This window comes from Phyllobates terribilis, unplaced genomic scaffold, assembly GCF_046119375.1.
Source record: "Phyllobates terribilis strain yellow unplaced genomic scaffold, ASM4611937v1 Scaffold_1__5_contigs__length_1240528914, whole genome shotgun sequence".
In the NCBI taxonomy this organism is placed as follows: Eukaryota; Metazoa; Chordata; class Amphibia; order Anura; family Dendrobatidae; genus Phyllobates; species Phyllobates terribilis.
In genome coordinates this window covers 1,048,508,975-1,048,992,433 of record NW_027362761.1, presented here as the reverse complement: position 1 = coordinate 1,048,992,433, position 483,459 = coordinate 1,048,508,975, and the positions used below count along the sequence as shown (strand labels likewise).

Here is a 483,459-nt window from a genome sequence, read left to right as displayed (position 1 = left end):
CACATCATCCCAAACAAAGCTACTATTAATGATGAGCAGGTCGTTTGGGATTTGAAATCGCTGGCTTTGCTGAATTCTCCCAAAAGAGTTAAATGTTTATTATTATGCTCTGCTCCAGACCCCATAGCATAATACATGTAAGATGTAAAAAACATAAAAAACCTACTACACACCTCGCCACCCTCCGGCCACCCCGCTGCCCTCTGCCAGCTCTCCTCGTTCAGTTTTCTTCTGTCTGCCTTCACATGTTGTATATTCATCCTCATCACTATAGGCCAGGACTTCTGGCACGGTCACTGCATGTTGTAAGGTCACAACTCACAAGGCCTGATCGTGGCTGGAAGTCCTGGCCTATAGAGAAGAGGCTGGAGAGCAAACAGCAAGCAGCAAAGTATTTATTTTACATGTGCTAGCCCTAAGTGGTTCACCAGAATGGTAAGTGGGTACATATTGCAGGGATTCACTCTCACAGGTAGGCATTAGGCATTGTGTGTTCACACAGGCAATACAGTTTTTATCCAAACAGGTAGTTTTATTGCTTTCATAAAACTCCAAAGGATTCAAAACGAAAAACAGCCTATTCTGGGCAAACAAGTTTTCTCAGCAAATAAACAGTTCATTTAGCAGGGCACATACAGTACAGACCAAAAGTTTGGACACACCTTCTCATTTAAAGATTTTTCTGTATTTTAATGACTTTGAAAATTGTACATTCACACTGAAGGCATCAAAACTCTGAATTAACACATGTGGAATTATATACTTAACAAAAAAAGTGTGAAACAACTGAAAATATGTCTTATATTCTAGGTTCTTCAAAGTAGCCACCTTTTGCTTTGATGACTGCTTTGCACACTCTTGGCATTCTCTTGATGAGCTTCAAGAAGTAGTCACCGGAAATGGTTTTCACTTCACAGGTGTGCCCTGTCAGGTTTAATAAGTGGGATTTCTTGCCTTATAAATGGAGTTGGGACCATCAGTTGTGTTGTGCAGAAGTCAGGTGGATACACAGCTGATAGTCCTACTGAATAGACTGTTATCTACTTTTTTCTTGCCATAATACAAATTCTAAGTAAAGAAAAACGAGTGGCCATCATCACTTTAAGAAATGAAGGTCAGTCAGTCCGAAAAATTTGGCAGACTTTGAAAGTGTCCCCAAGGGCAGTTGCAAAAACCATCAAGCGCTACAAAGAAACTGGCTCACATGAGGACCGCCCCAGGAAAGGAAGACCAAGAGTCACCTCTGATTCTGAGGATAAGTTTATCCGAGTCACCAGCCTCAGAAATCGCAGGTTAACAGCAGCTCAGATTAGAGACCAGGTCAATGCCACACAGAGTTCTAGCAGCAGACTCATCTCTTCAACAACTGTTAAGAGGAGACTTTGTGCAGCAGGCCTTCATGGTAAAATAGCTGCTAGGAAACCACTGCTAAGGACAGGCAAACAAGAGACTTGTTTGGGCTAAAGAACACAAGGAATGGACATTAGACCAGTGGAAATCTGCTTTGGTCTGATGAGTCCAAATTTGAGATCTTTGTTTCCAACCACAGTGTCTTTGGGCGAAAAGGTGAACGGATGGACTCTACATGTACAATTTTCATAGTCATGAAAATGCAGAAAAATCTTTAAATGAGAAGGTGTGTCCAAACTTTTGGTCTGTACTGTATTTCTACTAGGTTAGCATATTGTTCCAATACCCAGGGCTTTACTGTATCTCTATTCCACTGAGGTTTTGACTTCTGAATTTCCAGGTTCATCTGCAGTAACAACTGTATATAATTGAGAGTAAGCCTGATGTTGCAAAGCATCAGCAAGAAATATCTTTATCTGAGAGTATTTTAGATTTTTTTCCCTTCTTGGAAAGTGTAATGGGGACCCACTGCATTCCTGTTTAGAACCAAAATCACCATGACACGGTTTTTATGGTGTCTTTATATTTGTGATGCAATGGTCTTGTAAAGGTTTTTACTGAAAACTACCATTAGCCAGTCTTTCTTACTGACAATAAATTATTAAAAAAAAAACATGGTCTTGAGTTTTAATGCATTACCTGTCATTTTAGTCATCAACCACTAGGTGTCAGAACACGACTGCAATACCAGATGGCAAGCCTCCTGTTTATAGTCCACATCATCCCAAACAATATATATATATAGTGAAGGAAATAATTATTTGATCCCTTGCTGTTTTTGTAAGTTTGCCCACTGACCAAGACATGACAGTCTATAATTTTAAGGGTAGGTTAATATTAAAATTGAGAGATAGAATATCCCAAAGAAAGAAAGAAAATCACATTGTATAAATTAGATAAATTTATTTGCATTTTGCAGTGAGAAATAAATATTTGATCGCTCTGGCAAACAACACTTAATATTTGGTGGCAAAACCCTTGTTGGCAAGCACAGCAGTCAGACTGTTTTTGCAGTTGATGATGAGGTTTGCGCACATGTCAAGAGGAATCTTGGTCCACTCCTCTTTGCAGATCATCTCTAAATCATTCAGATTTTGAGGCTGTTGCTTGGCAACTCGGAGCTTCAACTCTCCCCATAAGTTTTCTGTGGGATTAAAGTCTGGAGACTGGCTAGGTCACTCCATGACCTTAATGTGCTTCTTTTTGAGCCACTCCTTTGTTGCCTTGGCTGTATGTTTTGGGTCATTGTCTTGCTGGAAGACCCAGCCACGACCGATTTTTAATGTCCTGCCGGAGGGAAGGAGGTTGTCACTCAGGATTTTATGGTACATGGCTCCATCCATTCTCCCATTGATGCGGTGAAGTAGTCCTGTGACCTTAGCAGAGAAACACCCCCAAAACATAATGTTTCCATCTCCATGCTTGACAGTGGGGACGGTGTTCTTTGGGTCATAGGCAGCATTTTTCTTCCTCCAAACACGGCGAGTTGAGTTAATGCCAAAGAGCTCAATTTTTGTCTTATCTGACCACAGCACCTTCTCCCAATAACTCACAGAATCATCCAGGTGTTCATTGGCAAACTTCAGATGGGCCTGCACATGTGCCTTCTTGAGCAGGGGGACATTGCGGGCACTGCAGGATTTTAAACCTTTAATGCGCAATGTGTTACCAATGGTTTTCTTGGTGACTGTGGTCCCAGCTGCCTTGAGATCATTAACAAGTTCCCCCTGTATAGTTTTAGGCTGATCTCTCACCTTCTTCATGATCATGGATACCCCACGAGCTGAGATTTTGCATGGTGTCCCAGATCGATGTCGATTGACAGTCATTTTGTATTTCTTCCATTTTCTTACTATTGCACCAACAGTTGTCTCCTTCTCACCCAGCGTCTTACTTATGGTTTTGCAGCCCATTCCAGCTTTGTGCAGGTCTATGATCTTGTCCCTGACATCCTTACAAAGCTCTTTGGTCTTGCCCATGTTGTAGAGGTTAGAGTCTGACTGATTAATTGAGCCTGTGGACAGGAGTCTTTTATACAGGTGGCTATGTAAGACAGCTGTCTTTATTGCAGGTAACGAGTTGATTAGCAGTGCCTAACTGGTCTGTAGGAACCAGAACTCATAATGGTTTGTAGGGAATCAAATACTTATTTCTCACTGCAAAATGCAAATAAATGTGTCTAATTTATACAATGTGATTTTCTTGATTTTTTTGGGATATTCTATCTCTTAATGTTAAAATTAACCTACCCTTAAAATTATAGACTGTTCATGTCTTTGTCAGTGGGCAAACTTACAAAAACAGCAAGGGATCAAATAATTATTTCCTTCACTGTATATATGTGTGTATGTGTATATATATATATATAAATATATATATATATATATACTGTGTGTATGTATATACTGTATACTGCTCAGAAAATAAAGGGAAAGCTAAAATACTACATCCTAGATAACATTGAATGAAATACAGGTGGCTTACCCTCCTTGTGGAGTGTATCAATGACTGCCTACTGGACATCTGTCAAGTCAGCAGTCTTCCCTATGATTGTGGAGCCTATTGAAACAGACTCGGGGACCTTTTTAAACGCTTAGGAAGCCTTTGCAGGTTTTTTTTGTAAATTATTCTAATTTTCTGAGATAATGACTTTTGTGTTTTCATTGGCTGTAAGCCATAATCATCAACATTAACAGAAAAACACTTGAAATAGATCACTCTGTTTGTAATGACTATATAATATGAGTTTCACTTTTTGTATTGAAGAACTGAAATAAATTAACTTTTTGATGGTATTCTAATTTTGTGAGAAGCACCTGTATTCCAGTTGAAAATCTGTATTCATTACATAGTGATATGTGTAGAGAACAATTAAACATAAAAATGATCAATGTAAATCAAAATTAATATCCCATGGAGGTCTGGATTTGGAATGATACTCAAAATCAAAGTGGAAAATCAAATTACAGGCTGATCCATCTTCAGTGGAAACGCCTCAAGACAAGAAAATGATGCTCAGTAGAGTGTATGGCCTCCACTTGCCTGTATGACCTCCCTACAATGCCTGGGAATGCTCCTGATGAGGCGGTGGATGTTCTCTTGAGGGATTTCCTCCCAGAACTGTATTAAAGCATCATTCAACTCCTGGACAGTCAGTGGTGCAAAGTGGCGTTGGTGGATGGAACGAGACATGATGTCCCAGATGTTCTCGATTAGATACAGGTCTGGGGAACAGGCAGGTCAGTCCAAAGCATCAATCAATACCTTCATCATACAGTAACTGCTGACACACTTTAGCCACATGAGGCCTAGCATTATTATGCATAAGATGGAACCCAGGGCTCACTGCACCTGCATATGGTCACAATGGGCCTGAGGTACTTAATGGCAGTCAGGGTACCTCAGGCTAGCACATGGAGGACTGTGCGTCCCTCCAAAGAAATGCTTTGCCACACCATTACTGACCCACTGCCAAACCAGCCATGCTGGAGGATGTTCCAGGCAGCAGAACATTCTCCACGGCGTCTTCAAAATCTGTCATGTCTGTCAAATGTGCTCAGTGTGAACCTGCTCTCATTCGTGAAGAGCACAGGGCGCCAGTGTCAAATCTGCCAATCTTGCTGCTGTCTGAAAAATGCCAATCGCCCTGCATGGTGTTGGGCTGTAAGCACAACACCCACTTGTGGACGTGAGGCCCTCATATCACCCTCATGACAGTTTCTGATAGTTTGAGCAACAACCCAGCAGCAGGACCGCTACCTCCGCCTTTGTGCAAGGAGGAGCATTGCCAGAGCCCTGCAAAATGAACTCCAGCAGGCCACAAATGTGCATGTGTCTGCACAAACGGTTAGAAACCGACTCCATGAGGGTGGTATGAGGGCCCGATGTCCACAGATGGGGGTTGTGCTCACAGCCCAACACCGTACAGGACGCTTGGCATTTGCCACAGAACACCAGGATTGGCAAAGTCGCCACTGGCGCCTTGTGCTCTTCACAGATGAAAGCAGGTTCACACTGAGCACATGTGACAGACGTGACAGAGTCTGGAGACACTGTGGAGAGCGATCTGCTGCCTGCAACATCCTTCAGCATGACCGGTTTGGCAGTGGGTCAGTAATGGTGTGGGGTGGCATTTCTTTGGAGGGCCGCACAGCCACCCATGTGCTCGCCAGAGGTAGCCTGACTGCCATTAGGTACCATGATGAGATCCTCAGACCCCTTGTGAGACCATATGCTGGTGTGGTTGGCCCTGGGTTCCTCCTAATGCAGGACAATGCCAGACCTCATGTGGCTGGAGTGTGTCAACAGTTCCTGCAAGATGAAGGCACTGAAGCTATGGACTGGCCCGCCCATTCCCCAGACCTGAATCCGATTGAGCACATCTGGGACATCATGTCTCGCTCCATCCACCAACGTCACGTTGCACCAAAAACTATCCAGGAGTTGGCGGATGCTTTAGTCCAGGTCTAGGAGGAGATCCCAAAGGAGATCATTGGCAACCTCATCAGGAGCATGCCCAGGCGTTGTAGGGAGGTCATACAGGCACGAGGAGGCCACACACAATACTGAGCCTCATTTTGACTTGTTTTAAGGACATTACATCAAAGTTGGATCAGCCTGTAGTGTGTTTTTCCACTTCAATTTTGGGGGTGACTCCAAATCCAGGCCTCCATTGGTTAATGAATTTGATTTCCATTTATGATTTTTGTGTGATTTTGTTGTCAGCACATTCAACTTTGTACAGAACAAAGTATTCAATCAGAATATTTCATTCATTCAGATCTAGGATGTGTTATTTGAGTGTTCCCTTTATTTTTTTGAGCAGTGTATATATATATACATATATATATATATATATATATATATATATATATATACCCTTTTATACTTTTATATATATGTATATTAAACACACTGTACACCATTCTGCATTTCTTCCAGATATACTGTATTACATAATTTGCCATTTTTATTATATTTGCTGTTTCATTACTTTTTATAACATAATACATATCATATAGAGAACTGTTCCATAATGAGAAGCTGATGAGTTTGACTCATTGAACTGGAAACTTCAGGTAAGAAACAAGTCACCACTTATATTTCAGTGTTTTGCACAATATGGAAATCTAGATGTACAGTTATATGAAAAAGTTTGGGCACCCCTATTAATCTTAAGCTTATTGTTTTATAAAAATTGGTGTTTTTGCAACAGCTATTTCAGTTTGATATATGTAATAAATGTTGGACACAGTAATGTTTCTGCCTTGAAATGAGGTTTATTGTACTAACAGAAAATGTGCAATCTGCATTCAAACAAAATTTGACAGGTGCATAAGTATGGGCACCTCACCAGAAAAGTGACATTAATATTTAGTAGATCCTCCTTTTGCAAAAATAACAGCCTCTAGTCGCTTCCAGTAGCTTTTAATGAGTTCCTGGATCCTGGATGAAGGTATTTTTGACCATTCCTCTTTACAAAACAATTCCAGTTCAGTTAAGTTTGATGGTCGCCGAGCATGGACAGCCCTCTTCAAATGATCCCACAGATGTTCAATGATATTCAGGTCTGGGGACTGGGATGGCCATTCCAGAACATTGTAATTGTTCCTCTGCATGAATTCCTGAGTAGATTTGGAGCGGTGTTTTGGATCATTGTCTTGCTGAAAGATCCATCCCCTGCGTAACTTCAACTTTATCACTGATTCTTGAACATTATTGTCAAGAATCTGCTGATACTGAGTGGAATCCATGCGTCCCTCAACTTTAACAAGATTCCCGGTGCCGGCATTGGCCACACAGCCACAAAGCATGATGGAACCTCCACCAAATTTTACTGTGGGTAGCAAGTGTGTTTCTTGGAATGCTGTGTTTTTTTGCCGCCATGCATAACGCCTTTTTGTATCACCAAACAACTCAATCTTGGTTTCATCAGTCCACAGGACCTTCTTCCAAAAAGAAATTGGCTTCTCCAAATGTGCTTTTGCATACCTCAGCCGACTCTGTTTGTGGCGTGCTTGCAGAAACGGCTTCTTTCGCATCACTCTCCCATACAGCTTCTCCTTGTGCAAAGTGCGTTGTATAGTTGACCGATGCACAGTGACACCTTCTGTAGCAAGTTGATGCTGCAGCTCTCTGGAGGTGGTCTGAGGATTGTCCTTGACTGATCTCACTATTCTTCTTCTCTGCCTTTCGGATGTTTTTCTTGGCCTGCCACTTCTGGCCTTAACAAAAACTGTCCCTGTGTTCTTCCATTTCCTTACTATGTTCCTCACAGTGGAAACTGACAGGTTAAATCTCTGAGACAGCTTTTTGTATCCTTCCCCTGAACAACTATGTTGAATAATCTTTGTTTTCAGATCATTTGACAGTTGTTTTGAGGAGCCCATGATGCCACTCTTCAGAGGAGATTCAAACAGGAGAACAACTTGCAAGTGGCCACTTTAAGTAGCTTTTCTCATGATTGCATACACCTGGCTCTGAAGTTCAAAGCTCAATGAGGTTACAAAACCAAAAAAAGTGCTTTAGTAAGTCAGTAAAAAGTAGGTAGGAGTATTTAAAACAAGAAAATGATAAGGGTGCCCATACTTATGCACCTGTCAAATTTTGTTTGAATGCAGATTGCACATTTTCTGTTAGTACAATAAACATCATTTCAAGGCAGAAACATTACTGTGTCTAACAGTTATTACATATATCAAACTGAAATAGCTGTTGCAAAAACACCAATTTTTATAAAACATTAAGCTTAAGATTAATAGGGGTGCCCAAACTTTTTCATATAGCTGTATATAACATGGACTAAATTAACAATCTGGTGTCTGCTACATCTGTGTCTCTCCAGTGCTTTGTCCTAATATAGATTTCACCCTTAGCTATCCATAGAGATCCCTAGCGAGCCTGATATTATGTAAGCATATATTAAAGTCATAAAGAGATGTTCCATTGATAATTTCTATGCAGCTAACATCTCACTTGTCAGGTTCACACACAGCAATAATAATAATAATAATAATAATGTTTATTTTTATAGCGCCAACATATTCCACAGCACTTTACAAATTTTAAGAGGGACTTATACAGACAATACAAAATAAGCATATCTCATATCGAAAGGAGTGAGGGCCCTGCTCGCAAGCTTACAGTCTATGAGGAAATGGGGGAGACACAAAAGGTAGAATGTACATATATTGTATAATGCAGCCTTAATATACTAAATAGGATAAATAATACATGGACTGGTCGCCTGCCAGTATGTGTACAGTCCTGACCGAGGCTATTAAGTACATGGTTGGTATGAACCTGAAATTGAAGAAGATTTTAATATGGGGGAAAACTGGGACGGACAACTGGGATGGACAGGTAGTGTGTGGAGGCGATACGCCAGTCTAAAGAAATGGGGTTTAAGGGTCCGCTTGAAACTGTGGGTATTGGGAATTAATCGAATTGTCCTGGGTAGTGCATTCCAAAGAATTGGCGCAGCACGCGAGAAATCTTGGAGACGGGAGTGGGAAGTTCGGATTATGGAGGATTTTAGTTTTAAGTCACTGGCAGAACGGAGGGCACGTGTAGGGTGGTAGACTGAGACAACGGAGGAGATGTAGGGGGGTACTGAAACATGGAGCGCTTTGTGGGTAAGCGTGATAAGTTTAAATAAAATTCTATATTGGATGGGTAACCAATGCAATGACTGGCACAGGGAAGAGGCATCGGAGTAGCGGTTGGCGAGGAATATGATCCTTGCTGCTGCATTAAGGACAGATTGGAGAGGGGAGAGTTTAGTAAGAGGGAGCCCGATAAGTAGAGAGTTGCAGTAGTCCAGACGGGAATGAATAAGAGCTACGGTAAGAGTTTTTGCCGAGTCAGAGGTGAGAAAAGTCCTGATTCTTGAGATGTTTTTGAGGTGTAGATGACATGAACGAGCGAGTGATTTGATGTGAGAAGTAAAAGAAAGATCTGAGTCAAAAATGACCCCAAGACAGCGGGCTTGTTGCTGGGGAGTAATGGTTGAGCCACAAACGGAAATGGCAATATCGGGCACAGGTAGGTTAGTGGAGGGAGGAAAGACGAGTAGTTCAGTTTTTGACAGATTCAGTTTTAGGCAGAGGGAGGACATAATGTTAGACACAGCAGAAAGACAATCACTGGTCTTTTGTAGTAATGATAATAGTTACAGTTGAAACCAGAAGTATGCATATGCTATATAAAAAGACACACATGCATGTTTTTCTCAATATCGGATATGAAATCTGAATAAACCTTTACCGTTTTAGGTCACTTAGGATTACCATCATTTTTAATATTTGCCAAATGCCAGAATAATGAGAGAGAGAGAATGTTTTAAGGCATTTTTATTACTTACTGCAAAGTCAAAAGTTTGCATATACTAAGATTACTATGCCTTTAAACAATTCTGGACTGCCCATATGATGCTGTCATGTGTTTGGAAGCTTCTGATAGTTTTTTTTTTTGCAACAACTGAGTTAATTAGAGACACACCTGTGGGTGTATTTTAATGCACACCTGAAACACACTGCTTCTTTGTGAAGCATCATGGGAAAGTCTAAAGAAATCAGCCAAGATATCAGGAAGAGAATTGTGGACTTTCACAAGTCTGGCTCATCCTTGGGTACAATTTCAAGATACCTGAAGGTGCCTCGTTCATCTGTACAAACAATTATACGCAAGTACAAAGACTTGTCTTTGCAAGAGCTACATATAAATATATAAATAGTTTGGGGGATGAAATCCTGCTGACAGTTTCATTGCCAAGTTACCATAATGAATATTTAATGCATTTTTGATGCTGCAGTATTTCTGCGCCAATTTCCTAAATTAGGTTACTTGCGGTTTTTAGTTTAGTTTTTGAGTGCATTTATTTTACATGCGTATTTGAAGCTGTGGTTTTTGTCTCCTTTTGTTTTGTCATGTTTTTATTAAAACTACTTTGTTTTGGGTGCTTCCTGTAACTTAGCTTTGATAAAACTTTATTGATAATGTGCTGATTACATGTGTTTTTAGTGCATTTCTGCTACGAAAATGCACTAAAAACACATGCAATTTTTTTTCTCCTTATCTCATTCAAGTCTATGGGGAAAATCAGCAAATAAAATGCATATTTACCACAAGAGAACTTGATATCATTCCGCACTACAGGTCAGTTATACTTTGTTAATAAAAGGCACAGTGGGCAGGAGACTTCTATAAATCCCACTCACTTTGCTGGAACTGTAAGACTGCATTTTTTGAGCAATGAAAATATGCAGCATCAAAAACATTCCAAATGCTCATCTTCAGAGCTTAAGTATTTGACAAAATGTGGCCATATATGTGCCAATTTCATTAAAGTATATTTCTTACTTATCTCTATTGGACCCAATGCCAGACACAGAGCCGGTGGCAGGAAGCAGAGGCTATCTGCTTAAGACGTCAGGTTGCCATAGCAACCTGGCACACCTCTAATGTCATGCCTTCAGGCCATGCGAATCGCCACCTAAGTATGCATGTAGTTGGCATCCATGCCACTACTGTGGACTGCTGCCCTGCACCAACTCTGCATCTGGCCATCTGAAATACCCAGTTCAGCTAAGCCTGTGTACTTTGCTACATCTTCACAAATGGTCATCCTAACATACAAAGCTCTGCTGTGCAGCTGGGATCTGCTACATTGCTACATATGAGTCACCTGACAAACCCAGCACTGCTAGTCACTGGGCTCTGCTACATCAACACAAGTATACTTCCAGACATACCCAACTCTGTCATGCTGCTGAGATTTTCTATATCATTGCTTGTGAAGTCGCTGAAAAGTCCAGTTTTGCAGTGCTGTTGGGCTCTGATATTGAGTCTACCTCTATATCCATCTGTGCTGTGCCACTGGCTCTGCTACACCACTCAACTCTGCTCCATTTTTACCATGAGTCTATTGTATTATGCCATTTTCCCGACTCTGCTTCATCATTCTTTCTTTGCTGATTCTTTAACTTCTACAGCCCTATTCCTTTAGCTGTTATCCAGACTCTACAGTTTTCATTGCTCCAACCGGTTCACCTTGCTGCACCAACCTTATCAGTCCTTGCTGCAATCCATCTGTACAAGGACTTCAGACATCCACCTCACCAGGTGAGACATAACAATATTTAAATGTAAGTATTGTAATTCTGTATACAGCCTCCAGTCCCCTTTTCTAAATACTGCATGCTAATACCTCTTTCTTGCAACATCTGCCATTTACATCTTTTTATATGACCACTTTCATAAATATTATCCAAAATGTACTGCTCTACTCATTCCAAGGCGGGTGTAACACAGCTTGCACCCACCTTTACACTTGAAGCATATGATGGCTCAAGGTGAGACTTAAAACATCTAGGGACCCCTTTGTACACATTCAACAAAATCCTAAGAACAGCAGTTTTACTTTGGGGACAGCCAAATGTCTGGTGGATTTGCAATTCCCCTCTTATTCTAGTGGCTTTGTAAGTCACCTATCGATTGTATGTGTTTTTGTTGCAGAACCCTTTGTGAGGGATTGGCTGTGTGGTAGACGTTGGTTCACACACAAGAATGCAGTTCGTCGGTTCAAACAAATGGGCGGTTTATTAAGTGTCCATAAACCGGTCAGGATAACAAATTAAACTGCCTCCTCCAGGTACAAAAGGTATAGCCAAACAGAAATTTAAAATAACTAGCCCATAAAGTACGGCCACAGCCAATTAAATGTCAGTGCCTTTCTCTGACTTCATTCGGGTCTGAGCAGCACATGCAAGTCCTCCTCACCTTGCAAAACACATAGATAGAGTGAGACAGCACCAGCTGCCTTAAATCTGACCTTTCAAGACTGGACTGGAGGTAAGTGAGCAGCCGATCCACCTGAAAACTAAAATCCTGTAGAGCTAGGAACCACCTAGCTACTGGAGCATTATTTCCCTTCTTCTTTCGCATCCACCCCAGTGGGGCATGGTCCAACACTAACCTGAACCTTCTACCTAACAGGTAATACCTCATAGTATCCAACGCCCACTTGATGGCCAAAAATTCTTTTTCCACTATGGAGTAGTTCTTTTCACACATGGACAGCTTTTGACTGAGGTATATTGCAGGATATTCCTCTCTGTTAATCTCCTGGGACTAAACTGCTCCCAGCCCGACATCTGATGCGTCCGTCTGGACCACAAACTTTTTGGAGAAGTTGGGTGCCACCAAGACTGGCTGTTTACAGAGGGCCAGTTTTAGGTCCTGGAAGGCCGCTTCAGCTTCCGGGGACAACTTAGCCATAACCAACTTTGTCCCTTTCAGAAGATCCATCAGCGGGGCTACTATCAGGGCAAAGTTGGGGACAAATCCTCGATAGTAGCCCACGATGCCTAGAAACGCATTGACCTGCTTCTTCGAGAGGGGCTGTGGCCAGCTCTGGATCGCCTCCACCTTATTTATTTGTGACTTTATTTCACCTCTACCTACCAGGTAGCTCAGATACTTGGCTTCTTCCATCTCCATAGCTCATTTCTTTGGGTTGATGGTAAAGCTCGCCTTCCTTAGGTCGCCAAGTATGGCCTGACCTTTGCCAAGATGACTTCCCCAGTCCTGGCTGAATATGACAATGTAATTTTCGTAGGCCGCTGCATAATTTTGTGGGGTGCTAAGATCCGGTCCATGGCTCTTTGGAAAGTGTCCGGAGCTCCCTGCAACCCAAACGGCATCGTAACATACTTATAACATCCGTCTGTCTTCGAGAAGGCCGTTTTCTCCTTGGCCTCTTTGGACAGGAGAATTTGCCAGTATCCTTTCGTGAGGTCCAGGGTGGTGATGTACTGAGTTGGTTCTAGCCTTTCACTAAGCTCATCTACCCTAGGCATTGGGTAGGTGTCGAACTTAGAGACCTCATTGAATTTCCTGTAGTCAATACAGAACTGCCACTCCTCATCTGGTTTTGGCACCAACATTATGGGACTCGACCAGCCTCTCTTGGATTCTTCAATAATTCCTAGATTCAGCATCTGCTTCACCTCTTTCGAGATCACCTCTCTGCGGGCCTCTGGAATCCGATACGGTTTTAGATTGATGCAAACATGAGGCTCTGTGAGTACCTCATGCTTTATGACCTGAGTGAGTCCTGGCTACTCAGAAAACAGGTTTTTAATCCGCTGCAACAGCTCCCGACATTGCTGTTTATGTGAGCATGACAAGTTGTCTGCCACCTTAACATTTTCCGCGTTGACTTCTGACTTGGCTACCAGACAAGGAGCTTCCACGGGTTCTCTGTCGTGCCACGGCTTAATCAGGTTAACATGGTAAACCTGATAGGGCTTCCTCTTCCTTGGTTGATGGATTTATAGTTGACTTCACCATCTTTCTCTACCACCTCATAGGGACCCTGCCACTTGGCCAGGAACTTGCTCTCCACCGTGGTCACCAGCACAAGTACTCAATCCTCTGGTTGAACTGTCTCATCCTGGCTGACCTATTATACACACTGGACTGTGCCTCCTGTGCCTTGAGGAGTTGCTCCTTCACAATGGGCATCACATTAGCAATCCTCTCTTTCATCTGGGCAAATTGCTCCACCACGCTTCTATAGGGTGTGGCCCAGCTTCCCAGGACTCTTTCTTCACATCTAGGAGTCCTTTAGGGTGTTGGCCATAGAGTAATTCAAATGGTGAAAAGCCTGTGGAAGCTTGAGGAACTTCCCTGATGGAGAATAACAGATAGGGAAGCAAACAGTCCCAGTCTTGGCCATCCTTCTCCACTGCTTTCCTCAACATAGCTTTCAAGGTTTTGTTAAACCTCTCCACCAGTCCATCCATCTGGGGATGGTACACTGAGGTTCTGAATTGTGAAATCTGAAGTGTCTTGCACAATGACCTTCTACATGAAGGGAGTCCCTTGACCTGTCAGTATCTCCTGCGGACGACCGGTTCGAGAGAAGATATGGAGCTGCTCCCGAGAGATACACTTTGCGGAAGAATTTATTAAGGGTACCGCCTCAGGGGTACCGGGTAGCATAATCCAGGACCACCAATATATATTGATGTCCTCTTGCAGACTTCACAAGGAGCCCCACTAAATCCATCGCTATGCGTTCGAAAGTAACCTCGATGATGGGCAACGGTACTAGGGGACTGCAGAAGATTTTTATACCAGGGAGGTTAATTGGCATGTGGGGCAGGGACGACAATAGCTCATTATTTCCCTGTAGCACCCAGGCCAGTAGGATCTCTGGAGGATCCGTTCCTTAGTCTTACACATGTGGTCAAAATTATTGGTACCCCTCATTTAATGAAAGAAAAACCCACAATGGTCACAAAAATAACTTGAATCTGACAAAAGTAATAATAAATTAAAAATCTACGAAAATGAACAAATGAAAGTCAGACATTGCTTTTCAACCCTGCTTCCACAGAATTTAAAAAAAAATTAAACTCATGAAATAGGCCTGGACAGAAATGATGGTACTCTTAACTTAATATTTTGTTGAACAACCTTTTGAGGCAATCACTGCAATCAAACGATTCCTGTAACTGTCAATGAAACTTCTGCACCTCTCGACAGGTATTATGGCCCACTCCTCATGAGCAAACTGCTCCAGTTGTCTCGCGTTTGAAGGTTGCCTTTTCCAGACGGCATGTTTCAGCTCCTTCCAAAGATGCTCAATAAGATTTAGATCAGGACTCATAGAAGGCCACTTCAGAATAGTCCAATGTTTTCCTCTTAGCCATTCTTGGGTGTTTTTAGCTGTGTGTTTTGGGTCGTTATCCTGTTGCAAGACCCACGACCTGTGACTGAGACCAAGCTTTCTGACACTGGGCAGCACATTTCTCTCTAGAATCCCTTGATAGTCTTGATATTTCATTGTACCCTGCACTGATTCAAGACACCCTGTGCCAGATGCAGCAAAGCAGCCCCAGAACATAACAGAGCCTCCTCCATGTTTCTCAGTAGGGACAGTGTTCTTTTCTTGATATGCTTCATTTTTCCATCTGTGAACATAGAGCTAATGTGCCTTGCCAAAAAATGGTGTACTCCTTGGTCGTCTCCCATGAAGTCCACTTAGGATCAAACAACGACGGATGGTGCAATCTGACACTGATGTTCCTTGAGCTTGAAGTTCACCTTTAATCTCTTTAGAAGTTATCCTGGGCTCTTTTGTTACCATTCGTATTATCCGTCTCTTTGATTTGTCATTAATTTTCCTCCTGTGGCCACGTCCAGGGAGGTTGGCTACAGTCCCATGGATCTTAAATTTCTGAATAATATGTGCAACTGTAGTCACAGGAACATAAAACTGCTTGGAGATGGTCTTATAACCTTTACCTTTAACATGCTTGTCTATAATTTTCTTTCTAATCTCCTGAGACAACTCTTTCCTTTGCTTCCTCTTGTCCATGTTGAGTGTGGTACACATCATGTCACCAAACAGCACAGTGAGTATCTGAAGCCCGATATACAGGCCCACTGACTGATTACAAGATTGTAGACACCTGTGATGATAATTAGCGGACCCAACTTGATTAAACATGTCCCTTTTGTCACATTATTTTCATGGGTACCATCATTTCTGTCCAGGCCTATTTCATGAGTTTAATTTTTTTTTAAATTCTGTGGACGCAGGGTTGAAAAGCAATGTTTGACTTTCACTTGTTCATTTTCATAGATTTATAATTTATTATTACTTTTGTCAGATTCAAGTTATTTCTGTGAGCATTGTGGGTTTTTCTTTCATTAACCGAGTGGTACCAACAATTTTGACTACATGTGTATCTGCCCCCAGGTGACCCCCCAACACCTGGGAATGAGCCATGTCTAACATCCTACATCTATAGGGCCCTGGCATCAGTAACTGCTGAATCACATCACCCCTTGGCTTGGTTACTCTATAATGCAAATCCCCATTCACAGCAAAATGAGGGAACCGACTGTCGGCTCCTGGCTCCTGAGGCACCCCATTTACCACTGTCACATTTTTGAACGCCCCTGTTAAGTCCCTGAGTTGGCAAGTTCCAAAGTTTCCCTCGGACACCTGCAGCTCAGGGATGTTGGCCTCAGAGGATGCTACCTCATCCTCATCGCCAATAAGCACACACATGGGAAATTCGTCCGCTATGACCTGCGGCGAGGTTTCTTTACAGTTGATCTGGCTGTCTTCTGAGCAACAAGGGATCCCCGCTTTACCCCACACATCCCAGACCAATGCAAAATCCTGTCAAATTATTATGGGGTGCAACAAGTCCTTGACGACCTCCACTTCCTGAGATGCGGTGCCACAGTCCGTGCTTACATCTACCCGGGCCACAGAATAGTTCTCAGCATCTACATGGATACACTGGACAATTACCACCTTCCCAGGGACCAGCCGATGAGAAAGAGTTGCCCTTATCATTGTCACTAAACTTCATGAGTCCACCAGTCAGTCCAGTCACTGGTACCCCATTTACAGACACTGAGCATGCCTGAGGGTCCTAGCCAGGTTGAGAAACCACGTTGCAGGTGGGGTAGACAAAATAGGAGCAACGCCGGCCTATGCTGCAGTCCATTGGCTCAGAGTTTATAGTTCACTGGGTGGCAATATATAGCCAGGGGCATGACACCTCCAACAGAGAATGGAATAGGTTTACCCGGCTGCGACTCAGATGCCTCCTAGGACTTTGGATGCTCCCCAAGTGTGGATTTAGTCCCCTTCTTTTGGGAGCCATCCTCCCTTTTGCAGACCCCAGAATGGTGACCTTACCCCAGCTTAACCACCCAGGGAACCCTCTGTCGCTCAGTACATCTCTACTAGGCTCACCAGGTCATCTGTATTTTGGGAATCTCACTGGGCAACTCAGGACTGAATCAGCTTGGGCAGTGAGTGGATAAACCGATTCATGGCCACTCTCTCGACTATCTGGGCTCGGGAACAAGTCTCTGGCTGCAGCCACTTCTGTACCAGGTGTAGAAGGTCGAACATTTCTGACCGGGGAGGTTTGTCCCTGTGATAGTCCCAGCGTTCGACCCGTTGTGACCTGACTGCCAGGGTTACGCCCAGCTAAGCCAAGATCTCAGCTTTAGGTTTGTCATACTCTTTGGCGTCTTGCAGGGCCAAATCAAAGTACATCTTCTGTGGCTTCCCGGTCAGATATGGTGCTAGAACCTCTGCCCACTGCTCCGGTGGCAGTCTCTCATGGTTCGCCACCCTCTCAAAACATGGCCAGGAACGCCTCAACGTCATCCCCTGGAGTCATCTTTTGCAACTCCCCTCTCACAGTTTTCTTTACCTTGGTCTTATTGCTTCAGCTTGGAGGTGGTGCGACTTCTCTGACATGGATGGGCTCTATCAGGAGCGTCATCTGATCCTGCTGCTGTTGTTGCTGCTGCCGTATTAGTTGCTGCTGTAACTGGAATTGCTGCATCAACAGTTTATTCATCTCCTGCTGAGATTGCTGTTGTTGTATATGGTGGCAGCTGGTCTGTTATTTTGGAGATGGCAGTGACCGTACTGGGATATAAATCTTATTTTTCGGATTATAAGGAGCACTTTTTCCCCCAAATTTGGGAGGAAAATGAGGGTGCACCTTATAATCCGAATGTAGCTTATAGGGAGGGGTGGCAGCGGTGGAGCAGGGTCACAGGAGGCAGGGTCGCTGCTGCAGGTGGCCGGTGGCGGCAAGAATGGTGTGATGCTGTGGGTCCCAGGCTGGAAGAAGGGGGTGTTCTGACACTGTGAGGTTGCGGGCCCTGGGCTGTCAGAAAATGTCAGTGTTGAGCGGAGTCCCTGCACTTTCCCATTGATTTTCCTGCAGAGGGCATCAGGAGAATGGCCGCCAGAGGCGGAACATACGCCGATTGAGATCTTGGCCTTCGGCGGTCATTTTTCCAATGCCCATCGAAAGCAAATCAATGGGAAAGTGATCTCTCAGCCATTATTCCTGACATAGTCCACTGTTCTCCTTCCTGTAGGGCAGGAAAGGAGTTTCATGATGTGCACCCTTCCTATGGAGTTGACCAGTAATGACTAGTTTCCATAACCTTTTTCAAATCTCTTCAACTCACAGAATGAGTCAGCCTATGAGAACTTTTTGACCCAGTTTGAATGGATTTTAAATGTAGTTTGGAAGTTTTTGTGAGGTTTTTCCAAACTCAATCCCTTTTAGGCTGCAAATGTTTTTCTCCTGCTTGCATTATTGAATGCTGAGCTGGAGAATGAGCTACATGCTATTATTTGATTTCATTAGAGAACCATCTGATTACCCACAAAATAAAAGGAAATCTGCCTTAGTGAATTTAGGGCATGATCTTTCATGTCAGTATATGGCATAAACCTGTTATAGAATGGATGTAGTCCCATCCCTTTGAGGAAGCTAGCATAAAACATGTACTGGGGTCTTGAGGTCTTCATGAATATCAGGTAATGTGATGCACTAGGGCTTCATGCACTTCATAATGGGTGTTTCTGGATGATACACATGACATGAATTTCTCAGGCATATATTAACATGTAATACAAATTGTATTCACTTTTGTGAGATACTGGAAGTTATCAAAAGTTATTTTTTGTAGACTGTCTCATATATAAAAAAATAAAGATTATTATTATTATAATGCGATGTGTCAGTATTAAACAACAGTGACTTTTGAAGAAACATTAACTAACTAGAAACAGAGTTAGGGCTCGTTCGCTCGACCATATTTTCAGACCGAGTGCTGGCAGTGAAAAAACAGAGAGCGCTCAGACCAATATTATTCAATTGGCCAGTGCGGAAGACGGATTTTTTTCACTGATCGAATCTGCATGTGAAAAAAATTGCACAATGCACTAGTTTCTTCCGTACATTGAATGAGACCCATTCAAGTCTATGGGTGCATAAAAAAAATTGAATGCCATACAGAACAACATTATAATTTACGATTTTTACAGATACATTGCAATTCTGTAACATTGGAAACTGTAAATGGTCTTGTAAAGATTAATAACTGCTGCTTTAAAAATAAAACAGCACACAGGTAACAAGTGGGAGAAAAATCGTTTTCTGGATGAAACACTGAATGATTTTTTATTCACTTGCATGAACTTACTTGTCATGAATGTGTTGCATTCTGCTGGGACCTGTGGTACATCTGAAATTAGAAGATAGCGGCGTTTAGCTGAGCACAGGTCCTTTTTAAATCTACATGGCTATTCATGAGTTAACAGGTTTCTTGTGGCATGGAGAGGGTTTAGAATTTTTCATGGTCTGTTGGCTGTGCTCCTTTACTGAAACCATACCCTTCCATTATAAAAACCTATGTCTGCCATGAGAGCAATAGAATCTTCATTCTGTTCCTGGCTTCACTGGAGAAGGTGTCCTGGAGAGTCACTCTAGTCGTCTTGTGATTGATGCATGCGGTTTGTTGTGAATACCTCTACCCTCCCCTTCTGGCATTCTTTCATTTTGCTTTTCTGCCACTTTACTGTGTACCCATTTTCCCTTTGTATTTTATCCTGTGTGTCTGTTTTATTGTGTCTTGGATTCCCCCTGTCTGCCCAGCCGGTATTATCCTTTTACTCCTGCCCCCTTCCTCCCTGGGGGGAGGATGGGAGTTGCGAAGGATTTCGTAGGAGCACAGAGAGGCATGTGACCCAGGCATCTCCACCTTCAGGAGTAAACCAGGGGTTAGGGATAGACTAGGGCCTCCCTAGATTACGAGCCAGTATGCTCCCTTCCTCCCCAACTTTCAAACGGTCACAGTCTGACATTACCCTTACATTGTGAGGGTCACTGCTATATAAGTCAGTAGGAGAATGGGGGCTGTTCAGAGCTGTCTTTTAACTAGTGTATTTTCATAGCTTAAATTATGTGTTTTATGAGAAAACTGAACAGTAGAAGATGTGACGACTCAATCTTGTCACTTTTTTGGGGGTGAATTATTCTTAATTATGCCAGATATATTATTTCTTTCTTCAGTAAGTCAAGAGACATAAGCCATTGTTTCATGTGAGACTGTCCGATGACCATTTTGTATGTTAATTTGTATAATGCCTGCTGATTACGGATTGTATCATCCCCCTACGGTCTACTAATCTGCACAACTCATAGGACAATTATGCAGACTAATTGAACAATTAAACGATGTGGGAACAGCCATGACTACATGCCCCCAATACTGTGGTGCAATGTCCTGAAATGGGAGATGATGTTATAAAAGGGCCCTGCTCCTGTCATCAGTGTGATTCTACAGGATGTCAGCCCAGGGACCATGGTTCTAGCTGTTAAAATACAGATCTGCTCCACTGCTCAAGACTGAGCCCACAAAGTCGTATGGATAACCCAGGCTGGGACAATCAGGTCATCTGGCCACATACAGGTGCTTCTCACAAAATTAGAATATCATCAAAAAGTTAATTTATTTCAGTTCTTCAATACAAAAAGTGAAACTCATATATGACATAGAGTTATTACAAACAGAGTGATCTATTTCAAGTGTTTATTTCTATTGATGTTGATGATTATGGCTTACAGCCAGTGAAAACACAAAGGCTTCCAAAGTGTTTAAAAAGGTCCCTTAGTCTGTTTTAGTAGGCTCCACAATCATGGGGAAGACTGCTGACTTGACAGATGTCCATAAGGCAGTCATTGATACACTCCACAAGGAGGGTAAGCCACAAAAGGTCATTGCTAAAGAAACTGTCTGTTCACAGAGTGCTGTATTCAAGCATATTAATGGAAAGTTGAGTGAAAGTAAAAAGTGTGGTAGAAAAAGGTGCACAAGCAACCGGGATAACCGCAGCCTTGAAAGGATTGTTAACAAAAGGCCATTCAAAAATTTGGGGGAGATTCACAAGGAGTGGACTGCTGCTGGAGTCATTTCTTCAAGCGCCACCACACACAAACGTATCCAGGACATGGGCTACAAGTGTCGCATTCCTTTTGTCAAGCCACTCATGATCAATAGACAACGCCAGAAGCGTCTTACCTGGGCCAAGGAGAAAAAGACTTGGACTGTTGCTCAGTGGTCCAAGGTGTTGTTTTCAGATGAAAGTAAATTTTGCATTTCATTTGGATCAAGGTCCCAGAGTCTGGAAGAAGAGTGGAGAGGCACACAATCCAAGCCACTTGAGGTCTAATGTGAAGTTTCCACAATCAGTGATGATTTGGGGAGCCATGTTATTTGCTGGTGTAAGTCCACTGTGTTTTATCAAGACCAAAGTCAGCGCAGCCATCTACCAGGAAATTTTTGAGCACTTCATGCTTCCCTCTGCCGATAAGCTTTTTGGAGATGGACTTGGCATCTGTCTACACTGCCAAAAGTACCAATACCTGGTTTAAAAACAACAGTATCGCTGTGCTTGTTTGGCCAGCAAACTCGCCTGACCTTAACCCCATAGAGAATCTATGGGGTATTGTCAAGAGGAAGATGAGAGACACTAGACCCAACAATGCAGATGAGCTGAAGGCTGGTGTCAAAGCAACTTGGGCTTCCATAACACTTCAGCAGTGCCACAGGCTGATCGCCTCCATACCACACTGCATTGATGCAGTAATTGATGCAAAAGGAGCCCCGACCAAGTACTGAGTGCATTTACTGAACATACATTTCAGTAGGCCAACGTTTCGGATTTTAAAAACATTTTTCAAGGTGTTGTTATAAAGTATTCTAATTTACTGAGATAATGACTTGCAATTCCATTGGTTATAAGCCATAATCATCAACATTAACAGAAATAAACACTTGAAATAGATCACTCTGTTTGTAATGACTCTATATGATGTATGAGTTTCACTTTTTGTATTAAAGAACTGAAATAAATTAACTTTTTGATGATATTCTAATTTTGTGAAAAGCACCTGTACCTAGCTGTGCTCCTTCAGCTTCCTATGCATGCCACTACCTCCTCTCTGTGGGTGGCCGCCAAAAGTGGGGTGCTGCTGGTTGTGGTAGCTGATGCAGGATGTCCCAAAGTCACGGAGGTTCTAATCCTCTGCGATCCAGCAGAAGGGTGAGACTGTCGTCCTATGTCCTTGCTGTGAATGTAATATATGCTTATAACAGCTGGTGACCCAATAAATTCTTACTGAAGTGTGGTCCCTCACCCTGTGAGTAGTGTTCTGCCCACAGAGAAGAACTACAGTTGTTCAGTGGGATGAGCTCCAGCATGTGCGGTCTTTCTAAAGACAACCGGACCAGTGCATGAGTGCACCCACTGACCCTCATGTCTTCACAATTGGTGGGATACTACTCAGCCCGCCTGATCAGGGGGAGCTGCAGGCCACCAGCTCGGCCTTGGAAAGAGGACTGGAGTGCATATATAGCCACAACAGAAAATGACAACTACAGGAGCTGTACCAGCTTCGACGGATCGAATACCGGGCCACTGACACTCGGTCGGAATTGATCCAGGAATTGGTCCGTTGAGATGCCCAGAACGTCATGGACTCTAGCGAAAATGTGAAGGATGATGAGGTTAAACTGTTTGACAGATCAAGGATCCAGTAGCAGTCTGGAATCAGCAACCCAGTCCCAAGCAGCCCGAATCCAGGAGTTGTTGGTTGCATTGGGGCCCAGAGCCTCAATTGGAAAGAGGGCTTGTGATATAGAATCAGTTTTAGGAGTTTTAGTTCCCTTATCTCCAGCGCTGGTCCCTACCTCCACGATGGTACACCACCAAGGAAATCATCTCTGCTACAGAGACGTGCCAGTATTTAATGAGTCCAACACCGAGGTTGATGAACACTTGTAAAGTTTTGAGACTCTGATGGTGATGCACCAGGTGCCCACAGCTGATTGGGCCAAATACCTGTGGACCAGTTTTGACTGGCTGGGCCCAGGATGTTGTCTGGTCGCTTGGGCCTCCGGACTGCCTGGACTATGTGACTATTAAGGACACCCTGTTGGCTCTTTTTACTATCACCCCTGAGAGATACTGCACCAAGTTTTGGAAATTGTCTCACCAGTGGGCCTCCTTTGTAGAATTTGGTAGTCAACTCCAACAACACTTCAACCGCTAGCTTAATGGTCGGGCTGCCTACTCCCCTGTTGCCCAACACACGAGAGCAAGCAGCCCGATTGGCTGACAAGTTTATAGCCAATCGTCCCCGCTGGAAACCCGATATGCCCACAGATCCCAGGAAACCTTTCAGCCAAGGACTCGGCCACCTACCCCTCGAGCAGGACTATCCTGCTACTCAGCAGAAACCCCATCAGTACAAAAGTTTACAATCAGGGCCCTTGATTTGCCAAGACCCACGGCACTGTTATAAAAATGATCTCCAGGGCCGGGGGCCCCATTCCTGGAGCCTGTCTTCTGGCCCAGCTGGCCAACATCGGCCAAGACGAGACATCAGGGTCTGAGGGACACTACTCCCGGGATACACCAGCAGCGAAGAAGTGATATACCCTGTCCGCACTCTACGGCGGATTGGCCAACCTACACCGGCCAACCTCCATCGCCACATCCAACTGGCCAAGGTCAGTAACATCCAAGTGCAGGAACTTTGGGACACTTGGTCTTCCATCACCATAGTCAAACCAGTTATTTTCCCCCCAGAACACCATATGCTTATAACTGTTGGTGACCCAATAAATTCTTACTGGAGTGTTGTACCCTCACCCTGTGTTGTCTGAGTAATGTTCTGCTAACGGGAAAGAAGTATGAGCGTTCAGTGGGATGAGCCGCGGCCCGTGCGGTCTTTCAAAGGACAGCTGGACCAGCAGTCATGAGCATCCACTGACCCTTGTGTCTAATATCTGTACCTTCTACAGTTTGGTGATACTATAAAATATTAGCAATATTAAGTGAAGCTTCTTCTCCGCACCAATTTGAAAATGTTCATTGGTGAGATAAATAGCAGTTGTCCGGACTGTAGGATATGAGATACCAAGAACAGCTTCAATCATTTTTTAATGATAAAACATCAATGACGGAAAATGTTAAGAATTCTTGTATGAACATTGATCTGATATCAGGAAGGATTTTTTCCCTTTTGGCTGGAGTGGCACACAGAGAGCTATTGCATTTTGTGGTATTTTATCTCCTTTTTTGATAAAAAAAAATGCCTCAGCAAAGATGTTAATTCATAGTCTATAACAGAGTATTAAAATGTCATCATCCAAAATGTGTTTTTAATGTTACAAATTAAAATATGCTGCCAAAAATACTTGTTTAAAAATGTTTTTTTTTTTTTTTTTACAAGAGTTTAAAAAGGACTAAGTGTTTTGGAGGGAGCACCTAAGGGGTTCTTTAAGTCTCTCTTTATATCAATAAGAAAAACTAAGATCCAAGGCTAAGTGCAGATGAGTGTATGTTATCTCATCCAAAAGAATCCGGTCAATTATGCAAATCACACTCTGATCAAACTCTGATCAGAGTGTTATCTGATTCTCTTGGATAAGGAGAAAATGGAGAAAAAAAATTCTCCATCACCTCCATTCTGTCAGTCAGATGTCATCCGAGTGCATTCCAATATTTTCCAGGCACTCATTGATTTACAGGGCTGAGAGCGATTCGAATATTGGATCATACTTAGGCATGCTGCGATTTTTTTCCCTGGACCAGTTATGTCCGAGGAAAAAAACAGACATGTGAATGGCACGATAAAATAACATGGAGACAATTGCTATCCATCAAAAGGAAGCATAGCACTCATCCGATTATGGTCGTCTGCATGAGCCCTAAGATTTACCCATCTCCCTGACACACTGATGTAAAAACGGACACACGGATGACACACTGATGTAAAAACAGACACACGGATGACACACTGATGTAAAAATGGACATTCAGATGACACACTGATGTAAAAACAGACACAAGGATGACATACTGATGTAAAAACAGACACAAGGATGACATACTGATGTAAAAACAGACACAAGGATGACATACTGATGTAAAAACAGACACATGGATGACACACTGATGTAAAAACAGACACAAGGATGACACACTGATGTAAAAACAGACACATGGATGACACACTGATGGTTAAAACAGACACATGGATGACACACTGATGTAAAAACAGACACAAGGATGACACACTGATGTAAAAACAGACACATGGATGACACACTGATGGTTAAAACAGACACAAGGATGACACACTGATGTAAAAACAGACACAAGGATGACACACTGATGTAAAAACAGACTCAAGGATGACATACTGATGTAAAAACAGACACATGGATGACATACTGATGTAAAAACAGACACAAGGATGACATACTGATGTAAAAACAGACACAAGGATGACATACTGATGTAAAAACAGACACATGGATGACACACTGATGGTTAAAACAGACACAAGGATGACATACTGATGTAAAAACAGACACATGGATGACACACTGATGTAAAAACAGACACATGGATGACACACTGATGGTAAAAAAGGACACACGAATGACATACTGATGTAAAAATGGACACATGGATGACACGCTGATGTAAAAACTGACACACTGATGACCCACTGATTATAAAAATGGACACATGAATGACATACTGATGGTAAAAACGGACACACGGATCACACACTGATGTAAAAACAGACACAAGGATGACACGCTGATGGTAAAAACAGACACACGAATGACATACTGATATTAAAACGGACACATGGATGACACGCTGATGTAAAAAGGGACACATGGATGACACGCTGATGTAAAAACAGACACGAGGATGACACACTGATGTAAAAACAGACACGAGGATGACACGCTGATGTAAAAATGGACACACGGATGACACGCTAATGTAAAAACGGACACACGGATGACACGCTAATGTAAAAATGGACACATGGATGACACGCTAATGTAAAAACGGACACATGGATGACACGCTGATGGTAAAAACGGACACACAGATCACACGCTAATGTAAAAACGGACACACGGATGACACGCTGATGCACAAATGGACACATGGATGATATGCAGATGTACAAACGGACACGCAGATGACCCACTGATTATAAAAACGGACACACGGATGACACACTGAAGTAAAAACAGACACATGGATGACACGCTGATGTACAAATGGACACACGGATGAAAAACAATGATGACACCAGTACCGGGTTTTTACAGATGTGTTTTATACGGATGTGTGAATGACGCCTAAGCTGTACTATTTAGCTATGGTGGAGATGCACTGGTAGCATTGGAATAAAAAAAAAGAACATATTTATTTAATAGGTAAAAAAAAGTTTTATTCCTGCAGTTTTCTAATTCTATCACTTATAAATAAATCTTTATTCATTTAATGATTACTTCATTGATTAAGCGCCTTCAAGTAGGGCTTTGCTGTAAATATTGTTTAAAATCCATTGTCTCTGCTTTGCTCAATGTAAAAAGCAGAGTGGATATGTGTATTTTTGGCTGCATACAAGTTTCTTCCAGTAAAGAGGCAGCGTGACATAAGGCAGCACGCAGTTCTCCGCTGCACCACAAGGTGTCGCTCACGCTCCTCCACCATGGCTTGTGATGCGCTGATCTGGCAGAACACTAGATGTCACCTGCAGCTGATTGAGCAGCAGAGAAGGAGAGGCGAGAGGATGCTATAAAAGTATCATCCCTGACACATGCAAACTCTAAACTTGGCAGCCAAGATAAGGATGACTTCTTTACCATCCTGGTGTGAGCACTTTTCCCATAGCCTCTTTACACTGGGCATCATGAGACTGGAGCCATGAGATGAGCTAAAGTCCTCTGAGCAGCAGTCATCAAACTGTCCTGACCCGTTCAACCCAAACCTGAATAAAGGAAGGAAATAAGAGGAAAATGCTATTAAATGTAAGTGCATTGAACGGTTCTTTGCAAATTCCCAAGGAGCTGGTATTGGATCGTCCTCCCTGGGTGGCCACAGCTCTGGCTGCCATACTCATCTTCACCATCGTTATTGATATTTTGGGGAACCTCCTGGTCATCTTATCTGTGTTCAGGAACAGAAAGCTGAGAAATGCAGGTAGGTGCCTGACACCCTCTATGGCAGAAACTTACTGATTCTTCTTTGCACATAGACTTCTATGAAGTAGGTCAGTATCTCACTTTCCCACACTGTCTGCAGAAAAGTTCTTCAATTAATACCTGAAGACAGAATTTAGATAAAAACCTTGCTGTGACCCTTGTCTTCCTTCTGGCTGAGCTGTTCTCTAATTACCCATAGATAACTCTCCAGAGTTCACTGATGGCTTCCTTTTGAGCTTAGATATCCTGCAGGAACTTTCTAATGCTTTGTTATCTCAGCACATGTGTGGATTGTCAATGAAATGAATGAATGCTAAGTAGGCAGCAGCTAAGATGCTCATTCGCCTCTTACACTTTGTAATGGAAAGGTTACTATCCATTAATAAAAGTTTATCAATGAAGGTTAATAACCACAACCTCACTACTGTGTGAGTATGGCAGGCACCAGCACTTCTTTTTTTGTCAAAGGCAATAATGAAGACATAATGAGTGGATGATAGGACTACAGGAAGACATACTAACTCAGAAAGTATATTACATGATTGTGTGTATATATATATATATATATATATATATATATATATATATATATATATATCATATCACACATACAAATTCATAAAGTATATTACATGATTATATATACTTATATATCGGACATACAGATGTATATAAAATGATTGTGTGTATGTGTGTGTATATATATATATATATTTGTATATATATGTGTGCATATATTGGACATACAAACTTAAGTGTATTCTTTTACATGATGGCATGTGATATATAGAAATATATATATATATATATATATATATATTAGACATATGGATGTATATTACATGATTGTGTGTGTGTGTGTGTATATATATATATATTTATCAGTATATATCGGACATACAAGCTCAAAGTATATTTTAGGCTGATTTACATGATTGTGTGTGTATATGTATATATATATTGGACATATGGACACAAAGTATATTTTACACAGTTTTACATATAATCATGCAAAAATAAATAAATATATATATATATATATATATATATATATAGTAATGTTAGAACTGTCTCACTCCGATAATAAAACATTATATAATAAAATCAAACATATAAAGTAAATGAGAGTACATACCCATAATCTGATAATAGTTTGAAATGATCATAGAATTTTTCTAATGTATCCTAAGAAAAGTGTCTTAAAATAAAGTTTCTTAGTAAGGACCATTGCATAACTCTAGATGTGTTGACGGTTTCCTCAGGTCATCAAGAAACCAGATTGCCCAGCCCAGGCATCCTCTGCCCATTGAGAACTGTCTGTGTCTCACATGTACCTTTAGGCATTGAGAACAGGGATTAGTAAACTTAATTATATCATGTAATGATCGTAAAGAGTAAATGTTAAGTGACTGAGTAGTAGACTTTGATCACCAGACAAGATCATCCGATTTACAACTTCTACAGAAATCACCCAACCTGTCCTGAGCTCTGAATAACACCATTAGGTCGGGGTAAATCACTGCACATTGCCATTCAGAAATTTTGGAAAGCTGGGGGACAACCTGTGATCTGTAACTTGGCAATAGATAAGATCTCCATGAACTGTTTGTCCTGATGACATATTGTGATCCAGCTCTTACATATTTTCTGTGCCTCATTATTTATCTGTTAATAGTGCAGAATGACTTGGCAGATGGCATCATTACATTTGGGAGCTCGGAGAATGAGCCTTGGAATCCATAGGAATATGTTGTTTCCACCGATATTGAAGGTTAGAATTCTGCACCATTCAGTATACCAGAACAGAGAAAAGGAGAGGACATTGTCATTTCTCAAAGGCTCCTTGTTGCCATAACTCACATTAGTCTGTCAGCAATAGGTCCATGAAGAGAGCATGCACTTTATTACTGCTGCTTCAGCAAATTCCATTTTCTGCTCTTAAATGTTGTAAACTGCCAGTGCTGAGTATTCTCTGATTATATCAGAGCTTATAGATGGGCGTTTTATGACAGATGGCAAAATGAACGATTCAGATCAAATCAAATGTAAATTTGTGTCTCTCGTATTCAATTTACTACCGGCCAAGTGACAAGTGTGATGCTGCTATTTAGATCACGTAAATCCTTCATAGTTCACAGGGATTTATGCAGTTGAGAACCAAGTCACATACAACCAGCAATCACTGGAGCTTCAGGGGAAATTGATATGTAAAGATCTTAAGTCTTCTTTAATTCCCCCACAAATAGGTTCTGTTCAGGTGTTGAACTACAGGTACCAGCGTACTTTGTTACCTCAAACTGTAGGTTAATAAATATCCAGGACTACTAGCTGTAATACTTCGTCTTCATTAAATAGGGACTTGTATGCATTATATTACCCTATTACTCTATTGTTTCCCACCCTGCTCAGGAGCTGTGGTATGATCAGACCATGTTCCTGTACGGTCAGACACAGCCATTACACAGTACACATCAGGGACACATTTATAAGATTATCTCAGCACAGGAACATTTTATTTAAATACATTCAATTGTGGAAATTATTATTTTTCCAAGATCTATTGATTAAAATTAACTTTCATTCATGGGAAAACCCCTTTAAGTTATTTAAAAGTGCTTTTTAGGGAAGGTCCGCAGTTGCATAGTTGTTCTCCAATGAAAACATTTGGGCTACGAAAGCAAGTTATTGGCGAGTTTCATTTACAATGACTATATAGCATACATTTTTTTCCCTAAATGAATAGTGTATGTAAATATAATAAACTTATTTGTGTATTTTGGTAGAGAAAAATGTCTCTTCCTTCACATTCCCTCTCCGGTCTCCCTGAAGCTGGCTAGTGCACAGTCTGTAACTGCTCAGGATCTCGGCACTCACTGAAAAATCAGGTCAACCAATAAAGCTTAAAAATGGTAGTAGCTTCTCACTGAGGGATTTAATTACACAGAGCAGAGAGACTGCCAAGTAGGAAAGCAGGTAGTCAGTGAGACAGTCTGCACTCACATACACAGGTCTTTTCTGTAGGAGTTACTGTACTAAGATGACATCTGGAATTAGCTCTATTTAGCTTGTATTTTCTACAAGCACTTTCATCAAAGTTTTTATCTTAATATAGTGCAGTCATCATATTATATAGCAATGTGTACTTACAATTGCTCATTTTGCCTTTCTACCCATGCTAATTCTTCTCTTTGCTCTATGTAGAAACAGGAAGTCTCTTTTCCCTGCATGATCTATTCCCCTCTTCAACTTCTGACCCAGGTGTTCTGCTCCTCTCCTCTGCCAGGGACTTTTGCAGTGATGAATCATTCAGGGAAAATTGACCTCTTGTTTCTACATAGAGCTTAGAAGAATTTCGCTAGCCAGTTTTTAATCGTGTGATGTCATAGACCTAATGGAAAAGAGAAGAATTAAATGGGTAGAAAGGTAAAATGAGCAATTGTAAGCACACAGTGCTGTATAATATGATGACTGCAATATATTAAGAGGAGACAAATTGTGATGGGAGGAGTGCTTTTTTAATTATGAATTGAACACCGGAACTTCAGATTTGTCAAAATGCAGTAATAGAAAAAAAGAGGCGGGGGACCTCTAACTTACCAAGGTAATTCATATTTTTACGAATTCAGTCACTGTAGAAAAATGGCTGAAAAAAACTAAATGACTGCTATTAGTGGATGTCACCTTTGGAAATTCAAGACAGAGAAGCTCTAAAATGACAGAATAGAATACTTTATTCAAGAGGACAATTCATGCTACAGTATCTCAGGAAGGAGAAAAAAACGTGATTTATGTGATTAGAGGAAATACAGCAGTGCATGGGGCACATGGGTACATCTTAACTAAACTGTTGAGTTAAGGGGTATTCAGATTTTACAAATATATTGCTAATACTCACCAATCCTGAGACTAAAGAATGATGAATTAAAAAGAATGCTGTGGTTCTTTCACGATTTTCTCAGCACAATGGACCTCGTAGCCAATGGCTGTATAAGGAACTGCAGCACGACGCTATGCACTTGAATGGAGCTGTGCTGCGGATTCATTCACAGCCAGTGGCTGGGCCATCACTTTACAGGGAGAAATAGTGAAAGATTCAATGCTGTTGGTTTGTGAAAGCCCCATTGAATCAAGTTTGTTTCCTGAATTACTATGCAGCCAAGTTTTAAATATTTTCCGTGCACACCTCTGCTAGACTCTTAACCACATAAAACACTAATAGACCCAACGGAGAATGTTATAGTATTTGGTGTATGACAATGTAGCACTCTACCAGGAGTCTACACCTCTTTGGGATACCTCCATATTGTGACATGTATACGCTTCTTTTTCTCACCAGCATTTTATCTATATGTACAGTAGTTTGCCATCATTTCATCACTACTCTAATGAAATCTAATAATCGATATAATGATGTCCTTGTGAGTGCGCTGGACTTGTGCTTTTACATAGTATACATTGAGAGCAATTAGAGCTACAAAGTGAGCAACAGTCCGAGCCTCCAAGACAAGTGATGGATTTCAGACTACTAAAATTATCAGCTGATTAATGAATATAGCTGTGCTAAATTCACGCATCAAGTCAAAAATATGCTGTGGAATCCTCCAGAAAATCTATAAGAAAATTGGTATTAAAATCCAGATTTCATTGATAATTTGATGCAGTAGTTAGTAAAGGATTTCACTTTTTTACACTGCAATGATTTGACTCCATAGAGAAAATCTGTATCATTTCTGTATATTAAATACTGAGGAATTAAAGGATATAAACACCTTTGGGGATTTTTTTTATACTTTAAAGGAGTTACTCATGACTATATTATTTTTTTTACTATGGGCCTAAGAACTAAAGACCAACACACAATAGAATAACTCAATTTGCTGCAATTATATGAAATAGAAGTAATTAAAAATAGTACAAACAAAAATAATGCGTATTTTTTCAGGTGGCTTCAGGATAAGTTGTATTGTGCAATCATATGTGTAATAAGAGTACTTCAGGTCATTGCATAACATGTATTCTACATTTTCTAGCAGTTTTCCTCTTTAAACATTTAATTTCTTGCTATCAGTTTTCCCAAAGTTCAACTGTAGAATGAGTATAACCTGGCTGCCATTATCTCTCACATACACAGCACACAGAGAGAAGAGTAGATCCTCCTCTCCTATCTCTCTGTACCACAGCCCCAGAAGCAGCAATATGGCAGACATTATACAGCAGTATTTAGCTGAGTATCTGTGAATCCAGCTCTGATTTGCGTTATAAGCTACCTAGGAGCAGCAGCTCCATATCTATGTCTCTCTGCCTCTGTCTCACTCTATCACCACCCAGTATGGTAGACATTATAGAGCAGTATTTAGCCGAGTATCTGTGAATCCAGCTCTAATTTACTTGGAACCAAAACAAATAAAGTTCAGCGGAGGAACCTTTATTTTGGCATTTTTCTTAAAATCTTTTTATTCTTCAACAATCCTTAAAAGAACATCATTGCTTTTCAGACCAGGTATGTACATACAGTGGGCACTTTATGGCAGCATAGAGGACACAGCTGTCTAGGAACAGACTACGGTTGAAACGCATAGTCTGTTCCTAGACAGCTGTGTCCTCTATACTGCCATAAAGTGCCCACTGTATGTACATACCTGGTCCGAAAAGGAATGATGTTCTTTTAAGGATTGTTGAAGAATAAAAAGATTTTAAGAAAAATGGCAAAATAAGGGTTCCTCCGCTGAACTTTATTTGTTTTGGTTCCAAGCGATTGCAGGAGGGTGTGCCTCCCTCATTTCCGTGCGGATCCCTGGCAGATGATCGGACCAAGAAGAAACTACGATCTGGGTAAGCTGGCTACTATTAGCTCTAATTTATGTTATAAGCTCCTTAGTAGCATCAGCACCATATCTTTGTCACTCTGTCTCTGTCGCACTCTAGCACCACCCAGTATGGTAGACATTATAGAGCAGTATTTAGCTGAGTGCCTGTGAATACAGATCTGATTTACATTATAAGCTTCCTTGAAGCAGCAGCACCATATCTTTGTCTCGCTGCCTCTGTCTCACTCTAGCACCACCCAGTATAGAAGACATTATACAGCACTATTTAGCCGTGTATCTGTGAATCCAGCTCTAATTTACGTTATAAGCTCCCTAGAAGCAACAGCACCATATCTTTGTCTGTCTGCCTCTGTCTCAGTCTAGCAGCACCTCCCTCTTTCTCCTTTCCCGCCACATAATCTTTATGGGCTGCAGATGTTAATCTGATTAATCTGTGTATCGACTTCTTTATTTGGATTTCATCTTATATCAGAGAGTGTGATCAGTGTATAAACTTGGGGAAGAAAATAAATATATGAAAAGCGTAGAAGGAGGAATTTTTTCCTAAGATATATTACAAATCTTCACTTGTACTATTGGTTTATTTAAAAAATGATTAGGAAATATGAATCTGTAAAAGTGATGCCTCAGGACTAAAGTTTAATTACAAGCTATCTTTCCACAAGAATATGTGCATCCCTACAACTAAATGTCTATGAACATGAACTCAAAGTAGATTCTTTCAGATAATACTTCCTTTAAATCCTTTGAACTCTCATATTTGACATATTCTGTTTCTTCTGTTTGATCTTCCTTCTGTCTGTCTGAATATAATTAAAATCATCATGTGCTTCTTAATCCCTTTTTCCTACACCAAGGTTGTCGTGCGGATTAGGTGACTCCATCATGCGTCATTGCACATTCTCCATGAACTATACACACTGCTCAAAAAAATAAAGAAAACACTTAAACAACAGAATATAACTCCAAGTAAATCAAACTTCTGTGAAATGAAACTGTCCACTTAGGAAGCAACACTGATTAACAATCAATTTCACATGCTGTTGTGCAAATGGAATAGACAATAGATGGAAATTATTGGCAATTATCAAGACACCCTCAATAAAGGAGTGGTTCTGCAGGTGGGGACCACAGACCACATCTCAGTACCAATGCTTTCTGGCTGATGTTTTGGTCACTTTTGAATGTTGGTTGTGCTTTCACACTCGTGGTAGCATGAGACAGGCTCTATAACTCACAGAAGTTGCTCAGGTAGTGCAGCTCATCCAGGATGGCACATCAAGAAGGTCTGTGGCAAGAAGGTTTGCTGTGTCTGTTAGCGTAGTGTCCAGAGGCTGGAGGCGCTACCAGGAGACAGGCCAGTTATGCCTGATATGCCTTATTGTTTAAAAAAGGACGGATGTTATATGCTCTGTATTTATGTGTGTTACACTTATGTTAGATCTGATTCCCTGTCCATAAGTTTCGAATCTATTAATTTGTTAAATATGTACCATGATTGGCTGCTGCATGTTTTTAAGCTTGTACCATGATGCATTCTGTTATCATTGACTAAGGGCGTAAGCCAGAAACGCGTCGAGGTTGCATCTTCCCTATCATGGACCTTTATATATTTTAATATTTTGCACTAATAAAGTGAGAATTAATTTTTATTGGAGACTTTTCCCACTTTTTCTTTATGTATCATAACAAGTTTATTCAAACAACAGCAACCATTTAGGGATTAAGATTAAAGGGAATAAAATGCAGGATGATAAAGGTTCTATAGGAATAGATTGTATTGGTTATCCAATGTAAACTTATAGAACGGAAGGTTTATGGTCACACAAAAGTAACTCCCAACCAGAAAACATCAGCTTGAGCCCATCTGCAATTTCGAAACCATTTTAACAAAATAAATGTCTGTTTGTCTCATATGGAAGACTTCTATTTTTACCTCTTTTGATCACATTTTAGGAAAAAACTATATAAAAAGGAGGTAAAAACAAACTCATCGCTGTTTTGTGATCTACGGGTTCAGTATTATAGAAGTTAAAAACTTTCTTGTTTCTGATGATGAAATACTTTCTCCTGTTTATGGCCAAAAAGGAGACTGTAAATAATAATTACCGTACTTCACTTTTTAGTAATAAAAGAAATGTGTCCAAGATTTGAAATAGCTAAAGATTATAAAGATAAAAATATCGATACGGCAGTCAGAACACATTAATGTATAATGAAAAAAAAGTTCCTGCATCCTCAAGGTCAAATTGGCTGAACTCTCAAATGGCTTAATAATGTAGGTGTATTTTTGGGGGATTAAGCAGGTTGCAGGTACATATACTTATTCAGTATGTATTATCACTTTGTGCCTTGGGTACCACTAAGTAGTAACAAAGTCCTATATAAAATAATTATGCAGGATCTGAACAAAGTAAAAATCATAACACTGAGCAGTGATAGAGATTTCTGCTATCTTGCTCCAGGAATGGCCTTCAGTTCATACAAAGTCTAAGCACTGCATACAACCACCATCCTTCCTATTCATACCACTTGCTCAGTATTACATAAAAGTCTCAACTAATTTTTTTTATGGCTTCAGTCCTGGAATTCCTTGCTTAAGAGCTCTGAGTCATTCTTTATACTCTCACTTGCTAATGTCATCTGAGCCAAGGTCATGCATCCCTGGGTGGAGAATGACATTTGAGTCTACTCACAGACACATCTTAATTTGTAGAATCCACCTGAGCTGTGCCGCTAGGCAGGAATATTTTATGCACCTTCACTTTGACTTTCTTTACGTTTTTCACTTATTTAATTGAAATAAACCTAGAGGATTAACATCCATCCATCTTAGCAGAGCTCTGTGTAAATTTCAAACATCTCCACTACTTGTGCAGTACATTTATTCTGCCGGGATATTGTGGTAGATTCAGTGTGGCACCTGTTGAGTCCTGTATATGTCATCTTCCATATTTATCCAGGTTATTCAAAGAGTGCATAGCAAGCCTATGTTATATCCAGACTGCTCAATTCAAGGAAAAAAAGCACATGAAGATGTGTGAGAAACACTTTTGTTTGTGGTTCAAGATAATAAATTCAAATAATCATTTTAATATAATTATGAACACAATATTAGTCATTATTCATCATTATTTTGTAATATATCCTAAATATTCCTGCTATTCTTAATAATGTTTCTGATGTGTACAATTATTTCCGAACTGACAAAACTACATTAAAATTATTAGCACAATTTTTAAACTATTTTTTAAACTTTCTTCTGGGACTTCTTTGAAATATAATCTATGAAGTCTCCTATACTACCCTACTTACCTATGTGTCCAGGGTATGATAGATTGGGAGAACCTCAGCGATATATATATTTTCCCTGTTCAGAATTTTCATCTTAAAAGCTTTTTGCCAGGATTGGTAGAGTAGGGCAAGGAGGGTTGCATATTGAATAATACCATTTGGAACTGGTCTACAAGATGATGTTGGCCAAACTACCCACTCTCCATGCTACCTCAAGCAGTTAAATAAAGGGGGGAGAATGATGTTATGAGGCACACCCCAGATAGAATAAGAGACCAGGAGAATCGAAGAACAGTTTCAATAGAACTCATGTTTACTTGCAGTGTCCTTCATCTTAATGGTTACATCTTCTGATAAAGCAGAAACACAGCCTGGGGGTCTGGTGAAACCATTTTATACAAACATGATGCGTCGGTACACTACAACGAATGAACACACAAACTCCAAAATTGCTGTAATAATTAATAACGTAAGGTACTTAGTGTTTTTTTGTTCAAATAGTGCAAATGCCATCCAACCACTTCAGGATGTACTTTTTAATTATGTACTTTGGCGTGCTCGGCGTTTCTTTCACTGTCACCGCGCCTGCAAGTGTCACGGCTGTTAGACAGCTGTGACACATGCAGAGATCACCTGTTCGACAGTGAATGAAACGCCGAGCACACCAAAATACTCGGTGAGCACCCGAGCGTGCTCGCCGAAAGAGTTCATGATATATACTCGCTCAACACTAGTAATGACGAATTGATTGGTCAGGGTCTGACTGCTGAGAGCCACATTAATCAAAAGAACAGGGAATTTTTATCCACGATGGGGCAATGTGCATCCCCAAACTTGACTCCATTCATTCTTTATGGCGCTGCTTTAAAAAACAGAGTGCAGTAATCGACAGCCCTCTTGGAAATGAATGGAGTGGTAGTCAAGCATGTGTACTACCACTCCAGTCTAATTGAGATAAAAGCTCCCCATTCTACTGATCTGTACAGGTCCCTGTGATCAGACCCCACTCATCAACAAGTTGTTGCCTTCCTTTAGTAGGTGATAGGTCTAACACTGGAAAAGCCTCTAAAAAGTTACTTAAAGACTCAAAAGTTATATTCTATCCATAGGGATCTCGCAAATAGGTACTTTGTGGCGGGAATTGGCTTCTGCAAAGCCCTGTATTGAATGAAGATGAGACCTCTATTCCATTCTTTATCTACAGGACTGTTGGAGATAGCCAAGTACAGCGCTTGGCTTATACTTTTCCAATCCAAGACAAGTTGTTATAACTTATAAGCATGGCCATAATGCAAATACACAGTATAAAGTTGCCTATGAGTGTGAAAAGAAATCATACAATCTCCCCAAAAATCAGTCCACACTCCCTATGAAGAGCACCATTATTCTTTTTTTTTTTTGGTCTAAACTTCTGTGCTGATTAATGTCATAATCTGTAAAGACGAGCCTTATGATAGTGACTTGATAAGTAATATAATTTTGGCTGTACTCAACCACCACTTGGGAAAGCTAACAGTATATCGATGAATACAGCCAGTGCACTAATTGTATAAATCTGGATGCAATGAGCAGAAGGTTTTATGGGAGGCAGCGAGAGCGGATGAGTGCAGTTTGGTATCACAGCGGTGACTTGCTCTACTCATATTGTAGATATCACATAGATGATGCACATTGACATAAATAAATGTTCATTAACCCTTTTACCCCCCAGGGTGGTTTGTACGTTAATGACCGGGCCAATTTTTACAATTCTGACCACTGTCATTTTATGAGGTAATTACTCTGAAACGCTTCAACGGATCCCACTGATTCTGAGATTGTCTTTTCGTGACATATTGTACTTCATGATAGTGGTAAAATGTCTTCGATATCACTTGCGTTTATTTGTGAAAAAATTGGAAATTTGGCGAAAATTTTAAAAATTTCACAATTTTCAAAATTTTTATTTTTATTCCGTTAAATCAGAGAGATATATTGCACAAAATAGTTAATAAATAACATTTACCACATGTCTAATTTACATCAGCACAATTTTGGAACCAAAAATGTTTTTTATTAGTGCGCTATAAGGGTTAAAAGTTGATCAGTGATTTCTGATTTTTCTAACAAAATTTACAAAAGCATTTTTTTTAGGGACCACATCACATTTGAAGTGACTCTGAGGGGCCTTTATGACAGAAAATACCCAAAAGTGACACCATTCTAAAAACTGCACCCCTCAAGGTGTTCAAAACCACATTCAAGAAGTTTATTAACCCTTCACGTGCTTCACAGGAATTTTTGGAATGGGGAAGAAAAAAATGAACATTTAACTTTTTTCACAAAAATGTTACCTTAGACCCCAATTTTTTTATTTTTGCAGGGGTAACAGGAAAAAATGGATCCCAAATGGCTGTGCATTTTCCCCTGATATGTGGGGAAAAAGCACTGGGCGCACAGCAGGGCTCAGAAGGGAAGGAGCGCCATTTGACTTTTTGAATGTAAAATTTGCTTGAATAATTAGCGGACACCATGTTGGCGTTTGGAGAGCCCATGATGTGTCTAAACAGTGAAAACCCCACACAAGTGACACCATTTTGGAAACTAGACTCCTCAGGGAACTTATCTAGATGTATGGTGAGCACCTTGAACCCCCAGGTGCTTCACAGAAGTTTATAACATGGAGCCGGGAAAATAAAATTTTCACATTTTTCCCACAAAAATGTTTTTCAGCCCAAAGTTTTTCATTTTCATAAGGGTAAGAGGAGAAATTGCACCATGAAATTTGTTGTGCAATCTCTCCTGAGTAAGCCGATACCCCATATGTGGGGGAAAACACTGCTTGGGCGTACGGCAGGGTTCAGAAGGGAAGGAGCGCCATTTGACTTTTTGAATGTAAAATTTGCTTGAATAATTAGCGGATGTGCCCCTGATGTACCTAAACAGTGGAAAACCCTCACAAGTGACACCATTTTGGAAACTAGACCCCTGATGGAACTTATCTAGATGTGTGGTGAGCACCCTTAACCCCCAGGTGCTTCACAGAAAATAAAAAAATCTAACTTTTTTCCCAAATTTTTTAGTTTTACAAGGGTAAGAGGAGAAAATGGAACCTAAAACTGTTGTGCAATTTCTCCTGAGTACGCCAATACCCCATATGTGGGGAAAATACAGTGTTTGGGTGCACGTCAGGGTTCAGAAGGGAAGGAGCACTGTGAGACTTTTTGAACGCAAAATTGGCTGGAATCAAGAGCGGACGCCATGTCGCATTTTTGGGAGCCCCTGATGTGCCAAAATAGTGGAAACCCCCCACAATTGACTCCATTTTGGAAACTAGACCCCTCAAGGATTTTATCAAGGGATATAGTGTACATTTTGAACCCAAAGGTAAGACAGAATTTGATAACATTTGGTCATCATATTGAATAAGTTGTCATTAGTCTCGAGCGCAAGTGCTCACTACTTGAGTTTGCATTGGGTACTCAGGTATGCACCAAGTATTGTGGGTGCTCGATTGACATGCTCCAGTCCCTGCCCCGCATGTTTCACAGTTGTTAGACACCCAAAAAAAAAACATGCGGCGATCGCTCGTGCATGGCGGGCGATCCCAGCAACGTTTTTTTTGGCCACGAAACATATGGGGCAGAGACTCGAGCATGTCACTCGAACACCCACGATACTCAGTTCATACCCGAGCACCCAATGCAAATTCAAGTAGCGAGCACTTGCGCTCAACACTGGTCGCCATATTGTCATCTTTTTTTTTTTCTTTACTTTTGGAAAAATCCCAACCCCAACTCTAATACAACCCCAACCCCATCCCTAGCCCAACCCTAACCCTACCCCAACCCTAACCCTAGCCCAACCCAAACCCTGACCCCTAACCCTAGCCCTAGCCCAACCCTAACCCCAACACTAACCCTAGCACAACCATAACCCTAGAGTTTATTTTTTTACATCGTTCCTCGTGTGGTATAAGTGATTAGATGACTTTATTCTTCGGGTTGGTGCGCCTACAGCAATACCAGATTGATATCGGGTTTTTATGTTTGACAGCTGTCACACACTAAAAGACGCTTTTTTTGCAAAGACTAGATTTTGCATAACCATATTTTGAGAGCTATAATTTGTCCATATTTTGTCCGACAGTCACGTGATGGCTTGTTTTTTGCGGGACAAGTTGACATTTTTATTGGTACCATTTTCGGGCATGTGTCATTTTTTGATCGCTTTCTATTCTGATTTTTGGGAGGCAAAACAAACAAAAACCAACAATTCAGGAATTGTTTTTTGTTTTGTTTTTTTATGCCGTTCCGCGTGTGGTAAAATTGATAATGCAGCGTTATTCTTCGGGTCAGTACATTTACAGCGGTACTGCATTTATATATATATATATATATATATATATATATATATATATATATATATATATTTTTTTTTTATGTTTTGGCGCTTTTACACAATAAAAACGATTTTCCAGAAAAAAAATTTTTTTTGTATCACTTTATTCTGAAAGCTATAACTTTTTTATTTTTCGGATGATGGAGCTGTGTGGCAGCTTGTTTTTTGCGAGACAAGATGATGTTTTCAGTGGTACCATTTTTATTTACATTCGTATTTTTGATTGCGTGTTATTCCATTTTTTGCTTGGCAGTATGATGATAAAGCATTGTTTTTTGCTTGTTTTTTTTTTTTTTTTTTTACTGTGTTCATGAAAGGGGTTAACTAGTGGGACAGTCTTATAGGTCAGGTCGTTCCGGACGTGGCGATACCAAATATGTGTACTTTTATTGGTTTATTTTTTTTTTCATAATAAATATTATGGGTTCAATATATTTTTATTTTTTGGGGATTATTTTTTTCATTTTTTTAAAAATATTTTTACAATTTTATTTTTATTTTTTTCACTTTTCTACTTTTTTTTACTTTTACACTTTGTCCCACTATGGGACTTTCACTTTTTGCAGCCTGATCGGCTGCATGACATAGAGAGCAAAGGGAGATATTACTTTGGTCATGCACTGTGCATGACCAAAGTAACGTCCTGCCTCCTGGTGACCCGGATGTTGTCATGACGACATCGGGTCGTCATGACAACATTCGGAAGCTGCTGCAGACATCGCTGGATGCCGGCAGGAGAGGTGAGTATAACGATCACCTCCCCCCTTGCCACCGCAATGCTGCGATCAAATTCAGAATTTTAGGAGGCATTTGGGACCCTTCTGACCACTTTTGCTAATAAGAGTTTTTTTTAGACTGGTGATAAGTACTTTTTAAAGGTTAACGTTTAGCTATACAGACTATCTTTATTAATTTCTATGATTTTTAATTAGACCCCCCAAAACATCTTATCTTGAGTACCATATGACAGGACTTAAAATGGGAGAACAAGTTACTAACCTACAATGCAAAGTGTCTACTGATAGAAGCAAGTAAGCTTCAGAAACCATCAGAAAAGAAAAGGGGGTAGGCACATCCAAATAAAATCTTCAAGCTTTATTTCATGTCCATCAGATTAAAAACCACACATGGTAGTGATGACAGAAACACAAGACTAGATACAAATCAGCCCAAAGCCATGAACAAGAGACATGACACTATGTTTAAATGTCACTTGGTGCCGTATTTTCCTGATTGTTTAGTTAGTTGTGCATGATCCTAACATATATTTGCATAATCTTACTTTCTCATTGCATTTTCATAACTGTAAATTTGTTACACATGGTCGGTAATGGTTTCTTTTAAAAGTTCATTCTTTCACATTGATGGCTATACTCTATGACTAAGGTGTACGCCAGAAATGCATCAGAGTGTTTTTGCAATTACTACCAGATATGATTTTTAATCTGATGGATATGTAATAAAGCTTGAAGATTTTATTTGGATGTGCCTACCCCTTTTTCTTTTTTGATGTTTACCTGTGGGTCTGCAGTATTGGAATGGCACCCACAGTGATAAAGACAGGTGTTCATTGAATGAGTACTGTGAGACCTCTCAACTTTCTTTATGTTAAACTTCAGAAACCTATTGTATTTGAGCGATTTAAGAATTTATGGAACCTTGGAAATTCAAAGAAATCAGATTTAATGGTTAATCAAATCACTTCATTTGGCAAATATGGTCAATCTAAGCTTAGATAACTGTGAGACATGTCTCTCCTTGGCCAGATGTAGCACTGCATTTTGAAAAACCAATAACATATTCCTGTCCAACCGCTACACCTATGCCTCCACCATGTGCCAGTCACTGCACCGGTTGCCAATCCACTACAGAGTACAATATAAACTTATCTCTTTTACCCACAAAGCTCTCAACAGTTCTGCACTGCCCTACTTCTCCTCCCTTGTCTCAGTCTATCACCCCACCCATGCTCTTCATCCTGCTAATGGCCTATAATCTGAATCTCCCATTCCCATCTCTAAGATTTTTCTTGTTCTGCACCCTGTTCTATGATATGCACTACTCCAGATAATTTGATTAATTCCCAATATCCACAATTTTAAGAGTTTTATAATAGCCTTTCGCCTGGCCTCTGGGGATTAGGGGACCCATGGAAGTTCGGGTTCTTGTACCAGAGTGAACTTTAGTCCAGAACTGTAGCCGAACTTCATCCAGAACCCGAACCCCATTGATAGCAATGAGGGACCGAACTTTTAAAGCTGGAAAAAAAATATCTCTTTCTCTCTCTTCTTCCGGACTTCTCTCGAAACTCCGAACGTTGCAGCAGATGTCCAGGAGAACTCCGTGTTCGGCGTTTAACCCCGGACACTAACTATCCGGTATAAACCCTGTACTTTTAAGTCCGGGTTCGCTCATCTCTACTTACCTCGCTTATCTAACTATTTCCTTTTTGCACTTCCTAAATTTTCCTCATAATCTGTTCCCTTGTATCATCTGTTCACGCACCCTCTATGGACTTAATAGCTCTCTGTACCTGTACTCGGTGACCGGTTTACGCAGCGTTATGTGAATACCCTAGTTGTATTGATGTCTGGACCGTACAATATAAGCACTTTTTACTATTTATCTTTTGTGTCACCCCTATTTCCTCATAGATTGTATGTTTATGAGCAGGACCCTCACTCCTCTTGGTATCTGCTGAATTGTATGTTACTCTCTATTTTCTGGTATTGTCTGTACATGTCTCCTTTGAATTGCAAAGTGCTTCAGAATATGTTGGTTCTCTGGAAATAAAAAAAAATATTATTATTAATAACCAAACATTAACTTAACAAATTTCATCTAAGATTAAATTGTTTCTTTTTATTGTTTTTTTGCCAACAACTTTACAGCACAATGACATATAACATTGCAAAGACTTTCATGCATATAACTAAGTTAAGGCATGAAAGCAATACTAAGGGCACTCCATGGACACATAAACATGTCATTATGGATAAAATCTTTTAAATTACAGCAACAATTATTAGTCCTCTTGGACCATCTATTAGAATGTTTCCTGTCTTCTTTTTATTAAAACGGAATAATTGGCGGTTTTACATATAAAAGGTAGGAGAATGGCTGCACTTTAAAGTGGAAAGAAAGTTAATGTCTGTGAAGATCGAGCTTTCGTCAATAGCGTTTACAACATGTCCTATTTCTTTTCAAAGGGACCACCTGTAGAGGAACGGAGAAAGGACTGTTCCAATTACATTTATCTAGGCACTAACGAGGCGGCCAATTAACACTGTTAATAGCAGCCAAATATTACCACTAGTAGTGACATTACTAAAATCTATCAATCTGGATGTGTCCATATATGTCATTAATTTCAATGGTCTCTATTCCGTTATGACTTGTAAAATTGAAGTAAAGTCACAAAAAAAGTAAAAAAGCCCAACAATGCAGAACTCTAGTGACATACTAACATCTCAATTGTGTGGAGCTTTTATATGTCATTCCAAGAAGTCTATGGGACCCTAATGTATTGCCATATACCTCAAATCATGACCCCCTATATGGCATATTATGTAGAGTATCTTTTCTAAAAGTATGGCTTCTATATGATGCTACCTTTGTAAACCATGGATGGAGACACCTCATAACAACTCAGGATAACATAGAATTTTGCAGGGTCTCCATGTCTATGATCAGGCTGCATGAAGTATACAGTACTAGAAACATATCATGATCCCCAATTCAATCTAAAATCCCTTCATACAACAGCAATATGGAACCTACAGAGTACAAGAAGAAGTAATGGGATCCACTATCCTAAAAATATCAAAAATTAATACACTTTTTATATTTTTTGAGATTGTGAATCCCATTGCATCTTCTTGTACTCTGTAGGTTCCATACATGAAGTATAGTGTTTGGTCACAAATGCGTTGGAGGCTCTGTCACAGATCTCATTTGGTTTGACTACAAGCAGCACTATTCCTCATAGGAAAGCAACATAAACCCCAATGTAACCCAACTGTCCCATTGAGGGTCCATCAAGTGCCAATGGGATCCATGCTATGAGGCATCTGGTTTCAGATATTTCCCAATCCACAATGCAGATGTGAAGGGAGCCTGAACTCTGTATACCCGGGGAATATATATTTCATTCACGGTCTTTGGCAAGCTAGATGGCAATAGCAACCCTTAAAGTTCTATAATCAATTGAATTAAGATGGCTCGGCAGTATATTTCCAAATTATTAGTATTTTTAATTTTATTTTAGAGATAAAATGTTAAAATATGCAATGCCATTATGATACAGGTTTACACTACATGTATGTAACTGCATCATTTGTGTATAGCTTTGTCAGTCCCTGTTCCCATTTTAATATTAGGGCAGTTCATGTGAAAACTGAAGTAATTTGACATTTCCTCTTTCGGAACACAAAATCCAAACCAAATGCTAGAGATTTTATCTTCTCTTTGTAATCCTCGGCCGCAAATTCTTAAGCCCTGTTATTTCCTAAGTCCAAAGTTATTTCCTGCTTTGACATTTCTGCTTTTAAATCCATATAATGATATTTCAATTATTCACTGTTATCATTCTGCTCTGCCCGGCCGCCCAATGTTAAAAGGTTCTGTGTAATACAGACGAATGGATACCTTTGCACATGGTGAAATCAATAGAAAATGTTTTTGGTTTTTACTTTCAATATGATAAATTGTGACTATACTATGTGGTGTGATAATGCGCTTTGATATCTTTTTATATCTAGCCACATACAAGCTGTAACAGCAGAGCTTGTGATGTATATATGTGTTTGTGTGTGTATATATTTATATTTATATATACATATATATATATATATATATATATATATATATATATACTGTACATATATACATACACACAATTGCTTCTCACTAAATTAGAATATCATCAAAAAGTTAATTTATTTCAGTTCTTCAATACAAAAAGTGAAGCTCATATATTATATAGACTCATTACAAACAGAGTGATCTATTTCAAGTGTTTAGTTCTGTTAATGTTGATGATTATGGCTGAAAACACAAAAGTCATTATCTCAGTAAATTAGAATAATTAACAAAAAACACCTGCAAAGGCTTCCGATTAGTGTTGAGCGATACCTTCCGATATCGGGAAATATCGGATCGGATTGGATCGGACCGATACCGAAAAAGTATCGGATATCGCCGATTCCGATACCGGAAACCAATGCAAGTCAATGGGACAGAAATATCGGAATGAAAATAAACCCTTTCTTTCCTTGTAGGTTAATTCTACATGAAGGAAAACAACTAAGAATAATGTAGAATGTATTGGGGGAGGTGGGGGAGACAATAAAGGCATAGAGGTTTAGCCCAATCAAATGGAATAGCAGGAATTAATATTTTTTTTAAGACGTTCTGAGTTACGGAAATATTGACTATGTTAAGTATTTTTATATTTTGTCAGATATTTATGTTTCACTACTTCCATGCTCTTCACCTTCTTTTGTACTTCTCCCACACTTTCTCCTTCATCATCCTCAGCATCTTTTTCATCCTCTTCTTCTTCACCTTCTTCATATTCTTCTTCTTCTTCACCTTCTTCGTATTATTCTTTTTTTTTTACATTCTTCATATTCTACTTCTTCATCTTCTTCATATTCTTCTTCTTCATCATATTCTTATTTGTGACAGGCATTCCTGTAGTTGTTATCTATAAAAGGTTGGACATTACACCTTTCGTTCTGCCCGTCACAAAAGATTTACAACAGGATTTGTCCGCGTTCAGTTTGGCCTGCAGCAGCAGGTCTTTTCCAGGGGCACCACAAGGAGGAACGGACTCACCCCCATACACTGCTTAGTCATCTTCTGCTTATAATTTAGATATTATCTTTTGCTCTGATTTTTAGTCTTATGCTTAATGTTCTTCCGCTTTTTGTTCTGCAGCTTCTTGTATTTCTGCTTCTTGGTTTTCTGTCTCTTGTTCTTCTGTATCTTGGTGCTTGTCTTCTCTTCTTTGTCCTCTTGGTCTTCTTCGGGGTGGTCTTCAGGGTCGTCGTCTTCAGGGGTCCTCATCTTCGGGGTCCTCGTCTTCTTCGGGTTGGTCTTCTGGGTCCTCGTCTTCGGGGTCCTCGTCTTCTTCGGGGTGGTCTTCAGGGTCCTCCTCTTCTTCGGGGTGGTCTTCAGGGTCCTCGTCTTCTTCAGGGTGGTCTTCAGGGTCCTCGTCTTCAGGGTCATTGTCTTCGGGGTCCTCGTCTTCTTAGGGTTGGTCTTCAGGGTCCTCGTCTTCAGGGTCCTCGTCAGGGAGATCCAGAGTGATTACCAAGAACCATTTCAAAAAGCTTGAACTTGGAAATGTAGCAGAAGGTACAAGAAAGCTGAGGAACTACCGAGAACCAGCTGACGGTACTGGAACCCGGATGGGTAGCAGAAGGTACAAGAGCCAATGGAACTGCCGAAGACCAGCTGACGGTACTGGAACTCGGTTACTAAGCAGGAGGCACCTGTGCCATAAAGCACTACCAAGGACCAGCAGACGTTGGTGGAACTTGGATACCGAGAAGGAGGCACCTAATCCAAAGGCACTGCCGAGAACCAGATGACGGTACTGGAACCCGGATGGGTAGCAGAAGGTACCCATGTAAAAAAAAGTTCAAGGCCACGAGCCGGCCGCAGTTACCAAAACCCACAGTCCTACAGGGGGTGCTTGTCCTATTGGCACTATGGAACCAGCCTTCATTGCCTGATCCCGCAGCCCACATAGGAGTCACCTAAACTGCAGACACCATAGAGTCGGCTAACCCGACCGCAACACGACAGGACAACGCATTGGAGGCAAAGTGACGTTGACACTACCCAGAAACAGCTGGCGTGCTGGAACCAGGCTGGGCAGGAGGGAGTACCCGTGCCAAAGACACTGCCGAGAACCAGCTGACGGTACTGGAACCCGGATGGGTAGTAGAAGGTACAAGAGCAAATTGAACTACCGAGGACCAGCTGACGGTACTGGAACCCAGATGGGTAGCAGAAGGTACAAGAGCCAATGGAACTGCCGAAGACCAGCTGACGGTACTGGAACTCGGTTACTAAGCAGGAGGTACCTGTGCCAGAAAGCACTACCAAGAACCAGCAGACGTTGGTGGAACTTGGATACCAAGAAGGAGGCACCTAATCCAAAGGCACTGCCGAGAACCAGCTGACGGTACTGGAACCCGGATGGGTAGTAGAAGGTACAAGAGCAAATGGAACTACCGAGAACCAGCTGGCGGTGCTGGAACCCAGGGTAAATACTAAAAACAGAATGGAGCCAGAGGTGTAATTGGAGCAAGTTTTAAATCAGTAGTACAGTGGATGTGGACAAAGCAGGAGAATTTGCCGGACACACAGCAGGGGAACAGCTGACGTTACTGAACCCCAATAACACTGGAGCAAGCGTTGACTGTGCAGACGGCACTTCTGAGCAGCAACTAGTGGTATTGGAGCCCAGGGTAAATACTAAAAACAGAGGAGCCAGAGGTGTAATTGGAGCAACTCTAAAATCTGTAGTAGTGAGAATGTGGACAGAGCAGGAGAAATTGCCGTCCGCACAGCAGGGGAACAGCTGACGTTACTGAACCCCAATGACACGGCAGCAAGTGTTGACTGTGCAGACGGCACTTCCGAGCGCCAACTGGCGGTGTTGGAGCTCAGGGATAATACTGAAAACAGAGGAGCCAGAGGTGTAATTGGAGCAACTTTAAAATCAGTAGTAGTGAGAATGTGGACAGAGCAGGAGAAATTGCCATCTGCACAGCAGGGGAACAGCTGACGTTACTGAACCCCAATAACACGGCAGCAAGTGTTGACTGTGCAGACGGCACTTCCGAGCACCAACTGGCGGTGTTGGAGCTCAGGGATAATACTGAAAACAGAGGAGCCAGAGGTGTAATTGGAGCAACTTTAAAATCTGTAGTAGTGAGAATGTGGACAGAGCAGGAGAAATTGCCGTCCGCACAGCAGGGGAACAGCTGACGTTGCTGAAACCCAATGACATGGCAGCAAGTGTTGACTGTGCAGACGGCACTTCCGAGCGCCAACTGGCGGTGTTGGAGCTCAGGGATAATACTGAAAACAGAGGAGCCAGAGGTGTAATTGGAGCAACTTTAAAATCTGTAGTAGTGAGAATGTGGACAGAGCAGGAGAAATTGCCGTCCGCACAGCCGGGGAACAGCTGACGTTACTGAACCCCAATGACACGGCAGCAAGTGTTGACTGTGCAGACGGCACTTCCGAGCGCCAACTGGCGGTGTTGGAGCTCAGGGATTACAGTTCAGGTGGTAGAAACATGAACAGAACAGGAGACCTGGATACTTTTGCCAACAATTATTTATTCTGGAAGAGGACTGGCAAATTCATGAGAGATGCAGGCCTTGTTCATTTTGAGAAAAGTAAGCCGGTCAACGTTATCGGAGGATAGTCGCATGCGACGGTCTGTTAGTACACCACCTGCGGCACTAAAGACGCGTTCCGATAATACACTAGCAGCAGGGCAAGCTAGCACCTCCAATGCATACTGACTTAGCTCTGGCCATGTATCTAGCTTACAGACCCAAAACTTGAAGGGAGAAGAGCCGTCTGGGAGTACACTAAGAGGGCAAGACATGTAGTCTGTCACCATCTGACGGAAACGTTGCCTCCTGCTGACTGGAGCCGTCTGTGATGGTGTAGACATTTGTGGCGGCGGGGACACAAAACTTTGCCACATTTCGGCCATACTGGTCTTGCCTTGTGCTGAGGCGCTGCTTCTGCTCCCTCTTTGTGCAGAGCTTCCTCCACTGCCTCGACGCACTGAGCTGCTTTGCAAAGCACTAGCAGCACTGCTCTCGGTTGGAATGGAGAACATGATGGAATGCACCAGTGCGTCTTGGTACTCCCGCATTTTACGCTCCCGATTCAACGGTGTTATGAGGCTTTGTAAGTTGTCCCGGTAGCGAAGATCTAGGAGGGTGGACACCCAATAATCAGCCGTGTTGAGAATGTGGGCGATGCGGCGGTCGTTTCTCAGGCACTGCAGCATGAAATCAACCATGTGCTGCAGACTGCCAACTGGCCAAGAAACGCTGTCCCCTGCTTGAGGCGTGATCTCTGCCTGCTCTGCATCACCCCACACTCGCTATAGATACTGACTACTAGAGCATTGTGTACCTCCCTCCTCTGGACAGATGTCTTCCTCATCCATTGACTCCTCCTCATCCTCCTCACAAAGTGTCCCCTGCCTAGGCCTTTGTGAGGAACCACGTTGCGCAGACTGTAGAGAAGCAGATGGCATTTGTGACTCCTCATCCTCCACCTCTTCCAAAACCTCGTCCCTTAGTGCTTGCAGTGTTTTTTCAAGCAGGCAGATAAGGGGGATAGTCATGCTGACTAGTGCATCATCTGCACTCGCCATCCGCGTGGAATAATCGAAGGCACGCAAAACGTGGCAAATGTCCTTCATAGAGGCCCACTCAGTGGTGGTGAAGTGTGAACGGCGTGCACTGCGACTTCTTTGTGCCTGCTGCAGCTGGTACTCCATTACTGCTGCCTGCTGCTCACACAACCTCTCCAACATATGTAACGTTGAATTCCACCTGGTGGGTAGGTCACATATGATGCGATGTTCCGGAAGACGTAATCGGCGCTGCAGAGCTGCAATGCGTGATCTTGCATTGCTGGAACGCCGCAAGTGAGCGCACTCTATGCGGACCTTGTGAAGCAGTGCATCAAGATCCGGATAGTCCCTCAAAAAACTCTGCACGACCAAGTTGAGCACATGTGCCAGACATGGGATGTGAGTGAGGTTGCCTAGGCCCAGAGCTGCCACCAGATTTCGGCCATTGTCACACACTACCATGCCTGGCTGGAGATTCGCTGGCACAAACCACACGTCGCTCTGCTGCTTGATGGCATTCCAGAGCTCCTGCGTTGTGTGGCTTTGATTCCCCAAAGAAATTAATTTTAATACGGCCTGTTGACGTTTGGCCACGGCTGTGCTCATATTGGTCACCATAACAGGTAACCGTTCACGGGTCGATGTGGAGGTAGACCGTGACGGCTCCTGCAGCGCTGATTCAGAGGAACTGGAGTATGAGGAGGAGTCAATGTGTACAGACTGGATTCCTGCAATCCTTGGAGTTGGCAGAACACGTACAGCGCCACTCTCAAGATCTGTACCCGGCTCCACAACATTTACCCAATGGTCAGTGAGGGAAAGGTATCGTCCCTGTCCATGCTTACTGGTCCACGCATCGGTGGTCAGGTGGACCTTGCTACTGACGGCGTTTTGTAGCGCATGTTTAATTTTTCCCTCCACATGATGTTGCAGGGCAGGGACGGCTTGCCTGCTGAAATAAAATCGGCTGGGCACGTTGTATTGTGGGACTGCCAATGCCATAAAGCTACGGAATGTGTCAGTCTCCACCAGCCTGAATGATAGCATTTCAAGGGCCAGTAGTTTAGCAATGCCAGCATTCAGAGCCTGTGCTCGGGGGTGGTTTGCCGAGTATGGGCGCCTTTACTCCCATGCCTGTGCTAACGATGGCTGTAGACTGGCCTGGGAGTGTGAGGATGACTGGGAAAGTGGTGCTGTGGGTGGAATTACACTGTGTTTCTGTACAACAGTGCCAGAGATTCTTCCATGGCGATCCTGTGAGGAAGCCGAACCAGCTGTGTGTGAGCTGGAGGAAGAGGCTACAACACGAGCTGAAGAGGTGGTAGGTGGCGCTGTAGGTTGGCCTAGATCTTCAGTGTGTTTTTGTAACTCCACCACGTGCTTGGTCCGCACATGTTTCCACATATTTGTGGTATTGAGGTTGCTGACACTTTTCCCTCTTTTCACCTTCTGATTACACAGCTTGCATTTGACAAAGCAAATGTCATCTGCAACTGTGTCAAAAAAGGACCAGGCACTGCAAGTTTTGGGAGCGCCCGCTTTGGATTTTGGAAGAGCCATGCTCCTAATGGGTGCCGAAGTGAAGGCTATAGGCAACCAAGTCTGCCCCCTCCCTCTCCCTCCTTTTTGGGCTGTTCGGGGAATCTCTTCCTCAGAGCTACTCCCACCACCTTCCTGTCCTTCACGCCATGATGGGTCAAGGACCTCATCATCTACACCACCCTCTTCAAACAACTGCTTCTCCTGGGTAGTCTCGACAGCACAGTACGCACCAGAAAGTGGCACCTGAGTCTCATCATCAGATGCGTACTGAGGTGTGCTGCTGACCATAGGCACTGGCCCACCCGCCTCTTCAGATTCAGAGAGACAAAACGGTTGCATACTACCTCTTCTTCAAATTCTCGAATTCTGCTTGGCTGGCCCCCTCTTTCCAAGCCAAGAGATTCAGAGAACAGAAGTAGAGATGGCTCCTGTCCAGGGCTCTCTGACTGCCTGGGCAATTTGGCAGGTGGTGAAGAGACAGATGGGTGCTCTTCAGTGCTCAGGACCTGAGAGGATCTGGAACTAATTGAAGTCGATGCGTTAGCTGCCATCCATCCGACAACAGCTTCAATTTGGTCCTCCCGCAGCAGTGGGGTACGGCTAGCTCCTACAAAGCTGCGCATAAAGGACTGTTCCCTGGTAAAACTGGGGGATCCTGAGTCACTGGTGCCCGCAGCAGGCACAGAATCCCCACGTCCTCTCCCTGCAGGCACAGAATCCTCACGTCCTCTCCCTGCAGAAACTCCACGCCCACGCCCACGCCCACGACCACATGCCTTACTCCCTGCCTTCTTCATCTTGGTAGACTGATAAAGATAGGCAGAAAAGTACTAAGGGCTTAGTGTGCTTATTCCTGAACAGCTGCTAACAGGTATAAGAAACACTAATTTTATAAAGTGTGGACTAGACTTTAATATGAGCTAATGTGGCCTACACAACTGTAAAGTGGAGTGTTTGGTGAACTTTATTTAGGTTTTTTTTGTCACAAAAAGACACTGGATGTGCCTAAAGATGTAATAACGATAGTATTACAAACTTTTTGTAGCTATTACAATGTAGGAAGGTAACCTACAATGCAATAGATGAGGCTGCAAAAAATAGGCTAATACTAATCTGGCTGGGGCTGCAGGGCCCAATGCTGCAGAAAGGCTCCTCTATCTACTCCTATATAGTGTGTTTGGAACCAATTTAGCTGAATACGGATGGAACCACCACACTAATAGGAGAAATCAGGAAAAATTATGAATTGGCAAAAAAGGACAATGTATGAGGCAGTGACACACACTGAGTGCACTACAACCAGATGTGGTTGAAGCACACACTACAGGGTGAGCTGCACTCACACACCAGACCTTGCAGACAGCGGTGAACAGTACAGATGCAGAGCACTGTGCACTAGCGCTGCAAGACCAAAAAAATTTCTCTATCTACTCCTATATAGTGTGTTTGGAACCAATTTAGCCGAATACGGATGGAACCACCACACTAATAGGAGATATCAGGAAAAATTATGAATTGGCAAAAAAGGACAATGTATGAGGCAGTGACACACACTGAGTGCACTACAACCAGACGTGGTTGAAGCACACACTACAGGGTGAGCTGCACTCACACACCAGACCTTGCAGACAGCGGTGAACAGTACAGATGCAGAGCACTGTGCACTAGCGCTGCAAGACCAAAAAAATTTCTCTATCTACTCTTATATAGTGTGTTTGGAACAAATTTAGCTGAATACGGATGGAACCACCACACTAATAGGAGATATCAGGAAAAATTATGAATTGGCAAAAAAGGACAATGTATGAGGCAGTGACACACACTGAGTGCACTATAACCAGACGTGGCTGAAGCACACACTACAGGGTGAGCTGCACTCACACACAGAGACCTTGCAGAAAGCGGTGAACAGCACAGAGAACTGTGCACTAGCACTGCAAGGCACAGCGATTTATAAAGTAGCTTGGGTAAAGCAGAATAGACCAAATAGGTAGCTAAAACTGTCCCTCAGAACAACAGCATCCTATCCCTAACTGAATTCACGGCAGAGTGAGCTCAAAATGGCGGCGGCGGCTTTTATAGTGCATCATGACATCATTTCAGCAGCCAATCACAGCCATGCCATTAGTTAAGATGCCTACATGCCTAACAGGATGTGCCCACACTTCTTAGGATCCTCATTGGCTGAATAAAATGAAAATGGCTCATTGCATTATGGGAACTTCCGATTCCGGTATACGATATTGCAAAAGTATCGGAATTAAGTATCGGAATTCCGATACCGCGAATATCGGCCGATACCCGATATTTCAGTATCGGAATGCCGAACACTACTTCCGATGCATTTAAGAAAGGTCCCTCAGTCTGTTTCAGTAGGCTCCACAATCATGGAGAAGACTGCTGACTTGACAGATGTCCAGAAGGCAGTCATTGACACACAAGGAAGGTAAGCCACAAAAGGTTATTGCTAAAGAAGCTGGCTGTTCACAGAGGGCAGTATCCAAGCATATTAATGGAAAGTTGAGTGGAAGGAAAAAGTGTGGTAGAAAAAGGTGCACAAGCAACTGAGAAAACCGCAGCCTTAAAAGGATTGTTAACAAAAGGCCATTCAAAAATTTGTGGGAGATTCACATGGAGTGGACTGCTGCTGGAGTCTTTGCTTCAAGAGCCACCCACCACACACAGTTGTATCCAGGACATGGGCTACAACTATCGCATTCCTTGTGTCAAGCCACTCATGACTAATAGAAAATGCCAGAAGCGTCTTACCTGGGCCAAGGAGAAAAAGAACTGGACTGTTGCACAATGGTCCAAGGTGTTGTTTTCAGATGAAAGTACATTTTGCATTATATTTAGAAATCAAGTTCCCAGAGTCTGGAGGAAGTGTGGAGAGGCACACAATGCAAGCTGCTTGAGGTCTACTGGGAAGTTTCCACAATCAGTGATGGTTTGGGGAGCCATGTCATCTGCTGGTGTAGGTACACTGTGTTTTATCATGACCAAAGTCAGCGCAGCCATCTACCAGGAAATTTTAGAGCACTTCATGCTTCTCTCTGCCGACAAGCTTTTTGGAGATGGAAATTTCATTCTCCAGCAGGACTTGACAACTGTCCACACTGCCAAAAGTACCAATACCTGGTTTAAAAATAACAGTATCTCTGTGCTTGATTGGCCAGCAAACTCGCCTAGAATCTATGGGGTATTGTCAAGAGGAAGATGAGAGACACCAGACCCAACAATGCAGACGAGCTGAAGGCTGCTATCAAAGCAACCTGGATTTCCATAACAACTCATCAGTGCCACAAGCTGATCGCCTCCATGCCAAGCCGCATTGATGCTGTAATTGATGAAAAAGGAGCCCCAACCAAGTATTGAGTGCATTTACTGAACATACATTTCAGTAGGCCAACATTTTTGATTTTAAAAACATTTTTCAAGCTGTTGTTATAAAGTATTCTAATTTACTGAGATAATGACTTTTGTGTTTTCATTGGCTGTAAGCCATAATCATCAACATTAACAGAAATAAACACTTGAAATAGATCACTCTGTTTGTAATGACTCTATATAATATGAGTTTCACTTTTTGTATTGAAGAACTGAAATAAATTAACTTTTTGATGATATTCTAATTTAGTGAGAAGCACTTGTGTGTGTGTGTATGTGTGTGTGTGTGTGTATGTATATATATATATATATATATATATATATATATATATATATATATATATATATGTATATATATATATATATATGTATATGTGTGAAGATTTACAAGATATTTCTCCATCTATTCCTCCAATGGTGATTATAAGAAAAAACTTTTATTCAAATTCCATTAAAACATTTTCCATAGTCCACACAACAAAACAGTATAGACGCAGAGACCCCTCTGGACTACGCATTTCGACATGTACAGTGCCTTCTTCAAGGTCCAAACCCTGTCTAAATAGAGCTGACAAGGAATATATAAGGCATATAATTGTTTGGAGGAGAGGCTACAGCCAACTGGGTGTGACCCCAATTAGTATGCATGTATCAGCCTTTTCCATACCGAGGAAATCTCAACATTATTACTGCTAGTTACCTTGATGCTTCATATAGACATAGTATACATAGAACATGAATTAAAAAACATAAATTTGTGAATATAAAAAGCAAAAAAAATGGTGATTATAAATTACACAGTGAAAAAGCCAAGTTGAGCAATAGATACAGATCGCAATATATGATATCATATGTGCCATACCTGTACCTATACAAGAAATAACAGGAAATAAACAGAAATAATTCCTGTTAGGGTAAATTAGAATAGGGATAAAATTAAAACTTATAGAAGCATATGTTCTTGTAAATCTTCACATTGGATTGGGTTTGCTCCAACCTCTACTTCGTGCTCATTTGCTCCATCGTGAGGAGTACATCCAGGAGTCCACATATCCACGTATACAGTACAGACCAAAAATTTGGACACACCTTCAGATTTAAAGATTTTTCTGTATTTTCATGACTATGAAAATTGTACATTCACACTGAAGGCATCAAAACTATGAAATAACACATGTGGAATTATATACTTAACAAAAAAGTGTGAAACAACTGAAAATATGTCTTATATTCTAGGTACTTCAAAGTAGCCACCTTTTGCTTTGATGACTGCTTTGCACACTCTTGGTATTCTCTTGATGAGCTTCAAGAGGTAGTCACTGGAAATGGTCTTCCAACAATCTTGAAGGAGTTCCCAGAGATGCTTAGCACTTGTTGGCCCTTTTGCCTTCACGCTGCGGTCCAGCTCACCCCAAACCATCTCGATTGGGTTCTGGTCTGGTGACTGTGGAGGCCATGTCATCTGGCGTAGCACCCCATCACTCTCCTTCTTGGTCAAATAGCCCTTACACAGCCTGGAGGTGTGTTTGGGGTCATTGTCCTGTTGAAAAATAAATGATGGTCCAACTAAACGCAAACCGGATGGAATAGCATGCCGCTGCAAGATGCTGTGGTAGCCATGCTGGTTAAGTATGCCTTCAATTTTGAATAAATCCCCAACAGTGTCACCAGCAAAGCACCCCCATACCATCACACCTCCTCCTCCATGCTTCATGGTGGGAACCAGGCATGCAGAGTCCATCCGTTCACCTTTTCTGCGTCGCACAGAGACACGGTGGTTGGAACCAAAGATCTCAAATTTGGACTCATCAGACCAAAGCACAGATTTCCACTGGTCTAATGTCCATTCCTTGTGTTCTTTAGCCCAAACAAGTCTCTTCTGCTTGTTGCCTGTCCTTAGCAGTGGTTTCCTAGCAGCTATTTTACCATGAAGGCCTGCTGCACAAAGTCTCCTCTTAACAGTTGTTGTAGAGATGTGTCTGCTGCTAGAACTGTGTGTGGCATTGACCTGGTCTCTAATCTGAGCTGCTGTTAACCTGCGATTTCTGAGGCTGGTGACTCGGATAAGCTTATCCTCAGAAACAGAGGTGACTCTTGGTCTTCCTTTCCTGGGGCGGTCCCCATGTGAGCCAGTTTCTTTGTAGCACTTGATGGTTTTTGCAACTGCACTTGGGGACACTTTCAAAGTTTTCCCAATTTTTCGCACTGACTAACCTTCATTTCTTAAAGTAATGATGGCCACTCGTTTTTCTTTACTTAGCTGCTTTTTTCTTGCCACAATACAAATTCTAACAGTCTATTCAGTAGGACTATCAGCTGTGTAACCACCAGACTTCTGCACAACACAACTGATGATCCCAACCCCATTTATAGGGCAAGAAATCCCACTTATTAAACCTGACAGGGCACACCTGTGAAGTGAAAACCATTTCCGGTGACTACTTCTTGAAGTTCTTCAAAAGAATGCCAAGAGTGTGCAAAGCAGTCATCAAAGCAAAAGGTGGCTACTTTGAAGAACCTAGAATATAAGACATATTTTCAGTTGTTTCACACTTTTTTTGTTAACTATGTAATTCTACATGTGTTAATTTATAGTTTTGATGCCTTCAGTGTGAATGTACAATTTTCATAGTCATGAAAATACAGAAAAATCTTTAAATGAGAAGGTGTGTCCAAACTTTTGGTCTCTGCTGTATATATATATATATATATATATATATATATATATATATAAGTTTGGGGTCACCCAGACAATTTTGCGTTTTCCATGAAAACTCATACTTTTATTTATCAAATGAGTTGCAAAATGAATAGAAAATATAGTCCAGACATTGACAAGGTTAGAAATAATGATTTTTATTTGAAAGAATAATTTTTTTCTTCAAACTTTGCTTTCGTCAAAGAATGCTCCCTTTGCAGCAATTACAGCATTGCAGACCTTTGGCATTCTAGCTGTTAATTTGCTGAGGTAATCTTGAGAAATTTCACCCCATGCTTCCTGAAGCCCCTCCCACAAGTTGGATTGGCTTGATGGGCACTTTTTGCGTACCATACGGTCAAGCTGCTCCCACATCAGCTCAATGGATTTGAGATCTGGTGACTGTGCTGGCCACTCCATTACAGATTGAATACCAGCTGCCTGCTTCTTCCCTAAATAGTTTATGCATAATTTGGAGGTGTGCTTTGGGTCATTGTCCTGTTGTAGGATGAAATTGGCTCCAATCAAGCGCTGTCCACAGGGTATAGCAAAATGGAGTAATAGCCTTCCTTATTCAAAATCCCATTTACCTTGTACAAATCTCCCACTTTACCAGCACCAAAGCCACCCTAGACCATCACATTACCTCCACCATGCTTGACAGATGGCGTCAGGCACTCTTCCAGCATCTTTTCAGATGTTCTGCGTCTCACAAATGTTCTTCTGTGTGATCCAAACACCTCAAACTTTGATTCGTCTGTCCATAAAACTTTTTTCCAATCTTCCTCTGTCCAATGTCTGTGTTCTTTTGCCCATATTAATCTTTTCCTTAGGCAGTCTCAGATATGGCTTTTTCTTTGCCACTTTGCCCTGAAGGCCAGCATCCTGGATTCGCCTCTTCACTGTAGACGTTGACACTGGCGTTTTGCGTCTACTATTTAATGAAGCTGCCAGTTGAGGAACTGTGAGGCGTAGATTTCTCAAACTAGAGACTCTAATGTACTTGTCTTGTTGCTCAGTTGTGCAGCGGGGCCTCTCACTTCTCTTTCTACTCTGGTTAGAGCCTGTTTGTGCTCTCCTCTGAAGAGAATAGTACAGTCATGGCCAAAAGTTTTGAGAATGACACCAAAATTATATTTTCACATGATCTGCTGGCCTCTGGTTTTTATTAGTGTTTGTCTGATGTTTATATCACATACAGAAATATAATTGCAATCATATTATGAGTACCAATATTTTATATTGGCAGTTAGAATGAGTTAATGCAGCAAGTCAATATTTGCAGTGTTGCCCCTTCTTCTTCAAGACCTCTGTAATTCTCCCTGGCATGCTCTCAATCAACTTTTGGACCAAATCCTGACTGATAGCAGTCCATTCTTGCATAATCAATGCTTGCATTTTGCCAGAATTTGTTGGTTTTTGTTTGTCCACCCGTCTCTTGATGATTGACCACAAGTTCTCAATGGGATTAAGATCTGGGGAGTTTCCAGGCCATGGACCCAAAATCTCTATGTTTTGTTCCATGAGCCATTTAGTTATCACCTTTGCTTTATAGCAAGGTGCTCCATCATGCTGGAAAAGGCATTGTTGGGCGCCAAACTGCTCTTGGACGGTTGGGAGAAGTTGCTCTTGGAGGACATTCTGGTACCATTCTTTATTCATGGCTGTGTTTTTAGGCAAGATTGTGAGTGAGCCGATTCCCTTGGCTGAGAAGCAACCCCACACATGAATGGTTTCAGGATGCTTTACAGTTGGCATGAGACAAGACTGGTGTTAGCGCTCACCTCTTCTTCTCCGAATAAGCTGTTTTCCAGATGTCCCAAACAATCGAAAAGGGGATTCATCAGAGAAAATGACTTTGCCCCAGTCCTCAGCAGTCCACTCCCTGTACCTTTTGCAGAATATCAGTCGGTCCCTGATGTTTTTTCTGGAGAGAAGTGGCTTCTTTGCTGCCCTCCTTGAAACCAGCCCTTGCTCAAAGAGTCTCCGCCTCACAGTGCGTGCAGAAGCACTCACACCAGTCTACTGCCATTCCTGAGCAAGCTCTGCACTGCTGGTAGTCCGATCCCACAGCTGAGACAGTTTTAAGATACGGTCCTGGTGCTTGCTGGTCTTTCTTGGGCGCCCTGGAGCCTTTTTGAAACAATGGAAGCTCTCTCCTTGAAGTTCTTGATGATGCGATAGATTGTTGACTGAGGTGCAATCTTTGTAGCTGCGATACTCTTCCCTGTTAGGCCATTTTTGTGCAGTGCAATGATGGCTGCACGTGTTTCTTTAGAGATAACCATGGTTAACTGAAGAGAAACAATGATACCAAGAACCAGCCTCCTTTTAAAGTGTCCAATGATGTAATTCTTTCTTAATCATGACTGATTGATCGCCAGCCCTGTCCTCATCAACACCCACACCTGTGTTAATGGATCAATCTCTAAAACGATGTTAGCTGCTCCTTTTAAGGCAGGACTGCAATGATGTTGAAATGTGTTTTGGGGGTTAAAGTTCATTTTCTGGGCAAATATTGACTTTGCAAGTACAGTAATAGCTGTTAAGCTGATCACTCTTTGACATTCAGGAGTATATGCAAATTGCCATTACAAAAAATGAAGCAGTAAACTTTGGAAAAATTACTATTTGTCTCATTCTCAATACTTTTGGCCATGACTGTACACACCGTTGTAGGAAATCTTCAGTTTCTTGGCAATTTCTCACGTGGAATAGCCTTCATTTCTAAGAACAAGAATAGACTGTCGAGTGTCACATGAAAGTTCTCTTTTTCTGGCCATTTTGAGAGTTGCATAGAACAAACAAGTGTAATGCTCCAGATTCTCAACTAGCTCAAAGGAAGGTCAATTTTATAGCTTCTCAAATCAGCCAAACCGTTTTCAGCTGGGCTAACATACTTGTGCAAGGGTTTTCTAGGGTTTTCTAAACATCCATTAGTCTTCTTACACAGTTAGCAAACACAATGAACCATTAAAACACTGGAGTGGTGGTTGTTGGAAATGGGCCTCTATAAACCTATGTAGATATTGCAATAAAAACAAGATGTTTGCAGCTAGAATAGTCATTTACCACATTAACAATGTTTAGAGTGTATTTTTGATTCATTTAATGTTAGCTTCATTGAAAACAAATGTGCTTTTCTTTCAAAAATAATGAAATTTCTAAAAGACCCCAAACTTTTGAACGGTAGTGTATATGTGTATATATCATCATTGTTTTACACGCCCAGAGATCGGAGTTTAAATATTATATCTCCATATAATACGAGCTGCCATTTTCATGATCTCCTAAGGTATCATGCTCTCTGCATACCTCTATACAATGCTGCCTCCAAGTGGGCAGATGGTGAAATGCTCTCGGTAAGGTAATATGGTGGCTCACTGCTGAGCACTGTTCCTTTGCAGATCAGGGTGCGAGGATTGAATATCACCAGGCTATCCTCTGAACCCTGTGTTCTCTACTTAAAAAAAATGTGTCCTCGATTTTTTTTTTTTTCATTTTGAAGCTGGAGGAGGTTGTGCAGGACCTTGGTTTTACTACTCTCTTTCATTTAGAGTCCATGTTGTTGATGCCTTCATATTGGAATTCTGAAATTTACACAAATGTTACTTATAATCATCATAATTATTTGTCCGTAAAACCTTTGTCTGCCCACAATTAAGTAGATCTTTGTTCACACTGGCGTCATGATTTCCGATTTGACAGAAATGTGTTGGACATTACTGTAAATATCCATTACATCTATTCTATTCTTATTGCAAAAAAAAAATTTACTTGTAAAAGTTTGCTAAAAGAAAAAAAAGTAAAACTAAATGGGTACAATGCGGAAATTTCTGGAGAAGACAGCGCTATTTGTAATCTGGGGGAATTCTGTCCTGTTGCTCATTTTCTAAGATAGAAATAATTCATGGTACAACAATCTACTTGTCAGCTGCATCAGATATTATGAAAAAGGATCCTGATTCTCAAAGACACTTTGGGCACTTGTGGGCATATCCTTAAATACCTTATAGAAGATATAATGTACAGTAGTGGTTGGCCATTATTTATCATCAACAAGGTGGTATAGAAACCAAGATCATTTAATTGAAGGGAAAATGTAGACTATAGGTTGGTAAAGTCTATCCGTTTCAGAGGACTATTGTCAAACCTGCGTTGACCCAACAGTTTTGGAGTTAGGTTAACATTGAATTGCATGCATCTAAAAAGACTAAAGATTAAAGTAGGGATCTACATTGGTGCGTGGTGACATACTCCCCACTGTAATTTTAAAATGATACATAAAGTGGAACACCATCAACTGATTAAAAAAATGAAAGGACTTCTCCATTTTATGTTGAAGCCTACTGGATGAGGCTGATAGAGAGGTTTGATCACATGTACAATCATCAGCCAGGTAGAGAACAGGAGAGATGTTATAACATCAGTGCCGGTGCCTGTCCCCTCTGTTCCTGCTTTGATCATTGACTGATGCAGGTTAACGAATCAGTAGCCTTGTTTTGCTCCTGGGACTTATGGCATTGGCCAGTCCAGAAGCTTTATAATTAAATCCTTGGTAGCTTGTGTTTCTTCTTGCTTTCAACCCTGGGTGGGGCTACTCCCTATTTAGACCCCTGAGCTTCAGTTCCCACTGACCATTATATCCTAACTAGCTCTGGTGTTGTGTGCATCAGATCCTGTGTCTTACTGCATATTACTGATTTTATCTTTGGCTTGTTTACAGATGTTTCTCCTGTCTGACCCTTTTTTTTTCCCTAACCATACCTCCTGGTTCTGACCCGGTTACCTTACTATTCTTCTTGCCAGCTTGCCCTACCGAACAGCAGCTGACTGCCTGTCCCCATCCAGGGGGTCCATGTGGAAGTCCAGATCCATTTACAGGACTTAAAAGGTGAAAGCCAGGACAACCCATGAGATCTGTAAAAATGTAGCTACAACCAAGACTGTTCATGGTAGCCATCTTTAGAGATGCCAAGTGACAATGAACAATATGCCGTGACAGCTGTGCAGTCTAAAATGAAGGCTGCACTATGAAGCCCTGGAGGAGAACCTGTAATATCTCTATATTAGTAAGTGTCACAAAATTATGTCCCCAACACATTTATTAAAATAAAGAAAAAGTAGAAAACCCATTTAGGTATGCCAAAATACACTTCCATTGGTTGTTTTATCTCCATTATTTATGGATATTTAAAACTAGTGAGATATCATTTTATGATTTATTTTTTATCTAGAAAACTCATGATGTTCTCAAATTCATTGTGTATGTTCTTCAGATATTACACTCTGCCATCTGATATTTAAACTTCAGCCTCAGGACTGTGCTTGACCCTTTTTACTGTTAGAACCTTGCTGTTAGGTTTTTTTTCCTTTGCTGGTCACATGACCTTGTTGGCCTATTTAGTCCTGCTCCGCCCTTCTGGCTTTGCTGGACTTCATTGTATATCTACTTTCTAGCTAGCCTGTGCTCTGTATCTAACTCTGTTAGTTTGTTTGGTCTACGGACCTCTATGTTCTATCTATTTTGTTTGTTCGTCTGTCTGCTACTATTTCTGTTAGGAGGTGTCCCATATTCCTCCCAGTCCTTAGTACTTGTAGGGATTCCCTCCCCACATCTATAGGTCTTCGTACAGACTAGATTAGGACTTTAGCAGGTCTGATCGCAGGATCAGGTTCCCTGTTACATCGTAGGGATTCAGCTGAGTCTCATAGTAGGGACAGATCTCCTCTCTTTCCTTAGCTTTTGTAGCAGAACATAACATTTACTGGGTTGCTTCAGAGCAGCCATTGACCCTTCCATTTAATAATACTCGACTGTACTAAATCTCACATGTTTCCCTTGTGCTTTTCAGATATGTTTAGTGATGAGCGAGAATGCTCGCTACTGCTCGGTGCTCGCCCGAGCATCTCACTGCACTCTGGTCCCCTCCCTGCATGTTTGGCGCTCTTTAGAGAGCCAATGAACATGCAGGGATTGCCTGCCATGCACTGTAATGCTGTAGCCATGTTGGTAGTGGGCATTACAGTGATTGGCTGGCCGCACAGCGTCATCAGGTCTATATCAGACCAGGCACCACCATGCTCGTCACAGTCACTCCGGATCAGACAGTGTAGGGAGAGCTGCTGCTGTGTCAGGGAGAGATTTGATCGTGTATTAGGTAGTGTAGGGAGAAAAACCATACATTACACATATCCATCTTAACAAACAGTCCTTCTGAGGGCTAATCCATCTGCAGAGATTTCAGGCAGGCAGGGTGTATAGGCAGGCGGTGTATATAGCAGACTGCAGCGCATATAGCACAAGAGGCTCCATTCCAATTCTGCCTTCTGCTGCTGTTAGATATTTCTATACAAAAGCCCAGGTCTCAGGGGCCAGGAATACTTTTCTTTGGATCTTAATCCTCATTATTTGCTTAAAAAGTAATCCAGAGAACACTGTTTTTCTGCGTCATTTGCTAGTTTTGGGAGAGGTGCTGCTGCGTCAGGGACAGATTTGCTTGTGTATTAGGTAGTGTAGGGAGAAACAGTACATTACACATATCCATCTTAACAAACAGTCCTTCTGAGGACTAATCCATCTGCAGAGATATCAGGCAGGCAGGGTGTATAGGCAGGCAGTGTATATAGCAGACTGCAGTGCATATAGCACAAGAGGCTCCATTCCAATTCTGCATTCTGCTGCTGTTAGATATTTCTATACAAAGGCCCAGGTCTCAAGGGCCAGGAATACTTTTCTTTGGATCCTAATCCTCATTATTTGCTTAAAAAGCAATCCAGAGAACACCATTTTTTCTGCGGCATTTGCTTGTTGGCACTGCAGAATATAGCCTGGTCCTTTCCATATTAGAGCGCTAGAAAACCGGCTGTTTAAAACTGTGTTTTCTCCGTCAAAAGGATCACATATACATTGTCATAAAATACTGCCATTTCTGGCCTCCATTAAAAATTTCCTTTAGTGTGTCATTGAAGCAATTCACCACAGTTTGCTGTTCAAACTACTTACCTACAGGCCAGGTATTTAAAACTCTGTTTTCTCTATCACAAGGATTATATATAAGTTCGCTCCAAACTCAGTCATTTGTAGTGAGCGTGGAAGATACTGTCCTCCATTTAAAATGGGCAAGGAACGTGGCAAGGGACAGGGAACTGGATGTGATGGTAATGGTGCATGCGGAGGCCGAGGACAAGGCCATGGGCAAGCCAAAATTGTGCCACAACAAACACCCACATCTTCTCGCCTGACTTTCCTGTCCCAATTTCTAGGGTACCGCAGCACGCCACTATTGAACCCAGAGCAGTGTCAAAAGGTTGTTGGTTGGATAGCGGATAATGCTTCCAGTCATTTAGCCACCACCACCCTGTCTTCCACACGGTCAAGTCTCAGTAGCCGTGAGTCTGGACCGCATATTCCTCAACCTGATCCTCCTTCCTCTCACTATGCCGAGTACCCAGAGACAACTGATCCCACACTTGGACACTCTGAAGAGCTGTTCACTTTTCCATTTATAGATTCGGGCCTCTCACCCGGTCCACTTGAAGCGGGGCAAGAGGAGATTGCGTGCAGCGATGCCAAAATATTTGAGCAGCCACGCTAACACGAAGGCGACGGTTGGAAAATGTCACAAGAGGTGGACGATGATGAGACACAATTGCCAGAAAGTCAGGAGGAGGACCAGGGTGCGGAAGTGGAAGACGAGGTGGTGGATGATATAGTAACTGACCCAACCTGGCAGGAAGACATGCTGAGCGAGGACAGCAGCACACAGGTGGAGGAAGGCAGAGCACCCCAACAGGCAGGAAGAAGCAGTGTGGTGGCTGCAGACAGAAGGCAGGCAACTGTTCCCCGTAACACCAGCATGAAGGAAGTTGCCAGTACAACTGTTAGGTCTTCCCGAGTCTGGTTGTTTTTTAAAGACTCTGCCGATAACCCTCAAAAGGCCATTTGCACCACCTGCCAGGCCAGCATCAGCAGGGGTGGCAAAATGACCAGTCTGACCACCACCAGCATGATCAGGCACATGGCAGCAAAGCACCCGACTTTGTGGGCCGAACCCCAGGTTCCAGGAACAGTGTCTGCGGGTGGCACCATTGCTTCTTCTGCTGTTGTGCATGCAAGCCAATCCCCTGTCCATGGTGCATGCGAAGACGCCTCCTGCTCTGCACCTGTCATTGCACACTCTCAAGTATCAGCATCAGGAAGCACGTCCATGTCCTTGTCCCAGCGCAGCGTTCAGACGTCCATACCCCAGTCCTTGGAACGCAAGCGCAAATATGCAGCCAACGCCCCACAGGCCACACTACTAAATTCTCACATTTCACGACTGCTTGTGCTCGAAATGTTGCCTTTTAGGCACGTGGAGACGGAAACATTCTGCAACCTGATGGCGGCGGCCGTCCCTCGGTACTCGGTCCCCAGCCGTCACTATTTCTCCCACTGTGCCATCCCCGCATTACACAAGCACGTGTCCCAAAACATTAGCCGTGCTCTCAACAATGCAGTTACCAGTAAAGTCCACCTAACCACGAACACGTGGACAAGTGCTTGTGGGCAGGGACGATACATCTCGCTGACGGCACACTGGGTTAACATAGTGGAATCCGGGACCCAGTCGACCTTGGGATGGAACACGTCCTCCCGATGCCAAGGATTGCGGGCCCTAGGTCAATCAGGGTTGCCCCACGGTCTACAGCTCCTGCACCTCCTCCTCCTTAGCCTCCTCCTCCTCTTCAGCCTCCATCTCCGAAATGACCACATCAGTCACAAGCTGAAAGCACTGCAGCACTGCCTCGGCCAAGCGGCAACAGGCTGTGCTGAAGCTAATATGCTTAGGTGAAAAACCGCACAATGCTGAAGAGTTGTGGACAGCTCTGAAAGAGCAGGCAGATCTGTGGCTCACACCGCTGAACCTACAGCCAGGCATGGTCATGTGTGACAATGGCCGGAACCTGATGGCGGCTCTGAGGCGAGGAGAGATCACACACGTACCATGCCTGGCTCATGTGCTTAACCTCGTGGTTCAGCGGTTTCTCCTACCCAGAGCTGCTGGATTTGCTTGTTAAAGTGCGCCCTGTAACGGGGCTGGGTGGTGGAACCTCTGTGCCTTGGAAAAAGGAGGGACCCCGAGGGGCAGGTGTTATACTGGGGACGACCTTGTAATAGAGCAGGTGGCTCCCACGGGTCAGGTAGCTGGGACTGACTGGAGTAGCGGGTGGACACAACAGGTAGGTAGCAGTCTCTGGGTGAGTAGGCGGGTGGTCACGGGAAGTGATGGAAGAGCAGGTAAGAGTCTCTTGGCTGGCAGGCAGGTGGTCACGGCAAGTGACGGCTGAGCGGGTAAGAGTCTCTTGGCTGGCAGGCAGGCGGTCATGGCAAGTGACGGCTGAGCGGGTAAGAGTCTCTTGGCTGTCAGGCAGGCGGTCATGGCAAGTGACGGCTGAGCGGGTAAGAGTCTCTTGGCTGGCAGGCGGTCACGGCAAGTGACGGCTGAGCGGGTAAGAGTCTCTTGGCTTTCAGGCAGGTGGTCACGGCAAGTGACGGCGGAGCCTCCAGGTAGGCTAGCAGGCAGGTAGCAGGTTAGCGCTCCCAGGTGAGCGGGCTAGCAGGTGAGCGCTCCCAGGTGAGCGGGCTAGCAAGTACGGCAGGTAGCAGGCAGGTAACTGGCAGGTGCTTCCTGGTCCGCAGGTGGACTTGCCCATAGACAGACTGGCGGATGCAGGAGACAGACTGTCGGGCTGAAGAGAAGACAAGCAGGCAGACAGGACTGGTAGTCAGGCTGGCAACGGGACCTGAGGGCTGAAGCAGAGGTGAGTATGCTTTGCAACAACTTTGCTCGGGCACCTCCATTTTGGAGGAGGTGCCTTATATATGGGAAGTCCTCTGGCTATTGGCCGGGGACTCCATAGGACGGCGAGCGCGGTCCCTTTAAGAGAGGGAGAGCGCGCGCGCCCTAAGCACAGTGCCCGGGAAGGAGCGCGCGCCGGCAGCAGCGAGGGAAGGAGCGCTGGAGGACGCCGTGCGCTGAGCAGGAAGGTGAGAGGGACGGCGTCTCTGCCTAGCAGGAGGCAGAGACACCGATGCTACACGCCGCCTGTGTGCCCATTTTAGAAAGTCAGCTACAGCTTCCGCCGCCCTTGCAGTGTTTCAGCAGCATTGGCAGCTTCCGGCTCACAGACTGGTGTGTGATGTCCCCAAGCGTTGGAACTCTACACTGCAGATGTTGGGAAGGATTTGTGAGCAGAAGAGGGCAGTTGTTGAGTACCAGCATCAACAAGGCCGTCGGTATTCAGTTCAGACTCCACACATAAGACCTCAGAAGTGGACATGGATGTCAGACATATGTACCATCCTCCAAAACTTTGAGGACTCCACCAAGATGGTGAGTGGCATGATGCCATAATTAGCGTCACCATACTGCTTCTCTGTCTTCTGAAATGCTCTCTGCTCACAATCAAAGAGGATGCATGGCAGGTGGAGCACGATGAGATGGAGCAAGAAACCATACAGGGTGATTACACACAGCCAAGACTCATCTCATCCCAACGTGGATTGGGTGACAGTGAGGAAGAGGAGGAGGAGGAGGAAGGACAGGAGCTAGTTTCAAGCACTATAGACGGTACTACCTGCACAACTGTCATACCGTCTGTTCAGCGTGGATGGCCAGAGGACAGAGAGGAGGAGGAGGAGAGCATGGTCAGTCATCCTCTTGGTGAGGACACGGAAGTCTTGCCTGTTAGTAGTCTGGCACGCATGGCTGAGTTTATGTTACTCTGCCTTTCCCATGACCCTCGCGTTCTCAAAATTTTGGGTGACAGTCATTACTGGTTGGTGACACTTCTAGACCCATGCTACAAGGAGAACTTTATATCTCTTATTCCTGAGGCGGACAGGTCTACAAAAATGGGGCAGTACCAGAAGGTCCTTGTTGCGAAACTATTAAAAAAATTCCCATCTGAAAACGCTGGCGACAGAGGGCACACTTCGTTGGACAACCAAGGAGTACAGGCAAGAGAGACACAACTTCAATCCAGCAGAGGCAGGGGAACACTGTCAAAGTTCTGGGAGAGATTTCTCAGACCCTCCCATCACACAGGCCCTGAGACGTGGGGTACTCTCACAAGGAGTGCAAAGTTTGGGAAGATGCTGAGGGAGTACCTTGCCGACCGTACCAACGCCCTCCGTGATTCCTCTGTGCCTTATAATTATGGGTTATCCAAGCTGGATACGTGGAATGAACTGGCTCGCTATACCTTGGAGGTCCTGGCCTGTCCTGCCGCCAGGGTTTTATCAGAGCGGGTTTTTAGTGCCGCTGGTGGAATTATAACTGATAAGCGCATCCGCCTGTCAACTGAAAATGCTGACAGGCTGACTCTTATAAAAATGAACAAGGGCTGGATTGGGCCAGACTTCTCAACACCACCGAATGATAGCCACGTAACATAAACTAAAATCCAGTGTCTTTTCTTGGGAGGTGTATTCCCATGCACCTTTTCACACCCACACATGGGTATACGCTTCCTGATTTCGTCTATTTGCTCTTGTCCTCCTCCTTCTCCTCATCCTCCATCACCATATCACCAGGGTGACCGTGGTCCGTGATGCAACACCCACATATTTTTTTTAAAGGGTGTTTATGATGCCCGTAAAAAATTTTTTTTATACAGTATGTTCATGTATGCCCCCCAGGGGTAAATGTTTGTCAGCCCATACATTTAGTGCATGGGCATTACAAGTATAGGAGGCCTGCTCCTTTCTAATGGGAACATTTTTTATGAGGCCCTCCTCCACGTCTCTTCCAAGGAGCATTGAAGTGCCTCCAAATTTTTGGAAGCCCTTGCATTCACTGCATAGGCCAACACTATGGGAGACTCTCTCCTTTTTAATGGGAATTTTTCGGTACTGTGGCCCTGCTCTGTGTGTCTTTAAATTCTTAGTGGGGTTTTTCCTAAAATTGGTCAGCCGTTGGACTCACTGCATACCCTATAACTGTATAGCAGACCCTCTCCTTTCTAATGGGAACATGTCGTACCTTGTTACTGTGGCCCTGCTCCATGTGTCTTTAAATTCTGAGTGGGGTTTTTCTTAAAATTGGTCAGCCGCTGGACTCACTGCATACCCTATAACTGTATAGCAGACCCTCTCCTTTCTAATGTGAACATGTCGTACCTTGTTACTGTGGCCCTGCTCTGTGTGTCTTTAAATTCTTAGTGGGGTTTTTCTTAAAATTGGTCAGCCGTTGGACTCACTGCATACCCTATAACTGTATAGCAGACCCTCTCCTTTCTAATGTGAACATGTCGTACCTTGTTACTGTGGCCCTGCTCTGTGTGTCTTTAAATTCTTAGTGGGGTTTTTCTTAAAATTGGTCAGCCGTTGGACTCACTGCATACCCTATAACTGTATAGCAGACCCTCTCCTTTCTAATGGGAGCATGTCGTACCTTGTTACTGTGGCCCTGCTCTGTGTGTCTTTAAATTCTTAGTGATGTTTTTCCTAAAATTAGTCAGCCGTTGGACTCACTGCATACCCTATAACTGTATAGCAGACCCTCTCCTTTCTAATGGGAACTATCGTACCTTGTTACTGTGGCCCTGCTCCGTGTGTCTTTAAATTCTTAGTGGGGTTTTTCTTAAAATTGATCAGCCTTTGGACTCACTGCATACCCTATAACTGTATATCAGACCCTCTCCTTTCTAATGGGAACATGTCGTACCTTGTTACTGTGGCCCTGCTCTGTGTGTCTTTAAATTCTTAGTGATGTTTTTCCTAAAATTGGTCAGCCGTTGGACTCGCCTTCATACCCTATAACTGTATAGCACACCCTCTCCTTTCTAATGGGAACATGTCGTACCTAGTGTTGAGCGAGCGCTAAAATGCTCGGGTGCTCGACCCGAGCAACGAGCCCAATGTTAGTCTATGGGAGACCCGAGCATTTTTGTGGCGCACCCCCGGCAGTCTGTAGAAAGCTTAAAAAGTGCCCAAAACGATAGTGACAGTGCTCAAATGACATGGGGACAGCATGGGGATCGCCCCAGGAAGCATTTCTGACATCCAGGTCACTGCTGTCAACAAAGTGGTCAGAGGTATTAAGCCACTTTTACGGGCTCAAAATAAAACGTTCAAAAACGAGCATCTGCTTTGTTTTCTTGGAATGCAAGCGTAAATGTGCAGCCTGCCACCCACCAACCCCCAGGCTGCAATACCATACTACTAGCTTGCTTGCACTTGAAATGAGGCCTTTTAGGCTCGTGGAGGCAGACGCCGGCCACCATGTCATGGCTGCATCGGCGACCTGGTATCCATACTCAGACCCCAGCCGCCCGGCGGCCGGGTGTACACACTCGGTCCCCAGCTGCCAGGGGGCGGCCGGGTGTCGATACTCGGTCCCCAGCCGCCCCGCGGCCGGGTATCCACACTCGGTCCCCAGCCGCCAGGGGGCGGCCGGATGTCCACACACGGTCCCCAGCCGCCCCGCGGCCGGGTATCCACACACGGTCCCCAGCCGCCTGGGGGCGGCCGGGTGTCCATAAACGGTCACCAGCCGCCCCTATTTGAAGGACAACCTAACCACAAACACGTGGACAAGTGAATGTGGCCAGGTTATGGTCCATCTCACTGATGCCTTCACACTGGGTTAATATTGTGGAAGCCGGGACAAAGTTGGACACTGGGATGCAACAAGTCCTCCAGACATAGAGGATTGTGGGTCCTGGGTCAATCAGGCTTCAACACAAAGTTCAGAAGGTAGACAGCTGCAGTGGTCAGCCTCCTACACAACGAGTAAATTATTCATGATCATGAGACCATCCATTTCCTTAGCTTTCTGTTCCTTGGAATGCAAGCGCATGTATGTAGTAGCGGCTAGGCCTGAGGTGGTCAGAGTTTTGGCGCATATCCTACCTCCTCCGAGGATTGCTGGATGTTTTCCTGCTACTATGCCAGTTCTATGACTCCCGTTAAAACAAAGCTTCAGGTGATGAATGATGAATGAGGTTGTGGCAAAGGAGAGAGAACAGGAGGAACAGGGACCATTCACATCAATATCAGGCCAGTCAACCACACATGTCTTGTAGGATATGTTTCTGTACCAAAAGGAGCGGTTCGGCTACACAGTTATAGGGCATACAGTGAGTGCAATGCCTACCAAAAATTTCGAGGCACTCCAATGCCCCTTGGAAGTGACATGGAGGTCAGAGGGCATTAACTAAACCATTTTTTCCATTTATAGCAACTGGGTCTCCTGTACACTGTTGGCCTAAGCAGTGAATGGAAGGCTTTCCAAAAATTATGAGGAACTGCAATGCCCCTTGAAACAGATGTGGATTGCAGCGTACTAAAAAGCTTCTACTTCTACCCATTATTGGGGAGTGGGTCTCCCTTAGTGTTCGCCTATGCATTGAAAAGCAAAAGCTGACTAAAATTATGAGGAAATGCAATGCCCCTTGTATGAGACGTGGAGGTCACAGTAGCTTAACAAGACGGTTTTAATGCCCCTTGGAAGAGTGGTGGAGGTCACAGTGGAATAAAAAGACAAAATCAATGCCCCTTGGAAGAGTGGTGGAGGTTGCAGTAGCTTAACAAGATGGTTTTAATGCATCTTGGAAGAGTGGTGGAGGTCACAGTGGAAAAAAAGACAATATCAATGCCCCTTTGAAGAGACATGGAGGTTGCAGTAGCTTAACAAGACGGTTTTAATGCCCCTTGGAAGAGTGGTGGAGGTCACAGTGCAATAAAAAGACAATATCAATGCCCCTTGGAAGAGTGGTGGAGGTTGCAGTAGCTTAACAAGACGGTTTTAATGCCCCTTGGAAGAGTGGTGGAGGTCACAGTGGAATAAAAAGACAATATCAATGCCCCTTGGAAGAGACGTGGATGTCACAGTAGCTTAACAAGACGGTTTTAATACCCCTTGGAAGAGTGGTGGAGGTCACAGTGGAATAAAAAGACAATATCAATGCCCCTTGGAAGAGTGGTGGAGGTCGCAGTAGCTTAACAAGACGATTTTAATGCCCTATGCAGTACAGCATATTAAAAACATTATTTCCATTATTGGGGAGTGGGTCTCCCATAGTCTTTACCTATGCCTTCCAAGCAAAAGCTGCCAAAAATTAGGACGGAGGAACTTGCAATGCTGCCAACACGGACCACAGTCACCCTAGTGGTATAGTGGTGTTGGAGGCTGAGGATAAGGAGAAGAGCAGAAAACAGCCGAAATGAGGAAGCGTATACCCATGTGTGGGTGTGAAGTGGTGCATTTGAATACACCTCCCGAAACAACACAGTGGATTTGACTTTATGCTACTCTGCTGTCATTTGGAGGTGATGAGAAGTCTGGCCAAATCCAACCCTTGTTCATTTTGATAAGGGTCAGCTTGTCAGCATTGTCAGTTGACAGGCGAGTGCGCTTATCAGTTATAATTCCCCCACCGGCACTAAAAACACTGCTCCGATAACATGCTAGCGTCAGGGCAGGCCAGGACCTTCAAGGCGTACAGAGCGAGTTCATTCCAAGTGTCCAGCTTGGATACCTAATAATTAAAAGGCACAGAGGAATCACAGAGGACGCTGGTACGGTCGTCAAGGTACTCCCTCACCATCTTTTGAAACTTTCCACTCCTTGTGAGAGTACCCCGCGCCTCAGGGCCGGTAAGCTGGACGGGTCTCAGAAAACTGTCCCAGAACTTTGACAGTGTTCCCCTGCCTCTGCTGGATTGGAGTTGCATCTCTCTCACCTGTACACCTTGGTTGGTCAACGAACTGTGACCTCTGCCGCTAGCGTGTTCAGATGGGAATTTTTTTAACAGTTCTGCAGCCAGGGCCTTCTGGTACTGCCCCATTTTTGTAGACCTCTTCACCTCAGGAATAAGAGAGTGAAAGTTCTCCTTGTAGGGGGGTCTTAAAGTGTCACCCACCAGTAATGACTGTCACCCAACATTTTGACAACGCGAGGGTCATGATTAAGGCAGCGTAACATAAAGTCAGCCATGCGTGCCTGACTGGTAACGGGCAAGACTTCCGTGTCCTCACCAAGATGACGACTGACCCTGCTCTTCTCCTTCTCCTCCTCCCCCTGTCTTCAGGCCACCCATGCTGAACTGACGGTATGACAGTAGTACAGGTACTACCGTCTACAGCGCATGATACCAGCTCCTGTTCTTCCTCCTACTCCTCCTCTTCTCCCTCATTGTCCCCCAATGCATGTTGGGATGAGATGAGGCTGGGCTGTGTGTAATCGCCTGCTACGGCTTCTTGATCCATCTCATCATACTCTGGCTGCAATGCCTCCTCTTTAATTCTCTGCAGAGAGCATTGCAAAAGACAGACAAGTGGGATGCTAACGCTATCGATGGCGTCATCGCCACTCACCATCTTGGTGGACTCCTCAAAGTTTTTCGGATGGTACATATGTCAGACATCCAGGTCCACTCCTGAGGTCTCATGTGTGGAGTCTGACCTGAATATCGACGGCCTTGTTGCAGCTGGTACTCAGCAACTGCTCTCTTCTGCTCACAAATCCTTTGCAACATGTGGAAGGTAGAGTTCCAACGTGTGGGGACATCACACACCAGTCGGTGTGCCGGAAGCTGCAAACGCTGCTGCAACACAGCAAGGGCGGCCGAAGCTGTAGCCGACTTCCGAAAATGAGCTGACATGCGGCATACTTTGACGAGCAGATCTGGCAACTCGGGGTACGATTTAAGAAACCGCTGAACCACGAGGTTAAGCTCATGAGTCAGGCATGGTACGTGTGTGATCTCGCCTCGCCTCAGAGCTGCCACCAGGTTATGGCCATTGTCACACACTACCATGCCTGGATGTAGGTTCAGCGGTCTCAGCCACAGATCTGCCTGCTCTTTCACAGCTGTCCACAACTCACAAGCAGTGTGAGGTTTACCACCTAAGCTTATGAGTTTCAGCACAGCCTGTTGCTGCTTGGCTGAGGCAGTACTGCAGTGCTTCCAGCTTGTGACTGATGTGGTGATATCTGAGATGGAGGCTGAACATGAGGAGGAGGAGGAGGATGATGCACAGGAGCTGTACACTGTGGGGGCAACTCTGACTGACATAGGGCCCGCAATCCTCGGTGTGGGGAGGATGTGTTCCGTCCCAAGGTCCGACTGGGTCCTGGCTTCCCCTATGTTTACCCAGTGTGCCGTCAGGGAGATGTACCATCCCTGGCCATAAGCACTTGTCCATGTGTCCGTTTTCAGGTGGACTCTCCCAGTAACTGCGTTGTTGATGGCACGGCAGATGTCTTGGGACACGTGCTTGTGTAGTGCGGGGATGGTACACCGGGCAAAATAGTGTCGGTGGGGGACCGAGTACCGAGGGACGGCCACCTCCATAAGGTTGCGGAAGGATTCCGTCTCCACCAGCCTAAAAGGCAGCATTTCCAACGCAAGCAGTCGTGAAATGTGCGAATTTAGGACTGTGGCCTGTAGGGCATTGGATGCAAATTTGTGCTTTCGTTCAAAGCTCTGGGATATAGACAATTGAACGCTGCGGTGGGACGTGGACGTGGACGTTGATGCTGTCTCTTGAGAAACTGCCATAACAAGTGAAGACTGAGAGGAGGGGGCATCTTTGCATGCAGTATGGACAGGGGATAGCCTTGCACGCACAACAGGGGGTTCTCTTACATGCACAACAGGGGAAGAAGCAGTGGTGACACCCGCAGACACTGGTCGTGGACCCTGGGGTTCGCCCCACAAAGTCGGGTGCTTTGCTGCCATGTGCCTGATCATGCTGGTGGTGGTCAGGCTGGTAGTTTTGTCACCCCTGCTGATGCTGGCCTGGCAGGTGGTACAAATGGCCTTCTGGGGTTATGAGCAGAGTCTTTAAAAAAATTCCAGACTCTGGAAGACCTACCGGTTTTACTGACAACGTCCCTCGTGTTGGTGTTATGGGGAACGGTTACCCGCCTTCTGTCTGCGGCCACCACACTGCTTCTTCCTGCCTGTTGGGGTACTCTGCCTCCCTCCCCCTGTGTGCTGCTGGCCTCGCTCTGCGTGTCCTCCTGCCTCGTTGGGTCAGTTACTAGATCATCCACCACCTCCTCCTCTTCCACTTCCGCACCATGGTCCTCCTCCTCACTTTGTGGTAATTGTGTCTCGTCATCGTCCACCTCTTGTGACAAATTGCCAGCGTCGCTTTCCTGTGGCCGTGGCTGTTCAAATATTTGGCCATCGCTACATGGGATCTCCTCTTCCACCACTTCAAGCGGAGCAGGTAAGGGGCACAAATATGGAAATGGAACAGTGAACAGCTCTTCAGAGTGTCCAACTGTGGGATCAGTTGCTGTCTGACGACACTCGGCATGGTGGGAGGAAGGAGCATCAGGGTGAGGAGGAGTATGCAGTCGAGACTCATGGCTGCTAACACTTGACCATGTGGAAGACAGACCGGAGGTGGTGGTGCCCAGGTGACTGGAAGTATTATCTGCTATCCAATTAATAACCTGTTCACACTGATCAGTTCGCAATAGTGGTGCTGTTGTGTGCTTCCCTAGTAATTCGGTCAAGAACTAGGAGCGAGAAGATGTGGCTGTTGGTTGTGACACATTTTCACCTTGGCCATGGCCCCATCCTCTGCACGCACCATCACCAGAACGTCCAGTTCCACGTCCCTTGCCACGCGCCTTGCCCATTGTAAAATAGCTTACACTCGCACTATCAATGGCAAAAGGGTAATAAAAAGGAGATTTGAACCGTGGAAAAGGAAAAGCACAGTTCTATTTCTGTGGCCTACACCAGACTCTTTTAAACAGATATATTGGTGTCTGAACAGTCAGCGAGACACTGAAAATGTTTTTTTTTATGCAAAAAACACAAAAAAGTGGATAACACAGAGATTTGAACCGTGGAACTGCAAAACCACAGTTATAATTTCCTGGTGTATACCAGACTTGTTAAAATAGATATATTTGTGTCTGAACAGTCAGCGACACACTCAATTTTTTTTTTTTGGGGGGGGGGGAAATACCAAAAGGTTAATAAGACGGGTATTTGTACAGTCTGACTGAGGAAAAACAAAACAAAAAAGGATTTTTCCTGGCCCCTGAGAACTGGGGCTAAGTCTAGAAATTTGACCAGCAGGAGCACACAGGACTGTAATGCAGTGTTTGTTGGTATAACCACTGCGTCTCCTATACAGCCTGCCTGCCTGCCTGATATCTGGGATGGATATTAGTCCTGAGAAGGACTGTTTGTTTGATTTGGCAGGCTTTAGAGACCCTACACTAACTATTTCACAGTATAAATCTCTCCCTAGCTCTGCAGCACTGATCCTACACTGTCTGATCCGGAGTGACAATGTCCAAGATGGCGACGCCCGGTTTTAAATACTCGAGGTGACGCTGTGCGGCCAGCCAATCACTGTAATGCACACAACCAACATGGCTGCGGCATTACAGTGACTGGCTGGAAATCCCTGCATGTTCATTGGCTCTGTAAAGAGCGCCAAACATGCAGGGCGGAGACCAGAGCTCCCGCCCGAGTAACCCGGAAATGCTCGGTGCTCACCGAACATCCCGAGTAGTGAGATGCTCGGGTGAGTAACGAGCAGTGTCGAGCATGCTCGCTCAACACTAGTCGTACCTTGTTACTGTAGCCCTGCTCCATATGTCTTTAAATTCTTAGTGGTGTTTTTCCTAAAATTGGTCAGCCGTTGGACTCACTGCATACCCTATAACAGTATAGCAGACCCTCTAATTTCTAATGGGAACATGTGGTACCTTGTTACTGTGGCCCTGCTCTATATGTCTTTAAATTCTTAGTGGGGTTTTTACCAAATTTTGGCAGCCCTTGCAGTCACAGCATGGGCATTACCACTATAGGAGACCAGCTCCTTTATAATGGGAACATTTTTTTTACTGAGACCCTCCTCTATGTCTCTTCAAAGGGGCATTGGGTTGCGTCCAAATTCTTGGCAGCCCTTGCAGTCACTGGATATGCAAAAACAGTATAGGAGACCCACTTGTTAATAATGGGAACAACAAAGCATAGCCGGCTGATGGCTCTCTAACAATAGTTAGGGGCGACTTCTGGCGTTTTAAGAATAGTAAGGGCCATCTGATGTCCCTGTAAAAATGGGCTTTATGACTTTCAGAGTCCCTCCATCATAAATAAAAAAGGATGTGTCTGATGATGTGTCACACACCACATTGCCAGAAAAGGTTGTAAAATGTTAAAATGACATTTCCCGGTGAATGCATTTGTCTTAAAAAATAACATAGAAAAAACAAAACAATAGGATCTTTCTTTAGTATAAAAAACAGCGTTACCAATGTAACTTCGATGTAATCACATTGTTCAGCTCATGCACCTCCTCCTCCATCTCCGAAATGACCACATCAGTCACAAGCTGACAGCACTGCAGCACTGCCTTGGCCAAGCGGCAACAGGCTGTGCTGAAGATAACATGCTTAATGCTTAATTGACAAACCGTCCAGCGCTGCAGAGTTGTTGAAAGCTGTAACACAGCAGCCTGATCTGTGGTTTTCACAGCTGAACATACAGCCAGGCATGGTCGTGTGTGACAATGGGTGGAACCTGGTGACGGAGAAATGAAAGCCGGGGTAGATACGGTTTCCCTCTTTGCCAGTCCTTTCACCGAGCTAAAGAATATGGCTGTGGTGAAATACAACTCCCACTGAGAAGCTGTTTCAGATTGAAAAACATTGTGCCCACCAGAGGATTTGATTCTGAGGGCTAACCTTTTTCACCCGCTCAAGAGCCCCAAAGCAGCTGCAAAGTTAGCGCTATCATGAACTCTCCTGAGGTAGAAGCCAAGGCACACCAGAGGATTCTCTGGTGGGACCGTCCAACCCTTTTTTACTGAGGAGGAAACACATGCAAACACGGGGAGAACATACTAAGTCCTTGCAGATGTTGTCCTTGCTGGGATTTGAACCCAGGATCCCAGCGCTGCAAGGCTTCAGTGCTAACAACTGATCTAATGTGCTGCCGTTCACCCTCTAATATCTCTATCTTCAGCTCCTTTGTGAGAAAATGTATTTGGGCAGCCACTCAGTCTACCAAATAAAATTCCCGAGAAGAAAATTGGGGATGGCTTTGCTACTGGTACTGGGGGCTGTGCTAATACCATGGCGTTGTACCATAGTTTGCTGGAAATATTCCAGGCCGGTAGGAGGCAAGCAAATTCCCACAAGAAAGTACCAGCAGTAAAGTTCTGGCCACATTTAAAGTGCAAGCAGCTTTAGAGGACTTCCTGGGAGAAATGACAACCAGGGTAGATACGGTTTCCCTCGATGCCAGTCCCTTCACCGAGCTAAATACAACTCTCAGCAAAAAAAGTTGTGGACTGGCTCCGTACCATCCCTGGCCACACTCACCTGTCCACGTGTTTGTGGTTAGGCGGTCCTTCCCAGTAAGTGAACTGGGAAGGGCACGGGGAATGCTTTGGGACCCGTGCTTGTGGAAGGCGGAGGCGATACCGGGAAATAGTGGCGGATGGGGACCGAGTATGGACACCCGGCCGCCGCTGGCATGAGGTTGTGAAAAGCTTCCGCCTCCACAAGCTTAAAAGGCCATATTTCAAGTGCAAAGAGCTGCCCAGAAATCTGGCAGTTTAGTGTTGCTGCCTGTGGGTGGGTGGGTGGCTGGCTGCATACTTGCACTTGCATTCCAAGTAACAGAAAACTAAGCAGATGGTGGCCTCTATAATCATCATGGCCTCACCTCGGCACTATGAACACTCCTGAAGGAGAAGCCAGGGCCCGCCGGAGGAGTCTCCGGTTCTCTGGTGAGCCCGTCCAACCCTGCCGAAAAGCAGCCCTGGCTAAGAAAAGTGTGGGGGAAGGTTCCCGGACACTCTATGGCTTCTTTTTTAATGTGGTTCAGCCATGATTATGCATGTTATTTCTCAAAACGCATTACAGATGAGGCCATTGTCCAACTCTGTATTCAAGAAATTAAATGCGCAAAGAAAGATGTGTGTGTGTTAAAGCACCACCGACAAGTGCGAGTTGATGTTGGACAGGCTGCCATTGCTTCTGCAACAAGCTCAATTACAGGACTTACTGTGAGAAATGACACACAGGGTATATACGGTTTCCCTCGATGCCAGTCCTTTCACCGAGCTAAATACAACTCTTAGCAAAAAAAGTTGTGGACTGGCTCCATACCGTTCCTGGCCACATTCACCTGTCCATGTGTTTGTGGTTAGGAGGTCCTTCCCAGTAAGTGCACTGGGGAGGGCACGGGTAATGTTGTGGGACCCGTGCTTGTGGAAGGCGGAGGCGATACCAGGAAATATAGTGGCAGCTGGGGACCGAGTATGGACACCCGGCCGCCGCTGGCATGAGGTTGTGAAAAGCTTCTGCCTCCACGAGCCTAAAAGGCCACATTTCAAGTGCAAGCAGCTGTCGAAAATTTGGCAGTATAGTATTGCAGCCTGTGGGTGGGTGGGTGGCTGCCTGCACACTTGCGCTTGCATTCCAAGGAATGGGGTAGGGACAACTGAACGCTGCACTGGCACAAGGACGTGGACGGTGATTGTTGCAAGTCTGCAACGACAGGTGCATGGCGGGAGGCATCTTCGCATACGCCAAGGATCACGATGGGCACACTTTTAAGCAGTGACTTGGGAGTCAGAGATGCTTCCAGAGGTCTTCCCCATGCTGTTCCCATGTCTTTTCAGCACTGTATGCATGTGTCTGATGATGTGTCACACACCACATGGCCAGATAAGGTTGTAAAATGTTAAAATTACATTTCCTGGTGAATGCATTAGTCTTGGTTGAAAGCAATTCAAAAGTGCAAAAACGCATCAAAAACGCTACGTGTGAACAAAGCCAAAGTTGTGGAGGAGTATTTTTGTTTTTGGTTATTTATTTTGCCTTATATACAAGTCATTACCCTGGAAAGGATGTTCCTTAACATATTTCCCAGGAAAATCCATTTTGGTTTCTGTTTTTGTATGTTTTATTGTGAGTCCGTAAAAGTGGTGTAATACTCTGACCACGTTGCTGACAGCAGTGATCTGGGAGTCAGAGATGCCTCCAGGGGTCTTCCCCATGCTGTTCCCATGTCATTTGAGCACTCTTCCCATCGATTTGGGCAATTTTTAGGCCCTCTGCAGACCACCGGGGCGAGCCGCGTGAAAAATGCTCGAGTTTCCCATAGACTTACTTTGGGCTCGTTGCTCGGGTCGAGCACCCGAGTATTCCAATTTGCTCGACCCGAGCAACGAGTACCCAAGCATTTTAGTGCTCGCTCATCACTAGATATATTCATGATTCACATACCTTGACATGCTGCAGTTATACAGTGGTTTTGTACTGTTGAATCACGCTGGTATTAACTGTGTCTCTACATACATGTTCCAATAGGGTCTTAAAGAGGACCTGTCACCAGGTCCAAAGCGATTGGTTTTCGCTCATATTTTATTCTTGCTGCTCCTCTGGGAATTATACTTTTTTAATCTTCTATTTGAGAGATATGGGCCTTTTGATTTAGTGCTGATTTTTGTGGTCTTTACAAGGGGACGTAGCTCAGATGGTGATAATGCGGAGCAACCAAAGGACTCACCCACATAGAATCCTGTGAGACACTCCCCCTTGGTTAAGACCATAAAAGTTAGCACCAGATATAGTTCATATCTCTACAACTGTATGGAGAATAAAAAAAGGAAAACTCATGGGAGCAGTGAGAATAAAATAAGAGCAATAACACTTTTGACCTGATGACAAGAAGGGAGAAGAGGGGGTCGAGTCCATGTGGGTAGAGATAGAGGGGGCAAAAAATAATAATAAAATATTACTGAGGGTCTGCTATAAGCCACCAAATATAACAGAGGAGAATGAGAATCTGCTATTAGGACAAATAGACAAAGTAGCAAAACATAATGAAGTGATTGTAATGGGGGATTTCAACTACCCGGATATTGACTGGGAAACAGAAACCTGTAGATCTCAGAAAGGAAAAAGTTTCTTGACAAATATTAAGGATAATTATCTCTCCCAACTAGTGCAGGAACCAACGAGAGGGAAGGCCGTGTTGGACTTAATATTGACTAATAGGCCTGATAGAATAACTGAGGTACAGATAGGGGGGCACCTAGGTAATAGCGATCATAATATTATCGACTTCAAAATGCCCTTCAGTAGGGTTATCAATAAGGGAACAACAAAAGCATTAAACTTTAGGAGGGCGAAGTTTGATCAGCTGATAGAAAACCTTCAACTTATTGACGGGGACAAAGTTCTTAATCAAAGGAATACGAATAGTAAATGGGAAACCTTCAAAAGAATTCTGAATACTCAGTGCGAGAGATATATACCGTATGGGAATAAAAGGGCCCGAAATAAGAGGAAACCAATATGGTTGAACAAGAACGTAAAAGGGGCGTTAAATAGCAAAAAAGAGGCATTCAAGAGATTAAAACAGGAAAACAGTAAGGAGGCACTAATGTGTTACAAGGAAAAAACAAGAACCTGTAGAAAACAAATAAAAATAGCGAAGGAGGAAACAGAGAAACGTATTGCTAGGGAAAGTAGATCAAATCCCAAACTGTTCTTTACGTATATAAATAGTAAAAGGATTAAATCGGATAATATTGGACCGATAAAAAGTGAGGAAGGCAAAATCATAGAGAAAGATGAGGATAAAGCTAATCTATTAATTCATTTTTTTTCGACAACTTTCACAAAGGAAATAGAACTAACAGGAGAAATGAGAAGTGACAAGCTTAATCCTCCACTAAGTATGACTAATCTAACCCAAGTTGAGGTACAGAAACGCCTCAGTAACATTAAAATAAACAAATCACCAGGACCTGATGGCATACACCCATGGGTACTAAGGGAACTAAGTAATGTGATAGACAGACCGTTATATCTTATATTTAAGGACTCTGTTGAGACTGGGTCTGTACCACTTGATTGGCGACAGGCGAATGTAGTGCCAATATTCTAAAAGGGAGCAAAAAGTGACGCCGGAAACTATCGGCCGGTGAGTCTGACGTCCGTTGTGGGCAAAATTTTTGAAAGCTTCATTAAAGAGGCAATTACGGAGCATCTTGATGCTAATAATCTTTTAATCCCGAACCAACATGGATTCATGAGGAATCGCTCCTGCCAAACAAACCTGATTGACTTCTACGAGGAGGTTAGCTTTCGAGTAGATCAGGGGGAACCAGTGGATGTCGTGTATCTCGACTTCTCAAAAGCGTTCGATAGCGTGCCACATAATAGGTTGGTATACAAAATGAGAATGATGGGGCTGGGGGAAAATGTTTGCAAGTGGGTAGCAAGGCAGAGGGTGGTTATAAATGGAATATACTCAGATTGGGTAAGCGTCACTAATGGGGTACCACAGGGGTCTGTACTAGGCCCAATGTTATTTAATATCTTTATTAACGACATAGTCAACGGGATAAATAGTAAAATATCAATATTTGCAGATGACACAAAGTTATGTAAAACAATTAATACAAAAGAGGACAGTGCAGACCTACAGAGGGATTTGGATAAGCTGGGTAGGTGGAGCATTAAATGGCAAAAGAGGTTTAACGAGGAGAAATGTAAGGTCATACATATGGGAAGGAAAAATGGAAGTCACCAGTACTCACTGAATAGGAAATCACTGGGGAATTCAGAGATGGAGAAGGACTTGGGCATCTTAATTGATAGTAAACTAAATTGGAGTGCCCAAAGTCCGGCCGCGGCTGTAAGGGCAAACAGGGTAATGGGATGTATCAGAAGGGGTATAGCTGCAAAGGATGAGAACATTGTTCTTCCACTGTACAAAGCACTGGTCAGACCACACTTGGAATACTGTGCTCAGTTATGGGCCCCAATATATAGAAAGGATATAAATGAGCTTGAAAAGGTACAAAGGATGGCAACAAAAATAATAAAGGGAATGGAGGGACTACAATACCCAGAGAGGTTGGCAAAACTAGGACTATTCAGCCTGGAAAAGAGAAGGTTGAGGGGGGACATAATAAATGTGTACAAATATGTTAGGGGACAGTATAGAGATCTTGCCCGGGATTTGTTCAAAAGGAGGGATATTACGGTAACAAGAGGGCATTCACTAAGACTGGAAGAGAAAAGGTTTCAGCACCAGCATAGGAAGGGGTTCTTTACGGTAAGAGCAGTGAGAATATGGAATTCACTGAGTGAGGAGACCGTAATGTCGGATTCACTACACCAGTTCAAGCGGGGACTGGATGCATTTCTAGATACCAGGCAGATTTCAGCGTATACTTAAAAATAAAATAAAATAGTAGGTTGATACAGGGATTTATTCTGACTGCTGGTTTCAGAGTCGGGAGGGAATTTTTCCTCAGGTGAAGATTGGCTAAATCATTTGGGGTTTTTGCCCTCCTCTGGATCAACTTTAGCAATTACAGAACTAACAGGTCGAACTTGATGGACGCAAGTCTTTATTCGGCTTTACAAACTATGTTACTATGTTACTATGACATGTCCTCTTTAAATCAGCCATATCCTTTACAATGGGTGCTATGAGAGTTTTTAGTTCAGTAGGGTACAGTGTAGGTTCTGTTTTAATATTCATGAATATCTTAAGAAGTTACATAACAAAGAACTAAATTAATATAATCTAAAATGCATGTAATCCAGCATCCACACAGTTTCAGTGCTGATGATAATCAACAGATTTATGTAATAAACCAACATCATGGCCAATGTTTCTTTCATAAAAATTGCAGTAATATAAATAACACACCAACATAGGTGCATATTATGAGTATAAGGAACCATAGTGGTTCTACACACAATTCTCTCTCTTCCTATCTCTTATGTTACACAGGGGAAATGTGTCCTCTACATGACATCTCAGGAGACTTCTCTGTAAACCCCATAAAATGTATCAGACCAGATTATATGGTGTAAAATTATGTGGCTACTGGGGACACGTTGTGCAGTATACTATATTATATATCTGTAACCCTAACAAGGTTAGCTTTTCTCATCTTGCAATGCCTCAATGATAGACCACAGATATTCTTGATAAATTGGATATACTGATATACGATAAAAATGCTTATCCAGCTTTGATGGTTATGTACACTATGATATTTCGGTAAGAGGTTTAGCTGGCATTTCTTAAGCCACTTATATTCTACAGTAACACAAAAGTTCCTAAAATTCACTGTATCTGCCTCAGTACACATCCGATTGTCGTGGGTTTTGCTAAAATCTGTGATATTTGTCAACACTTATCTAACATACATTGTCAGCATTAGACTCGTTTCATACAGTTGTAATATAGATGGTAAAATGCCTCTAGAGTCCTTATATGAATTTATGATGATCAGTTTTAAATGTGTGCCTACAATGCTTGACCCCTTCCCAACCTTGGATGTACCCAGTACGTTATGCAAGGGAATGACTTCCCGACCTTGGACAAATTGAGTAAATCATGGCGATTTTGTGCGCGCAGCTCTCGCTGTTCGATCGCCACCAAGTGTTCAGCTAACATGATGGCTGACACAGGGCTCTCACTGCCAGGAGTGGTGCCTGCACCGCTTCCGTAAGTTTAACCCCCTATATGCTGCGTTTAATATCGATCAAAGCATTTAGAAGGCAGGGAGAGGGAGGGTACACATGTTTGGTATGGTCTCATCTAGAACGACCCAACCTATAAAACTTTAACACTAGTTAACCCCTTTAGTGATTAGAGATGAGCGGTGTTCGAATCGAACTGTTCGCCAATCTCAAATTCGAGCTGTTTTGGGCGGTGTTCGAGCCGTTCAACGAACCCGAACGATTTGAAAAAAATCCGGCTGTTCGAGGTTATGTTCGATAACTGTTCGTGCACCAAAATCGTAACTGGATTTTTTCACAGTAATGCTGATAATCAATGTTAATACACAGTTTGAGTGTACAGCGGGGCGGGGGGAGGGGCATGGGATGGATCTCTGCAGAAATAATGAAGATCTCCATTTTTTTTTCTCTTTCCCGCATTTGCAGTGGGGAGGTGCAGCCTGTCAGCCTATCAGCCTATCAGCAGCGCACACACAGAGCGAAGTGCTTTTTTTCACACAAGCAAGGGCATGTGTCATTGGCTGTGTATGTCACATGTCCTTGCCCTATAAGACCCAGCCATTTTCCCCGTCTAGGGGACCCTTTTATAGCCAAAATCACGGCCCTGTATCGCAATACGTCACCTAGGCTGAAGATAAATGGAACTGTAGCACCCTGAGGGCTCGGTTGCTACAGACGTATTGCACCTCACCCAGAGGTGTGATATCTCACTCTCAGGTAAGGATGGAGTGTGGATCAGGACCCGACACCTGCATGCATTACACCACATTGCCGTGGGGCAGGGCGACCAATATGCCCCTGAGATGGGCACGACAGTCCCTGTCCCTGGCTGGAGTGGGGGGAGGGAACACTGAGGAAGGGGAACCCTGTAGTGCAGGAGCAGGGAGGAAGCAGTTCCTGGGTGCATTGAGAAGGGAGTATAAAAGGTGGGTACCATCTTAGTTCAGTGCAGAGAAGTCTGAGCAGAAGTGGCAGGGAGCAGGGGCTCTGCATGAGCTCTGCTCCGGAGGCGGGCCTAGTAACAGAGACCCAGGCCTGGAAGAGGGAGAAGGAAGGAAGAGGAGCGGAGAAGGCTCCAGGAACGAGGAACGAAGGGATACCAGGGGTGCGGACGGGCGAGTCGCCACCGCACGCCCGAATCCACCTGCATGGAGGGGTCAGGCCAAAGGGGGAGACCGGTCCCCGAAACTAGTGGAGGCAGGAAACGACCCTCAGCTAGAAACCGGAGGCTGTGACATTTTATGTGGCGCAGCCCCTCGCTACACCCGCTAGGAGGGCAGCACATAGGGTCAGGGAAACTGGCGCCAAGTTTACCAAGAGGAGGCCCGAGGCAGCCGGACAGAAGGGTTGGTAAGAAAGGCCAGACAAAGGACACACAAAGGGGGTCCTGTGAAGCGCTCCAAAGTTATCTGGGAGTTGTCTGAGCCCCTCACCTGGTGAGCACAGTACGACGTGGGCAGCCATTACCTGCAGACGTGGTCTGGATAATAAGAACTGTGAGTAAAGGCCCTGGACTGCATCACTGACTCCGTGTCGTTACTGCTGCTGCCCTGCACCATCACTCCCATCCTCCGCATACACTGCCCTGAGGCTATACTCCTCCCGTGGGGAGTTATGCTACGATCTGCTGCACCCACAACACCAGCCTCAGCGGTCTGCCCTGCAGCGGCGGTTCACTCTGACCGCAATCCACGGGTGGCGTAGTCGGACATTTAAACATCAAAACCACATAAATAGTTCCGCCACTGGTTTGACCACCCTGAGCCACGGAACCGGGTCGCCGCCACGAAGACTACAACCACCAGCATCCACCAAAAAGGGTCCGGCTCCGGGTGTCCCAAGGCCCAGGGGGTGCATCAGAACATTTTCATCACCTTTCACAATCACCAATGGGACAAGGCAGGGATGTCCTCTGTCCCCTCTCTTATACATCCTAGTGACGGAGCACCTGCTCTCATCAATTCGCCATAACCCCAATATTAGGTGGATTGAGGTGGGAGGCACCGAGTACAAGTGCTCTCTATTTGCTGATGATGTCCTAGTATATATCACTCAATCACATATATCCATCCATGCTGTTATGGCTGAAATAGATCACTTTGTTACATGGTCAAATTTTAAAATCAATGCAGCGAAGTCTGAGGCCCTTGATGTCTCCCTCCCCAAATCCATATAGGATTCCATCCAGTCCAACTTTCCCTTTGCCTGGCCCTCACAGGGTATCAAATACTTAGGAATTCCTATTCATAGAGACCTCTCCCATCTATGTTATCTTAATTTTGGGCCCTTTATTGAACAACTCCATACAGACCACGGTTGGCAAGTTAGAACTGTAAGATTCACTACGTGAACCACTGGTGTTTTGTGGAAAAGCACATGTACACTGCGTTCCAAATTATTATGCAAAAAGTGTTTAGGAGTGATAAGGGAAGAATTTGTTTGTTTGTCAGTTAAACTCATTGCTGGTGATGTGTGTCAGGGCTCTTTATATCACTGTAATTAATTGCAGACACCTGTGCTAATTAGTTTGGCAGGTGTGTCCAATGAAAGGCAAGACTACTTAAGAAGGTTGTCTCACATTGTTAAGCAGCCTACATTTTCTGCCAAAATGGGAAAGAAAAAGGATGTGTCGGCTGCTGAGAAGCAACAAATTGTGGAGTGTTTAGGTCAAGGCATGACTACAATCAACATTGTGCGATGATCAGGATGAAGTGTCTTGGCAATCAAGAAGTATGTAGCTGATTCACAGTACACACGTGTGCGTGCTGATAAGGGCAAATTGAGGACTCTTTCCTACAGGCAATTACGTCAGGTTGAAAGAGCAGCGGCAAAAAAGCCTTGTCATAGCAGCAGACAAGTTTTTGAAGCTGCTGGTGCCTCCAACGTCCCCCGAACAACAAGATGCAGGGTCCTTCAGAGGTTTGCAGCTGTGCATATGCCATCCTGTCGACCTCCTCTATCCACTTCACACAAGCAGAAACGGCTCCAGTGGGCCAAACATTACATGAAGACTGATTTCAAAACTGTTTTGTTCACGGATGAGTGCCGTGCAGCGCTCGATGGTCCAGATGGATGGAGTGGAGGATGGCTGGTTGATGGACACCCCACGCAAACACGGCTACAGCGCCAACAAGGAGGAGGTGGAGTAATGTTTTGGGCTGGAATCATGGGGAGAGAGATTGTCGGCCCCTTTAGGATCCCTGAAGACGCTAAAGATGAACTCCATAATGTATGTGGATTTTCTCAAACAGCACTTCCTGCCATGGTTCAAGAAGAAGAACCATGTATTTCACAGCAAGATCATTTTTTTGCATGATAATGCACCATCTCATGCTGCACATAAAACATCTGCATCTCTGGCTGATATGGGCATAAAAGGGGACAAACTTATGGTGTGACCCCCATGCTCCCCTGACCTCTACCCCATTCAGAACCTCTGGAGCATCATCAAAAGGAGTGTCTATGATGGCGGGAGGCAGTTCACATCTAAGCAACAGCTCTGGGAGGGTATTCTGTCCTCATGCAAAACAATTGAAGCAGAAACCATCCAAAACCTGACAAATTCAATGGACGAGAGAGTTCAGAAGCTCCTTTCGAACAAGGGGTCCTATGTGAAAATGTAACATCACCTAGAATAAAGTTTTGAGTTGAAAACTGTTTGATTTCAGTTTCTAATAACCTGCTAATGCTTATAATTTCAAAAATGACCATTTTTTTGGTCTTTATTAAAATGAAAAGGTTGATCGAAAAGTTTGGGGGATCTAAGAGTGTGGCAACCCAGTAGTCATGATTACTTCGAATTCTGACAATATGAGGGTCATATTGCAGGTAGTGCAGCAAGAAGGCACTTATGTGTCTTGCGCATCTCGGAGCCCCAAAATTATTTTCTGGGCTAGATGCAGCTACAAATTATTATTAATTTTAAATCTGGTGGAGCTTAGTATAGATGGGCTAATAGGATCAGTGCTGCACACTGCTACAAAGCCCAAATTATTTTCCAGTCAAGATACAGATAAACATGATTAGTAATTTGAAAGCTTAAAACGGTTGGTAGGGTGATTTTAACCAATCATCAAGCTTTTACTCTCCCCAGGATGACACAGGGGTAGAAAAGTCGTTTCGGATCCATGATTTGTTCATCTTTATGAACGTGAGTCTGTCTACATTATCAGTGGAGAGCCGCGTGCGCTTATCTGTCAGCACACCACCAGCAGCGCTGAACACACGTTCAGACAGAACGCTGGCTGCGGGGCATGACAAGATCTCCAAGGCGTAAGTGGCTAGCTCCGGCCATTTATCCAGATTGGAAGCCCAAAAAGAGCAAGGGTCCAGTGACACAGTCATGGCTTCAATGTTTACTTGGAGATACTCCTGTACCATCGTCTCTAGGCGTTGACTTTGTGTCAGACTTCTTGTCTCCTGTGGCCTTGCAAAGGATGGGTGTTATGCACACGCCCGGGCTAGAGCGGCGTGTGCATGTGATTGGTAGTGATTCCACTGGACCGTGCCGGAGAGTGTATGCCTGGAGGGGCGTGACTAAGTATTCACCCGATCCGACCAGGGTCGCACGACGGCATACGACGCCAGTGCACCAAGGAGGAACCGAGCGGAGGGACCAGGTGCTACTCCAGGACAGACCCCGGACACGGCTGTTGACCCACACAGGGGAATACAGGAACAGGCTGGTAGGCTGGCACACAGACTGGTATGCAGGCAGGCGGGTATGCAGGCAGGGGGGTAAAGGCAAGCACAGCTAGAGTGCAGACGGGGAGGCACTAGCAGGTAGGAACACAGGCGGGATAGAACCCAGTACACACCGGGACTCAGGAACAATACAGGCAGGATAGGGCCCAGTACACACTGGGACACAGGAACAATACAGGCAGGATAGGGCCCAGTACACACTGGGACTCAGGAACAATACAGGCAGGATAGGGTACAGGCAGGGCAGGACAGGACTGCCGGAGCAGCGGGCAGAAGCAGGGCAGGACAGGACTCTGTTCACACGGAACAGACAGGAAGGGAAAGACAGAGCCAGACACCCACAGGGTACTTGCAGTGAAGTAGCGAGTGGACCAAAAACTCACAAACGGGAGTACAGAGACAACAGGCAGGAGATAGGTACGAGTTCAGACTCTGCAGGAAAAGGAAGGGAACGGGCATAGAGGCAAAACAGGTAAAGGGTAGGAGAGAGTTCAGACTGGAACTGAGTGTACGGAGGAGACCGACACTGCAGCGGGATACAGGAGCGGGTCTGGGAATACTGCCCCCAGAGAGGCGGAACGAACAGGCAAGGAGCGTGTTCAGACAGGACAGACAAGATACAGGACTTAGTTCAGACACGGGAACTAATACCGTAAAGCAAGAGACATACAGGACACAGTTCAGACACGGGAGCTGACACCGCAAGGCAGGAAACATACAGGACTTAGTTCAGACACGGGAACTAATACCGTAAAGCAGGAGACATACAGGACACAGTTCAGACACGGGAGCTGACACCGCAAGGCAGGAAACATACAGGACTTAGTTCAGACAGGCCTGGAAACAAGCCTCCAGGAAAGGCGGACAGGGAAACAAAGACGGGACCTGGCACCTTCAGAGTGCAAGCACACACTGAAAGAAACACATATGCTCAGGCAGGGATAGAAGGGAGCTGCTGAGCTATATACCAAGAGACAGACAGCGATAGGCTGAGGACGCACAAGGGGTGTGACCCACAGCAGGTACAAAAGGCAGGAAGTGATCGGGCGCCGCCCTTAAGCAGCAGAAACAGACACAGACACAAACAAGACAGCATGGAGGGAAGCCAGAGAGACATTCTGGACAGGAGATCAAGTGCGCGCTCCTGCACAGTGGGAGATGGACCACTATGCAAGGACGCCGCCAGGTATGTTACAGTACCTCCCCCCTTACGCCCCCTCTTCTTCAGGCCTGCCAGAATCTTCCGCAGGGAATTCGAGGACCAGTCGTTCACTGGGTTGGAGGGGGACAGAGACTTGAGGGTAATCTCTGCTTCGAGGTACATCTTGTCAAGCTCACAGGAAGAAATAGACGGGTTATCAGGTACATAATGAGGAAAAGTCACTGTCTCTTTGTTATCTGGTGGTACCCCGGAGGATTCAGGAAACAACTGGAGGTCCTCCGCCGGGTCAGAAGAGTACTGAGGCTCAGAGAAAACATCTGCTTCAGAGTACACAAGGTCGGACTCACTGGAGGAAGCAGGCGAGGTATCAGGTACAGGAAATAGGAAAGTCTCTGTCCATTCACCACCAGGTGGCACCCCGAAGGGTTCTAAACACAACTGGAGGTCCTCCGCCTGGTCGGAGGGGTGTAGAGACTCGGGAGTAACTTCTGCTTCGGAGAACACTAGGTCGGACTCACTGGAGGAAGCAGGCGAGGTATCAGGTACAGGAAATAGGAAAGTCTCTGTCCATTCACCACCAGGTGGCACCCCGAAGGGTTCTAAACACAACTGGAGGTCCTCCGCCTGGTCGGAGGGGTGTAGAGACTCGGGAGTAACTTCTGCTTCGGAGAACACTAGGTCGGACTCACTGGAGGAAGCAGGCGAGGTATCGGGTACCGAGTATAGGAAAGTCTCTGTCCATTCACCACCAGGTGGCACCCCGAAGGGTTCTAAACACAACTGGAGGTCCTCCGCCTGGTCGGAGGGGTGTAGAGACTCGGGAGTAACTTCTGCTTCGGAGAACACTAGGTCGGACTCACTGGAGGAAGCAGGCGAGGTATCGGGTACCGAGTATAGGAAAGTCTCTGTCCATTCACCACCAGGTGGCACCCCGAAGGGTTCTAAACACAACTGGAGGTCCTCCGCCTGGTCGGAGGGGTGTAGAGACTCGGGAGTAACCTCTGCTTCGGAGTACACCAGGTTGGACTCACTGGACGAAGCGAGCGAGGTATCAGGTACAGAGTATAGGAGAGTCTCTGTCCTTTCGTTACCAGGTAGCACCCCGAAGGGTTCAGGAGGTCTCAGGGAGGACAGACCCAGGCGTGACTGCTTGCCTCTAAGTCTAGCACGTCTGGACTGCCTCTTGAGGTTGGAAGAAGTATTCCGGAAAGCGTAGTCACCCTGTGAGGATTCTGGGTGGGCAGTAGTCTCATTGGGCTGGAGAACTATTACGCTACCCACACACATTACCCATTGGGGCTGCTCCGGGATATTGGGAAGTGAAGCTTCAGCAGGAGCCTCCGGGTTAGGATCATCGAAGACCATTAGAAAGGCCACCAGGAAGGCCATTAGGTCCCGGAGGATCGGATCCTGTGTCTCATATAGGGGGTTGATCCATTCCAAGGCATCCCCCGCCAGGTAAGACATAATAAAGGCCACTTTAGCCCAATCGGAAGGAAAATAAAGAGGGTAGGCCTTAAAGTGTAGCATGCATTGCTCCACAAATGCACGACACTGTCTTGGATCCCCATAGTAACGTGGCGGATCCGCAGGAACGAGAGCTGATAGATCCATCTGGACGGTGCGTAATTCGCCTGGAACTCAGCTAAGGGAAAAAAAATTTATTTATTTATTTTAATGCAAGTCTTCGCTGGAAACTTCTCAGAGAGCGAAGGCCGTGGGGCTCAACGGGAACCATGGCCTGTGCATGCTGTTATGCACACGCCCGGGCTAGAGCGGCGTGTGCATGTGATTGGTAGTGATTCCACTGGACCGTGCCGGAGAGTGTATGCCTGGAGGGGCGTGACTAAGTATTCACCCGATCCGACCAGGGTCGCACGACGGCATACGACGCCAGTGCACCAAGGAGGAACCGAGCGGAGGGACCAGGTGCTACTCCAGGACAGACCCCGGACACGGCTGTTGACCCACACAGGGGAATACAGGAACAGGCTGGTAGGCTGGCACACAGACTGGTATGCAGGCAGGCGGGTATGCAGGCAGGGGGGTAAAGGCAAGCACAGCTAGAGTGCAGACGGGGAGGCACTAGCAGGTAGGAACACAGGCGGGATAGAACCCAGTACACACCGGGACTCAGGAACAATACAGGCAGGATAGGGCCCAGTACACACTGGGACACAGGAACAATACAGGCAGGATAGGGCCCAGTACACACTGGGACTCAGGAACAATACAGGCAGGATAGGGTACAGGCAGGGCAGGACAGGACTGCCGGAGCAGCGGGCAGAAGCAGGGCAGGACAGGACTGCAGGAGCAGCGGGCAGAAGCAGGGCAGGACAGGACTCTGTTCACACGGAACAGACAGGAAGGGAAAGACAGAGCCAGACACCCACAGGGTACTTGCAGTGAAGTAGCGAGTGGACCAAAAACTCACAAACGGGAGTACAGAGACAACAGGCAGGAGATAGGTACGAGTTCAGACTCTGCAGGAAAAGGAAGGGAACGGGCATAGAGGCAAAACAGGTAAAGGGTAGGAGAGAGTTCAGACTGGAACTGAGTGTACGGAGGAGACCGACACTGCAGCGGGATACAGGAGCGGGTCTGGGAATACTGCCCCCAGAGAGGCGGAACGAACAGGCAAGGAGCGTGTTCAGACAGGACAGACAAGATACAGGACTTAGTTCAGACACGGGAACTAATACCGTAAAGCAAGAGACATACAGGACACAGTTCAGACACGGGAGCTGACACCGCAAGGCAGGAAACATACAGGACTTAGTTCAGACACGGGAACTAATACCGTAAAGCAGGAGACATACAGGACACAGTTCAGACACGGGAGCTGACACCGCAAGGCAGGAAACATACAGGACTTAGTTCAGACAGGCCTGGAAACAAGCCTCCAGGAAAGGCGGACAGGGAAACAAAGACGGGACCTGGCACCTTCAGAGTGCAAGCACACACTGAAAGAAACACATATGCTCAGGCAGGGATAGAAGGGAGCTGCTGAGCTATATACCAAGAGACAGACAGCGATAGGCTGAGGACGCACAAGGGGTGTGACCCACAGCAGGTACAAAAGGCAGGAAGTGATCGGGCGCCGCCCTTAAGCAGCAGAAACAGACACAGACACAAACAAGACAGCATGGAGGGAAGCCAGAGAGACATTCTGGACAGGAGATCAAGTGCGCGCTCCTGCACAGTGGGAGATGGACCACTATGCAAGGACGCCGCCAGGTATGTTACAATGGGCTAAAAAAGTGGTGAAATGATTCCGCAAAATTGATGTTACCAGCAGATACTGTGGTTCTGTTACGGTTTGAGTGCTGAACACTTGACGGTCCCACGGTTGGCAAGTTGGAACTGTGAGATTTACGACGTGCACCACTGGTGTTTTGTGGAAAAGCACATGTAAGATTCTGCAACAGTCTCTGCTGATACTCCTGCATGCGTGCATCCCTTTCTATGGCAGGAATAATTTCTGCAAATTTACTTTTGTACCGGGGATCTAACAGTGTGGCAACCCAGTAGTCAGGATTATTTCTAATTCTCACAATTCGAGGGTCATGTTGCAGGTAGTGCAGCAAGAAGGCACTCATGTGTGTTGCGCTTCCAGGAGCACCAAGTCCCTGTTGTGTTGGTGGCGAGGTAACAATCATGCTTCCTTCCTCTGTCCTCTCCCCCCAACCTCGCACAACAGAAATGTGATCAAGGTCTCCCTCATCTGATGAGTCTTCCATCAGTTCGTCCTCCACTTCTTCCTGGGCTCCTGCACCTTCCTCACTAGTTTGGCTGCTACCATGCGCCCTGGTAAAACCATCTCCCCCACCCTCACATGCCTGCCGCCTTGGTGCTGCCGACCGTCTGGACCTTGCAGATGTTAGCCCTTCCGCATACAACTCCTCCTCCTCTACTTCCTCCACCTCCTCTTGTGCCACCACCTGACTCCGAATTCTGTTTAACATGTGCACCAGCATGTAAATCACCGGAATAGTCATGCTGATAATGGCATCGTCAGCACTAAACATCTTCGTCGCCATTTCAAAACTGTGCAGAAGGGTGCATGGGTCCCTGATCTGAGACCACTCCTCCGGCGTGATTTGCCCCACCTCCGGATCTCGTTGGCCCAGGCTATACGTCAGAACGTATTGCACCAGGGCTTGTCGGTGCTGCCACAGTCGCTGCAACATGTGCAGAGTTGAATTCCACCGGGTAGGCACATCGCATTTCAGCCAGTGAAGTGGCAGGCCCAACGACTTCTGTAGAGATGTAAGCACTGGCACAGACCTGCCTGGCAAAAACTGATAGGAACTCATGTAACCTAGTCCTGAAAAGGACTCCAATTACAATTAGTCTTTACTCCCACAACCTATCTATTTAAGAGCACAGATCTCCCTGATAAAAGTCGTAGGAAATGCTGTAACCTAGTCCTTAAAAGGACTGCAATCACAACTATTCCCTACTCCTAAGCTTTCTGTATATTTGTGCGAAAATTGGCTTGAAATTAACAAGGTATAGCGCACACAGCAACAGCGGTGCCGTCTAACACGCAGCTGCAGCAGTGAGAAAATGGTGGCGACGGGGAAAATGGCTTGGTCTTATAGGGCAAGGACATGTGACATACACTGCCAATGACACATGCCCTTGCTTGTGTGAAAAAAAGCACTTCGCTCCGTGTGTGCGCTGCTGATAGGCTGACAGATTGCACCTCCCCACTGCAAATGCGGGAAAGAGAAAAAAAAATGGAGATCTTCATTGTTCCTGCAGAGATCCATCCCCTGCCCCTCCCCCCACCCCGCTGTACACTCAAACTGCGTATTAACATTAATTTTCATCATTACTGAGAAAAAATCCAGTTATGATTTTGGTGCACGAACAGTTATCGAACATAACCTCGAACAGCCGAATTTTTCTCAAATTGTTCGTGTTCGCCGAACGGCTCGAACACCGCCCAAAACAGCTCGAATTTGAGATTGGCGAACAGTTCGAGTAGAACAACGCTCATCTCTACTCTTCAGGTCGCATGGGTGCTAAGCCTTGCATAGCCTGGGCATTTTTTCAGATCGATAAAGATGACCCAACTCGTGTTATCTGTAACATTTGTCAGCAAAAGCTAAGTAGAGGCCAAAAAATACATAGTTTGAGTACTTCATGCATGAACCGGCACATGGACATGAAGCATAAGTTGCAGTGGGAAGCTCAGTGTGCTACAATGCGGCCTAGCCGGCCGGGCCAATCACCGTCTGCCATATCTTGTGCATCCGCGGCCTCTTCATCCTCTGTGACTGGGGGGACAGCAGTCACACCTGTTTTGGGGCACAGACCTGCCACCTCTTTACCCGCAACAGCCAGCGTGATTGGCAGGTCATCATTTTCTTTGGAGGTGGTAACACCAGCTGGTGTTGAGCGCTGTCCGACATCGATAGCACCACCTTTGGATCAAGGCAACCTAACATGTCCGCCTGCATCTTCCTCACAGACCCGCAGTTTGCCGGGGACACCCTTATCAACCCCGTCTAAGCACAATAGCCAGCCCTCGGTCCCTCAGATGTGGACAAGTAAAAGACCATTTCCTCCTAGCCATGAGAAAGCTAAGAGGTTGAATTTCACCATCTGCAAGCTCTTGGCTACAGAAATGCTGCCTTTCCGCCTGGTGGACACAGAGGATTTTCGAGGCCTTATGTCCGTCGCAGTGCCCCAGTACCAGATGCCCAGTCGGCACTACTTCTCAAAGAAAGGTGTGCCTGCGCTCCACCAGCATGTCGCACACAACATCACCGCTTCTTTGAGAAACTCTGTGTGTGACAGGGTGCATTTCACCACAGACACTTGGACGAGTAGGCATGGACAGGGGCGTTACATGTCGCTGACTGGGCACTGGGTAACTATGGTGACAGCAGGACAAGGGGCTGCTGTCCAAGTCTTGCCGTCCCCACGAGTTGTGCGTCAATCCTCTTTATGTCAAAGTTCCTCCACTGCTTCTGCCTCCTCAACCTCCTCTCGGTCTTCCACCTGCACCCAAAGCCTGTCTGGTCATGCCACAAGCTTTCTAACTGCGCAGAAGGGATCCTGCACACCTCCTTACTATGCTGGCAGTAGGGCTCAACGTCATCAGGCGGTTTTTACATTGAAATGTCTGGGAAATGTGAGTCACACAGCTGAGGAGTTGTGGTCAGCTCTGGAGAACCAATTTCATGAATGGTTGTCTCCACTGGACCTGAAACCAGGGAAGGCCGTGTGCGACAATGCTGCAAACCTGGGTGCGGCCCTTCGCCGGGGCAATGTCACACACGTGCCTTGTATGGCTCACGTGTTGAACCTGGTTGTCCAGCAATTTTTAGCCCACTATCCCAGACTAGATGGCCTTCTGCAGAGGGCACGGTCGCTGTGTGCTCACTTCCGCCGTTCGCATCCCGCAGCTCAGCGACTTACATCTCTACAGAAGTCGTTGGGCCTGCCACTTCACCGGCTAAAATGCGATGTGCCTACCCGGTGGAATTCAACTCTGCACATGTTGCAGCGACTGTGGCAGCACCGACAAGCCCTGGTGCAATACGTTCTGACGTATAGCCTGGGCCAACGAGATTCAGAGGTGGGGCAAATCACGCTGGAGGAGTGGTCTCAGATCAGGGACCTATGCACCCTTCTGCACAGTTTTGAAATGGCGACGAAGATGTTTAGTGCTGACGATGCCATTATCAGCATGACTATTCCGGTGATTTACATGCTGGAGCACATGTTAAACAGAATTCGGAGTCAGGTGGTACACAAGAGGAGGTGGAGGAAGTAGAGGAATAGGAGTTGTATGCGGAAGGGCTAACATCTGCAAGGTCCAGACGGTCGGCAGCACCAAGGCGGCAGGCATGTGAGGGTGGGGGAGATAGTTTTACCAGGGCGCATGGTAGCAGCCAAACTAGTGACGAAGGTGCAGGAGCCCAGGAAGAAGTGGAGGACGAACTGATGGAAGACTCATCAGATGAGGGAGACCTTGATCACATTTCTGTTGTGCGAGGTTGGGGGGAGAGGACAGAGGAAGGAAGCATGATTGTTACCTCGCCACCAACACAACAGGGACTTGGTGCTCCTGGATGCGCAACACACATGAGTGCCTTCTTGCTGCACTACCTGCAACATGACCCTCGAATTGTGAGAATTAGAAATAATCCTGACTACTGGGTTGCCACACTGTTAGATCCCCGGTACAAAAGTAAATTTGCAGAAATTATTCCTGCCATAGAAAGGGATGCACGCATGCAGGAGTATCAGCAGAGACTGTTGCAGAATCTTACATGTGCTTTTCCACAAAATACCAGTGGTGCACGTAGTGAATCTCACAGTTCCAACTTGCCAACCGTGGGACCGTCAAGTGTTCAGCACTCAAACCGTAACAGAACCACAGTATCTGCTGGTAACATCAATTTTGCGGAATCATTTCACCACTTTTTTAGCCCATCCTTTGCAAGGCCACAGGAGACAAGAAGTCTGACACATAGTCAACGCCTAGAGACGATGGTACAGGAGTATCTCCAAGTAAACATTGAAGCCACGACTGTGTCACTGGACCCTTGCTCTTTTTGGGCTTCCAATCTGGATAAATGGCCGGAGCTAGCCACTTACGCCTTGGAGATCTTGTCATGCCCCGCAGCCAGCGTTCTGTCTGAACGTGTGTTCAGCGCTGCTGGTGGTGTGCTGACAGATAAGCGCACGCGGCTCTCCACTGATAATGTAGACAGACTCACGTTCATAAAGATGAACAAATCATGGATCCGAAACGACTTTCCTACCCCTGTGTCATCCTGGGGAGAGTAAAAGCTTGATGATTGGTTAAAATCACCCTACCAACCATTTTAAGCTTTCAAATTACTAATCATGTTTATCTGTATCTTGACTGGAAAGTAATTTGGGCTTTGTAGCAGTGTGCAGCACTGATCCTATTAGGCCATCTATACTAAAGCTTCACCAGATTTAAAATTAAAAATAATTTTTAGCTGCATCTAGCCCGGAAAATAATTTTGGGGCTCCGAGATGCGCAAGGCACATAAGTGCCTTCTTGCTGCACTACCTGCAGCATGACCCTCATATTGTCAGAATTCGAAGTAATCATGACTACTGGGTTGCCACACTCTTAGATCCCTCAAACTTTTCGATCAACCTTTTCATTTTAATAAAGACCAAAAAAAATGGTCATTTTTGAAATTATAAGCATTAGCAGGTTGTTAGAAACTGAAATCAAACAGTTTTCAACTCAAAACTTTATTCTAGGTGATGTTACATTTTCACATAGGACCCCTTGTTCGAAAGGAGATTCTGAACTCTCTCGTCCATTGAATTTGTCAGGTTTTGGATGGTTTCTGCTTCAATTGTTTTGCATGAGGACAGAATACCCTCCCAGAGCTGTTGCTTAGATGTGAACTGCCTCCCGCCATCATAGACACTCCTTTTAATGATGCTCCAAAGGTTCTGAATGGGGTAGAGGTCAGGGGAGCATGTGGGTCACACCATAAGTTTGTCCCCTTTTATGCCCATATCAGCCAGAGATGCAGATGTTTTATGTGCAGCATGAGATGGTGCATTATCATGCAGAAAAATGATCTTGCTGTGAAATACACGGTTCTTCTTCTTGAACCATGGCAGGAAGTGCTGTTTGAGAAAATCCACATACATTATGGAGTTCATCTTTAGCGCCTTCAGGGATCCTAAAGGGGCCGACAATCTCTCTCCCCATGATTCCAGCCCAAAACATTACTCCACCTCCTCCTTGTTGGCGCTGTAGCCGTGTTTGCGTGGGGTGTCCATCAACCAGCCATCCTCCACTCCATCCATCTGGACCATCGAGCGCTGCACGGCACTCATCCGTGAACAAAACAGTTTTGAAATCAGTCTTCATGTAATGTTTGGCCCACTGGAGCCGTTTCTGCTTGTGTGAAGTGGATAGAGGAGGTCGACAGGATGGCGCATGCACAGCTGCAAACCTCTGAAGGACCCTGCATCTTGTTGTTCGGGGGACGTTGGAGGCACAAGCAGCTTCAAAAACTTGTCTGCTGCTATGACAAGGCTTTTTTGCCGCTGCTCTTTCAACCTGACGTAATTGCCTGTAGGAAAGAGTCCTCAATTTGCCCTTATCAGCACGCACACGTGTGTACTGTGAATCAGCTACATACTTCTTGATTGCCAAGACACTTCATCCTGATCATCGCACAATGTTGATTGTAGTCATGCCTTGACCTAAACACTCCACAATTTGTTGCTTCTCAGCAGCCGACACATCCTTTTTCTTTCCCATTTTGGCAGAAAATGTAGGCTGCTTAATAATGTGAGAGAGCCTTCTTAAGTAGTCTTGCCTTTCATTGGACACACCTGCCAAACTAATTAGCACAGGTGTCTGCAATTGCTTACAGTGATATAAAGAGCCCTGACACACATCACCATCAATGAGTTTAACTGACAAACAAACAAATTCTTCCCTTATCACTCCTAAACACTTTTTGTATAATAATTTGGAACGCAGTGTACATGTGCTTTTCCACAAAACACCAGTGGTTCACGTAGTGAATCTTACAGTTCTAACTTGCCAACCGTGGTCTGTATGGAGTTGTTCAATAAAGGGCCCAAAATTAAGATAACATAGATGGGAGAGGTCTCTATGAATAGGAATTCCTAAGTATTTGATACCCTGTGAGGGCCAGGCAAAGGGAAAGTTGGACTGGATGGAATCCTATATGGATTTGGGGAGGGAGACATCGAGGGCCTCAGACTTCCCTGCATTGATTTTAAAATTTTACCATGTAACAAAGTGATCTATTTCAGCCATAACAGCATGGATGGATATATGTGATTGAGTGATATATACTAGGACATCATCAGCAAATAGAGAGCACTTGTACTCGGTGCCTCCCACCTCAATCCACCTAATATTGGGGTTATGGCGAATTGATGAGAGCAGGTGCTCCGTCACTAGGATGTATAAGAGAGGGGACAGAGGACATCACTGCCTTGTCCCATTGGTGATTGTGAAAGGTGATGAAAATGTTCTGACGCACCCCCTGGGCCTTGGGACACCCGGAGCCGGACCCTTTTTGGTGGATGCTGGTGGTTGTAGTCTTCGTGGCGGCGACCCAGTTCCGTGGCTCAGGGCGGTCAAACCAGTGGCGGAACTATTTATGTGGTTTTCATGTTTAAATGTCCGACTACGCCACCCGTGGATTGCGGTCAGAGTGAACCGCCGCTACAGGGCAGACCACTGAGGCTGGTGTTGTGGGTGCAGCAGAGCGTAGCATAACTCCCCACGGGAGGAGTATAGCCTCAGGGCAGTGTATGCGGAGGATGGGGGTGATGGTGCAGGGCAGCAGCAGTAACGACACGGAGTCAGTGATGCAGTTCAGGGCCTTTACTCACAGTTCTTATTATCCAGACCACGTCTGCAGGTAACGGCTGCCCACGTCGTACTGTGCTCACCAGGTGAGGGGCTCAGACAACTCCCAGATAACTTTGGAGCACTTCACAGGACCCCCTTTGTGTGTCCTTTGTCTGGCCTTTCTTACCAACACTTCTGTCCGGCTGCCTCGGGCCTCCTCTTGGTAAACTTGGCGCCAGTTTCCCTGACCCTATGTGGTGCCTTCCTAGCGGGTGTAGAGAGGGGCTGCGCCACATAAAATGTCAGAGCCTCCGGTTTCTAGCTGAGGGTCGTTTCCTGCCTCTACTAGTTCGGGGACCGGTCTCCCCCTTTGGCCTGACCCCTCCACGCAGGTGGATTCGGGCGTGCGGTGGCGACTCGCCCGTCCGCACCCCTGGGATCCCTTCATTCCTCGTTCCTGGAGCCTTCTCCGCTCCTCTTCCTTCCTTCTCCCTCTTCCAGGCCTGGGCCTCTGTTACTAGGCCCGCCTCCGGAGCAGAGCTCATGCAGAGCCCCTGCTCCCTGCCACTTCTGCTCAGACTTCTCTGCACTGAACTAAGATGGTGCCCACCTTTTATACTCCCTTCTCAATGCACCCAGGAACTGCTTCCTCCCTGCTCCTGCACTACAGGGTTTCCCTTCCTCAGTGTTCCCTCCCCCCACTCCAGCCAGGGACAGGGACTGTCGTGCCCATCTCAGGGGCATATTGGTCGCCCTGCCCCACGGCAATGTGGTGTAATGCATGCAGGTGTCGGGTCCTGATCCACACTCCATCCTTACCTGAGAGTGAGATATCACACCTCTGGGTGAGGTGCAATACGTCTGTAGCAACCGAGCCCTCAGGGTGCTACAGTTCCATTTATCTTCAGCCTAGGTGACGTATTGCGATACAGGGCCGTGATTTTGGCTATAAAAGGGTCCCCTAGACCCCTACCCCAAGCTTTTTAAGAGAATCATATATGGCGTGCCAGGAGACTCTATGGAATGCTTTCTCAGCATCCAACGAGAGTATCTAATTACAAATTTTTAACTGCATCTAGCCCAGGAAATACTTTGTGCCTAGTAGCAGTGTCTGCTAGTGAGCGGATTATCCCGGCTGTTAAGCAAGCTGCACCACCTGTAGTTTAGACACTTAATTTTTTCAAAGGAAATGCTTCGGGACCATGGGATACTTAGTGAAGAGCATCAGGAGGCACCCCAAGGCATAGGGGCTGGGACTGGCAGTGGGATGCCTTGCGGTGGACAGCCGAGCTCGATCCTTATAAAAGCTTTTTAACTGCAGCAGCTTTAGTGGACGCTACTGGAGCTGGAATTACCGCGGCTGCTGGCATGAGACTTGCCCTCCAATAGATCCTTGTAAATGGATTTAAAGTGTATTCATTCAAATTAGAGAGACAATTTAAATTAAAAAGCTTAGAGCTGCCTCCACCACAGGGGGGCTCGCTCGACCCACCAGCGGACAGGCACCAGTATTGGGAGAGGGGGGCTGGCCGTCAGGGTTCACCGCGGCTCTGGCACAAACCCGGCGACACGGAGGTGGCACGGGCAGGAGCGGACTGGCCGTGTCGGCTTCTCACTTTTTGGATTTTAGAAGGGCATGACATGCCTATATCTGTGTCTCCCCCTCCTTTTACTACTCCACCTCTTTTATTTTCGCATGACTATATGTACTTGTCACTTTTCCATGTGTTAGTTATGTCTTCTGAGCAGTTTGTCAGCTTTTGGACACCTTTGAAGGTGTTTTCTATGTGTTTCTATGTGTTTTTGTTTGCCTGCCATTGGTTTTAACGGTGTTCGAAGGTGTTCGACGAACAGTTCGACGAACAGTTCGGCGAACACACGGGTGTTCGACGAACCGAACCGAACTCGAACACTACGGGGGTGGCTCAACACTACTGAAGAGCCACCACGACTTGTGGTGAGAGGCAGAGTTGTGTTTGAGGATGCAGTTGTTGACGTGCTTCCAGTACTACGTCTCTGTCCAGGAAGGCGCATCCTGACTTCGTCGTCACTAGCATCTTCCTTCACCTCCTCTGCTGACCTCATCTCTTGGCTGACTGTGGGTTGACAGTAAGTGGGATCTCCAACCTCATCATCATCACCCTGTGCGTTATCACACCCGTCGTCCTCAGAGCCAACCTGTTCCTGCCCTGACAAAAAACTAAAGTTGTCGCTCCAATCAGGTATTTGAGTCTCATTATCGTCTTCCTCATTGTCTCCACCAACAGGAGTTACAGTTTGGGAATGAGGGTCTACATTATGGTCATAACCTTCTGCGTCTGGTCCTGGATCCAATTCATAAAGATTCTGGGCATCAGTGCAGATCATTTCCTCGTCTGGATTCACAGAAGCGCTGGAGTCGACCTCTGATTCCCAGGCTATAGTATGAGTAAACAGCTCTGCAGACTGAACCATCTGTTCTACCTCATACTCAGACGGACAGCTGGAGATTTGGGAGCTGTGAGGAAGCAAGTGCGATTGGGGTGACACCTTTGAGGACTGGAGTATTTGTGATGTTGAAGTTGATGTGGAGGAGAGCCCACTTAAAGGAGCACTTGATATCCGTTGAAGCACCTGCTGTTTTTGTGCCTCATCTGGAATTTGTAGCGATTGGCGTGGCCGTAAGAAAGGGATCTTATCACATTGTCCGCTAAAAGAAGTAGACATTTTAGTTTGGCTGGAAGATGGTCTTTCTTCTGCAGATGTTACTGTTGCTTTAACACCTACCCCACGGACACAAACCTTTTTTTCCCCTTCCCAACACGCCTATTCCCCTTTCCACCAGCAGCAGGCCTTTTTCCACTCATTTTGGTGGTTAACTAATTCACAACTCTGGAGTTGTTTGCACAAAAAAACAATGGATGGGAACCGAGCAGAGCTGAGTGGCCAAACTGTGGTATTAGGCCAAAACTATTGGCTGGGTTAGATGCAGAAAAAATTAAATTCAATTTGCAACCTGATGGAGGTCAGTATAGATAGACTAATAGAGAAAGTCCCACACACAGCTAGAAGCCCAAATATTTTTTCAGAGGTAGATGCAGAAAAAAAATATATTCAGTTTGCAACCTGATGGAGGTCAGTATAGATGGACTAATAGAGAAAGTCCCACACACTGCTAGAAGGCCAGATATTTTTTCAGAGGTAGATGCAGAAAAAAATTATATTCAGTTTGCAACCTGATGGAGGTCAGTATAGATGGACTAATAGAAAAAGTCCCACACACAGCTAGAAGCCCAAATATTTTTTCAGAGGTAGATGCAGATAAAAATTATTTTTAATTTGCAACCTGATGGAGGTCAGTATAGATGGACTAATAGAGAAAGTCCCACACACTGCTAGAAGGCCAAATATTTTTTCAGAGGTAGATGCAGAAAAAAATTATATTCAGTTTGCAACCTGATGGAGGTCTGTATAGATGGATTAATAGAACAAGTCCCACACACAGCTAGAAGCCCAATATTTTTTCAGAGGTAGATGCAGAAAAAAAATATATTCAGTTTGCAACCTGATGGAGGTCAGTATAGATGGACTAATAGAGAAAGTCCCACACACTGCTAGAAGGCCAAATATTTTTTCAGAGCTAGATGCAGACAAAAAATTATTTTTAATTTGCAACCTGATGGAGGTCAGTATAGATGGACTAATAGAGAACGTCCCACACACTGCTAGAAGGCCAAATATTTTTTCAGAGCTGGATGCAGATAAAAATTATTTTTAATTTGCAACCTGATGGAGGTCAGTATAGATGGACTAATAGAGAAAGTCCCACACACTGCTAGAAGGCCAAATATTTTTTCAGAGCGAGATGCAGAAAAAAATGATATTCAGTTTGCAACCTGATGGAGGTCAGTATAGATGGACTAATAGAACAAGTCCCACACACAGCTAGAAGCCCAAATATTTTTTCAGAGGTAGATGCAGATAAAAATTAGTTTTAATTTGCAACCTGATGGAGGTCAGTATAGATGGACTAATAGAGAAAGTCCCACACACTTCTAGAAGGCCAAATATTATTTCAGAGCTAGATGCAGACAAAAAATTATTTTCAGTTTGCAACCTGATGGAGGTCAGTATAGATGGACTAATAGAACAAGTCCCACACACAGCTAGAAGCCCAAATAATTTTTCAGAGGTAGATGCAGAAAAAAATTATATTCAGTTTGCAACCTGATGGAGGTCTGTATAGATGGATTAATAGAACAAGTCCCACACACAGCTAGAAGCCCAATATTTTTTCAGAGGTAGATGCAGAAAAAAATATATTCAATTTGCAACCTGATGGAGGTCAGTATAGATGGACTAATAGAGAAAGTCCCACACACTGCTAGAAGGCCAAATATTTTTTCAGAGCTAGATGCAGACAAAAAATTATTTTTAATTTGCAACCTGATGGAGGTCAGTATAGATGGACTAATAGAGAAAGTCCCACACACAGCTAGAAGCCCAAATATTTTTTCAGAGCTAGATGCAGAAAAAATTATATTCAGTTTGCAACCTGATGGAGGTCAGTATAGATGTACTAATAGAACAAGTCCCACACACAGCTAGAAGCCCAAATATTTTTTCAGAGGTAGATGCAGAAAAAAATTATATTCAGTTTGCAACCTGATGGAGGTCTGTATAGATGGATTAATAGAACAAGTCACACACACAGCTAGAAACCCAATATTTTTTCAGAGGTAGATGCAGAAAAAAAATATATTCAGTTTGCAACCTGATGGAGGTCAGTATAGATGGACTAATAGAGAAAGTCCCACACACTGCTAGAAGGCCAAATATTTTTTCAGAGCTAGATGCAGACAAAAAATTATTTTTAATTTGCAACCTGATGGAGGTCAGTATAGATGGACTAATAGAGAAAGTCCCACACACTGCTAGAAGGCCAAATATTTTTTCAGAGCTGGATGCAGATAAAAATTATTTTTAATTTGCAACCTGATGGAGGTCAGTATAGATGGACTAATAGAGAAAGTCCCACACACTGCTAGAAGGCCAAATATTTTTTCAGAGCTAGATGCAGAAAAAAATTATATTCAGTTTGCAACCTGATGGAGGTCAGTATAGATGGACTAATAGAACAAGTCCCACACACAGCTAGAAGCCCAAATATTTTTTCAGAGGTAGATGCAGATAAAAATTATTTTTAATTTGCAACCTGATGGAGGTCAGTATAGATGGACTAATAGAACAAGTCCCACACACAGCTAGAAGCCCAAATATTTTTTCAGAGGTAGATGCAGAAAAAAATTATATTCAGTTTGCAACCTGATGGAGTTCTGTATAGATGGATTAATAGAACAAGTCCCACACACAGCTAGAAGCCCAATATTTTTTCAGAGGTAGATGCAGAAAAAAAAAATATTCAGTTTGCAACCTGATGGAGGTCAGTATAGATGGACTAATAGAGAAAGTCCCACACACTGCTAGAAGGCCAAATATTTTTTCAGAGCTAGATGCAGAAAAAAATTATATTCAGTTTGCAACCTGATGGAGGTCAGTATAGATGGACTAATAGAACAAGTCCCACACACTGCTAGAAGTCCAAATATTTTTTCAGAGCTAGATGCAGGAAAAAATTATATTCAATTTGCAACCTGATGGAGGTCAGTATAGATGGACTAATAGAATGATGCTATGCCCAAAAGATTTTACTTCACTAGGTGCAGTAAAAAAATTGGTATTCTATACACAGGTGGTATATCTTGCAACACAGATAGGCTACTCCACTGACTAACACACTCTGCAATAGGCCAAAAAGGATTAGCTTTGCTAGATTCAGCCAAATGCTGTGAAAAAAAACTTGCACAGCACTGGCACAGACCTGCCTTGCAAAAACTGATAGGAACTGATGTAACCTAGTCCCCACAGTCTGCCTAGGCTAGATGCAGTTAAAAATTCTTATTAGATACACAGGTGGTGTAGCTTGCTTCAGAGCTGGGCTACTACGCTGAGTAGCAGACACTGAAGCTTTGGAGCAGACCTCTGAGTAAACAGCTCTTCAGACTTAACCATCTGTGTTACTCCAAGCCATAGTGAATGTAGTTTCTTACGGTTAAAAGGGGGGGGGGGAGCGACCCAACCCACCTGGAATTGAATATGCCAACGTCACGTAAAACACAGCAAGGGGACTCCAAAAAGAGTCTCCATTTTTTCCAAAAATTGTGGCACAGACAACACTTTAGTGGCATCAATTGCCCCAGAGTTGCTTAAAATGGTTGGTGAGGTGATTTTACCAAATCCTCTAGCTTTTAGTCTCCCCAGGATGACACAGGGGTAGAAAAGTCCTTGCTGATCCATGATTTGTTCATCTTTATGAACGTGAGTCTGTCTACATTCTCAGTGGACAGCCGCGTGCGCGTATCTGTCAGCACACCACCAGCAGCGCTGCACACACGTTCAGAGAGAACGCTGGCTGCAGGGCATGACAAGATCTCCAAGGCGTGAGTGGCGAGCTCTGGACATTTTTCCTGATTAGAAGCCCAAAATGAGCAAGGGTCCAGTGACACAGTCATGGCTTCGATGTTCACTTGGAGATACTCCTGTACCATCCTCTCTAGGCGTTGACTATGTGTCAGACTTCTTGGCTCCTGTGGCCTTGCAAAGGATGGTCTAAAAAAGTGGTGAAACGATTCCACAAAATTGCTGTTACCAGCAGATACTGTGTTACTGTTACGGTTTGAGTGATGAAGACTCGACAGTCCCACGGTTTGCAAGTTAGAACTGTGAGATTCACTACGTGCACCCCTGGTGTTTTGTGGAAAAGCACATGTAAGATTCTGCAACAGCCTCTGCAGATACTCCTGCATGCGTGAATCCCTTTCTATGGCAGGAATTTTTTCGGCAAATTTACTTTTGTACCGGGGATCTAAGAGTGTGGAAACCCAGTAGTCTGGATTACTTCGAATTCTGACAATCCGAGGGTCATGTTGCAGGTAGTGCAGCAAGAAGGCACTCATGTGTCTTGCGCATCCAGGAGGACCAAGTCCTTGTTGTGTTAGTAGCGAGGTAAGAATCATGCTTCCTTCCTCTGCCCTCTCTCCCCAACCTCGCACAACAGAAATGTGATCAAGGTCTCCCTCATCTGATGAGTCTTCCATGCCCATCGCCAGTTCGTCCCCCACTTCTTCCTCAGCTCCTGCGCCTTCCTCAACAGTTTGGCTGCTACCATGCGCCCTGGTTAATCCCTCTCCCCCACCCTCCCATGCCTGCCGCCTTGGTGCTGTCGACCGTCTGGACCTTGGAGATGTTATCCTTTCCGCATACGACTCCTCCTCTACTTTTTCCACCTCCTCTTGTCCAACCACCTGACTCCGAATTCTGTTTAACGTGTGCTCCAGCATGTGAATCACCGGAATAGTCATGCTGATAATGACATCATCAGCACTAAACATCTTCGTCGCCATTTCAAAACTGTGCGGAAGGATGCATAGGTCCCTGATCTGAGACCACTCCTGCAGCGTCATTTGCCCCACCTCTGGATCTCGTTGGCCCAGGCTATACATCAGAACGTATTGCACCAGTTCTTGTCGGTGCTGCCACAGTTGCTGCAACATGTGCAGAATTGAATTCCACCGTGTCGGCACATCGCATTTCAGCCGGTGAAGTGGCAGGCCCAACGACTTCTGTAGAAATGTAAGTCGTTGAGCTGCGGGATGCGAGCGGCGGAAGTGAGCACACAGCGACCGTGCCCTCTGCAGAAAGCCATCTAGTCCAGGATAGTGGGCTAAAACACGTGCGCCATACAAGACACGTGTGTGACATTACCCCGGCGAAGGGCCGCACCCAGGTTTGCAGCATTGTCACACATGGCCTTCCCTGGTTGCAGGTCCAGTGGAGACAACCATTCATGAAACTGGGTCTCCAGAGCTGACCACAACTCCTCAGCTGTGTGACTGACATTTCCCAGACATTTCAAAGTAAACACCGCCTGATGCCGTTGAGCCCTGCTGCCAGCATAGTAAGGAGGTGTGCAGGATTCCTTCTGCGCAGTTAGAAAGCGGGTGGCATTACCAGACTGGCTTTGGGTGCTGTCACACTGTCACAGAATACTGAAGGTAGGGGGCCTAAGCTGACCCTAAGCTGGGGCCCTGACTAATCCCTCAACCTGGAGGTACTGTTAAAGGTACAGAGGTCCAGGCCGCCAGCGTAACCCCTACCTCCTGAGGATCCCTGCACCTCAGTAATCTAGTCCTGAGAAGGACCCCGATCACAACAATTGGGAACCAGAAATAATATGCCCACACACAGTATTTAGACGAACGAGACAGTACAAGGGAAAAACCAAAACCACCTTGCATACAACTTCTACACAACTACAACAGAGGGAACACCAACGGGAAAGGAGATAAATGATAAAGCGAGGAAAGGGAAAAAACACTTCCAAATACACTTATCTCAGCAACTCCAAACACCACGATCCGCTCTGTAAGTCTGAATGAAAAGCTTTCACCGACACCTCCCAAACAGACCTGCAGGAATATGAAGGAGTCTCACTAAAGAAGCATTGATTGCAGCTGGGCGAGGCTGGACCTCAGCTAGCCCAGAGAGAGAGAGAATTAACTCCTTCACTGCCGAAAAAACACAAAGCACCAACAAGTCAGCTGCGAGAAGTCAGGCTGTGTACTCGTGACGATCTTCGTGGCAATACACCCGTGACAGTACCCCCCCTTCTACGAGGGGCCTCCGGACCCTCAGGGCCAGGTTTATTCGGGTGAGTCGTGTGGAAGGCCCGAACTAATCGGTCTGCGTTAATATCCGACGCAGGAACCCACATCCTCTCCTCAGGACCATACCCCTTCCAATGAACCAAGTACTGAAGGGACCGGCGATTAAAGCGTGAATCAATGACCCTCGATACCTGGAACTCCAAGTTACCATTGACAACCACAGGAGGGGGAGGTAAAGGTGACGGTACCACCGGCGCCACATACCTCTTAAGCAATGATCTGTGAAACACGTTGTGAATTTTAAACGTAGGGGGGAGGTCAAGACGGAATGCCACCGGATTAATAACAGAACTGATTCTGTACGGCCCGATGAACCTGGGACCCAGTTTCCAGGAGGGAACCTTAAGTTTAATATTCCTGGTAGACAACCATACCTGATCGTTCACACTTAGGTCCGGACCAGACACTCTCCTCCTATCAGCCATACGTTTGTATCGGTTCCCCATAGTATTCAGATTCTTCAGCACCCCTCTCCATACTGAAGCGAGAGATGAGGAAAATCGTTCCTCCTCCGGAACCCCCGAAGAGCCCCCCCTACTGAAAGTACAAAACTGGGGGTGAAAACCATATGCCCCAAAAAACGGGGACTTACCAGTGGACTCGCTCCGCCTATTATTGAGAGCAAACTCTGCCAGAGGTAGGAAAGAAGCCCAATCCTCCTGGTTCTCTGACACAAAACACCGAAGATATGTCTCCAAGCTCTGGTTCATACGTTCCGTCTGACCATTGGTCTGAGGATGAAAAGCCGACGAAAATGACAAATGCATCCCCCGCCGTGCACAAAACGCCTTCCAGAACTTGGACACAAACTGAGACCCCCGATCAGACACCACCTCGGAGGGTACCCCGTGAAGCCTCACAATCTCCCCAATGAACACCTGCGCAAGAGTTTTAGCATTAGGGAGAGCCGGAAGAGCGATAAAATGTGCCATCTTGCTGAACCTGTCCACTACAACGAGTATGACCGTTTTACCCGAAGACGGAGGGAGGTCCGTAATAAAGTCCATAGACAGATGAGTCCAAGGACGCTCCGGGATCTTCAAAGGTAAAAGGGCCCCAGACGGACGGGTATGTGAGGTCTTAGAGCGCGCACAAACCCCACAGGACGCGACAAAAGTTACCACCTCTTTATGTAAGTTAGGCCACCAAAACCGACGCGAGAGGAGATCCACAGTTGCTTTACTCCCCGGGTGTCCTGCAAAAACTGAGTTATGGTGTGCCTCGATCACCTTTTGTCGCAACTGATCTGGAACGAACAGTCTCCCCGGAGGTCCAACAGGGGCGTCCCCCTGAGCCTCCAATATCTCCTCCTCCAGCTCAGAGCATACTGCTGAAACCACCACCCCCTCCTGAAGAATAGGAATCGGGTCGTCCGTATTCCCGGCCCCAGGGAAACTACGAGATAAGGCATCCGCCTTTACATTTTTAGACCCAGGACGATATGTAACGACGAAATTAAACCTGGTAAAAAACAATGACCACCTAGCTTGTCTGGGATTCAGACGTTTAGCGGACTCCAGATATAGCAGGTTCTTGTGATCGGTGATGACGGTGACCGGATGAACTGCCCCCTCCAAAAAATGGCGCCACTCCTCAAAAGCTAACTTAATGGCCAAGAGTTCCCTATTGCCGACATCGTAATTCCTCTCAGCGGACGACAATTTTTTAGAGAAAAAGGCGCACGGATGCCACTTACCAGGGGACGAACCCTGTGACAATACTGCTCCTACCCCTACCTCGGAAGCGTCTACCTCTACAAAGAATGGCTGAGACGCATCAGGTTGAATGAGTATGGGTGCCGAGGCAAAACATTTTTTCAAGGAGGAGAATGCTTGACAAGCCTTGTCAGACCACCTAGAAAAATCCGTCCCCTTTTTAGTCATGTCTGTGAGAGGCTTAACCATGGACGAGAAATTACGAATGAACTTCCGGTAATAGTTAGCAAACCCCAGGAAACGTTGTAGTGCCTTAAGATTCTCCGGCCGATCCCACTCAAGAACTGCCCGCACTTTCCCAGGGTCCATACGAAAACCGGACGCTGAAACCAGGAAGCCTAAAAACTGGAGTTCCTGTACGGCGAACACACACTTTTCCCACTTGGCATACAGTTTATTATCCCGCAAGATCTGTAACACCTGTCTAACGTGCTCCTGATGAGACACCAGATCCGGCGAGTAAATTAAGATATCATCCAGATATATGACAACAAACTGTCCCACCAGGTGGAGAAAAATATCATTAACAAAGTGTTGAAACACCGCCGGGGCATTAGTCAGACCGAATGGCATGACAAGGTTCTCATAATGCCCCTCCGGAGTGTTAAAAGCCGTCTTCCACTCATCCCCCTCCTTCATCCTAATCAGATTGTACGCCCCCCTGAGATCCAACTTAGAGAACCATTTGGCGCCCACGATCTGATTAAAGAGATCGGGAATAAGTGGGAGCGGATACGGATCTCGGACCGTAATCCGATTAAGTTCACGGAAATCCAGGCAAGGGCGTAGGCCTCCATCTTTCTTCTTAACAAAGAAGAACCCCGCGGCCACCGGTGAAGATGAAGGTCTAATATGCCCCTTAGCCAGACTTTCAGAAATATAATCCTTCATGGCCTGCCTCTCAGGACCAGAAAGGTTATACAACCTAGCTTTAGGTAACTTGGCCTCAGGGAGCAGTTTTACAGAACAGTCATACTCGCGATGAGGAGGTAGTTCCTGACACCCATTCTCCGAGAATACATCCTCAAAGTCCGCCAGAAATGGAGGTAAGACCCAAGGAGTAACCGCACCGATGACCGTGTTCATGCAGTTTTTATTACAGAATTTACTCCATTGGCTTATCTCTCTGGTTTGCCAATTAATAACCGGGTTATGCTTAGCTAACCAAGGAAGGCCCAACACTATAGGAGTGGGAAGACCCTCCAACACGTAGCAAGACAACAGTTCTTTATGTATTGCCCCCACTTGAAGTTTTACGCCATGCACAGCTTGCAAAAAACTTCCCTGACCGAGAGGCCTGGCATCGATCGAGAATATGGGGATGGGTTTAGCCAACTCACTCAATCGCATACCTTGAACCCGGGCAAACCGAGCATCAACCAGATTAGCCCCGGCCCCACTATCCAGAAGAACAGATATCCTCTCAGTTCTCGCACCCACCACCACCTCCGCCGGTACGAGAAACTGAGACGAACCTAGGGACGAAATACCTACTCCCAGATTGCCGTCCACCACACAACCTGGGATCAACAGTTTTTTCGACGACTCTTTACTCTGCAAGGGACGGGATGGACACCCCCCAATAAAATGTCCCTTTTTCCCGCAGAGGAAACACCTTCCTGTCTTATGGCGCTCCACCGGTCCCCTTCCCCGAAATGATGTCCCTCCTAATTGCATAGGCTCCTCCGGACTGACCAGGGGAACCACCATATGAGGGGACCTTGTAGGAGGTGGAGACATTACAGGGGGTAGAGTTATCCCGCACCTCTCCCGAAGCCGTCTGTCAACGCGAATGGCAAGGGCCATAGCGGCTTCCAGTGACGCGGGAGAGTCATACTGTGCCAACACATCCTGTAATTTGTCGGATAAACCATGACAAAACTGGCTCCTAAGAGCCGGGTCATTCCACTGGGTGTCCGTGGCCCACCTACGGAACTCCGAACAGAATTCCTCCGCCGGACGATCTCCCTGCTGAATCCTACGTAACTTAGACTCAGCAAGGGAGATCCGATCTGGGTCATCATATACGAGTCCCAGAGCAGCGAAAAACCTATCCACTGACTGGAGAACCGGGGAGCTTGGGGGAAGAGAGAACGCCCAAGATTGTGGGTCCCCTTGTAGGAGCGAGATGACAATTCCCACCCTTTGTTCTTCGCTGCCCGATAACCGAGGCCGCAGCCGAAAGTACAATTTGCATGCCTCCCGAAAAACAAAAAACTTGTCCCGCCCCCCAGTGAACCTGTCAGGGAGAGCTACTTTAGGTTCTGGTCCGGCTTGCTCCAGAGGATGCAAAACCTTGGACCTAACGTCCGCCAGCCCCATGGACAAACTCTGCAACTGCCGAGCTAGACCGGCTACTGGATCCATGGTAGCTGGAGAAAAACTAAGTTGGTCGGTGAAAATGTCACACTGTCACAGAATACTGAAGGTAGGGGGCCTAAGCTGACCCTAAGCTGGGGCCCTGACTAATCCCTCAACCTGGAGGTACTGTTAAAGGTACAGAGGTCCAGGCCGCCAGCGTAACCCCTACCTCCTGAGGATCCCTGCACCTCAGTAATCTAGTCCTGAGAAGGACCCCGATCACAACAATTGGGAACCAGAAATAATATGCCCACACACAGTATTTAGACGAACGAGACAGTACAAGGGAAAAACCAAAACCACCTTGCATACAACTTCTACACAACTACAACAGAGGGAACACCAACGGGAAAGGAGATAAATGATAAAGCGAGGAAAGGGAAAAAACACTTCCAAATACACTTATCTCAGCAACTCCAAACACCACGATCCGCTCTGTAAGTCTGAATGAAAAGCTTTCACCGACACCTCCCAAACAGACCTGCAGGAATATGAAGGAGTCTCACTAAAGAAGCATTGATTGCAGCTGGGCGAGGCTGGACCTCAGCTAGCCCAGAGAGAGAGAGAATTAACTCCTTCACTGCCGAAAAAACACAAAGCACCAACAAGTCAGCTGCGAGAAGTCAGGCTGTGTACTCGTGACGATCTTCGTGGCAACACACCCGTGACAGGTGCAGGTGGAGGACCGAGAGGCGGTTGAGGAGGCAGAAGCAGTGGAGTAACTTCTGGATAAAGAGGATTGACGCACAACTCGTGGGGACGGCAAGACGTGGATAGCAGCCCCTTGTCCTGCTGTCACCATAGTTACCCAGTGCCCAGTCAGCGACATGTAACGCCCCTGTCCATGCCTACTCGTCCAAGTGTCTGTGGTGAAATGCACCCTGTCACACACAGTTTCTCAAAGAAGTGGTGATGTTGTGTGCGACATGCTGGTGTAGCGCAGGCACACCTTTCTTTGAGAAGTAGTGCTGACTGGGCATCTGGTACTGGGGCACTGCGACAGACATAAGGTCTCGAAAATCCTCTGTGTCCACCAGGCGGAAAGCCAGCATTTCTGTAGCCAACAGCTTTCAGATGGTGAAATTCAACCTCTTAGCTTTGTCATGGCTAGGAGGAAATGGTCTTTTACTTGTCCACATCTGAGGGACCAAGGGCTGGCTGTTGTGCTTAGACGGGGTTGATAAGGGTGTCCCCGGAAAACTGCCGGTCTGTGAGGAAGATGCAGGCGGAAAAGTTAGGTTGCCTTGATCCAAAGGTGGTGCTCTCGATGTCGGAAAGCGCTCAACACCAGCTGGTGTTTCCACTTCCAAATGAAATGATGACCTGCCAATCACACTGGCTGTTGCGGGTAAAGAGGTGGCAGGTCTGCGTCCAAAAACATTTGTGACTGCTGTCCCCCCAGTCACAGAGGATGAAGAGGCCGCGGATGCACAAGATGGGGCAGACGGTGGTTGGCCCGGCCCGCTAGGCCGCATTGTAGCACTGTGAGCTTCCCACTGCAACTTATGCTTCATATCCATGTGACGGTTCATGCATGATGTACTCAAACTATGGATTTTTTGGCCTCTTCTTAGCTTTTGGTGAAAATTATTACAGATAACACGAGGTGGGTCATCCTTATCGATCTGAAAAAATGCCCAGGCTATGCAAGGGTTAGAGCCCATGCGACCTGAAGAGCCACCACGACTTGTGGTCAGAGGCAGAGTTGTGGTTTAGGATGTATTTGTTGGCGTGCTTCCAGTACTCCGTCTCTGTCCAGGAAGGCGCAACCTAACCTCGTCGTCAATAGCATCCTCCTCCACCTCCTCTGCTGACCTCATCGACTGGCTGACTGTGGGTTGACAGTAAGTGGGATCTCCAACTTCGTCATCATCACCCTGTGTGTTCTCACACCCGCCGTCCACAGAGCCAACCTCTTCCTGCCCTCACCGAAAAGTCAAGTTGTCGCTCCAATCAGGTATTTGAGTCTCATCATCGTCTTCATCATTGTCTCCACCAACAGGAGTTACAGTATGGGAACGAGGGTCTTTATTATGCTCAGAACCTTCTTCATCTGGTCCTGGATCCGACTCATAAAGATTCTGGGCATCAGTGCAGATCATTTCCTCGTCTGGATTAACAGAAGCTCTGGAGCAGACCTCCGTTTCCCAGGCTATTGTATGAGTAAACAGCTGTGCAGACTCAACCATCTTTGTTACCCCATACTCAGACAGGCAGCTGGAGACTTGGGAGCTGTGAGGAAGCAAGTGCGATTGGGGTGACACCTCTGAGGACTGGAGTATTTGTGATGTTGAAGTTGAGGTGGAGGAGAGCCCATTTGATGGAGCACTTGATATCCGTTGAAGTACCTGCTGTTTTTGTGTCTCATCTGGAATTTGTAGCGATGGGCGTGTCCGTAAGAAAGGGATCGTATCACATTGTCCACGAAAAGAAGTGGACATCTTAGTTTGGCTGAAAGATGGTCTTTCTTCTGCAGATGTTACTCCCCCCCCACCGTGGGGGGACTCGACCCACCAGCGGACAGGCACCAGTATTGGGAGAGGGGGGCTGGCCGTCAGGGTCCACCGCAGCTCTGGCACAAACCCGGCGACACGGAGGTCGCACACGCAGGAGCGGACTGGCCGTGTCGGCTTCGCACTCCAGCGTAGTCCCTCTGCCCGCTCGCGCCCGTAACCTCAAAGGGATGCGCAAGCGGCTTTTCTTCCCAGGGCTGTTCCCCGCCCAGCAGGAACGTGGGGGAGCTCAGGTCGGACTTCCACTGTACTCCCTTACCTCCCTCGCCCTCTTTCCTTCTTCCATTCTCCATCTAACCCTTCGGCTCTGTGGTGTCCGCTCTCCCTCCCGCTCTCTCCTTCTCACAGGTGGACTACCGCGTGTATTCACACTGTGGCGAATCTTTTGGGCCCAGGCATAAGAAGTTGTCGAGGTAATGGATGATATGTGCCCCCTTAGAAATGTCCATTACAACCCATTCGAGGAAGCAACTAAACGCCTCAAATAGTGAGCAGGATCTGGACCACCCCATGGGCAAACAGCGATCTATATAGTATGCTCCTTCCCAGAAGCAGCCCAATAGGTGGATACTATTCGGAGGCATAGGTAGTAAGTAACCGGAACGCCGCATCAATGTCTGTTTTGGCCATTAGGGTGACCCTTCCCAACTTCTTGATCCGCCTGATTGCCTTGTCAAAGGATGTACAGTATATACTACTGTACTTGGTTCCGCGTCGATGTTTTCATTTACTGACCTGCCCCTTGGATTTGACAAATTGTGGATTAGTCCGAATGTATTGGGTTCCCTTTTTGGCACAACTCACAACGGGGCTACCACTACGTCTTGTAAGGAAACTGTTCTGAATGGAACCGCCATTCTACCTAAAGATATTTCTTTTTTTAATTTTCTTGTCACGACGTCTGGGTGTTGGTAGGCTGATTTTAGATTTTTACTCCAGCCTTTCTTGATTTTAGAAGGGCATGACATGCCTATATCTGTGTCTCCCCCTGCTTTTACTCCTCCACCTCTTTTCTTTTCGCATGACTATATGTACTTGTCACTTTTCCATGTGTTAGTTGTGTCTTCTGAGCAGTTTGTCAGCTTTTGGACACCTTTGAAGGTGTTTTCTATGTGTTTCTATGTGTTTTTGTTTGCCTGCCATTGGTTTTAACGGTGTTCGACGGTGATCGGTGGACATACCGGTGTTCGACGAACCGAACCCGAACACAACGGGGGTGACTCAACACTATTAGTGAGTACTGTAAAATAAATAAAAAACGTGGCAAAAAACTATGTTTTTTATCATATCGCCTGAACAAAAAGTGGAATACAATGTATTAAAAAAAAACAAAAGTAAATACAAATGGTATGGCTGAAAATTTCATCTTATCTTGCAAAAACTAAGCTGTCATACAGCTCAATCTGTGGAAAAATGAAAAAGTTATAGTTCTCAGAGTAAAGCGATCGAAAAAAAGAAAAAATAATTATTTTTCTATAAAATAGTTTTTTTTGTGTAAAAGTGCCAAAACATAAAAAAATTATATAAAGGTAGTACCGATGTAATCGTACTGCCTCGAAGAATAAAGCTGCCTTATCAATTTTACCATACGTGGAACGGCATAAAAAAAAAAAATTCTGAATTGCTGTTTTTTTTTTAATTCTGACTCCCAAAAATTGGAATAGAAAGCGATCAAAAAACACTATGTGCCCAAAAATAGTACCTATAAAAACGTCAACTCATCCCAGAATTAACAAGCCCTCACATGACTCTGTCTGCAGAAATGTGGAAAAATTATAGCTCTCAAAATTTGGCAATGCAGGTTTTTGCAATAAAAATCATTTTTTAGTGTGAGACTGCAGCCAAACCTAAAAAAGATATAAATCTGGTATCACTGTAATCGCACTGACCCGAAGAATAAAGTTGTCTAATCACTTATACCGCACGAGAAACAGCGTAAAAAATAAATAAAACCAATTCTTCACCTGATGTTGATTTTTTCATTCTGCCACCCAAAGATCGCAGTAAGGCTCTGCTCACATTTATCCTGTGCTCAAAAATGAGTGCGTACACCAGGGTTTCCATGAAAATTTCAGAAATACGTGATTCAGACGGAACTGCCCTTGGAAGATGCCCTATAATGAGTCAGATGGAGGCACTGTGGACAATGTCTGGCCTGTGATCCAGCGGTGTCCGTCTTTTTAGGCATGCATAAAAACACGAGCTGCCACAGTTTTGTGCACTTCTGAAAAGGACAGTACTGAACTGAGGCTAGATGGAGTCCACAGTAATTCTGCTGCCTTATTATAATGAATTGAACCCTCAGGGGTTTCATCTGAATCACGTCACTCGGAGATTTAGGTGGAAACCCCAAAGTAAGTGCTCAGTGTAGAGCGCAAGATAATTGTGATCCAAAATGTTATGTAAAAAGTTCCCAACAAAAACTTCAAATCAATCCACAAAAAAAGTCCCACTGAGGTCCGTCAACTGTTAACGGAAATATAGGGACCTTCCATGTTACTGGTAGTACAAAGGCTCTGGAAAAGCGTTATGGTTCCTTGTCCCCTAAAAAAAAGCCAGTGAATTCTTCACTCCAAAATCCAAATTCCCCCCTCCCTTCTGAGCCCCACAGTGTGCCTAAACTACATTTAACATCCACATGTTTGGCATTTTTGTAGCGATGAGAGCCCGCCTATTTTACAGGTGCTTGTCTCCAGAAGCATGAGCTGGGCACTACAATGTACTGGGCTCTGCAATGTACTGGGGACTACAACATACTGGGCAGTGCAATGGCAGTTTGCAATTTTCACTCAGCAACATCCACTGCTGCTTGTTTCTGGAAAACACCCATGGAGTCATAATCGTCACTACACCTGTAGATAAATATTCAAAGGGGTATCATTTCCAAAATGGGGTCACTTGAGGGGGGCTCTGTACATGAAGTCCACAAACTATTCTAGGAAAATCTGCACTCCAGAATGCAAATAGCGCTCTGTCCTTCCCGAGCCTCGCTGTATGGCTAAGCAGTACTGTACAGTCACATATGGGGTATTTCCACGTTTAGCAGAAATTGTAGGACTAATTTAGGTGCCATTTTTCCCATTTCCCCATGGGAAAATGTAAAATCTGGAGCTAACACAAATTTTTGGTGGTAAAAACGTAATTATTTTTCTTCTCGCAATATGTCACGAACTTGTTTATTCCATGCTTAGAAGACTTGGTGCTGTCCTTAAAATTCATGGGGGGCATACAAAATACTAGATGTACTTATTTTTAATGTTAGGTGTGTTCATTTTTGCATTTACTAAATTGAGAAAAATTAAGATTTTTTTAATGAAAGATTTATTATTTACCTCAACGTATTATTATGGGTAAAAAACAATGTTCTATGAAACCCTGGCTTACCAAAATTTTTGGAAACTCATTTACGCTGAACACTGTATATGACTCGCCCCCTGGGCCGCGTGGGGAACCCGGAACCGGGCCTTTTTGTGGGATGCTGGGGGTTGTAGTCTCTGTGGCGGCGACCCGGTCCCGTGGCTCAGGGTGGTCAAACCAGTGGCAGTCTTTATAGGGGTTTTTGTGGTTAATGTCCGACTACGCCACCCGTGGATTGCGGTCAGGGTGTACCGTCGCTGCAAGGCAGTCCGCTGAGGCCAGTGTGGTGTGTGCAGCTAAAGATGGGATAACTCCCCACGGGAAGAGTATGGCCTCAGGGCAGGGAATGTGGATGATGGGAGTGATGGTGCATGGGCATCCCAGCACTATGAAGCACAGAGACGTGGGGTTGCAGTTCAAGTTCTTAACTTACAGTTCTTTATATTCCAAGTCACTCCGCCGACAATGACTGCCCAAGCCGTGCTGCATCCACCAGATGCGGGGCTCGGTCAACCCCCAGGCAGTTCCAGAGTGTGGCACAGGTCTCCTTTCTATTCCTTTCTCTGGTCGTGCCCCACCAGTGACACTACGTCTCTGTTGGTGCCCTGATGAAAGGGTGTGGAACACCCAGAAATGCGTAGGCATTTACCAATAAACAAGGATTTTATTATATGTTCCTGATTTGAGGATTTTTCAGCGGCGCGGACGTATATCTCTACCTACACCGCCTTCGGATTTATTCTGGTCCTGTGGGACACCTATTGGAGATCCGCTGCAGCTGCCTTTTATACGGGATGGTAGTTGTGTCCTCACACAACCGAACCAGTTGAGAACCACCTTTTTACTATTATCCCCTATGCTTACAGGTGTAACCCTATTGGGCTTTGCGCTCTCTCTTTGTAAAAAAAATTATAGAAATAAAAATGCCAAATCGTCCCACAAAAAACAAGCCCTAATATGGCTCATTCGGCAAAAATATAAAAAGTTACAGCTCTCAGAATATGACGATGCAAAATCAAATTCTTTTTTGCAAAATACTGTTTTTAGTATGTAAAAATAGCAAAGCATAAAAAATAGAAATTTAGTATTGCTGTAATTGTACCAACCCAATGGACAAATCGGGATTATTTCTTTTACCGCAGGGTGAATGGCGCAAAAAATAAAAACAATTACTGAATTGCTAGGCTTTGTTCATTCTGTCTGAAAAATCTGAATAAAAAGCGATCAAAAATTACTATGTGCCCCAAAATGGTACCAAAAATATCTGCAACTTGTCCCACAAAAAATAAGCCCTCATACAGCTGTGTTCATAAAAATAAAAAAGGTACAGCTCTCAAAATGTAGCGAAGAAAAAAACTACTTTTTTTAAAAAAAAAGCATTTTAATGTGTGATAGCAGCAAAACCTAAAAAAAAACATATAAATCTGGTAATCATACCGACCCGAAGAATAAATCTGCCTTATCATTAATACCGCATGGCGAATGGTGCACTAAAAATAAGGACTATTCTTGTACTGCTGTCTATTTGTTCATTCTGCCTCCAAAAAAATCGGACTAAGGCTCAGCTCACATTTATCCTGTGCTCTCTGCTAAGCGCTTACGTCAGGGTTTCCGTCTAAATTCCCTAAAACTGCAATTCAGACAAAACTCCAGATGGAGCCACTCACTTATGAGACCGAAAGAGTTACTTTGGACTGGTCTCTGTTCCGACGGCGTCCCATCATTTTAGGCTTTTTTTTTTAGCGCACAGATGTGGGCTACCACAGATCTGTGCACGCCTAAAAAGATGTAGACCACAGGAGCAGACGTCAAAAAGACTCCAAAGTGTCTCCATCTGCCTCATTATGGTGGGTGGTTCCGTCGGGAGTTTCGTCTGAATAGCATTTTTGTGGGATTTACACAGAAACCCCAAGGTAAGTGCTCAGTGTAGAACACAAGAAGGCAATCCAGTCTTATTCTGGAAGCAATCAAAAATGATGTACCCCAATATGTTACCAATAGAACCCCTAATTTATCCCACACAAAACCAACCCCTCTCAGGTCCTTCATCTGTCAATGGAACTATAGGGGGTCCCATGTTACTGGTAGAACAAAGACTCTGGAAAAGCGACGGCTCCCACCCCCTCAAATAAAATCCAGTCAATTCTGTGCTCCCAAATCCAAATGCCTCCCTGCTTCTGAGCTCCACTGTGCCTAAACCATAGTAACCATAGTAAGCGGCTACATGTTTGGCATTATTGAAGCGGGGAGTGCACTTAACAATTTACGGGGTGTGGGTCAACAGGAGAAATGTATGGGACGCTGCAATATACACTTTATGGGAACACAATATATGGGCACTAAACTACCATATTTGCAATTCTCCAGAATAAAGCCTGGCATGGATGTAACATAATGGTCACTGCAGCTGTAGATAGATTCATTGTGTAGTTTCTACAATGGGGTCACTTTGTTTTTGTTTTTTGCTGTTCTGGCACCTTTGCGGCTCCACTAATGTTGCCCACAAGCTATTCTACCAAAATCTATGCTCCAAAAGCAAAATAGTGCTCCTTCCTTCTGAGCCCTGACGTGTGACTTAACAGTAATTTCTGACAACATATGGGGTATCATCGCATTCGGGAGTAATAGAATAACAAATTATGGGGTCCATTTTCTCCTATAATCCATTGTAAAAATTACAAATTTGGGGCTAAACTAAATTTTCGGGAAAAAAATGAAAAATTTCAATATGATGACCTAATGTTATCAAACTCTGTGTAGTACCTGTGGGTTCAAAATGTTCACTTTACCCCTGGATAAAATCCTTGAGAGTTGTAGTTTCCATAATGGGGTAACTTGTCAGGGTTTTCCATTTTTTAGGCACATCAGGGGCTCTCCAAAGCGACATGATGCCCGCAGACTATTCTATCAAAGTCTGCGTTCCAAACGTCACTCCTTTCTTTCCAAGCCTTGCCATGCACCCAAACAATAGTTTTCCCCTATGTATGGGGTATCTTCGTACTCAGGAGCAATTGCACAACAAATTTTGGGGTCCATTTTTTCCTGTTACCCTTGTGAAAATAAAAATATTGGGGCTAAAAATATATTTTTGTGGAAAAAAATTTGATTTTTTATTTTCTCAGCTCTACTTTATAAACTTCTGTGAAGCACCTGGTGGCTCAAGGTGCTCACCACACATATAGATAAGTTCCTTAAGAGGTCTAGTTTCCAAAATGGGGTCACTTGTGGGGGTTTCCACTGTTTAGGCACATTAGGGGCTCTCCAAATGCAACATGGCATCAGCTCTCGATTCCAGACAATTTTGCATTCAAAAAGTCAAACGGTGCCCCTTCCCTTCCGAGCTCTGCCATGCGCCCAAACAGTAGTTTTCCCCACATATGGGGTATCAGCATGCTTAGGATAAATTGCACAAGAAATGTTGTGGTCCATTATCTCTCTTTACCCTTGTGAAAATAAAAAAAAAAAATTGGATCTGAAGTAAACATTTTCTGAAAAAAAAGTTAAACGTTCATTTTTTCCTTCGACGTTGCTTCAGTTCCTGTGAAGAGTTAATAAACTTCTTGAATGTGGTTTTGAGCATCTTGAGGAGTGCAATTTTTGAAATTCTGTCACTTTTGGGTATTTTATGTCATATATACCCCTCAAAGTCACTTCAAATGTGATGAGGTCACTAAAAATAAGGTTTCGTAAATTTTGTTGGAAAAATTAAAAATTGCTAGTCAAATTTTAACCCTTATAACTTCCTAACAAAAAAAGTTTTGTTTCAAAAATTGTCCTGATGTAAAGTAGACATGTGGGAAATGTTATTTATTAACTATTTTGTGTGACATAACTCGGTGATTTAAGGGCATAAGAATTCAAAGTTTTAAAATTGCAAAACTTTAAAAATTTTGGCCAAATTTCCATTTTTTTTCACAAATAAATGCAAGTCATAGTGACATTTTTTTACCACTATCATGAAGTACAATATGTCACACAAAAAAAACAATCTAAGAATCAGTGGGATTCGTTGAAGTGTTCCAGAATAATTACCTCATAAAGTGACACTGGTCAGAATTGTAAAATTTGGCTTGGTCATTAAGGACATAATTAGCTCCGTCACTAAGGGGTTAAGATTGTGGGGTTGCCTCAATGCAACCTTATTGTTTACCCCTGACAAAAGAGGGTCAGAAATGGCCATAGTGGTCAACACAACAACATCCAGATACCAATATGCAAACAAAATACAACCATTCTTTTTCCAGGATAGTGGGCAGAAGAGTATTCTACTTTGGTTCCCCAAATCCACAGCTCCAGCTAGATGTTGATTTAAAGAGTCCCCCCTGCTATGCCAGCTATGTAAATTGATTAAATGCACAAATAATGAGACCTGAGCCTATGGAATAATACCCTCCCTAATCCTTGACCTGTGAATGTGTACTTCAAAGGACAATTGTAACTATTTTTAAGGGACATATGCCTCTGTAGCAGGCAGACTTAACAAGGAGAATCAAAGATGACACACTGTTTAGGAGAGTAGCTTGTAGCATGGCTCGATCCAGAGAGAGACCGATTTGGATTCTACATGATTCTGGCCTAAGGGTATACGGCCCTGACTGGAAAGATACAGATCTGCTCCATTGACCATCAGAGAACCGATGGATACATTTGGGGAGACCAGGTTGGGACGATGAAGTCACCTGGCCCCATGGATATGTTTGGGGATGCCATGTGGGACCTCTGGTTGCCTGGAACCCATGGAGACATTTGGAGAAGCCACATTGGGACCAGCTGGTCATCTGGCGCCATGTAAACTCTCGGAGAAGCCAGGGTGGGACCCTCGGGTCTCCTGGCCTTTTACCTCGATGGACTGTCAGATTCCTAAGCTTTCCACTACCTCCTATCTGTGGGGGCCCGCCAAAAGCGGGGGGCCACTGGTTGAGGTAGCTGGCCCTGGAAGTCCCAAAGTCGCAGTTGTTTTATCTCAGGCGGGCCAGCGGAATTGTGAGACTGTGTAATTTTGTACCATCTTGGGTATTTGCTGGGACTGTTGTGTTAATAGTATGTTTGGTGGTTCAATAAAGTATTGCCAAGCTGTTTTACCATCACCCTGTGTTGTCAGAGTAGTGTTCTGCCCATGGAAGACCCCGTGTCTTCACAGCTTCTTTGCTTCCTTTGTTAGAAATTTAATCACGGAACAAAGCTCTAAATCCCTCATTTTTCTTGTAGAGCCACACTGTACTGCACTTGCCATTCTGTTACTTTCAGTGCTTTCATCAGATTGAACTTCTACTGTGTCTGTTGCATATCCAGACATGTCTGAATATGCACAGAAAAGCTCAGCTCTGTAAGCATATGTGCACATGTTAAGTATTTGGTGCAGAAATTTCTACACCATTTCTGCATCTCTTGGCAGGAAAAACACTGCATAAATAAGCAAGTTTTTGCCTCATTTGTGATACATTTTTTACATGTGTTTTTGGTGCAGATTTTTCCCCACTCATGAGTGAAATCTGCAGCAAAAAATGCTTAAAGAATTGACATGCTGCAGATTAAAATCTGCAAGACAAAAAAAAAATCAACTTCAGGATTCTCATTCACCTTGCTGGCATTGGAAAACCCTTCAGGTTTTGTGACAAATCTGCAAGGTAGGCACAGGTCCTAACACTGATAGAACATGCTAGAGTAGATAACTTATTGAACACCCCTCATACAGTTTATCCAATAATGTTTATTATTCTACCAGTCATGTATATGTGCAGTATATATGTAGATTTAATTGGTTCCAGTGGGCATTTTCGAGTCCTTAGATTCCCTTTAACAAAGGGGTTGTTAAAGGGAATCTGTTACCCCCTGGGGCGTATGTAACCTATTAATATAGGCATAAGGTGATAGAAATGTTAATTTAGTGCTTCCTATATGCCTCATATTAATGATCTTATTGTGTTGAAATCTTATATTATATATTTATGTTAATGATTCTTTCCAGACCACGGGGCTGGAAGGAATCCCTGCCTCCTGTCTTCATTATAATAGTACCCCCCTCCCCTGCATGTCACATTGTCTTGTGAAGTGCAGTTGCAGCGCTGTAATCCCACACCTGCAGATTGAACTCCCTCAATGATCCTTCTATGGGAGAATGTCTCCGTGACTCGCCTGCGCAGAAGATCACAGACTAGTGTATTCCGTGATCTTTCGGGACCAGGAAGGGATAATTAACATACAGATAAAATAAAAAATCTCACAAAACAAGACCATTAATATGAGGCATACAGGTAGGACTAGATTAGCATTTCTATCACCTGTATGCCCATATTAATAGGTTATATACATCCCAGGGGGTGACAGATTCCCTTTAACGTTATTGAATAAAGTAAATCATCATCAGAGTAAAGCATCAATATTGGATCAATGGAAGCCTGACGTAAACAGTGTGCAAAGCCAGAACAACAAATGCCATGCACTTTGTAGTGGTGCAATGTGAACTTTTGGTGACATTTGGCATTTTCATGCCACTTTAGGCATGATCCACAAAAGTGGGTGAAACTTCCCACCAGGGCAGGATAGGGCGGGATTGATCAAAAGTGGCGGCATACATTATGTCAGAAATAGTATTCCACTCCCCCAACTTTAGTAACTATTCTGAAGAAGCATACAGAGGCTCATGTTACCGATCAGATGGACCAAATTCATTAAGTGGCGGGAGCCTCTTATTAAATTTGGCGCCTCTTATTCCTGCATGACCCTTATTAAGACTGGCATATGAAACACCAGTCATAGTGAATCAGTGTCTAAGTCTGTCATCTTTTTAGCCTAAGATTGTAAAATGGAGAGAAATTCAAACACAAAGTACAGTATAAAAAAATCTACATACTCCTGCTAAAATAATTATTTTGTCATGTCAAAAAATCATACCTATGAGAACAATTTTAGAACTATTTTCACCTTTAATGTCCTCAATAATCTGTACAAATCCATTGAAAAACAAACTAAAGTCATTTTGAGGGGAAACATAAAAATAACAAAACCAAGGTAAAATGATTGCGTAGGTGTGAACATGAACACCCTCTTACTCAATCACATTTAAACCCATGTTAAATATTAGTCCATACACAGCTGCCATGATTTAAAGTGATTCTGATTAACGCCATATAAAATGTAACTATTCTTGTAGAAGTTTCCTGAAATTTTCTTAGTTGCATTTTACAGCAAAAGACATGGACATTAACAGCTTAAAATGCAGCAAAGGGATCTCATTGTTGAAAGTTATCAGAATTTTTCCAAGGCATTAGATATACCATGGAACACTATGAAGACGGTCATCAAGAAGTGACTTCAATTAGGAACAACAATTACATTACCTAGAGCTTAGCATCCCTCAAAAATTGAAGTCAATTTTGCAAGAAAGTCTCTTACTGAGAACTGGAAGAGCCAGAAAACAGTTTGGATGATTTCTTCTTTAAAAGCAGAGAATGAAGTTTATTCAGAGATACGCGGCAGAACAGTTCAGAAAGCAGGCAGGGAAATTACACTGGCACGTGCAGGTGACCAGATTCAGCGACACAGCATTGGGATATCTGGCGATGGTCTGGCCAAGTGGTGGACTGGTGATGGTGTGGCCTGCCCGCAGACTGGCGATAGAATGGCCTTGAACAACAGTATCAGGGACTTTTTATGGATGATTTAGACAAAAGGAAACTGCGGAAAAGGGCGTATACATGATAACCTCATACTGCAGATGACAACATGCATTTTAGAATAAAGAAGATGATGACACAATATAACAACATTAATGAACATTTCTCCAACTACATTAAAAACCCATAAAACTTCATGTTCTTCTTAGATAATATTGTTAATCACATCACTGCTTTTAGCCAACTCATACACTGACATCTCCTGATTCTGGTTTCTATCTCAGTTCAATATATACACTACCCACTGCCATATAATACCACTTATTAACTATCACAGTGTCCTTCAGCTGTTCTAATTAATATCCTTGGACTCCATCCATACTTACTAATGACCTGAGTGCCATTTTATACCTCTATTCTAGGGAGAGCTTCAGCTCTTTTAGCAAAGTTAGTTGATTGTCCAAGATGGCTGCTAGATCCAACATGGCTGTTCAGAATATTATGACTTATCATTCTCTTACAAATTTTACCTTAAGGCTTCTGCTAAAAAGATGAAGATGAGGAGGAATGACAACAGACCTAAGCATACCTTCAAATCAACAAAATAATGGCTTCATCAGAACAAGATCAAAGTTTTGGAATGGACCAGCCAGAACCCAGACTTGAATCCAATTGAAAATCTGTGGTTTGACCTGAAGAGGACACAGGATATGCACTCGCAATCTGACAGATTACTACTACTGAAAGGAAGTGTGCACAAATATTGCCAATCCTAGATGAACCATGCTGATAGACCGCTACCAAAAAAGACTGAATGTTGATATGAATTCAAAGGGTACTTCACCAAAGTATTAGTTTAAGGGTGTACATATTTATGTAACCATGGTATTTTAGTTCATTATTTTTTTCTTTCCACCGAAAAAGCTTTTAAGGGAAATTGTCACCCCGGCCCAGACTGACACTGGCTCTACATTGGGGCTCAGTTGGCAGTCAGTGCCGGGGGCGGTTACAGCCACCACTCTGTATTCTCACAGCGATGACTGAACCAGCACAGCCCCCATGACTGAAACCGAATGTTAGCAGGGAGAGTAAAGTTAATTTTCTCCCCGCTGCATTCGGCTGAATGCAGGCACTGGGCAGCATGATAACGCTATTAACCTGCAGATTAACTGCATATCTGCAGGTTAATAGTGTTATTTCTGGTGACAGTTTCCCTTTAGTTTGTTTTTCAATTGAATTGAAAAGATTATTGGTAGCATTAAATATGGAAAAAGTTCTGAAATTTTTCTACTTGGTAAGATTTTTTTTTTACATAAAAATAAAAATGTAACATTTTATTTTACATATTTTTTTTTACTAAAACCTGGCATTTTAACAGGGGCATGAAAACTTTTTTATATCCTTTGTATCTGACAATGTGACAGTTTTTATGCCACAAATAAGTTGGTTTCAATTAAAACCAAAAATAACTTCAAATGAAAATTTAATGTAGCATCCCTCAAAATGATCAAAGTTCTTTATTAAAGAGCTACCATTTTTTTTCCTTACATTTTTTTAAATAAATCAATATTACGTGTGCAAATAAGAAACTGCATAATATAGTTTATCTTATAAATTTGCTTGTTTCTCCACCTGGACAGATTTATTACTTTCAAAATTCTTAATTCTTGGATAAAATCTCTCTTCAGTGAAAACAGATTTTCCCATTGCTGAGATAGGAGATGACAATTTGTGCTAATAAAATTCTAGGGAGAACTGTGACTGTCGTTTAATAAGTTCTTGCAACAAAATGTCTGTCCGCCTCCAGCCCTCCCCTCTCCTTTTCCTCTCCTCTCCATAGAATTTTAAAAGCACCTACTGTCATATATCTGTAATTGGAATATCAGTCTTCACTGAATAAAAAAATGTATCATGATGGTTACAAGTTAAACCCCTTCCCGACATTCGCCGTTCATGTATTGTGCAAGTTGGGAATGGGTGTATGGAACAGACTCAGAGGCTGGGTCCACCCTATCGCTGGTAAATAAATGCTGTGACAGCTAAGATCCATCTCTAACAGCCACGGGCGAAGCGGAGCTCTACCCCATGGCTGTTAAACTATTAAGTGCCGCTGTCAATATCTGACAGTGACATTTACTGCAACATGATAGCGGGGTGATGATGGGTTGCTATGGCAGTCTGCTGAAGACCCCTATGTCTGCTATCACAGTGCTCCTTTCAAACCCAGCCTGTACCTGGCTTCAAATGACACCATGATTTTTACTATGTACAGCAATATTGAATTATTGCTGTATATAGTATAACCAATTTTATAAATACAATAAACAGAAAAATCAATATTTACAAAACTATGAATACGAAAAAAAAGGAAAAAAAAAAAGGAAAAAAAGCACAAAAATTCAAATCACCCACCTTTTTCAGTATTGAAAAATAAAGTTCTTTCTTTAAGTCCCAAAAGTTTGATCTATCAAAATGTAAACTTTGTTAACCAGATTGGTAAGCATTTCAAACAGGAAAAAAATGTAAATGACAAAATTTCTGTTTTTTTTTTTCACTACACTATAATGCTGCAAAAAAACTAAATGAACAGCAATCAAAATGTATGTATTCCAAAATAGTATCAATAAAATCTGCTGGTTTCAGAAAAGAACAAGCTCTGACACAGCTTTATTGAACAAAAAATGTAAATGTTATGGGTCTCGGAGAACAGCGACACAAGCATTTTTTTTATATAAATTCACAATTTTTTTCACTACTAAAAATTTTTTAAAAAATGGACACGTTTGGTTACTCCATAATCATACTGACCTGAAGAAATCATGTTTTCAGATTATCTTTATGATACAGTGAACACTGCAAATACAACCTCCCCCTCCTAAAAAGAAGGCAGAATTGCATTTCTTTTCACAATATCAGCACAATTCAAATGTTTTGTTCCTGTTTTGCAGTACATTATACTGTATGCTAAGGCTATGTGCCCACGATGCAGAAATGCTCCGGATTTTTTTCTGAGCGTCTCTGCATCTCCCCTGGCAGAAAAAATGCATGCGGATTTTACATGTGGATTGTACATGCATTTTTCCTGCCAGGGACAAGCGGAAGTGAAGCGTTCTTCACATGCATTTTCGCATGTGGGTTCTCAAGCACTTTCCAAGCGATTTTAGCATCACTTGGAAAGTGCTTGACAACTAGGTCACACTATATAAATCCATGCAACCGGCATAGATTTTATATAGTATGACCATAAAAGAATGGTAAAAAATAAATATTATACTTACCTTCTGATGGCCCCCGGTGTCCTTATCCGATCCGTCCGGTGTCCCCGGTGTCTCGCGGTGGTCTAAAAGGACCTTCCATGACGGGTCACGCGACCGCCGACGTCAGCGGTCACGTGACCCGTCACATGACTAAATAATGTCATGGCAGGTCCTTTTAGACCATCGCGAGCTGCCGGGAAGCCAGGACGGATCGCTATGCAGATCGGGGGCCATCAGAAGGTAAGTATAATGTATATTTTGTATTTTATTCTTTTTTTTTACAGGTACTATGGTAGCCGGGTCTGGAGGAGAGTCTCCTCTTCTCCAAACCCGGGTACCATCCGCACATTGAACCGCATGATATCCGCATGTGCAGATGTAGTGATGCGGATATTAGGCGATTCAATGCAAGTCAATGGCGGCAAAAACACAGCGATTCCGCAAAATAATTGGTAGCGCTTCAGATTTTTCCGCAATGATAATCCGCAGTGGAAATTTCCGCAGCATGTGCGGATTATCATTGGGGAACATGGCAGACCTTCTACCAAGCGTCTTTTAAGCATTTCTGCAGCGGAATTGCTGCTGCGGAAACGCTTAAAAAATGCATAGTGGGCACACAGCCTAATGGCTATAATTTAAAATTACAACACATCCACCAACAAAACAATCCCTCATATGTGGATGAAAATAAAAAAGTAAAATTGGCTGCAGCAGAAAGTAATTAAAGAGGGCAAAAGTGGTTGTTTTTTTCTGTTATTTTATTCTTGAAGCTCCCTTGCAAACTATGTTTTTTAAAAAATACACCATTATAGCTCCAGAGATTTAATTTAGTGCTTACTTTTTATGGTCTTGTTAAATTAGCTCGATCTACTACACAAAGGGTCAGATTGTGTTCAGCAGGTATAGCTGGGAAGCAGACAACACACTTAGGTGTCATGTTAATAATATGGCTCAGAGGGAAGTCCCTGGGTCAGTGTTTATCTATACCAAGAGCTTCGAACTGTTCAAAAGTTTGGCAATTTTACATGTAATATTGAATTCCAGTAAATAAACAAGAATCATTGTTTCTCAAAAGGTCAAAAAGTCAAGGTCTCTTGGACGACTGCCAACACGTCTGCCAGCACGTCTCTACATCTGCAGTGTGTATCTAAGCAAGACATTTTTATCAAGCTTTACAGATTAGCAGATTAATATAATAACTCTAACATTTTCCCTCTTTTACTTGTATTATTGGCTTGTATCTATATTAACCCTATTCCAAGCTATTGGATGGGGTTGATTAACCTACCCTTACTTCACATAGAGAGATCCCTTCCATTCTTTCTACTAATCTAGTTCTTAAATGGGTTGTCCACTGGGTGGGGGGGTCATAGCAGATAGGCACTTTTGCCTGTCAGCCGAAAGTGCTGACAGGCTCACTCTGATAACAATGAACAAAACCTGGATTAGACTCGACTTTTCCACACCACCACATGACAGCAGCACATAAAGTGTTTTTAATGTTCAATATTGAATGCGGCCTGCCAGTTGTTGCCTTATAGAGTCTATGGATGACCCTACTTATATTTTTTTCCTGACTTTGCACTTTGAAGTACCACAACTACACTTTCTTAATTTTTTAGGAGGCACTCCAGTTAGTGCCGTCAAGGGTGTATGGATGACCCTGCTTGTAACTATTGGCAGGATTTGCACTTGGTGCATAGCCTTTATGAGTCTGGGAGTACCACTACATTACAATTTGAATAGAATGTGTATGAGGCCCTCCTTTATGTCTAACACAGGGTGTATCTGAGTCTCTCTGAGTCTCTAATTTTTGGTACTTCTCGCTTCCTATATAACTTACACTAAAATTTCAAATTTCTTAATAAAAAAATTAATTTTGGTTTGCTTAAATTAATATTTTTTTAAATCCTTTTTAAACTTTTCCTGATATACAAGTCATTACAGGAAAATGTTTCCTAAAATTTTTTTTTCCTGCAAACTCCAACTTCTCATTTATTTTCAATGTTTTATTGTCTGTACTTAAAGTGAAGTAAAAGTGTAACGCCATTGTTTTCAGCAGAGATACTTGCAGGGGTCTTCCCCATGCTGTTCTCCTTCCATTCAGCACTTTTCCCATCCATTTCAACATTTTCACTGCCCCCCAGACCTCCTTGTAGGGTGTGCCGGAAAAATGCTTGGATTTCCCATTGACTTCCATTATACTTGTTACTCAAAACGAGCATTCGAGCATTAGAAATTGCTTGGTTTGATAAAGAACATCCGAGCATTTTAGTGCTCGCTCATCTTTGCTTATCACGTAGTTTTGTTCTGAAGTTACAGGACTAATATCCAGTCAAAATTCTTAGTGAAGGGGTGGTGGTGGGTGCTTTGGTTATCGATGTCAGACAGTGCCTTAAGGAAGCTGTGGCTGGTGCACTGTAAGGCTTGCCTCCCGGTAAGTTTTTTGCGCCTTCTTCGCTTTGCACTGATCTTCTTAACAAAGTACATAACTCTGTGTTGGCTGGACATCATGGTTCCTCTGGCACCTGGAGAGCCATATTCAGGTCCTTTTGGTGGCAGAGTGCTCGAAAAGATATGGATGAGTATGCCCATAAGTGCATGTTTTGTGCTAGGTCTAAAACCTCTCACCAGGCCTCGACAGGATTTCTTTTGCCTAACGAGATCTTGTGTCAACCTTGGACCTACTTGTCTATGGATTTTGTCTTGCATTTACCTAATTCCGGTGGTAATAATGCAGTGTGGGTGGTGGTTTATTTTAGCAAGATGGTTCACTTGGTCCATCTACCAAAAAGTTTTAGCTTCATTGTTTATCTCTCACGTCTTTAAGAAACATAGTGTTCCTAAAAACATTATTTCCAATAAGGGATTCAATTTGTGGCTATTTGATAGTGTAGCTTTTGCTCCAGGTTAGGAAAATGAGCCAGGAATTGTAACAATATGTAACATGTTTTGTCTCATCTAATCAAGAGGACTGGGTAGATTTTCTTCCTCTGGCTTAGTTCGCACTCAATAACTGCACCTCTACCTTTTCCGGTACCACACCTTTTTTTTGTTTTGGGGGTTTTCATCTGGTTTTTGGAGATTTTTATAGTCTGCAGTCTCCGGTCCCAGAGGAGGAAAGATATTATTCTCATTTAATTAAGGTCTGGAGAGAAGGTAAAAGAGGTCAATAAGTTGCAATTGGACCAAAAGAACTACCAACCGCAGACGTAGGGGGGCTCCTTTCCTTACGGTAGGAGAGGGTTATCATCTAAATATCTCCATCTTAATATTCCATCTAAAAAATTTGCTCCTAAATTTGTTGGATCGTATAAGATAATCAAGATCATTAATCCGGTGATGGTTAAACTCCAACTTCCAGTTGTATGGAGGATTAATAATTAATTCCATGTCTCTCTTCTTAAAATGTTTGAAGGGATGCTGGGTCCTCATGACAGTTTTGAGGTAGACTTGGAGTATGACAAGGAGTATGAGGTGGAACGAGTCTTGAAATCCAAAGTTGTCAGAGGGCGACTGCAATTTCTCATTATGTGGAAGGGTTTCAGTCCAGAGGATAACTGTTGGATGGATACTAAAGATCTACATGCCTATCACCTAGTGAGGGAGCTCTATCTGCAGCGTTAGCAGTTGGGGAGCTCGGTGGCTCCAATGGCCCCTCGTTGAAGGGGGGTACTGTCATGAATTTGGATTCGAACCCTTGATCTCGTGTTTGAACCACGGTCAATTACATGTTTTGTTTGGGTGTTTTATTTCAGTGATCTTTGTTTTGGTTGGTTTTGGGTAACAGGTGTTTTTCATTTACTCATTTTTGTCTGTCCTACCACCTTTTGGGTGCAGCTTTATATATCTTCCCCTGCTTGTGTTTCCTGCTGGTGGTAGTCTTTTTTGGATTCATTAACTCGGGTGTAGTTTATGTTGGTATCCGTGGTTTTGTGTGTGATTCCTTTATTTCTTAGGGAATTGCTACTCTAGCGATTTCTAGGAGCTGCTAAGGACATTCAGTATAAGCTGCTGTCAAGTGGGTTTAGGTGTTTCTTAAAGGAATATAAGCTAACGGTAAACAGTCATCCCATGACTTTCCAGTTTCTTCAATCATTTTTTGCATTTTGAAATTCAGAGTACCATCGAGACTTTCTACCTTCCCATTACTTTTGGAATGATAGGGAATGTGCAGGGTTTGGATAATGCCCAAATCTTACATATTAACTTTAGAACTTCACCAGTTAAAATAGATACCTCTTTCGCATTCTATCGCCTTAGGTACTCAGTATTTGCACACTACAGTACCTCTGCTACTAGCTTTTTGGCTACTGTTTTGGCACATGGTCACTTTTTGGACCAGCCACAAAAAACATCCACACATTCTAGTGCATACTGGTATGTCCCTACTTGAAGCAACTGTATGAAATCTATGTGCAGTCACCGGAATGGGTAGAAAGGGAACATTTCCTGGAGGCATTATGTAGCATCGGTGTCTCTGCCTCCTGCCGGGCAGAGATGCCGTTCCCCTCACCGCCACGGTGCAGGTCTCGTGTCTTCCAGCTCCCCTGCTGCTGTGGCGGTCACCGCGCGCAGATTTCCGGCACTGTGCTTAGGGCACGCTCTCCCTCCCTCTTAAAGGGGCCGCGTGCACCGTCCTATAGAGTCCCCGGCCAATGGCCGGAGGACTTCCCCTACATAAGGCTCCTCCTCCAAAATGGAGGTGCCTGTGCAAGGTTGTTGTTCCGTGTGCTAACCACTTGCTCCAGCCCTCAGGTCCCGCTCCCTGTCAGTCCTGCCTACCAGTCTTTCTGTCAGTCCAGCCCGCCAGCCTGTCTAACAGTTCTGTCCTCCAGTCTGTCTACAATTGTGCCCACAAGCCTGCTTACCTTTAGCACCTGTCTGTTACCAGTTGTGCCCGCCAGCCAGCCTACCCAGAGCACCCATCTGGCTATCTGCCGAACCAGCCTGCTTGTCTACCCGGACCACCCGTCACCCTTCCTGCCGTGCTCATCCGCTGTACCGGTCAGTTCCTGCTATCTGACCCATGGGAGTCACCTGCTCTCACACAAGGTCGGTCCCAGAGTGGCACCTGGTCCACCTGCCCAGTCCCTCCCTGGTTCACGGAGTCTACTAAGCTGCCGTGTGACCTTCAGGCCGAGTAGGCACTTAGTCACGCCCCTCTGGTCCCTCCTTGCACCGAAGCACAGAGGTTCCACCACCCGGACCCATAATAGTTTGCACAGGCCATGGAACCCGGTGGCTCCCAGGCTCCTTCGCTCTCTGACCTGTACCAGGAGGTCTCACGTCAAAGATCCCAACAGGAGAGGATCCTGTCCTATCAGCAGACTGTCAACTCCCGCCTGGACACGCTGTCCACCCTGTCTGTGTCCGTCTCTAGCTGAGCGGCACCCACTCCCGTGACACCTCAACCTACTGGCGCTATGGCACCCAGCTCTGGACCCTGGCTCTCTACGCCTCCACGTTTTGGTGGTGACCCCGTCTTATGTTGGGGCTTCTTTAATCAGTGCACGCTGCACTTTGAACTCCTGGCACATCAGTTCCCCTCCGACCGGGCCAAGGTGGCGTTCATCATGTCTCACCTCACCAGGGAGGCATTGGCATGGCTAAACCCTCTGTGGGAAAGAGGGGATCCCCTGGTGTCCAATCTTCTGGCTTTCCTCGTTGCCTTTCGGAATGTCTTCTATGAGCCCGGACGAAAATCTTCTACTGCCTCCTCACTTCTCCATCTCTGTCAAGGGAGTCTCTCTGTGGGTCAGTATGCCATAAGTTTCCGAACCCTCGCATCTGAGCCTGCCTGGAACAACGTGGCTCTGGTGTCCACCTTCTGGGAGGGTCTTTCTGGACGGATCAAGGACGAGCTAGCCGGTCGTGACATCCCTTCCACCCTGGACAACCTGGTGTCATTAGCCACCCGAATTGACATCCGTTTTCTGGAACATGCTAAGGAGACTACCCGGGAGAGAAGATTTCCGTGTCTCGCTCCTGTATTCCAAAAGCCAGCCTCGCAAGCAGCAATTCCCCGGGCATGTTCGCCTGAGCCCATGCAAATCGACCAAACCAAGATGGTGAAGTCTCGCCAGGAGACATGCCGAGCCGAGGGGAGTTGCTTCTACTGTGGCAGTAAAGAGCATCTGATCCGTTCCTGCCAGGAAACTCAAGTGTCTAGGACTGCTCGGAGAGGTTATCCTAGGCAAGAGTAAATCCTCTCCGTCCTTGACTCTGTCTGTTTCTATTTCCAGTGGTGAGACCCGCTTCTTCGAGATTATCCATCTGGATTCCAGAGCCGCTGGGAATCTCATTCAACAGGCTGTTGTGGAGTGGTATCAGATTCCTACTGTACATCTGGCTGAACCATTGGCGGTTGCCTCCGTGGATGGGAGGCTTCTTCCGGAGACCATCTCGCTCGTCACAGAGCCTGTAACTCTTCAGGTGGGAATGCTGCACTCGGAGAAGATCTCCTTTCATGTGCTGTCCGGTCTCTCTCACCCCCTCTTGCTTGGTCTACCCTGGTTACAAAGACATGAGCCTGTCCTGAATTGGAGATCTGGTGAAGTGCTCCGTTGGGGTCAGGAATGCCATGAGTCCTGTCTGGTTCCGGTTCGTCCAGCTCGATCCCCGCCTACTGCAACTAATCTACCTGGTCTGCCGGCACCCTACTGGTTGTATGCGGACGTATTCGACCAAAAGGAAGCAGAGACACTACCACCTCATAGGCTGTATGATTGCCCCATCGACCTGGTACCGGGTGCTTCTCCTCCCCGCGGGCGTATCTACCCCTTGTCACTGGCTGAGACCCGGGCCATGTCTGAGTACATAGAGGAGAATCTTGCTTCTCGTCAAGAAGAAAGACGGCTCTCTACGTCCCTGTATCGATTACAGGGGTCTTAACCAGATTACCATAAAAAATAAGTACCCCCTGCCTCTCATCTTGGAGCTGTTCGACTGCCTTAGAGGCGCGAAGAGCTTCACCAAGCTCGATCTTCGTGGGGCGTACAATTTGCTCCGGATCCGCCAGGGAGACGAGTGGAAGACGGCATTCAACACCCGGGACGGTCACTACGAATACCGCGTAATGCCCTTTGGTCTCTGTAATGCTCCAGCCGTCTTCCAGGAGCTGGTTAACAACATCTTCCGTGATCTCCTGTATTCTTGCGTGGTGGTGTACCTGGACCATATCTTGGTCTTCTCTCTGGATCTGCCCTTTCACCGGAGGGATGTTTGTCAGGTTCTGCTAAGGCTCCGACAGAATCGCCTATACGCTAAATATGAGAAATGCCTCTTTGAGCAGACCTCTCTACCGTTCCTGGGCTATATTATCTCCGAGACTGGTTTGCGGATGGATCCTGAGAAGGTCTCTGCCGTCTCAAAGTGGCCCCGACCCGAAGGGTTGAAGGCGATTCAGCGATACCTGGGCTTCGCAAATTATTACCGCCTCTTCATCCCTCACTTCTCCTCCTGGACTGCTCCCTTCTCCGCGCTCACCCATAAAGGAGAAAATCCCAGGGTATGGACTTCCGAAGTGGAAGAGGCCTTCGTCTCCCTAAAGCAGGCCTTCTCCTCCCCTCCTGTGCTACACCGTCTAGATTACAACAAGCAGTTCTTCCTGGAGGTTGATGCATCCTCCTCCGGAGCCGGAGCGGTGCTCACCCAGAAATCCTCGTCCAGGAGAATGGTAACCTGCGGCTTCTTCTCCAAGCTCTTCTCCTCGTCCAAGCGCAACTACTCCATAGGAGATCGTGAGCTGCTGGCCATCAAATTAGCGCTGGAGGAGTGGCGCTACTTGCTGGAGGGGGCTCTGCACCCGGTGGTCATCTACACTGACCACAAAAACCTCACTTCTTTGCAGAACGCCCAAAGATTAAATCCGCGTCAGGCCAGGTGGTCTCTATTCTTTGCTCTAGTCTTCTTCACTCTGCATTACCGCCCAGCGGACAAGAACATTAAAGCTGACGCTCTATCCTGCTCATTCCTGTCTTCTGACCTATAGGAGGAATCATAGAATCATAGAATCATAGAATGGTAGAGTTGGAAGGGACCTCCTGGGTCATCTGGTCCAACCCCCTGCTCAAAGCAGGATTCACTAGATCATCTCAGACAGATGTCTGTCCAGCCTCTGTTTGAAGACGTCCATTGAAGGGGAACTCACCACCTCTCGTGGCAGCCTGTTCCACTCATTAATCACCCTAACTGTCAAAAAGTTTTTTCTAATATCTAATCTGTGTCTCCTCCCATTTAGTTTCATCCCATTGCTTCTAGTCTTTCCCTGTGAAAATGAGAATAAAGATGATCCTTCTACAATGTGACAGCCCTTGACATATTTGTAGACAGCTATTAAGTCTCCTCTCAGTCTTCTTTTTTGCAAGCTAAACATTCCCAAATACTGCAACCGTTCCTCATAGGACATGGTTTGCAGACCAGTCACCATTCTGGTTGCTCTTCTCTGAACTTGCTCCAGTTTGTCTATGTCTTTTTTAAAATGTGGTGCCCAAAACTGTACACAGTATTCCAGATGAGGTCTGACCAAAGAGGAGTAAAGACCGATAATGACTTCACGTGATCTAGACTGTATGCTTCTGTTAATACATCCCAGAATTGTATTTGCCTTTTTTGCTGCTGCATCACACTGTTGACTCATGTTCAGTCTATGATCTATTAATATACCTAAGTCTTTTTCACATGTACTGTTGCTTAGCTCTATTCCTCCCATTCTGTATATGCTTTTTTCATTTTTATTGCCCAGATGTAGTACTTTGCATTTTTCCCTGTTAAAAACCATTCTGTTGGTTGCTGCCCACTGCTCCAGTTTATTTAGGTCTTTTTGAATCCTCTCTCTCTCTTCTCTAGTATTAGCTATCCCTCCTAGCTTTGTGTCATCAGCAAATTTAATCAGTTTACCCTCAATTCCTTCATCTAAACAATTGATAAAGATGTTGAACAATACAGGTCCCAGGACGGAGCCCTGTGGTACCCCACTTGAGACATTCATCCAGCTGGATGTGAAGCCATTTACAACCACCCTTTGAGTCCGATCACTAAGCCAGTTATGAATCCACCTAACTGTTGCCTGGTCCATTGCATACTTGGTCATTTTTTAAATAAGGATGGTGTGAGATACTTTGTCAAATGCTTTGCTGAAGTCAAGATATACTATATCTACAGCATTTCCCTGATCCACCCAGTCAGTGATTCTGTCATAGAAGGAAATTAAGTTAGTCTGACATGACTTGTTAGTTACAAACCCATGCTGACTCTGGTTAATCACTTCATTCTTATCCATGTACTTACATACATGTTGTTTAATAATGTGTTCAAAGATCTTTCTTGGTATAGAAGTCAGACTCACCGGCCTATAGTTCCCTGGGTCCACCTTCTTCCCCTTTTTGAAGATAGGAACAACATTTGCTCTTCTCCAGTCTTCTGGGACTTCTCCTGTTCTCCAAGAATTTTCAAAGATTATGGAGAGTGGTTCTAAAATTTCTTCTACGATCTCCTTCAGTACTCTGGGGTGTAATTCATCTGGACCTGGAGACTTGAACTCATTTATGTTAGCTAAATATTCCCTCACAATCTTTCTGTTTACCGATAACTTGGATTCCTCTATTCCTTTAAAAGGACAGTGAAGATCAGTTGATGTTACATTTTCTTTCTGAGAGAAAACAGATGCAAAATAGGAATTAAAAAGTTCGGCCTTCTCAACATCCTCTCTTACCATTTCTCCATTTTCATCCTGTAAAAATCCTATAGCATCTTTGACTTTTCTTTTACTTTTGACATACCCCAAAAATCCTTTTTTATTGCTTTTGACATCTCTTGCAAGCCTTAATTCATTGTCAGCTTTAGCTAACCTGATACGTGCCCTGCAGGATCTGCAGACTGCATTATAATCTTCTTTAGATATGCCTCCCTCTTTCCATTTAATAAACATTTCTTTCTTTCTTTTTAGCATGTGTTTAAGTTCTGTGTTCATCCATCCTGATTTCCTTAAATGCTTCCCATTCTTCCTACTTTTCGGGATTGTTAACGATTGTGCTTTGAGAATCTCATTTTTAAAAATTTCCCATCCTTCCTGGACATTTTTGTCCAGGAAGGACAAATATCATTGACCCCTCCAAAGTAATGACTGTGGCTCCGTTTGATCGGTCTCATCTTCCACCCAGTAAGACCTTTGTAGCGGTTCCTGATTGTAAGAAGGTTCTACTCTGGGGCCATTCATCCAAACTAGCCGGTCATGCTTGCCAGAGGAAGACCTTTCTGCTCATCGTCTGACATTACTGGTTGCCTTCCCTGCGCAAGGATGTTGCAGCTTGTTCCTCCTGTCCCTGTAACAAGGTTCCCAGGCACCTTCCATCCGGCCGTCTCCTTCCTCTCCCTGTGCCTTCCGCTCCATGGCAACACATTGCAATGGACTTCATTTCGGATCTCCCTGTTTCTGCCGGTTGTACTGTCATTTGGGTGGTCGCTGACCGCTTTTCTAAAATGGCCCACTTCATCCCTCTGCCTGGTCTTCCATCTGCATCCATGCTGGCTAAGGACTTCATCCATCACATCTTTCGTCTTCACGGCCTACCCCTCTACATTGTGTCTGATCGCGAGGTTCAGTTCACTTTGCGCTTCTGGAGAGCTACGTGTAAGCTGCTGGATGTCTCCTTGGATTTCTACTCTGCTTATTATCCTCAATCCAATGGTCAAGTGGAACGTATCAACCAGGTCCTTACCAGCTTTCTTCGGCACTTTGTCAACGATCACCATAATGATTGGGTTGAGCTCCTGCCCTGGGCTGAGTTCTCCTATAAAAACCATGAGAGCGAGTCTTCTTCTAAATCCCCATTCTTTGTAGTCTCCGGTCAACACCCCCGGATTCCGTTTCCCGTCTCCTTTTCAGTGGACAATCCTGCCGCGGAGTCTCTGGTCAGTGAATTTTCGGCTATTTGGGAAGACACTAGATCTGCGCTTCTTTAGTCCTCCGAGCGGATGAAGAAGCATGCTGATAAGAGACGTCTGGATCCACCTCAATTCCATCCGGGAGACAAGGTCTGACTTTCCTCCAAATATGTTCGTCTCAAGATACCTTCCTATAAGTTGAGTCCGCGGTTCATCGGTCCATTCGAGGTTCTGAACCAAATCAATCCCGTGGCTTACAAGCTGAAACTCCCGGCCACCTTACAGATTCCCAACTCCTTTCATGTATCCCTCCTCAAACCTGTTGTACTTAATTCCTTCTCTGACGATCCAGGTACCGCTCCAGCTCCAGTCTCTGCTGAGGACATCTTTGAGGTAGAAAACATTTTGGCCACCAAGAGGGTAAGAGGAAAGACTTTGTTTCTTGTGGATTGGAAGGGGTTTGGCTCTGGGGAGAGGTCTTGGGAACCCAGGAAGAACATTCATGCCCCTCATCTTCTTAAAAAATTTCTTGCAGGCCTAAAGAAGAGGGGGCGTAAAGGGGGGGTAATGTAGCATCGGTGTCTCTGCCTCCTGCCGGGCAGAGATGCCGTTCCCCTCACCACCGCTGTCCAGGTCCGGCATCTTCCCGCCCTTTAGCTGCTGTCGCACGCACCGCGCACAGCTTTCTGTGCACTGTGCTCAGGGCGCGTGCGCTCCCTCCCTCTTAAAGGGGCCGCGTGTGCTGTCCTATAGAGCCCCCGGCCAATGGCCTGAGGACTTCCCCTACATAAGGCACCTCCTCCAAAATGGAGGTGCCTGTGCAAAGTTGTTGTTCCGTGTGCTAAACACTTGCTCCAGCCCTCAGGTCCCGCTGCCTGTCAGTCCTGCCTACCAGTCTGTCTGTCAGTCCAGCCCGCCAGTCTGTCTAACAGTTCTGTCCTCCAGTCTGTCTACAATTGTGCCCACCAGCCTGCTTACCTGGAGCACCTGTCTGTTACCTGTTGTGCCCGTCAGCCAGCCTACCTGGAGCACCTGCCTGTAACCTGCCGTGCCCATCAGCCTGCCTACCTGGAGCACTCACCTGTTACCTGTCATGCCCACCAGCCTGCCTACCTGTAGCACCTGCCTGTTACCTGTCGTGCCCGCCAGCCAGCCTACCTGGAGCACCCATCTGGCTATCTGCTGAACCAGCCTGCTTGTCTACCCGGACCACCCGTCAGCCTTCCTTCCGTGCTCATCCACTGTACCGGTCAGTTCCTGCTATCTGACCCATGGGAGTCACCTGCTCTCACACAAGGTCTGTCCCAGAGTGGCACCTGGTCCTCCTGCCCGGTCCCTCCCTGGTTCACGGAGTCGAACATGCCGCCGTGTGACATTGGTCAGGCCGCGTAGGCACTTAGACACGCCCCTCTGGTCCCTCCTTGCACCGAAGCACAGAGGTTCCACCACCCGGACCCGTAACACATTATCTGATTGTGCTTAGATATGTATGGCACAGACTGTTCAGGCTGCCACGAAAGAGGTCGCTGCCTGATAAAATCCTGGTATTATCCAGTATCTATCAACTGACATTACTATTGATTCCTTTTAACACTGAGCTGAATCATGAATCCAGTGGGTTATCCTAGGAAAGACAGTACCTCACATCCTTTTTTCACACACCATCCACTTACACTATCACCTATTTTCCTAAACCCCATCTCACTCCCTGGTGACTTGCTGCTTTTTTGGTATCTTGAGGTCCAGTGGCTCACTAGATTTAGTGATACATAGAACTACCACAGAGAGTTGCCTTTGGCCAGCCACCTTGGCTGCTTTGCCTCCCTTTGGCTTTCTTAGTTTACTCCTTAATGTAGACATGCAGCTTGATACTACCTACCTGCTTGGGAAGATTTGGGGCTTTGCAAAGAGCTTTATGGGTTCACCTGCTGCTCCGCAAAATCTCTGCTCTTCCATATAGGACAACAGTCATGTGTCACTCCAAAGTCATATCTGCAATCTGTATATATGTTGGCTGTTTGCCACTCTGCCATTGTGCACTGTACACTGTGAGTGCTTTAGGTTCTGCTTCCTGCATCAATTCCTCAACCCTAGTGGTCACACCATATCCGGTATGTGGATTATTCTCACTATAATATCTGGACCTTTCAATGAACAATTTTAAGTCATAATTCAAAATGTGGGTATCCACTACGAGTTACTTCAGTTTTCAAGCAGTCGTGGTAGTAATCCAGATGATCAAAAGGAAAAATAATTGTGTTTTATGGGTGCTTCCCAACATTCATAGTCCAGTTCTCCATACTCTACATTAGCTCTATCCACCCTTGCTCTTTCTGCAGCATCCTCATATGTAAGTTCTTGTTTCTGTTCCTTTAATTATCACTCATCTATCACCTCTTCTGGACCCCATGGTAACAATGTATCTGGTTCAAGTACCATGCATTTTTCTTTATATTGCATATCATTTCAAAGATTTTATGCATTCTCTATTCTCTGAAGTCTGGCTAGATGGGGATCCCGGATGTTTTCAGTAGGTATGACCAAAGAGCACACAGACAACACAATTAGTGTCAGATCAGTATGGCTCTGAGGGAAGTCCCAGAGTCAGCATTATTTATATCAAACAGTTCAAATTGTTCATACTTTGGGTATGTTTACAAAGTGATGCACATACAAAAGTAAATTCTAGTAAATAATAAGAATCATTGTTTTTCTGAAGATAAAAATGGCATGGTCTGACAACACATCTGCCAGCATGTCTGCACATCTGCGGTATGTATCTATGCAAGACATATTTTATTGAGTGACTCTAGCAGTCTTTACCAAAGGGGTCTTTACCAAAGGGGCATTACTCACAGAATTCTCTGGAGGTATATCTTTAGACTTATTTGCATTATTTATCTCTCTGCTATTATTAGGCCTCTCTGCATCAATTATCAAGATTTAATTTATGGTGTACAGTGGGTACGGAAAGTATTCAGACCCCTTTACATTTTTCACTCTTTGTTTCATTGCAGCCATTTGGTAAATTCTAAAAAGTTCATTTTTTTCTCATTAAAGTATACTCTGCACCCCATGTTGACTGAAAAAAAACAAAAATGTAGAAATTTTTGCAAATTTATTAAAAAAGAAAAACAAATATCACATGGTCATAAGTATTCAGACCCTTTGCTCAGTATTGAGTAGAAACACCATTTTGAGCTAGTACAGCCATGAGTCTTCTTGGGAATGATGCAACAAGTTTTTCACACCTGGATTTGGGGATCCTCTGCCATTCTTCCTTGCAGATCCTCTCCAGTTCCGTCAGGTTGGATGGTGAACACTGGTGGACCGCTATTTTCAGGTCTCTCCAGAGATGCTCAATTTGGTTTTGGGCACGGCTCTGGCTGGGCCAGTCAAGAATGGTCACAGAGTTGTTCTGAAGCCACTCCTTTGTTATTTTAGCTGTGTGCTTAGGGTCATTGTCTTGTTGAAAGGTGAACCTTCGTCCAAGTCTGAGGTCCAGAGCACTCTAAGAGGTTTTCATCCAGAATATCTCTGTACTTGGCCGCATTCATGTTTCCTTCAATTGCAACCAGTCGTCCTGTCCCTGCAGTTTAAAAACACCCCCCATAGCATGATGGCAGCATGATGACCACCATGTTTGACTGTTGGGATTGTATTGGGCAGGTGATGAGCAGTGCCTGGTTTTCTCCACACATACTACTTAGCATTATCACCAAAAAGTTCTATCTTCGCCTCATCAGACCAGAGCATCTTATTTCTCATAGTCTGGGAGTCCCTCATGTGTTTTTGAGCAAACTCTATGCAGGCTTTCATATATCTTGCGCTGAGTAGAGGCTTCCGTCGGGCCACTCTGCCATAAAGGCCCAACTGGTGGAGGGCTGCAGTGATAGTTGACTTTGTGGAACTTTCTCCCATCTCCCTACTGCATCTCTGGAGCTCAGCCACAGTGATCTTGGGGTTCTTCTTTACCTCTCTCACCAAGACTCTTCTCCCACAATTGCTCAGTTTGGTTGGGCGGCCAGGTCTAGGAAGACTTCTGGTGGTCCAAAACTTCTTACATTCAAGGATTATGGAGGCCACTGTGCTCTTAGGAATCTTGAGTAATGCAGAAATTCTTTTGTAACTTTGGCCAGATCTGTGCCTTGCCACAATTCTGTCTGAGCTCCTTGAGCAGTTCCTTTGAGCTCATGATTTTCATTTGGTCTGACATGCGCTGTGAGGTCTTATATAGACAGGTGTGTGCATTTCCAAATCAAGTCCTATCAGTTTAGTTAAACACAGCTGGACTCCAATGAAGAAGTAGAACCATCTCAAGGAGGATCACAAGGAAATGGAAAGCATGTGACTTAAATATGAATGTCTGAGCAAAAGGTCTGAATACTTATGACCATGTGATATTTCAGTTTTTCTTTTTTAATAAATTTGCAAAAATGTCTACATTTCTGTTTTTTTTCCAGTCAAGATGGAGTGCAGAGTGTACTTTAATGAGAAAAAAATGAACTTTTTAGAATTTACCAAATGGCTGCAATGAAACAAAGAGTGAAAAATTTAAAGAGGTCTGAATACTTTCCGTACCCACTGTATATTCATTTACTCTACTGTTAACCCTTGTAAAGCCTGAACCAATGTTTCTTCCTTTGCAAGATTTAATTCATGGCATATCCACATATTAAAGGGGTTGAAAACTACTTTATAAGTCGCTTTCATGTGAATTAATTGCCATGGATAAGTTATTTTGTAAATACCTTAGTTTCCCAAATCTTTCTGCAGCCTGAGCTGCTCTCACATGATTTCTGATTCTCCCTGAGTTTCTGGCACAGGAATCTGACATTACATCACAATCATGTGACTTTCTTCCTGGGTGGGTGAGTGGGTGATGCTCTGTTCAGCAAAACTCATTGCACATGGTGCTGGAGACATAGCTCTCTCAGCTCTCATCAGAGCTTTATTCCCTCTATTACATACATGCATTCATGCATTTCTCTCTCGCCATCCATTCATCTATCCATCCATCCTATTTCAAGAACATGATTAGTCAGTGAAGATGAGCAGGCAAATGTAGTCAGAAGGTAGCAGACGATTCTGAAGAGGAAATTACTGCTGTTAAACCAGAGTTGGTTCCAGAGCTCAGGAAGTGAATTAGAAAAACATAAATCATAAAATTTGGCAAAAAGTTATAAGGTGCTCTTTAGGGGTATTATCCTTATGAATTTATGGCAAAAAAGTTACAGAGTTAGGGTATTCGAAAAAATATTTAATTTACCTTGCTATTAACCCTTGTAAAGCCTGAACCATCACTTCTCCCTTTGCAAAATGTAATTTATGGTATATATGCATTTTCTTGTGTCTGTTTCCTAATGCTATATTGTCATATAATTCACCTCAAGTTTTATGGTAAAAGTTGACAAGCAAGTTTGTTTATATATGGAGTTAATTGCCTCATCCAGTCTTAATTCAGTTGATTAATTTTTTTAACAAGTTAAATTAGACCTAGATCTAAGCACAAACTTCATTATAAATTTAGACTTAGACAAGAAGTAGGCACCCATGCAGAATTTGTCTAAGTGCCTTATTTGTCAAAGTTCACAGCAGTGAAACATTGCAGTTAGACAGGGTAAGATATGCAAGGTACTCAAAATAACTTGTTTCTAGTTCATGCTTGGTGCAAGATGCTCTAGTTGCTGTTTTCATTCAAATCTACTGCCCTTTCATATATTTTGTGCACTCTATCCATATCAGACCTTCTCTCCTCCCTTTTCCCTTATACATCTCACATACTCTTTTCATATTCTTAAAACACGCACATTCATACTCTTTCACCATAAAATGCATGAAACGCTCTCACAAATCACTTAATCTTCTGTTCACTCTCTATTCTCTTTCTCCTAGTTACAGGCGATAATTCCCTTAACCTGGGGCCCTCCTTGTCCTAGTAAAAATAACTCATGCTCTAATGCACAGAGAATCCCTTTTAGTCTCCTTTACATTCAGTGCATGCCTTCCCCTGTCTCCTTTAATTGTGTCTTTTGGAACTCCCAGTTAGTGTGTAACAAACTCTCATATATTCACAACTTCTTCATTTCAAATTCCCCTAACCTTCTGACAATCATTGAAAGCTGGATGCAGCAGTCAGATATTGCATCTGCTGCAGCTCTCTCATATGATGACCTAGCAGTTTCTCATACCCTTAAACCTGAGAACAGACAAAGAGCATTGCGTCTTTCATCAAAATGCGCTTTTCAGTTAATCTCTTCAGTACCCTTAGTTATGTTCCCCTCTTTTCAGACTTTTCCATCAGTTTTCCTTACAAGTAGTGATAAGGTACTACCCTGTGGACCAATCCCCAAATTTCCTGGATCGTTTTGTAACCTAGCTTCCGAAATTTCTATCCTATGACATTACCACTCTCATCATGGGGAACTTAAACATCCTCATTGAAAATCCACTCATCTTCTGTCTCTAACATCATCTCTAGGCCTGAAATATCGGGTATCGACCGATATTCGCGGTATCGGAGTTCCGATACTGAGTTCCGATACTTTTAGAATATCGAATACCGTAATCGGAAGTTCCCATAATGCCTGCGCTCTGCAGTGTCTCTGAAGGATGACAAGCTGGATGGCAGTGCTCAGCTTACTGTACTTGTCATTTAGTGTTAAAGGATTTATAAAAAAAAATAATAGTGTTTTCATGCACCGTCTCTTTAAAAACGCCGGCCGGCAATTCAGCAGCGGCATACACCGATACCCGACAATTTAGAACAGAAAGAATAGAGCAGGCAGGCAGCTCAGCGCTTCAGCAGGAGAATTCTCCCACGCTGGGATGGCATTGAGATGACAGGCTGGATGGCAGCTGAGTGCGCTGCCATCCAGCATGCCATCCTTCATAGACACTGCAGAGCGCATGCATGCATAAGGTGAGCTGAGTTCATTGGACATGAGCTCACCTCATGCACGTCACTGACAGCGTGGGAAAATTCTCCTGCGCTCAGCGCTTCAGCAGGAGAATTCGCTCACGCTCACTGCAAGCGCAGGAGAATTTTCCCACGCTGTCAGTGACGTGCATGAGGTGAGCCGAGTTCATTGGACATGACCGCGGCTCATCTTTATGCCGTCACAGCGAGACACTGAGGAGCGCAAGCATGCCTGCGCTTCTCAGTGTCTGCGGCATGGCAAGCTGGATGGCAGCTTTCGGCTGCGATCCAGCCTGTCATGTGAATGTAGCAGAGCTGGAGCCGTCGTGGGAACCATGGAAAGGTAAGGATAATGTTGCTTTATTATTTTACTTTTATTGCAGAAGACATTGGTTTCAGCTGGAATGGGCGTGATGGTAAGTATGGTTTAATTTAGAACAATAAAGAATTGTGTGTTTATTTCAATTAAAGGACTTTATTCTGGGTGTTTTTTTTTTTTAACTTTGACTATGGGGTTATTAATGGGGGTGTCTTATAGACGCCTCTCTATTACTAACCCCTCTTTATGTCAGCTGGCATTATAAGCTGACATCAACCCCAGCCCTATTACCCCACTGCCACCGCTACAGGGTAGTGGGAAGAGCGAGGCTAAGTGCCAGAATTGGCGCATCCTATGGATGCGCCATTTCTGGGGTGGCTGATGGCTGGTGTTTCTAGCCTGGAAGGGGGCCAATATTCATGGCACCCTTCCTGGGCTATTAATGTCAGCCCCCAGCTGTCTGCCTAGCCTTTGCTAGCTATTAAAATAGGGGGGACCCCACGTCATTTTTTTCGGGGTCCCCCCATTTTAATAGTTAGTAAAGGCTAGGTATTCAGCTGGGGGCTGATATTAGTAGCCTGGGAAGCTCAGTGGGTATTACCCCCTTCCCAGGCTTCAAACATCTGCCCCAGCTGTACTTCTTATATATGTGACTGACATGTTTCTATCTATCTAATCTATGTGTGATGCTCTATTCTTTCTGTTCTAAATTGTCGGGTACCGATGTATGCCGCTGATGAATTGCCGGCTTTTTTAAAGAGACGGGTGCATGAAAATCGGAGGGCACTAGTGTGTTCCAAGTGCCCTGCTATGTTTTTCATGCACCCGCCTATATACCCTGCCTGTCTGTCTGCCTATATATTCTGCCTGCCTGACGTTTAATTGAGCACTGTTCCCATTGATTTGGGCAATTTTTGACCTTCTGCAGACCGCCGGGGGGAGCCGCCCGAAAAATGCTCGAGCTTCCCATAGACTTATATTGAGCTCGTTGCTCGGGTCGAGCACCCAAGTATTCCAATGGCTCGACCCGAGCTTCGAGCACCCGAGCATTTTAGTGCTCGCTCATCACTAGTCATAATCACTTTGTTAACATGGAATAACTCAAAATCTAGAAATATAATTCTATCTTTGGCGATATGTGCAGTAAAGGATAATCCCCATTTATTGTTATTCAATGATTTGACAAACAAAGATGCTTATGAAACACTGCCATGCCAAAGAATAAAGAGATTGTTAATATAACGACGATAATATTTGATCTGTTTGCTGTGTCAGATGTGATGGGGGATAAAGACTCAAATCGCCCCATGAATAGGTTTGCAAAACTTGGGGCAACCCGAATCCCCATGCTATGCCATGCTGCTGTAAGTACAATTTGTCTTGAAATAAAAACAAGTTGTCTTTTAATATGAATTCTAATCCATTTACGAGAAAAAGTTTCTGTTCAGACCTAATATTGGGATTTATGGACAAGTAATGATCTATAGCTTGAAGACCCAATTTATGGTCTATATTTGAATAAAGTGCTGTTACATCTAATGTCAAAAACTAAAAATCATCCTCCCATATGATTTCCCTAGTTTCTTCAATTAACTGATTAGAATCTCTAAAGTAGGAGGGTAGTTGGATTACAAAATCGTGTAAGAAAAGATCAATACTATGCGATTATGAACTAGTTAGAGAACCAATCCCTGATATGATAGGGTGTCCTGGGGGATTTTCCTGATGTTTGTGGACTTTGGGGAGATGATAAAATATAGCCCTATTTAGGGGAGGAATTGGTAAAGAATCGCATTTTGGTTTTATTTAAAAAAAAATTTTTAAACGCATTATTAATGAGTTTCTGGTAATTAAGCTCATACTGCACAGATGGATCATTGGTAATCTCCATATAATATATTTTTATCTGACAAGATATTATAAGTTTCTTTTATGTAGTCTAAATTGTTTTGTATAACCACCCCTCCCCCTTTATCTGCCTGTCTAATTACAATTAAATAATGCGTTCTCAGGGATTCAAGAGTTTTCTTTGCATTGGCAGTTATGTTGTTTGTGCCAGATTGTTTTGATTTAATGGTCCAAAATTCCTGTGGAATACACATACCTTGGTAGATGATAATTGTAAGCATCAGGATTAGTGATGAGCGAACGTGCTTGGATTAGGGGTTACCCCAGCACGCTCACATGCTAACCGAGTATCTATGGCGTGCTCGAAAAATAGGTTCAAGTTGCCGAAGCTGCATGTCTCATGGCTGTTCGACAGCCACAACACATGCATGGATTGCCTGTTTGTTTGTCAATCCATGCATGTGTTGCGGCTGTCGAACAGCTTCGAGACATGCAGTTGCAGCAACTCAAACCTGTTTTTCGAGCACGCCAAAGATACTTGGTTAGCACCCAAGAATGGTTGGTTAACCCCTTATCCGAGCTTGCTTGCTCATCACTAATCAGGATTTGAAACCTGTCTCCAACTTTTATCCCATACATCATAGAGGTCACCATCTTGATACTTTTTTCTCTTTAGTGGTGGAGGAATCATCTACTGAACTGCTGTGGAGAAAATCTTTGACATCCAAAGACTTTATACATTGTAAGTTTATGCTCAAAACATATAACTCTGCCTTTCACCTTTCCAAACAAGCCTACTTCATCACCACACTATTGTTAGAACGTGTTCACACACAGGTAATGGTTGAAGGAAAGGACGTACAAAGAGAGACGCCAGATCTACACCCAACTGGTCCCTGCTCAGACTAGGAAAGCTTTGCTAATTGAGAAGCTGGAACTCCTAACATCATCTACATAGAAGTATAGCCAGCAAAGAAAGTCAGTGAGAGGTGATTATATAAAGCCCTTCCCAAAATGTGATAGGACAAAACCAAAAAAGAAAATGGAAAACACCAGAAGTGAAGGAAACCAAGAAAAGAAATGCAAGGGCAAAAGAACCATCAGCATTTGGACAGTGTTGAATCGGGCTGTGGCTGAACAGAGATGGAAACAGAACATAGAGAAAAAAGTCACCAGATTGAGTCCCAAAACTGAACCATGATAATTATCCAACAATCCAAAACAAGTCTTTGACGCTTTTACCTCCCTCCTTAGTTCTAAAATGCAGGTCCCAACAACCTCGGTGCTGCCAATCTGACCAATTATTTAAAAGAAAATATTGACAAAATCTAACAGAAAATTCTCTCCTAATCCCCTAATATCATGGATCCTCTTTCCTCCCTCACTTCACCAAGTTCACTTTCCATCTTTGAATCGGTCACAGAAGAAGTTACCAGGCTCCTCTCTTCTTGCCCAACCACCTGCACACCTGCAGTGTCCCTATTCTCTCACACCACCTCCAATTTCTGTTCCCTACTGTCACTACCCACCTATCTAAAATATTTTACCTTGCTCTATTATCTGGCACCTTTCTCTCCACCTTTAATCATTCAGTCATAACCCCATCACTAAAAATTCATCTTTAGTTACCATTGCTTTGGTAACTACATATCTATCTCTTAACTTCATCTATAAACTCTTGGAAAGCTTTTTTTCACTCTCATCTAATCTTCTATTCTCCAGATAACATTCTTCTTGACCCTTTACAATCTGGTTTCTGCTCTACACTCTATAGAAACTTCCCTTACTAAAGTATCTAATGATATACTAACAGTGATATCTAATCACCACTTCTCCCTGCTGACTCTCCCTGATCTTTATGCAGCTTTTTACACTGTGAATACTGCTCTCTCTTGGTTCTCCTTCTACCTTTCTAACTGCTTCTTCAGTGTATCTTTTGCTGGCTCTTGTTCCCCTCCTCTTCCCTTTACTGTTGAGGTTCTTCAGTTCAGTCCTGGCTCCAGGGGCGTACATAGAAGTCATGGGGCCCCATAGCAGAAGCTCTAATTGGCCCCCCCACCTATAAAAAATAAATATTTGTCTGTGTCACAGAAGAGCAGCTCTCATAACTTTCCAGCCTTTACATAGTAATTTACCTCCTTCTGAAGTCGTAAATTCCTCCTTCATTGCCCCCATAAAGTATGATGCCAACAAAAGTGCCCCCCAAACAGTATGATACCCCTATGGTGCATTCCTCCACATTAGCCTCCACATGCACAGTATAATGACCCTATTGTACCCCACATCAACTCCCACGGCAAAGTATGGTGACCCTAACACAGTATAATCCCCCAACTGTGAACCCCACAGAGCCCTCCATACACTCTCATGGCCCCCACACAGCCCTCCAAACAGTATAATGACCCCACACTAACCTTCACACTGTATAATTGCTTTCATACAGTATAATGGCCCCCCCAAATAGCCCTCAAAATATTATAATGGCCCCACATAGCCTTCCATATAGTATAATGCGCCCCCATAATCCTCCATATAGTATAATGCTCCCCCCATAAACCTCCATATAGTATAATGCGCCCCCCATAATCCTCCATATAGTATAATGAACTTCCCATGGTCCTCCATAGAATATAATGCACTCCCCATAGTCCTCCATACAGTATATTACACACCCCATAGGGTAAAATGCAGCCCCCATATAGTATAATGCACGCCACAGTCCTGCAGTATTATGGGCACCACGTACTCACTGATTTTAAAATACCGTATATTTTAAATAAGCCGACCCGAATATAAGCCGAGGCCCCTAATTTTACCACATAAAAATGGGAAAACCTATTGACTTGAGTATAAGCCTAGGGTGGGAAATGCAGCAGCTACTGGTAAATTTCCCCATCCTCGTATGTGTGGCCCCCCTCAATCCCACAATCCCTGGTATGTGTGGCCCCCACAATCCCTGGTATGTGTAGCCTCCTCAATCCCCCAATCCCTGGTATGTGTGGCCCCCTCAATCTCACAATCCCTGGCATGTGTGGCCCCCTCAATCCCACAATCCCTGGCATGTTAGCCTTTACATAGTAATTTACCTCCTTCTGAAGTCGTAAATTCCTCCTTCATTGCCCCCATAAAGTATGATGCCAACAAAAGTGCCCCCCAAACAGTATGATACCCCTATGGTGCATTCCTCCACATTAGCCTCCACATGCACAGTATAATGACCCTATTGTACCCCACATCAACTCCCACGGCAAAGTATGGTGACCCTAACACAGTATAATCCCCCAACTGTGAACCCCACAGAGCCCTCCATACACTCTCATGGCCCCCACACAGCCCTCCAAACAGTATAATGACCCCACACTAACCTTCACACTGTATAATTGCTTTCATACAGTATAATGGCCCCCCCAAATAGCCCTCAAAATATTATAATGGCCCCACATAGCCTTCCATATAGTATAATGCGCCCCCATAATCCTCCATATAGTATAATGTTCCCCCCATAAACCTCCATATAGTATAATGCGCCCCCCATAATCCTCCATATAGTATAATGAACTTCCCATGGTCCTCCATAGAATATAATGCACTCCCCATAGTCCTCCATACAGTATATTACACACCCCATAGGGTAAAATGCAGCCCCCATATAGTATAATGCACGCCACAGTCCTGCAGTATTATGGGCACCACGTACTCACTGATTTTAAAATACCGTATATTTTAAATAAGCCGACCCGAATATAAGCCGAGGCCCCTAATTTTACCACATAAAAATGGGAAAACCTATTGACTTGAGCATAAGCCTAGGGTGGGAAATGCAGCAGCTACTGGTAAATTTCCCCATCCTCGTATGTGTGGCCCCCCTCAATCCCACAATCCCTGGTATGTGTGGCCCCCACAATCCCTGGTATGTGTAGCCTCCTCAATCCCCCAATCCCTGGTATGTGTGGCCCCCTCAATCTCACAATCCCTGGCATGTGTGGCCCCCTCAATCCCACAATCCCTGGCATGTGTGGCCCCCTCAATCCCACAATCCCTGGTATGTGTGACCCCCTCAATCCCACAATCCCTGGCATGTGTGGCCCCTTCAATCCCACAATCCCTTGCATGTGTGGCCCCCTCAATCCCACAATCCCTGGCATGTGTGGCCCCCTCAATCCCACAATCCCTGATATGTGTAGCCTCCTCAATCCCCCAATCCTGGTATGTGTGGCCTCCTCAATCCCCCAATCCTGGTATGTGTGGCCTCCTCAATCCCCCAATCCTGGTAAGTGTGGCCTCCTCAATCCCCCAATCCTGGTAAGTGTGGCCTCCTCAATCCCCCATTCCTGGTATGTGTGGCCTCCTCAATCCCCCATTCCTGGTATGTGTGGCCTCCTCAATCCTCCATTCCTGGTATGTGTGGCCTCCTCAATCACCCATTCCTGGTATGTGTGGCCTCCTCAATCCCCCATTCCTGGTATGTGTGGCCTCCTCAATCCCCCATTCCTGGTATGTGTGGCCTCCTCAATCCCCCATTCCTGGTATGTGTGGCCTCCTCAATCACCCATTCCTGGTATGTGTGGCCTCCTCAATCCCCCAATCCTGGCATGTGTGGCCTCCTCAATCCCCCAATCCTGGCATGTGTGGCTTCCTCAATCCAAGTATCCTGGTATGTGTGGCTTCCTCATCCCCCAATCACTGCACTCAAAACAATAAACACTAATACTCACCTTCCTTCCTCACCTCTGCTCCAGCGCTGCGTCCTGTCTGCAGCAGCTCATGTCTGCATCTGAGCTGCGCTCGCTCTCAGAAGCCGAGGTGAGCTGCTGCCGGCACATTCACTCCTCTCGCGTGAATATGCATTCTCTTTAGCGGCGGCCACTGACAGCAGGAGCCAGGGCTCAGCGCTCCTCTGTCCCTGCTACTAAAGAGAATGAATATTCCGTCTTCTCCACGCCCATGGGAGTGGAGAAGAGGGAATATTCATGTTCCTTTAGCAGCGGGCACACGTGATAGCTGCAGCAGCGGCTACAGTGTGTGCTCCACTCCTCCACTGCCGCAACCTCCTACTCACCTATCCTCCTCGTTCCCACGCTGCTTGGGACCCTCACGGGCCCCCTCCTGCCATGGGCCCCATAGCAGTGGCGTGGTCTGCCGCCATTGGCGGTACGCCACTGCCTGGCTCCCTTTCTCTTTTCTCTATACACCATTCCTTTTGGATAAAACATCAGCAGATTTGGCTTTTGGTACAATCTTTATGCTGATGATGCCTAATTTTACACATCTTCTACCTGACATTACACCCGCATTACTGCAAAATCAGTAATTTTCTCTCCACTGTCTCTAACATCATGTCCTCCATGTATCTAAAACTGTATCTTTCCAAAACTGAACTTCTTGTGTTTCCTTCGTCCTACCTAAACCTTAAATTGCAATTTCTGTGGCTTGCTTCAGTGCTGCGGAATATGTCAGCGCTATAGAAGTAAAACTATTGTTTTCCTGTGAGCAACGACCACTTGGGGATTTAAAAAAAAAAATACTCAGGGGACAATTGAGGGACCATTTTTCATCTGGTGAAAGATCCTCTTTAAGCCGGAAAGTAAAGATGAATCCATATTTTGCATGCTCCAGTTAACACACGATCTGACATATTGACCTTTTATTTTCTGTACTTATTTAATAATTCTCATATTTTAGCAAAATAATGAATGGTTTATTTAAATGATATCTTTATGGCCCCATGAATGAATTTCTTAATTTTATAATGAACTGAGTAGTAAGTTAATTTGTATAGGACATTTAAAATTTAAAGCTGAAAGGGATTTTTATTGCTGTCCCGGAAAGCAGTTCCTTCATTGAAATGCTTGAATGGATAAATCACTTCCTCTTCCGAGGAACAGCTTATTTTAGCATTTCAATACTAAGTGGCAGCTGGATTTTGGAAACCATGTGATTGTATGATAGAATAGATGCCAGAATTTCTATTTCCATTGTATCTGGACCACATAATACAGTATTTCCATACTCGCAGGTATTGAAACAAAAAATATAAGAATGTCTACAACTTCTGTGAACTGCTTTGAAATGTATTATTATTATTATTATTAGATCTACTATATTTGCTATGCAGAAGACAAAACTGAATATGTGAAGTTTTTTGTGGGTGGAATATTACAAAATTAGTCCTCTGTAATACATTCATAAGATAACTGAACATGATGGATATGTGTTAACCCAGCACATACAGTTCTGCTCAAAAGTTTACATACCCCGGCAGAATTTTTCCTTTCTTGGCCTTGTTTCAGAGAATATGAATGATAACAAAAAAACTTTTTCTCCACTCATGGTTACTGGTTGGGTGAAGTCATTTATTGTCAAACTACTGTTTTTTCTCTTTTTAAATCTTAATGACAACCAAAAACATCCAAATGACCCTGATCAAAAGTTCACATACCCTGGTGATTGTGGCCTGTTAACATGCACAGAATTTGACACAAATGGGTTTGAATGGCTACCAAAGGTAACATCCTCACCTGTGACCTGTTGTAATCAGTGTGTGTACATCAAAGCTGAGTGAGTTTCTGGGATCCAGACAGACTCTTGCATCTTTCATCCAGCCACTGATGTTTCTGAATTGTGAGTCATAGGGAAAGCAAAAGAATTGTCAACGGATCTACGGGAAAAGGTATTTGAACTGCCAAGGTATGTAAACTTTTGAGCACAACTGTATATGTAATACAACATTGATGTTAGCTACATGCCAGATGGGGTCTCATAACTGATAGCATGTTAAATATATAGAAAACCTAACACAAATGATTTTTCCTGCTTGCAAAAAAAATCAGATTTATTACCAGAACTGGCATCGAGGATAAGGAACAGATAACGTCCAACGTTTCGATGTGCATGAGGTCTTTATCAAGGACATCTGTCAGAGTGTTGACCGGGTATGCACAGGTTGATGGCAGCAGTATGTTGCCCAGTGTGACACTATATTAAGTCCTACACAGTGAGCCTATAGATGCATTGCACAGGACTAATCCATGGACTATATATGCGAGATGGTTTCAACTTCACTCATATAAGGAAGTATATAGGCAGTATAAGAAAATGATTTGTTTTTCTATTTTCTAAGCACATACATTAAAACAATCAAAATAGGAAAACCCTTTAATGTTTTTTTCTGGTTTTATCTAAATTCTATGTTCTACAACTACTTTTTTACAGTATAAAGTTTGTGCTCTCTCTCTTTACTATTTTCAAGATTTTAATTTACTGTCAATAAATGAGAACGCTCCTTTTTCAACAGAAGTGGATAAAATTGTGTCCAAGCAATGCTCTGTGAGCCAGACACTTCAGTAACAGCTGCAGAAATCTTTCCTATATATTGCTACAATATTTGCTAAATATGTCACACATATATATGTGTATGTGTGTGTGTTTAATTATTATTTTTCATTTTATTTTAAGTTTCGCCTGGTTATAGTTCTTCGTTAGCCATGTTAGTTATGGCAATCTGGAGCTTTCTGAATGGTGAAACCTTGACAAAGCATAGTTGCTGTACTTGAAATGTGAGAATGATGAAACATACAAATCCACTTACTTTAAATGCCAAATGAATCATTCTCATGTATTACTGTAGCTTATTATGTACTTGTTATTCACTTGCCGCTAGTTATATTTATTAGAAGTGATTGTTAATCTTTGGCCCATGTATTTTATCAAGAGAAAAATAAGCAATATATTTTTTCGTATCTCATATACTTACATCGCGTCTTCTCCTGTCTTATATCTATCATGTAGGAATAAATCAACAGTTTGATTCCATAAAGACAAGCTGAAGTTTTAGTAGAAATGGCATTAAATTGCTAAGTAATAAAGTATGAATGAAGGCATCTTTTCACTACAATAATGGAATTATGAGGAGTAGCGTGGTGTTGTTTCACAGATTGGACAATCTTGTCCTTATTTAACCCTTTAAAGATGGGGCGATATTTCGTTTTTGTGCTTTCATTTTTTCCTCCTTATTCCAAGAGCTATAACTATAACTTTATTTTTTTCTGTTGATATAGCCATGTCAGGGCTTTTTTTTAAGGAACGAGTTATACTTTTGAATGGTACCATCCATTTTATCATGTGATGTACTGGAAAGCAGGAAAAAAAAGTGCAATTCCTAAATTGTGTTTTTTATTTATTAATAGTTTTCATTTTACGGTAGAATGACCTGGCAATATGATTCTCCAAGTCAGTATAATTACTCAGATACCAAACGTGTATAGTTTTTGTTTTACTTAAGTGATGAAAAAACATATTAGAAATTTGTAAAACAAAAAAAATTCTTGTGACGCCGTTTTCCAAGAGCCCTGACATCTTCAATTTTCAGGATATGGAGCTGTGTGAGGAGTTTTTTTTTTGCACACAGAGTCAATATTTTTATCTTATTGCTATTTTTTTGGTTAGATATAATGTTTTGATCAAACCTTATTAAAAATTTTTGTGTTGTCTCAGCGCGACCGAAAAAATATAGTTTTGGCCTTTTGATTTCCATTACACTGTACAGGGTGGGCCATTTATATGGATACACCTAAATAAAATGGGAATGTTTGGTGATATCAACTTCCTGTTTGTGGCACATTAGTATATGGGAGGGGGAAAACTTTTCCAGATGAGTGGTGACCACGGCAGCCATTTTGAAGTTGGCCATTTTGGATCCAACTTTATTTTTTTCAATAGGAAGAGGGTCATGTGACACATCAAACTTATTGAGAATTTCATAAGAAAAACAATGGTGTGCGTTGTTTTAACGTAACTTTATTCTTTCATGAGTTATTTACAAGTTTCTCTTTGTTTACAGCCATTGACATGTCACAGAGGTTAATAATAATAATAATAATAGTTTTTATTTTTATAGCGCCAACATATTCCGCAGCACTTTACAAATTTTAGGGGGGACATATACAGACAATACAGAATAAGCATATCTCATATCGAAAGGAGTGAGGGCCCTGCTTGCGAGCTTACAGTCTATGAGGAAGTGGGGGAGACACAAAAGGTAAAAAGTACATATATTGTATAATGCAGCCTTGATATACTGAATAGGATAAATAATAATACATGGACTGGTCGTCAGCCAGTATGTGTGCAGTCCTGACAGAGGCTATTATGTGCATGGTTGGTATGAACCCGAAGTTGAATTAGATTTTAATATGGGGGAAAACTGGGATGGACAGAGTGTGTTTAGGTGATACGCCAGTCTAAAGAAATGTTTTTTTAGGGTTCGCTTGAAACTGTGGGTATTGGGAATTAATCGAACTGTCCTGGGTAGTGCATTCCAAAGAATTGACGCAGCACGCGAGAAATCTTGGAGACGGGAGTGGGAAGTTCGGATTATGGAGGATTTTAGTTTTAAGTCATTTGCAGAATGGAGGGCACGTGTAGGGTGGTAGACTAAGACAAGGGAGGAGATGTAGGGGGGTACTGAAGCATGGAGTGCTTTGTGGGTAAGCGTTATAAGTTTAAGTTGAATTCTATATTGGATGGGTAACCAATGCAATGACTGGCACAGTGAAGAGGCATCGGAGTAGCGGTTGGCGAGGAATATGATCCTGGCTGCTGCGTTCAGGACGGATTGGAGAGGGGAGAGTTTATTAAGAGGGAGACCGATTAGTAAAGCATTGCAATAGTCAAGACGAGAATGAATAAGAGCTACAGTAAGAGTTTTTGCTGAGTCAAAGGTGAGAAAAGTCCTGATTCTTGAGATGTTTTTGAGGTGTAAATGACATGAACGAGCGAGTGATTTGATGTGAGGAGTGAAAGAAAGATCTGAATCAAAAATGACCCCAAGACAGCGGGCTTGTTGCTGGGGAGTAATGGTTGAGCCACAAACGGAAATGGCAATATTGGGCACAGGTAGGTTAGTGGAGGGAGGAAAGACGAGTAGTTCAGTTTTTGACAGATTCAGTTTAAGGCAGAGGGAGGACATGATGTTAGACACAGCAGAAAGACAATCACTGGTCTTTTGTAGTAATGCAGGGGTGATGTCCGGAGCAGAGGTGTATAATTGGGTGTCATCAGCATAGAGATGGTACTGAAAACCGAATCTACTGATTGTTTGTCCAATAGGAGCGGTGTATAAGGAGAAAAGAAGGGGGCCTAGGACTGATCCTTGAGGAACCCCGACAGTAAGAGGAAGTAGGGAGGAGGAGGAGCCAGCAAAAGACACAGAGAAGGAGCGGTCAGAGAGATAAGAGGAGAACCAGGAGAGAACAGTGTCCTTGAGGCCAATAGTGCGAAGCATAGTGAGGAGGAGCTGGTGATCCACAGTGTCGAATGCTGCAGAGAGATCCAGGAGAATCAGCAGGGAGTAGTGACCATTAGATTTAGCTTTTAGTAAATCATTAGAGACTTTAGTGAGGGCAGTTTCAGTAGAATGTAAAGAGCGGAAACCAGATTGTAAAGGGTCAAGAAGAGAATTGTCTGAGAGATAGCGGATTAGACGGGAACGGACCAGGCGTTCCAGGAGTTTAGAGATAAAGGGAAGATTGGAAACAGGTCTGTAGTTGGCCATGCAGTTCTGGTCGAGGGATGGTTTTTTAAGTAATGGTTGTATGCTGGCGTGTTTAAAAGAAGAGGGAAAGATACCAGATGAGAGGGAAAGGTTGAAAATTTTAGTTAGGTGAGTGGTGACAGCTGGAGCAAGGGACTGAAGGAGATGTGAGGGAATAGGGTCACTGGTGCAGGTGGTAGGGCGAGAAGATGCAAGGAGCCTGATCACTTCATCTTCCGTGACTGGTTCGAAGTCAGAAAATGAGCAAGATACAATGTGGCGGGGGACAGCATGCATAACATTTGGGGATTGGGAGAACATTTCCTGTTGGATATGGTCAATTTTTTCTTTGAAATAATTGGCCAGATCGTCAGCGCTGAGGTCGGTGGTCGGGGCCTGTGTTGTTTGATTGAGGAGAGAATGAAACGTGTCAAAGAGTCATTTAGGATTATTGGAAAGTGAGATTATGAGGTTGTTAAAGTAGGTTTGTTTGGAGAGGTGAAGGGCAGAGTTATATGTTTTCAGCATAAATTTATAGTGGAGGAAATCTTCGGGCAGATTTGATTTTCTCCACAGCCGTTCAGCGCACCTGGAGTACCTCTGGAGAAGACGTGTTTGAGGCGTGTGCCAGGGTTGTCGCCATCTATGCCGAATTTTTCTTTGTGTAGGAGGTGCGGCTTCATCCAGGGCGCATAGCATTATTTTGTTATAATGCTTCAATGCAGAGTCGGGACATGAGAGGGAGGAGATTGGGGCCAATGATGATTGCAACCTTTTAATAAATTTCTGGGTGTTAACGGCGCGTAAATTTCTATAAGTGTGGACAGTGGGAGTTTCTTGAGTAGAGTCACAGTTCTTGACAGAGAATGAAAGAAGATTATGGTCAGAGAGTGGAAGGGGAGAGTTAGTAAAGTCATGTACTGAGCAAAGCCGGGAGAAGATCAGGTCCAATGTGTTCCCGTCCTCATGTGTAGGAGAATTAGCAAGCTGTGAAAGGCCGAAGGAGGAGGTTAGTGATAAAAGATGCGTGGCAGATGGGGAAAGAGGATCGCCAATTGGGATGTTAAAGTCTCCCATAATTATCGTGGGGATGTCGCAGGATAGAAAATTTGGAAGCCAGGCAGCAAAGTGATCCAGGAATTGACGGGGGGGACCTGGAGGGCGATAGACAACCGCCACTCGCAGGGAGAAGGGCCGGTAGAGTCTGACTGTGTGGGCCTCAAAAGAAGGGAAGATAAGGGAAGGTACAGGGGGGATAACCTGAAAAGTACATTTTGTTGAAAGAAGCAGACCAACATCTCCACCTGATCTGTTGTCAGGTCGCGGAGAGAAATGTAGGCCACCATAGGAGAGAGCTGCAGCGGCGGTGGTGTCCGACTGCTGGATCCAGGTTTCAGTGAGAGCCAGAAGGTTGAAGGAATTAGAGAGGAAAAAGTCATGGATGTAAGAGAGTTTATTACATGCTGAGTGTGCATTCCAAAGGGCACAGTTGAATGAGACAGAAGATATGCAGGGAATATTAATGAGATTAGCAGGGATTCTGAATGTAACAGGGAAAGAGTTAGTGTTATTATTACTGGAGGGTCCTGGGTTGGGAGAAATATCACCTGCGACTAATAGAAGGAAGATACAGAGAGTGAGCAGATGATTGAGTGATTTGTGAGAGCGTTTCCTGCGTTGTATGGTGGGAATGAATGGATCTGCGTGGTATAACATTGTGAAGAGAGCATGACAACTGTACATAGGAGAAGAGAGGAGTGAGGGATTAATATGGATGAAGTGTGCCGCATTTGTGGGAGAACGGTGAATGTGGATGATTGTAGCAACCAGAGTATAAATGGCACAGATACAAATGGTGAATACTGTTTGCCAAAAAGATGACCTGGAAGCAAGTTTGTTTGTTTGTCTTGCATGTCTTACCTGTCTCCTGCCCTGTCCAACTGCCATTTTCTAACTGCCAGGGCACTTTGATAAATTATGGCACTTCGATAAAGTATGCATAAATGCTATATGCATAAATGCCCCCGCATAAATGCTGCCCCTTAACTAAGTCTCAATATATAGGGACGTATCTGCTTAGATCTACACAGATTTAACTCATTAACAATCAATCACTAGCTTAAAAGACAACAGGAGACCATAAAGTGCAGGGAAAAAAAAAAAAAACAGACTAGCAAACTTGGCATGGATCATAAACTCTTAAAGTAAGTGTGATGACCTTTAAGTATCATGGATTAAAAAACGTAGAGGAGTGAAAAATAAATACCAGAGATTGATAGGCTGCAGAGCATTGCATGGAGATACAATTCAGGAGAGGTCACACAAGCAGTGAAAAATATATACCTGTAAGAAGAGAAGAAAGATGAATATTAGCAATGCCATTTTCTAACTGCCAGGGCACTTTGATAAATTATGGCACTTCGATAAAGTATGCATAAATGCTATATGCATAAATGCCCCCGCATGTGAGGAGCTGATAGAAATTGTGTTGATGTCTGGTGAATGCAATACCCAGGTCATTGCAGCAGATTTCAATGCAAGACACCCTGCAAGACCACCCATCTCCCATGCTACAGTTAGCAAACTGCTTGCCAAATTTCGTGAAACAGGTTCAGTGTTGGATTTGCCAAAATGTAGACGCCAGAAAACTGTCACTAAAGAAGAAACATCAGTGGCTGTACTAGCTTCATTCAGCCAGAGCCCACAGCGTAGCACTCGCCGCATGTCACTGGAGAGTGGCATCAGTCTAACATCCCTTCGGCAGATATTAGCTACTCACAAATGGCACCCTTACAAAATCCAGCTGCTGCATTTCAACGAGGATGACCCAGATTGGCGCACTGAATTTGCAGAATGGGCAAAACAAAAATTGGAACAGGACCCTCAGTTTACACAGAACATTATGTTCAATGATGAGGCAAACTTTTTTGTGATTGGTGAAATTAACAAACAAAACAACCGCTATTGGTCTGACACTAATCCACAGTGGACCGATCCCTGCAAGACTGTTGGAATACAAAAATTGATGGTATGGTGTGGTATATGGGGTACAAAGATAGTGGGGCCATTCTTCATCAATGGAAACCTCAATGCCACTGGATATCTGAAATTGCTACATGATGATGTGTTGCCCTCTTTATGCACTGAAGATGGCACGTTCCCTGAGTCTTTCCAACAAGATGGTGCACCACCACATTATGGGTGTCAGGTCCGAGCATTCCTACATGAACAGCTTCCTGGAAAGTGGATTGGTCGTCATGGGCCAGTTGAATGGCCACCAAGGTCTCCCGATCTGACCCCCTTAGACTTTTATCTTTGGGGTCATCTGAAGGCAATTGTCTATGCTGTGAAGATATGAGATGTGCAGCATCTGAAACAATGGATACTGGAAGCCTGTGCTAGCATTTCTTCTGCGGTGTTGCTATCAGTGTGTTAAGAGTGGGAGAAGAAGGTTGCATTGACAATCCAACACAATGGGCAGCACTTTGAACACATTTTATAAGTGGTCATAAACTTGTAAAAAACTCATGAAAGAATAAAGTTAAGTTAAACCAAGCACACCATTGTTTTTCTTATGAAATTCTCAATAAGTTTGATGTGTCACATGACTCTGTTTCCATTGAAAAGAATAAAGTTGGATCCAAAATGGCCAACTTCAAAATGGCCACCATGGTCACCACCCATCTGGAAAAGTTTTCCCCCTCCCATATACTAATGTGCCACAAACAGGAAGTTGATATCACCAAGCATTCCCATTTTATTTAGGTTTCTCCATATAAATGGCCCACCCTGTATTTACCAATTGTATGAATTTATTTTATATTTTGATACAACGGACATTTAATTGTTGTATATTTTGAAGGTACCCTCTATTATATATCTTTTTGTCAATTGTAGGCATTAATTGGACTTACGTGTATTTTTTTTACTTTTTTATTTCTTAATTTTTAATGGGGGAAAAATCTGCTTTACATGCATATTGATGCAATATGTATGGCATAGAAAGTGGACATCACTCATGTACTCAATAACATTTTGGTGTTAAAATGATTTCCATGGCCCAGTTTTATAAAATTCTGTGATGTAGTTTGTGGGTTAACAATGCTCACAACACCCTTATATGAATTCCTTGTGGGATTTAGTTTCCCAAATGGGCAACTTTGAGGGGGCTCTGCAAATGCAACATGGCATTCAAATTTCCACCTAAAAAATTAAACAGTGTTTTTTGTTTTCCAAGCCCTTTTATCTGTCCAAACATTTGATTTTTACGACATTTGGGGTATCGCTGCATTCAGGAAAAATTACATAACAGATTATGGTGTTCATTTTCTCCTATTACACCTAGAAAAATTATAAAGTTTACTAGGAAAACAAATGCAACATGGTGTTCACAATGTATTCCATCCAAATTTCCGCTTTTTCCTTTCCGAGTTTTGCTATTTGCCATAATATTCGCTTTTGACCATATATAAAGAATCCCTGTGTTTTGGAGAAATTTTGTAACAACTTATGTTATCCATTTTCCTGATAGAGCTTGTGAATATTACAGATTGTAGCTAAACAACATTTCTCTGGGGAAAAAAAACAATTTTTCATTTTCACATCCAAATTTTATAAAGCTCTAGAAAGCACCCAGTTAAATTCTTTGAGCTGGCTACATTCCAAAATGGAATCACTTAGGGGAAATGTGTTCTGTTGTTCTCGCACTGCAAGTGTGACATGGAGTCCGCAATATATTTCAGCCAACTTTATGCTCCAAAAATCAAATAGCACTTCTTTTTTTCTTAGCCTTGCCATATGCCCAAACAGTAGCTTTTGACCACATAAAGGATATTACCACATTCAAGAAAAATTGTGTACAAAATTTTCAGGTCCATTTTCTCTTATGGAAAAACACATTTGCGGCTAATGCAATATTTTAGTGGAAAAACTATCATTTTCATTCCACTTTGGCTTAATTCCTGAGTAGCACCTGAAGAGTTAACACATTTCCTGAAAGCAGTATAAAATAATTTGAGGGGTGCAGTTTTTAAAATGGTATCACTTCTGGGTCTTTTGAATAAATAGACCCCTTAAAGTCTCTTCAAACCTGAAGAAGTCTGTAAAAAATAGTATTTGTAGATTTCCTTGAAAAAACTGAAGAATTGCTACAAAATTTTAAAACATCTAACATCCTAACAAATTCAAATGGCATATAAAAAATGATGCTGACATTTAGTAGACATGTGAGGATAGTGTTTCTAAAAAAATTGGTGAGGTGTAACTATCTGGTTTAGGTATATAAGCATTTAGAGTTTGAACATTGCTAATTTTTCATCAAATTTCAGTTATTTTCATAAAAAAGCACAAAACATATGGACCTAAATTTACCGCTAACATAAAGTACAATGTGTTAGGAAAGAGTCTCAGAGTCAACGGGATGTTGAAGCATTCCAGAGTTATTATTGCATAAAGTGACTTGTCAAACTTGAAAAATGGGTCTTGGTCATTTAGGTCTAAACTATTACTATTATTACTGTTACTATTGGATTAGGACATAATGGTGTCAATATGTGCTCATAGTACTTCAGAAATATTGTTTCATAAGTGATTTCAGTACAGCTACAAGTATACCTTGGAAAAATACTCTATTTGGCAGATGTGCTATCTAGCGATTAATTCAAGACAAGATATTCTAACTAGGAAAGGAAATAGATTATTTCAGTTTATCAGTATATAGAAAATGTACTTTAGCTTGTACATCATGCAGAGGTTAGTTAAATAATTAGCAACCCATGATATTAACCAAATGCATTTGAAGATAAGAATAATATGCATTAGATTACTGTGACGTTCTCCAACTTTCAGATTTTGCTGCCTGGGCCTCCTTTTCTTTTCTGATACAGCTTGTAACACATACGACCTTGAAAATGTGTTACAGAATAAAACTATTCTTTTCATTCTCACTTCAACAAATGTTTTATTTCTTTTAAGTATAGCAAAATGAGAACAGTACTATGGAATAAAACACCACTAGCATGTCAAGTGGTTCCTAGCGTTTCTTGAATAGTGTTCCTATAGATGCTCTCATACTTTATTAAATTCACTTTTGCTGTGTGTAGGTGTGAAGGTAAATGGCATAAGAGCAGCACACCCACTTTTGTCACTCTGTCATACTTATGTGCTAATGATTTTCTGTCTCTCTAATTAAAATAGCATTCCTTCTATTTGAAATTATCTTCTTCTGTTATTGCTTTGTAACTAAAATAAAATAATAGCGTCAAATTGTGCTGAGCCAGTGCATACATAACTGAAAGGATCTGCATTCCAAAAAATAGGAGAAACATTTTGAAATCTAATCTTGCTGGTCCCATATTTTTTAAGGGAGTCCTTCATTATGATAGTTGGAGCTACTACTTAGGAGCTGCTCTTGGGTTTGGATGAGTTAACCTACAGTTCTGCTCATTGTTATTGGCACCCCTTCATTTTTTTCATAGACTGTACAATATCTTCAGAAATAAATGGAAATATACCAAAGTTATGTCCTCATGATTTTTTTAATTAGTGGTCCAAAGTAACACAACAATAAAACATTGTTTTTCAACTTTCATGTTGCAATTTCAAAGAAGAAACAGAATAAACAGCATGTGCAGCAATAAAGGCTCCCCTAATTAGCCCCTTTACCCCCGAGGGTGGTTTGAACGTTAATGACCACTCCAATTTTTACAATTCTGACCACTGTCACTTTATGAGGTAATAACTCTGGAATGCTTCAATGGATCACACTGATTCTGAGAGTTTTTTCGTAACATATTGTACTTCAATACTTTCGCAATTTTCAAAATTTTAATTTTCATGCCCTTAAATCCGAGAGATATGTCACACAAAATAGTTAATAAATAACATTTTCCACATGTCTACTTTACATCAGCACAATTTTGGAACCAAATTTTCTTTTTGTTATAAGGGTTAAAAGTTGACCAGCTATTTCTCATTTTTCCAACAAAATTTACAAAACCATTTTATTAGAGACCACATCACATTTGAAGTGACTTTGAGGGGCCTTTATGACAGAAAATGCCCTAAAGTGACAGCATTCTAAAAACTGCACCCCTCAAGGTGCTCAAAACCACATTCAAGAAGTTTATTAACCCTTCAGGTGCTTCACAGGAATTTTTGGAATGTGGAAGAAAAAAATGAACATTTAACTTTTTTTCACAAAAATGTTACTTTAGACCCCAATTTTTGTTTATTTTCGCAAGGGTATCAGGAAAAAATGGATGGCAAAATTTGTTGTGCAATTCCTCCTGAGCATGCCAGTTCTCCATATGTGTGGGAAAACCCCTGTTTGGGTGCACGGCACGGTTCAGAAGGGAAGAAGCGCCATTTGACTTTTTGAATGTAAAATTTGCTTGAAAAATTTCGGACGGCATGTTGCGTTTGGGGAGCCCATGATGTGCCTAAACAGTGGAAACACCCCACAAGTGACACCATTTTGGAAACTAGACCCCTTAGGTAACTTAACTAGATGTGTGGTGAGCACTTTGAACCCCCAGATGCTTCACAGAAGTTTATAACTTTGAGTCGTAAAAATAAAATGTTTACATTTTTCCTTCAAAAATATTTTTCAGCCTCCAATTTTGCATTTTCTTAAGAGTAACAGGAGAAATTGCAGTATGCAACTTGTTGTGCAATTTCTCCTGAGTAAGCCGATAGCCCATATGTGTGGAAATCCACTGTTTTGGCGAACGGCAGGGTTCGGAAGGGAAGGAGCGCCATTTGACTTTTTGAATGTAAAATTAGCTTGAATAATTAACGGACGCCATGTTGCATTTGGGGAGCTCCTGATGTGCCTAAACAGTGGAAACACCCCACAAGTGACACAATTTTGAAAACTAAACCCTTCAAGGATTTTATCAAGAGTTATAGTGAACATTTTGAACCTAGAGGTATGACACAGAATTTGATAACATTAGGTCATTATATTGAATAAGTGGTCATTAGTCTTGAGCGCAAGTGCTCGCTACTTGAGTTTGCATCGGGTACTCGGGTATGCACTATGTATTGCGGCTGCTCAAGTCCCCCATGTTTCACAGTTATTAGACACCCACAAAAAACATGTGGGGATCGCTTGTGCATGACAGGCAATCCCCGCGAGTTTTTTTGCCTGTATAACCGCTGCAAAATATATGGGGCGGAGACTCGAGCATGTCGCTCGAGCACCCGCGATACTCGATGCATACCCAAGCACCCGATTCACAATCAAGTAGCGAGCACTTGCGCTCAACACTAGTTGCCATATCGTCGTCATTTTTTTTACTTTTGAAAAAATCCCAACCCTAGCACAACCCCAACCCTAGCACAACCCCAACCCTAGTCCAGCTCTAACCCTAGTCCAACTCTAACCCTAGCCCTTCCCTAACCCTAGCCCAACCCTAACCCTAGCCCAACCCTAACCCTAGCCCTAGCACAACCCAAACCCCAGCCCAACCCTAACCCCTGCCCAACCCTAACCCTAACCCAATGAGGAAAACCCTAACCCTAGAGTTTATTTTTTCCGCCATTCCTCATGCAGTATAAGTGATTGGACAACTTTATTCTTTGGGTCAGTGCGATTACAGCGATACCAGATTCACATTGTTTTTTTTATGATTGACAGCTGTCACACACTAAAAGATGCTTTTTTTGCAAAGACTAGTTTTTGCATCGCCATATTTTGAGAGCTATAATTTTTCCATTTTTCATCCGACAGTCATGTGATGGCTTGTTTTTTGCAGGACAAGTTGACTTTTTTATTGGTACCATTTTCGGGCACGTGTCATTTTTTGATCGCTCTCTATTCCAATTTTGGGAGGCAGAATAAACAAAAACCAACAATGGAGCTTTTACACAATAAAAACTTTTATAGAAAAAATAATTTTTTGTATTGCTTTATTCTGAGAGGTATAACTTTTTTTATTTTTCTGCTGATGGAACTGTATGGCGGCTTGTTTTTTGCGGGACAAGATGACGTTTTCAGCGGTACCATTTTTATTTGCATTTGTCTTTTTGATCACGTTTTATTGCATTTTTTGTTTGGCGGTGTGATGATAAAGCATGTTTTTTTTTTTTGTACCGTGTTGACTAAAGGGGTTAACTAATGGGACAGTTTTATAGCTCAGGTCGTTCTGGACGCGGCGATACCACATATATGTACTTTTATTGTTTTTTTTTTTAGAATATTTATTTATGGGTACAGTATATTTTTATTTTTTTGGATTATTTTTTTAATTTTTTTTTTTATATTTTTACAATTTTTTAATTTTTTTTTCGCTCTCTGACACTTTTCTTACTTTTACACATTGTCACACTATGGGGCTTTCACTTTTTACCTTCTGATCGCCTGTATAGCATAGGAATGCAGCAGCATCCCTGTGCTATACAGCCTGTCAGTGCTGCAGAGGGAGAAGTTACTTTGATCGTGCACTGCGCATGATCAAAGTAACTTCTTGCTGCCTGGTGACCCGAATGTTGTCATGACGACATCCAGGTCATCATAACAACCACCCGTTTCAAGCATTGCTGGACGCAGGAGAGGGGGTAAATATCGATGCTTACCTCCCCTTGCTCCTGGAATGCTGCGATTGACTTAGATCACAGCATTTCGGGGGTTAATGTGCAGGGAGCGACTACTCCTTTCATATAGTACTGGGTGTCAGCTGTGACAATCAGCTGACAACCATCGGTGATTGCCCCGCACCGCTTGTGTGCGGGCGCGATCCAATTATGCATTAATAGTACGTCCCTGGCCCAATAAGCCCAGGGCACAAGGACGTACTATGACCACATACGTCAGAAAGGGGTTAATACTTGGTTGCACATCCTTTGACATTGCAGAAAAGCCTCCAAACGTTTCCTTTGCAGTTTGTTCAAGCTCTTGAATGTTTGCAGGGTTCTTTTTCTCAATGGCATATTTCAGCTCACCCCAAAGATTTTCAATAGGATTAAGGTCAGGAGTCATTGCTGGTCATTTTAAAACAGTCAATTTTTTTCTTTTTCAACCATTCTTGTGCACTTTTGGATGTGTGCTTTGGGTCATTGTCTTCCTGGAGGACCCATGATCTCCGACTCAAACCAAGTTTTCTTACACTGGGTAGGACATTCCACTCTAAAATCTCTTTATTCCTGTGATACGATCAAGGCCTCCAGTAGCAGATGCAGCAAAGCAATCCCACAGCATTATGGATCCTCCATCATGCTTAACTGTTGGTAAGGTGTTCTTTTCCTTATAAGCTTCATTGCACCGTCTGTAAACAAACTGCTGTTTTGCATGGCCAAAAAGATCTATTTTTGTTTCATTTGTCCGCAGAACATTTTCCTAGAAGGATTGTGGTACTCTTTGGCAAAGATCAGTCATTCCTTTTTATGTCTTTTCTTCAGCAATAGTTTCTTCCTTGACCTTCGCCCACAAAAGCTCTGCTTGGTTTAATGTGCAGCGTATGGTATTTGTTGAAACCATGACCCCAGACTGTACCAGGTTGGCCTTCAGGTCTTTGGATGTTTGACGTGGTGTTTTTTCCACCATTCGCACCAACCTTTGAAGACATCTCTTGTCAATTTTCCTCTTTCCCCCATGTCCAGGGAGGTTCTTGACGGTTCCATGCTTGGCAAACTTCTTCATAACATTGCATACTGTTAAAACTGGGATACCAAGGTCTTTGGAGATTGCCTTATACCCTTTGGAAATCTTGTGTTTGATAATAATAGCAGTTTTGATATCCTCAGACAGCTCCTTTGTCTTCACCATTGTGACAAAGGAACAGGGCCTACTATGTGGCTTTGTAAAACACTGAAGTTATCATTCATTGGCTAATTCATGTCACATGGGCATCGACAATTAATCACAGGTGAATCTCTTTTGTGATTTACCACAGGCGAGTCAAAATGTGTTTCCATACTGTGTTTCCAAAATGTGTTTCCATTAATGTAAAGGGTGCCAATTCCAGTATCACAGCAAGCTTTAGGCTTTTCTATTTTTCCCTCCCATTGTTTTTTGTTTTATCATTTGCTCTTTTGTATTTAACACGAGTGCTCTATACAAAAAAAACTGTTTCACTTGATTCATTTTTTTCAGAAGATATTCCACATTATGTACTTAAACTTCATGGGTACAGTAAGGATGAGCAGGACTGTGTATATAGCTCTGTATACTAAATCAGGGGCGTAGCTATTGGCTATGCGGAAGTTCCTAAAGGACACTCTGCCACATAATCTGACACCAGTATTAAAAATGGCATATGGTAGGTGGGGTCGCTAACAGTTTTTAAATTTGGATCCAGGAGCTTCAAATTAAATCTGTTAATGAAAACTTTCTGTAGAGTTTTTTAAAGTTGAGCTTCAATTGCTGTATCTTTTTTTCTACTGACATTCAGAACTTAATATTTTTAAAACATGCTATTTGGTATTTAAAAAAAGAATCTCAACATTGACTAAACTATGTAAAGTCATTATACATGATCTAGTATGTTCTGATCTTGGGTTGAGCTGCAAGAATCACATGGGAAACAGTTGAGATTAAATACATTGGAGGAAGCAGCTAAGAATCTTAGCTTTAATAATGTGCTTTTAGCCTAAACTATTTATAGGATTTTCAGAAAAAATAACAAGTTATTGTTATGACTGCACAACCACATGCATACGGGTAGCGTACAAACCAGGGAGACAAATACCTGAACCTGACAGATCCCTGTTCAAACTTGTAAAAGCCCTAATCTGACCTTCTGGCCCTGGTCTGTCCCTACCTGACCGCGAAGGTTGGCACCCTAAGATAACACAATGGTGCCCCCACTTGATGGCAGCTCACACTGAATGCTCCTAACAGCTCCTAGTATAGCTATGTCTGTGTATCAACTCACTAGGGAAAATAGGTAATACACTAAAAACTGAAACTGACCCTTCTGGTTCCTTTATAGACTAGATATCCTGACCCTGCAGTCCCTAGTGGTACTTGTGGGTGCAGAGATACACCTAACCACAGACTAAGAGATGGCAACTCTGGCCTAAACTGCCCAAAAGGTCAATGAGTTGTTTCTAGTTCCTCCTAAAGAACCAGAGTGCAGAGAAGAGTGTAAATTTACTACAAGAAGAGAACTGTGCTGAACAAAGGAAAGATCCCAAAGTGAGTAATGTAAATTCTGAATTTAAAAACAAAGAATAAAGCAAGTACTGTTAACAAATATACTGCCTAATTCGTAACAATAAACAAAAGATAGGTGCACAGTATAGCAAAGAAACAGCGAAGCGAAAACCCTTAGCTGGAATTTTAGACTGGCTCCAAACATCAATAGAATGTTATAAAATTCAAATGAATCTATCACCAGCAGGAAATGACAGCAGGGGGACAGAATATAAAGCTGCACCCAAAAGGTGATAGGCACACAAATTAAAACCTCTGTGTTAAGCTAAGCAGACTGCAGCCAGAAAAGCAGAACACAAATACCCAGAGCAAAGGTGTGTCTCCTGTTGCTCAGCGGAAAGAGGAGCAGACCACAGAACACAAACTCAAGGGATCGAATCCAGGAGCATGACAGTTATGCAACATAGTCATGATTTGTCACAGTAATATATTGGGCACATAAACAGACAGTCCAAGTTGACAAAAGGCACAAAAGGCAAGCAGAGGTATGTAGCAAACTCCTGGGCAGAGGGATGTAAGACAGATCCGGCTACAGACTGCACGTGGCAGACTACACATTTCAGGTGATATAATGCTTTACAGCCAATATAGCTACTATTGCATTGATATTTATAGCAGGTATTGATGTTGGCTTTTGGAAGAATGCGGCTACAATATTTATGTAAATGCACATGCACTTTAATATTATTTACCCCTGTAATCAAGGAGTTTGCTATAGTACCAGTGGATTGCATTTGTATGAGGTATGGCCACTAGGCCTCTGTAATGAATATAAATCTCTTTATTCTACATACCAATGCACTTTAGCTGAATTACCTTGATTTAGCCAACTTTGGTTACGTTGGGGAGTCTATTGTGCCATATACTTGGCTTCTGCCTTTTGAAACGTCTATTTTTTTTATATTTAATCATTTAAATAAGTCTAGCTAACTTATTCCTTCAAGTTTCTAAATGATATTAGCTCCAAGGGTGCATCCATTTTTTTGATTCTGTGTGTCTCAGATTGTTATGTTTGCGTTTCCTCAGACAATAGGCATCTGTTTTTAATATAACATTTTTTGTGTGTTTTGCTAAATATGTGATTATGCAATAAAATATATTAACACTTTGCTAGTGTTCACTTTGTCAACTCATTTCTGTTTGTGTTGGGATAATATAAGTGGCAATTCTGATTGATGATTATGATGCAGCTTTCTGAATGATCACTAAATACTCTGTAGACTCAACTCATGAGCATCTGTGTCAGTCCAGAGTGGCTAGCACTAATCCCATCTGTGGAAGCCTTTTTAAGACCCACAAGGATAAAAATGCAGCTCTTTTTCAACTGCTTAGAGACATCATAGAAAATGGCTCAATTTTTTGGCTTGCAGGTAAGAGATTTTACTCTTCTACCAATCTTCTGCCCACAGGTTTAATAAGGTGTAAAAAAACAAACTGTGCTTTACCTATTCTTCCTGGATAAAGCATTATGTCTTTGCCACTGCCCTGCCTCTGCAGTTTGGCTGCAGCTGTGATATCATTTTGAGAGTGCTGCAGCCAATCATTGAACTCAGTGACTTAAGCCATCTGTGTCAGCAGAGCTGCTGAGGTCAGTCATTCCTTGCTATCAATAAAACATCACCTCTGCAGCCATACAACAGAGTTTGGGCAGTGGCAGAGACATATCACTGTATCCAGGGAGGTTAAGTAAAATACTTTTTGTTTTTTATACCTAACTGATTCTCTGGGCAGAACATTGTTGAAAGACTAAAATTCCTTTAAGACTCCCAAAGATCCACAAGATTTCTAGACTCCAATCCTCAAGTAGCCCCAACAGGTCCAATAGAGGGAAAACAATACTCTTACTGATGCAGTGAAATTAATTAAATAAGTTAATTAATCTTGCATAACTCCTGTAAATTTCCAGAAAACTATTAAAGGGAATGTGTCACCAGGATTTTCCCATATAAATTAGAGCCTGCACCTGTAAGCCCTATGTGACAGCATTCTAGAATACTGTCCGTATGTCCCCAATGCGATCTCCATAAAACAAAAAATAGCTTTTATTATACTTAACTCCAGTACGATCCAGTCTCTGCTTTCTTCTTGCTTCGTGTGGATGACCCATTCAAGGTTATCCACACAGTGTCCTCGGCAGCGTGCTCCTGCACAGGCGCACTTCTCTGCCCTGCTGAGGACAGAGCAAAGTACTAAAATGCGCATGTGCCGGGAAAGGCCAAAGAGCACTGGCGCATGCACACTACAATACTTTGCTCTGTCCTCAGCAGAGGAGAGAGAAGTGCGCCTGCACAGGAGCAGATGCCTAAGACATTGTGTGGGTGATGTAGAACGCGTCATCTACACAAAGCAAGAAGAGAGGAGGCACCGGATCAAGACCAGCCCGGCCCATTGGACCAGACCACCCCGTAGGTGAGTATAATAAAAGCTATTTTTTTGTTTTATGGAGAGAGCATTGGGGACATATAGGCAGCATTCTAGAATGTTGTCACAAAGGGCTTACAGGTGCTGGTCCTACTTTATATGGGAAAAACCTGGTGACAGGTTCCCTTCAAGTAAATCTATGAAACATTTTGATGCACATGTACCATAGCAGTTTGATTTTTATGCTAACACTCTGCCCAAATCTTTGTGTTAAACCATTTCCACCAACAAACACACAAACATCAGCAATAGATTAAGTCATATTGAGGAGGTCAGTTAGCTTCAGCGCTGCATCATAGGCTGTCATCTTTCCAACAGGTTTATCAAACTTTAGAGCTTGTAGAGCTTCATTGATGAACTGCAAGTTTCACCATTGTGAAGTGGAAGCCTCCAGATGCATTTTCAGAAGTGATAGATATCACAGGGTCATAAAATGAGACAGACAAGTGCTGAATCCTCTAGTCCTTGTCATGTTTTTGGTGGGGAATAAATAGGGTTCTGGGATCTGTAAATGTATATGTCATGTACTTTAATACAACTGGGGCCACTCATCACCCATGTCACTGCAGGTTACATGGTGATGTCAGTGATGTCACATTTTTTGTAGTGTGCACAATATTCAGTGATGAAAGCTGTGACCTGTTTTCAGCTGCTACAGCTGAATGGAAATAGCTTTCAATTGGCTGATTTAGAATAAACCAAGCTACAGTTAATGTGATGTAAATTATTTATTCACACCAGTTGAAACATCTTAAAAAACTCACACTTTAAAAAAAGCCTGTGAAATTCTAGTTTGGGTAATTGTAAAATGTTAAGTAATTTCCATGTTACAATTTCACATCTTACTAAAGGCGGATGAGCTGCAGGCGCTTATATCGGAGGAGAGGTATGACATCGTAGGTATAACAGAGACTTGGCTAGACGATAGCTACGACTGGGCGGTAAATTTATTAGATTATAGTTTATTTAGAAGGGACCGGAAACAGGGGAAAGGCGGAGGAGTCTGCTTATATGTAAAGTCATGTCTAAAACCCAGACTAAGGGAAGATATAGGAGAGGGAGAAGAGGGGGTCGAGTCCATGTGGGTAGAGATAGAGGGAACTAAAAATAATAATAAAATATTACTGGGGGTCTGCTATAAGCCACCAAATATAACAGAGGAGAATGAGAATCTGCTATTAGGACAAATAGACAAAGTAGCAAAACATAATGAAGTGATTGTAATGGGGGATTTCAACTACCCGGATATTGACTGGGAAACAGAAACCTGTAGATCTCAGAAAGGAAAAAGGTTCTTGACAAATATTAAGGATAATTATCTCTCCCAACTAGTGCAGGAACCAACGAGAGGGAAGGCCGTGTTGGACTTAATATTGACTAATAGGCCTGATAGAATAACTGATGTACAGATAGGGGGGCACCTAGGTAATAGCGACCATATTATTATCGACTTCAAAATGCCCTTCAGTAGGGTTATCAATAAGGGAACAACAAAAACTTTAAACTTTAGGAGGGCGAAGTTTGATCAGCTGAAAGAAAGCCTTCAACTTATTGACTGGGACAAAGTTCTTAATCAAAGGAATACGAATAGTAAATGGGAAACCTTCAAAAGAATTCTGAATACTCAGTGCGAGAGATATATACCGTATGGGAATAAAAGGGCCAGAAATAAGAGGAAACCAATATGGTTTAACAAGAACGTAAAAGGGGCGTTAAATAGCAAAAAAGAGGCATTCAAGAGATTAAAACAGGAAAACAGTAAGGAGGCACTAATGTGTTACAAGGAAAAAACGAGAACCTGTAAAAAACAAATAAAAATAGCGAAGGAGGAAACAGAGAGACGTATTGCTAGGGAAAGTAGATCAAATCCCAAACTGTTCTTTACGTATATAAATAGTAAAAGGATTAAATCGGATAATATTGGACCGATAAAAAGTGAGGAAGGCAAAATCATAGAGAAAGTTGAGGATAAAGCTAATCTATTAAATAATTTTTTTTCGACAACTTTCACAAAGGAAATCGAAATAACAGGAGAAATGAGAAGTGACAAACTTAATCCTCCACTAAGTATGACTAATCTAACCCAAGCTGGGGTATAGAAACGCCTCAGTAACATTAAAATAAACAAATCACCAGGACCTGATGGCATACACCCACGGGTACTAAGGGAACTAAGTAATGTGATAGACAGACCGTTATATCTTATATTTAAGGACTCTGTTGAGACTGGGTCTGTGCCACTTGATTGGCGACAGGCGAATGTAGTGCCAATATTCAAAAAGGGAGCGAAAAGTGACGCCGGAAACTATCGGCCGGTGAGTCTGATGTCCGTTGTGGGCAAAATTTTTGAAAGCTTCATTAAAGAGGCAATTACGGAGCATCTTGATGCTAATAATCTTTTAATCCCGAACCAACATGGATTCATGAGGAATCGCTCCTGCCAAACAAACCTGATTGACTTCTACGAGGAGGTTAGCTCTCGAGTAGATCAGGGGGAACCAGTGGATGTCGTGTATCTCGACTTCTCAAAAGCGTTCAATAGTGTGCCACATAATAGGTTGGTATACAAAATGAGAATGATGGGGCTGGGGGAAAATGTCTGCAAGTGGGTAGCTAACTGGCTAAAGGATAGAAGGCAGAGGGTGGTTATAAATGGAATATACTCAGATTGGGTAAGCGTCACTAGTGGGGTACCACAGGGGTCTGTACTAGGCCCAATGTTATTTAATATCTTTATTAACGACATAGTCAACGGGATAAATAGTAAAATATCAATATTTGCAGATGACACAAAGTTATGTAAAACAATTAATACAAAAGAGGACAGTGCAGACCTACAGAGGGATTTGGATAAGCTGGGTAGGTGGAGCATTAAATGGCAAATGAGGTTTAACGAGGAGAAATGTAAGGTCATACATATGGGAAGGAAAAATGGAAGTCACCAGTACTCACTGAATGGGAAATCATTGGGGAATTCAGAGATGGAGAAGGACTTGGGCATCTTGATTGATAGCAAACTAAATTGGAGTGCCCAAAGTCAGGCCGCTGCTGTAAGGGCAAACAGGGTAATGGGATGTATCAGAAGAGGTATAGCTGCAAAGGATGAGAACATTGTTCTTCCACTGTACAAAGCACTGGTCAGACCACACTTGGAATACTGTGCTCTGTTATGGGCCCCAATATATAGAAAGGATATAAATGAGCTTGAAAAGGTACAAAGGAGGGCAACAAAATTAATAAAGGGAATGGAGGGACTGCAATACCCAGAGAGGTTGGCAAAACTAGGACTATTCAGCCTGGAAAAGAGAAGGTTGAGGGGGGACATAATCAATGTGTACAAATATGTTAGGGGACAGTATAGAGATCTTGCCCGGGATTTGTTCAAAAGGAGGGATATTACGGTAACAAGAGGGCACTCACTAAGACTGGAAGAGAAAAGGTTTCAGCACCAGCATAGGAAGGGGTTCTTTACGGTAAGAGCAGTGAGAATATGGAATTCACTGAGTGAGGAGACGGTAATGTCGGATTCACTACACCAGTTCAAGCGGGGACTGGATGCATTTCTAGATACCAGGCAGATTTCAGCATATACTTAAAAATAAAATAAAATAGTAGGTTGATACAGGGATTTATTCTGACTGCTGGTTTCAGAGTCGGGAGGGAATTTTTCCTCAGGTGAAGATTGGCCAAATCATTTGGGGTTTTTGCCCTCCTCTGGATCAACTTTAGCAATTACAGAACTAACAGGTCGAACTTGATGGACGCAAGTCTTTATTCGGCTTTACAAACTATGTTACTATGTTACTATGTTACTAGAATTAATTATTTTCAAAATGTTATAACTGTGCCGGACATAAGTCTTACACACCTTGCACTTATAAGCAACCACCATTCCTGGATATGCAGTATTATCCAGCAATCTAAAATGCAGCAGTTTTGAATTAATCTATTTTCATAATTATCCATTGTCAGTGGTGTAACTGGAATCTGATTTGCCCCGGTGCAAGATTTAGACCGGGGCCTCCCCATCCTGAAAAAAAAAGCAGTCATCAAAGCAAAAGGTGGCTACTTTGAAGAACCTAGAATATAGGACATATTTTCAGTTGTTTCACACTTTTTTGTTAAGTATATAATTCCACATGTGTTAATTCATAGTTTTGATGCCTTCAGTGTGAATGTACGATTTTCATAGTCAAGAAAATACAGAAAAATCTTTAAATGAGAAGGTTTGTCCAAACGTTTGGTCTGTACTGTATATAATATATATATATACGAGGGATGTTCATTAAAGATTTCCCCTGACCCACTTCCTGTGGACTGAGAGCAAACTTGGCACAGTTATTAGTCCTTCTCTACATAGGTACCACCTAGAGACACACACTTCTCCCATTTCTTTAAGCAACTGTAAATACCTTGCTTGTAGAAGTGGACAGGTTGCTCCAAAAGCCACGTTGTGACTTCGGAAATCAGAGTCTCATCATCTGGAAAATGCTTGACCTTCAAAAATAACTTCCGATGGTGCGAGGTCGGGTGAATAAGGGAGATGCAGTACGATTTCAAAGACACAGGAGCATGCTTCCCTTTGGGCAACATGTGAGTTGTGAACTGGTGCATTGTCTTGCAGAAGGTGGACACCTTTGGTGAGCATGCCACGTCTCTTGGTTTTTATGGCCTCCCGCAATTTCCACAGCAGTGAAGCATAGTATGCCCCAGTGATCATGGTACCCTTTGCTAGGAAATCCATCAATACTACTCCTGCTGGTCCAAAAATACTGTGAGCATGACCTTGCCTGCCGAGGGTTGGGCACGTGCCTTCTTTGGAGGCGGTGAGTCATGATGCATCCATTGCATCGACTGGACTTTAGTCTCAGGATCATAGTGATGGACCCAGTTTTCATCCTGTGTGATCAGTCTGTTGAAAAAGTCCTCCTGGTTTCCATGGCGCATCGTCAATAGAGCCTGAGAGCATTTGACTCGTTCCTGCTTCTGGAAAGGTGTGAGCAGCTGGGGAACCCAGCGAGCGGATACCTTATGCATGTGAAGATGGTCTTGGATGATTTTTTCCACAAACCCTACACTAATCTTAACATTTTGGGCTAGATTGTGAATGGTGGTGAATGGTTACGTGGCGATTTTCCAAAATGGCGACCTCCACTTGCTCCACTTGTAGCCTTTGTCCTATGATAAAGTGAACAGACAGACAGATGAGGGTGGGACATTTTCACCGTGTGCACAATTATTAGGCAATTTGTATTTTTGATTATTAATCTTATTATTGAACAACTACAGTGCTGTCTGTCAATCTAAAAAGTTAATGTCATGTCCCTCGACTTGGGAATCATACAGTATTATATTATAAATGTACTGTTGTTATACTGCTATGCAATTAGGTTTATTATACTGTCTCTCTCCCTGTAATCTAGCTGTGATGTATGTAACCCCTCCCTTCCTCTCCAGTTTGTGCTTGTCAGCCACCATTCAAGGTCATCTCTGTACATCCCTCATTGAGAATTGTTTTTTTACCTACTGCAACAACTACAGCTGATGCAAATATTGCTGGTACTATTGTGCATAATATAAGAATTCAGCCTGAGAATAAACTTCCACCGGAATCTTCATACATGTCTCTGCAGTTGAGTTAATTCTATCTGACAAAGTTCTTGGTGTGAGTACTGGTTCAATACAGACATACATAGAAACGCTGTCTAAAGAACTCCAAACTCACAGCCTAGTTATGAAGTCAGAATGGTTAATAAACCCGAAACCAGAATATTTAAGAAATTGAAAGTGAGGTTTTGTCTTTCTTATGAGAATATCTATGTGCGCAGAATTATTATGCAACTAAATGAAAAATGAAAATTTTCCCATCTCAATTTATTTTCATCTGTTAAAGTGAGAATAACTTTATAACCAAGCAACTAAAAATGTACAAAGATATATTTCCATAAAAATATCAGTGACCAATATAGCTAACCTTCTCTTCAATAACGGTCATAACCCTTCCATTTTTAGAGTCTGTCAGTTTCTTAATATGTTGACAATCAACAATTTTTGGGGAGCATCAACCACAGCCTCCCAGACACTATTCAATGAGGTGTTCTGTTTTCTTTTACAATGAATCTCCCATTTATGAAGGGCGCCCACAATTTCTCCATTGGGTTTAGGTCAGGTGAGGAAGGGGGACACATCAGAAAATTACATTGTTCCAGATTTCCTTGAAAAAATGATGAAGAAAGGTTCTTTATATAAATTGAACATATTTAATTGCAATATCAGACAAAAGAATAACAGGAGATAAGATTATTAAATGAAGAATTGTATTTTTTTAGGCATCATACACGTTGACTGGTGATGATGGCCAACCATTTTTGGGTTCTGTACCACACTCTAGTGCCTGGAAAATAATTTTATAATTGGATCTTATGAAAAATTATGTAATTTATTATTACTGCTGCTGTCCCTGACTGGCTATAGCTGCATATATACATAGCACTCAAAACTCATATATGGGTTTTGAGTACGGGGATCATGTGGCCTTGTCCAGTGTTCACCAATAATACTATTTATTGGACCATTGGACCATTTCTCTGTAATTTGTGATCAGATGGAACATGCCACAATTTTAACTTCTGGAATATGAATCCAGCAGAAAAAACGTTCTATGATGCTATGAAATTGATATTATACAGAAGTACATTAGAATTGCCTATAAATGTCATATTACATTAACAGTGCTCAGCTTCTATGTAGCATAATATGACTGTGTGTATGAGCTCCTAACACCTTGTTTCCTAATTGTTCAGGTGTAAAAAATGCTGCATCTAAACTGGCATTAAATAGCTACTTGATTTATTTGTGGAACCACATGGACTCACCAGAGAGTGTTGCCTGCAGCTACATCTATACCAGCACTTCGTAAGCAAACAAGAAATGCTGATTTCACATTAAAACCAACTGGCCCATTTAGCTTTTCAGTAGTTTATTTTCAGCACAGAACTGTTTATTCTGGGTACATTTTAAATTGCATTACTGATATTTTTATTGAGATTTACTAAAATACTAATTCATAGAAACCAAATATTATATGTACATTACATGTAGAAAAGTTTTGTAATATTTTTTAAATAAACTCATGTCACACAAACACTGTACATTGGACTTACAAATTCTAAATGCCTACTTTAGTGATCATATTCCTGATCGATATTCAGCTTTAGGTACAATACACAGAAGAACTAATGTGGAAACTTCTTCTCTGTTCTATGATGCATATCACGTGAGAAAAATAATACATTAGGTATTGGAAAAATACAGTGTTAATTTACAGGATTCAATCATTTTGAGGATAAAATATGAAAGACTTCCTTAAAGAAGCCCTCCTAGCAAAATGTTTATCCTCTAAATTTATTGCAGTCATCATATTATATAGCACTTACAATTGCTCATTTTGTCCTACTACCCATTTAGTTCTTCTGTGTTCTATTAGGTCTATGACATAATTTGCTTAAAAACTGACTAGCTGAATCCTTCTAAGATTTATGTAGAAATAGGAGGTCACTTTTGCCTATATAACTCATCAGTCACTGCAAAAGTCAATGGCAGGGGGGAGGGGAAGAGCAGCTGGGTCAGGAGTTAAAGAGGGGAATGATTTTTGCAGGGACAAGATACTTCATGCTTCTACACAAAGCAGAGAAAAGAGAAAAATTTGTTGGGTAGAAGAGCAAAATGAGCAATTGTAACTACATAGTGCTACATAGTATGATGATTGCAATATATTAAGAGGATAAAAACTTTGATGGGAGGAGTGCTTCTTTAATAGATTGGTATTAGTTCAATCCCAGAGAACAGCAGTCTGCCATGTGACTGAACTCTCCTGTGGTATCCCAACATTTTAGCCAGTGTAACTGTAGCAAGAGTTGAAGGTCACTTTAACTGAGCTTTAGTGAGAATTAATTATATAACTTCTTTCAACTGTACTGTCCTTCTAAGACAGAATTATCAGAGGGAGAAAAGCGTGCTTTGAAATAAAATCAGAGTTTAGATAGATTTATGAAAATATGTCTAAAAGGGTTGTCTCATGAAGACAACTCTCGGCCATATGTCTTGTCAGGACATATGGGCATCATAGAAGCTGTGAGGATATCTAAAAAATAAATGTCTAGTGGGGGTCTGAATTTTGAGACACTAAATAATCCCTTAAACACCTTGAACAGAGATTCAAAAGTTACATGAGAATGGAGTGATAGTGTGCATTTGTGACAATCGCACTATTTACTCTGTTAGTCTATCAGACGGATAGTGCACATGTGAGACCACTTCTCTGATAGTGAATGGCGCAGTGGTCTGACATGTGCACTCCTGAAGTTATGCCTGTGTAGCAACTCAATAGGGAAAATAGGTTATTTACTAAAAAACTGCAACTGACCCTTCCGGTTCCTGTGCAGACTAAATATCCTGGCACCACAGTCCCTAGTGGTGTCTGCGGGTGCAGAGATAGCCCTAACCACAGACTAGAAGATGGCAACTTGGACCTAACCTGCCTATATGGAGGGCAGAGCAGAGTGTCAATTCACTACAAGAGGTGAACTTTGCTGAATAAAGGAACGATTTCAGAGTGAGTAAACAGTGAAATGCCAAACAAAGAATAAAGCAAGTACTATTAACAAATACACAGCGTACTTCCTAATGATAAACAGAAGATAGGTGGAAAGTATAGCAAAGAAACAGAAAAGTGAAAATCCCTAGCTGTAATCTCACAGACTGGCTCCAAACATCAGTAGAATGTAAGAACATGTAAATGAATATATCACCAGTAGCAAATGCAGGGGGACAGAATATGAGGCTGCACCCAAAAGGTGATGGACAAATGAAAACACATGTGCTACGCTTAACAGACTGCAGCCAGAATAGCAGAACCCAAACCCCAGAGAAAAGGCGTGCTTTGTGAGGCTCGGCAGAAAGAGAAGCCAACCGACAAAACACAAGATCAAGGGATTGAATCCAGGGACATGGCACATGCTCAGTTTACACAATGGATATGGAGAGACAATTTTTGTGGTTGATTGAATGCCTTGTTGGACCCCACTGATCATACATTTATCCACTTTCTTTGGATAGGTGTGAAATCTTAGATTCATACCCCCTTTTAAATATAGAGTGGGGTTTATACTTTTGTAAGTGTATACTGAAAAGAACTGTTTAAATCTGGGTATTGAATTATAGCTCCATTAAAAAAAGAGTCATTAGAGGAAAGAACACTTGGTTGCTTCTACAATATGTTTGGGGAGGTAGAAAGCCTGTTTCTAGATACTCAATCAGGGTGGCAAGACAGGAAAGTATATTTAGGGTTTAGGTAGGCATCATATAGCATGGAGGCTCAGTAGTGCCAGTAAGAAAATGAATTATCCATTTAAATGGGTTTTGTAATACGACAATAATAATGACCTAGCCTAGGAAAGGTCATCAGTATCAAATTGGTGGAGGGCTGACATCATGGCTAAATGTGAACAATGTGATGAAGTAGAGCACCATTGCTCCATTACACAATTTTTCTGACTCTCAGGCACTGAAGATTCAAATAAATGGAGCTGATCTGCAGTATCCAAGAGGGGCCACTAAACAGTGTGACAACTGTGACTGGTGTTATTCCACTCCTTCAGTTTGTGTAAATCTGGTTATTGCTGCTAGTTGTTGATCGATGTTTGGTGCTGAGTAGTGATGAGCAAGCACTAAAATGCTTGGGTGCGCGTTACTCGAATTGAGCATGTTGGATTGCTCGGGTGCTATATTCGAGTAATGAGTATAATGGAAGTCAAAGGGAAACTTAAGCATTTTTCTGGCAGACCCTACAAGGAGGTCTGGGGGCATTAAAATTGCTGAAATGGATGGAAAAAGTGCTCAAGTGGAATGGAAACAGCATGGGGAAGATAACCTGGACGCATATCTGCCTCCCAGGTCACTGCTAGGAACAATGTTGAAAAATTGTTAGGAAACATTCTTTCCTGTATAATGACTTGTATTTAAGGCAAAATTAAAAAGAGAGAAAAAACTCCTCCTCCACCCTTTAGGCTATATTTTTTCTGCGTTCTCATTGCTTTCAATAGTGAAAAAAACACTGCAAAAATGCTGAAAGAATTGGCATGCTCCTTGTTTCAAAAATGCAGCAGTTTTTCATTTCAGTCAGGAAAACAAAGTAACCATGTGCATGAGAATTCTGAAATTTTTTCCCATTTGTAAAGAGTAGGTCTCCTAGACTAGTGAAGCCTATGCACTTTTCGGAAGACCTTTTCAGGAGGTCAGTAAAATCACTGAACTGGATGGAAAAAGTGCTCAAATGGGATGGGAACAGCATGGGGAAGATGCTTGGACTCATCTCACAACTTGCTGCTGGGAACAATGTTGTCAGAGCATTATGCCACTTTTACGGACTGACAAAAAAAGCATACCAAACCAAAGATAAAATGGATTCTACAGGAAAAATGGTTAGGAAACATTCTTTACAGTATAATGACTTCTATATAAGGCAAAGAAAAAAAGAAAAAAATTCTACCTCCTCCACCCCTTAGGCTATGTTCACAGATAGCGTTTTTGCTGCGTTTTTTCACTTTATCATTGCTTTTAATGGTGAAAAACCATGCAAAAACGTTGAAAGAATTGACATTCTCTTTTTTTCAAAAATGTAGCAGTTTTTCTATTTCAGTAAGGAAAAAAAGAAATAAAGAATCATGTGCATGAGATTTCTGAATTTTTTTTCCCTTTTGTAAGGAGTGGGACTCCTAGACTGGTGAAGCCTATGCATTAAGTGCAAGATCTATCAAAATTGAATGGAGGGTTTGCAATACACTCTGGAATACACATAGAGGATCACCTCAGAGAATTTTTAAACTCATTTGGAAGGAGTGAGACTCCTAGACTGGGAAAGCGTATGCACTATCTGCAAGGGCTTTCAAAAAATAGAAGGAGGTGCTCCAATACACCGTGGAACACATGTACAGTAGGGCCTCAGAAAACATTTACATTTAGAAGGAGTGGGACTTCTGTAGCCAACAACAAGGAGTCCTGGATTCGAGGCCACTACTCAGGGTTCAACTGGCAAAACAAGGATCTTCAGGCATCCGACTCCAATTTTTCTCCAGCTAAGGTGGGCGGCAGTTCCTCCTTTGCCAGCTCAGGGCATCAGGCAGCTCTGAGGCTTCAAATACAGTATTCAGACCCCTTTAAATTTTTCACCTTTGTTTCATTGCAGCCATTTGGTAAATTCTAAAAAGTTCATTTTTTTCTCATTAAAGTACACTCTGCACCCTCTCTTGAATGAAAAATAAACCAGAAATGTAGAATTTTTTGCAAATTTATGAAAAAAGAAAAACTGAAATATCACATGGTCATAAGTATTCAGACCCTTTGCTCAGACACTCATATTTAAGTCACATGCTGTCCATTTCCTTGTGATCCTCCTTGAGATGGTTCTACTCCTTGATTGGAGTCCAGCTGTGTTTAATTAAACTGATAGGACTTGATTTGGAAAGGCACACACCTGTCTATATAAGACCTCACAGCTCACAGTGCATGTCAGACCAAATGAGAATCATGAGCTCAAAGGAACTGCACAAGGAGCTCAGAGACAGAATTGTGGCAAGGCACAGATCTGGCCAAGGTTACAAAAGAATTTCTGCATTACTCAAGGTTCCTAAGAGCACAGTGGCCTCCATAATCCTTAAATGGAAGAAGTTTGGGACCACCAGAAGTCTTCCTAGACCTAGCCATCCAGCCAAACTGAGCAATCGTGGGAGAAGAGCCTTGGTGAGAGAGGTAAAGAAGAACCCCAATATCACTGTGACTGAGCTCCAGAGATGCAGTAGGGAGATGGGAGAAAGTTCCACAAAGTCAACTATCACTGCAGCCCTCCACCAGTCGGGCCTTTATGGCAAGACATATGCAAGACATATGAAAGCCCTCATAGAGTTTTATCAAAAACACATGAAGGACTCCGAGACTATGAGAAATAAGATTCTCTGGTCTGAAGAGATGAAGATAGAACTTTTGGTGATAATTCTAAGCGGTATTTGTGAAGAAAACCAGGCACTGCTCATCTCCTGCCAAATACAATCCCAACAGCGAAACACGGTGGTGGCAGCATCATGCTGTGGGGGTGTTTTTCAGCTGCAGGTACAGGATGACTGGTTGCAATTAAAGGAAACATGAATGTTGCCAAATACAGAGGTATCCTGGATGAAAACGTCTTCCAGAGTGCTGTGGACCTCAGACTTGGCCGAAGGTTCACTTTCCAACAAGACAATGACCCTAAGCACACAGCTAAAATAACAAAGGAGTGGCTTCAGAACAACTCTGTGACCATTCTTGATTGGCCCAGCCAGAGCCCTGACCTAAACCCAGTTGAGCATCTCTGGAGAGACCTGAAAATGGCTGTCCACCAACGTTCACCATCCAACCTGACGGAACTGGGGAGGATCTGGAAGGAAGAATGGCAGAGGATCCTCCAATTCAGGAGTGAAAAACTTGTTGCATCATTCCCAAGAAGACTCATGGCTGTATTAGCTCAAAAGGGTGCTTCTACTCAATACTGAGCAAAGGGTCTAAATACTTATGACTAGTGATGAGCGAGCATGCTCGCTACTGCTTGGTGTTCGCCCGAGCATCTCACTACTCAAGATGCTCGGCGCCCGCTGAGTATTTCCCTGTTGCTCAGGTGGGAACTCGGGTCCCCTTCCTGCATGTTTGGCGCTCTTTAGAGTGCCAATCAACATTCAGGTATTGCCTGCCACTCACTGTAATGCCGTAGCCATGTTGGTTGTGGCATTACAGTGATTGGCTGGCCGCATAGCGTCATCAGGTCTATATCAGACCTGGCGCCGCCATGTTCGTCACAGTCACTTTGGAATTAGACAGTGTAGGGAGAGGTGCTGCTGCATCAGGGAGAGATTTGCTTGTGTATTAGGTAGTGTAGGGAGAAAAAACGTACATTACACATATCCATCTTCACAAACAGTCCTTTTGAGGACTAACTAATCCATCTGCAGAGATATCAGGCAGGCAGTGTATATAGGCAGGCAGGGTATATAGCAGACTGCAGTGCATATAGCACAAGAGGCTCCATTCCAATTCTGCCTTCTGCTGCTGTTAGATATTTCTATACAAAGGCCCAGGTCTCAGGGGCCAGGAATGCTTTTCTTTGGATCTTAATCCCATTATTTGCTTAAAAAGCAATCCAGAGAACACTGTTTTTCTGCGCCATTTGCTTGTTGGCACTACAGAATACAGCCAGGTCCTTTCCATATTACAGCGCTAGAAATCCAGCTATTTAAAACTGTGTTTTCTCCATCAAACGGATCACATATACGTTGTCAGAAAATACTGCCATTTCTGGCCTCCATTAAAAATTTCTTTCAGTGTGTGAGTGAAGCAATTCACACCAGTTTGCTATTAAAACTACTTATTTGCAGCCCAGGTATTTAAAACTCTGTTTTCTCCATCACATGGATCACATATACGTTGTCAGAAAATACTGCCATTTCTGGCCTCCATTAAAAATTTCTTTTAGTGTGTCAGTGAAACAATTCACAGCAGTTTGCTGCTCAAACTACTTACCTAAAGGCCAGGTATTTAAAACTCTGTTTTCTCCATCACACGGATCACATATACGTTGTCAGAAAATACTGCCATTTCTGGCCTCCATTAAAAATTTCTTTTAGTGTGTCAGTTAAGCAATTCACAGAAGTTTGCTGTTCAAACTACTTGCCTACAGGCCAGGTATCTAGAACTCTGTTTTCTCCGTCACACGGATCACATATACGTTGTTAGAAAATACTGCCATTTCTGGCCTCCATTAAAAATTTCCTTTAGTGTGTCAGTGAAGAAATCCACAGCAGTTTGCTGTTCAAACTACTTACCTACTGGCCTGGTATTTAAAACTCTGTTTTTTCTGTCACGGTCTACAGTTTCTGCACCTCATCCTCCTCAGCCTCCTCTTCCTCTTCAGCCTCCTTCTCTGAAATGACCACATCAGCACTGCCTCGGCCAAGCGGCAACAGGCTGTGCTGAAGCTAATATGCTTAGGTGACAAACCTCACAATGCTGAAGAGTTGTGGACAGCTCTGAAAGAGTAAGCAGATCTTAGTGGGGTTTTTCCTAAAATTGGTCAGCCGTTGGACTCACTGCGTACCCTATAACTGTATAGCAGACCAATTTTAGGAAAAACCCCACTAAGAATTTAAAGACACACGGAGCAGGGCCACAGTAACAAGTACGACATGTTCTTATTAGAAAGGAGAGGGTCTGCTATACAGTTATAGGGTATGCAGTGAGTCCAAAGGCTGATCAATTTTAAGAAAAACCCCACTAAGAATTTAAAGACACACGGAGCAGGGCCACAGTAACAAGGTACGACATGTTCCCATTAGAAAGGAGAAGGTCTGCTATACAGTTATAGGGTATGCAGTGAGTCCAAAGGCTGACCACTTTTAAGGAAAACCCCACTAAGAAATTAAAGACACACGGAGCAGGGCCACAGTAACAAGGTACGATAGTTCCCATTAGAAAGGAGTCCAACCGCTGAACAATTTTAGGAGAAGCCCCACTAAGAATTTAAATACACATAGAGCAGGACCACAGTAACGACAAATTCCCATTAGAAAGGAGAGAGTCTCCAATAGTGTTGGCCTATGCAGTGAATGCAAGGGCTGCCAAAAATTTGGAGACACTTCATTGCCCCTTGGAAGAGATGTGGAGGAGGGCCTCATAAAAAAATGTTCCCATTAGAAAGGAGTGGGCCTCCTATACTTCTAATGCTCATGCACTAAATGTATGGGCTGACAAACATTTACCCCTGGGGGTATACATGAACATACTGTATAAAAAATTTTTTTACGGGCATCATAAACACCCTTTAAAAAAATTATGTGGGTGTTGCATCACGGATCACGGTCACCCTGGTGATATGGTGGTGGAGGATGAGGAGATGGAGGAGGACAAGAGCAAATAGCCAAAATCAGTAAGCGTATACCCATGTGTGGGTGTAAAAAGGTGCATGGGAATACACTTCCCAAGAAAAGACACTTGATTTGAGTTTATGTTACGCTGCTATCATTTGGTGGTGTTGAGAAGTCTGGCCCAATCCAACCCTTGTTCATTTTTATAAGAGTCAGCCTGTCAGCATTTTCAGTTGACAGGCGGATGCGCTTATCAGTTATAATTCCACCAGCGACATTAAAAACCCGCTCTGATAAAACGCTGGCGGCAGGGCAGGCCAGAACCTCCAAGGCATATAGAGCCAGTTCATTCCACGTATCCAGCTTGGATGCCCAATAATTATAAGGCACAGAGGAATCACGGAGGATATTGGTACGATCGGCAAGGTACTCCCTCAGCATCATCCAAAACATTGCACTCCTTGTGAGAGTACCCCGCGCCTCAGGGCCTGTGGGAGGGACTGAGAAAACTCTCCCAGAACTTTGACACTGTGGCCCTGCTCTGTGTGTCTTTAAATTCTTAGCGGGGTTTTTCCTAAAATTGGTCAGAATTTGGACTCACTGCATACCCTATAACTGTATAGCAGACTCTCTCCTTTCTTATGGAAATGTGTCGTTACTGTGGCCCTGCTCAATGTATCTTTAAAGTCTTAGTGGAGTTTTTCCTAAAATTGGTCATCCTTTGGAATCACTGCATACCCTATAACTGTATAGCAAACTCTCTCCTTTCTAATGTGAATTTGTCGTTACTGTGGCCCATCTCTATGTGTCTTTAAATTCTTAGTGGGGTTTTTCCTAAAATTGGTCAGCCTTTGGACTCACTGCATACCCTATAACTGTATAGCAGACCCTCTCCTTTCTTATGGGAACATGTTGTACTTGTTACTGTGGCACTGCTCTATGTGTCTTTAAATTCTTAGTGGGGGTTTTCCTAAAATTGATCAGCCGTTGGACTCACTGCATACCCTATAACTGTATAGCAGACTCTCTCCTTTCTAATGGGAATTTGTCATTACTGTGGCCCTGCTCTATGTGTCTTTAAATTCTTAGTGGGGTTTTTCCTAAAATTGGTCAACCTTTGGACTCACTGCATACTTTATAACTGTATAGCAGACTCTCTCCTTTCTTATGGGAATTTGTCGTTACTGTGGCCCTCCTCTATGTGTCTTTAAATTCTTAGTGGGGTTTTTCCTAAAGTTGGTCAGCCTTTGGACTCACTGCATACCCTATAACTGTATAGCAGACTCTCTCCTTTCCAATGGGAATTTATTGTTACTGTGACCCTGCTCTATGTGTCTTTAAATTCTTAGTGGGGTTTTTCCCAAATTTTGGCAGCTCTTGCAGTCACAGCATGGGCATTACCACTATAGGAGACCCGCTCCTTTATAATGTGAACATTTATTTACTGAGACTCTCCTCTATGTCTCTTCAAAGGGGTATTGGGTTGCATCCAAATTTTTGGCAGCCCTTGCAATCACTGGGTATGCAATAACAGTATAGGAGACCCACTTGTTAATAATGGGAACAACAAAGCATAGCCGGCTGATGGCTCTCTAACAATAGCGAGTGCCGACTGCTGACCTTTTAAGAATAGTAAGGGCCGTCTGATGTCCCTATAAAAATAGGCTTTATGACTTTCAGAGTCCCTCCATCATAAATAAAACAGGATGTGTCTGATGATGTGTCACACATTGCCAGATAAGGTGTTAAAATGACATTTCCCGGTGAATGCATTTTTCTAAAAAAATAACGTAAAAAAAACAAAACAATAGGATCTTTCTTTAGTTTAAAAAACAGCGTCACCAATTTAACCTCAATGTAATCACATTGTTCAGTTCCTGCACCTCCTTCTCCATCTCCGAAATGACCACATCAGTCACAAGCTGACAGCATTGTTGCACTGCCTTGGCCAAGCGGCAGCAGGCTGGGCTGAAGATAACATGCTTAATGCTTAATTGACAAATCACCCAGCGCTGCAGAGTTGTTGAAAGCTGTAACACAGCAGCCTGATCTGTGGCTCTCACCGCTGAACATACAGCCAGGCATGGTCGTGTGTGACAATCGGCGGAACCTGGTGACAGAGAAATGACACCCAGAGTAGATACGGTTTTCCTCTATGCCTGTCCTTTCACCGAGCTAAATACAACTCTCATCAAAAAAAGCTGTGAACTAGCTCCGTACCATCCCTGGCCACATTCACCTTTCCACGTGTTTGTAGTTAGGCAGTCCTTCCCAGTAAGTCCACTGGGGAGGGCACGGGTAATGTTGTGGGACCCGTGCTTGTGGAAGTGGAGACGATACTGGGAGAAATAGTCATGGCTGGGGACCGAGTATGGACACTCGGCCGCCACTGGCATGAAGTTGTGAAAAGCTTCCACCTCCACGAGCCTAGAAGGCCATATTTCAAGTGCAAGCAGCTGCCCAGAAATCTGTCAGTTTAGTGTTGGAGCCTGTGGGTGGGTGGGTGGCTGGCTGCATACTTGCGCTTGCATTCCAAGTAGCAGAAAACTAAGCAGATGGTGGCCTCTATCATCATCATTAGAGATGAGCGTTGTTCTACTCGAACTGTTCGCCAATCTCAAATTCGAGCTGTTTTGGGCCTTGTTCGAGCCGTTCGGCGAACACGAACAATTTGAGAAAAATTCGGCTGTTCGAGGTTATGTTCGATAACTGTTCGTGCACCAAAATCATAACTGGATTTTTTCTCAGTAATGATGAAAATTAATGTTAATACGCAGTTTGAGTGTACAGCGGGGTGGGGGGAGGGGCAGGGGATGGATCTCTGCAGGAACAATGAAGATCTCCATTTTTTTTTTCTCTTTCCCGCATTTACAGTGGGGAGGTGCAATCTGTCAGCCTATCAGCAGCGCACACACGGAGCGAAGTGCTTTTTTTCACACAAGCAAGGGCATGTGTCATTGGCAGTGTATGTCACATGTCCTTGCCCTATAAGACCAAGCCATTTTCCCCGTCGCCACCATTTTCTCACTGCTGCAGCTGCGTGTGAGACGGCACCGCTGTTGCTGTGTGCGCTATACCTTGTTAATTTCAAGCCAATTTTCGCACAAATCTACAGATAGCTTGGGAGTAGGGAATAGTTGTGATTGCAGTCCTTTTAAGGACTAGGTTACAGCATTTCCTACAACTTTTATCAGGCAGGTCTGTGCTCTTAAATAGATAGATTGTGGGAGTAAAGACTAATTGTAATTGGAGTCCTTTTCAGGACTAGGTTACATCAGTTCCTATCAGTTTTTGCCAGGCAGGTCTGTGCCAGTGCTGTGCAAGTTTTTTCCACAGCATTTGGCTGAATCTAGCAAAGCTAATCCTTTTTGGCCTATTGCAAAGTGTGTTAGTCAGTGGAGTAGCCTATCTGTGTTGCAAGATATACCACCTGTGTATAGAATACCAATTTTTTTTCTGCACCTAGTGAAGTAAAATCTTTTGGGCATAGCATCATTCTATTAGTCCATCTATACTGACCTCCATCAGGTTGCAAATTGGATATAATTTTTTTCTGCATCTAGCTCTGAAAAAATATTGGGCTTCTAGCTGTGTGTGGGACTTGTTGTATTAGTCCATCTATACTGACCTCCATCAGGTTGCAAACTGCATATATTTTTTTCTTCATCTACCTCTGAAAAAATATTGGGCTTCTAGCTGTGTGTGGGACTTGTTCTATTAATCCATCTATACAGACCTCCATCAGGTTGCAAACTGAATATATTTTTTTCTGCATCTACCTCTGAAAAAATATTGGGCTTCTAGCTGTGTGTGGGACTTGTTGTATTAGTCCATCTATACAGACCTCCATCAGGTTGCAAACTGAATATATTTTTTTCTGCATCTACCTCTGAAAAAATATTGGGCTTCTAGCTGTGTGTGGGACTTGTTGTATTAGTCCATCTATACAGACCTCCATCAGGTTGCAAACTGAATATATTTTTTTCTGCATCTACCTCTGAAAAAATATTGGGCTTCTAGCTGTGTGTGGGACTTGTTGTATTAGTCCATCTATACTGACCTCCATCAGGTTGCAAACTGAATATATTTTTTTCTGCATCTACCTCTGAAAAAATATTGGGCTTCTAGCTGTGTGTGGGACTTGTTCTATTAATCCATCTATACAGACCTCCATCAGGTTGCAAACTGAATATATTTTTTTCTGCATCTACCTCTGAAAAAATATTGGGCTTCTAGCTGTGTGTGGGACTTGTTCTATTAATCCATCTATACAGACCTCCATCAGGTTGCAAACTGAATATATTTTTTTCTGCATCTACCTCTGAAAAAATATTGGGCTTCTAGCTGTGTGTGGGACTTGTTGTATTAGTCCATCTATACTGACCTCCATCAGGTTGCAAACTGAATATATTTTTTTCTGCATCTACCTCTGAAAAAATATTGGGCTTCTAGCTGTGTGTGGGACTTGTTCTATTAATCCATCTATACAGACCTCCATCAGGTTGCAAACTGAATATATTTTTTTCTGCATCTACCTCTGAAAAAATATTGGGCTTCTAGCTGTGTGTGGGACTTGTTGTATTAGTCCATCTATACTGACCTCCATCAGGTTGCAAACTGAATATATTTTTTTCTGCATCTACCTCTGAAAAAATATTGGGCTTCTAGCTGTGTGTGGGACTTGTTCTATTAATCCATCTATACAGACCTCCATCAGGTTGCAAACTGAATATATTTTTTTCTGCATCTAGCTCTGAAAAAATATTTGGCCTTCTAGCAGTGTGTGGGACTTTCTCTATTATTCCATCTATACTGACCTCCATCAGGTTGCAAATTGAATATAATTTTTTTCTGCATCTAACCCAGCCAATAGTTTTGGCCTAATACCACAGTTTGGCCACTCAGCTCTGCTCGGTTCCCATCCATTGTTTTTTTGTGCAAACAACTCCAGAGTTGTTAATTAGTTAACCACCAAAATGAGTGGTAAAAGGCCTGCTGCTGGTGGAAAGGGGAATAGGCGTGTTGGGAAGGGGAAAAAAGGTTGTGTCCGTGGGGTAGGTGTTAAAGCAACAGTAACATCTGCAGAAGAAAGACCATCTTCCAGCCAAACTAAAATGTCTACTTCTTTTAGCGGACAATGTGATAAGATCCCTTTCTTACGGCCACGCCAATCGCTACAAATTCCAGATGAGGCACAAAAACAGCAGGTGCTTCAACGGATATCAAGTGCTCCTTTAAGTGGGCTCTCCTCCACATCAACTTCAACATCACAAATACTCCAGTCCTCAAAGGTGTCACCCCAATCGCACTTGCTTCCTCACAGCTCCCAAATCTCCAGCTGCCCGTCTGAGTATGAGGTAGAACAGATGGTTGAGTCTGCAGAGCTGTTTACTCATACTATAGCCTGGGAATCAGAGGTCGACTCCAGCGCTTCTGTGAATCCAGACGAGGAAATGATCTGCACTGATGCCCAGAATCTTTATGAGTCGGATCCAGGACCGGACGCAGAAGGTTCTGACCATAATGTAGACCCTCATTCCCAAACTGTAACTCCTGTTGGTGGAGACAATGAGGAAGACGATGATAAGACTCAAATACCTGATTGGAGCGACAACTTTAGTTTTTTGTCAGGGCAGGAACAGGTTGGCTCTGAGGACGACGGGTGTGATAACGCACAGGGTGATGATGATGAGGTTGGAGATCCCACTTACTGTCAACCCACAGTCAGCCAAGAGATGAGGTCAGCAGAGGAGGTGGAGGAAGATGCTAGTGACGACTAGTGTTGAGCCACCCCCGTAGTGTTCGAGTTCGGTTCGGTTCGTCGAACACCTTCGAACACCGTTAAAACCAATGGCAGGCAAACAAAAGCACATAGAAACACATAGAACACACCTTCAAAGGTGTCCAAAAGCTGACAAACTGCTCAGAAGACACAACTAACACATGGAAAAGTGACAAGTACATATAGTCATGCGAAAATAAAAGAGGTGGAGGAGTAAAAGGAGGGGGAGACACAGATATAGGCATGTCATGCCCTTCTAAAATCCAAAAAGTGAGAAGCCGACACGGCCAGTCCGCTCCTGCCCGTGCCACCTCCGTGTCGCCGGGTTTGTGCCAGAGCCGCGGTGAACCCTGATGGCCAGCCCCCCTCTCCCAATACTGGTGCCTGTCCGCTGGTGGGTCGAGCGAGCCCCCCTGTGGTGGAGGCAGCTCTAAGCTTTTTAATTTAAATTGTCTCTCTAATTTGAATGAATACACTTTAAATCCATTTACAAGGATCTATTGGAGGGCAAGTCTCATGCCAGCAGCCGCGTAATTCCAGCTCCAGTAGCGTCCACTAAAGCTGCTGCAGTTAAAAAGCTTTTATAAGGATCGAGCTCGGCTGTCCACCGCAAGGCATCCTACTGCCAGTCCCAGCCCCTATGCCTTGGGGTGCCTCCTGATGCTCTTCACTGAGTATCCCATGGTCCCGAAGCATTTCCTTTGAAAAAATTAAGTGTCTAAACTACAGGTGGTGTAGCTTGCTTAACAGCCGGGATAATCCGCTGACTAGCAGACACTGCTACTAGGCACAAAGTATTTCCTGGGCTAGATGCAGTTAAAAATTTGTAATTAGATACTCTCGTTGGATGCTGAGAAAGCATTCCATAGAGTCTCCTGGCACGCCATATATGATTCTCTTAAAAAGCTTGGGGTAGGGGTCTAGGGGACCCTTTTATAGCCAAAATCACGGCACTGTATCGCAATACGTCACCTAGGCTGAAGATAAATGGAACTGTAGCACCCTGAGGGCTCGGTTGCTACAGACGTATTGCACCTCACCCAGAGGTGTGATATCTCACTCTCAGGTAAGGATGGAGTGTGGATCAGGACCCGACACCTGCATGCATTACACCACATTGCCGTGGGGCAGGGCGACCAATATGCCCCTGAGATGGGCACGACAGTCCCTGTCCCTGGCTGGAGTGGGGGGAGGGAACACTGAGGAAGGGGAACCCTGTAGTGCAGGAGCAGGGAGGAAGCAGTTCCTGGGTGCATTGAGAAGGGAGTATAAAAGGTGGGCACCATCTTAGTTCAGTGCAGAGAAGTCTGAGCAGAAGTGGCAGGGAGCAGGGGCTCTGCATGAGCTCTGCTCCGGAGGCGGGCCTAGTAACAGAGGCCCAGGCCTGGAAGAGGGAGAAGGAAGGAAGAGGAGCGGAGAAGGCTCCAGGAACGAGGAATGAAGGGATCCCAGGGGTGCGGACAGGCGAGTCACCACCGCACGCCCGAATCCACCTGCGTGGAGGGGTCAGGCCAAAGGGGGAGACCGGTCCCCGAACTAGTGGAGGCAGGAAACGACCCTCAGCTAGAAACCGGAGGCTCTGACATTTTATGTGGCGCAGCCCCTCGCTACACCCGCTAGGAAGGCACCACATAGGGTCAGGGAAACTGGCGCCAAGTTTACCAAGAGGAGGCCCGAGGCAGCCGGACAGAAGTGTTGGTAAGAAAGGCCAGACAAAGGACACACAAAGGGGGTCCTGTGAAGTGCTCCAAAGTTATCTGGGAGTTGTCTGAGCCCCTCACCTGGTGAGCACAGTACGACGTGGGCAGCCGTTACCTGCAGACATGGTCTGGATAATAAGAACTGTGAGTAAAGGCCCTGGACTGCATCACTGACTCCGTGTCGTTACTGCTGCTGCCCTGCACCATCACCCCCATCCTCCGCATACACTGCCCTGAGGCTATACTCCTCCCGTGGGGAGTTATGCTACGCTCTGCTGCACCCACAACACCAGCCTCAGCGGTCTGCCCTGTAGCGGCGGTTCACTCTGACCGCAATCCACGGGTGGCGTAGTCGGACATTTAAACATCAAAACCACATATATAGTTCCGCCACTGGTTTGACCGCCCTGAGCCACGGAACCGGGTCGCCGCCACGAAGACTACAACCACCAGCATCCACCAAAAAGGGTCCGGCTCCGGGTGTCCCAAGGCCCAGGGGGTGCATCAGAACATTTTCATCACCTTTCACAATCACCAATGGGACAAGGCAGGGATGTCCTCTGTCCCCTCTCTTATACATCCTAGTGACGGAGCACCTGCTCTCATCAATTCGCCATAACCCAAATATTAGGTGGATTGAGGTGGGAGGCACCGAGTACAAGTGCTCTCTATTTGCTGATGATGTCCTAGTATATATCACTCAATCACATATATCCATCCATGCTGTTATGGCTGAAATAGATCACTTTGTTACATGGTAAAATTTTAAAATCAATGCAGCGAAGTCTGAGGCCCTTGATGTCTCCCTCCCCAAATCCATATAGGATTCCATCCAGTCCAACTTTCCCTTTGCCTGGCCCTCACAGGGTATCAAATACTTAGGAATTCCTATTCATAGAGACCTCTCCCATCTATGTTATCTTAATTTTGGGCCCTTTATTGAACAACTCCATACAGACCACGGTTGGCAAGTTAGAACTGTAAGATTCACTACGTGAACCGCTGGTGTTTTGTGGAAAAGCACATGTACACTGCGTTCCAAATTATTATGCAAAAAGTGTTTAGGAGTGATAAGGGAAGAATTTGTTTGTTTGTCAGTTAAACTCATTGATGGTGATGTGTGTCAGGGCTCTTTATATCACTGTAAGCAATTGCAGACACCTGTGCTAATTAGTTTGGCAGGTGTGTCCAATGAAAGGCAAGACTACTTAAGAAGGCTCTCTCACATTATTAAGCAGCCTACATTTTCTGCCAAAATGGGAAAGAAAAAGGATGTGTCGGCTGCTGAGAAGCAACAAATTGTGGAGTGTTTAGGTCAAGGCATGACTACAATCAACATTGTGCGATGATCAGGATGAAGTGTCTTGGCAATCAAGAAGTATGTAGCTGATTCACAGTACACACGTGTGCGTGCTGATAAGGGCAAATTGAGGACTCTTTCCTACAGGCAATTACGTCAGGTTGAAAGAGCAGCGGCAAAAAAGCCTTGTCATAGCAGCAGACAAGTTTTTGAAGCTGCTTGTGCCTCCAACGTCCCCCGAACAACAAGATGCAGGGTCCTTCAGAGGTTTGCAGCTGTGCATACGCCATCCTGTCGACCTCCTCTATCCACTTCACACAAGCAGAAACGGCTCCAGTGGGCCAAACATTACATGAAGACTGATTTCAAAACTGTTTTGTTCACGGATGAGTGCCGTGCAGCGCTCGATGGTCCAGATGGATGGAGTGGAGGATGGCTGGTTGATGGACACCCCACGCAAACACGGCTACAGCGCCAACAAGGAGGAGGTGGAGTAATGTTTTGGGCTGGAATCATGGGGAGAGAGATTGTCGGCCCCTTTAGGATCCCTGAAGGCGCTAAAGATGAACTCCATAATGTATGTGGATTTTCTCAAACAGCACTTCCTGCCATGGTTCAAGAAGAAGAACCGTGTATTTCACAGCAAGATCATTTTTCTGCATGATAATGCACCATCTCATGCTGCACATAAAACATCTGCATCTCTGGCTGATATGGGCATAAAAGGGGACAAACTTATGGTGTGACCCCCATGCTCCCCTGACCTCTACCCCATTCAGAACCTTTGGAGCATCATTAAAAGGAGTGTCTATGATGGCGGGAGGCAGTTCACATCTAAGCAACAGCTCTGGGAGGGTATTCTGTCCTCATGCAAAACAATTGAAGCAGACACCATCCAAAACCTGACAAATTCAATGGACGAGAGAGTTCAGAAGCTCCTTTCGAACAAGGGGTCCTATGTGAAAATGTAACATCACCTAGAATAAAGTTTTGAGTTGAAAACTGTTTGATTTCAGTTTCTAACAACCTGCTAATGCTTATAATTTCAAAAATGACCATTTTTTTGGTCTTTATTAAAATGAAAAGGTTGATCGAAAAGTTTGGGGGATCTAAGAGTGTGGCAACCCAGTAGTCATGATTACTTCGAATTCTGACAATATGAGGGTCATGCTGCATGTAGTGCAGCAAGAAGGCACTTAGGTGCCTTGCGCATCTCGGAGCCCCAAAATTATTTTCCGGGCTAGATGCAGCTAAAAATTATTTTTAATTTTAAATCTGGTGAAGCTTTAGTATAGATGGCCTAATAGGATCAGTGCTGCACACTGCTACAAAGCCCAAATTATTTTCCAGTCAAGATACAGATAAACATGATTAGTAATTTGAAAGCTTAAAACGATTGGTAGGGTGATTTTAACCAATCATCAAGCTTTTACTCTCCCCAGGATGACACAGGGGTAGAAAAGTCGTTTCGGATCCATGGTTTGTTCATCTTTATGAACGTGAGTCTGTCTACATTATCAGTGGAGAGCCGCGTGCGCTTATCTGTCAGCACACCACCAGCAGCGCTGAACACACGTTCAGACAGAACGCTGGCTGCGGGGCATGACAAGATCTCCAAGGCGTAAGTGGCTAGCTCCGGCCATTTATCCAGATTGGAAGCCCAAAAAGAGCAAGGGTCCAGTGACACAGTCGTGGCTTCAATGTTTACTTGGAGATACTCCTGTACCATCGTCTCTAGGCGTTCACTATGTGTCAGACTTCTTGTCTCCTGTGGCCTTGCAAAGGATGGGCTAAAAAAGTGGTGAAATGATTCCGCAAAATTGATGTTACCAGCAGATACTGTGGTTCTGTTACGGTTTGAGTGCTGAACACTTGACGGTCCCACGGTTGGCAAGTTGGAACTGTGAGATTCACTACGTGCACCACTGGTATTTTGTGGAAAAGCACATGTAAGATTCTGCAACAGTCTCTGCTGATACTCCTGCATGCGTGCATCCCTTTCTATGGCAGGAATAATTTCTGCAAATTTACTTTTGTACCGGGGATCTAACAGTGTGACTGTTAGAACCTTGCTGTTAGGTTTTTTTTCCTTTGCTGGTCACATGACCTTGTTGGCCTATTTAATCCTGCTCCGCCCTTCTGGCTTTGCTGGACTTTATTGTATATCTACTTTCTGGCTAGCCTGTGCTCTGTATCTAACTCTGTTAGTTTGCTTGGTCTACGGACCTCTATGTTCTATCTATTTTGTTTGTTCGTCTGTCTGCTACTATTTCTGTTAGGAGGTGTCCCATATTCCTCCCAGTCCTTAGTACCTGTAGGGATTTCCTCCCCACATCTATAGGTCTTCGTACAGACTAGATTAGGACTTTAGCAGGTCTGATCGCAGGATCAGGTTCCCTGTTACATCGTAGGGATTCAGCTGAGTCTTATAGTAGGGACAGATCTCCTCTCTTTCCTTAGCTTTGGTAGCAGAACATAACAGTAAGTCCAGCCTGCAAATTCTCTAAGGAAAGATTTTTTTTTTTTTTTTGTTCCATCATGGTGTCGGTTCAGGATTAAATAGGCCAACAAGGTCATGTGACCAGCAACCAACAAACACCCGAAATTCCATTAATTTTTCCTGTGATTTGGAAAGAGTTTGGACGGATGTGCGTGGTAATCTTCAGGAGGCCAACAGAAAATCTAAAGACTACTTTGATAGGAAACGACAGGAGGTTTTGTTCGCTGTTGGTGACATGGTTTGGTTGTCCTCTAGGAATCTGCGGTTGAGGATTCCTTCTAAGAAATTGGGTCCCAAGTTTGTAGGGCCCTTTAAGGTGCTTCAGGTTGTCAACCAATCTGCTGTTAGGTTGGAGGTTCCTACCTCCTGGAGAATTAATCCGGTCTTTCATGTCTCTCTGTTAAAAAAAGCTGTTGTGTCGGATGGTGACGCCTCTGCCTCTGTTCCTCCGGTGGTGGAGGACGGGGAATATGAAATTTCTCGCATCCTTGACTCTAGACGGTATAGAGGTAGTTTGCAGTATCTTGTGGCCTGGAAAGGTTTCGGACCCGAGGATAACTCTTGGGTGAGGTCAGATGATGTTTCCGCGTCCAGACTTATCAGAGCGTTTCACAGGAGATTTCCTGATAAGCCTGGTCCTAGGGGATCCGGAGGATCCTCTTAGAAGGGGGGGTACTGTTAGAACCTTGCTGTTAGGTTTTTTTTCCTTTGCTGGTCACATGACCTTGTTGGCCTATTTAATCCTGCTCCGCCCTTCTGGCTTTGCTGGACTTTATTGTATATCTACTTTCTGGCTAGCCTGTGCTCTGTATCTAACTCTGTTAGTTTGCTTGGTCTACGGACCTCTATGTTCTATCTATTTTGTTTGTTCGTCTGTCTGCTACTATTTCTGTTAGGAGGTGTCCCATATTCCTCCCAGTCCTTAGTACCTGTAGGGATTTCCTCCCCACATCTATAGGTCTTCGTACAGACTAGATTAGGACTTTAGCAGGTCTGATCGCAGGATCAGGTTCCCTGTTACATCGTAGGGATTCAGCTGAGTCTTATAGTAGGGACAGATCTCCTCTCTTTCCTTAGCTTTGGTAGCAGAACATAACAGTGGCAACCCAGTAGTCAGGATTATTTCTAATTCTCACAATTCGAGGGTCATGTTGCAGGTAGTGCAGCAAGAAGGCACTCATGTGTGTTGCGCATCCAGGAGCACCAAGTCCCTGTTGTGTTGGTGGCGAGGTAACAATCATGCTTCCTTCCTCTGTCCTCTCCCCCCAACCTCGCACAACAGAAATGTGATCAAGGTCTCCCTCATCTGATGAGTCTTCCATCAGTTCGTCCTCCACTTCTTCCTGGGCTCCTGCACCTTCCTCACTAGTTTGGCTGCTACCATGCGCCCTGGTAAAACCATCTCCCCCACCCTCACATGCCTGCCGCCTTGGTGCTGCCGACCGTCTGGACCTTGCAGATGTTAGCCCTTCCGCATACAACTCCTCCTCCTCTACTTCCTCCACCTCCTCTTGTGCCACCATCTGACTCCGAATTCTGTTTAACATGTGCTCCAGCATGTAAATCACCGGAATAGTCATGCTGATAATGGCATCGTCAGTAGAGTTGAGCCACCCCCGTAGTGTTCGGGTTCGGTTCGTCGAACACCGGGATGTTCGAGGAACTGTTCGTCGAACTGTTCGTCGAACACCTTAGAACACCGTCGAACACCGTTAAAACCAATGGCAGGTAAACAAAAACACATAGGAACACATAGAAAACACCTTCAAAGGTGTCCAAAAGCTGACAAACTGCTCAGAAGACGCTTTCTTTAAAAAAGCCGGCCGGCAATTCAGCAGCGGCATACACCGGTACCCGACAATTTAGACATGAAGGAATAGAGCATCACACATAGATTAGATAGATAGAAACATGTCAGTCACATATATATGAAGTACAGTACTTGTCATTTAGTGTAAAGGATTTATTAAAAAATATAATAGTGTTTTCGTGCACCGTCTCTTTAAAAAAGCCGGCCGGCAATTCAGCATCTGTACCCGACAATTTATAACAGACAGAATAGAGCTTCACACATAGATTAGATAGATAGAAACATGTCAGTCACATATATATGAAGTACTGTGACAGTGTTGGTTACTGTACTTGTCATTTAGTGTAAAGGATTTATTAAAAAAAATAATAGTGTTTTCATGCACCGTCTCTTTAAAAAAGCCGGCCGGCAATTCAGCATCTGTACCCGACAATTTATAACAGACAGAATAGAGCTTCACACATAGATTAGATAGATAGAACATGTCTGTCACATATATAATAAGTACAGTGACAGTGTTGGTTACTGTACTTGTCATTTAGTATTAAAATAAAGGATTTATTATTAAAAAAAATTGGCGTGGGGTTCCCCGTTATTTTAGTCTCTAGCGGAGGTTAAGCAGACAGCTGGGGCAGATGTTTGAAGCCTGGGAAGGGGGTAATACCCACGGAGCTTCCCAGGCTACTAATATCAGCCCCCAGCTGAATACCTAGCCTTTACTAGCTATTAAAATGGAGGACCCCCCCAAAAAAAATGACGTGGGGTCCCCCCTAATTTAATAGCTAGCAAAGGCTAGGCAGACAGCTGGGGGCTGATATTAATAGCCCAGGAAGGGAGCCATGAATATTGGCCCCCTCCCAGGCTAGAAACACCAGCCGTCAGCCGCCCCAGAAATGGCGCATCCATAGGATGCGCCAATTCTGGCACTTAGCCTCGCTCTTCCACGCTGCCCTGGTGCGGTAGCAGGGGGTAATAGGGTTGGGGTTGATGTCAGCTTATAATGCCAGCTGACATCAAGCCCAGGTTAGTAATGAAGAGGCGTCTATAAGACACCCCCATTACTAACCCCATAGTCAAAGTTAAAAGAAAACACAAACACCCAGAATAAAGTCCTTTAATTGAAATAAAGACACATTCCTTGATTGTTCTAAATTAAACCATACTTACCGTCACGCCCATTCCAGCTGAAGCCAACGATCTCCTGCAATAAAAGAAAAATAATAAAGCAACCTCATCCTTACCTTTCCATGGTTCCCAGGACAGCTTCAGCTCTGCTACATCGAGATGACAGGCTGGACCGCAGCAGAACGCTGCCATCCAGCCTGTCATCCCGCAGACACTGAGAAGCGCAGGCATGCTTGCACTCCTCAGTGTCTGACTGTGACGGCATCCAGATGAGCCGACAATGAACTCAGCTCACCTCATGCACGTCACTGACAGCGTGGGAAAATTCTCCTGCACTCAGCGCTACAGCGTGAGAATTCTCCCACGCTGTCAGTGACGTGCATGAGGTGAGCTCATTCATGTTCAATGAACTCAGCTGACCTCATGCACGTCACTGACAGCGTGGGAGAATTCTCACGCTGAAGTGCTGAGTGCAGGAGAATTCTCCCACGCTGTCAGTGACGTGCATGAGGTGCGCCGAGTTCATTGGACATGAACTCGTCTCATCTTTATGCCGTCACAGCCAGACACTGCAGAGCGCAAGCATGCCTGCGCTTCTCAGTGTCTGCGGGATGACAGGCTGGATGGCAGCGTTCTGCTGCGGTCCAGCCTGTTATCTCGATGTAGCAGAGCTGAAGCTGTCGTGGGAACCATGGAAAGGTAAGGATGAGGTTGCTTTATTATTTTTCTTTTATTGCAGGAGATCGTTGGCTTCAGCTGGAATGGGCGTGACTGTAAGTATGGTTTAATTTAGAACAATAAAGAATTGTGTCTTTATTTCAATTAAAGGACTTTATTCTGGGTGTTTGTGTTTTCTTTTAACTTTGACTATGGGGTTAGTAATGGGGGTGTCTTATAGACGCCTCTCCATTACTAACCTGGGCTTGATGTCAGCTGGCATTATAAGCTGACATCAACCCCAACCCTATTACCCCCTGCCACCGCACCAGGGCAGCGTGGAAGAGCGAGGCTAAGTGCCAGAATTGGCGCATCCTATGGATGCGCCATTTCTGGGGCGGCTGACGGCTGGTGTTTCTAGCCTGGGAGGGGGCCAATATTCATGGCTCCCTTCCTGGGCTATTAATATCAGCCCCCAGCTGTCTGCCTAGCCTTTGCTAGCTATTAAATTAGGGGGGACCCCACGTCATTTTTTTGGGGGGTCCTCCATTTTAATAGCTAGTAAAGGCTAGGTATTCAGCTGGGGGCTGATATTAGTAGCCTGGGAAGCTCCGTGGGTATTACCCCCTTCCCAGGCTTCAAACATCTGCCCCAGCTGTCTGCTTAACCTCCGCTAGAGACTAAAATTACGGGGAACCCCACGCCAATTTTTTTTAATAATAAATCCTTTATTTTAATACTAAATGACAAGTACAGTAACCAACACTGTCACTGTACTTATTATATATGTGACTGACATGTTTCTATCTATCTAATCTATGTGTGAAGCTCTATTCTGTCTGTTATAAATTGTCGGGTACAGATGCTGAATTGCCGGCCGGCTTTTTTAAAGAGACAGTGCATGAAAACACTATTATTTTTTTTTAATAAATCCTTTGCAGTAAATGACAAGTACAGTAAGCAACACTGTCACAGTACTTCATATATATGTGACTGACATGTTTCTATCTACCTAATCTATGTGTGATTCTCTATTCTTTCTGTTATAAATTGTCGGGTACAGATGCTGAATTGCCGGCCGGCTTTTTTAAAGAGATGGTGCATGAAAACACTATTATTTTTTTTAATAAATCCTTTGCAGTAAATGACAAGTACAGTAAGCAACACTGTCACAGTACTTCATATATATGTGACTGACATGTTTCTATCTATCTAATCTATGTGTGAAGCTCTATTCTGTCTGTTATAAATTGTCGGGTACCGCTGCTGAATTGCCGGCCGGCTTTTTTAAAGAGACTGTGCACGAAAACACTATTATATTTTTTAATAAATCCTTTACACTAAATGACAAGTACAGTAAGCAACACTGTCACTGTACTTCGTATATATGTGGCTGACATGTTTCTATCTATCTAATCTATGTGTGATTCTCTATTCCTTCTATTCTAAATTGTCGGGTACAGATGCTGAATTGCCGGCCGGCTTTTTTAAAGAGACGGTGCATGAAAACACTATTATTTTTTTTGATAAATCCTTTACACTAAATGACAAGTACAGTAAGCAACACTGTCACTGTACTTCTTATATGTGTGACTGACATGTTTCTATCTATATAATCTATGTGTGAAGCTCTATTCTTTCGGTTCTAAATTGTCGGGTACCGGTGTATGCCGCTGCTGAATTGCCGGCTTTTCATGTTTCACTGTGAGCACTGTTCCCATCGATTTGGGCAATCACTGTAATGCCACAACCACCATGGCTGTGGCATTACAGTGAGTGGCAGACAATCCCTGCATGATTGGTGCTCTAAATAGCGCCAGACATGCAGGACACGCTTTTGGTGCACGAACAGTTATCGAACATAACCTTGAACAGCCGAATTTTTTGCAAATCGTTCGGGTTCGTCGAACAACTCGAACACCACCCAAAACAGCTCGAATTTGAGATTGGCGAACAGTTCTAGTCGAACACCGCTCATCTCTAATCGTCAGCACTAAACATCTTCGTCGCCATTTCAAAACTGTGCAGAAGGGTGCATAGGTCCCTGATCTGAGACCACTCCTCCAGCGTGATTTGCCCCACCTCTGAATCTCGTTGGCCCAGGCTATACGTCAGAACGTATTGCACCAGGGCTTGTCGGTGCTGCCACAGTCGCTGCAACATGTGCAGAGTTGAATTCCACCGGGTAGGCACATCGCATTTTGGCCGGTGAAGTGGCAGGCCCAACGACTTCTGTAGAGATGTAAGTCGCTGAGCTGCGGGATGCGAACGGCGGAAGTGAGCACACAGCGACCGTGCCCTCTGCAGAAGGCCATCTAGTCTGGGATAGTGGGCTAAAAATTGCTGGACAACCAGGTTCAACACGTGAGCCATACAAGGCACGTGTGTGACATTGCCCCGGCGAAGGGCCGCAACCAGGTTTGCAGCATTGTCGCACACGGCCTTCCCTGGTTTCAGGTCCAGTGGAGACAACCATTCATGAAATTGGTTCTCCAGAGCTGACCACAACTCCTCAGCTGTGTGACTCACATTTCCCAGACATTTCAATGTAAAAACCGCCTGATGACGTTGAGCCCTACTGCCAGCATAGTGAGGAGGTGTGCAGGATCCCTTCTGCGCAGTTAGAAAGCTTGTGGCATGACCAGACAGGCTTTGGGTGCAGGTGGAAGACCGAGAGGAGGTTGAGGAGGCGGAGCAGTGGAGGAACTTTGACATAAAGAGGATTGACGCACAACTCGTGGGGACGGCAAGACTTGGACAGCAGCCCCTTGTCCTGCTGTCACCATAGTTACCCAGTGCCCAGTCAGCGACATGTAACGCCCCTGTCCATGCCTACTCGTCCAAGTGTCTGTGGTGAAATGCACCCTGTCACACACAGAGTTTCTCAAAGAAGCGGTGATGTTGTGTGCGACATGCTGGTGGAGCGCAGGCACACCTTTCTTTGAGAAGTAGTGCCGACTGGGCATCTGGTACTGGGGCACTGCGACGGACATAAGGTCTCGAAAATCCTCTGTGTCCAGCAGGCGGAAAGGCAGCATTTCTGTAGCCAAGAGCTTGCAGATGGTGAAATTCAACCTCTTAGCTTTCTCATGGCTAGGAGGAAATGGTCTTTTACTTGTCCACATCTGAGGGACCGAGGGCTGGCTATTGTGCTTAGACGGGGTTGATAAGGGTGTCCCCGGCAAACTGCCGGTCTGTGAGGAAGATGCAGGCGGACATGTTAGGTTGCCTTGATCCAAAGGTGGTGCTATCGATGTCGGACAGCGCTCAACACCAGCTGGTGTTACCACCTCCAAAGAAAATGATGACCTGCCAATCACGCTGGCTGTTGCGGGTAAAGAGGTGGCAGGTCTGCGCCCCAAAACAGGTGTGACTGCTGTCCCCCCAGTCACAGAGGATGAAGAGGCCGCGGATGCACAAGATATGGCAGACGGTGGTTGGCCCGGCCGGCTAGGCCGCATTGTAGCACACTGAGCTTCCCACTGCAACTTATGCTTCATGTCCATGTGCCGGTTCATGCATGAAGTACTCAAACTATGTATTTTTTGGCCTCTACTTAGCTTTTGCTGACAAATGTTACAGATAACACGAGTTGGGTCATCTTTATCGATCTGAAAAAATGCCCAGGCTATGCAAGGCTTAGCACCCATGCGACCTGAAGAGCCACCACGACTTGTGGTGAGAGGCAGAGTTGTGTTTGAGGATGCAGTTGTGCTTCCAGTACTACGTCTCTGTCCAGGAAGGCGCAACCTGACCTCGTCGTCACTAGCATCTTCCTCCACCTCCTCTGCTGACCTCATCTCTTGGCTGACTGTGGGTTGACAGTAAGTGGGATCTCCGACCTCATCATCATCACCCTGTGCGTTATCACACCCGTCGTCCTCAGAGCCAACCTGTTCCTGCCCTGACAAAAAACTAAAGTTGTCGCTCCAATCAGGTATTTGAGTCTTATCATCGTCTTCCTCATTGTCTCCACCAACAGGAGTTACAGTTTGGGAATGAGGGTCTACATTATGGTCAGAACCTTCTGCGTCTGGTCCTGGATCCGACTCATAAAGATTCTGGGCATCAGTGCAGATCATTTCCTCGTCTGGATTCACAGAAGCGCTGGAGTCGACCTCTGATTCCCAGGCTATAGTATGAGTAAACAGCTCTGCAGACTCAACCATCTGTTCTACCTCATACTCAGACGGGCAGCTGGAGATTTGGGAGCTGTGAGGAAGCAAGTGCGATTTGGGTGACACCTTTGAGGACTGGAGTATTTGTGATGTTGAAGTTGATGTGGAGGAGAGCCCACTTAAAGGAGCACTTGATATCCGTTGAAGCACCTGCTGTTTTTGTGCCTCATCTGGAATTTGTAGCGATTGGCGTGGCCGTAAGAAAGGGATCTTATCACATTGTCCGCTAAAAGAAGTAGACATTTTAGTTTGGCTGGAAGATGGTCTTTCTTCTGCAGATGTTACTGTTGCTTTAACACCTACCCCACGGACACAACCTTTTTTCCCCTTCCCAACACGCCTATTCCCCTTTCCACCAGCAGCAGGCCTTTTTCCACTCATTTTGGTGGTTAACTAATTCACAACTCTGGAGTTGTTTGCACAAAAAAACAATGGATGGTAACCGAGCAGAGCTGAGTGGCCAAACTGTGGTATTAGGCCAAAACTATTGGCTGGGTTAGATGCAGAAAAAAATTATTTTGAATTTGCAACCTGATGGAGGTCAGTATAGATGGATTAATAGAACAAGACCCACACACAGCTAGAAGCCCAATATTTTTTCAGAGGTAGATGCAGAAAAAAATATATTCAGTTTGCAACCTGATGGAGGTCAGTATAGATGGATTAATAGAACAAGACCCACACACAGCTAGAAGCCCAATATTTTTTCAGAGGTAGATGCAGAAAAAAATATATTCAGTTTGCAACCTGATGGAGGTCAGTATAGATGGACTAATAGAACAAGTCCCACACACTGCTAGAAGCCCAAATATTTTTTCAGAGGTACTGTAGATGCAGATAAAAATTAGTTTTAATTTGCAACCTGATGGAGGTCAGTATAGATGGACTAATAGAGAAAGTCCGACACACTACTAGAAGGCCAAATATTTTTTCAGAGGTAGATGCAGAAAAAAATATATTCAGTTTGCAACCTGATGGAGGTCAGTATAGATGGATTAATAGAACAAGACCCACACACAGCTAGAAGCCCAATATTTTTTCAGAGGTAGATGCAGAAAAAAATATATTCAGTTTGCAACCTGATGGAGGTCAGTATAGATGGACTAATAGAACAAGTCCCACACACTGCTAGAAGCCCAAATATTTTTTCAGAGGTACTGTAGATGCAGATAAAAATTAGTTTTAATTTGCAACCTGATGGAGGTCAGTATAGATGGACTAATAGAGAAAGTCCGACACACTACTAGAAGGCCAAATATTTTTTCAGAGGTAGATGCAGAAAAAAATATATTCAGTTTGCAACCTGATGGAGGTCAGTATAGATGGATTAATAGAACAAGACCCACACACAGCTAGAAGCCCAATATTTTTTCAGAGGTAGATGCAGAAAAAAAAATATTCAGTTTGCAACCTGATGGAGGTCAGTATAGATGGACTAATAGAACAAGTCCCACACACTGCTAGAAGCCCAAATATTTTTTCAGAGGTACTGTAGATGCAGATAAAAATTAGTTTTAATTTGCAACCTGATGGAGGTCAGTATAGATGGACTAATAGAATGATGCTATGCCCAAAAGATTTTACTTCACTAGGTGCAGTAAAAAAATTGGTATTCTATACACAGGTGGTATATCTTGCAACACAGATAGGCTACTCCACTGACTAACACACTCTGCAATAGGCCAAAAAGGATTAGCTTTGCTAGATTCAGCCAAATGCTGTGAAAAAAACTTGCACAGCACTGGCACAGACCTGCCTGGCAAAAACTGATAGGAACTCATGTAACCTAGTCCTGAAAAGGACTGCAATTACAATTAGTCTTTACTCCCACAACCGATCTATTTAAGAGCACAGACCTCCCTGATAAAAGTCGTAGGAAATGCTGTAACCTAGTCCTTAAAAGGACTGCAATCACAACTATTCCCTACTCCCAAGCTATCTGTATATTTGTGCGAAAATTGGCTTGAAATTAACAAGGTATAGCGCACACAGCAACAGCGGTGCCGTCTAACACGCAGCTGCAGCAGTGAGAAAATGGTGGCGACGGGGAAAATGGCTTGGTCTTATAGGGCAAGGACATGTGACATACACTGCCAATGACACATGCCCTTGCTTGTGTGAAAAAAAGCACTTCGCTCCGTGTGTGCGCTGCTGATAGGCTGACAGATTGCACCTCCCCACTGTAAATGCGGGAAAGAGAAAAAAAAAATGGAGATCTTCATTGTTCCTGCAGAGATCCATCCCCTGCCCCTCCCCCCACCCCGCTGTACACTCAAACTGCGTATTAACATTAATTTTCATCATTACTGAGAAAAAATCCAGTTATGATTTTGGTGCACGAACAGTTATCGAACATAACCTCGAACAGCCGAATTTTTCTCAAATTGTTCGTGTTCGCCGAACGGCTCGAACACCGCCCAAAACAGCTCGAATTTGAGATTGGCGAACAGTTAGAGTAGAACAACGCTCATCTCTAGTGACGACGAGGTCAGGTTGCGCCTTCCTGGACAGAGACGTAGTACTGGAAGCACGTCAACAACTGCATCTTCAAACACAACTCTGCCTCTCACCACAAGTCGTGGTGGCTCTCCAGGTCGCATGGGTGCTAAGCCTTGCATAGCCTGGGCATTTTTTCAGATCGATAAAGATGACCCAACTCGTGTTATCTGTAACATTTGTCAGCAAAAGCTAAGTAGAGGCCAAAAAATACATAGTTTGAGTACTTCATGCATGAACCGGCACATGGACATGAAGCATAAGTTGCAGTGGGAAGCTCAGTGTGCTACAATGCGGCCTAGCCGGCCGGGCCAACCACCGTCTGCCATATCTTGTGCATCCCCGGCCTCTTCATCCTCTGTGACTGGGGGGACAGCAGTCACACCTGTTTTGGGGCGCAGACCTGCCACCTCTTTACCCGCAACAGCCAGCGTGATTGGCAGGTCATCATTTTCTTTGGAGGTGGTAACACCAGCTGGTGTTGAGCGCTGTCCGACATCGATAGCACCACCTTTGGATCAAGGCAACCTAACATGTCCGCCTGCATCTTCCTCACAGACCGGCAGTTTGCTGGGGACACCCTTATCAACCCCATCTAAGCACAATAGCCAGCCCTCGGTCCCTCAGATGTGGACAAGTAAAAGACCATTTCCTCCTAGCCATGAGAAAGCTAAGAGGTTGAATTTCACCATCTGCAAGTTCTTGGCTACAGAAATGCTGCCTTTCCGCCTGGTGGACACAGAGGATTTTCGAGACCTTATGTCCGTCGCAGTGCCCCAGTACCAGATGCCCAGTCGGCACTACTTCTCAAAGAAAGGTGTGCCTGCGCTCCACCAGCATGTCGCACACAACATCACCGCTTCTTTGAGAAACTCTGTGTGTGACAGGGTGCATTTCACCACAGACACTTGGATGAGTAGGCATGGACAGGGGCGTTACATGTCGCTGACTGGGCACTGGGTAACTATGGTGACAGCAGGACTAGGGGCTGCTGTCCAAGTCTTGCCGTCCCCACGAGTTGTGCGTCAATCCTCTTTATGTCAAAGTTCCTCCACTGCTTCTGCCTCCTCAACCTCCTCTCTGTCTTCCACCTGCACCCAAAGCCTGTCTGGTCATGCCACAAGCTTTCTAACTGCGCAGAAGGAATCCTGCACACCTCCTTACTATGCTGGCAGTAGGGTTCAACGTCATCAGGCGGTTTTTACATTGAAATGTCTGGGAAATGTGAGTCACACAGCTGAGGAGTTGTGGTCAGCTCTGGAGAACCAATTTCATGAATGGTTGTCTCCACTGGACCTGAAACCAGGGAAGGCCGTGTGCGACAATGCTGCAAACCTGGGTGCGGCCCTTCGCCGGGGCAATGTCACACACGTGCCTTGTATGGCTCACGTGTTGAACCTGGTTGTCCAGCAATTTTTAGCCCACTATCCCAGACTAGATGGCCTTCTGCAGAGGGCACGGTCGCTGTGTGCTCACTTTCGCCATTCGCATCCCGCAGCTCAGCGACTTACATCTCTACAGAAGTCGTTGGGCCTGCCACTTCACCGGCTAAAATGCGATGTGCCTACCCGGTGGAATTCAACTCTGCACATGTTGCAGCGACTGTGGCAGCACCGACAAGCCCTGGTGCAATACGTTCTGACGTATAGCCTGGGCCAACGAGATCCAGAGGTGGGGCAAATCACGCTGGAGGAGTGGAGGAGTGGTCTCAGATCAGGGACCTATGCACCCTTCTGCACAGTTTTGAAATGGCGACGAAGATGTTTAGTGCTGACGATGCCATTATCAGCATGACTATTCCGGTGATTTACATGCTGGAGCACATGTTAAACAGAATTCGGAGTCAGGTGGTGGCACAAGAGGAGGTGGAGGAAGTAGAGGAGGAGGAGTTGTATGCGGAAGGGCTAACATCTGCAAGGTCCAGACGGTCGGCAGCACCAAGGCGACAGGCATGTGAGGGTGGGGGAGATGGTTTTACCAGGGCGCATGGTAGCAGCCAAACTAGTGAGGAAGGTGCAGGAGCCCAGGAAGAAGTGGAGGACGAACTGATGGAAGACTCATCAGATGAGGGAGACCTTGATCACATTTCTGTTGTGCGAGGTTGGGGGGAGAGGACAGAGGAAGGAAGCATGATTGTTACCTCGCCACCAACACAACAGGGACTTGGTGCTCCTGGATGCGCAACACACATGAGTGCCTTCTTGCTGCACTACCTGCAACATGACCCTCGAATTGTGAGAATTAGAAATAATCCTGACTACTGGGTTGCCACACTGTTAGATCCCCGGTACAAAAGTAAATTTGCAGAAATTATTCCTGCCATAGAAAGGGATGCACGCATGCAGGAGTATCAGCAGAGACTGTTGCAGAATCTTACATGTGCTTTTCCACAAAATACCAGTGGTGCACGTAGTGAATCTCACAGTTCCAACTTGCCAACCGTGGGACCGTCAAGTGTTCAGCACTCAAACCGTAACAGAACCACAGTATCTGCTGGTAACATCAATTTTGCGGAATCATTTCACCACTTTTTTAGCCCATCCTTTGCAAGGCCACAGGAGACAAGAAGTCTGACACATAGTCAACGCCTAGAGACGATGGTACAGGAGTATCTCCAAGTAAACATTGAAGCCACGACTGTGTCACTGGACCCTTGCTCTTTTTGGGCTTCCAATCTGGATAAATGGCCGGAGCTAGCCACTTACGCCTTGGAGATCTTGTCATGCCCCGCAGCCAGCGTTCTGTCTGAACGTGTGTTCAGCGCTGCTGGTGATGTGCTGACAGATAAGCGCACGCGGCTCTCCACTGATAATATAGACAGACTCACGTTCATAAAGATGAACAAATCATGGATCCGAAACGACTTTTCTACCCCTGTGTCATCCTGGGGAGAGTAAAAGCTTGATGATTGGTTAAAATCACCCTACCAACCGTTTTAAGCTTTCAAATTACTAATCATGTTTATCTGTATCTTGGCTGGAAAATAATTTGGGCTTTGAAGCAGTGTGCAGCACTGATTCTATTAGGCCATCTATAATAAGCTCCACCAGATTTAAAATTACTAATCATGTTTATCTGTATCTTGACTGGAAAATAATTTGGGCTTTGTAGCAGTGTGCAGCACTGATCCTATTAGGCCATCTATACTAAAGCTTCACCAGATTTAAAATTAATAAATTTTTAGCTGCATCTAGCCCGGAAAATAATTTTGGGCTCCGAGATGCGCAAGACACATAAGTGCCTTCTTGCTGCACTACCTGCAGCATGACCCTCATATTGTCAGAATTCGAAGTAATCATGACTACTGGGTTGCCACACTCTTAGATCCCCCAAACTTTTCGATCAACCTTTTCATTTTAATAAAGACCAAAAAAATGGTCATTTTTGAAATTATAAGCATTAGTAGGTTGTTAGAAACTGAAATCAAACAGTTTTCAACTCAAAACTTTATTCTAGGTGATGTTACATTTTCACATAGGACCCCTTGTTCGAAAGGAGCTTCTGAACTCTCTCGTCCATTGAATTTGTCAGGTTTTGGATGGTTTCTGCTTCAATTGTTTTGCATGAGGACAGAATACCCTCCCAGAGCTGTTGCTTAGATGTGAACTGCCTCCCGCCATCATAGACACTCCTTTTAATGATGCTCCAAAGGTTCTGAATGGGGTAGAGGTCAGGGGAGCATGGGGGTCACACCATAAGTTTGTCCCCTTTTATGCCCATATCAGCCAGAGATGCAGATGTTTTATGTGCAGCACGAGATGGTGCATTATCATGCAGAAAAATGATCTTGCTGTGAAATACACGGTTCTTCTTCTTGAACCATGGCAGGAAGTGCTGTTTGAGAAAATCCACATACATTATGGAGTTCATCTTTAGCGCCTTCAGGGATCCTAAAGGGGCCGACAATCTCTCTCCCCATGATTCCAGCCCAAAACATTACTCCACCTCTTCCTTGTTGGCGCTGTAGCCGTGTTTGCGTGGGGTGTCCATCAACCAGCCATCCTCCACTCCATCCATCTGGACCATCGAGCGCTGCACGGCACTCATCCGTGAACAAAACAGTTTTGAAATCAGTCTTCATGTAATGTTTGGCCCACTGGAGCCGTTTCTGCTTGTGTGAAGTGGATAGAGGAGGTCGACAGGATGGCGTATGCACAGCTGCAAACCTCTGAAGGACCCTGCATCTTGTTGTTCGGGGGACGTTGGAGGCACAAGCAGCTTCAAAAACTTGTCTGCTGCTATGACAAGGCTTTTTTGCCGCTGCTCTTTCAACCTGACGTAATTGCCTGTAGGAAAGAGTCCTCAATTTGCCCTTATCAGCACGCACACGTGTGTACTGTGAATCAGCTACATACTTCTTGATTGCCAAGACACTTCATCCTGATCATCGCACAATGTTGATTGTAGTCATGCCTTGACCTAAACACTCCACAATTTGTTGCTTCTCAGCAGCCGACACATCCTTTTTCTTTCCCATTTTGGCAGAAAATGTAGGCTGCTTAATAATGTGAGACAGCCTTCTTAAGTAGTCTTGCCTTTCATTGGACACACCTGCCAAACTAATTAGCACAGGTGTCTGCAATTGCTTACAGTGATATAAAGAGCCCTGACACACATCACCATCAATGAGTTTAACTGACAAACAAACAAATTCTTCCCTTACCACTCCTAAACACTTTTTGCATAATAATTTGGAACACAGTGTACATGTGCTTTTCCACAAAACACCAGTGGTTCACGTAGTGAATCTTACAGTTCTAACTTGCCAACCGTGGTCTGTATGGAGTTGTTCAATAAAGGGCCCAAAATTAAGATAACATAGATGGGAGAGGTCTATATGAATAGGAATTCCTAAGTATTTGATACCCTGTGAGGGCCAGGCAAAGGGAAAGTTGGACTGGATGGAATCCTATATGGATTTGGGGAGGGAGACATCGAGGGCCTCAGACTTCGCTGCATTGATTTTAAAATTTGACCATGTAACAAAGTGATCTATTTCAGCCATAACAGCATGGATGGATATATGTGATTGAGTGATATATACTAGGACATCATCAGCAAATAGAGAGCACTTGTACTCGGTGCCTCCCACCTCAATCCACCTAATATTGGGGTTATGGCGAATTGATGAGAGCAGGTGCTCCGTCACTAGGATGTATAAGAGAGGGGACAGAGAACATCCCTGCCTTGTCCCATTGGTGATTGTGAAAGGTGATGAAAATGTTCTGACGCGCCCCCTGGGCCTTGGGACACCCGGAGCCGGACCCTTTTTGGTAGATGCTGGTGGTTGTAGTCTCCGTGGCGGCAACCCGGTTCCGTGGCTCAGGGCGGTCAAACCAGTGGCGGAACTATTTATGTGGTTTTGATGTTTAAATGTCCGACTACGCCACCCGTGGATTGCGGTCAGAGTGAACCGCCGCTCCAGGGCAGACCGCTGAGGCTGGTGTTGTGGGTGCAGCAGAGCGTAGCATAACTCCCCACGGGAGGAGTATAGCCTCAGGGCAGTGTATGCGGAGGATGGGGGTGATGGTGCAGGGCAGCAGCAGTAATGACACGGAGTCAGTGATGCAGTCCAGGGCCTTTACTCACAGTTCTTATTATCCAGACCACGTCTGCAGCTAACGGCTGCCCACGTCGTACTGTGCTCACCAGGTGAGGGGCTCAGACAACTCCCAGATAACTTTGGAGTGCTTCACAGGACCCCCTTTGTGTGTCCTTTGTCTGGCCTTTCTTACCAACCCTTCTGTCCGGCTGCCTCGGGCCTCCTCTTGGTAAACTTGGCACCAGTTTCCCTGACCCTATGTGGTGCCTTCCTAGCGGGTGTAGCGAGGGGCTGCGCCACATAAAATGTCACAGCCTCCTGTTTCTAGCTGAGGGTCGTTTCCTGCCTCCACTAGTTTCGGGGACCGGTCTCCCCCTTTGGCCTGACCCCTCCACGCAGGTGGATTCGGGCGTGCGGTGGCGACTCGCCCGTCCGCACCCCTGAGATCCCTTCGTTCCTCGTTCCTGGAGCCTTCTCCGCTCCTCTTCCTTCCTTCTCCCTCTTCCAGGCCTGGGCCTCTGTTACTAGGCCCGCCTCCGGAGCAGAGCTCATGCAGAGCCCCTGCTCCCTGCCACTTCTGCTCAGACTTCTCTGCACTGAACTAAGATGGTGCCCACCTTTTATACTCCCTTCTCAATGCACCCAGGAACTGCTTCCTCCCTGCTCCTGCACTACAGGGTTCCCCTTCCTCAGTGTTCCCTCCCCCCACTCCAGCCAGGGACAGGGACTGTCGTGCCCATCTCAGGGGCATATTGGTCGCCCTGCCCCACGGCAATGTGGTGTAATGCATGCAGGTGTCGGGTCCTGATCCACACTACATCCTTACCTGAGAGTGAGATATCACACCTCTGGGTGAGGTGCAATACCTCTGTAGCAACCGAGCCCTCAGGGTGCTACAGTTCCATTTATCTTCAGCCTAGGTGACGTATTGCGATACAGGGCCGTGATTTTGGCTATAAAAGGGTCCCCTAGACCCCTACCCCAAGCTTTTTAAGAGAATCATATATGGCGTGCCAGGAGAGTCTATGGAATGCTTTCTCAGCATCCAACGAGAGTATCTAATTACAAATTTTTAACTGCAGCTAGCCCAGGAAATACTTTGTGCCTAGTAGCAGGGTCTGCTAGTCAGCGGATTATCCCGGCTGTTAAGCAAGCTACATCACCTGTAGTTTGGACACTTAATTTTTTCAAAGGAAATGCTTCAGGACCACGGGATACTCAGTGAAGAGCATCAGGAGGCACCCCAAGGCATAGGGGCTCGGACTGGCAGTAGGATGCCTTGCGGTGGACAGCCGAGCTCGATCCTTATAAAAGCTTTTTAACTGCAGCAGCTTTAGTGGACGCTACTGGAGCTGGAATTATGCGGCTGCTGGCATGAGACTTGCCCTCCAATAGATCCTTGTAAATGGATTTAAAGTGTATTTATTCAAATTAGAGAGACAATTTAAATTAAAAAGCTTAGAGCTGCCTCCACCACAGGGGGGCTCGCTCGACCCACCAGCGGACCGGCACCAGTATTGGGAGAGGGGGGCTGGCCGTCAGGGTTCACCGCGGCTCTGGCACAAACCCGGCGACACGAAGGTGGCACGGGCAGGAGCGGACTGAACGTGTCGGCTTCTCACTTTTTGGATTTTAGAAGGGCATGACATGCCTATATCTGTGTCTCCCCCTCCTTTTACTCCTCCACCTCTTTTCTTTTCGCATGACTATATGTACTTGTCACTTTTCCATGTGTTAGTTGTGTCTTCTGAGCAGTTTGTCAGCTTTTGGACACCTTTGAAGGTGTTTTCTATGTGTTTCTATGTGTTTTTGTTTGCCTGCCATTGGTTTTAACGGTGTTCGAAGGTGTTCGACGAACAGTTCGACGAACCGAACCAAACTCGAACACTACGGGGGTGGCTCAACACTAATCATCATGGCCTCACCTCGGCACTATGAACTCTCCTGAAGGAGAAGCCAGGGCCCATCGGAGGAGTCTCCGGTTCTCTGGTGGGCCCATCCAACCCTGCCGAGAAGCAGCCCTGGCTAAGAAAAGTGTGGGGGAAGGTTCCCGGACACTCTATGGCTGCTTTTTTAATGTGGATCAGACATGCTTATGCATGTTATTTCTTAAACCGCATTGCAGATCAGGCCTTGTCCAACTCTGTATTCATGAAATTAAATGCGCAAAGAAATATGTTTGTGTATCAAAGCACCACCGACAAGTGCGAGTTGATGTTGGACGGGCAGCCATTGCTTCTTCAAGAAGCTGCATTAGAGGACTTCCTGGGAGAAATGACACCCAGGGTAGATATGGTTTCCCTCTATGCCAGTCCTTTCACCGAGCTAAATACAACTCTAAGCAAAAAAAGCTGTGGACTGGCTCCGTACCGTCCCTGGCCACATTCACCTGTCCACGTGTTTGTGGTTAGGCCGTCCTTCCCAGTAAGTGCACTGGGGAGGGCACGGGTAATGTTGTGAGACCCGTGCTTGTGGAAGGCGGAGACGATACTGGGAGAAATAGTTGCGGCTGGGGACCGAGTATGGACACCCGGCCGCCGCCAGCATGAGATTATGAAAAGCTTCCGCCTTCACGAGCCTAAAATGCCACATTTCAAGTGAAAGCAGCTTTAGAGGACTTTCTGGGAGAAATGACAGCTGGGTAGATATGGTTTCCCAAGTCTGTTCACCAAGCTAAAGAATATGGCTGTGGTGAAATACAACTCAGCAAAAAATGCTGTGGACTTGCTCCGTACCATCCCTGGCCACATTCACCTGTCCACGTGTTTGTGGGTAGGCGGTCCTTCCCAGTAAGTGCACTGGGGAGGGCAGTGGTAATGTTGTGGGACCCGTGCTTGTGGAAGGCGGAGACTAGTGTTGAGCCACCCCCGTAGTGTTCGGGTTCGGTTCGGTTCGTCGAACACCGGGATGTTCGAGGAACTGTTCGTCGAACTGTTCGTCGAACACCTTAGAACACCGTCGAACACCGTTAAAACCAATGGCAGGCAAACAAAAACACATAGAAACACATAGAAAACACCTGCAAAGGTGTCCAAAAGCTGACAAACTGCTCAGAAGACACTCTCTTTAAAAAAGCCGGCCGGCAAATTCAGCAGCGGCATACACCGGTACCCGACAATTTAGACAAGAAGGAATAGAGCATCACACATAGATTAGATAGATAGAAACATGTCAGTCACACATATAAGAAGCACAGTGACAGTGTTGGTTACTGCACTTGTCATTTAGTGTAAAGGATTTATTAAAAAAAATATTAGTGTTTTCATGCACCGTCTCTTTAAAAAAGCCGGCCGGCAATTCAGCATCAGTACCCGACAATTTATAACAGACAGAATAGAGCTTCACACATAGATTAGATAGATAGAAACATGTTAGTCACATATATATGAAGTACAGTGACAGTGTTGCTTACTGTACTTGTCATTTAGTGTAAAGGATTTATTTAAAAAAATAATAGTGTTTTCATGCACTGTCTCTTTAAAAAAGTCGGCCGGCAATTCAGCAGCGGTACCCGACAATTTAGAACAGAAAGATAGAGCATCACACATAGATTAGATAGATAGAAACATGTCAGTCACATATATATGAAGTACAGTGATAGTGTTGGTTACTGTACTTGTCATTTAGTATTAAAATAAAGGATTTATTATTAAAAAAATTGGCGTGGGGTTCCCCTTAATTTTAGGCTCTAGCGGAGGTTAAGCAGACGGCTGGGGCAGATGTTTGAAGCCTGGGAAGGGGGTAATACCCACGGAGCTTCCCAGGCAACTAATATCAGCCCCCAGCTGAATACATAGCCTTTACTAGCTATTAAAATGGGGGACCCCCCCAAAAAAATGACGTGGGGTCCCCCCTAATTTAATAGCTAGCAAAGGCTAGGCAGACAGCTGGGGGCTGATATTAATAGCCCAGGAAGGGAGCCATGAATATTGGCCCCCTCCCAGGCTAGAAACACCAGCCGTCAGCCGCCCCAGAAATGGCGCATTCATAGGATGCGCCAATTCTGGCACTTAGCCTCGCTCTTCCACGCTGCCCTGGTGCGGTGGCAGGGGGTAATAGGGTTGGGGTTGATGTCAGCTTATAATGCCAGCTGACATCAAGCCCAGGTTAGTAATGGAGAGGCGTCTATAAGACACCCCCATTACTAACCCCATAGTCAAAGTTAAAAAAAACACAAACACCCAGAATAAAGTCCTTTAATTGAAATAAAGACACAATCCTTTATTGTTCTAAATTAAACCATACTTACCATCACGCCCATTCCAGCTGAAGCCAACGATCTCCTGCAATAAAAGAAAAATAATAAAGCAACCTCATCCTTACCTTTCCATGGTTCCCACGACAGCTTCAGCTCTGCTACATCGAGATGACAGGCTGGACCGCAGCAGAACGCTGCCATCCAGCCTGTCATCCCGCAGACACTGAGAAGCGCAGGCTTGCTTGCGCTGCTCAGCGTCTCTCTGTGACGACATCCAGATGAGCCGAGTTCATGTCCAATGAACTCGGCTCACCTCATGCACGTCACTGACAGCGTGGTAAAATTCTCACGCTGAAGCGCTGATTGCAGGAGAATTTTCCCACGCTGTCAGTGACGTGCAGGAGGTGAGCTGAGTTCATTGGACATGAGCTCACCTCATGCACATCACTGACAGCGTGGGAGAATTCTCCTGCACTCAGCACTTCAGCGTGAGAATTTTCCCACGCTGTCAGTGACGTGCATGAGGTGAGCCGAGTTCATTGGACATGACCTCGGCTCATCTGGATGCCGTCACAGCGAGACAGTGAGGAGCGCAAGCATGCCTGCGCTTCTCAGTGTCTGCGGGATGACAGACTGGATGGCAGCGTTCTGCTGCGGTCCAGCCAGTCATCTCGATGAAGCAGAGCTGAAGCTGTCGTGGGAACCATGGAAAGGTAAGGATGAGGTTGGTTTACTATTTTTCTTTTATTGCAGGAGATCGTTGGCTTCAGCTGGAATGGGTGTGATGGTAAGTATGGTTTAATTTAGAACAATAAAGAATTGTGTCTTTATTTCAATTAAAGGACTTTATTCTGGGTGTTGTGTTTTTTTTAAATACTTTACTAGAAATTCATGGCGGTCATGTCTAATACTGGCGTGACCCCATGAATTTTGGGCTTGGGGCCAGCTGATAATACCAAGCTGGCCCTAACCCCTTTATTACCCAGTGAGCCACCGCACCAGGGCCCTGGATGAGTTGGGTACAGCGCCAGAAGATGGCGCTTCTATGAACGCGCCATTTTCCGGGGTGGCTGCGGACTGCAATTTGTAGCGGGGGGGGGGGCCCAGAAAGCTTGGGTCTCCCTGCGCTGCAGATTCCAGCCCCCAGCTGCCTAGTTGTACCTAGTTATTTTTCTTTTATTGCAGGAGATCGTTGGCTTCAGCTGGAATGGGCGTGACGGTAAGTATGGTTTAAATTAGAACAATAAAGGATTGTGTCTTTATTTCAATTAAAGGACTTTATTCTGGGTGTTTGTGTTTTTTTTAACTTTGACTATGGGGTTAGTAATGGGGGTGTCTTATAGACGCCTCTCCATTACTAACCTGGGCTTGATGTCAGCTGGCATTATAAGCTGACATCAACCCCAACCCTATTACCCCCTGCCACCGCACCAGGGCAGCGTGGAAGAGCGAGGCTAAGTGCCAGAATTGGCGCATCCTATGGATGCGCCATTTCTGGGGCGGCTGACGGTTGGTGTTTCTAGCCTGGGAGGGGGCCAATATTCATGGCTCCCTTCCTGGGCTATTAATATCAGCCCCCAGCTGTCTGCCTAGCCTTTGCTAGCTATTAAATTAGGGGGGCTATTAAAATGGGGGACCCCCCAAAAAAAATTATGTGGGGTCCCCCCTATTTTAATAGCTAGCAAAGGCTAGGCAGACAGCTGGGGGCTGATATTAATAGCCCAGGAAGGGTGCCATGAATATTGGCCCCCTCCCAGGCTAGAAACATCAGCTGTCAGCCGCCCCAGAAATGGCGCATCCACAGGAAGAGCCAATTCTGGCACTTAGCCTCACTCTTCCCACTGCCCTGTAGCGGTGGCAGTGGGGTAATAGGGCTAGGGTTGATGTCAGCTTATAATGCCAGCTGACATCAAGCCCAGGTTAGTAATGGAGAGGCGTCTATAAGACACCCCCATTACTAACCCCATAGTCAAAGTTAAAAAAAACACAAACACCCAGAATAAAGTCCTTTAATTGAAATGAACACACAATTCTTTAATGTTCTAAATTAAACCATACTTACCATCACGCCCATTCCAGCTGAAGCCAACGATCTCCTGCAATAAAAATAAAATAATAAACCAACCTCATCCTTACCTTTCCATGGTTCCCAGGATGGCTCCAGCTCTGCTACATTCACATGACAGGCTGGATCGCAGCAGAAAGCTGCCATCCAGCTTGCCATGCCGCAGACACTGAGAAGTGCAGGCATGCTTGCGCTCCTCAGTGTCTGGCTGTGACGGCATCCAGATGAGCCGAGTTCATGTCCAATGAACTCAGCTCACCTCATGCACGTCACTGACAGTGTGGGAGAATTCTCCTGCGCATGCGGTGAGCGTGAGAGAATTCTCTCACGCTCACTGCAAGCACAGGAGAATTGGGTATCACCCCCTTCCCAGGCTTCAAACATCTGCCCCAGCCATCTGCTTAACCTCCGCTAGAGACTAAAATTACGGGGAACCCTACGCCAATTTTTTTTTTTAATAAATCCTTTATTTTAACACTAAATGACAAGTACTGTAATCAACACTATCACTGTACTTATTATATATGTGACTGACATGTTTCTATCTATCTAATCTATATGTGATGCTCTATTCTTTCTGTTCTAAATTGTCTGGTACCGGTGTATGCTGCTGATGAATTGGCGGGCGGCTCTTTTAAAGAGACAAAAACACTATTATTTTTTTTAAATAAATCCTTTATTTTAAAACTAAATAACAAGTACAGTAACCAACACTGTCACTGTAGTTATTACATATGTGACTGACATGTTTCTATCTATCTAATCTTTGTGTGATGCTCTATTCTTTCTGTTCTAAATTGTCGGGTACCGATGTATGCCGCTGATGAATTGCCGGATGGCTTTTTTAAAGAGACGGGTGCATGAAAATCGGAGGGCACTAGTGTGTTCCAAGTGCCCTGCTATGTTTTTCATGCACCCTCCTATATACCCTGCCTGCCTGTCTATATATTCTGCCTGCCTGACGTTTAATTGAGCACCGTTCCCATTGATTTGGGCAATTTTTGACCTTCTGCAGACCGCCGGGGGGACCACCAGAAAAATGCTCAAGTTTCCCATAGACTTACATTGGGCTCGTTGCTCTGGTCGAGCACCCTAGTATTCCAATGTGCTCGACCCGAGCTTCGAGCACCGAGCATTTTAGTGCTCGCTCATCACTATCTTCAACCCATCCTGGGGAAAGAACACCACAAGTCCTTTGTTCATTTAGTCACACAAGAGGTGCATTTGGGCCTTTCTACCATTGTATGAATGCATCTTTATTTTTATTTTACACGGCGTTGAGGCAAATCTGAAGCTCACAGGCTGCAGTCACTGCTCCCTCTCTGCTTAAGTTGATTCCATTTTTAGTGCCGCCGGGGGCATAACAACTAATAGGTGCATCCGCTTATCAACTGAAAATGTTAACAGGCTGACTGTTCTAAAAATCAATAAGTCCTGGATTGGCCAAGACTTCTCAACCGCACCGGATGACAGCAGAAGAACATAAAGGCAATTCAAATGTTTTTTTTTTTTAACTGGTGTATTTCCATGCACTCCTTCCCATCCCAAAAAGGGTATTCGGTTCATTATTTTTCTTGTCTTCCTCCTCCTACACCATATTAGCAGGGCTATCATGAAGTCATCGCTCCAAATTTTTTGAGGGCCAACAGGCGGCCCTCACTCATCAATTTTGGAGGGCCATCAGGTGGCCCTCACTCATATATTCTGAAGGGCCACTAGGAGGCTGTCAGTCATACTGTTTGGAGGGCCATCATGCGGCCCTCAGTTATACATTGTGGAGGGCCATCAGGCAGCCTATAGTCATAAATTTTGGAGTGCCATCAGGCGGCCCTCAATCATAATTTTTTTTTCCACAGCGTTGATCCAAATCAGATTCTCGCAGGCCGCAGTAAATGCTCCTTGTTCACAAAGTGAACAAGGCTTGGATTGAACCAGATTTCTCAACCCCAGCGGATAACAGCCGCAGAAAAAGCCAAATCAAATGTTTCTTTTTTTTTTTTTCTCGTGTATTCCCATGCATCCCTTCCCACCCGAAAAAAGGTATACGGTTCATGCTTTTATTATTTTTCTTGTCCTCCTCCTCCTACACGATATCAACAGGGTTATCATTTGGCCTTCGCTCCAAATTTTTTGAGGACCATCAAGTGGCCCTCAGTCATACATTTTGGAGGGCCATCAGGCGGCCCTAACGCTAAATTAATTTTCAGGGCTACTTATTGTATTTTGAAAAATAACACCACACAGTTTGCTGGTGGGAGCACAATAAACACGGTCATCCACAAGACCTAGCTTCCTGTCCCACTTTGCAGGGGGGCTCGGGACAGTGCGAACAGGTGGTCAGTTGGATGGCAGATTATGCTTCCAGTATGTTTCCCAGAACCCACCTGTCTTCCACACGGTCCAGTCTCACTAGCCAAGAGTCTGGACCACATAATCCTCAACCTGATCCTCTTTCTTCCCACCATAGCGAGTCCCAGGAGACAAGAGATTCCACAATGAGGCACTCCGAGGAGTAAGTCCTTATATTTCCATTATTCCTTTCGCCCTGCTCTTTTCAATATGGATATGAGGAGATTGTGTGTAACGATGCCCAAATATTGGAGCAGCCATTGTCAGAAGAAGACATTGATGTTCAATGGAAAATAGTGTCTCAAGCAGTAAATGATGATGAGACACAGTTGCCAACAAGTGAAGTTGTTAAGTCATTAAGTCAGAAGGAGGACCAGAGTGAGGAAGTGGAAGACAAGTTGATGGATGATGAAGTTACTGACCCAATCTGGCAAGGTGCCATGCAGAGAGAGGACAGCAGTGCAGAGGTGGTGAAATCAGCAGCACCGCAACAGGCAGGAAGAGGCAGTGTGGTGGCCAGAGGGAGAAGGTGGATAACTGTTCCCCAGAACACCCACACACGACAAGTTCCCAGGCCAAGGGTTAGGTGTTCCTTTTTTTTCTGGCATATTCCCATGCACCCCTTCCCACTCAAAAAAGGGTAAACAGTTCATGGTTTCTTATTTATCTTGTCCCCCTCCTCCTCTAATCCTAAACTATCCTTCCTGCAGCACCTATCCCTACACTACATGCAGCTAACAGCAGTATTAATAGGGAATAGAATAGCTGTAACCCTGATAAAGGCTGTTGGTTTTAGGTTGCAGCAGCAAGGACTGTAAGGCTATAAACCCTGCCTATGCACATCTAATGCACAACTATTAGTGTTGAGTGAACGTGCTCAGATAACATGCTATCTGAGCTTGCTCAGTCTTATCCGAGTATCTTCAGCGTGCTCGGCTAATATGTTTGCCTCCTTGCAGCTGCATGTTTTCCAGCAGTAGACAGACGCAACACATGCAGGGATTGGCTATCAAACAGACAATACCGCATGTGTTTCATCTGTCTACCGCCGGAAAACATGCAGCTGCAGGGAGGCAAACATATTATCCGAGCATGCTAAAGATACTCGGATAAGACTGAGCAAGCTTGGATAGCACGTTATCTGAGCAAGTTCGCTCAACACTAAGAACAATCCTTTCTCCAGAAGCTATCCCTAGACTAAATAGTGCAAACAGCTGTATTAATAGGGACTAGAATAGAATAGATAAGGCCCTGATAAGGATTTTTTTTTCTTCAGCAACGCCTGGAATGCACTATCCCTTCACTAAATAGTACAGCTCACAGCGGTATTGAACACAATATATGGAACCCTGATAAGGATTTTTTTTCCTCAGCAACGCATGAATGTACTATCCCTTTTCCACTAGCTTTCCCTTCACTAAATAGTACAGCTCACAGTGGTTTTGAATACAACAGATGGAGCCCTGATAAATATTTTTTTTTCTTCAACACCTGTAATGCTCTATCCCTTTTCCACTAGCTTTCCCTTCACTAAATAGTACAGCTCACAGCGGTATCAAATGCAATAGATGGAGCCCTGATAAGAACTGTTGGTTTTAGGTTTCTTCAGCAAGGCCTATTTCCCTTCTGCAGCGACTCTCCCTCTCTATTTCCAGGTACAGACCCAATGAAGTGATGCACCCAGCCAATCCCAGTAATACCAATATCTAACATGGGTGGATTACTGTGATTGGCAGGCAATCCCCACATGTTTAGTGGCTGAAAATCAGCTGCAAACATGTGGAGCGGGGAATCTAGCATTGGTGCCAGAGTACCAGGATACTCGATCAAGTACTGAGCGTCTCGAGCACCAGGATTCTCGATTGAGTACTGAGCATTGCCGAGCACTCTCGCCTATCACTAGTGCTGAGTGATGGTCCGTCACTAATCTGATATTTATGTCCTATCCACAAGATCAGTATTCAGCATGTGTGTAGTGGAAAACCACTATATCAAATAAGTTTCTGGAAATAGAATGGAAGTGGCATCTGATATTTTTATCCTCATACAGACTAAAGAGTGTAATTTTCCCAAGTTTCAAAAAATATCTCTACCTCTTCCTTTTTGAAGATGGGAGCTTCCACGCAGTTCTCTATGGACAGAAAGAAAAGCTGAATAAGAACAGCATGAGATGAGCAGCTAAGGTTTAGAGAGGTTTCTCTGTATTTTATAAAGATGCCTTCACCCTGGGTAGTTTTCAAAAAATATCTTGCAGAACCCCCTTATTTATTTATTAACTTTCTTATAAGTGGCAAAATGTATGAAAAAGTGCATTCTCACATTCTTTAATTAGTTTACCGTTTTCCATAAATGACACAATACACATTTATAAGAGATTGTTATGAAAATTAGTATATCGATTATGGTTGTTTTTTTTTTCCACTGTTCATTAACTTTTTTTATTTTTTCAAAATATTCTTTGCCTTTTTTATTGCTACATCATGATTCTATATGACATTATATTATTGACTATGTACGTAAATTAAAAGTACTATTACTGGAAGTAATGGCAAACTTACTTTTATAAAAAGAAAATAACTATGGTGGGAGCAAGTTAATTGTAGTAAAAAATGCTGTGAGTGCAGACCTCATAGTTATTTAACCAAGTTGGAAGAAAATATCTTGGATTCTTTCCCGTCTTATTACAGATCTTTTGACATCTCCACAATTGACAATGTGAACATATTGCTCCCATGGATATATATTTAAGGACTTCAGCTCCTTAACATTCATCAGTTTCTGCTTTACAGTCATTGGTCAGCTCAGCCCATTATCTTTGCACCATTCAACCTGTCAGATTTCATTAGCTTTCTGGAAAATAAATGCTCCCTCTACAACGCATTGCTTGTTAATTCAGATCTTGCAAATGCTCCATGATTTTCTTAAAAAGACGTTTTAGGAAAAGCTCTTGATTTAAACTTCCTTTGGCACCACTTAGCCGAAGGTTGGAAAAACGTCAAATTTTTACAGCTCTTGGAAGCATTAAAAGATTTTTAGCACAAACTACAGAATATATATATTTGAAACTATCTGGCAGCTTTTGGGGTTTTGAAATAAATAAAAAAAAAAAACGAATAAAATATTAATTCCAGAGTTCAGAAGGTCTCGGCATTGTCCGATTCTGAGAGGAATCCTGCATCTACAAAGACATACTGATAGGGAATTTAGATTGTGAGCCTCAATTGGGACAGTGATGATGATAATGTCTGTAAAGTGCTGTGGAATGCAATGGTGGTAAAGTATATTTTATTAACACAATCCTCAACTTTTCAAGAAGGAGCGAAATAATTCCATTTTTTATTCAAATATCTTAAATTTACGCAGACCTTTGTGTAACCTACTAATTAGGTTTCATAATATTTTTGCTAGAAAGAGATATTACATAAGATCCATATATTTATACTGGTGAAATTAGAGGAAGAAATGTTATTTGGCTCTATAATGGGGTATACACTGAAATAAATCAATATAAATTTTAAAGGGAATCTGTCACTTGAAAAAAATGCTATTAACCTGCACAAATGGGGTAATATGCAGGTTTATAGCATTTTGGCATTTAGACCCCCACTGCCGGGAGGAAATTAATTTTTTTCCTCCCAGCAGCGTTTGGGGTTTAGCCATGGGAGCTGTGCCGGCATGGTTTCAATCATCGCTCTGTGTATAGTGAGTGGCGGCTGTAACCACGCCCTAGCACTGACTGACAGCAGCTCAGCATTAGAATCAACTGTTAGTCAGTGCCGTGAGTGAGGTAACAGCTGCAGCTCTCTAAACACTGAGCAGTGACTGAACCCTCGAAGGCACCACCCCCATGACTGAAACGATATGGCTGCCGGGGGCCATTAAGTTAATTTCCTCCCGGCAACGGAAGTCTAAGTGCCAGCGCCGAGCAGGTTCAGAACTGCAGATTAACCCCATATCTGCAGGTTAATAGAATTTTGTCAGGTGACAGATTCCTTTTAAAGGGAACCTGTCAGGTCCCTCAAGCCTTACAAACTCTACTGACATGTATTACTATTATAGAAAATATCAACTTTTAATGCAAATTACTTTGCATGCAAATTACTTAGTGCGCAAAATCCTTCCTTTCTATGCATGCGCAATGAATCAGGATGTACTTTCCAGTCAAAAGTAATGTCGCACACATGGGTGTAGGTTCCAGCACAGAAGTGAGGACGTGTCCAGTCAGGAGGATATGTCATGATTACAGCATTAATGCCGGACCACTTGGGGTGAAGAGATGCCCACATGGACTAGTCAGGGCTATCTGCATATGCCGAGTACAGGATTAAAACTTACGTTTTGTGATAATACCAACTATTATCTGGGCTATCAGACATTATTGGGATGCAGGAATTACCTTCTAAATGATATTAATGGTCAGTTTGTGGGGCCTGAGGGCCCTAATAGGCTCCATTTAAAGCTTCAATGTTCAAGCTGAAACTTATGAATTGAAACTTTTAAAAAACTGCAAAAATGTAGAAGTAAAGTAAAAATCAATTCTAGCTTGAGGTGTTATATTTAAGATTATGTGACAAATTTATCAAGCATCATTTAATATATTGTGGCACACATAAAGGCAATGCCACCTCAACCAAAACTGACTTTAAAAATTCACTTCTTGATAGATTCCTTTTATAGTGCATAAACTCCTTTCAGTAATGTGAAAAGACTGATTAGCAAGATATATGGGAGCCATAATGGGGACAATATTTATAGTCTATAAAGTAGAAATTAAGAAGTTGGCAAAGAAAAAAAAATTGCTTCAGTTTTGGAAGGAGAAAGGTCTCCTTTAATACAAAAATGTTAAATATAACCATATTATAAGTGGTGAGAGAATAAACTTTTTATTTTATCGGTAGAAGACATACTGGAACAGTACTTTTTTTTTAATGATGCAGATGTATATGGAGAATGTTCCAAGGATGCTGTGCCCACACTGCGTGGCTTTGTCTCTATTGATTATAGCAGCCACTTGCTTCGTTGGCAGTACAGAGATCCCCTACCACCTTTTAAATATCCACTCTGTTTTTATTCATTGCATTTTGTCTTTGGATATTGAGAACACTCAAGCTGATTCTTCCAATAATCTTTTATGTGTGGCTGCTAAAGAAACAGCAAGTTAAAAAGCATTTTTCTTAGTATCATACTGACGTTCAAACATTGTCTTTAGATCTACCCTACAGGAAGAGGAAAGTATCAAAATAGAGCAATGGTGAGGTTTTATGTAACAAAACATTGAATGCGAGTATCATAAACTGTATAATTAATTTAATCCTCAAGCCCGACATACAAAGTATTTCCTATGTCAATCTATTAGTTTTAGCAAAAATGAAAACATCTTATTCACTCATTTAAATTTTTCATGTGGACGTCCCGCTGTTTTGTGATGTTTGCTTCAGAAACTTGTTTGTAAAGCAGAAAAGACATAAAACAAATGAAGCCAACTGATAATACTTGGAGTAAAATTTAATATTTGACTTTTAGTAGTATCATTGTGAGTTCTCCTTGAAGTGTATAAAAGTAAGAAGCATTAAGACATCAAGATAAAAACAAATAGTTGATACTACACAGATTCTTTATCACAATTGCCATTAAAGTCTTACCTAAACGTTCAAAAATGGAAAATTATTCTAGAATGAAATCATTCTTCAATGGTTGAAGAAGTTTTTAATGTGGGCAGTACTGTGCAAAAAGTTTTTGGTAGGTGTCAAGAAAATGCTGCAAAAGAAAAATGCTTTCAAAAATAAGAGCTAAGGTAATAGTTTATTATTAGACTAGCACAATGCAAATTAAATGAGCAAAAGAGAAATCTAAATCAAATTAATTTTTAGTGTGATCTCAGTAACAACAAAACAAACCAAAGAATTAAGCCCTATATGTCGATGTCCGCATTTCAACAGCCATAATTTTTTTATTTTAATAACTGAGGTTTTGTTTTATGTACTTGAAATTATTTTTTGAGGCATTTCAGGATACCTATAAATTATTATGTAACTTACTTTATTTCCACTCAATGAATGTGCAACATAATATTTTAGTATAAATAACTGTTTTGTTGACTTTTTTTGTTAAAAAATAGGTTATATATGTTTATATGTTAAACTTACAATATTTTGGAAAACTCTTGTACACTAATACATGATCTGTGTCACTATTACATGGGCTTTAGGGCAGCACTATGAAGCAGATTAAGTGAACAGAAAGCCCAGGAGTCACTTCTAGGTTCCTAGGTCTGTCTGTGATCCACCACTCTCACATTGTGACTTGATTATAGAGAGAGAGGGGGTTAAATGATTGGGATCAGAGGTTCCTCCAATTCAGAAGATTAGAGCAAGAGGTAAACTCGAGTAACCACTTTGGTCAGTGTCAGTTTCTACCAACAGAGTTTATTCCGAGTTTCATAAGTTTTTCTTAAATGAAAAGAAAGACTGATGGAGGTTTGAAAAAGCTTCTCCTATTAAATAGTCTGTGAAAAATGGACAGCACACGAATGGCATCCAAGTGCTGTATGATTTTTTTTCACGGATCGATAAACTTGCTTTGACGAGTTTGAGTAGACCACTCAGTCCATGGAAGAAAAATCAGACACATGAACTACTTCTTATTCAGCAGTCTCGGTGCCTCCTATGTGATGTATATACAGCAGTCTTGGTGTCTCCTGTGTGATGTATACTGCAGATCTCCCACTGCTTGAGTTCTATAAATGTAACATGAGCAGTGATGAATTTCTCACTATGAGGAGACCTGCAGTATAACATACATCTGTGTTTAGTATAACTTATTGCTGAGAGTTCTTTATAAAACTTATCATTACAAAGAGTCGCCCGCGCGACCAGACCGACGCAAATCTGTAAAAGCAATTACGAGTAGCAACATCATCCATACCACCAAACAACACACATTGCACCAAAGAAAAACAGCTCCCACCATCACATTCGGGGCGAGTTAATTAAATGTTTGACCAAATATAGAAGGATTATTTTCAAATTGATCATTTTGTACGGACCCCGGAGGATGGTATGAATATCGAAATGGCCACCGGCCGAAAAAAGATTCCCCGCCCCTGAATTAGGGGAATAATGTCCACTATACATATACCCATATATATATATATACAAATTTTTACAAAGGTGTGCGGTAATCACCAAGTATAGAAAGGAGTAACAAAAAGAATTTTAAAATGAATATTTTATTTGAGACATATATATGAAAAGATAAAAAAAAAGGAAAGGTACTCCACTTTTCATTGGAGGACTCGCTTTGGCAATTGGCATATCGGTTAGAGAGGAACTTAGTATTCTTTAGCCGTGTCATTTTTTATGTTTAAGGCACGACAGCACTGCTGTTTCCCTCACCTGATATGCTGCTGTCGGTGATTCGCCCCGTTATGTGGAACATATAGGACAACTCTGGGTGCTTCTTTGTTCTTCATTGGACTAATTTAATTAATTTGGAATGTCATGTATTATGTTTACAAAGAGCGCTCCTGAGCAGATATATTTTTTACCATGAAATTTTGATTACGGACACCCTTAGCCCTATTTACATTAATTTTTTCATCTAATATCCTCCCAATCACTAAATAGCTTCTATTGTGTCTTCCTTTGATTGGTACCTTTCCTTTTTATTTATCTTTTTATATATATGTCTCAAATAAAATATTCATTTTAATATTCTTTTTGTTACTCCTTTCTTTACTTGGTGATTACCGCACACCTTGGTAAAAATTTGTATATATAAGTGGTATTGGGAGTACTCTCATTTCTTTATATACTTGGACTATCTATGTGAAATCTGCTATATACCCATATATGTACAGTACAGACCAAAAGTTTGGACACACCTTCTCATTTAAATATTTTTCTGTATTTTCTTGACTATGGAAATTGTACATTCACACTGGAGGCATCAAAACTATGAATTAACACATGTGGAATTATATACTTAAAAAAAAGTGTGAAGCAACTGAAAATATGTCTTATATTCTAGGTTCTTCAAAGTAGCCACCTTTTGCTTTGATGACTGCTTTGCACACTCTTGGCATTCTCTTGATGAGCTTCAAGAGGTAATCACCGGAAATTGTCTTCCAACAATCTTGAAGGAGTTCCCAGAGATGCTTAGCACTTGTTGGCCCTTTTGCCTTCACTCTGCGGTCCAGCTCACCCCAAACCATCTCGCTTGGGTTCAGGTCTGGTGACTGTGGAGGCCAGGTCATCTGGCGTAGCACCCCATCACTCTCTCTCTTGGTCAAATAGCCCTTACACAGCCTGGAGGTGTGTTTGGGGTCATTGTCCTGTTGAAAAATAAATGATGGTCCAACTAAACGCAAACCGGATGGAATAGCATGCTGCTGCAAGATGCTGTGGTAGCCATGCTGGTTCAGTATGCCTTCAATTTTGAAAAAATCCCCAACAGTGTCACCAGCAAAGCACCATCACACCTCCTCCTCCATGCTTCACGGTGGGAACCAGGCATGTAGAGTCCATCCGTTCACCTTTTCTGTGTCGCACAAAGACACGGTGGTTGGAACCAAATATCTCAAATTTGGACTCATCAGACAAAAGCTCAGATTTCCACTGGTCTAATGTCCATTCCTTGTGTTCTTTAGCCCAAACAAGTCTCTTCTGCTTGTTGCCTGTCCTTAGCAGTGGTTTCCTAGCAGCTATTTTACCATGAAGGCCTGCTGCACAAAGTCTCCTCTTAACAGTTGTTGAAGAGATGTGTCTGCTGCTAGAACTCTGTGTGGCATTGAGCTGGTCTCTAATCTGAGCTGCTGTTAACCTGCGATTTCTGAGGCTGGTGACTCGGATAAACTTATCCTCAGAAGCAGAGGTGACTCTTGGTCTTCCTTTCCTGGGGCGGTCCTCATGTGAGCCAGTTTCTTTGCAGCGGTTGATGGTTTTTGCAACTGCACTTGGGGACACTTTCAAAGTTTTCCCAATTTTTCGGACTGACTGACCTTTATTTCTTAAAGTAATGATGGCCACTCGTTTTTCTTTACTTAGCTGCTTTTTTCTTGCCATAATACAAATTCTAACAGTCTATTCAGTAGGACTATCAGCTGTGTATCCACCAGACTTCTGCACAACACAACTGATCGTCCCAACCCCATTTATAAGGCAAGAAATCCTACTTATTAAACCTGACAGGGCACACCTATGAAGTGAAAACCATTTCCGGTGACTACCTATTGAAGCTCATCAAGAGAATGCCGAGAGTGTGCAAAGCAGTCATCAAAGCAAAAGGTGGCTACTTTGAAGAACCTAGAATATAAGACATATTTTCAGTTGTTTCACACTTTTTTGTTAAGTATATAATTCCACATGTGTTAATTCATAGTTTTGATGCCTTCAGTGTGAATGTATAATTTTCATAGTCATGAAAATACCGAAAAATCTTTAAATGAGAAGGTGTGTCCAAACTTTTGGTCTGTACTGTATATAGATATATATATATATATATATATAATATATATATAGACACACACACATCAGTATCTACAGCAAAAAGTAAACTTCTAAAATATAGCATTTTAGACTTGTAAAACATAGCATTTTTATTCCCCTCACCATACTGCCCCCTAAATTTCCCATCTCCATATTGTACTTTTATCCCAGTCTCGCGAGCTGAGGTACCGCTTTAAAAGTAGGGGGTATCCTGATAAGGTTATCGAAACAGCTTACATTCATGCCAGTGGTCAGAATAGACAAAGATTGCTATATCCGATAACTAATGGGGATGATGGTAATGGTCCACCCAGAATTATTGGTACGTTCGACAGCAGGGCAAATGAGGTGTCTATAATTGTCCGTAAATACTGGGGTATCCTTAAGATGGACCCAGATCTCAAGGGGGTTTGTTTCTGACTATCCTAGCATTATCTATAGGAAAGACGATCCATTCGGGACCATTTGGTCCACAGTCTCTATAAACGGCCTATTAAACAGGGGTCCTGGCTTGAACGTAGAACATGCGGTACCTTTAGATGCGGAAAAGCTTTACTAGGAGTATGGGGGGGAAGGCCTTCTTCATGAGGGATTTTGCAAATTGCAAGATGGAAGGAGTAATGTACATGGCAACTTGCCCCTGCCTCAAGAATTACATTGGGAAGACCAAAAGGGAACTGCGGAGAAGAATTGGAGAACATCTTGGGGATGTGCAACACAAGAGGGATACCCCTCTTGCCCGCCACATTAGGGAATATCATTCTGATAACCCGAACGTAGTTTCCTTTTGTCTATTAGAGGTGGTCCGGAAAAATGAGAGGGGGGGGTGATTGGAATAAGCTTTTATTCCAAAAGGAATGTCAGTGGATTTTCAGGTTAAGTACCTTGACTCCGAATGGTCTCAACGAACAGCAAAATTATTGTTGTTTCATCTAATTAATAGGGACCACTATGATTAGCCAGCGTGATTATTTAATAATTTTCTGTAATTATTATATATAAGTTTTTCTTGCATATCATCCTGTCTATCACAAGCATCGATAACACTCAAATGCTCTATGTGCGTCTCCCTCAACACCCCCCCCAACTTTTAATGCATTCTTTACTTATTGAGGTGTTATCTATCTGTATCCTGGACTTCAATATTTATGTATCATATGTTTGATCTATAATTGTAGAGTGTGATCCCTGATATACATTCACACTACTGGCCTTAGTGAGTTGCCCACATTAAGGAACACATATCTTGGTTTTGAGCAGTATGTGCCTCAGACCTCTAGTGGATGAAGGTATGTTAGACATGCGTTGCTGCACAGGGAGGGGACAATCTCTTCTGATGGTATCAATGGAGGTTTTTCCTCCAGATTAAGGAAGGAGGGGTTGATTAATTAAATCAGATGGGGTATATTAAGAGGGCTCGTGGCAGCATAAGATAGACTGCAAACCATCAGCAGGATACCTAATTACATTATCATCCCATTTTTTCTCCTGATGAACCTTGATTTACAGGGGGAAATGCGTAGAGAAATGTGGAACCCCTATACTATACTGCGAAGGCAGTGTCCCTGCATATTAAGATGAGTAATTATTTATGCACTTTAACTCTATATGCACTTTATCTGAAATATCTACAACTGTAGTGGGAGGTATTGCTTCATCTGTGCATACTTCATACTATATGAACCTTTTTTTTTTTTTGTTTGCAAGGGAACCTGCTGTTATATCCCAGCCTGGGGAAGTTATTTATCTATATTTTGGAGTACTACTATCACCTGGTGATTATACTGCTAACTGCAGCTAGTTATTAAGCATATTCACATTAACAAGTGATATGCTGAGATGAATTAGAGGATTCAGGAATCATCTTATGTTGTACTGATGTCACCTCCACCGGGGATCTTTTTTGAATCAAAATAAATTAGTAATATATTCTAGCGGTACTCTTAGTGGCTAATCTTGCTATTATGATCTATGACTGTTATATAAGAATAGGCTTTTGTGAGAGACTCTGAATGGTTAGGTCTCTCTGGACTACATGTCATCTTGTTAGACGTTATAGCCTATAGCTTGATGTCTTTCTATATATCCATCTGAGCTAACAGCATTTGATCATCTTTTCACAAATTTTATGTCTATTTCTATGTTATACAGTATTTGTTTGTGTGCCTTAAGGCAATATTTTAATGATATCTAGTAAAGGTTATTTTTTTATGAGTTTTTTGATGTGAGATATAATTATATACCCATGAGGTTATCCTATTTCTGTAATCTAATCCAGCAAGTGGTACATTGCAAGGCAAGAATGAGCAGTGCGGGTATAGGGTAAGAGGATTGGTGCATCGCTGCATTTCTATTTTCTTCTCATTTGCTTGAATATTTGTCGGCTTTTGCACCACCGGGAAATTCCTATCACAACTGAGCCAACCTGCCAGCCACAATACTCTGGAGACTGGTGCCTATTAACCCCTTATTTCAGAAATAGTTCAGTCTTCATTTCCTCTATAAAGTGCTTACCATTACCCATCATCTCAGCTGAATTCTTGTCACCTCTGTGGTGACAGCAGCACTGTAATGAGATCAGCCATGTGATAACCTCGTCATATCACTGCAGATCGGGGCAGGGAGCTGGCGAGTGCTTAGCTGCCCCTGCTTTGGTGCTCATGTTTTCAAATGTTTTTGTGTCTGAAAGATAAAAATACAATTGAATACAGAAAGAAAGGAACCAGCATATACTGCAATAAATTCTTCCAGAAAAAAATTCTCTAGCGGGCCCCAGACCGTATATTATACAGGCCTGGCTTAATCCAATAAATTATAATGACGTAAAAATTGGGTACTAGCATATTAGGGGGTTCTCAATGTTGAACAGATAATACCACCATGCAATGATTCTAAAAAATATCTGCCATACAATTAAATGGTGAACAGTGAAAGTCTAGTGATGTATGGTTTTGTAGAAATTAATATCCATATGCTGTGTGGTCTAGTAGTGAATAGGACATTAATCCGTTAATGCAAATTATGTATACGTACGTCAGCATGTGGGGCCCATGTGAGGAGAAGGCTTATGAGCTGAGCTTCCTATACAAACTGTACAGTGGGTACGGAAAGTATTCAGACCCCTTTAAATATTTCACTCTTTGTTTCATTGCAGCCATTTGGTAAATTCTAAAAAGTTCATTTTTTTCTCATTAAAGTATACTCTGCACACCATCTTGACTGGAAAAAAAACAGAAATGTAGAAATTTTTGCAAATTGATTAAAAATGAAAAACTGAAATATCACATGGTCATAAGTATTCAGACCCTTTGCTCAGACCCTCATATTTAAGTCACATGCTGTCCATTTCCTTGTGATCCTCATTGAGATGGTTCTACTCCTTCATTGGAGTCCAGCTGTGTTTAATTAAACTGATAGGACTTGATTTGGAAAGGCACACACCTGTCTATATAAGACATCACAGCTCACAGTGCATGTCAGACCAAATGAGAATCATGAGCTCAAAGGAACTGCCCAAGGAGCTCAGAGACAGAATTGTGGCAAGGCACAGATCCGGCTAAGGTTATAAAAGAATTTCTGCATTATTCAAGGTTCCTAAGAGCACAGTGGCCTCCATAATCCTTAAATGGAAGAAGTTTGGGACCACCAGAAGTCTTCCTAGACCTAGCCATCCAGCCAAACTGAGCAATCGTGGAGAAGAGCCTTGGTGAGAGAGGTAAAGAAGAACCCCAAGATCACTGTGGCTGAGCTCCAGAGATGCAGTGGGGAGATGGGAGAAAGTTCCACAAAGTCTATCACTATCACTGCAGCCCTCCACCAGTCGGGCCTTAATGGCAGAGTGGCCCAACGGAAGCCACTCCTCAGTGCAAGACATATGAAAGCCTGCATAGAGTTTGCTCAACAACACATGAAGGACTCCCAGACTATGAGAAATAAGATTCTTTGATCTGATGAGATGAAAATAGAACTTTTTGGTGATAATTCTAAGCAGTATGTGTGAAGAAAACCAGGCACTGCTCATCACCTGCCCAATACTATCCCAACAGTGAAACATGGTGTTGGCAGCATCATGCTATGGGGTTGTTTTTCAGCTGCAGTAACAGGATGACTGGTTGCAATTGAAGGAAACATGAATGCGGGCAAGTACAGAGATATCCTGGATGAAAACCTCTTCCAGAGTGCTCTGGACCTCAGACTTGGCCGAAGGTTCACCTTCCAACAAGACAATGACCCTAAGCACACAGCTAAAATAACAAAGGAGTTGCTTCAGAACAACTCTGTGACCATTCTTGACTGACCCAGCCAGAGCCCTGACCTAAACCCAGTTGAGCATCTCTGGAGAGACCTGAAAATGGCTGTCCACCAACGTTCACTATCCAACCTGACGGAACTGGAGAGGTTCTGCAAGGAAGAATGGCAGAGGATCCCCAAATCCAGGTGTGAAAAACTTATTGCATCATTCCCAAGAAGAGTCATGGCTGTAGTAGCTCAAAAGGGTGCTTTTACTCAATAGTGAGCAAAGGGTCTGAATATTTATGACCATGTGATATTTCAGTTTTTCATTTTTAATCAGTTTGCAAAAATTTCTACATTTCTGTTTTTTTCAGTCAAGATGGGGTGCAGAGTTTACTTTAATGAGAAAAAAAATGATCTTTTTAGAATTTACCAAATGGCTGCAATGAACCAAAGAGTGAAAAATTTAAAGGGGTCTGAATACTTTTCGCACCCACTGTAGATGCCATATACATTACATGTCTAACAGCAGCTGCCTGTGCTTGGCTCTAATCACTGCTGTTGACCATTTAAATGTCGCTGTCAGTCTCTGACCACAGCGTATAAATGGAGCAGTTGTCACTGCTCTATTGCTCTGCCTCCATCAGCACCCCAATGTGTGAAAGGGGCAAATTAAGTCAGCTTCTCTAGTGGTTTACAGAGGGGCTTATCCTTGTTTCTCTGATGATCTATAGTAAGCTTTGCCTGTCCTTTTTCCTCAATGCACTGGATTGCACTTGCATTTTATGTTTGACCTTAGTTACACATTACACTGTGTGCAGAATTATTAGGCAAGTTGTATTTTAGAGGATTATTTTTATTATTGATCAACATCTATGTTCTCAGTCAACCCAAAAGACTCATAAATATCCAAGCTTAATATTTTTGGAAGTTGGAGTGTTTTTTTTTTAGATTTGGCTATCTTAGGAGGATATCTGTTTGTGCAGGTAACTATTACTGTGCCGAATTATTAGGCAACTTAATAAAAACCAAATATAATTCCATCTCACGTGTTTATTTTCACCAGGTAAACCAACATCAGTGCACAAACTTTAGAGATAAACATTTCTGACATGCAAAAACAAAAACCAAAAAATTAGTGATCGATATAGCCACCTTTCTTTATGATAACACTCAACAGCCTTCCATCCATAGATTCTGTCAGTTGCTTGATGTGTTTTCGATCAACATTGTGTATAGCAGACATCACAGCATCCCAGACACTGTTCCGAGAGGTGTACTGTTTTCCCTCCCTGTAGATCTCACATTTTATAATGGACCACAGGTTCTCTATGGGGTTCAGATCAGGTGAACAAGAGGGCCATGTCATTATTTTTTCTTCTTTTAGACCTTCACTGGCCAGCCATGCTGTGGAGTAGTTGGATGCATGTGATGGAGCATTGTCCTGCATGAAAATCATGTTTTTCTTGAACGATACCGACTTCTTCCTGTACCACTGCTTGAAGAAGTTGTCTTCCAGAAACTGGCAGTAGGTCTGGGAGTTGACCTTCACTCCATCCTCAACCCGAAAAGGTTCCACAAGTTCATCTTTGATGATACCAGCCCATACCAGTACCCCACCTCCACCTTGCTGGCGTCTGAGTCGGAGTGGAGCTCTCTGACCTTTACTGATCCAGCCTCTGGCCCATTCATCTGGCCCATCAAGAGTCACTCTCATTTCATCAGTCCATAAAACCTTTGAAAAATCAGTCTTAAGATATTTCTTGGCCCATTATTGACATTTTATCTTATGTTTCTTGTTCAAAGGTGGTCGTTTTTCAGCCTTCCTTACCTTGGCCATGTCCCTGAGTATCGCACACCTTGTGCTTTTTGATACTTCAGTAACGTTGCAGCTCTGAAATATGGCAAAACTGGTGGCGAATGGCATCTTGGCAGCTTCACGCTTGATTTTCCTCAATTCGTGGGCAGTTATTTTACTCTTCTTGCGACCCTGTTGGCTATTTGCCATGAAATGCTTGATTGTTCAGTGATCACGCTTCAAAAGTTTGGAAATTTCAAGACTGCTGCATCCCTCTGCAAGACATCTCACAATTTTGGACTTTTCAGAGCCCGTCAAATCTCTCTTCTAACCCATTTTGGCAAAGGAAAGGAAGTTGCCTAATAATTAAGCACACCTTATATAGGGTGTTGATGTCATTAGTCAACACCCCTCCTCATTACAGAGATGCACATCACCAGATTTACTTAATTGTTAGTTGGATCTCAAGCCTATGCAGCTTGGAGTAGGACAACATGTATAAAGTATCATGTGATCAAAATACTCATTTGCCTAATAATTTGGCACACAGTGTAGTGATCACCCCCATTCCACACTAAGCTGATACTCTTCACTTGCCTACAGCATTATGTCCACTTTATACTGGCATATCAGATTACTTATTTATATATAAATACACTGTATTTATGTTGATATCACTAAATCTTATTTAAAAAAGCACCTTTGCTCAGTGTTGGTTCAAATGAGACATTGCATTGATTCCCTATTTTTGCATACTTATATCATATATTAATTTTCAAATATCCTTTAAAGAACAGTATAGACCGTGAGCCCCAGCGCTTCTCCATTTGTGTGTGTGAAGCCTTCTGGATCATACCTCAGATGACTAAGACATTAAAGCATTTGAAGTGAATTTAGAAATATATCATGCTGTTTCTAAAGTATGTAAAGCTGTCGGTATAGAAAAATACTCAACAAAACTCATCAGTCCTTCTTTAACATGAGAAGTGGTTTTTTTTTTATTTCCCTTCTGGCAATGCACATTAATGTTTTTAATAGGCGTCCCGGCTTTGTTTCTATGATGCAAATAGTGATTCTATGTATGCACAGACAACTGCATACATGTCTGGGACAAAGGGCTGCCAATGTCAGTACTTTCCAAATATAGAGAAAAAAAAAAATATTTTTTCCAGCTCCTGGATATGAATTAAAAATGTTGGTACTTTATTTAGGAAATTTTTAAAATAGTGTAAAAAAAAGCTATCCTGGGAGAAAGAGAAATCGACGCGTTTCGAACTCTATCCAGCATTCTTTGTCACAGGTTGAGTCACTATGGACACTGTCTGGCCTCTGTCCTGGCAGTATTCATCTTTTTCAGACATGCACAAAAATGTGGTTTGCCACTTTTATGTGCATGACTGAAAAAGACAATTATGTTTTTGTGCATGTCTGAAAAAGATGAATCCTGCCAGGATGGAGGCCAGCCATTGTCCAAATCACTCCTTTGACTTCAGTGAAGTAAATGTTTCCTTTGGCGCTGTCAGGGTTCATGTTGGAATATATTTTTTCAGGGATTCTGTACAGAGAGGACTGTATTAATGTAAACGCAGCCTTAGAAAATGTGTTTTAACTTATGAAGAGCTTTCTTTTTAATATCCTGCCTGTTTTGTGCAGAACCAAAAATTATACTTTTTAAATGATGCTTTTTACATCTTCATAGAATAAAATTTAAAGGGAACCAATCATGAGAAAAAAGCAATATTTACATGCAACGCTAGTGCTAAGATCAGTGACTGTTCACTAGCACAGTTCCGCCCAGATGACTGCAATCAAACCTCGGCACACAGAATAAAACTTTATTTTTCCATGAAGCTAAATATCATTTTAGACCTCCACATTTGCTTTGAACAATATTTCCCTTAAGATTAGCACTATTGCTGCAAGTAAATGTTGTATTTTCTCATTACAAGTTCCCTGTTAAAGTCGGAATAATAGATTCGAGAAGGTGCAAAATATCATTTGAAAATATCCGCAACTTTTATATTTTTACAAGATATGCAACATACCATTTAAAAAGTAACATTAAAGCTGTTTTCCCACTTTCAGAAAAATGGACCTCAAATACCTAAAAATAACAAACAAGCAAGTATTCGCCCTCCCAGGTCCAGTGGCAGCTACCCGATGCTGCTGTGGTTTCTGTGTTTTAGATGCAGCAATGATGTCATGTCGACAGTGTGCAGTCAACAGTGTGAGCTCAGTGGCTTGTGTCCACCTCCGCACAGTTGTTGAGCTCAGTTATTGTCTGCAGTGGTGACACGCACTATTTATGTGACATTACTGCTGCATTCAAAACACCAGCACCGTTGGATTGTGGGAAGGGTGAGTACTTGAACTTTTTGTATATTTTATAGAGAGACAACCTAGACAGTAAGATGAATGATCATCTTAGTAATGTATTTTTAACTAAAGTCCGCCAGAGAAGATTTTCTACACAGTATGTAGTTTCTAAGCTGAACTGTCCCCAAACTCTTGTTTACTGCCTAGCTGCTATCTCCTGAGTATTGGGATTCTGCAGTAGAGTGGCTCAGTGGTTAGCACTGCAGCCTTGCATTACTGGGGTCCTGGGTTCAAATCCCACCAAGGACAACATCTGCAAGGAGTTTGCATGTTCTCCCCATGTTTGTGTGGGCATTCTCCGGTTACCTCCCACACTTGGAAAAAAAAAACTTGATAGGGAATCTAGATTGTGATCCCCGATGAGGACAGTGCCCGTAATGTCTGTAAAGTGCTGTGAAATTAATGATGCTATATAAGTGAGTAAAATAATAAAAATAATTCTGCAACCAAAAGAACAAATAAAGAGTGCCTTACTTAGCTCAGGATACTTTTTAGATACTTACTTATATCTCAAAAACTGACATTCTTGACCCATAGACCTAATATAGTGGCTTTAATTGCTGATGTCATGAGTGTCTGAGGAAGGTGATAAAGTTCTCTTTTTTTATACGAGTTGGAAATAAACTTCATGGCTCAGTTGGCAAAATGAATATAGGGCAATGATAATGTGAAGAATTCAACCGTGTTTGTAGAATATCGCAGGTAATGCAACCTGTGAGATGGTTTGGGGCTATATTTCCCACCAGGAAGCTCACCTACTACATTTGGGTTCAGCAAATACACAAGTACTCTATACTGTAAGTCTACTTCTTGAATCACTTTAAAGAGACTGCTAGACACATATTTCAAGATGGCTTTGCTTCAGGTCAAGGAGCTAATGAAAAGTACAGTACCACAACATCTTTTCTAATAAATAGTTCAATATATCTATCTTTCTATGTGTCTATGTACAAAACTGAGGAAAAAGCACCAAAGTACAATATATACACGTGGTCAAAATTGTTGGATAATGAAAGAAAAACCCACAATGGTCACAGAAATAACTTGAATCTGACAAAAGTAATAATAAATTAAAAATCAATGAAAATGAACAAATGAAAGTCAGTCATTGCTTTTCAACCCTGCTTCCTCATGAAATAGGCCTGGGCAGAAATGATGGTACCCCTGATAATAATGTGACAAAAGGGACATGTTAAATCAAGTTGTATCCACTAATTAGCATCACAGATGTCTACAATCTTGTAATCAGTAAGTGGGATACAGATACTCACTGTGCTGTTTGGTGACATGGTATGTACCACACTCAACATGGACCAGATGAAGCAAAGGAAAGAGTTGTCTCAGGAGATTAGAAAGAAAATTATTGACAAGCATGTTAAAGGTAAAGGTTATAAGACCATCTCCAAGCAGCTTGATGTTCCTGTGACTACAGTTGCACATACTATTCAGAAATTTAAGATCCATGGGACTGTAGCCAACCTCCCTGGACGAGGCCATAGGAGGATAATTGATGACAAATCAAAGAGACGGATAAAATGAAATGGTAACAAAAGAGCCCAGGATAACTTCTAAAGAGATTAAAGGTGAACTTCAAGCTCAAGGAACATCAGTGTCAGATCGCACCATCCGTCGTTGTTTGATCCAAAGTGGACTTCATGGGAGACAAACAAGGAGAACACCATTGTTGAAAAAAAATCATAAAAAAGCCAGACTGGAATTTTCCAAACTACATGTTGAGAAGCCACAAAGCTTCTGGGAGAATGTCCTATGGACAGATGAGACAAAAATGGAAGTTTTTGGCAAGGCACATCAGCTCTATGTTCATAGATGGGAAAAGGAAGATATCAAGAAAAGAACACTGTCCCTACTGTGAAACATGGAGGAGGCTCTGTTATATTCTGGGGCTGTTTTGCTGCACCTGGCACAGGGTGTCTTGAATCTGTGCAGGGTACAATGAAATCTCAAGACTATCAAGGGATTCTAGAGAGAAATGTGCTGCCCAGTGTCAGAAAGCTTGGTCTCAGTCGCAGGTCATGGGTCTTGCAACAGGATAATGACCCAAAACACACAGCTAAAAACAGCCAAGACTGGCTAAGAGGAAAGCATTGGACTATGCTGAAGTGGCCTTCTATGAGCCCTGACCTAAATCCTATTGAGCATCTTTAGAAAGAGCTGAAACATGCCATCTGGAAAAGGCAACCTTCAAACGTGAGACAACTGGAGCAAAAATACCTGTCGAGAGGTGCAGAAGTCTCATTTACAGTTACAGGAATCGTTTGATTGCAGTGACTGTCTCAAAAGGTTGTTCAACAAAATATTAAGTTAAGAGTACCATCATTTCTGTCCAAGCCTATTTCATGAGTTTAATTTTTTTTAAATTTCTGTGGAAGCAGGGTTGAAAAGCAATGACTGACTTTCATTTGTTCATTTTCATAGATTTTTAATTTATTATTACTTTTGTCAGATTCAAGTGATTTCTGTGACCATTGTGAGTTTTTCTTTCATTAAACGAGGGGTACCAACAATTTTGACCACATGTGTAGCATTTGGTGCAAACCCAGTAGAAAAACCACAAAATTAAGGCTGCACTCAAAATGCAAACAGTGATTTATTAGCTCATGGGCATATTAACAACTAGAGATGGGAGAATTTATGCAATTGGATTTGAATTCTACGAAAATGTTGCAAAAATCTGTATTATCCTGAATACAGATTACTTGTAATTCGCTTTGCGCAAATTCAGCAAAATAGCAGCCAGCTGACTGCAATTTTGTTAAACCATTTTACAATGGGGTAAAAAAAAACAACCTAGCACACAACGGTCACTTTTCCAGCTGCCCTCCGGTTCTTCAAAGCTCGTATTTCAGCCGTTGAGCACTACCTCTCTGACGTCTTAACTCTTGGGAGCTCCATATCTCCAACGTCTACACTATAGGATAGGACTTCTAAGCGTTGAAGGTCATTGTGTGTCACAAGATTGCGACATACGTTGTAACATCATGGCATGCAGACACTTTTGAGGCAAGGTGGTGACCCGAAGATATTGGAGATACGGTGCACAACGGAGTAAATGGAGTACCGGCAGAGAGCAGTAGGGGTTTGTTAGATTTTCTTCCTCTCTTTTTTTTCTTTTTTTACATCTTTTGTTTATTATGCTCTGGAGCTTATAGGGACCCCAGAGCATAATGAGGAACATTCAATTTGCTGTGAATGAATAGCATTTTACCCGTAAAATCCACATGATTTAGCAAATATGAATCTCATCAGTTCCGCTCATCTCCAGTGACATTTTGGCCCATTGACAATTAAGCATTTGTCAGGCAACAAAATGGTGGATAACAGTAGTTTATATAGGTAAAGCATAATTAGAATAAAGTTAGCATATCAATCAATTAAAAAAAAATTAAAATAGTATAATATAAATATGGTGACATAAATACAATGCATGATAATATACTTATTACTTAATGAGTTAGAAATAATATATACATGTAATACAGCTAGATGTGACCAATAATCATGAAATATAGTTAATCACTGTGTGGGTGTTACAGGTGTAAACTAATAATAATACAGTGGCTCACCAATGAGAGGACCACATAAAATTTTAAGTTATGCCTAGTCCCTCCCTTAGTACCTTTGTGATCATTACCCTGACTTCTTTGGTTTTATATACTAATAAAGTATAAGTAAACAACGTCTTTTTGAGTCATGCGAACCTGATGAGTTTATCAAGAGGACGACTCAACAATTAGTCAAACATAAACTAAATGAACAAAAGAGAACTCTAAATGAAATAAATATTTGCTGTGATCACCCTTTACACCCCTTTTCTTCAAAATAGCATCAATTCTTCTAGATAGGTTTGCAAACAGTTTTTTAACTAACTCGGCAGAGAGGTTATTCCAAACATCTTGGAGAACTAACCACAGATCTTTTGTGGTTCCTGGTTTACACAAATCCTTCTGTCTCTTTATGTAATCCTAAACAGCTTCAATGATGTTGAGATCAAAGCGAAGTAGGGGCCATATCATCACATCATACATTGTTCTTCTTTCATATCACAGGTCATACATAATGGGATGACTGAGCACAGTAACAAGACAAAGATTTTAATGCAGACTGGGGTTTCGAGACATGCTGTTCAAGCTCTTTTGTAAAAGCGCCAAGAAATAGCCTACGTTCAGGATCATAGACAAAGTATTTGGCCAAAGATACTTAGTGCAGCAAATGAAATGGACATCATGCTTGCTATCCTTTGAAGTCAGAAGCTGTCTGACAGTGACACCAGCTCAGATCTGGCAGCTACCAGTGGAGCTCAGCTACGACCATAAACTGTTCAGAGAAGTCTTTGCAGATGTGGTCTTCACCAAAGAATTGTGGCAAAAAAAGCCATACCATATACATGGAAATAAGGCCAAGCAATTCAAACATGTACAAAAACATAGAAGCTGAAGTGCAGAAAAATTGCAACAGGTGCTTTGGACTCATGAGTGAAAATTAGATTTTTTTTTATGTGTATATATATATATATATATATATATATATATAAATATATATATATTGTGTAACAGAAGGCTGGAAGCTCTTAGAGTGGTTTCCAAAAATCCTTTTATCTAGTGATTTCTAGAGATATGCTGAGTTTCACACTTTGACACGAATACTCGCATCCAAACTTATGACCAGTGGTGTTAGGCATCGGTCTGGTGCTGGATTCAAAATGGGTCCAGGACCTTCTGTGGTCTCCAATTTCAGTCCAGCCGGGGCTGATGCTGCTCAGCATCGCCGTCAGCCCCAACGCCTAGCTGGTCCGCGAGCACTGTTTGTCTCCCAGGTAGTGCCTAGCAATGTTAAGCCTGGGTTGCAGAGGGAGACAGGGCTTGTGGAATCTAAGTCCAGGTTTTGCCGTACTGAGCATGTCCGTGACCTGGCGGATCATGATTGGTGGGTTGGCACCCACCTGACCGGGTGACCTGGCACCGCCTGATTGGTCCACGGGTAACGTCACCAATGGCGTGTCGGTGGGCAGGGCTTAGTCTTTAAAAGACTAAATTTCACAACTTCACTTTTTTGCCTATCTAGCTATCTATCGATCAATCGATCTGTTCATCTAAAATCAACTGATTCTACTATAAGTAAACCTGCAGCATGATCCAGGTAATCACAATCTTATTCTAAAAAGTTACATGTCAAAATTCTTTTTTTCAATAGAAACCCCAACAATAAAATATGATTACTTAAGCTTATTTATAACACCTGAATAGATTGAAAAGAAACCACATCCTCATTTACATGAATATCAACTTTACTTTCTTGACCTTTCTTTTTTCCATTTTTTAAAGCAGGAAAGGTGTTTCAAAGTCACAGATCACACAGTATAACACAGTATATCTATCTGTATATAAACATAAAATGCTGCATTTTGTTGTATCATGCACGGATTAAGAAGTGGATAAATTTGGCATTGTCAGCTCTATTTATTTTTCAATATTAAACATGATAGTAGTGGTTGTAGTATTAATAGTAATGTATGACTTTAAAGGGAACCAGTCAGAGTTAATTTGTGGTCCTGTCATGGGCCGCATGTTATAGAGCAGGAGGAGTTGAAATGATTGATATTTATTTTTGGACAAAGATACATTATAACTTTTTGTTCTTGATCTTAATTTCAGGTCATTTTGGGACTTTGGAGACTAGTGGGCATTCTCATTTGATTTACATTGATCACAATGATTGAAGGCCATTTCTTATATGAGTGTAGGTATACAGATAGTCAACAACTGAGTAAGAAGTGAACCACTGGATTCATTAGCTCAAAATCAACAAAGTTGTTTATTAATAAATCACTCAAGTGACATTTGATATTTTTTAAATAAGCGACATACTGATTTGATTTGAAGCTTTGAAATGAACACAGTAAATGTTTCAGAATTCTCGTTGCTCATATTTGTTAATGTGCTTAAGAAATACAAGTGACTTTGTTTTCTTTCTGTATATAATTGATAGGTCCATAATTTTTACATTTTTGGTACATTTATCTGCCCCCTATAAACATACTGGTAAATTCTGATGCCTGTTTTTCTCAGGGAAAATATATATGTGTGTGTATATATATGTATATATATATACAAACACATATATATACAGTGCCTACAAGTAGCATTCAACCCCCTGCAGATTTAGCTGGTTGACACATGCGGAATTAACTTGGCATTGTGACATTTGTACTGTAGATCAGCCTGGAAGTGGGAAATGCACTGCAGCAAATTTTTTTTTTTTTTTTTAAAACGTTAAAAGTTAATTCAGAGTGTCATTTATTATTCAACCCCTCAAACCACAAGAATTCTGTTTGGTCCCCCTAAAGTATTAAGAAGTAGTTCAGGCACCAAGAATAATGAGCTTCTCATGTGTGGATTAAAGATCTCTTTTGCCAGCCTTTTCTGACTATTTAAGACCCTCCCCAAACTTGTGAACAGCACTCAGACATGGTCAACATGGGAAAGACAAAGGAGCATTCCAAGGCCATCAGAGACAAGATCGTGGAGGGTCACAAGGCTGGCAAGGGGTACAAAACCCTTTCCAAGGAGTTGGGCCTACCTGTCTCCACTGTTGGGAGCATCATCCGTAAGTGGAAGGCTTATGGAACTACTGTTAGCCTTCCACGGCCTGGACAGCCTTTGAAAGTGTCCTCCCGTGCCGAGGCCAGGCTTGTCTGAAGAGTCAAGGCTAACCCAAGGACAACAAGGAAGGAGCTCCGGGAAGATCTCATGGCAGTGGGGACATTGGTTTCAGTCAATACCATAAGTAACGTACTCCACCGCAATGGTCTCCGTTCCAGACGAGCCTGTATGGTACCATTACTTTCAAAGCGACATGTCAAGGCTCGTCTACAGTTTGCTCATGATCACTTGGAGGACTCTGAGACAGACTGGTTCAAGGTTCTATGGTCTGATGAGACCAAGATCGAGATCTTTGGTGCCAACCACACACGTGACGTTTGGAGACTGGATGGCACTGCATACGACCCCAAGAATACCATCCCTACAGTCAAGCATGGTGGTGGCAGCATCATGCTGTGGGGCTTTTTCTCAGCCAAGGGGCCTGGCCATCTGGTCCGCTTCCATGGGAAGATGGATAGCACGGCCTACCTGGAGATTTTGGCCAAGAACCTCCGCTCCTCCATCAAGGATCTTAAGATGGGTCGTAATTTCATCTTCCAACAAGACAACGACCCAAAGCACACAGCCAAGAAAACCAAGGCCTGGTTCAAGAGGGAAAAAGTCAAGGTGTTGGAGTGGCCTAGTCAGTCTCCTGACCTTAACCCAATTGAAAACTTGTGGAAGGAGCTCAAGAATAAAGTCCACATGAGACACCCAAAGAACCTAGATAACTTGGAGAAGATCTGCATGGAGGAGTGGGCCAAGATAACTCCACAGACCTGTGCCGGCCTGATCAGGTCTTATAAAAGACGATTATTAGCTGTAATTGCAAACAAGGGTTATTCCACAAAATATTAAACATAGGGGTTGTATAATAATTGACCCACACTTTTATGTTTAAAATTTAATAAAATTCAACTGAGCAACATAACTTTTTGGTTTGTAAGATTTATGCTTCTGTTCATAAAACCTACTCTCATTTGCAGTTTGAAGGCTCTAACTTATTTGCATCTTATCAAACCAGCTAAATCTGCAGGGGGTTGAATACTACTTGTAGGCACTGTATATACATATATATATACAGTGGGGGAAATAAGTATTTGTCCCCTTGCTGTTTTTGTAAGTTTGCCCACTTACAAAGACATGAACAGTCTATAAATTTAAGGGTAGATTAATTTTAACATTGAGAGATAGAATATCCAAAAAAACCCCAAGAAAATCACATTGTATAAATTAGATATTTTTTTTTGCATTTTGCAGTGAGAAATAAGTATTTGATCCCTCTGGCAAACAACACTAAATACTTGGTGGAAAAAGCCTTGTTGGCAAGCACAGCAAGCACAATGCCGAAGAGCTCAATTTTTGTCTCATCTGGCCACAGCACCTTCTCCCAATAACTCACAGAATTATCCAGGTGTTCATTGACAAACTTCAGACGGGCCTGCACTTGTTCCTTCTTGAGCAGGGGGACCTTGCGAGCACTGCAGGATTTTAAACCTTAAGGCTGTGTGCTCACGATGCAGATTTAATGCGTATCCGTGACGGCATTTCCACCGCGGAAACGCATTAAAATCGCTTGTTACGATATCTGTCATGTTTCCCAATGATAATCCGCATGTGGTGTCTCCACTGTACATATAGAGATAACAGTGCCTTTGATCAAGCACAAGGCTGAAAACTGCTGATGTGGGAGATTGTGATTCTACTGTACCTATATCGATGAGGCATTAAAGAAGTACAGAAAATTAAATAAATTCTGTAAAAACCAAATCAAGGCAGCAAACATGATCAGTGATAACACAAATTCTCCATTAAATGTCACTTGCTTAACCCAGCAGGAAGTACGGCGGTGTCTAAAAATCACTAAAGTTGACAAATCCCCAGGCCCAGGTGGGATACACCCGCGAGTACTGCAGGAATTAAGTAAAGTCATAGATAGATCATTATTTTTAATCCTTAAAGATTCCATAATAACAGAGTCTGTACCACAGGACTGGCGTATAGCAAATGTGGTGCCAATATTCAAAAAGGGGACAAAAACCGAACTTGGAAATTATAGGCCAGTAAGCTTAACCTCTACTGTGGGTAAAATTCTAGAGGGTTTCCTAAGAGATGCTATAATAGAGTATCTGAAGAAGAATAACCTCATGACTAGTGTTGAGCCACCCCCGTAGTGTTCGAGTTCGGTTCGGTTCGTCGAACACCCGTGTGTTCGCCGAACTGTTCGTCGAACTGTTCGTCGAACACCTTCGAACACCGTTAAAACCAATGGCAGGCAAACAAAAACACATAGAAACACATAGAAAACACCTTCAAAGGTGTCCAAAAGCTGACAAACTGCTCAGAAGACACAACTAACACATGGAAAAGTGACAAGTACATATAGTCATGCGAAAAGAAAAGAGGTGGAGGAGTAAAAGGAGGGGGAGACACAGATATAGGCATGTCATGCCCTTCTAAAATCCAAAAAGTGAGAAGCCGAGACGGCCAGTCCGCTCCTGCCCGTGCCACCTCCGTGTCGCCGGGTTTGTGCCAGAGCCACGGTGAACCCTGACGGCCAGCCCCCCTCTCCCAATACTGGTGCCTGTCCGCTGGTGGGTCGAGAGAGCCCCCCTGTGGTGGAGGCAGCTCTAAGCTTTTTAATTTAAATTGTCCCTCTAATTTGAATGAATACACTTTAAATCCATTTACAAGGATCTATTGGAGGGCAAGTCTCATGCCAGCAGCCGCGTAATTCCAGCTCCAGTAGCGTCCACTAAAGCTGCTGCAGTTAAAAAGCTTTTATAAGGATCGAGCTCGGCTGTCCACCGCAAGGCATCCTAGTGCCAGTCCCAGCCCCTATGCCTTGGGGTGCCTCCTGATGCTCTTCACTAAGTATCCCGTGGTCCCGAAGCATTTCCTTTGAAAAAATTAAGTGTCCAAACTACAGGTGGTGTAGCTTGCTTAACAGCCGGGATAATCCGCTGACTAGCAGACACTTCTACTAGGCACAAAGTATTTCCTGGGCTAGATGCAGTTAAAAATTTGTAAGTAGATACTCTCGTTGGATGCTGAGAAAGCATTCCATAGAGTCTCCTGGCACGCCATATATGATTCTCTTAAAAAGCTTGGGGTAGGGGTCTAGGGGACCCTTTTATAGCCAAAATCACGGCCCTGTATCACAATACGTCACCTAGGCTGAAGATAAATGGAACTGTAGCACCGAGGGCTCGGTTGCTACAGACGTATTGCACCTCACCCAGAGGTGTGATATCTCACTCTCAGATAAGGATGGAGTGTGGATCAGGACCCGACACCTGCATGCATTACACCACATTGCCGTGGGGCAGGGCGACCAATATGCCCCTGAGATGGGCACGACAGTCCCTGTCCCTGGCTGGAGTGGGGGGAGGGAACACTGAGGAAGGGGAACCCTGCAGTGCAGGAGCAGGGAGGAAGCAGTTCCTGGGTGCATTGAGAAGGGAGTATAAAAGGTGGGCACCATCTTAGTTCAGTGCAGAGAAGTCTGAGCAGAAGTGGCAGGGAGCAGGGGCTCTCCATGAGCTCTGCTCCGGAGGCGGGCCTAGTAACAGAGGCCCAGGCCTGCAAGAGGGAGAAGGAAGGAAGAGGAGCGGAGAAGGCTCCAGGAACGAGGAATGAAGGGATCCCAGGGGTGCGGACGGGCGAGTCGCCACCGCACGCCCGAATCCACCTGCGTGGAGGGGTCAGGCCAAAGGGGGAGACCGGTCCCCGAACTAGTGGAGGCAGGAAACGACCCTCAGCTAGAAACCGGAGGCTCTGACATTTTATGTGGCGCAGCCCCTTGCTCCACCCGCTAGGAAGGCACCACATAAGGTCAGGGAAACTGGCGCCAAGTTTACCAAGAGGAGGCCCGAGGCAGCCGGACAGAAGTGTTGGTAAGAAAGGCCAGACAAAGGACACACAAAGGGGGTCCTGTGAAGCGCTCCAAAGTTATCTGGGAGTTGTCTGAGCCCCTCACCTGGTGAGCACAGTACGACGTGGGCAGCCATTACCTGCAGACGTGGTCTGGATAATAAGAACTGTGAGTAAAGGCCCTGAACTGCATCACTGACTCCGTGTCGTTACTGCTGCTGCCCTGCACCATCACCCCCATCCTCCGCATACACTGCCCTGAGGCTATACTCCTCCCGTTGGGAGTTATGCTACGCTCTGCTGCACCCACAACACCAGCCTTAGCGGTCTGCCCTGTAGCGGCGGTTCACTCTGACCGCAATCCACGGGTGGCGTAGTCGGACATTTAAACATCAAAACCACATAAATAGTTCCGCCACTGGTTTGACCGCCCTGAGCCACGGAACCGGATCGCCGCCACGAAGACTACAACCACCAGCATCCACCAAAAAGGGTCCGGCTCCGGGTGTCCCAAGGCCCAGGGGGTGCGTCAGAACATTTTCATCACCTTTCACAATCACCAATGGGACAAGGCAGGGATGTCCTCTGTCCCCTCTCTTATACATCCTAGTGACGGAGCACCTGCTCTCATCAATTCGCCATAACCCCAATATTAGGTGGATTGAGGTGGGAGGCACCGAGTACAAGTGCTCTCTATTTGCTGATGATGTCCTAGTATATATCACTCAATCACATATATCCATCCCTGCTGTTATGGCTGAAATAGATCACTTTGTTACATGGTAAAATTTTAAAATCAATGCAGCGAAGTCTGAGGCCCTCGATGTCTCCCTCCCTAAATCCATATAGGATTCCATCCAGTCCAACTTTCCCTTTGCCTGGCCCTCACAGGGTATCAAATACTTAGGAATTCCTATTCATAGAGACCTCTCCCATCTATGTTATCTTAATTTTGGGCCCTTTATTGAACAATTCCATACAGACCACGGTTGGCAAGTTGGAACTGTGAGATTCACTACGTGCACCACTGGTATTTTGTGGAAAAGCACATGTAAGATTCTGCAACAGTCTCTGCTGATACTCCTGCATGCGTGCATCCCTTTCTATGGCAGGAATAATTTCTGCAAATTTACTTTTGTACCGGGGATCTAACAGTGTGGCAACCCAGTAGTCAGGATTATTTCTAATTCTCACAATTCGAGGGTCATGTTGCAGGTAGTGCAGCAAGAAGGCACTCATGTGTGTTGCGCATCCAGGAGCACCATGTCCCTGTTGTGTTGGTGGCGAGGTAACAATCATGCTTCCTTCCTCTGTCCTCTCCCCCCAACCTCGCACAACAGAAATGTGATCAAGGTCTCCCTCATCTGATGAGTCTTCCATCAGTTCGTCCTCCACTTCTTCCTGGGCTCCTGCACCTTCCTCACTAGTTTGGCTGCTACCATGCGCCCTGGTAAAATCATCTCCCCCACCCTCACATGCCTGCCGCCCTGGTGCTGCCGACCGTCTGGACCTTGCAGATGTTAGCCCTTCCGCATACAACTCCTCCTCCTCTACTTCCTCCACCTCCTCTTGTGCCACCACCTGACTCCGAATTCTGTTTAACATGTGCTCCAGCATGTAAATCACCGGAATAGTCATGCTGATAATGGCATCGTCAGCACTAAACATCTTCGTCGCCATTTCAAAACTGTGCAGAAGGGTGCATAGGTCCCTGATCTGAGACCACTCCTCCAGCATGATTTGCCCCACCTCTGAATCTCGTTGGCCCAGGCTATACGTCAGAACGTATTGCACCAGGGCTTGTCGGTGCTGCCACAGTCGCTGCAACATGTGCAGAGTTGAATTCCACCGGGTAGGCACATCGCATTTTAGCCGGTGAAGTGGCAGGCCCAACGACTTCTGTAGAGATGTAAGTCGCTGAGCTGCGGGATGCGAACGGCGGAAGTGAGCACACAGCGACCGTGCCCTCTGCAGAAGGCCATCTAGTCTGGGATAGTGGGCTAAAAATTGCTGGACAACCAGGTTCAACACGTGAGCCATACAAGGCACGTGTGTGACATTGCCCCGGCGAAGGGCCGCACCCAGGTTTGCAGCATTGTCGCACACGGCCTTCCCTGGTTTCAGGTCCAGTGGAGACAACCATTCATGAAATTGGTTCTCCAGAGCTGACCACAACTCCTCAGCTGTGTGACTCACATTTCCCAGACATTTCAATGTAAAAACCGCCTGATGACGTTGAGCCCTACTGCCAGCATAGTAAGGAGGTGTGCAGGATCCCTTCTGCGCAGTTAGAAAGCTTGTGGCATGACCAGACAGGCTTTGGGTGCAGGTGGAAGACCGAGAGGAGGTTGAGGAGGCAGAAGCAGTGGAGGAAAAATGACATAAAGAGGATTGACGCACAACTCGTGGGGACGGCAAGACTTGGACAGCAGCCCCTTGTCCTGCTGTCACCATAGTTACCCAGTGCCCAGTCAGCGACATGTAACGCCCCTGTCCATGCCTACTCGTCCAAGTGTCTGTGGTGAAATGCACCCTGTCACACACAGAGTTTCTCAAAGAAGCGGTGATGTTGTGTGCGACATGCTGGTGGAGCGCAGGCACACCTTTCTTTGAGAAGTAGTGCCGACTGGGCATCTGGTACTGGGGCACTGCGACGGACATAAGGTCTCGAAAATCCTCTGTGTCCACCAGGCGGAAAGGCAGCATTTCTGTAGCCAAGAGCTTGCAGATGGTGAAATTCAACCTCTTAGCTTTCTCATGGCTAGGAGGAAATGGTCTTTTACTTGTCCACATCTGAGGGACCGAGGGCTGGCTATTGTGCTTAGACGGGGTTGATAAGGGTGTCCCCGGCAAACTGCCGGTCTGTGAGGAAGATGCAGGCGGACATGTTAGGTTGCCTTGATCCAAAGGTGGTGCTATCGATGTCGGACAGCGCTCAAGACCAGCTGGTGTTACCACCTCCAAAGAAAATGATGACCTGCCAATCACGCTGGCTGTTGCGGGTAAAGAGGTGGCAGGTCTGCGCCCCAAAACAGGTGTGACTGCTGTCCCCCCAGTCACAGAGGATGAAGAGGCCGCGGATGCACAAGATATGGCAGACGGTGGTTGGCCCGGCCGGCTAGACCGCATTGTAGCACACTGAGCTTCCCACTGCAACTTATGCTTCATGTCCATGTGCCGGTTCATGCATGAAGTACTCAAACTATGTATTTTTTGGCCTCTACTTAGCTTTTGCTGACAAATGTTACAGATAACACGAGTTGGGTCATCTTTATCGATCTGAAAAAATGCCCAGGCTATGCAAGGCTTAGCACCCATGCGACCTGAAGAGCCACCACGACTTGTGGTGAGAGGCAGAGTTGTGTTTGAGGATGTAGTTGTTGACGTGCTTCCAGTACTACGTCTCTGTCCAGGAAGGCGCCACCTGACCTCGTCGTCACTAGCATCTTCCTCCACCTCCTCTGCTGACCTCATCTCTTGGCTGACTGTGGGTTGACAGTAAGTGGGATCTCCGACCTCATCATCATCACCCTGTGCGTTATCACACCCGTCGTCCTCAGAGCCAACCTGTTCCTGCCCTGACAAAAAACTAAACTTGTCGCTCCAATCAGGTATTTGAGTCTTATCATCGTCTTCCTCATTGTCTCCACCAACAGGAGTTACAGTTTGGGAATGAGGGTCTACATTATGGTCAGAACCTTCTGCGTCTGGTCCTGGATCCGACTCATAAAGATTCTGGGCATCAGTGCAGATCATTTCCTCGTCTGGATTCACAGAAGCGCTGGAGTCGACCTCTGATTCCCAGGCTATAGTATGAGTAAACAGCTCTGCAGACTCAACCATCTGTTCTACCTCATACTCAGACGGGCAGCTGGAGATTTGGGAGCTGTGAGGAAGCAAGTGCGATTTGGGTGACACCTTTGAGGACTGGAGTATTTGTGATGTTGAAGTTGATGTGGAGGAGAGCCCACTTAAAGGAGCACTTGATATCCGTTGAAGCACCTGCTGTTTTTGTGCCTCATCTGGAATTTGTAGCGATTGGCGTGGCCGTAAGAAAGGGATCTTATCACATTGTCCGCTAAAAGAAGTAGACATTTTAGTTTGGCTGGAAGATGGTCTTTCTTCTGCACCTACCCCACGGACACAACCTTTTTTCCCCTTCCCAACACGCCTATTCCCCTTTCCACCAGCAGCAGGCCTTTTTCCACTTATTTTGGTGGTTAACTAATTCACAACTCTGGAGTTGTTTGCACAAAAAAACAATGGATGGTAACCGAGCAGAGCTGAGTGGCCAAACTGTGGTATTAGGCCAAAACTATTGGCTGGGTTAGATGCAGAAAAAAAATATTTTTAATTTGCAACCTGATGGAGGTCAGTATAGATGGACTAATAGACCAAGTCCCACACACCGCTAGAAGCCCAAATATTTTTTCAGAGCTAGATGCAGAAATTTTTTTTATTCAATTTGCAACCTGATGGAGGTCAGTGTAGATGGACTAATAGACCAAGTCCCACACACTGCTAGAAGCCCAAATATTTTTTCAGAGCTAGATGCAGAAAAAAATTATTTTTAATTTGCAACCTGATGGAGGTCAGTATAGATGGACTAATAGACCAAGTCCCACACACCGCTAGAAGCCCAAATATTTTTTCAGAGCTAGATGCAGAAAATTTTTTTATTCAATTTGCAACCTGATGGAGGTCAGTATAGATGGACTAATAGACCAAGTCCCACACACTGCTAGAAGCCCAAATATTTTTTCAGAGCTAGATGCAGAAAAAAATTATTTTTAATTTGCAACCTGATGGAGGTCAGTATAGATGGACTAATAGACCAAGTCCCACACACCGCTAGAAGCCCAAATATTTTTTCAGAGCTAGATGCAGGAAAAAATTATTTTTAATTTGCAACCTGATGGAGGTCAGTATAGATGGACTAATAGACCAAGTCCCACACACCGCTAGAAGCCCAAATATTTTTTCAGAGCTAGATGCAGAAAAAAATTATATTCAATTTGCAACCTGCTGGAGGTCAGTATAGAAGGACTAATAGAACAAGTCCCACACACTGCTAGAAGCCCAAATATTTTTTCAGAGCTAAATGAAGAAAAAAATTATTTTTAATTTGCAACCTGATGGAGGTCAGTATAGATGGACTAATAGACCAAGTCCCACACACTGCTAGAAGCCCAAATATTTTTTCAGAGCTAGATGCAGAAAAAAATTATTTTTAGTTTGCAACCTGATGGAGGTCAGTATAGATGGACTAATAGACCAAGTCCCACACACTGCTAGAAGCCCAAATATTTTTTCAGAGCTAGATGCAGAAAAAAATTATTTTTAATTTGCAACCTGATGGAGGTCAGTATAGATGGACTAATAGACCAAGTCCCACACACCGCTAGAAGCCCAAATATTTTTTCAGAGCTAGATGCAGAAAAAAATTATATTCAATTTGCAACCTGCTGGACGTCAGTATAGAAGGACTAATAGAACAAGTCCCACACACTGCTAGAAGCCCAAATATTTTTTCAGAGCTAAATGAAGAAAAGAATTATTTTTAATTTGCAACCTGATGGAGGTCAGTATAGATGGACTAATAGACCAAGTCCCACACACTGCTAGAAGCCCAAATATTTTTTCAGAGCTAGATGCAGAAAAAAATTATTTTTAATTTGCAACCTGATGGAGGTCAGTATAGATGGACTAATAGACCAAGTCCCACACACCGCTAGAAGCCCAAATATTTTTTCAGAGCTAGATGCAGAAATTTTTTTTATTCAATTTGCAACCTGATGGAGGTCAGTATAGATGGACTAATAGACCAAGTCCCACACACTGCTAGAAGCCCAAATATTTTTTCAGAGCTAGATGCAGAAAAAAATTATTTTTAATTTGCAACCTGATGGAGGTCAGTATAGATGGACTAATAGACCAAGTCCCACACACCGCTAGAAGCCCAAATATTTTTTCAGAGCTAGATGCAGAAAAAAATTATTTTTAATTTGCAACCTGATGGAGGTCAGTATAGATGGACTAATAGACCAAGTCCCACACACCGCTAGAAGCCCAAATATTTTTTCAGAGCTAGATGCAGAAAAAAATTATATTCAATTTGCAACCTGCTGGAGGTCAGTATAGAAGGACTAATAGAACAAGTCCCACACACTGCTAGAAGCCCAAATATTTTTTCAGAGCTAAATGAAGAAAAAAATTATTTTTAATTTGCAACCTGATGGAGGTCAGTATAGATGGACTAATAGACCAAGTCCCACACACTGCTAGAAGCCCAAATATTTTTTCAGAGCTAGATGCAGAAAAAAATTATTTTTAATTTGCAACCTGATGGAGGTCAGTATAGATGGACTAATAGACCAAGTCCCACACACCGCTAGAAGCCCAAATATTTTTTCAGAGCTAGATGCAGAAAAAAATTATATTCAATTTGCAACCTGCTGGAGGTCAGTATAGAAGGACTAATAGAACAAGTCCCACACACTGCTAGAAGCCCAAATATTTTTTCAGAGCTAAATGAAGAAAAAAATTATTTTTAATTTGCAACCTGATGGAGGTCAGTATAGATGGACTAATAGACCAAGTCCCACACACTGCTAGAAGCCCAAATATTTTTTCAGAGCTAGATGCAGAAAAAAATTATATTCAGTTTGCAACCTGATGGAGGTCAGTATAGATGGACTAATAGAATGATGCTATGCCCAAAAGATTTTACTTCACTAGGTGCAGTAAAAAAATTGGTATTCTATACACAGGTGGTATATCTTGCAACACAGATAGGCTACTCCACTGACTAACACACTCTGCAATAGGCCAAAAAGGATTAGCTTTGCTAGATTCAGCCAAATGCTGTGAAAAAAACTTGCACAGCACTGGCACAGACCTGCCTGGCAAAAACTGATAGGAACTGATGTAACCTAGTCCTGAAAAGGACTCCAATTACAATTAGTCTTTACTCCCACAATCTATCTATTTAAGAGCACAGACCTGCCTGATAAAAGTCGTAGGAAATGCTGTAACCTAGTCCTTAAAAGGACTGCAATCACAACTATTCCCTACTCCCAAGCTATCTGTATATTTGTGCGAAAATTGGCTTGAAATTAACAAGGTATAGCGCACACAGCAACAGCGGTGCCGTCTAACACGCAGCTGCAGCAGTGAGAAAATGGTGGCGACGGGGAAAATGGCTTGGTCTTATAGGGCAAGGACATGTGACATACACTGCCAATCACACATGCCCTTGCTTGTGTGAAAAAAAGCACTTCGCTCCGTGTGTGCGCTGCTGATAGGCTGACAGATTGCACCTCCCCACTGCAAATGCGGGAAAGAGAAAAAAAAATGGAGATCTTCATTGTTCCTGCAGAGATCCATCCCCTGCCCCTCCCCCCGCCCCGCTGTACACTCAAACTGCGTATTAACATTAATTTTCATCATTACTGAGAAAAAATCCAGTTATGATTTTGGTGCACGAACAGTTATCGAACATAACCTCGAACAGCCGAATTTTTCTCAAATTGTTCGTGTTCGCCGACCGGCTCGAACACCGCCCAAAACAGCTCGAATTTGAGATTGGCGAACAGTTCGAGTAGAACAACGCTCATCTCTACTCATGACCCAATATCAACATGGGTTTATGAGGGACCGTTACTGTCAAACTAATCTGATCAGCTTTTATGAGGAGGCAAGTTCCGGACTGGACCAAGGAAATGCAGTGGATGTTGTGTATATGGACTTTTCAAAAGCTTTTGATATGGTTCCACACAAAAGGTTGATACATAAAATGAGAACAATGGGGATAAGGGAAAATATATGTATGTGGGTTAAGAACTGGCTCAGTGATAGCAAACAAAGGGTGGTTATTAATGGAACACACTCAGACTGGGTCTCAGTTAACAGTGGGGTACCACAGGGGTCAGTATTGGGCCCGCTTTTTTTTAACATATTTATTTATGACCTTGTAGGGGGCATACAGAGTAGTATTTCAATATTAGCAGATGACACTAAACTCTGCAGGGTAATCAATACAGAGGAGGACAATTTTATATTATAGGAGGATCTATGTAAACAAGAAGCTTGGGCTGATAAATGGAAAATGAGCTTTAATGGGGATAAATGTAAGGTAATGCACTTGGGCAGAGGAAATAAAATATATAATTATATGCTTAATTGTAAAACACTGGGCAAAACTGTCACTGAAAAATACCTGGGTGTATTGGTGGACAACAAGCTCACGTTTAGTGGCCAGTGTCAGGCGGCTGCTACAAAGGCAAATAAAATAATGGGATGCATTAAAAGAGGCATAGATGCTCATGAGGAGAACATATTTTACCTCTATACAAGTCACTAGTGCGACCACACTTAGAATACTGTGTACAGTTCTGGTCTCCGGTGTATAAGAAAGACATAGCTGAACTAGAGAGGGTGCAGAGAAGAGCGACCAAGGTTATTAGAGGACTGGGGGGTCTGCAATACCAAGACAGGTTATTACACTTGGGGTTATTTAGTTTTGAAAAACGAAAGCTTAGGGGTGATCTTATTACTCTGCACAAATATATGAGGGGACAGTACAAAGACCTTTCTACTGATCTTTTTACTCTGAGGCCTGAGACGGGGACAAGGGGGCATCTTCTACATCTGGAGGAAAGAAGGTTTAATCATAATCACAGACGGAGATTCTTTATTGTAAGAGCAGTGAGACTATGGAACTCTCTGCCGCATGATGTTGTAATGAGTGATTCACTATTAAAATTTAAGAAGGCATGGATGCCTTTCTTGAAAAGTATAATATTACAGGTTATATATACTAGATTCCTTGATAGGTCGTTGATCCAGGGAACTAGTCTGATTGCCGTATGTGGAGTCAGGAAGGATTTTTTTTCCCCTATGTGGAGCTTAGTGTTGCCACATGGGTTTTTTTTTGCATTCCTCTGGATCAACAAGTTAGGCTATGGGTTGAACTAGATGGACTTAGTTTTTAAGACTGAAGGAAGACTATGTTACTATGTTACTATAAGAGCCCTGTCAGGAGCTGAGAGGGAGGTAGAAGGAAGTCAGCAGTTTACTTCTGTACAGAAATCAATGGGTTGAGAGACCTGACTGAGATGTTAGGAGTAAACTCCTCTCCTGGACTGTAACTACAGCAAAAACTTGGCCATTCTTTAGCTGCTTGGAAACAAGCTGTACACTATGTAAGATAAAAGCTGGAGAATGGCAGCATATATAAAAAGCAATTGCTGTGATTTTTATCTTTTTATTATGTGATTTCGATCTCTCCTGGTTTGTGTATACTATTTATATGTACCCTTATATTTTTGTACAATGGAGAAGGTTTGATTTATAACATATATTATAATGCAGAGACCCACAGTCTTATGTCACATGTTGCTATTTTTTAATTGTTTGATGCTGATTGCGACACATAATAAAGTTTTCATATTTGTTTCTGTATTTTTTTTTTTGCTAGATTTGGTTGGAGGGTGCCTTTTGTACACACCATTTTGCTCTAGTTACATAATTAAAGCATTTCAGTCATTTCATACAAAATATGCACAATAATATAGTTTTGCTGTGCTCACCCCCATAACAAGTAAAACATCTTTTGGTACACTTACCAGCCTAATAGGTCCAGTAATTGTCCTTAAGTTTTATGCTCTATTTTCTATTTTCTGTGGTCAAATCCGCATTAACATTCTGCCAGTTCTACGGATGTTCAAACTTTCTTTCCTTCACATCTCAGCATGAAATTTTCCTGCAATTCTCCAGTAGCTTGCCTGCTCATAACTTAGAGGTTTCTATTATGCCGGTATGGACATGATTATTTGACAGAGAGGAGAACAGGAGCAGAGTTAAAGACCAGCCCCCGTTTACTTTAATCTGCCTTGTTTTTCTGGTACTAGAGAAAGATTGTACTTGAGAACAGTGAAAGAAGTGTAAATGAACAATGGGAAAATTGAACATGGTGCCCCACTGCACTATGATCCTCAGCAGCAGGTTAGCTTAAAAAATGAAATAGCTTCTGAAGATTTTTGGTTTTCAATCTGGGGTTTGTTTGTTTTCCAAATGCTTTCTGCAATTCGTCCTGGCATGCTGAATATCAGCTTTTTGGCCAAATCATGACTGATATCTACCCATTCCTGTCCTAATCTGTTCTTAGAGTTTATCACAATTTCTGAGATTTTGTTTGTCCTCCGGCTTTTGAGAAATGACCACAGAGATAGAGATCTGGAAAATTTCCTGTCCATGGACCCAAAATTTTAATGTGCTGAATCATGCTGGAAAAAAGCATTATTCATCACCAAACTTCTCCTGGATCATTAGAAGTTGCTCTTGGAGGATGTTTACTTTCCAATCTTTATCCAGGTCATTAATGTGGCAGGGATAAAATTAACTGGAAATGGGTCTTTTGTGATTAAGTTAATTTTCATGGTAAGGAAAGACATTTTAATTGTTTGCAATTCAACTGATCATTCTTCATAAAAATGTAGAGTAAATGCAAATTTGCACAAAAAAAACTGAAGCAGTAAATTGTATGAAAACCAAAATTTTTGTCAGTCTCAAAACTTTTGGCCACAACTAGGTATCATAGTATATTATAGTCTTAGGACAATGAACCCAGTGATGCCACAGTGGTCTCTTAGTAATTTGCTGTAAATTTCTTATGTTGGGCTGATTACATGGTGTCAACATTGTGTTAATGAATCATATAGCAAAGCAGTGGCAAAATTATATTACTCTCCACTTTACTGCTTTTGTAACAAGTTAATATAATCATTCTAATAAGAATATATTATACTGCTCAATAATTATTCTAGCTACTCACCAGAGCAATTGACTTAGTAATATGGTGTATAAGGGTATTTTCATCCTGGCCATTTTCGCCAAATAAACAGATTACATCATAAATGTCTAATAGATTTGGATCCCACCCATGAGATATTGATATCTCTGAACATCAGGAAAAGAAAGATGGCTGCACATGCAGATTTGCTACTATGGGAATTCTAAAAATTGCCAAACAACCTTCAACCTTCTGTTGTAATTTTAGAACTACCATAGAAGTGTATATGGATAGCACAACACATGTACACTGCCATTTATGCAAGATGAGGCCATTTTCTCCAGATATGGCAGGTTCCAAAGATGGGTCCTGTGAAGAAACTGGAACAGGGAGACCCCGCAGAACCTCTCTGTTGCCGCTACTTGTTATGGCTCCACACCCCACCACCTGCCTGACGTCACACTACGCCAGATGGAGCATGTGATACGGATCTATCCTTTGCACCAACATGATGTTCCGTACCCCCCTCAAGGACACGTAAGGTCAGATTGCTACAGTTCTACACAGTCACCCCCTGTCCACACGGGTACAGAGAGGCACCAGAGAGAGAGCACTGGCCTACTCATTCACTGACATGGCACCACACTCGCTCACACCCCCTGACAGGCTGAGAGGCTCTGTCACTGACTCCAGTGAAGCAGTGCCTTGTTGGCCTGGTAGAGCTGGCACCAGTTTCTATTTGATATAATGGACTTATATCGGGCTAGAAACCAGCCCGGTAGCATATTCGTTGGAGCAAACTACAGACGTAAGGTTCATGTATTGAGATAAAAAAACAGCCCAAGGTTAAATTATATATTTAATTGCCATAAGGACACACTAAACAATATACTATATACATAAGGGTTATACATACACAGTGGTCAGAGTTACAAATACAAAAGTATGATACAACTAGTATAAGCAGAACTTAAGAGTCAATTACCAGTGTAGATGGAAAGGCCTGGCTTGTAGGGGAGGGCTTCCACATGGGAGGCTGTGGGCCCTGGCCTGGTGGATGGACTTTTCCCACACGTCTTGATGTCACGACCTCCCCAGTAAAAAGACAATAGGCTCTAGCTACAGAGACTTTCAAACTCTCTGGGTCACCCCCCCTACTGCCCCCTGGTCAAGCCCAAGTCTCCACCCCTGTTCTTTCCCAGATAAAAGCTTCCAAAACTAAAATGGGCCATATGTCCTTACTGGACGGTCCTAGGGAGCTGGTTCTGGTGTCATCGGACCCAGCCGGGCCCCTGCTATGCGTGGATACCAAACATCAGAGTCCTAGGGGCCCCACCTGCAAGGCTGTGCTTGGTATCTCCCCATCTCGGCACGCTGGACTATGTTTTAAACTAAGGTTACATTCCCCATCCCCTCACGTTTTCAACAATCTATTTTGTGTATCACTGAGATGAATCATTTTCCCATAACTCGCTGTTGAATTAAAGTTTCTTAAACTAAGGGAGCACATGGCGTGGGGGAAGGGACATCCTGTGTAGCTGGCAGCTGCTGTGAGGGATCTCACTCTTCACTTCTCAACCTCCTCCTTTGCAAGCTGTAGTGTCGAATTTGCATATGTAGAGCTGTGTAAAACCTGACTGCCAGTGCACACTGATCGACAGGGGATTACCTTGAACATCTTCACAGGCCCCCCATCCATTAGACATTCATGAAGTATCCTAAGGATATGGCATGCATGTTTAAGATGGAAACCTCTTATAATAGTATTATTAATAATAATAATAATAATAATAATAATAATGCTTTTTATAGAATTTCTTAATAGAATTCAAAGTGACCACAATATACAATCTCACTTGACATAAATTCTAAATGTACCGTTTATACTAATGATGTGGATGTTAAACTTAGATTGTTTCTATTTCTGACTCGACAGATTTAGCATCGTCTCTCGAATCAGATTTATTTTAGTAATACTAAAAATTCAAGTTGCTCAAGCATTATCTCATGCTATTTCCTGCTGCAAATGGATTAACCACCACCATCGGCTGTTAAATCTGATGGGATTAGAACAATTTCCTTTTGAGCCAGAGAAAAAAATAAACTCCAGTCTAGCGCTATGTAATGAGAGAAATAAATATATATTTTCTGCCATCATCTGCTATCTTCGTCTATGTAGGATATTTAATTGCTTCTCTGCTGGAGGGCCTACAGTGTACTTCATTTTATCTGGATGCCAATTTATGAATGAATGCATTCTATGATCAAATGTCAAGGAAAATAAAATGCAGCAAGAGAACTATTTAATGCTTAAGACATAAAATGTAATTTTCTCCTGGCTTGAATTTCATTCTTTAGTTCTGGTTTATGCTCGGTAGAATAATTCAGGGTGATGGCAGTGTACTCCAGGTCTGTACAAAATGTAACAATAGGAGAAGCATCTGGTACTGTGAAACAATCTGTGCTGCTTACTCTATGAACATGGCCAGAGTTTCTAAATAATCTGTCAGAAACAGGAAGAATATATTTTGTTATACATCTGCTTACATCGATAAAGTGCACTTGGGTTTGGATTAACCTGAGCACAGTAAAGCCATTTGGCCAAGGTTTTTGCCAAATAAAACTGATCACATATCAGGCTGAAAAAATTAGGCATATTCTAAGATCTTCTAACTCAGATCACAAAAAAGATAGAAAAAAAATGAAAGGTAATATGACAGCTTCCCCAGGTCCCCAAACTACCAACATGTATTTATTGCTTTCTTTATACTGTTCCTAACACCTTTTTATTGTCTTATTGATTACTGCATATGCCAAAAAAACTATCTTTTAACTGAAGCGGCAATATGCTAATTAGTAGGTACCTAGTGGTTTTCCCCAGACTAGTCATCCGACTAATTATGTTGTCACACCAATGTGTGCATCAGTGATGTGATTTGCAAGAGAAGCATTACCTTCGGGTCTTTGCAAACTTCTTCCTCAATGACCATGAACAGTAAGCTGGGTGTATGCTTTCTGGCTTCATTGGTGCACTATACATGCCTAGGGAGGCATTGGTGATGCAGGACTCAGCCAGCTGTTACCACTGACTGTGCAAGCCTCGTGGCTGGCTGTGTCTTACATCATCACTACGTTCCGGGGCATGCAAAATGTGTAGAAAGGGTATAAAGATAGCAATAAATACATGGGGCCTGGAGAAATTGTCAATAGTATCCTCACCCATCCCTTGTAGACTGTGAGCCCTTGCGGAAGTCAGAAACAACGGTCACAAGCTCTCAATGCAAGTCTATGAGAGTCTCGTTCTGGCTCTTATAATCTTACATTGAGTTGTGACTTCCTTACCACTCCAGCAAACATTGCTGGAGACCAACTGGAGCTGTGCAGATAAAAATGAAGACTGTGGTGAGAAAGTGTAAGACTAGGGGCAGGGAACATAAATTAGTAGCACCACTCCAGCGCTACAATAAAAAATAACCACTGGAGTGGTGCTTTAAGTGATATAGATTTAAAATACAAACAAAATGAAATAAACCTACTTGAATATAGATTTGTTCTGAGTTTTTCTCCTAGCTAGATTAAATACAAGAGCAGAATTAAATTATTTTTATGCCACTCTTTTCTATGCTCATTTTTTCACATTATTGTCATGAACACTAAATATACAATCACAACACATTAGACAACTGAAGGCCAAAGTATGGTTCAGCCATTCGATAGCCAGCATCCATCTAGGCTGCTTCTCCTATATAGAGGAGAGCTTGCTCAGCTCCTGTTTTCTCTTTTGGCAGCTTAACTCCAAAATCAAAATAGGACCGGCAGTCCGAAATTGGACATGACGGATCTATATTTCCCTCAAAAATGAACAATAAATTGAGGTCCCATAAACATTAGACTCTTGATATCGGTGGATTTGGCGGACATTATTCTAATGTGTATGATGGGCTTAAAGTCACTGTCAGGTCTTAAATGGCATATAACAAAAATATGTGAGTCAAGTTTCATGTTCCCAGGTAATTACTATTGTTTCCTCACAAAATAAATGTGTCTCGCACCTGTTCTGCCACCACAGAGATTAAAATGTGTAATTCGCCAGGATTAAAGACAATTTAGCTATATGCTAATATCCTTGCTTCAGATTGTACCTCACCAATTTCTATGCTCTTTCTGAGATTTGAAATGAACTATATTGAATTCTAGCTGTCATAATCATATGTTCATATTGTTCAGTGTATAAAGTAGTTGTCTCATCAGGAATTATTTTTTTCAGAATGAAGGTCTTGGCAATTAGCCTACCAATCCTCTTCTTGAAACTTTCAGTAAACAGGTGATTTTGCCCTGGGACGCTGTGAACGTAGTATTTCATGGTGACTGTTCTGATGAATGGCTATCCTTGTAATACAAAGAGAACTTAAATGTTACAAAAGACAAAAAGAAATATAAACATGAAGGCTACACATCAGATAAAAAATTCTAAAGCTTTATTTACTTTGTTCTATAGACCAGTGACTACACATCTAAACACAATGAAAACTATCCAGAGACATTGAAATACCAGGTCTTTGCCTATAATAAGACCATAAAACCCACCCACATGGATAACAATTGACCAAAAAAGGAAAAGCTCCGACAATTAGGAAATATTTCACTCCAAACAGAACTCATATTTAGAGATGATTGGATCAATCTGTGGAGGATTGAGTTATTTCCTGAAATTTGCGGTTCCACGTGATGTCAAACATTCTATGATTTGATTTGCTATGAATGGTAAAAAAAAAAAAAAAAATTCCAGCGCCATTACAAAAAGGCTTAGCGTTATTGTGGTGTATCACTTCAGTGTTGATGTGTCAGATTAAAAATGGGAGTGATAGTCTCAGTCTGTGAATACTAATCTAAAGATTTAAGTGATTTATGAGACACCACTGTAGCTGTGTAGTCATCATCACTCAGTGTGTGATTGTGAACTAATAGATCTATGATATACAGTATACAGTAACAGCTTATTAGCTGCATTTTTCCCTCAGTGTAAGGGAGGAGTGGCGGTATTAAACTTCTAGGTGCAAATTTTGCAAACCAATTTCTGAATTCAAAGCTTGTGTGACACTGAAACTGTGATTCCTGTGTTTTGAGAAAAAAAAATTTCATGCAATATCAATAATCTTGAAACTTAAATATAACTGTTTACTTGCAAATTGTGTCAATTGGTTAAATTATTTATTTTAGCACGATTTATTGCTTTAATAGTTTAATATTAGACAAATACTCACGACACTAGGTTACACTGGCCAATAGCAGGTGCTTGCTTTTGTGACGGATGCTTCATAAATTCCCTGGTCTCTCCCATTTTGTAAAGGCATGTGACTGTTTTTTTTCCACATTTAATATAATGGTCTTTTTGATTATTTGAATACCTGCTTTAATTGTATACTGTACTTTATAAACCATACATCCCACAACCATATTGTCCGCTGTTGCTGCATATTCATTTTCGGTCATAAACCTATGTGTAGCAACTTTGCAACCTAGCATTTTTGGTATCCTTAAATTGCATTTCATTTTGGCTGACAGGGGAAATTGTAAAAGTTTAAATAAACAAATAATAAATAGAAAAAATAAAACTTATAAAAATATATTTTACAAAACAGCAATAAAAGGTTAAGATTCTTCAATTTTGTGACTGCTCGAAGTTGACAATCATAAGCTAGCTGTTGCAGGAAATTACTTTTCGTGCATGCACCTATATAGCAACCTCTTTATTTAGGGTTAAGCATTTTTTGTTAAGGGTGTGAGAATTTTGCTTGGTCTTCCAGACCTTTTCTTGACCTCCACTGTTCCTGTTAAATGCCATTTACATTTTGAACTGAGGAAAGGTTAATTTGAAAATGCTTTGCTTTCTTCTTATAGCCTTCTCCTGTGAGCCTCCACCATATTCATTTTCATACCGTTAGGCAGCTGCTTAGAAGAACCCATAGCTGCTGTTTTTTTTGGCACAAGGTTAGAGGAGGCTGAGTTCTTAAAAAGCTGAGAAATTTACATCATCTGGCCTTTCCTAATGATGATAGTGAACAAGCCAAAATTTTTAAAATGTAAAAAATGACTACATATATATATATATATATATATATATATATATATATATATATATATATACATATATATATATTTGCCTAAAATACAAAGGAAATGTGTCAACTCTACCTTTAGCCATTTTAGAGATAATTTCATATTCAACTTGCTAAACTGTTCACAATAGCAGTAATTTTGACCAGGGGTGCCCAAACTTTTACATGCCACTGTATATGTCACCCATTAAAGCCCTTTGAAAAGGTGACAAAATTTGATAGTAGATAAACACTGTGCACAGAGCACATCAGACCATACCTTCATAAAAAGATAAAAATAATCCAGGTAATGTCCTCACCCAAACGAGTTTTGTAGGTACAAATCTTGTGCCCATTGTGTTTCATTGTACTGGACTCTGCTGCTGCTGGGGCTTCCAATGCTGATCCTAATCTGCCAAAAATCACTTTGCCTGCTCCATCCTTACTCCCCACCATGCTGCTCCTGCCGAAGCGACTGCACAGCCATGCCAGCCTCACATCTCCTGGCTGACCACTGTATTTCATACTGCTAGACTATATGTTTGCTACCATGACTGGCGCTGCTGGCCCTAAACTGCATCACATCTGCTTTCTTGCCTCATCCTAACTCTGTGTCATGCTGATCCTGCCACAGCCATTGTAAAGTCATGCCAGCCACACATCTGTTGACTGCCAACTGTGTTTCATAGTGCGTTGTAATTAGAGATGAGCGGTGTTCGACACGAACTGTTCGCCAATCTCAAATTCGAGCTGTTTTGGGCGGTGTTCGAGCCATTTGGCGAACACGAACAATTTAAAAAAAATTCGGCTGTTCGAGGTTATGTTCGATAACTGTTCATGCACCAAAATCATAACTGGATTTTTTCACAGTAATGCTGAAAATTAATGTTAATACGCAGTTTGAGTGTACAGCGGGGCGGGGGGAGGGGCAGGGGATGGATCTCTGCATAAATAATGAAGATCTCCATTTTATTTCTCTATCCCGCATTTACAGTGGGGAGGTGCAATCTGTCAGCCTATCAGCAGCGCACACACGGAGCTAACTGCAAGGGCATGTGTCATTGGCAGAGTATGTCACATGTCCTTGCCCTATAAGACCCAGCCATTTTCCACGTAGCCACCATTTTCTCACTGCTGCAGCTGCGTGTTAGACGGCACTGCTGTTGCTGTGTGCGGTATACTTTGAGTGTTAATTTCAAGCCAATTTTTGCACAAATCTACAGATAGCTTGGGAGTAGGGAATAGTTGTGATTGCAGTCCTTTTGAGGGCTAGGTTACATCAGTTCCTATCACTTTTTGCCAGGCAGGTCTGTGCCAGTGCTGTGCAAGTTTTTTTTCACAGCATTTGGCTAAATCTAGCTAAGCAAATCCTTTTTGGCCTCTTGCAGTGTGTGTTAGTCAGTGGAGTAGCCTATCTGTGTTGCAAGCTACACCACCTGTGTATAGAATACAAATTTTTTTAACTGCACCTAGCCAAGTAAAACCTTTTGGGCATAGCATCATTCTATTAGTCCATCTATACTAACCTCCACCAGGTTTCAAATTCAAAATAATTTTTATCTGCATCTAGCTCTGAAAAAATATTTGGGCTTGTAGCAGTGTGTGGGACTTGTTCTATTAGTCCATCTATACTAACCTCCACCAGGTTTCAAATTCAAAATAATTTTTATCTGCATCTAGCTCTGAAAAAATATTTGGGCTTGTAGCAGTGTGTGGGACTTGCTCTATTAGTCCATCTATACTAACCTCCACCAGGTTGCAAATTCAAAATAATTTTTATCTGCATCTAGCTCTGAAAAAATATTTGGGCTTGTAGCAGTGTTTGCGACTTGTTCTATTAGTCCATCTATACTAACCTCCACCAGGTTTCAAATTCAAAATAATTTTTATCTGCATCTAGCTCTGAAAAAATATTTGGGCTTGTAGCAGTGTGTGGGACTTGTTCTATTAGTCCATCTATACTAACCTCCATCAGGTTTCAAATTCAAAATAATTTTTATCTGCATCTAGCTCTGAAAAAATATTTGGGCTTGTAGCAGTGTGTGGGACTTTTTCTATTAGTCCATCTATACTAACCTCCACCAGGTTGCAAATTCAAAATAATTTTTATCTGCATCTAGCTCTGAAAAAATATTTGGGCTTGTAGCAGTTTGTGGGACTTGTTCTGTTAGTCCATCTGTGCTAACCTCCCCCACCTGTGTATGTAATAAAATTGTTTTACTGCACCTAACCCAGCCAATACTTTTGGGCTAATACCACAGTTTGGCCACTCAGCTCTGCTTGGTTCCAATCCATTGTTTTTGTGCAAACAACTCCAGAGTTGTTAATTAGTTAAACACCAAAATGAGTGGAAAAAGGCCTGCTGCTGGTGGAAAGGGGAATAGGTGTGTTGGGAAGGGAAAAAAAGGTTGTGTCCGTGGGGTAGGTGTTAAAGCAACAGTAACATCTGCAGAAGAAAGACCATCTTCCAGCCAAACTAAGATGTCTACTTCTTTTAGCGGACAATGTGATAAGATCCCTTTCTTAAGGCCACGCCAATCGCTACAAATTCCAGATGAGGCACAAAAAACAGCAGGTGCTTCAACGGATATTAAGTGCTCCTTTAAGTGGGCTCTCCTCCACCTCAACTTCAACATCACAAATACTCCAGTCCTCAGAGGTGTCACCCCAATCGCACTTGCTTCCTCACAGCTCCCAAGTCTCCAGCTGCCCGTCTGAGTATGGGGTAGAACAGATGGTTGAGTCTGCAGAGCTGTTTACTCATACTATAGCCTGGGAATCAGAGGTCGGCTCCAGAGCTTCTGTGAATCCAGATGAGGAAATGATCTGCACTGATGCCCAGAATCTTTATGAGTCGGATCCAGGACCAGTCGCAGAAGGTTCTGACCATAATGTAGACTCTCGTTCCCAAACTGTAACTCCTGTTGGTGGAGACAATGAGGAAGACGATGATGAGACTCAAATACCTGATTGGAGTGACAACTTGAGTTTTTTGTCGGGGCAGGAAGAGGTTGGCTCTGAGGACGACGGGTGTGATAACACACAGGGTGATGATGATGAGGTTGGAGATCCCACTTACTGTCAACCCACAGTCAGCCAGTCGATGAGGTCAGCAGTGGAGGTGGAGGAGGATGCTAGTGACGATGAGGTCAGGTTGCACCTTCCTCGACAGAGACGTAGTACTGGAAGCACGTCAACAGCTGCATCCTCAAACACAACTCTGCCTCTGACCACAAGTCGTGGTGGCTCTTCAGGTCGCATGGGTGCTAAGCCTTGCATTGTCTGGCCATTTTTTCAGATCGATAAGGATGACCCAACTCGTGTTATCTGTAACATTTGTCAGCAAAAGCTAAGTAGAGGCCAAAAAATACATAGTTTGAGTACTTCATGCATGAACCGGCACGTGGATATGAAGCTTAAGTTGCAGTGGGAAGCTCACTGTGTTACAATGTGGCCTAGCCGGCCGAGCCAACCACCGTCTGCCACATCTTGTGCATCCGCGTCCTCTTCATCCTCTGTGACTGGGGGGACAGCAGTCACACCTGTTTTGGAATGCAGACCTGCCACCTCTTTACCCGCAACAGCCAGCGTGATTGGCAGGTCATCATTTTCTTTGGAGGTGGAAACACCAGCTGGTGTTCAGCGCTGTCCGACATCAATAGCACCACCTTTTGGATTAAGGCAACCTAACATGTCCGCCTGCATCTTCCTCATAGACCGGCAGTTTGCCGGGGACACCCTTCTCAACCCCATCTAAGCACAACAGCCAGCCCTTGGTCCCTCATATGTGGACAAGTAAAAGACCATTTCCTCCTAGCCATGAGAAAGCTAAGAGGTTGAATTTCACCATCTGCTAGCTCTTGGCTACAGAAATGCTGCCTTTCCGCCTGGTGGACACAGAGGATTTTCGAGACCTTATGTCCGTTGCAATGCCCCAGTACCAGATGCCCAGTCTGCACTACTTCTCAAAGAAAGGTGTGTCTGCGCTCCACCAGCATGTCGCACACAACATCACCGCTTCTTTGAGAAACTCTGTGTGTGACAGGGTGCATTTCACCACAGACACTTAGACGAGTTGGCATGGACAGGGGCGTTACATGTCGCTGACTGGGCAATGGGTAACTATGGTGACAGCAGGACAAGGGGCTGCTGTCCAAGTCTTGCCGTCCCCACTAGTTGTGCGTCAATCCTCTTTATCTCGAAGTTCCTCCACTGCTTCTGCCTCTTCAACCTCCTCTCGGTCCTCCACCTGCACCCAAAGCCTCTCTGGTCATGCCACAAGATTTCTAACTGCGCAGAAGGGATCCTGCACACCTCCTTACTATGCTGGCAGCAGGGCTCAATGTCATCAGGCGGTTTTTACTTTGAAATGTCTGGGAAATGTGAGTCACACATCTGAGGAGTTGTGGTCAGCTCTTGAGAACCAGTTTCATGAATGGTTGTCTCCACTGGACCTGAAACCAGGGTAGGCCATGTGCGACAATGCTGCAAACCTGGGTGCGGCCCTTCGCCGGGGCAATGTCACACACGTGCCTTGTATGTGTTGAACCTGGTTGTCCAGCAATTTTTAGCCCACTATCCCGGACTAGATGGCCTTCTGCAGAGGGCACGGTCGATGTGTGCTCACTTCTGCCGTTCGCATCCCGCAGTTCAGCGACTTACATCTCTACAGAAGTCGTTGGGCCTGCCACTTCACCGGCTAAAATGCGATGTGCCTACCCGGTGGCATTCAACTCTGCACAGTCTGCGACTGTGGCAGGACCGACAAGCCCTGGTGCAATATGTTCTGACGTATAGCCTGGGCCAACGAGATCCAGAGGTGGGGCAAATCACGCTGGAGGAGTGGTCTCAGATCAGGGACCTATGCACCCTTCTGCACAGTTTTGAAATGGTGACGAAGATGTTTAGTGCTGACGATGCCATTATCAGCATGACTATTCCGGTGATTTACATGCTGGAGCACATGTTAAACAGAATTCGGAGTCAGGTGGTGGCACAAGAGGAGGTGGAGGAAGTAGAGGAGGAGGAGTTGTATGCGGAAGGGCTAACATCTACAAGGTCCAGACAGTCGGCAGCACCAAGGTGGCAGGCATGTGAGGGTGGGGGAGATGGTTTTACCAGGGCGCATGGTAGCAGCCAAACTAGTGAGGAAGGTGCAGGAGCCCAGGAAGAAGTGGAGGACGAACTGATGGAAGACTCATCAGATGAGGGAGACCTTGAGCACATTTCTGTTGTGCGAGGTTTGGGGGAGAGGGCAGAGGAAGGAAGCATGATTGTTACCTCGCCACCAACACAACAGGGACTTGGTGCTCCTGGCTGCGCAAGACACATGTGTGCCTCCTTGCTGCACTACCTGCAACATGACCCTCGAATTGTGAGAATTAGAAATAATCCTGACTACTGGGTTGCCACACTCTTAGATCCCCGGTGCAAAAGTAAATTTGCAGAAATTATTACTGCCATAGAAAGGGATGCACGCATGCAGGAGTATCAGCAGAGACTGTTGCAGAATCTTACATGTGCTTTTCCACAAAACACCAGTGGTGCACGTAGTGAATCTCACAGTTCCAACTTGCCAACCGTGGGACCGTCGAGTGTTCAGCACCCAAAACGTAACAGAAACACAGTATCTGCTGGTAACATCAATTTTGCGGAATCATTTCACCACTTTTTTAGCCCATCCTTTGCAAGGCCACAGGAGACAAGAAGTCTGACACATAGTCAACGCCTAGAGACGATGGTACAGGAGTATCTCCAAGTAAACATTGAAGCCATGACTGTGTCACTGGACCCTTGCTCTTTTTGGGCTTCCAATCTGGATAAATGGCCGGAGCTCGCCACTTACGCCTTGGAGATCTTGTCATGCCCCTCAGCCAGCGTTCTGTCTGAATGTGTGTTCAGTGCTGCTGGTGGTGTGCTGACAGATAAGCACACGCAGCTCTCCACTGATAATGTAGACAGACTCACGTTCATAAAGATGAACAAATCATGGATCCGAAAGGACTTTTCTACCCCTGTGTCATCCTGGGGAGAGTGAAAGCTTGATGACTTGTTAAAATCACCTCACCAACCGTTTTAAGCTTTCAAATTACTAATCATGTTTATCTGTATCTTGGCTGGAAAATAATTTGGGCCTTGTAGCAGTGTGCAGTACTGATTCTATTAGGCCATCTATACTAAATTCCACCAGATTTAAAATTACTTATCATGTTTATCTTTATCTTGGCTGGAAAATAATTTGGGCCTTGTAGCAGTGTGCAGTACTGATTCTATTAGGCAATCTATACTAAACTCCACCAGATTTAAAATTACTAATCATGTTTATCTGTATCTTGGCTGGAAAATAATTTGGGCCATGTAGCACTTTGCAGTACTAATTCTATTAGGCCAGCTATACTAAACTCCACCAGATTTAAAATTACTAATCATGTTTATCTGTATCTTGGCTGGAAAATAATTTGGGCCTTGTAGCAGTTTGCAGTACTGATTCTATTAGGCCATCTATACTAAGCTCCACCAGCTTTCAAATTAATAATAAATTTTAGCTGCATCTAGCCCAGAAAATAATTTTGGATCTCCTAGATTGCCAAGACACATGAGTGCCTTCTTGCTGCACTACCTGCAACATGATCCCCCACACTCTTCGATCAACCTTTTCATTTTAATAAAGAGCAAAAAAATGGTCATTTTTGAAATTATAAGCATTAGCAGGTTATTAGAAACTGAAATCAAACAGTTTTCAACTCAAAACTTTATTCTAGGTGATGTTACATTTGCACATAGGACCCCTTGTTCGAAAGGAGCTTCTGAACTCTCTCGTCCATTGAATTTTTCAGGTTTTGGGTGGTTTCTGCTTCAATTGTTTTGCATGAGGACAGAATACCCTCCCAGAGCTGTTGCTTAGATGTGAACTGCCTCCCGCCATCATAGACACTCCTTTAGATGATGCTCCAGAGGTTCTCAATGGGGTTGAGGTCAGGGGAGCATGGGGGTCACACCATAAGTTTGTCCCCTTTTATGCCCATATCAGTCAGAGATGCAGATGTGTTATGTGCAGCATGAGACGGTGCATTATCATGCATGAAAATGATCTTGCTGCGGAATACACGGTTCTTCTTCTTGAACCATGGCAGGAAGTGCTGTTTGAGAAACTCCACATACATTATGGAGTTCATCTTTACCCCTTAAGGGATCCTAAAGGGGCCGACAATCTCTCTCCCCATGATTCCAGCCCAAAACATTACTCCACCTCCTCCTTGTTGGCGCCGTAGCCGTGTTTGCATGGGGTGTCCACTCCATCCATCTGGACCATCGAGCGTTGCACGGCACTCATCGGTGAACAAAACAGTTTTGAAGTCAGTCTTCATGTATTGTTTGGCCCACTGGAGCCTTTTCTGCTTGTGTACAGTGGATAGAGGAGGTTGACAGGATGGCTTACGCACAGCTGCAAACCTCTGAAGGACCCTGCATCTTGTTGTTCGGGGGACATTGGAGGCACCACCAGCTTCAAAAACTTGTCTGCTGCTATGACAAGTCTTTTTTGCCGCTGCTCTTTTAACCGGACGTAATTGCCTGTAGGAAAGAGTCCTCAATTTTCCCTTATCAGCACGCACACGTGTGTACTGTGAATCAGCTACATACTTCTTGATGCGATGTACAGGATGAAGTGTATTGGCAATGTTGATTGTAGTCATGCCTTGACCTAAACACTCCACAATTTGTTGCTTCTCAGCAGCCAACACATCCTTTTTCTTTCCCATTTTGGCAGAAAATGTAGGCTGCTTAATAATGTGGGACAGCCTTCTTAAGTAGTCTTGCCTTTCGTTGGACACACCTGCCAAACTAATTAGCACAGGTGTCTGCAATTGCTTACAGTGATATAAAGAGCCCTGAGACACATCACCATCAATGAGTCTAACTGACAAACAAAAAAATTATTACCTTATCACTCCTAAACACTTTTTGCATAATAATTTGGAACACAATGTACATGTGCTTTTCCACAAAACACCAGTGGTTCACGTAGTGAATCTTACAGTTCTAACTTGCCAACCGTGGTCTGTATGGAGTTGTTCAATAAAGGGCCCAAAATTAAGATAACATAGATGTGAGAGGTCTCTATGAATAGGAATTCCTAAGTATTTGATACCCTGTGAGGGCCAGGCAAAGGGAAAGTTGGACTGGATAGAATCCTGTATGGATTTGGGGAGGGAGATATCGAGGGCCTCAGACTTCGCTGTATTGATTGTAAAATTTGACCATGTAACAAAGTGAACTATTTCAGCCATAACAGCAGGGATGGATATATGTGATTGAGTGATATATACTAGGACATCATCAGCAAATGCAGAGCACTTGTACTCGGTGCCTCCCACCTCAATCCACCTAATATTGGGGTTATGGCGAATTGATGAGAGCAGGTGCTCCATCACTAGGATGTATAAGAGAGGGGACAGAGGACATCCCTGCCTTGTCCCATTGGTGATTGTGAAAGGTGATGAAAATGTTCCATTTATCTTCAGCCTAGGTGACGTATTGCGATACAGGGCCGTGATTTTGCCTATAAAAGGGTCCCCTAGACCCCTACCCCAAGCTTTTTAAGAGAATAATATATGGCGTGCCAGGAGACTCTATGGAATGCTTTCTCAGCATCCAATGAGAGTATCTAATTACAAATTTTTAACTGCATCTAGCCCAGGAAATACTTTGTGCCTAGTAGCAGTGTCTGCTAGTCAGCGGATTATCCCAGCTGTTAAGCAAGCTACACCACCTGTAGTTTGGACACTTAATTTTTTCAAAGGAAATGGTTCGGGCCCCCGGGACACTCAGTGAAGAGCATCGGGGAGGCACCCCAAGGCACAGGGGCTGGGACTGGCGGTAGGACGCCTTGCGGTGGACCGCCAAGCTCGATCCTTATAAAAGGGGACGCTTTAGGGGACGCTACTGGAGCTGGAATTACCGCGGCTGCTGGCATGAGACTTGCCCTTCAATAGATCCTTGTAAAAGGATTTAAAGTGTACTCATTCAAATTATTGAGACAATTTAAATTAAAAAGATTAGACCTGCCTCCACCGCAGGGGGGCTCACTCGACCCACCAGCGGACAGGCACCAGTATTGGGAGAGGGGGGCTGGCCGTCAGGGTCCACCGCGGCTCTGGCACAAACCCGGCGACATGGAGGTCGCACGGGCAGGAACGGACTGGCCGTGTCGGCTTTGCACTTTTTTGGTTTTAGAAGGGCATGACATGCCTATATCTGTGTCTCCCCCTCCTTTTACTCCTCCACCTCTTTTCTTTTCGCATGACTATATGTACTTGTCACTTTTCCATGTGTTAGTTGCGTCTTCTGAGCAGTTTGTCAGCTTTTGGACACCTTTGAAGTGTTTTCTATGTGTTTTTGTTTGCCTGCCATTGGTTTTAACGGTGATCGATGGTGTTCGACGAACAGTTTGACGAACAGTTCGGCGAACATACGGGTGTTCGACGAATCGAACCGAACTCAAACACTACGGGGGTGGCTCAACACTTGTTCTAATATGACTGATGCTTGGAAACATACTCTCTTGAGGGTATACAAACATGAAACAGCTCCCAAAACATAGCCATAGCCAAAGCTTCCTCACATGGAAAAAGTACAGCTGTTTTTTCTCCAATAAAAATGGGATAATTTTTGGATGGCTTGAAAAAACGCCTTTGTAATTGCCAAATCATTTAGTGATTAGCTAACCAGTTGCAAATCCCTAATAAGGGATAATATTTCAACCCTAGTTGAGAATTCATATATTTCTCAGGTTCAAAAAGAAATTTATCTGTTTTGTCTCACTAACTAATTGTATAATTTTTGGATAGCTTGTGAAAAAAGGATACTTTCTTCGTTTAGCTTCGTTAAGCTCTTGATACTCTCCAAATATTGAGAATTTTTACACACTACTGTGTGAAAATTCTACATCCTCTTCTGCTTGCACCACCTGTGTATAAACAACAACAACGCATACATCTGCCTCCAAAAGATGATAATTTTTGGGCCTTTTATATACTATAATCAGTTTATAAAGCCTGAAACTGTTGTGTTTGGTTAAATAGGCTGCTGGCTGCCACTGCTTTTCCCTAGCCAGATAGATTAAGGTCACAGGCACATTGCTACTCAAAGGGACATTACCTACTATTGCATGAGATAACCCCTTTAATTAGATTGAACAGAATAAATTATAAATGAACTAGATATGCCAGCAGATTTGTCCCATAATAGAGTTATAGATCCGTTCTCTTAGTAGCTAAACAACATATAAAAAAGCTATGCATTTTGGCAAGTTGCAGCAGTGAAAAAATACACTATACTGTATCTATAGTTTAGGAGTCCAGCTTATTCATAAATAAAGCACCACACAACCTCTACCCACCCCGGAGGGTGGTATCTGACAGGTTGCTGGGTCTGCACATACAGTATACACAGGAGACTGTTTTTCACTACAGCGAAATCTGCTCTCCACATAAAATACTGTAATTGTCTGTTGTATTCTTTCAGTACACTTAGTAGTTAAACGGCAAAAATGTTATCTCCATTTTAGCTACTAGGAGGTCATTGCTAAACTTACATAATTTTTTTTTTAAGTGGTAAAAAAAAATTCTGAATTTTGTAAAAAAAAAAAAATTGTTTTAGAATGTTTTAACTAACATGTAGGTTTTATTGATACAAATTTGTGGTTCATACAAATTAATAATTTTTCATTGCATTTTTTCAAATGTGGTGACTGAAAAAGCACAAATCTGATGTTTTATTTTTATCTCTTTATTGGGTTTACCAATGGGTAAATTATTTTTAGATTTACTTTTGTGTTTTTCATTTCTTTAGTTAACACCTTACCACCAAAGCCTGTTTTCATATTCCTGGCAGAACTCCATTTTTCAAATCTGACATGAGTCATTTATGCGGCATTAACTTTGGAATGCTTTTACATATCCAAGTAAGAGATATTCTTTTTTTGTGACACATTGCACTTCATAGTAGTGATAAACGTAAGTTGATAAAATGTCTGTTTATTAATGAAAATATTGGAAAAATGAAAATGAATGAAAATATTGGAAAATCTTGAAAAAGTTTTGATTTCCAAACTTTGAGTTTTTAATTCCTTAAAACAGCTAGTTATTCCACACAAAATAGTTAATTATTAAAAAAATATTTGCAACATGTCTACATTACATCAGAATCATTATTGAAATGCCTATTTTCTTAGGATGTTGGAAGGGTTAAATGCTTATCAGAAATTTTTATTTTTTTCACCAAAATATACAAAATCCCTATTTATTTACACACCTATTCAGTTTTGAAATAACTTTGAGGGGCAAATATGTCAGGCTTTAGCCTGAAATATTTCATTTACACATGGGTAACATAAGAAAACGGATCCCTCACTTTGTTTTGAAATTTCTCCTGAGTATGTCAATACCCTACACACAGTATGGTCAAATAGTACTGTTTGGTCACATGGAAGGACTTAGGTGGTAATAAATTAGAATTTTGGAGTGCAATTTTGGCTGGAATAGATTGCTGATGTCATGTTGCTTTTGAAGTGCCCCGACATGCAAAAAAAGCAGAAACCCCCCCTACAAGTGACTCTACTTTGGAAGTATTTCATCTAGGGATGTAATGAGCATCTTGAACGCACAGGTACTTCACAGAATTTTATAACATTGGGATGTGAAAATTAAAAATTGCTTTTTTTTCACACAATTGTTGCTTTAGCCCCAATTTTTTCATTTTCACCCGGGTTAGAGGAGAAAATGGACCAATCCATGAGTACAATCATGAGTAAGTTTATACTCTATATGTGGTCAGAAACTACTGTTTGAGCACACAACAGGGCTTGTGTTATGTTCTGCTACCAGAGCTAAGGAAAGAGAGGAGATCTGTCCCTACGATAGAACTCAGCTGAATCCCTACGATGTAACAGGGAACCTGATCCTGCGATCAGACCTGCTAAAGTCCTAAGCTAGTCTGTACGGAGACCTATAGATGTGGGGAAGGAATCCCTACAAGTACTAAGGACTGGGAGGAAAATGGGACACCTCCTAACAGAAATAGTAGCAGACAGACGAACAAACAAAATATATAGAACATAGAGGTCCGTAGACCAAGCAAACTAACAGAGTTAGATACAGAGCACAGGCTAGCTAGAAAGTAGTTATACAATGAAGTCCAGCAAAGCCAGAAGGGCGGAGCAGGATTAAATAGGCCAACAAGGTCATGTGACCAGCAAAGGAAAAAACCTAAGAGCAAGGTTCTAACAGTACCCCCCCTTCTAAGAGGATCCTCCGGATCCCCTAGGACCAGGCTTATCAGGAAATCTCCTGTGAAACGCTCTGATAAGTCTGGACGCGGAAACATCATCTGACCTCACCCAAGAGTTATCCTCGGGTCCGAAACCTTTCCAGGCCACAAGATACTGCAAACTACCTCTATACCGTCTAGAGTTAAGGATGCGAGAAATTTCATATTCCCCGTCCTCCACCACCGGAGGAACAGAGGCAGAGGCGTCACCATCCGACACAACAGCTTTTTTTAACAGAGAGACATGAAATACCGGATTAATTCTCCAGAAGGTAGGAACCTCCAACCTAACAGCAGATTGGTTGACAACCTGAAGCACCTTAAAGGGCCCTACAAATGGGACCCAATTTCTTAGAAGGAATCCTCAACCGCAGATTCCTAGAGGACAACCAAACCATGTCACCAACAGCGAACAAAACCTCCTGTCGTTTCCTATCAAAGTAGTCTTTAGATTTTCTGTTGGCCTCCTGAAGATTACCACGCACATCCGTCCAAACTCTCTCCAAATCACCGGAAAAATTCTCCTCCTCAGGCATGGCAGATCCCAACTTGGAGAACGACCCAAACGACGGATGTCTCCCAGAACAACAAAAAAAAGGCGAACAACCAGCAGAAGAAGATGTATGATTGTTCAGAGCAAATTCAGCAAGTGGCAGAAACTCAGACCACCCCTCTTGATTGTCTGCCACAAAACAACGCAAGAACTGCTCAACATCCTGGTTTTTCCTTTCTGTCTGGCCATTAGATTCAGGATGATATCCGGACGAGAACGACAAATGAACTCCCAACCTGTCACAAAAGGCACGCCAAAAACGAGCCACGAACTGAGGACCCCTATCAGAAACAATGTCAGTAGGAACGCCATGAAGTCTGACAATTTCCTTGACAAAGGCCTTAGCGAGAGTTTTAGCGCAGGGCAGTTTGACGAAGGGAACCAAGTGACACATCTTGCTAAAATGGTCCACGACCACCCAGATGACAGTAAAACCCTCAGAGGGGGGAAGGTCAGTTATAAAGTCCATAGCCAAATGTGTCCAAGGAGCACTGGGAACCTCCAAAGGACAAAGCAACCCCGCAGCAGGAGTATGTGAGGACTTAGATCTAGCACATATAGTACATTGACGCACCCACTTAATGACTTCCTTCTGCCATCCAGGCCACCAAAAACTGCGACCCACCAGTCTCTTGGTCTCAGAGATTCCGGGATGACCTGCCAACCGAGATTCGTGACACTCAACAAACAAATCTCTCCTAAAGGTCCCAGGCACAAACAACCTCCCATGAGGAGTGTTAGATGGGGCATTCTCCTGTGCTTTAAGAATCTCATCTTCCAAAACGGAGTCCAAAGCAGCTATCACAACACCTTCTTGTAAAATGTTCTCCTCTTTCTCAGCACCGACTATGGGAGAAAAACTGCGAGACAAGGCATCCGCCTTAACATTCTTAGTACCAGGGATGTAAGTAACGGAGAAATTAAACCGTGAGAAAAACAGTGCCCACCTAGCCTGACGGGCATTCAGGCGCTTGGCAGCATCAAGATATATCAGATTTTTAGGATCCGTAAGAACCTGAACGGGAAATTCCGCACCTTCCAAGAAGTGGCGCCAGTGTTCAAATGCGAGTTTAATAGCCAATAATTCCCGATTACCAATATCGTAATTCAGTTCAGTCTCCAAAAATTTTTTTGAAAAAAAGGCACAGGGATGTAATCCATCCCCGTTATCCTGAGACAATACTGCGCCAACCCCCACAGAGGAAGCATCAACCTCAACCAAAAACGGCTTAGTCACATCAGGCTGCATAAGGATGGGAGCAGAGGTGAACCTCTCCTTGAGATACACAAAAGCTTCAATGGCCTCAGAAGACCACTGAACCGCATCAGCACCTTTCCTGGTGAGATCGGTCAGAGGTTTGACAATATTAGAAAAATTTTTTATGAATTTTCTGTAATAATTGGCGAAACCTAAAAACCTCTGTATCGATTTCAAACCAATAGGCCTAGGCCATTCCTGTACAGCTTGAACTTTAACCGGGTCAGTCTCAAAACCTTCGCTGGAGATAATGTAACCCAAAAAACTAATTCTCTGTACAGCGAACTCACATTTCTCCAGCTTAGCAAAAAGCGAATTGTCCATTAATAACTGTAATACCTCACGTACGCTCTGCCAATGAGACTCCAGATCCGGCGAATAAATCAAAATGTCATCCAAATACACAACCACATTTTTGCCGATCAAAGGTCTAAGGATGTCATTAATAAGATTCTGAAAAAATGCAGGAGCATTAGTAAGACCAAAAGGCATAACCAGGTTCTCAAAATGACCCACAGGAGTGTTAAAAGCAGTCTTCCATTCGTCACCCTCCTTCATGCGCAACAGATTGTATGCCCCCTTAAGGTCAATTTTAGAGAACCACTTGGCCCCCATTAACTGGTTAAACAGATCAGGAATCAATGGCAGTGGGTAAGGATTGCGTACAGTAATTTTGTTAATCTCGCGAAAATCCAGACAAGGACGTAAACCGCCGTCCTTTTTTTTTACAAAAAAAAATCCAACCGCCACAGGAGACTTAGAGGGCCTAATGTGACCGGCGGCCAAACTTGTCTGTATGTATTCCTCCAAAGCCTTCCTCTCAGGAATAGTAAGGTTAAATAAACGACTTTTAGGAAGAGTCGCTCCAGGGACAAATTCAATAGAACAATCATAGTCTCTATGGGGAGGCAAAACCTGCGATTCCTTCTCAGAAAAAACTCTCCAAAAATCCTGAATAGGAACAGGCAATTCTCCCCTATCCAAAGCTGCAATACGCCCGTTACAACACTTGTCATAACATTTATGGCTCCAGGATTTAATTTCACTGGTAGACCAATCCAGTACAGGATTGTGAAATTTTAACCAGGGCAATCCCAATATTACTGGAGAAGGCAAGTTATTCAAAACTACCAAATCCAATTTCTCATGGTGAACACCATTAATAGTGAGAAGAAATTCACAGACCTTGAGAGTAATATTCTTCAAAGGGGAACCATCCACAGAAACCACAGCAATGGAGGATGATAAAGGTTCGGGTTTTAAATTGAGTCTTTCCAAGAATCCCCCATCAATTACATTCAGAGTAGACACACAATCAACAAACACCCGAAATTCCATTAATTTTTCCTGAGCAATCATGGAAGCAGCTAAAAATACACCCTTGGAATTTAAACAGGCAATACGGGCATGACTGACCATTTTTTTTTCTTTCTTCATACGAAGCTCACAGCCTTTAATCAAATGACCAGATTTTCCGCAATAGAAACACAAGCCTTCAGAAAATCTACGGTCTTTTTCTTGAGAGCGAGGTGCCACCGATCCAATCTCCATCGGTTCACCACTGTTAGTACACACATTCTCATAACCAGAAACTGACATAGCAGAGGATTTGCTCTCATTAACCCTTGCACGCAGTCTCCTATCCACCCGTATAGCTAATTGCATAGCCTGTTGCAAATCTTCAGGTGTAGGATAAGCAATTAGCAGGTCTTTAACCCTTTCATTGAGCCCAGCAAGAAATAGACTTTTCAGAGCAGAATCGTTCCACCCTGTTTGAGTAGACCATCGACGGAAATGAGTACAATATTTTTCCACATTACCTGATCCCTGTTTCAAACGTCTCAACTCAGTCTCAGCTGATGCGACACGGTCAGGATCATCATATAATAGTCCCAAAGCAGAAAAAAAACTATCCACTGATCTGAAGCATGTATCACTAGGTTGCAAAGAAAAGGCCCACTCCTGAGGCTCTTTGCGCAAAAGTGACATTATGAACCCCATGCGCTGGGATTCATCCCCAGAGGACTTGGGTCTCAAACGAAAATACAATAAGCAAGCATTTTTAAATGAAAAAAATTCTCGGTGTTCACCAAAAAATAAATCCGGCAAACATACCTTAGGCTCCAAGAAATGTGCTCCAGGACAGTTACTCACGTGCTGACGGAGCTCGGCCACCTCCAGAGAGAGTCCCTGCAGGCGATGAGCCAAATCCTGAACCGACACCATGATGGAACAGAAAAATCTTTCCTTAGAGAATTTGCAGGCTGGACTTACTGTTATGTTCTGCTACCAGAGCTAAGGAAAGAGAGGAGATCTGTCCCTACGATAGAACTCAGCTGAATCCCTACGATGTAACAGGGAACCTGATCCTGCGATCAGACCTGCTAAAGTCCTAAGCTAGTCTGTACGGAGACCTATAGATGTGGGGAAGGAATCCCAACAAGTACTAAGGACTGGGAGGAAAATGGGACACCTCCTAACAGAAATAGTAGCAGACAGACGAACAAACAAAATATATAGAACATAGAGGTCCGTAGACCAAGCAAACTAACAGAGTTAGATACAGAGCACAGGCTAGCTAGAAAGTAGTTATACAATGAAGTCCAGCAAAGCCAGAAGGGCGAAGCAGGATTAAATAGGCCAACAAGGTCATGTGACAAGCAAAGGAAAAAACCTAAGAGCAAGGTTCTAACAGCTTGGAAGTGAAGGAGAGCTATTTGAATTTAGGAGAGCAATTTTGGCTGGATGCAATGTCATGTGTGAAGAGCCACTGACATGCAAAAACAGCATAAACCCCCCGCAAGTGACCCCATTTTGAAAACTACAACCCAAAATGAATTCATTTATGGGTGTGGAGAGCATATTTAAATAACAGGGTCTTCACATATTTTTATAACATTAGAACATGAAAATGAAAAATTGTGTTTTTTTCCACAATAATGTTGCTTTAGCCTCCAATTTTTCATTTTCTCAAGAGTTGTAGAAAAAAAGTGTAACCCACAAATTGTTGTACAAATTGTTGACTACAAAATATACTCCAATATGTAGTTGGAAACTAGTATTTGGGGACACTGCAGAACTCGGAAAGGAAAAAAGCACCATCTTTGAATGCTGATTTTGTTGGAATGGTGTACAGGTGCTATGTCACACTAGTAGAGACTTGGAAAAGCCAGTATAGTAGAAACCTTCCAAAAGTAAATCCATTTTATAAACTATACCCCTCTAGGAAATCATCTAGGGCCATAATAATAATAATAATAATAATACTTGTGGTTTTATTGGTGTATAAATGAATAATGTGGTGGCATGTATAAGTTACGGGGAATGCATCAGACTATAAAAAGGTGTTATGTTAGGGTAAAACTAAATTTTAATCATGGATGCGTGTAAGGCTTTGAAGCAGTCTTTAATGCAAGGAACAGGTTTCCCAGGGCAGGTTTCTCAATGGTAAATTGTGTCTGTTCATATTCTTCTTTTTGATCATACTTTTCACCTTTTCTGTATTCATTCCTTCCTAGCAGCTCGAGGAACCTCAGTGGTGAAATGCTGCCCTGGTACAATACCTTTTAGTTTCAGCAGTACTGGGACCCTCACCTTCCTGACTGCCAAACATTAAGTTGTTAATAACTACTTCTTGCCTGCACATCAAAACAACACAAAAGCATTTTACAGCACAACGCCCCAAAATATATTATTTCTGCTGCATTTACAGGGGTCCATCTGGAAAATGACATGGGATTTGGGGTAAAAAAAAATGGTGGATATATACATTTGTCTGAGCAGCCATAAAACTTATAATCTCCTCAGTGAAGATGTCTTTGAAAAAGTACATTTGAGTGAGGCCTGCAGTGTCAAATTGAATTCCTGAGCTGCCAATAAAATCTGGAATAAGAGGCTAACAATTTTTTGGGGGAGAGGTATATATGTGATCAATTGCTGTATGGTTTACCTCAGTCCTAAGATGCCTTGCCTTGCTGATGGTCCCTCTAACCTAGATGAGGATGAGGAGAAGAAAGAAAAAAAGAGGAATGTGCCATCGTCCTCATTGCCTGAATCAGAGCTGGAGGCAAGAAAGCATATGCTTCCTTTGCTGAAAACATCTTTTTGAAAATTGGACCATTTTATTGTATTCTACTAAATACGTATGGTGTGTGAGTGGTGCTTTTACATGTATATTGTGTGGGGTGTGTATAAAAGGTAGTATTTATTATAACATTTACTAAATAATGTACAAGAAAAAGAAGGAAAAGTAGAAAAAAGTTTAGAAGATACATTTAGATGGAAAAAAATAGAAGGAAAAAAAAAGAAAAGAAAAATGTTAAATAAGTTAGAATTAGTAAAAATGGAAAAAAAAGGTTATATAAAAAGCAACACTATGTCATTCACTTCCCTAATACGATTGCAAAGTCCGCTTCCCTAATGCCTTACTTATAAAGCTAGTAGGTACTAAAAAATGGAAAAGGGATTTGGAACTTGGGCTACTGTTGTGATCACACATGAGTCACATAGAGCAGACAGCAAACAGCTCAGCACAACAAAGGAATAGAAGAAGATCAAAGGATCTGAAGCTCTTGATGGAGGAGGATCGCTGAGGATTGTAGCCACTAGCCACCAATTAATTCTTTCAGGTACACACAGGAGCTATACAACTTCTCTGCATGCCAATTCTAAGTGCAATATGGCACGCAGAGCTGTGATCATTATTTTACAATAACACTTTTGAGTCTGATTGGTCAGTGACTATTGACCAACCAATTGGAGCGAAAAGGGTAAATAAACAGCGGTGGTACCACTATCACCTTATCCTTTTTGCTATTTATGATTAGTGCTGTCTCAGACAACACCAATTGCTATTTGCCACCACCATATCAAGATAGCCTTTAGCATGCCCCCAGCTGCCATGATAACCAATTGGTGCCAGGATCGCTCTATTTAAATGCCGCTGTCAGAGATTGACAGCAGCATCTAAATTGTTAATGGCAGCCATTGGAGCTAAGCTTGAGCCACTTCTGTTAGAAAAGATGCTGGCTATGTAAGATAGCTGGCATATACTATGTGTGGAGGGGCTCAGCTCCTAAGCTCTTTCCGCACTTTGTGACCCCAGCGCTAATGTAAATGTATATTTAATTGCTCTAAAGGGTTAAGCTGACAGATTTGCTGTAAGGGTTGTAGATTTATCCTTGCATGTAGCATGAAGTCTGTTTATTTTACATTTTAGGCATTTGCCTCAAAGTGCCATGCTGGATTTGACATGTCATTTGGCATTTGCCATCACTGAGCACTATTGCCTCTTCATACTTTTAAATTGTGGGAACCCAGAGTTTGTATCTTCACTGATATTAAATTGATGACATATCCTAGACAAATGCTTTTAGCCTTTTCCCTATGAGATGATGTGCGGGGAGAGAAGGAGGCAGTTCTTTGAATTTCAACACTTAATTCTTTTGTTCTCTAGGAGACAATCCACTGGCAGAGCAGTGTGGCAGCTTCTCTCTCATGGAAAACACGAGAATAGTAGGTGTATGAGGAAGTCGGGAAAGATAGCTGTCGGCTGAATGGATCATTCAGCCAACAGCTATCTAATTTGAATGGTTGTCTACATATTCAAAGCAGGCATGCTGACGTGGCTGATTAATGCACATTGACAGTCAATAAACTAAAGAGGGGTTTAATATTGAATATATGATTTAGGAGAAAATTATTTATATTGATATTATATTGATATTTTAATTCCTGTATTCTTACACAAGCTGCATATGTCCATTAGACCATTCACATTGCAAATATTTTGCATAGGCTTCTACTTTTAAAAAACATTTTATGCATATCACACATATATAAACTTTGCTATATTAGCTTTCAACTCTTTTGGGGAAGCTTTCACGAAAATTTGAAGTGTTTATATGGGAATTTGAGACAAAAAAGTAATTGTGAGATCAGACATATATGTTATATAAGAGGTTCAGGTTCGCTATCGCTATTTATCTCAATGGTGTTTGATTGGGTTGAGGTCAGGGCTCTGAGCTGCCATGAGAGGTTCTTGTTAAAGCAAAGGTAACTCCAATATAGAGGTTTCTGGGATTCAGTTGATGGTCGGTGGGGACAAAAAATATACAGGCTTGTGATTTCCAACAACCTTTAAATATTTCTGGAAAGCTCATTTATTTATATTCTTCATGAATATATGTGTTCAGTTTGATAAATGTAAGTGTTTCTTGAATAATAGCAAATAGCAGAATACATAGTTGCATAATAAGTAAAACATTGCTGGTGTACCGCCAGCTTTGCCACATCCCTCATCAGATGTTTTTGCTTTATACAGTTCTTATGAAATCCTCTGAGATTTGGCAGACCTAAACGCATTAACCTGTTCATTACTCTAACATTTCCCATTTCTTTTTTTTTTCATGTTTGCTAAATAGCCTGTTCCTTTCTAATGAATGAAGTTGTTTAACTACATTGGGTAGACCATTCAGTGTGTGCATCACCAGACATCTCTTTCCTTGTCCTAACTACAAATTCCACAAAAGATGCTCTTATCGACATTCCGGGGATTGGTTCAACCCAAGCTATGACATCAAGTTGGTAAAATATGACTGATATGTTGCTACAGTGTGAGTCAGCTGGTCATGCAACATGAGATGGACAGTAGGAATCCGAGAATAAAGTGGCCTATGTTACTGCACTTCCAATAATCATATAAACCAAACAGAGAAAAGGAGGCTGATGCAGCTATAGAGTAAATGTTTTTTTTTATATAATTCATTATTAAAATCAGTAAAAGTTATTAAAAAAGGGGAAAATGACATAGAGACCCCACATATCCAAATCGTACAGACGTCATTCCAAATGCATAGTACAAGTAATCCTTGTCCAGCCAGACCAGATAATAAGATCTAAAATTAAAATAATATTTGGAGGATTTAAAACATCAGCTCCGTGACACCAAATGTTTATATGATAATATTTTAAATTCTCAAGTGAGACATTAAGTAACGTGTCATAGAGTTCATCCTATGGATGACTATGACAAAGTAACAAAGGTCTGGCAACAACCTGAACATGAAATCAATACAATAGGCAAGGAATATATCCTAAGTAATGCAGATTCCACAAAGCGCTGATTTACATAGAAAACTAGATATCAATAAAGCACAAAGAGAGATCATAAAACATATATCACAAAATCTGACCAGGATGTGAAGATCACAGTTAATGCTGTAGTCAGGAAATTAACCCGTGTACAACTTATTCAACAACTCTAGTGCGCATGAGATTTCAATATTAATTGCCCTAGGGGTGTCTGCCCTCACCCATTTAGGTCATATAGATGAGTATTTCATATTCCTAAGCATTTTCTTTATATGCAATTAATATTGTGTTTTCTATATGGTGTATTACTGTGGTATTACAAGGTATAGTATTAGCGATCAGATGATCAGATTCAAGTTCTCTAAGTGTACTAAAAAACACAGTAAAAATAAAAAAAAGGTTTAAAAAAGTATAAAAGCTTGAATCAACCACTTTTTCCTCTATTAAAAATAAAAAAATAGAAAATGCACATATGTGGTATCTCCATATTTGGAAAAGTCTGATTTATCCAAAATGAATTAAAACAATTGGTAAATGCTGTGATGAAAAAAATATCGAAACCCCAAAATTCCTTTTTTTGCTCCACAACACTGCAAAAAATGCAGGAAGAAGTGATAAAAAAAGTCATATTTACCCTAAAATGGTATGTATAAAAGCATCAGCTCGCCACACAAAAAATAAGCCCCTCACACTGCCCCATCGACCAAAAGGTGACAATCTTCCTAAACAAAACATATCACTAAATCATTTTTATCGCATGAAATGAAACCCAAGAAATGATTTAGGAATTGCATTTTCTTGTTAATTTTGTTGTACTTAGGAGTACTCTTGCCATTTACTTAGTCCCCCGCCTCCCACAAAAAAACACAAGCTCTCATACTCCTATATATTAAAGGAAAAGTAAAAAAGATATGACTATGTTAAGAAGGGAAGGGAAAAAAAAGGCACAAAAATGGAAAAGGGGCCATGTCAGGAAGGGGTTAAAATTCCCATACAAGCCTACCAAGATTGGCTTGGAAAAGTTTTCATAGATAAGAGAGAGTTCTTGTAAGCCAAGGGCTTATTTATCACATTTTTTTGTGTCTCTCCTCTTAAAACATCCTTTTTTTCTGGTATCAGAGACGTTCTGTGAATCTCAGCAGTGCCTCCTAAATCTGTTTGAGCAGGTACAACTCCAACTTAGAAGTTTCTAGAATTCAGTCAATTGTGAAAGTAAGAAATTCATACATTTTTGATTTCCAACTGTGTCTAAAAAGTTCTAGAGTGTTCATTTTTATGTATATATATATATATATATATATATATATATATATATATCTATATCTATATATATATATATATATATATATATATATATATACAGTGGTGGCCAAAAGTATTGGCACCCCTGCAATTCTGTCAGATAATACTCAGTTTCTTCCTGAAAATGATTGCAATCACAAATTCTTTGGTATTATTATCTTCATTTAATTTGTCTTCAATGAAAAAACGCAAAAAGAATTGTCCTAAAGCCAAATTGGATATAATTCCACACCAAACCTAAAAAAGGGAGTGGACAAAAGTATTGGCACTGTTGAAAAATCATGTGATGCTTCTCTAATTCGTGTAATTAACAGCACCTGTAACTTACCTGTGGCACCTAACAGGTGTTGGCAATAACTAAATCACATTTGCAGCCAGTTAACATGGATTAAAGTTGACTCAACCTCTGTCCTGTGTCCTTGTGTGCACCATATTGAGCATGGAGAAAAGAAAGAAGACCAAAGAACTGTCTGACGACTTGAGAAACCAAATTGTGAGGAAGCTTTGGAGATGAGCAATCTCAAGGCTACAAGTCCATCTCCAAAGACCTGAATGTTCCTGTGTTTTCCGTGCGCAGTGTCATCAAGAAGTTTAAAGCCCATGGCACTGTTGCTAACCTCCCTAGATGTGGACGGAAAAGAAAAATTGACGAGAGATTTCAATGCAAGATTGTGCGGATGGTGGATAAAGAACCTCGACTAACATCCAAACAAGTTCAAGCTGCCCTGCAGTCCGAGGGTACAACAGTGTCAACCCGTACTATCCGTCGGCATCTGAATGAAAAGGGACTGTATGGTAGGATACCCAGGAAGACCCCACTTCTTACCCCGAGACATAAAAAAGCCAGGCTGGAGTTTGCCCAAACTTACCTGAGAAAGCCTAAAACGTTTTGGAAGAATGTTCTCTGGTCAGATGAGACAAAAGTAGAGCTTTTTGGCAAAAAGCATCAGCATAAAGTGTACAGGAAAAAAAAAGAGGCATTCAAAGAAAAGAACACGGTCCCTACAGTCAAACATGGCGGAGGTTCCCTGATGTTTTGGGGTTGCTTTGCTGCCTCTGGCACTGGACTGCTTGACCGTGTGCATGGCATTATGAAGTCTGAAGACTACCAACAAATTTTGCAGCATAATGTAGGGCCCAGTGTGAGAAAGCTGGATCTCCCTCAGAGGTCATGGGTCTTCCAGCTGGACAATGACCCAAAACATACTTCCAAAAGCACTATAAAATGGTTTGAGAGAAAGCACTGGAGACTTCTAAGGTGGCCAGCAATGAGTCCAGACCTGAATCCCATAGAATACCTGTGGAGAGATCTCAAAATGGCAGTTTGGAGAAGGCACCCTTCAAATATCAGGGACCTGGAGCAGTGTGCCAAAGAAGAATGGTCTACAATTCCAGCAGAGCATTGTAAGAAACTCATTGATGGTTACAGGAAGCGGTTGTTCGCAGTTATTTTGGCTAAAGGTTGTGCAACCAAGTATTAGGCTGAGGGTGCCAATACTTTTGTCTGGCCCATTTTTGGAGTTTTGTGTGAAATGATCAATGATTTGATTTTTGCTTCATTCTCTTTTGTGTTTTTTCCTAGCAAGCAAATTAAATGAAGATAATAATACCAAAGAATTTGTGATTGCAATCATTTTCAGGAAGAAACTGAGTATTATCTGACAGAATTGCAGGGGTGCCAATACTTTTGGCCACCACTGTATATATATATATATATATATATATATATATATATATATATATATATATTAGTCGTTCTGTGGATACATTTAGGTGTTTCTTACATGATAGCAAATAGCAGAATACATATCGGCAAAATAAGTAAAAGACATTCCTAGTGTCCCCTCATCTTAGTCATACCCCTCAAAAGTTTCATTGTTCTGAACAGTTTTCATGAGATCTACCACACTTCATGAGATTTGGCAGGCCTAAGAACATTAACACCATACTTTAACATTCTCAAAACCAAAATGATCACACCATGTCTTCATGAAAATAGGGTTTTTAGCCCGAACCCCATACCAATACCTTGTCCACCAAATTTTACAGTAGGCACATCTCGCTATGCAGGAATACTTCAAATCCAGATTTGCCCATCATACAAGCAGTAAAATGTGATCAACCATCCAAGTGAAAACGTGTCTACTGTTCCAGAGGCCAATATTGGCAAGTTTTTCACCACTACCATTTGGCATTGTACATGCAAACCCATTTAATGAAGCTCCTGACACACAGTTCTTGTCCTGATGTTACTTCCATGGTCAGTATAAAACTGAATACAGAGTGATGCGACAGGTGATTTTTACAAGGTCATATTTGGATCTTCTTATGTAATGATATACTGTTTACAAGGTGTCCATCTACAGAGAAAATTCCATTTGGAGATAAAATGCACAATATAATATTTCTTAGCTACCAAATCACCATGCTTTATCTCAAAACTATTGTTTGGGGATTCAAAGGCATTGAAAGCATGGCATTAAATCCATGTGTTTGCATTTTATTGAGCTGATGAAAATCACAAAGTCACAGTTGACTCAAACACAAGTGATTTTCAGATCTTGGCTCTTTTTGCATTTTAATGGATTATTGATATTTTTATATTTCCCATAGGTTTCCTGTAGGATTTACCCATTGTTCTAAATGACAGAATAAGAAGCAAAATTGCACTGGATGTCTTTGATCATCTTTATCATCTATTTAAAAGAAAGACTTATTCATCCATTATGTCAAGGATTTAAACTTTTTTCAAGGACGCAATTACTCAAACTTTCTAATGGTGCTATTACTATGTTTCTATGCTTTGATTGCCGTAATATTGGCTATGCAGTGATTCAATGATAAGGAAATAAACGTTATGATACATATTTCTCTGAATATGTTATAAATCCTTGATGGGCCTTGTACATGAAAGAGAATCCCACACCCATTTATATTAACTTGTGCTTGCTAGTGACAGACATGTTTCTTTTTCAAAATATGAAAAACAGTCATTTTAAATTTAAATTGGGAAATCTAACAAAGATTACTGAATGCCAATAGGATTAGTGTAATTTGAAGCTGCAAAGAGACAATTCATAGGGGATACACAAGCAGCTCATTATAAAATATGGCGCCAGACTGGCGCTTTTAATGCCTAAAGTTCTAATGTAAGATTGCCATCTGGTAGGTCTCTTTCCTTTGTCAGAATTTGACAAGCAAAGCAGTCTAAAATGAATCCTAAAAAGAGAGATCCATAATTTGGAAAATGTGATTGAGTGATGATGACCTGAGCTCCCATATGAAAATATTGTTTCTATGCAAAATAAAACATATCTGACAGATGGTTATCAACTCAGGTGGCTTGGTCCCATAATTGAACAGTCTTTGAGCTTATCTTGTTTTGGGGTCAGGGATGAGAGAATATTTCATTCAGTTTTGATTCTCCAAAATGTAAATTGCTGATTCGATAAGAGTCCAGAACTAATAAATCAATTCTATTTCTCTATGTACAGATATCTGCATACATAGTGCTTTGGGGAGTTTTTTGGAGCATCTTTGCTGCAAAACAAATGCCTGAAAAAAAGCTAAACGCTTGAAAGACTCTTCATATTAATTTCTATTGTACAACCACTTTGTTGTTCATAAGTTCAGTCTTTTGAGTATTTCTCTACAGTTCAGGTTTTGAAAAACGCCTGGTGGAGAAAGAAGTGAATGTCACTTAATCAAAAGTCTTCAAAAAAATGCCGTAAAACACTTCAAAAGCTCTTCAAAACTGCTTTAGGAACTACTTCTGAAAGCAAAAAACTCCTCCCAAAACTCTTCAAAGAGCCAACAGTATCGAATCAGTTTCCACTAAAATAAACTTGTTGTTTTTGAAAGCCTTAAAAAACTCTGAGTGCATAGCTTTATGTAGCATAGAAAATGGTCACCAAACATACAAAGCACAAGGGTTCCTTAAATTACAATGTTTATTTATACCGGGGCACCATAGAAAGGAAATCAAATAACTGCATCCGAAATTCCAAAAATATCAACCTTAAGGCCATTTCAAGGCAAAGTTCCACATCAGCACTATGGTTGCCTTGAAAGGGCCTTTTGTAGTTGTATGACTGTTATATAGAAATTGCCCCTTAACAAATTATTAAACATTATATCACACACCATCTGCATCCATTGACCATATTCTGTAAATAAACTCAAAACAAATTGCAAGTACAAACATTCAAATATATTCGTATATATGGTAAAAATGTTTTTCAACTACATTTCTTAGTAGAAAAACATTTTAATATATTTCCAAATCCTCCCAAAAAATTGTTTTTTTTTTCTCTGTGAAGCCCAAACATGTATTCACTTGCCCATCTTTCATTAAATTGCCATTTTTCTGCATTCTTTTTTCTTTTGTGGACATTTGGGGATTTGTATACACTGTATTTCTCAACTCAACTTGTTGGGAAACTGCCTTATTTAAATGCTGATGTGGAAATAACACAATCTAGTGGTGGAATGAGGTATGCAGCCACAAATGTATTGAAGGAGGATACGGTGCTTGGCTCTGCGCTCTATGATGGTGTTTTTCTGGATTGCATACAAAAATAGGTATGGAGTGTAAAAAAGCATGAGTTACACAAAATATATTATGCACCACTTAGAAGTATCCCAGCAGACTCTCTATAGTGTATGTACCTTTTTTATAGGTTGCTGATAAAGAAGTTCAAATTGATCCACCAGAGATGTTATAGTGTGCCACCTGGTCAGTGAAAGGCCAAGGTGCCCTTTAGGACCAGTTCATATAATAGACAGTCCCTTTCACCTGTTTAGCACCAGGCTTCCTATTTTGGAGGGTATATATGGTGCCTGAGTAAGGCTGTCAATGCTGTGCCTGGGTAGAGCTCTTAGAGCTGTACCTAGGCAGGGCTCTCAGAGCAGTGCTTGGGTAGGGCTGTCAGAGCTGTTCCCGGATAGGGCTTTTAGAGCTGTACCTATGTAGGTCTGTCATAGCTCTGTTGGGGTACGGCTGTCAGAGGTGAGTCTGGGTAGGACTCTCAGAGCTGAACCTGGGTAGGGCTTTCAAAGTTATGCCTGGGATGAGCTCTTAGAGCTGTTCTTGATAAGGGCAGTCAGAGCTGTGATACTACCCGTAAGATGCTGAACAGAGCAGTATGGAGGTGTACATTGGTGCTCAGAGTCACCACTTCAAGTGAAAGTGCCACTCCCTCTGCTAAGTGCAGCCTGCAGAGCCAGTACAGTGAGCAGGTGCCATGTTGGAATCTCCATATGAGAAAAATGGAAAGATGATTCTTCACCACCTGTGAGTTGCTGAACTGTGCAATGTGGAGGTATGTACCTGAGCTCAGAATCCAAAAATCCAAGATGGTATCCACTACTTGTGCTGGTACCACTCCCTCTGATGATCACTGAGTGCACCCTATACTGTTAAGAAAGATGCAGCCAACGCTTAGCAAAGGGGGCATCGTCAGAACAGATTCTGAGCTCTGGCATGCACCCCCACACCTCTCTTTTCAGCAACTCACAGGTGGTGAATGTTTAAGGACTAGCAGTGGAGAGCTAATCCATTTACATCCAGATCTCATGGGCCACATAAAATGGGTGGGCTGGATACATTCCTGCAGCATTGAGTTTGACACATGATGTGGCAGTAAATACTGGTACGCTGATACCATGAACACTATGAAATTCTACAAGTACAAAGATTTGTAAAGTAGATATTCAACATTTACACTCAGATTGCAGCATGGCGATTACCAAATATACTTACCGTATATCCTGTCCAACCTGCAATAATAGATTTTTTATTACACTAGGCCTTAGGCTTCCTTCTAAAATTCATATTTTGTTAAAGCAGATCTTGACAAATATTTCAGGGTCTGCTGTCGTACTAAAATATGTCATTTATAATATAAATATATAGAAATTTTATATTACGGGCAGGTCTTGCCACTTAAAAAAATAAGTCCAGTTCCCCAGACTATTTGTCAACTCTGTTCAGAGGAGCACATAATGGCTCCAGAGCCCTAATGGAGTAAGAAGGTCACCATCTACCATCTGTTTTCATTTGTGGTAAAGAATTCTTTGGGACCCCTCAGGCACCAGAGCCTAGATGCAACTTTTACTTCTGCACAGCCTATAGCTACACCACTGACAGTGTCTTGTACCTCTACTTTTAAGCTGCAGGTTATGATTCCATGCATCTCTATTTCTTGTCTCCTTTACCTGTTCATGATTACATTGTTCATACTTAACAATTGTCTCCAGGGACACTGACAGTTTTGCGAAATGAAACACTTTCTTCCTTAGCCATACACAGTTTTGGGAGGCCACCCCTTTTGCTACCTTTTTCTACGCCTCAGTTTTTGCCTCCTTGAGATGCTGGGGCACAAAAACCTTCATAATTGGTAACACTGAGGAGGTTCTGTAGGGCACAAAAGACTGTTTTACTATTTCTGTAATCTGGATGGTCTCCCCTTCTCTGGGAGCTTCCCAGATGCTCTAGGAGTGTTGTTAAGAACTACTTTATTCCTGCAACATATAATTACTACTCTTTCTGTTTGTCTAGAAATAATGAAGATCTTTCCAACCTAAAAGGGGTTGTCCACTACTTTGACATTGATGCCCTATCCGAAAGATAGATGTTAGATCATCTGGGGTTCCGCACGCGGCACCCCCGCCGATCAGCTGTTATCGGTGCTAGCGGCAGCGGCCACTGGCCGGAAGTTCTTACCTGCGCTGCCTGGCCGTCAAGTTGTAGTGGCCGCCGCTTGTAACTGCACATTTGCCTCCCATTCAATTGAATGGGAGGCAGATGTGCAGTTACAAGCGGCGAATACTACAGATGGACGGCCAAACACCGCAGGCAAGGACTTACGGCCACTGGCCGCTGCCAATGGTAACAGCTAATCTCCGGGGGTACCGCGTGCGGGACCCCGACCGATCTGACATTGATGCCCTATCGTTAGGATAGGGCATCAATGTGAAAGTAGTGGACAACTTCTTTAAGTAGTAAATACAAATCTTCTCTGTGTAGGCAGCTCTCTCGTAACTGCAGACAGATATTTTTTTTCTTTTAAGGCTGTTTGGATGGGATATGGGGCTAAGGATACCTAGCTGTATTTATTGTTCCTTGGGGCAGTGAATTGCACTTTTTAATGACTTTACTATTCTGGCACTGATTATGTAGGGGACGGGACTGACTGTAAGAGATGAGCGGATCTTTTTAAGCTCAAATTCGCCAGGAATCTCAATACTGGAAAGCTTGTAATTGCTTGTAAAATACACATTGGAAAGAGAGAACCATAGGGTCATAAGAGCTTACACTTTGCTGTCGAGAGAGAGAGATGACCCTACTAACCATAAGTGCTTACACTCTTCTAGGGAAAAAAAAAGAAAAGATCCTATTGACCATAGGAGCTTTCATTCTGCAGGAGAAATAAAGAGAGGACCGCGTTAACCATAAGAGCTTACTTACAGTAAAAAGAGACTTACCCAGTGACTCTGAAGATGGAAAATGACTGTCACACAAACTGAGCTCCACTGGGAACTTATGAACTCAGATGGACGAGGCACAGATCCCTCTATACAAGGTATGATAGTCTGTAGGATGTCACATCTGCAGGGCATTATGGGGAGGCCAGCAAGGCATTGCAAAATGATGTTATCCTGCTCTCTGATGCTTCAGCACTTCAGCAGTGTGGAGAATAGTGTAGGGCAATTTTTTTTTTGTGAACAACGAATCGGATCTCAATATATTCGAATTCACGTGAAACTGCAAATTTCAGGAAATTCAATGCAGATTTGATTTTCCTCGGATCAATCTGCTCATTCCTACCGTTTACATTTGTGGTTGTTAAAGAGAAATGGCATATCTTTTTTTGTGTATTTTTCCTTTAATATCATGATGAACTGTAAAAAGTTTTAATGTGAAGATTTTATTGTCGCAATATAATAATATGCGATTGGACCAAACAGGTTGTGGAAACTTGTGGAACTAATAACCTGTTTACACATACAGACTACAGTTCAGATAAAGGGCACGTACAGACAATTGTATTTTCGGTCCGAGTGCAATCCGCCAATCATCGGACCGCACTCAGGCAATGTTATTCTATGGGACTGTGCACATGTCCAAGTCTGCCCAAGGAAAAAATTGCAGCATGCATGATTTGCATCCATAAATAGGATCACACTTGGCCATGCAAGTCTATGGGTCCATGGAAAACATTGAACCAGACTGGGATGACATCCAAGTGTTGTGCGATTTTCATGGACTGATACAATGGAGAAGATGGAGAAATCATTTTTCCATCTTCTCCACATACGAGAAAATCGTACCACACTCTGATCAAACACTTAGTGTGTGATCAGTATAATCATCCCTATTTTCTCGTGTGTGAGAAAATTCAGTTGTGTGATCCTAGACAAAAACTCATCAATTTTATTACCGTATATTGTTTAGTGCACATAAGCTTCTATTATTCTTGGCAGTGCAAGACCTGTTTAATGATCTTTTCACCCGACAAACTCGTGTTTTGCTCATTCATCCAGTGCTTGCCAGTATGTTTACACTGCATGATTATCATGAAATGAGTGTTTCTATGAATGCTCATTTCATGATAATTGTGCAGTGCAAATGCAGCTTTAATCCTTTAAGGACAGAGTAATTTTTAATTATTGCGCTTTCATTTTCTCTTCACCTTCTTCCAAAAACCATATTTTTTTTACTTTCCTGTTGATCTCGCTATATAAGAGCTTGTTTTTATGTTGGACTAGTTGAACTTTTGAATGACATCATCTTTTTTATTATACAGTTTACTGGTAAATAAGAAAAAAATTCCAAGAGAAGTAAAATTAAATAGAAAGCAATTCAACAATTGTTTTTTGGGTTTCGTTTATTAGGAGTTCAATGTGCAATAAAAATTACCTGGAAATAAGATTGTCCAGGTCAGTATAATTACAATGATACCAAATTAGCAAATTTTTTTATGTGGTGAAAAAATATTCAGAAATTCGCAAAAGAAAAAAAAAAATTTTCAGTTGCATTTTCCAAAACCTATAACATTTTTAGTTTTTGATAAATGGAGCTTTGTGAGGACTTATATTTTGTGTGGTGACCTGATATTTTTTGGTATTATTTTGGGGTAGTTACAATGCTTTGGTCACTTAATGCATTTTTTTGTGGTGTTGCAGTAGCCAAAACCTATCAATTTTGGCATTCTGACTTTTTTTTGTTTACAGTTTTTACAGATCAGGTTAATTCTTTATGTAGTTTAATAAATTGGAGTTTTCTAGATGTGATAATACCAAATATGTTTATATTTTTATTTTTTTGATCATTTCTTTGTTAACTATGGAAAGGGGGTGATTTTCATTTTTATGTCTTTTTTAAGTATCTTTTACATTTTTTAAAACTTTTTTTCTTTACTTGTTACTTTGTTAGTTTCCTTTGGGAACTTGAACGTGTGATCAACTGATCGCTTGTGCAATATACAGCAATACCTTAGTATTGCTGTATATAGGAAAAATCACTGTCTTCTACAACCCCTGGCAAAAATTATGGAATCACCAGGCTCGGATGATGTTCATTCAGTTGTTTAATGTTGTTGAAAAAAAGCAGATCACAGACATGGCAGAAAACTCAAGTCATTTCAAATGGCAACTTTATGGTTTTAAGAAACACTAAAAGAAATCAAGATAAAAAATGTGGTACTCAGTAAGGGTAATTTATTCAGACCAAGCAGAGGGAAAAAATTATGGAATCATTGAATTCTGAGGAAAAAATTATGGAATCATGAAAAACAAACACACAAAAGAACACTCCAATACATCACTAGTATTTTGTTGCACCACCTCTGGCTTTAATAACAGCTTGCAGTCTCTGAGGCATGGACTTAATGAGTGACAAACAGTAGTCTTCATCAGTCTGGCTCCAACTTTCTCTGATTGCCATTGCCAGATCAGCTTTGCAGGTTGGAGCCTTGTCATGGACCATTTTCTTCAACTTCCACCAAAGATTTTCAATTGGATTGAGATCCGGATTATTTGCAGGCCATGACATTGACCTTATGTGTCTTCTTTCAAGGAATGTTTTCACAGTTTTTGCTCTATGGTAGGATGCATTATCATCTTGAAAAATGATGTCATCATCCCCAAACATCCTTTCAATTGATGGGATAAGAAAACTGTCCAAAATATCAATGTAAACTTGGGCATTTATTGAAGATGTAATGACAGTCATCTCCCCAGTGCCTTTACCTGACATGCAGCCCCATATCATCAATGACTGTGGAAATTTGCATGTTCTCTTCATGCAGTCATCTTTATAAATCTCATTGGAACGGCAGCAAACAAAAGTTCCAGCATCATCACCTTGCCCAATGCAGATTCGCGATTCATCACTGAATATGACTTTCATCCAGTCATCTACAGTCCACGATTGCTTTTCCTTAGCCCATTGTAACCTTGTTTTTTTCTGTTTAGGTGTTAATGATGGCTTTTGTTTAGCTTTTCGGTATGTAAATCCCATTTCCTTTAGGCGGTTTCTTACAGTTCAGTCACAGACATTGACTCCAGTTTCCTCCTATTCGTTCCTCATTTGTTTTGTTGTGTATTTCCTATTTTGGAGACATATTGCTTTAAGTTTCCGGTTTTGACGCTTTGATGTCTTCCTTGGTCTACCAGTATGTTTGCCTTTAACAACCTTCCCATGTTGTTTGTATCTGGTCCAGATTTTAGACACAGCTGACTGTGAACAACCAACATCTTTTGCAACATTGCGTGATGATTTACCTTTTTTTAAGAGTTTGATAATCCTCTCCTTTGTTTCAATTGACATTTCTCGTGTTGGAGCCATGATTCATGTCAGTCCACTTGGTGCAACAGCTCTCCAAGGTGTGATCACTCCTTTTTAGATGCAGACTAACGAGCAGATCTAATTTGATGCAGGTGTTAGTTTTGGAAATGAAAATTTACAGGGTGATTCCATAATTTTTTCCTCACAATTGAGTGATTCCATAATTTTTTCCCTCTGCTTGGTCTGAAAAAAATTACCCCTACTGAGTACCACATTTTTACTCTTGATTTCTTTTAGTGTTTCTTAAAGCCATAAAGTTGCCGTTTGAAATGACTTTAGCTTTGTGCCATGTCTGTGATCTGCTTTTTTTCAACAACATTAACAACTAAATGAACATCCTCCGAGCCCGGTGATTCCATAATTTTTGCCAGAGGTTGTATAATGTCATAGAAGCGATCACATGACAGGCACGGATGTGTTGAACCGATCTCCTGCAGTCATTGCAAACCCATCGGTTCCTTGCAGTCATGTCGTAGGGAAGGTGATTGCTGCCCGAACTAATGTCTAGGTCGGATCGTGGCGCTTAAAGGGGTTTTCCCACAAACAAAAGTTAATTTTAACCAAGGAAGGAAGCAAAAGGCTATACAGACATTTCAGCAGGGGATCACAAATAATTCTTTCTTTGAAGTAAAACATTTTTTAAAAAGAGGCAGAGAAATGTTTTACCACAAAGAAAGAATCAGCTGTGATCTCTGCTGTAATGTCTGTATACTCTTTTGCTTCCTTCCTTGCCCAGGAGATGTGGTATGATCAGACCATGTCCCTGTACGGTCAGACACAGCCATTACACAGTACACAGCAGGGGCACATTTATAAGATTATCTCAGCACAGGAAAATTTTATTTAAACACATCCAATTGTGGAAATTATTATTATTCCAAGATCTATTGATTAAAATGTACTTTCGTTGGTGGGAAAACCCCTTTATATACCACTGTCAATTGCTGAATAGGTTAACAGTAATGATCGTCGGGCACATCAACTGCTGCTGTTAGAGGCAGATGACAGCTATATATTTTAGCTGGAATCTGCCCTATGTGGTGCAAGCTCTTCTTCTGAGCCCTGTCCATAGTTTCTGACATCCTCAATGATGGATATATCCATCATGAGGCATTAAGGGGTTAACAGGATATTAACCGCCTGTCATCAAACAAGTATTTGATCAGTGGTCATTTAGTGCCGCAATGATGGTTTTATACAATGTAACAAAGTAGAAATTCAATGTTTAGAGTATTATGTGTGTAACTTACCTTGCAAGATGTAATCATAGTTGTTTAAGTCTTCAATGTCATATGTGAACATTGGCAATAGGGTAATAAGCCTGAATAGCTGCTTAATCCTATTGGTTTCCCATGAAGATATCATTAAAACGTACCCTACCGGAGGAACGTGAGCATTAATTCTTCACTCTAGGATCCAGTCTGCCACATATTATTTCCTTTATGTCAAGCAGTCATGGTTATCAAGAATAATCAGCAAATACGTTTCCATGTATGTACGCTTCTCCACTATTGTGACCAGGGAGATGGGACAGATTTTTGGCTTCAAGCTCTACATCTACTTTTGCCAGAACTTGTATTAGTGCATAATGTTCCTCACTCCTGCAGTGAACTATAGGACAAGAATGTAAGAAACAGTTAGATGCATATGTTTACACAAATCACCATATGTCTATGCTGAATATATATTTTATTGTAAGCAACACTTTATCCGACTTTCTATTTGGGATTTCAAGCAATGTTACAGAGGGATTGCACCTTTATGGATGTTGAAAGCCATTGTAAAAATCTATTGAGTATTATTAAAACCTTTAAGTTTACACATTTTTTTGCGCTTGAATGTACTGTTCTGAAAATTGTATCAGTTTTTTTTGTTTGCAGAAACTCTGAAGTTGTGCAACAATTTCTCTAAGTCTGGTCATGGATATGTTGAAAATCTGGTGATCACAGCAGTGGAGGTCCTATGTGCAGTGCAGCAAGGTATGCTTCCCCGGTGTGCAAAAGAAACATACAGGATACACCTTGCATCACTGCGCATGAGTAAGAAGTACATTGCAAGGAAGAGGCAAGGTGATGTCAGGCTTGAAGGAAGGATTTTAAACAGGTGGTCCACTACAATCATTATTGTGCACATCGATTTAAACCACTGAAATAAGTATATTTTCAAATATATTCTTTTTTCATAGTTGCCTGTTAGCGGCGCCATGTCCTCTCGCTCAGTGCCAATCATGTGACCCTCGGCTGCAGCCGCCAGAGTTGTGACGTCAACTTCCGGACTCTGGAAGTGGAGGTTGCATCACCGAGGCATGACCTAGTCTCCTGCAGACTGCGGACACTCCTTCTGATTGATTGGCTGTGGGTGGTGTTTCACCGCACATCATAGCGCAGTATCAAGCGAGCTCTGTAAATTTTTCTTTCTCCTTCTCTGCTTTCAGTGGCACATGCTTGTGGTGCCCTGCCAATGAAAGCAAAAAGGAAAGAGGAAAATATTCTACTGCGTGTGGTCGATACTAGGCTGTGACATAAGGTGAAACACCGCCCACAGCCCACTCAGTCAGGGGCAGTGGCTGCAGTCTGCATGAGACTGGGTCACACCTCGTGATACAACCTCAACTTCCACAGCCCGGAAGTTGACGTGACCACACCGAATATCAGTGGCAGCTGCAGCTGGGGCACACGTGATTGGCACTGACCAAGCAGAGATGGTGCTGTTCACAGGCAAGTATCAAAAAAGTATCAAATACTTTTTTCAGTGGTTTAAATCGATGTGCACAATAAAAATTGTAGTGGACCACCTCTTTAAAATCCTTCCTTCCAGCTTGACATCATCTTGCCTCCTTAACGCAGTTCTAGCCCTCTCAAGCAAATACTGTAGTGTTAAAGGGATTATCCACTACTGGACAACCACTGCTTAATCAATGCAGTGCCCCATAGAAAATAAAAATAATTGATACTCACCTTCTTGAGTGTCGCCATTCTAGAGGTATTGGCGCTGTTTATCTAGGTGGATACCATGATATTGCTGTGTTAAGTGACCACCACAGCCAATCAGTTTTTGTGAAATGGCTGCAGCTCACTACTATTCCGCCATAATGGACATCTGCTCTGATGAAGTAATAAATACTGCAGCCAGTCAGCAGTTGCTGATTGGCTGCACCGCTCGTGTGATACAAAATGTAATGCGGGTTCCAGGAGACCAGGCTGGAATGTCGCTAGTGTTATAGATGAGTATAAGCTTTTTTTATTTTAATCAGGTGACTTGGGCATGTAAGAAGGGGTTGTCCAAGTAGTGGACATGCACTTTAACCTCCAATATTAGACACAGCCTCTTAATGACAGTATAGTTAGGAAAAGAAAGCAGGCATGGTTTTATAAAATCCAACACATTTTTCAAATATTTCTTTTAAAATAACAAAGAAAAATGTTGATGTAAATAGATAATATGTTCATATGTTTTACTAGGTAAGGAAAAATAAGAAAAAAAAGAACAAAAAACCTTAAGTTAGCCAAATACTACATGTGACGAATGAAATCCTCTTACACCGCCATCCTGCTAAACTCTTTACTGCATACACTACAAAATTTCAAATACCACTGTATCATATTTCCAATAAAAGGCATAAAATTATGTCATTCTGTACAAATTGAAAACTGGTACAGATTTGCTTTTAGCTTTAACTTCCACAGACTGTCACATTATGAACCACATCAGAAAAATTAATCCGGCGTTTCAAAATTGATTTGCCTTGGAGATTTTCAGATCTAACACTATCCAGTGGCAGCAAAATGTACAGAAAGGCTTCTGCTGTCTAGCACATATTGGTATACTCTGACCGCGGTCGCCGACTGTGCTCACAGCAACACTTAACCCTTGAACATGCTTTTAATGAGCATATTCGGAATGTCATGCATTCCAAATGTAATTTTCCTGCAAAAAGAAAAAAAAAGATCCCATGATTCTCCTGTACTTCAACATCAATCTCAATAGATAGTACAAGCTTTCTGAAAGTGACAGCAAAATTAAAGAAACTCTCCAAGCAAGACTTATACACAGTTTTATGCCTGGTGCAGGGCTTGAGGAGGACCTCCTAGAAAATTCTTGCTTCATGCGTTACCCTCCTAGGCGCTTCACTAGGCATAAACACAGCGTATTAGATTTGCCAGGATTTTCTGTAAAGAATGCTGCAAAATAACAGGGATCTCTAAGGTTACATAAAGGCAGTGAGGGGGAAGTATCAGTCCAGCCGACAGGATAAAATGACTGATTATTTTTACATATATTGACCTATTTTGGAATAAAATGAGTTTTTTTCATTTTTATAGTTCAATTTATAAAGTTTCCAAATATCCCCAACATTATATAGAACCTCCAAAAGGCCATCAAGAAAATGAGGATAACAGGTAGATGTATTGTATAGAGGTAGTGCTCCAATTAGATTGCAGCTTTCATTTCTAAATCATTTTCAAAAATATGAAGCTTGTTTGGTTACTTTGGACAATAAATAAAATGTGACTTTCGACCAGTTTTTATAAATCTCCCCATTACATTTTATTATCCCAATTCTAATGTGAAACCTTTGCGATGTATATGGTTCATTGTCATTTTTGTATTTTTCACTTGTCATTTTTACTGCAACTTTTACAATTTTAAAAGTGACTGAGCATCAAACTGCATTGTCTAAGATTCTCTTTTAGAAGCAATGTGTAAGCAGCAAATAATGCTTACATACAGGGGATATGTATAGCTAGAGAATGGCTTTTCTGTACATCTACCGCATAGTTGATTTGACATATTTTGGTTGTGACTTATATGTGCATCTATATATATTTGTTGCAAATGATTACTGTTAGGCCACGACCCCACTATCAGTATTTGGTCAGTATTCGGTCAGTATTTTTTTCAGGAATGGGAGCAAAAACCAGGAGTGGGTGATAAATGCAGAATTGGTGACTTGTTTCTATTATACCTTTTCTCTGATTGTTCCTCGCCTGGTTTTGGCTCCTACTCCTGAGAAAAAATACTGACCAAATACTGATAAGAGGGGCATTGGCTTTACTCAAATAACTGGGTATAATCTGTCCCACCATACAGAAGCTTGGGATTATGTTACTATTAGAAATGGCTAGCTGTGTATTACTTATTTTATAATTTTACAGCAGTCTAGGAGTTTTTATATTTATTTTTAAGGTGTTGGCCAACCCTTATTTTCATTCACTACTAAGTTTTTAATGCAACTTGAAAAACAAACATCCGTCCAGCATACAACTTTTTGATTAACTTTTTGATGAACCAAAACTGTTAAATTTGTTATCGCGCTATTTTTTTTTTTTTTTTTACTTTTGATTGTTTACCATGCAGGACAAAAATAAAAATGTTATTTTATAGCAGGGTAAGTTTACAGGCCCTAATTTCAATTAATAAATGAAAGATAAGGATTGTATACTTTTGCACTAATTTTTGTATCTTTAGTGAAGACTTTAGTCTTCATTTCTCAAGACTTTCAAAAGTAATATAAAATTGCCTTGATGTTAGACTTGAACTAAAAGATTCACAAGTCCCTAGTTCAGCTGCCAGGTCTATAGTCTTTGGTTGCTTAATCGGAGCCCTGCGATTCTCCTCTTAGATATAGGCATTCCCGGTGATTATTCTGATTTGTAGACTTGCCGCAATATCCTGCGTGCGAAACAACAACTCTGGGCCTACTAATCAGAAGAAGAAGCCAGTGAGGCCAGCAAGTAGGAGATGGTTTGCAGGGCTCTGGTCTGGTGGTCATGGACTACTGACATGGTCTTTGGACTCAGGTCCTGCAAATCTTTTTCTAAGGTCCATTTTGTTAAAAAAAGATCTATATTTTTAGTGGAATGCACTGTGTATTTTTCTGTTCCAAAATATTAGCATTTCTCATCTAGTCAGATTTCACATATTTATAGCTGCATACATAGTGACCATTACATCCCTACTGAGCACTGCGGAGAAAGACGACACCTTGCAAGATAATTCACACATTTTACTGATGAAATTCAGTATGAATAGATTGTTAATACCCAAAGGCTACTGACTTCACCAGGCAAATGAATTGTTAGTAATTTAATGCATTTCACTAATAAAATGATCCCTTAGATGCTTAGCGAATATGAAAACATGCCAAGATCTATTTTTTTTGCCCAAATCCACATTAATATCACAATGGTGAAGTAGGGTATGGTGCCAGACTTGTTTCTCTATTCCCCGTAGTCTCAGTGAAATATACACAAGATCGGCCTTCTAGCATATAAGTGTTTGTTAGACTTGGCGGTGGTGCGGAGATATGGCACGTGTCACCCAGGCACATATTACATAAACACTAGGGTTGATATTGCCATGTTGTTAGTACATTTTGATAAATAACACCTATTTATTGACAGGAAGGCTAGAAATGCAGCTGCTTTATTCTCAGATTGGAAGACGTGGTCATCAAATATTATTATTACATTTCAGATAAAGGCTGCAGGAGACCTCATGGTTTGAGGATAATGCCGTATAATCTAACATATTAGAATAAAAAAAATTGGAGAAAAGCTTCACTCAAACAAGAACTAGCAAAGAGACTAAGCTATAAAGTGCATTACTCTAATAGGGAACAAACATCAAGAAGGAACATATACATGTAACTATATAAAATTTAGAGTGGTACAATCAAGGGGAGCACAAATTTACTAGTGCTGTATGTTTTAATCTAAGTTAATTACCTCTACAAGTCAGGGTTCACACGCAAAACAGTCCTGTGCTGCTGTAGATTTTTTTCTGTCTTTTGCACATTAAATAAATCTTACAAGGAAACAAATGTGTCACCTGAAAAGCCGTACGGCTATTTAGATCGGCCATGTGGTTCTGCAAGTGGAACTTTTGTTTCCCTATAAGATTAAGTTATTGTGCAGGGAAATAGTTAAAAGACTGCAGCAGAACATGGCTGCTGCAGTTAAAAGCCCCAGCATGACTACTCTATGTGAACTCAGCCTTAGACATGAATTCAATCAATAAGTAGAATGGGGACTAAAGTGACTACTGCAGTAATGTAATATCACTGACTTTTGGAGACAAGACATACTTTAAGATAAAGTTTTAGTCTAAAAATGCAATTGCTGTAAGGGAGCACACATAGTTACATAGTTACATAGTTACATAGTTTATAAGGCCGAAAAAAGACAAGCGTCCATCCAGTTCAGCCTATTTCTTGTGCACTGCAGCTATTCCGCAGCGTTGATCCAGGTTAAGGCAAAAAAAAAACATGCGGTATAGGCCAATTTACATCATTAAGGAAAAATTCACTTTCCGACACCAATCTGGCAGTCAGATTAAATCCCTGGATTAATTAACTATCACTAAGCATAAGATGTAATTTTATTGTTCTCATGTTTTATCATATACAGTATGTATGAATAGTGACTCATCCAAAATAGAGATTATCGGAAAAAAATTGAGTGGAATTGAATTCTACTGAAAGTTTACAAAAATGATCATTTGCCAAAATGCTAATCTTTCGTAATTTCATTCCACATGGAATCTGCAAAATGGCAACTGCTTCTTGGCCTCCATTTTTCCAGACCATAAAAGGCCATCAAAATGTTAAAAAAAAACTAAGACCTCATACTCACCTCTCTACCATCTTTGCTCTTTCACTAGGCCCAGGAGAGTTCTGTTCATGTGTCCTCACAGCGCAGCCCATAACATCACAGCCAAAATGTAGCTAGGGGTTCAGCTCAGAGGAGGTGAAATGCATGAGTGGGCCCTGGTTGCAACTATGGTGGTGCACCCTATTTGTGGGCATAGGGAACCTCAGCAGATGACCAGGCTGAAAATACATCTCTAGCACTCCAGCACTTGTATTACTGCCATATAGTGACATACACACTGTTAGGTGTCAGGCTGTTGCTGGATTTGAAATGGGTCCAGAACCTTCTGTGGTCTCCCATTCTGGTCCAGTCAGGGCTAATGCTGCTCAGCATCAGTGTCAGCCCCAATGCCTAGCTGGTCCACGAGATGTACAGATTGTCTCTTGGGTATTTGTGCCTAGCAATGTTAAGCATAGGTTGCGGAGGGAGACCGGGCTGTTGGAGCCTAAGTCCAGGATTCTCCGCACTGAGCATGTCCGTGACCTGGCTGACCGTGATTGGTGGTTTGGCAACCACCTGATCGGGTGACCTGGCACCACCTGATTGGTCGCGGGTGACACAACCAATAGTGCGAAGGTGGGCAGGGCTTAGTCTTTAAAAGACCCGCCCACAAACATGGCGGCGCACTCTGATCATTGAGCAGTGATGCTGATGTGTGGACGACTGTGTTCCACGTAGTTTCCATAGGCAGGTGTAGTGGAAATAGGCAGGCTAGTGGAAATAGGCAGGTAGCTCCGTCTTGCAGTCTGGCTCTGCCAAAGGGGTCGCCTAATTCCCCGAGCAGCCTGCAGACGTCCTGTCCACAGCTATCGCCTGTCAGCCACGTGGAGTAATACCCTTCAGTCCGGTAGCACGCCAGCTGGAGGCACGTGTACCCGTCGGCGTAGTCACACACGCATCCTAGCGCCGCCAGTGTAGTCCCTGTGTAGTTAACAGGGCTACAGCTACTTCCCTGGTCGAGCATCTCCAGTGCAGTTAACGGAGATAGAGCGAACCGCTATACCCGTTCCTGTGTGCAGTAACACGGAAGGGTTTATCATTTAAGTTGGTTGCTTTCCTTTTCACCCGGAAAGTGTTCGGCAGCAGTCCACCAGGCTGCATAGCGGACCCCGGGGTCGGTTGCGTTCCATTATAATAAAATTGTCTGCAACCGCCCTCCTAACAGTATCAGAGCGCCAGGGTCTTGCCGAACATGGCCGACAACCAGCAACTGCTGCACTATATACAGCGAATTGAGGCCAGACTTAAGTCTCTGGAACAAGCTGTGCCGGTCGCTGATATCACTGTAGTAGCTACCCAGGTGGCTTTTTTAGCAGCCAATATTATTAACTCGGCTGCGGTGAATACTGCTACCACTGCAAGTGCGCCATTACCCCATTTTGCTCTCCTGGAAAAATTTTCTGGGGTAGTAAATTTTGCAGGGGTTTTATTAATTTATGCTCCATTCACTTGGAGATGATGGAGGTACGGTTACCCTCCGAAAGAGCCAAAGTGGTTTATGTCATCTCATTACTCTCCCACAGGGCTCTGGAGTGGGCTGCATCTCTATGGGAGCGGAATGATCCGGTTGTAGCAAATGCGGGTCTTTTCCTTAAGACTCTAAAAAGTATATTCCTTGGTCCTCAGGTCACGCATGATACGGCCCTTAAGCTACTTGCGTTGATCCAGGGTTCGGCCACCGCCAGCCACTATGCCATCCAGTTTAGAACCCTAGCGGCAGAACTGGATTGGTCTGAGCGGTCGCTTATCCCGGTGTTCTGGAAGGGTCTGGCTGGTCATGTTAAAAATGCTCTACCAGGGAGATTCCAACCTCCCTGGAGGAGTTAATATCTCTCGCAAACCGAATTGATTTGCGTCATGCAGAACACAGGTTAGAGCTGGAGGTCGCCAAACCTCAGTATCGATTGGCACCATCCTTCTCTAGACTCATTTCCGAACTCGCGACTCCCGACCCGGAGCCTGAGGCTATGGATATATCCTGGACTGAGTCTAGTCCCTCTCATTCCCGACCTGCACATCTCTTGGAGTACCCCGTAAATAAGGGTTCCAAGCAGTCGGGAGAACGAGTAGGTCTTACCACCGTTGGAGGTGGTGTATTAGATTCTGGGACTTCTTCCTCCACATTATTATATAATGTGACATTGTCCTTTGGTACATCTGCAGTTACTGCCAAGGCGTGGGTGGACTCTGGTGCTGATGGCAATTTTTATCATCTACGTTTGCCCAGAGGCATGCCATCCCTATAGAGTTACTGTCAAGACCAATGAACATTAGTGTTGTCAATGGTTCACCCCTGGACGCACAAATCACCCACCAGTCGATTCCCCTCACCATGTCATTTCCTCAGGGCCACCGGGAGGTCATCTCATTTCTTATTATTCCCGGTGGATTAGACGAGGTGTTATTGGGTCTCCCCTGGCTACGTTGTCATACTCCACACATTGACTGGAATACGGGGAGAATTTCTTCCTGGAGTGAGAATTGTGCATCTCAGTGTATGGTCACATTCACCCGGAGGGTAGTCTCTGATCCCTCTACCGTTGTGGCTTCCGGTACAGATTCTTTGTCTGTCCCCAGGACCCGGGTCTCGTCAGACTATGTCAAAAAGAACTCTCAGGTAGAGAGGGTGGCTGCAGTGTCCTCTAACCAGGTTCCGTCGGGGAGAACGTTTGTTTCCCCTAATCTACAAAATAAGGTGCTCTCCTGGGCTCATGCCCCTAAGATCGGAGCTCATCTGGGGGTCAAACGTAGCACTAAGTCCCTTCAACGGTCCTATTGGTGGCCCCGGTGGCGCCAGGATGTTAAGGACTTTATTCTTGCGTGTCCCGTCTGTGCGAGAGATAAATCTTTCCATCAAAGTCCGGCTGGTCTTCTCCATCTGTCACCCATGACGGACTCCACACATAGAGAGTCGGTTGTCACTTCTCGTCGTCCTGCCCCCGTATTCTATCCGGGCGACAGAGTGTGGCTCACGGCTCGCAATACTAAAGTATGCGGGGAGTCTGCTAAGTTTGCCCCCCGCTTTAAAAAAGGGTACTCTGTACACCGGAGGGGTCACGGTTCTGAGGATCTTCTCTGTGACCCGGTGGACCACATTCATGCTTCCCTGCTCATTGAGGAAATTGAGTTTCAAGTGGGGGGAGATGTTAAAAGGGGGGATAATGTTAGGCGTCGGGCTGTTACTGGATTCGAAATGGGTCCAGAACTTTCTGTGGTCTCCTATTTCAGTCCATCCGGGGCTGATGCTGCTCAGCATTGTTGTCAGCCCCAACGCCTAGCTGGTCCACTAGATGTACAGATTGTCTCTCGGGTATTTGTGCCTAGCAATGTTAAGCATAGGTTGCGGAGGTAGACAGGGCTGTTGGAGCCTAAGTCCAGGATTCTCTGCACTGAGCATGTCCGTGACCTGGCGGACCATGATTGGTGGTTTAGCAACCACCTGATCCAGTGACCTGGCACCGCCTGATTGGTCGCGGGTGACGTCACCAATAGTGCGAAGGTGAGCAGGGCTTAGTCTTTAAAAGACCTGCCCACAAACATGGCGGCGCGCTCTGATCATTGAGCAGTGATGCTGATATGTGGACGACTGTGTTCCACGTAGTTTCCACAGGCAGGTGTAGTAGAAATAGGCAGGTAGCTCCGTCTTGCAGACTGGCTCTGCCAAAGGGGTCGCCCAACACCTCGAGCAGCCTGCAGACGTCCTGTCCACGGCTATCGTCTGTCAGCCACGTGGAGTAACACCCTTCAGTCCAGTAGCATGCCGGCTGGAGGCACGTGTACCCGTCGGCGTAGTCACACACGCATCCTAGCACCGCCAGTGTAGTCTCTGTGTAGTTAACAGGGCTACAGCTACTTCCCCGGTCGCGCATCTCCCGTGCAGTTAACGGAGATAGAGTGAACCGCTATACCCGTTCCTGTGTGCAGTAACACGGAAGGGTTTATCATTTAAGTTGTTTGCTTTCCTTTTCACCTGGAAAGTGTTCGGCAGCAGTCCACCAGGCTGCATCACGGACCCCGGGGTCGGTTGCGTTCCATTATAATAAAGTTGTCTGCAACCGCCCTCCTAAAGCACACGTGGTCAAACTTGTTGGCACCCCTCGTTTAATGAACGAAAAACCCACAATGGTCACAGAAATAACTTGAATATGACAAAAGTAATAATAAATTAAAAATCTATGAAAATGAACAAATGAAAGTTAGACATTGTTTTTCAACCCTGCTTCCACAGAATTAAAAAAAAAAATTAAACTCATGAAATGATGGTACCCCTGAAAATAATGTGACAAAAGGAACATGTTAAATCAAGTTGTGTCCACTAAATAGTATCACAGGTGTCTACAATCTTGTAATCAGTCAGTGGGCCGGTATATAGGGCTACAGATACTCACTGTGCTGTTTGGTGACATGGTGTGTACCACACTCAACATGGACCAGAGGAAGCAAAGGAAAGAGTTGTCTCAGGAGATTAGAAAGAAAATTATAGACAAGCATGTTAAAAGTAAAGGTTATAAGACCATCTCGAAGCAGCTTGATGTTCCTGTGACTACAGTTGCACATATTATTCAGAAATTTAAGATCCATGGGACTGTAGCCAACCTCCCTGGACGTGGCTACAGGAGCTGCAGGAGGAAAATTGATGACACATCAAAGAGACGGATAATACGAATGGTAAGAAAAGAGCCCAGGATAACTTCTAAAGAGATTAAAGATGAACTTCAAGCTCAAGGAACATCAGTGTCAGATTGCACCATCTGTCGTTGTTTGATCCAAAGTGGACTTCGTGGGAGATGACCAAGGAGAACACCATTGTTGAAAAAAATCATAAAAAAGCCAGACTGGAATATTCCAAACTACACGTTGAGAAGCCACAAAGCTTCAGGGAGAATGTCCTATGGACAGATGAGACAAAAATGGACTTTTTTGGCAAGGCACATCAGCTCTATGTTCAGAGACGGAAAAATTAAGCATATCAAGAAAAGAACACTTTCCCTACTGTGAAACATGGAGGAGGCTCTGTTATGTTCTGAGGATGCTTTGCAGCATCTGGCACAGGGTGTCTTAAATCTGTGCTGGGTATAATGAAATCTCAAGACTATCAAGGAATTCTAGAGAGAAATGTGCTGCCCAATGTCAGAAAGCTTTGTCTCAGTCGCAGGTCATAGATCTTGCAACAGAATAATGACCCAAAGCACACAGCTAAAAACACCCAAGAATCACTAAGAGGAAAACATTGGACTATTCTGAAGTGGCCTTCCATGAGCCCTGACCTAAATCCTATTGAGAATCTTTGGAAAGAGCTGAAACATGTTGTCTGGAAAAGGCAACCTTCAAACACAAGACAACTGGAGCAGTTTGCTCATGAGGAGTGGGCCAAAATACCTGTCGAGTGAGGCAGAAGTCTCATTGACAGTTACAGGAATCGTTTGATTGCAGTGATTGCCTCAAAAGATTGTTCAACAAAATATTAAGTTAAGAGTACCATCATTTCTATCCAGGCCTATTTCATGAGTTTAATTTTTTTTTAAATTCTGTGGAAGCAGGGTTGAAAAGCAATGTCTGACTTTCATTTGTTCATTTTCATAGATTTTTAATTTATTATTACTTTTGTCATATTCAAGTTATTTCTGTGACCATTATGGGTTTTTCTTTCATTAAACGAGGGGTACCAACAATTTTGACCACATGTGTATAGTGGTAGATACCAGCACTGAACTCAATATAGTGATTACAGTACAGTTATTAAATAAATGCCTTACAGCTGAAATTCTTTCTGATGCATTGAAAAAAGAGAATGGACAGCACCTCCAAAAACATACATTGATCTAATGCCTCTCAGCAAAAATATATAAAACTGAACATGAGGTTCTTAGTTTAACATTCTGATTAGACTATATGAAGCCCACTGCCACGTCATGGCAAACCTCTTAATGGGTCCTAATGTTTCCTGCCTAAAGGAGTGGCGCCGTTCGCCATCCACTGTTGCGGCAGTGCACCAGCAGGGCGGGTGGCCTGGTGCCTCACAGCACCCATGCTGCAAGACTGAGTCCCCATGACTCCAGGCCGCGATGCCCCACAAGCACAAAACCACAGCAACAATGGCACACAGCACCAACCCCACATGAAAGGAGCATTGTAACTCACCTTCCTCAAGCTCTCAAATGAGAGCAAAATAGGCTAGACCCTGTTTGCAGTCTCCTTCTAATTAAAATCACCTCTGCTAAATGGGAGGAATCCACATCTGAAAAAAAAAGGAGAGATCATGCAATACGCCGAATAAAGAGAATGGACAGCACCTCCAAAAACATAAATTGATCTAATGCCTCTTGGCAAAAATATATAAAACTGAACATGAGGTTCTTAGTTTAACATTCTGATCAGACAGTATGAAGCCCACTGCCACGTCATGGCAAACTTCTTAGTGGGTGCCTAAAGGAGCGGCATTTGCCGACGGTGGTCACGCCAACCACCGTCGCAGCAACTGATGCAGTCGTTGACCTTTTCTATCTTTCCATCTGGCCCGGACTGTCATGATAACTTCTCCAGCCACGACTCATCTGCAGAGATTACAAGAAAGACACATTTGACTTCTCACATTTTCAACACTGTCTCCATCTATTCCCAACCAGCACAAACTCCTCATCCTCATTTCAACCTATTACTGCAAATGCTGTGTGGTACAAAAACAGGGATCCTCTTAGTGCCCCATATAATAATGCCCATCACTGTGCCTCTTACAAAGTAAAATGACTCCTCTTTGCCCTCTAAATAGTAAAATTGGCCCCTACAAAATATTAATATCCTGAGTAAGTGACGTAGGAAATAGTGGACACATTTTGCCCCTAGAAAGTAATAATGCCACCTGTGTGCCCCTTTGATGTTCCCAATACCCTGACTGCCCCTATAAACAAAAATGCTTTTTAAAATGCCTATTTATCATTTATTAATGTCCCCTTAGTCCCTCCATCTACAATAATAATGTCCTCTGTGTCCCCCCATGTACAACTCCGCTATACACAGTATAATGGGCTAAAAGTTCCCCTACACTCAGTATAATGGGCCCTCAGCTCCCCTATACACAATATGATGTCCCCACTGCACCTTCAAAACAAAGTATAATGGCCCCCACAGTAGCCCCCAAGCTGTATAATGGCCCTCACATTAGCTCCCACACTATATAATGGTTCCCACAGTAGCCCTTACCATGTATGATTAACACTCTCAGTAGTGCTCACACTGTATGGGTGCTCCCGCACTATATGATAGACCTCACACTGTATAATTGCCCCCACAGTAGTCACCAAACTGTTTAATGGCCCCCACATTAGCTCCCACACTGTAAATAGGCCCTTACACTGTATGATGGACCCTTCAGTAGTTTCGCACTTGGATGGCCCCTACAATAGCACTGGATAATGGCCTCCACAGTAGTTACCATACTTTATGAGTGCCCCCACATTGTATGAGGGCATCCCACAGTAGCCCTCAAATTGTATAATTGCTCCCACATTAGCTGCCATACTATATAATGGTCTCCATATTAGTACCCGAACAGTGTAATGGTTCCCACATTAGTTGCAACACTATATAATGGCCGCACAGCAGTACCCAAACAGTAAAATGGCCCCCACAATTTGAGGGCCACCATAAGTAGCCTCTGCAATGTATGAGGGGCTCCCTGCCCCACTGTATGATGCCCCCAGTCACATCACAAGTTTTACTTAAAATAAATATATCATATACTCACCTAATCCAGGATTCTGCCAAATCCATCCAAAAAAATGGGCACACACACACAGGATGTCAGAGGCCCAGCATGAAATTAATGTGCCAAGACTCTAGCGTTCTGTGCATGCACCTGCGCTTTGGCCACTGAGCAAAACCCTCCTGGGCCTAGCAAACCCGGAGCCTCAGCCTAGCAACTGAGGACATGGAGAATTCAGCTCGGCCAATGCTAATCTGAAGAAGGTACAAGCACCAGACGTGTGGTGGTGCATAGTGGAGGGGCTGAGGAGGGAAGCAGTTATGAGGGTATGAAGATTTTAGTATTCATTACATATTATGCTCTGGGTCTCGTTAGACCTCAGTGCATAATAAGGGACATTAAACTCATGGAGAATTGCTTCTACAGGAATCGAGTTTCACAGGAAAAACTGTGTGAACAGGGGAATTCAAATTTTACCTGATTCACTCATTTCTAATCCAACAGGAACTACGGATCACACAAACACCATAAGACCATTGACCTCAGTAATAGTTCTGTGGTTCAAGGAATTGTGTGCTTGAAAAAAAACCTGGAACCTGTCATTTATAGGTCATAGCAGAAACTTTTATCTGTCAGTCCAGTGGTCCAGTCTTTAATACCCCTATATCTGTAGCTCAGTGCTAGTGTCAACTTCAGTGGTCTGCTCGTGTTTAAATCATTCAGGGTATTTGCAGGACAACTGCGTTTTACAATCATCTCAGTTTTGTATTACACAACTTGTTTTATACTGCATACAAGTCAAGGCAATAAAATATTTAAGGTTAGTTTATTTATTTGATTTTTCTAATATTTAGACAATGATAGGAGTGTGGTATAATGGTTGCAGGGTTTGCAGTCACATTAGAACCGGAGCCTAAGAGGACCAGATAAGTACCTTTGCACCATTGGAGAAGAACAGTAATAATAAAGACCTGTGATAGTTGATGGCTTTTTAGATGATTTTTATTGGGGCCCACAAACTTTAAATTATGATACTGGACAATAACATACAGACTAAGGGTCCAGTACATCAAAATGATCAAAGTGTTTACCCCCAAAAACTGTTGTAAAACATTTTTAAAAGTTGTATAAAATGTTGCGACTTTTGGCATTTTCACGCTTGTCCTAGTCAGCTCTGACAAAGTAGTCAGGGCATGTGCGGGGCAGGGCGATGTAATGCCCCCTTTTATTAAAAATAAGCTCTGGAGGCAGACTCTGTTTTTTCTTATTGATACCCTTTTGGATTACATGCTATATTTTGATTTGTTTTTATTGCATTTCTGGTGTGAGGTGCAGTGACAAAAACTGAATTAGAGTAGATTATTTTTTTTCCTTTTTATGACATTGTACCCTATAGATTAAACAATTTTACATTTTAAGAGATTAGATTTATTTGTATGCTGCTATAACAAATATGTATTTTTTTTTTCACATTTCTACATTATTAACTGGGGAAAAAGAGTGATTCCAATTTGCATGTTTTTCTTATTTTTATAATACTTTAAAAACTATTTATTTTACTTCTCACTTTTTTAAGCTATCTTAGGGAACTTGAACCTGCGATCATTTGATTGCTTGTTTATTTACAGCAATACTTTTGTATATCTGTCAATAGTAAAACTTAGTGTCTACAATGATTCCCAGGAGAAATAGAAAAACAGACACGGGGCCTTCAGCCAGCCTCCTTATATCTTAGAAACTTATTAGCTTCCGAAAATCACATCATGAAGGGGCCAATGAGCACCCAGAAGAATTCTTGGCCTATATAACAGTTTTCAAATGCTATTGTTACTGATTGACAGCGGCAGTTAAGAGAGCAACAGCAGCAATCAGTGGTATCACAGATCGCTGCTGTTAAAGGCAGACGCCAACTATGTATGGCCATGATGTACTCCATGATGGAACAGTGCATCATGGAGCATTAAGGAGTTAATGTAGAGCAGCAGCATTGTAAAAGCTACACAATCAAGCCATATTTAGCTGTATAATTTGAAAAGCTGTATCTTTCCCTAAATTTTATTGTAGAGATAACAAACTTTGAATTTGGCTCTTCATGTGAATTTTACCAGGAAATTTGATTTACAGAAAAGTTATTATCCACAAACTGAATGTTCACTATTATGTTTTGGGGTCTTTCCAGTCCAAACCCCAGAGCATAATCAATGTAAGATATAAAAAATAAAAAAAATACTCATACCTCACTGCTCACCACTCCTGACAACCCCACTGCTCCCTGCCTGCTGTCCAGTACAGTCCTGTCCAGTCTCTGTGCTATCTCTGGTCAGGTGTTCACTTTAGACCAATGCCTCTGGCCATGAATAGGCACTGGAGCTTGCACAGTGAACTCCGTGGTCTGCTCCTAGCTGGAAGCCTAGAGTGAGCACCAGGCCGGAGATGCAGTGTGATTCAGGCACAGGGAACTGGACAGAGGGCAGTGAGCAGTGGAGCTGCCAGAGAGTTGAGCATTGAGGTTAGTATTTTGCTAAATTCGTGATGAGCAAATGATCCAGAATATGGATTTTTATAAAATTCTTGTAGAATTTAATTCCCCATCTCATTTTCTTCCTTTTCAGTATAGGAAAGAATCGCTGCATGCCTGATTTTTATCCGGCATTCGGATCGCACTTGACCATGCAAGTCAACGAGTCTGTGGAAAACATCGGACTGCACTCGGTTGATATTTCCACAGACTGACAGAATGGAGAAGATGGAGACATTTTTTCCCTTCTTCTCCTCATCCGAGAGAATTGGATCACACCATGCTGACATTCTGATCAGACTTTGATAAGAATTTGATCAGAGTGTGATTTGCATAATTGACCCGATTTTCTCAGATGTGAGAATATACACTCATGTGACCCCAGCCTTAATGAATTGATAAGAATGAGACATCTGTTGCACAACCTATTGAGCATTGAAGGAAAGGCTTCACAAACTACTGCACATGATTATCTAAGAGCACTATGAAGCTGATAATTTCCTCCGAAGGCTTGGGGACAAAGGGTATTATATCAGAACTTACAGTCCATTCATTTTCTAAGAATGCTGAGATTCTGGGGTGCATACATAACGTGATCAGCTTTGCATTCTGATCAGTTGTGTAATCCAATTTATGTATTTCTTTCTAATTGTATACTTAAGCATAGAAGTAAAATGTGGTTATGTCAAGAGAGGTTAAATTACTTTGCCATGCTGATAAAACTTGTGTGTTGCCAGCATTTCTAAGCTTAACAGCTTTTTCCCTTTTCAGCAAAATGTCTTTGGAAGATATTTTTATTCTGTGTAATCATTTAGCATCGACATAGTGGCATAAAGAATTGAACATTGCGTCTAGCAAATTGTTTTGGGAAATCTAATAAAATTTTGACCTAAATAGCAAGTGAACTGAGATAAACTTAAAATGATACTCCTTCTTAGAAGGCATCCTAGTTATTAAATTAGGAAATCATACTTGGAATAACTCCCTATATGATACAGTAATAATGTGGGAACTTTTTTCTAGTTTAGAAAGTCAAGTTCTTTGCTGATTGCTTTCAATACATAAGTATGGGTTATTTAAATGAATCAAGTAATTTTTTTTTTACTAAATCCAGATAATGATACACATTATATGTTTTAGTTTATCTTAATTTTCTCACTGTAGCTCCGCGCCACTACTCCGGTCCTGGTGTTTTGGCTGCAGTGGTAATGTCACATTAACAGCTCATGTCACCACTCTAGCCAGTCACTGAGATTAGTGCTCATGCACTGAGCTAAGCGGCACGTGCCATCAACTTCAGGACACAGCCGCTGAGGTCAGGGACTGGCTAGACAAGTGACGTGCACTGTTGACGTGACGTGCAGTAGAGAAAATAAGTATTTAATAAACTGACGATTTTGCAAGTTTTCCCACCTACAAAGAATGGAGAGGTCTGTAATTTTTATCGTAGGTGCACTTCAACTGTGAGAGACAGAGTCTTGAAAAAAAATCCTGAACATCACATTGTATGATTTTTTCAGAATTAATTTGCATTACTGAATTATTTTCCCCACTGTATTTACAGATTGCCTAAGGCAAATAATTCTTAACTAAAGATTCCCAAATATAAAATATAACTTTTTATGAGTATTTTTAATAGTGGACTCCGTGAACCAGGGAGGAACTGGGCAGGTGGACCAGGTGCCACTCTGGGACCAACCTTGTGTGAGAGCAGGTGACTCCCATGGGTCAGATGGCAGGAACTGACCGGTACAGTGGATGAGCACGGCAGGAAGGCTGACGGGTGGACCGGGTAGATAAGCAGGCTGGTTCGGCAGATAGCCAGACGGGTGCTCCGGGTAGGCGAGCAGGTGGGCACGGCAGGTAACTGGCAGGTGCTCTGGGTAGACTGGCTGGCGGGCACGACATGTAACAGGCAGGTGCTCCAGGTAGGCAGACTGGCGGGCACGGCAGGTTACAGACAGGTGCTCCAGGTAAGCAGGCTGGCGGGCACAACTGTACACAGACTGGAGAACAGAACTGTTAGACAGGCTGGCGGGCTGGACTAACAGACAGACTGGCAGGCAGGACTGACAGGCAGCGGAAACTGAGGGCTGGAGCAAGTGTTAAGCACACGGAACAACAACCTTGCACAGGCACCTCCATTTTGGAGGAGGTGCCTTATATAGGGGAAGTTCTCCGGCCATTGGCCGGGGACTCTATAGGACGGCGTGTGTGACCCCTTTAAGAGTGAGGGAGCGCGCACACGCGCCCTAAGCAAGGTGCCCGGGAAGCTGCTCGCGATGCGCGCCACAGCAGCTGGGAGGCTGGAAGACGCCGGACCTGGACTGTGGCGGTGAGGGAAACGGCGTCTCTGCCCGGCAGGAGGCAGAGACGCTGATGCTACACTGGGGATAGTTTGGATTAGGACTTCAGGTTAGGAGGGGGCCAGTTGGTGCATGGGAGGCCCAACGGGACATTAGAGAGAGAATTGCGGCCCAGAGGGAAAACCTGGTGACCCCGCTAGGGTCATATAGAGAGAAAGAAAGAAAACTCATGTGGTTACTCCCATGACTGGGTGCACCACATTTGTGAAAAGAACATTACCATTGCTTAGTGAAAGACTCCCTTTGTTATTTCAAGTTTACTGTTGATTTGCTTTTTTACTAATCGTTTAAAGTCATTGTTGTATATAAAGTGGTTATATCAATCCCTTACTGTTTCCGCCTCATGGGTAGTGTTGAGCGAATTTGTTCGGCATTTCAAATTCGTGTTCGTGTTCGGGGTTCCAACTTGTTTGCTCCATAAAATCAGCTCCTCCCATGAATATCCCTGAACACGAACACGAATTTGAAATGTCGAACAAATTTGCTCAACACTACTCGTGGGCTCTGTGCGTTGCATTCCGGCACCTGTGCTACATGTGCAGGAAAATGGGTGGAGGTCTGATCAATATCTGTTGTAAATGATGAAACATGTGTTGTATATGAAGAGGGTTTAGCTTACATTATAATCCAGCCTGTGATTCTAAAGAAATACTGTAAATACTAGCAAGTGTCCTTTACAGAATATGTAGCATCAGTCTTTTTTAGGCTCAATATCCAGAGTAAAAACACAATGTTTTGAATAAATCCATTTTGAAATGCCAAGGTAATGAAAGCAAAATTTTAAAAATATGTTTAATATGAAAATGAGCTTTTGACAAAAAGTCATTTTCTGATGACACATTTCCTTTTAAACATCTTTCCAGTGTTTTCTCTGAGGTTTATTTTGTTCTGCAAATGTCTGGATATTACCTGATTCTTGTTCCATTTGTTAGTTTATAAATTACTGACAAGTTACAGAAATACTTGTATCTTTCTATATCTTCCATAGGGGTTGTAAGGAATGATAGTTCACATTCTTCTCAATAACACATTCCAAATACAGTCGAAAACAAAATTATTCAACATTTATTGCATATTAGGTTTATTTGCAACATTTTGGAGTTGAGCAAATCTTTTGAAACTGGAATTTGCCAGCTTATTCAAATTTAGTCAGGAAACTTGATTCACAGCTAATCCATTTGCGGCTAATTGAAAGTACTTAAGAGCTACTAAATACCCTGAAAATACATATATAACACTCTTAGATCTCCTAGGATTATATTGTATTCAACCTCTTTTATGCTCTTTAACACAAACACAGGCTTTGAAATGCAAAATGCCTTCAAGATATAAGGTTATGAATAATCAAATATCAGCCGATGGTAACCAAGAGCCTGCTTAACACACACTAATCTTCTCTACAGCTATGCTGTAACACACTATTTGTAAAGTTTCTTCATTGTTTCATGACTTTCTTTCACTATCTTTATGTCTAAGTTGTGATCTGTGACTTCTTCTAACTTCTCAGATTCATCACAAAATGGCTGCTGCATTCCCTGCATCTGCTTTTATACAGGCTATGATAATCCCTTATGTTTAGCTGTGCAATACCATGTGATTTTATACTGGCAAAGCATTGTGGGAAAACCTGCATGGCTGTGCTGGAGGTCATGTTATCCTTCTCTGGCTGAGGCAATCTTCTACAATGTGTAAAATGTTGATAGTCTTTTTTTGAGGTGTTTTGCTCAAAGAGAATTGAATAATTGGATTGACTGAATTAGATTGAGTGAATTTCTAAAAATATAATATGCATATGATTTGCATATCGTCAATTTGCTGTATATCTACAGAATTTACAAACTTTCTGCTGCAATAAAAGTGCTTGTTATGAAGGAGTTGCATATTTCTGAGACTTTGGTGCATTTTCTTTTGAATTTGGAGAGTCCACTCGATATTTATGTTGAGCTATTTATTGTTTCATTATTTTATTGCAAACAGCAGAATGTTCATAAATCAACCTAATTTTAATAGGGGGTGGGGTTGAATAATTTGGATTGTAAGCAACTGTATATGTGCCATCTGCGCAAGTAAAAATATAGCTCAATTATTCTGACCATAAAATGTTCTGAAGCCAAACTTGAAAATTGTGAAATGCAAAGCAGAGCAAAAAAAAACAACTTTGTGAATTAATGGAATTATAAGTGTAATGAATAGATAATTCTGAGATGCATGGTTTATGCAATGAATTGATAAGTCTAAGGTAAAGAGTAAAACATATGTGAAGCACAGGGCAAAAGAAAGGATCCTAGAGGCGTGCATAATGTTTCTGTCAAGCATGGCTGAGAAATGTCATGGTTTCGGGCTGCTTTGGTACTAGAAAGGTGGGAGATTTACAAAGAGTGCTAAGAATAATGAACCAGAAAGGTTACCACAAGGTTACTAATTTACAGCATCATTCATGACATTCACATAAGTCAGGATTTGAATTTCACTGTTGAGCAAGACAACAACTTAGGTATTCTTAGCCAAGGACAACCTGGTGGAGAAATAGTTGGTTAGATTACTGTCTTTGATTTGCAGGCTGTCACAATTGCCAAATCTGTACTGAGCGCTTTGAAAATAAAATGACCTTCATAAGGTCAAGGAAAAGTTCCATGCAGAGACCTTGTGGGCTGAGATTTCTTCTAAATGCCCTTAAGCATTTCTAGCTAGAATGCGAGATATCTGCAATACTAGATTAACATGAGTGTTAAGAGCAAGGAATAGAAAACAATAAAGTCATCTAAAAAAATAATACTTTATCACAATAGCAATGGACCAAGGCAAAAATCAATTCAATAAATAACAGAAAATCTTATTCTTTATATAATAAATATGAATATTTATTAAATTATAATTTTAATATGTATATTGTTATTTATTCATTCTAAAAAATATATTTGATATTGTTATTATTATATAAGTAAAGAATGTCAATCTTTTGTCCAATAATAGTTTGCAAAAGCTTAGATAACCATATATATTCTAAGCATGAAAAGGGTCACACTGTATAGACATAAAAAGATGAGATGAATGACAAAAAACAATTTTATCTATCGGTATCTATAGTATATGTCATGGCTCAGTTGCATGATAGTAGAGGTATTAATCTCCCCCAAGGCTACCTTAAAGGATTGTTCTTTATCATATTTCATACAGAACAGTGACTGTGGAACAAGGTGCATAGACTGATAAAACATCAATCTGTAAAATGATGACCGCTCTTCTAGGATTTGCCTTCTAGCTGAAAGAAAATATTTGAACCAGAAACATTTCTTTGTATTTCCTGATATGATATAAACCTGAAATATGGTTTGCAGGATACTAAGAGAACAACTGAAATAAAAAAAAGATAAAGCTAATAATTTGAGTTTATCTAAAATACTAGATGTTACTAGATATCACTTTTGCCTGTTGTGTGAACCAGGTAGTGAAGGAGAATAAGAATACAATTGCAAGGTATTTATGGAATTGCATGCTGAGCCAGCAGGAAGGAATCTTTGCTTTAGATTTATTGAAGGGCATTTTCAGAAGGAATGATGTAGTGTTCAAACTCAATATGTATTAGGATTACTCAAAAACAGTAAATAGCAATAAGAACGAACAAAAGGGAAAATATCTAGGACATTGGAGACACATCGAAGAAGAGCACAAAAAACAGATTTTGTTTTCCCAGCATGTTGTTTGAGTATAACAATGTAATAGGAATAGATTTTTTACACTGTATTTTCACCTTATATTGACTCCCACTATATATATTTAGCAGAAGACTGTAAAGGATGCCATACAGTAGCATCCATCACCTATAGAACTCCATTGTAAGAAGATGTCTTTTTTTTTACCGACTGCATTTTTCAATCAGTGAATACCACCTAAGCCCCTATGTAGAATGTTTATCAGAGGCTTGGTGAATAGAGGTCTATGGATGTTTTTAACATATGATGAATAAACACAGAAAGCACACTGTGAAAAGATTATTATAGCTATTATCCATCAACTGGATAGCTCATACATTTTAGATTAGTGGAAGCTGGTTTCTTATAACGCCACTGCTAAATTGGAGAACTCCATTGCCTAGTTCTATCTGTATTCTGCTGTGAGGACAACCAGTATGAAGTGACAATCAAGAATACACACTGCCTCTCTATTCAACTATATGGGAATTATATTACCTATACTTTAAACTGCAGATTTAAGCCAATATTATTGAAAGAGATAGAGTGATATCAATCTGTAATTTTAGATCTATTTGCATTTGCATAATGCACGGCTACGGCCAGTAGTCAAAGATGAAGTAGGGCTGAAGGTGCAACATGTAGACCAGACTTTTCAATCTTCATGAAGAAATACTGGACTTTCCAGGACAGGGCACACGTACCGCATGGAAGGGGTATAACTGTGAGTTATGGGATACCCTGAAACAGCACAGGTGAAGTGGGGCCAAAAAAGCAACATGTAGGCCAGACTTTTCAGTCTTAGGGAAGAAATACTGAACTTTCTAGGCTTGGGCATAGGAACCATACGGAAGTGAGCTATGGTCACAGAAGATAGAAAGAATTGAGTATTAAATCAGGTATGCAGTATTGCTGAAATGTTGTTGCTATCAAATGATGTTATACCATCTATACGGCACCCATCTTTCCATATATGTGACCTATCTTGCCATTCCTATCATCTGCACTAACCTGGTATGTTTGTAAGCTGACCACAGCATGACCCCCTGTTCAACACTTTCTTTTCTTTATGACCATCCTGTTTTACTTTGCTTGTATTATATCCTGCTCTGGCCCAATTTGTAATTATCTGATAAACCTGGGTCAGAGGCCTCTCCCTTCCCCTTAACAGCTGAATGCATTTGCTAGCATATATATTGTGAAGCCTAAAGCTATGTGCCCACGATGTAGAAATGCTCAGGATTTTTTCCTGAGCGTTTCTGCATCTCCCTGGCAGAAAAAAACGCATGCGGATTGTACATGCGTTTTTCTGCCAGGGACATGCGGAAATGAAGCGTTCTTCACATGCATTTCCGCATGCGGGTTGACAAGCGCCTCCCAAGCGATTTTAGCATCACTTGGAAAGTGCTTAACAACTCGGTCACACTATATAAATCCATGCAAACAGCATGGATTTATATAGTGTGACCCGAGAGAATGTCAAAAAATAAAAAATAAACCTATACTTACCCTCTGATGGCCCCCGAGACTTGCTGCGCTCCTGTGCTGGCTGCCGGCAGATTGCGGTACGCTGTACTGAAAGACCTGCCGTCACATGACTGTGACGTCACCGCAAGTCCTTCAGTCCTGCGCGATTGCCGGCAGCCAGCACAGGGAAGGAGTCCGGGGGCCGTCGGAAGGTGAATATAATCTTTATTTTTTATTTTATTCTTATTTTTACAGCTTTTAGGGTACCTGGGTGTGGAGGAGAGTCTCCTGTCCTCCACACCCGGGTACCATAAGCACATTAGAATGCGCCAATTCCGCAAGTACAGATGCAGTCTTGCGGAATTGGCACATTCTAATGTAAGTCAATGGCGGAGAAAACGCAGCATTTCCGCAAAATAATTGGCAGTGCTGCGTTTTTTTCCGCAATGATAATCCGCAGCATGTGCACAGAACATGCGGATTATCATTGGGGGACATGGCAGGCCTTCTACCATGCATTTTTTAAGCGTTTCTGCAGCGTTTTTTCTGCTGCGGAAACGCTTAAAAAACGCATCGTGGGCACACAGCCTAAGTCTGGTTGACGTAGTCTGGCCAGTGTGAATTCACCAACTGTGATGAAACAAGTGTGGCATTGAATTAATCCTGAATAGAACCTGAAGGGAACCGAAGGAAACAGGATACCCAGGCAAAGTAAATGATGTTCCTGTTTGTCTTCACTCGCTCCCCCATAGTACTTCACTTTCTACTAACCCCCCTAATCCAGAAAAACAGAGTAGACCCAGCACCACATTGATTCTAACTGTATATATGTGCCAATGTCCCAGAACAATGCAAAGGAGAACTATGAGGGAAATTGGGACTAGGGGGGCACCAAATATACTAGATAATTAAATATAAAGACAATGTTGTACAGAATTATACAACATTTTTATTGTTCCAAAAACATTAAACACCATGATAAAAAACATGATTAAAAAACATATATGACAAAGACACAGCAAAAAATAAAGACAAGAAAATCCCCCCAAAAGAAAGGGAAAGTAGACATATCTATCCAATATAGCATATAATAAATTTTGTGCAGAAACAATGCAATTCAATAAATACAGTGCACAATTCCAATATCCCTGAAATAGGAATAAGATGGTTTAGATGAAATTATTAATAAAGTATCATGACAAAAATATATAAAGCTAAACTCAATCTTCATCCAATATAATACAAATTGTATCAACAGAGAAAAACCTCATATACTATGATAATATAGGGATTAGGAAAGTGTCAAGAATAAAGCTGCACAAAAAAAGAGGAAGGATATAAATAACCTACGCGTTCCGCCAAGTAATTATGGCTTCATCAGGGTTATGAAGTTAGTGTCGCAGACATAGGAAGTATATATACAAAAAGAATCACATGTCCCAATTAGTCAACAGAGAAAAAAAGTCAAAAAGAGAAAGAACGAACTGGATTATGCAAGGTGAATGTCCTCAAAAGATCTGCGCTGTCAATAATGATAGAAGGTGAACTACAGGTAATAATCCAGCAACCACAGTTTTACGGGCCCACCCAGGATTAATGAATACAAGCTGCAATATATTAGCATAAACAGTGTCTACCACGAGGAGAGTAGCGTGCGGTTCACAATGGAACGCACCGCTATCAAGGGGCTAAATAAGAATGAGAAAAAACGCAAAATCGAAATAGAATAATGCAACTATGACAAAAAAGAACATAAGTATATAGGGCAGAGCCTCACCCACCCCCTAATACAGAGCCAAACTACAAAGGATCCAGGGTGTTCATTAGACAAGAGGATAACAGTGACATGCACTTGAATAATAAGTAATACATGCAAAAGTACTAAATGTCATTATATAATATTCAAATTCAAGAAACAACAACTAGACATGTTAACAAAAAATATATGACATAGCTCAGGCATCAAAATTAGATGCCCCTGCCAACCAAAACCAGTACTAGTTTTACAAAATGTTTTAACATTTATAAAAACCGATGAATAAGACATCCTCATTGATTCCTTGAGGTGACACACAGTTCAATCTATAAATCCATCTTGATTCAAGACGTAACAAGGCTGGTGTCGTATCACCTCCTCTAATGTTATGAGGAAGCCGATCAAGGCCACAAATCGTAATTCCAGCAGTCTTGCCACGATGATATTGTAAAAAGTGCATGGCTACAGACGAAATTTGCTTTTCTGCTTTTAAATGAGATTCTGCAAGAGCTATATTTGACAAATGTTGTTGTATACGTTTACGTAGTTCTTGTGACGTCTGGCGCCAATGTATACAAGAGGACATAGGCAAACCAAAGCATAAATGACATTTTTTGTCCGGCAATTGATAAAAGACTTCAGATGAAATTCCCGTTTATCCGTTGGATTAACAAAGATATAGGTAGATGGCATACATGAACATATAGTACAATTTCCATAGGCATGAGACCCTTTGGGTGTCACGCCCTACTCAACTTTCTTGTCGGCCGTGAGAAATGACTTGTAACCAGATTGTCCTTAAGGTTTCTTGCCTTCCTTGCAGTTAATAGTGGTTTCGTAGGGACCAAATGGTGTACCTTTGGTTCAGATAGTAAAATAGACCAATTTTTATATAAAATAGAGTGAAGATCCCTCAAACTGGTTATTGTAGTCAGTAATAAAACAGATTGTGGAATCCTCTTTCTTAGATTTGAGTCATAAAAGAGTGGTCCTTTCCAAAGCATTAACTTTATTTCTCGCAGTATTAAAAACTTTCTTAGGATAACCTCTGGCCTTTAGGCAATTAGTTAGATCATTGGCCTGTGAGACAAAGTCGGTACAGTTACTACAATTACATTTGATCCTGATCAGTTGACTGAAAGGGATACCACATTTAAGATGCATAAGGTGAAAGCTACTAAAATGTAGAATATTGTTCGTTGATGTACTCTTGCGAAATAAATTGGACCGAATGTTTTGATTATCCAACGTAAGCTGTACATCAAGGAAATCAATGCTCACAGCTGAAATTGTGTATGTGAGATGGATATTGAACAGATTATCATTTAGAGAGGTGATAAAATCAACACAGTCCTGCTCCGAACCTGTCCATAGCATGAGCACATCATCGATGTACCTAAAGCACTTGAAGACATGCCTCCGGAAAGAAGTCGACGGGTACACGTGCTCCCACTCCCACCAAGCCAGGAATAGATTGGCGTAGGAGGGGGCGCATCGTGCCCCCATCGCGGTCCCGGACACCTGCCTGTGGTAGGTACAATCGAAGATGAAATAATTGTGGGTCAACACAAAGGACAGTAAGTCAAGTAGGAAAGAACAGTGCGGAAGATCACAGGTTTCAGAGTCCTGCAAAAATGAGGTAACAGCCGACAATCCCATATTATGTGGAATAATTGTATAGAGGGACTCCACGTCCAAGGACACCAATAAGGTATCCGATGGGACCTGGAGTCACTCCAACTGGTAGAGCAAATGCATAGTGTCACGGACATAGGATTTTAACTTGAAAACATGAGGCTGTAGATAAAAATCTACATATTCGCAAGGCCTTTCATTGAGGCCCCCAATACCAGCCACAATGGGTCTCCCCGGAGGTGCAATAAGAGACTTATGCACCTTCGGGAGAAGATAAAACGTAGGTGTGACTGGTTTGGGGGTGATCAAGAAATCCTTCTCATTCTTGTCAATAACACCATTGTGAAAAGCCCATTCCAGAATGAGATCAAGTTTCCTCTTAAATGTAAGCGTTGGATCTGAGGGAAGGGTTACATAGAAATCTCTATTGGCCAGTTGTCTCTTTGCTTCAGAGAGATAAAGTTCAACTGACCAGAGTACCACATTCCCCCCCTTGTCCGCCTCCTTAATGACGAACAAAGGGTTACATTTAAGGGAGTTGATCGCCCGTTTTTGTGCCAGCGTGAGATTACTCTCCTTATGTTTATTCAGGTTAAGTTTTTCCACATCATGTACATCTGCCCTAAAAAAAGTTTGTATGAATGGTAAGGTACCTAATGAAGGAGTCATTTTAGAAGGAAGTCGGGCATTGAACTTTCTCCTACCCAATGTACCTTCGCTTTCTTTGAGAAGATCCACAAGGTCTCGAAAGGCTTGTCGCTCATCCAGCGGTAGATCGTCCACCATAGAGGGTTGTTGATATAAATATTTAAAAGTTAGATTTCTGCAAAATAAATAGGTGTCTTTAATAAATGTAAATCTGTCAAGGGTCTGCATAGGAGAGAACGTTAATCCCCTTTCCAAAACTGACCTCTCCTCATTAGACAGCACATGGTTAGACAGATTTATAATCTGCAGCTCTGTTGGACGATCCACCGCTAGCGAACCAATTAACGAATGTTCCTGTTCTTTAAGCGATTCCGAAATGGTGAATAATTTTTGTGCCTCTGCTTCCTTACGCTTTTGCAACTGCCACTTCCGCCCACCGCGTCTAGTGCGCCCTCTTGGTCGCTGGTGTCGGTGGATAAAAAATCACTCGATGTACCATCCCCATCTTTATTTTTGGGAGTTGTATTAGACACAAAATTACGGGATCTCCTATTACCAGAGTGAGACCACTTATATGCTGTTTGGTTCTCATAATCAGACTTATCTCTGATAAATTTACGTTTTTTGCCTGCCATAGTATCCTTCTCATAACGATCCAGATTATCTTTCAATTTGTTAAGAAAAGGCTGGAACAATGTTGTTTTATCAAAAGTGTCCATTTTTCCTTCGAGGGCAGTAATTTTCTTTTTGAGATCCAACAACAGCATTTTATCATGATTTATCAACATTTTCAATATAATTTGTGAGCTTTGTAATAAACCTGTCTCCCAGGTAGTCTTAAATTCTGAATCACACTCCCACGCTGGAAAAATCTGGATGCGTAAACCTCTGGGAACAATACCCAATTTCAAATATTCCTCCAGACTGTTAGCATTCCACCATACCCGTATGTAGTTTTTATGAAGTTTAAGTAATTCATTTGTTACTGCTGAAAAATCATCATTAGTCTCAGTTGTTGCAGTATGAAATAATGTTGATACTTGATTTTTCCAAACCAACTCTTTAGCATCAAAATCAAAAGCCATTTTATAGGTAGTACTCTCTTAAAAGACCAAATGAAACAATTAGACATAAAACAAACAAAGGCAAGAAAGGTTTATAGAGCAATGAACAATATAATGGTAAAAAAAAATTAATTAATTAACCCTACTAATGTAGTAATAAAAATAGTGTGCCTTGGTCAAAGGGAGGTGGAAAAAACCATCAAGCTAGCACAGAAAAACAGAGTAGACCTAGCACCACATTGATTCTAACTGTATATATGTGCCAATGTCCCAGAACAATACAAAGGAGAACTATGAGGGAAATTGGGACTAGGGGGGCACCAAATATACTAGATAATTAAATATAAAGACAATGTTGTACAGAATTATACAACATTTTTATTGTTCCAAAAACATTAAACACCATGATAAAAAACATGATTAAAAAACATATACGACAAAGACACAGCAAAGAATAAAGACAAGAAAATCCCCCCAAAAGAAAGGGAAAGTATACATATCTATCCAATATAGTATATAATAAATTTTGTGCAGAAACAATGCAATTCAATAAATACAGTGCACAATTCCAATATCCCTGAAATAGGAATAAGATGGTTTAGATGAAATTATTAATAAAGTATCATGATAAAAATATATAAAGCTAAACTCAATCTTGATTCAATATAATACAAATTGTATCAACAGAGAAAGACCTCATATACTATGATAATATAGGGATTAGGAAAGTGTCAAGAATAAAGCTGCACAAAGAAAGAGGAAGGATATAAATAACCTACGCGTTCCGCCAAGTAATTATGGCTTCATCAGGGTTATGAAGTTAGTGTCGCAGACATAGGAAGTATATATACAAAAAGAATCACATGTCTCAATTAGTCAACAGAGAAAAAAAGTCAAAAAGAGAAAGAACGAACTGGATTATGCAAGGTGAATGTCCTCAAAAGATCTGCGCTGTCAATAATGATAGAAGGTGAACTCCAGGTAATAATCCAGCAACCACAGTTTTACAGGCCCACCCAGGATTAATGAATTCAAGCTGCAATATAATAGCATAAACAGTGTCTACCACGAGGAGAGTAGCGTGCGGTTCACAATGGAACGCACCGCTATCAAGAAAGGCCAGAAGCAGCTTGGACAAGAATGAGTTATTCATACTGCACATGTCAGCATAGTATGCGTCACCGGGAAAGCACCCGGAAATGACGCGTCCAAAGGGGCGGGATCCGGAGACACCAACAAGATCGATGCGTTCCACAGTGGAACGCAAATGCAGAATGATCATCTAAACCATCTTATTCCTATTTCAGGGATATTGGAATTGTGCACTGTATTTATTGAATTGCATTGTTTCTGCACAAAATTTATTATATACTATATTGGATAGATATGTCTACTCTCCCTTTCTTTTGGGGGGATTTTCTTGTCTTTATTCTTTGCTGTGTCTTTGTCGTATATGTTTTTTAATCATGTTTTTTATCATGGTGTTTAATGTTTTTGGAACAATAAAAATTTTGTAGAATTCTGTACAACATTGTCTTTATATTTAATTATCTAGTATATTTGGTGCCCGCCTAGTCCCAATTTCCCTCATAGAACCCCCCTGATCCCTACACCTAGTAAGGAACTCTTCATTTATCCCTCCATCCTCCCCACTCATCTCACCTCCTCCTCAGAACTATTCCTCAATATTCACTCCTGTGTCTCCAAACACAGATAGCCACCTCATGCCCTCTCCTGCTCCCACCTGCTAACACTTTCACTGCTCCTTCTGACTGCCGGCGATATCTTTCCAAATCTTAGTCCTCCTCACCACATCCCCACAGTCACTTCCACCTCCTATCCACGATCTGTCACAAACTCTTGCAACCCTTCTAACCTTATTCCCATCCGTCCAGCTCCCGCCTCCCCAGCCCCACTAACAGGAGCTCCATGGAACGCTCGCTCCATGTGCAACAAACTTTCCTACATCCATGATCTTTTCATTACTAACAAACTCCCCTTCCTTGTCATCACCAAAGCCTGGCTCACCCCCCCCCCCCGACACGGCTTCCCCAAGTGCACTTTCGTATGGTGGATTCCATCTTTCTCACACCCCTCGCTCCAATGGCAAGCATGTTGGAGGAGTAGGTTTTCTCCTGTCAAGAAACTGCTCCTTCACCCATATCCCACTGTCACCCTCCATTACTCTCCCCTCCTTTGAAGTGCACTGCATGTGCATCCACTCCCCCCCCAACCTCCAACTGGCCATCGTTTACCGCCCCCCAGGACTAGCCACCACCTTCTTTGACCACTTCACCATCTGGCTGCTTCATTTCCTTTCCTCTGACATCCCCACTATCATCATCTGTGACTTCAACATCCTCATTGACACTTCCCACTCATCTGTCTCCAAGCTCCTATCCCTCTCTTCTTCCTTTGGCCTTGCTCAATAGTCTTCTGCCCCCACTCACAAAGATGGCCACAAACTGGACTTCATCTTCACGTGCCTCTGTTCCTTATCTAACCTCTCTAGCTCACCTCTCCCTCTTTCTGACCACAACCTACTCACATTCTCTACCCTCTCCTCTCCAGGTGCCTCACTCCACAAACTTGCACAACCTCGCAGAAATCTCATACACCTTGACCTACACTCACTCTCTAAATCCCATTTTTTCATGGTGCAAATGCTGCTGCCACTTTATATAACACCACAACAGCTGCAGCTCTTAATTCGGTCGCCCCCTCACACATACCACAGTTTGCCCACTCAACCGGCAACCCTGGCACACCAACCTGACTAAAGAACTGCGAAGGGCCTCCAGGGTTGCTGAGCGGAAACGGAAAAGGTTCCACTCCAACGAGCACTTCATCGCATTCAAACAGTCCCTCACTACTTTCAAGTCCACACTTACTGCAGCAAAAGAAACATACTTCTCACCTATCATATCCTCCCTGTCTCACAACCCTAAACAGCTATTCAAAACTTTCAATTCTCTTCTCCATCCCCCAGCACCTCCTCCCTCTCCTCTCATCTCAGCCGAAGACTTTACCATATTTTTCAAGCAGAAGATTGATAACATCAGACAAAGCTTTTGCCTAAAGTTCCCACAGTCCCTCCTCACACCTACTCAATCCTCCTTATCCAAAACCTGCTTCTCCACCATTACGGAAGATCAACTCTCCTCTTTACTCTCCAAATCACACCTCACCACCGTCAAACTTGACCCAATCCCGTCCCACCTCATCCCCAACCTTACCACTATCCTCATCCCAACCCTAACCCACCTTTTCAACCTGTCACTAACAACTAGTGTCTTCCCCTCATGCTTCAAATATGCCTCGATCACACTTATCCTCAAAAATCCATCCCTTGACCCATCCTCTCTGTCTAGCTATCGCCTCATATCACTTCTCCCCTATGCCTCAAAACTAATGGAACAACATGTCCATTCTGAACTGTCCTCCCACCTCTCCTCCTGCTCACTCTTTGACTGCCTCCAATCTGGCTTCCGACCGCACCACTCCACTGAAACTGCCCTGACTAAAGTCACCAATGACCTACTTACTGCCAAATTCAAGCTACACTACTCTGTCCACCTCCTCCTGGACCTGTCATCTGCCTTTGACACAGTCGACCATTCCCTTTTACTACAGACTCTCTCATCTCTTGGCATCACGGACTTGGTCCTATCTTGGATCTCCTCATACCTAACAGACCGGACATTTATTGTCTCCCACTCACACACCACCTCCTCATCTCACCCCCTATATGTCGGTGTCCCCCAAGGTTCAGTCCTACGACCCCTGCTCTTCTCCATCTACACCTTCAGCCTGGGACAGCTCATAGAGTCCCTTGGCTTTCAGTATCACCTCTATGCTGATAACACACAGATCTACCTCTCTGGACCCAATATCTCCTCCCTACTAACCAAAATCCCACAATGTCTGTCCGCTATTTCATCCTTCTTCTCTGACAGATTTCTAAAACTTAACATGGACAAAACTGAATTCATCATCTTTCCACCGTCTCACTCAACTCCCCCAACTGACCTACCCATCAAAGTCAATGACTGCGTACTCTCCCCAGTCCCGCAAGCCCGCTGCCTAGGGGTAACCCTGGACTCTAACCTCTCCTTTAAACCACATATCCAAGCCCTTTCCAATTCCTGCTGACTCCTACTCAAAAATATCTCCCGGATCTGCACATTCCTCAACCACGAATCTGACAAAACACTAGTGCATGACCTCATCATCTCCCGTCTCGACTACTGCAACCTCTTGCTCTGTGGCCTCCCTTCTACCACTCTCGCACCCCTCCGATATATCCTAAAATCTGCTTCCCGACTAATCCACCTGTCTCCCCACTATTCCCCGGCCTCTCCTTTCTGTCAATCCCTTTACTGGCTCCCCATTGCCCGGAGACTCCAGTTCAAAACCCTAACCACGGCATACAAAGCCATTCACAACCTGTCTCCCCATATATCTGTGACCTAGTCTCCCGGTACTTACCTAAACACAACCTCCGAACCTCACAAGATCTCCTTCTCTACTCCCCTCTTTTCTCCTCTTCCCACAATTGTATACAAGATTTCTCCCATGCATCCCCCCTACTCTGGAACTCTCTACCCGAACACATCAGACTCTCGCCTACCGTGAAAACCTTCAAAAGGAACCTGAAGACCCACCTCTTCTAACACGCCTACAACCTGCAGTAACCCTTTCTCCACCATTCGCTGCACGACCAGCTCTACCCTCACCTACTGTATCCTCACCCATCCCCTGTAGAACGTGAGTCCTCGCGGGCAGGGTCCTCTCTCCTCCCGTACCAGTCACCGACTTGTATTGTTCAAATTTATTGTAATTGTTTGTGCTATGTATATCCCTTTCACATGTAAAGTGCCATGGAATGAATGGCGCTATAATAATAATAAATAATAGTACCAAATGAAACCGATATATTTGAGCTTCTGTGTAAAACAATAAATGATGTGAAAACCAAGCTTTGAACCTGCTACCTAGTGTATTTATGTTATATCACACTGTTATCTAATAGTGCGTCATCTGAAAGTATGTGGCCTGATTGGGAAACATGTGAAAGGACTAACATCAAACATACCCAGAGGAACCCATCTCACTGGTGTTTAGGGTTGCATCAGGCCCCCTCAGCCCTTATGACCCTAATACCATATATGAAACAAAATAGGCTGTATTCCACTGTCACAGAGGTGAGGGATTCGCTATGAAATGTCTACCTTATGGTTTGTTTGTTTTTGCAAATTCCATACCTAAATCCATGAAACATTCACATCCATTTTTATGAATGGAGTTTGAGCCAGGCCTGTTTACAAGCATTGTAAAAGTTGATTTGCAGATTTCTAGATGTATAGCAGAAAAAAAAATCTGTAGCAGAAAAAAGTGGCATGTCACTTTAGTAAAAAATGCCAAGAAAACCAAAATTGTAAATCACATATGATGGGAAAAAAACAGAATAGAATCAAAATTCAAGATATACACTTAATTTTAATGAAAAATACAGAATTAAAAAGGGGTCATACAAAGCATAAGAGCACAAATAATTTACAGAATTTTCAAACATTGTAAAATGGCTTTGAAATAGTTAATGGAATTAAAAACTTGCAAGTACTTTAAATACTATACCATAACTATATGAAGTTACGTAAATGGAAATATCAAGTAAAACAGCACTTAAAGTACGGCCACATTGAATGGCTGAAACACGTCACAATCAAGCACATAAATGGAATATGGGCATGTGTATCATAGCATAATTACATAAAAATACATGGTCAATTACATACCCATATTATCCTGTGTTGCAGAGATGGTGTCTGCCTCAATGTGCACTTTGGCAAAAGTCTTCATCTGAGAGTGGTATCACCACAGCAAAAAACTGGTGTTCTACATCCTAATATCCAATCACATTGCACCTCCGCTATCTCAGTAGAGAATAATGATAGCCAAACATTAGAAGTTGCACATGCACCAACACGATCACCAACACCCAGCCCAGCTCTACGTCATGCAGAACCTAATGCCTTAAGTATGTGACTGCAGTTCTTATCTTATGACCTGGTACAAGCTGTCACAAAAGATACAGATATCGGAAAGGTACAGGCAACCAGGAATGGTGCATGCACGCTGGTAACAGCTAGAATAATGAGAAACCTGAGGTGAGTGAAAGGTACAAGAACGGGACCACAGAAGCATTTACAGTTTTAATTATTATTAATTATAATTGTTATTAATTATGAACTGACCAATGATCATAATAAAGTATATTGTATTATATAAACACTATATATAAAAAAATTAAAATAATTAAAGTTATGAGAACAAAACAAAGTCATGATGTCCTTATTAGAGGTGTGAGATCATGATGCAAGGGAAAGGGTGTGTAAGAATATAAATGAGGCTGAAGGCATCAATAAAAATATATAAAAACACAGCATGATTGAATCGAATCTGAGGGTATTAATACCTTAGAAAAAGGGATGTGTAAGAAAATAATTCCAATTGAATGAAGGGACTGAATGCATCAATATCAAGTGCATGAACAGCTTAGACAAAGTACTTTGGGGGCATGTTGGTGAACATGGATACCATGCATGCACTGCCTCTAATATATGGTTAGCATATATTCTCTATTATGACAGTGGAGGTGCAATATGATTGGGTACAGTAAACATAAAACTTGTTTCCTGCTGCGGTGATATCTCCCCTGGATGAAGGCTTTTTCCGAAAAGCACTTTGGGGTGGACACCATCCCAGGAGGAGAGGACAACTTGAGTATGTGTTTTTCTATGCATATTTTTCTTTGTAATTGTGTTGTGATACACATTCACATACTGTAATAATTTGCTATATTCTGTATGAGTGTGTGATGCCTCTTCTTTGTGTGACCGACCCCTTTTTTAATCTTGTATTTTTACTCAAAGTAAAAAGTATCGTAGAGTTCGATACTAATTCAGTTGGAAGTAGTGATGAGTGAATTTGTTCGAAATCCAAACTTACAACTTAAATTCGACACGAATATGGCACATTCGGACTCGTGATCGGAAAGGCGAGCAAAATTTCTTAAATTCGGGAAAAATCGGCAACGTTCAGCGAATAAATGTGGGAACGTGATTGCGGGGCAACTACAGCGTTTTTAACAGTTTTGCTAGCATAGTGCTTGTGTATGATGAGTGGGGGGACGTGTAAGATGAGTGGTGGGGGCTTGTGATAGCTCAGAACAGGTCAGAATATTGTTCTCCAAAAAAGGTTGGGTCCAAGCTGCTTCCTGACCCTCGACTGTATTGTGCTGTCAGGGTATGAAGAGGAGGAGTGTGACTGCGAGGGCGAGTAATGGGATAACACATTGGATGATGATGATGTTGTACATCTAACTTGGTGTGAATCCAGGGGCAGGCAGCTAAGTAGCTCATCTGAGGAGGTGGAGGAAGATGAGAAGGTTACGTTGTGTCCTATGGCGCAGACACGGAATGATGCAAGCATGAGGAGCACTGCATCCTTACTCACAACCGTGGCAGTGACCAGCAGCGGTCGTGGGTTTGCAGCTCGCAGGGGCAGCAAGGGTTGCCAAGCCTGGGCCTTTTTTGAGACCGCAAAGGATGAACCAGCTCACGTTATCTGCAAACTTTGAGATAAAAAACTCAGTAGAGGGAAAATGTGCAATAATTTGACTACTACATGCATGAACGTTCACATGTGCACACAACTTCTGAACCAGCGGACCTCAACAACCATCAGCTGCCCCACCAACTGCATCTGCTGCTTCTTCTTCCTCCTCTGTTACCATGCTAAGTATTATCATGCAGGTCTCCCACCACAGAACCTCTGGTACTCTACCTGCTCAAGTCAGGCTGAGTGAGAGCCCATCAGCTGTAAGTGAAGCTGACATGCCTGCTGTGCTTGTTTCACCGAGAACACCACATGTTTCTCAATCCACCATTACATCTGCACCTGCACCTCACTCACGGTCCAGCAGTTTGTCAGTTTCACCGTACTCCGCCCTCTCTCAGAACAGCTGCCAGCCCTCGGTCCCGCAGTTGTGGTCACGTAAAAGATTGTTTCATTCTACATGTGACAAAGCTAAAAGGTGGAATGCCACCATCTCCAATTTGTTGACCATGGAAATGGTAGAATCAGGCCCTAATTTTTTGAACTGTAAACACTCCTGTATGGCTGCTTTTTTACTGAGGAGGAAACCGGAGAACCTCGGGGAAACCCCCGCAAACACGGGGAGAACATACAAACTACTTACAGATGTTATCCTGTATAATCATAAAGGAGTTAGCTCATTGTCTAGGAGACCAACCTCTGATGTCTACCTTGTGAACATTGTGTTGAAGCTTGTTACGGGTTTACTGTGACAGAGAGGAACCAGAAGACCGCAGCGTCGGATTCCTCCCACTCCTGCACTTCTTAGAAGCCTTTTGTCTTCATATTAATCGGTGCAGTGGTTAACCTGCTCAGTTGTGAGCTCCTGGAAGCTTACTGGATTTAGGCTCTTAGCAGATTTGTCCCGTGCATCTCCCCTACTGTGATAACGCTGTACCCCAACACATCAGGCTGTCGCCTACCGTGGAAACCTTGAAAAGGAAGCTGAAGATCCACTTCTTGTGACAGGCGTAATCTGCGGTAACTCTCGCTCCAGCATACCGCTGCATGTCTAGCCTGAACTACTGTATCCTCACCCATCCCTTGTAGATTGTTTGTGCACCTTCGCAGGCAGGGTCCTCTCTCCTCTTGTACCAGTTGGCGTCCCCTTTTCACATGTAAAGCGCCACGGAATAAATGTCACTGTAATAGTAATAATAATTATAGTATTTCTACTCTTAGTCCATTGATGGCACTTTCCTGGTGTCTACACCTAATTTGATATGTTTTAGCAGCTTTTGGGCCTGTTTGAAGGTGTTGTATATGCGTTTTTTTGTCCCCCCATCGAATCCTATGGTTTTCAGAAATGTTCGTCGAACAAATAAATTTGGCGAATGCTTAATTATTCGGCGAACATTTCTGAACTGAACGTTGAAATGTTCGCTCATCTTTTGTAATTTGGACTTTTGGTTTTGATGTTCGTTCCTATGCCTTTTTTAATACACATGCTATAAATTAAGTGGAACTTGACTAACATTTATATTAATTAGATATATTAGTGGTCTACTGTCTTTGTGATTTTGTAGTGGTGTACCAACCAAATTGGTTAAGACTAATTTTTAGAAATGTCAAGGATTAGCATCATTGAATGACACAGAAACCAGTTGTTCTCTGATGCATGCTCACAGTACGGCCACAACAAATTTGCATCAGAAATCTAAAAGTATAGTTTTCTGTTGTGAAAAACACATTGGATTTTATTCCAACGCGTGAACATACTCTGCTTTTCTTTGTTCATAATTTTTTTTTTTGACAAATGCTGACAGTTATGAAATGGTGAATAAATGTAAATCAAGAAAGCCATTATATCTCATAACAATCTTGTATTATTGTGTGAATTCAAAAGATTTGTGGGATTAGAGGTAATGTAGGGAGTTATGTAAGTTTTTCCAAAAATAGTGCAATACTTATCCATTAGCTAAAATACTGGAAATACACGTAGATTATTGTGGCACAATATTTGTCAAAAAAGCATACTTTAAGTTTTCAGAGGTGTTTCAAGACTTACCCAAATGTCACTTGCCATTTACATGCCAAGCACTCATGTCTCAATGTTGTATGTATTATAAGACTATTTGGTTCCTACAATCTAGTTGTGTCTCTTCTTACAGATAGAACAAGACAATTTAGGAGGATGAGTATTTTCAAAGCTTTTATTTCTTCCATTATTTTAACATATATTTTATGTGAAAAGAAAGAAAATATGAAATGCTTGCAGTCAAAGGAGAAAATTACATAGCATGTTTTTAAATCATGCTGCTTTTCAAAACATGGCCGTATTTTCTTAATGGAGACATTGAATCATTATTTGCTAAATCCGATAGATTCAGTGGGACTGGCCAACCATCTGATGCAGGGATCAGCAACCTCTTGCACTCCAGACAACTATCAGGACATATTGAGACTTGTAGTTTAACAACAGCTGGAGAGCCATAGGTTATTCATCCCTGATCTAGTGTTCATGGTATGGTCTGGACTTGCCACTGGGCGGCTGATGTCCTGGGAAACACGAATTGGGCTTTTGAATTTAAACATTCCCAATCCTTTAATTCTCAGGTAACATAGGTTGTCACAAAAGGTGTCATACCACTTTCCTCTACCTATTTAGAACTTTTATTCAACAGAAAAGAGTGTGCATGTATTTGAAGGGTTGTAATGAACAGCTTTTATCCTAACAAGCCGAATTCTATATAAAGCTTATCACTAGCCTAAATGTAGCATTCTAGGTAATATCCCAATCTTTTCGACTTCTTTATATATATTCTCTATATAAGAAATATATACACTAGGCATGAGTGAATCTTTTGAAATGTGAATTTGAAGGCTTCATCAAATTGATTTGCCATGAATCGCAATACTGCAAAGCTTCCAATTGCCCTTAAAACATGTGTGTAACACTTTTAGGTCTCCTAGGACTGTATTGAATGCCTTTCAAGCTCATTAATGCAAACACATCCTTAGTGATGTCCAAGTGACCTCAACATAAAGTATATGCTATGGGCAAACAGATGGTAACCAACAGCCTGCTTAATAACACAATGCTCTGGCAGACTGTTTATGCTCTTTAAAATATAAAAAAACATTAAAAAGTAGCTATTTTATGGCACAGATAACTGCTATGTCAATGTTTATACGCAGGCAGTGTACACAAAGGAAATCATATTTATTTGGCGAGCAATGCTCCAAAAATTATCCATGTTTGGGGATTAGCAATAGGTGTGTTGTTTCTTAAATTAAGAAACTATAGCTTTTGAACAAGCCTTCCAAAAATTAATTTTTTTTCAGAGCAGCATCTGTTTTGCTATTTTGAACCTGAAAAATTAATGGCTATTTAACATTTCATCCAAAAGCTATATCTTTTCGGTAGCAGTTTTAGGTTCATTAACCCTATATAGGGTAATGTTCCAAGGAGCAATTCAATGTAGCTATCGATCACAATGGATGGTCAGGAGTGGATTTGATGGGACAGTAGTACTGAACTGTACTACTGATAACCATAGTACTGAATAGATAAATAACACAATGTATAGGCATGAAGGATGGGGGAAGCTATATGCATTGGTAGTGGTAAGAACAGCAGTCACACAGTATAGAATATGATGGGTTAAGCAAGAAGATGTTTGACTATGAAAACCCAGCAATGGCAGCCCAAGCATCAGTGGCACAGTAAAGATATAAAATGATGGACAGGCAGGATACAAAATGATGGACATGTTTGCCTGCATAACCGAGGACACAGCTGATTCACATTCGCACACCACTGCAACAGTTGGTCATCATGCTCAGAATTCTTGTCATCATCATCAATTTCACAAAGTCGTTTAGCCTTATCCCCTGCCTAGGCCTGAGATAACTTAATATCCCCATCCACATTTTTCTGCTTCTCTTCCTCCTACTTTTCCTTCTCCTTGTCCTGCTGCATGTAACATTGATCTTGCGGGTTCTAAATAGCTTCAGAATAGTGAAGATCATGTATAAGCTATTGTTCTTCTTTCTTCTCATGTGTTTTTCAATGAAAAATTTTATGGAGGTGACATCATTGATGCAACAGTTGACCCCTCAGACAAATTTAATAGCTTTTTTGAAGGGATTAATTAGACATGCATCACTGATCAGCTCTCAATGCCGGATGTCAAAGCAAGCCAAACTGCATTTTGCCTTTTGTATGATATAACACATCAATGGTGTACACTGCTTAAACAGCCACTTCAACATATACAGCTTTTGATTCCATCGTGTTGTAGCTTTGCAAATTGTGTGATGCTTAGGCAGACCATTCTGTTTTTGCAAAGCCTGGAAGCCATGCCTTGCCCAGTAAGAATGGTTGAAATGAGCAGACACTCTCCTGACCATAGCCATCACTTTCTTCAAGTGATTTCATTAACACATTTTGCAGGATTAAGTTCAGGTCACAAATGATCCATGCAGAAAGTATAATTTACTTTTCCCAACTGTAAGGCGAAAGGATGTTCCTGGCATTGTCACGTACAGCAATGCCCAGTTGCAGTTGACAGGCAGCCATCCAGTGCTTTGTTGCTTTATACAAATGAGCAACTCACCCTCTGTTTTGGTTTTGTCAACCATCCTCACAATCTGTAAAACTGTTTTGCAGTATTTTACCTCACAAGACTATATGAAAAGACTGAGATCAAGGCATGGAGGCAAAGCTGTTTTCTTCTGCAGTTGGGTATTGGGTCATGTTCATTAAAGAGGATGCAGAATAGATATAAAAGGAGTTTGATAATGGCCACCTGGAGGTGTATCCAGACTGAACCATAGAGGCTTCACCATCTGTCCTAGTTGTAGTGGTGCATCACTGCCACTCAAAACATTTACACAGTGAACTATGAAAGTCATATACTATCCCTGTCCATAGTTGCTAGTCCATATGTCTATGCTGCAGTTTTAAGCTCAATGCCAAGTCAAGAAAGTGACCCACATTTGTCCTCTTTCCTCATAGGTCAATGGAGTATACTAAGTGGTACAGCACCTACTGGATTATAAAACACAAGGTGGTAGTTGAGTTGATACACAAGTGGGAGTGAATGCTTGTTCCCTTGACACATAATCAGCATGGATATCAGGTGCTGCGATGAAAAAATAAGAGGAGTAGTCAAAGTACGACAAGCAGTATCTGTGGATGATGATAATGACACTGACCAGTTATTACTTGAGGATGGTGCCTGGATATCAGAAAGAATAGCAAGGGGAAATGGGTAGGAGGACACATTGAACCTTGTTCATATTGTTGGCCCACATGCTTTTCCCAAATGAACAGGTAATGTCACTTCATGTGCTGATAGAGTTGTGCTTGGTAGTTCACAGTTTATTTTCCTCCTGTACAGCCTTCAAACTGTAAAAGATTTGTTGGTCGGCACATGGAAAAGAACTCCCTCACCCAATATGCCCAGAAGTAAGACTTGCTACCACCATAACTACAACTAGAGTTTTCAGGCACTCTTGATTTTTCTCTACCTACAGCACTTTGTGGTATCACCTGCTCTTGAGGTGACCGCAGGAGAAGCAGATCTACCCCAAGAAGATCTTTTGACTAGATGTCAGGTTTGCTCTCTATTGCAAGTGCCAACACCAGTCTCCTCTGATGACATCATCTCCTCGACCCTCTGATCTGTTACGCAGGTTTTGTCTACCAGACAATCATCATCATTATCATAGGTCATCATCATCATCCCTGTCTCTGCTAACAGCTGCCTTAGTGAGGGAAATATCCTGAGCTCTATGTACTTATTCCTGATTCCCACCTCCAGATTTGCCCTGACTCGGAGTGCCACTGCCACTTCAGTTGCCTCCACCAGTGCCTCTACCACCATGGCTGACAGAGCCATCAATACAGCTAGGCATTTAAATCATGTCCTCCAACTCCTCCGGTTCCATGTCATCCAAGTTCAAAGGCTGACTGTTAATTTCTTCCAGTACATCAAAATGAAGAAGTTGTTTTTGAAAAATACCTTCCTTAGTCCCTGGAATTACAGGTGCTTCTGACAAAATTAGAATATCATCAAAAAATGTATTTATTTCAGTTCTTCAATACAAAAAGTGAAACTCATATATAATATAGAGTCATTACAAACAGAGTGATCTATTTCAAGTGTTTATTTCTGTTAATGTTTATGATTGTGGCTTACAGCCAATGAAAACACAAAAGTCATTATCTCAGTAAATTAGAATACTTTATAACACCAGCTTGAAAAATGATTTTAAAATCTGAAATGTTGGCCTACTGAAATGTATATTCAGTAAATGCACTAAATACTTGGTTGGGGCTCTTTTTACATCAATTACTGCATCCATGTGGCGTGGCATGGAAGAGATCAACCTATGACACTGCTGAGGTGTTATGGAAGCCCAGGTTGCTTTGATAGCAGCCTTTGCTCGTCTGCATTGTTGGGTTTGGTGTCTCCTATCTTCCTCTTGACAATCCCCATAGATTTTATATGGGGTTAAGGTCAGGCGAGTTTACTGGCCAATCAAGCACAGTGATACTGTTGTTTTTAAACCAGGTATTGGTACTTTGGCAGTGGTGAAAAATGTCAAATCCTGCTGGAGAATGAAATTTCCATCTCCAAAAAGCTTGTCAGCAGCGGGAAGCATGAAGTGCTCTAAAATTTCCTGGCAGACGGCTGTGCTGACTTTAGTCCTGATAAAACACAGTGGACCTACACCAGCAGGTGACATGGCTCCCCAAACCATCACTGACTGTGGAAACTTCCCACTAGACCTCAAGCAGCTTGGATTGTGGCCTCTCCACTCTTCCTCCAGACTCTGGGATCTTGATTTCCAAATTAAATGCAAAATTTACTTTCCTCTGAAAACAACACATTGGACCACTGAGCAACAGTCCAGGTCTTTTTCTCCTTGGCCCAGGTAAGATGCTTCTGGCATTGTCTATTTGGTCATGAGTGGCTTGACACAAGGAATGCGATACTTGTAGCTCATGTCCTGGATATGTCTGTGTGTGGTGGCTCTTGAAGCAATGACTCCAGCAGCATTCCACTCATTGTGAATCTCCCCCAAATTTGTGAATGGCCTTTACTTAACAATCCTTTCAAGGCTGTAGTTATCCCGGTTGCTTGTGCACCTTTTTCTACCAAACTTTTTCCTTCCACTCAACTTTCCATTAATATTCTTGGATACAGAACTCTGTGAAAAGCCAGCATCTTTAGCAATGACCTTTTGTGGCTTACCCTCCTTGTGGAGTGTGTCAATGACTGCCTTCTGGACATATGTAAAGTCAGCAGTCTTCCCCATGATTGTGGAGCCTACTAAAACAGACTAAGGGACCTTTTTAAACACTTAGAAAGCCTTTACAGGTGTTTTTTGTTAATTATTCCAATTTACTGAGATAATGACTTTTGTGTTTTCATTGGCTGTAAGCCATAATCATCAACATTAACAGAAATAAACACTTGAAATAGATCACTCTATTTGTAATAAGTGTTACACAGGAGGAAGATACGGAGGAAGGGAAAAGGGACAAGCAGAACCAGATACACACAAGGTACTTCCTATGAAGTAGCGAGTGGACACAAAACTCACAAACAGAAGTACAGAGACAACGAGTTGGAGTTAGGTGTAGGTTCAGATACTGCAGGAAAAGGGAAGGTACGGACATAGAGACAAACAGGTAACAGGCTAGGATACAGTTCAGACAGGAACTGCTACTGCAATGAGAAACAAGAATGAGCTTGGGTATACAGAGTGGCGGAAACAGACTAGAAGTTACAGGTAACAGGCATGGGTACACAGCCCCTAGAGTGGCGGAAACAGACTAAAAGTCAGAGATTACAGGTCTGGGTATGCAGCCCCCAGAGTGGCGAAAACAGACTAGAAACAGGACAGGACCTGGCAATTCAGTAGCAAAGACTAACTGAGTGAAGGTACTGCTCAGGCCCCTCCTTCTGGGTGGAGGGGGTTTAAATATCCAGTGACTCACAGCAATAGGCTGGAGACGTATTAGGGGTGCGCCCACAACAGCTATAAGAATCAGGAAGTAACCGGGCCGCCACCCTAAGCAGTCAGTCAAGAGACATGCACACAGCATGAACTGGAGCACGGTTTGCAGGCTGGACTGACAGGTAAGATTGCGCTCTTGCATAGTGGGAGGTGGTGCACTATGCAAGCACGCCACCAGGGATGTTACAATGAGTATATATAATATTAGAGTTTAACTTTTTGTATTGAAGAACTGAAATAAATTAACTTTTTGATGATATTCTAATTTTGTGAGAAGCACCTGTATGTGGTCTATGGCAGGGTTCCTCAACTCCAGTCCTCAAGGCCCAGCAACAGGCCATGTTTTCAGGATTTCCTTAGTATTGCTCAGGTGATAATTGCATCACCTCCACAGGCAATAATTCCATCACCTGCGTAATAGTAAGGAAATCCTGAAAACATGACCTGTTGGTGGGCCTTGAGGATTGGAGTTGGGGAACACTGGTCTATGGGACCACTCCCTCCTCACCAAAAACGATTCTCGGTGGCAAAGGAGATCAAGTGTGACGTGCGATTGGTAGTACTACTGCTAGAATGACTGGTCATGGTGGTATTTGTGTTACTGGAAGTAGCTCAAATAATCTTAGCACAGCATGAGGGTTTTGTCTTTTAAACTTCTCCATCTATTATCATTACCACTTTTTTTTTGCTTCACTAAAATTACCTTTTGACAATTTTTTCTACATCAATTACTTACCGTTTTCAAAAAGATTGAAAAAGAAATCATAATTAAAGGATACACCTTACACATATAGAAAACAAAATGCAATAGAAGGCTAAGGTATGGGTATGGCATGTACAGATGTCAAATTGGACTGGTAAAACAGGTATGCAAAAACTGACATGCGCGATGTCTAGGTTAAAAAAAATCAGTTTTCTTTTAGCAAATTTGGACCTCCTTCTCAAAAATGATGTAACAAGAAATGCTGGGTAGATATGTCCAAAAACCTAGCAAGTGATGTATAGATTGACTAGTAAAACAGTTGTGCAATATATACAGTACAGACCAAAAATTGGGACACACCTTCTCATTTAAAGATTTTTCGGTATTTTCCTGACTATGAAAATTGTACATTCACACTGAAGGCATCAAAACTATGAATTAACACATGTGGAATTATATACTTAACAAAAAGTGTGAAACAACTGAAAATATGTCTTATATTCTAGGTTCTTCAAAGTAGCCACCTTTTGCTTTGATGACTGCTTTGCACACTCTTGGCATTCTCTTGATGAGCTTCAAGAGGTAGTCACCGGAAATGGTCTTCCAACAATCTTGAAGGAGTTCCCAGAGATGCTTAGCACTTGTTGGCCCTTTTGCTTTCACTCTGCGGTCCTGCTCACCCCAAACCATCTCGATTGAGTTCAGGTCTGGTGACTGTGGAGGCCAGGTCATCTGGCGTAGCACCCCATCACTCTCCTTCTTCGTCAAATAGCCCTTACACAGCCTGGAGGTGTGTTTGTGGTCATTGTCCTGTTGAAAAATAAATGATGGTCCAACTAAACGCAAACCGGATGGAATAGCATGCCGCTGCAAGATGCTGTGGTAGCTATGCTGGTTCAGTATGCCTTCAATTTTGAATAAATCCCCAACAGTGTCACCAGCAAAGCACCCCCACACCATCACACCTCCTCCTCCATGCTTCACGGTGAGAACCAGGTATGTAGAGTTCATCCGTTCACCTTTTCTGCTTCGCACAAAGACACAGTGGTTGGAACCAAAGATCTCAAATTTGGACTCATCAGACCAAAGCACAGATTTTCACTGGTCTAATAACTATTCCTTGTGTTCTTTAGCCCAAACAAGTCTCTTCTGCTTGTTGCCTGTCCTTAGCAGTGGTTTCCTAGCAGCTATTTTACCATGAAGGCCTGCTGCACAAAGTCTCCTCTTAGCAGTTGTTGAAGAGATGTGTCTGCTGCTAGAACTCTGTGTGGCATTGACCTGGTCTCTAATCTGAGCCGCTTTTAACCTGCGATTTCTGAGGCTGGTGACTCGGATAAACTTAACCTCAGAAGCAGAAGTGACTCTTGGTCTTCCTTTCCTGGGGCGGTCCTCATGTGAGCCAGTTTCTTTGTAGCGCTTGATGGTTTTTGCAACTGCACTTGGGGACACTTTCAAAGTTTTCCCAATTTTTTGCACTGACTGATCTTCATTTCTTAAAGTAATGATGGGCACTCGTTTTTCTTTACTTAGCTGCTTTTTTCCTAGCCATAATACAAATTCTAGCAGTCTATTCAGTAGGACTATCAGCTGTGTATCCACCAGACTTCTGCACAACACAACTGAAGGTCCCAACCCCATTTATAAGGCAATAAAACCCACTTATTAAACCTGACAGGGCACACCTGTGAATTGAAAACCATTTCCGGTGACTACCTCTTGAAGCTCATCAAGTGAATGCCAAGAGTGTGCAAAGCAGTCAACAAAGCAAAAGGTGGCTACTTTGAAGAACCTAGAATATAAGACATATTTTCAGTTGTTTCACACTTTTTTGTTGAGTATATAATTCCACATGTGTTAATTCATAGTTTTGATGCCTTCAGTGTGAATGTACAATTTTCATAGTCATGAAAATACAGAAAAATCTTTAAATGAGAAGGTGTGTCCAAACTTTTGGTCTGTACTGTATATGTATATATATATATATATATATATATATATATATATATATATATATACTTCTCAAAAAAAATAAAGGGAACACTTAAACAACAGAATATAACTCCAAGTAAATCAAACTTCTGTGAAATCAAACTGTCCACTTAGGAAGCAACACTGATTGACAATCAATTTCACATGCTGTTGTGCAAATGGAATAGGCAATAGATTGAAATTATTGGCAATTATCAAGACACACTCAATAAAGGAGTGGTTCTGCATGTGGGGACCACAGACCACATGTCAGTACCAATGCTTTGTGGCTGATGTTTTGGTCACTTTTGAATGTTGGTTGTGCTTTCACACTCGTGGTAGCATGAGACGGACTCTACAACCCACAGAAGTTGCTCAGGTAGTGCAGTTCATCCAGGATGGCACATCAATACGAGCTGGCAAGAAGGTTTGCTGTGTCTGTCAGCTTAGTGGCCAGAGGCTGGAGACGCTACCAGGAGACAGGCCAGTACACCAGGAGATGTGGAGGGGACTGTAGGAGAGCAAAAACCCAGCAGCAGGACTGCTACCTTCACCTTTGTGCAAGGAGGAACAGGAGGATCACTGCCAGAGCCCTGCAAAATGACCTCCAGCAGGCCACAAATGTGCATGTGTGTGCACAAACGGTTAGACACCGACTTCATGAGGGTGGTATGAGGGCCCGGTGTCCACAGATGGGGGTTGTGCTCACATCCCAACACCGTGCAGGACGCTTGGCATTTGCCACAGAACACCAGGATTGGCAAAGTCGCCACTGGCGCCCTGTGCTCTTCATAGATGAAAGCAGGTTCACACTGAGCACATGTGACAGATGTGACAGGGTCTGGAGACGCCGTGGAGAGAGATCCGCTGCCTGCAACATCCTTCTGCATGACCGGTTTGGCAGTGGGTCAATAATGGTGTGGGGTGGCATTTCTTTGGAGGGCCGCACAGCCCTCCATGTGCTCGCCAGAGGTAGTTTGACTGCCATTAGGTTCCGAGATGAGATCCTCAGACCCCTTGTGAGACCATATTCTAGTGAGGATGGCCCTGGGTTCCTCCTAATGCAGGACAATACCAGACCTCATGTTGCTGGAGTGTGTCAGCATTTCCTGCAAGATGAAGGCATTGAAGCTATGGACTGGCCCGCCCATTCCCCAGACCTGAATCCAATTGAGCACATCTGGGACATCATGTCTCGCTCCATCCACCAACGTCATGTTGCACCACAGACTGCCCAGGAGTTGGCGGATGCTTTAGTCCAGGTCTGGGAGGAGATCCCACAGAAAACCATCGGCAACCTCATCAGGAGCATGCCCTGGCATTGTAGGGAGGTCATACAGGCACGTGGAGGCCACACACAATGCTGAGCATCATTTTGACTTGTTTTAAGGACATTACATCAAAGTTGGATCAGCCTGTAGTGTGTTTTTCCACTTTAATTTTGGGGGTGACTCCAAATCCAGGCCTCCATTGGTTAATAAATTTGATTTCCATTGATGATTTTTGTGTGATTTTGTTATCAGCACATTCAACTTTGTACAGAACAAAGTATTCAATGAGAATATTTCATTCATTCAGATCTAGGATGTGTTATTTGAGTGTTCCCTTTATTTTTTTTGAGCAGTGTATATACAGGGTTGGCCATTTATATGGATACACCTAAATTATATGGGAATGGTTGGTGATATCAACTTCCTGTTTGTGTACATTAGTATATGGGAGGGGGAAAACTTTTCCACATGGGTGGTGACCATGGTGGCCATTTTGAAGTCGGCCATTTTGGATCCAACTTTATTTTTTTCAGTGGGAAAAGGGTCAAGTTTATGACCACTTCTAAAATGAGTTCAAAGTTCTGCCCATTGTGTTGGATTGTCAATGCAATCCTCTTCTCCCACTCTTGACACACTGATAGCAACACCGCAGAAGAAATGCAAGCACAGGCTTCCAGTATCCATTGTTTCAGATGCTGCACATCTCATATCTTGATGGTATTGTGTAGTATATGGGGTACAAAGATAGAGGGGACATTTTTCATCAATGGAAACCTCAATGCCACTGGATATCTGAAATTGCTACATGACAATGTGTTGCCCTCTTTATGCACTGAAGATGGCACGTTCCCTGAGTTTTTCCAACAAGATGGTGCACCACCACATTATGGGTGTCAGGTCCGCGCATTCCTACATGAATAGTTTCCTGGAAAGTGGATTGGTCGTCATGGGCCAGTTGTATGGCTACCAAGGTCTCCCGATCTGACCCCCTTAGACTTTTATCTTTGGGGTCATCTGAAGGCAATTATCTATGCTGTGAAGATAAGAGATGTGCAGCATCTGAAACAATGGATACTGGAAGCCTGTGCTAGCATTTCTTCTGCGGTGTTGCTATCAGTGTGTCAAGAGTGGGAGAAGAGGGTTGCATTGACAATCCAATACAATGGGCAGCACTTTGAACACATTTTATAAGTGGTCATAAACTTGTAAAAAAAACTCATGAAAGAATAAAGTTACGTTAAAACCAAGCACACCATTGATTTTTCTATGAAATTCTCATTAAGTTTGATGTGTCACATGACCCTCTTCCCATTGAAAAAAATAAAGTTGGATCCAAAATGGCAACTTCAAAATGGCTGCCACGGTCACCACTAGTGATAAGCAAGTATGTTTTGTTAACCCTTTCAACGAGTATGCTCAGGCGAGATCCGGGTAGTTACAGCTGCTCGGAGTCATGTTTGAATCACTCCCGTGTGCATGATTTGCAACTGTTTGACAGCTTTAATACATGTGAGGAATGTGTAAGAAATAGACATTCCTTACATGTATTAAAGCTGTCAAACAGTCGCAAATCATGCACACGGGAGTGATTCAAACATAACACCGAGCAGCTGTAACTATTCGGTGCTCGCCCGAGCATATTAGGCGAAAGGGTTAACAGAACATACTCGCTCATCACTAGTCCCCACCCATCTGGAAAAGTTTTCCCCCTCCCATATACTAATGTGCCACAAACAGGAAGTTGATATCATCAATCATTCCCATTTAATTTAGGTGTATCCATATAAATGGCCCACCTTGTATATACAGGTGCTTCTCACAAAATTAGAATATCATCAAAAAGTAAATTTATTTCCGTTATTCAATACCAAAAGTGAAACTCATATATTATATAGAGTCATTACAAACAGAGTGATCTATTTCAAATGTTTATTCCTGTTAATGTTGATGATTATGGCTTACAGCCAATGAAAATACGAGTCATTATCTCAGTAAATTAGAATACTTTATAACAACAGCTTGAAAAATGTTTTTAAAATCCGAAATGTTGGCCTACTGAAATGTATGTTCAGTAAATACACTCAATACTCGGTCAGGGCTCCGTTTGCATCAATTACTGCATCAATGCGGCGTGGCATGGAGGCGATCACCCTGTGGCACTTCTAAGGTGTTATGGAAGCCCAGGTTGCTTTGATAGCAGCCTTCAGCTCGTCTGCATTGTTGGGTTTGGTGTCTCACATCTTCCTCTTGACAATACCCCATAGATTCTCTATGGGGTTAAGGTCAGCCGAGTTTGCTGGCCATCAAGCACAGTGATACTGTTGTTTTTAAACCAGGTATTTGTGCTTTTGGCAGTGTGGACAGGTGCCAAGTCCTGCTGGAGAATGAAATTTCCATCTCCAAAAAGCTTGTCGGCAGAGAGAAGCATGAAGTGCTCTAAAATTTCCTGGTAGACGGCTGCGCTGACTTTGGTCATGATAAAACACAGTGGACCTACACCAGCAGATGACATGGCTCCACAAACCATCACTGATTGTGGAAACTTCCCACTAGACCTCAAGCAGCTTGGATTGTGGCCTCTCCACTCTTCCTCCAGACTATGGGACCTTGATTTCCAAATGAAATGCAAAATTTACTTTCATCTTAAAACAAGGAGGAATTTTCTAATATGTTTTTCAACAATTATTTCCCGCTTCACAAATAGTATTGCTCAAGAAATTCAATAACTCAGTACAGTCACTTGTGTCAGGCAAACACCGTTCTATGACTGAGAATAATTTCAGATTTTTTTTTTCTGGAAATATTCAAATACAGCAGGATAAATGCCATCTACACCATATCACTGATCAATCACACTAAGTCTTGCACTGCTGCTCCTGGCACCTCTCATACTTTCCCTATCAATTGAATCTTTTCATTACTCAGTATTATTTGCAGACTACTACTCTCATCTTCTCCAGTGTTACAGTGGATACTTTGTGGAAAATTTGTCCAATGTTTTAGGGCTTTCTCTTACTATGTCTATTGCAGAGCTGTGAGCTCTAAGGTCTTCTCTCTATTCTAAATCACTCTAAAATGGATGCTGCATTCTCTGCTTTTGCTTTTATACAATCTCTCATAGTCTCTCCTGTTCAACTGTTCTATACCATGTGATGCGATAGCTGCATGGTATTATGGTGAAGCCCATGTTTCCGTGCCTGACCTCATATCAGCCTTCTGTAGATGATGCAATCTTCTGCAATGTGTTTTTTTTTAGATTTGTGTGAATCTAATTGCAAATTGACCTGAATTAGATTCTGAATTGATTTGCTCATTTTTAAAATACACTTTTTACATCTATCTTTATAAACTCAATCCTAGGGATAGAAGCAGTGCCTTTTACTGAATGTTATGTTACTATACCTCTAAAATAAAGGTATTAAATGAGGTAAATCTTCATTTTATTATAGGCGTTATTCTGTTCTGTTTTCTTATGTATGCTGGTGGGACTTTTTCTTTCAAGCAAATTAATGTTTGTTGGTAAAAAAGAAAGTCATGGTAATTAGTGGGCCATTCACTGAGAATTACAGTATAAAACACTTGTATCTATTGTGTACGGCTGGGAGTCTGGGGATCCAATTGTGAGCACTACTTACATGACCCACATTTATTTAGGAAATGTATTGTACTTTGAATCATTCTTCAAGCAAATAGAAAGATTTTTTTCTGAAAAGATTGATAAAAAAAAATGACGATGACACAGGAGCTTAGTAGTATATTTATTTGTGCCTTTATTTTTGCCTTTATTTTCATTGCATCATGTCATAAGTTGTATAATGAAGTTGATTTACAGTACATGCAATCCTATCTGATTTTAATATTATGATCTGCACAGTATCTACAAACCTAGTTTACATTGAGCATTTTTCAGCCAGCCAAGAAAAAAAAAATAGCTAATAGGTAGATAATAGGCAGAAAATAGGTAAAACAATCAAATACTCAGGAAGGCATTACATTCCTCAGATCTTCTTAAATGGTCAGAAATGTAATTCCTCCCCTTTTTTCGACAGACAAAACATTTCTATTTTTCCTTCGACATAAACATTTATTTTTTGGCAGAATGACTTGTAGTTTTAAATAAATTCATTCATTTTTAAAAATATAACGTTCTGAAAAATAGGAAGAAGAATTCCAAGTGCAGTGAAACGGAGATAAAAACGCAATTCTTCTGTTATTTTTTGTGTTTTGGCATTCAGTGTTATATATCTTATTTTTAAAATGTTTACTTTGTTTTTGCACTTGCAATTGTTTGATCACACATACTATGCACTGTAATACCACTGTATTGTAGTATATTGTATAACTTACATTCTCCTATGAAACGCAATCCAAGGCTGGGCTTCATTGGAGGACTAAGATGGCAGTCCTGGAGGCCTTCAGCAACACAGCCAATACATGCCCAGACACAACATATAGCGAAGATGTACATCATAGGTCATTAACCACTTCACCCCCGAGACATTTTCCATTTTTGCGCTGTTAATTTTTGCTCCTCTTCTTCTCAGGGCCATAACTTCTTTATTTTTCTGTGAATATGACCATTTGAGGGCTTATTTTTTGCAGGACAAGTTGTACTTTTGAACCACACCATTGGATTTACAATATAGTGTACTTGAAAATGGGAAAAAAATTCCAAGTGTGGGGAAATTGCAAAATAAGTGCAATTCCAATATTTATTTAAGTGGTGAAAAGAAAATCCAAAGTGTGTAAAAAAAAAAAAAAAAAAATAAAAAAAAAAAAGGCGCCATCTTCTGAGATCCATAGTGTCTCCATTTTTTGGGATCTGGGGCTGGGTGAAGGCTTATTTTTTGTGCGTCAAGCTGAAGTTTTTATTGATACCATTTTGGGGTAGATACAATGTTTTGATCGCCTGTTATTGCATTTTACTGCAATTTTGCGATGACCAAAAAAATGTAATTCTGGCATTTTGATTTTTCTCTCGTTACGCCGTTTACCAATCAGATTAATTATTTTTATATTTTGATAGATCGGGCGGCGATTCTGAACTCAGCGATACCAATTATGTGTATTTTTGATTTTTTTTTAATTGCTTTATTTTGAATGGGGTGAAAGGGGGAGATTAGAACTTTTATATTTTTTTATTTTTTTAATATTCTTAAAAACATTTTTTATTCACTTTTCACATGCTTCAATAGTCTCCATGAGAGACTAGACGCTGCGATCATCTGATCGCCTGTGTTACATGCAGCAGGGCTTCAGCCCTGATATGTGCAACAAAAGTGCTCTTCTGCTATGAACACTGACAGCTGGATGGCGAACATAGCAGATCGGCTATGACAACCACATGGGTCTCCTGCAGACACCGGGTTGTCATGCCAACCCATTGCCAATCCGTGATCATGTGATGGGCGTGCCAATCAGCGGGTCTTATGACGCCCTTTCGGCGTGGATCACGATTCTACCCGTGGCTGTTAGGGGCACATGACATCTGATCAGATCAGCTGTCATGTGCTGGAAAAAAAGGCGGGCTCATTACCAGAGTCCGCAGCAAACAGGGGGACGTGGCCTTGGACGTACTTATACGTCCAAGATCATAAAGGGGTTATGGGAATGACCAAAGTTCAATGACTAAATCAACGTAGCGCCTAGTCAATAGGTGTATCTGGTATGAAGACTAGTGGGATACGGCTACAGTACATTATGTCACTCCACACAAAGTAGAACTGGTGTGTCAATCCCTCTTCATAGCAATAAACAATGCCTCTTCATAGAATTTCCCATGGGGTATTCAGATGAAGACCGGAGGCTAGAATTAAGCAATAGTGGCTGGAATAGAGATGCATTTTCTTCAGCTATGATGTCTACTTTTTTCTTGGATGCAATGATAGCTAGAGATTTGTCTGATGACCAATTAATCGGTGGGTTTTGACTATCATGTACTTGTATTAATTACCTGTATACCATCTTTCCATTTAATAATTTTGGGCTGTATCATACCATTGTATTCTTAGTGTTACTATTTATTCAAATAGGTGCAAATAGCCTCTTGTGATGTTTCCAGTATTTAAACATTAGTGTTTATAGCAGTGCATAATTTTGTGCACATGTCACTTTTCCAACTTTATGATAAATATTTCTACTATGGTAAAAGCTTAATTTGTAAATATGCCACCTTGTGTAACTAGCGCCTTATTTACATTTGATCTATATCTTTGCCCTGTATGTTCAAACATTCTACAAAGTAAGAATACTTTCAAAAACACAAGTGTTTATAATTCACTTTTAGCAATTAACAGACTGCAGAGCTAATCAACAAAAGAGAAATCTAAATCAAATCAATATTTAGTGTGTGACCACCCTTTGCCTTCAATACAGCATCAATTCTTCTAGATATACACTACCGTTCAAAAGTTTGGGGTCACCCAGACAATTTTGTGTTTTCCATGAAAACTCACACTTTTGTTTATCAAATGAGTTGCAAAATGAATAGAAAATATAGTCAAGACATTGACAAGGTTAGAAATAATGATTTTTATTTGAAAGAATAATTTTCTCCTTCAAATTTTGCTTTCGTTAAAGAATGCCCCCTTTGCAGCAATTACAGCATTGCAGACCTTTAGCATTCTAGCTGTTAATTTGCTGAGGTAATCTTGAGAAATTTCACCCCATGCTTCCTGAAGCCCCTCCCACAAGTTGGATTGGCTTGATGGGCACTTTTTGCGTACCATACGGTCAAGCTGCTCCCACAACAGCTCCATGGGGTTGAGATCTGGTGACTGCGCTGGCCACTCCATTACAGATAGAATACCAGCTGCCTGCTTCTTCCCTAAATAGTTCATGCATAATTTGGAGGTGTGCTTTGGGTCATTGTCCTGTTGTAGGATGAAATTGGCTCCAATCAAGCGCTGTCCACAGGGTATGGCATGGCGTTGCAAAATGGAGTGATAGCCTTCCTTATTCAAAATCCCATTTACCTTGTACCAATCTCCCAACTTTACCAGCACCAAAGCAACCCCAGACCATCACATAACCTCCACCATGCTTGACAGATGGCGTCAGGCACTCTTCCAGCATCTTTTCAGTTGTTCTGCGTCTCACAAATGTTCTTCTGTGTGATCCAAACACCTCAAACTTTGATTCGTCTGTCCATAAAACTTTTTTCCAATCTTCCTCTGTCCAATGTCTGTGTTCTTTTGCCCATATTATTCTTTTCCTTTTATTAGTCAGTCTCAGATATGGCTTTTTCTTTGCCACTTTGCCCTGAAGGCCAGCATCCCGGAGTCACCTCTTCACTGTAGACATTGACACTGGCGTTTTGCGTGTACTATTTAATGAAGCTGCCAGTTGAGGAGCTGTGAGGCATCGATTTATCACACTAGAGACTCTAATGTACTTGTCTTGTTGCTCAGTTGTGCAGTAGGGCTTCCCATTTTTCATTCTACTCTGGTTAGAGCCTGTGTGTGCTCTCCTCTGAAGGGAGTAGAACACACCATTGTAGGAAATCTTCAGTTTCTTGGCAATTTCTTGCATGGAATAGCATTCATTTCTAAGAACAAGAATAGACTGTCGAGTTTCACATGAAAGTTCTCTTTTTCTGGCCATTTTGAGAGTTTCATAGAACAAACAAGTGTAATGCTCTAGATTCTCAACTAGCTCAAAGGAAGGTCAATTTTATAGCTTTTCATTCAGCCAAACCGTTTTCAGCTGGGCTAACATACTTGTGCAAGGGTTTTCTAGGGTTTTCTAAACATCCATTAGCCTTCTTACACAGTTAGCAAACACAATGAGCCATTAAAACACTGGAGTGGTGGTTGTTGGAAATGGGCCTCTATACACCTATGTAGATATTGCAATAAAAACAAGATGTTTGCAGCTAGAATAGTCATTTACCACATTAACAATGTATAGAGTGTATTTCTAATTCCTTTAATGTTAGCTTCATTGAAAAAAAAAGTGCTTTTCTTTAAAAAATAATGACATTTCTAAATGACCCCAAACTTTTGAACGGTAGTGTACTTGCAAAAAGTCAGGTATTTTGTAGGATTATAGTCAACTGTATAAATAACGAATTACACCAAACAGCTGATAATGATCATCATTTTTATATGTATGTTAAAATAGTCATTAACTGAAACTAAAATAGCTATATAGGTGGCTTAAAATTGGATGAAGAACAGCTAAACTCATGTACAAAGGTGAGGTTGTGGATGACAGTTTCATGTCACAGGTTATAGATTGTGGCTGCTTCTGACCATTCCACAACAAATCTCCCTCCAATGGTTGCCCTAGAAAAAAACCCTATAATGGTCAAAACATCAGACTATCTCTGTTCTTTCTATGACAGATGTAAATAAATTTAACACTTGAGAAAGAATTAATAGTATTTTCCTTCTTCGGTTTTATATTCTATGACAATTTTTATATGACCATTAGTAAAAGATGCAGTAAGACCAGGGGCGGACATACTGCCGATGCATCTGCACCGAGGCCCGGAGGGTCAGGGGGGCCATTGCCGGGCAGCTAGTATTGAGGGCAATCTGGCCTGCTTCTCGAAACCCGAGGCTCCGGGGGGCCCATGGCCAGATTGTCCTCTCATGTGCGGCGGACAAAGAGTGATCCCTCCAGCTTCGCTGCTGACAGGAGGAAAATGGCAGCGGAGCTGGAGGGATTCATTCTCTGCTTCCTGCCCGGTGCTTCCTCCTTGACACAGGCTCACGTGGCTTGATGACGTCATCATGCAGTGCACGCCTAGGTCAGAGAGAAAGTTGCCGGCAACGAGGATGCTGCAGGAGAACGAGCAGAAAGGTAAGTTGTTGTTTTTTTATTTATTTTTTAACTGATATACTCGGGAGAGGAACAGGAGAATGAGTGGAAATGGGGGAGAACAATGATGGGGATGGTGGCAATGGGAAGATCAATTATGAGCATGGTGGGGCTCGGGAGAGGAATTATGGGTATGGTGGGAATGGGGAAAGCAATGATGGGGATGATGGGGCTGGGGAGAGCAATGATGGGGATGGTGGTGATGGGGAGAGAAATGATGAGGATAGTGGGGATGGGGAGAGCAATGATGGAGATGGTGAGGATGGGGAGAGCAATGATGAGGATGGTGGGGATGGGGAGAGTAATAATGAGGATGGCGTGGGTGGGGAGAGCAATGGTGGGGATGGGGAGAGCAATGATGAGGATGGGGAGAGCAATTATGAGGATGGTGGGGATGCGGAGAGCAATGATGAGGATGGGGAGAGCAATTATGAGGATGGTGGGGATGGGGAGAGCAATTATGAGGATGGTGGGGATGGGAGAGCAATGATGGGGCTGGGGAGAGCAATGATGAAGATGGGGAGAGCAATGATTAGGATGGTGGGGATGGGGAGAGCAATGATGGGCTGGGGAGAGCAATGACGGGGATTGCTGGGAGAGAGCAACGACGGGGGGTGCTGGTAGAGAGCAATGATGGGGGTGATGGGAGAGAGCAATGATGTGGGTGCTGGGAGAGAGAAATGATGGGGTGCTGGGAGAGAGAAATGATGAATGTGCTGTCAGAGAGCTATGTTGGGTTGCTGGGAGAGAGCAATGATGGGGTGCTGGGAGAGACCAATGATGGAGGTGCTGGAAGAGAGCAATGATGAGGGGTGCTGGGGGAGAGCAATGATGGGGGTGCTGGGGGAGAGCAGTGATGGGGTGCTGGGAGAGAGCAATGATGGAGGTGTTGGGAGATAGCAATGATGGGGGGTGCTTGGGGGGTGCTTAGAGAGAGTAACGATGGGGATTTCACTTTGCTTGTACTGTAAAGCCTTATATATTTTCCGTGTGCACACAGCCATACAGTTGATATAGGAGAGTCTGAATAATTTATATTATTGGCCAGTGGAGATAATAGTTAATGGGGTTCACAGTGCTGCTTATCTCTTTATATTTTGATTACTAAGTGGCTAATAGTATATTAATGGGGGGTACATATCTGTAGTCAGGGGCACAGTGTGGGGGAGACACATGCATACATACAATATATGTGACCTTGTTATTTTTAGGGCTGCACTGTTCATTGTGACAAGACGAGTCGTGGCTGGGAGATGTCGACATAAAGGTCTGACCAGATGGAGAAGAAACAGCAGAAATCGACTCTGATCAGATGAGAATTCATCGGTAAGTGCCTGGATGTAAATATTATTCTGTATCTGCACTGTGTGACTTGGAGTGATAATATCTGTAAAATCCCTTAGGCTGCATTCTCACTTTTGTGTGAAATGTCCATGTGCTGCCAGATTTTTTTTGTCAGATGGTCCACAAACTCGTAGAGTTTTATAGATCCATTCACACATCCATGAAAATCATGGATCTGAGAATGATATCTGTGAGGTCAGAGAATGTCCTGTTCTGATCCGATTTTGAGAATCAGAATAGGACATGCTCAATGCATCTGTAAAAGCAGGCAGCACACCGACACTGCACACAGATGCAGGAATGTAGCCTTATTATGTATAGCACAGTCCCTTAGTATATAATGTACTCACTTATAATATATAGCGCCGTCCTTAGTTATATAGCTTCATCTTTTATTATGTATAACACCCTCCTTTATTATGTACCATCCTCTCTAGTTATATATGGTGCTGTCTCTTATTATATAGCTGCCTCTGCTGTTACAGTTATATGAAAAAGTTTGGGCACCCCTATTAATCTTAAGCCTAATGTTTTTTAAAAATTGGTGTTTTTGCAACAGCTATTTCAGTTTGATATATGTAATAACTGTTGGACACAGTAATGTTTCTGCCTTGAAATGAGGTTTATTGTACTAACAGAAAATGTGCAATCTGCATTCAAACAAAATTTGACAGGTGCATAAGTATGGGCACCCTTATCATTTTCTTGTTTTAAATACTTCTACCTACTTTTAACTGACGTACTAAAGCACTTTTTTTGGTTTTGTAACCTCATTGAGCTTTGAACTTCATAGCCAGGTGTATGCAATCATGAGAAAAGCTACTTAAAGTGGCCACTTGCAAGTTGTTCTCCTGTTTGAATCTCCTCTGAAGAGTGGCATCATGGGCTCCTCAAAACAACTGTCAAATGATCTGAAAACAAAGATTATTCAACATAGTTGTTCAGGGGAAGGATACAAAAAGCTGTCTCAGAGATTTAACCTGTCAGTTTCCACTGTGAGGAATATAGTAAGGAAATGAAAGAACACAGGGACAGTTCTTGTTAAGGCCAGAAGTGGCAGGCCAAGAAAAATATCAGAAAGGCAGAGGAGAAGAATGGCGAGATCAGTCAAGGACAATCCTCAGACCACCTCCAGAGAGCTGCAGCATCAACTTGCTGCAGATGGTGTCACTGTGCATCGGTCAACTATACAACGCACTTTGCACAAGGAGAAACTGTATGAGAGAGTGATGCGAAAGAAGCCGTTTCTGCAAGCACGCCACAAACAGAGTCGGCTGAGGTATGCAAAAGCACATTTGGAGAAGCCAATTTCTTTTTGGAAGAAGGTCCTGTGGACTGATGAATAGAGATGAGCGTTGTTCTACTCGAACTGTTCGCCAATCTCAAATTCGAGCTGTTTTGGGCGGTGTTCGAGCCGTTCGGCGAACACGAACAATTTGAGAAAAATTCGGCTGTTCGAGGTTATGTTCGATAACTATTCGTGCACCAAAATCATAACTGGATTTTTTCTCAGTAATGATGAAAATTAATGTTAATACGCAGTTTGAGTGTACAGCGGGGTGGGGGGAGGGGCAGGGGATGGATCTCTGCAGGAACAATGAAGATCTCCATTTTTTTTTCTCTTTCCCGCATTTACAGTGGGGAGGTGCAATCTGTCAGCCTATCAGCAGCGCACACACGGAGCGAAGTGCTTTTTTTCACACAAGCAAGGGCATGTGTCATTGGCAGTGTATGTCACATGTCCTTGCCCTATAAGACCAAGCCATTTTCCCCGTCGCCACCATTTTCTCACTGCTGCAGCTGCGTGTTAGACGGCACCGCTGTTGCTGTGTGCGCTATACCTTGTTAATTTCAAGCCAATTTTCGCACAAATATACAGATAGCTTGGGAGTAGGGAATAGTTGTGATTGCAGTCCTTTTAAGGACTAGGTTACAGCATTTCCTACGACTTTTATCATGGAGGTCTGTGCTCTTAAATAGATCGGTTGTGGGAGTAAAGACTAATTGTAATTGCAGTCCTTTTCAGGACTAGGTTACATGAGTTCCTATCAGTTTTTGCCAGGCAGGTCTGTGCCAGTGCTGTGCAAGTTTTTTTCACAGCATTTGGCTGAATCTAGCAAAGCTAATCCTTTTTGGCCTATTGCAGAGTGTGTTAGTCAGTGGAGTAGCCTATCTGTGTTGCAAGATATACCACCTGTGTATAGAATACCAATTTTTTTACTGCACCTAGTGAAGTAAAATCTTTTGGGCATAGCATCATTCTATTAGTCCATCTATACTGACCTCCATCAGGTTGCAAATTAAAACTAATTTTTATCTGCATCTACAGTACCTCTGAAAAAATATTTGGGCTTCTAGCAGTGTGTGGGACTTGTTCTATTAGTCCATCTATACTGACCTCCATCAGGTTGCAAACTGAATATATTTTTTTCTGCATCTACCTCTGAAAAAATATTGGGCTTCTAGCTGTGTGTGGGTCTTGTTCTATTAATCCATCTATACTGACCTCCATCAGGTTGCAAACTGAATATATTTTTTTCTGCATCTACCTCTGAAAAAATATTTGGCCTTCTAGTAGTGTGTCGGACTTTCTCTATTAGTCCATCTATACTGACCTCCATCAGGTTGCAAATTAAAACTAATTTTTATCTGCATCTACAGTACCTCTGAAAAAATATTTGGGCTTCTAGCAGTGTGTGGGACTTGTTCTATTAGTCCATCTATACTGACCTCCATCAGGTTGCAAACTGAATATATTTTTTTCTGCATCTACCTCTGAAAAAATATTGGGCTTCTAGCTGTGTGTGGGTCTTGTTCTATTAATCCATCTATACTGACCTCCATCAGGTTGCAAACTGAATATATTTTTTTCTGCATCTACCTCTGAAAAAATATTTGGCCTTCTAGTAGTGTGTCGGACTTTCTCTATTAGTCCATCTATACTGACCTCCATCAGGTTGCAAATTAAAACTAATTTTTATCTGCATCTACAGTACCTCTGAAAAAATATTTGGGCTTCTAGCAGTGTGTGGGACTTGTTCTATTAGTCCATCTATACTGACCTCCATCAGGTTGCAACTGAATATATTTTTTTCTGCATCTACCTCTGAAAAAATATTGGGCTTCTAGCTGTGTGTGGGTCTTGTTCTATTAATCCATCTATACTGACCTCCATCAGGTTGCAAACTGAATATATTTTTTTCTGCATCTACCTCTGAAAAAATATTTGGCCTTCTAGTAGTGTGTCGGACTTTCTCTATTAGTCCATCTATACTGACCTCCATCAGGTTGCAAATTAAAACTAATTTTTATCTGCATCTACAGTACCTCTGAAAAAATATTTGGGCTTCTAGCAGTGTGTGGGACTTGTTCTATTAGTCCATCTATACTGACCTCCATCAGGTTGCAAACTGAATATATTTTTTTCTGCATCTACCTCTGAAAAAATATTTGGCCTTCTAGTAGTGTGTCGGACTTTCTCTATTAGTCCATCTATACTGACCTCCATCAGGTTGCAAATTCAAAATAATTTTTTTCTGCATCTAACCCAGCCAATAGTTTTGGCCTAATACCACAGTTTGGCCACTCAGCTCTGCTCGGTTACCATCCATTGTTTTTTTGTGCAAACAACTCCAGAGTTGTGAATTAGTTAACCACCAAAATGAGTGGAAAAAGGCCTGCTGCTGGTGGAAAGGGGAATAGGCGTGTTGGGAAGGGGAAAAAAGGTTGTGTCCGTGGGGTAGGTGTTAAAGGAACAGTAACATCTGCAGAAGAAAGACCATCTTCCAGCCAAACTAAAATGTCTACTTCTTTTAGCGGACAATGTGATAAGATCCCTTTCTTACGGCCACGCCAATCGCTACAAATTCCAGATGAGGCACAAAAACAGCAGGTGCTTCAACGGATATCAAGTGCTCCTTTAAGTGGGCTCTCCTCCACATCAACTTCAACATCACAAATACTCCAGTCCTCAAAGGTGTCACCCAAATCGCACTTGCTTCCTCACAGCTCCCAAATCTCCAGCTGCCCGTCTGAGTATGAGGTAGAACAGATGGTTGAGTCTGCAGAGCTGTTTACTCATACTTTAGCCTGGGAATCAGAGGTCGACTCCAGCGCTTCTGTGAATCCAGACGAGGAAATGATCTGCACTGATGCCCAGAATCTTTATGAGTCGGATCCAGGACCAGACGCAGAAGGTTCTGACCATAATGTAGACCCTCATTCCCAAACTGTAACTCCTGTTGGTGGAGACAATGAGGAAGACGATGATAAGACTCAAATACCTGATTGGAGCGACAACTTTAGTTTTTTGTCAGGGCAGGAACAGGTTGGCTCTGAGGACGACGGGTGTGATAACGCACAGGGTGATGATGATGAGGTCGGAGATCCCACTTACTGTCAACCCACAGTCAGCCAAGAGATGAGGTCAGCAGAGGAGGTGGAGGAAGATGCTAGTGACGACGAGGTCAGGTTGCGCCTTCCTGGACAGAGACGTAGTACTGGAAGCACGTCAACAACTGCATCCTCAAACACAACTCTGCCTCTCACCACAAGTCGTGGTGGCTCTTCAGGTCGCATGGGTGCTAAGCCTTGCATAGCCTGGGCATTTTTTCAGATCGATAAAGATGACCCAACTCGTGTTATCTGTAACATTTGTCAGCAAAAGCTAAGTAGAGGCCAAAAAATACATAGTTTGAGTACTTCATGCATGAACCGGCACATGGACATGAAGCATAAGTTGCAGTGGGAAGCTCAGTGTGCTACAATGCGGCCTAGCCGGCCGGGCCAACCACCGTCTGCCATATCTTGTGCATCCGCGGCCTCTTCATCCTCTGTGACTGGGGGGACAGCAGTCACACCTGTTTTGGGGCGCAGACCTGCCACCTCTTTACCCGCAACAGCCAGCGTGATTGGCAGGTCATCATTTTCTTTGGAGGTGGTAACACCAGCTGGTGTTGAGCGCTGTCCGACATCGATAGCACCACGTTTGGATCAAGGCAACCTAACATGTCCGCCTGCATCTTCCTCACAGACCGGCAGTTTGCCGGGGACACCCTTATCAACCCCGTCTAAGCACAATAGCCAGCCCTCGGTCCCTCAGATGTGGACAAGTAAAAGACCATTTCCTCCTAGCCATGAGAAAGCTAAGAGGTTGAATTTCACCATCTGCAAGCTCTTGGCTACAGAAATGCTGCCTTTCCGCCTGGTGGACACAGAGGATTTTCGAGACCTTATGTCCGTCGCAGTGCCCCAGTACCAGATGCCCAGTCGGCACTACTTCTCAAAGAAAGGTGTGCCTGCGCTCCACCAGCATGTCGCACACAACATCACCGCTTCTTTGAGAAACTCTGAGGAGTTGTGGTCAGCTCTGGAGAACCAATTTCATGAATGGTTGTCTCCACTGGACCTGAAACCAGGGAAGGCCGTGTGCGACAATGCTGCAAACCTGGGTGCGGCCCTTCGCCGGGGCAATGTCACACATGTGCCTTGTATGGCTCACGTGTTGAACCTGGTTGTCCAGCAATTTTTAGCCCACTATCCCAGACTAGATGGCCTTCTGCAGAGGGCACGGTCGCTGTGTGCTCACTTCCGCCGTTCGCATCCCGCAGCTCAGCGACTTACATCTCTACAGAAGTCGTTGGGCCTGCCACTTCACCGGCTAAAATGCGATGTGCCTACCCGGTGGAATTCAACTCTACACATGTTGCAGCGACTGTGGCAGCACCGACAAGCCCTGGTGCAATACGTTCTGACGTATAGCCTGGGCCAACGAGATTCAGAGGTGGGGCAAATCACGCTGGAGGAGTGGTCTCAGATCAGGGACCTATGCACCCTTCTGCACAGTTTTGAAATGGCGACGAAGATGTTTAGTGCTGACGATGCCATTATCAGCATGACTATTCCGGTGATTTACATGCTGGAGCACATGTTAAACAGAATTCGGAGTCAGGTGGTGGCACAAGAGGAGGTGGAGGAAGTAGAGGAGGAGGAGTTGTATGCGGAAGGGCTAACATCTGCAAGGTCCAGAAGGTCGGCAGCACCAAGGCGGCAGGCATGTGAGGGTGGGGGAGATGGTTTTACCAGGGCGCATGGTAGCAGCCAAACTAGTGAGGAAGGTGCAGGAGCCCAGGAAGAAGTGGAGGACGAACTGATGGAAGACTCATCAGATGAGGGAGACCTTGATCACATTTCTGTTGTGCGAGGTTGGGGGGAGAGAACAGAGGAAGGAAGCATGATTGTTACCTCGCCACCAACACAACAGGGACTTGGTGCTCCTGGATGCGCAACACACATGAGTGCCTTCTTGCTGCACTACCTGCAACATGACCCTCGAATTGTGAGAATTAGAAATAATCCTGACTACTGGGTTGCCACACTGTTAGATCCCCGGTACAAAAGTAAATTTGCAGAAATTATTCCTGCCATAGAAAGGGATGCACGCATGCAGGAGTATCAGCAGAGACTGTTGCAGAATCTTACATGTGCTTTTCCACAAAATACCAGTGGTGCACGTAGTGAATCTCACAGTTCCAACTTGCCAACCGTGGGACCGTCAAGTGTTCAGCACTCAAACCGTAACAGAACCACAGTATCTGCTGGTAACATCAATTTTGCGGAATCATTTCACCACTTTTTTAGCCCATCCTTTGCAAGGCCACAGGAGACAAGAAGTCTGACACATAGTCAACGCCTAGAGACGATGGTACAGGAGTATCTCCAAGTAAACATTGAAGCCACGACTGTGTCACTGGACCCTTGCTCTTTTTGGGCTTCCAATCTGGATAAATGGCCGGAGCTAGCCACTTACGCCTTGGAGATCTTGTCATGCCCCGCAGCCAGCGTTCTGTCTGAACGTGTGTTCAGCGCTGCTGGTGGTGTGCTGACAGATAAGCGCACGCGGCTTTCCACTGATAATGTAGACAGACTCACGTTCATAAAGATGAACAAATCATGGATCCGAAACGACTTTTCTACCCCTGTGTCATCCTGGGGAGAGTAAAAGCTTGATGATTGGTTAAAATCACCCTACCAAACGTTTTAAGCTTTCAAATTACTAATCATGTTTATCTGTATCTTGACTGGAAAATAATTTGGGCTTTGTAGCAGTGTGCAGCACTGATCCTATTAGGCCATCTATAATAAGCTCCACCAGATTTAAAATTAAAAATAATTTTTAGCTGCATCTAGCTCGGAAAATAATTTTGGGGCTCCGAGATGCGCAAGACACATAAGTGCCTTCTTGCTGCACTACCTGCAGCATGACCCTCATATTGTCAGAATTCGAAGTAATCATGACTACTGGGTTGCCACACTCTTAGATCCCCCAAACTTTTCGATCAACCTTTTCATTTTAATAAAGACCAAAAAAATGAAATTATAAGCATTCTCAGGTTGTTAGAAACTGAAATCAAACAGTTTTCAACTCAAAACTTTATTCTAGGTGATGTTACATTTTCACATAGGACCCCTTGTTCGAAAGGAGCTTCTGAACTCTCTCGTCCATTGAATTTGTCAGGTTTTGGATGGTTTCTGCTTCAATTGTTTTGCATGAGGACAGAATACCCTCCCAGAGCTGTTGCTTAGATGTGAACTGCCTCCCGCCATCATAGACACTCCTTTTAATGATGCTCCAAAGGTTCTGAATGGGGTAGAGGTCAGGGGAGCATGGGGGTCACACCATAAGTTTGTCCCCTTTTATGCCCATATCAGCCAGAGATGCAGATGTTTTATGTGCAGCATGAGATGGTGCATTATCATGCAGAAAAATGATCTTGCTGTGAAATACACGGTTCTTCTTCTTGAACCATGGCAGGAAGTGCTGTTTGAGAAAATCCACATACATTATGGAGTTCATCTTTAGCGCCTTCAGGGATCCTAAAGGGGCCTACAATCTCTCTCCCCATGATTCCAGCCCAAAACATTACTCCACCTCCTCCTTGTTGGCGCTGTAGCCATGTTTGCGTGGGGTGTCCATCAACCAGCCATCCTCCACTCCATCCATCTGGACCATCGAGCGCTGCACGGCACTCATCCGTGAACAAAACAGTTTTGAAATCAGTCTTCATGTAATGTTTGGCCCACTGGAGCCATTTCTGCTTGTGTGAAGTGGATAGAGGAGGTCGACAGGATGGCGTATGCACAGCTGCAAACCTCTGAAGGACCCTGCATCTTGTTGTTCGGGGGACGTTGGAGGCACAAGCAGCTTCAAAAACTTGTCTGCTGCTATGACAAGGCTTTTTTGCCGCTGCTCTTTCAACCTGACGTAATTGCCTGTAGGAAAGAGTCCTCAATTTGCCCTTATCAGCACGCACACGTGTGTACTGTGAATCAGCTACATACTTCTTGATTGCCAAGACACTTCATCCTGATCATCGCACAATGTTGATTGTAGTCATGCCTTGACCTAAACACTCCACAATTTGTTGCTTCTCAGCAGCCGACACATCCTTTTTCTTTCCCATTTTGGCAGAAAATGTAGGCTGCTTAATAATGTGAGAGAGCCTTCTTAAGTAGTCTTGCCTTTCATAGGACACACCTGCCAAACTAATTAGCACAGGTGTCTGCAATTGCTTACAGTGATATAAAGAGCCCTGACACACATCACCATCAATGAGTTTAACTGACAAACAAACAAATTCTTCCCTTATCACTCCTAAACACTTTTTGCATAATAATTTGGAACGCGGTGTACATGTGCTTTTCCACAAAACACCAGCGGTTCACGTAGTGAATCTTACAGTTCTAACTTGCCAACCGTGGTCTGTATGGAATTGTTCAATAAAGGGCCCAAAATTAAGATAACATAGATGGGAGAGGTCTCTATGAATAGGAATTCCTAAGTATTTGATACCCTGTGAGGGCCAGGCAAAGGGAAAGTTGGACTGGATGGAATCCTATATGGATTTGGGGAGGGAGACATCGAGGGCCTCAGACTTCGCTGTATTGATTTTAAAATTTTACCATGTAACAAAGTGATCTATTTCAGCCATAACAGCATGGATGGATATATGTGATTGAGTGATATATACTAGGACATCATCAGCAAATAGAGAGCACTTGTACTCGGTGCCTCCCACCTCAATCCACCTAATATTGGGGTTATGGCGAATTGATGAGAGCAGGTGCTCCGTCACTAGGATGTATAAGAGAGGGGACAGAGGACATCCCTGCCTTGTCCCATTGGTGATTGTGAAAGGTGATGAAAATGTTCTGACGCACCCCCTGGGCCTTGGGACACCCGGAGCCGGACCCTTTTTGGTGGATGCTGGTGGTTGTAGTCTTCGTGGCGGCGACCCGGTTCCGTGGCTCAGGGCGGTCAAACCAGTGGCGGAACTATTTATGTGGTTTTGATGTTTAAATGTCCGACTACGCCACCCGTGGATTGCGGTCAGAGTGAACCGCCGCTACAGGGCAGACCGCTGAGGCTGGTGTTGTGGGTGCAGCAGAGCGTAGCATAACTCCCCACGGGAGGAGTATAGCCTCAGGGCAGTGTATGCGGAGGATGGGGGTGATGGTGCAGGGCAGCAGCAGTAACGACACGGAGTCAGTGATGCAGTCCAGGGCCTTTACTCACAGTTCTTATTATCCAGACCACGTCTGCAGTTAACGGCTGCCCACGTCGTACTGTGCTCACCAGGTGAGGGGCTCAAACAACTCCCAGATAACTTTGGAGCACTTCACAGGACCCCCTTTGTGTGTCCTTTGTCTGGCCTTTCTTACCAACACTTCTGTCCGGCTGCCTCGGGCCTCCTCTTGGTAAACTTGGCGCCAGTTTCCCTGACCCTATGTGGTGCCTTCCTAATGGGTGTAGCGAGGGGCTGCGCCACATAAAATGTCAGAGCCTCCGGTTTCTAGCTGAGGGTCGTTTCCTGCCTCCACTAGTTCGGGGACCGGTCTCCCCCTTTGGCCTGACCCCTCCACGCAGGTGGATTCGGGCGTGCGGTGGCGACTCGCCCGTCCGCACCCCTGGGATCCCTTCATTCCTCGTTCCTGGAGCCTTCTCCGCTCCTCTTCCTTCCTTCTCCCTCTTCCAGGCCTGGGCCTCTGTTACTAGGCCCGCCTCCGGAGCAGAGCTCATGCAGAGCCCCTGCTCCCTGCCACTTCTGCTCAGACTTCTCTGCACTGAACTAAGATGGTGCCCACCTTTTATACTCCCTTCTCAATGCACCCAGGAACTGCTTCCTCCCTGCTCCTGCACTACAGGGTTCCCCTTCCTCAGTGTTCCCTCCCCCCACTCCAGCCAGGGACAGGGACTGTCGTGCCCATCTCAGGGGCATATTGGTCGCCCTGCCCCACGGCAATGTGGAGTAATGCATGCAGGTGTCGGGTCCTGATCCACACTCCATCCTTACCTGAGAGTGAGATATCACACCTCTGGGTGAGGTGCAATACGTCTGTAGCAACCGAGCCCTCAGGGTGCTACAGTTCCATTTATCTTCAGCCTAGGTGACGTATTGTGATACAGGGCCATGATTTTGGCTATAAAAGGGTCCCCTAGACCCCTACCCCAAGCTTTTTAAGAGAATCATATATGGCGTGCCAGGAGACTCTATGGAATGCTTTCTCAGCATCCAACGAGAGTATCTAATTACAAATTTTTAACTGCATCTAGCCCAGGAAATACTTTGTGCCTAGTAGCAGTGTCTGCTAGTCAGCGGATTATCCCGGCTGTTAAGCAAGCTACACCACCTGTAGTTTAGACACTTAATTTTTTCAAAGGAAATGCTTCGGGACCATGGGATACTCAGTGAAGAGCATCAGGAGGCACCCCAAGGCATAGGGGCTCGGACTGGCAGTAGGATGCCTTGCGGTGGACAGCCGAGCTCGATCCTTATAAAAGCTTTTTAACTGCAGCAGCTTTAGTGGACGCTACTGGAGCTGGAATTACGCGGCTGCTGGCATGAGACTTGCCCTCCAATAGATCCTTGTAAATGGATTTAAAGTGTATTCATTCAAATTAGAGAGACAATTTAAATTAAAAAGCTTAGAGCTGCCTCCACCACAGGGGGGCTCGCTCGACCCACCAGCAGACAGGCACCAGTATTGGGAGAGGGGGGCTGGCCATCAGGGTTCACCGCGGCTCTGGCACAAACCCGGCGACACGGAGGTGGCACGGGCAGGAGCGGACTGGCCGTGTCGGCATCTCACTTTTTGGATTTTAGAAGGGCATGACATGCCTATATCTGTGTCTCCCCCACCTTTTACTCCTCCACCTCTTTTCTTTTCGCATGACTATATGTACTTGTCACTTTTCCATGTGTTAGTTGTGTCTTCTGAGCAGTTTGTCAGCTTTTGGACACCTTTGAAGGTGTTTTCTATGTGTTTCTATGTGTTTTTGTTTGCCTGCCATTGGTTTTAACGGTGTTCGAAGGTGTTTGACGAACAGTTCGACGAACAGTTCGGCGAACACACGGGTGTTCGACGAACCGAACCGAACTCGAACACTACGGGGGTGGCTCAACACTACTGATGAAACCAAGATTGAGTTGTTTGGTCATACAAAAAGGCGTTATGCATGGCGGCAAAAAACCACAGCATTCCAAGAAAAACACTTGCTACCCACAGTAAAATTTGGTGGAGGTTCCATCATGCTTTGGGGCTGTGTGGCCAATGCCGGCACCGGGAATCTTGTTAAAGTTGAGGGACGCATGGATTCCACTCAGTATCAGCAGATTCTTGACAATAATGTTCAAGAATCAGTGATAAAGTTGAAGTTACGCAGGGGATGGATCTTTCAGCAAGACAATGATCCAAAACACCGCTCCAAATCTACTCAGGCATTCATGCAGAGGAACAATTACAATGTTCTGGAATGGCCATCCCAGTCCCCAGACCTGAATATCATTGAACATCTGTGGGATCATTTGAAGAGGGCTGTCCATGCTCGGCGACCATCAAACTTAACTGAACTGGAATTGTTTTGTAAAGAGGAATGGTCAAAAATACCTTCATCCAGGAACTCATTAAAAGCTACAGGAAGCGACTAGAGGCTGTTATTTTTGCAAAAGGAGGATCTACTAAATATTAATGTCACTTTTCTGGTGAGGTGCCCATACTTATGCACCTGTCAAATTTTGTTTGAATGCAGATTGCACATTTTCTGTTAGTACAATAAACCTCATTTCAAGGCAGAAACATTACTGTGTCCAACAGTTATTACATATATCAAACTGAAATAGCTGTTGCAAAAACACAAATTTTAAAAAAACATTAAGCTTAAGATTAATAGGGGTGCCCAAACTTTTTCATATAACTGTATGTACAGTGCTGTCCCTTACATAGTGTATTCTTGTTATTTTTGTCAGTCACAGCGCCCTCTCTTTATTACATAGTCGATTCTTGTTAGATATAAAATGATTCCTGATGGAGCAGCCGGTGACCAGAAGACCGATCCATCAGCTGATCCATCAGCTCCTCCATCAGAAAAGAAGCTTTCCCCTGCTCCATCAGCCATCACTGCATTATGTACAGTATCTACCAACAGAAGACGGTATGTAATAAAGACAGGGGACTATAAATAATCCAATATGTAAGGGATGGTGCTGTACTTAATACCAGAGGGCTTTGTGTAATAAGGGACAGCAATATACATAATAAAGGAGACTATGTAAGAGGTATATATGTGTGTGTGACTATATATACATCTGTAGCTATGTCACCATAAAAGATGGGGGGCCCGGACACATTTCTTTCACAGGGGCCCCAAACAGTCAGTGTCCGCCCTTGAGTAAGACTGCTGACAATCCTGCCTCCATCTCACAAAAACATACAGTTGATAAACTTGAGAAACAAAGAGTTTTTTGTAGGCATAAAAAATTCAAATTTTATTACAACATTTAAAAGTACATATAGAAAGTACGATATAAAGTGACAGTGTATAGATGGTAGCAAAAAAATCACTGAAAAAGACAGCAAGTTGTAAGAATCTCCATGATCCCAAAATTCAAAAGGCAGAATGATGCATACAATAGAACAGGTAATAAGACTATTTAATAATATAGGTCATATGTGTATATATTGCTGCATATCAAACATATCCATAGATACACTCCAAAATAGAAGGGTAATGGCTGCCAGGGAAAGGGATTTCCAGATGGAAAAACTCTTATATATTGTTTAAGTCATCTTACCCAGTGGGAGGCCGGACATAGATCAGTGAGAATAGACGCGCAGTGGCAAGCCCCAACGCGCGTTTCACAGCCCAGAGTGGCCGCTTCCTCAAGGGTCATACACATATGACCTATATTATTAAATAGTCTTATTACCTGTTCTATTGTATGCATCATTCTGCCTTTTGAATTTTGGGATCATGGAGATTCTTACAACTTGCTGTCTTTTTCAGTGATTTTTTTGCTACCATCTATACACTGTCACTTTATATCGTACTTTCTATATGTACTTTTAAATGTTGTAATAAAATTTGAATTTTTTATGCCTACAAAAAACTCTTTGTTTCTCAAGTTTATCATATGTAATATGAGTTGGCATGTTTTGGCGCCCTGGGTTGGTCTCTCCTTTCCCCAGATGCGCCAACTTAGTTATAAATGGGTTAAATTGTTGAAAAACATACAGTTGTACAAATCTGTCCTATGACAACCAACCTTGTCAAAATAATACTATCATTATTTTTAATACATAGTCATCATATTGATTCATTCTTTTAGAATTTACTCCTCCAATATTTTGAGCTTCTTTTTCTTCCTCTGATCGTGCAAAGCTAGACTTCTCAAACAACAACAATAAATTCCCTGTGCTGAGAACTGAAGAGTCTAGGCATGTGTGAAATTGTATTACATCAAACACAAAGGCTAAACCGCTGCATTTTGCCAACTGCAATTTTGTGTTTTGCCTCAATTTTTTTAACCTTTCACTGCCAGGAGCTTTGGAACATTTTTTTTTCGCTTTGACATACAGAAAATGAAACCTGAATTATTAAATAAAAGTCATAGTACACTGTCCTACAGTAAGATTTTTGTAAAAGCAGATATTCTATGTAAGCTCATTTACATAGTGCACAACTGTATGTAATTAGATTTTAAGAACGCATGTAAAAAGGGACAAATCGAAAAGAATTAGTTTGAATGCCATGCCTAAAACGATGTGTTTTAGAGAATACTAAAACAATTGATTTTTCTGAATGCCATTTTTTATTCCAGTGAACAGCTGTAGCACAAAGTCTTAGAGATAAGAGTGGGAGCATGGGATTATAAGTGCGTTAGTCTTTTAATTAATTTTTTTTTTCATAAAAAAACTTTATTTTATTAATATACAATCAATACAAAATTTCAGAATAAATACCAAAAGCATCCCTTAAGAGACAGAGAAAAAAATAAACCCAAACATCCATACCTACTTCCGAAATGGGTGCTACAAAGGTGAGGTATTCCTGCCAAAAGATGCAGCACAATCAGTCTAGGAGATAAGAGCAGGATCTTTGGATAATGAGGATACTAGTCTTTTATTTATTTATTTTTATTAAAAACCCTATTATTTTATTAAAATACAATAAATACAACATTTCAGAATAAATACCATAATCATCCATCAAAGACCAAGAGAGAAATAACAATCCAAACAGTAATACACACCCATGAAATGGGTGCTAATCTTATGTTTCATTCATACATCCTTGTGAATTTTACCGTCTGTTAGAAATGTACTATTTATTTTTCAGGAAACAAAATAACACCTATGATAATATGTCTTTGAGGATCAAGAAGTGTTTTACAAATATACAATATAAAAAAGTAATTCTTTAATTGGCTAAAAATACTACAATACATAGATAATATAAAATAGTGCCTCAAGCCAAAAGGGAACCCATCTCTGGAGTTATAATGACAATCAAGTACATGCTATGTAGTTGTGGTTACATTAGATACACTCAATAGCAATACAAATTAATATAAAACTAGTGCTGACTTTATTTAAAGTGTGCAAATGATATTCATCTAATATACAAAATTCACCAACACAGAAAGTCAAGGCAAAAAATTGCTTCCCGTTGGTAACTATAATCAATATCATACATGGCATGTAATGCCTAAGCCTAATATAGCTATTATTTAAAGTGTAGTGAATCAGTATAACCATAGCATTTAAAGTGCCCACAGTAAATCAGTATGTCCATATAATATTCATTTAAATCCAATTTTCAGATAGATGTGTATAGGATAGGCCAGAAACAGAAAGTGTCATAATGTTACCTAGAAAAGTATGCTAGCCAAAACCATAGAACCAGACCCGAGCTGCATCCCCTTACCCCAACGCGCGTTTCATCTTGCTTATTTCAGAGTGTAGAAGCAAGGTGAAACAAGTGTCTGGGTGGAGGGATGCAGCTCAGGTCTGTTTCTTTGGTCAGCAGACTTACCTAGGTAACTAAACATTATGACATTTTCTGTTTCTGGCCTTCCCTATACACATCTACTGACAACATCTGAAAATTGGATTTAGATGCATATAATATGAGTATACTGATTTACTGTGGGCACTTTCAATTCTAGGGTTTACTGATTCACTACACTTTAGACATATTAGGTTTAGGCATAAACATACCATGTAAAATATTTATTATAATTACCAACAGGGAGTAATTTTTTGCCTTGACTTTCAGTGTGGGTGAATTTTGTATATTAGATAGGATTGTGCTGAGTAAACTACATACACTGTCACATTGGCGCCGTTACACTAAATAACATGATATCTGGGTTGTTGAAATCTGTCCTGTGGTTCTTGTTTATTCTTTATTGCATTTTGGAGATACTTAGATTATCGTGCTTTGGCGCGGGCCTGTGGATGGGGCATTTCTTGGTGCTCTGTTCTCATATTCATCTTTGTGGCTTAAATGGCAGGTCACTGATCTTTCAGTGACCTGTCTCCTAGTCTAAATACTGCGCTTGCGCAGTTCATATTGTGCTTTTGTAAAACAAATTTTTAACTCCAGAAAAATGGCGCTGGTGCATGCGCAAACGCAGTGGCAGATATTGCTTGCCGATAGATGCTGCTGAGCACGCATGCATGCGGCCACTTTGCTGGAGTCAAATTCTCCAGAATACAGAGCGGCTGTAATTGCACCCCCGGAACTGACTGACAGTCGGCCCTAATGCAGAACCAGTGTCAGTAAGTGCCAGGGGTGTGGTTACAGCCGCCACTATGTATTCTCAGAGCGGTGACTGAATCAGTGGGGTCCCTCCTCCATAACTGAAACTGAATACTGGCAGGGAGAATAAAGTTAATTTACTCCCTGCTGCATTCATCTGCGTGCAGCTGTGCTGCCCCGGGCCGCTGCGGGAACGGTACCGGTGCACGGCGGTCCAAGTGCTGGTCTGGTTTGACCGGGGGCGTGCGGCAGTCTTTATCAATTGTGGGGGTTAATAATAAAAAGGGTTTGTGATGCCAGTTGGGATGTTCAGCCTGGTATGGCCGGGCACTGATGAAGATCCCTGGGAGTTAGGTGCTGATGAGCAGTGCCAGATGATTAACCCTTCCCATCCAGAGCTGGCTCCCAGAGGAATTGGAGCAGGAATGGCATAGCACCGAATAATCAGCTTGAGACAGGGTGATAACCAGTTGTACCTTTTACTGCTTTTACTGTATTCTGCAAACAGTTCCAGAAGCTTCTATGCAATTCACATACAGGGTTTTGGTCAGGCCTGCATGGTGAGGGTTCAGATTCACTGCTGTGAAGTTGTGCAGCCTTCCTGCTCCTAATTACACCTATTAGACCTCTGTTAGACGATTCCTTGGATCCCCAGGGGTCCAAGGTGAACAGTTACTGGATCCGTGATCCCTTCCAGCGAGCAGGCAACATGAATCCTGTCAGAACACTCACTTTCTCTTGCAGCAGTGTCTTTGACTGCATGCGGTTGCTGAGCTCCTAGGAAAACACTTCACTGCTCGTTATATGAAGACCGAGCAGACTCACAGTTTAGCACAGACTCTGGAAGTTTCTGTGATCTAGGGACTGGACCCTGCCTTGTGGAGCTTGGACTTGCAGAGAGCAGACTTCTGTCCCTTGTGCAAAGAACTCCATGATGCTGCGTCTTCCTCACACTACAACTACAACTGCTCAAGCACCTCCTGCCCTCTCTGAGGGATTGTGCACAACCTCCTGGTTTGGACAAAAGTCCACAATCCTCCAGTAAGGTATCGGGTAACAATATGTGTACGTAATGAAAACAGCAGAGAACTTATTCCTCACCATTCCTGCCAATACATATGAATTCTATTACAGGCATCTTGTGGCACTATAGAGACGGGCGCCACACAGGCACCGGACAGCATAATAATGCTGTTAACCTGCAAATTAGCCGCACATCTGCAGGCTAATAGTGTTATTTCTGGTGACAGGTTCCCTTTAAAGTAAACCAGAAGAAAGTTAATGATAACAAATGATGAACGTTTTAGTCAGGAATGATCGGATTCTAAATGTTTTTATGGTGCAAGTGATATGAGGCATGCGGCTGATTGTATGCAGATAGTGAAGGGGATTTCTTTGTAAAAAAAAAATGGAAGGAAGCAGACATGCTGCTTGGAAATGCACCATACATTGAGGTGGAAATATAATTTCTAGGTAGGTTAGCAGATGACTGAAACATAAGAAGTTCAGAGTTTTGTAATATTCAGATACAGAAAGGACAAGTCAGAGACATACTAGAAGGGTGGTAATAATCCAACAGGGAATGAGTAGAAAGAAAACAGAGAAAATAAAAATGTGGCAATTAAATGTTGTACATACAAAGGTATTCTCTATAATCTTTTACAGCCTGTGCAGTAGAACACGGCATATTAGCTGCTATGTGCTATGGAGCCATATAGTCTCCGTGCACTGCTCTGCTCTGAGCATGGAGACTTAAAGGGATTTACTTATGCAAAGAAATTTTTAAGGTTTGTTTGAAATAGTAGTTAACACTTTATATTTGCCATACAAATCATACTTTATTTGAAAGATATCACCCATCCAGAGACATACCCATAGCAGCCAATGAGAGGTCAGCTTTCAGCAGATTTTTATTATCCTACGCGAACATTTCGCTGAGGAATTTCTGTATTTTTCAAAGTTGCATTTGATAAAAAATTAAACTCCACTATGGAACTGTCCGCTCAAGACATTATGGAGAACAGATTTCTCTTTTTTTCTGGGTCATTCTACTCCCAAGAGCTACAAAGAAGGCATAACTATGCTGCCAGCACTTGAATAAAGACATATTTAAACATTTATATTGTTATGCCAGTCATTCTCGCCCCTTACTGTGAAGGCTAATGAAAACTGTTATCTAAGTCAATGCAATTAGTTAGAGTTGAAATACTACAACTGTATGTTTAATATTACATGCTGATGTTTCTCCTATCTGATGATAAATTTGTACGCCATGGCATCCATGTAGAAAAGAGTTTTGTGCGTTTTATAATTATTAAAAAAAACATTGTTGCTGAAAGATCCTCTTAATGTATACATGAAAATAAAATATAATAAAACAATAAATGGGTAAAAATAATTTTTAAAATGATATAATAAATTCATTTTTTAGCACATAAAGGCGATTTCAGCTAAAGGGAATATGTCAGCAGGTTTTTGCTATGTAATCTGAGGGCAGCATGGTGTAGGGGCAGAGAGCCTGATTCCAGTGATGTGTCACTTACTGGACTGCTTTGGGTAGTTTGGATAGAATCCCTGTTTTCTATGCTGTAGATGTAGCAGTGCTCAGAATGCTGAGCTGTGTATAACGTCACACACACGACTAATTGGCAACTTCTTATGAACATTGTACAATGTCAGCAAGCTGCCAATCAGTGGTGGGGATGGGGTTACACAGATTAGACTGACTGCCCTGGACGTGTGACCTAGTCCTGTAGTAATAATTTCCTGCTGATAAAATATTGATTGTATTGAAATTACAGTGCATAGTCTAATAAGTGACACATCCCTAGTATCAGGTTCTCTGCTCTCAGCAAATCGTAAAACATGTTGACAGATTCCTTTTAAAGGGGCTTTGTGCCCTCTAACATTTTTTTTCTATAAATAACCTGAAAAAAGTGAAAAAAACAAGATAAATGGCAAGATACTGTAAAAGTTTTAGGCTTTATATTTGCTGTCTTTCTAGCCATTGTGATTAAATGGTGTAGATTTGCTTCAAATTTGGCTGCATAATTCATACAGATTTTGTGCGTACTTATTTTTCCTGTAGGATAATCTGAAAATGCGATAATGAACACTTGTAAAAGAGGTTTTCCGATTATTAAGTCCTTACTGCATTGCTTATGGGCTTCCCATACTGAGGCAACCAATTTTCTGCCTTAGTCATATATCCACATATGTCAAAAATCTCTAAACAGGACACACAGCAATATTGGTGCTGAAAGTTACATTTTACAGATGTGTGATATTTTTATGAGGATGATTGTTAGGAACTGAAATTCTGCCCTCAAGGCACAATTATGCTGGATGGCAGGAATTGTGTGAGACTAGATATTACTAAATAAGTCCATGTGATAAGGCTCGTTAAAGGGTCGATATTGACTTCTAGGATTGCTACTTCCTGTAGGTGGCACTAGAGTTCTGGTCCTCTTCCTCTCTGAAGAGACAATTTGTACATTGAGTAGAATAGCGCACTGAGAACCCAAGAAAAGCTTCTCTGTGATGAGCCATCTTTCAGATTTAAAAAAAGTCTGTATTTTTTACACCATCAGACAAAACATGAATTCCACCTGCCTAATATTGGGAAGGTTTCCCTTATGCAGCCAAAACAGCGCTGATCTGTTGAGACAGTGAATCCACAAGATTCTTAAAATGTCCTGTGCTATCCGGAATCAAAATGTTAGCAGCAGATTGATTCAATCTTTTAAAGGAGCTCTCCAACCAAGCATCTGACACAGATAACCTATCCTTAGGATATATAATAAATATCAAATTATTGAGGGTCGACCCCCATCATCCTCACCAATCAGCTGATAGCAGCTCCAACAATGGCCAGATATAAACAGGAACCATAGTGGCAGTGTGCAGCTCTGTCCAATGTATAGCAGTTGCTGCTGATTAATGCACAACAGCATCTATGTGATGTAGAATTGTTGCTCTAATGATGACTCATGCAGGAAAAAGAGACTTCCTATTTCTGCTTAGAAGGATTCAGCTAGTCAGTTTTTAATCACGTGATGTCATAGACCTAATGGAAAAGAGAAGAATTAACTGGGTAGAAAGGAAAAATTAGCAATTGTAAGTACACAGTGCTTTATAATATGATGATTGTAATATATTAAGAGGATAGGTTTTTTAATGGGATTGCTTCTTTACCTTGACATAGCTCCCTTCACAAACTTTACAGCAGAAAAATCACAAATGAAAGAGGCTAAAAGCTGAGTGGTCCACACTTCTTTGTCATTGTCTCTCGTTTTTCCCTGTTTAATTATGTCATTTTTGTCTATTTATATCTATTGCACAATTATGATGTATAGCTATAAGTTATCTTGTCACTTGACTTAAATTAAATTTTTAAAAACAATAGAAAGGTTCTCATCAAAATTCTGAAGCTGCAGAGTATGAATACATTATGCGATAGCCTATTACAATGGGGCAGTAGACAGTAGCTACACAACAGTGACTTTCAAGGAAGGTAATATTGTAGCCAAAAAGGTCAGTTTTAATTCAATTATTTATTATACTTGCTTATGTATCTCCAACATATTCCACATCTCTTTACTGGTTTTGCCATCGCCCCATTGAGGCTCACGATCTAAACTCCTAATCAGCATGTCTTTGGATTGTGAGAGTAAAACCATGTAAACAAGGGGCGAAGATATGCAGATATTGTTCTTGATCAGAACCTAGGCCCTTGTGCAGCAAGGCAATAGTGCTAACCACTGAGCCATCATGTTGCCCTTTGTAAAGATAAAATTTAAAGGGGTTTTCTGGTATCAAGACAAAGTGCTACATTTTGAAATGGTGTGATGTGTACACTGTCAGGAATCCCCTTCATTTCCAATGCGATTGGGCAGTTTGCATACTTACAGTCACACGGCGACGAGCTTCTCATCCACTCCTTTCAAAGTATGTAAATTGTATACTTGCGATCATGTGACCGCCCACTCATGCTGGAAATAGAGGGGAATCCTGACTGTATTAACAATGCACACTCTCACAATTTGGCAATCTGCTGGACATAGAGTGACAAACAAAATTTCCATTGAACTCAGAACCCTTTAAAAGAAGAGAATGAACTTTTACATGTTATTTTATCCTTCCATCAGAAGTATTTCCTGACATACTGTATTTTTCGGACTATAAGATGCACCGGACCATAAGACGCACCTAAGTTTTAGAGGAAAATAGAAAAAAAAATGTAAGCAAAAAATGTGGCCACGATGTACTGTTAAGGGGGAGCTGGTCTACTGCTGACACTGGAATGGGGTAATGTCCCCCAATTCTGATAATATCCCCCATCCTGACATATATGCCCCCCCCTTCCTATTATACGTGGCCCCCATCCCCATCCTGGTATGCATGGCACCCCTCAATCCTGATATGCATGGCACCCCTCCTTCCTGGTATGCAAGGCACCCCTTATCCCTATCCTGGTATGTATGGCACCCCTCATCCTTATCCTGGTATGCATGGCCCCGTGGGCATGGAGAGGAGGTGAATATTTATGCCCTTTAATAGTGGGCACACGCAAGCGCCCGGCAGCAGCAGAAGCCCCGCTGCGGATACACTGTGTGCAGCTATTAAGGAGAATGAATATTCAGTGCTCCCCACGCCCATGGGGCGACTGCTGCCTCCTGTGCCCCGCTCCTCCGCCGCTACTGCTCCCCCCACATCCCACACCCCACACAATGTATACATATACCCCCCAATATTCGGACTATAAGACGCACCCCCCATTTTCCTTCAAAGTTTTGGAGCAAAAAACTGTGTCTTATTGTCCAAAAAATATGGTATATGTCTGACTGAAGGCTGTGATGTCTGCCACAGTGGCTTAAAAGGACATATGGTGCAAAAAGGCATCCATTGTAAAAAAAACATGTGGTACAGTTATTTTTCCCTGTATGCTTCTACATAGAAAAGCGCAGCAATTTTCGTTCCTATTCTATACCAGCAAATTACGCTTCCTAAGGGATACACTAGCCATTTCATATTGGAGTACACTTCATGTTGGATAAATACTTGATCTGATTTGACTCGAATAAAAACAGCAAAACTGGTGATAACTAATTTACCTGTGTTACTTATGTTTCATTACTACGTCCTTATATCTTTGCTTATTTCCCAACAGATGACTCATAATTATGTTTAGTCAATAATAGCAACAAAGCTGACATTGTGATTTGTCAACTCTTCACCAAATTTATCACAAAAGGAAACCCTCACTCCATGTTTGAGTAATAACAACCTCTTAAGCTCATTGTTTTTCTCTAAACATATTTTTTTTATGATAAACGTATACACAATAAACCCCCATGCTCAGTATGTGTGAGCTACAACACAAAGGAACCTAAAAGGATTGGTAGAAAATAAACTGTGCTAACCAAGAGCAGACCATAAACTTGACTTCTAAGTGTCAGTACAATCCATGTGAACCCTGTATGGGTGTAGGTAATAAATATACAATGTATACAATGCAATTACCTATAGTGTACAGAATAAGGGAATGCAGATGCTCAATTCAAAATACAATTCAAAACATCCAGTAATCTAAATATAAGTCAAAGTCCCATTGCGATATCAGATGAGTAGTCTTCTAAGGCTATGTTCACACATGTAGGGTTTTTTAGCGTTTTTTTGCTGCAGATTTTTATGAAAATTTTCAGCTGCATTGTGCAGTCCCAGCAAAGTTTATGAGAAACCAGAATTCTCTGTTCACACATCTTGTTTTTTTTTATGTTTCATATTTTGTGCCTTGGTTGAGTTTTTGGAAAATAGACCATGTCACTTCTTCCAGAGTTTTTTCAGCGTTATGAAATGTAATGAAAAAAACTCTGAAAAAAACATGATGTGTGAACATAGCTATCAGGTTTTGCTGTGTTTTTAGTGAAAATAAGTAAGTACAGCAGTATGTGAAACTCATTTATTTTTGTGATTTTACCACCTTGTCTAGGTCACTGAGATGGTTGTTTGTATTAGGAGAGTTTAATTAAATTATTGATGTGTAAAATGTAAGCATTAGCTGAGCTACGTGTGAGATTGAACAATACCTGTGGCCCAGGCATGTGTGAAAATGAATAATGCCTGTGCAACTGAATGGCAGACCATAGTGTTAAAGTAAATAGTGTTCTACAAACTGAATGCACTGCCAGTGTCTAAACTATTCCTGAACAATTTAACCCCCCCACTATGCCAAAACCAAAATTAAATATTTTTTTTCACAGAACTTTTTGTACGTGCATAAATAGAGACAGAAGGAAAGTGAAAGAAATGCACAAAAAACGGACAAAAACGCATAAAAAACACAGCAAAACCAGTGTTTTTGACGCAGCTGATTTCCTGCGAGAGTTGGGTTTTGCTGAAGATTTGTGACGCTGAAAAAACCCAACATGTGTGAACATAGCCTTAAAGTCAAAAGAAAAAAGGGTATAGGTAGTCTTCTTACCAGGGAGCTCTGGCTACTAACATACCTGGTTACCACATGTATCAAGTCTGAGCATTTTAGCATGTAACATCACTGCCTGAAGGAACGAACACCTGGATTAACCAAAAAGTCTTACTTATTTCGGGACATGAGATTCCTTTGTTTGCGTATAGTTGCTCATGGGTTACCATACCCCGATGAAGAATAAAACCATACCTCGGTGAAGAATGAAGTTGATCTTCCGAAAAACAAGTTTTTAATGTCTGACTGCATTTATTCAAATTTCCATACATGATTGTGGTAGCTGCTGATCTGTTAGCAGAAGGTCAGAAATGCATTTTATTTCAGCCACATAAACCAGAAGCAACAATAGACCAGACATTTTCACTTACTTCTATGGGAGTTTTGTAGACTTGCTCTTTGACTTGTGCAGAGGTCAATGCACAGGGAGTGGAAGGATGTGAAATCTAACCATACCCTTGTCATGTATTTGAAGTGTAAGGGGAAAGGTTCTTCATGTGGAAAGCACAAAGTTTGTGTAGAGAGACTAAAAGGCCATACAATACTGCCTTGGGAATTTATATATGTAAATATCCTCTTTACAGAGGAAAAGAGCAGGGTCTCTAGTGCCACCTGCACTTCCAATGGATGGTACTAGAGTCCCTGCCTCTCTTTCTCAGTGAACAGGCTATTTGCTAATCATTTTCTATCGTGTAATACTGGTGATACATTTTATAGTTGATAATGTGAGGCCTGCTACTTTTCTTTGACGCATGGTATAGAAAAATAAAGTTATATAAATAACAACAGCAAAATATTTTAACAAAAACTTAGTAACAGGTGATTTTGTGACAATGTAATCCATTTAAAAGAGACATTGTTGGCGCGATTAGGAATTAATGAGCAGAAAATAGCAGAGCAATATCACAAAAACATAGGAAGTATAGCTATAATGAATATTTAAAACCGCAGACCAGAACATATTGTATCATATTATCTGTTTTTGAAGGATAAAATGTAATAAGACTGTTAGAGAGGCATCAATAGAGATACAGAAAGTGTGAATAAAAAAATGAGACAAAGGAGTCTACGGGAAAAGCAGATATTAATTAAAAAGTTTTATAGAAAGTTAAACTCGAACATACGTTGGGGTTCTTGGGTATAAAGTAATGATAGTCGTTTATACACAGCTTGTTATCCTTCAGGTCCCTGGTCTGTGAATGTTTGTTCCATAATATTAGCCCAGCAATGATAGAATGAACATAACACACTGTATATCGCCATACAATAAAAATAAATCAGAACACCAATCTGCTACAGCGCACAGTGGTCCCCAAAGCAGCTTTAAGTGCTTTGCATTTTTTAAATTTTATGTTACTACAGGAAAGCTTGAAATGTGTTCCTATGTGTTTCTGTTATGAAATCTCTCTTAAATGGGTTTTGCCAGAATACTTTTGAAATACATATAAAAAAAGCTACAAAGGTAAAATACTGCAAACTGTAATGATTAAATAAAAAACAAACATTCAACAACCTCCAGACCATTCCTTACAGTTTCATCTAGCCATGTCTGAGATGATACATAATTCATTATATCAGGGAAAAACATCCTGCATATTTTACAAGGCAAGAGAAACTATCAAGAGACATAAACAAAAATAGACTTGTAGCCTACAGATGATTTGATGGTTCTAAAAATATGTCTCCTCAATTATTAATATTAGCTTTTTGAGGAAATCGTTACATGTTACATAATCATGCCAGATCTGTAAAACCTCAGTCATTGTGCAGACTATTGAATCAACAAGTTGAGCTAAATGTTCTTATGTGGTTGAAAAGTACAGAGAAGACAATACCATTGCATTTATAGGAACATTTCAACTACAGGCAATACCTTGTTAAGCAACATGGGCTGCAACATGTGTAAAACGGTCTTTCATTTCCTCTTTTTTATGTTAAAATTGTCATGAAAATTTGACAATGAACTTTAAAGGCAACCTGACAGCTGATTCATGCTGCCTGAACTACAGGCAGCAAGAATCAGAGTCCAGTGCCATCATTTCATCAGATATGTTTTAATCTGAAAAGCTCTAATGTTTCACAGAAGAGAAACATTTAAAAGCCAGCCAGAGACCTTACTTTTCGTGTGACTAGTTCTAGAGGTAGATCCCAATGGCTTCTCCTCAATCTGCTCTCCTTGAGGAACAGGTCTCTCCCTAGATGCATGTATGTAGAGTAGAAAAATTGTTGTCTCTGGCACTGTCCATGGGAGGGTTAAAATCACTGTACTACACAGAATCTGGGGGTATACCCCTTGAAGATCTTATCCAAGACATCAATGGTGTACACCAATATATGCATTTATACTGACCAGAGCTGCATAGCATTTGAGTTGCTTTTAAATGCATCTTTTCTCTGAAGTGCTGTAGTGTTTCAGAGTGGAACACAAACAGCTGAAATGATGACGCCAGTGTCTGAAGCAAGCTGCTTGTGGTTTTGGTAGCATGAATTATCAAATTCACTTTAAAGGAATTATCTACTATCAACAATGGCTGTTTAGTAGAAGGGTCCCTTAATAATAAACCAATCAAAGTGTTTCCATGTTGGGATCTCCAGTGATCAGCTTAAGGGCTTGCTCACACCTCCATATTTTCCGTCCAAGTGTGATCTGACAACAAAATCGAATGTTATTCTATGGGGGCGCGCACATGTCCGAGTTTGATCGGATTTTTGGATTGCACTTGGCCATGCAAGTCTATAAGTGCATGGAAATCATCAGACTGCTCTTGGATAAGATCTGAGTGCAGCCCAATTTCCACGGACTCACACAATGGAGAAGATGGAGAAATTTTGTTCTCCATCTGCTCCTCACAGTGCGCTATGGCTCTCTCATAGGAGAGAATTGTATCACACTATGTTGACACTATGAGCAATCTTGGATCAGAGTTGCATCAGAGTGTCATCTGTATAATCGTCCAGATTCTCTCCAATGAGATAATCTACAGCCATCAGACCCTAGCCTTAATTTGTTCAATATCAAAGCAGCAATTCTACAGGGAAAACTACACATTTCCTAATGTCCTTTCAAATCAGTGGGATATCAATGTGTATTTTGCACTTGGTGTCTTTTACATGCTGGGGCGGTACATGAAATATAATGCAAGAGAACCAAAATTCCTTTTGAAGAATTAGAAAAGTATTTTAAGGCAGTGACGAGGACTGAGTCACACAGTGAAAATTATGATTTATACTTAGCATTTTGTAAATAATGTAAATTATGAGATTTCTTACCTAATATAATTCTAATATGTGCAAAAGAATCATAGGAAGATGTCATCATACAAATAGAATTATGAAATGTAAAGCATTATTTTTTCCCATAGACCTTCTTAATTATGATACACATGACTTAAAATCAGTATGAGAACTAAATGTCTGCATTTTTCTTTTACAGGAAATATATTTGTCGTAAGCTTGGCTGTGGCAGACTTGGTGGTGGCCATTTACCCATATCCCTTGGTAGTAACATCAATATTTCGAAAAGGGTGGAACCTTGGATACCTTCATTGCCAAATTAGTGGATTCTTGATGGGAATAAGTGTCATAGGATCTATATTCAACATTGCTGGGGTCGCAATCAATCGCTATTGCTACATTTGTCATAGCCTCAAATATGACAAGTTATACAGTGACAAAAATTCATTATTCTATGTGGTTTTGATTTGGGTGCTCACATTCATTGCCATTGTGCCAAATTTATTTGTTGGATCATTGCAATATGATGCCCGGATCTACTCCTGTACGTTCTCGCAGTCCGTTAGTTCAGCGTACACCATAGCTGTGGTGTTTTTCCATTTTATACTCCCAATTACCATTGTAACTTTTTGCTACTTACGTATATGGATCTTGGTTATTCAAGTAAGACGTAGGGTGAAACCAGACAACAAGCCCAAACTGAAACCTCATGACTTCAGGAACTTTTTGACAATGTTTGTGGTATTTGTGTTATTTGCAGTCTGCTGGGCTCCATTAAACTTTATAGGTTTGGCTGTCGCTGTGAACCCAGAGACAATTCTACCTAGAATCCCAGAGTGGTTGTTTGTTGGCAGTTATTACATGGCATATTTCAACAGTTGCCTTAATGCCATCATTTATGGCCTCCTGAACCAAAACTTCAGGAGGGAATACAAGAGGATAATCATCTCTATTTGTACTGCAAGGATATTCTTTCAAGACAGTTCTAATGATGGAGCAGAGAAGTTTAAGAGCAAACCATCACCAATGTTAACAAACAATAATCAAGTCAAGGTTGACTCGGTATAAACTTGGATTGTATGTGCATACATTAATATTATTGAATGGGAACTCCACAAATTAATTTTAAAGAGAACCTGTCTGGACGATTTTGAAATGTAAAATAAAGACCTGTCTGTAATGGCGCAGTTATATAGATTAATTTGATATCTATGGTGAAGAAATCTGCTGTGTTGTTCTTCTTCAATCAGGTTTTAAAGTTTTCTTCGAATGATATTTAGGTGTACAGGGGCCGTACTGTGCACTGGGTCTTCTTCTCCTGCCCCAGCCTCTCCGCCTGCCTCCTGACTCCTTTGTTTGAATAAATCAAATGGTAAAACCGGAAAGACAAAAAGTGCAAATAGGGTCTTATCTGATAACCAATTGGTATAAAATAATATAGGAAGACTAACCTGATGGAGTTGTGAGAGTCACAACTCCTATAGAAGCTTGTAAAGGCTGCCACAGGACCACCAAGAGATACGTTGCAATAAATGAGGAATACAGTGGTTCAAAGTATGCGCTACCCAAGGTTCAAAGGTACAATCACACACGAAGGTGAAGCATGAATGTGTTTTATTATGTCAACGCGTTTCAAGGTTTTCAAACCTCTTCATCAAGACCAAACCACAAAGATCATTGTCCACACTGCCCGAAGTCCAAAGGTATGATCACACACAAATGTAAAGCATGAATGCAGTTTATTATGTCAACGCATTTCAAGGTTTTCAAATCTCTTCATCAGGATCAAATCACAATGATTATTGTGACCTGTCTCATGTTTGAAATCTGGCTGTGGTGTCATCTATGCCATGGGTGGCGCGTGCACAGATTGATTTTGCGGCTAGTCTACAATAAAATGGTGCTGTAGGTGATGCATGCGCAGATTGAGATCTCGGCTCAATTACATTTTAGAGATCACTGTGCATACTCCGCCCACAGCGCCACATTTTATTCTAGACCAGCCAAGAAATCAATCTGCATAAGCGCTACCCACGGAAATGATGACACCAGCACCAGATATTGAAATAGGTGGTTGGCCAACTGATTTTTCAAAGTTTCAATCACCTGTCATTCAAACATCAGAGGTAAGCAGAGGGGCCATGGCAGGAGGAGAAGAGGAAGAGAAGACACAGTGCAACGTCCCGCCTAAATCTCAAGAAGAAAACCTCATATGCTGATGTTTTTACTTTATATTGCAAAATCGTGCTGACAGGTTTTCTTTAAAGTGGCCGTATGCTTTTGGTCAAAACAAGCAACTCTCATCCATAAACAGTTCCTCATCTATCCTGTGTTGTGTATGGTATAACAGATCGCCCCAGTGAAGTGAAGCAGAGCTGCAATACCGCACTTCTGGACAGGTGTGGTGGAGCTATTTTTGGAAGAAAGCAAACCATTTTTTTTAATCCTGGATAATTTCTTTGAAGGGGAACTATACTTTAAAGTAACTTTTCAGAATAAGCTATCGTACATGTGTACATGAGGAATAAAACTATCTCTGGTCACTATATAACTTGCATCCTGCATTTTTCACCAGTTTTTCCCTGTGCCTGCTGTATTTCTATTTTGCAATTTACTCTGAGCTAGGGGGTGGAGACCAGTAGCTATGATGTCTCCTATACCCTAAACACAAAGAAAGAAGGATTCCTGCTCTTTTTCCCTTTAGCATCATGCACAGAAAAGTATCAAGTAGGAATTTATATAGCAGTACCGCGGTTTGTAGCTGTGAATCCAGCACTGACCTAAACTATCTACAATCTGTCTCTCTGCCTCTCACAATTATTCTCAATCTTCTGCTCTCTTTTCCTCACTCCTCTCTTTTCCATAGGTCTAAATATGTTGTGCACCCTGTCACCCCACTGTTATTGAGCAAAATTGATTGAATTTTGAGTTCAGGAGGCAGGAGTGAGATGAAAAAGTGGAGAAATAAACACATATTTCTTTTATAACATACATATTACAAAGTTTCTTATATTTATTTCTAATATTGATTTATCCAAAGTCTGTTGAAAGTATAGTTCTCATTTAAGCATTCTGTGAATTACACCATCAATCTACTCGAATTTTCCATGCTTTCAGTGATATCATGGTGTATTTAGTTTAGACTTGAACTTGCTATCTACAAAGTATCACTTATATTATCTTACATTGCCTACTTTAAGGTGTCATAGGCCCTGATGTACCCTCAGAGGTTTCAGAGCCCCAGGACCAGAGCCTTTTGTACTTCTAGACCCAGCACTGTATCTTTGACAGCCATTTATCTAAACATCGGATACCTCAAAAAGTTAATAAGGACATCCGCATTTGTACAAAGTTTAATCCTTTGTTCCCCTTCCCTTTAGGTTGAATATAACATATATGGAACAGTTAAAGGGGTTGTCAAGTCTAAGAAGGAAAGTCTGCAGTCACTTTATGGAACTACAGATTGCCGAATTGTTGCAGTGTGTGATACGCACACTGTAATGATTCCCCTGTACTCTCCATGGATTGGATGTAGCAATTTGCATATTTGTGGGCACATGCCAACTAAACTCTAAAGTATAGTCTGCATGTGACTGCAAATGTGAAAATTGTATACATGTGGTCATGGTGATCGCCCACCTACATATGGCATACAAGAGAATCGTTACAGTGTGTGAATCACTCATTGTCAACATTTCACAGTCATCATTCACAGAGAATGAGAGTAGACTTTTCTTCTTTGACTAAACAACCCATTAATAAGCTAAACTTTGCAGAAATGTTGACTTTGTTTCCTTCTTTTTGAGAATTCACCAGATCATTTAGAGTAGAACTATTGGTTTACACCATTGAATCATTATACTGTATGTGAAGACAAAAGTTTTTACACCTCTGGTATTTCCATAAACTTGTGACATGTCACTGTCATGTTAAAATGTTAAAGAAATAATAATAAATGGAATCTGTCAGCATGTTTTCGGTATGTAATCTGAGAGCAGAATGATGTAGATACAGAGAGCCTTATTCCAGCTATGTGTCACTTACTAGGCTGTGTTGATGTTTCAATAAAATCACTTTTTTATCAGCAGCACATTATCAGTATAGGACTAGTTGCCTTGTGCCATGTAATCCTCCTGTGTAACTACGCACCCACCACTTATTAGCATCTTTCTGCCTATGCACAGTGTACACAGAAAGCTCCCAATGAGTAATGTGGGTCAGGTTATATATAGTTCAACATTCAGAGAAATAGTAGCTTCGCAGAAGATTAAACAGTTATTAAACAGCATTGAGACCTGTAAGGGACACATCACTGCAATCAGGTTCTCTGTCCTTACTTTGTGCTGCTCTCAGGTTACATAGCAAATACATAGTGAAAGATTCACTTTAACTTAATGCACCCTTTGAATATATTTTCCACCAATACTCCTTTTCTAATGGACCAAGCATGAAAGAGTGAATAAAGTTCATAATCCCATCCCATCCTCTTGAATCCAAAAAAGAAATGGGTAGAGTTTAATTTTGTGATATATGTTTGCAAATCTACTTTCATCTACACAGCCATAGTCTAATAATGTAAATCACTGTATGCGTGAAGCCACCACTATTGGGAATTTAGTGCATAGTGGGTGACGTTTTTTAAAGGGAGCCTATTACCTTACACATAGTGTCTGACCTGCAAGAAGAATATAACAAAGCAAGAGGAGCTGGACAGTAGGAGATTCAGTATATATTGAATCTTGAATAAATTAAAAATCCCTGCTCCTTCTGGGTTTAGTAGTCAAGGTTGCCATCTCAATGAGAGTATGACTGCTACTTCTATATGCATAATTATACATGGAAGGCTGTCAGACACTGAATAGGACCATTTATTAGACTGCTAAGCCTATGTAGATATATATATATATATATATATATATATATGTGTGAATATATATATATCTATATAGATATAGATATACATATACACATATATATATGTACACACATACACACATACATATACAGTACAGATCAAAAGTTTGGACACACCTTCTCATTTAAAGATTTTTCTGTATTTTCATGACCATGAAAATTGTACATTCACACTGAAGGCATCAAAACTATGAATTAACACATGTGGAATTATATACTTAACAAAAAAGTGTGAAACAACTGAAAATATGTCTTATATTCTAGGTTCTTCAAAGTAGCCACCTTTTGCTTTGATGACCTCTTTGCACACTCTTGGCATTCTCTTGATGAGCTTCAAGAGGTAGTCATCGAAAATGGTCTTCCAACAATCTTGAAGGAGTTCCCAGAGATGCTTTGCACTTGTTGGCCCTTTTGCCTTCACTCTGCGGTCCAGCTCACCCCAAACCATCTCGATTGGGTTCAGGTCTGGTGACTGTGGAGGCCAGGTCATCTGGCGTAGCACCCCATCACTCTCCTACTTGGTCAAATAGCCCTTACACAGCCTGGAGGTGTGTTTGGGGTCATTGTCCTGTAGAAAAATAAATGATGGTCCAACTAAACGCAAACCGGATGGAATAGCACGCCGCTGCAAGATGCTGTGGTAGCCATGCTGGTTCAGTATGCCTTCAATTTTGAATAAATCCCCAACAGTGTCACCAGCAAAGCACCCCCACACCATCACACCTCCTCCTCCATGCTTCACGGTGGGAACCAGGCATGTAGAGTCCATCCGTTCACCTTTTCTGCGTTGCACAAAGACACGGTGGTTGGAACCAAAGATCTCAAATTTGGACTCATCAGACCAAAGCACAGATTTCCACTGGTCTAATGTCCTTTCCTTGTGTTCTTTAGCCCAAACAAGTCTCTTCTGCTTGTTGCCTGTCCTTAGCAGTGGTTTCCTAGCAGCTATTTTACCATGAAGGCCTGCTGCACAAAGTCTCCTCTTAACAGTTGTTGTAGAGATGTGTCTGCTGCTAGAACTCTGTGTGGCATTGACCTGGTCTCTAATCTGAGCTGCTGTTAACCTGCGATTTCTGAGGCTGGTGACTCGGATAAACTTATCCTCAGAAGCAGAGGTGACTCTTGGTCTTCCTTTCCTGGGGAGGTCCTCATGTGAGCCAGTTTCTTTGTAGCGCTTGATGGTTTTTGCAACTGCACTTGGGGACACATTCAAAGTTTTCACAATTTTTCGCACTGACTGACCTTCATTTCTTAAAGTAATGATGGCCACTCGTTTTTCTTTACTTAGTTGCTTTTTTCTTGCCATAATACAAATTCTAACAGTCTATTCAGTAGGACTATCAGCTGTGTATCCACCAGACTTCTGCACAACACAACTGATGGTCCCAACCCCATTTATAAGGCAAGAAATCCCACTTATTAAACCTGACAGGGCACACCTGTGAAGTGAAAACCATTTCCGGTGACTACCTCTTGAAGCTCATCAAGAGAATGCCAAGAGTGTGCAAAGCAGTCATCAAAGCAAAAGGTGGCTACTTTGAAGAACCTAGAATATAAGACATATTTTCAGTTGTTTCACACTTTTTTGTTAAGTATATAATTCCACATGTGTTAATTCATAGTTTTGATGCCTTCAGTGTGAATGTACAATTTTCATGGTCATGAAAATACAGAAAAATCTTTAAATGAGAAGATGTGTCCAAACTTTTGATCTGTACTGTATATATATATATATGTATATATATATATATATATATATATATAGTGCTGGACGGCAAATGCTTAGACCAGTTCATCCACTGGTTTTCCTTTTTTTATTGGAATGTGATGATGTGCACATTGTAGATTCAGACTGTGGGCGGCAAAACCATGAAGGAAGACACATGGAAACTTGGAGTGAAGAAATCAGATTAGTGGGACATACTGGAGCCAATATTTTTGGTGCATAATGAAAATGACATAAGAACACCTCCAGGCTATGTAAGAGCTGTGACCAAGAAGGTGATTGATCGAGTGCTGTGTCAGATAGCATGGCTTCCATAATTACCCAACTTTCAACCCAACTGAGATGGTTTGAGATGAGTTGGATAGGAGTGTAAAGGCAAAGCAGCAGACTTGTGGTAAAGTGAGGAGCGAGTACTTTCTGTTAACCCTTTCGGTGAGCACAGCTTTAATACATGTTAGGAATGCCTAAGAAACAGGCATTCCTCACATGTCTTAAAGCTGTCAAACAGTCGCAAATCATGAGCACGGAGTGACTGAAACATAACACCTGAGCACTCTGAAGATCAGAGCCAGCTCCAGGTTTTTCTGGGCCCCGGGCGAAAGAGTCTCAGTGGGCTACTTTAACACATACCACGATTCATGATGCACAGATACTGCAAAGAAATATAGGTATAGTACAATGCAAAGATTTCACTTCTTACATTACATGAGTGATATCTATTGTAAATTCTACAATAGCTCAGAAACCGGCGAATCCCTCCACACAGTATACTGGCCCCCATAAAGTGCTCCATACGGAATACTGGCCCCCATATAATGCTCCATACGGAATACTGGCCCCCATATAACCCTCCATATGGAATACTGGCCCCCATATAACGCTCCATACAGAATACTGGCCCCCATATAACGCTCCATACAGAATACTGGCCCACAAAAAAATGCTCTGTACAGGATACTGGCCCCCATATAATGCTCCATACAGGATACAGGTCTCCTTATAACACTCCATACAGGATGCTGGCCCCCATATAATTCTCCATGCAGGCTGTTTCCCCCACATAATGCCCTATGCAGGCTGTTTCCCTCTTATAATGTCCCATGCAGGCTGTTCCCCCTCTTATAATGCCCCATGCACCCCCCATATAATGCCCCATGCAGGATGTCACTCCCTCCCATATAATGCCCCATGCAGGATGTCGCTCCTCCCCCATATAATGCCCCATGCAGGATATCACTCCCCCCCATATAATGCCTCATGCAGGATGTCACCCCCATATAATGCCCCATGCAGGATGTCACCCCCCATATAATGCTCCATGCAGGATGTCACTTCTCCCCCCCCCATATAATGCCCTATGCAGGATGTCCCTTTCCCCCCATATGATGCTCCATGCAGGATGTCCCTTCCCCTCCATATAATTCCCCATGCAGGATGTCACTTCTCCCCCCATATAATGCCCCATGCAGGATGTCATGCCCCATATAATGCCCCATGCAGAATGTCCCTTTCCCTCTCATATAATGCCCCAAGCAGGATGTCCCTTTCCCCCCCATATAATGCCCCATGCAGGATGTCCCTTTCCCCCACCATATAATGCCCCATGCAGGATGTCACCACCCTCTTTATAATGCCCCATGCAGGCTATCACCCCCCTCTCTTTAAAATGCCCCTTGCAGGATGTCACCACCCCATATAATGCCCCATGCCGCCATACATTAAAAAAAATTAAATACTCATCTCACTCCTCCTCACCTGCTGCCGCTGCTCAGGTTTGGACTCCAGCGTAGTCCCGTTCTTTGCTGCCTGTGACGGCACAGGGGAGGGCGCGGTGGAAAGACGTCACCGCACTCTCTGACCTGAGACGTCACAGGGAGCACACAGCAGGAAGACAGTGGATCTGCAGAGGCACGGGGAGAGGTAAGTATCCAGCTGTTGGGGCCCTGAGCAAGCGGGGGAGAAGGGCGGGTGCTGGCACCGCTCTCCTCCGTATATAGCCCGGCGGGGTGCCCAACCGCGAGTGGGCCCCCCCGCCTGCTCAGGGCCTCGACACTTGCCCAGGTGCACCGAGTGCTGACGCCGACCCCGCTGAAGATACTCAGAAAACACCTGAGCATGCTCGTAAATCTCGAGTAACGAGCATGCTCGCTCATCACTACTAAGCACCTCTGTGAACGCCTTCAAGATTGTTGGAAAGACATTCCATGTGACTACCTGATGAAGCTGAAGCTGCTTGAGAGAATGCCAAGTGAGTGTAAAGCTGTCAGCAAAGTAAAAGGGGGTATTTTAAGGAATCAAAGGTTTCACTCATGTTTCCATATGTCCTCAGTTGTGGTTTTGTTGCCATCAGTCTGAATCTACAATGTGCACACACACAGTCATCCAGACCCACTAATAGTATATACAAGTTCTCATTTAATACATATTTTAATAATCTAAGAAATGTTACTTGGCATGAAAAGCCAATAAGTCATATACTGTCATAATGCAATACTATACTTCCAGTGAAGGATTCAGGTCTCGTTAGTAGATGTTTGTACATTTAATTTCTACATTACAGTCCAAAATATACCTGTGTACTATTAAATTGATAAAAAATGTACTTTATATTTAACTTCACATTGTTCTATATTCATAAATTTAGTTATTTATGCACAAAAATGGACACAGTTGTGTGTCCGGATATGATTATTAATCTTGCAATAGCATCGTAGACCCAAAAAGCCATTGTCAATGCATCAGCTACAAGGGTTACACCTGTGTGTGTACAGTATATCATCTGTGTGAACTGTCCTGTACCAAACCAGTAGAATGTACTGAACAAAATACTGGTGTTATGCTAAGCCATGAGTATTATTACTAAATTTACATTAACCAAAGCATATTCTAAATAATTATCTACTCTGCACTTGATAGACATCTGGAACTGGAAGAACGAATCTTATTTTCTTATGTATATAATTATCTATATTTTATGGAAAGAAAGAAATATCTGAACACTTTAATGCTGATTGTTCTGATTGCTGAAATGTATCGACTGTATATATGATTTTTTTTTTCACAGAGGCCTAACCACTGCTTATATAAACTTTAAAGACTTTGCACTTTATCTTCTTGGACATATTTTACATAGATACTTGAACACAGGAATAGATTTGGTCAGCGATGGTATGCTGTAGGGAAAACCATCTTCAATATACTGTAGGTGCCTGAGGACAAGTGAACTTTTCATAAAGATCTTAAGTATTTTGAGATGCATGCCAATACATTGCCAAGGATCTTAATAATAATATTATTAATAATAACTGTTTACATTTACATAGAACACTCAGATATATTGTGTACATAGACTAAGATCACATAGATCAAGGAGAATGGTTGTCCTCTGTCTTTCTTAAACATGTTTTGTCCTTATTATTAGTGCTAAGAATTTGCTTTTTCTTGCATTTGAAAATCTAGAATCCCTGCTGTCAGTATCTAAGTTGTCGATGTTTTGTTTTGGGTCCTTTTTGCCTTATTTTAAAGAAGATTTTATTCTATATTGAGGTTTCATTGAATCAACATTTGGTAGGTTTGGAGCTTACAATGCAATATATTTACCTGCCTTTGTGGTCTGAAACATTCACATTCTCTGTAACATCACATGTGCAAGCCTTCGAAAAGTGATAAAAGTTGAGAGGAAGTTATTTTTCACCTATTTTTATTAAGTCTAGTGCTGCCATGTATTTTAGAATGCTTTTATGCAATAAAATGCTATATCATGCTAACATCTGTCTCATTTCTTTATTAAATGAACTCAATAGTTTACATATTAGTTTACACTAAATGTTTTCATCTAAGCTTAAAGAATATAAATCATTTACAATTTTCCAATTCACTTTAATGGAAGCTGAGATATAGTCCCAGAGAACAACCACTACAATGTATGCAGAGCTGTGGTGTCCCGGCTCCATATACTGTTTACTTCTAGATGATCTGCGACCGGCAAACACCTGAACAGTTGAGGTACCTGGTGTCGGACCCCCATCATTTTGATATTGATTACCTATCCAGATTCCTGCATACTCAATCCGCATAATAAAGGGACACACACCCATGAAAACTTTTTTTACAATGCTGTAATTATTTTCTTTTTTTTTCAAGTATAATAGAAAGTATAAAAAATTCCAATTCACAGACTAATCCATCAGTGAAAAAGGGTCAAATACTCACTGGACTTCTTCTTAGGACCATTTTATCCATAAAACCTTCATGTCACTCAATATATACAATGATCAGTTGGGAGACATCATGAGATAGAAATTGACGTGAAGACTCGCCAGTAGCTTATTACATATCATTTAAGGTAGAATATTCTGCAATCCATGGAGCACCCAGCTGCATGCACAACCATCAGTTTAGAGACATTGTAGGGTAGGAGTCTGTGAGAAGGCGCACCAGTAACCACATAATTTCCGGATGGATCCCTTTTTCAAGCACGTTTTGGGTCCGACAATCACCAAGATATATATTGGTTTTGGAATATTTTACAGCATGGTGTTCTTAATGTTTTGTCTATATATACAATAGACATGAGAAAATTGAGGAGAGAGCCAAGAAGAGGTGAGCATGTCATTTTTAACCCTTTCCTTGCTGATTTTCTTTTCATTAAACTTATTGTCACAACTCTGTTGTCGGGTATCCAGGAGCCAGGGGCTCCTACCCTGTCCCTACTGCTAGGGGCGCCATAGCTGGCCCTGTTCCCCGGATTACTTCTGAAGGTGAAGACGCCGGGGCCACGTACCTTGTCTGAGCTTCTCAATCCGCCCTCTATTTCCTTTCCCCAGGGAAGAGGGGAGTAGTAGTGTATGGCTGTACACAAACCAGACTAACAAGGTAATACAAACAGGGCTAAAGGAAAATACCAATCATACAAATATATGCACACAAACAACAAAGGTTAACACTGGGAAGTGGAGGATGGGAAACAAACTAAAATAGGAGAAGAATAGGATTAACACGCAAACTAAACCACACAACAGTCTAAGCTTAAATCCACCAAACGCCTCCTCAAATAACCAGTCTCCACCTCACTCCTAGAACCATGCAGCATAAGCTAGCTCTGGTAATGATAGCCTGACAAAGCCCAGTATATATAGGAGGGGGAGTGGCTAACACTGGACAGCTGAGAGCCTAAATGAAGGTAAGCTTCCTGGAGCTCACAACTGAGCAGATTAACCCCTGCACTGCTAAAAGAAACTTGAACTGTTTAATATGAAGGCGAAAGGCTTCTAATGAGTGCAGGAGTGGGAGGAATCAGACGCTGTGGTCTTCTGGCTCCTCTATGTCTATGTCTCCTATATTCAATAAGGAGTTCAAATGGTTTTTCACTGCGCTGCTGGCCATCCACGTGGAAAATATGTCTCAAATTAAAAGATTCCAATAAGGATTTTTTATTTTTGTTTATTACAAATTAAAATGTGGTAAACCCGTGACTCTTATTCAATGCAAAATAAATTTCCCCACTGAACTAAGTGAATCCATCCAAATAGTATTTTGGAAGAGCCGCTCAACTCTTAACAGACACATTAATTATAAAAATGAAATATACAATAAAGCACAAAGTTCTATAAACTCGCCTTACTACAGCCTGGAGCAATTTGTGAGAAGTGTGCAGCCGTTTTTTGTTAAATAAACGCATATCAAAAGTGTATATTCAATAACGATGAGGAAAACAGCTGTTTGACTCTCTTGATACATTTTAGAGCAATATCAACATTATACTGTACATCTTATACAGCACTGTGCAAAAGTTTAAGGCAGGTGTAAAGAAATGCTGCAAAGTAAAAATGCTTTAAAAAATGAGTGTAAATAGTTCATTTTTATCAATTAACAAAATTCAAAGAGAATGAGCAAAAGAGAAATCTAAATCAAAAAAATATTTGTTGTAGATTCCTTTTGCCTTCAAAACAGCATCAATTCTTGTAGGTACCTTTGCACAAAATCAGCCGTTTTGTTGTATTATAGTTAAGTGTGTAACATCCCTGGCAGCGTGCTGGCATGACTTCCCATCTCCCACCATACAAGGCCGCCAACCTACTCACCAATCCAGGCTGCGCACGGTGTTCCTCTTGGTTGCATGCTCAGGGCAGCGACGGCAGTGCTTCCTGACTCTTAAGGGAATTGTGCGGGCATTCCTAATGCGTCCCCAGACTATTGCTGTGAGTCACTGGGTACTTAAGACACCTCCGCCCATTGGAAGATGCCTGAGCAACACTATCTTTCAGTATGTTCTGTGCAACTGCTGAGTTTCCATGTTCTGTCCTGTCTCTTGCCTGTTTCTGCTACCCTGGGGGTTGAGTACCCAGGTCTGTATTCTGAACCTATACCTGAGACGTATCTAGTCTGTTCTGCCATCTGGGGGGCTGAGTATCCAGGCCTGTACCCGTATCCTCTTCCTGTGTGTGTCAGTTCCTGTCTGAACTGTGTCCTTACACTTTACCTGTTAGCTTCTATGTCCGATCTTTCCCTTTACCTCCTGTGTCTGTTCCAATACCTTTCTCATATCCTGCAGTGTCCATACCAGAACTTAACATGTCATCTCTGTACTTCAGTTAGTGAGTGTGTCCACTCGCTACTTCATAGTAAGTACTTTGTGTGTATCTGGCTCTGTTTGTCCGCACCTGCGGTTGTGCTCCGCTCTTGTCCGCACCTGCGGTTCTGCTTTGTTCCTGTCGGCTCCTGCGGTTCCGCTCAGCTCTTGTCCACACCTGCGGTTCTGCTCCTGTATCCCAGTCTGTACTGGGCCCTATCCAGCCTGTCTACCAGTCTGTTTTTATACCAGCCATGCCCGCCAGTACCCGCCTGCATACCTGCATACCCGCTGGTCCTACCACACCTGCCAGTGCTTATCTACACACCAGCCGAACCTGCCAGTACCTGCATACCTTGGTGTGGGTTGACAGCTGTGTGTCAGAGGTCTGCCCTGGTGTAGCACCTGGTCCACCTCCCTTGTCCCTCCTCGGATCGCGGAGCTGTTAGCCGCCGTATATCCGAGGTTGGATCTGGCAAGGCCCATAGTCACGCCCCTCCAGGCACTCATTGGTCCCTGGCCCAGAGGGACCACTATCCACCCTCAGACGGTCCAGGCGTTGTCACGTGGATCCTTTTCTGGAATCATCAGCAGCGCAGGGAAACCCACCACCCATCTTTACTACATTTCTACCCATTGTGGGCACTGAAGCAGCTAATTACTAAGCCATTATAGGTCATACACCATGACAGATCTGGGCACAGCAACACAAGCTGCATCAGCAAGGTCTCTTCCAGGCAAGGATTTCAGAGCAGACTGGGATTTCAAGTTGTGCTGTTCAGGCTCTTTTGAATAAGCATCAAGGAGTGGGCAATATAGAGGACCATAAATGTATTGGTTGGCCAAGAAAACTTAGTTTAAAGGGTTTTTTCCATGAACAAAAGTTCATTTTAAAAGTTGGCTGTGCTTGACCGAATAAGGAACATGGTCTGATCAGACCAGATTCCCTGGGCATGCGAGGAAGCAAAAGACAATACAGACATTACAGCAAGGGATCGCAGAGGGTTAATTTTGTGAGGTAAAATATTGTTTAACCGGTTCCCGACCGCCCACTGTAGATAAACGTCGGCGCTTGCTGGGCTCTGTGCAGCGCCGACGTTTAAAAACGGTGGGTGGTCTCGCAGCGCTCAGGACCCCCAGGGTCCTGCAAGCGCTGCGATTCCGGTGCAGAGCGTTAGCTCTGACAGGGGACATCATCGGGACCTGATTGGATCAGGTCCCAATGATGTTAACCCTTTGCTATGTTCTATATGCCGCGATCTATAGTGATCATGGCATATAGAAGATAGACAGAGGAGAGGGGGTCGTCTTACTTACCTCTCCGACGACCCCTGATACCTTCCAGGACCTGGGGTTGCTATGGCAGCTGGAGGTCACATGACTGCCTCCAGATCTGCCATATATGATGTCCTGCATGGCTCAGCCTGCAGCTGAAGCCTGGCAGGAGACTCTGACAGTGAAACAGTCAGCGAAGATCTCATGTAATGTAATACATGTCTATTACATTACATGAGATCAGTGATCAGAAAAATAAAAATTAATGTCCCATACAGGGACTAAGTAAAAATGTAAAAAAAAGTTAAAAAAAATGTTTTTAAACTGTTAAAAACAAAATCACAAAATAAATAAAAATTAATAAATAAAATATTAAACCAATAAATCCGTATATTTTTACAAAACCAAAAAAAGTACACATATTTGGTATCGCCGCGTCCGAAACAACCCGAGCTATAAAACTGTCACACTAATTAACTCCTTCTGTGCACACCGTAATAAAAATAAATAAAAAACGGAGCAAAAAATTATGCTTTTTCATCATATCGCCAAACAAAAAGTGGAAAAAAATGCGATCAAAAAGCTAATTAGAAATAAAAATGTTACCACTGAAAACGTCATCTTGTTCCGCAAAAAAAAGCCACCATACAGCTCCATCAGCTGAAAAATAAAAAAGTTATAGCGCTCAGAATGAAGCAATGCAAAAAAAATATTTTTCTCTATAAAATAGTTTTATTGCGTAAAAGCACCAAAACATAAAAACAAATACAGTAAGTGTAGTATCGCTGTAAACGTACTGACCCGAAGAATAACGCTGCCTGATCACTTTTACCACACGCAGAACGGCATAAAAAAAACCTCAAAAAATAATTCCTGAATTGTTGGTTTTTGTTAATTTTACCTCCCAAAAAACGAATAGAAAGCGATCAAAAAATGTCACGTACACAAAAATGGTGCCAATAAAAATGTCTACTCGTCCCGCAAAAAACAAACCATCATATGACTCTGTCGGCCGAAATATGGAAAAATTATAGCTCTCAAAATATGGTGATGCAAAAACTAGATTTTGCAAAAAAAAGCGTCTTTTAGTGTGTGACAGCTGTCAGTCATAAAAACCCGATATAAATCTGGTATCTCTGTAATCGCACCGACCCGAAGAATAAAGTAATCTCATCACTTATACCGCACGAGGAACGGCGTAAAAAATAAATAAAACCAATTCTTCACCTGCTACTGATTTGTTTATTATGTCTCCCAAAGATCGCAGTAAGGCTCTGCCCACATTTATCCTGCGCTCTGCGCTGAGCGCTTACACCAGAGTTTCCGTGTAAATCTCTGAAATACGTGATTCAGCCGGAACCCATGACGGAAGATTCCCTGTAATGAGGCAGATATAGGCCAATGTGGATGCCGTCTAGCCTGGGATCCCACGGTGTCATTTGTTTTAGGCGTGCATAAAAGTGCGGTTGGCCACAGTTTTGTGCACTTCTGAAAAAAAGGGCACCGCTAAACAGAGGCCAGACGGATTCCAGAGTAACTCTGCTGCCTCATTACAGTGAATGGTTCCCGCAGTGAATTATATCACTTGGAAATTTAGATGGAAACCCTGATGTAAGTGCCCAGCCCAGAGCGCCGGATAAATGTTACGTAAAATGTTCCCAATAAAAGCTTCAACTCAGTCCTCAAAAAAACCTAGTCCCCACTCAGGTCCGTCATCTGTTAAAAATATAAGGGACTTCCAAGTTACTGGTAGCAGAAAGGCTCTGGAAAAGCGAAATGGCCCTTGCCCCCCAAAAGAAATTCAGAAAATTTTGTGCTCCCAAATCCAAATGCCTATTCTACAATAATTTGTTCTCCAATTGTCAAATAGCACTCCGTCCCCCCCAGATCTCGCCATATGGCTGAGCAGTACGATACAGCCACATATGAGGTATTGCCACTTTTAGAAGAAATTGTGTGACACATTTCGGCACCATTTTTACCCATTGCCCTGTGTGAAAATGTAAAATCTGAGGGTAAAACATTTTTTTGTGGTAAAAATATAATTATGCTTTTTTCACTGCCCAATGGTATAAATTTAAAAATTAAAAAATACTCACTACTTCCCTAGATGAATTCCTTGAGAGGTGTAGTTTACAAAATGGGGTCACTTGTGGGGGTTTCTGCTGTTTCGGCATGTCAGCGACTCTTCAAATGTGACATGGTGTCTGCCACCTATCCCAGCCAACATAGCGCTCCTTTCTCTTCCGAACCCTGCCGTACACCAAAGCAGTGGTTTTCCCCCACATATGGGGTATCGGCGTACTCAGGAGAAATTGCAAAACAAATTTCATGGTGCAATTTATCTTGTTACCCTTATGATAATACAAAATTAGGGAATGAAAAACATTTTTTGTGGGAAAAATGTGAAAATTTTATTTTTACGGCTCAATATTATAAACTTCTGTGAAGCAGCTGGGGGTGCAAGGTGCTCACCACACATCTAGATAAGTTCCCTAAGGGGTCTAGTTTCCAAAATGGTGGCACTTGTGGGGGGTTTCCACTGTTTAGGCACATTAGGGGCTCCCCAAATGCGACATGGCGTCCGCTAATTATTCAAACAAATTTTACATTCAAAAAGTCAAATGGCGCTCCTTCCCTTTCAAACCCTGCCATGCACCCAAACAGTAATTTGCCTCCACATATGGGGTATCGGCGTGTTCAGGAGAAATTGCACAACAAATTTCATGGTGCAATTTATCCTATTACCCTTATGATAATGCAAAATTATGGGATGAAAAACGGTTTTGTGGGAAAAATGTGAAAATTTTATTTTTACAGCTCAATATTATAAACTTCTGTGACGCACCTTGAGGTTCAATGTGCTCACCACACATCTAGATAAGTTCCCTAAGGGGTCTAGTTTCCAAAATGGTGTCACTTGTGGGGGGTTTCCACTGTTTAGGCACATCAGGAGCTCTCCAAACGCAACATGGCGTCTGCTAATTTTTCAGACAAATTTTACATTCAAAAAGTCTAATGGCGCTCCTTCCCTTCCGAACCCTGCAGTGCACCCAAACAGTGGTTTTCCCTCACATATGGGGTATGACCACGCTCAAGAGAAATTTCACAAAAAAATTTGGGGTCCATTTTTTCCTATTATCCCTGTGAAAAGAAAAAAAAAATTGGGTCTAAATTAACATTTTTGTGAAAAAAGTTAAATGTTAATTTTTTTCTTCCACATTCCAAAAATTCCTTTGAAGCACCTGAAGGGTTAATAAAGTTCTTGAATGTGGTTTTGAGCACCTTGAGGAGTGCAGTTTTTAGAATGGTGTCGCTTTTGGGTATTTTCTGTCATAAAGACCCCTCAAAGTGACTTCAAATATGATGTGGTCCCTAAAAAAATGTTTTTGTAAATTTTGTTGGAAAAATGAGAAATCGCTGGTCAACCTTTAACCCTTATAGCTCCCTAACAAAAAAAATTTTGGTTCCAAAATTGTGCTGATGTAAAGTAGACATGGGGGAAATGTTGTTTATTAACTATTTTATGTGACATATCTCTCTGATTTAAGGGCATGAAAATTCAAAGTTTGAAAATTGCAAAATTTTCAAACTTTTTGCCAAATTTCTGATTTTTTCACAAATAAACGCAAGTTATATCGAACAAATTTTACCACTATCATGAAGTACAATATGTCATAAAAAAACATTCTCAGAATCAGGGGAATACGTTGAAGCGTTCCAGAGTAATTACTTCATAAAGTGACAGTGGTCAGAATTGAAAAAATTGGCCCGGTCACGAAGGCAAAAACAGGCTCTGGTGCGGAATGGTTAAAAACAGGCAGTGAAATATTTTGATTTGATTTATTTTATTTTGATCACTTACTTCGCATTTTGTTAATTGATAAAAAAAAACAATAGCACTTCTATTTTTGAAAGCATTCTTACTTTGCTGCATTTTCTCCTCTCCATATTTACAGTACTTTAAACAAAGGTAAAATTTATGGCCACTGATTAGTGATGGGCGAGCACTAAAATACGAGCAACGAGCCCAATGTAAGTCTATGGGAAGCTCGAGCATTTTTCAGGCGGCTCCCCCCGGCGGTCTGCAGAGGGCCTAAAAATTGCCCAAATAGATGGGAACGTTGCTCAAATGACATGGGGATAGCATGGGGAAGCATTTGTGACTCCCAGATCACTGCTGTCAACAACGTTGTCAGAGGTATTACGCCACTTTTACGGACTCACACTAAAACATACAAAAACGAAACCAAAATGGATTTTCCTGGGAAATATGTTAAGGAACATCCTTTCCAGGGTAATGATTTGTATATAAGGTAAAATAAATAAGTTTAAAGAAAAATACTCCTCCACAACTTGGGCTATGTTCACACGTTTTTGCACTTTTGCATTGCTTTCAACCGTGACAAATGCATTCACTGGGAAATTTAATTTTAACATTTTACAACCTTATCTGGCCATGTGGTGTGTGAGACATGATCAGACACATCCTGTTTCATTTATGAAGGAGGGACTCTGAAAGTCACAAAGCCTATTTTTATAGGGTCATCAGGCGGCTTTTATTATTCTTAAAGGGCCAGCAGTCGGCCCTCACTATTGTTAGAGAGCCATCAGCCATTACTAAAGAGAGAGTCTCCTATACTGTTATTGCATATGCAGTGAGTGGCAGGGCTGGCCAAAATTTGGATGCACCCCAATACCCCTTTGAAAATTTGGATGCACCCCAATACCCCTTTGAAGAGACTTAGAGGAGGGCCTCCTGAGAACAATGTTCCCATTATAAGGAAGTGAGTCTCCCATACTGTTTGCCGATGCAGTGAATGCAAGGGCTGCTAAAAATTTGGACTTACTCCAATGCCCCTTGGAAGAGACGTAGAGGAGGGCCTCAGGAAAAAATGTTCCTATTATTAAGATGTGGGTCTCCCATTGTGTTTGTCTATTCAATGAATGCAAGGGTTGCCCAAAATTTGGAGGCACTCCAATGCTCCTTGGAAAAGACGTAGAGGTCAGAGGGCCTCCTGAAAACAATGTTCCCATTATTAGGAAGTGGGTCTCACATTTTGTTTGCCTATGCAGTGAATGCAAGGGTTGCTAAAAATTTGGAGGCACTCCAGTGCCCCTTGGGAGAAACGTGGAGGTCAGAGGGCCTCCAGAAAACAATGTTCCCATAATTAGGAAGTGGGTCTCCCATTGTGTTTGCCTATGCAGTGAATGCAAGGGTTGCCAAAAATTGGGAGGCACTCCAATGCTCCTTGGAAGAGACGTAGAGGGCCTCATGAAAAAATGTTCCCATTATTCAGAAGTGGGTCTCCTATTGTGTTGGCCTATGCAGTGAATGCAAGGGCTGCCAAAAATTGGGAGGCACTCCAATGCTCCATGGAAGAGACGTAGAGGGCCTCATGAAAACATGTTCCCATTATTAGGAAGTGGGTCTCCTATTGTGTTGGCCTATGCAGTGAATGCAATGGCTGCCAAAAATTGGGAGGCACTCAAATGCCCCTTGGTAGAGACGTGGAGAAAGGAGCGGGTCTCCTATACTTGTAATGCTCATGCACTAAGTGTATGGGCTGACAAACATTTACCCCTGGGGGGTATACATGAACATACTGTATAATTTTTTTTTTTTACGGGCTTCATAATCACCCTTTAAAAAAATTATGTGGGTGTTGCATCATGGACCACGGGTCACCCTGGTGATATGGTGGAGGAGGATGAGGAGAAGGAGGAGGACAAGAGCAAATAGCCAAAATCAGGAAGCATATATCCATGTGTGGGTGAGAAAAGGTGCATGGGAATATACCTCCCAAAAAAAAAGACACTGGATTTGAGTTTATGATACGCTGCTATCATTCGGTGGTGTTGAGAAGTCTGGCCCAATCCAGCCCTTGTTCATTTTTATAAGAGTCATCCTGTCAGCATTTTTAGTTGACAGGCAGATGCGCTTATCAGTTATAATTCCACCAGCGGCACTAAAAACCCGCTCTGATAAAACACTAAATGCTAGCGGCAGGGCAGTCCGGACCTCCAAGGCGTAGAGAGCCAGTTCATTCCACGTATCCAGCTTCGATACCCAATAATTATAAGGCACAGAGGAATCACGGAGGACGATGGTACGTTTGGCAAGGTACTCCCTCAGCATCTTCCCAAACTTTGCACTCCTTGTGAGAGTACCCCGTGCCTCAGGGCCTGTGCGATGGGAGGGGCTGAGAAAATTCTCCCAGAACTTTGACAGTGTTCCCCTGCCTCTCCTGGATTGGAGTTGTGACGCTCTTGCCTGTAGTCCTAAGTTGTCCAACGAACTGTGACCTCTGCTGCCAGCGTTTTCAGATGGGAATTTTTTTATTAGTTCTGCAACAAGGACCTTCTGGTACTGCCCCATTTTTGTAGACCTGTCCGCCTCAGGAATAATAGATATAAAGTTCTCCTTGTAGCGTGGGTCTATAAGTGTCACCAACCAGTAATGACTGTCACCCAAAATTTTGAGAACGCGAGGGTCATGGGAAATGCAGTGCAACATAAACTCAGCCATGCGTGTCAGACTGCTAACAGGCAAGACTTCTGTGTCCTCACCAAGAGGTCGACTGACCATGCTCTCCTCCTCCTCCTCTCTGTCCTCAGGCCATCCATGCTGAACAGACGGTATGACAGTTGTGCAGGTAGTACCGTCTATAGCGCATGAAACTAGCTCCAGTTCTTCATCCTCCTCCTCTTCCTCATTGCCACCCAATCCACGTTGGGAGGAGATGAGGCTGGGCTGTGTGTAATCACCCTGTATGGTTCCTTGCTCCATCTCATCATGTTCCGCCTGCAATGCATCCTCTTTGATTGTGAGCAGAGAGCATTTCAGAAGACAGAGAAGCGGGATGGTGATGCTAATTATGGCATAATCGCCGCTGACCATCTTAGTGGACTCCTCAAAGTTTTGAAAGATGGTACATACAATATGTCTGACATCCATGTCCACTCCTGAGGTCTTATGTGTGGAGTCTGAATTGAATACCGACGGCCTTTTTGGTGCTGGTACTCCACAACTGCCCTCTTCTTCTCACAAATCCTTCTCAACATCTGAAGTAGAGTTCTAACGCATGGGGAAATCACACACCAGTCTTTGAGCCGGAAGCTGCAAACGCTGCTGAAACACGACAAGGGCGGCAGAAGCTGTAGGTGACTTTCTAAAATGGGCACACAGGTGGCGTACTTTAACAAGCAGATCCGGCAGATCCTCGCCTCAGAGCCGCCAGCAGGTTCCGGCCATTGTCACACACGACCATGCCTGGCTGAAGGTTCAGCAGTGTGAGCCACAGATCTGCGTGCTCTTTCAGAGCTGTCCACAACTCTTCAGCATTGTGCGGTTTGCCACCTAAGCATATTAGCCTCAGCAAAGCCTGTTGCTGCTTGGCTGAGGTAGTGCTGCAGTGCTTCCAACTTGTGAATGATGTCATCATTTTGGAGATGGAGGCTGAAGAGGAGAAGGCTGAGAAGAATGAGATGCAGGAGCTGTAGACTGTGGGGGCAACCCTGATTGAGCTAGGGCCCGCAATCCTTGGCTTCGGGAGGACTTGTTCCGTCCCAAGATCCGACTGGGTCCCGGCTTCCACTATGTTAACCCAGTGTGCCGTCAGCGAGATGTACCGTCCCTGCCCACAAGTACTGGTCCACGTGTCCATGGTTATGTGGACTTTCCCGGTAACTGCGTTGTTGAGGGCACGGCTAATGTTTTGGGACATGTGCTTGTGTAATGCGAGGACGGCACACCGGAAGAAATAGTGGCAGCTGGGGACTGAGTACCGAGGGACAGCCGACGCCATCAGGTTGCAGAATGCTTCCGTCTCCACAAGCCCAAAAGGCAACATTTCGAGCGCAAGCTGTCACGAAATGTACAAATTTAGTAGTGTGGCCTCTGGGGCATTGGCTGCATATTTGCGCTTGCATTCCAAGGACTGGACAACTGGACGCTGTGCTGGGACAAGGACGTGGACGTGCTTCCTGATGCTGCTACTTGAGAGTGTGCAACGACAGGTGCATCTTCGCATGCAACATGGACAGGGGATGGGCTTGCATGCACAACAGCGGAAGAAGAGGTGATGCCACCCGCAGACACTGTTCCTGGACCCTTGGGTTCGGCCCACAAAGTCGGGTGCTTTGCTGGCATGTGCCTGATCATGATTGTGGTTGTCAGGCTGGTAGTTTTGCCACCCCTGCTGATGCTGGCCTGGCAGGTGGTGCAAATGGCCTTTTTGGGGTTATCGACAAAGTCTTTAAAAAAATTCCAGACTCGGGAAGACCTAACAGTTATACTGGCAACTTCCTTCATGTTGGTGTTACGGGGAACGGTTGCCTGCCTTCTGTCTGCGGCCACTACACTGCTTCTTTCTGCCTGTTGGGGTGCTCTGCCTCCCTCCCCCTGTGTGCTGCTGTCCTCGCTCTGCATGTCCTCCTTCCAGGTTGGGTCAGTTACTATATCATCCACCACCTCGTCTTCCACTTCCGCACCCTGGTCCTCCTCCTAACTTTCTGGCAATTGTGTCTCATCACCATCCACCTCTTGAGACGCTTTCCCACCGTCGCCTTTGTGTGACCGTGGCTGCTCAAATATTTGAGCATCGCTACATGCGATCTCCTCTTGCCCAGCTTCAAGTGGACTGGGTGAGAGGCCCGAATCTATAAATGGAAAAGTGAACAGCTCTTTGGAGTGTCCAAGTGTGGGATCATTTGTCTCCAGGCACTCGGCATGGTGGGAGGAAGGAGGATCAGGGTGAGGAATATGAAGTCCAGACTCACGGCTACTGAGACTTGACTGTGTGGAAGACAGGGTGGTGGTGGTGGTGGCAAAGTGACTGGAAGCATTATCCGCATCCAACCAACAACCTTTTGACACTGCTCTGAGTTCAATAGTGGTGTGCTGCGGTCCCCTACGAATTGGGTCAGGAAGGTCGGGCGAGAAAATGTGGGTGCTTGTTGTGGCAAAATTTCAGCTTGCCCGCGGTCTCGGCCTCTGCATGCACCATCACCATGACATCCAGTTCCCCGCTCCTTGCCACGCGCCTTGCCCATTTTAAATGGAGGACAATATCTTCCACCCTCACTACAAATGGCTGAATTTGGAGAGAAGTTATATGTGATCCGTGTGACAGACAAACCACAGTTTTAAATACCTGGCCTGTAGGTAACTATTTTGAACAGCAAACTGGTGTCAAAAACTTCGCTGACACACTGAAATTTTTTTTTAATGGAGGCCAGAAATGGCAGAATTTTTTTAAAGCATATATGTGATCAGTGAGATGGAGAAACCACAATTTTAAATAGCTAGCCTGTAGGTAACTAGTTTTAACAGCGCCAACCTCGTGTCAATCAGTTCACTGACACACTGCAACAAAATTTCAATGGAGGCCAGAAATGGCAATATTTTCAGTGCTATTATATGTGATCCGTGTGACAGAGAAACCACAGTTTTAAATACCTGGCCTGTAGGTAACTATTTTGAACAGCAAACTGGTGTCAATAGCTTCACTGACACACTGCAAAAAAATGTAAATGCAGGCCAGAAATGGCAATATTTTCAGCGCAATTATATGTGATCCTTGTGATGGACAAACCACAGTTTTAAATACCTGCATTTTTAGCCCTGTAATATGGAAAGGACCTGGCTGTATTCTGTAGTGCCAACAAACAAATGGTGCAGATAAACGGTGTTCTCTGGATTGCTTTTTAAGCAAATAATGATTAAGATCCAAAAAAAAATATTCCTGGCCCCTGAGACCTGGGCCTATGTCTAGAAATGTCTAACAGCAGCAGCAGACAGAACTGGAATGGAGCTTCTTGTGCTATATGAACTGCAGTCTGCTATATACACTGCCTGCCTGCCTATATACACTGCCTGCCTGATATCTCTGCAGATGAATTAGTTCTTAGAAGGACTGTTTGTTGAGATGGATATGTGTAATATACTTCTGTTCTACCTACACTACCTAATAAACAAGCGATTCTTTCCCTAGCTCAGCAGCACCTCTCCCTACACTGTCTAATTGCGGAGTAGACTGACGAGCACAGCGGCGCCTGGTCTGATATAGACCTGATGACGCTGTGCGGCCAGTCAATCACTGTAATGCCACAACCAACATGGCTGCTGCATTATAGTGTGTGGCAGGCCATCAGTGCATGTTCATTGGCTCTGCAAAGAGCACTAAACATGCAGGGAGGGGACCCGAGCATCCGCCCGAGCATCTCGCTAGTACTCGGCGAGTTCCGAGCATCTCGAGTACTGAGATGCTCGGGCGAGTACCGAGTACTTGCGAGTATACTTGCTTATCACTAGTGGACAGAAGATGCAGCAAACCTGTAATAGCGATGTTGTAATAATGGAGAACAGATGTAGCAGTGGTATCATAATAGTGGAGACAAGATGAAGCAGAGGTCCAACATTGAAATACTAAGGACTTGATACAACAGAGCTGGACAACAGACTAATGGAGACATAATACAGAAAAGTTGAGCAATGGAATAGTAGAGACTTGATACAAAAAAGCTAAAGAACAAAGTAGTGGAGACATGATACAACAATTCTGAGTAATTGAGTAGAAGAGACTTCATGCAACAGAGCTGAAGAACAAAAGTGTAGATCCTTGACACAGCAGAGTTGAGGAACGGAGTAGTAGATACTTGAAACGGCAGAGCTAAGAATTGAAATAGTAGAGACTCATTTAGCAACAGGAATGTCAATATCATGGGACCTCTGGCAAACCAACATACAGGGAAGAGATGGAACCTGATGGAGAAGAGGTGCAATGCAGCACTAGAGCCAGGACAGCTAAGTAACAATTGATTAACCCCTTCAACACATACAGTTCACTCTTCCAAAACTGACCTTCAGTATTCCTGACATGGAGTGCACTGTCCAAGGTAACACAATTTCCCTACACAGCTCTCTCCTGTCATGTCTTGCCATGAAGAAGAGTTCTACAACTAAAGTATATAAAAATAATTCTGCCTGATCATTTTGGGGATATAATTAATGCACTGTCTATAGCCTAATCAGAAATTATAAATACAACATTAACCTTAGATTACAAAACTGTGTCCTATTGTAGTAGTTATTCATAGGGGCCTAACTAACGTCTTCTTTTCTTACTCTTTCCAATAAGCTAAGTGGTGCTAGAGTCTTTTAGTTTTTTTTCTTTCACTAAAACTGGTAATGGGAGAAAGCTGTTGACATTGCTATTTTTTTTGGCCTTTGTGACTCAACAGACAGAAATTCTGAAGGACATGTAGCGATGACGCACTGAAGAACAGGTAGTATAGAAATGATCACCACTTTTACCTAAATTGCATCCAGATTTAGATATCTACAGTACGTATATTGAGTGTAAAGTCATGTGGTTATGGAGGAATCGCCACGTGGCGGCTACATGATCAGCACTTTATATTCATATAACTTCCAAAAAAGCAGAATACAGCAAGCATGAGCAGGAGGGATATAGTGCATTGGCTGGGAACTCATCTATCACACCCCAAACCAATCAGACATTGATGGCATATACTAGCAATATGCCTTCAGTATTTCAAGTGAGAGGTTATATCATCTATATACTATAAAAGTACTGTCTTTTGTAACATTGGTTCATATATCTTCTTTTAGACATCAGAAGAAAATAATTTGAGAGATCAAGCATTCAGGAAAAAGCTGAGTCATTCCACATAAGAAAATTTTTTTTTATGTTGTTAGCGTCATTCAGGTCAAAGTACCCGCATAACACAGTCAGGCTATTATGTAACATGACCTTCTGTAGGAATTTACTCAGGTCACTGGTACTAATTTAAATGACGTGTATTCCTGGACAGTGAATTGGCGCCTTGTGATTGTCTGCAATGATGCCTCCATCTACAATAAATGGAATAAAAGTTCCAAAATTCACCTATGTGAACAATGGGTTTTACTTTTCCTCAAACTGGTCTTTTATGAGAATAGATACTATTATTTCTATCCCACATTGTACAAACGATCCTCATCAGAGGACACTGTTCACCTGGCAGACACAATATACAATTCACTGATATGCAGGGAAAGCCTTTTGTGATCGAGAACAGTTTTTGTATGTGAGCCCCATGCTCATTATAATCTTGCTAAACTGCTCACTCCGAAATCGTGTGTATGGGAAGAAGTTTTTCTCAACCGGAGGAAGCTTTAGTCCAGAGTGATAGGTAGTAATAGTAAACTAACAGTTGTAATTAAAGGAAACTTGTCAGCAGGATTTTATTAACGGAAGCAATGCTATGGATTTTATAGGTCTTTTTACAATCACTATAAAAATACCTGTTTAGTAGAGTTTACTGTTGAGCGAGCATGCTCGACACTGCTCGGTACTCGCCCGAGCATCTCACTATTTGGGATGTTCGGCGAGCACCGATCATTTTCGGGTTACTCGGGCGGGAGCTCGGGTCTCCGCCCTGCATGTTTGGCACTCTTTACAGAGCCAATGAACATGCAGGGATTGCCAGCCAGACACTGTAATGCCGCAGCCATGTTGGTTGTGGGCATTACAGTGATTAGCTGGCTGCACAGCGTCACCACGAGTATTTAAAACCGGGCGCCGCCATCTTGGACACAGTCGCTCCGGATCAGACAGTGTAGGGAGAGTGCTGCTGAGCTAGGGAGAAATTTATACTGCGAAATAGGTAGTGTAGGGTCTCTAAAGCCTGCAAAATCAAACAAACAGTCCTTCTGAGGACTAATATCCATCCCAGATATCAGGCAGGCAGGCAGGCAGGCTGTATAGGAGACGCAGTGGTTATAGCAACAAACACTGCATTACAGTCCTGTGTGGTGCTGCTGCTCAAATTGCTAGACTTAGCCCCAGGTCTCAGGGGCCAGGAAAAATCATTTTTTTTTTTCATCTAAATCCTCTTCTTTTTTTTTTTCCTCAGTCAGACTGTACAAATACCCATCTTATTAACCTTTGGCATTCCCCCCCCCAAAAAAAAAATTGAGTGTGTCTGTGAGTGTTCAGACACAAATATATCTGTTTAAAAGAGTCTGGTTTCGGCCAGATAACTAGAACTGTGGTTTTGCAGTTCCACGGTTCAAATCACTATATTATCCACTTTTTTGCCTTTTTTTCATAAAAAAAAAACAGTTTGAGTGTCTCGATGACTGTTCAGACACAAATATATCTATTTAAAAAAGTCTGGTATACGCCAGGAAATTAGAACTGTGGTTTTCCTCTTCCACGGTTCAAATCTGGGTGTTATCCACCTTTTTTCCATAAAAAAAAACAGTTTCAGTGTCTCGCTGACTGTTCAGACACAAATATATCTGTTTAAAAGATTCTGGTGTAGGCCAGAGAACTAGAACTGTGGTTTTCCTCTTCCACGGTTCAAATCTGGGTGTAATCCACCTTTTTGCCTTTTTTACATAAAAAAAACCAGTTTGAGTGTCTCGCTGACTGTTCAGACACAAATATATCTGTTTAAAAGATTCTGGTGTAGGCCAGAGAAATAGAACTGTGGTTTTCCTCTTCCACGGTTAAAATCTGGGTGTTATCCACCTTTTTACCTTGTTTCCATAAAAAAAAACAGATTGAGTGTCTCGCTGACTGTTCAGACACAAATATATCTGTTTAAAAGATTCAGGTGTAGGCCAGAGAACTAGGACTGTGGTTTTCCTCTTCCACGGTTCTAATCTCCTTTTTATTACCCTTTTGCCATTGATAGTGCGAGTGTAAGCTATTTTACTTCATTTACAATGGGCAAGGCGCGTGGCAAGGGACGTGGAACTGGACGTTCTGGCGCATGCAGAGGACGGGGCTGTGGCCATGGTGAAAATGTGCCACAACCAACAGCCACATCTTCTCGCTCCCAGTTCAAAACCAAATTACTAGGGAAGCATACAACAACACCACTATTGCGAACTGATCAGTGTGAACAGGTTATTAATTGGATAGCAGATGATACTTCCAGTCACCTGGGCACCACCACCTCCGGTCTGTTTTCCACATTGTCAAGTCTTAGTAGCCGTGAGTCTCGACCGCATACGCCTCCTCACCCAGATGCTCCTTCCACCCACCATGCCGAGTGTCGTGAGACAGCAACTGATCCCACAGTTGGACACTTTGAAGAGCTGTTCACTGGTCCATTTCCATATTTGGGCCCCTCACCTGCTCCGCTTGAAGTGGTGGAAGAGGAGAACCCATGTAGCGATGGCCAAATATTTGAACAGCCACGGCTACAGGAAGGCGACACTGGAAATTTGTCACAAGATGTGGACGATGACGAGACACAATTGCCACGAAGTGAGGAGGAGGACTGTGGTGTGGAAGTGGAAGAGGAGGAGGTGGTGGATGATCTAGTAACTGATCCAACGTGGCAGGAGGACATGCAGAGCGAGGCCAGCAGCACACAGGGGGAGGGAGGCAGAGTACCCCAACAGGCAGGAAGAAGCAGAGTGGTGGCCGCAGACAGAAGGCGGGCAACCGTTCCCCGTAACACCAACATGAGGGACTTTGCCAGTACAACCGGTACATCTTCCAGAGTCTGGAATTTTTTTAAAGACTCTGCTGATAACCCCCAAAAGGCCATTTGTACCACCTGCCAGGCCAGCATCAGCAGGGGTGACAAAACTACCAGCCTGACCACCACCAGCATGATCAGGCACAAGTCAGCAAAGCACCCGACTTTGTGGGGCGAACCCCAGGGTCCACGACCAGTGTCAGCGGGTGTCACCACTGCTTCTTCCGCTGTTGTGCGTGTAAGAGAACCCAGTGTTGTGCATGCAAGGCAATCCCCTGTCCATACTGCATGCAAAGATGCCCCCTCCTCTCAGTCTTTACTTATGGCAGTTTCTCAAGAAACAGCATCGACGTCCACGTCCATGTCCCACTGCAGCGTTCAATTGTCCATATCCCAGACCTTTGAAAGAAAGCGCAAATTCGCAACCAACGCCCCACAGGCCACAGTCCTAAATTCGCACATTTCACGACTGCTTGCATTGGAAATGCTGCTTTTAGGCTGGTGGAGACGGAATCCTTCTGCAACCTTACGGCGGTGGCCGTCCCTCTGTACTCGGTCCCCAGCTGATACTATTTTGCCCAGTGTGCCATCCCCACACTGCACAAGCATGTGTCCCAAAACATCTGCCGTGCCCTCAACAACGCAGTTACTGGGAGAGTCCACCTGACAACGGACACGTGGACAAGTGCTTGTGGCCAGGGACGGTACATCTCCCTGACGGCAAACTGGGTAAACATAGTGGAAGCCGGGACCCAGTCGGACCTTGGGACGGAACACATCCTCCCCCCACCGAGGATTGCGGGCCCTATGTCAGTCAGAGTTGCCCCCACAGTGTACAGCTCCTGCGCATCATCCTCCTCCTCCTCCTCATGTTCAGCCTCCATCTCAGATATCACCACATCAGTTACAAGCTGGAAGTACTGCTGTACTGCCTCAGCCAAGCAGCAAAAGGCTGTGCTGAAACTCATAAGCTTAGGTGATAAACCTCACACTGCTTGTGAGTTGTGGACAGCTGTGAAAGAGCAGGCACATCTGTGGCTGAGACCGCTGAACCTACATCCAGGCATGGTCATGTGTGACAATGGCCGTAACCTGGTGGCGGCTCTGATGCGAGGCGAGATCACATACATACCATGCCTGGCTTATGTGTTTAACCTCGTGGTTCAGCGGTTTCTTAAATCGTACCCCGAGTTGCCAGATCTGCTCGTCAAAGTACACCGCCTGTCAGCTCATTTTCGCAAGTCAGCTACAGCTTCGGCCGCCCTTGCTGTGTTGCAGAAGTGTTTGCAGCTTCCGGCACACCAACTGGTGTGTGATGTCCCCACACGTTGGAACTCTACCCTCCACATGTTGCAAAGGATTTGTGAGCAGAAGAGAGCAGTTGTGGAGTACCAGCTGCAACAAGGCCGTCGATATTCAGCTCAGACTCCACACATAAGACCTCAGGAGTGGACCTGGATGTCTGACATATGTACCATCCTGACAAACTTTGAGGAGTCCACCAAGATGGTGAGTGGCGATGACGCCATCATTAGCGTCAGCATCCCATTTGTCTGTCTTTTGCAACGCTCTCTGCAGAGAATTAAAGAGGAGGCATTGCAGCCAGAGTATGATGAGATGGATCAAGAAGCCGTAGCGGGCGATTACACACAACCCAGCCTCAACTCATCCCAACGTGCATTGGGGACAATGAGGGAGAGGAGGAGGAGGAGGAGGAAGAACAGGAGCTGGTATCATGCGCTGTAGACGGTAGTACCTGTACAACTGTCATACCGTCAGTTCAGCGTGGGTGGCCTGACGACAGGGGGGAGGAGGAGGAGGAGAGCATGGTCAGTTGTCATCTTGGTGAGGACACGGAAGCCTTGCCCGTTACCAGTCTGGCACGCATGGCTGACTTTATGTTACGCTGCCTTAACCGTGACCCTTGCGTTGTCAAAATGTTGGGTGACAGTCATTACTGGTTGGTGACACTTTTAGACCCCCGCTACAAGGAGAACTTTCACTCTCTTATTCCTGAGGTGGAGAGGTCTACAAAAATGGGGCAGTACCAGAAGGCCCTTGCTGCAGAACTATTTAAAAAATTCCCATCTGAACACGCTAGCGGCAGAGTTCACAGTTCGTTGCCCAACCAAGTTTTACAGGCGAGAGAGACGCAACTCCAATCCAGCAGAGGCAGAGGAACACTGTCAACGTTCTGGGACAGTTTTCTGAGACCCGCCCAGCTTACAGGCCCTGAGGCGCGAGGTACTCTCACAAGGAGTGGAAAGTTTCAAAACATGGTGAGGGAGTACCTTGCCGACCGTACCAGCGTCCTCCGTGATTCCTCTGTGCCTTTTAATTATTGGGTATCCAAGCTGGACACTTGGAATGAACTCGCTCTGTATGCCTTGGAGGTCCGGGCCTGCCCTGCCACTAGCGTGTTATCGGAGTGTGTTTTTAGTACCGCTGGGGGAATTATAACTGATAAGCGCACTCGTCTGTCAACTGACAATGCTGACAAGCTGACCCTTATCAAAATGAACAGGGGCTGGATTGGGCCAGACTTCTCATCAATTCACCACCAAATGACAGCAGAGTAACATAAAGTCAAATCCACTGTGTTATTTCGGGAGGTGTATTCCCATGCACCGCTTCACACCCACACATGGGTATACGCTTCCTCTTTTCGGCTGTTTTTTGCTCTTCTCCTTATCCTCAGCCTCCACCACCACTATACCACCAGGGTGACCGTGGTCCATGTTGCCAGCATTACAAGTTCCTCTGTCCTAATTTTTGGCAGCTTTTGCTTGGAAGGCATAGGCAAAGACTATGGGAGACCCACTCCCCAATAATGGGAATAATGTTTTTAATATGCTGTACTGCATGGCTCTTGTAAGGGGCATTGCAAGTTCCTCCGTCCTAATTTTTGGCAGCATTTGCTTGGAAGGCATAGGCAAAGACTATGGGAGACCCACTCCCCAATAATGGGAATAATGTTTTTAATATGCTTTACTGCATGGCTCTTGTAAGGGGCATTGCAAATTCCTCCGTCCTAATTTTTGGCAGCTTTTGCTTGCAAGGCATAGGCAAAGACTATGGGAGACCCACTCCCCAATAATGGGAATAATGTTTTTAATATGCTGTACTGCATGGCTCTTGTAAGGGGCATTGCAAGTTCCTCCATCCTAATTTTTGGCAGCTTTTGCTTGGAAGGCATAGGCAAAGACTATGGGAGACCCACTCCCTAATAATGGGAATAATGTTTTTAATATGCTGTACTGCATGGCTCTTGTAAGGGGCATTAAAATCGTCTTGTTAAGCTACTGTGACCTCCACGTCTCTTCCAAGGGTCATTGATATTGTCTTTTTATTCCACTGGGACCTCCACTTCTCTTCCAAGGGGCATTGATATTGTCTTTTTATTCCACTGTGACCTCCACCACTCTTCCAAGGGACATTAAAACCATCTTGTTAAGCTACTGTGACCTCCACGTCTCTCCCACGGGGCATTGATATTGTCTTTTTATTCCACTGTAACCTCCACCACTCTTCCAAGGGGCATTGATATTGTCTTTTTATTCCACTGCGACCTCCACCACTCTTCCAAGGGGCATTAAAACCGTCTTGTTAAGCTACTGTGACCTCCACGTCTCTTACACGGGGCATTGATATTGTCTTTTTATTCCACTGTAACCTCCATCACTCTTCAAAGGGGCATTAAAACGGTCTTGTTAAACCACTCTGAACTCCACAGCTCTTCCAAGGGGCATAGAAATGTTGTTTTTAATTACCTCTAACCTCCAAGACTCTTCCAACGGGCATTGCATTTCCTCCTAATTTTAGTCCGCTTTTGCTTTTCAATGCATAGGCGAACACTAAGGGAGACCCACTCCCCAATAATGGGTAGAAGGTTTTTAGTACACTGTAATCCACGTCTGTTTCAAGGGGCATTGCAGTTCCTCATAATTTTTGGAAAGCCTTCCATTCACTGCTTAGGCCAACAGTGTACAGGAGACCCAGTTGCTATAAATGGAAAAAACGGTTTAGTTAAGGCCCTCTGACCTCCATGTCACTTCCAAGGCACATTGGAATGCCTCGAAATTTTTGGTAGGCATTGCACTCACTGTATGCACTATAACTGTGTAGCCGAACCGCTCCTTTTGGTAAAGAAACATATCCTGCAAGACATGTGTGGTTGACTGGCCTGATATTGATGTGAATGGTCCCTGTTCCTCCTGCTCTTTCTCCCTTGCCACCACCTCATCCATCATTCATCACCTGAAGCTTTGTTTTAATGGGAGTCATAGAACTGGGATAGTAGCAGGAAAACATCCAGCAATGCTCGGAGGAGGTAGGATATGCGCCAAAACGCTGACCACCTCAGGCCTAGCTGCTACTACATACATGCGCTTGCATTCCAAAGAACAGAAAGCTAAGGAGATGGATGGCCTCATGATCATGAATAATTTACTCATTGTGTAGGAGGCCGACCACTGCTGCTGTCTACCTTCTGAACTTTGTGTTGAAGCCTGATTGACCAAGGACCCGCAATCCTCTATGTCTGGAGGACGTGTTGCATCCCAGTGTCCAACTGTGTCCCGGCTTCCACAATATTAAGCCAGTGAGAAGGCGTCAGTGAGATGGACCATCCCTGGCCACATTCACTTGTCCACGTGTTTGTGGTTAGGCTGTCCTTCCCACTAAATGCACTGGGGAGGGCACAGGTAATGTTTTGGTATGCGCGCTTGTTTATAATGTGCACCGGGACAAATAGTGGCGGCTGGGGACCATTTATGGACACCTGGCCGCCACCAGGTGGCTGGGTACCCTGTGTGGGCACCCGGCCGTGGGGCGACTGGGGATCGAGTATGGACACCCGGCTGCCCCCTGGCAGCTGGGGATCAAGCATGGACACCCCGCCGCTGAGTGACTGGGGACTGAGTATGGATACCAGGCCGCAGACGCAGCCATGATGTGGTGGCCAGATTCCGCCTCCACATGCCTAAAAGGCCCAATTTCAAGTGCAAGCAAGCAAGCAGTATGGTATTGCAGCCTGGGGGTGGGTGGGTGGCAGGCTGCATACTTGCACTTGCATTGCAAGGAATGGGGGAGGTACAATTGAACACTGCCCTGGGACAAGGACTTGAACGGGGATAGTTGCAAGTCTGCAACGACAGGTGCAGGGTGGGAGGCATCTTCGCATGTGCCATGAACAGGGGGTTGGCGTGCACACACTACAGCGGAATAGGCTGTCCTTCCCACTAAATGCACTGGGGAGTGCACAGGTAATGTTTTGGTATGCGCGCTTATGTATAAGGCGCACCGGGACAAATAGGGGTGGCTGGGGACCGAATATGGACACCCGGCCGCCCCCTGGTGGCTGGGGACTGAGTGTGGACACCCGGCCGCCGGGCGGCTGGGGACTGAGTGTGGATACCAGGCCGCCGATGCAGCCATAATATGGTGGCCGGCATCTGCCTCCACAAGCCTAAAAGGCCTCATTTCAAGTGCAAGCAAGCTAGCAGTATGGTATTACAGCCTGGGTGTGGGTGGGTGGCAGGCTGCACACTTACGCTTGTGTGTCACCCCAATATTAAAAAGGCTGTGTCTCAGAGCAGGAGGGAGGTTCCCTGGTCAGGGACCAATTGCATGCAGCATCTCCTGTCCCAGGCCAGTAGGGGGAGCAGGCTGCCCCTATAAAAGCTGGAACTGGGGCAGGGTTAGAGAGATGAGAACCCACTTCTGAAGTGTCCAGAAGGGTTCTCAGAGGATTGGACAGGTCAGCAGCAGCTAAGGAGTCCATGAGGCAGAGAAGAGACTGCGAGCCAGGGACAGAGGAGACGGGAGCCGGTCCTGGCTGAGAGAACTACACTACCGGACATTGGGGTCCGAGGCTGTCAGGGTTGCAAGCCCAGCAGCAGAGAACCAACCCGCGAGGGATTTCAGGTCCCTTGGCCTAAGAAGCCTGGAGGCTCCGCCACACAGAGGGACCAGTACAGCACGGAGAAGCAAAAGGTACCTAAGACCCGAGTCGCAAGCCATACAGGCGAAGTACACGGTCAGCTTAGGGACGTGGGCTATTACACCACGAAAAGGGGGATAGTCAGCAAGGGCAGAGAGAGAACGGTAGGCCTTCACACTCACCCTGACCAGTGGGGCTCGCCCGAATGCTCTCAGACACCCAGGCCCATTCCTACCCGGTACTCCTGTTGGGTCAGTAGTAATACCTACAATAAAGACCCTGGACTGTTTGAAGCGGACTCTGAACTCTTATTACTGCGGCCTGAACTATCACCCCCAGCATTCACATACGCTGCCCTGAGGCTACACTCTTCCTGTGGGGAGTTATCCGACCCCTCTGCTGCACACCAACATCAGCCTCAGCGGTCTGCCTTGCAGCGGCGGTCATCCCTGACCGCAATCCACGGGTGGCATAGTCGGACAATCATAACTCTACAAATAGACTGCCACAGCATTTGGTCTGACCACCCTGAGCCACGGGATCGGGTTGCCACTACTACGCCCATCATCGCACTGAAGCCCGGTTCCGGGTACCCCATGGCCCAGCGGGCGAGTCAGCTTTGGCTTAGTCGGCAGGATTGTGACCAACCCGCCACAAACGGGTATTGCGTGCCTGAAAAAGACTGTATACGTACCTAAAAAGAAGTTTCCCGCCATCCGGAGCCGTTTCCCGCCATCTTCAGCCGTTTCCCGCCATCCTCAGCCGTCTTCCCGCCATCGGGCTCCATCTTCGGGATGCCGTGCGGGAAGAAGAGGGGCGTGGATGTCAAAACCGCGCGAGACCTGAAGCCCCGCCCTATGCACCGACGCTGCGCAAGGTCCTGGAAGGAGAGAGAGCGACGCTAACGTCACCAGGACGCGACGCAAGGTCCTCGTCCAGAGCATCGCGAGCGGAGCCGCGGCCTACAGAAGAGGATCGCCGGAAGGTAGGCCACGGTTAACTAGGGGGGAGGAAGATGTCGGACGCGGAGGGACCCTCTACCACCAGCGTAGCCGCTGCAGCTGTGATGCCGTTTTCCATGCCCTATATCCCCGGAGTGGCCTGGCTGCCACAGTATGCCGGCGAGTCGCATACCTTGGGCAACTTTAAAGAAAGGCTGTATAGCCTGTTCAAAGTTTACCCCCCGACAGAAGAACAGAAAGTAAGCATACTGATAGGGCAGTTAACTGGTGCGGCCCAGCGGGAGGTAAAGTCTTGGAAAGCTGAGGAGAAAAGGACTGTAAAGGGGGTTCTGACCCGTCTGCGGGACACCTTTGACACCCGTACCTCAGCAGAAATCAAAATGCGGTTCTATGACTGTAAGCAGCGAGCCCAAGATAGTATCAGAGACTATGCCTTGAACCTGCAAGAAGCTGGAGGATGTCCCGTGGCGTCGACGGAGGAGGATCCTGCCGTTCAGAGGGAGGCCCGCCGATCGTTACCCTGAGGATGGACAGCAGATTTGCCGCCGTTGCAGCCAGCCGGGACATGTAGCCAGGTACTGTACTTTAAATGGGTCCGACCTGGGGCAGAGGGCCAACCCCCAGGCATAAGGTCATCAGGCCCGTCTAATTGGCGTGATAAGTACGTAGGGGGACGCCCGGTTTTACCCGTAGTGCTGGACGGTATCCCCATGAGTGCACTGCTGGACACCGGGTCCCAAGTGACTACCATCCCCTATGTACTTTTCAAGCAGTACTGGAGTGACACTGACATAACCCGCTATCCAGACAGTGACTTGAGCATCATCGCCAGCAATGGCCATTAAGATTGGTAAAGTTGAACTGCCGGCACAGGGAGTGATCATTGTGGACATTGACCGTCGAGAAAGTCACCCTAAAATAACCTTGGGTACTAACGTGATTGAAAATTGTCTTTCAGAAGTGATTGTAATTTTGCAGCAGGTGGCGATGAATTCGAGCTCCAGGCAACAGAGGGTCCTCCAGAAGGAGATAAGAGCCCTGATGAGACGGCAACAGGTAGAACTGTCTGGTGGTGAGATCGGTAGCGTGAGGATGAGCGACCCGTTCCCCATTGCCATGCCTCCCAAAAGTGAAATGATGATCTGGTGTCGGACTGCAATGGGTTAAGAGGGAGAGACTACCAAGCCATGGTAGAACCCGTGTACTCAGACAGCAGGCCCACCATTTTGACAGCCCGGGGGGTGGTTGATGTCCGCCATGGAAGGGTGCCCGTCCGGATCTTAAACATTGGGGAAAGGGAAGTACACTTGCCCCGGTATGCTACATTAGCCAAGTTGTTTGCTGTCGAACACAATGCTCTCAGGGTCGTGGAACCCTTGCCTCCATCTCCCCAGGTGGAGGGTAATGGCTCCCAGAAACACAAGGAGGACTGGTGCCAGAAATTCCACGTGGGTGCTGACTCCACTCCCTCTCACAAAAAACAAGGAGTCTATCGGGTGGTTCAGGAGTACGAGAGAATCTTTAGTAAGCACCTGCTAGACTTCGGCAGGGTGAAAGGGGTAGAACACCACATCCCCACGGGGAGCCACCCACCAATAAAAGAGAGACACAGACCTGTACCCCCTGCACAATATCAGAACGCAAAGGGCATGCTGAGAGAAATGAAAGAAGCCGGGGTCATTAGAGACAGCTGTAGCCCCTGGGCAGCCCCCTTTGTTCTGGTAAAAAAGAAAGACGGCACCATGAGAATGTGCATGGACTATAGACAAATCAATCGTATCACCCATAAAGACGCGTACCCGTTACCTAGGATAGAGGAGTCTTTAGCCACACTAAAATCAGCTAACTTCTTCTCTACTTTGGATCTTACTAGAGGGTACTGGCAGGTTCCTGTGGCAGAGGCTGACAAGGAGAAAACCGCCTTCACCACCCTGATGGGATTAAGGATTGAGTGAATTCAACTGTATGCCATTCGGGCTCTGCAATGCGCCCGGGACCTTCCAGAGGCTGATGGAATGCTGTCTAGGGCACCGAAACTTCGAGACGGTCCTACTTTACCTGGACGACGTGATCATCTATTCGAAGACCTATGAGGACCATCTAAAACACCTGGCAGAGGTGTACGAAGCCCTGGCAGCCTATGGCATGAAAGTGAAACCCTCCAAGTGCCATCTGTTAAAGCCGAAGGTACAGTACCTGGGGCACGTGGTGAGTGCAGAAGGAGTAGCCCCCGACCCCGACAAGGTCACAGTAATCAAGAGCTGGCCAAGCCCCTCAAACATCAAAGAAGTGAGGCAGTTCCTCGGGTTGGTAGGCTACTACCGAAGGTTCATCCTCGGGTTCACTAAGATGGCAGCCCCTATGCAGGACCTCCTGATAGGGCAATCCAAGACCAGAAGCCAAAAGCCACCCTTCAAGTGGCACAAGCCGGAAGAGGAGTCCTTCCACCAGTTGAAGATGGCCCTCACGGGGGATGAGATCCTGGCCTACCCCGATTATGGCCAGCCTTTTATCCTCCACATAGACACCAGTAATGTGGGGCTGGGAGCCGTACTGTCACAAAACCAACAGGGCAGAGAAAGGGTGATCGCGTACGCCAGCCGGAAGCTGAGGCCCACCGAGAGAAAGGCAGAGAATTACAGCTCCTTCAAGCTAGAATTCTTGGCAGTGGTGTGGGCCGTCACTGAATGGTTTAAGCATTACCTGGCCTCCGCAAAGTTCACCGTGTACACGGACAACAACCCGTTGACACACCTGGACAATGCAAGACTAGGTGCCCTAGAGCAGCGGTGGATGGCCCGGCTGTCAAATTATGACTTCACAACCAAATACCCGGCAAGCAGGACCAACGCCAATGCAGACGCCCTATCAAGAATGCCCCACCTACCTGAAGGAGAAGACGACTCGGAAGAGCTGGAGGAAATAGAGCTCCCTGCATTCCACCGGTATGGGGCCACTCAGTATTCTCACCGGGTAAGAGACAAAGACCTAACCACCGTCATGTTCAACCCCTTACCCCACCACGGCTAGGCTGAAGTGAAAGATAATGACCTTGCAGTTTGCCTGGTGAAAGACCTGTTAACCCAGGCAGACGCTAGCCCTGGCCCGGACGCTCCAGAGGAAGCCAAGCAGTTATGGAAGGAGAAAAGCAGGCTATTCCTCTGCGAGGGTAAGCTGTGCAGAAGGCTTGTCAACCACCGGACGCACGAGCTGACCTGGCAGGTAGTGGTCCCAAGGCGAGATGCAGCAATGGTCCAGGAGGCCTACCATGACAGAGCGGGACACTTCGGGTGGAAGAAACTGGAGTTCCTACTGAGAGAGCGGTTCTACTGGAACGGTATGAGAGGGGCCATAGAGAAGTGGAGCAGGGACTGCGGCCCATGCCACCTCAGAAGGAAGGACCGTACCAGCCAGAAGACATGCTTGAGGCCCATCGTCACCAGGCAGCCTCTTGAGCTAGTAGCTCTGGACCATGTGAAGTTGGCTCGAAGCCGGTCTGGCTACATCTATGCCCTCACGATTGTGGACCATTACTCTCGGTTCCTGGTGGTGGTCCCTGTTAAAGACCTGACAGCCCAAACAGCGGCCAGAGCCTTCCAGCAACACTTCTGCCATCCACATGGGTATCCGGAACAGGTCTTGACAGATCAAGGTCCAGCGTTTGAGGCGGAAGTCTTCCAGGAGTTCTGCAACCTCTACGGCTAGTGAGAGACAGAAACACAGATGCAAACAACACAGTGAAGATAAATCTAATCCCAATGGACCCATGTTATTGCATATAGGACTAATAAAGAGAACGGGCCATCATCTTGTAGCAGTAAAAAAGGAAAGGGGGGATTGTTCCTCTGTGAAGCAGAGAAACAAAAAGTTTGCCACACAAGTTCAAAATTGTAAAGAAGTAAGAAAATTCCTTTATTAACACATGTAGTAAACAAATTACCAAGATAAATGCGGACGACAGAGTGGACACAGAGTGCTGGATCCACATGAATAAAACAATGCTAAAAACTGTGACACAGCGCCCGAAAGGTCAGCCTATATAGCAAGTGGAAATATAAGGGGGACAGCAACAGGGTCACATGTATTAATAAATATATACCACCCATCAAGAATACCTTTTCCAAATTGTACCCCCAAAACAATAATATCCCATCACAATCAAAATACCCAGAAACAAAAGGGTTAAAACCCTTATACAGATGGAAGTAATACAAACAATTGGTCATAAATAAGCTAAAATAGCTATGTACCTGGGTAAGGCCACCAGACAGGCTCTGCTACCGTCACCCCGATGCACGTTTCGGTAGGAAAACCTTTTTCAAGGGGTAATACTGCACACCAACCATCCACCTTTTATACCCCCACATCCATATCTGCAGCGTGCACATGTTGCACAGTAAAGCGGAAGTGCCGTGTAACTGACTTCCTGTTTCACTCACTGCATGTAACTGACTTCCTGCCTCACTCACAGCGTCTCCATGGAGAGGCGTCAACAGCCCTGTCATGTGGCTCCAGGTTCCACCCCCTTATTTGTATACACATTTCCTATTTGCTCCCTTTCTTGTCTGCCTCCTATGTTCCACCTGAGTCAATTTTGTCCTCTCCTCCTTCTCTTTTTAATCCTTTCTTCTTTTGTTCCCTTTCTTTGTCTTCTGCCAGCTGTCAGGTGCCTTGGTGGTGGCTCCGGTGCACACCATCGCTGTCCGGCCGGTACGCGGTCCCTCCGCTTCGCGCATGCGCCCAGTGGCTCTCAACGTCCTTGTGATGCCGACGCCGCTGTGCGCTTGTGGTGCGGCGGGGGTTCCGCGTCATTTTTGGCCGGGCAGCGGTGGTGTTTATATCCCATGATCATGGGGGTGGCACCTTGGGCTTGATCATGTGAAGCGAGGGGGCGGAACTTGGAGCCACATGACAGGGCTGTTGATGCCTCTCCATGGATACGCAGTGAATGTGGCAGGAAGTCAGTCACATGCAGTGAGTGAGACAGTAAGCCAGTTACTCGGGCTTGATCATGTGAAGTGAGGGGGTGGAACTTAGAGCCACATGATAGGGCTGTTTATGCCTCTCCATGTAGAAGTAGTGAATGTGGCAGGAAGTCAGTTACAAGCAGTGAGTGAGACAGGAAGTCAGCTACTTGGGCTTGATCATGTGAAGCGAGGGGGTGGAACCTGGAGCCACATGACAGGGCTGTTGACGCCTCTCCATGGAGACGCTGTGAGTGAGGCAGGAAGTCAGTTACATGCAGTGAGTGAAACAGGAAGTCAGTTACACGGCACTTCCGCTTTACTGTGCAACATGTGCACGCTGCAGATATGGATGTGGGGGTATAAAAGGTGGATGGTTGGTGTGCAGTATTACCCCTTGAAAAAGGTTTTCCTACCGAAACGTGCGTCGGGGTGACGGTAGCAGAGCCTGTCTGGTGGCCTTACCCAGGTACATAGCTATTTTAGCTTATTTATGACCAATTGTTTGTATTACTTCCATCTGTATAAGGGTTTTAACCCTTTTGTTTCTGGGTATTTTGATTGTGATGGGATATTATTGTTTTGGGGGTACAATTTGGAAAAGGTATTCTTGATGGGTGGTATATATTTATTAATACATGTGACCCTGTTGCTGTCCCCCTTATATTTCCACTTGCTATATAGGCTGACCTTTCGGGCGCTGTGTCACAGTTTTTAACATTGTTTTATTCATGTGGATCCAGCACTCTGTGTCCACTCTGTCGTCCGCATTTATCTTTGTAATTTGTGTTTACTACATGTGTTAATAAAGGAATTTTCTTACTTCTTTACAATTTTGAACTTGTGTGGCCATCTTTTTGTTTCTCTGCTTCACAGAGGAACAATCCCCGCTAACCTCTACGGCTGTAGGAAGATTTGGACAACGCCTTACCACCCGCAAACCAACGGGCTGTGTGAGAAAATGAATAATATCGTCATTGATCTCCTCAAGACGTTGCCCCTGGAAGAACGCAGCCTGTGGCCGGAGAAGCTGCCAGACCTGATAGACTTGTACAACCATATCCCGGTGAATGCTACCAACTGCACCCCGGCTTACCTGATGCGAGCAAGACCAGGTAAGCTGCCTATGGATCTGGAGATGGGAGTCCTGACATCCGAGGACACCTCCCCAGATGAGGACTGGGATACGGAACGGCGGCTACAGTACAAGAAGGTACAGGAGAGTGTGGAGAAGAGCCTGGCTCAAGCGAGAGAAAAGCAAGAGAGGCTCTTCAACCAACACGCCCCTGCTGGTCCCCTGGAACCTGGTGAGCAGGTCCTGAAGCGGAAGAGAAGGCTTCACAAGCTAGATGACCAGTGGGAGAGCGACCCGTACACAGTACTGCCGTCCAACCATGACAACCCAAAGGTATGTGTAATTACCAAAGATGGAGGAGAAACCACTAGCACTGACTCCAGAGACCACCTAAAACGGTGCCCCGAGCAACTGCAGAGTCCAAGTGAAGATCAAGTTGACCTTGAGCCTGCATTGGACAAGGAAGAAATGGTCAGCACCGTTCTCGGAGAGTTCCCCCGGTCATGGACTCGGATAAATGACGCGATAGTGGTAACCGTCCTACACTTCCTTCAGCCTACCCAGCAGGAGCCTACAGAAGAACAAGAAGAACAAGCAGCCCCGGAGGCAGAAGAACCCATGCCAGCAGCCCAGGAGAGTCAACCCTCTGCTGACAGTGAGCCAGCCATGCCTGCGGTAAACCAAAGAACCCGCAGACAGCTGCCTGCCCTGCCTGTAAACCCAGCTAGTAGCTGTACACTTAATACTAGTGGGGAAAGCCAGGTTAGACCACCACCAGACAGTGGGTTACGGAGGTCAACCCGGAGCACTAGGGGTCAAATACCAGCTCGCTGGAAGATCTAAATGCACAGTGTATATATTTAATGTTTTATGTTTGTACCCTGGTTATTAATAATGTTTTTCCAGTTTCCCTAGATACAATGGACTGACAGGTTATGGACGGTGAATAACCGGAACTACCATGTAGATAGTTGCACCTGGTGCCCTCTTTCGAAGATGACCACGGAAGAAAAACCTGTCCGGCGTGGCCCTCTTGTGGTCCAAAGTAGCTAGCTCAGCCTTGCCGCCACGCCCAAGGCCAGGAACTTGGGGTTTATAGGGACAGGTCCCCACACTGGAAAACTTCACCTTGTTGGGTGATATGGACACCCGGTCACGGAAGCACCGTGACCTTAAGGACAATATGTACTTGTATATATGTTATGTTATTGTTTATATCCTGTATTTGTGTTTCCTGTTTAGTCCCGGAGTACTAAATTTTACTAGGGGGTAATGTGTCACCCCAGGCCTGGATGGCACAAATATTAAAAAGGCTGTGTCTGAGAGCAGGAGGGAGGTTCCCTGGTCAGGGACCATTAACATGTAGCACCTCATGTCCCAGGCCAGTAGGGGGAGCAGGCTGCCCCTATAAAAGCTGGAACTGGGGCAGGGTTAGAGAGACGAGAACCCACTTCTGAAGTGTCCAGAAGGGTTCTCAGAGGAAGGGACAGGTCAGCAGCAGCTGAGGAGTCTGTGAGGCAGAGGAGAGACTGCGAGCCAGGGACAGAGGCGACGGGAGCCAGTCCTGGCTGAGAGAACTACACTACCGGACATTGGGGTCCGAGGCTGTCAGGGTTGCAAGCCCAGCAGCAGAGAACCAACACGCGAGGGATTTCAGGTCCCTTGGCCTAAGAAGCCTGGAGGCTCCGCCACACAGAGGGACCAGTACAGCACGGAGAAGCAAAAGGTACCTAAGGCCCGAGTCACAAGCCATACAGGCGAAGTACACAGCCAGCTCAGGGACTTGGGCTATTACACCACGAAAAGGGGGATAGTCAGCAAGGGCAGAGAGAGAACGGTAGGCCTTCACACTCACCCTGACCAGTGGGGCTCGCCCGAATGCTCTCAGACACCCAGGCCCATTCCTACCCGGTACTCCTGTTGGGTCAGTAGTAATACCTACAATAAAGACCCTGGACTGTTTGAAGCAGACTCTGAACTCTTATTACTGCGGCCTGAACTATCACCCCCAGCATTCACATACGCTGCCCTGAGGCTACACTCTTCCCGTGGGGAGTTATCCGACCCCTGTGCTGCACACCAACATCAGCCTCAGCGGTCTGCCTTGCAGCGGCGGTTATCCCTGACCGTAATCCACGGGTGGCGTAGTCGGACATTCATAACTCTACAAATAGACTGCCACAGCATTTGGTCTGACCACCCTGAGCCACGGGATCGGGTTGCCACTACTACCCCCATCATCGCACTGAAGCCCGGTTCCGGGTACCCCACGGCTCAGGGGGCGAGTCACTTGCATTCCAAGAAAACAAAGCAGATGCTAACTTCTATCATCATCATCATGCTCCTCACCTTGGCACTCTCAACTCCCCTGATGGAGAAGCCAGGAGTCTGGTTGTCTGGTGTGCTCGTCCAATGCTGCCCTAAAGTAGGCCAGGCTAAGAAAAGTGTGGGGAAGGTTACCCGGACAAATAGTGGCGGCTGGGGACTGAGTATGGATACCTCGCTGCCGAAGCAGCCATGAGGTAGTGGCCAGCTTCGGCCTCCTCCAAACTTAAAGGCCCCATTTCAAGTGCAAGCTAGCAGTATAGTATTGCAGCCTGCAGGTGGGTGGGTGGTTGGCTGCATAGTTGCGCTTGCATTGCAAGGAATGGGGGAGGTACAATTGAACACTGTCCTGGGACAAGGACTTGCACGGGCATAGTTGCAAGTCTGCATCTTCTGATGCGGCAAGGATCACTTCTGATGGGCACACTTTTAGGCAGTGACCTGGGTGTCAGAGATGCTTCCAAGGGTTTTCCCCATGCTGCTCCCATGTCTTTTCAGCACTGTATGCATGTGTCACACAGCACATGGCCAGATAAAGTTGTAAAATGTTAAAATGACATTTCCCGGTGAATGCATTTGTCACGGTTGAAAGCAATACAGAAGTGCAAAATGCATAAAAAATGCTACTTGTGAACATAGCCCATGGTGTGGAGGAGTATTTTTGTTTTTGGTTATTTATTTTACCTCATACACAAGTCTTTACCCTGGAAAGGATGTTGCTTAACATATTTCACAGGAAAACAGTTTCAGTTTCGTTTTTGAATGTTTTATTGTGAGCCCGTAAAAGCGGCTTAATACCTCTGACCACTTTGTCGACAGCAGTGACCTGGGGGTCAGAAATGCTTCCTGGGGTGATCCCCATGCTGTCCCCATGTCATTTGAACACTGTCACTATCGTTTTGGGCACTTTTTAGGCTTTCTACAGACTGCTGGAGGTGCCGCCGCAAAAATGCTCGGTTCTCCCATAGACTAACATTGGGCTCGTTGCTCGGATCGAGCACTCGAGTATTACGGTGAGCTCGGCCTGAGCTTCGAGCACCCGAGCATTTTAGTGCTCGCTCCAATGTATTATGTCAGATAAATCATGATCTGATGCTACTTGCAAAGATTACATCCTTTCTGACCTTTAAATTTTTAGGCCTAGTCCTAGAAGACGTGAATTTAATACTGTAGATTCCTAACTGCAGAGGTCGACTTGTCGCAGGCAGATAGGCTCACACAATTTGATCAAACTGCAGTACAAATGCAAATGCAGTACTAAATTCATATAATGCAAGTACATTGAGGCATGTGGATCCACTTGTAGAGCCTCATCCTACTTCAGTACTCCCCGTCCTGCATGATCCTCCTCTCCAATTGACCAGTCTCCTTTGTCTCAAGTATTGTGCATCCTTTCTCAGTGCTTGAGTAGTTTGTTGGCAAATACCTTATTAACCTTCTACACATGCACAAGCTGTGAGGGATGCAGCATGAGAGTTAGAACAGGCAGAGAAATGATAAATATGGGATAGGAAAATGTCTAATAGAGAGAGAAGGTTGACGCTGGATGTAGAGCGCATTTAAAGGGAATCTGTCAGTAGGATCAACCCTCCTAAACCGTTTATATGAGCATACAGGTCATAGGAAGCTCAATAAAAGTATACCTTGATATCTGCAATCTGATGTCTTATTCCAGATAAATCCATGTTTTTCTTATATGTAAATGAGCTGTACAGGACTATGGGCAGAACATAGATCTGCATGAGAATGTTTCTCCAGAGCTCATTTTAAATAAAAGGGACATTACCCGTGTGATGTGTTATGGCCACTTTCTGCTCTCTTGATCTCACTGACACATCTGCAGGTTCCTCTAAGTGCTTCAGCTTCCATCTCACAGGCAGACAGGGCTGCAATATTATTGCAATACAGCAGAGCTGTAGTTGATAACATGTTTGTTATTAGATTAAGTTCAGTTCTAATGTCCTTTGTTAGTTACATGTCTCACACTGGTAGCTCCCCCTTATTTAAAATAAGCTCTGGATGCAGATTCTCATGGAGATCTGTGTTTGGCCCATAGATCTTAATTAGTGATGGGCGAGCACTAAAATGCTTCAGTACTCGTTGGTCGAGTCGAGCAAATTGGAATGCTCGAGTGCTTAACCCGAGCAACGAGCCCAGTGTAAATCTATGGAAAACTCGAGCATTTTTCCAGCATCCCCCCTTGGAGGTCTGCAGGGGGCCTAAAAACTGCCCAAATCGATGGAAACAGTCCTTAAATGACATGGGAACAGCATGGGGAAGACCCCTGGAAGCATCTCTGACTCCCAGGTCACTGCTGTGAACAATGTTGTCAGAGTATTATGCCACTTTTATGGGCTCACAATAAAACATACAAAAACGAAACCAAAATAGATTTTCCTGGGAAAAATATTAAAGAACATCCTTTCCTGGGTAATGACTTGTATATAAGGTAAAATAAATAAACAAAAACAAAAATGATCCTCCACACTTTGGGTTATGTTCACATCAGGGTTGGACTGGGGCATCAGGACACCGGAGAATTCTCTCCAGGACGCACGGGGACCTGCTGGTTAACATGGCCGCCGGTGCACCTGCACCGGGGCCCGAAGGTGGATGGGGGCCCTTGCAGTGCAGCTGATAATTAGGGAAATCTGGCCTGCTTCTCGGACCCCCAGGCTCCGGGGGGGCCTTGGCCAGATTGCCCTCATCGTGTGCGGCGGGCAGGGATCGATCCCTCCAGCTCCGCTGGTGACAGGAGGAAAATGGCAGCGGAGCTGGAGGGATCCGTCCTCTGCTTCCTTCCCGGCGCTTTCTCCCTGACACAGGCTTGCGTGGCTTGATGATGTCATCATGAAGTGCGGGCCTGTATCAGGGAGAAAGTTGTCGGCAATGAGGATGCTGCGGGGGAATGAGCAGAGTGGTATGTGTTTTTTTTTTAACTAATACACTGGGGATGAGGGAGAGCAATAATGATGGAGAAGGTGGGGGGAGATATGGCAATGATGATGGAGGAGATGGGGGGAGATATGCACAATCACTGTGTATATTCCCTGACTGCTCGGCTTTCCATATAGTATCTGTCTCTCATGGTATGTGTCCTTCCCACTTGCATGTTTCTCTCAATTCTTTGATGGAAATACACACTTGTTTTATCTGTCCATTTGGATTTGTCTATTTCCTGAATGCATTTTAGTCTCCTAATTATCCCCTTCTATGTTTCTGCCACTCGCCTCCTTGTGACTCTTCCCTCCTGCTCACAACTGGCCCAGTCTATGTGCTGTTAAGACCTATAAATCTAGTGACCAAGGTCTGTCTGACCGTGGTCTGCCTCATAAGTATGTCTCTTCAGAAATATGCCAGAAATGGGACAGAAGTGACCAGAAGGTACGAGTAACTATTTACTAATTGTACTTAGCCTCTCTTTCTTACACTAAACGTTCACAATGCTTAAATATGCTTTACAGTTTTTGTTCCATTAATCCTCACTCTTCTTCGCTATCCCCAAGCCCCAGCACCCCCAAACCAAATAAGCATCTCTCCTTCCCTCTTACCTCCCCACCTGACCTCATCTGCTGACCTGCTCCTCAACTTCAGACCCATCCTACTCAAACATAAAACAAGCCGGCCACTCGCCTTCTCCCACCTGCTCTCCCTCTCTCTGCTTCTTCTCACTGCTGGAGACATATCTCCCAATCCTGGACCCCCACAGCTTATACTGCCGAATAACTCCCCCCCTATAGCTCCCAACCAAATACAAACTACCGCAATCTATCCTACGGTAAACCTGTGCCTTTGACGCCCACCCCCCTGCTCCCTCTCTCCGGAATGCTCACTCTGTCTGCAATAAGCTCCATGTTATTCATGACCTCTTTACCTCTCGTAATCTCTCCTTCCTGGGCATCACCGAAACATGGCCGACACCCTCCGAAACTGCCTCTGCTGCTGCGCTGTGTTATGGTGGTTTACACTTCACCCACACACCTCGCCCTGGAAACAGACATGGTGAAGGAGTGGGTCTTCTCCTTTATGCCAACTGCACCTGTAACCCAATCTCACCTCTACCCTCCCTTATTCTCCCTTCTTTTGAAGTCCACTCTGTCCACATCTACTCTCCCTCCAAACTCCAAGTGGCTGTCATATGCAGACCTCCGGGCCCGGTCACTCCCTTTATTGACCAATTCTCCACCTGGCTTCTTCTCTTTCTCTCTGTTGACCACCACCATCATGGGCGATTTCAACATCCCCACTGACACACACCAGTCAGCAGCCTCCAAACTCCTGTCACTCACTTCATCTTTTGGACTCACTCAGTGGTCCTCCTCAGCCACCCACACAGATGGACATACACTGGACCTTATCTTCACCTGACTCTGCTCCCTATGTAACCTCTCAATCTCCCCCTCCCCCTATCTGACCACCATCTACTCACTTTCTCATCCCTGTCCTCCTCACCTGTCATGCATGTCCAGCAACTAGCACACCCCAGCAGAAACCTTGCGCATCTAGACACTCACAGACTCCCTGATTTTACTCATCCATATCTTCACTCCACGACACAGACAGTGCCACAGCTTTCTACAATGCCACTCTATCTTCAGCTATTGACTCAGTCATCCCTGTTGTGCATGGCAGAGTGTGACAAATCAATAGACAACCCTGGCACAATAACCTCACTAAAATGCTTCTGCAAGTGTCCAGGGTTGCAGAGCAGCGTCGAAAGATGACTTCACTGCATTCAAACAAGCAACTGTAAGAGGGTGACCATGCGCCTCTTTCCCTTTTGTGAATGTATTGTTCTACTCTGTTTTTATATATGAATATGTAAATGTCTATTGTCTAATGTTAGTTACAGGGACAGTAGGGGAACGTTGAAGTGGTAAACTCTGAGGAAAATTCCCTAAACATCCGAGGCCTGTAGAAGGACTGATGGAGCCAGTCTTCACAACTCCCAGAGAGGGGAGAGCGGACGAGGAGTGTAAGACCATGTTCTGGAAAGCTGTGGTACTGGACAAACTAACTCTGAAGATAGGACCGAAAGGGACAGAAGAGAATTGTGATGTGCAAAGGAACAGTATCTGTGACCAGAATTGAGCAACAAAAGGAGTTTAGTAAAATTATGTTATTTAAAAGAGAGACTGTGTGTGACAATGATTGCTTGCCTCCAACGACTGGATTCCTAAAGAAGATGGAGGAGCAACCGAAAACTGTAAGTGTTTTACACAACATGCAAAGCATAATACAACACGGACATTATCTTGTTTTTGTGGGCGGTCAAGGTGAGAATATAATACCACAGCAATCCCTCGACAGTACTACCACCTTGCACCCCTCACAAAATTGCCGTAGTCGGCAGGATTCAGAGTCCTCACATATAAAGAGCGGAGGAACTCCTGAAACAGTTAATTTCATGACCGTTAGAAGTCTCAAAATAGCGGCCGTCGATGATTTTGAAATGGTGGATGGTGCAGAGGATGATGATAAGTTCCGCCCATATTGGTCAGTCTGCCAGAAAAATGAAGCGAACCTTTGACTGGAGAGGGTGCTGGCCTGAACCTAGGGCGAGGCCCCTTATCGCAAATGCCCGCCCATCGAGGGCACGGCAGAAGAAAAAGTCTTCCTTATTATTACAATTACCCGGAAAGCAAGGAGTAACCCCACCCATAGAAAGGAGGAGTCCTGAACCATATACTCACATACAGAGTAGCACGGCGCCATTGTGGACACAGTCATGGAAGAACATGGAGCACTGTAGTTTTCGTTACCTTTGCAAGACCGGCCGCTTTATCGGGAAATTGGAAGAAAGAGGATATGAGGAGACAGCCAAGAAAACCACAGGAGAATGAGGAACCGGAGGGCGCCAGGTGGTGGTGACCAGGAGGACCGTTAAGAGGCGACCGGAGGGGCGAGCGCGCTGTGATAGTGTGCAGCATCCCTAGAGGAGGTGAGTGAGGGGCAGGAGGCCGCAATAAGCGGCCCTACTGAACCCGAGTGTGTACTGTACTGTACTGTATTGTATTTGTATTTGTATTGTAATTGTATTATATTTAAGTGCTCCCCCCCCGGCCTTATTTAAATTAATCCCCTGTCCATACTTGATCGATCTCCCCCCTATCCATATTTAATACAACTCCCCCGGCCATCTTTAGTGATCCCCCAGTCCATATTTAATTGATCATCCCCCGTCCGTATTTAAATTGATCCCCTGATCACCCCCCGTCCATATTTAACTGATCCCCCTGACCACATTTAAATTGACCCCCCCGTCCTCATTTAATTGATCCCCCAACCACCCCTGTCCATATTAAATTGATCCCCCGACCACATTTAACTGATCGACCCCCCCAGCCCATAATCAATTGATCCCCCTTGTCCATATTTAATAGATTCCCCCTGTCCACTTTTACTGATCCCCAGTCCCTATTTATTTGCCTTATCCCCATCCATATTTAATTACCCCCCTGTCCATAATTAATTGATTGATTCCCCAGTCCACAATTAATTATTTCCCCAGTCCATATTTATTGATCCCCAGTCCATAGTTAATTGACACACCGTCCATACTTAATTAATCCACCTGACCTACTTAGCTGATTCCCCGTCCATACTTGATACTTAATTGATCCCCCGTCCATACTTAACTGATCCCCCGCCGATATCTAATTGATACACTTGCAAATCCCTAATTGATCCCCGTCCATACACCTATATATAAATAATTGTGTTTTGTACTTGTATATATATACTGACTGTATCCCCATATTTAGAATGACGTCCATGTTGACCGGAGCCGTGCAGTGTACATCTTGCGCAATGTATGCATTCCATGAGCAACCGCTTGAGGATCCATACTGCTGCGAGACATGTGAGCATATTGTGCACTTGGAAGCCCAAATTCTGGATCTAAGTGCTCAGATAGCGATACTGAGGAGCATCGACAACATGGAACGGAGTTTGCTGCTCACCGAGCAGACACTCAATGGGTCAATACTGGGGGTGGAGCATAGAGGGGAAGTGCAGGCTGAACAGGCAGGGAGCTGGATAACAGTTAGGAGGGATAGAGGGAAGAAGTATAGGAAGGCTGGTTCAGAACCGGCATTATTGGAGCACGACAGATCCTCTGACCGCCGGGGGAGTGTATGCTCCAGTAATGAGGGGGAGGGGGGAAGTGTAGGGCAGGCAAGACAGGTCCTGGTAGTGGGTGACTATTATTAGGGGGACAGACAGGGCAATCTCTCACAAAGACCGGGATCGCCGAACGGTGTGCTGCCTCCCTGGCGCTCGAGTCCGGCACATCGCGGATCGGGTTGACAGGTTACTGGGTGGGGCTGGCGAAGACCCAGCGGTCATGGTCCACATCGGCACCAATGACAAAGTGAGTGGTAGATGGAGGGTCCTTAAAAATGATTTCAGGGACCTAGGTAGGAAGCTTAGGGCAAGGACCTCCAAGGTAGTTTTCTCAGAAATACTACCAATCCCGCGAGCCACACAGGAGCGCCAATCGGAAGGTAGGGAGGTGAATAAGTGGCTAAAGAGTTGGTGCAAGGCAGAAGGGTTTGGGTTCATGGAGAACTGGGCCGACTTCGCGGTCGTCTACAGGCTCTACCGTAGGGATGGGCTGCACCTCAATGGGGAGGGTGCAGCGGTGCTGGGGAAGAAGATGGCTAATAGGTTGGAGGAGTTTTTAAACTAGAGACGGGGGGGGAAACCAAGGAAATAGGTGGGATGTGAGGCAAGCAAGGGGGAAGGGAAGAAGTGAATATAATGAGGGTGGAGAGGGGGGTGGGGATAGTACAGTTAGATCGTTAGAGAAGAATAGGATGCTAAATAATCCCAAAGTTTTATCTTGCATGCTGACCAACGCAAGAAGCCTGACCAATAAGGCGGATGAGCTGCGGGCGCTTATATCGGAGGAGAGGTATGACATCGTAGGTATAACAGAGACTTGGCTAGACGATAGCTACGACTGGGCGGTTAATTTATTAGATTATAGTTTATTTAGAAGGGACCGGAAACAGGGGAAAGGCGGAGGAGTCTGCTTATATGTAAAGTCATGTCTAAAGCCCAGACTAAGGGAAGATATAGGAGAGGGAGAAGAGGGGGTTGAGTCCATGTGGGTAGAGATAGAGGGGGCAAAAAATAATAATAAAATATTACTGGGGGTCTGCTATAAGCCACCAAATATAACAGAGGAGAATGAGAATCTGCTATTAGGACAAATAGACAAAGTAGCAAAACATAATGAAGTGATTGTAATGGGGGATTTTAACTACCCGGATATTGACTGGGAAACAGAAACCTGTAGATCTCAGAAAGGAAAAAGGTTCTTGACAAATATTAAGGATAATTATCTCTCCCAACTAGTGCAGGAACCAACGAGAGGGAAGGCCGTGTTGGACTTAATATTGACTAATAGGCCTGATAGAATAACTGAGGTACAGATAGGGGGGCACCTAGGTAATAGCGATCATAATATTATCGACTTCAAAATGCCCTTCAGTAGGGTTATCAATAAGGGAACAACAAAAACATTAAACTTTAGGAGGGCGACGTTTGATCAGCTGATAGAAAACCTTCAACTTATTGACTGGGACAAAGTACTTAATCAAAGGAATATGAATAGTAAATGGGAAACCTTCAAAAGAATTCTGAATACTCAGTGCGAGAGGTATATACTGTATGGGAATAAAAGGGCCAGAAATAAGAGGAAACCAATATGGTTGAACAAGAACGTAAAAGGGGCGTTAAATAGCAAAAAAGAGGCATTCAAGAGATTAAAACAGGAAAACAGTAAGGAGGCACTAATGTGTTACAAGGAAAAAACGAGAACCTGTAAAAAACAAATAAAAATAGCGAAGGAGGAAACAGAGAGACGTATTGCTAGGGAAAGTAGATCAAATCCCAAACTGTTCTTTACGTATATAAATAGTAAAAGGATTAAATCGGATAATATTGGACCGATAAAAAGTGAGGAAGGCAAAATCATAGAGAAAGATGAGGATAAAGCTAATCTATTAAATAATTTTTTTTCGACAACTTTCACAAAGGAAATAGAACTAACAGGCGAAATGAGAAGTGACAAGCTTAATCCTCCACTAAGTATGACAAATCTAACCCAAGCTGGGGTACAGAAACGCCTCAGTAACATTAAAATAAACAAATCACCAGGACCTGATGGCATACACCCACGGGTACTAAGGGAACTAAGTAATGTGATAGACAGACCGTTATATCTTATATTTAAGGACTCTGTTGAGACTGGGTCTGTACCACTTGATTGGCGACAGGCAAATGTAGTGCCAATATTCAAAAATGGAGCAAAAAGTGACGTCGGAAACTATTGGCCGGTGAGTCTGACGTCCGTTGTGGGCAAAATTTTTGAAAGCTTCATTAAAGAGGCAATTGCAGAGCATCTTGATGCTAATAATCTTTTAATCCCGAACCAACATGGATTCATGAGGAATCGCTCCTGCCAAACAAACCTGATTGACTTCTACGAGGAGGTTAGCTCTCGAGTAGATCAGGGGGAACCAGTGGATGTCGTGTAACTTGACTTCTCAAAAGCGTTCGATAGCGTGCCACATAATAGGTTGGTATACAAAATGAGAATGATGGGGCTGGGGGAAAATGTTTGCAAGTGGGTAGCAAACTGGTTAAGGGATAGAAGGCAGAGGGTGGTTGTAAATGGAATATACTCAGATTGGGTAAGCGTCACTAGTGGGGTACCACAGGGGTCTGTACTAGGCCCAATGTTTAATATCTTTATTAACGACATAGTCAACGGGATAAATAGTAAAATATCAATATTTGCAGATGACACAAAGTTATGTAAAACAATTAATACAAAAGAGGACAGTGCAGACCTACAGAGGGATTTGGATAAACTGGGTAGGTGGAGCATTAAATGGCAAATGAGGTTTAACGAGGAGAAATGTAAGGTCATACATATGGGAAGGAAAAATGGAAGTCACCAGTACTCACTGAATGGGAAATCATTGGGGAATTCAGAGATGAAGAAGGACTTGGGCATCTTGATTGATAGCAAGCTAAATTGGAGGACCCAAAGTCAGGCCGCTGCTGCAAGGGCAAACAGGGTAATGGGATGTATCAGAAGAGGTATAGCTGCAAAGGATGAGAACATTGTTCTTCCACTGTACAAAGCACTGGTCAGACCACACTTGGAATACTGTGCTCAGTTATGGGCCCCAATATATAGAAAGGATATAAATGAGCTTGAAAAGGTACAAAGGAGGGCAACAAAATTAATAAAGGGAATGGAGGGACTACAATACCCAGAGAGGTTGGCAAAACTAGGACTATTCAGCCTGGAAAAGAGAAGGTTGAGGGGGGACATAATAAATGTGTACAAATATGTTAGGGGACAGTATAGAGATCTTGCCTGGGATTTGTTCAAAAGGAGGGATATTACGGTAACAAGAGGGCATTCACTAAGACTGGAAGAGAAAAGGTTTCAGCACCAGCATAGGAAGGGGTTCTTTATGGTAAGAGCAGTGAGAATATGGAATTCACTGAGTGAGGAGACGGTAATGTCGGATTCACTACACCAGTTCAAGCGGGGACTGGATGCATTTCTAGATACCAGGCAGATTTCAGCGTATACTTAAAAATAAAATAAAATAGTAGGTTGATACAGGGATTTATTCTGACTGCTGGTTTCAGAGTCGGGAGGGAATTTTTCCTCAGGTGAAGATTGGCTAAATCATTTGGGGTTTTTGCCCTCCTCTGGATCAACTTTAGCAATTACAGAACTAACAGGTCGAACTTGATGGACGCAAGTCTTTATTCGGCTTTACAAACTATGTAAAGAGTTTACTATGTAAAGTCGATGATAGAAAGAGTTAGGCAGCTTGGTGGAACGATGAAGCAGTAAACTCTGAGGAAAATTCCCTAAACGTCCGGGGCCTGTAGAAGGACTGATGGAGCCAGTCTTCACAACTCCCAAAGAGGGGAGAGCGGACAGGGACATACCTGAAGAGAGTAGGACCGTGTTCTGGAAAGCTGCAGTACCGGAGAAACTAACTGCCCTATCCTGGATCTCCTCATACATTTCCAACCGCATATTTAGCATCTCCCACTCCCACACCACCTCCTCATCCCATCCTCTCTCTGTTTGAGTCCCTCAAGGCTCTGTCCTAGAACCCCTACTCACCTTCATCTATACCCTTGGCCTGGGACAGCTCATAAAGTCCCATGGTTTCCGGTACCATCTGCATGAGCAGATGTGAGCAGCGATCGTTTCAGAAGACAGAGAAGTGGGATGGTGATGCTAATTATGGCATCATCGCCACTCAGTATCTTGGTGGAGTCCTCAAAGTTTTGGAGGACAGCACAGATGTCTGACATTCATTCCCACTCATCAGCTCTTATGTGCAGAGGCTGACCTGAATACCGACGGACGTTTTGAAGCTGATACTTAACAACTGCCGTGTGCTGTTCACAAATCCTTCCCAACATATACGACATTGAGTTCCAAAGCGTGGAGACATCGCACACCAGTCGGTAAGCTGGAAGCAGCAAATGCTGCTGAAGCAAGGCAAGGGCGGTGGAAGCTGGAGCTGATTTTCCAAAATGGGCACACACGCGGCGTACTTTGTCAAACAGATCCGGCAGATCCGGGTACGTTTTGAGAAACCGCTAAACCACAAGGTTAAACACATGGGCCATGCATTGTACATGTGTGAGATTGCCCCACTTCAGAGCGGCCACCAGGTTCCAGCCATTGTCACAAATGACCATGCCTGGCTGTAGGTTCAGCGGTGTCAGCCACAGATCTGCCTGCTCTTTCAGAGCTGTACACAAAACTCTTCAGTGGTGCGTGGTTTGTCACCTAAGCATATTAGCTTCAGCACAGCCTGTTGCCGCTTGACCAAGGCAGTGCTGCAGTGCTTCCAGCTTCTGACTGATGTGGTCATTTCGGAGATGGAGGCTGAAGAGGAGGAGGAGGATTAGGAGGTGCAGGAGCTGTAGAATGTAGGGGCAACCCTGATTGACTCAGGGCCCACAATTATCGGCTTTGGGAGGACGTGTTCCGTCCCAAGGTCCGACTGGGTCCCAGCTTCCACTATATTAACCCAGTGTGCTGTCAGCGAGATGTGCCGTGCCTGCCCACAATCACGTGTCTGTGGTTAGGTATACCTTCCCAGTAACTGCGTTGTTGAGGGCACGGCTAATGTTCTGGGACACGTGTTTGTGTAGTGCGGGAACGACACCCCAGGAGAAATAGTGGCGGAAGGGGATCGAGTACTGAGGTAAGGCCACTGCCATCAGATTGTGGAAAGCTTCCGTCTCCACGAGCCTAAAAGGCAATATTTCGAGTGCAAGCATTTGCGAAATGTGTGAATTTAGTAGTGTGGCCTGTGGGGCGTTGGCTGCATATTTCTGCTTGTGTTCCAAGCACTGGGGTAGGGACAACTGAATGCTGCCCTGGGACGTGGACGTGGTTGCTAATAGTGCTAGTTGAAAGTGTGCAACGACAGGTGCAGGGCAGGAGGCATATTCGCATGTGCCATGGACAGGAGATTGGCGTGCACGCACAACAGAGGAACAAGCAGTGGTGTCACCCACAGACACTGTTTCTGGACACTAGCGTTCAGCCTATTTAGTTGGGTGCTTTGCTGTCATGTGCCTGATCATGCTGGTGGTGGTCAGACTGCTAGTTTTGCTACCCCTGCTGATGCTGGCCTGGCAGATGGTGCAAATGGCCTTTTTGGGGTTTTCTGCAGTCTTTATAAAAGAGCCAGACTAGGGAAGACCTAACAGTTGTACTGGCAACTTCCGTCGTTTTGGTGTCCGGGGGAACGGTTGCCTGCCTTGTGTCTGTGGCCACCACACTGCTTGTTCCTGCCTGTTGTGGTGCTATGCCTCCCTCCCCCTGTGTGCTGCTGTCCTCACTCTGCCTATCGATGTCACCTTGGCAAGTTGGGTCAGTGACTTCATCGTCCACCACCTCGTCTTCCACTTCCGCACCCTGGTCCTCCTCCTGACTTTCTGGCAATTGTGTCTCATCATCATCATCCACCTCTTGCGACAGTAATTTCACTTTCTCACCGTCGCCTTCGTGTGACGGTGCCTGCTCAAATATTTGGGCATCGCTACACGCCATTTCCTCTTTCCCCGCTTGAAACTGGCCGGGCAAGAGGCCCGAATCTATAAATGGAAAAATAAACAGCTCTTTGGAGTGTCTAAGTGTGGGATCAGTTATTTCCGGGCACTCGGCATGGTGGGAGGAAGGAGGATCACGGTGAGGAATATGCGATCCAGACTCATGGCTACCGAGACTTGACTGTGTGGAAGACAGGGTGGTGGCGGTGGCAAGGTGACTGGAAGCATTATCTGCTATCTATCCAACAATCTTTTGACTCTGCTCTGGGTTGTTCAATAGTGGTGTGCTGCAGTCCCCTAGCAATTGGGACAGGAAGGTTGGGCGACAAGATGTGGGTGTTTGTTGTGGCACAATTTCAGCTTGCTCAAGGCCTCGGCCTCTGCATGCACCACGTGTGAATAGCTTCACTGACACACTGCTGCCAAACTGTAAATGAAGGATAATATTTTCCACATTCACTACAAATGTCTGGATTTTTATAGCTGTAATATGAGATCACATCTGATGATGGATAAGATCTGGCTGTATTATACAGTGCTAACAAGAAAATAGAGCAGTAAAATGTTGGACACTATTACTTTTTTAGAAAATAATCAGTATTAAGAAAAAAAAAAAAATTAGCCCTGGCTATGTCTATGGATATCTGTAACAGCAGGAGCAGACATAACGTGCAATGGACCCTCTTGTGCTGTATACACAGCCACAAACCCTGCCTGCCTGCCTAACTCCTGCTTTCACCACTGAATATATGCAGCTGGATTAGTCCTCAGAAGGACTGTTAGTTCAGATGGATATATACAGTGCTTTGTGAAAGTATTTGGCCCCCTTGAACTTTTTCTATCTTTTGCCACATTTCTGGCTTCAAACATAAAGATATAAAATTCTATTTTTTTCGGGAAGAATCAACAACAAGTGGGACACAATCGGGAAATGGAACGAAATTTATTGGATATTTTAAACTTTTTTAACAAATTAAAAACTGAAAAGTGGGGCGTGCAATATTATTCGGCCCCTTTACTTTCAGTGCAGCAAACTCACTCCAGAAGTTCAGTGAGGATCTCTGAATGATCCGATGTTGTCCTAAATGACTGGTAATGATAAATAGAATCCACCTGTGTGTAATCAAGTCTCCGTATAAATGCACCTGCTCTGTGATAGTCTTAGGATTCTGTTTCAAGTGCAGAGAGCATCATGAAGACCAAAGAAACACACCAGGCAGGTCCGAGATACTGTTGTGGCAAAGATAAAGCCGGATTTGGATACAAAAAGAATTCCCAAGTTTTAAACATCTAAAGGAGCACTGTGCAAGCGATCATATTGAAATGGAAGGAGTATCAGACCACTGCAAATCTACCAAGACCCGACCGTCCCTCTAAACTTTCATCTCGAACAAGGAGAAGACTGATCAGAGATGCAGCCAAAAGGCCCATGAGCACTCTGGATGAACTGCAGAGATCTACAGTTGAGGTGGGAGAGTCTGTCCATCGGACAACAATCAGTCGTACACTGCACAAATCTGGCCTTTATGGAAGAGTGGCAAGAAGAAAGAAATTTCTCAAAGATATCCATAAAAAGACTCGTTTGAAGTTTTCCACATGCCACCTAGGAGACACACCAAGCATGTGGAATAAGGTGCTCTGGTCAGATGAAACCAAAATCGAACTTTTTGGCCACAATGCAAAATGATATGTTTGGCATAAAAGCAACACAGCTCATCACCCTCAAAACACCATCCCCACTGTCAAACATGGTGGTGGCAGCATCATGGTTTGGGCCTGCTTTTCTTCAGCAGGGACAGGGAAGATGGTTAAAATAATGGGAAGATAGATGTAGCCAAATACAGGACCAATTCTGGAAGAAAACCTGTTGGAGTCTGAAAAAGACCTGAGACTGGGACGGAGATTTATCTTCCAACAAGACAATGATCCCAAACATAAAGCAAAATCTACAATGGAATGGTTCAAAAATAAACATATCCAGGTGTTACAATGGCCAAGTCAAAGTCCAGACCTGAATCCAATCGAGAATCTGTGGAAAGAGCTGAAAACTGCTGTTTACAAACGCCATCCATCCAACCTCAATGAGCTCGAGCTGTTTTGCAAGGAAGAATGGGCAAGAATTTCAGCCTCTCGATGTGCAAAACTGATAGAGACATACCCCAAGTGACTTGCAGCTGTAATCGCAAGAAAAAGGTGGTGCTACAAAGTATTAACTCAAGGGGGCCAAATAATATTGCATGCCCCACTTTTCAGTTTTTAATTTGTTAAAAAAGTTTAAAATATCCAATAAATTTCGTTCCACTTCACGATTATGTCCCACTTGTTGTTGATTCTTCCCCCAAAAATTAGAATTTTATATCTTTATGTTTGAAGCCAGAAATGTGGCAAAAGGTAGAATAGTTCAAGAGGGCCAAATACTTTCACAATGCACTATATATACTCCTGGAATACCACTACCTATATCTAGCTATTACACCGCCAATTCTGTCCCTCACACAGCAGCACCTATCCCTACTCTGCCTGTTTCCGGGATAGACTGTGACGAGCATATGGTCACCAGGTCATATATAGACCCGATGACGCTATGCGGTCAGCCAATCACTGTAATGTCACAACCAACATGGCTAAGGCATTACAGTGTCTGGCAAGCAATCCCTGCATGTTCATTGGCTCATTAAAAAGCGCCAAAGATGCAGGGCGGGGACCCGAGCTCCTGCCCGAGCATCCCGGAAATACTCGCCGAGCGCTGAACATGTCAAGCAGTGTTATGCTCAGGCTAGTACCGAGCAGTGGCAAGCATGCTCACTCATCACTAATCTTAACAGCTAATTTACATTTTTAGATTTATATAAGAAAAACATGGACATCTCTGGAATAAGACGTCAGATCACAGATATCAAGGTATCACTTTATTCAGCTTCCTATGACCTACATGCCCATATAGACGGCTTAGGGGGGTTGATCCTGCTGACAGATTATCTTTAAGGGATGAGGCTCTACTAGTGCAATCACAAGACTGAAATAATTTGCATTATAATTGGAGATAATATGGACATGGAGTCAAAGTGTGCCTTTTTGTAATGGTAGATTGGATTTCTGCAAAAGAGGTATCTTTTTAATAGTTACACAAAGAACTATACAGTTATAACACTGCTTCCACTGCTTAAATCCTCCTGACAGTTTCCATTTAAAGTATGATGTCTTTTATTTAATAGACTATATCTTCCACCAAATTAATAGCGCCATACCTGACCAGTATAGCTGGCAAATTGTCGGAGGAAAAGCAAGATTTTTATGTTAATATAGCTTTAATTGTTTACCAAAAAGGAAAATAGAAGAAATTTATTTTAGTATATTGCTACTTTTCGCTTGAATGCAGTCCTTACAATGATTCTGAAAAAATCAAAGACATGGAATTCAGTTTCTTCATCAATAGCCTACTGTAGTGGTTTAACATCTAGTCTGTGCTATGACCTTATAAAAGACTACAATGCAAGACAAGCATACAGACCCTTAGGTTGTGCCACTTTTGGATTATGGCTCAGTGTCACTGTTGATTTCATCTACCATGGACATTTTCTTTAATCTCTGCAAGTCACAGGAAAAGCTACTGCATGGAAGACTCCATTAATATATCTCTTGTCAAAAAGACAGAATCATTTTAAAAAGTCAAAAGATTGATTGGTTTGTTAGGGCTTGAAGAGTGGGAGATGTTCTTTTTTTATTAAGTACACTGAGTGTTTCATTCATCACCAGGAAAATGAAAGAATAATTTACCAGTTAAAAATAATTTCAACTGATCATATAGTCAAGTTATCAACTATAGAGGACCTGTCACTGCTGAACATGTCTGTATCAGAAAATACCTAATAGTTTTGTCATTTGTTTGCTTTATTAGTGTGGTAATAAAAATGTATCAAATTAAATAAAAATATACTTTTATTTTCATTAAGTCCTAATTCTGGAGCATTTTTTCTTACAATTTTGTGTTGAGTCCTTACACAGTGAACGGAACTTCTAGAAATGTATGGAAGCATTTGACATCTGTGTGTTACCAATTCGGGATGGACCTACAAAGTCTGACATTAAGGGCTCTTTCACATATCAGTTATTTTGATACATGTGCTATCCATTACTTTGGTGGGTGGATCATGGAACCATTACAAAGAATGTGCCATTACACATATTTTTTTGGCATGTCGATTGTCCACAAAAAAAAAAAAAAAAATGTCTTGCGTTGATCCGTGTTGCAGGTCAAATTCACCAAAGCAAGTCTCCAGGGTAAAAAAGATGTATAGCTTATGAATGTCAAATTGCTGCCTATATTTTCCTTTTTATGGGTAGGAGAAGCTAACATTTTTTTTATTTCTATTTTTTCATTCAAGAGACATATGAGAAAAAAAAACCTGACGCAGCAAAATAAAGTGGCCTATCACCTGGTTGTCAATTCCATAATAGATTTCTAGCAGGAATAACAAGGAAAAGCATAGGGTTATGTGCTCACTGTCTGGAGCCGGCTGCGGCCCTGACACTGGAATAGCCACGTGGCTTCAGCTCATTACGCAAATGAGCCCCCCCCCTTTTTTTTTCACCTGCGGACTTTCTTTATAGAGGTTAGGTCTATGGGGAAAGTCTGCATGAGGACCCGCAAGACAAATTGACATGCTGCAGTCTGGAAAGATGTGCCCATTTCAATTTCCGCGGGTGAGCCGCAGGTGCGCAGATACGCATAGTGGACATGGGATTTCTAAAAATCCCATCCACTATGCTGTAAAATCTGGCCGCTGCGGGTTTGACACTGCATAACACGCAGCTTCAAACATGCAGCGGCTCTGGATTGTGTGCATGTACCATAACACAGATTTATAAGAAAATATTATCCAAAATCATTGTATAATGGGGAATATAAGTATTGGCTAAAATTAATAGTCAAAATAGCTGAATTTAACTCTTTTCCTGCCCCATAGTATAATGTTTAGAGATCTATATGATTCCCAAACCTATGGTGCTTAGGATGCAGTCATAAGAAGTTGTGCCTGTTGGATTACTTGCGGATGCCAGATGTTTAATAAAAGTGACACCCTTCCCTAAACACCCAGGATTGGAGATAATTCAGATACTGCTGTTTAATTCTTTAGTTGCAATCTCAGCCAGGAGATCTTAAATCCTACTGTACTTTATAGGCTACCTGTCAGTTTTATACTGAGAGGCAATGATAACTTGCTCAGAGTTTCTTCATGTTCCCAGCTGGAACTCCAACAAAAATGTTTGAAAATTAGAAAATAAAATTGTAACTATAAATCTCCAAATCTCTTTTTCTCCTTCCAGTTCCTTTGTTTCTGGAAAAAAAACATTACTAGTAAAAAATTCTATTCATATTTGATATATCCACATTTGCATTGATCCATAATATAAGATGAAGATATTATTTACCTTTTGTGGTTAAACTTAAATAAACAGTGTCTAATTGCATTTTTTATGGTGCCATTAAAAAATTCAACAACTCCTATAAAAAACTCATCATCATGCGAATATACAGTACAGACCAAAAGTTTGGACACACGTTCTCATTTAAAGATTTTTCTGTATTTTCTTAACTATGGAAATTGTACATTCACACTGAAGGCATCAAAACTATGAATTAACACATGTGGAATTATATACTTAACAAAAAAGTGTGAAACAACTGAAAATATGTCTTATATTCTAGGTTCTTCAAAGTAGCCACCTTTTGCTTTGATGACTGCTTTGCACACTATTGGCATTCTCTTGATGAGCTTCAAGAGGTAGTCACCGGAAACGGTCTTCCAACAATTTTGAAGGAGTTCCCAGAGTTGCTTAGCACTTGTTGGCCCTTTTGCCTTCACTCTGCGGTCCAGCTCACCCCAAACCATCTCGATTGGGTTCAGGTCTGGTGACTGTGGAGGCCAGGTCATCTGGCGTACCACCCCATCACTCTCCTTCTTTGTCAAATAGCCCTTACACAGCCTGGAGGTGTGTTTGGGGTCATTGTCCTTTTGAAAAATAAATGATGGTCCAACTAAACACAAACCGGATGGAATAGAATGCCGCTGCAAGATGCTGTGGTAGCCATGCTGGTTCAGTGTGCCTTCAATTTTGAATAAATCCCCAACACTGTCACCAGAAAAGCACCTCCACACCTTCACACCTCCTCCTCCATGCTTCACGGTGGGAACCAGGCATGTAGAGTCCATCAGTTCACCTTTTCTGCGTCGCACAAAGACACGGTGGTTGAAACCAAAGATCTAAAATTTGGACTCATCAGACCAAAGCACAGATTTCCACTGGTCTAATGTACATTCCTTGTGTTCTTTAGCCCAAACAAGTCTCTTCTGCTTGTTGCCTGTCCTTAGCAGTGGTTTCCTAGCAGCTATTTTACCATGAAGGCCTGCTGCACAAAGTCTCCTCTTAACAGTTGTTGTAGAGATGTGTCTGCTGCTAGAACTCTGTGTGGCATTGATCTGGTCTCTAATATGAGCTGCTGTTAACCTGCGATTTCTGAGGCTGGTGACTCGGATAAACTTATCCTCAGAAGCAGAGGTGACTCTTGGTCTTCCTTTCCTGGGGCGGTCCTCATGTGAGCCAGTTTCTTTGTAGCGCTTGATGGTTTTTACAACTGCACTTGGGGACACTTTCAAAGTTTTCTCAATTTTTCGGACTGACTGACCTTAATTTCTTAAAGTAATGATGGCCACTCGTTTTTCTTTACTTAGCTGCTTTTTTCTTGCCATAATACAAATCCTAACAGTCTATTCAGTAGGACTATCAGCTGTGTATCCACCAGACTTCTGCACAACACAACTGATGGTCCCAACCCCATTTATAAGGCAAGAAATCCCACTTATTAAACCTGACAGGGCACACCTGTGAAGTGAAGACCATTTCCGGTGACTGCCTCTTGAAGATCATCAAGAGAATGCCAAGAGTGTGCAAAGCAGTCATCAAAGCAAAAGGTGGCTACTGTGAAGAACCTAGAATATAAGACATATTTTCAGTTGTTTCACACTTTTTTGTTAAGTATATAACTCCACATGTGTTAATTCATAGTTTTGATGCCTTCAGTGTGAATGTACAATTTTCAAAATCATGAAAATACAGAAAAATCTTTAAATGAGAAGGTGTGTCCAAACTTTTGGTCTGTACTGTATAATAAATATGTGAGATGAGAATGCCATTTTAACTCCTTCCTGCAAAAGGACGCATATATGTGCAAGTATATATGTATATACTGTAAATATATACTAATGACCAGGGCATCTGAAAAGTTAAGGCTCCACTGTAGCATTTTTTTTCCGCGTTGGAGTGGTGCTTTAAATCTATGGCCTCTGCTCCTAATAATAATAATAATAATCTTTATTTTTATATAGCGCCAACATATTCCACAGCTCTTTACATACATCATCATTGCTGTCCGCGTTTGGGCTCACAAGTTAAATTCCCTATCAGTATGTCTTTGGAGTGTTGGAGGAAACCGGAGAACCCAGAGGAAACCCATGCAAACACGGGGAGAACATACAAACTCCTTGCAGATGTTGTCCTTGGTGGGATTTGAACCCAGGACCCCAGCGCTGCAAAATTGCAGTGCTAACCACTACTCTTATACTAGTCCCTACTCTTATACTCACCCTCCAACATCTCCACCTTTTTTTGGTTCCATTCTGGTCCTGTGGCGTCATCTTGTGACTGCAGCTTCTGACTGTCTGGAAGTCAGAAGCTACATCACAAGCTCTCAATGAAAGTGTGACGCCCAGCTGCGCTTGGTATCACAACTCCTAGAAGGGTGTATTGATGGATTCCTCCACAAGAGGCCCCCATAACCATTCACACATCTCCACCTTCCACCTCAGACCACCAGAGGGAGCCCGTTAGGGATAGATAAATAGGGAAGGTGGAGCCAGGCAGTTTAGTCTGTTGAGAGAGTTCATGCAGTCAGGAAGCCTGAGAGAGGTCAGTCTGCAGTGGAGCACAGTCCAGACTCAGTTGTAGCTCAGAGCAGTGAGCTTTTGGTGTGCCGGCGCCATAAGATCGGTGAAGCGCGGCAAGCTGCCGTTAGTGTGAGTAGCCTCGTGAGGGCCCGAGTAGGCCGAAGGCAAGTGGAGAGTTAGTAAGTAGGGGGCAGAGGAGCTTAACTGGCTCACCCCGAAGCAGTTACCGGACACCGGGTCCGATGCTTACCGGGATCTCCACGACCCAGTAAGATAAACCGGAATCCCTGGAGAACTACAAGTCCCAGGATCGCTAAAGTGCTGATACCTAACAGAGCCAGGAGACACATAGGCCCCATAAGTCGGGAGCGTGCACTCCAAGAGAAGGCCCTACCACAAGGTCAGCCAGCGCAGGACGGAGACAAGGTTAGGCCTAGCTCCAGGCAGGTCAGAAACTTACTACGCAGAGGCAAGAGACAGGTGGCCTGAAACCCGCTCATTGGGGAGGATCCTGATATGCACCCTTCACCCTACAGTGCTCCGGGTAGTGCCTGAAATTCCATCAGTAAAAGGTACTGAAGTGACTATCGTGTCTGTCCCTGTTCTTGCTCTGACCCGGCTGGGTCTCGCCTGTCCTGCATTCCCCGTCATACACTGCCCTAAGGCCTAGCTCCACCTGTGGGGAGCTATATCACCCAGTTGCCTTATCATCGGCCTCAGTGGACTGCGCAGCGCTGGTGATTCTCACCAGAAGCCACAGGTGGCATCACAAACTCTTTTATAAACTTAACAAATTATCCACCCTTTTTAAGGAGAGACCCCAGGGTACGGGCCCGGGAGCCGACCACCGCGACATCCCTACAAGGCAAGGCTAAAGGCCCGGGTACCGAGTCATCCCCATTCCCCTGGGCGAGTCATCTCCAACCTGGCGTCACGAACAGGATTGCGTGCCCGCTGCAACGACGAGGTGTTGTGCCCGTTGCCACCGGGTACTGTCCGCCTTTATTCTGAACTGTGTACGTAAAGTTGTGGTGAAGATTGCCGCCATTGTTGGGCCGTAGAGCTAGAAGAAGGGCGTAACCGCGGGAAAATAAGGGGCGTACCTGCAAAAGAGCGCGAAGGCCCGGACACTCCCCACGCCTCGACGTCAACCCAGGAAGCGCCAGGTCCTGTACGGAGCGTCGTTGAATGCTCTGACGTAGGACACAAGCGACGCAAGGTCCTGAAGATGACCATCACCTGCGGAGTTGCGGCCTACCGGAAGAAAGAACTAGAAGGTAGGCCACGGTTAACTAGGGGGGCGCCAAGATGTCCGACGAGCAGCAGAACGCCGACCTACCGGTCAACGTCCCTGAAGTTCAACCCACGCCCAATGATGAGCAGGCTGGAGCGGCTGCCGCTCCACCAGCAGCGCCTGTAACACCTGTCATTCCTATGACTTTACCATACATTCCTGGAGCAAAGTGGCTCCCCCAGTACAACGGCAAGCCAGATACCCTGTCTGGATTCAAGCGGAAGATATGTGGTATCTTGGACATGTACTCGATGACCGGCAAACAAAGAGCCGCCGTTGTATTAGGACAACTGACCGATGCTGCGGAACGGGAAGTGGAAACATGGTCGGCCGCAGACCAGGAGTCAGTGTCCGCAATATTCCAAAAACTACAGATTGTCTTTGAGGACCTTACTGAGGCGGACCTCCGGATGAGGTTTTACAGCTGCTCCCAACAACCAGAGGACAATGTTCGGGACTACGCCTGGCGTCTTCAAGGGGCCCTGCGGGCTCTGAACCAGGTTAGTCCAACCAGCGTTGAAAATGAGAACAGAATGCTGAAGAAACAGTTTGTCCGGGGACTGAGGTCTCCAGAGGAGAGCAGGACTGTGCATTGGTGGTCCCTGGATCATCCAGATTCCACTTTTGATAATCTTAAGGACATGGCTATAAAAGGACTGCAGCCCCTGGAAACAAATGCTATCCAACGTTACCAGGGTGGGGCTACCCCAGTGCCTGCTACACCCACCTTTTCCCCAGTGGCTGCTGAAGCTAAGGTTCCAGCAACGTCCCCTAGTGAGCTGGACAGTCTGCGCTCTGAGGTGTGTCAGTTGAGCAAAACACTGACCACCGTGCTGAGTGCTCTGCAGCTGCGGACGGAGCCCGAGGAAGGAGGGAAGATCCTGTTAGCCGATAGCCCTGAGGATGTCCCCTGGATGAGGAGGAGGAGGAGGCCAACACCACCCTCGCCGAGGACCAGTGACCAGCGCCATCCACCAAAGGACCCAGCCTGCTACCGCTGCCGCAAGACCGGACACATCGCCCAGAATTGTCCTTTAAACGAGAAAACCCTGGGTCCGAGGGCCGACACCCAGGAGTAAACTCACCAGGCCCAACAGACTGGTACAACAGGTTCGACGGAGGAAGACCTTTCCTGTCCATTGTGTTGGACGGGATCTCGACGCATGCCCTGCTGGACACAGGATCTCAGGTAACCATCATGCCTGAAGTCCTCTACAAGAGGTTCTGGTCTATGGACGACCTACGTCCGCCAGCTCCAAATTTGTCTGTATATGCCTCAAATGGACTCCCCCTTAACCTACTCGGGGTTAAGAATGTGACTGGTGGGGAGAGTGGAGCTGAAGGACCAGGGACTAATTGTAGTAGAGACAAATCCTGATGACGCTAACCCATATATGGTACTTGGCACTAACATTGTTGGTAACTGTTTGGGAGAAGTTGTGTTCTTGCTCCAACAGATCGCCGACACTGCCAGACCGAGACAGAGAAGGGCACTGCAGAGGGAGATCCGCATCCTGATGTATCAACAGCAAGTAAGGTTAATAGACGGTGAAATCGGTAACATGCGGGTAACAGACCCCATACCCATTGTCATCCCCCCAATGAGTGAAATGCTCTTCTGGTGTAGAGCTGCTATAGGTCTTAGAGGATAGAGCTACCAGGCAGTAGTAGAACCCCTTTGCTCCGAGCACAGACCCATGATCTTAACTGCCAGGGGAATGGTAGATGTACGTAATGGGAGGGTGCCCGTCCGTCTTCTCAACATAGGGGAAGATGAGGTCAGACTGCCACGTTATGCCACTGTTGCCAAATTACATGCTGTCAATAACAACTGCATTCACGAGGCGGAGTCCTTAACCTCACAAGATGAAGTAGAGGATAATGACCCTGCAACCCAGGTGGAGGATTGGTGTCAACAGCTCCATGTTGGGACAGACACCACTCCTGCCCATCAAAAACAGGGTGCACACCGGGTGGTTCAAGAATACTCACAGGTGTTCAGTAAACATCCACTTGACTTCGGGAGAGTTAAGGGGGTTCAACATCATATCCCCACAGGCAACCATTCCCCAATCAAAGAACGTTATAGGCCTATACCCCCAGCTCACTACTAGAAGGCAAAAGAAATGCTGCATGACATGAGGAAGGCGGGAGTGATAAGGGATAGTTGTAGTCCCTGGGCGGCTCCCCTAGTGCTGGTGAGGAAAAAGGACGGGAGCATGAGAATGTGTGTAGATTACCGTCAAGTAAATCGCATTACACATAAAGATGCGTACCCTTTACCACGCATAGAGGAGTCCCTAGCTGCCTTAAAGTCTGCAAATTACTTTTCCACTCTTGACCTCACTAGTGGGTACTGGCAAGTAGCTGTGGCTGAGGAGGATCGTGAGAAGACGGCTTTCACCACCCCGATGGGACTCTGCGAGTTCAAATGTATGCCGTTTGGACTCTGCAATGCGCCCTGAACGTTCCAGAGATTGATGGAGTGCTGCCTGGGACATCGCAACATCGAGACTGTGTTACTTTACCTGGATGACGTAATAGTGTACTCCAGAACGTACGAGGACCACTTGAAACACCTGGCAGAGGTATTTGAGTCACTGTCCCGGTACGGGATGAAGTTGAAGCCCTCAAAGTGCCACCTGCTCAAGAGAAAGGTACAGTACCTGGGGCACATTGTCAGTCCGGAAGGGGTAGCACCAGACACGGAGAAAGTCACTGCCATCCAGAAGTGGCCGAAAAACCTCAAGGAGGTGCGTCAGATCTCGGGACTAGTCGGACACTACCGGAGGTTCGTAAAGGACTACACTAAGAAAGCAGCTCCTCTGCAAGACCTCCTGGTAGGGCAGTCCCCCAAAGGCAGAAATCCCCCATTCCACTGGGGTAAGGAGCAAGCCAAGTCGGTTCAGGAGATGAAGGAGATCCTGACGGGCGATGAGATCCTAGCCTACACTGACTACAGCCAACCGTTCCTGCTGTATACAGATGCCAGCAACGAAGGACTAGGCGCTGTTCTAAGTCAGAAACAGAATGGCCAAGAGAAAGTGATTGCATACGCAAGCAGGAAGCTCCGCCCGACCGAGAGGAACCCAGAGAACTATAGCAGCTTCAAGTTAGAGTTCCTGGCCTTGGTCTGGGCCATCACTGAAAGATTCAAACACTATCTGGCCTCCAGTAAGTTCACTGCCTTTACTGATCACAACCCCTTGACCCATCTTGAAACAGCTAAGTTGGGGGCACTGGAACAACGATGGATGGCTCGGCTGTCAAATTACCAATTTACAGTCAAATGCCGGGCGGGCCGCAAGAACGCCAACGCCGATGCCTTGTCTAGAATGACTCACCAGTCAGACACAGAAGAAGAAGTGGATGACCTGGAAGAGATTGAGCTACCTGCCTTTCATCAGAGTGGGATGATCCATGAGCAACGAGCCTCCAGGAAGCAGCGTGGAAAGACATTAAACCCCCTGCCTCACCACAGCTGGAAAGAGAACTAGGACAGTGACCCGGTTGTCAGCCGCATCAAACAGCTGATAACCCAAGAGGGTGCCTCCCTGGAGAAGGAAGCGTCTCTGCAAGCAAAGCAGCTGTGGAACGAGAGAAGCCGGCTGTTTATCTACCGTGAGAAGCTGTGCCGGAGATATGTCAATCCAAAAACTCATGAGATGGTATGGCAGATAGTGGTCCTGAAGACAGAGATCCAGATGGTATTAGAAGCTTACCACGATCAGGCAGGGCACTTTGGCTGGAAAAAGCTGGAGACCCTGCTGAAGTGTCGATTCTACTGGGTAGGAATGCGCAGCTCCATTGAGAGGTGGTGCCGGGACTGTGGACCCTGTGGCCTAAGAAGAAAGGACTTCAGCAGCCAGAAGGCACCCCTGCAACCCATCAAGATGACTCGACCCCTGGAGATTGTGGCCCTGGACCATGTCAAGCTCTCCCCCAGCAGGTCAGGGTACTCCTATGCTTTGACCATGGTGGATCACTACTCACGTTTCCTGGTGGTCGCCCCCGTCAAAGACCTGACGGCAGAGACAGCAGCGAAGACCTTCCAAGCATATTTCTGCAGACCCCATGGCTACCCTGAGCAGGTGCTGACGGACCAAGGCCCGGCCTTTGAGGCTGAGTTGTTCAAGGAGTTCTGCCATTTGTATGGTTGTAAGAAGATAAGAACTACACCTTACCACCCACAAACCAACGGTCTCTGCGAAAAGATGAACAACATCATCATCGACCTGCTAAAGACCATACCACTTGAGGAGAGAAACCAGTGGCCAGACCTACTACCTGACCTAGTGGATCTGTATAATCATATACCAGTCAGTTCCACCAATTGCACTCCGGCATATCTCATGCAGGCAAGGCCAGGAAAGCTGCCCATGGATCTGGAGCTTGGTGTTGTTGAGCCTGAAGCTGTTATGACCACTGAGGACTAGGACAAGACCAGACAAGAGCAGTACAGAAGAGTACAAGCTTGTGTCAAGGACAGTCTTACTCGGGTGAGAGAAAGCAGGAAATGCACTACAACAAAAACGCACCCGCAGGACCTTTCACACCTGGTGAAACAGTATTGAAAAGAAAAATACGCAACCACAAACTTGATGACCAGAGGGAAAAAGACCCCTACACTGTGCTACCGTCAAGGTTTGACAACAAAAAGACTTGTATAATCAGTCGAGATGGAGGAAGAACATCTGCTACAGTGTCCAGGGACCACCTAAAATTGTGTCCGGGTTTACTGAAACCCCAAGAAAAAATGCCTCTCACAATCCAGGAAGAACCTGAAGAAGCGGTGATACACACTGACCTAGGAGACTTCCCTGCTGATTGGCCTCAAATAGGAGGTGCAGTAATCATTCCAGTACTCCAATTCTACCAACAGCCAGAAAACCCTCCACAGCAAGTTGTACCTGTAAGTGCTGCAGAAGAGCCAGCTCAAGAAGTATCCCCGGATGAAGGATCCCCGGAAGGAGCAGCCAATGGTAGACTTGCCAGCCCAAGAGAGAGGTTAAGGCAGTTTTACAACATGAGTACACGTAGAACTGGTAGAGTAACTGAGAATACAGACACTGACACCCCATCAACCATCGCATTATGCAGATCAGTACGCAGCACAAGAGGTAAACCTCCTGTTAGGTACACTGAGTAAAGTAGCAAAATTGCTGAAAATGTAGATAGTTACCCCTGGGGTACTGTATATTAAATTGAGATGTATTGAATTTATTGTGCATTTTCATGCATAACTAAAGGACTTCGTGGCTGAGGACTCTGTGCAGCCCAAAAACTCGTATTGTATATAATTGCGCTCCCTGGAGTGACCTCAGAAGAAAAACCTGTCTGGAGTGGCTCTTTTGGAGGTCCAACTCGGGATCTTCATGCCCTGCAGCCACCCCAGGGCCTACGTAGAGGGTTTAGGACAGGTCCCTCAAAACCACCAAATACTCTACCTTGTGAGATGGACATCCTTGCTAGGAACCTCACCATAGGAGACTTGGATTCTGAGGACACTCTGCATTTGTTTTGGTTATGTAACGTTTAAGATTCGTGCCTCCCATAAAGGAAAGATTGTTTTGTATTGCTTAAGTTTACTATTGTTATTGTTTGATAAAATGTACTTCAGCCTGGGAGTGCTGAGTTTAACTAGGGGGGAATGTGATGCCCAGCTGCGCTTGGTATCACAACTCCTAGAAGGGTGTATTGATGGATTCCTCCACAAGAGGCCCCCATAACCATTCACACATCTCCACCTTCCACCTCAGACCACCAGAGGGAGCCCGTTAGGGATAGATAAATAGGGAAGGTGGAGCCAGGTAGTTTAGTCTGTTGAGATAGTTCATGCAGTCAGGAAGCCTGAGAGAGGTCAGTCTGCAGTGGAGCACAGTCCAGACTCAGTTGTAGCTCAGAGCAGTGAGCTTTTGGTGTGCCGGCGCCATAAGATCGGTGAAGCGCGGCAAGCTGCCGTTAGTGTGAGTAGCCTCGTGAGGGCCCGAGTAGGCCGAAGGCAAGTGGAGAGTTAGTAAGTAGGGGGCAGAGGAGCTTAACTGGCTCACCCCGAAGCAGTTACCGGACACCGGGTCCGAAGCTTACCGGGATCTCCACGACCCAGTAAGATAAACCGGAATCCCTGGAGAACTACAAGTCCCAGGATCGCTAAAGTGCTGATACCTAACAGAGCCAGGAGACACATAGGCCCCATAAGTCGGGAGCGTGCACTCCAAGAGAAGGCCCTACCACAAGGTCAGCCAGCGCAGGACGGAGACAAGGTTAGGCCTAGCTCCAGGCAGGTCAGAAACTTACTACGCAGAGGCAAGAGACAGGTGGCCCGAAACCCGCTCATTGGGGAGGATCCTGATATGCACCCTTCACCCTACAGTGCTCCGGGTAGTGCCTGAAATTCCATCAGTAAAAGGTACTGAAGTGACTATCGTGTCTGTCCCTGTTCTTGCTCTGACCCGGCTGGGTCTCGCCTGTCCTGCATTCCCCGTCATACACTGCCCTAAGGCCTAGCTCCACCTGTGGGGAGTTATATCACCCAGTTGCCTTATCATCGGCCTCAGTGGACTACGCAGCGCTGGTGATTCTCACCAGAAGCCACAGGTGGCGTCACAAACTCTTTTATAAACTTAACAAATTATCCACCCTTTTTAAGGAGAGACCCCAGGGTACGGGCCCGGGAGCCGACCACCGCGACATCCCTACAAGGCAAGGCTAAAGGCCCAGGTACCAAGTCATCCCCATTCCTCTGGGCGAGTCAAAAGCTATGAGTCTATGAGAGCCAGAACGATAGTCCTGTATTGAGTTGTGACTTCCGGCTCATCCAGCATACACTGGAGCATTCGTCAGGTCATACTCTGTTGGAGACCGATGGGAGCAGAGGTGATAACAGATGAAGTCCCTGAAAGATGAATATAAAACAAGCGGCAGTATACTTAGATTTGAAGCCCCACTCAAGCGGTAAAATAAAAAAATATGCTGGGGTGGTGCTTTAAACTACTGGGATCAGAGTTACCTGTAATATATAGCTAAACATCTGCTACAACTACTGATATCAGAGCTAGCTTCAGATTCTGTGGTCAATAGCAAATGTGGCATCTCCGAAGTCTGACAGACCAAGAGAGATCCCTCCGAAAACCCATAAACCCCCAACACTCTTCCTCCTGCAGTGTGATCACAAAGTACTGATGTGGATTAGCAATGACGCCTTTGACTGCCATACATCAAAGTTATGAGAAGTTTGACAGAGGAAAAGCTTTCCTTCGATCAGCCAATTGTACCTCCCGAAGTGTGATTGCAGAGTTATGATGAATATCCATGGCCAATGTAGGCCTAACAGTGACCTATGTGTTTGCCATATGCCAAAATGTATTAGACCCTGCTAGAGGCGGGGTTTAATAGGTTGCTTGCCAGTATTATACTAACAGGATGGTAATGTCGGGTATTATTTAAGTGATCAAAATATCACATTTTAAAGACTGTTAAATACTGTATGTTTAAAAAATCTAAAAATATATTTAAGAATTATAAAAATAAAGTAAAAAAAATAAAATTCCAGTTTTCCCAATTTTAAAAATAGTTTAATTTGAAAAAGGACAAATATCCCCAAAAATTGACAATTATTGCCACTACTTGGACTATTAGAGCCCGTGGATCATTTGTCACATAATATTGTGTTGTCTTGCCCACCCTGCTGGATTTGAGAAGCTATGCTAATAACTAGTGCTCTATTTTCCTTGTCATTGGATTACCGGGTGCCACCCCTGGATATATTCCTTTTGCTGTGTTACAGATGTTGGGAAATTTTATCTATGTTTGGTGGAATATTCTACAAGTGACGCAACAAAGTTTGTTTGATTGTCCTCTGGTCTGCTGTACCTGCGAGCTCTATCACACACCCCATCAAATGGACGACCTGATCTCCTTATCCCTCAGTTCAACTGATTCCTTTGGCAAGACTTGATGCTTTTGGTTAGCCTTTCTTCCGAATATCACTTATCTAGTCTAGGTTGGCAATACGTAGCTTGCCCTCTTCCTGGCCATCTGAATCTTGTTTCCATGTTGAATTTCGGCCTCATTTTTTCCATGAATATCCCTACTGGCCATACTTTCAAGAACAGTAGATGGGTGAAAGTGGGTCCCATTGGTTGCTGTCAGTGAGCTGATGGCACTGTTGTTATATATCTACCAGGAAGTTAAATGGGACAACAAAAGAAACCTCTATAAAATACAAACTTTAATAAATATGCTGTAAAAACATTCAAAGACACTCCAAGTCAATAAAATAGAGACAATGTGGCTGGTAGCAGTAAGGCCAAAAAATGAACATATAGGAGAGAGAAAAGAATGAAGAGTACCTAAAGGTCCCTAGTAAGGTCTTCAAATTGTTCCTTCTTAGCTGTGAAGGTTGGCACCCTAAATCAATACACAATGGTGCCCCCACTCAACATATAATGGCCCCAAAAACCCTAATATGCACGCTGTCTGTAAACCAAGTGCAACACTAACAGACTAACAGAGTAATTACAAAAAATCATTGTGCAAAAAATACTGATAATAAGAATAAGGTGCTAGCTATAAAATCAAATATCAATATCCCATGAACACCTAGACGGAATATTAAACATAGTCAATGTATATAGTATATAAATCCCAGAAAGGAGCAATGCTCTGTAAATACTTAAACTTAGCTGTCTAGTGAAATTTATAGGTTCCAGAAATTCATGGAACAAAAAAGAAGAAATGACAATCTCAAAGCACTGTCTCACTGGATTAATTTAAAATAAAAATAAAAAGAGCTTTTTATTTGTAACCAATGAAGAGAGCGGTCCGCTGTAGAATCGTGATGTTTTATTAATAAAAGCAGTTATTTTAAATTAATCCAGTGAGACAGCACCTTGAGATTGTAATTTTTTATTTTTTGTTCCTTGGATTCCTTTATCCCTGCTGGGATTGATGACGAGTGCTGCATCTACCTATACCAGAGTTGTGCCTGTGATTTCGCAACTCGTCCAGTTGAGCCTGTCCACAATCGGCTCCATTATGTCAGTCTGAGCGGGCTCACACAAGAGAGCGCCTCTGTCTCTTTTTTTGTTCCAGAAATTTATGTTCTGACGCATTTCCCCCCAGTGGTCCTCAGGGTTCATCAGGGGGAACTATAACAGAGTTTGGCCGTTCCTCACCCATTTCTAAGTCTCCTACAGTTGTTTTATTTCAATTAATTACTGTACTTTAACCCATACTGTATATGAAAATAATAATCATTTTTACCGGTTTTGATATTATTGATTTATATTGACTATAATCATACAAAATTTTTGACTTTTGTTAAAGTGTAAAATAATTTGTTCTGTTAAGGTAAAGGCTCGTTAGTGGTTGCACTAAATAATAACTTGATTTAGCTTTCTCTTTTGTTCATTCACCCACAAACACAAACATATGGATAGATATGTACCTACATACATACTTACCTACTCTGATGGCTTTATTTTATGGCTCCTAGAAGGGATTTCTTTTGAAACTTCCTTATGAAAGGTAAAAAATGGCAGAATGCAGTATATATAAATTGTGTACAAATATGTAAGCTGGAGTAGGAAAGCTACAGGGTAGAGAGCAGAGACGAGTGAAGTTACAAAGAAGAGAAGTTAACCATGTGTGGCGCCCCTGAGGGTTCGACCGCCACAAGGATGCTGCACCTCTTTCATGGGGTGTGGTATCCCTCCTCTGAGGTAAGAACGGTGCAATGATCAGGACCTCACCTCCACATCCAACACCACACTTCTCCCACCAGAGGGGGCTAGTAGGCACTAGGTGATGCACCCAATTCGGAATTGGGAGACTGGGGAACCAAAAGATAGGGGGAACCATGTAGAAGGTGAGTGTGGAGGACTCACATTTAGTTACACTTAATATTTCAGATTTAATACACAGCCATCTTGGTTCTTGGTTCTTTGATTGTGATCTCCCTCCCTGAACGTGGATCCTGTGTGGACCTGCAGTGGATGGGGACACGGCCCTCGTACCCTGGCTTTGGGTCGAGGGGCAGGTTCGAGTTAACGTATGTTTCAACCCGGTCAAGGACCATGACCAAGAAGGCCCAGAGCTTAGGAGTGTAGCTCCGCCGCAAAAGGATCCCAGGGGGATGCAGACGAAGCGGTATACGCCATCTGTCCTCGCTAATCTGATATAGTCAGAGGGATTCCGGCTGCAAGAGGGGTACCGGCCCCTGACACCTGACTTTGCTATTCCACGTACTAGTCAGGGAAGCCCGGCAGGTCCAGAGGATCCCACCGGGTAACGGAAGGAGTGGCGCTGCCACCCGTACCCTGTTTCTGAGCTTAGTCCAGAGGGAGACCCGGCCTATCTACACACACACACAGGAGAGGACTCAGTCTGAAGTCTAGGAACACTCTGGTGCGGGGTCCTGATTGAGCACTTGAATTACTCGAAGGTTGTCGGACCCCTGTACCTGGTGACCGCAGAACTCCGTGAGGAGCAGGGAGAAGCCTTGCAGCTGCACTCTCCACCGTGAGTAAACAACCCTGGAAGTCGACCCCTATGGCCTCCGGACTCGTTATTTCGGCACCACCGCGCAGCACCAGACACCCTACACTACGACTCCCTCCATCCTTCTCCTCTGCCCTGAGGCCCTGCTCCGCCTGTGGGGAGTAGTATCAACTTCGGCTGCCACAACATCTCACCTCGGATGACTGCTGCAGCGCTGATGGCCTTCACCAGGTACCACAGATGACGTAGTCGATAGCAACCACTCAACCCTGATAGCCCTAACATCCTTTTTAATGTGACGGCTCTGGGCACGGGACGGTTCCAGGCCACGGCTGCACTCCATCTTCCATAGGACCCGGCCCCGAGTATCCCCTCATCTTCCCAGGGCAGGGCTGCGAGATTCACACATGCAACGTCTTCTCTTGATGTACACTTCTATATTTGACATCTATGCACCAGAGCTGGAGAATTGGTGAGAATGGATTTCATACCCTATTGATACCTAGAAAATATTATCAGGAAAAAAAACAAAGACAGCATAGCAAAAAATTAGTAAACACTAAAAGCAGTACATTTAGTAGTTTGGATAGGATGAAATGAGCATTAAGTGTTTGTGAAAGCAGCAAATCTGTATTCGGCATTTGACGAATTGATGGAGATTTACCAAGATAAACGCACTAGAAATCTAATAGTAAAGAAAACTTACATAGTTACATAGTTTATAAGGCCGAAAAAAGACAAGCGTCCATCCAGTTCAGCCTATTTCTTGTGCACTGCAGCTATTCCGCAGCGTTGATTCAGGGGAAGGCAAAAAAAAACAAAAAAAAAACCATGCGGTATAGGCCAATTTACATCATTGAGGAAAAATTCACTTCCCGACACCAATCTGGCAGTCAGATTAAATCCCTGGATTAATTAACTATCACTAAGCATAAAATGTAATTTTATTGTTCTCAAGAAAGGCATCCAGGCCTCTCTTGAACTCATTAAGTGAGTTGGACATCACCACTTCTTCTCCCAGAGAGTTCCAGAGTCTCACGGCTCTGACTGTAAAGAATCCCCTTCTATGCTGGTGCAGGAACCTCCTTTCCTCCAGACGCATAGTGTGCCCCCTCGTCTTTGTCACCATCCTTGGTATAAACAGGTCATGGGAGAGATCTCTGTACTGCCCCCTGATGTATTTATACATGTTTATGAGGTCTCCCCTAAGCCTTCTCTTTTCCAACGTAAATAGGCCTAATTTTGACAACCTCTCTGGGTATTCTAGTCCCTCCATTCCATTTATTACCTTAGTTGCCCTCCTTTGTACCCTCTCTAGCTCCAATATGTCTTTCCTGAGCACCGGAGCCCAGAACTGTGCACAATATTCTAAGTGCGGCCTTACCAGCGCTTTATACAGAGGAAGAACAATGTTCTCAACATATGCCCCTATTCCTCTTCTGATGTATGCCATGACTCTATTTGCCTTCGCAGCTGCTGCCTGACACTGGGCACTCCAATTTAATTTGCTATTAACCAAGACGCCCAGGTCCTTCTCCATGTCAGATTTCCCCAACGGTTTCCCATTTAATATGTATGGGTGACTGCTGTTTTTCTTTCCCATGTGCATGACCTTACATTTATCGGCATTGAACCCCATTTGCCATTTTTTGGCCCAACTCCCCAATTTTTCTAAATCCTCCTGTAGCTGTGCCCTATCCTCATCTGTATTAATTACTTTACAAAGCTTAGTATCATCTGCAAATATTGCTATTTTACTATGCAACCCTTCCACTAGATCATTAATAAATATATTAAATAATATAGGGCCCAAGACAGACCCTTGAGGCACCCCGCTAGTAACCCTGACACCCCCTGAGCTTACTCCATTGATAACCACCCTCTGCTTTCTATCACTCAGCCAGCTATTTACCCACTTGCACACATTATCCCCCAGACCAAGCATTCTCATTTTATATACCAACCTTTTGTGTGGCACGGTATCAAACGCTTTGGAGAAGTCAAGGTATACAACATCCACTGACTCTCCCCGGTCCAGCTGTGAGCTCACCTCCTCGTAGAAGGCAATCAGGTTTGTTTGGCAGGAGCGATCCCTCATGAATCCATGTTGATATGGAGTTTGGCAGTTATTATCATTAAGATATTCTACAATAGCATCTCTAAGAAATCCTTCAAACAATTTACCCACAACAGATGTTAAGCTTACTGGTCTATAGTTCCCAGGGTCACTTTTAGACCCCGTTTTAAATATTGGTACCACATTTGCTTGGCGTCAGTCTAGTGGGACAGTCCCTGTCCATAAAGAGTGCTTGAATATAAGATACAGCGGTCTGTCTATCACATTACTTAATTCTTTTAGTACCCGGGGGTGTATGCCATCTGGGCCTGGTGACTTGTCTATTTTGATATTATTTAGGCGTTTCTGAACTTCCTCCTGGGTTAGGTGGGTGATATTTAGCGGAGGGTTTACTTTATCACTCTGCATTTCCTCCGATAAATTGTTTTCTTTTGTGAAAACAGTGGAGAAGAAGCTATTGAGTAGGTTTGCTTTACCCTCATCGCCCTCTATGATTTTGCCCAGGTTATTTTTCAATGGGCCACCTCCATCAGTTTTAATCCTTTTACTGTTTATATAGTTAAAGAACAGTTTGGGATTCATTTTACTTTCCTTGGCAATTAGTCTCTCTGTCTCCTCTTTTGGTATTCTTATTTGTTTCTTACAGATTTAGTTTTTTTCCCTATAAGATATTAGCGCTTCCTCGCTGCCTTCTTGTTTAAGTTTACCGAAAGCCCTTTTTTTGTTTTTCATTGCCCTCTTGACTTCCTTATTTAGCCACATTGGCTTCCTCCTATTCCTAGCCCTTTTATTCCCATAAGGTATGTACCTTCTACAGTGACTATGTAGGACTGTTTTGAAAATTTCCCATTTTCTATCCGTGCTCCTATTACTGAAGATACTATCCCAGTCTATAAGGTGAAGGGCATCTCTTAGCTGATCAAACTTTGCCCTCCTGAAGTTCAGTGTTTTTGTGACTCCCTTGCTGGGCACCCTACTGAAGCACATGTGGAATTGTATAATGTTGTGGTCACTATTTCCCAGGTGCCTCCTGACCTGCACCTCAGTTATTCTGTCTGGCCTGTTAGTTAATATTAAGTCTAAAAGGACTGTCCCTCTAGTTGGATCCTGCACAAGTTGTGACAAATAATTGTCTTTGATAATTGACAGAAACCTGTTTCCTTTCTGAGATCTACAGCTTTCAGTTTCCCAGTCTATATCGGGGTAGTTGAAGTCCCCCATAATAATGACCTCTTTATTTTTTGCTACTTCGTCTATTTGTCTCATTAATAGACTTTCCGTGGCTTCTGCTATATTTGGTGGTTTATAACAGACTCCTATGATAATTTTATTATTGTTTTTTGCCCCATGTATCTCCACCCATAAGGACTCGACCTCCTCATTTCCCTCCCATACATCCTCCCGTACTGTAGGCTTTAGACACGTCTTTACATATAGACAGACTCCACCCCCTTTCCGATTTCTTCGATCCCTTCTAAACAGACTGTAACCCTGTAAGTTAACTGCCCAGTCATAGCTTTCATCTAACCATGTCTCGGTTATTCCCACTATGTCATAGTTGCCTGTAGATATTTCTGCTTCCAGTTCATCCATCTTGTTTGTCAGGCTTCTGGCATTTGCTAGCACGCAGTTTACACGATTTTGTTTTGTTCCAATCTTCACCCTGTGGATTGTATTAGAAATTTTCTTACCTCCCTTCCAAGTATCTTGTCTTGGACCTTCTTTGTCACACTTCATATCTTTCATTAGTATGTTCTCTGGTTGCATGTTCGTGTCCGGCGTTTTTCTTCCCATCCCCTCTTCTTCTAGTTTAACGCCCTTGCGGAAAGAAAGTTTACTGTGAACCCCCTTATCTGATGACATCCTAAACACTGCATACAGTAGTAAGAAAAGACTTTGATACATTTAACCTCATATTCAAGGATGTTTCTACCAACACAAAATGTGCAATGTTGACCACGTTCACACGGTCAGTATGTGGTCAGTATTTTACCTCAGTATCTGTAAGCCAAAATCAGGAGTGGAACAATCAGAGGAAAAGTATAATAGAAACACATCACCACTTCTGTTTTATTAACCCACTCCTGGTTTTGGCTTACAAATACTGATGTGTGAACGTGGCCTTAGTGTCACACTGCTTCCTTATAAACTCAATGAGTGAAATATGTTCTGAAAGTGCTGGGGCAAACAGTGCAGGTGTGGTTTACTTAGTGAGGCCTCCTATATATGTCCGTGTTTAAACACGCACGTGAAAAAACTGTACCAGTGTCATCAGTGTATCATCAGTGTGTCATCAGTGTGTCATCCGTGTGCCCATTTTTACCATCAGTGTGTCAGTGTTTTTCCAGTATGGATAAAGAAAGAAATTACAAAGCTTCTCCTATACTTTGCATTGTTAAACATGGACAACAAATGGATGACACACGGATCAAATCCGTGTGCTGTACATGTTTTACACGGACCTAAGGACTTGTGTTGGCCCTTGTCAAAAAACGAACATGTCTATGTGTTCTTCACGGACACACGATCTGAGTAAAAGCAATGACATGTTCATAGCATCATAAATTATGATCGGTATGTATGATATCCATGAAAAAAATGGATACCACACGTACTGGAAACACGGACATGTTATATTATGCAATAAAAGTTCATTATCTTTGCATCAACTTCATGGAGTGCCGAATTCTCATTTTATTATTGTGGAGTGGAATCCTATATGTGCACCCTTATAGGAATTCCACAGACTTTTCTTTTTTCGAGATAACAATCTTATATTGGGAAAAACCCTATAATAAATATCCCCTATTGGAATAAAACACGGAGATAGAAATGGTGGCTGTGACAATAGTTTCCCCAGTGGTGCGTCAGAAGACAGAAGTTTAAGTCTACAGCCCCTGAATACAGATATATTATAAGATCTGCTGATCTACACTAGGTCTTCATATGTCCACACTCCACAGTATATTCAACAGACATTCACCACCTCTTAAAAACACGAAGAATATTTGTATAATTCCTTGCTATAATCATTTGTGAAGACCTTTTCTTCATTCAGTTGCGCGTGTTCTGGGCAGTTGATTTGCACTAGTTAGGACACTGTTCTTACACTTCTAGGAGTATTCAGTAGGACAAAAACATGTGCAATACACCACTCGCCATCTCTTTAGACACAAAGGAGATATTCCATATACTCGCAACTGTATAAAGTATTCCCCTAGCATACTGATAGAATACTTAGATATTTATATTATTTCAATTATTTGTATTCACACAGAATTATGTTATATAATGTGGTATAAAACCCAAACAACAGAAACATATTTTTCTAAAGATTATAAGTGGCCTTGCTTCCGTAAGTTTGCTCTAGAATTTATAAAAATCACACAAAAGGCTCAAGTGCGTAGTTCTGTACCTCGAATGCACCTGTCACCATTAATTACCGTGTTCAGGTTTAATATTACTTATAAAAGCTGTGCAGCTGTCATCCTTGGTATTTGCTCCAGTATTTGTCTTACTGTCTCCTCTTTTATAGATGGCATTTTATCTGGTTAATGCCTCTAACTTGATTGTAGAATTCAGAGGCTGAGGAATAATGCAGGATTTGTCTTCTAATGCTGAAATAGAATGGAAAATTCAATGATCTCTAAAAGTTACAGCCTAACTTGGAAACATTTTGGGAATTCTTCCAAGCAAATGTGCTTTATCACACTATAAGGACATTAATGTTCAAGCCACCAGTGGAGCTTTTTCAATACCTTTTTAAGCTACCGTAACACTTTTCTTCCATCTTTATAATGGTTGCCTATCTCAGAAAACCAATTTCAAAGCAGGAAATTACGGCACCCGTATTTATCAGTCAGAACTAATGATGGGAAAAATGATTCACATTTCCTGTGCAAATTTCCTTGGCAAGCATTGAAATACCAGCATCTTGGGTGCAACTTGCGATTACTAGGCACCTGTGACATCTTGACACTTCTCTTGATCTTCCAACCTGATTTATGACAATACCAAAGTCTTTCAACTGGACATTAATCAGGAGACTGACAGATTTGGCATATGTACAAAGAGGAATTGAGGCTGCGGAAGGCAAAAAGATCCAACATTTTAGCAAAAGGGTTTTGCAAAATGAATTTTAGCCAAAAATATATTCATTCAAGTAAAAAATGACCCCCAAAAATGTCTGTTTCTTTTAAATTTTAACTTGGATCATACTCATAGACATGTTCTATACATTGACCTGCACAGAGAAATTTCTGTGCAAACTACAAAAAAAATTGTGAATAAATGCTTTGCGACTTCTGTTTTCTGATACAGTTTAGTTTTTGATTGAAAACACAAATAAAAAATGAGAACTAAAGCCAAAACAATATGTCACCTTCATGTATCTTATGCACAGTACATTTCACTTCTTCATACACATATTAATCAAAGGAAAGTGGTATTGGCACAAGTGTGCTTTGGTGTTTTGCTATACCATTACTTCAGTCATTCATACAACAAGGGGACATGAGAGGACTTTAAAAACAGACAGCATAGCCAGAACAATAAACAGAATTTTTTAAAAAAAATTCCAAAGTCAAATTGGAAAATCGCAAAAGGCAATGGTACTCACCAGCCAAGGTTTCAAGAAAAATGCACACCAGGACGCAGCCGGCCCCCTTTTGTTAGAAGGAGGTAACACAGGTGCAGAATGCTGATGAACAATCACTCTCACCCACTCTCACTAGAGGAGTGACTGCCTAGCACTAAAGCTGCACACAAATGAAACTTGCAGTAATAGGATACTGACTAGGCACGGTGCCGCGAGTGTGTGAATTGCACCCTACTGCAAGTTTCATCTGTGTGCAGCTTTAGTGCTAGGCAGTCGCTCCTCTAGTGAGAGAGGGTGAGAGTGATTGTTCATCAGCATTCTGCACCTGTGTTACCTCCTTCTAACAAAAGGGGGGTCGGCTGCGTCCTGGTGTGCATTTTTCTTGAAACCTTGGCTGGTGAGTATCAGAGGACTTTACCTTAAATATTCGCCGTTAGGTTTCAGAGATTGGAAAGACATGATATCAAAGGACAAACATTACAGTCAGCATGAAAACTTAAAATGTTTGTACAGAATATTTTTACAGAAGTTCATTGTGTCATTTCACACTTAAAATTATAAAGAAATGTGTTGTCTGTACTGTCAGACATGGAGCAATTGGCAATCAAAAAGAACAGTAAATGCAATGACTATGTGTCTGCATTTGAACAACAAGTAAAAAAATAGATACAAAGCTCTAAGTTTGCACTATCCTGTAGACTGAATTAACTGAGACAATTCTTGCTACCTGTCAAGCTTGTTACTAGACGCAACCGATCTCTTCATCCGTGCTACCATGACCCTTCTGTCCACTATTCCTCAGCTGTTCTCAGCCTTTCTTCTGATGTTTTCTTCATCGTCAGTGTCCATGTGCTGGAACTTCTTGTTATATGTATTAACTCTGTATGCTAACTCATATTTCTGCACAGTCACTACACTGTTGGCCCCATTCTGTGCCAGTCATTCCACTGGTTGCCAATCTGCTATAGCATACCACATGAAACAAAAAGTAACAATGTAGTAGGCATCCCTGTGTATTAATGGAGTGCTAACCAAAATATTTACAAAACAAATGAAATTAAAAAATTTGAAAAGACACGTACAAACGATTATTTTTAATTTAGGAAGTGCAACTAATGTAAATCTTTGCTAGGTAATAAACCCAAAAGCCTAAACAAGAAATATAAGAACACTTAAAATTGTTCCATTGCACCAGAACCTGTTTCCTAGGCTAAGAATTGGCACTGTAATACAACCCATATGAACAGTATAATAACCAATGGAGCCATATAAATATACAGGATTTCTTGGATGGCCATGAATGGGCACTACCCCTATAGTGATGTCAAATAGTATTCAGTACAAACAATATATAATGCAATATCAAAAGAATATAAGAAAGAGAAGCAATAAGTATGTAAATTAAGTGTTATTTGCTCGGTCACATAGGTGTACTGGCTCATTGGAAAAGCATAATTTGGGAATGAGGACCCCACTCGTATCACCACAGCAGCAAGCCACCTTAGATTCTGGTACTGTATATTGTGAAAAATGCTCCACAAGACCTACTACTCCCTCTATATAATGTTGACAATCTCATAACTTATGTGAGAGTAAGTGGCGACAACAAAGAGTTTAGGAATGCCCTTGAACCACTTGTTCTTTTTCATAAGATCAGTTCTTGATACATTTCTAACTTTTTTCACATAGTACCCAATAGGGATTTTGGATATCCACATGCAGAAAATGTTTCACTCATTTCCATCAGACTGACTGTTGGATCAAGTCCATAGAAACATTTACCCCTGCTTTGAAATTGTCAGTGCTGCTGATTTCCTTTAGTTACTTTTATAGTTCTGTTAATTGAGTGTTCCTTATTGTGGTATGGGATTTCGCCAGAGTCCAGAACATAACTGTAAGATGTTAACTTTTTTTAAAAAAGATCCTTGTATTCACCTTACCCCTCCACTCCTCATTGTCACTGGTCCAGTCAACGTCACATCTTCTTAACTCTGCCGTGAGCACTGACTCCCTAAGCCACTTCAAGGCTGGGCCAGGACTAATGTCTCTGATGAGGTCCCAAGAGGAGGTGGCTTTAGCATGTCACTTCTTTAAACGTTTCAGGGTTCTCCAACCTTAAAGTGGTTAAAAGAAGAGACAAAAAAGGAATATGTACACAGAAATGTCATTTTGACATTTTTGTTTATTATGTTCAATTTATTAAGCACTTTTGCGGTGGTTTTTCTGGACAGATTCCTCCTAAAAAAGACAATGTGTTCCTATAGACTAAGAGAATATTTTGGCTTTAGCTATTTGGCAAGCGTTTCCCATCATTCAAATCAAGGGAATTTTTTTACATCAGTAATAAAAGTTAAAAATCATAATAAAGCTAAGCTCTGACATCCTGTAAAAGATTCATTAAAAAAGCACTCCCATAAAAGCTTTTATCCTCATCCATATATTGCAATCATTATATTATATACAGGTGCATCTCACTAAATTAGAATATCATCAAAGAGTTAATTTATTTCAGTTCTTCAATACAAATAATGAAACTCATTATATAGAGTCATTACAAACAGAGTGATCTATTTCAAATGTTTGATTCTGTTAATGTTGATGATTATGGCTTACAGCCAATGAAAACACAAAAGTCATTATCTCAGTAAATTAGAATACTTTATAACAACAGCTTGAAAAATGTTTTTAAAATTTAAAATGTTGGCCTACTGAAATGTATGTTCAGTAAATGCACTCAATACTTGGTCGGGGCTCCTTTTGCATCAATTACTGCATCAATGCGGCGTGGCATGGAGGCAATCAGCCTGTGGTACTGCGGAGGTGTTATGGAAGCCCAGGTTGCTTTGATAGCAGCCTTCAGCTTGTATGCATTGTTGGGTCTGGTGTCTCTCATCTTCCTCTTGACAATACCCCATAGATTCTCTATGGGGTTAAGGTCAGGTGATTTTGCTGGCCAATCAAGCACAGCGATTCTGTTGTTTTTAAACCAGGTATTGGTGCTTTTGGCAGTGTGGACAGGGGCCAAGTCCTGCTGGAGAATGAAATTTCCATCTCCAAAAAGCTTGTTGGCAGAGGGAAGCATGAAGTGCTCAAAAATTTCCTAGTAGACGACTGCTCTGACTTTGGTCTTGATAAAACACAGTGGACCTACACCAGCAGATGACATGGCTCCCCAAACCATCATAGATTGTGGAAACTTCACACTAGACCTCAAGCTGCTTGGATTCTGTGCCTCTCCACTCTTCCTCTAGACTCTGGGACCTTGATTTCCAAATGAAATGCAAAATTTACTTTGCATTTACTTACTGTGTCAATGATTGCCTTCTGGACATCTGTCAAGTCAGCAGTCTTCCTCATGATTGTGGAGCCTACTGAAACAGACTAAGGGACCTTTTTAAACGCTTCGGAAGCCTTTCCAGGTGTTTTTTGTTAATTATTCTAATTTACTGAGATAATCACTTGTATGTTTTCATTGGCTGTAAGCCATAATCATCAAAATTAACTTAAATAAACACTTGAAATAGATCACTCTGTTTGTAATGACTCTATATAATATGAGTTTCACTTTTTGTATTGAAAAACTGAAATAAATTAACTTTTTGATAATATTTTAATTTAGTGAGATGCACTTGTAGTACTGTGTAATTACAATTGCTCATTTTGTCTTTTTACACGGCTAATTCTTCCCTGTTCCATTAGGTCTATAATATCATGTGATTAAAAACTGACTAGCTGAATCTTTCAAAGCTATATGTATAAACAGGGAGTAATTTTTCCCTACACGAGTTATAAGTCAATGCTTATGTCCCTGGGGGGGTGGAGGAGCAGCTGGGTCAGGAGTTGAAGAGGGGGATGATAAATGCAGGGATAAGAGACTTCCTGTTTTTACATAGAGCAGAGAAAAGAGAAGAATTTACTGAGTAAAAAGGCAAAATAAGCATTTGTAAGTACACAGTGCTGTATAATATGATGACTGCAATATAATAAGAGGCTAAAAACATTGATGGGAGTGCTTCTTTAAGAAATGGAGGCCTGTTGTATTTAGATAAATCAAAAATATTTTATTACTACAGCACAATACTGGATTAGACATGGAGAAGCAATGCTTGTGCAGTAGGGGTGAGCAAGCACTAAAATGCTTGGCTGCTCATTACTCAATCCGAGCAATTCCTAATGCTTGGATGCTAGTTTAGAGTAACAACTATTATGGGAGTCAATGTAAAATCCGAGTATTTTTCCCGCAGACCCTACAAGGAGGTCTGGGGGGCAGTGAAAATGTTGAAATGGATGGAAAAAGTGCTGAATGAAAGGAGAACAGAACGGGGAAGACCATTGGAAGCATCTATGACTACCAGATCGCTGCTGAGAACAAAGGTGTCACACTTTTACTTCACTCTAAGGACTGACAATAAAACATTCAAAATCGGATATAAATTGGATTATACAGGAAAAATTGTTAAGAAACATTCTTTCCTGAAAAATGACTTGTATATCAGGCCAAATTTAAAAAGGATTTAAAAAAAAATAATAATTTAAATAAACCAAAATTGAAATTTTTAATAAAAAAAATGGAAATTTCAGTGTAGTTTATGAAGGAAGAAAGAACTTCCACAAATTTGATGGAAGAGGCTCTTCTGCATTAGACATAAAGGAGGGGCTCATATATATTCTGTTCATACTATAATGTAGTAGAACTCCTAGACTCATAAAGATTATGCAATAAGTGCAAAGCCTGCCAAAAATTACAAGCAGGGTCATTCATACACCCTTGAAGGCACCAACTGGAGTGCCTTATAAAATAATTAGGAAGGTGTAGTTGTGTTACTTTTACTATCATAAAGGCTTTACACACAGTGCAAAGCCAGAAAAAAAATTATAAGTAGTGTCATCCATACACCCTTGAAGGCAACAAATCGAGTGTCTCATAAAAAATTTAAGAAAGTGTAGTTGTGGTACTTTACAATCATAAAGGCTTTGCACATAGTGTGCAAAGCAAGAAAAAAGTTATAAGGAAGGTCATCCATACACCCTTGAAGGTAACAACTGGAGGTCCTCATTCAAATATTGAACATTAAAAACAATTTATGTGCTGCTATCATCTGGTGGTGTGGAAAAGTTGTGGCTAATCCAGACTTTGTTAATTTTTATCAGAGTGAGCATGTCAGCATACTCTGTTGACAGGCGAAAGCACCTGTCTCTTATGATCCCCCCCTGGCGGCACTAAAAACTTACTCATACTAGATGCTAGCGATAGGGTATCTCAACACTTTCAAAGCATAGAGGGACAGCCTATGTCAGATGTCCAGATGTGAGACCCAATAGTTGATGGTCGCAGATGAATTAGGGAGTATGCTGGTTTTGTTGGCCAGGTATTGCTTGACCATCTTTAAAAACTTTTCCCTCCTTCTCAAAAATACCCAGTGATCAGGGCAAGGATGCTGGGAGGGTGTCATGAAATTGGACCAGGCCATTGAGAGTGTACCTCTTCCTCTGCTGTACCTGGTGTGTATCTCCCTCAGCTCTCCTCCTTGCTTGGACAAGGAAGCTTCTAGCGGTTTTAATCAAAGCAGGATCCTATCTTCTCATATAAATGTAGGTTACAGCCAAAGAGAGGATTCACATTAGATAGGTACCCAACAGAGAGAATTGCCTTATTGTGGCTGCCGGGTGCACATGAATTGGCCAAGTTATGCGCTAAGTATTCTAAATTTTTCCTATTTTCTAGAGCAGTAATGCAATTCACATTTCATATATTTTATGGCTGCATGCTATAGTACCAGAAAGTGATACTTTATTTGTTAGTTACATGCCCAGAATACTGTTGGGTATGCTGGAGCTGGTCTTCGACAACTGGCCTCTGCTTCTCTCAAAGCTTTTCCAGCATATGTAGTGTGGAACTCCAGTGCGTGGTGACTAGTGTTTAGCATTCCGATACTGAAATATCGGGTATCGACCGATATTCGCGGTATCGGAGTTCCGATACTGAGTTCCGATACATTTAGAATATCGAATACCGGAATCGGAAGTTCCCATAATGCCTGCGCTCTGCAGTGTCTCTGAAGGATGACAAGCTGGATGGCAGCGCTCAGCTTACTGTACTTGTCATTTAGTGTAAAGGATTTATTAAAAAAAATAATAGTGTTTTCATGCACCGTCTCTTAAAAAAAGCCAGCTGGCAATTCAGCAGCGGTACCCGACAATTTAGAATAGAAAGAATAGAGTATCACACATAGATTAGATAGATAGAAACATGTCAGTCACATATTTATGAAGTACAGTGACAGTGTTGCTTTCTGTACTTGTCATTTAGTGTAAAGGATTTATTTAAAAAAATAATAGTGTTTTCATGCACTGTCTCTTTAAAAAAGCGGCCGGCAATTCAGCATCGGTACCCGACAATTTACAACAGAAAGAATAGAGCATCACACATAGATTAGATAGATAGAAACATGTCAGTCACATATATAAGAAGTACAGTGACAGTGTTGTTTACTGTACTTGTCATTTAGTGTAAAGGATTTATTTAAAAAAATAATAGTGTTTTCATGCACCGTCTCTTTAAAAAAGCCGGCCTTGCAATTCAGCAGCGATACCCGACAATTTAGAATAGAAAGAATAGAGTATCACACATAGATTAGATAGATAAAAACATGTCAGTCACATATATATGAAGTACAGTGACAGTGTTGCTTTCTGTACTTGTCATTTAGTGTTAAAATAAAGGATTTATTTAAAAAAAAATTGGCGTGGGGTTCCCCGTAATTTTAGTCTCTAGCGGAGGTTAAGCAGACAGCTGGGGCAGATGTTTGAAGCCTGGGAAGTGGGTAATACCCACGGAGATTCCCAGGCTACTGATATCAACCACCAGCTGAATACCTAGCCTTTACTAGCTATTAAAATGGGGGACCCCCCCAAAAAAATGGCGTGGGGTCCCCCCTATTTTAATAGCTAGCAACGGCTAGGCAGACAGCTGGG

General features: G+C 43.1%; 1 protein-coding gene across 2 annotated transcripts; it reads left to right on the top strand.

Annotated features, from left to right (window-relative positions):
- The first annotated feature begins 26,891 nt into the window (after nt 1-26,891).
- Nucleotides 26,892-397,758, top strand: MTNR1A (melatonin receptor 1A). 2 transcript variants are annotated; one of them, XM_073645368.1, is made up of 2 exons: nt 26,892-27,343; nt 392,896-397,758. In XM_073645368.1, the coding sequence occupies exons 1-2, from the start codon at nt 27,160-27,162 to the stop codon at nt 393,762-393,764; spliced, it is 1,053 nt and encodes a 350-aa protein (XP_073501469.1). In that variant the 5' UTR covers nt 26,892-27,159; the 3' UTR covers nt 393,765-397,758. The 2 variants fall into 2 exon arrangements, 1 of the variants encoding a protein (XP_073501469.1); XR_012248400.1 differs by lacking the exon at nt 392,896-397,758 and adding an exon at nt 128,497-130,485 and having other exon boundaries at nt 27,232-27,343.
- Nucleotides 397,759-483,459: the final 85,701 nt, after the last annotated feature.

What these genes read in the sequence shown, in the direction of transcription:
- MTNR1A (XM_073645368.1), top strand. Translation starts at nt 27,160, where the DNA reads ATGCTATTAAATGTAAGTGCATTGAACGGTTCTTTGCAAATTCCCAAG. An exon ending in CAGAAAGCTGAGAAATGCAG is followed by an intron (nt 27,344 to 392,895) that starts GTAGGTGCCTGA and finishes TTTCTTTTACAG; the next exon opens with GAAATATATTTGTCGTAAGC.